The 576,716-nt window shown below is 37.6% G+C and overlaps 1 protein-coding gene, 1 non-coding gene and 2 pseudogenes across 5 annotated transcripts; 3 read left to right on the top strand and 1 right to left on the bottom strand.

Moving 5' to 3' along the window:
* The first annotated feature begins 165,262 nt into the window (after nt 1–165,262).
* SLC7A11 (solute carrier family 7 member 11) lies at nt 165,263–413,264 on the top strand. Of its 3 annotated transcripts, none has more exons than XM_043902431.1 (12): nt 165,263–165,702; nt 169,292–169,418; nt 174,328–174,443; nt 185,158–185,283; nt 189,745–189,844; nt 196,860–196,904; nt 228,261–228,384; nt 230,303–230,406; nt 231,151–231,247; nt 232,973–233,122; nt 234,588–234,765; nt 412,899–413,264. In XM_043902431.1, exons 1-12 carry the CDS (start codon nt 165,426–165,428, stop codon nt 412,997–412,999), a joined length of 1,545 nt encoding a protein of 514 aa, XP_043758366.1. In that variant the 5' UTR covers nt 165,263–165,425; the 3' UTR covers nt 413,000–413,264. The 3 variants fall into 3 exon arrangements, with proteins under 3 accessions (XP_043758366.1, XP_043758369.1, XP_043758367.1); XM_043902434.1 differs by lacking the exon at nt 412,899–413,264 and adding an exon at nt 294,432–294,666; XM_043902432.1 differs by lacking the exon at nt 412,899–413,264 and adding an exon at nt 246,467–254,373.
* On the bottom strand, nt 214,890–216,363 carry LOC122694125 (annotated as a pseudogene). Its single transcript, XR_006341121.1, has one exon. The product of XR_006341121.1 is annotated as a nucleosome assembly protein 1-like 1 (transcript).
* A 122,374-nt stretch (nt 413,265–535,638) lies between the features above and the next one.
* On the top strand, nt 535,639–535,770 carry LOC122695952 (annotated as a pseudogene).
* Nucleotides 535,771–561,256: 25,486 nt separating this feature from the next.
* Nucleotides 561,257–561,328, top strand: TRNAC-ACA. Its single transcript has one exon. It is a non-coding gene; the product is annotated as a tRNA-Cys (tRNA).
* The last annotated feature ends 15,388 nt before the right edge of the window (nt 561,329–576,716 follow it).

The following is a 576,716-nucleotide window of genomic DNA, read 5'->3' as shown; positions in this document are numbered from 1 at the left end:
TTGTAGTGAGTATTGTTAGGTTGTTGAGTGCATCGTAAAAGAATCTTGGAGTTGGTGAAATAATTTTTACCCCATACACACTCTTAAGGGTAGGACAGGACTCAATGGGGTCCTTTCTCTCTCAGAAAATGCTTGTCTTCGCCTGTGTGGCTGCTGGTTCATATGCTATTTCTCTCACTAGGAATTAGGAAAAAGCCAATAAGCGTCTCACTTTTCTTGCCTTATTCATTTTTTTAAAATCAAGTACTTTCTCAAGTTTTATTAGAGAACATCACAACTTCTGTAATAAGGTAGCTTGACTTCGGTGTTTTTTCTTTTACATTCCTGTATGTGTGCATTAATCTCAATGTTTAATTTTTAAAGCTTTAAAATTGTTTATAGGTGCTTTTGCCCTTCCTGTATTTGGTGACATGGCCCCCACTGATACCATGGCAGGCTCTGTACTGATCATGATATTAAGATGAAAATTTCATATGATCAGTTGGAAGGAAAATACAAGCAATTGTCAAATTTCTAAGATTTCATGCTCAAGTTGTTTTTTTTTCCCCTCCTTTTTTTTATCTTGGACTCAAATGATCTTCCTTATATAATTAGTAAATGATTTGGACCTAAGTATATTGCTGGTACTCAAAGAACAAGCAGTCTACTCAGGAATGACTTAATTTTTTCAAAGATTACATTTAGGGGAAAGAATTGTAAAAGAATATAGATTTTTGATGTGACAAATGTTACAGATATATTTAAATTCCTTAATATTTTTTTCTCTGCAAAAATATGATTATATTTCAGATCCTTAGCTACTATTTACATCTGGCTAGAGTGTGGTTGCCTCTGGGGTCCCAGTGGGGTGAAAAGATGAAGTGGCCCAGGGCAGGAGTTTCGTGCATTACATTATCACCTGTCACTATGTCTTACATTCTTTGTAAGAACAAGATAGCCTGCCCCACTCAGGTCAAGAACTTGACCACCAGCCAGATGCCCAACAGCTTGTTTGACCTCATTAAAATTGAACGATCATGTTAATGTTTGGGGCTGAGGCCAAACCTCTTAGAGCTGTTTAAAATTTCTGAGGATATTACCATAGGATTTGGTTTCTGATCTTTTCTTAGTATTTTCTAGCGGATCAGTCTGACTGGAAATAGACTGAGGGAATTAGATGTGGAAATTGGAATGAAAAAACAAAACATGTGCTACAAGAAAATACAGCCAACACATGGCCATTTAGATCACTTTTTTTTTCCCTCTCTAAAAACAATCTGTGATATAAAAGCCTAGAAAATAATATACCTTAGAATTATAGCTAAGTGGGAACTTGTGACCTCTAAAAGTAAAATGGCATTTGCTGGCCAGAGAGGCAAATAATTATAGTTGTTTTTATTGTCAGGAAGTAATTTCTGTCTGATAACTCTGCTAACTCAGTGGCGACCTCTGCTCCCATGCCTGTCCTGTGCTGTGCTTAGTCACTGAGTTGTGTCTGACTCTTTGTGACCCCATGGACTGTGACCCGCCAGGCTCCTCTGTCCATGGGATTCTCTAGGCAAGAACACGAGTGGGTAGCCATGCCCTCCTCCAGAGGATCTTCCTAGCCCAGGGTTTGAACCCAGGTCTCCAGCACTGAAGGCAGATTCTTTACCATCTGAGCCACCATGGAAGCCCATCCTGCAGAAGGTCAAAAAAGTAAACGTAGATCACCTAGGAAAGGTGGCATGAGATAACAATACAATTTCTAGCAGCTTCTTGTCAAGGTCACATGGAATTAGCAACTGATCAGGTTTTCTGAAGTTGGCAGATTTTTTTGAATATATATCCAACCTATATCTATGAAGGATAAAGTTTTTACTTCTCATTTAATTATTTCCTGCCAGAGGACATGCTTCCACCATTGCTTGGGGTCTGTTGAACTTCCCTGCTCAGTGGTCCTGTCACCCTGGAACAAATGCCTCCACTAATTGGTGTTCTGCCCTGTAGTCCTCATGCTGGCTTCAGCATGAAGCCAGTCTCTCTCAAAGAATGAGCTGAGTGTGATTGAAAGCCCTGTGATGCTCTGGAGCACAGATGTGCAGGGCCTGGATGTGTTCGTTCAGTCAGTATGGATGTTTTTCAAACACAAATAATATAGTTGATCAAATTTGATTGTTATTTTTAAATTTCATAGAAATGATATATATGGCACTTGTGCTCTTGCAGATAGACACTTATTAGTCATCAATGACTCTGGGACTAATCCTTCATTCTTAAGACTATTATCCACCGTGAAGGTAGTCAGAAGGAAAGAAGACTAAGGCTGAATCCCCACTGCTGGCTGACGTCTTATGCTTACAGTCAGGCCCTTGTGGCACCACCTTGGTCACTTCATTTCATATTTGTGCTTCAGTCTCCTGGTCTGTAAAATTGTGATTTGGAACTAGAAGTTGACTAATACTCTTCTTATATTGGGTCACTTCATTTCATATTTGTACTTTGGTCTCCTGGTCTATAAAATTGTGTTTTGGGACTAGAAGTTGACTAATACTCTTCTTATCTTTAAAGTGTATGAGTATATGACATGACTGGGCCAAAGGATGGGAGTAAAGATTAATGAAATAAGTAGTAAGCTGTGCTGTGTTGATTCATGGGGATTTTATAATTATGCAGTTGCATTTTTCAAATCATACTCTTTAAAAAATTTTTTTTGGAAATATAGTTGATTTATACAATGTTATGTTTCAGGTGTACGGCAAAGTATTTCAGTTATTCTTTTTTAGCTTCTATTTCATTAAAGGTTATTACAAGTTACTGACTATAGTGTGGGCGGTTTTCCCATGACCTTAACAAAATCATAACATTTTACATTTGAACAATAACATCTAATCTTGTTCTGGGTATATTACAGTTTCTCAAGCACCTTTATGTACATGCTATGACTTGAACTTCACAGCCACCTAGTATAGCGAGTGACTAGAGCAATTATTGTCCAGAGCCTCAGAAATGTCATGCTGGAGAGGTCACTGAGGTTAGTGGTTGAACTGGCATGAACCCATTTCTTTTGTCACTGGTATAATAGCTGTTTCACTCTACCTCTGAACTTTATTTATTGCTAATAATTCTACTAATAATTTTTCAGACTTAAAGAAAAATATGATTACCATTTGTTTTTAGCTTCCTGAAACCGGTTTTTGGTTGGTATTTCAATGTATTTGACCTCTGTTCCAGTCACATTTCAAAAATCAAATTGTAGAATTGTTGTGAAAGTTGTTTTATATTTTACTTTATTTTCAAAGCTTGTGCAAAAATTGTTAAATTCTTGGAGGTAGAGGTGAAAGGAATCTTACAGGTCTATCTTTGCAAGCCACCTTAATACTCTTATTTACAAAGCAGAAATAGTCACAAATGTAGAAAACAAACATATGATAACCAAGGGGAACAAGGGTATGATAAATGAGAGAGTGGGATTGACATATATAAAATATATGTATATAAAATACATAACTGTATATAAGAACCTAATAAGAACCTATTGTATACTACAGTATAGCACAGGGAACTCTACTTAGTACTCTAATGACCTATATGGGAAAATAATCCCGTAATAATAATAAAAAAAAGAATGGATATATGTATAACTGATTAACTTTGCTATACAGCAGAAACTAATGCAACATTGTAAATCAATTATACTCCAATAAAAATTAACTTAAAAATGGATAGATATGTGACTGGTGGAGAGAGGGACTTGACTTTTAATTGCCTGGTAAGACCTAACTGGCTCCTTAAATTTAGGGGGGAATTGTCCCCATTAGATATAACTACAGGAAAGTACTTTGAGATTTGCATTCCAGATTCTGGAGGGATGCACATGTTTTTGTTTTGTTCTTAAATTTATATAGAACATGTAACCAAACATTTGACAGCCTTGAAAATCTTGTTTGCAGTGTGACTTCTATTCCTAGGCAGCAAGGGTTCATGATTCATTGAGAAATCTACATCCTGCATTGTGCCAATTGTGTACTTTCTCAGGAATTTATCTTGGGAGCTGTGATGAGAAATCACAACTGAGATTCAAAACACTAATTTCAAATTCAAAGAACAACTATTTCCAAGCTATCTTGAGGGATATTTGACTTTCTAACATTTTAAAGGAAGCTAAAATCTCTAAGCAAGAAGCAAGCACTTATATAAATTTTATCGGGTTCATGAAAAATTATGTAATTTTTGATTTCTTGAAACTCTGGGATAGACACTTTTTCTAGGTTTACATTCATTTTATTAACATGACTACTGTTTCAATAAATGAACACCTTGATACATAATATTTTCTGTTTTCAACTCATCCCTAAAAGACATCCTTAGGGATCTCTGGTTGAGTGGAATTAACCTAAAAATAACATTCTTCACATCGACTCATTCTCTTGATCATTGTTGTTGTTGTTCAGTTGCTCTGTCATGTCCGACTCTTTGTGATCCCATGGACTGCAGCACACCAGGCTTCCCTGTCCTTCACCATCTCCCAGAGCTTGCTCAAACTCATGTCTCTTGATTGAGTTGCCCTTTATTGGTTTGGCAGAGTCATCTTTATCTTGGGATACTGGGAAAAGACTTTTGTTCTTGGTTTGAAAATCTCACTGATTTGTAGAACAAACCTTCGGCCTGATCTTTTTTCTTTTGTCAGTTACATAAGTCATGCTGTGTGAAGTAACATCTTGTCACTCATTGTCCTAAAGCAAGAGTAGGTGAGAAACCACCTACTGTTGAATATGAAACCAGTGCCAAAAGGCAACCGCTCCTTGCTGTTCGGCTGTGCCCTGAGTGATCAAACAAGCCTGAGAGCAAACAGGAACTGCAGTAGCAGGAATCAAAGGGCCCTGCTAGCCTAGCAGAGTAGCAGGGAGTGAGGGAGAGATTTTCCTAAAGTGAGGTGACTCCATGCAAATAAAGGCACCCTCTCTTTGTTTGTGTTCAGGACATTTAAGCACCATTTTACAGGAGAAAACTTCACACTGATGCAGTTTTTATTCAATGGATAGAGAAACAACAGAGGAGCACTGTTAGGAAGATGTTTCCTGCTTGACGTTTGTGTTTATATACTTAGGTTTATACTTACATTCTTAGTTTGTTTTAAAATATCTTAAACATTTTTTTTCAAAGTAAAAGCTTTATTGAGATATAATTGACATAGAACATCATATTAGTTTTAGGTGTACAATATAAAGATTTGATATATGCGTGTGTTGAGAAGTGATCAGCAAAATATGTTTAATTAACGTTCATCACCTCACATAGTAACATTATTTCCTCACAATGGGAACTTTTATGATCTATTCTCTTAGCAGTTTGCAAATATAAAATACAGTACAGTTAGCTGTAGTCACAATGCTATATATTACATTCCCAGAACTTATTTATCTTGTAATTGGTAGTTTGTATCTTTTGACTACCTTTATCCATTTCCCACCATCAACCTCAACCCCTGGCAACCACGTCTGTTCTTTTTGTGTGAGTTCAGTTTTCGTTCAATTCCACATGTAAATGAGATCATACTGTATTACATAGGACTGTCTTTCCTTGTCTGACTTGTTTAACTTAACATAATGCCCTCAAGGTCCATTCATATTGCCTCGAATGACAAGATTTTGTTCTTTTTTATGGCTGAATCAGTGGACACTTGTTTCCATATCTTGAAAGTGGTAGTTACTCAGTCGTGTCTGACTGTTTGTGATCCCAAGGACTATAGCCCACCAGGCTCCTCTGTCCATGGAATTCTCCAGGCAAGAATACTGGAGTGGTTATCCATTTCCTTCTCCAGGGGATCTTCCCTTCCTGGAAGGGGATCTTCCAGGGATTGAACCTGGGTCTTCTGCATTTCAGGTGGATTCTTTACTGTCTGAGCCACTGCTACCATAAAATAATGCTGCAAGGAACATGGGGATGCAAGTAGCTCTTTGAAATTGTGGTTTCACTTCCTGCGAATATATCTTAAAGGTGGGATTGCTGGATCATGTATTAGTTTCATTTTTAAGTTTTTGAGGAACCTATACTGTTTTACATAGTGGCTGTGCCAATTTACATTCCCACCAACAATGCACTAGGGTATTCTTTTCTTCACACCCTTGCTGCCAACACTTGTCTCTTGTCATTTTGATGACAGCCATTCTAAAAGGCATGAGGCAATCTCATTGTGGTTTTGATTTGCAGATTATCTTTTATAGATAGAACAAGGCAGAGTATTTTCAAGTACTCATTTTAATGATGGAGTTAATCAGAAACAACTGTTTCAAAATCATTTAATTCCTTCAGATAATTGTTTCTGCTGGTCAGATGGAAATCTTGATTTTGCAGGATATTAAGAGAGATGTCTTGGCATAATTGATCTTCCACAAGTAATTTAATGACTAATAACTAAAAAATGACTACATAAATTCTTGTGAATGATCATTTTTTACATGTAGAATACAATTCTGTAACTCTATCCTGGTTCCAAACATTCAGAGTAACACTATAGTTTAGAATATATACAGATAAATAGGCTGAAGGGATAGTCTATTGCTTCTAGTGAATAGTGTTCCTATTATTTCCATCATTTAGACATTTACCCTGCCTCCTGACTTCTGGTTAATTGTGTATTCCCCACAGATTGACAATACCACCAACACTTAAGTCACAGGTATGAAAATACTGAAACCAATTAGATTTGATGTTAGAATGGTTTGATGATATTGGGGACAGGGTAGGCACTAAGGCACTAAAACATAGAGAACTCCTCGCTTCTTATTTTCAGCTCTTTGCTCCCCAGCAAGTCTCATCCTCAGCTGCATCTGTTAACATACACTTTGCTTCTGCCATCACAAGTTACTTGGGGTTTCAGGCCATGATCTCTCATGTCTGTGCATCAGACAATGTTAGGGAGGAATGTTTCTTTCCCACTCCTGGTATACTAATATCTATGAATGTGGAGGAAGAACCACTAGAGTAACATTTCTGACCTCTCCCCATGCCCTCATACACTTCGCACTCCTGAGAAGGTAAAGGGTGACTGATATCCCCAGAGGGTTTGGAAGGAGAAGCTGAGCTTGGTAGGCCAGCCCCTCCTCTCTCCTTTTCTTTGGAAGTTGGCTTGTTCTCCATGTTTCATGGTCCCACACTGCTGGTGGCTGGAGAAGTGAGTCTGGCCAACTGACCAGCAGTGTCCACTTACCCACAGATGCACCCACAGTGCATCCTCCACTCTAGCTTTCTTTGGTAATATAGATTTTCTTCTCGGCTCCCATCTACTGTCTTCTTTGAATTATTTTTCAACTGATTCTTTTTTTAATTAATTTTTTAAGTAAAGGATAATTGCTTTACAGAATTTTGTTGTTTTCTGTCAAACCTCAACATGAATCAGCCATAAGGTATACATGTATCACCTCCCTTTTGAACCTGCTGTTGATACAGAGCCCCTGTTTGAGTTTCCTGAGCCATACAGCAAATTCCCGTTGGCTATCTATTTTACATATGGGAATGTAAGTTTCCATGTTACTCTTTCCATTCGTCTCACCCTCTCCTCCCCTCTCTCCATGTCCATAAGTCTATTCTGTCTGTTTTCTCCACCACTGCCCTGTAAATATATTCTTCAGCACCATTTTTCTAGATTCTGTATATATGCGTTAGAAGACAATATTTATTTCTCTTTCTGATTTACTTCACTGTGTATAATAGATTCTACATTTATCCACCTGATTAGAACTGACTCAGATGTGTTCCTTTTTATGGCTGAGTAATATTCCATTCTGTATATGTACCACCCCTTCTTTATCCATTCATCTGTCGATGGACTTCTAGGTTTCTTCCATGTTCTAGCTCTTGTAAATAGTGGTGCAATGAACAATGGGATACACATGTCTTTTTCAATTTTGGTTTCCTCAGGGTATATGCCTAGGTGTTGGATTGCTGGGTCATATGGTAGTTTTATTCCTAGTTTTTAAAGGAATCTCCATACCATCTTCCATAATGGTTGTATCATTTATAGTCCCACCAATAGTGCAAGAGTGTTCCCTTTTCTCCACACCCTGTCCAGCATTTATTGCTTGTAGACTTTTTGGTGATGGCCATTCTGACTGGTGTGAGGTGATGTCTCATTGCAGTTTTGATTTGCATTTCTCTAATAATGAGAGATGTTGATCATCTTTTCATGTGTTTGTTAGCCATCTGTATGTCTTTGGAGAAATGTCTGTTTAGGTCTTTTTCCTAGTTTTTGATTGGGTTATTTGTTTTTCTGGCATTGAGTTGTATGAGCTGCTTGTATATTTTGGAAATTAATCCTTTGTCAGTTGTTTCATTTGCTATCATTTTCCCCCATTCTGAGGGTTGTCTTTTCACCTTATAGTTTCCTTTGCTGTGCAAAAGCTTTCAAGTTTAATCAGGTCCTACTTGTTTACATTTGTTTTCATTTCCATTACTCTAGGAAGTGGGTCATAGAGGATCTTGCTTTGATTTATGTCATCGAGTGTTCTGCCAATGTTTTCCTCTAAGACTTTTATAGTTTCTGGTCTTACATTCAGGTCTTTAATCTGTGTTGAGTTTATCTTTGTGTATGGTGTTAGGAAGTGTTCTAATCTCATTCTTTTACATGTAGCTGTCCAGTTTTCCCAGCACCATTTATTGAAAAGGCCATCTTTTCCCCATTGTATATTCTTTAATACATTTTTTTTTCTATTGAAGTATAGTTGATTTACAATGTTGTGTTATTTTCAGGTGTATAGCACAGTGATTCAATTTTTTATATCCATTCTTTTTCAATATAGGTTATTATAGAATACTGACTAGCGTTCCTTGTGCTAAACAGTAGGTCCTTGTTGGTTATCTATTTATATTATAGTAGTTTGCATATGTGAATCCATGTTTTGGGTTAAGGGGTCCTGTTTTCTGGGACCATATGAACTATAAAACATGTATTGTCTCCTTTTCCTGCTATGTTCTTTCCCTTCTATTTATCTTCATAAAACTCAACTCAAGGATTACCCGCTCTTGGCTGCCCTCCTTCTTGTTCTGTGCATCTGTGGAATAATCACATGTATACTTCTCTGTCACTTATTTCCTTGTCTATTTTCCCCACCAGACTGGAACTCCTTGAGGGCAGAACTGGTTTATTGTTTTCCTAGTTCCCATCAGAGAAATTGATGCATAGTAACTACTCAATAAAGGTACACAGAATAAAGTGAATGAGTTATGAAAGGATCAAGGCAATTTTAATCCACCAACTGAATTATGGGAGTTAAATCCTATGGTCATAAAAAAAATGTATGAACACATCTTCTTCAGAAACTATTTTCCATTTTGGTTACCCCCCACCACTTCATATGAGTCATAATTATAAAGATACACCTCCAGAAGTTTTGTCCTAAAAATTATTCAACCTCCGACTGCAAATACCCTAGCACTGTTTCAGTACCACCATTGGTGCTTCCTTCCTAATGTAATTGTTTTGGCTGGCATATCCAGTAAAAGTAAAGATACATGTAGATACTGGTATCCACTTCCACTGGGACTGGGAGTGTGAGGCCAAGCAGAGGAACACTAGGGTGAAGAGCAGAAAATCTGGTGTATAGTTTATGGGCATGCCTGGAAATTGGTCCTGAGGCTTCTATAATAAAGTGGTTCATTTGAAATTAATGATTTTGAGGTGATGGGCAGAGTAGCAGCCAGTGATTGACTCAGAGCAGACTTCATTCCTGCTTCCTATGGACACAGGTACTTTCTGTTTATCATTTGCTTTAGTCCCACCTTGCAGGTGATTGACAGGGCTTCCTGGGTGACTCTTAAAGAATCCACCTGCTAATGCAGACGAGGTGGGTTCGATCCCTGGGTCAGGAAGGTCCCCTGGAGAAGGAAATGGCAACTCACTCCAGTATTCTTGCCTGAAAAATTCCATGGACAGAGGAGCCTGGAAGGCTACAGTCCATAGAGTCACAAAGAGTCAGACACAACTGAGCACAGATGCACACGTGTGGTTGACATCCTCTTACTGTCTGGTTTTGTGTCTTTTCATGCATTCCTGCTCTCTCCTCTGCATGGTTATAAGTCCCTCTGGAGCAGGGTGACGACAGTGATACACCCCTTTGTAACTTTATAAGTCTATTAACAGAGAGCCTTGCACATAGTGGATGCTCACAGAGAGTTTGGTGATTAATCTTTTCTAACACTGACAGCAAAAGTGACTTTCAACGTGTGAAAAATGAAATTAGCTGCAAATCCCTCTGTTGAATCTCTGAAAAGGCAATGGGAATCACTGAGAATTTGATTCTCTCATTTGTGGCCCTTTTAATTTCCCCTTTATGTCTAAACAGGAGTGATTTTTTTTTCTGCTGGTTTATTTAAGTCAAAGGTTACTGCTTCTAAAGGCAAAAGAATGAAAAATCCTGCAATGTTTTGGGGGCTCTTGTTTCAATATCAGTAAATAATGTGTCACTGCTGAGTTCTGGGAGAAAATAAATGCTTCAGCTTCAAAAATTGTCTGTTAAACAGAGAGACAGGTGTGTCATGTTTACAAGGGATGTGACATTATAAACTCAGCTGAAACAACCCATCCAGATGTGCAGTGATCTGTAGCTATGAACTCAGAGAACCCTGTCACAGGTTTTATGGGTAATTTTTGTTTGTGAGTGTTTAGACACCTTCTCTGCCAACTGGAATGAAGCCAGTATCAGTAACAACACACAGATGAAAAACCATGATCTAATCAACTCCCATCAAACCAGTCAGTGGTAAAACAGTGCTTCCCAGAAACACTTATTACAGATAACATTTTGGTTGTTAAATTTATGAAGTGTAAAGTTATATAACTTCTTTCTTGAAAAAGTCAAGACTGCATTTTCATACACACATCCACCCACAGTTCGGCAATGGAAGCACTAATAAGATCAGTGACAAAAATAAATTACATAAATTGTATTTAGCAATTTTTCAACATTCACTGAGGAAGTCCACGCAGGGGACATGGCCTTGCCAATTATGAAAAACACTATCCTGAATAATTAGCAGGGTGTGTTGACAAAAATGTCAGTGTGAGTGGAGGTGGTGTGGTTTATCTACTGGCGTATGAGATATAACTTTTTGAACCCACAGTTTTGCTAATTTCACATGTTCTCATTTTGCAGCCTTACTATAAATTCTTGATGCAAATTTGGCAAAGGTAATACTTATTTTAGAAGAAGCTCCCTCTGTTCTGTATCATCAGACAAATGTTTCTGCACTGGTTATTTAAGTGGTGGAGAAACTACTCTCTTTCCTCTGTGGTCCAGATATTAGGTGTCCCTTCAACAATAAGGGAATGCCCACACTAACTTGAATTTTCTATGTAAGGAGCCTTGGGTCCACACAGATCAGGATACAATTGAGCTTCCTAGATCCTTTCTGTTGTCACCTTCCCTTGATTCAAGGTTCAAGGTGTAGGCACACTCCTCTTACATACACCTGACCTTACATGGTGAGTGTTTTGATCATTAGCTGCTTCACTAACTTGGAACTACTTAGACTGCTTTGGATACATACCTAGTAGAAACTATGAAGAGGAAGTGTGGTAGGATGTTGAATACTCCTTCAGAGCCCTTTTCTTTTTGTTTCAATATGTTAACTTTTAACTTATGACTTAATAAGTTTCTGAAGCAAAAGGATACACAACATTAATGACTCTGTCAACCATTCTTCTGAAAATACTCTTTCAAGAGTCACAGGCTACCATCTAACACAAATCCAAAGACACTTCCTCAGTGCGAAGACTCCTTTTATTTTTCAGAAGCTTTTTGGTCCTGCTGGTTGGCTTATTCTGGCTTCTCATGCCTCTCTTGAGCATCTCTGTTGTTTTTCTCTCTCCTCTACTCGTTTCTCTTCTTTTCTTTATTTCTTTAAATGTGGGAGTCTCCCAAGTTGTATCCTTATTCTTTTCTTTCCATGAATTCACTTGGTGATCTCATTCTTCCTCATGGTTCCAATTATGGTTTATATGCACATATCTTTCAAATATGTATCCTCCCTCCCAAGTTACTAGGGCATACTCCCATGGTCCATATGGTTTTCATATGTTTTATAATTCACTCCACATGTGAAAAACACTAAGCATCTTTACCTACTAATTGTCTTCTCAGTCTCTTTTCCCCCATCCTTGTTAATTGCAGCTTCATTATCATAGTTACATATGATCTAAGGGCTCAACTTTGTCTTGACTCTTCCCATACCCCAACATCTAATTCTTTCATTTCCTTCTCTTTGACATGTCATATATCTCTTTTCTCTCATTGCCAATTCAGTTCATGTTTTGATGATCTTTTCTCAGAAAGTTAACGCAACCTTTTAACAGGCATCAGATCCTCTTTTTGGACCTTAGTTCATCTTACAAAATGAGTTAGGTGTGTTTTGTAAAAATTTAAGTGTATTTTCTATAACTTTACTATTCTAAAAGTCATCTCTTTCACTCAGTAAATATTTTTTGAGTTTGTACTATATGTTTTGGACTCATAAATCCTGAAGTAAAAGTGTGAGACATGTTTCTCATCCTTAAAAAGATTCCTAAATAAGTCACCAATAATTATAATCTAGTGACTTGTATAGACATATTTTATTATCTCTGTATTTGTTGTTGTTTAGTCCATGTCATGTCCAACTCTTTTGTGACCCATTGGACTGTAGCCTGCCAGGCTGCTCTGTCCATAGGATTTCCCAGGCAAGAATACTGGAGTGGGTTGCCATTTCCTTCTCCAGGGGTCTTCCTGATCCAGGGATCAAGCTTGCATCTGCTGCATTGAAAGGTGGATTCTTTACCACTGAGCCACTAGGGAAGCCCATCTCTAGATTAGCTACTTAGAATTTCTTTCCTCTTTTCTCTTTCTATACAATTCCTTGCCCTCTTCAAAACCCAGGTAAAATAGCCTCTCCATCGTCTTCTCACTTAATCACGTTTCCTTCATTTGAAGTTTCATGTAATTTATTCTGAGTCATTTATTTGGAAATTTATCATCTGGTGTCTCTTCATCTCTTCTATTGCTAATTTTAACTATAATTTAATGTTTAATATTTTATCTTACATTCTCGTTTTAGGTTGTCCATGTTCTGAGATTAATAATAGAGTGTTAAACTTGATAGCTCCCCAGGCCCTTACAGTATATTGATATTAGGCATTCAGATGCAAGCATAACAAATGATAAATGCTATTAAGTACATTTTACTGGTCAAATAAATTAATACCTTTTTCCTACCCATACTTAAATCTGACACTGACATTAAATAGTTTGCAGTGTTTTTATACAATCACATTTTTACACAATCAAATTTATTTCTTATATAGGTGTTCTCAACCTTCTAGTCCATTCAAAGCTTGTCCTTGTGATTTCTAAATCTCATCTGCTTTTAACAGTTTCTGTGAGAATTGTTGTTAGAAATGAAATCCAATGTAGTCTCCAGAGAGGTGGAAGATGCCCTTGAAAACAGTTTCACCACAATACATTTCTAACTCAGGAGATTTTTTTTTTTGTCAGTTTGGTCTCAAGGCAAAACTTGAGTGTTAATGTAATGAAATAAAATATAATTTAGGTGAGGCAGGAGTTACAAATTCCATAAGATAATATTCTATACTTAAAAATGAACTCATTCAAGATTTTATTATTATCAAGTGGTTTAAAAACTTGAAATTGCATTGTTGATTATAATTTTCTCTGTAACAAACTACCACAAATGTAGTGGTAGAATAAAAAGAATACAAAAGAATACACACTTATGTGTTGTTAAAGTTCTGTAGGTCAAAAGGCTGTCATGAATCTCACTTGGCTAAAGTCAAGGCATCTTAGGGTTGGGTTCCTTCCTGTAGGCATGAGAGGAGAATCCATTTTCTTGCCTTTTCCAGCTTCTGGAGACCACTAGCATTCTTGGCTCCTTCCGCCACCTTCAAAGGCAGAAATGGCAGGGGACTGAGCTTTCATACTGCAATCCCTCTGATTCTCTCTCCCAAACTCACATTTCCCTTTGACTACAGCCAAGAAAGATCCTTTAACTACACATGTGATTAGATTGAATCAACTTGAATAACCCAGAATAATTTCCCCATCTCAAGGTTTTTAACTTAAATCTCATCTCTGATGTCTCTTTTCCCATGTAAAGTAGCATATTCACAGGGTCTACAGATGAGGGATGGACATTTTTTGGGTGGCCATTATTTTGCCTTCTATGGATAATTTTATGCATCTCTAAAATTAAGTATTTTCAGTGGAATACATTTCAATATTATTAATAACTTCCAAATTCCCTTTAGTCATAAAATCTTAGAATGAGAAGAGTCCATAGAGGGTCATCTGTGGCAGCCAGCATCCCAAATGGCCCTCAGTGGGTCACTCCTCATGATATTCATGCTTTTGCATTGTCCCCTCCTATGTTGAATCAGGGTAGACTTTGTAACCAACAGAATAGGAAGTGAGGGTATGTGGCTTCTGAGACAAGGTCATAGAGAAAGCATTATGGCTTCTGCCCTGGTCTCATATCCTGGGGAAACTGGACATCATATCAGGAGGACCTTCGAGTAGGCTTATAAGGGGGTCTGGTAAGGAGAAACTGGGGCTTCCTGCCAAGAGCAGTACCACTGCCAGGCACGTGGGTGAGCTACATGGGGAGGGCATGTACCAGTCCAAGCCAAGCCTTCAGATGATCCACCCTGCAACTGGATGGGACCAACTTTCCAAGGTAGACCATGCCCCATGTCCATGCTGCAGGCCCAAGGAGTGGCAGCTGCTTTGTGGGGTGTAGATAGATCTCCAGGCCCCTCACATGGTAAGTCAGAGCTGAAGCTGGAAAGAGAAGGAGGGTTACTTGTAGGCTGGAGACTGCCTCTTCTGGAGCCTCAATGTTTAGGTACAAAACTCTATGTCTGCATGTTCTAAATTAGAACTAAGCCTGCCCAGTCATTGTGTGTGTGTATGTGTGAAAGTCGCTCAGTCACGTCTGACTCTTTGCAACCCCATGGACTGTAGCCTGCCAGGTTCCTTTGTCCATGGAATTCTCCATGGAGTGGGTTTGCCATTCCCTTCTCCAGTGGATATTCCCGACCCAGGGATTGAACCTGTGTCTCCTGCATTGCAGGTGGATTCTTTACTATCTGAGCCACCAGGGAAGCCTAGTAATAAATAGGGAATGTATTTTATTTAATAGGTTTTTAGGTGGATTTATAACTTTTAAGTGTTTAGAAACATGGTTATTCGGGCCTCCACTTGTAGTCTTGTGCCTGCCTTGCAGTTGTTACTGGTGGATCTGGTGGAGAGTGTGTTGGTTTATAAGCATGCACACATTTGCTGAAGTTCACAGTAAGGAAAGGAGTGTTTGGGGAGTGGTGATGTAAGACAAATGAATTATGCAGCATTGCTGCTTATTCTGGATCTTTAGTTCTTTGTGGTTCCTAGGCACATGAGATTAATCTTGGACATTCCATCTGGGAAGCACTGATTAGAAGGAAATGAAAATATTTTCTGCCTTCTACATAGCACATTCATTTATAGTTAAATTTCTGGGTTGGAATTCTCTGTTTGGCTGGATTCTGAGGAGCCTAATCTTTACAAATTTCCGTTCTTCTGTCTTCTTTGTCTCTAGTTCCCTTAGTCCAGTGTTTATAGAACTTGGTCCTAGGACCAGCAGCACTTTGAAACCTGTTGGAAAACAAAATCTGAGTATTTTTCCCACCTCACTCCTAAGACCCACTGCATCAGAAACTCTGGTGGGCAGGAGCGGCAGTCTGTTTAACAAACCCTCTCGGTGGTTCTGAAGAAGCTACAGTGAATGTTTGCAGCCCACTGCCTTAGCCTATGTCCACTTTTGGATGGAGTTATCAGAGACAAAAACTGTACAGGTAAAGGGGTGTTTTAGTCCACCATATTGGATCAATAGACACCCAACAACACTATTGAGAAAAAGTGTGCTTTTCTAACTGAAACAAAGAGTACTTTTACTTTAAGTTCTCTCTAGAAGAAATGAGTGAGCAAGCTAAATCTCCTCTGCTTGGTGCCTTTTGATAATGCTTGGTTGCTTCTGAATTCCCTTATTCTTATATTTAGCAGTAGCTTCAAGTTGTTGTTTTTGATATTGTTTTTGATTCCAGGCCCAAAGCCCCTGAGAGATGCTTCATCGGGGATTGAAACACTGTAAAGTAGAATCAATAAATTAGGTTAAAACTGAACTTCAGAGTTGGAGGGTTGAAGAGAATATGCAACTATTTCTCCACATGCAATTTAACTTCCAGAAGGAAAAACAAAATTGTTGCTAGTTTTTTCTTTCTTTTTTTTTTTTACAGTTTGATTAAATTCTCTGATCACAATAACAATGCAGAACCACTCTATTCACTGTGAGTTGAATACTAATAAAAAGGATTTTTGATTGTGAGCATGCTCAGTTGCTAAGTAGTGTCTGACTCTGCGACCCCATGACTGTAGATTGCCAGGCTCCCCTGGCCATGGGATTCTACAGGCAAGAATACTGGAGTGGCTTGCCATTTCTTTCTCCAGGGGATCTTTCCAATACAGAGATTGAACCCGCGTCTTCTGTGTCTCCCGCTGCAGACAGATTCTTTACCACTGAACCACCTGGGAAGCTGCATTTTTATCTAGTGGCAGGAAAAGAAGATGAAAAATCATTTCTAGTCATTTCTTAACTTACACTAGGATTAATATTTATTTAATCATTGATTTTATGTGAGCTTTATAAATATTCCCAGTCTTTACCTTATATTTAAGACGGGAGAAGATTGATAGCTATTTGACTTATAGAATCTTTCAATGATGAGTAGCTAGCTAAGTGTGTAAATGATTTCATAACTATTTTCTTATTTCTTATGAATTTTGAAATAGGATCTAGCAATCATAAGATACTGTATTTATTCTCAGTTCTATGTTGAAAGCTAGAAAGTCTAGGATTTCCTGTACTAGAATAGAATAAACACATTTTCCTGTTGAAATTTTACCTCAAGCCCTGACATTACTCATCCCCTCCCCTTTGACGCAATATATTGATTTACTACAACTCCTAATTTTCTCTTACTTCAGATATAAAAGATAACCTTTCTGATTCTGGGAAAATCTTGTTCTTAATTCACCTTTCCAAATTGATGCCACCACTTATTTTTAATATGAGTGCGATCCTGTGTTCACCCCCCTCTCCCTTTCCTCCTTCCAAGGGGGATTGAATACTCGAGAGCTTCAGGATCAAAGCTCATGTGCTGTGGGACACCTCTTACAACGTGGTTGTTGTCATTTTCCTGGCTTTATTCATCCACTTTTCTATATGAACGTTTTGACCAGTAACATTGCTTATTCACATGGTGCCAGTGAATATGTTAAATAAAACTGGTGCTGATCTGCTGTAACCTATTAAATCTGCTTGTGGGAATTGCTAGCCTCTGAAATCACCTCACTGTTAACCATTAGCAACTTTTTTTCCTAAAGACTAACATGTTCATTAAGTATTTGTGGCTTCCTTATTAACTTGTTATTCATAATTATTCTTACTCATTTCTTGGTACTGTATTTTGTTCTTACAAAGGTACTATAAGCTCTTCAAGATCAAGCTTTGTTTCATTTGCGTTTATATTGGCACCTGATAGTTTACTATTCTTAATGGAAATTAAATAAATTATTTAAAAATGGCAGCTCACTTGAGTAATGTCAGTTTGATTGTGTACCAGTGGTACAAGACATACAGAGTTAATACATTAAAAATAAGTTCTTTCACAGTATCCCTTCTACTTCCATATTTATGTCTTAATATGTGGACTTTGACTTTTGTCATTTTATATGGAGGACTTCTGTGATGTGTAGTGAAATTCTTTTTTTTTTTTTTGTAGTGAAATTCTTAAGTGCCAACTTTTGTATTAAAAATACAGTTTTACTGTGAGTTCACTCAGAAGAAGGAGATAGCAAGCAAATGGCTCTTGCATGTTTCAAGGAGAAGAAAAATCTGGAGGTTGAGAAAAAATCTGAGGAAGGATAGTGTGACAGTCAAGCAGAATGATTCTATCAAAAATTTGGCATCAAGTATTTCTCAGTTTTATACTTACAAAATCACATTCAAGATTCAATCTTTATTTACTACAATGCCTTTATGCACATTTGAATATTGAGATGCTGCTCCGCAAAATGTAACATTTGTAATTAAAGAACAGGAAACGATGATTTCTATATCTTCCAAATCTGCTGGGATCAAATATGAGCCCATGACTTGATTTTAGCTATTTTGAGAGCATTAAGTTTATCAGTGAATATTTTACACTATTATATGCCTTCACTGTGCTGAGCTCTTTAAGAAATGATTATCAAAAGGGAAGATGAATAAATATAGCTTCATTAGATGGAATCACAGGTTTTAGACTTGCACTTATTCAAAATCCATGTAAATCTGAGCATGACCAGTGTTAAAACCTGATCAATAAAAATTGACAACATTCTACTGCCCATAATAACACTGGTACTGAAAGAGCCATATATTTTCAATACAAATGTTTCTCAAACATGCTAGAAATATTTATTATTTGCTTACCCTGTGCAAAGTATCTTTCTGGGAGCTATGGTTACAAGCATGAATTAAAAAATTAATTCTCTGCCCCAAAGTAGCTGCTGATAGTCTAGTAGAAAACAAACCTATGGATAAATAAATAGGAACTCATTTATGCTTTTTCTACACTGAGAGTCTGATATTACATAAACAACAGTCACTGGGGCAAGATTAGCTAAGTTTTCAAATTCTAAATGCTTTCTTGAATGTGAAATTTAATTAATGTGTCAAGAACAATGGTAATTGAAGCTGGTAAGATGAAGACGTGTTGGTCACACATTGAGATACAGGTTTCATGAACTTGATCATGTTAGATACAAAATAATTAGCTAACCTACACTGAGAAGGTCAGATATTTTGTAATGTCTCATAAGTGCAGAGGATATACCTATAATTATAAAATAATGCTGTGATTTTGTACCTACAAGGTTAATTTTATATTATGAAAATAAATTGAGGCCTTGTACATCTCAATCTTTCATGATTTAATGTGCAGTCAGTGAATCACATTAGCTTGATCTTCAGCTAATCCTCAGGAGACACTGAAGAGGAATGTTGGATGTATTTTGATGTGCTATCTAGACCACCAAAGGTATGTATGGGCCATGCATGAGTTATAAAAGCACGATGAAAGTTCTGTAATTTGTATATCACAACATGTTTTGTGAAACTCCAGGCACCTACAGGTAATTTATCCTCACCTATCCTTCTGGGATATGATGGTGGTATGTAGTTTTATTGCATTTTACAGGTGGGATAAATAACTAGCCCCAGGTTGGTTGCAGAGTAGGGAATAAAACAGAGCTCTTTTTATTTCTTATCCTGTAATTTAGCAATGCTGCCTCTTTCCCTAAAGAAGCCATTATATTCTCTCTTACAAGAGTCTGAAGTTATTTCTTGTTTTGTCATCTTGTCTTCTCAGATTTGAGACTGGGGCACTTCTTCCAGGGGCTTCCCAGATGGTACTAGTGGTAAAGAATCCACCTGCCAATGCAGGAGACACACAAGACGCAGGTTCGACCCCTGGATGGGGAAGATCCCCTGGAGGAAGAAATGACAACCCACTCCAGTATTCTTGCCTGGAAAATTCCACAGACAGAGGAGTCTGGTGGGCTGCAGTTCATGGGGTTGCAAAGAGCTGGACATGACTGAGCATGCCTGTTCTGGGTCATATAACGTCGGTCACACAGTAGGTACTTAGAATATTGCACATTTATTTTTAAGATTCTAATATTTTTATTTTATAAGAGTAGCTCACAGTGAATGTAAAGATTACGAGTGCTGAATCACAAGAGTCATGAGCCTTCTCTAGCTGCTGGCACATTGAATACTGACTTTTGCCTCGATCGGCCTATGCCTTTCTAACACATTTTCCCTCTTGGAACAACGGAGCTGCAAGTTTTTTGACTTTTACAAATGAGAGGTGCTGTAGAATAAGCAAAAATTGGTTTCAACTCCTCTGAGAAACTTATTATGTAAATATACATTATTATGATCATAAATAATAATAATTTATTTTCTGAGGCATGATGCCAGAGCAAAAGTCATTTGGGTAGGCAAACATTTGTTAGCTGTATGGAGGTTTCATCAAATTCAGTCTCCATTCAGAGATAATAGATATTTAAATGGATTTTTCTTTTTCATGAGTGCACCTCAAGGTTTAGAAGCAAACACATTGTTAAAAATATCAGACAATAATAACAATAATTTTTCTAAAATCTTTATGGCCTGACAAATTTGTAGCATGAATACAAGTAGAAAATCACAAACCTTTGGGAAATTGAATTTGATTCACTTAAATTTATTCTTTCATTTAAGATAGAATCCCAAGCACAAATTCTTCCGACTTGCTGGTCTTGCGTTTTCAATAGACATAAGATATTTTAGTTTTGAATGTAGTTTTTATAATCGTTACTTGCAGGAAAAGAAAGTTGCCTGTCCTTTTATTGTAAGAAAGAATTATTAAAATTCAGGCATAAGACTGACATAGGAATCAGTAATTCTCATAATTGGAAGATATTCATGATGCCTATTAGTCTATGATGATAAAAAGTTTATAAGTATGTCAATGAGCTATATCTAAGGAGACTAGGAAGGGGATGATTAATATTGAAAAGCTGGAATTAAAGGGGGATGCAGTGACTGTCATATACTTGAAAAATTATTACATGGAATAGGCCATAGTCTTGTCCAGTTTTGTTCCAGAAGGTAGAAATGGAAATTTTGAGTTCAGGTTGCAGGAAAGTAAATTTTAATTCAATATAAGGAAGGGGTTCCTAGTAATATCTCTAAACACAAAATATTTGTACCTCTGTTAGGAGAATTACAGGAAAGATTCCTGAGAGCTGCTGGGAATTTGAACCCCATCATCCTTAAGGATCTCTCAACTCTAAAGTTTTGGCAGTTCTATTTGAGTTTCTGTCCTTTACTGCAAAGTCCTATATACCAGACTTGAGTAGTTCCCAAATTATGTCTTCCTCCATTTTTCCAAGTTTATTGAATAAAACTACATTTCTTCCCATCTCTAAGTATCAAAATGTTCAAGTCACTTTTCTCTTTCATATTTATCTCCCCTAAAATCTCTCACAGCTCATCAATCACTAGATCCTACAGATCCATATTTATCAGTGTCATTCTGTGTCATTAGGTTATTTATTCTAATCTCCATAAACTAATCAAGGCCTTCATTATTGTCGACCTGTATTGCCACAACAATCTCTTAACAAGTATCCCTAATATTTGCATATTCATTCCTTAATCTGTAATTTTCTTGTAGCACCACTTTTATCATGTCACTCTAATTAAGAATACAGTATTTCCTTTGCCCTTTTAAGGTTGAGATTTTCTCATCCCAGTATTTAAAATGTCTTAACATGTCCCCACCTTATCAATATTTCCTCTTACTGCTTTCAACATCTATCAACTTCTTCTTGTCAAATGTTCTCAACCCAATACAGCAAATGAGCTATAGATAAAATCCCATATTTTTCATATGTTCTTCTAAGAACATTTCTTAGACTCAACTTACTCCAAAATGACCTTTCTTTTACTTTGAAATTTATTTAAAGCTTACTATTTGATCTATATAAAAAGACTCTCCATTTTTGAAAACAGTTGTCTGTTACTTGTGTTTAAATGTCTATGTAAACATTGCAAATATAACCTAGCTAACTAGTTTTAAAGTGCTGACTCTATAGTTCATTTTATAATTTTCCAAGTGTCTGTGAACATTTACTGAATACACATTAAATTCTTATCAAAAGAGGAAATCAAGATTTAATAGTTGCATTACTGAACTGAGTTTGGGTCCACTCTCCCAATGAAAGATTCAGCAAAGCCAATCTACTGATACCAAGTCATGGTGAAGAAAAGTATATTTGCAAGGCATCAAGCAAGAAAACCAGGCAGTTAATGCTAAAAGGACTAGAACTTGTTCCCATGGATTTTATGGAAGGGTTTTAAAAAGCAACATTAGGGTTGCATGTTCAACTTGTGGATATTCTTCTCTTCAGTTCATGGGGAGGTAACAGGTTGATATTTTAGAAATCTTAATTCTCAATCTTCTGGTTCCAACCAGTCTGAGATTTTTGTGTTTATGGGCAGCAGTTCTGTCTGGTGGGATCCTGGCATCTGTAAAACAACTCAAGGATGTATGTCGAGTTGTTATCTAGATCTCTTGAAGAACTAGGGGTCTTGTGACTTTCTTTTATAGCTCAACTACTGTTGAAGCTATCGCTGCTTTTTGTTAAGCCACTTTCCTTTGTTTCTGCATTCCCTCACTTCTGTAATTAGTAACTGCTGGAGTCTGCTCTTAGGAACTCAGGAAAGGCCTATAGGGCTGAAGCTTTTGTTTTTTTCCTACAAACAAGAAATGGGGGAAATGAAGGGGTCTGTTGCTGGAAAGACCCTACAGAGTTCTGCTTGGTTCCAGTGAATGTTAAATGGAGAAAAGGACCAATGTGGCTTCCCTGGGAAGACCATCTAAGAGATCTATGTGTAGATGTGCTTATACCGATGCTCTTAACGGTGGAAGCAATCGCAAATGACAGTAGTGTTAGCTTACTGATTTCAACAGTGTCTTTTCTCGTGGTCCATTTTGATGAGCAGTGGGTTATGGGTTATCAGCCCCCAAAATATCACCATACATAATTCTCATTTTGTGGTGAGAGCTTTAGGCTTCATTACATCTGAATACCGGGGAGCACATCATCTTGACTTTGATTTTTACAATATAGTTCAAGATGAACAGAGATTTTAGTGAATCAGATTCATATCATCAGTTCATTTATTAGAAGCTGTAATGACAACCATAAACTTGTCACTCCAGGTGGCACTAATGAACTCCTTTTGTGAGCTTGCTCAGCAGTGAGAATGGTATTCAAATTAGAATAGATTCCAGTTCTTTATTTCTAGCAGTACAAGGACTACATTTGTAGGTAGAAGATCTTGTCCTTGTCAGTGATTGACATGTCCTTGAAGACAAAAATGTCATTCCCCTAAAGTTCCCAGAATTTTTAGTTTCAGTTTCATTCTTACCTCAAGCCTAATTTTCTAGAGATAAATAGGATATTCTATGCATGTTCTTTCTTCTAAAGTATATGTGTGTGTCCTTGAAGATAGTAAAATAGTTCAGTGGTTTTTGTTGCCTAAAAATATCAATTGAAAAGTAGACCAATCACAAGACTTAGTAGCTGTATAGAAAAATACTGTATGTTGGTCTTTAATAAATGGCAAGAGGATCCATGTGTTGGTGGGGAATACAGGATTCTAAAGAAATTCTTTTGAATGGAAAGGCCAAGCAAGTTTGATACAAGTCCTTCAAACTCTTTTAGGCTTCAGAAAGGGGGGATATAGACATTTAATTATACCTTGTATTAAAATTAGAATTCATCATGCTGTTTTGCTTTGTTTTCTTAAGCTATGAATTCACTTTCCTGCCCACTAATACTTCCCACCCTCTGTTGCACAGGAGGGCAACAGTGATGGATGGAGTTATAGCCTTCATCTTGGTATCTCTCTGAGAACAAAAAAGATTATTTGGCCTTTCTCATTCTACCTCCAAATCATATCACTGAGAATGTATGGCAGTTGGCACAGAGGAAAGAGTAAAACCCAAAGGGACCAGAATGATGACTTGGAGTGGGCTCAGGGGTGTGCTCCTCAGAGTTTGACCTTGCACTACAAATTTGACCACCTTGGATTCAGTTCATGGAACAAACTAGAAACAATAAAATACAACCCCCACCTACCCTCAATAAGCTGCCAACAATCTTCCCTCCAGTTCACTCAAGGCAGCTACCAAGATTTGCTTTGCTACACCTTATGAGCTTGGTAGAATGATTAAATCCTTTAATTCCTTTTTCTGCTGGATATTTAAATTCATAGCCTGGGCACGAATGTTTCCTCTCAGCTCACTGCCAGTCTGCTCGGGATTCAAGATCAGAATAGTAATTTGAGGATTATGAGAATGAGGCTGGTCAGTGTTATTTTTCAGATGCTTCTGGGATTTCTTTCAAATCTTATTTGGTTTTTCTCAGACAGGGAAAAGGAAAGGGGTGAGATATCCTGCTATCTGGGTGAAACAAACAAACAAAAAATCAAGAAGAATGAAAAAAATACATGTAGTTGTAGTCCATTCTTTCACTGCTACTATTGTTTGCCCTTTCAAAGAAAGGTTGTGTAAATCAAGTTTCTTTTTACCCATAAGATTATGATGGGTTGCCACATGCTGCGCATCATGCTTCATCATGATAAAGAAATGGGTAGCTTCAAATGAAAGCATTTGATGATTTATCAGGCCTTTGGCAGTCGATCAACCCCATTGTGAAAGGACGGCAATATCCTTGCTTTGCTGAGGCTGTTTAAAGAATGTGAAATGTGGATCATGGCACTAAAGTTGTTGAAGGTAAATCAGATTTGATTTCCCCTCCGAGAGCACAAAATGAACCTTGTCGTTATCAGGAAGAGAAATGAAATCTTTAAATATTTCTCAGTGTTTTGTCATCTCTGCCTGTCGAAGTGATTTAACATAAATTTCCCCAAAGTAGGAAGTGCAGGTATTATTTCATTTCATTTCAAAAGATAAACTTCATAGTTTTTCCCTATAAATTACTTGAAAAGCCCCCAATTTGCAGTTGTGGAGGTAGCTTAAGATCAATGGCATTTTAAAATAAAATATTATTAGTCAAAAATGTGTTTCATGTTTTGTCTCCTCCAATAGCCTACAGTCCCTGAATATAATGATATCTTAGCATTTATGGGAAAATATCAGAAGGGCCGAGAGAAGTTGCTTATAAATGATTTCAGTTAACTGTGTTGCCAAAACAGTTTATTGAACTTTTGACTGCATTTTTCTTACATGACCCATGGTTACCTGTTTTCATGTTTTCAACTATACTTGCTTTCTATCTTTTCTCCCATTCTACTTAGCTAATGATAAGACTTTGAAGACATTTGCAGAATATCTATTACCCCCAAGACTTGAAATGCCATGTTAAGGGAAAAAAATACCTCCTTTTAAAAATTAATATATATGTATATGAATAATGCATGCTTACTCTTGAAAAAATAAAGATATCAACAACAACAAAAATTCTGTGACCCAGAGACAGCCACTGTTAACATTCTTGTGTGCCCCTGAGCACTTCATTCATATTTTTAATTTAACATTCAATTATTCATTCTCAATGTCACAGTATTGAAGAATGAAGCCTTGCAAATTTCTGTTCTTTGGTCTCAGGGTTCAAAATTGAATATTCAAATGCATTTATTTGCAAGCTCTCTTCAGTATTTTATGGCAGAAGAGATGTCCATTTTTCTTCCACTTCCACTAAAAAAATGAATAAGAAGGATAAACTGCAAAGTATAGCATAAAGTAGTTTGGTTATTTCTGAAGAAAAATTTCTTGAAATTTTACCTAGTTCCTGGAACAAAGGTCTTACTGATCTTGAATTCTGGTCATCGCTTGCACCAGAATGCCAGGCAACAATGATTCTGTTTGCTGACTGGCTAAATGACTTGACTTGACAAGCAGCAAAAGGTTCTTCCCAAATCCCTACTTAGTATAAATTTCTCACTGGATTCCAACCCAAGACAATGTTGTAGATAAAGAATCAAAGAACTGTAAGTAAGAGAATAGTAAATTCTGAGAAAAGGTAAAATGAATGCTTTGTTTCTGACCTATGTTACTCTAACTTCATTCTGCTTGGATAGAAGCAGGTGTTGGAATCCCTAAAGAAAGTTTCTGAGTTCAGGTTACTGAGATATTCCAGAGTGTCACACATGTTATCATTTTCACCATCATCATCATCTAGTAAACTAGGTACCAACATGTTACAGGCTTAGTAACAGAGTTTGGTTGATACTTAGTAAGCATTGACTATGGGGCAGGCATTGTGCTACTTAATAGAATTCAGCAGTGAATCCACAGACAAAAATCCCAGCCTTCTTGGAACTTATATTTTAGGTTCTAGTGGGGAAGAAAGACAATAAACAAGATGAATAAATTTATGATAGTGGATGTTACAAGGTGATATTATGGTGAAAAATAAAGAAGGAAAGGAGATAGTGTTATGCTACAAGGTTTGATTGGATTCAAACCTAGGAGTTATGTTTTCAAACCTGTGCTACTTTGATTACAGTGAGATACCAAGAAAAAGAGATTATTGCCTGATGAAATTTCTTGCTATATATTCATGAGAAAGGATATTTCCTGTGGTTCATTAATTATTCTCCAAGTAGGCAGTAAAGACTGGACAATCATAATGGAGAGAAAAAAACTTGGAGTGTCATTGCAGCTAAGAAATTTAAAGTGGTTTAATTTTCAAGCAAGTAAAAGCACTGTTATTTGGCCCCTATTGAAAGGCAGGAGCTGGAGTCAGTTGGTATTGGATTCTTGTTTACTTCTAGAACTGTGTCAACAAGCCTGTGGAGTACTCAAAACATTCCCAAACCAGCAGATGTTTTAGATGTATTTGTTTTGTCAAAATGTCAACATGTGTTATTTTTCATCCTGTGAATGCACATCCCCACCTTCTGCACTCTGCCCTAGATTTCCCCCCATCTCTGTCCTTCCCTTCTAATTTAGCCAAGCTCAGATGACATTTCCTTCTATAGAATGTGATTAATGTTGATTGCATTTAACACTTAAAGGATAACAGTGAAATCATTTAATTCTTTATCTCTAAAAGTTGATACAATTTTAAGAAAAAAGCATAATAAAATATTAGAATGAAAAAGGGATATTATTATAATATTAATCAGAATCAGAAGATGAACCTCTTTGAAGTAATTTGTCTCTAAGTGGTTCAGTCAAGAGTTCAACCAGAGAAGCAGAATGTAGGATGGTTGGATGGTCGAGTGGGTGGATGGATAGATGGATAGATGGATGGTTAGATAGATATGGGAGGGAGGCAGAGAGAGAGAGAGAGCCAGAGATGTTTATTACAAGAAATTGCCTCATATGATTGCAGGGGCTGGCTAAACAAGCCTAAAATTTGTCAAGCAGGTAATCAGGAAGAGAGATCATGTGCAAGCTTGAACATTCAGACAAGGGTGGCAGTTGTCCACAGACAGAATTTTCTTTCTTTTGGTGAAACTTCATTCCTGCTTTTAAATTATTCCAACTAGTTCAGTCAAGCCCATCCAGACTATCCAGGACAATCTACCTTAAAAGTCATGCGATTAGGCGCTTAATGTACATCTGTAAGGTTTCTTAACAGACACCTAAAATGGTGATGATTGGATACCTGGGGACATGGTGGGGGGGAAAAAGCAGGCAATTTGTTTTCTATAATTTTGTAAATTTGTTTTCTGGGGATTTTTGTTGGGATATGTTTAGCAAACTCCTGAAATCTTTTAAAACATTTAACTTTAGAAAGAAAAACAAAAACTTGCTTCAGTGTGAAAAGTATGCTTTTGTCTTTCCAGCTGTCTATATGTGTCAAGACCAGAAAAAAATTTATTTTCAAATGTGATGATAAGTCAGTACAGTGTCTCTATTTGATAGATTTAGAACACCAGTGTCTTTGAACTCATTTCATATCAAAACAAAGCAAAAACAAAAGTGATTATCTGTTAGTTGTGTGCAGTGTTTCTTACCCACTGAACAAATGATGTATTCCTACCCTCTCCCTTGAGCTTATCTATTTTGGGGCATTGAGTAGGTGGGGGGTACATGGACATTGTCTGCAGACCCAGGGGTGAATCAGAGTCAGTGAAAATCAGTCACAGAGCTCCTTTCAGTCCAGGGCTGGCTGTATGACCCGTTTTTGGCCAAGAGGACATAAGGTGGAAATCTAATAAACTGAAATATAAAATAAATATGTGTGAGTCCATACTGACATAAATAAATGAATGATTAAGTAGTTGAGAAGAATAGACAAATTTCTCCTACAGAAGAATTCCAAAACATTTATGCAGCTGCTCTACCTTTAAGGAAGTGGAGTGTAGCTCCCTCTCCTCAAGTATGGACTGTGCAACATGCCTTCCTTCCAAAGAGTAGAGTGTAGAAAGTGGGGGTGCTGGGGAGGGTGGAGAATAATTTTTCAGGGAAAAGCAGGTACAAGTTTTGCTGCTATAACAAGTTACTACAAACTTAGTGGTGTAAAACAATAAAACACAATTATTTTACAGTATGAGGTTTAACACTAGGCTAAAATTAAGATGCAATCAGGCACGGGAGTAGGGCTGCATTCCTCTCTGGAGGTTCTAGAGGAGAATCTGCTTCCTTGGTTTTTTTGGCTTCCAGAGGCTGCCCATCTTCTTAGCTCATGACCCCCTTCCTCTGTCTTCAAAGCCAGCAACAACCTGTCTGGTTCTCCTCACATCACATCATCATGAGTTGCTTCCTTCATTGCATTCATTTCTCTGACTCTCTCTTCTGCCTTTTGATTATAGTGGGCCCAGCCAGGTAATGCAGTAACCTCCCTATCTGAAGGTTAGTTCTGGTTAGAGAACTGATTTCCATCTGGCAATCTTAATTCTCCTTTGTTATGCAACCTAAGATAATCACAGTCTCCAGGGTTTAGGACAGAGGCACATCTGGTAGTAAGTATTCTGTTTACCACATCTGATAAACATGACCTCTCCAGGTGACTTAGGATCCCTCAGCAGTGACAGGGGTTCCCTGGTGGCTCAGTAAATGTGGCTCACCTTTACTCAGATTCAGGTAAAGAATCTGCCTGCAATGCTGGAGACCTGGGTTTGATCCCTGAGTTGCAAAGATCCCCTGGAGGAGGGTAGCCTCCAGTATTCTTGCCTGGAGAATTCCTGTGGACAGAGGAGCCTGGCGGGCTACAGTCCATGGGGTTGCAGAGTCGGACACGACTGAGCACCTAAGCACAGCACAGAAGTGACAAGTCAGGTTGATAGCATACATGCACTTTGATAGCGGAGGGTGTTACTTTACCAGAGTGATCTCCTTCCCCGCAACACCCACACCACAGTCTGATCATGAAAAAAACACTGGACATATCCCTGTTGAGGGACATTCTATAAAATACCTGAATGCTTTTCTTCAGAATTATCAGAGGCCATTGGTAGGTGTGTAGACGGCCTGTGGAAACAGATTGTCCCCTAAAACCTCCAGAAAGAAAGAAACTCTCTGGACCACCTGATTTTAGGCCACTGAGGCCTGAATTGGATGTATCACCTACAGAACTGGAAGATTATCAGCTTATATTGTTTTAAGTGACTACATTTGTGTAATATTTTATTGAAGCAGTAGAAAACTGATAGAGTCATTTAAAATAAGTCTGATAAGTGTAATACGGTGTCTTGAATGGATCTAGGAACAGAAAAAAGGACATTAAGTAAAACAAGGGAAACTGAATACAATATTGTACTTTAATAATGTATTAATGTTCGTTCAATAATTGTGACAAAGGTACCATATTGTGACGTATTATTAATGTTAGTAATAAGAAGAATGGTATTGGGTACATGGGAAATCTAATGCCTTTGAATTTTTTCTGTAAATCTAAAGCTATTCTAAAATAAAATGTTTAATTAACAGAAAATAGGAAGTAAATGTCAGTATTGTACGGTGCCTCCGGTGCTTATAGGTTGAAACCTCCAAATGGATTCTCTAAATAACTGCTTATTACTTACTTTGTGTAGGAGTACTGTGCAGGATATAGGAATGAACCTGTAAGAAACCTGTTCTCCAGGAATTCAGGTTTTACCTGAGAAGACATGTTTATGAGTTTCTATAATCCCGGGGAAAAGCAGTAAGTGCGTACAAGCCACAGGGCTAAAGTCCAAAGGATGTTTGGATAAGAAAAAATTAACTTCCATTGAGGGATACGAAGTCACAAAGAACCTAGTGAAGGAGATCGTCTTTGCATTCTTTCTTGAAGAGTAACCAGGGTTTGTGTATACACACTTGAAGAAGAAGGAGAGGGCTAAAAAGCCAAAAATAATAGAACAAAGGTGTAGAAAAAGAGGGTGTTGGCAGGAAGTATGTAGAATGTGTCTCAGGGACTGGAATTATGTCTATCTTGTCCATCACTGTATCCTCGTTGCTTCCAACAAAATATGCAAAAATGGCTGCACAAACAATCTCTAGAGTAAGTGTGAGAAAAATAGTTGGGGACTAAGTTGTGGAGAATCCTCATGCCAGATTAGTAAGTTTAGCCACTTACAGTTTTTGAGAAGAATATAATTTGAGTTGTACTGTAGAAAGGTTAATTTGGCAAAAGAGAAGCAGCAATTTAGATTGGAAAAAATGCAGATTAGATAGAAAATGAGAGGAGGTAAAATATTAAACTTGTACAGGAAAGAAATTACAATAATACTAATCTTATTGATTTGCTAATACAATCACTAGTCTGTATTAAAAATTAATTTGCTTTTTATTTATATTGAGTTAATTCATATTTTAAAAAGTCAGAGATTTGTAATGAAAAATAACCAACTCTTGCTCAAGTCAAACCACCCTAGGTCTCTGTCTCAGCATGATAGCTTCCAACTTTTTCATCTGTTTGTTCTAATAGCTATGTTCTCATTTCTAAATTAAAATGCATTTGTCTGGTTCTTGATTTTAAATTTTAGATAGTATCTTTCTTAGATCGACCTATAGTTCCCTACATTCACTCCTAATTCCTTTCCCTCATTCTTCTCATGAACATATATATTAACCACATATTGAATTACTTTTTGGTAATACATTGATCATATCAAATTGATATTTGATGCTTTCACTTTATTATATATAAATATTGTGCATGGCAAAGCCATGTGAACTATTACAATTAGTGTTTCCTTTCCTATATTTCTTTTTGCTTTTATTGAAGATAATAATTGCTCTGGCTTTTGTTTCATAGTTGTCTGTAGTTCTTTCAACATGTGCAAGAGCACCAGGAAATTTAATAACTTTCTAATCAAAAGAATCTTTTATGATTCAACATAAAAGTGATACCACGTAGTATTTGTCTTCCTGTGTCTGGCTTATTTTACTTAGCTTAATGACCTCCAGGTTCATCCATGTTTTTGCAGTGGTGGGATTTCCTTCTTTAAGACTGAAAAATACTCCTGTGTGTGGGTGTTATCACAATTTTTTTGATCCAGTTATCTAATCAAAGGATACTTAGGTTATTTCCATACCTTGGATATTGTGATTAATCCTGCAATGACCACAGGAATACAGATATATCCTCAAGGTAGTGATTTTATTTCCTTTGGATATATACGCAGAAGTGGAGTTGCTGGGTCATGTAGTAGTTCTGTTTTAAATTTCTTGAGGGAACTCCATACTATTTCCCACAGTGGCTGCATCAATTTATGTTCCCACCTACAGCATGCAAGTGTTCTTTTTCTTCTCACCCACACCAACACTTGCTATCTCTTGTCTTTTTGATAATGGACATTAGAAAAGTGTGAGGTGATGTCTTATTGTTTGATTTTCAACTCCCTGATGATTAGTGATACTAAGCATTTTTTCATGTATGATTGGCTATATTTATGCCTTCTTTAAAAATATATCTATTCAGGTCATTTGTGCATTGTTAAAATCAAGTTATTTTATGGATGATTGTTGGGTATATGTCTGAAAGAAATAAAATTAGTTCAAATTTTCAGAAAAAAGCCTCTATAGTTTTCTTACAGCCACTTTTAACCCATTTTGGGTTCATTTTTGTGAGTGGTGAAAGATGGGGGCCAGTTTCATTCTTATACATGTGAATATTCTATTTTTCCAAAACCAATTATTGAAGAGACTATCCCCATTGAGTATTCTTGGCTTCCTTGTCAAATATTAGTTGATAATGTATGTTTGGGTTCATTTCTGGGCTCTCAGTTCTGTTTCATTGATCTGTGTGTCTGTTTTTATGCCATTACCATACTGCTTTGATAACTATAGTTACATAATACGGTTTTAAATCAGGAAGTATGATGCCTCCTTGACTATTCACAGTCTTTTGGGGTTCCATGTGAAATTTAATATTGTTTTTTCTATATCTGGGAATACTCCATTGGAATTTTGACAGGATTTGCATTGAACATGTAGATGGCTTTGGGTAGAATGGACATTTTAACAATATTAATTTTCCTAACCCATGAATATCAGATACCTTTCCATCTTTGTAGCTTCTTCAATTTCTTTCATCAATGTCATTATTTATAGTATACAGATCTTTTAGCTCCTTTGCTAAATTTATTCCTCAGTATTATTATTTTGATGCTATTATCAATGGAATTTTAAAACAATTTCTTTTCCAGACAATTAGTTGTTAATGTAAAGCGATGCAACTGATTTCTGTATGTTTTTGTATCTTGGAACTTCACTGAATTTGTTCATTAGTTCTAACAGTTTTTTGTGTAATCTTTAGTTTTCTATGTATAAGATGGTATCTTCAGTCATAGATGATTTTACTTCTCTTCAGATATGGATGACTTTTGTTACTTCTTGCCTAATGGTTCTGGCTAAGACTTTTAATACCACGTTGAAGGAGTGGTGAGAGTGGGGCCCTGTTTGTCTTATTCCTGATCTTAGTGGGAAATCTTTCAACCTGCCACCATTGAGTACAATTAATGTGAGTTTGTCATATATGTACTTATTACGTTGAGACACATTCATCCATTCCTAGTTTGCTGATAGTTATCATAAAGGATGTTGAATTTTGGGAAATGCTTTTTGTACTTCTGTTGATATTATCTTATTTTTGTCCTTTGTTTAGTTAAAGCATTGTATCACTTTGATTTGTGGATACTGACCCATTCTTACATCTCAGAACTAAATCCCACTTGATCATGGTGTGTAATCCTTTTAGTGTACTGTTGAATTCAGTTTGCTAGTATGTTGACTGTTGATGAGGATTTTTGCATCTATGTTCATCAAGGATGCTAACCTGCAATTGTCTTTTTTTTTTTTTTTTATTAGTTGAAGGTTAATTACTTCACAACATTTCAGTGGGTTTTGTCATACATTGACATGAATCAGCCATGGAGTTACATGTATTCTCCATCCCGATCCCCCCTCCCACCTCCCTCTCCACCCGATTCCTCTGGGTCTTCCCAGTGCACCAGGCCCGAGCACTTGTCTCATGCATCCCACCTGGGCTGGTGATCTGTTTCACTATAGATAATATACATGCTGCTCTCTCAAAACATCCCACCCTCACCTTCTCCCACAGAGTTCAAAAGTCTGTTCTGTACTTCTGTGTCTCTTTTTCTGTTTTGCATATAGGGTTATCATTACCATCTTTCTAAATTCCATATATATGTGTTAGTATGCTATAATGTTCTTTATCTTTCTGGCTTACTTCACTCTGTATAATGGGCTCCAGTTTTATCCATCTCATTAGAACTGATTCAAATGAATTCTTTTTAACAGCTGAGTAATATTCCATGGTGTATATGTACCACAGCTTCCTTATCCATTCGTCTGTTGATGGGCATCTAGGTTGCTTCCATGCCCTGGCAATTATAAACAGTGCTGCGATGAACATTGGGGTGCACGTGTCTCTTTCAGATCTGGTTTCCTCAGTGTGTATGCCCAGAAGTGGGGTTGCTGGGTCAAATGGCAGTTCTATTTCCAGTTTTTTAAGAAATCTCCACACTGTTCTCCATAGTGGCTGTACTAGTTTGCATTCCCACCAACAGTGGAAGAGGGTTCCCTTTTCTCCACACCCTCTCCAGCATTTATTGCTTGTAGACTTTTGGATAGCAGCCATCCTGACTGGCGTGTAATGGTACCTCATTGTGGTTTTGATTTGCATTTCTCTGATAATGAGTGATGTTGAGCATCTTTTCATGTGTTTGTTAGCCATCTGTATGTCTTCTCTGGAGAAATGTCTGTTTAGTTCTTTGGCCCATTTTTAGATTGGGTCATTTATTTTTCTGGAATTGAGCTTCAGGAGTTGCTTGTATATTTTTGAGATTAATCCTTTGTCTGTTGCTTCATTTGCTATTATTTTCTCCCAATCTGAGGGCTGTCTTTTCACCTTGCTTATAGTTTCCTTTGTTGTGCAAAAGCTTTTAAGTTTCATTAGGTCCCATTTGTTTATTTTTGCTTTTATTTCCAATATTCTGGGAGGTGGGTCATAGAGGATCTTGCTGTGATTTATGTCGGAGAGTGTTTTGCCTATGTTCTCCTCTAGGAGTTTTATACTTTCTGGTCTTACATTTAGATCTTTAATCCATTTTGAGTTTATTTTTGTGTATGGTGTTAGAAAGTGTTCTAGTTTCATTCTTTTACAAGTGGTTAACCAGTTTTCCCAGCACCACTTGTTAAAGAGGTTGTCTTTTTTCCATTGTATATCCTTGCCTCCTTCGTCGAAGATAAGGTGTCCATAGGTTCGTGGATTTATCTCTGGGCTTTCTATTCTGTTCCATTGATCTATATTTCTGTCTTTGTGCCAGTACCATACTGTCTTGATGACTGTGGCTTTGTAGTAGAGTCTGAAGTCAGACAGGTTGATTCCTCCATTTCCATTCTTCTTTCTCAAGATTACTTTGGCTATTCGAGGTTTTTTGTATTTCTAACCTGCAATTTTCTTGTAACAATCTTTATCTGGTTTTGTTATCAGGTTATGCTGGCCTTAAAACATGAGTTTAGCAGTATTACCTTCTTTTTATTATTTTTGGAAGGGTTTAAGATAAGTTGTTAATTCTTCTTTATATTAATATATTTAGTAGAATTAATTGTGAAGGCATCTGATCCTGGATTTCTGTCTGTTGAGAGATTTTGATTAGTGATTCAGTCTTTTTGCTAATAATTGGTTTGTTCAGATTTCTTATGTCTTCATGATTCAGTCTTGGTAGATTGTATGTTTTTAGGAATTTACTGATTTCTTCTAGGCTATCTGATTTTTTACTGTTCATACTAGTTTCTTATTTTTCTTAGTATTTGTGTTATTATTTTTAATGTCTCTTCTTTCATTTTTGATTTTATTGTTTACAGTCACTCTAGTAACTTCTAACTTCACTGTGATTTTTTTTTCTCCAAACCACTATTGAGTTTCCCCTTTTATCTCTTCTAGTACCCCTGGCTTGTACCTAACACAGCCAGAACCCTGGAAGTAAGCACTATGGTTCAGAGAAAGTTCCAGGAAAAGTCTGGTTTGGGGGGCCGAAAAGGAAACAAAATTCTCAGAAAGTGTGAGAAGCCCCACCCATTACTTCTCTTACTTTTCTCCTTCTGTGTCATTTCATAAGCAATTCCACCCGAATTTTTAAAAAAGATTTCAGAAAATAATAATGAGTAATCTATATATTACTTAGTGGGACCTAAGACAGGTTTCTTAAACATACTGAATTTTCTGCAATGGAACATGAATTTGAAGATGGGTAAATAAGGACTATTATTAATTTAATGTGTTTTAAGTCATTTTGATAGGAAATTAGTTCAGATAATGTCAAGGTTTGCTGCCAAGTGGGAGGGAAAAAAAAAAACTTGAGTTTTCAGAAATGTTGGATTTAAGAATTACAGACAAGGTATTATTGAATCTTCACCTGTCACTTGACCTTTGAGGGTAACTAATGCCTCCAGTTCCTTAGCTTTTCTGGAATTTCTATGCATGAATTCATATGTGACTTACTGACTTCTGTCTTTATGAACTTAGTGTTGTCTTTTTTTTTTTTTTTTTATTAGTTGGAGGCTAATTACTTCACAACATTTCAGTGGGTTTTGTCATACATTGATATGAATCAGCCATAGAGTTACATGTATTCTCTGCTAAGTCTGTCGGCACTTGTTCACCTGCTTTCCATCTTCCAAAATTTGGTTAATATAGCTCTTCAGCTCTTTATCTTCTTCCATAATCTTTCACCTTGTGTGTGTTTACCTATTCTATTTCTTAACTGGATTCTTAGTGGACTTTCAAGAATGAATGGAGATCATTGGAAGTATCCAATCTGTCATGTTTAACCAGAGTCCATATGTCAAGGTTAACCAGGACCCAGAGATAGAAAAAAATGGTTTACTAATGATAGAATTCTGCAGTTCTGTAATGACATTTCAATGAAGAGGAGTGAGTTGCTAGGCAATTGGTAAAAGGCAATAATTTCTTATGTTTTTATCATCTGAAGCCTCAAAGATCGAACTTCTATTTTAGGGGCGTCAACAGGCTCATTAGCTCTCCCTGGCTGTAGTGGGCTAAATGGTAACCTGCCTCTCTCCTCCCCCCACCCTGCTGCCCCGCAAACATATGTCTACAACTGAGCCTTCAGAGCCCATGAATATACATTAAAAGGCACAAGATGAGATTAAGTTAAGAATTTTGAGAGGAGGCTTTATTCAGAATTATCTGGATAGGCTCTAAATAAGGAGTTTTGAAGTTAGACCCACACAGAGAAGGTGATGTGAAGAGGGAAGAGAGAGGGAGGAGGCCACAGACCAATGGATGTTGACAGCTACCAGAAGCTGGAAGATGCCAGAAATGGATGTTCTCCTAGAGCAGGGGTCCCCAACTTCCAGGATCTAATGCCTGATGATCTGAGTGGAGCTGATATAATAACAATGTAAATAACATGCACAGTAAATGTGCTAGAGTCATCCTGAAACCATCCCCTACCCCAGTCCGTGGAAAAAATTGTCTTCTATGAAATTGGTTCCTGGGGCTCAAAGATTGGGGACTGCTGTCCTAGAGCCTACAGAAGGAGTGAAGCCCTGCCCATACCTTGATTTTGGACTTCTGGCTCTAGAATCATGAGAAAATGCATTTCTGTTATTTCAAGCCACCGATTTGTGATGATTTGTTACGGCTGTCCTGGGAAACTAGTGCGTGGGCAGTACAGTATTGTATTTTCTTCCCCTGAGTGAGAGCAAGTTCTCTTTATATGAAACAAACATGTATGGGAATTACCCTATTTATAATTTTAGACAAGTTGATTCTCTTCTGTGGGCCACAGTTTTAAAACCTAAAAGTTAGGGATGGTGGTCAGTGATATGAAATGCCTCAAAATCTAAAATATTCTCGGTTTTGTATGGAAACTCTACTTTGTTCTGTGTTGACCTAAATGGGAATGAAGTCCAAAAAAGAGGATATATATATATATACACACACACACACACACATATATACATACATACACACACACAACTGATTCATTTTGCTATACAGCAGAAACTTAACATTGTAATGCAAACAGACTCCAATAAAAACATTCTTGGTTTGTTCAAATCCTAATATGGCAGTGAGAAAACTGACATATTTGCATCATCCATGTAATGAATATGTAAATAAATCCCAAGTGAAACTAATTCCATTACTGTACCCTTGGGATGCATTTAAAAAACAAGCATTTTGAAATAGCTATTTAGATGTGATTGTGTATGAAAGCAATAGTATATTTTGTATGGACATCTTGCTTGATTTGAGGGCTTCCCAGGTGGCACTAGTAGTTAAAGAACCTGCCTGCCAATGCAGGAGGCACAATAGACATGGGTTCAATCCCTGGGTTGGGAAGATCCCCTGGAGTAGGAATGGCACCCACTCCAGTATTCCTGCCTGGAAAATTCTAAAGGCAGAGGAGCTGGTGGGCTACAGTCAATGGAGCTGCATAGTCAGACACAACTGAGCACAGCCTGAGTTAAACTTTTAATGTAAAATTTGATCATAGGCTAGTGTACTTTAGAAGGCATTTATATTAATCTTACAAAGACATGATATGAAATCAAATTAATAGTGGCTTTTTAATCCCCATTTTAGTTGTCTAGATTGCTCTCTATCTTCTCTATAAGGCTTTTCTTAATTTAAAATTGAATGAATGGCTGATTCAATCACGTACATTTTTAAATGTTCATGAAAAACACATTTAACTTTATTACCAAGTTTAGAGACCTTTCTCCTTCTTGCATATAATCTATAACCACAACAGCCTTGGGTCTTATTTCCTTTCATGCTCTTAGGGCCTTTGTTTTTTTCTCTTAAAAACTATTTTAAACTGTACTTCCTCATTTCCCAACAGACTGCAGAAACTGGACAGTATTTTTTTCTGTTTTTCTCCTCACAAAATGTGTAAATTCCAGTTTAGATATTGTAATTAATGCTTATTAAGCACTTATGATGTGCTTCCAAGTTCATACACTCTTACAAGTTATCACTTTTATTAATTATTGTGAGTGAGGTAGGTACATTATTATCACTTCCACTTTATAGGTGGGAAAATTGAGGCACATAGAGGTTAAATAACTCACATAGTCATAAAATCCTAGAAAAGATCTAGGGTTTTAAGCCTGGCAGTATAGCTCCAAAGCCATGCTCTGAACCACTAACCCACAGTGTCTTTCACTGTTTGAAGGGCTATCTCAACATAATGGATATTGACCTGATGTGTTCCTGTAATTCACCATTAAGACCTGAAAGGCTCTTCCGGGCTCCACTGTATAAAAGGCTTCTTGGAAATTTTCTCTGGTCATTTAGTGACCATACTTTTTATATATGTGTGTTAAAAGACTGTAGTAATCCCATATGCACTTTTTAGTTTTCCAACATCATGGAAATCTGGAAACAAATGAAGCACCTAACTGATCCAGATTCTCTAATTAGTAAGTTCAGGGATAAGAATAACTGTATTCTATTCTGCCTGACCACACATCCTTTACTTGGGCTGTGATGTGCTTCATTGCCCTGGGCATCTTACCTGAACACTTCATGCAGGTTCAGATGAAAAAGTCTGGAATTAACAGATACACACTGCTTTATATAAAACATATAAATAACAAGGACCTAGTATATAGCTCAGGGAACTATTTTCAGTATTTTGTCATACCTTATAATGGAAAAGAATCTGAAAAAGAATGTATATACATATACATGGCTTCTCTTATGGCTCAGGGGGTAAAGAATCCACCTGCAGTGGCTCGGGGGGTAAACAATTCACTTGCAATGCAGGAGACACAGGAGATGCAGGTTCGATCCCTAGGTCAGAAAGATCCCCTGGAAGAGTGCATGGCAACCCACTCCAATATTCTTGCCTGGAAGATCCCATGGACAGAAGAGCCTGTTGAGCTAGAGTCCAAAGGGTAGCAAAGAATCAGACATGACTGAGCGACAAAGCACACACACAGACACAAATATATTCAGATACACACACACACACACATATATGCTTTAATGTACACCTGAAACACAACATTGCAAGTCAACTATATTCAACAAAAAAAATTCTAAAAAATAGTTACTTTTTTCATCTTTCCAAATTACACCTTGACTGAGGGTATATGAGGTGCCATCTCCACTGCAGAGAGGAGCTGCCCTGAGTGTGACATCTGGCGGGGAGGGGGTGGTGAGGGGAAGATTTTCAGAGCCTGACTGACAGGGAGCAGCCCTGTAGCCAGTCACCCCTAAAGAAAAGCACATTTTCTCCTAATGCCGTAAGTGTTCTGCTAATGGGGATTTTCAAGCTCTGGATGATGATGGTTTCACTCCAGGCTATAGTGCTGTGGCAGTCTGTTGCCTGAGTGAAGCTGGGAGCATAGTGATCCCTCTTCTGTTCACTGACCTCCTCCCCCGTGCTTGGTCAGTGATGCAGAGCTAGATAGGACCAGACTAGATGTAAATCGCAAGCTACTCTGGGTTCCAAGAGAGAGAAACTGGGCAAAGGATGGATAATTCACAAGGAAAAACTTGCAAAATCTGGCATCTTCAGGAGACTTCTCTGGTCTGAAAGAAGTGGGCAGGGTAATCAAGAAGAGCATGCACTGAAAATCATATATCTGAATCTTTTCCACGTTTGCTCTGTTTCTGGATAGGCCAGCAGAAATAAAGAGGTGAAGACAGGGCACAATTGTAACTATGCAGGCCATACTAAGTGCGTGTAGTTTCCCCATGTTGATCAGAAATTCATTTTGATGAAATTAATGAATTTCTACAGTAAACTATCTCAGGCTAATGAGGATTTTCATGTTCTTAAATGTATCTAAAATCCTAACATGTGACTCTCCTTGTGTTTCAATTCAGTCGTTCAGTCATTTCTGACTCTTTGCGACCCCATGGACTGCAGCATGCCAGGCTTCCCTGCCCATCACCATCTTTTTTTGGTGTTAGTTCTAGAAGGTCTTGTAGGTCATCATAGAACTGTTCAAATTCAGCTTCTTCTGTGTCAGTGGTTGGGGCATAGACTTGGATTACTGTGATACTGAATGGCTTTCCTTGGAAATGAACAGAGATCATTCTGTCACTTTTGTGATTGCACCCAAGTACTGCATTTTGGACTCTTTTGTTGACTGTGAAGGCTACTCCATTTCTTCTAAAGAATTCTTGCCCACAGTAGTAGATAAAATGGTCATCTGAATTAAATTCACCTATTCTGGTCCGTTTTAGTTCACTGATTCCTAAAATGTCAATATTCACTCTTGTCATCTCTTGTTTTACCATTTCTAATTTACCTTGATTCATGGACCTATACCATTCTAGATTCCTATGCAATATTCTTTACAGCATCGACCTTTATTTTCACCACCAGCCACATCCACAACTGGGTGTTTTCACTTTGGCTCTTTCTCTTCATTCTTTCTGGAGTTATTTCTCCACTCTTCTCCAGTAGAATATTGGGCACCTACTGACCTGGGGAGTCAGCTTTCAGTGTCCTATCTTTTTGCTTTTTCATGCTGTTCATGGTGTTCTCAAGGCGAGAATATTGAAACAGCTTGCATTCCCTTCTCCAGTGGACCGCATTTTGTCAGAACTCTCCACCATGACCCATCTATCTTGGGTGGCCCTACATGGCATAGCTGATAGTTTCATTGAGTTAGACAAGGCTGGAATCCATGGAATCCATGGAATCAGTTTAGTTAGTTTTCTGTGATTGTAGTTTTCATTCTGTCTGCCCTCTGATGTAGAAGGATAAGAGGCTTGTAGAAGCTCCCTGATGGGAGGGACTAGCTGGGGCGGAATTTGGGTCTTGTTCTGATGGGCAGGGTAATGATCAGTTTAGTTCAGTCACTCAGTGTGTCTGATTCTTTGCAACGCCATGGACTGCAGCACACCAGGCATCCCTGTCCATCACCAACTCCCGGAGCTTACTCAAACTCATGTCCATTGAGTTGGTGATGCCATCCAACCATCTCATCTCTGTTGTCCCCTTCTCCTCCCACCTTCAATCTTTCCCAGCATCAGGGTCTTTTCAAATAAGTCAGTTCTTTACATCAGGTGGCCAAAGTATTAGAGCTTCAGCATCAGTCCTTCCAATGAATATTCAGAACTGATTTCCTTTGGGATGAACTGGTTGGATCTCCTTGCAGTCCAAGGGCCTCTCAAGAGTCTTCTCCAACACCACAGTTCAAAAGCATCAATTCTTCAGCACTCAGCATTCCTTATAGTCCAACTCTAATATCCATACATGACTACTGGGAAAACCATAGCTTTGACTCGATGGATCTTTGCTGGCAAAGTAATGTCTCTGTTTTTAATAAGCTGTCTAGATTGGTCATAACTTTTCTTCCAAGGCAAGCATCTTTTAATTTCATGACTGCAGTCATCATCTGCTGTGATTTTGGAGTCCCCAAAAATAAAGTCGGTCACTGTTTCTACTGTTTCCCCATCTATTTGCCATGAAATGATGGGGCCAGATGCCATGATCTTAGTTTTCTGAGTGTTGAGTTTTAAGCCAGCATTTTCACTCTCCTCTTTCACTTTCATCAAGAGGGTCTTTAGTTCTTCTTCACTTTCTGCCATAAGGGTGAGAGGGACTACTCAGTTAATCTTTAATCCAATTTTCTGTTGATGGGTGGGGCTGTGTTTCTTCCCTGTTGACCTGAGGCCAACCTGTGGTAGGGGTAATGGTGGTAACGGTGACCTCCTTCAAAAGGAGGTCCTGTCAACTAGCAGAACTCAGGCAGCTCCCAGGACTGTTGCATTCAGAGCCCCTGTCCATGCGTCTGGCCACTGCTGACTCGTGCCTCCGCAGGATACATTCAAACACTCAAAGGCAGGTCTGGCTCAGTCTCTGTGGGGTCTCTAGGTCCTGGTGCACATAAAGTTTTGTTTGAGCCCTCCAAGCATCTCTGGCAGGTATAGGGTTGGATTCTAAACGTGATTTTGCCCCCCTTGCTGTCTTGTTGGGGGCTTCTCCTTTGTCCTTGGACACGGGGTATCTTTTTTTGGTGGGATCCACCATTCTCTTGTCCATGGTTGGTCAGCAGTGAGTTGCAATTTTGGAGCTCTCACAAGAAGATGAGTGTACATCCTTCTACTAGGCTATCTTCACTTTGTTGTTGTTGTTATTGTTTAGTTGCTCAGTTGTGTCTGACTCTTTTGCATGCCCATAGGCTGTAGCCAGCCAGGCTCCTCTGTTTATGGGATTTTATGGGTAAGAATACTGGAGTGTGTTGCCATTTCTCCCTCTAGGGGCTCTTCCTGACCAGGGATTGAACCCATGTCTCCTGCATTGCTCCTTGTGTTCACTCACATCTATTTAATAAGTAAATTGAAGGGTACAAAGGAACCAAGATATGGTATAATTGATCTTGTTTTATTGTGTATGATATTAAATATTTCATTATTCAAAGTTTCTTGGAACTAGAAAATGGCCATAATGAGGATAATATAGACAACACACAAGGTACATTTGGAAAAAACTCAAGCTAATAAATACTTCTCTACTAAATATACCAGGTTGTGTACATACACAAATGAATATATTCCTCTCACAGAGTTCACCATCTAGCAAAGAAGTTCATGGGTGGGTTTTATATGGACTGATTGTAACATTTATAACAGTGTTGTTATTAAAAACACTTATGCTTTATGGAAATTTAGGGGTGTTGTACAATAATAAGGAGTCAAATTAAAATTTATTGGTGTTGTTTCGTTGCTAAGTCATGTCCAACTCTTAAGGAGACAGAAGGGAACAGAGTGGCATCATTTCCCTGTGGCATTTGCCATCTTGGTGACTCTTGCGTTGGCTGACATGGGTGGTTGAGGTTGAATTGTCAGCCCTCCTTCTCTCAATTATGTGAGGCCCTTCCAAGCTGTGTTCTTAAAGAGTCTGCCCTTCTGGGTAGTGACCTTGCAAGAGGGCTTTGTGAGGAGTTGTACTTCCTGCTAATGTTCAAGGTCTATTTATAGAGAACAGAGAGTCCTTGCCATTCCATGTCCTACAGACGACATGTTCTTTTCAATGGCTAACAACAAGCTGGAAGCTCCTTAGTAGTCTCTGGTGATCCTGTGACATTCCCTTTAGCTAGTTTCTCTCAGGGTAGAGAGGGAGCTGGGTCGTATCTCCTGTCTGAAGTTCTGCTAAGGTTAGGTCAACGGTGAACCTAAGTGTGGGCCACAACCACTACTGCAGCTCTCTTTTCATTAAGGCAAGATCCAGAAATTAGACTCTCTCGATGATTCTTGGTGGAAAGACAATTCACCCAAGAAAATCCAGTGACAAACCAACTAATCTCAAGTTAATGAAGTGGAAAAGGGGCTACAAAGCTTCTAGGGAGCATAGACTATGAAAGGATCTAAGTACTTAGCAATACAACAGAGTCTCTCTGGGTGATTGGAACAGTCATGCAAACGTAGGCAGAAAAGGTCATGAGGTAACTTTGGTTTCAGAATTTGGGAGGGGCAGATAACATGAACAGGAAGTTGACCTATTTCAGGATATTTACTCATTGTAAAGCATACATTTGAATGAACACTCCCACCCTGGATTCACTGTGTATATGAGTTCAGATGAATTTGCTTATGGTTTCTAAAAGTTGGTTAAAGATCACATCGTCAAGTAGAAGTGAAATTGTACATGCGGAATCCTTTAAGGCCTGCTTCTATCATAGCGTGAGCATTTGTGAGCTCCTTTAATGTGGCAGAAATACAGTTATAATCCAGAACTCTACACTTTCATTCTCAAAGAAATAGAAAAATAAATAAAAAATCCTGAGCTCTGCTAGTTGAAAATCACTTGTACAGTTCCACGCATCATAGCTTCTTCAATTACACAGCTGTGGCAGATTACACCTTAGTTCTCCAGAGATGCTCAAATATAGGTTTTGCTATACAAACAGACATGCCACAGAGACTGCAATTACCCTGCATTTTGAGATTTATGGCATATGGCTCAAATTTAAGAAAGACAACAAACAATTTTTGAGTGTTTAAAATATTTGTTATTTGGCATGCAATTTATAACCACAGTACCTCAACCTTAATCAAATTATAGCTTCCAGTATTATCTTCATAGATATCTTCATATCTTTTGTGTCTCCGTAGCTTAAGGGCTTAGATGAGGGTGCAAAATTCTGGAATGCTGTAGTAGAATATCTCTAGCTTGCTTTGTGCCTGGAGTCAAGTTTCAATTTCTGTTACCTATATAATTCATGTATTTCTTCTTGACCCACTTTGCATTTTTATCCTTTTAGGTGGTAGTGTAATAACTAAGGGTAACCCAGAGGCCAGATTCTTTGCTCCTTTGCCTGTCTGGCTGGCTGGCACTTTGTGGAAAAGAATACTCTCATCACTCCTTGTCCAACAAAGAAGGTGATATAGTCTTTGTCTTTGAGAGCCCCACTGCTCTTTTCTGTTAGCCGCTAGGAACATCTGGAAGTGGCACAGTGAATATGATGGATGGTTCCAGGTGGGACTTGTCTTCCAGGGAGTGATTCACCATATAAACCTCATGTTAGACCATTTCTGACCTTAGAATCAAAATTGGCTTTGCTTTATCTTTATTTGGAAACATATATTGGACTTTTCAAAATGTATGTAATATTCTCTTTGCCCCAAAGACAGTGTTGACAGTCTTACCTCCTCCCCCTCTCCTCCTCCCTTGTTTGAAAATTATGTGAAAAATGTAGTGGCTTCACATTCAAATTTAAGTCTTCTAACCAAAATCATTCACATCTGTATTTCCTGAATGTTAGGCCAAGCTAGACCTGAGAGATATTATCCTCATCATTTCAAGTTCTGAACATTATATATAGATTATAGAAAAAGTCATAAGGGCAAATAGTGTTCATCCATCATTATCACATATATTTCACAGTGTTTTCTATTGCATGGAATTAAATTTAGGGTTATGTACTTACTATAAATAAGGAAAGGATAAGAGCTAACATTTACACGGCATTTCCCAAACATTAATTAATTCAATAGCAAAATAAATATTATACCTTGTGACAGAAAGCTGCCTAAGTTTTATGACTAAATTATTTATTACTTGAGAAATGTTTTGGTCAAACGGTGATTAGATAAGCAGGGTTAAAAAAAATACTGCTTTACAAAGTGTTCTTTTTTCTTTTATGTTTGTACTGAGATAATTCAATGGGCCCAACAGTTAACAGGAAATACACCCTGTAGTTTAATTTAGTATAGAGGTATTCACACAGTTGTAGGCACATAGTAACCAGCTCATACATTTCAAAGAGTCAAGAAAAGTTTAAAGCATTACTTAGAGGTAAACAAATTTGGAACACAGATTTCTTATTGCTGCTGTAACAAATTGCTAGAGGCTTAAAACAAGAGAAATTTATCATTTTCCAGTTCTGGAGGTCAGAAGGTGGAAATGGGTCTCACCGGGGTAAAATCCAGGTATCAGCAATACTGTACTTTTTTCTGAAAGTTTTAGATAAGTGCCTTTTTCAGCTTCTAAGGCTGTAGGTATTTCTTGTGTCCTGGCCCCTGGTTTAACAGCAAAGACCGTTGAGTCTTTCTCACATGTTATCAGTCAAAATTGCTTCTTCTGCCTCTCTCATCTACATTTAAGGTTCTTTGTGATTACATTGGACTCACCTGGGTTATTCAGGATACTCTTCCATTTTAAAATCAGCTGCTTAGCAACCTAATTCCAATGTAGTCATAATTCTTCTTTCCCATGTAAACTAAAATGTTCCAAGATTCGAAAATAGACATCTGTGTGTGGTGTGGGGTTGGGGATTTGGGTGGGGGTGGCTTTACTGTGCCTACCCCAGCAAAATGATGTGATATAGTCATGTGATATAGCAAAACTCTGCCACCCAGGACTGGGTCTAACTTAACAATCCTTATCCAAGTCACAGCTTATGTTTTGGGGTCTCTACTATAATATAGTTGCAGACAGGTGGTTCAGTGGTAAAGAATCTGCCTGCCAATGCAGGAGACACAGCTTCATTCCCTGGACTGGGAAGATCTCCTGGAGAAGGAAATGGTGACCCACTCCAGTATTCTTGCCTGAGAAATCCCACGGACAGAGGAGCATCGTGGGCTACAGTCCATGGGGTTGCAAAAAGTTGGATACTACTTAGTGATTGAGCATAGACACCCAAGTCAGAACCCTGAACATCATCGTTAAAAATTCTTTTTCCTGCTCCTTATATCCAGTTTTGTCACTGAGATCTGCTAATCTTGCCTCTTAATTATCTTCTGATTTTTTTTCCCCTTTGCTGCATCCCTTATCTTACCTTAGCTCAGATTCCCATTATCTTTCACCTGAATATTTGCGTTTAGCTCCTAGCAAGTGTTTATATTTAAAGTTTCTAGAGTTAGTCTATTTCTATTTCCCATTCAAGCATCAGGATGGACTTTCTAAAACAGGAACATGTTAATGTCATTCTCCTTTACAATGGTTATTGCCTTTTATAGCAATGATTCATATCTGAATTGGGAGAATCAGAACCTTAGTTTTAAAATTAAAAAAAATTTATTTTTTAAATGTAAAGTGTAGTTGATTTACAGTGTTGTATTTCAGGTGTACAACAAGTGATTCAGTTATATATGGGATATATATGTATATATATGGTATTAAATATAGTTCCCCATGCTCTACAGTAAGTCCTTATAACATCTATTTTATATATAGCAGTGTGTATCTGTTAATCCCAAACACTTAATTTATGCTCCCCCTTTTCTTTTTGATAACCGTGTTTGTTTTCTGTATCTGTGAGTCTATTTCTTTTTTTAAATAAGCTCATTTGTATCTTTTTTTAGATCCTACATATGTGATATCATGTAATATTTGTCTTTCTCTCACTTCACTTAGTATGATAATCTCTAGGTTCATCCATGTTGCTGCAAATGCATTATTTTATTCTTTTTTATGGCCAAGTAATATTCCATGTGTGTGTGTACACCACATCTTCTTTATCCGTTTGTCTGCCCATGGACATTTAGGTTGCTTCCATGTCTTGGCTATTTTAAGTTGTACTGCTATGAACCCAGGGGTTGCATGTATCTTTCTGAATGAGTTTTTATCACACAAAGATAACCTTTCAAAAAGGCATATTGAATTATCTAAATCTCCACTCACCTGCCCCAGGATTTTAAGATGCTTAAGGGATCATGTCCTCTCCCTCTCACCGAACAGCCATTTGAAAACCTTTGTGTTTGTATCTGGTATACTAAATTAGCACAGCTATGGGATGCAGAGTAATTATTTTGTTCTCAATAGTCTCTTAAACCTTTTCTCTATGGGGCTAGATTTTTCCTTTGCTCAAGATGGAAACTCCATTACCTAATTAATCTTAGGAAGTACAAAATCATAGGGTCATCAAATATAACTGGAGAGAATAACTCAAAACAAAAACCCATGTGTGATCCTCAAAAGCCTCTTGCTCTCACAACCTTTATAAAATGTGCCATCAAGAGATGTCAGTTTTGCATTTTAGACATTTCTTGAATTTTAGTTCTACATTACAGACAAAGCTTCAACTCCATTCAGGTTAGAGCTTTTTAGCTAAGACCAATTGTAGAAAGCTTATAGCTGGGGAAGAGTATGTGTCAGTTTGTTCTTTTTGCACTAGTTCTCCTCCCATCAACTTAGGAACTGTGATTCCTAATCCTCTTGACTACCATAGAGGAACAGGTATGTGGGCTGGAAGTCTTACTTGACTTGGTACATATAAAACCTGATCTCAGACTCTTAGGACCTGACTGAAATTAAAAGGTTCTCTTTCTTGGTCATAAAGCTGTGAGTCTTCTGGGAGCTCTCAAGACTGAAGAGCTCTCACTTGCATTCCCCGTGATGTACATGATACACTCTGACTTCAGAGATGCTATCGTGTTGTATGTTACACTGTGGCCCCACATCTACTGATGGAAAAGACTCCAGCATCCTTTGTGTCAACCTAGCATGGGAATGCAGGCCACTGAAACCTGCTGTCTTTCATTCCCTCCTCCTCCTCCTGGAAGAGCTTTCCAACCCCACTCTGCTTTTTGAAATTTTCAGGTGGGAGTCAGACTCCAAACCACTGCTTCCCCCCAACATCATGGTCCCCTGTCTTGAAGCTCTTCATCAGGATTGAGTGAGCGGTGGATGAGGCCTTTCTCCATAGCAAACCAGTCCACTAATTCTTCTTTCTGGAGTATAATTAACATATAACATGCTTAATTTGAGGTGTGCAATGCAGTAATTTTATATATGTATATATTGCAAATGCTTACCACGATAGTTAACACATCCATCACCTCATATGAGTTGCAATTTAAAAATACTAGTCTCTTAGCATCTTTTGAATATGTGACATAGTATTGTTAACTGTAGTCATCATGTTGTACATGAAATCCTCAGAACCTATTCTTTTTATAAATTATAACTTACAGCTTATACCCATTGATCACCTTCATCCATTTTTCTCACTCCCCACTTCCTGCCCTTGGCAACCACCGATCTGACCTTTGTTCCTGTGCATTTGATTTTTTAAGATCCCACATGTAAGTGAGATTATATAGTATTTGTCTTTCCCTGACTTCTTCAACTTAGACTAATGCCTTCATAGTTCCTCCTTGCTGTCACAAATGGTAGGACTTTCTTCTTTTTTATAGTTGAAACAGCTTTCTCTCTTGGGCCTTCTTTTTGGTATGTAGACCCAAACTCTAGCCTGGGGCTTTCAGTATGGAGGGGTTCGTTAAGTTCACTCTGTGGGCTTGTCATTCTGTGACTCTACATGAATCACATGTGTAATTATTCATGATCACATGAATTTTGTGATTCTATATGAATCAGAGTCTTTAATTCTGTTGTTTCAAGAGGAAAAATGCTGTTGGGAGTTTAGCATGAATACCAAAACTTTGTTCTGAAATTCATGTTTTACTGCCTTCTTTTTCTGTATCTGATAACCACCAAACAGCACTATAATAAGTGTCTTCTTTTCATATTTTAGCAGTGTAAGAATGTATGGACTGGGTGAGATGTGTGTTTGTATATTTAGAGGTAAATGTATGTGTCTTTATTTATGTCATAGAGCACATATAACTTTCTGTATTAGCTAACACACACATACAGACACACAAAAGCTTACAGTCTGCATACTCAAACTCATGTAAAGAAGGAAGGATAACTGCTATGCACCTAAGTTTATTGTTTCATTCTATCCCCATGGGAAATTTATGAGGTTGGTAGTAAAATCCTAATTTTCCAGATTCAGGGTCACCATAAAAAAGGCTGGCTGCTGTTAAAACAATTCTCTGTGAATTTACCCTAGTCAAGGCTAATTCTCACCCACAAATACTCATGTAGAGTTTCCTAGTTGGGTAGCTTTGTTCCAAGAGGCTACTGGGGTATTAGAGTCCTTCGGTTGTGCAACTTCATCATATCTTGAGACTTTCATTTCCAGCTGCACAGACTCAGGAAAGCGGGTTCAAAAAATTACCTGGAATAGTTTAGGAGCCTGGTCTTACGTCACTTCTTCCCATGTTGCATTGTGTGCTGTCAATCACGTGGCCAGCTAACCGTGAGGGATGCTGGGAAGCTGAGGTGCTCGCTGATAGGATGAGGCTCCTGGCCCTTCACACAGCAGGAAGTACAACGCTGAGACTCCAAAGCTTAGCTTTGAAAATATATTTGGCAGGATTGCTTTGCAATCCTACAAGTGCTTTAGGACAATATTAGAATATTTCTAAGCCTTTTCGCAGAATTTTTGGTTTATAAATGTATATGTTTTAAGATCTTTCATAATTTTTCTGGTGGCTCAGATGGTAAAGAATCTGCCTGCAATGCGGGAGACCCAGATTCAATCCCTAGGTTGGAAGATCCCCTGGAGAAAGGAATGACAACCCACTCCAGTATTCTTGCCTGGAAAATTCCGTGGACAGAGGAGCCTAGAGCGTTACAGTCCATGGGGTCACAAAGAGTCGGATGTGACTGAGAAACTAACACATATAATTTTTCTAGGGTAATTATAATCAAGAAATGTGACCTTGACTGACACAAAATGTTTAAGAGGCCCCGTCTTTAAAAACAACAACAACAAAAACCTTTTAGGTCAATCACTAATTATGCTTTAAATCAAATACATATTAAGTGATGAAGAGAAATAAATACAAAAATGTATTTATTTGTGCTCAAATTAATGTTTATATCATCATGAGATTTCTTGGTAAGCAGTTCAGGCAAGCTGTATCCACAAAGCTTCTTATTTGTTAATCTAATATAGGTAGACCTCTCCAAACTGTGTGCTCTAAATATTACCTTTATTTTCCTATGACTACTGTATACTTTTAATTACTGTAATTATTTTAATTATTGTTAGCAGTAATTTAGAGAGACCTACTGTATGTCACATAACCAGTAACTTACAAAATGCAAAGATTTAGAGCAAGTAAAGTAATCATATCTGTCTCCCTAGGTGATTGTGGCCTAGATGAAGTTATGGAGTTTTAATCTTGGTCTGATTGTTTTGCTGTGTGATCTGGGCAACTTACTCTAACTCGTGCATTGGACTGCAGTCCACCAGGTTCTTCTGTCCATGGAATTCTCCAGACAAAATTAGTGAAGTGGGTAGCCATTCTCTTCTCCTGAGGATCTTCCCAACCCAGGGATTGAACCTGGGTCTCCCACATTGCAGGCAGATTCTTTACCATCTGAGCCACCAGGGAAGCCCTATTCCAGCTCTGCAGGCCTCAATTTCTTCATCTGCAAGGGGGATACAAATATATTCCTGCATTTTCTGGAGAGGTTTATATGAGGTAATACATTTAAAGAAGTTAGTATAGTAACTGACAAATTGTTCCTCCAAGTATGAACTATAATGTTAATAAAATCAATCATCATGGACATTACTACTATTATTCTAGTTTCAATTATTTTCCTTTGTAAAATGGAGATAATGCTTTCAGTGCACTAAGAAATAAATGAGCTATATATAAAATATCTCATATGCAATAGGAAATCAATTGAGATTATTTATTTATCCTTTTCTAGACACAACAGAACCTAAATTTATCTCTCCAATAGCTGGATCTCTGTCACTGTTCTGGGTAAGTCCTTTAGACTCCATGAGAGTCCTTTAATTCTGAATTTTAAAGAATGTTTCTATAAATTTGCAATGCTGAATGGGAGATGCTTGGTATTCAATACTTTTTGGCCCAGAGTTTTCCACAATCGCATTATTGAATTGGTGATACCAGTTAGAAACTATACCAATTGTGAACAGTATGAAATGTCCAGTTGGCAGTATTATTTCTCTGTGTTTACAGGGAATTAGATTTGTCTGACTCTAAAGCCCATGCCTTTTCTATATAACATTCTGGAAATCATTATACTTCCTATTCTTCATTGTGTGTATATAGGACATCTATTTTCTGTTATGGGAGCCATGTATCCAAAAGCTACTGATATGTTGCCATTTCTGGATGTTTTTTTGTGTTGCGTTCAGATTCAGCATTTACCACATGCTGCCCTCGATAGTGTTCATTGCCATTCCCCTGAGCTGTAATGAACAAGTGCTCAATGGTTTAGCAACGACATTAGACACCCAAGTCAGGAGGCTGGCTGTCAACCATAGCAGGTCACAGTACCGCAGGCATTGACATTCTTACTTCACCTCTGAGTCCTCACACTGAGTATTTTTAACAGATGATTTGAAATAATGGCTAGGGAAAAAATATCTTCAGATCTTCTGAATGCAAATTTACTTAACATCATAGTAAAATATATCATTTTTGCTTCTAGAATACAAATCATTTTTCCCTTCAGAAGCTGTGGCATTCTCTACTGAACTGGAGGTTTGGCAGTACTAGATTAAATGGAAATCCTCAGTTGAGCTGAAGAAGGAAGTGGATCTGAGTAAATTTAGCCGCATCTCTGCTTTAGTCTTAGAGTGGAGTGGGCTCTTGAAAGCAATTCCTGCTGCCTTGACAATTTCCCTTTCTCTTTTGGATTATGAAAATAGCTCCTACAGTAGAGTTGTTATTCTTCTTATTCTGTATTGCAGTCTTTCTCCCCATCCGTGTTTCTTTCTTAATTAGGATTATCTGCCATTTTTCACTACTAAAAGTGAGGTGAAAGCCTTGATTCTCCAGGCTTCTAAGCAGCAACATGATCAGTAAGACCAGCTTCTGGCAGGAAAATGAAATTATTTTTAATGTTAAACAAAGAAACTGCAGGATTTCACCTGTAGCCCAAGTCTGACTGGAAAATGATAAAAGAGGAAGTCAGGGTATAACTCTCTGATTAGATGAATTGCCTTTAGACATGGCTTTTAAAAAATAATCCCAAACCAAAAGCCACACAGCTGTAAGCCCAAGATGTAGTTTAAAAAGAAAAAAAAAAAAAGAGCCACTTATAGGACCTGAAGATTAGCAGAGCCTCAGTAGCGACCTAGGCAGGGGAAGGCACAGCAGGGCAGTTGTGTTTTCCTGTGGATGGATCTGAACCATGGGGTGAATGCATTTTGAGGAAACACATCCTTTTTTTGGCATCACTTTTGCTTAAGGAGGGCTTCCCTGGTGGCCCAGTGGGTAAAGCGTCTGCCTGCTATGTGGGAGACCCTGGTTTGATCTCTGAGTCGGGAAGTTCCCCTACAGAAGGGATAGGCTACCCACTCCAGTACTCTTGCCTGGAAAAATTCCACGGATGGAGGAGCCTGGCAAGCTACAGTCCAGGAGATTGCGAAGAGTCACACATGACTGAGCAACTTCACTTCACTTGTTTAAGGAAGAAAACTTCCCAGAGCACTCCAAACATTTCAGGAAATTCGAATGTGCTAAATCAAACTTGCTAATTTGTTGGGCAAGGTGTCTGACCCCTTCATGTATTTTTGTACTTACTGAGATGTATTTAGTGTGAGTGAAATGTTCTCAGAAGTATCTGGAGGGAGGGGGAAGCTGACCCAGCAAAACAGGGGTTGAGGGGAGAGGGTGGCTGGGAGAGACTGAAGGAATGGGGGCAATCTAGGGAAGATCGCCTCGTGATTCATTTCTCTTAGGTGAGGCTGATACTTGCTCTCTTTAAATTGCTATAGTGCAGGAATCAGTATGGCTGTGCCCTTGCAAAATGAATGGAGACCCACAGTCCTATTAATCTTCAAAAGGCTTTCATTTTCTCAACATAAAAAGCAGCCTTGCTGGGCCCAAATTATGGTCTTCTAACCATGTTAAGACCTAAGCTTTCCCAGTCAAAGTGGTATTTAAGGAATGTAGATGAAAGTTCTTGCTATGTGTTTTTGTGTGTGTTCATACCTATTTGCACATTGCAAAACATCAATTCAAAGCAATTGGGCAGAATATCTATCTATGCAGGTAGCCCTTATGAGCATAGTTTTGCTCCCCTCAAAGGAATTCCCTTCTCTGGTTCACCAGTATACCTTGGGAGAGATGATTTTGACTCATTTCTTTACCTTTGGTTCTTCCTTTTGCAACTTAGTTCTAAAGTACTACAACAACACTGTTGATTAAACATACACTCGCACACATACACACATGTCAGTGGGGGAGTCTTCCGGTAATTTGGACATGTCGTGCACTTCTGTGGAAGTTGCCAGGTGATAATCCAGCAGGAAAGCTTTAGAACATGTAAACTGTCAGAGAAGCCACAGGGTAATCATTAACCTCAGGTGAGCCGGTCTTGCCCCTTACACCCCCGGCAGGCAGTGTGACAGAGCAGGTGGTATGAGGCAGTTACCACCATGCAGAAAGTAGGGAGCATGTCTTAAAAGAAACTGTGGTCTGTAATTATCTGGGGCTGTCACTTGCTGAACACCTTCCCTAATGATCCCTGATGCGTGTCTTAATGCCTTACTTAGGCAGAAGGTCGTCTCCTTTAAAACCACTGCAGGCATCATAACTGGCTGCCAGCTTCCTGTTGCATCACTCCTGGAATATGCTAGTTCTCTCTATTTAGGGTTAACTGTTAAAGATGTACTTAAACTGTTGAAATAGTCTGCATTGATGAGTCTCAGCATTACTTTTAAGACGATGATATTTAGGAAAGGGAAATGATGAGTATTAGATCTTTGAGAGGAATTCTGAGTTCCTGAGAAAAGTGCCCTATAAATTCATGGTATAATTATCTGGATCATGTTGTCATTCTTTTCATCTAAACAAGTTTGTAGATGCATGGTTGGAAATAAAACACACCCTGTGGAATGTAATCCCCAGGGCCATGAGAAATGTGGGTCCTGGAAAGGAAACATGTCTCATTGGCAAAGACTTTGGGATGTGGGGACTGATGACCTTTCAAGGCCCAGGGCTCAGGACAGCAGTGGCACCATCTTTTTCACTTTCCACAACTGAGAGCCTGCTTTGTCACGTATTCATGTCATCTGATTGAATTTTCTGCTGTGACTACCAGGAATTTATCAATAAGCTTTAGTTGACAGGAAAGAGAAGCAACTCAGGAAGAAAATGTGCATTCTTTCATTCAGCTGTCATATCAAAACATAGGGATTCTCCTTTGCTAGAATATCTGGACGAACCTCTAGGGAAGAGGGAGGGCAAACCACAGGAACAAGTTCTGGTAATCAAAGGTGGGAGTTACATTGTATTTGCAGGAAGGCAGAACGTGTCATAAGGAAGTTTTGTTGGTTCAGCACCTCCCGGATGTGTTCACATGTGCAAAATGCACAGCAGGTGCTAAGGTAAAGAGGATTTACTCTGCATATAAAGGAGAGAAGAATTGGAAGTTTCTGAGGGAAATCTGGGAGAGAGGAGAAAGAGTGCAGAGTCTGATACTGCAGGGGGGAAGGAAGAGGTCAAAAGAAGAAGAAAAAGATCTTCCGTGGAGGTTTAGCTGAAGAGGATAGCAGAGGCAAAACAATCTGAGGAGTTTCAAGTTGTTTGTTATGGAGTATGAAGTGTCAACCTTTTCACCCACCTTACTTATGAAAATATTAGATCTGCATTGCTCATATATTTGTGTGTGTGTGTGTGTATCTGAATTCCTTAAGACCACTTAGAGAAGTAGTGAATCCCACATGCAGGCTTTCTCAGAAACAGCAAAAAAAAAAAAAAAAAAAGTGTGTGTGTTGATGAACTCCAGAGTAAGAGGATTAGAAAAAAGCTACCCTAGAGTTTAAATATTTCTTTCAGTTACTGAACAAAAATTAAACCAAAACAACTTTGTAAGAGGCAAGGAGGACCCTAACTGTGCCAGAGAGTATCTGACCTAGGCACTAAAATACCAAGGTGCAATTAAAATGAAGGAACCTGAAGGAAAGGAAGAACAAAGTTATGTTAATTGTTATTATCGTAATTATTAGTAATTATTTTTAAATAGAGTGGTGTTGACTGTCTCCACATAACTATTTCTATGTTGTTACTGTTTTATTTTTAAACTTCTTTTGATTATCTGAATCCCCAGTGTATCTGAACCCAGAGCTCTCCTTTTATCCCTCTAGGGATCTTATGTTAAAGTTGAAATAACAAGCTTGGTTCTATCAAGACATGCCAATTCAAACAAAATGAGAAGAGATCAAATAAGTGATAGCCAAGTAGGATATGTGGACATGTTTATTGAGTTGCATCATATTCTAGTTTTCTGTTGAAGTTCTTTCCTCTGTTTGTCCTTGAGAACTAGGGAAACATCTCTACACATCCTCTACAGAAGCAATGGTCTTAAGACCATTAAGTCTTTAAGTGCTAAAAAGTACCTTTGAGATGATTGACTTCCCAATCTGAGCTTCAAACTTTCCTATGCTCTGACTGTCTCAAACCGAAATCTAGCCTTTGAACTCCTTTGGTATTCACAAGGGTGACAATTACATTTTCTGTAAGGTTCTAATTATCAAAAAAAATTATGTAAGCAACAGGATATTCAGTGGTCTTTTCTCCAAAGGCCCAAATTGGAGAACGTACTAAGTCACTTCAGTCATGTCTGACTCTTTGTGACCCTATGGACTTGTAGTCCACCAGGATCCTCTGTCCATAGTGTTCTCCAGGTAAGAATACTGGAGTGGGTTGCCATGCCCTCCTCCAGGGAATCTTCCTGACCCAGGGCTTGAACATGCATCTCTATGTCTCCTGCATCAGCAGGCAGGTTCTTTACCACCAGCGCCACCTGGGAAGTCCAATGAATGATTTAGAAAACATTCTAAATGAAGGAGTTAGACCTGTAGAGTCTAGCAAAGGAGCTAGATCCTAACCTGTGTCTGCTTGTAATGGACTGTTATACGCACCTACAGGCCTATATGAAAGAAGGAGTTTGAAAAGGCTTTAGGGAAGATATTTCTTTGGCAATGTCTTCTATGTGTTGCTGGAATGGGGCAAGAAGAATTAAGTATTTTCCTCCTCACTCTAAGTGAGAAGGCTTTAGGGGAGGGATCAGGTTTCAACGAGCAAAGAGGGTTCCCTAGTTGATGTGTGTTGGTCAAGCTCTTGATGTTTAAAGACATGTTACTCAAGTCGTTTTTAACCAGTCTTGTTACTGAACCTGGTTTACCTCTTCCCGTAATACCAATCTCCTGACACTGGGTTGTGGTGAAGGAAAGTGCAGTGTTTACTGCAGGGCACCAAGCAAGGAGTCCTGGACCACTGGTGCTTGAAAGGCCTGAACTCCCCAGTTGACTTGAGCAAAGCATTTTTAAAGGCAAGGTGAAGGAGGGGTGTCCCAGGGTATGTGATCAGTCTCATGCACAACTCTGATTGGTTGATAGTGACGTAACAGCGTGGTGTCACAGAGATTAACATTACCAATCCTCAGGCTCCAGTAGGTCTCCTGGTCATCAAGTAGTTAAGTTTTTCCATCCATGGGGATTTTAGTATCTGTAAATCAATTCAGGAAGTGTGCATCAGGTACTGCTATCTGTTTATTTCTGTGACTGCCATATGGATAATGTACTGTGTCAATTGTTACCTGTTCTCCTTGCCCAACTGCTTCATTTGCCACTACATGTTCACATCCTTTCAGTCATTAATTCTTGAGCCAGGCTTTTGTGACTCAAGGGAGGCCTGAGCAACTGCAGCTTTTCTACAAACAGGAGGCAGGCAGAGGATGTGAAGGGGAGGGAATCTGTCCCGAGAAGGTCCCATGGGGCCCTGCTAGATTTCAGTCTAACAATGAGAGGCTGTGACTGGACCCGCCCCTTCCTGGTGGCAGATGGAAGTGAATCTTTGGGAATGAGCTATATTTGCTCCAACTCTGTCCGCACCAACATGTAGACTTGAAGGGAACTGACTTAGGTCAGTTTGAAAGGTATCCTACTCACAAGGACTGACTAAAGGGGCAAGAAGACGTCAGCAGAGATGACCACCAGAGGTCCAGATTAGTCTTGAACTGCCAGTTGGAGAAACAGCCTTGTTCAGGGTGAGTGAACTGCAGATGAGGATCCTCAGTGGAAGAGCTACAAGGAGTCTGCATAAACACTGATAAGACAGTCGATCACAGTAACTCCACCAGCCTCACACAGCTTTGTTCACTCTCTGTATCTGATCCTGGAGCCATCAAATGAATGAAGAGAAGAGGAGGAACTGGGAAGAGAGAGGTGGTCAGTCATTCATGCATTTCTGATTTCCAGCCCAGATACGGGGAAGGGAGGGAAGAGAGTGTTTCCAAGAGGATAAGGTTCAGAATTTTTACATTATTGGATGAGGCTTTTAAAATTATTGAGATGAGACTGTTCTTATGACTAGATGGGGCTAAGAGGCTGGCCCTAGATGCCATTAGTGCTGGGGAGAGAGGGATCCCCTGAGCATGTTCGAATGGGCAGAGGGACTGTTTTCTTCTTCCCTCCTTTTCACCCTTCCTTCCTTCCCTTCCTGCTTTCTTTCTATTTGCATCCTACAGAGTCCACCTGATTCAATAAATCAGTTATAACTAGACTGATAGTTATCTGATTTCCTTTCACTTCCCAAAACCTTGATTTTATTATTGTCTCTGAAGCTAGACACAAAAGTATATTCATTTGTCATATTAAATACCTTCAAGAGTTTGAAAAATAGAATTTATAGGCCCCCTGAAATCCTTTATACTCAAGGTCCAAAATCCCCTAATACTCCAGCCATTTTCTGTACAATGTTCACATCCTCTGCCATCTTCCTCCCAGCTTATTCTAGGTTTGCATCATTGGTATTTTTCTATACCAGTGCCTAAATGCTAGTGGTTTTCACTTGTTTTACACTGACCATATGTATGATATTGGGGAAGTCCCCAAACATTCCAGTATATACTTTCCCTTAACTATAAAGTGAGGAACTGGATAGAACTGAATTCTCAGACATTTATCGTGTCAATACTAAATAAGGTATTATTCTGGCCCGAAAGAAGTTCACGGGTCAGAGAGAAATAGGTAAATATTCAACTAATACTGGGATAGAATAGATTGGGATAATATAAAAGGATGTTATCATCATGAAAATATATATTGGCCCTCAAAAAATATGTTGAATAAAATGAGATCTGAGGAGAGATTCATGTTTATTCCAGTTCTGCAACTCATTGATTTTTGTACTGGTCCCAGTTTTTAAAGAGTTTCTTCCCTTTGTATTTAGAAATATTATTCCTAAGGTATAAGTTATTAGACATATAATGCCTTCTTGTAAATGAATTTAGGCCAATTTCACATCTTGACCATCATATTAGTGCTAGAGAACTGGAGTATGAAAGGCATTTTGCTGGCAGAGGAGGGCAGGCAAGAAGAGGGAGAAAATGATGCTTCAGTTTAGTTTCTCGGTCGTGTCCAACTCTCTGCAACCCCATGGAATGCAGCACGCTAGGCGTCCCTGTACATCACCAACTCTGGAGTTTACTCAAACTCATGTCCATTGAGTTGGTGATGCAATCCAACCATCTCATCCTCTGTCATCCCCTTCTCCTCCCACCTTCAATCTCCCCAGCATCAGGGTCTTTTCTAGCGTGTCTGTTCTTTACATCAGGTGGCCAAAGTATTGGAGTTTCAGCTTCAACATCAGTCCTTCCAATGAATATTCAGAACTGATTTCCTTTAGGATAGATTGGTTGGATCTCCTTGCAGTCCAAGGGACTCTCAAGAGTCTTCTCCAATACCACAGTTCAAAAGCATCAATTCTTCAACGCTCAGCTTTCTTTATAGTCCAACTTTCACACCCATACATGACTATTGGAAGAACCATAGCTTTGACTAGACAGACCTTTGTTGGCAAAGTAATGTGTCTGCTTTTTAATATGATGTCTAGGCTGGTCATACCTTTTCTTCCAAGGAGTAAGCGTCTTTTAATTTCATGGTGGCAGTCACCATCTGCAGTGATTTTGGAGTCCCCCAAAATAAAGTCTGACATTGTTTCCACTGTTTGCCCATCTGTTTGCCATGAAGTGATGGGGCCAGATGCCATGATCTTAGTTTTCTGAATGTTGAGCTTTAAGCCTACTTTTTCACTGTCCTCTTTCACTTTCATCAAGGAACTCTTTAGTTCTTCTTCCCTTTCTGCCGTAAGAGTGGTGTCATCTGCATATCTGAGGTTATTGATATTTCTCCTGGCAATCTTGATTCCAGCTTGTGCTTCATCCAGCCCAGCATTTCTCGTGATGCACTCTACATATAAGTTAAATAAGCAGGGTGACAACATACAGCCTTGACGTACTCCTTTTCCTATTTGGAACCAGTCTGTTGTTCCATGTCCAGTTCTAACTGTTTCTTGCTGACCTGAATATAGGTTTCTCAAGAGGCAGGTCGGGTGGTCTGGTATTCCCATCTCTTTCAGAATTTTCCACAGTTTATTGTGATCCACACAGTCAAAGGCTTTGGCATAGTCAATAAAGCAGAAGATGTTTTTCTGACACTCTCTTGCTTTTTTGATAATCCAACGGATGTTGGCAATTTGATTTCTGGTTCTTCTGCCTTTTCTAAAACCAGCTTGAACATCTGGAAGTTCACGGTTCACGTTTTGTTGAAGCCTGGCTTGGAGAATTTTGAGCATTCTTTACTAGCGTGTGAGATGAGTGCTATTGTGTGGAATGTAACAGAAAGGAGTGAAAAACTATTGTTTCAACCGCCCACATTTTCTAAGGTTCTCCCTTGAGTTCCACATAAATGAACCCCAACTTGCTTGGAGTATTTGTTGCTCAAACATAGCATGTGTTTTCAATGTTTATTCAAAAGTTTGGATAATGAGCTGGAGCTGAGATCAGTTTGATGACTTTCATTCATAAAATGGGAACTAAACAGATCTGTTGGAATCATTCTATGGGAGAATGGAGGGTCTCAAAGAGCTAGAGGTTGGAGTGGTGAAATAAAGAAGTGAGAGAATGTCATAGCTGGGTTTTCCTAAGAAGATTTTGTAATTCTAACCACTTACATGTCACTGATGCTGGCCTGACTTACAAAAAGTACTATACAGAGAATAGTGTAATTTGATATAATTGAATAAAGCATATATTAGGGAAGCAGTTTAAATTAATTGTGTGTAAATGCAGGCAGTCAGAGGAGGGAGAGGTGTTACTATACATGATTAAAATTGTTATAGCACAAAGCAGCTTTTTTGACACAATGATGTAGTTTGGACATACATAATTAGATTAAAAGCTCAAATGGATGTATCAATATATATTGGTAGAAAAAAAAAAGATACTGTTTGATGAAACTTAGAAAAGAAGAATTAACTATCATAATCCTCTCCCAAGTAGAATTCATATAGCTCTTGGTACTTAGTAAGTAAAATTGTGATCAATGGGGCCATGAGCTATGCAATGGGTGGCCATGCATATTATAAGTATGTGATCATGTACATTCCATCATTCAAGAATGATTATAAATGCAGTCATATAATGTTATATTTTATATGTGCAGCTAATCCTTTTCTCACAATAGATTCTACAAAAGTTAGCTTCTTCATGACTCATGTGAAGTAAAACCACTTTTTACTCTACCTTTTATCCCTTTAAATGTATTCAATAACTCTTAAAACAACTACTCAGTTTCTTGATTATTCCCATCTTTTAAGTTTCTTCTTTCACTTTTGCTTTTTCATGTTTATTTTCAGCCATTTTAATTCTCATCTGAATTTCACCTACAAGCCAATTAGGTGAAAGATGCCAAAGTACCAATTTTATTACTTATTTAACAAAAATATTTTGGAGGGATGTCTTTTTTGGGTACAGCTAATTTCAGTCTTATCCAAGATTGATTTTAGTTATTGTGCTTTTGGATTTATTACCTATGGATACACAAAAACCCTGATGCTGGGAAAGGTTGAAGGCAAAAGGAGAAGAGAGCAGCAGAGTGTGAGATGTTTAGATAGCATCACTGACTCAGTGGACACAAATTTGAACAAACTTCAGGAGACAGTGTGACAACCGTCTCCAGTGTTCTTGCCTGGAGAATCCCAGGGACAGCAGAGCCTGGTGGGCTGCCATCTATGGGGTCGCACAGAGTCGGACACGACTAAAGCGACTTAGCAGCAGCAGCAGCAGGAGATAGTGAAGGACGGGGAAGCCTAGTGTGCTGTAGTCCATGGGATCACAAAGAGGCAGATAGGACTTAGTGACTGAACAACAACAGTACCACGCACCTTTTTAATAAAGATCATCTAGCTTCACCCATTAAGGAGGCAATAAGAAGGCAAAAACTTTTATTTTGGAAGAGGTAAGATTTTATTTAAACCTTTGAGAATGAAATTTCTGATGACATATGTGCATGTGCTTGGTATGCATCTGCTTTAACAGAAATATTGTTAAACTACTCCCATAATTGTATATGTAAATATTGAGCTATTTTGGCTTCAGCTTTGACTGAGGTCATAATACAATGATTGCTACCTCTTCCCATGGTCCATGCTGAACCATCTATGTGGGAATTTAAAGGAAGTGGATGTTGGATGGGAAGGGGGTGTTTGACTCTCACCTCAGTGCAATAACAGGAGCTCTAAAGAAGTCGTTCAGAGAGCTTAAGGGACACTGAGGTTGGTGCTTGTCTCATGTCTGAGAAATCTGCAAGGTGAACATCAACTTGAAGATCTAGAGGCACTAGGGCTCAGGGCTACCATTGGAATGGTTAGTATGTGTTGTGGGTTGAATTTCTTCCCTTTTAAAAACTTTGTTGAAGTTCCAACCCCCAGTACCTATAAGTGTAACCTAATTTGGAAATAAGGTCTTGGTAGATGTATTCAAGTTGAGATGAGGCAATACTGAATTATGGTGGGCCCTAATTCAGTAAGACTAGTGTCCTTTTAAGAGGAGGAGAGACAGAGACACACAGGAAGATAGTGTCCATGTGATGACAGAGGCAGAGATTGGAGTGATGTATCTATATAAGCCAAGGAATGCCAAGGATTACTGGCAAATACTAGAAGGTGCAAGAGGCCAGTAGTGATTTTCCCCTACAGGTTTCTGAGTGAGCACCGCCCTGCCAACACCTTCTTTTGGACTTCTAGTCTCCAGAATTGGGAGACAATATATTTCTGATTTTAATATCCCTAGTTTGTGGTACTTTGTTACACAGTCCTAGAAAATAAAGTGAAAGTCTCTCCCTTGAGTCCAATTCTTTGCGACCCCATGGATTATGCAGTCCATGGAATTCTCCAGGCCAGAATACTGGAGTGGATAGCCTTTCTCTTCTCCAGGGAATCTTCCCAACCCAGGGATTGAACCCAGGCCTCCCACACTGCAGGCAGATTCTTTACCAGCTGAGGCACCAGAGAAGCCTGGTGAAATAAATATAGCATGTAATTGCATTCTTAATGATAACAAAGTTTAGGCAGTTTCCCAGGGACAGATTGTGAGCCCTCAGGAGAGAAGAGGTGGTAGAGGGTCATTTTAGATCTTGTTCAAGAGGACTCCTTGAAGAAGCAAAGATTACTCAGCTGAAAGATATTGGTGGTATACAACCAGATACCCAGCGGCTTAGAAAAGAATTATAAACAATTACGCAAGGAGTACCTGCATTGAGAACTGTTAGTAAAAGCTTTCCTGTGATGAGGGTCTCCCAAGAACCCATGAGTGCTCCCATAAGGGAAAGGGTCGGCTTTAAAAGGCAATACAGAGATACTGGTACCCATTATATAGCAAGTCTCTTGTCCTTTTTCCTATTTTACCTCCTGTTTAGATCCTAGAGAGATGACACATTCATAGCAGCAAGCGGAGGGAATAGGTTTTGAAGCACAAAGGAAAAAAAGAAAAGGAGACATTCATTCTACCATCCTCCACTGTAGGTGGTCAATATAAATCAGGGAAGACGCTTTAGCACTAAATTTAATACAGAGTTGGTAGTACACTGAGTAGAACACAGTCATTAAGGTCCCAGAACAGCTTGAGAGGCTGAAGAAGAATTTTTAATTATGAGCTTTATCAGAAAAATCATGGGACTTTCCCAAGATTCTAGTGTAAACCAGAAGTATGTGTGGGGGGTGCTGGAGGTCGAAATAATCACCTTTGAATGGATATCTACAGGCAGACAAGAAAAGAATACAATGTTTTCTATTCCACCCTGTGAGTCTTACTGACTCAAGGTGTTAGAAACTTTAAACCCTTTGTAGGAAAAACTTTTTATTTCAGACATATTATTTTATTTTATTCTCACAAGAGGCCTCCAATAAAAAAGAAGCAGATATTAGTGTTAAGAACTGAGAGAAATGAATAGTGTCCATATTCCAGTGATAGTTATTATAGTTTTCTTTCTCCATTAGTATAATAAGCAGAAGAATTTTTTTTAAAAGTCATATTTTTTAAATTCAGAAATTCAAACAATCACATTTGACCCAGAAAAGGAAAATAACACTCTAGAAGATCTACCATGTCATTAAACTTGAAGCATTTTTACTCTCTGCTTGAAGGTCCTCTTTGACCACTTTTGAAGTTTGGAGCTACATGTTTCTGTTTGTTAATTTTCAGTATCCTCTTGAGTAAATTGTCTACAAACTATCACAGCTTTAGTGAATTCAGCCAGTGTTTTTTACATCATATTTTTCTCAGTTTCTTTAACATTCAGTAAATTGCACATAGTAAATATTTGATGTACAATTTGATGTCTTGAGACATGTGTTCACTTTTGAAAACATCACCACAATAAAAGTAACCTATCTATCATTTTCCAAAATTTCCTAATTCCCCTTGTTATCTTTCCCTACCATTCTTCTTTGTGGGAAGATTTTTATTTCGAGTTTGATTTCTTTAGCATATATGGGACTATTCAGGCAATTTTTAAATTAAGTTGACAATTTCTGTCTTTCTAGGAATTTGTCCATTTTATCTAACTTAAAAGACTAATTTGACTCCTAAGGGCACCATAACATTGTAGTTGACTGTAGAGATACAGTGTATAACAGAAAAGCTCAAGCTGACATACACAAAATTTCAATTCTAGTTTTGTTGCTGCTGTGAGATATTAGTGAATGACTGAAGTTATTTAGATGGGGAAACAGTGGAAGCAGTGTTAGACTTTATTTTTTTGGGCTCCAAAATCACTGCAGATGGTGATTGCAGCCATGAAATTAAAAGATGCTTACTCCTTGGAAGGAAAGTTATGACCAACCTAGATAGCATATTAAAAAGCAGAGACATTACTTTGCCAACAAAGGTCTATCTAGTCAAGGCTATGGTTTTTCCAGTGGTCATGTATGGATGTGAGAGTTGGACTGTGAAGAAAGCTGAGCACCAAGGAATTGATGCTTTTGAACTGTGGTGTTGGAGAAGACTCTTGGGAGTCCCTTGGCCTGCAAGGAGATCCAACCAGTCCATCCTAGGGGAGATCAATCCTGGGTGTTCGTTGGAAGGACTGATGCTGAAGCTGAAACTCCAATACTTTGGCTACCTGATGCGAAGAGTTGACTCATTGGAAAAGACCCTGATGCTGGGAGGGATTGGGGGCAGGAGGAGAAGGGGACGACAGAGGATGAGATGGCTGAATGGCATCACCGACTCAATGGACATGAGTTTGAGTAAACTCCGGGAGTTGGTGATGGACAGGGAGGCCTGGTGTGCTGTGATTCATGGGGTCGCAAAGAGTTGGACACGACTGAGTGACTGAACTGAACTGAAGTTATTTAAGTATCATTCATAAAAATAATATCTTGGATTGGGAATAGATTTCTGGACAGCATTTACAGAGATTCTGATTAATAAATTTGAGGTGGGATTCTGAAATCTCTATAAAGCTCCATATAGGTAATAGTGAGGCAAAACTAGTTCTGGGAACCACTAAACTAGATGATTTCTTAAATTACTTCACTTTAAGGTTATTTATATTGAACTTTAATAATGATAATAATAGCCACCATTCATTGGACACTAAACATTCATTATGTTAGAAACATTACATACATATCCTCTATTCAAGCAGTCTTTCATGGTGGATCTCATTACTTAATTTTCTAAAAGTTGACATTTCTTTCTTTGAAAAGGCCAGGGATCATAAAGACAGAAATATAGATCAATGGAACAGAATAGAAAGCCCAGAGAAAAATCCACGAACCTATGGACACCTTATCTTTGACGAAGGAGGCAAGGATATACAATGGAAAAAAGACAACCTCTTTAACAAGTGGTGCTGGGAAAACTGGTCAACCACTTGTAAAAGAATGAAACTAGAACACTTTCTAACACCATACACAAAAATAAACTCAAAATGGATTAAAGATCTAAATGTAAGACCAGAAACTATAAGACTCCTAGAGGAGAACATAGGCAAAACACTCTCCGACATAAATCATAGCAGGATCCTCTGTGACCCACCTCCCAGAATATTGGAAATAAAAGCAAAAATAAACAAATGGGACCTAATGAAACTTAAAAGCTTTTGCACAACAAAGGAAACTATAAGCAAGGTGAAAAGACAGCCCTCAGATTGGGAGAAAATAATTGCAAATGAAGCAACAGACAAAGGATTGATCTCAAAAATATACAAGCAACTCCTGCAGCTCAATTCCAGAAAAATAAATGACCCAATCAAAAAATGGGCCAAAGAACTAAACAGACATTTCTCCAAAGAAGACATACAGATGGCTGACAAGCACATGAAAAGATGCTCAACATCACTCATTGTCAGAGAAATGCAAATCCAAACCACAATGAGGTACCATTACACGCCAGTCAGGATGGCTGCTATCCAAAAGTCTACAAGCAAGAAATGCTGGAGAGGGTGTGGAGAAAAGGGAACCCTCTTCCACTGTTGGTGGGAATGCAAACTAGTACAGCCACTATGGAGAACAGTGTGGAGATTTCTTAAAAAACTGGAAATAGAACTGCCATATGACCCAGCAATCCCACTTCTGGGCATACACACTGAGGAAACCAGATCTGAAAGAGACACGTGCACCCCAATGTTCATCGCAGCACTGTTTATAATAGCCAGGACATGGAAGCAACCTAGATGCCCATCCACAGATGAATGGATAAGGAAGCTGTGGTACATATACACCATGGAATATTACTCAGCCATTAAAAAGAATACATTTGAGTCAGTTCTAATGAGATGGATGAAACTGGAGCCGACTATACAGAGTGAAGTAAGCCAGAAAGATAAAGAACATTACAGCATACTGACACATATATATGGAATTTAGAAAGATGGTAATGATAACCCTATATGCAAAACAGAAAAAGAGACACAGAAGTACAGAACAGGCTTTTAGACTCTGTGGGAGAAGGCAAGACTGGGATGTTTTGAGAGAACAGCATCAAAAGATGTATGTTATCTATGGTGAAACAGATCACCAGCCCAGGTGGGATGCATGAGACAAGTGCTCAGGCCTGGTGCACTGGGAAGACCCAGAGGGATCGGGTAGAGAGGGAGGTGGGAGGGGGAATCGGGATGGGGAACACATGTAACTCCATGGCTGATTCATGTCAATGTATGACAAAACCCACTACAATATTGTAAAGTAATTAGCCTCCAACTAATAAAAATAAATGAAAAAAAAAGAAAATAACAAAAAACAAACAAAACAAAACAAAAAAATAATAAAAGATAATTTGGAGGGAAAAAAAAAAAAAAGAGGCCAGTGATGTACCCAAGACCACATGTGGAGTCTACCTAGAAATTGGTAAACTAAGATTTTATTTGTGATCTGGCATCAAAGCTGTGCTTTTTCTATTTCATCATGGTACTTACAAAAAGACTATATCCTTAAATGTTTTAATATCATTGGTCGATGGTGTGTTGAAGATAAAAGATTATTTCTAAAGAAAGGATTGTACATACTTTTTAAAAGAAAAGCATGAACAGAAATGGTCGATAGATAAGTAATTGTAAGAAACTAGTATTTTAGTGATTAGTTATTTATACTAGGCTAAGAGCTGTATTCCATGGTGTACACCCCATGCTGCAGTCCATGGGGTCACAAAGAGTCGGATGTGACTGAGCGACCGAACGATAACAACAAATTATTTCAGTAATTTTACATATTCTAGGGCTCCTTAGTAAAAAAAGTTTCCCGTTGTTTAGTGATGTTATAAAGTGAGTACATGTATTTACTTGTGTCCTTCACTGTGTTACTGAGTCTGAGCTCGTGCTGCTCATTGTACAGTAGGCCAATAAATTGAGGGACAAGGTGTTGGGGCAAGAAATAACCACTTCATTTGGAAACCCAGAAGACCAAAAAGATGGTGGACTAATGTCCTCCCAAACCGTCTTACCCAAGGTAGAAATCAGGCTCCTATTACACTGAAAGGGGAGGGAGTCTGGCTGATTGCTGGAGACTCCTTGGTGCTGCGCCAGACCTCGGAAGGGACATGGTGATTTTTTGTTCTTGCAGCTGTACATGTAGTTCTGATCATGACGTTCCAGTAAACCTACACAAAACAAATGCTATTTCCTGTTCTGCAAAATTCTTTTATCTTTGTTTGAATGAAAAGAGTTATTGGTTTGAAGGTTAAGCCTGGGAGGCAGAACTTTGAGAAAGGATCATTATGTGTACTTGAGGCTATCGGCAACATTCTTTGAGGTGCAGAGCCAGCATTGCCAACTGCAGGCAACAGAACACAATGGTTACAGCTGAAGGAATAGATCCAGTGAGAAGTCAAGTTTGTTCTCCTCTATTACGGCAATACCTTAAAAAACATGATACCTCATGTCCTTAAGGTGACTTATATGCTCTAGGACAGTAGGTGCCCAATATGCTACTGGAGATCAGTGGAGAAATAACTCCACAAGGAATGAAGAGATGGAGCCAAAGCAAAAACAATACCCAGTTGTGGATGTGACTGGTGATAGAAGCAAGGTCCGATGCAATATTGCAGAGGAACCAGGAATGTTAGTTCCATGAATCAAAGCAAATTGGAAGTGGTCAAACAGGAAATGACAAGAGTGAATGTTGACATTTTAGGAATCAGTGAACTAAAATGGCTTGGAATGGGTGAATTTAACTCAGATGACTATTATATCTACTACTGTAAGCAAGAATCCCTTAGAAGAAATGGAGTAGCCATCATAGTCAACAAGAGAGTCCAAAATACAGTACTTGGATGCAATCTCAAAAACAGGAGAGTGATCTCTGTTTGTTTCCAAGGCAAACCATTCAATATCATGATAATCCAAGTCTATGCCCCAACCAGTAATGCTGAAGAAGCTGAAGTTAAATGGTCCTATGAAGACCTACAAGACCTTTTAGAACTAACACCTAAAAAAGATGTCCTTTTCATTATAGTTGACTGGAATGCAAAAGTAGGAAGTCAAGAAACACCTGGAGTAATAGACAAATTTGGCCATGGAGTACAGAATGAAGCAGGGCAAAGGCTAATAGAGTTTTGCCAAGAGAACGCACTGGTCATAGAAAACACCTTCTTCCAACAACACAAGAGAAGACTCTGCACATGGACATCACCAGATGGTCAACACCAAAATCAGATTGATTATATTCTTGGTAGCCAAAGATGGAGAAGCTCTATACAGTCAGCAAAAACAAGACTGGGAGCTGACTGTGACTCAGATCATGAACTCCTTATTGCCAAATACAGACTTAAATTGAAGAAAGTAGGGAAAACAACTAGACCATTCAGGTATGACCTAAATCAAATCCCTAACGATTATACAGTGGAAGTGAAATATTGATTTAAGGGACTAGATCTGATAGAGTGCCTGATGAATTATTGATGGAGGTTCATTACACTGTACAGGAGACAGGGATCAAGACCATCCCTAGGAAAAAGAAATGCAAAAAAGTGACATGGCTGTTTGAGGAGGTCTTACAAATAGCTGTGAAAAGAAGAGAAGACAAAAGCAAAGGAGAAAAGGAAAGATATACTCATTTGAATGCAGAGTCCCAAAGTAGCAAGGAGAGATAAGAAAGCCTTCCTCAGTGATCAATGCAAAGAAACAGAGGAAAACAACAGAATGGGAAAGACTAGAGATATCTTCAAGAAAATTGGAGATACCAAGGGAACATTTCATGTAAAGATGGGCACAATAAAGGACAGAAATGGTATGGACCTAACAGAAGCAGAAGATATTAAGAAGAGGTGGCAAGAATACACAGAAGAACTATACAAAAAAGATCTTCACGACCCAGATAATCATGATGGTGTGATCACTCACCTAGAACCAGACATCCTGGAATGTGAAGTCAAGTGGGCCTTAGGAAGCATCACGATGAACAAAGCTAGCGGAGGTGATGGAATTCCAGTTGAGCTATTTCAAATTCTGAAAGATGATGCTGTGAAAGTGCTGCACTCAATATGCCAGCAAATTTGGAAAACTCAGCAGTGGCCACAGGACTGGAAAAGGTCAGTTTTCATTCCAATCCCAAAGAAAGGCAATGCCAAATAATGCTCAAACTACCGCACAATTGTACTCATCTCACGCACTTGTAAAATAATGCTCAAAATTCTCCAAGCCAAGCTTCAACACTACATGAACTGTGAACTTCCAGATGGTCAAGCTGCTTTTAGAAAAGGCAGAAACCAGAGATCAAATTGCCAACATCCACTGGATCATCAAAAAAGCAAAAGAGTTCTAGAAAAACATCTATTTCTGCTTTATTGACTATGCTAAAGCCTTGACTGTGTGGATCACAATAAACTGTGGAAAATTCTGAAAGAGATGAGAATACCAGATCACCTGACCTGCCTCTTGAGAAATCTGTATGCAGGTCAGGGAGCAACAGTTAGAACTGGACATGAAACAACAGATTGGTTCCAAATTGGAAAAGGAGCACTTTGGTCAAGGCTGTATATTGTCACCCTGCTTATTTAACTTATATGCAGAGTACATCATGAGAAACGCTGGGCTGGATGAAGCACAAGCTGGAATCAAGATTGCCAGGAGAAATATCAATAACCTCAGAAATGCAGATGACACCATCCTTATGGCAGAAAGTGAAGAAGAACTAAAAAGCCTCTTTATGAAAGTGAAAGAGCAGAGTGAAAAAGTTGGCTTAAAACTCAGCATTCAGAAAACTGAGATCATGGCATCTGATCCCATCACTTCATGACAAATAGATGGGGAAGCAATGGAAACATTGACAGGCTTTATTTTTGGGGGCTCCAAAATCACTGCAGATGGTGAGTGCAGCCATGAAATTAAAAGATGCTTACTCCTTGGAAGGAAGGTTATGAGCAACCTAGACAGCATATTAAAAAGCAGACACATTACTTTGTCAACAAAGGTCCATCTAGTCAAGGTCATGGTTTTTCCAGTGGTCATGTATGGATGTGAGAGTTGGACTATAAAGAAAGCTGAGTGCCAAAGAATTGATGCTTTTGAACTGTGGTGTTGGAGAAAACTCTTGAGAGTCCCTTGGACTGCAAGAAGATCCAACCAGTCCATCCTAAAGGAGATCAGTCCTGGGTGTTCATTGGAAGGACTGATGTTGAAGCTGAAACTCCAATACTTTGGCCACCTCATGCTAAGAGTTGACTCATTGGAAAAGACCCTGATGCTGGGAAGGATTGAAGGAGGGAGGAGAAGGGGATGACAGAGGATGAGATGGTTGGATGGCATCATGGACTCAATGACATGAGTTTGAGTAAACTCCAGGAGTTGGTGATGGACAGGGAGGCCTCTCGTGCTGCAGTCCATGGGCTTGCAAAGGATTGGACTTGACTGAGTGACCTGATACTGATATGCACTTGACTATTTTCATATCTCTTCCCTTCAAGCCTCTCCACTTATCATCCCTTTAGTTTTCTACTAGTTTCTTTTATTTTTTTAATTGTTTCTTTATCTTCTTATTTTTTTTTCCCTTTTCTAAATTCAAGGAAATGTTTATAAGAGGTCACTTCTAGCTGCTTTTTTTTTTTTTACATTTTAAAATACTTGATAGTGTTATTTCCCATGGGAAATGGGTACAGATGTTGATATCATCCAGATTTGGAGACAGTGAATGAGGATTTTATGGATCAGACCTAAAAAAACAGGCTTTAACCATGTGATTCAGATCTGTGTTCCAGAGATTCTGTCAAGATTCTAAGGCAGAATAAAATTAACAAAAAATGAAAAATAAGCTTTTTTACTCTGTCAAATTAAGAAAAAATTTTGTAATCCCTCAGGTAACATGCTTTGAGTATTTTGGGGGGAATGCTTTGGATTGAGGTCATTGATTTAAATTCTATCCATTTCCTGGCTCTCCCACCCAGTTGCCTTTGTCTCCCCTTTCCCTCTTTTTAATTGGAACTTTTCTCAAACTTGAGTTGATCTGAATGGAGTTACAAAGTGAAATTAACCAATTCCCTTGAAAGAAGTAGGGGTTGCAATACTTTAGAAAGCTTGTTAATTTCACTTTTTTCTGTCTGCCTCCCAGCTCTGCTCCCAGGCCTCACTGAGAGCCCTGGAGAAGGGAAATTAACAAGCCCCCTGAAGCTGAACCACTTCAGCCTTTCAAGGGAATTGGTTAATTTCACTTTGCTGCTCCATTTGGAGCAGCTGGGGGTACTGGTCTTGAGGGAAATAATAGGATCTAGTGCTTGAAATCCCTTTACATTTTTAAAATAAAATTCTACTAAGTTTGCTTGTCAAACTCGAAAATGGTGTTCACCATGTGTCTGCATTTATACACTGGCACATTCTGTGTTTTCCTTCAGTTTTTCATTTCTTAAGCCAGTTTGAGACAATCTTCAAAAAAGTTTTTGATTCTGAATACTTTACAAATAGATCCTTTACTCAATGTCCAATAATCACATTTATCAGTAAGGAACAAATAGTTAAAGTATCTTTCCTAGCATGATTCTGAGTACCCAGGCTTTACCCAGAGGGCCTCATAGGAAGGAATAGGATGGCCCCTGGAAGCTCTTAAAATCCTCATTCTTGAATTCTTTTACCACTTGTGTAATATTAGCAAACTTTTAAATTCACAACCCACTATTTTCTGAGGTTAATAAATTCATTGAACATCAACAGTTTTAAAATACACTCTTGGGGCATCCCAGGTTAACCTCTTTATATTCTGAATACTAACCATTTAAAATTCTTCTCTGTTTTTCTCAAAAATGTTTTTATGATGGAGATTCATCTTGTGCCTGGTGATTACTAAGTTTTCCAATTGTGGAGAAGTTGCATAAAAATCTACTCAGAGTTCTCAGATGAATTGTTTTTTGTCTTTCTGTGTATGACCCTTCAGTTATTTCCAGAAAAATGAGAACAAACTTGAGATGAGCTTGCAAAAGTTAACATTCAAAAATATCACAGTGTTTAAAGTAACTCTCATATTACCCATAGGCATTCCTGACAATCAGAGGTAGATGCTTATTTTCAAAATTAATTTACATACATTTCTGTGGATCATCATTTGCTATTGAGTGCTACTGTGTTGTGAATATATTCAAAAGGAATAAAAATATTCCTTTTGAAAATCATAGAAAACTCTGGTTTTTGACATCAGAGCTTCTGACAAGTAAATCTGTTCTCATTATCTCAACATCTATCTCAGCTTGTAAAAAATCTTGCAGGTTTATGATGCATCATGGTATCCTTCACTACTTCCTCTAGTTCTTCAACGTAAAGCTGCCACTTATTCTGAAACACACTTGATAAGATTGTCTTATAGACCCAGTGCACTTGAACTGAACACTATTACAGACACTAATGTCCTTTTGCTGCAGCTCTTCTCTACCTGGGCTAGAGTATTATGCTTGAGAGTTAGAAGAATGAGCTACAGATGTACTCTGCACCAAATTACCTTTCTCTCCTAAAGGGTTATAGACTTAAATATTAAAAATTCACTCTAATGTGAATGAAGGAAAAGTGCTGTTTTTGCACTTTCTCAAATGAGGCCATAGTCTTCCACCATCTACTATACTATCCTTACTAAGCGGGCGATAAGAATAATAATAAACCATGGTTCATTTTAGATGTTAGCCCACATCCAAATACCTGAATGACCTTCTCTCAAAGCTGTTTTAAATAAATGGTGTATAAAATACACACCGAGAGAGTCATAAACGGCTAAGGTGATATTTGAAGCCTTGTGGGAGGTACTCATTTCAAAAATTCTATGCTCTGTCACCTCTAATGATCTCGGGCTCTTTATTTAGCTGAGAGTTGGCTTTTTAATGAATAAATGCCCTAACTAGTATGGTCATATATTTTGGAGGGGGGGATAGGAAAGAAACTTAGGTAAGAAGAATGTGTAAGAGAAGTAAAGTAATCCCTGGGAGATGGAGGGCATCCTCGTCCCTGTCAGAGTGATGATATATTTAATGGATTGGGGGTGCTTGTAGTGACTGCCAGTTCATGAATGAAGCCTGACATTTTGTGCCCCATAACTTTGAAGAGGCATCTTAGTATTTGCTTGACTATAACTCTGAGCACATAGACCAGCCCATAATCAGTGTGTGTATACATACTTTCCTGTCAGTTCTAGGAGTCTGGAGGTTCCTTGAGATTAGAAAACAATGCTGGGCCCATTACAGGTATTCCAGGAAGTGTAACACTGTGTGGCTCCTAGACTTTTAGGACTATCTTGAATTCCTTGGTCTGGAAGAAGGGGAAATAACCTATAAATAGTTCATTGGGTTTCCAATGGTTATCTTCGGCCAGGAATTGCTCCCATGGAGTAAGTCTTGGTGGAGTTTAGAACACCTTTGTGTTACCAGTATTGACCCACAACCTTAGAATCTGCAGGATGATCCTGGGATCTTGTTATGAGTTTAATATAAACAGTTCAGCAGAATCATGATCATCTAAGACAGGAAATAAGAGGGACCTCAATTATCATTCTCTCTGACTCAGTTGGCTTGGGTCATGGAGTGAAGGATATTGTGACTCCTGAACAACTCTATTCATATGGAAGCATTTCTTCCTTGCACTTGAAGCAAATTTTGGAAACTAGGGGCTACAGCTTATGTTAGCAACTTTAAGCACACTTGAAAAATTATATTTGATATATCTTGGGGCCTTGAAGGTAGCCACATACCATTTTAAAGCACATTATGCCAAATGATATGACTCTAATTATACCTGGAGGAATTAGTGGCTTTTTATCATCAGAGACATTTGCCTTTATACTATCTGGGGATGCCAGACTAATCATGAAGCACAAATGGCATGTTATAATTGCTTTAATAAAGTTCCATTTGACTTATTTGTCACCTCAGCACAGAGCAGACCTGCATGCATATTTTTAGCATAATCTATTAAACTTGTTTCCAGCATCTTTCAGCACTCTTCTTTTTAAAAGTCTGAATAATGTTTTTATTTACTTCAGAAGACAGGAAGTTAGAAAAGATAGCTTCTGGGAAATTCTTTCCATGTATAGGACTCCAGATCCAAATGGTACTTGCCAAGCTAATGTTACACATCCATTTCAGAATCCTGCTATTTTGTTGATTTATAGGAAGAAATGAGTAGATAGCAAATGGTTCAACCATGCACTTTATTTTCCACACTGATTCATGTTTGTAGACTGTATTGTCAGGAAGATGAAATCAGGGATCTGACAAAATATTGTTCAGAGAATCTTTAATTCACAAGTGACGAGAAGGGAAGAGTTAAAGGAGTTTTTTGTATGCTGAATAGTGCTTTTCACTGAACAGCTCTACATTGTCTGGGAGCAACAGCCCTTGAATATTAAAACAGAATCATTTTGTCTTTTCCTGTTGCCATGGAAGATGAGACGGTGAATTTGGAAAAGCAGACAGGAAAAGCCAGGAAGAAATTAGATAGATTGCATATTTATAGGCAGTTTGCCCAGTGGTATTCTTTCTTGCCCAAACTGAGTGTGTGTGTGTATAGGAGAGGAGCAGGCCAAGCAAGCATTCCTTGTAGTGTTTTGAAGACAGATTAGAGCTCTCCTTATTGTCCATGAGACAGTGTAGGCTGGGGAGCCATGGTGGCGTGGGACTAGTAGGTTCAGTTCGGTTTAGTCAGCCCCTCATTCATGGCCGATTCTTTGCAACCCCACGGACTTCAGCACAACAGACCCTCCTGTCCATCAGCAATTCCCGGAGTTTACTCAAACTCATTTCCATTGAGTCAGTGATGCCATCCAGCTATCTCATCCTTTGCCATCCCCTTCTCCTCCTGCCATCAATCTTTCCCAGCATCAGAGTCTTTTCCAGGTGGCCATAACTATTCGAGTCATCAGGTGGCCAAAGTATTCGAGTTTCAACTTCAGCATCAGTCCTTCCAATGAACACCCAGGACTGGTCTCCTTTAGGATGGACTGGTTGGATCTTCTTGCAGTCCAAGGGACTCTCAGGAGTCTTCTCCAACACTACAGTTCAAAAGCATCAATTCTTTGACACTCAGCTTTCTTTATAGTCCAACTCTCACATCCATACATGACTACTGGAAAAACCATATCTTTGACTAGACAGACATTTGTTGGCAAAGTAATGTGTCTGCTTTTTAATATGCTGTCTTAGTTGGTCATAACTTTTCTTCCAAGGAGCAAGCTTCTTTTAATTTCATGGCTGCAGTCACCATCTGCAGTGATTTTGGAGCCCAAAAATATAAAGTATGCCACTGTTTCCATTGCTTCCTCATCTATTTGCCATGAATTAATGGGACTGGGAAAGACTAGAGATCTCTTCAAGAAAATGAGACAGGCTCCTCTGTCCATTGGATTCTCCAGGCAAGAATACTGGATTGGGTTGTCATGCCCTCCTCCAAGTGATCTTCCAGACCCAGGAGTCAAAACTGCGTCTCTTACATCTCCTGCTTTGGCAGATAGGTCCTTACCACTAGCACCACCTGAGAAAACCATGTTTACCCTTAATAAAATATAAGTTCAAGATCTCCGTGCTTTACAAAATTAATAGTTTATTTCTCACTCTGCCCACTGTAAAAAATTAATAAACACAAAGCTCAGTTTAATAGAGTTGGGAGCCCAGAAAGGGGATGTCTCGTGCCCTGAGTTGATAGCAGAGTCCAACAGGAAGAAAGACTCCTCTTCTTTCCTGGCAAGGGCTGAATCAATGAAAATCCATGAACTTTTTGTTTACTACAGCCCTACCAACTTCCTTTTCCCCTCTATAAAAGAATTCTCCTTTCCTTTCTGTGGGGGAATATGCATGTGGCTTGCCACAGTTGCACACCCCAAATTTCAGTCCTCTGCTGATCTCAATAAACTTATCTTTGCTAGAGAAATATTTGTTTCTGGTCTATTTATCTATTTGTTTCTGCTCAAGACTATGTAGGTTCCAGAAGAGTTGTGACTCTCTATCACAGAGCTTCTTCATTTGTGGCTTCAGACTAATAAAGAAAAGGCCTTAGTCTTGTGGTGGGGGAAACAGCAGTGATGGAGCCATGCAATGGCACTTGCAGCATCTGCCCAGGTTTTGTCCCTGTTACTTTTACTTACATTGCATTGGCCATAGTAAATTATTGTGTTGGCCAGAAGTTTCTTCAGGTTTTATATACCACCTTACAGAAAACCCAAATGAACTTTTTGGCTAACCACATACATGGTCAAGTGAAATGTAAATGAGGTGGCAGTGAAGTATGTCTTTCCCGAAGAGAAGCACTGCAAGTCACATGGCAAAAGATAGACATGTTAGGAAGAGGAATGAAAGTGAATCATTGAGATGGATAGTGCCATTTTCAACACTCCAGTCAGTCATGAAGGTTTTTGGAAGTAATATGAAATACTTAAGAGGCCATTGGTCTTTCCTCGTAGGACTGGAAGTAGATAGATAGCAGTTATTCCCAAACTTTAGAGTTCATAAGAATCACCTGAATAACTTGTTAAAAATGCAGTGTCTCAATTCCCACTTCCACCCTGTATCCACTCTTACTTTTAACATGGTGGGCTTGCAGTGGGGCCAGGAGTCTGCGTTTCAGAAACACATTGGTGATGTGACACCCACCCAGGTGACCTCTGCCTCTTTGTCTTCAGCCATGTGTTTATTTTAAATTGTGTAGCTGTGAGGTAAGAAAAAAGGTATCAAAGAGTTTTGATACCAAAACTCTGATATCAAAGAAGGTATCAAAGGTAGCAAAGAGTTTCTATAAATTCCCAGTCCTCAGTTTTCAATATTTTCACAGAGATACATGACTTGCCTTGATCCCAAGCATTCCCACATACTTTTTCTTTTCTAGAATCTTCTTTTTCCCTCTTTGTCACTTGTGAACTCCTACTAACCCTATAGATCTAAGCTTAGAAATATTTCTATCGCCAAGCCCTTCTTGACCATCAAAATTGCAGTTAGGTGCTCCTCCCATCTACCCCCATGATAATTTATGCTTCACCTGTTGTAGCACTAATACATCAGAAATGGAATGTCTTCCTAGATACTTTTAGCACGAGATGAAAACTCTCTGAAGATGGGCATTTTGTTGTTGTTATTTTTGCGTCTTTAGAGCCTAGCACAGAGTGGCATATAAAAGGGTACCAAGGTGTATTTTGGTGAATTATGAATCAATAAATGAATGGGTAATATAGTCTGTATATATCCTTGCATGAGAATGAGGTTAACTTGAACTTATCTAATAAATTCACAATGAACTTGAATTGGAGGCACACATTCAGTTCCTAGGAGCTGCTACATCAGTAGAATATTCAGTACTGCTTTTTGTGATAAAATTTGGCATTGGAGATTACATTAAAATTGATGTTAGTGTTTGTACAGATATTTTTCAACATTAATCAAACACATGACGGAAAATATTGCTACAAGTTAAGAAATTAAGTAGTTGAGGAGTGATAATACAATCAAAACAAGTAATAGAAACCTTAGTATGTGTTCAGGGGGGAATAATATGTATTCAAATAAACATAAATATAAGTTGAATCTACTTTCAACTTATCATCTACCTTCTAGAACCATAAATGGTAATAATTTATTAGTGACCTAAAAAATCCTCAATCCAACCTCCAAAGAGCATAAGAATTCCTATAATAATATCTATGTAAAGCAGTCCTTTAGCCACAATTTTCATTCCTCATAACTATTTCAACACCTTACAGTCATTAGGAAATTCCAGTTAGTAATAATAATGACATAATAGCTATCTTACCTGAGGTTCTAATCTGTGCTGAGCACTGTACTGAATGTTAAATATACATCCTCTAAATTATCTTTCAAAGAAACTATAGGAAGTAGGTATTAGTTATTATCTTCATTTTACTAAATAGTAATAGCATGCATACAATAGCCAGGGCAGAGAGAAATTAAAACAGAAGTCCAATGTCAATAGCTAGCAATTACATTCTTTACATTCTTCTCTCAGTGACTGCAAGATACAAAGCATTTCTTATAGGAGATTATGCAGCCTCTCAAAGAATGTATATCCTTATATTTAGTTGTAATCTTTTATCTCCCTAAATTCATAGATTCATTTCAGTTTTTATTCTTTCAGAGTATCCCAGAAAAAAAAAATCATCCCTCTGTTCAGCCCAGTTATTTAGAAATTTGAAATACTTATCATATACCTTCTAATACATTTCTTACTAAACATAAAGATTCATTATAGGTTAAGTTGTGTCCTTCCCAAATTCATGTGTTGGATTCCTAACCCTAGTACCTCCCCAAATTCATGTGCTGAATTCCTAATCCTGTACCTTTTTTGATGATGGGGTATTTACAGGAATAATCAAGTTAAAGTAAGGTCATTAGTGTGGACCCCAATCAAATATAACTGATGTCCTTATGAAAAGGGGAATTTGGACATAGGAATGTGCATAGAGAGACGATGATGTGAAAATACAGGAAGAAGAGAGACATGGAACAGATCTTTTTCTCAGTCTACAGAAGGAACCAGCTCTGCCAGCCCCTTGATTTCAGATATCCAGCTTCCAGAGCTATGAGAATATCCTCAGTTTGTGATACACATTTTGTTATGGCAGCCTTCCCAGACTAATACAGCATCCATGAATTCTTCGATTATCTTTTATATCACTACTATCCTGTGGCCTTTGACCACAGTCATTCTGGTATATCAATGTCCTTCTTGGAATTTGATGCCAAGACTAAACACTTTATTTTAAATATGGTCTGACGAGTGAACAGAAGAGAGTGGAAACATGAGCAATGTGTTTCCCTTTTTTTGTAGTTACTGTTCCTCTATTAACACAAACTAAGTTGCATTGAGTTTTGTGGGGTTTTTTTTGAGTTTTTAAAACATTTATTTTAATTGGAGGATAATTGCTTTACAATGTTGTGTTGGTTTCTGCAATACATCGACATGAATCAGCCATAGGTGCACATATGTCCCCTCCCTCTAGAACCTCCCTCCCACCTTTCACCCCATCCCACTCCTCTAGGTTGTCATAGAGTTTTAAGAGCTCAAACTGTTGGCTCACAGCGAGCTTCTGCTTTTTAGATTCACAAATGATGCTTTGAAACCATGTGGAAGGGAATTTTTCTCCATGAAGTCAGCCACTAATTCATCATAAGAAACAAAGTTTGAGGGGGAAAAAAATCCTACTTTCCTCCTCTGTTCTGTTTGATGCAGAAATGAAAGTATGTCTTTTGTAATGTATCTTGTTTCAGACCACTAGATTAGGGATAATCTAAATAACCATGTGCTTGGAAATAACAAATACAAAACTTTTCAGAAAAAAAGGAAGAAATTTGTGGAAAAGAGTGATTGGTAAGCAGAAGCATCTTCCACAACTGTTACAGGATTCTTTCAATAAGCATTTTAAAGGAGCATTTCTCATTAAATATGTATTCAACAATATCAGAGTGGAAGTTGACTAGGTGTTCTTAAGTATTATCTTTCCAAGCAAATGATTACTGTTGAGCAGATATGTATAAATCATGATGTTGACCCTCTCTTTGTAAATAATGTACCTTGGGTTGTTTTCATAAGAGTAGTAATATATTTTTCCTCTAATCTGTCCACATTATTTGTACACTCACAATTATATATGTTATACAAATATATACATAAACATGTGTGTGTACATAATAACACAGAAATAGGACCATATTTTCAGGAACAATTTTTTCCCTCTTGCAAAACGAGATAACTTACATGAGTATCAAGAATATGACTGAATTAATACCACAATCTAAATAAAATAACTGATCAAATTTCAGTTACATTCTACATAGAAACATCTATGGAATACAGGCTTTATTTTTACAAACATATCCAAATATCAAGGACATAGAGTATGAGCATATTTTATACAAATTTGGGATAGTGTGATATAGCATGTTAATAAAGTCTCACAAATATGTACTAATGCAAATCTAAGCTTTTCCCCCCCAAATTTTCCAGAATTGCATTATTTGCAAGCCAGTGTTGGAAAACACATTTGAACGAATTGAATAAACTGAGTTGATGTTGTCACAAGTAATGTCACCTTATCCCTGGCACAGACCCCTGCCATCCCTGTTGGTCTCCTGCGATCCACACTGTTGGTGATAAGTCAGTGCTTTTGTACTTCCTTAAGTGAATTGGGGGACTTTTCTGGTGTTGTTTTAACATTCCCTGTGACACTTTAAGAACTCTTTTGCATCTTATAACAATGTTATACAAGTTTTTACTAAGGAGTAAAGCTTATGCTAACATTGAAAAACCCTGCTGAATATCAATAATGCAATAATGGAAAGGAAATTAGATGTCATATAAGGTGTACAGAGGGATCTGGCTGTGGCACTAGTGCTAAGGAACCCGCCTGACAATGCAGGAGATGTAAGGGATGTGGGTTTGATCCCTGGGTCAGGAAGATCCCCTGGAGGAGGGCATAGCAACCCACTCCAGTATTCTTGCCTGGAGACTCCCATGGACAGAGGAGCCTGGCACATGACCATGGGGTTACAGAGTTGGACATGACTGAAGCAGCTTAGAACAGCACAAAGTGTACAGAAGTTCATGGCAGATAGCCTTCTCAAATGGCCTCCAGTGGTCCCCAACTCCTGGTGTTCGTATCCTTGGGTAATCTCTTCCCACTGAATGTGGGCTTGGACCTAGCAGCTCACTTATAATTAATAGAATATGGCAAAAGAGACATCACTTCTGAAATTAAGTTACAGAAGACTGACTTCCTCCCTGCTGTCTCGCTCTCACCTCCTCTCTCTCCCCCCCAACTCTTTTTCTTACTTAAACCTGTTTTGGTGATGCAAGCTGCCATGTTAGGAGCTTCCATACATGGACGACCGTAAGCTAAGGAATGGAGAGCAGCCTGTGGCCAACAGCGAGTGAGGAACTGAGGCCCCCAGTCCAACAGCCTGTGCAGAACCAGCTTCTGCTGACAACCATGTTCTAAGTGAGTGTAGAAGCAGGTACTTCTTCATTTGAGCCTTGAGATGATTGGAGCTCCTCTTCCTTCACATATTGATTGCATCTTGATGGCCAAAGGCCCTGAGTCTGAGAACCCTACTGAGCCATGCTCATGTTCCTAACAAACAGGAACTGTGAGATAATAAATATTTTGTTTTAAGCCACAGGTTTGGGGGTAATTGGTTATGCAGCAATAAATCACTAATTCAAAGGATAAATTGCCACCATGTTTTGCTCTGTTCTTATTGTGGGAAAGCAAACTCTTATTGTAGGGAAAAAAAAAAACCTGAATCAGCCATCTCTTGCCCCTTCAGCAGAAATAGTTCTGGGTAACTTAAGTTGAAAATGTTTCTATATCTGTAGGAATGCAGTGCTTCGTTCTGCCCATCCTTAAGATCAGAAGTCTCAGATGTTTAATTCATATGCTAGCCTTCTGAGGTCAGGATTATTATCCCTATTTAGAAGATCTAGAAATCCAGGGAAGAAGGTTGAGTCATTTATCCCAGGTCACAGGAGGGATCAGTGTCTGAGCTAGGATTACAGTTCAGAAAGCCTCAAGAATCCAAGACCTATGCTCAGACTGCACTTATTTCAAGTTGCGTTGGCCTACTTAATAAGTCCTCCCTCCCTCATCCTGCCCCAGCACCCTCTGTTGAGTTATTTTAGTTCTGTCAGCAAATGGGAAAGATGTCTACAGTCTAGAAAATACACCAGATATTGGCTGGTTGCAGTTGGGCTCCAATATAGCTTAACTGGCAGTTTCTTTTAAGAAACTGGCTTTCATAGAGGGAAATTTCAGAAGTTTTTTTTTTCCATGTAGAGATATGAAAACGACTTAGGTGACCTTCATTAGTCTTCATCTTGTGCATCAGAACTCTAATGATTTAGTGGGAAACAGGAGCAAAGGAAGTTGCATAATAATGGAAAATAACACCAATAGGATTTTGCATAGCTTTAGGAATATATGCTGATATCTGGCTTTCTATTTAAAATTCTTCCCAACAAGGGCCTCTTTATTCACCATCTACATTTATTTTGATTCCCAGGGTTGTTTGAGGCATAATTTAGAGAGAGAGGAAAAGGTGTGCTGTGTGTGTGTGTGTATGCACACATGTTTGGTGTTATTGTTAATATTATTAAAAGTAATGAAGTTCCTAGGCATGTGTGAAAGTGAAAGTGAAATTCTGGGGGGGGGGGGGAAAAAGAAAGTGAAATTCTGAGAAGTATTTTTAGAGTACTAGACTTACAGGCAGAGTATCTGGGCTTGCCTTTGCATTTTTGCCAGCTCTGTGGGCTTGAGAAAATCAGTTATACTCTCTGAAGGTAAAAGGACAAACCAAACTGTTCTTTTCTGGTGCAGAGCTCAGAGTGATGGGAAAGATGGATAGATGCATTACTAGCTATGGGACAGTGTAATTCATGCTATATGAGAGTTATGAATGAAGTGTTCAGGGAGCCAGGAGGGAGGGACATTTGAACCCAGTCTTGATATTCACTGCATACAGTACAGCAAGTATTTTAATTAGAAAGCCATGGCTTGTGTGAGAAAGGATAGGTCCTGGATGACCAGACCATTTGAGTGACCAGATATCCTGAAGTAATTTACAGGAGATAAAAAGGAGAGTGAGGAAGAGGACAAGTCTGAGCCAGGATACAAGTCTAGACTATCATGTGAGAAGAAACAGCTGCTCATGAATTCCACCATGTATTCATTCATTCAGGTTTGTAATTCAGGCACCATGATGGATATTTAGCAGAGACACAGAAGTGAAGACTGAATGCCCGCTTAGAGGGGACCGTCAGTATGGCCGGCAGAGTGGTTTGAAGATAAGCAAGGAAACAGGCAATTACAGAGCAGTAGCGAGGACCAGGAAAGGTGAAGGCAGGGGGGCACAGAGGCAGAGAAACAAGAAGAGGGGTGCCTCAAAAGTATAGAGTCAAGAAACGAGAGCCCTTCTCTAGGTTGTTCTCGGAGCTTTGTGGTGATCTTACTTTTCCATCTCATCTCAGCGTTGTGGAAAACGTAAGATACCATAGGCCTGTGATACATGGCAGGGGTGCCAGTAAAGAGGGATCAAATACAAAAATAGGCAGCAGCTCTTACTGTAAGTTATAGAGAGACACCTCAGAATTCAGACCGCATGATGCTGTGCCCAGAACCTTTCATTGCTTAGCATCAGGAAAATTGAACATTTATTTTTTAAATTAAGGAAATGGCAACCCACTCCAGTATTCTTGCCGAGAGAATTCCATGAACAGAGGAGCCTGGCAGGCCACAGTCCATGGGGTTGCAAAGAGTCAGATACCACTTAATGACTAATACTTAAACTTCATGATGTTTGCCTGTTTCAGTCGCTTTATGGGTCACAAAATAATTCATTATTCTCATCAAATTAATTGTAAACTTAGAAACTAAGAGATAAGTTGAGGAAGGGGCTTGGGAGAGTTGATATTGAAAGGAAGAAGAGATGATAGGAAAGAGAATGCTGGCATTCAGGCAGGCAGACATATGTTTATTATAATGAGCCATATATACATGACTCACTGTTAAAAAAATTAAAGTACTCAAGCCTTTGAGTCTATTTTATATAGTCAATTATGATACCTGCAGTTATTTTCAATATTTATTCTTCTTAATATTATCTTCTGTTCTTCAAAATTCCTTATCTCCTCTATATGACTTTTTAAAATAACTTTATACTTTTCCCACTTCAGAGTTACAATTTCTTTGAAGAAAGCATATATTATTTATGGAGCAAAAACAATTACAATGGTGAGAAGCTCATAAATCTATAAATCTCTGATATTGATAGAAAGAGTGCATTGTTTTAACCAATAGAATAATTAGAAGAGGCACTTTTTTTATCATCAGGTCTTAATTTAAAAAATGAAAGTTCAGTTGTCTGGATTAAGTAACTGACAATTTCTTAAATGTATGTGTATTTATCATTCAAATTCCTTATTAAAATCTTAAAATATTTGAGTTATATTTTTCTTCAAATGATGATAAAAGTGTAAATCAATCCCACTAAAGTCCATATCCACTAACATTTGCACACTCTATTTATCATACTATTTTTACATATTCACTTTATACATGAATATTAAATATCTTTGACTAATGTACTCCTTTTAGAGACCTCTCTGAGAAAACAAAGAAGCAAAACTTTATTACCTCAATTTTAACAATTTTTAGGACATTTGGAGACTTACACCTTTCTCTGTAAACATACTGTTAATTTAATAAGAAAAATATATTCAGTATAATAATTTACAGATTTATAACATGGAAGAAATTGTAACTTTTTAAAAAAACAATGTTACTGTCAGTGATTTGATAGAGAGCTACTTCTCTAGACAAGACTTTCATAGCTCATAAGGACAAACACATGGAGCGCATATAAGGAGCAAAAAGGAAAGGATACAGTAATTAATGGTGACTGCCTTATCATAATATAATTAAGTTTATTTAAATATTATGACAGTAATGAGGAAAAATCCATTATTTGATTCTTTGATTTTAGAAAGAGAAACTGTGGCCAAATACTAGAAAAAAAATTGAAATGAGAAGTTTAAAAAAAACTTTAAAATTTTCAGGAACTGGAAGTTTCTTAAAAGCACCATATTGGAAAGCCGAGAGAAATGTCTTGCACATATTAAGTAGTCTGAGCTATAATAAAATCCCTGTGTGGATAAGTTGTAAAGTAAAAAGCAATCACTCTTTGGAGGGAAAAAATGTATACGAAGGATCAGCTAACTAAGGATAGAAGAGACCACAAAATTGATACAGAGCATATCAATCAGAAACCAGAGCAATCCACATTTCTTTAGATTTCATGTGCCTGTTTTTGTGGAGGATACAAAGACAATAGAAGACATACCCCTGAGCTAAGGGAGTTTATTATCTACTTGGGGAAGTAAGATGTACATTGGAAACACTGAAGAATAGTGTGAGTAACAGGGGTTTACCAACTTAACAGCATTATTTAAGTGACATCTGCTAAAGGAAAGATGGCTACCCACCTGGGCACTGGGGGAACATCCTGGAAGAGGCAGTTTACAGGTCAGATTTAATGAGGTGTAACATTTAGATTAATCAAGAGGAGAGGAAAACATTTGCATGTCACGGTTCAGAAAATAAATTAAGAGGAGATAAAGAACTTCTAACAAAATAGTTAAAGATGAAAACATGTCAAAACACAACATTGCACAGAAAATCAGCGAATCATTTGCCATTTACCCAGAAGTCAGTCAATTAGCATGTATTGAGTATAATCTGTGTCCAGCTCACTGCTAGCTACAGGGAAGAAATGTAGTCACTGCTAGCAACTTTTACATTCAGATGGCTCCGTTTCTTGCATCAGTGATGAGAGTGACATGTGAAAATGTGTGTACCACCTTACGATGTCAGAGAAACTTGTATTGCATGTGTTGTATGTGAATTTGTGAGGCACAACTCTACTTTCACTTAGGAAAGGGGAAAAGGAACAAAATAAAGGCCAGTGGCTTCAGGAAGGAGATACAATGACCTGAGCTTTGAAAGAGTGGCTAGAATTTAAATAGGCTAGAGTTCAAATAGGCACCACTGCAAAGCAGGAAGGGCATTTCCTGAAATTGGGTGAATGTGTTCGTTTGCAGCTGTTCTTCTGAGAGATTATCTATCTAGGGGATCTAAATTTAATTCTCTTTGAATAGTTGTCTTTGACAGGTTTATACCAAGTTCATATTTCCTATGGTATGTTTGTTTCTCTTTCATTTTTCCTCTGATCATTGGAGGTTATGTTAACTGCCTGTGTGAACTTTGCAGCAAGAGGATTTCTAAAATGCAAGTCTTCCTTGTATTGTTCTAATCAGAGAGAAATCACTGACTATAATAAGCATTGAGTCCTTTTCCTAGTGTTTAAGTATTTACACTTGTTTAATATACAGTATTTATTTTTGTTATTGTTACAATTCTCTTACAAGTGTGTTTTCAGTAAAATTTGACTGTAAGATGTAAACAATATGAACAGAATCTGAAGAGTATTTTGAACAGATGAACAGAATCTGAGATCCGTGCACACATTTATTCAGTTTCAAAGGCATAGAATACCTACTGTGTTCCCAGCACTCTAGAAGCTGCCCTGTGGAAAAACCTGAGATTGGAGTAACTGAAACCATGGATGCTACAGGGGTTGGTTTCATGATCATTATGACACCCACATTCCATTTAAAAACAAAGCAAAACAAAACTCAGATCCTGGTAAGTGTTTTTGGTCTCCTAGCAGAAGAGAGTGAGGAAAAAAAAAAAAAAGAAACACATTATATTTGATATTCTATAACATATCCAGAGACCCTCTGCTTTCATTCCAACTTAACTGGAATATCATGATGAGGGTTAGACTTGCTGTGCTGGTTAAAAAGTATGGAAAGAAGTTGTAACCCTTCCCTCCAACATCTGGGTATTGCTCAGTGGCTGGTGCAGTGGAGATGGGTTGGTAAAATGGCTGGCTTTCTGAGTGATAGCAGAAGCTTATTTCTCTCCTTTTGTCACAGACTCAGTTGGCCAGCAGTGCTGGTAATGACTGGATTCACATCTTAATCAGTGACTTGGAAAGTGTGATTATTCTTTGTTTTCTTAACTTTGGACACATTTAAAATTTTGGAGCATTGATAAAGTTAGATAAATAGCTTTAACTTTAGACATGGTCACTTACAAAGCATCAAGAATACCTTCATATTCTATTTATAGATACATTTAGGGCCCAGAATTGGAAAATAACAGGCTTAGGAGTTGGAAAGACGAAAAGTTTCTGCATTCTTAATCTATTACTAAAGCCTTGGGTCTCTAAGTTGGCCTCTCTTAACCTGAAATTTCTGGCCTAGTAATTGGGGTTAACAAGCCTGATCTCATAGACTTGTTTAGAGAATTCCGTGAAATAACCGGTGGGATAATCCATCTCCCATGATGATTGCTCTGTAATTATTAGTTCCCTTCCCTTACTCAACAAAGTATAGATCATCAAAAATTGGAATTAGCAGAAACTAGAGGTTACAGCCAACAAATTCTAGCCTAAGAATCCCAGATAATAAGAATGGCATATGAAAGATGCTATATTTAACTACTTTTCCCACTCATTTTTATTAATCACACACTTCTACCAAAACCTTTTGATATTTCAATGAAAGGTGAAAAATTGTAATTAGATGGGAGGAGTTGTACGTTTAGAACTAAGCAAGAGGAAAGCTTGTAAGAGCACAGATGGATGAATGCTAAGAATCCTGTTTGCTAAGTGATTCGCTATGTGAGCTTTGGGGAAATGGCTCTTCTATAATTTTCAGTAGTTTGTGATTTCCCCTTCAAAGCAGGATCTTCAAGGGGAACAGGATATAACCTCTGTCTAATTCCACTCAGTATTTCATTTCTCTTTTGTTTGCAAGGTATTAATTATTAAATGTGGCTCATATTGATAATTATACTGCATCTTATTTATTAATGACTCACTATTAAGCTTAAACTTAATATCTCCAGAGGTCCTCAGGTCTCTATTTTTGCTCTTTTTCACTTTCCAGGACTGAATGCTGAGAAGGTTTCCAATTTGGGGGCTTAAGGTAGATGGATCTTGATGGGATAATTACCCACGACATAGTTCATTACCACGAATGGAGTCATCCATGCAGCCAAAGACAGAAAAGTGGGTCTACAGAATAGTGAACGAATAGGCAATAAATTATTACACAAGGGAGGGCAATCATACATGCGAGCAGTAAGTGACCAGAGCACAACAGAAAGGCATACACTTTTTATGTTGCCTGAAGTATGCATCTTTTCTTTTGCTTCTTTTTCAGAAGAAATATTTCATTTTAAAGTGCAAAATGTTTTTTCATTTTTTCTTTGAGGGATGTAGACATGATAAGAGATGCAGAATGATGAAGACAAAAATCAGCTTGTGAAAATGCTTCCTCTGGCCATCATTTTTTTGTTTGGGCTTCTCTTATGTTGAAAATTACACCTTATTCCTTACATTCACAATATCAGTGACATGGATTGTAAATTTACACTATGAGAGGAAGAAAATTCACTGACTTGTCCCACATGGTAAAAAGTATATGCTAACTTGCAAACGTTCTTAATGTGGATTTTAGAGAGAGGTTTAATTAGCAGCAACAAAACCAGTGAACCTCACGTCTCCAATTCCCATATGGTGCCTGTGGGACCCACAGAGTCACTGAGTCATGGTCTCTCTCAGTCAGGAATCTCTCCCTCAGAACACTCAGACTGACATTCCACTGAGCAGACAAGCTTTATTCTCCCCGGACTCCCCAAGGTCTCTCTAGCAATTGTTTTCCTGTGGTTTACTGCTCCCAGAGCGCCCCTGTTTTGTAGTCTACTTCCAACACCTCCAAAGTAACCCGTTCTTGATTTTTATCCTAAGTAACAGATATTCTTAATGAGCCCTTTCTCATGCATGGGAAGGAAATTTCCCTGTTGCGCCAGTGCTCAACTGAGATTTCAAGGCTTTTATCCATCCCTGAAATTAGAAAAACTGAAATTTTTCATCCAGGTAATTATACTTTCCAACCTCTCTGTTTGGCCAATGGAGTCATCCCCACTCAACCAAAGTAACCACTGTCTTTGGTGGTTCCAGTGTGAATATCTTGGACTCCATTTTACATCATTTTTGGTGTGTGTGTGTGTGTGTGTGTGTGTGTGTGTGTAGGGGGTGGTTTGGAAAATATGTCTGGGAATGGGAGTAAATTTTTTTTTTTTTTTGGCATTTTCATCTAAGGGGTTAAATGTGTTAAATATATATTTAAAACTTTTTGGTTTTAGAATGTTTTTAGATTTACAGAAAAGTCACAAAGATAGTACAGAGAATTCTTGTCTGTTTCCATCTCAGTTCCTCTATTAACATTTTACATCATTGGAAAAGTACCTGATGCTGGGAGAGATTTGAAGGCAAGAGGAGAAAGGGGCGACAGAGGATGAGATGGTTGGATGGCATCACTGACTCAATGGACATGAGTTTGAGCAAACTTCTGGAGACAGTGAAAGACAGGGAAGCTTGGCATGCTGCAGTTCATGGGGTCTCAAACAATTGGACGTGACTTTGTGACTGAACAACAATGACAACGATGCTTCCCAGGTGGTGCTAGTGGTAAAGAATCCGCCTGCCAGTGCAGGAGATGCAAGAGACATGCGTTCAATCCCTGGGTCGGAAAGATCTCCTGAAGGAGGAAATGGCAAACCATTTTCATTTCCTGGAGGAGGAAATGGCAACCCACTCCAGTATCCTCGCCTGAAAAATTCGATGGACAGAGGAGCCAGGCAGGCTACAGTCCATAGGGTTGCAAAGAGTCGGAAATGACTGAGCATGCGCCCAAATGATGCATTTGTCACAATGAAAGGGCCAGTGTTAGTATATTATTATCAACTTAACTCCACACTTTATTTGAATTCCACTAATTTTTTTCCCCCTCAGGTCCTTTTTTTGTTTTTGGATGCACATTACATTTAGTTGCCATGCCCATTAATTTTCTGTGTAACAGTTTCTCTGACTTTTCTTGTTTTTGGGAACCTAAGCAGTTTTGAGGATGACTCGTCAGGTATTTTGTACACTGTCCTTCAGTTTGGATTTATCTGACATTCTCCTCATGCTTAGACTCGGGTTATCTGTTTCTGGAGGAAGAACATAGAGGTGAAGTACAATTCCCGTCACATCATGTCAAGTACACAGGCTATCAATGTGACTGATGATGTTATCCTTGATCACCTGCGGAAGAAATGTGGCCAGGTTTCTCCCCTGTACAGTTCTTTCTTCTCTCTCCCTTTTCTGCACTCTATTCTCTGGGAGGAAGTCAGTAAGTGTGTAAGTATAGCCCACACTCAAGAGTAGGAGGGGCTTTAACTCCATATCCTTGAAAGGAGAGTATCTACATACATTATTCTGAATTCTTCTGTGAGGAGACTTGTCACTTCTTCCCTCGTTTATTTATTTGTTCAGTCATTTATTTTATCACTATCTGTTTTATTCACTACTAAGAACCTAAGCAGTGTCTGTGTATAGAGATCACTCAGTTAATACACCTTAAATGAATTAATGTAATCACAGGGTCAGGAAGAACCCAAATGTTCTCTGATCACTTTGACATAAATTTGTGCAAAAATCTTAGTACCTCTTCTTTTAGTCCATGAAAATGGGAAAGAAAAACCTTCCTGTAGGATTGTTGTAGGATATTGGTAATATAAGCACAATTCCTGAAACATGGAAAGTACGCTGGTAATAGGGGTTATTCTTCCCTTCTAGAGATGTATTATTCACTTCAGACATTAAGTCTATGAGAATGAAATTATCAGCCATCACTGTGGGCTGCATATATATGTATAATATAATTCAGATAATATTTCTTTTAAGTAACTTGGAATCAAACTATAGGTTGATGTTCAATTTATACTTGTAAATTAATTATACTTTAATGGAAACAAAAATTCAATATTAATTAAGATTCAGTTCATATTCTGATTTAATTTCTCCACCTCTAGAATTTTGGCTCATAAAGCTCTTTGTTCTCTTATATTTTGCATGCTAGACTATAAAATCGTACATATAAGTAGCTTTATTTTGATGATGTATAAAATACTTTTGTGTCATAGAATAATACAAAGATTCAGTAAAATGATTCTGCAGAAATAGTATTCAAAGGCAACAATGATTTATGTTGAAGGGCAGTAATTCTAGTTGTGGTTTTGCAATAAATTAATGTTGAAGCTGTCAGAGAACATGGGTTTCTTCTGACCTTGTGGCTATTTTCATTTATTTCAGATTTATTAATTAAACTATCACAACATGTGGACATTGCTTTGGGGACTCAGGAATAAAATAGATAATGATTCTGCTCTCATGACCATAGACAACAATGATTTTAAAAGTGTATGTATTCTGTATTAGGTGATACTAAGTGCTTTGAAGAAAGACTGAGGGAGATTAGAAGTTCAGGAAGGAGGGAGGGAGTGTAATTTGTTCTTTCATTTGGAAGGACACAGGCAAAAGCCTGAAGAAGTGAGGGAGTGAGTCATCCTGATATCAGGGAGAACATTTCACATGGAGAAAATAGCACATGCAAAGGCCCTGAGGTGGGAACATAATGTAAGTATTTTAGGAACTCCAAGGGGACTAGTATTCATTAGAGCAGATTTTGGATATATGTATTTAGTATTCATGACCAAACTAAAATGGCGTTAAATATAAAAACTCACCCACATTTATTTTACTCTTTAACCTCTATTTATTTCTGTAAACACAGCATTTTTCTTAACAAAATGTGCAGTAGAATAGTTGTGCTCCAATGTGCTGGTGTTCTCATTGTTTTTTCTTAGAAAAGAGATTTTGTTTAAAATTGCTACTGAGATTTGATTCAAAATTCTTAAGCTTCATAAAAGCTTTATATGGACTTTTTCTTTCCATAGAACATGTAGCAAATATACATTCTATTTACGTTATAATGCTCCACAATAGCCGCCTTCTCCCAATATGGTGAGTCTTGCTATAAACAGATTCACTGAGACTTGGTCACTTTTTAATATGAAAAGCAATTATATGAATACTGTTATGCTCCCAAGAAATATATTCTTCAGTATTTATTATAATATTCAAGAGAGATTGTGATATTGATGACCCATTTAGTCCCATAGTTGGACCAAATTTCATGCTCTAAAATGTCTTGGTTTAAAACTTTTTTAAAAAAATTTTTCTCAAAATATTCGCATATGAAATTTTCATATATAACAATTTAAGGTGAAATCAGAGATTTTATCCTGAATCCCCAGTACAGGGTTCACAGAGTCTTGTGTTTTCATTGGAGCAGACAGTCAGATTTCAAGTGAAGGATTATTGTTTGGTGCTTTGTAATATCTTCAGGGAGACACATTTAGTTGGGTTATGCCTGCTAAGAGCACTACTATCTTCCCTATAGATTTCAGACAGCAAAAGGGGTGTCATCTTTGTGGAATGATAATCACTGTATTTGGATTGAAGAGCATGGCCTATGTTGGGGAGGGTGTGTGTGTGTGTGTGTAATTTAGTTTTTATTTAGCTTCTGTTTGGCTTAAGTTGAGAAGACTTCATGTATCTTTGGAAATATTGATATTTGAAAATGACATTTGGTCATTTGGCCAAGTTGGAACTAGGGCAACTTTTTTTTGATCTAAAATATTGCTTTTAAAGATAAATTATATCTCATCATAGAGTTTTGTGTGTTTTCCAGATAATTTCTAAAAATAGAAACATAAAAAGTGAATGCATCTTGAAAAAGAAGCAGTTGTCTCAAAGCAAATGTTTTTCAATAAAAAGATATTTTTTAACTCTTCCTAAAATGCAAGTGTCCAACTCTTTGCGACCCCATGAACTATAGATTCCATGGAATTCTCCAGGCCAGAATACTGGAGAGGGTAGCCTTTCCCTTCTCCAGGGGATCTTCCCAACCCAGGGATCAAACCCAGGTCTCCCACATTGCAGGCAGATTCTTTACCAGCTGATCCACAAGGGAAGCCCTCTAAAATGCAAGCATTCTACTATAACATGCTTTTGCATGCGCTGTGCAGGTAAATTGCTTCTCTGGGGGAAAAGAAGGCCCAGATTTGTAGCATTTGCTGACTTCCCTATTGAAGATACTTCTACTATGGCTAGTTTTAAGCTGCTTATAATTTAACAACTGGCTCACCAAATTCTTGAAAATTCAGCAATCAACTTTAGGGAGTACTTAAGAGTAGGTTTCATCATACTTACAAAAATACTTGTTCTCTTTCTTTAGAAAAATGTGAATGTGAGACCTACCTTGGTTAACTTTAAAACTGTTTGAATTTTCTTCTTTCAGTTTATTTTTTATTACTTGTCAGGTCTTAGTTTCTGTTAATCTAACAGGGACAGGGCAGTACCTTTCTGACTGTGTGGAAACAGAATGAAGTACTGAAACAGCTATGACCTTTGGGTGGTCCAATAACTTGTTAAATTAAATGCACCTGGTCTAAATGCACAATTGATATCATCCAGTTCTCATGACTTCAAGGAATTTCCTCTTTAGGCTAGACTCATAGCATCAGCATAGCACAATTTCATTTACACAGAAAAAAAAATCACTAACTAAATTTGGGAATTGAATGAAGTATTTTCTCATTTTTAATATGCTATTAGTTGTAAAATATACCCTTGACTTATTATGAGTTCTCATGGAAAATAAACTACATGAAATATATTCATTGGTTGAATCCCCTTTCAGAAAGCTGTGTGTGTATGTTTGAAAATTGAGTCTACATTTTGGAAACATGATGATAATGTTATATAAATAATATGAAAGCTTTAGTATGGTGTGAGCACACCTATTTCAGGATTGTGCTTATTCAATTGGAGGAAGCAGACTTTTTTTTTCTCCTTCAGAAGTTTCAAATCATTGAAACTCTTATGTCACAACATTTGTGGGTATTGTGTAGACTCCAAACTTTTCTACTATTTTCTATCAGAAAATGAGCTTTGCAACAATTTTTTTCTTAGTTTTCTTTAAAAATGTCTAGTACCTTCTCCGTTTAAGTTGCTAAACAAAACTGATGCCCCAGCTTAGAATCTCTTGAGCAGATGATGAGTAAATATATGGAAGCCACCTTTATTATATCACCATCTGAAACAGAACCACATAATTATATGCCAGAAATGTATATTATTACATTTAAGGTAAAACAACAAATGAAGAACTTATATTGGGAAATATAGATTTCCCTTTCTTTTTCTAATTTGATTTTTGTGTGACATGTTTTGAATTGCAAGATTCCTTGCTGTCTTTATCTTTTCTCTTTCTGTTTCTCAAGTAATTAATCAATTGATCTATTATAGTATGTAAGGTGAATACAAGAAAACAATTACAAATTGATAGTCTGAATCATGAAAACAAAATTTTCTCTATGTGTTGCTATTACTATTAATATCTTGTCCACTTTTTGACATAATAAAAATGTTATGTATTTTTCCTGGTTCTTTTTTTTGCTACCGATGTTTTTCTTAATCAAGAGCCTTACATTAGCCGTTCCCGAAGTTTTCTGCTTATTAGGCAGAATGTTGAGTGGATTAGGTTTATATAATACTGCATGGTGAGGATTCATTTAAAGCAAAACAGGGTGAAAATTAGATTAAAATATCTTTATTGAACAATTTTGAATTTCTGAAGGTAAGAGTCAAATATTACATGGTTAATACATCATTAATTCAGTAAGCATGCAAGACTAGGATTAAAAAAGACCAATAGGAGTAGAAACTTTCCTCTAGGATTTCAGTGTGTTGTAGGAAATGTAAGTACAGATTTCAAAGGTCTACTCAGGCCAAAAATATCAGAATGTCCAGATGTTGAACCTGAACATATGTTTTCAATATTGTACAGTCATGTTTAGAAATCTTAGTAATCTTAGAAATTACCAGGTCCATGCTAGGACTGCCTACCACATAACAGGTGAATAAATCAAGAGACAAGTTGTTGGGGCAAGGAATAGCAGCTTTATTTGGAAAGCCAACAGACTGAGAAGATAGCGGCTTAGTGTCCCAGAGAACTATCTTACCCAAGTTAGAATTTGGGCTGCTTCTATTCTGAAAAGTGAGGTTATGTGGTTGATTGGTGAAAACTTCTTGATACCAGAATCAGTCCTTCGTTTTTGCAGCTGTCCATGGTCATGGTAAACCTCCAAAAAGACAGATGTTGTTCTGTGTTGTGGAACTTTCTTATCTCTATATGAATGGGAAAGTGTTATACCTTTAAAGTCCAGAGCCTTGAGAATGGGCTATCCTGTATATTTCAGGCTGTAGGCAACATTCTTCTACCAAAGTGCAGGGCCAACATGACTAAGTACGAGCAACGGAGCACAAGAGTTAGCACTGAAGGAATACATTCAATATAGAATCAGGTTTGTTCTTCTCTGTGACAAAATTAATGTTAGGGGTTTCTATTTTCACTTTATTCAAAAGCAAGTATATTCTCTTCTTTAATTTTGTTTTCTCCCAGCTTGACATTTTGTGACAGAAAACGTTCTTTCCATTTTTCAAATTCACTCATAGCTATTCTGAACATCTACTCCCTGACCTACTTCCCACCCTGCCTCACTCTTAATGGTAGAGAAACTGTTTTCAGTTGCAGAAACTCAACTAGAAAAATGTAATTTATTTAGCCCCCAGCCAATTCTGTATTGTTTCTTACGTTGAGACTAAAATCATCATCTTTATGCAGTCTTCCTGCTACTTCTAAAATCCACTCCCTCTTTAATTTAATGAGCCCCTATTCTATTACACACTAACTTGGTACTGGAGAAATATAAATACAACATGTGCTTGAACTCCACTGGGGAAGGTCAATGTGATTTAAATAAGCATAACGTAAGGCAAAAATCAGGTTTATAATAATATGCTGAAAGTTTCCAAGCCCCCAAGGCTTCTTGGGACCTTTTTCTTTTATGTCCAAATAAAACACTCAAGACCCCATACCACACATTGTGAGAAGTTCAGTGTCATTTTCTAGGGTTTCTGAGAATTCCTGTCTGCCAGCATTTATACTCTTCCAGCGTATGCCTGCCTGCAGCTGCAACCCTAGACTCTACCCTGCATCATTTCTCATCATCCCCTGCCTGTTTCTTTCTGGCTCTTGGGGCTTTACCCCTAGTTTGGACATTTCTCCTTCATTTCTGAAGAGAATCATTAGCCAAAAAGTCTGTTGTGTTGTGAAATTGAGAAATCTAGAAATGTTACTGAATCCAGACCCCCTTTGCTTGCCATAGAGAGGAGGTGTTGAGGCAAGCGATATGACTTTATTCAGAAAGCCAGCTGATGGAGAAGATGGCAGACTAATCTCTCCAAATAATCATCCCATCAAAGTCTGGGTGCCAGATTCTTTCATAGACTAGAGATAGGGAGAGGTGAGAAAATATTATTAAGTGAAAAGGCCATTAATCTTGCAAATATCACCTAGAATGGCAAGCCTGGAGAGGGGATGTGTTAATTTCTTCCTTCCTGTAGCCATGCTATAGTCCTGAACAAAGACACTTTGGTTTGATATTCAATCAGAGGGGCAGGGTTCCCTTAGGCAGGCCATTATGTATAAACAGTATTCTTTAGTGAACAGAAGCAACTGGAAAGCAAAGGTTAAAGTAAGAGATACATCCAATTTGGAGTCAGTTCTTTTCTGTAGCAGAAACAATGGAAACTCCTTATAGTTCAGAATAGGAAACCAATTAAATTTGAATATTAGATGTTATTCTGAAATTTTTTACTTGGGTCAGATATTCTTCGTGTATGTAAATCACTCATTCATGTATTTCTTTGGTCCCAGACTTCCCAAATATTGCTGGGGTTCACCCTCACTCTTCCACCTAAAACCCATCTTCCATCTCTATTTCCAAAATGTTAGAGGAAAGTTTTCAAGTTATCCAGGAGGAATCAAAAGTTGATGGTTAAAAAAAAGAAAACAGGATGGAAGATGGCAGAGGAGTAGGTGGACGTGGAGTACATCTTTTTCCACAGAGGCATCAGGAATACATCTTCAGATGTTCAGACACAGAAGTACTTGCAAAACACCAGCTGGGAGCAGACAGGAGTGCCTGACCACTGGAAAAGAATACATAGAACCATGCAAAACTTGGTAGGATGAAGGAAGGAACTAGGTAGGAACTAGGGGAAGAAACAGCAGTGTTAGTAGGACTGGACCTGCCCTTGGTGGGTGGGGGAACTGAAGCAGGGGTCTGATCCCCACATCGGGGCAATTGTCTGGGTTAGGGGAGAAACATTTGAGGCTGAGGATGAAGCAGCTGATCTGTGGCAGCCTAAATGGAATGAGAAGGAGACAGTCCTTGCCACAGTCATATGTATCCAGACAGGGATGCAGGTCCCCTGGAAGGCACAGTGGCTGAGGGCTGAAGTGTAGGGATTGTGGAGCAATCCCAGGGCGAGGGCTGCTGTTGACTGTGGAGAGACTGACTGAGGGGAGGAGAGGGAGGAGGAAAGCCAGGCAGCCATGGAAGCAAGGGGATACTGCTGAGTTACGCATAGGGGGTGGAGCCATCACCATAGTCTGTCTCTCCTCCCCACACCAACATTGGCAGCTGAACAATGCAAAGACCCGCCCATCAAATACCTGATGAGTAGAACCACAGTGTAGGACCCCACCCAGGGTGCCCCTTTAAGTGCCTGACATGCCAGTCTACAGAGTAGGACCCCAACCATGGGGGCCTGTCTATGTGCCTGACTCACCAAAAAACAGAGGTGGACTCCAGGCAAGGGAGTCCTCTAAGCGCCTGAATGGGCAGAGCTATGGAGAAAGACTAGCCAAAGAGGCCTTCTTTGCTAGCTACCAGAGGCTTGAAAAAAGACTCTGATAGGGCCATAACTCCTGCAGCTGAGGCAGTCTGTGTCCCTGAACACTTGGCGCCATCAAGGTCCCTGCGACCCAAGCAGCTGTGCCACATTCACACTCAACCCTCACTGGGGCAGAGCTGCCGTAGGAAAAAGAAAGTCCTGTGTCTATGCATGTGGGGTCATTTAGGTCATGTCCAACTCTGCAACCCCATGGACTGGGGCCTGCCAGGCTTCTCTGTTAGTGGGGTTCTCCAGGCAAGACTACTGGAGTGTACTCGGCAATACCGGTTGCCGTACCCTTCTAGAATACTATATTTCCTGCTGCACTAGGTGCCAACTCTCCTGAGAACCTGGTGCTGCCAGAACCCCTGAGACCCAAGCAGCTGCACCAGCTCCACAGCTGGTCCTCACTGGGGCAAACCCAAGTCCTCCAGGGCAGCCTCAGGAGCAAACCCCAGTGTACGATCCACATGCAGAGGTGGAAATAAAACCACAATTGAAACTCAGGGCAGTGTGGCTAAGGAAGAAGACCCAAAACCTTCCCACCAGCTGTACAAGCTGCAGATTAAATCCACACAATCAACTAGGCAGACTCTGTGTCTATGGAATATATAAAAAGACATTGCGAGCTCCCGTAAAAGAAAAGGCACTAGTTCTGATAGCTGTGGACATCGATGGCAAGAACACACAGGTGTTAAGAGCAGATTAGAGTCTGAGTTGCCCCCACAGCACGTCCAGAGACCAGTGCAGTGTTGGGGGCTATCTTAGGGAGGCGAGGTGGACTGAGACTCCCAGCAGGGGAAAGGACACTGACAGCAGAGACTCAAGAAATAAAAATTTTTATTCTTATATTTTGACTTGTTCTGTAGTTTGTTTTGGATTTTTTTTTCTTTTTTCTCCCTTTGACCCCCCTTCTGTTGTAGTTGTTGATTTTATTAGCACTATGAAATCTAATTAAGCTTTTGAGTTTTTTTTCAATCACAGTTTTTATTGCTGTTATAAACCCCTCCCTGTACCTTGGCCTTTTGCGCTTCTATGGAGTTTTCCTTTTTCTTCTTCTTCTTTTCTCTTTTTTAAATTTTTAAATATTTTAAACCTATTATTATTTTTCTACATTTATTCCTTTGCTTGCTTTTCTGACTGTTCTTTCCCCCTTGCATTTAATCTTTAATATATCTAAATCATCTTTATCTACATCTATTTAAATTGCATTTCTATTCTTTCTTTCTTTTTCTCACCATATTTTTTAGTTTTGTCTTCATTGCTTTATTCCCCAGTTGGCACCTTGCTTTAGTTTTCCAATTTGTGCTTTAGTTAGTTTTGTTCTTAAGTGGTAGCTATCTTCATATCAGACAAAGCAAAGCTTAAAATAAAGAATATTACAAGAGATAAAGAAGGACACTACATAATGATCAAGGGATCAATCCAAGAGTAAGACATAACAATTGTAAGTATCTATGCACCCAATGTAGGAGCTCCTCAATCCATAAAGTAAACAGTAACAGACATAACAGGAAAAATTGACAGTAACACAATAATAATAGGAGACTTTAATACCTGATTACACCAATGGACAAATCATCCAAACGGAAAATTAATAATGAAGCACAAGTCTTAAATGATACATTAGATGATGTGTATCTCATTGATATATTCAGGATATTTCATTCAAATGCTGAATAATGCAGCCACTATGGAGAACAGTGTGGAGATTCCTTAAAAAACTGGAAATAGAACTGCCATATGACCCAGCAATACCACTTCTGGGCATACACACTGAGGAAACCAGATCTGAAAGAGACACATGCACCCCAATGTTCATCGCAGCACTGTTTATAATAGCCAGGACATGGAAGCAACCTAGATGCCCATCCACAGATGAATGGATAAGGAAGCTGTGGTACATATACACTACGGAATACTACTCAGTCATGAAAAAGAATTCATTTGAATCAGTTCTAATGAGATGGATGAAACTGGAGCCCATTATACAGAGTGAAGTAAGCCAGAAAGATAAAGACCAATACAGTATACTAACACACATATATGGAATTTAGAAAGATGGTAACGATAACCCTATATGCAAAACAGAGAAAGAGACACAGATGTACAGAACAGACTTTTAGACTCTGTGGGAGAAGGCGAGGGTGGGATGTTCAGAGAGAACAGCATTGAAACAAATATACTATCAAGGGTGAAACAGATCTCCAGCCAGGTTGGATGCATGAGACAAGTGCTCAGGGCTGGTGCACTGGGAAGACCCAGAGGGATGGGATGGAGAGGGAGGAGGGAGGGGGGATCGGGATGGGGAACACATGTAAATCCATGGCTGATTCATGTCAATGTGTGGCAAAAACCACTACAGTGTTGTGAAGTAATTAGCCTCCAACTAATAAAAATAAATGAAAAAAAAACTGTGATAAAAAATCTCCCCAAAAACAAAAGCCCAGGACCAGATGGCTTCACAGGTGAATTCTATCAAACATTTAGGGACGAGCTAATGCCTATCCTTCTAAAAATCTTTCAAAAAATTGCAGAGGAAGAAACACTTCCAAACTCATACTATGAGGCCACCAACACCCTGATACCAAAATCAGACAAAGGCGACAACAAAAAAAGAAAGCTCTGGGCCAGTATCACTGATGAACATAGATGCAAAAATCCTCAACAAAATTCTGGGCAACAGAATTCAACAACATGTTAAAAAGATCATACACCATGATCAAGTTGGATTTATTCCAGGGATGCAAGGATTCTTCAATATATTCAAATCAATCAGTGAGATACACCATATTAACAAATTGACAGATCAAAGCCATATGATAATCTTAGTAGATGAAGAAAAAGCTTTTGACAAAATTCAGCACCCATTTATGATTAAAACTCTTCAAAAAATGGGCATAGAAGGAACCTACCTCAACATAGTAAAGGCAATATATGATAAGCCCACAGCAAACATTATTCTCAATAGTGAAAAACTGCAAGCATTTCCCCTAATATCAAGAACAAGACTAGGGTGTCCACTCTCACCACTATTATTCAGCATAGTTTTGAATGTCCCAGCCACAGCAATTGGAGAAGAAAAAGAAATGAATCCAGATTGGAAAAGAAGAAGTAAAGTTTTCATTGATTGCAGATGACATGACGCTACACAGAAAACCCTAAGATACTATCAGAAAATTACTAGAGCTAATAAGTGAATTTTAAAAAGTCACAGGATACAAAATCAATACACAGAAATCACTTGCATTCCTATATACTGACAATGAAAAATCAGAGAAATTAAGGAATCAATCTCATTCACCATTGCAACAAAAGGAATAAAATACCTAGGATAAACCTACTTAAGGAGACAAAAGAACTGTATACAGAAAATTATAAGACACTGATGAAAGAAATCAAATATGACAAACAGATGGAGAGACATTCCTTGTTCCTGGGTAGGAAGAATCAATATTGTGAAAATGACTATACTTCCAAATGCAATCTACAGATTCAGTGTGATCCCTATCAAATCACCAATAGCATTTTTCACAGAACTAGAACAAAAAATTACACTATTCATATGGAAACACAAAAGACCCCAAATAGCCAAAGTAGTCTTGAGAAAGAAGAATGGAGCTGGAGGAATCAACCTTCCTGTCTTCAGATTATACTACAAAGCTACAGTCATCAAGACAGTATGGTACAGGCACGAAAACAGAAATATAGACCAATGGAACAAGATAGCCCAGTGCACCTATGGTTACCTTTTATTTGACAAAGGAGGCAAGAATATATAAGTGGTGCTGGAAAATTGGACAGCTACATGTAAAAAAATGAAATTAGAACACTTCCTAACACCATACACAAAGATAAATTCAACATGGATTAAAGACCTAAATGTAAGACCAGAAACTATAAAACTGTTAGAGGAAAACAGGCAGAACACTCGACATAAATCAAAACAAGATCCTCTATGCCCCACCTCCTAGAGTAATGGAAATAAAAATAAAAGTAAACAAGTCAGACCTGGTTAAACTTAAAAGCTTTTGCACAACAAAGGAAACTATAAGCAAGGTGAAAAGACAATCCAAAGAATGGAAGAAAATAGTAGCAAATGAAACAAGTAACAAAAGATTAATTTCCAAAACATACAAGCAGCTCATACAACTCAATACCAGAGAAACAAACAACCCAATCAAAAAGTGGGAGAAATACATAAACAGACATTTCTCCAAAGAAGACATATAGATGGCTAACAAACACATGAAAAGACCCTCAATATCATTCACTCATTATTAGAGAAATGCAAATCAAAACTACAATGAGATATTACCTCACACCGGTCACAATGGCCATCTTCAAAAAGTTTACAAACAATAAATGCTGGAGAGGGTGTGGAGAAAAGGGAACCCTCTTGCACTGTTGGTGGGAATGTAAATTGATACAGCCACTATGGAAGATGTTATGGAGATTCCTTAAAAAATTAGCAATAAAAGCACCATATGACCCAGCAATCCCACTCCTAGGCATATTCCCTGAGATAACCAAAACTGAAAAAGACACATGTATCCCATTGTTCATTGCAGCACTATTTACAACAGCTAGAACATGGAGGCTAACTAGATGTCCATTGACAGATGAATGGATAAAGAAGTGGTGGTACCTATACACAATGGGACCTTACTCAGCCATAAAAAGGAACACATTTTAGTCAGTTCTAATGAGGTGGATGAACCTGGAGTCTATTATATAGAGTGAAGTAAGTCAGAAAGAGAAAGATAAATGTCATATACTAGTGCATATATACAGAATCTAGAAAGATGGCACTGAAGAATTTATTTGCAGGGCAGCAATGGAGAAACAGACATAGAGAACAGACTTATGGACAGATGGAGAGGGGAGGAGAGGGTGAGATGTATGAAGAGTGACATGGAAACTTATATTACCATGTGTAAACTAGATAGCCAGTGGGAATTTGCTGTGTGGCTCAGGAAATTCAAACAGGGCCTCTGTATCAACCTAGAGGAGTGGGATGGGGAGGGAGATGGGAGGGAGGTTCAAAAGGGAGGGGATATATGTATACCTATGGCTGATTCATGTTGAGGTTTGATAGAAAACAACAAAATTCTGTAAAGCAATTATCCTGCAACTAAAAAAAATAAAAGAAGTTGATGGTATTTAGTTATGTGGAATAAACTTGCTCAATTTCATTTCACCTCTTTCCTCCACACCGTCCTAAGAGCCAGGCTGGGTACAACCAATGGGCCCAGGAAAATGTTTTACCAACCAACAAATCTTCCTTCAACATCAATTGTACAGTAGAAATGTTTCTTTCTTTGTCCATTCTATTATAGAAATTTAGTTGGTTGTCTGTATCTGTGGGTTCCACATCCACAGAGGTGGCTTAGTGTATAAACTTAATTCCATAGGAATATGTAGCTTTTAGAATGAGACCTAAAACACAGAAGAGAAAATGAGAGCAAAGTGAACTTTTTGAGGTCAGATATGATGTTTTTTTGCTGTATTCCTAAATGCTAACATGACTGTTAGCATCCAATTGTCATTCATTGCATGCTTGTAGAATGACTAGATAAGTGAACAATTAAAAATGTGTCTGGCTATTCCAATCATTAAATATGAATGCCAAATCATTTTTGAAGTCTAGGAGACATGGAACACCTGTGTGGGCTGAGAAAGACTACATGGTGGGGTGTGGTCATCTACTTAAGCAGGCAATTAATTTTTCAACATAATTAGTTATTTAATTGACCATTCATGTAATGTTAATGCATTTGAATTGCTAATTAATTTCCATTTTATTTAAAACATTTTATATCTATACTCCCCATTCTAATTTAACAGTTAAGTGGCCTTGGTTTTGAAATGCAATTACCATAAGCACACATATGTACATACACTCAAAGTACTAGGGAAGTAAAGTCAGTTGCATTGCCTTTCTAGAAGACATTTTAAAAATTAGATTGGACCTCATTTCACAGAATATTGTTAAAAATCACATGTTCTTAAAATTTTTAACCTTTTCTAGATCAAAGATTGCCAATTTTTTTCAGTAAAGAGCCAGATAGTAATTATTTTCAGTGTCTATAGTCTATAGTGTCTCTGTCCCAACAACTTTATAAGTAAATTAAGCCACAATGCTATCTTCCACTAAATCTGTACTAAACAAAAATAGGAAATGGGATGAATTTACCCTGTGGGTCATATTAATGGGCAACCCCAACTCTCGACTTCTTTGTGTGATGAGCTCATCTGTTGCCAAATCATATATGCCCTTACTTTTAATTTTGTCTTCCTTTATAGATGAGTTCTTTTATTCTCTGCTGTCTTTAAATATATATGGTCTTTTGATCTTAAAGTTCTTTTGGTTTAAAAAAATGATATTTTAACTAAAATAACTCCTTTCAAATCTGCAGACTTCCTCTTCTTCCATTATTTGTTATTACCTAACAATGTCAGGTATTAATTGCCTAGAACCTTCTGAAAGTTAGCAGCCCTGGTTTTATAAACTTCTTGTACCTAGTGTGATACAAATTCCCTTAGTTCTTTTTAAAGTGTATGTTTAAACTAAAATTTTAAAGTTAAGTTGTAACATACACACAGAAATATGCACAAATAAGTGTACTGCTTGAAGAGTTTTTACAGAAATATTTTTGTTTCTAAATCTCCTTTACCTAAGTACTTTAGAAACAGTGATAATTATTAGGAGCACAGACTTGGGAGTCAGAATTCTGGGTTCAAAACCCAGATCTACCAGTTACTAAGCCAGTGACCTTGGGCAAATTATTTAATCTCTCTGTGACTTGGTTTTCTCACCTGTAATACAGAAATGGCATTGCTACCTGTTTCATAGGTTATATTCCCCCCAGCTTTTCTGAGATTTAACTGACATAGAACATTATGCAAGTTTAAGGTGTATAATGTGTCGATATGATACACACAGATGTTGCCAAATGGTTGCCAGAGTAGCATTAGTTAACATATCTATCACCTCACATAATTACAATTTCTTTTTTGTGGTGAGAACATGGAAGATTCTTAACAGCTTTCAAATGTACAATACAGTACTGTTAACTATCATCACCCTGCTGTGTATTAGATCCCCAGTATTTATTTATCCTGTAACTGGAAGTTTGTAAACTTTAACCAGTATCTCCCCATTTCCCCCAACCCCAGGACCTGGTAACTCTCATTCTATTCTTTCTTTCCAGGGGATTGACTTCTTTAGAGTCCACATGTACATGAGATCACATAGTATTTGTCTTTCTCTGCCTGGCTTATGTCACCCAGCATAATACCCTCTGGGTTCATCCCTGTTGTTGCAAGTGAGAGAATCTCCTTTGTCATGGTTGAATATTATTACCTATCTGTGCGCACACATAGGTAATATATGTGTGTATATATGTACATATACATATATATGTATATATACACACATACATATGTACTATGTATTCTTTATTCATTCTTCCATAGTTGAATACTTAGGTAGTTTCCATATCTTGGCTAGTGTGAACGATGCTATAGTGAACATTTGTTGTTCAGTCACTAAGTCATCTCTGACTCTTTGCAACCCCATGAACTACATCATGCCAGGCTTCCCTGTTTTTCACTACTTCCCAGAGTTTGCTCAGACTCATGTCCACTGAGTTGGTGATGCCATCCAACCATCTCATCCTCTGTTGCTCCCTTCTCCTCCTACCCTCAATCTTTCCCAGCATCAGGGTCTTTTCCAGTGTTCAGCTCTTCAAATCAGGTGGCCAATGTATTGGAGCTTCAGCTTCAGCATCAGTCCTTCCAATGAACACCCAGGAATGATCTCCTTTAGGATGGACTGGTTGGATCTCCTTGCAGTCCAAGGGACTCTCACGAGTCTTCTCTAGTACCACAATTTGAAAGCACCAATTCTCTGGCACTCAGCCTTCTTTATGGTCCAACTCACAGCTGTACATCACTACTGGAAAAACCATAGCTTTTACGGTACAGACCTTTGTCAGCAAAGTGATGTTTCTGTATTTTAAGACACTGTCTAGATTTGTCATTTGCAGTGAACATAGGAGTGCAAATATCTCTTTGAGATCCTGATTTCATTTCCCTAGGATATATACCCAGAAGTGAGATTGCTGGGTCATATATTAGTTCTGTTTTTAACTTTTTGAGGAAACTATATACTACTTTTCATAATGACTGTACCATTTTATGAAGCTTGCTTTTTCTCTGTATTCTCACAAACATTTTTTATCTCTTGGTCTTTTTGGTGATAGCCTTTCTAACAGGAGTGAGTTAGTAGCTCATTGTGGTTTTGATTTGCATTTTCCTGATGATTAGTAAAATTGAATATTTTTTCATGTACCTGTTAGCCATTTCTATGTCTTCTTTGGAAAAAATGGTCATTCAGTACTTATGCCCATTTTTAAATCAGATTGTTTGGCTTTTTACTATCGAGTTGCATGAATTTCTTTTAAATTTTGGATATTAACCCCTTATCTGATATATGACTTGCAAATATTTTTTACCATTTTGTAGAAATGGCAACAATTTTGCCATTTCATTTTGTTTATTTTTTGCTATGCAGAAGTAGAATTTTTTTTTTGGTTTGATAAAGTCCCATATACTCACTTTTTCCTTTGTTGCTTATGATGTTGACTCATGTTCCTTCTATATCCCAATTTGTTGAGTGTTTTTATCATGAAATGATGTTGTATTTTGCCTAAAGGTTTTTCTGAATCTACTGAGATATATTTTTTGTTCTATTTATGTAGTGCATTACATTTATTGATTCACCTGTTTTGAACTACCCCAGCGTCTCAGGGATAAATTCCACTTGATCATGGTGTATAATCCTTTTTATGTGCCATATAACTGAGTTTATTAATGTTCATTCAGAGATTTTACATCTACATTTATTAAGAGTATTGACATAGCTTTCCTTTCTTGTAACACCCTTATCTGACTTAGGTTAGGGTAATGCTGGCCTTGTGAAATGAATTTGGAAATGTTGACTCCTTTTTAACTTTTTGGAATAGCTTAAGAAGAATTGGTTCTGATGTTTCCACTGTTAGGAAAATTTTAATTGCTGCTTCACTCTCCCTACTCGTCACTGGTCTGTTTGCATTGTCTGTTCCTTTGATTCAGTCTTGGTTGGTTCTATATTCTAGGAATTTATTCATTTCTTCTAAATTATCCAAGTTGTTGAAATATAATTATTGACAATGGTTTCTTAAAATCCTTTGTTTTTCTGTGCTAGTATTTTAATGTCTCCTCATTCATTTCTGATTCTATGTATTTGGATTTTTCTCTTTTTTCCTTTGTTAGTCTAGCCAAAAGTTTGTAAACTTATCATTTCAAAACATATTGCTTTGTTTCATTGATCTTTTCCATTATCTTTCTGGTCTATTTCATTTATTTCTGCTCTGATCTTTGTTATTTCCTTCCTTCTACTAACTTTGGTCTTGGTTTGTTTTTCTAATTCCTTGTAACCTTAGGCTGTATGTCTTAGATCTTTCTTTCTTCTTAAATATAGGCATATATACACTATAAACTTCCCTCTCAGAAGTGTTTTTTCTATATCCCATAGATTTTGGTATGCTTTGTTTCTATTTTTATTTGTTTCAAGATATTTTTAATTTCTCTCTTGGCCCATTGGTGTTCAAGAATGTGTTGCTTAATTTACACATATCTTGAACTTTCAGCTTTCCCTTCAGTTACTGATTTTTAGTTTCAAATCACTGTGATTAGAAAAGATATTTGATTCAGTTTTAATCTTATATTTGCTAAGTCTTGTTTTGTGAATTATTATATAATCTGCTCTAGAGATTTTCTTTGTGTACTTCAGAAAAATGTGTATTCAGCAGCTGTTGGATGGAATGTTTTATTTAGATTCATTTGGTCTAAAGTGTATTTCAATTTTAATATTTATTGACTGTCTGAATGACTTTTGCTTATTGACTATGGGGTACCAAAATCCCCTACTATTATTTTATTTTGTGTATTTATCATTTCAGATCTGTTAGCATTTAGATACTTCAATATTGGTTGCATAGATATTTATGATCATTATATCCTCTTGCTGAATTGACCCCTTTATAATTATATGCTGACCTTTTGTCTGTTTTTATGGTGTTTGTCTTAAAGTCTATTTTGTCTCAGAATAATTACTGCACTCTCCTTTGGTTTCTATTTAGATGAAATATATTTTTCCATCCCTTCCCATAGATCCTATGTATGTCCTAAAGTTGAAGTGATTCTCTTGTAGATAGCATGTACTTGAGTCTTGTTTATTTCTCCATCCAGCCACTTTACAACTTTTGATTGAAGGATTTAATCAGTTTACAGTTAGAGTGATTAATGATAGGTCAGAACTTACTAATACCATTTTATTAATTGCTTCGTCAGTTCCCTTCTTTTCTTCTTCTCTTACTGCCTTCCTTTTGATGATTTTCCGTAATGTTATGATTTCAATTCCTTTCCTTTATCTTTTGTGAATCTCCAGTAGGTTTTTGCCTTGTGGTTACCATCAGGTTCACATAAAACATCTTGTAGACATAACAGTCTACTTTGTGGTAATATCAACTTAATTTTGATCAATTGTACAAAATCTATCATTTTACTCCATTCCTTTGTTTATGGCTTTTTGTTGAGTTGTCACTCTGGCTTAAATTTTTTCTTTTATTAATTTTTTGGTTTATAATTGCTATATAATATTTTCTATGTTTTTGATTCTCAATTTGCCTCTTTTTATTTATGCTGAGTATTCATTGACAAACTATTGTAGCTATAGTTACTGTTTGTCCTTTTATACTACAGTTAAGTGGTTAACACATTGCCATCTTGCAGTATTAAAGTATTCTGAATTTGATTGTATACTTACCATAAAGTTATATATAATAATTTTAAACATATATACTTATTGAAGTATAATTGATTTACAATGTTAGTTTCAGGTGTATGACAGAGTGATTTATATATATTTTAGATTATTTTTCATTATGTTATTGCAAAATACTGCATATAATCCCCTGTGCTATTAAATAGATCCTTTTTGATTATCTATTCAATATATAGTAGTGTGTATAAACTCAAACTTCTAATTTAATATATATTTTAATACATAATATGTCTGTCTATTTTCCCAGGATAAAATTGTTCATACTAAGCTACAGATTGGGTAAGGAAAGGTAGACTTTCTATTGGGCAGCAGCTGCACAGCTGAAAATTGGAGTTCTGTTAATAAAAAGGAGAGAATGAATTTTGAGTCTCTGCCGCAGGCCTTATTTACCTGCTCTTTATTTTGAATATGACAGTGGTAACTAGTGTTAAGGTGTTGGTACTGTAGAAATAAGACTACTTTTTAAAGGTTCGGTTTAGTTCAACAAATGTTTACTGAGCACCATAAGGTCTTGGGGATATGAAAAAGGTATTGTTCCACCTAATGGCTGGAAGTGAAGTGGAAGACTAAATAAATATGTAGTTTTAGGATGATGTGGTAAACACAATAACAGAGATATAAATGGATCTATATACCTGCTTATTCATGGATTTATTTACATGAAACAATTTTACAGTGATGTTCGTTTAACTTTTTGTTATTCTTTTGCAAGTTGCCCTCTTTCAAAAGGATAAAACTACCTGTAAAGCTTTTTAAAGTATGCAGACATGTATAGATCATTTATTATAATATTTCTTTTGACATTTCAACATTTATTATGGAAGTTATTGCTTTTCTTACACTTATAAAAATGTCTTTTCAGATCTCTCTTGGCAAATCTCAGAATAATTCATGTTTTAGATTATCAACAGTTATTTACAGTTTCAATTGTAAATAATTAGGTTTCATGTTCCTAAGTTTATTAAACAATGAAATGACTCCTCAGTTTTAGCATTCACACTTTATAAGAAGAAGATAATTTTACACATTTGCTTTATGTTTGGCATGCTGATGTTTTCTTATTAAAATCACTAAATTCTTTCGGCTACTTATGATTATACGTACTTCAAGTCTCATTAAAATATGGTTTAAGGTCATATCTTTAAGGTCCATTACAAAGATTTTTGTAGAATTGTGGATCCATGCCAAGCAAGCAATCAAGATTTGCTCACTCAGCTTAATCAGATAATTTCCAAACCAGAATGAATATTGTGGCTAGAAAGTTCCTTCTGCATATCTTAATGCATAGGAAAAATTAATGATTCTGAAAAAATGTAGATATTCACATATAGTTTTCAGTACTGATACATTCTATCTGACCATTTGGGAATCAAGAAAATGGAAAATAGAGGAAGAATTGTGTAAGCATCATCACAAAGTTCTCTTTCTGAAGTAAGGTATATTAAACTTCTTTCTTTTTCTTTCATCATGGGAGTCCCAAATTATAGAAACTATGAAAAGGACAGAAAATGAAAACAGTCTCTAGTCGTACAAATTGTTTCATATTTAAAATATAAATCTTAAAATGTAATTCTTAATTTAAGAGTCATGTTAAAATAAGAAATTTTGTTTTATAATTAATATTTTCTCTATAATAAATGCATTATAATATTACTTTTGCTTTATTGTTAAGCTTCTAAATAAGGTATATCAAGCATATAGAAAGTAAACAAAAATGCATAGGAATTATTACAAAGTGATTATGCCTGGATAAAGCACCAAGGTCAAGAAATAGAACAGTGTCAGTACTCAGAAGCCTCTCTGGTGATCCTTTAATCAGTATTCCCTTCTTTAGTCCAAAAGGAACCAAACTACTCTTCTAACTTCTGACATTATATAAATTTTGTCTGTTTTTGAACTTTATATTACATATATAGATCATAAGTATGCACTCTTGTGTCTGGCTTCCTTGTCTCAATTCTATGTGCATAAAATTAATCCAACCTGTTTTGGTGCAACTGAAACTCATTCACTTTCATTTCTTTATAGTATCTCAATGTATGATTGTAACATTTGAAGACTGTAGGGTATGGAACTGGAAATATATGACTGTAACAGTTATCAGTTATTATCACTTCAAATATTCTTTTTGTCCCCTTACTTCTGTCCTCTCCAATCAACCCATTTCACATTTTACCATATCCCTTATATCTTCTATGCTCTCTTCTGTATATTACATTTGTCTTCCCATGCTTTATGTTGCTTACTTTCTTTTTTGCTTTTCTTCTTTGCTAATTCTTTATTCAGTTGTGTCTAATTTTTTGTTAAATCTATCCACTGACTTTTACATTTTGTTCACTGTAAACTTTGGTTAGTCTTTCTAAAGGTGTCTAGTTTTCTGCCAAAATTCTCATTTGTATATTTTAGTTTCTTGACTTGCTTCTAGATATGCACTATGGTTACTTGAGTCATGTCCAACTCTATACAACCCTGTGGATGCTGGCCCACCCGCACAACCCCATGGACTGTAGCTCACCAGGCTCCTCTGTCTATGGGATTCTCCAGGCAAGAATACTGGAGTGGGTTGCTATGCCTTACCCAGGGATTGAACTCACGTCTCTTATGTCTCCTGTGTTGGCATGTGGGTACTTTACCACTAGCATCACCAGAGAAGCCCTTCTTGAACTTAAGCAGCATGTTTATTTTAAAGTTTCTTGCTTATCTGGATCTCTGAAGGTCTGTTTCTACTGTTTATTGTTTAACTTGTTTTGATCAAATTAACCCTTTTCTTCCTGTGCTTATTTATTTGTGATTAAGTGTTGGATATTAGTGTGAAAATTTGTAGAAATAATTTGAGGCTTAAGATACAAGTATCTTTATTTGTCTTGGTTTCTCTCAGATGGATAAGAATTATTTCTCTCCAGGACTATTTTACCGCATTTATTGACTATGTCCTTTAAAGATAAGCTCCGGTCCCTATGAAAGCTGATGTATTTCTTATTTGCTGTAATTACTGAGTTGTACCTTTTAGATTTCCAATCTAAAGAATAAGAGATTTACCAGGACCTGAGATGCTGAAACTTTCCCCCTTTGCCTCACAAGGATAACAAAAGCTCTGCTCAGGTTCCAGGTCTGATGGGTGCTAATTCAGAAATCAGGGGATTTTCCTGGAAGAAAAGAGGATCTAAATGCCACATTCACTTGTCACATCCTGCTCAACTGAATAGAATACAACGGTGTAATGATGACTAATGATTTTTCAGAATGGTGCTAATTCCAAATCGCTCATATAATGGTGTTCAGAATTATAAATTACTTTCTTAGCCACTGTAGCTTTCATTCTCTCCCCATCTCCAGATATTGGCTTTGAAATTCATGACTGCTTAGTTAAGATAGTTGAGAGAGTAAAAAAAAAAAAAAAATTAATGTTTACCCTAAACTTTCTATTTGTTTTTAGCAGAAGAGTTGGTCTGAATTACCTGATCTACTTTTACTAAAATTAGTAACATATAAGCAGAATATATAAACACATTTTTGTAACAATAGTGTCTTTAAATAAAGTAGAATCCCTTTATTATAAACTTAGCTAACCTAAAGAAGTTTTAACTTCAATAAAAGTGCTCTAATAGATTAATATTACAAGCTATTAAGTTAAGCATTGACCATATTTTTACAATGAATAACATTCTTTCTCCTATCTGTATGTTTACAAAATACACTGTAGCATAATGATGAAGAGTATAGACTCTAGCTCCATATTTTCTGGATTTAAATCCCATGTTTGCAATTTAGTAGTTTTGTGATTTAAGCATATAATTTAACCTATTTAGAACTCACTTTTTTCACCTGTAGAATGAGGATAACAAATGGCCTTACTTCAAGGTGTTATGAGGAATAAATTAAGTAATTCATTCAGAGCACTTAAAATGGTTCCTGCTCCATAGTACACACAAAGTATTGGGTATTATCATTTTGTCAATTAAGTGATAATTTTTTAATCTGTGGGCTTCCCTTGTGGCTTGGCTGGTAAATAATCCATCTACAATGTAAGAGACCAGTTTCGATCCCTGGATTGGGAAGATCCCCTGGAGATTTATAATCCATTGTTTTCTTATTGATTCCTTTGTATAATTATTTTGCATTAAGGAACAAATAGTGGTTATCAAATAGAGAAAAACTGGTCATGCTGGTAATTTTCAATTGAATGGGATAGAATGGTGTCATTGTTTTTGAAATTATGGTATTTTTCTGTCTTTCATGATGCCACTCAGATTTTTGAATAACTTTCTTTGCCACTTGATTTACTCAGAGGATGGAATGGTCAGGTAGTATCACCAACTCAATGGGCATAAATTTGAGCAAACTCTGGGAGACAGTAGAGGATAGACAAGCCCAGCATGCTACAGTCCATGAGGTTACAAAGAGTCAGACATGACTTAATGACTAACCAACAACAACAAGTTGGCAACTGGTGGTTTCTATAAGACCATGTGGCAGAATTACTGTGATGATTCTGAGAAATTTCCCATCAATTTGCTTGTAATGAGGGTCTTCTGTAAGATTTATCTTTTACACTGATTTTGGATTTTCATGAAAAAAATCATTTTAGTTATTATTGCCTTCATATGACCATAAAGGGGGAACTAGATTGAGGAAGATTCAGATAATACAAAGTATGATAAAATTTTACTCTAAACTAAAATCTTTTTCATATATCAAGTTGAAGATGGGTTTATCCCTGCCTGCTAATTTACCTGTCTCCCAAACTAGTAATCTATCTCTACATTTCTTCATTTGATTACAGGCAAACACATGGATGCATTTATCTATTTGTGTGATTGTTTCTTTTTTTCAGGGACAACATTTCATATTAATAATAATAGAATGTTCTTAATATTCTAGGGAGCAATTTAGCCAATGACACCTCTATTGCATCAACAAATGTCAACTCTCAAATATATCTCAATAATCAAATAAAAATCTATTCTTTAAATTGACATTGTACAAAAGCATGCAATTTTAGAAATTCCTCAGGAATTTTAAAGCAGAACTGTTGTGTTTTGAAACTAGTTTTCAGTAAAATATAATGTTAGAGAATTTAATATTATACTTAAAGCAAGCCAGTTTCAGGATACTTTCAATACTGAATAAATAAATTGGAAACTAGAAGGATCACTGCAGTATGCTTAGTCAATACTTTACTTGCAATAAAAAATTTTAATGGTACTACAGAAGTATAAAATGACAAATTTGAATATATTAAAATTAAAATTTTCTACATAGCAAAGCATACTTATAAAACATCAAAATATAAAAAATCCTTTCTGAGAAAATATTTGCAACACATATGGTAGAATAAATGTGTGTGTGTGTGTGTGCCCAGCTGCCCAGTCATGTCTGACTCTTTGACCCTATGGACTGTAGCCCACTAGGCTCAATTGTTCATGGAATTTTCCAGGCAGGTAAACTGGAGTGGCTAACCATAGGTTACTCCAAGGGATCTTCCCAACCCAGGGAGTGAACTCATGTCTGTTGCATCTCCTGCATTGGCAGGCAGACTCTTTACCTCTAGTGCCACCTGGGAAGCAGAAAGTATAAGTATCCTAAACATAAAATGCTCTTGCCTAATTAAGAAGGAGATGAAAGGTAAAACTACTTGATGCAAAAACTAAACAAAAGACCAAAGTAAGTCATCCATGGAAACAGAAAGGCAAATAGAATATAAATATTTGAAAGTATGCTTAATCTGAGATAAATTAAAATAAAAGATCAGTTAATAGTCCATTTTCACCAATAAGATTATTGAAAATTGAAAGATAGAAACATCACTTATTTAGAGAAAAGGAAACTGGATATTTTCATTCATTGCTCTGGTGAGTTACATTCCACAACTTTTGGGACGTAATCTGATAACATCTGCTAACATTAAGAGTGTTGATTTCATTTAACATAGCAGTACAGTTTGGGGTATCTGTCTTAAGGATATAAACCATTAATATAAGGATACAGATAAAACAATGTGTGAATCAGCACTGTGTTCTGTGGAAACAATTGAAAACATTAATGGAAAAATCTTGAAGAAATGATTGTGTATTTGCCATCTAAACTATGAAATATTATGCAGTCACAGACAATACTGACATCCATGAAATATCAAAGAGGAAAATAAATGTGAGAAAACACAAGTTGATTAAGAAAAGGCCAGGCTTTTATAAAAACAACACATTCTAATACTTAGAAATACATTTTTGTTATTTTGCATTAGTGTAGAGAAAAATTAGGAAAAATATTTGTTAAACTTTTAATATTGGTATCTTAACTGACCAAGTGATAGGAGAAGACAAGATTTGTCATTTTTTTCTTTACCATATTTATCTTACTCTGTGTGTTAACATAAACACCTGTTGATTTTGTAGTTTCAAGGTAAATTCTAATAAGGCATACCAATAATAAATGCAATGTATGTGAAGACAAAAATTCCCAAGTAAAGACTTTGTAATATGTAATGACAAATATGTAGTTTTTTCTTATAAGAGTAACACTATTCAAATTGTGAGCCATACTTGTTTGTTAATAATGACCAACATTATTATATAATATAAATATGAATCAAACTATTTTTCTAAAAAGTAAGCAGTTACATTTGTACCATGTGTCTGAAAGAACTATTATTGTATTTCTGGTTTTTGAGAGTTTGCAAATATGTCAAATAATTTGATCCTTTTCCTTAAAGTCTTGAATAAAAGCATCATTTTATTAATGTTCCCATGAATATTTATTAGAATCTCCTCAGATCACTTCATCTGATTTATTTGTACATTCCCTACTTTTATTGTACCACTATTTTTATGTTAAAAAATAAAAACCAGTCACTTAACATGATTGTAAATTCTTTGAGAACAGCTGGGCAGAGAAAGCTCAGTAAATACTAAGTGATTGATTTGAGTACTTAAGAAACTAAAATGGTACAGATTAATTTTTAAATTTATAATAGTGCAGAAGTTTAAAAGAAGTAGTTGTTCTGAAGAATAGAGAATGTGGCTGGTGTAAAATAACATTAAACAAGTTGTATATTCTGTGCATAAATACTGCTTTCATGCTCTTTTAGAAGCTAAATTTAGTGAATTTCTTTTGGAAAGTGTGGCATGATGTTGTTGATAAGTTAATTTCCAAATTCAGTTTTTTTCTTAAATCCACTAATTTAATATTGTTCACAAACCTGGGTCATTTGATATGTATTCCTTTGTCATGAATATTAGTTTTCTGTGACTGCAATAACAAATTACCATACCTGGTAGCTTAAAACAATACAAATTTATCAACTTTCAGTCAAATTGTTTGGACTTCTGGAGGTCAGAAGTCCAAAATGAGTCTCGCTGTGCTAAAATCAAGATGAGGGCAGGGCTGCATTCTCTCTGAAGGTTCTAGGGGGACATGTTTTCTTGCCTTTTCCAACTTGCCCACATTGCTTGACTCTAGCCCCCATCTGTCTTCAAAGCTTGCAATGGCCATTCAAGTCTTTCTCACACTGTATAATTCTGACACCGAATATTCTGCCCCCTTTTTCATTTTTAAGGACCCTTGTGATTAAATGGGCCAATGTAGATATTCCAGGATAATATGCTTGTTTAAAGGTCAGCTATTAACACCTTAATTCCATCTGTACAGTAAACTCCTCTTTGCAGTGTAAACTAACATTCATAGGCTCTGAAGATTAGGACACAGCCATTTCTTGGGGGGGGGGGGGGGCTCATATTCTGCCTAAAACATCATTTTATTTGCAAAAGGAACTACAGATTGTAGTGGATTAGGAAATTCAGAGAGGTGATAAATGTTTTACTAGGATCACATTCTCTAAATCAGCAGTTTGTATATATTTTTAATATTTTGCCCTCAAGGGAGAAAAATAACTTTCTTATTGTGGAACAAAAAGCAACTGAAATACAAGAGCTGATTATTTAAAAGATATTAAATCTACTTTGAGATATAAGATTTTTAAATGTGCTTGGAAATTTTGACATCTCCAAATTTTCACAATCCCAAACTCTAAAATTAATATTAGTAATAATTCCTCAATTGCTGCCCCTTTTTAAACAATTTTAGTATAAAAATACACCTTTTACTATTTATACTAAAAAGAAGTAGAGGCTTGTCCTTGAAATAAAAGGGTCATTCAAATGAGTATTTACTTTTTCTGCATTACATTTGGCTGGCAAAGAACTTATAGACCTTTGTTTCTGAGTTCAGAGTCTTATCTTCTCTACTAACTGGTTGTCCTGCAGGAAGTTCTCTGGGCCAGCTATAGCTTGGTTCCTCTAGCAACATCACAAGTGTGAGTTAGAAGTCAATACCTCTGCAAGTTACTGTGTAGTAACTGTTAGGCACCACCTCCCCCACCAGAGTTCTCTCTTGTTAGAAATTAATAGATGAAAGCTTCCATTCCATTCTCTTAATTCATGAATGGAAAGGCTGTTCTTGGAAACCACTTACTTTCTTGAGAGAATTTAAAGTTTTGTTTATAGTAAACTTGGGGGTAAAAGGATAAACGTGGGGGAACATACACTAAATTAGCAGTCAAACCACTTGCTTTATTTTTGTTTCACTTTTTTAGTCTGCAAAATAGAAAGATTGATGACTTGCACTTCAACTTATCATCTAGTTTCAAATTTTTATGATTTAAAGGCCTATTTTCTTGACATAATTCTACTTAATCTCAAGAAATTGACACTTATGGTCATAGGTATCTTAATAGTCCTCACTATTGACTATATGACACTTGTAGGCTCAGTCATTTCAGTCATGTCTGACTCTTTGCAACGTTATGGACTGTTGCCCACCAGGCTCCCCTGTCCATGGGATTCTCAAGAATATTCTCCAGTCAAAAATACTGGAGTGGGTTGCCATTTCCTCCTCCAGGCAATCTTTGCTACCCAGAGATCAAACCTGCGTTTCCTGCATTGCAGGCAGATTCTTTACCACTGAGACACCAGGGAAGCCCATGTGACACTTACTAATTGCCAGCTGGAATGATGACCATCTCCTTAAAAACCAGTCATCAAGGAGATTTTCTTTGCCAGTAAAGAAAATCTTGAGCACACAGTCAGTGACCCCTGTTTTGAGTGATGGTCTTCCTGTAGTTTCATGCAAAGAAATAAGGGAAGTTTTCTTTGCACTGATGCAGACTCTGGGGTGGGAAATTCCTGCCTTGTCAACTTTCTTGAAACAAGAGGTTTCCCATGAAACCCGTTATCTACTTCCCACATTTATGTTGTCTGTCCCAAGACTTTAAATTCTTTTCTATCTGTAGATTCTAGGGATTCCTTTTATTTTTCTTTCATGTGTAAAAACAGCCACTACTTATTTTGAACCAGGAGCATCCTTTCTTCACAGATCTGACTGATCGGTGGAGCACAAACATCCTTCAGAGTAATCACACATTTATTCATTTATTTCTTCAATGCCTCCCTAACCCCTTTGTGCCATTAGCTCTCTCACGGTGCTTCAGCCAAATTGATTTCTACTTAGTACCTCACACATGCAAAGCTGTTTTCACCTTGAAGTTTTACCCTGTATTGTAAGGCTGACTCCTCACCGTGAATGCTGCTACCTTAGAAAGGGATTCTCCAACAGTTTTATGCAGGTTAATTTATCTCTATCCCTGCAAGGTAGGCCTTCTATATTACTTTTCACCTTTGAGAAGTATTCCATTAGTTCATGAGAAGATCTACCACACTGGCATCTAATACTTGAACACTCACTCAAGGAAACAGGGTTAGTCTGTCTGATTTCCCAAGTCTCAGTCCTTTAAAGCTATCACTGAACAAGGAGTTATCTGTTCCATTTAAAGCCCTGCCCAGGATCCTCATGACTGTAAACAGTTTCTCATCTTTTCCTCTTTCTGTCTTCACTGACTTTGACCTCCCTCTCCTCCTTTTCCCAAATTAACTTCATAAGCTTTGAGAGAACACTGGACATGCATCTCAATAATCTATTTTAGCTAGGTCTCTGAAGACTCTTCCCCCAGGACAGGTCCAGAATTCCTTGTATTTTTGTGCTTTCCTGATTTACATAAAAGGTCAAAGAGCACAATCATTTTTTTATTCTATTAAATGAGCCTCCTTCTCTGATCTAATGCCCAAGTACTTTAGGGAGGGATGTCAGGTTGTAAGATGTGGGCCATTCTTAAACAACATATTTTTTTTTCTTTCTTTAAGAAGAGGTTCAGTATAAAATAAAAACTAAATTTAAATTTGTTTTAAAACATAAAAAGGATTCAGTCTTTTGAAAAAAAAAAAAAACCCAGGGTACCTGAGGTGGTGTTTAAGTGTCACTTTCTAGATGTGCCTTTTTTGTGAGAGGTCTCTGGAGGCTGCAGAGGACTCAGCAAGCTTTATTAAGGCTGCACTTACACTCTTCCACTTGAACCTCTAGCCAAGCACTTTGTGTCTGCAAAGGGCTTTACAGAAGAAGCTGGAAAGTCCTCATTTTCATTCCCATCTCAGTTTTCTGGTATTTCCCGTCTCCACTGATCTCTGAGAATCCTCATCAAAATTCTTCCATCTGTCCTTGAAGACATCAAGACCATTATTCTGAAAACTCATTGAGTCTATTTCTAAGAATGATAGTTACCTGTGTATAGACAGATATGCTCCACGATAGAATTAATGACAATCCAGGACTGTAGCTTCCCACATAGCTCAGTGGTAAAGAATCTGCCTGACAATGCAGCAAACACAAGAGACATGAGTTCGATCGTTGGGTTGGGAAGATCCCTGAAGTAGAAAACGGCAACCTACTCCAGTATTCTTGTCTGGAGAATTCCATGGACAGAAGCCTGGCAGGTTACAGTCCATGGGGTCTCAAGAGTTGGATATGACTGAGCACACACACACACACACGCACATACAGGATTGTATCTGACATTTTATCAAGTTCTGAGCATTTAATTGTCTTATAGAACAAACCTGAAATTGGTGGGGCACAAACACATGAACTTGTTTGACTTTTTTCTCCCTGTTACCATGGAGGCTCAGACAGTAAAGAATCTGCTGTAATGCAGGAGACCTGGGTTCGATCCCTGGGTTGGGAAGATCCCCTGGAGAAGGAAATGGCAACCCACTCCAGTGCTTTTGCCTAGAGAATTCCATGTACAGAGGAGGCTGGTGGACTGCAGTCCATGGGGTTGCAAAGAGTTGGGCATGACTGAGTGGCTAGAACTTTCCCGTTCCTTCATCATGGAAAAAGTCTAGTCTTATCTAGAACAATTTAGAATTCAATCTCATTTCTGATCTAAAACCCTCTCTTTTCTTCCTGACTAATCAGCCCTAAACTGTATTTGTGGGTCAGATGGGGATAGCTCTAATCTTGAGACATTGTCTCTTTTCTCTTACATTAGGTTGTCAGATTTAGAAAACAAACAAACAAACAAACAAAAAATAACAACTACAACAATAAAAAGCAAAGCAAGATTCCAAGTTAAATTCGTATTTTAGATGAACTATTTATCTAGACAGCATATTAAAAAGCAGAGATATTACTTTTCCAACAAATGTCCGTCTAGTCAAGGCTATGGTTTTTCCAGTAGTCATGTATGGATGTGAGAGTTGGACTATAAAGAAAGTTGAGCACTGAAGAATTGCTGCTTTTGAACTGTGGTGTATTGCAAAGAGATCCAACCAGTCTATCCTAAAGGAGATCAGTCCTGAGTGTTTATTGGAAGGACTGATGTTGAAGCTGAAACTTCAGTACTCTGGCCACTGATGTGAAGAACTGACTTACTGGAAAAGACCCTGATTCTGGGAAAGATTGAAGGCGGGAGACAAAGGGGATGACAGAGGATGAGGTGGTTGAATGGCATCACAGATTCAATGGACATGAGTTTGAGTAAACTCTGGGAGTTGGTGATGGACAGGGAGGCCTGGCATGCTGCATTCCATGGGGTTGCAAAGAGTCGGACACAACTGAGTGACTGAACTGAACTGATTTTATTATAAATATGTTCCAAATATTCCATGGCATATACTTACACTGATGTTTTTTGTTGCTGCTATTGATTGGAATTTCAAATTTAACTGCGCATCCTATATTTTATCTGGTAACCCTGCTTTAACAGCCTTTGGGTCCTCCAGGGCATTGTAGCTTGGAAAACGGGGAAGGAAAGAGAAAAATGTCTTGTGTAACTGAGCACAGGATACTAAGTTGTTCCCTCTTGATTGATTCTCTGAGTTTTGCTTTGCTGCCTTGAGTGGCAGGAGCTCAGATGGGGGCCATCTCATGGGGCACATGCTTACTCAGGAGGCTCTGCAGGTGATCGCCTCCTGCTCAGTTCCCTGACCTATGAGATTGTGTTCCTGTTTGACCTCTTCTGAGTCTCCTCAGCTCCTGTCTCTGGCACGAAACCCCACAGCAAAGAGGGAAGGTCAGCAGGTTCTCTGCATAAGCGGAAGTCCAAAGTTATTTAAGAGACTGGTTCCCCTTTTGGTTGACATCTAATTTCTTTGAGTGGTTTTCTTGAAACCCCCGTCACATAGTGTGTGTAGATATGTTTCCTTTGAATGAAAATAAGAAATAGATAGCACATTCCAAATGGGTCAAAATAAGGAGTGTTTAAAAAAAATTTAAGGGACAAAGAGACTATTTACTTCCTAGTTAAGGCTGACTGATATTCCAGTGTATGTATACTATATTTATTTTGTCTATCCATTTGTCTATGGATGGACATGCATTACTACTCTATTTTAGCTTTGTGAACAGTGCTAAACATGTGAACATGAGTATACAAAATATCTCTTTGAGACCCTGTTTTCAATTCTTCTGCATACCTATTTAGAAGTAGAACTAGTAGAGTATATGGTAATTGTATTTTTGTTTTTTTAAGAATTACCATACTTCTCTGTTGACTCAGACGGTAGAGAATCTGCTTGTAATGAACGAGACTCAGGTTCAATCACTAGTTCGGGAAGACCACTTGGAGAGGGGAATGACTACCCACTCCAGTATTCTTGCCCGGAGAATTCCATGGACAGAGGAGCCTAGCAGGCTGCAGTCCCTAGGGTCATAAAGAGTCTGACATGACTGAGCAACTAACACTTTCTCTTCTCGTACTCTTTATTCACGGTGGCTGCACCATTTCATATTCCTACCAATAGGGCACTAGAGTTTGAATTTCTCCACCGCTTCATCTGTATTGTTATTTTGTGTTTATTTTTAATCCTAGTGGGTTATGATGTGATATCTCATTGTGGTTTTGATTTGCATTTTGTTAATGATAAGTGATGTTGAACATATTCTCATGGGCCTGTTGGCCATTTGTATATTTTCTTTGTAGAAATGTCTATTCAAGCCTTTTGGCATTAAAAAATCAGATTGTGTTTCTGTTGGTGAGTTTTACTAGTTCTCCATATACTATGGATATTAACCCTTAATCAGATGCATAATTTATAAATATTTTCTCCCATTCTGTGGGTTGTCTTCTAAAGGCAGAAAGTGAATTAGTGTTTGCCAGGGACTGGGAGGAGGGAAGAATGGGACTTACTGTTTAATGGGTACAGAGTTTTAATTTTACAGGATGAATTCTGGGAATGGACAGTGGTGATGGTTGTACAACAGTATATATATATACTTAATACCACTGAACTGTACACTTAGAAGTGGTGAACATAGTCAGTGTTGAACATTTCACCACAAAAATTGGGGGGGGGGGGGGAAACTCACCTGGGAAAGCCTATGGATGAGAAAGTAAAAATCTAACTTGTGATAAAGTAAAACAGTAAAATTTGTTCATTAAAAAAGGGACTCTTTTAAAAGGTGTAGGAAGGATATAGGAATCTCATAAAGAAGAATTCAGTACCCGTGGACTCTTGCAGCCAATACCCTAAGACTGAAATACCAGGGAGAAAGAAGGTGATTACCAGACCTAGAGATAGTTTTTGTGGAGAAGTCACCCAAGAGGCATTGTGTTCTTCACCCGATAGGTACAGCCAGCTCTTGGTAACAGTTCTCCTTTCTCTCTACCATATCACACCAGTTCTCCCCAAGAGTGGCACCCAAGGACAGCCAGAGACATGAGAACCCACTGATGCTGCCCAGAGAGGCTGCCTCTCAGAGTAGGGCATGCAGAGAAGGCTTGTAAGGTGGGCCTGCCATAACATTCTCTCCCTAGACTAATGACTCTTGATTCTGATGCATTCTCTTTGAATGTGGTGGTCTGCTTTTATGGAAGGCTGTAGTAGGGTGTGTGATGTTTGGACAGCAGCCGTAACACTTAGTAGATTCTGTGGAGATATGTCAGTTGGCCATCTCTAGAGTGCATGTGATATTTAACACCAATAATCCTCAGCTTTGGGATTATATAGCGATCTCAAACCACTGGCAGAGCCTGTTTAGCATCCTGATTCAGATACAAATGAGGGACAATTATTAATGCACCACATAGGAGAAGGCATAGATTTCATTGAGCCTTTAGCTTATATAATTTTGTAGAAACTCTTTGAGGAAAGGATGCAACAGTATGAGTCCAGGGCTTCCCGGGTGGTTCAGACAGTAAAGAATCTGCCTGCAATGTGGGAGACCTGGGTTCAATCCCTGAGTTAGGAAGATCCCTTAGAGAAGAGAATGGCTCCCCACTCAAATATTCTCACCTGAAGAATTCCATGAACAGAGGAGCCTGGCGGGTTACAGTCCATAGGGTCACAAAAGTCGAATGTGACCGAGTGACTAAGCACACACAGTATGAATACAAATTTAGTTATGAAAGAAGCTATTGATACAGAAATGGGAAATCACAACACATTTTAAAATGTTGACTAATGTTGAAAACACCAAAAAAAAAAAATCCCCACACCACTGAAATACTTTCTTCTTCCATATTTTGGCGGAATATTCTCTGAATACCTTTACACATAAGAAGGATTTTTTATAATATTTTCTGTAAAGTATAGGGAGATCATTTCATCCTTTCTCTGGGATATCCAATTAAAATTTGTTTTTATTGATGTTTTCACCACTTACTATTGATTCCATCATGTCGATTTTGGGGACTGTGATATTTAAGAAAATTGCTACAGTGTATTTATAATTGTGTATATTTATTTATGAAGTGTATTTTTGATAGCCAATCCTTTTGACTTGATGTCAATGTCAATCACATTCTCTGCTTACACTTTTAACTTCTGTAATGATTGGAACACTTTCCCACAGCCTAACTTCTGACTCTGTACATGTCATATCTCACTTCCCTCCCCACACGCTCTGTTTCCAGGTGCTATGGGATTTTCTCCCACTGAGAGCTGATCTCTGGATCTGCCTGTTTGCATTATGTAATTGAATGTATTGATGTGGTTACCTGTTCCTGGAAGCCTCATCCAGCTGGCAGTAACATAACCACACACATACGTGACTGAGAATCATAGGAATATAGCTCATTAAACAATATGGGGCTTCCCTGGTGGTTTAGATGGTAAAAAATCTGCCTGCAATGCAGGAAACCCATGATTGATCCTTGGGTCAGAAAGATCCCCTGGAGAAGGGAATGGCTACCCACTCAAGTAGTCTTGCCTGGGACATTCCATGGACAGAGAGCCTAGTGGGCTACAGTCCATGGGGTCACAAAGAGTCGGAAACACCTGAGCGACTAACACTAACTAACTAAACTCAATATAGACGTATCATTGACTCAACTTCTGCTTTACTGGATCCCAAACATGCCTGCAACCATTCCAACTGGAGCAGAGGTTGGGATGGAGTTGGTAGTCTTTAGTTGGTTGTGCAACAGAAAACACTGTATTTGCTAAATTTACAAAACTTCATGACCATTTGAAGACTTCCTTAAACTCTCAAGCACATTGATATTCATTAAAACTTAAACTTCATTTGCTTTGTAGCAAACCCATCTTTGCCTCCTGGAACACATAAAGTGCTTCCTGTGTCATTGGCTGTGGATGGGCTCTGCTCTGATGGTCAGGTCCTCCTATTAAATCCAGCATCCTACACCATCTCCTTCAGCCTTTGTAAAATATGCCCTCTGAGGGTATGAGCATCTGTGAATATGGGTCCTTTTGGTTGCCCTCTCTCAGTCCCAAGAAGCTTTAGTAGATACTTAGACAAAGTTGTCAATTTCATTTTTTTTCTCCAGGAGAAATTTCAGCTTTCAGGCCAACCAACAGGTACAATTTGATAGTTGGGGTTACATTATACCTATAAATTACAAATTTTGATCTCTGCTTTCTGTTGGCTGCGAAACCCAGAAACATGGTTAACTCTGAGAAACCACAAAATTTTTAGGACCAGGATACCTGGGACAGTCTCTTTGCTCACTTGATAAGACATCAGTAATACCCTTAGAATAATACTAATCAATATTATTTATATACTAAAAATCTTTATATTCATTTTGCTTTTAGTCATCCACATGAAGAATTAAATCTTTAAATCACTTCTGCTCTATTGACAGTTTATTTTCAAGGTACTTAAAAGAACTGATAATGCTTGTGGTTTTAAATATGGTTAGCATCTGAGGAATCTCAGGTTAGAATTCTTTTTTCTTCTCTCTGCCACGTTATGGGTGGAATGCCAAAGTCGAAAAGTCATCTTGCCAAGTCTGGGAATAAAATATTCCTCATCACATTGAATTCTGCTGCGCCTGTTTTGCATTTTTGTTACTGAATGCAAGTTCATGTGCCTGATACACAGTGAGGCCAAACAAACCAAAATATGTGGAACCGAGAAAGGTTTATTGCAGGGTCATGCAAGGAGATGAGGGAACAGGTCATGCCTCCCAAATCCCAGACTTCCCAAAAAGTTTCAGCAAAGCACTTTTAAAGGCAAGGTGAGGGAGGGGGCGTGGTTATCTGTTGCAAACTTTTTGGTGTCAGAATCCAGTTGCTCTTAAAGTTGTCCACCTATGGCAGGTCACAATGTTCCTACAAACCTCCAACTAAACAAATGTTATTCTCTGTTTTGCAACTTTTTATCTCTGTATGAATGGGCGCTTGAAGGTCAGAGCCTTGAGAATAGGCTGTCCTGTATATTTTAGGCTATAGACAACATTCTTTTGCAAAAGGTGCACAGCCAGCATGACTAAGCACAGGCAACAGAGCACAAAGTTTAAATCAGAAGTAATAAATCTAACAGAAGTCAGATTTGTTCTTCCCTATTACACTCTTGAATTTGTAACTAAAATAGCAATCATGTATTCGTGTCTATGGAAATATAGATGTTTGTGACACATATAATTATGTACATAGTTTCATTTTTTAAGCATTTTAACAAAAACAGTATCTATTATGTTCCTACCCACAGTGAATAGTCTTCCCCTACAACTGAACATACCAATGTTCAGGTATTTAAGAAGGGACCAAAGTTAGATAACAAATACTTCAATTAGGATTTAGGAAACTGATGCATGGAAAATGAAACCTTTATGACTTCCCTATCAGGTTGAGCTCAGTTTCTTTCTTTTGTTGTCATAGAAAAGAACAAAAGATGCTGCTGGTTGAAAGCAGAGAGAGCAATTTGCACAGCAAATGCTCAGGGTGTATAATAATAACTAATTAACCTAGACTATAGGGTTGTGGCAACCCACTAAGGTGAAGTACATGAAAACATTTTGGAAAATGTAAAATGCTGTAGCCAAGCATAATTATGTTTATGTTTTACAGTTATATTTCTTTTAAAATATAAATATTACCCAATAATCTGTACATAATAGGAATTTTTATTTTAAAAATTCACAAAGCCTTAGGTAGTTTTTGAAAATTCTGTTAGAACCTTTCTGGTTTTAAATGTTCCCATTAAATTGAATCTAGTTTTTTAAAATAGTTTACTTTGTAGCAATGCAGATTTTAGCAAATAGTATTCTTAGAGACAGTTCTTATTGGGAGAAGATCATGTTGACTCTTTGTGACCCTATGGACTGTAGCCCACCAGGCTCCTCTGTCCATGGGATTGCCCAGGCAAGAATACTGGAGTGGGCTGTGATTTCCTCCTCCAGGGGATCTTCCCAACCCAGGATCACACCCACATTTGCATCTCCTGCATTAAAGGAGAATTCTTTACCACTGAGCCACGAGGGAAGCCTATAACCCTGGGTAGCCTTGAGTAAATCCAGTGGAATGTGACACAGGATGAAGATTTACTTCAACACAGCATTAGTTTATGTTTTACCTTTCTTCTCCTTAGTCTTACCTGCCTGTCTGTTACATCAACAATGAGATTTTCCCATAAACTTCTATTAAAACCTTTTTCCCATTCAGTTGAGAAAATGATTACAGATATACTTCCTAACTCCATTTGCTCCCAGACATTACTTTGATGTTCTGAAAGGATTCCACAGAATTACTATCAGAGAAAAGAAAAACATCACTTCTGATTACTGTGAATGCTTGTCTGTGCTTCGCAAGTCTGCAAGTTGTCAAACTTTGTGTTTAGTTTACAGATTTTGAATAAAAAAATTAAATTACACACTATGTATTAATGTTTGATTGTGTGACTTACAGTTAATATACATTCAAGTGTGGGTGGATATGTACATAAGCAATAAATACCCACTTGCATATTTTTAATTGTTACACCATAAAAGGTTGCACTTTTGTCTTACTGTTTTATGACATTATATCCCAGTAGTAACACTAAGATGTAGTCTATAAACAAAGGACTTATTAGATTATCTGAATTGTGAAAAAAATAACATTTTGCTTAAAAGAGCTGCGGTCTAACACCTGTAAATACTTTTTAAACCATAAAAAAAAGCATAAAGTTACTCTGAAAACTGAAGATCAAGGGTACATCTCAAACTATAAAACAGACCTAACATCTGAATTTTCATTCTAGCAAGACACAGCCTGTATTTCAGTTTATGTTTCTTCTAATTGATTTAGCAGGCCTGACGCTGAACGGCTCGTAATACCACCAGTTCGATGAAGTGTGGCCCATCCGGAGGTAACCATAAAAAACCTGCACTGAATCCTAAGTCTAAGGCTTTAAAGTTGGACAATAATATTCACAAATATATTCAAAAGTAAAGTTTCCAGTTGCTATGCACTTTTGAGTTTTACTTTGTTGAGAAGAATGTTCTCTGGAACAAACAGCAATATTAGGGACAGAATTGAAGGAACATTCATAATAGGAAATATTGAATTATTATGGTGCAGAAATAATTTTGCATTTCATTAATTAATCCAAAGTTCCTTTATTTGAGAATGGAGAGATGAGTTAGATAATTGTGTTGCTTCTTCCTAGCCCTGACAGTCTTGGTAAACAATAAAGATCAATACCTTAAAGAGAAAAACAGTAGGGCCAAATGGAGGTTTTCTTTTGATCCTCCATAACTTGGATCTTTTTTTCTGGCTTTCTCTTTCAAATCATGTTATTTTTTTTTTCCAATATAAGTATCCTAAAAAGGAATCATCAATCTTACATCAAGCAAAAACTTAGTGATGAGATAACCAGAACAAATCCAGAAAGATAGCTGATGTGTTTATAGTGATACCATCCTTGTTCATTTTACTTTGAAAATGGAGTTATTTGTGTGTTGCTAGCAAATTCCTTAGCAAAACAACCTCTGAATCTGTTTTAAAGTGATTTAGAAGGGGAGAGCAAAAAATAATTTGATTTCCACTCTCCCTGATATGTTCCCTTTCATTACAAAAACCCACTTGAAAAAAAAAATGTGATTCAAATCTCTTGTTTCTGACAACTACTGCAGAGGGAGGTACCATGACTGCATCCTTACGCAGCCATCAGACATCATAACGCAGGGGCATATAGCTGAATAAATCTCTAGTATTATCCAGAATGAATTTGTATCCCCCCTCCCAGTATCCTGGTCTTCAGCATTGATTGTGCCTCCTGTCTGAATATATTTTCTAAAGCCATTGATAAGCAAAGTTGTTGTGGGCAGAGATCATTCTAAAGAAACATAAAAACTTCATAAAAACTACACCAATATCCGTGCTTGGGAAATGGGTGTGATTTACAGTGGTACATTTGTGTTTACTTTCTGATGTGTTTTCTGGTTCACCCAGCATTTCTAACTTGAGAGTGAAAAATAGAAGCCCACAGGCGAAGGGGAGAGAGAGAATTTGGCAGGAAAATTTGCATCCCAACAATAAAATGAAACACTCTGCCCCTCTGAAATATATTTAATTTTTGTAATAACTTTAAAGAATTTCTTTTTAAAAAGCACCCAATTGAAAAGTTATGTGCAACATTTGTATATTATCAATGTTCTCCCTAAAGCTTTCTTCATATAGGTATTATTTTTTCTATAAAGATCGATGAAATATTTATTATAGGGACATTCTAAGTAGGGTAAATTACAAAACTGCTTAAAGTAGCATAGAACATGATTTAATTTTATCAGAATGTGGTGTGATAGCATGAAATTTCAATTATTAAGTAGGAACACCATAGATATTAAATATACAATATGATGACTAAATTAAATCATTCTTATGAATTAATATGTTATCAATTTTTTGAAAATTATATGGCACATTGAGAGATTTTTTTTGATGGAATTTATAAACAAGTCAGAATTGTGTTAATCTATCCATTTTGTACATGAAAAAAATTGAGATGGAGACAAGGCAAATCATTTGCCTGGTGTCCCGTTAGTATTCTGTGTAGAATGGACTACAAGGGCTATTACTGATCTGTCACACTTACCCTGCAGTATAGGGATCCTTCTAGGAAGCAGGACCATCATAGAATGTGTATCAAGTGTGAATTTAGTATCAGGAAAATCTTATATAACTTCATGTTGAAAATTTGTATAATATTTCATAGTCACTCTGATATAATATAAGTAAAATTTCTTATGATTATAATAAAGATTTTGATTCATGGCACAGTATTTTCTAAATACCAAGGTGATTTATTATTTGGGCATTGTGTAGTCCTTGTGCAATTGTACACTCTACTTCACTCATTAGATAAAGCAGACAATTTGTTAATGGATGGAGGTTGTGATTTTGCTTTTGTATTTTGTATTTCAGACCTGTTAAATGGAGGGGAAAGAAGCAGACTAAATCTTGGAACTGTGCTTCGCAATTGTACAGTATTTGGTATAGTTAGGAATTTGAATATTGTTAACTGATATTTTAAAACTAATTTTGATGAGTATTGCTTTTTGGAGCAAGTTAGCCAAAGATGCAGCTTCTTGACCCAGGCTTCCTAAGAAACTTACAATTTTAATAAATTGGATTTTTGTAGAAAACAACCCAGACTTCTGACAAAGTTGCTACTTCCTAAGAATCCAACAGCAAGAATGACAGATATGTTTCTAAGCATACCCTTCAATGTAAAGAAAAAATGAAGAATATTGAGAGGTCAGGGATTATGAGGTGGGTTAGAGATTGAAAAGAGATGGAGTAAACCCTAGAATGCTTCGGAAAATAGAGACCTTGAAGCAAACAATTAGACATAAGATGCAATATGCTTTCCTGGAAGTAAGAAATTGCCTATTTAGGGCCTCAAAATTCACTCTGAAGCAAGAGAGCATACTGTCAGAGAGGGCATGAAATAGAGGTTAGTGAGAAATGAGCTCAAGGGAAGTAAAATTGTATGGTAAGAGAATCTGTCTCCTTTCTCCTACACGTGATTTCAAATTTCATGTATTAATAGTTCATACTGAACACAGAATTGTGGACAAGAGCATGGATTCTAATTTAAGGGTTATCTCTAATTGTAAAATGTAGAAAATAATTTTACTTACCAAATGATTAGCATTATTGGAATTCTTATTATAAACTAGGAACACTTTGCATATGTGAACTTATTAGACCTCAAGATAACCCCTTGAGGTAAGTTCTCATGCTCTTGTTATAAAGATTAAAAGGAGAAATAAATGCCCAGCACATCAATGAATGTAGCAAACTCTCCAAAAAGCTAGCAACTAGGATCGTCTTAATGAGATGGTCTTTAAATTAAATGAGTTTAAGTTTATTTTTTTGTTGAAGTAAAGTTGACTTACAATGTTGTTTTAATTTCTGCTCTACAACAAAGTGATTCAGTTATGTGTAAAAATAGTGCATGTGTGTGTGATCAGTCATGTGAGACTCTTTTACAGCCCCATTGACTGTAGCCCACCAGGCTCCCCTGTCCATGGGATTTTCCAGGCAAGAATACTGGAGTGGGTTGCCGTTTTCTTCCCCAGGGGATCTTTCCATCCCAGGGATCAAACCCATGTCTCTTGCACTGGCAGGCTAATTCTTTACTACTGTGACACCTGGGAAGCCCAATTATATAAATATACATTTTAAAAAATATTTTTTCCATTATGGTTTATCACAGGATATTGAATATAGTTTTCTGTACTGTATAGTAGGACAATGTTGTTTATCCATTCTGTATAAAATAGTTTGCATCTGGTAACCCAAACGCCTACTTCATCACTCCCCTGTCCTTTCTCCCCTTTGGCAATTGTGTCTCTGTTCCGTATGTCTGTGAATCTTCTTCTGTTTCTTAGAAAAGTTCATGTGTGTCATATTTTAGATTCCGCATACAAGTGATATGGTATTTGTCTTTCTCTTTCTGACTTACTTCACTTAATATGATAATCTCTAGAGCCACCAAAACTGCAGATGGTGTTATTTTGTTCTTTTTTGTGGCCGAGTAGTATTCTATTGCATATATGTGCTACATCTTCTTTAGTCATTTATCTGTCAATGGATGTTTAGGTTGTTTGCATGTCTTGGCTATTGTGAATATTGCTGCTATGAAAACTGGGGTGCATGTGTCTTTTTGAGTTACAGTTTTTTCCAGATGCATGCCCAGGAGTAGGATTATTGGATCATACGGCAAGTCTCTTTTTTAGTTTTCTGAGGAACCCCCCATACTGTTTTCTCTACTGGCTACACCAATGTACATTCCCACTAACAATTTAGGATGGTTCCCTTTTCTCCACACCCTCTCCAAGCATTTGTTATTTGTAAACTTCTAAAGGATGGCCGTTCTGACTGGTGTGAGGTGGTACCTAATTGTAGTTTTAATTTGCATTCTTCTAATATATTTGACTGTGTGGATCACAATAAACTGTGGAAAATTCTGAAAGAGATGGGAATACCAGACCACCTGACCTGCCTCTTGAGAAACCTGTATGCAGGTCAGGAAGCAACAGTTAGAACTGGACGTGGAACAACAGACTAGTACCAAATAGGAAAAGGAGTACGTCAAGGCTGTATGTTGTCACCCTGCTTATTTAACTTATATGCAGAGTACATCATGAGAAATGGTGGGCTGGAAGAAGCACAAGCTGGAATCAAGATTGCCGGGAGAAATATCAATAACCTCAGATATACAGATGACACCACCCTTATGGCAGAAAGTGAAGAACTAAGGAGCCTCTTGATGAAAGTGAAAGAGGAGAGTGAAAAAGTTGGCTTAAAGCTAAACATTCCAGAAAACTAAGATCATGGCATCTGGTCCCATCACTTCATGGGAAATAGATGGGGAGACAGTGGAAACAGTGTCAGACTTTATTTTTTGGGCTCCAAAATCACTGCATATGGTGATTGCAGCCATGAAATTAAAAGACGCTTACTCCTTGGAAAGAAAGTTATGACCAACCTAGATAGCATATTAAAAAGCAGAGACATTACTTTGCCAACAAAGGTCCGTCTGGTCAAGGCTATGATTTTTCCAGTGGTCACATATGGATGTGAGAGTTGGACTGTGAAGAAAGCTGAGCACTGAAAAATTGATGCTTTTGAACTGTGGTGTTGGAGAAGACTCTTGAGAGTCCGTTGGACTGCAAGGAGATCCAACCAGTCCATCCTAAAGGAGATCAGTCCTGGGTGTTCATTGTAAGGACTGATGCTGAAGCTGAAACTCCAACACTTTGGCGACCTGATGTGAAGAGCTGACTCATTGGAAAAGACCCTGATGCTTGGAGGGACTGGGGGCAGGGGGAGAAGGGGACGACAGAGGATGAGATGGCTGGATGGCATCACCGACTCGATGGGCATGAGTTTGAGTGAACTCCGGGAGTTGGTGATGGACAGGGAGGCCTGGCGTGCTGCAGTTCATGGGGTTGCAAAGAGTCAGACATGACTGAGCAACTGAACTGGACAATTAGCAGTGTTGAGCATCTTTTCATGTGCCTATTGGTCATCCGTATGTTTTCTTTGAAGAAGTGTTTATTTAGGTCTTCTGCCCATTTTTCCACTTGGTTGTTTGGTTTTTTTGTTGTTGAGCTCTTTGTATGTTTTGGAAATTAAGCCCTTGTGAGTCATATCATTCGCAGATATTTTCTGCCACACCATGGTTGTCTTTTTGTTTATGGTTTCCTTTGCTTGTGCAAGAGCTTGTAAGTTTGATTAGGTCCTCTTTGTTTCTTTTTGCTTTTATTTATGTCAGAGAATGTTTGCCTATGAAAGTGAGTGTACGATTACTGAATATCTAGTTAAAGTCATTGTTGGTAGTGACATGACCAACGTCAAGAGAGTAGATGAACAGTTATACCTGAAATTATTCATGAATCCAAGACTCATCATAGTAACTGAAGATCAGAACAAATCATCCTGTCTATGTTATGTGCTTCACATTTGTAGTTCAACTATTTTTATTTATTCCTTGTCTTTTGGAAGGTGCCTATTTTTATTGCTCAAAGAATGCCTTGAAAATGGGTTTATAATGAATACATTTTTTGTTTGTGTCTGCCTGATTCTGCTCAAAATATAAAAAAATATATTGTGTAGGTGTAGTAAAATTTCTGATTGTAGTTGAATATGGTTGAGTCTTTAAGAATTTTCACCCCTTGTCCACAGTAATTTTGAATGTCTTTTCTCACTATGCCAAGAGCTACCAAAGTTTTTTGTCTTTTACAACAGAGCTTTGCAGCAATAGTTGGCACCAAGGTTCTCCAGCATGTTGGAACAAGCACTTTTTCTAAGGGTCCGGAAATGAATGATTTTAGCTAAAACCAAAGCTTACTTTCACATCTCCCTGATCTGGGACACAGAGAATGAGAGTTAAATAAGATTGGGATACTGATTCACTGTAACAAATATAAATTGGTGCCTATATACATAGCAAATGAATAAAAGAACAAAAAGTCAATGCCTTTTGAATATGCACCCTAGAAATAAAATTGTCTTTCATAGTAGATTTTGTGGCTTTTGAATAAAGTATAATTATGACCTTAAAACATTTCCTAATTTTCAAATAGTGTATTTGTATATTGCAATTTAGGTCTTCCCCAATTGCTTAGCAGGTAGAGAATCTGTTTGCAATGCAGTAGACACAGGAGACTCAGATTGAATCCCTGGGTCAGGAAGATCCCCTGGAGAAGGAAATGGCACCTACTCTAATATTCTTGCCTGAAAAAAATCCCATGGATAGAGGAGCCTGGCAATCTACAGCTCAATGGATCACAAAGAGTCAGATACTACTGAGAGAGTAAGCATACACACACATGTACACATTGCAATTTAGTTAGTTAAAACAGTTATTAGCCAACAAGTGCAGCATGAAATACATGATAAAGTGATTTGCCAGTTAGATGCATGATTACTTTATTAAGAAAACTATAATTGGACAAACATTTGGGATATATTTTAGATATAACTTTTTAAAATAAGAGAATGACACAAATCTCCAGCTACAAAATATCCTCGGAGATTGTTGGAAGTAATTTATGCAAGCATGTCAGCTCAAAATGATAGTATTTTTTTGTTGAGCTTTGATACTTTTCAGAAAGCCAAGAGAGAAGGAGGTGGGAATAGATTTTGAAAAATATTTGTGTTGCTAAAATAATGGTCTCAATAAAATGCAGAAATAAAATATAGGCTGTGCTCCAATAAACTGGTAATCTCCTTGGCAGGGCTCCGAGTAATCCTTTTTTCAGATTGAGCATTTTTTTCTTTACGAAGATGCAGTATGCACATTGATTTGTCAGGAAAATAAGCCCCTCTAGAATCCATTGACAACAATTCAACTCTAACTCTGTGAGCATTATATGCTATCTGATATTACTCACACAGAAGAATTTTTTACACTTGTGGGATGTTTTCTCCATCTTTATTTTAATTTCTTTCTTAGTACAGAGAATCTGCCTTGACTCCAGTGGTTTTTTTTCCCCTTCTTTTGTTTTTAGTTTTGTCTGCATTCTTTTGAAAGTGGCTTGCTTCCAGTGGCTTGCTCTATTCCTTAGTCAATGTTATAAATGAGTGTCTTCTTGGATCCAAGTTATATCTTAAATAGATATCCTGATTATTCTTATGCCATCCCTTTATCAGCAGAAGTGATGACTGCCTTCCACTGTGGTACAGAGGATGTTTTACTAAAAAGCTATATTTGGAGTTTCGAGTATTATAAGAAAAACATAAAAAGAAAGCATTTATCTTTATGGGAAATTGCATGGAGTAGAAATACTTGCACATGCACTTCAAATACTAATTTATCTCTAAGGATACAAGAAAAGAATGTGGTAGACTTAAAGACACTTTGAAAATGATATCAGACCTTCCACAGTTGAAGAGTCAATATAGCAAAGTGCCAAGAACATAGACTTTGGAAAAAGATGCCTCTACATTGAAATAACTCCTCATGGGACTTACTAACCTTGTGTTAGGTTTCTTAAGCTCTCTGAGATTCTGTTCCCTCATCTGTAAAATAAGGATTGTATTATATACCCCACAGAGTTATTGTAAGCATTAAGTGGGATAATATGTGATTAGAAGGGTAAAGCATTAGTAGCAGTAGATGGCTGTTACAAGGGAGAGAAACATTTCATTGAATTATAATAGGAAGTTTTGGGCTTTTCCCATTATAGAAGATATTTCAGTCTTGTTTGGTTTTCTCTGTGAGAATTCAGAATTAAACTATATGTTGCTGCTGCTGCTAAGTCGCTTCAGTCATGTCTGACTCTGTGAGACCCCATAGATGGCAGTCCCCCAGGTTCCTCCATCCCTGGGATTCTCCAGACAAGAATACTGGAGTGGGTTGCCATTTCCTTCTCCAAACTGTATGTTAGGTACACATAAAAATTTTTGTAAGGGAAACCCCATAAACTCTTTCTGACAGTGGAGAATAATAGGGAGGAACATGCTGTTCTGATGATGTTAGAAGTTCGCAACGCAAATAGGGCCCTGGTCTGGCACTTCCTTATTAGAAAAAAAAAAAATGGTTGAGGCATCAATTTAAATAATAGCACCCAAATATCTTATATCTCTGTAGCATTATTCTAGGTAAAGGGAATGGAACAATGAACAAATGAGACAAAATTTCCTGATGTCTTAGAGTTTATATGTGGGTGGGAAAGACAAGCAAAAGGTAAGATAAATAGGTAATTTATGACATATAACAGAAAGGGAGTAAGTGCTTTGGAGAAAAATCAGGCGGAAAATGATTGGGAGCGCTGTGTGGGATTAAGAGCTAGTTCATCCAGGGTGGTCAGGAATGGCCTCCCTGCTCAAGACTGCAAAGAAGGAGGGAGCTGGTAGATTCCTGGGGCTCAAGTCTTCCAGGCAGTGGAGAGAGCAAGGGTAAATGCCCTGAGACAGGAAGGAACTAGCATTCCCCAGGACTGGCAGGAAAGTCATACAGGAAAGGGCTGAAGGGAGGAGAGGTGAATGCTGTCAGAGAGAAGGATGTAAGGAACTTCCAGGCCCTTCTGCTTTTACAAAGCCCCAGTTAAAAACCAGGGGAGCAACCAAAGGGGACTCAAGGCTTTAGAACAGCAATCACTCTGGGTTTTGCTTTCTCGGTGATCTGTGAGATAGGGAGCATGATTTATTTAAAATCTTAAAATGTGAAATGAATAAGCAAACAAGAGGCATAGTATGTGTTTACTGAAAGCTTTACTCAATGGCTAAACCCTGTATAGATCTAACATTGCACAATATGGAGAAGGGAATGGCAACCCACTCCAATATTCTTACTTGGAAAATTCCATAAGTAGAGGAGCCTGGTGGGCTCCATGGGGTTGCAAAGAGTCAGACATGATTAGCACTTTCACTTTCAATCTCATCTAATCCTTACAACTAATCTAAGAGGTAGTATATACATTGCTTATTCTCATTTTATAGAGAGGAAAATGAGTTTCAGCAACTTGTCTAAGATCATAAGGCCAGTGAGTCACATTAAGATGATCTGATTCCACATTCCAGAGTCTAAATTCTAATAGTCTTCCTTAGCAATCTTTGGGGAGATATTATTTAGCCTATCACTGAAAGCAAGCGAAGACTAGCCTTTCTTATGAAATGCAAAATAATCTTACCAAGTCTTACTATCAAAATAGTCTTACTAAGACATTAGATGAGATTTAAACTGTTTATATCTGTGTATGTGTTTAAAACTTTTTCTTTAAATTCTTATTTTGCTATAAAGCCTTATTATTAGTTTTTAATAAAATACACTGCCTTTTGTATTAACGACCATGAGAGGATGAAAATACCTTCATATTTCCACCTAATATACTTTGTAACAGGTTTGAAGCTCAGGAAACAGTTTTTTGTATCAATATCAACATTATTTCAGTTCACATGTTAATGCTCAACGGTGTCAGGCTGTTTAAAAAATTGATTCATGAATGTGTGCTCTTTACATCTTGATTCATTCCATGAGACCACCTTTACCCTGATACCCAAACCAGACAAAGATACTGCAGAAAAATAAAATTACAGGCAAATATCACTGATGAACACAGAAAAAAAAAATCTTCAACAATATACTAGCAGATCAAATCCACAATACATTAAAAGAATCATACACTATGATCAAGTGGGATTTATCCCAGGAATGCAAGGATTTTTCAGTATCTTCAAGTCAATCAGTGATATAATGCATTAACAAATTGAAGAATAAAAACCACATGATCATCTCAATAAATGCATAAAAAGCTTTTGATAAAATTCAACATCCATTTACGATAAAAACTCTCCAAGAAGTGGGCAGAGAGGGAACCTACCTCAACATAATCAAGGCCACATATGACAAACCCATAGCTAATGTCATGCTTAATAGTGAAAAGTTGATGTACAGTATTGTATAGTATATTCTGATGTACACTTTGGCCTCCTAATTACGTCTTTCTAAGGAAATAACAGAGTATGAAATAGATTCAAGTGAATGGATATTTACCTTCAATCTAAATCTTCTTTTTTTATCTTTGAAATGACTTCTGTTCTGGTCCCAGTGACATAGTTAACACCCAAAGTTTTCCTGAGCCTGAGGAAATTTTTTAGAGTTCTAGTAGAAATGTGAACATAAGTGAAGATGGTTCTTCTTTTGCATTTCATAGGAAACGCTAGTCTTAGCTTGCTTCCAGTGATAGGCTGAATAATACCCCCCCCCCAAAGATTACACATATCCTAATCTCTGAAACTTCTGATTATGCCATTTTATTATATTGCAAAACAAAAACTTGAAGATGTGTTTAAGGATCTTAAAGTGGGAAGATTATACTGGATTATCTAGGTGAGCCCAGTGTAATCACAAGGGTTCTTCTGCAAGAGGCAGGAGCTCAGAGGGAAGGGGAGGAGAAAGGAATTTGGAGTGAGGAGAAGCCAGTGGTCAAGGAAGCTTGTGTGTGTGCTCAGTCCTGTCTGACTCTTTGTGACCCCGTGGGCTGTAGCCCTCCAGCCCCCTCTGTCCATGGGATTTTCCAGGCAAGAATACTGGAGTGGTTTGCTATTCCTCCTCCAGGGTATCTTCCAGATCCAGGGATTGAACCTGCATCTCCTTCTTTGGCAGGTGGGTTCTTTACCACTGAGCCATTTGGGAAGTCAGGGAGTGTCAAAAAGCTGAATAAGGCAGGGAAATGGATTGTCCCATAGAGCCTCCTGGAGGAACCAGCCCTTGCTGACATCTTGACTTTAGCCCGGTAAGACTGATCTCTAGAAGTACAAGATAATAAATTTATCTTGCTTTGAGCCACTAAGTCTGTGGTAATTTACTTCAGCAAGAATAGGAAACTAACGTGCTTCCTATTTCCCTTAGCCTCAGATTTTTGCCCCAGTGTCATGTTACAGGTTGAGTGTCTCCTTAGTGCAGGCTTCATCCTGGAAAGTAGCTTCATCTTGGATAGTTTCAGGAGCCTGGTAGGTCCAAATCCTCCAGCATAGCCACACCACGCCTTTCTGTGGTCCCTTTGTGCTCACCTATGAACGGGAGAAGCAGATCCATCTGAAGTTTTGAGGCTGTGTAGAACCAGCCCTATGCGGCTTTTCAGTGAGGACCTCTTGGCAACATTTGGCTTCTCCAGCCACCAGGGCCCTCAGAAGTCCCCTCTGCCTTTCCACATTTTCCTTAACAGTTGCAGACACTCTGGCTCTTCCTGCTTTTGATGGATTGTAGCCACTGACTCCTATCTGGGGATTGGTAATGAGACTCTCACTTAATTGTGTTGTAGATGTTATTTGTGGGTTTCAGGTCTTTGCTGCTTATATGGGGGATACAGAGAGATCCCAAAATAAGCTTTCAGAGTCTTATCTTCCCAGAATTTTTTAAATGTTATTTGTGCATGTGTGATCAGTCGCTTGGTCGAGTCTGACTCTTTTGTGACCCCATGGCAGACTGTAGCCCACCATGCTCCTCTGTCCATGGGATTTTCCAGGCAAGAATACTGGAGTGGGTTGCCATTTCCTACTTCAAATATCATTTGTAAATATGCACAATTTGGGGAATGGAGCTTTTGCTTCTTTGCCTTTGTTTTCTTAAATAGATTATGGAGGAAACTCCAAAAAGAAAAAATACATTATTCAGGGATTTTAAATCAAAAATTTTAGTTGACACCTGCTAAATAAACCAAGGGCCCAGTATAAATTTATACTTATTGTTTTCCTGTTGATCTTGGGTGACCTTGGCCTGCAGTAGCTTGAAACAGGATTTCAGTTCCCACCCAGAGACTAAAATCAGGCCTTAGCAGTGAGAGTGCTGAATCCTAACCAGACCACCAGGAACCAGTGGTCAGTGACAAGGCCCTGGCCCATCAGCTGTGTAGAAATGGATATCTATGTAGAGATTCAAAGTAGTCAAACAAGTAAAGAATTTATTTGGAGTAAAAAAAGAGTACCTGTGTCTAGACACAATGGTTGGACTCAGACAGTTGCACTCTTAGGATAGCTTGAATCACTTTTATGAGGCACTTATAGTGATTTTCCTTTGGCCAGTCACTTTTGTTTGTTTATTTGCTTGGTTCTGAGTTTGTATTTGGTATATCTCAGGGTCCTCCTCTATGTGCACATGTATCTCTTAGCCAAGATGGATTCTAGTGAAGAAGCAGCTCTGAGTAGTTGATATCACTTACTATGAGGTGACACCAATTGAGGCAGTCTGAGCACAGGTTGGAAGAAAATTTCCAGACACAGAGCATTTCAGAAGGAAGTGAGTTCATTAAGGACAAAGAGCAGAGATAATGTGGGTACCGCGAACATAGGGGGCCACTTCTGCATAGACCAGGGAGAGTTGACAGTTTTTGTGGGTTAGTAGCCAATTTTTACAACCTGAAGATGAAGACAATTCCTGCTGGAAGGTTGGTATTAGGTGATTGGTTAGCTCTGGTGGTAAAAAATCCACCTGCAACTCGGGAGACCTGGGTTCAATCCCTGGGTTGGGAAGATCCCCTGGAGAAGGGAAAGGCTACCTACTCCAGTACTCTGGCCTGGAGAATTCCCTGGACTGTATAGTCCATGGTGTTGCAAAGAATCAGATACGACTGAGCAAATTTCACTTTAGGGCACTAGTGAGTGGCTACTGGAGTGGGCATCTTTGCCTAACTGGGAGTCAGGAAGCCTGTTAGCGATGATGTAGCATGGGGGGTGGGGTGCTTTTGCCAATGGTTACAAAGAGGCTCAGTCAGCTTCAAAGATGACTTTGGTTTTGGGCTCTGCTTCTGTGGCCTTGGTACAAGGCCTCACAGTTGTGGCCTTGGGGCAGAACTCAACACCACCACATCCCTTTTTGATCTCCAAGGAGCCTTTCTGCTCATGTGTTGCCAGGAGGGTCTCTTTGACTTTAGAATGAGAAATATGTGGTCTTTTATCTGCACAGGGCTCAGCTCCTCTTTGACTTCTGCTGTTTTGGAGTATCTGTCCACAGGGGACAAACTCTGGCTGCTTAGCCCTGGACCCATCTGTCTCCTGCCTCCCTATGACTTCCCTTCTTTGAAAGGAAGCCAAAGGCATTTTATGTCATCTGTTAGGCACCGCGCTGAGTATTTTGTGTTCATTAGGTCACATGTTTCTCACAGCCTTATGAGGATATGTTAGCTGAATGTGACAGATAAAGACTCAGGCTGTGTGTATTCAGTTTGCTGGTGGTGGTGGGTGGGGATTTTTACAGAACTCTGGCTCCTGAGAGGGATGGAAGGTCAAGGGCTCATGCAGAGATGCATTCAGGGTAGTAGGGGTCTACTTACAGTGAAGACAACATATGGAGAGACTGAGGCAAAAAGTTATTCACATGAGCTGGGCTTGCATGTTGTGGAGATGAAACAGACTGGGCATACAGGTGACCAAGAGCGATCTCCTTCTTGACTGTGGGGGAAATGGTGACAAGACTTTCTCATCCTAACTCCTAGTGAGTGAGGCTGAACTTCACTGTGTCTGTGCTGTGCTTGGTCACTTCAGTCGTGTCTGACTCTTTGTGACCCCGTGGACTGTAGCCCGCCAGCCTCCTCTGTCCATGGGATTCTCCAGACAAGAATACTGGTATGGGTTGCCATGCCCTCCTCCAGGGGATTTTTCCCAACCCAGGGATCTAACCAACCCATGTCTCTGTATGGGTCACTTTAGTGAAAGGTGGATTTAGTTGAAGGATTACAGTAGATCAAAAACACAACAAAACATGTTCAGCTGAAAGGAGGAAAAAGGATGATTCAAGGATGACAGCAATAAATTTAACGTGATTTACCATTTTCCTTAAGTGTGCCACCAGAAATGTTCTCCTTGGAAGACTTTCCATGTCATACATTGCCCAACCTTCGTCTTTTAAAACAGCAAAAATATTTTGATTCTGTCAAACCTATAAAAATGGTTGACTTCAATTTCTTCCTCTCATATTTAAAATGTGTCAGAGAAACATGAGTTATTATAATTGGATGCTTTCCTCATATGGCATTCTCAATTAAAATGACCATAAAACACCCAGCCATAAACATATTTTTTAAAAAGTGACTTCCTTTCTTATTTCTCTCCTCTCTCCATCCACCTCTCCCTCCTTTCTTTCTTTCTCCTTTCTTTCCTTTTCTTAATATGCAAACCAGTTTTGACTCAGTTTGCTAGAAATGATACATGGCACTAGTAGGTAGAGTTTGAACCTTACTTCACTGGCATATTAAATATACAAACTTCAGTGCTATAATTGGTAGAATTTCCTACTATTCTCATTAAGAAGTCGAAACCGTAAAAACGTTGGTCAAATACTAGTTATGACAAATGCACTGAATTTTGCAGTTGGCTATTTAACTGAAATGGATGCATTCTGACTTGATGTTCATGGAAGGAAAAGACTTCTTTGCCAATTTAAAAACTCACTTCCAACTTAGAGCTTTGCAAATTTAAGTTATTGTCAATCATGCTGTATTCGGGTCTGTAATCCCCAAGCACAGCATAACCACCTGCATTACTTCAAAATTTTCAACACACTCTCTCTGCATCAGCTTCATCTATCATCCTCCCCCTACCTTTTCAGCTTTCTTCTGAACACCTGTCAAGTCTTAATATTTTTTGCTTTGCTTTGTGTTAAAAGTGTTTGTTCCAGATTCATTGACACTTTTCCAGGATGTGATGTATGTTTTTGGTTAGCTGTATCCTGGCTTTCCTCTTTGGTTCTTTCACAAGTGTGGTGTTTGATCATCACAGGCTTGGATGGGACAGATTGCTATGCTGCAGTTGCTCATTAACTTGGCAGATTGATCAGCTCAGAGTTTCAAGGGAAAGCAGAACAAATGGACCACCTTTCTGTGTGTTGTGTGGTTGTCATTTCTTTTTCAATCAACACCTCCCCCCCACCGCCCGCCCCACCCCCCCACACACAGAGGCTTGCACAACCTATATGGTTTTAATGTAGTAGGGAGAACAAATCTGAGACCACATTGAATCTGTTTCTTTTACATGAACCTTTGTGTTCTATTGCTTCTGCTATAAGTTAATCACTAAAAGGATGTTGCCGATAGTTTAAAGTATACATATTAGCCCGTCTCTGGGAACTGTGCCTCCCATGCCTGAGTGTTAAGCTAAAACACCTTTTATTTCGTTCAGGATGCATCCTGACCTGACCCACCTGTGAATGGCTTCAGGAAAGAATAAATTACCTTATTCCCTCTGGTGTCTGGCTGGAAACAGGAAATAGTCACAACAATTTAGCACCTTTTTACTTTACCTCTCACCTCCTCATCTTTGTTCTGGAACAGAAATCCAACACCCAGAACAGCACCCAAATCCAGGCAAGATGGTTCTTTGGGATACTGGTCCACCATCTCCGCAGTCTGCTGACTTTCCAAATAAATTCGCTATTTCTTGCCCCAACAGTTCGTCTCTTGATTAATTGGCCTATCTTGTGTGAGCAGCGCGAGCTTGAAGTCAGTGACAATCACTGTGTCGTGTTTCTGAGGTTTCTCTTACTACCTGACTGCTCACCATAGTCTAAATTCTTTGTTTCTCCTCACAGTGTGTTATGCCACATATTAGACTATTTCTTCCTATTTTAGAGACTGTTGGATACATAGACACACACACACACACACACACACACACACACACACACACACCAGGTGAATAAAACTTGTATTTGTTGGAGAGAATTCCCTTATAATTGCTTCAATGCAGTGCTGCTTCTATAAGGCACTAGACAGAATTTGTAAAGATACTTGCTACAGCATATTTTACCTTTCAGTATTATTCCTTTGAGATTGATTTGTTCTGCTTGCTTTTGCTTTATCTTGCATATTTATTCACAATTGCATTTTCAAAATAATAGTGAGGAAGAAAAAGAACCTGTTCATTTAAAAACTAGGAAAGAATTCCTCTTTAGTGAAGCAAATGAATTCTCAAGACCAAGGCTGTGATGGCCTTTTGGTTTGTGGAATGATGTCTCTGGGTGTTATGTATAGACTGGACTGGGAGTGAGGCAAAGGCAAACCAGTTGCTATGGCTTGAGTTTCCCTGCACTGTGCTTAGTCGCTCAGTCGTGTCCGACTCTTCGCGACCCCATGGGCTGTAGCCCACCAGGCCCCTTTGTCCATGGGAATTTCCAGGCAAGAGTACTGGAATGGGTTGCCATGCCCTCTTCCAGGGGATCTTCCCAACCCAGGGATTGAACCCAGGTCTCCCACATTGCAGGTGGATTCTTTACCAACTGCACTACCAGGGAAGCTCTAGGCAGTCTGAGAATGAGAGAGAAGATGAAAGTAGGTAAGGGGTAACTAGCAACTTTCTAACAGTTGGCGTTCTCTCTGGAAGGAAGATTATCAGGCAAAAGTCTTCAGATCAGGAAGGTGACCTCAATACCATGCAGCACTGTTTCCAGGGACTTATTATTGCATTACCCTGGAGAAGGCAATAGCAACCCACTCCAGTGTTCTTGCCTGGAGAATCCCATGGATGGAGGAGCCTGGCAGATTACAGTCATGGGGTCACAAGAGTCAGACATAACTGAGCAACTAAACCACCACCCCCACTAGTGCATTAACAGTGTCATCTGCGTGTAGGAAGGAACTCTGAGCATATTTATCCCATGGTGTAAGTTATGCAATTTGTGCATTTATGTGTATTGATGGCCAAAGGAGATAAAAAGGAACACAAAGAGAAAAATGAAAGGGAGAAAGGAAAAAAGGCATGGCAGAATTCTCCAATGTTTTCAAAATTGATCATGAACTTTCTGTTGGATGCTCTTCTCTCCTCCTCCTTTCATTCTTCTCTCCACTTTTTTTCTTTCTGCCCTTTTTTCCTCTTCTTTTATTCTTCCTTCCTGCCTGCCTTTTTGCTCTCATTTTTTCCTCTGCAATGAAAGAGAATGGATTGCGAAGTAGGAGTGAGGGAAGAATTTTGGGAAAAGGTAGCTTTCAGTCAGTAATTCCTGCATTCTCGTTGGTTTTGCTTATTTGATTCAAGGAAGAAACTGCTCATGTGTGCTCATGAGAGTCTTTGCATATTCAATGAGATAAAGGATATTTGCCTAACTATGGAGATGGAGGCCAAGTATGAGTTTATTATCAAGGGCAGGTCACGACATGGGACAGAAAGAGGTAAGCAGTAGGAAAAGGCTGAGTGAGGTCCGTGGAGTATAGCATCGGTTTTCAGAGAAGAGCAGTATTGGACAACTGGGACAGAATAAGGAGGGGTGGTTGGCAGAAATCAAGGATGTTCAGACCATTTCCCTGTCACTTAGACTCCCGAATCCTTTCTTACCAATTATTCTAATTAAACTAAACTTATTAGCTGCTTCTGCCCTACTAAACTATAAACTTCATGAAGACAGGGATGGCAAACTGCTTATTCAGTGCCAGGTATCAGTATATAACACGCATTATTATTATCACTATTATTATTTTTTTTAGCATACTAAATATGCTCACTTTGTGTAATGCCAGGCACATGATTAAATATTCATTGGATGTTTGCTGAAGGAAGGAGTCAATTGACAGATGCACACGGGAAAAGCATAGGTTGAGGAGGTCAATGAATTGGGTTGGTTCTTCCAAAGGGCATGTTTTCACCTAAGAGCTTTGTATGATAGGTTATATGACTTTATATATCATTTATATGCTTTTGCAGGAAGTTCAAGTGGAAAGAGAATTTGCTTACAAAACTAATTCAAATACTTACTAAGCAAATTTTAAAATAATCTAATTTCAGTGAAATAATTTTACTAGTTTTTGATTTTATAATTTATTTATAGTACTTTGTGACACCTGCTAAAGTGAGTTAGACATTTTATAGAAATTGTTTTGGTGAATTTTGGCCCTGAATTTCACAGGGAAATTTTCATATAACTCATGACTGAATTCACTAGGTTTGAATTCACAGTTTATTACTTGTTTTGTTTAACAGATAAAAGTGTCAATAAAATGTCTAGTCAAAGCTATGGTTTTTCCAGTAGTCATGTATGGATGTGAGAGTTGGACTATAAAGAAAGCTGAGCACCGAAGAATTGATACTTTTGAACTGTGGTGTTGGAGAAGACTCTTGAGAGTCCCTGAACTGCAAGGAAATCCAACCAGTCCATCCTAAAGGAGATCATTCCTGGGTGTTCATTGGAAGGATTGATGCTGAAGCTGAAACTCCAATACTTTGGCCACCTGATGTGAAGAACTGACTCATCAGAAAAGACCCTGATGCTGGGAAAAATTGAGGGCAGGAGGAGAAGGGAACAACAGAGGATGAGATGATTGGATGGCATCACCAACTCTATGGACATGAGTTTGAGTAAGGTCCAGGAGTTGGTGATGGACAGGGAAGCCTGGCGTGCTGCAGCCCATGAGGTCACAAAGAGTCAGACACAACTGAGCAACTGAACTGAGAGAAAAAGATTTCACGGTCCCTTCCATACAGCAATGCTTTAATTTGTAACTACTATTTGGAAAATTTCTTTAATAAGTTTATTCCTGAAATGAAGTACAGGGCCTCTAACAAATGAATCTACTGAACACTGACATAAATCATATGGTTGTTATGCTGTCAGTAGTGGTAAAGGGTGTGTCCTTTTCAGGGATTATAAGATTTCCTGCTTCTTACAAGAACAAAGAGTGGAAATCCAAGTTGAGACTTGACTATACCTGTATTGTGGTGACTCAATGTCATGATTGAAATCAAAGAATGTGATTCATTTATAACTTGAGTTTCTGAAAAGGAAATATCATAAGAATCATGATATTTAAATTGCACATATTTATACCTATATTTGTACTTACCATTTATATTCTTTGTTGCCTCTGAATACTTTCTCTGGAGTTCACAGATTTTCCAAAAAAAAAAAAAACAGTGCAGAAAGCTGAAGATCTTAATTACTCTAGGTGTTTTGATATTGCTCATTTATGAATGATTTTAGTTTGTTTAGGTTTAATATAACCTCAACCATCTGTTACAAAAGAGTGCTTTCAGACTTTCCCAGATGACTGATAAAAAATGTATGTTAATAGGAGGCTAAGTACTCTTCCCCAGATCTCTTTTGAGTCACAATTTAGACTTATTGAGTAAAATAATTACAAGCAAGACGAGACACATCCTACCATACCAAAGATTCCAGTGATTCCCTTACTGGTGTGTGTTGTGAATTCTTCCCAGAGGTGATGGTGCTTACTGGGATTTTACATGAACTTTGAAATGTCAGATTTTGGTCTGACATTTTAAAATAACCAATCTGTTATTTTTCTGGAGCTCACATTTTGTTTTATTTGAAAGAAATGAAACATTAACAATCCCAGCAAAGCTTCTTTCCTGTAACTCTTCCCCTCTTTTTTCTCTTCAAAAGTAACCACTCTTCTGGAGTTGGTTAAATCCCTATGTGTTTTTTGTTCTTTCACTACATATAGAATGGATTCATAAATGCTATGTGGAATTGTATTGTGTACTTTTAAGCTTTAAATAAATGGAATCATACTGTGTGTATCCTGCTGCAACTTGCCTTTTTTCAGTTCATCTTATGTTTTTAAGATGTTAATACATGCAAATTTGGTTCATTCATTTTACCAAGTGTATCACATTTTATAGGAAATACACAGTTTATCTACTCCTCCATGACAAATGGTTAAGAGCTTCCAGGTTTTTGCCATTATAAACATGTTGCAATGTGAGATCCTGAGCTTGTCTCCTTTGAGCACGTCAATGGGAATTTCCTTAAGATAGATTTCTGGAAGTGAAATTCATAACTCATAAGGCAAGTGCCACTTTACCTTCTCTAGATATTTCTAAATTGCTCTCTAAAATTGTTGCATGAATTTACACTCTCAGATCAATATTTTGATTTTTCCCCATATCCTCACCAAATGTTGGTGCTATCCATCTTAATATTTGTCAAGCTGAGAGGGGTGAAATGTTAATTTTTCTTTCATTTCCTGTTGTAAAACAGCTGGTTAAGATTTGTTACCAGGAGACTAGAAGGTACAATTACTACTTTTATTTCCTTTAGGATAGCAAGTGTTACATTCATTATATTCCTAGGTCCAAGATGCAAAGCCATTACTAGTCCATGCATAGCCATATTTTTATTTACCTGTCTCTTTGTTTATAAATAATGTCATGAACACATATGAACTCTCATATAGATCCCATAACCCTGAATTTTAAAATGTTTATCATTTCCTTGCTACTTAGGAATTGTGTGTGTGTTTGCTTTTGCTTGCTTTTAAACTTCATGAAGAGTATCCTATTGAATGGCTTTAGGACTTTATTTTAGTTCACATTATCCCAGATTCAGCCATGTTGTTCCATGAAGTTTATAGTTTCTTAATTTTCACACTCCATTGTGTGGATAAAACATAATAATTCTGCAGTAGAAGGGAATTTGGGTTGTTTGTAATTTTTTGCTTTCTGGTTGTTCTTATGGATGTGTAAATCTTTCTCTTAGTTAAATTGCTATGAGTAGAATTGGTGGGTTTTAGGGTAAGCAATTTCCAACTGTACTACTTTTTAGCAGTTTTGGTACGATTCATCTGTGAAACCATCTGTGTTACTATTAACATTCTACAACTCTTCAATTTCTTTAGTAGTTATATTGCAATTCAGGTGTTCTGTGTCTTCACAGATTAGCTATGTTAGCTTAACCATGGAGGATTCAAGTCAATGTATGGCAAAAGCAATACAATATTGTCAAGTAAAATAAAAAAAAATAAAATAAAAAAATTTTTTTCCATTTCATCTATGTTTTCAATTAAATTTTAATAAAGTTGCTGATGATATTTGCTTACTATCTTTTTAAATTTCAATTGCATCGTTAGGATTATGTTTCCTTTATCATTCATAAAATTATGTGTGCATTCTGCATCTCTTTCATCCATCTGTATTACCAGAGGATTGCTTTTATTTGTCATCTTTCAAATATCCAACTTAGAGTTTACTGACCTCTTTATTCATCTTCTTCTTTTATTTCATTTTAAAAATTATTTTCTGTTTTTAACTTTCTTTGGGCTTATTGTTTGTTTCTAATTTCTTATTGGGGACATTTACTCTTTTGTTTTTATTCATTCTTCTCTTCTAAAGTGAGTAGTTAAGGCTATACATTCCTCTCTTAGAAAGGCCTTAAACTATTCTTCACAAATTTAGATACATAATGTTTTTATTTTTATTCATCTGCAAGAATTTTTAAATTTCTTACCATTTATTTTTTGATCAAAGTTTCTTTTTAATGTGTATATTCATTTTCTTGTTTTCAACTTTTAACTTAATTGTGTTATGGTCATAAAACATAATGTGTATACATTTTCTCAGAAAAGGTGTGAGATTTGTAGTATGGTTTTAGTGTATGTCAACCGTGGTAACTGTTCCATGTGTATTTGAGAAGAGTGTGTTTTTTCTTTTAATTCTGTCTTGGATGAGACTATGTTGACCCCAGGGAGGCTTATGAGGCTGGATAAGATGTCTAGGAGTAAGACATACAGGAAGTTGTCAAATAGTGAGTTGTATACTCCTTAAATGGTTGAGTTAAACCTGGCCCTGGGGAGGGGTCCAGGCACTTCCTCAGATTAGTTTACATACAGAATTTCCCCAGGATTATTACATCAGGCCAGATCTGGAGAGTAGTTGTCATGCTAACAGAAAGTCAGGGGGAGCTCACTCATCTCATTCATATGTCATGGTCGATAGCTGATGAATGGTCCATAGATGGTGAAGTCCCATCACTTCATGGCAAATGGGTGGGGAAACAGTGGAAACAATGACACATTTTATTTTCTTGGGCTCCAAAAATCACTGCAGATGGTGACTGCAGCCATGAAAATAAAAGACTCTTGCTCCTTGGAAGAAAAGCTATGACAAACCTAGACAGCTTATTAAAAAGCAGAGACATCACTTTGCCAACAAAGTTCCATCTAGTCAAAACTATGTTTTTCTCAGTAGTTATGTATAGATGGGAGAGTTGGACCATAAAGAAAGCTGAGCACTGAATAACTGATGCTTTTGAACTGTGGTGGTGGAGAAGACTCTTGAGATTCCCTTGGACCACAAGGTTATCAAACCTGCTCATCTTAAAGGAAATCAGTCCTGAATATTTATTGGAAGGACTGATGCTGAAGATGAAGCTCCAAAACTTTGGTCACCTGATGTGAAGAATGTACTCATTGGAAAAGACCCTGATGCTGGGAAAGATTGAAGGCAGGAGGAAAGGGGGATGATAGAGGATGAGATGGTTGGATGGCATCACTGGCTCGATGGACATAAGTTTGAGCAAGCTCTGGGAGTTGGTGATGGACTGGGAAGCCTGGCATGCTGCAGTCCATGTGGTCACAAAGAGTCGGACACGACTGAGCGACTGAACTGAACTGATAGCTGGTGAACCTGAACCTCTGTCTATGCCGCAGAATGTAGTTAAGAACTCTGAGGTATAGACTTCAGTGCCCTTGCTGCCTTCTCTGTGCTTTTGGTACATAAACCTCATTTGATTTTCCAAAGTGGTGCTGGCCTCCAGTAACACTTATTACTACCACTTTTCAATAAAGTGGTTGTGTACCTAGTGAGGTACACATTCTTGTTTTCTCCCAGTTGGGTTTTCTTATCTGAAATAGTTTGATTAAGTCCTTTCTGTCTTGAATTTTTTACCTTTTCTCATAGATTTGCAAATACATATTCTAAATTTTGTGTTTCTCTTATTGAAATAATAAATATTATTTTTCAGATAAGGCCTATCTCTATGCTTATGGTGACTTTTAGTGTTTAGAAATGTGTCAACTTAATGTGATAAATTTATAAATACTTAAATTTTTTGGTATTTTTATAATTCTACATATGTTATTGAGGGAATACTTCATGCCAGGTACTAGGTCTTGGGAAATATTCTATTTCTATCTCACCAGTGATGAAAAATAAATTGTTATGATGAAAAATAAAACAGGGTAATTACTTTATATTACTGAGATAGCATGATGATCACTATGAATTGCTATTTAATAAATATGTAAGTGTAACACATTGAGAATATAATTAAAGATTTGGAGTTTTTTCTCTTTTATCATTTTGGATGACAGTTTGCTTAAGATGTGAATTATGTGTTCTTTGATTATTTATGGATCTTTCCTACATAAATCCCTGTATGCTTTTTGTGCATTTGCTATGCATGATTTTTAAACTGCTGATTAATTGCTATTGAAGAATTCAAAATTTCTGTTTACCCTTGAATCATTGTGGTAATATATATATATTTTAAAAGATGGCTCATTTAATATAATTTTTGAAATAAATTGTCTTGAATTTGTACTACTTTGGCATAGTTCTAAACCTGTATTTTGTTGGTACATATGAGCCCTATTTTTCTTTTACAAGGATTAACATCTACCAAGTCTTTTTGCTTTGATCCATCTTGCCAAAAGTATGCTTAACTTGATAGCTTTTCATAGAAACATATGTTGCTTTTGTTGTTTCTTATTTTATTTATTTCTGTTTTTATTATTACCTAATTACCCTCTTTTTTCTACGTTGTTTTAGAACTTTCTCCATTGTTCTTTTATAATTTTTGTTGTAGTTATTAAAATATTAATTCACAGTAGTATCAAATAGCACTAAACAATGTAGATAGTGAAAATTTCCCTTCTATTCTGACCCCATCTGCTCAATTACCTTGCAGAGATTTTATGCAGTGAGATTTATACCCATAATTATTGTTCTTCATATATTTCATATTATATTCCATATATATCACATCATATATATTATATTTTATAAATTTAAATTAGCATATACATAAAGTTTTTTAAAGAGCATGTTTGGATATTATTAAATCATTTCAATTTTGAATGGGCATTGATGTTTTGAAACTTTTATAACTACAGACTATGATATGATGTTAATATTTTACTGACTTAATTTATCTGTCTTTATACATATTTTGGTGAACAATTTGGAAATTTGCATATATCATGACATATATATTTCATACCTGTAGCTGAAGAATATTTTTCTATGCATCACAATTTTTTAATTAGGCTTAAGGAAATTCACAAAAGTTTCCTATATCATCCAAAACACCACTTGTATTTAAATATCCCTAGATTTCCCAAATAAATCTTTTATATTCTTTTTTTTAAAATCTGCATTCCAGTTAAGTTTTATAAACTACATTATGTCTCTTTAGTTTCTTCTAACATAGAGTGGGCTTTCCAGGTGACACTAGTGGTAAAGAACCTGCCTGCAGTTGTAAGAAAAATAAAAAATGCAGGTTCGATCCTTGGCTCAAGCAGATCCCCTGGAGGAGTACATGGCAACCCACTCCAGTATTCTTGCCTGGAGAATCCCATGGACAGAGGAGCCTGGTGGGCTACAGTCTCATACTGTTGCCAAGAGTCAGACATGACTAGCACGCATGCACTGCCATATAGTAATATACCCGCTACTCACTTGTTTTATTACATTGAGTTTTTGAAAATTTAATTGATAAATAGACTTTCTTCTATTGTGGATTTTTCTGATTGTTTCTTTATCACTCAGTTCAGTTCAGTCACTCACTCGTGTCCGACTCTTTGTGACCCTATTGACTGCAGCGAGCCAGGCTTCCCTGTCCATCACCAACTCCCAGAGCTTGCTCAAACTCATGTCCATAGAGTCAGTGATGCCATCCAACCATCTCATCCTCTATCATCCCCTTTTCCTCCTGCCTTCAATCTTTCCCAGCATCAGGGTCTTTTCCAATGAGTCTGTTCTTCACATCAGGTGCCTAAAGTATTGGAGCTTCACCTTCAGTCCTTCCAATGAATATTCAGGACTGATTTCCTTTAGGATGGACTGGTTGGATCTCCTTGCAGTCCAGGGGACTCTCAAGAGTCTACTTCAACACCACAGTTCAAAAGCATCAATTCTTCAGCACTAAGCTTTCTTTATAGCCCAACTCTTACATCCATACATGACTACTGGAAAAACCATAGCTTTGACTAGATGAACTTTTGTCAGCAAAGTAATGTCTCTGCTTTTTAATTTGCAGTCTAGGTTTATCATAGCTTTCCTTCCAAGGAGCAAGCATCTTTTAGTTTCATGGTTATAGTCACCATCTTCTGTGATTTTGGAGCCCAAAAATAAAATCTGTCATTGTTTCCATTATTTCCCCATCTATTTGCCATGAAGTGATGGGACCAGATGCCATGATATTTGCTTTCTGAATGTTGAGTTTTAAGACAGCTTTTTCACTCTCCTCTTTCACTTTCACCAAGAGGCTCTTTAGTTCTTCGCTTTCTGCCATGAGGGTCGTGTCATCTGCATATCTGATGTTATTGGTATTTCTCCCTGCAATCTTGTTGCTTTATCTAGGCTGGCATTTTGCATGAAGTACTCTGCATATAAGTTCAATAAGCATATACTCTGCATATAAGTTCAATAAGCAAGGTGACAATATACAGCATTGACATACTCCTTTCCAAATTTGGAACCAGTCTGTTGTTCCATGTCTAGTTCTAACTGTTGCTTCTTGACCTGCATACAGATTTCTTAGGAGGCAGGTAAGGTGGTTTGCTATTCCCATCACTTTAAGAATTTTATACAGTTTATTGTGATCCACACAGTCAAAGGCTGTAGCATGGTCAATGAAGCAGAAGTAGATATTTTTCTGGAATTATCTTGCTTTTTCGGTGATCCAGCGGTTGTTGGTAATTTGATCTATGGTTCCTCTGCATTTTCTAAATTCATCTAGAACATCTGGAAGTTCTTGGTTCACGTACTGTTGAAGCCTAGCTTGGAGAATTTTGAGCATTACTTTGCTAGCGTGTGAGATGAGTGCAATTGTGCGGTATCTTGAACATTCTTTGCCATTGTCTTTCTTTGGGATTGGAATGAAAACTGACCTTTTCTGCAAGATTTTACACAAATGATATTGAATTTTATCAATTGTTTACATCAATTGTCTTTATTGATGATATTTACTTTGATTACTTAACTAAGGTGGTAACAGTCAAATCTCTGGAGAGAGAACTCAAGATTATGTGAATATTTTCTTTTGTGACACATTTTTATCCAGTGATTTTGATACTCAGTATTAATCCTTGTCTGAATCAATTATTGCATTGAATTGCAAGAATATTGATTTTCTAATTCTTTCTCACCCTTTACATATATTAGCAATGAGTCTTTAGAAAACTTTTCTTATTTTCTCCTTTTCCTCTCTCTCACTCTCTTTCCTAAGTAAACTGTATTTACCATTACAAAAGTATGTTATAATCTACTGTATTCATTATCTTTTCTGATGCTCAGATTATCCCAAATTTGGACAATAGGAGCTGCTTCAGAAAGAGTCTCTTTTGACCAGTTCTGTCATTTTTGAACACATCCTTGATTTATGGAATTGCGTTTCTTTCAATATGAGTAAGGTTGATTATTCATTTATATGAATGCCATTGGTATTTCCTTTTCTATGAAGGGTTTCATATATTTTGCTCATTTTCTGTTGGATTGTCTTTTTTCTAATTTACTTGTATAAAACTATTTTAAAAGGCTAGATCTTTGACTGTGATATTAAAATATCATTCCTATTTTACTTTTTTCTTTTGATTTTTTCTGAATTGCTGCATGGATTTTAAATTTTATATCCTCTTAATATTATCATTTTTATGACTTCTGGAGCTTGTATCAGTTCTATAAACCTTCTTCATTCTTCGATTCTGAAGAATTCGGCCATGTTTTATTATAGGACTTTTAGGATTTTATTTTTCCATGTATACCTTTGACCTGCTAGAGTTTTGTTTCTCTGGTGTTGAGAACTGATCCAACCTTGATTTTCTAAATGATTATCCAGCTTTGTCCAGTCAGTATTGAATAGTCCGTATTTTCCTCTGTAGTTTGAGATAATACTTTTCTCATAAAGTTCTGAATGTATTTGGGTCAATACTAGGCTTTGTCTTTTCTTCTATTACTCAATTTTTAATATACCGATGCCACACATTTTAACTAATGAATAGCTGTAGTATATTTTGATTACCTAGTGTTCCCTTAATGCTCTTATTTTTCATAATTAAGAAACAATGTTCTTCTGTAAGTGCAGAATCAGTTTTCTAGTTAAAACAAAATTAACTCTTAGCATTTTCTTCTAGATCATGTCCTATGTATCAGCTAAGAAATTGACAGCTGTATGATATTAGTCTTCCTACCCACGAATATGATGTACTCTTCTATTTGGTGAAACTGATTGTTTGAAAAATAGAAGTTTACAAATCTCTTACTAAGTTCACTGATTTTAAATTTATCATTGTTATTATAAATGACATAACTGGTTTCATTGTTTCATTTAACTTTTTGCCTATGTAAATATTTATAATCTATAAATATATTTTTAATATCTATTTGTTTTTATTAATTGTCTTATAAATTCTTTGATCCTTGTAGGAATTTTTGTTATTATTGCTGAATGTTTTGTTTTTTCCAGGTAATTTATCATAAAATGGAATTTTTGTTCTCTCTTTTTTATTTTAAATATTTATTTTTCTTGTCTAAATGCTGTGATAGTACCTCATAGATAATATTAAATAATGGTAAAATAATTTTTTTTTTTTACTTACTCTTGACATTGAGGAATGCTTCTCATGTTCTCAAATACCAAAGAGCTTGCACAGGGCAGTGCATTCCTTTCCAATGGCAGGTTTGTTTACCCCCCCTCCCCCATTTTACCTTAGGCAAGAGTCTTAGTAATTGCCATATAAAAGCCTGACATGGGCTATGAATCTCTAACTGCCATTAGTGATGGGGTCCTTACTGCCATGTGACAGATGAGTGAGTAAACCACACTAGCACTTTTAGAATTTCCATTCTGGACTACTTTCAATGTTTCAGTCATCTTAGTTCAGATACTATAGAAAAAGATTGTGAGATGAAGCATCATATGTAAGCGATTGATAAAGAAATATTTTCATGAAAACTAGTAAAGGAATACAGAAGACAGAACAAGGAGGAGAAATAAGACAGCGAATATGCAACTTTTGTTAGACAACTTTTCAGTTTGATTCTTCAGGAAGAACTCTTGAGGATAAATTATACCTTAGAAAATTTCTCAACTCAAGGCAAGGATTTTGGACTTTCATATAATCACATCAGTGGGTCATTGACTGATATCTCTTAAAGGATGTAAACTTCGAGGTACTTTCCACTCTATGAACCTGGGAAATGACTCCATTAGTCCACGGCAGTCCTCTGAGGACAGTCACAGCTATGCCTTTATAAAGCAGAATAACAAGTCAGGAAATGGGTACACAGAAACAAAAATAGTGATATAAGGAAATTTGATAGAATATCAGTAATTGCCTACAATTGATAAAACTTTTTTTTATTGATTCAACAAATATTAACAGTGTTGATATTGCCAAGGACAATTGTGTATGAAATTTTCCTTGTAATTCGATCATAATTGCTTCACTTATTTTGTCTCTATATTTTAGGTACATAAATGTCTTAATTTTCACAATGACTTCATCCATAATAATTCTTTATCTTAAAGTTATTTTGTTTTAATGTCATATGCTCTTTGTAAATAGAACCTAACTGTATCTTCATTTTTTAGAATTCAACCTAAATCATTGTGTTTTAACATATGCTTTTCATCCTTTTAAATTTATTGATATTACTCATATGTTTTGACATATTTTTATAATCTAATTTTGTTCATTTTGTTTAGCTTGCCCATACTTTACCCTTTTACCCCTTCTTTCCTAATTATAGTTTGGGATAATTGAGGTTTTGTTCTTTTCTTTTTCCTTTCTTTTGATTTGGGAGTCATGGATCACTTCTTTTTTTTCTTTTTATCCTTCCCTCATTTGTTCCTTCTTTCCTTCCCTTTTTATAATTACTTTTAAATAATTCACATGAATACATGACTATGTAATCTAAATTGATTAATCTATCTACCTTCCTAATACTCAAATAAAAAGGTATTAGAAATTTTGATCACTTCCTATTTTTATGCTATTTTATCTGAATTTAGCTATTGTTCAGTCGCTCAGTTGTGTCTAACTATTTGCAACCCTATAGGCTGCAGCATGCCAGGCTTCCCTGTCCTTCATCGTCTCCCAGAGCTTGTTCAAACTCATGTCCATTGAATCGATGATTTTATTTTATTTTTTGTTTTATTTTAATAAAAAATAAGAGAGTTTGAAAATTCAAGTTATTCTACAAAGCTTTTAACAGGAACAGATGTCCATGATTTTTAATATCCCTTTTCATTCTTCCCCTACCCTTTTTCTTGCTCCCCAAACACAACATGTTTCCCAGAGCCTGATTTTCTCCTATTCTTTGTGTCTATATATCTAAATAACATGCATATCCTGTCATAATACATTTATTTTTGTTTTTATTATAATTATAAAATATAAAATTTTATATTTATACATAAATGATATAGATTATTTATATAACATATCATACATTATAAATTTATATATTATATAAATAAATACAAAATATAAAATATTATTTATATTTATGATACATTTATTATTGCTTTGTATGTTATATATCAACTTTTTGCTATGAAAGGTAATGATGTGACTTTTTGGCTAGTCCTTTCTTCTCTCAATCCACTCCTTTTTCTTTCCCTATAGAGCTATAGAATACTATTGTTTATCTTTCAGGGAGTTAATAATTGTCAAATATATATCCAATACTTACTAGTCTATAATACATTATAGGGTAGGCATTCAAGATACAGAAATAAAAATTCAGTCCAAGATGAGGGAGCTCATGATCTAACGAGGTACAGAGAAAATGAATAAACCTAACTGAAATAAAATGATAATTTGTGATAAAAGTTTGCACGGGAGCTGAGAATGAGACCTGTAAATATTAAGGGAATAGAATTCAGGCAGAGGGAACAGCATCTGCAAATGTCCTAAGTCTGAAGCATATCTATGTTATAGGACTAGCAAACTAGGAATGTGCAGGAAGAGTTATTGGTAAGAGAAAATCAAAGAAGAAATGGATTAGCAGTTCCCTTAGGCCAGGGTCGTCAAACTTTCTGTAAAGAGTCAGATGGTAAACATTTTCCGCTTTGTGAGTTTTTCAGTTTCTGTTGCAGTTATTCACCTCTGCTGTGATACTGTCCAAGCAGCTAAATACAATATACAAATAGGTGGGCATGCCAGTGCTTCAATAAAACATTATTTACAGAATCATCTGTCATAGTTAGCTCAGTGACTTTGCATTACTTTATCCTATTTGCAGTCAAAGTACTACTAGACCAAGGGTTGGTAAACTGCACAAAAGCAAAGAATAATTTTTACTTTTTTAAAGTGTTGGAAAACACAAATGCATACACACATGAATACTGGACGAAGACTATGTGTGACCTTAAAGCCTAAATATTTAGTATCCAGCTTTTTACAGACGTTTGCCGATTACTACACTAGACTCACAAAAATGAGTTGGATAGTTATTCTTTTTTTCATTCTCTTGAATAACTTACTTAATTTATAAATAAGTTATACAATAAATAAGAACTAAAAAAGCTTCTTTAGTTCATAAAAATTTGGTATGCCTCCTCTGTAAATCAGAGATTCCTGTGATTCTAGGCTCAGTGATAAAGAATCCACCTGCCAATGCAGGAGGCACAGTTTCAATCCCTGGATCTGGAAGATTCCCTAGAGGAAGAAATGGCAACCCACTCCAGTATTCTTGCCTGGAGAATCCCATGGACAGAGGAGTCTGGTGGGCTGCAGTCCATGGGGTTGCAAAGAGTCTGAAATGACTGAGGGAATAAACATGCACGCATGTCTGTAAAGCAAATGAAGCCTAGTTTTTTGTTTTGGTTTTTTTTTTTTGCATTAAGGATATCCTTGATTATCACCTTAAATGGTTATTCAATTTTTCTATTTGCTTAACTTTTCTCTGTCTACTGCCATTTCAGTATCTACCTGTTTTCCAAAAAGATGTCCATTTACCGTAGGTTTTTATATTACTGGCACATAGTTGTTTTCATTATATTTCTTTGTTACTTAAAAACTTTCTCCATCTTGCTAAGATATTTTCTCTTTTTTTACTTCACATTTAATTAATTTCCTTAGTTTTTGTTCAATTTGTCAAACTTTTATATATTAATCTTGGCAAAAATTACAGTTTGCCATTAGCAATGTTTTCTATTGTGCTTTTATTCTTACTTTTCTTACTCCTGAATTTTTTAGTTATCCCAAATTTGGGATTAAACATTTAGCTACTTTCCTCTAAAATTTCCTTATTTTCTTATTAATGTGATTTATAGCTTTCAGTTTTTCCTTTAAGTAACTTTTCACTGAGTCTCACAAATTTGAACATATACTTTTTATTATTATACAATTGTAGTTATTTTCTGAATATTTTTTCTCACATTCATTCTTTAACCTAAAACAAGTTGATAGCATGATTTTTAATTTACAGACATGCACGATTTATTATCTTGCATTTTATAATTTTTACTGATTTCTAATTTCATTGTATAATGGTAAGAGTGTGTAGTTTGGGTGTAATTTTTTGAAACTTTATTGGGGTTTCAGTTGTGTCTTAGACATGGCATTTGGATAATGCTTTCTATATGCTCTAAAATAATCTGTTTTTTGTTTATTTGGTGAATAGGAAGTTCTCTATAGAATGACCATCTTAAATTTGTTAATCATAATCTTCAGATTTTCTGTGGTGTTGCTTATTTGTCTGCTTGATCTATCAATTTTTGAGAGAATGCCATGAATATTCAACTAAAATACTGTTTTTTAAAAATTGAATTTTAAAATGCATGCAGAAAAATATAAAATTATAAGTATATAACCCAGTTAAAACACATAGGTATTTACCAGGTTGTTAAATTGCACACAGGATCCTAGAACTGCCTCTGTGCCCCCTTCCCCCAATCACTTAAATCCACTTATTCCCCAAAGATAGCTATCAGAGTTTTCACACAATAGAAGTTACTTGTTTTTAAATTTTATGTAAATTAAATCATACAGTATGTATTTTTCCACCTGTCTTCTAACACTATGTAATAGCTATCAATATTGCTGTACATAGCTTTATTGTCCATTCTTTTTTGTTATCTTGTAATATTTCACAGAACAAATACAGTGATGCATCTGTCCATTCTACTGTTTATGTATACATGCATTATTTTCAGTACTGGCTATTGTAAGTAAAGCTACTATGAATATTCTCATCCATGTATTTCGGTACCTGAATGTCCTGCATTGTTATTGGACAGGCAAATTCATAAGAGTGGGATTTATTGGTCGAAAGGAATCTATATGTTTAACTTTAGTAGATACTATCAAAGAACTTTAAATCCCATTTGGGAATACCAGACCACCTGACCCGCCTCTTGAGAAACCTGTATGCAGGTCAGGAAGCAACACTTAGAACTGGACATGGAACAACAGACTGGTTCCAAATAGGAAAAGGAGTACGTCAAGGCTGTATATTATCACCCTGTTTATTTAACTTATATGCAGAGTACATCATGAGAAATGCTGGGCTGGAGGAAGCACAGCTGGAATCAAGATTGCCGAGAGAAATATCAATAACCTCGGATATGCAGATGACACCACCCTTATGGCAGAAAGTGAAGAGGAACTGAAAAGCCTCTTGATGAAAGTGAAAGAGGAGAGTGAAAAAGTTGGCTTAAAGCTCAACATTCAGAAAACTAAGATCATGACATCTGGTCCCATCACCTCATGGGAAATAGATGGGGAGACAGTGGAAACAGTGTCAGACTTTATTTCGGGGGGCTCCAAAATCACTGCAGATGGTGACTGCAGCCATGAAATTAAGACGCTTACTCCTTGGAAGGAAAGTTATGACCAACCTAGACAGCATATTAAAAAGCAGAGACACTACTTTGCCAACAAAGGTCCATCTAGTCAAGGCTATGGTTTTTCCAGTGGTCATGTATGGATGTGAGAGTTGGACTGTGAAGAAAGCTGAGTGCTGAAAAATTGATGCTTTTGAACTATGGTGTTGGTGAAGACTCTTGAGAGTCCGTTGGACTGCAAGGAGATCCAACCAGTCCATCCTAAAGGAGATCAGTCCTGGGTGTTCATTGGAAGCACTGATGCTGAAGCTGAAACTCCAGTACTTTGGCCACCTCATTAAAAGAGTTGACTCATTAGAAAAGACCCTACTGCTGGGAGGGATTGGGGGCAGGAGGAGAAGGGGACAATGGAGGATGAGATGGTTGGATGGCATCACTGACTCCATGGCCATGAGTTTGAGTAAACTCCGGGAGTTGGTGATGGACAGGGAGGCCTGGCGTGCTGAGGTTCATAGAAGCGCAAAGAGTTGGACACGACTGAGCAACTGAACTGAACTGAACTGAACTTACATAATTAAAGGAAGATCTTCTGGATCCACAGCCAATCTGGGTTACTTAGAAGTAAAAGAGGGCTTGATGATTTTGGGACTTTCTAAGTATCCCTCTTCTCTGCTTATTTTCTTATTCTCTTATTTCATGAGGGTTTTCTCAACATGGCAGGGAACAGGGCCACCAGTTGTTCTGGGGTCATATCTTTACAACTTTCAACAGATGAGAAAAAATAAACCTAATCTTTTTAGAAATATCCTAGCTCAGGCCACATTCCTCCTATACCCTGCAGCTGGGGAGATGATTATTTTTGGCCAGGTCATTCAATATATGCCCATATTAATAATCATGGGACAGAAGTTATCACCAGAAAAGGGAAGCTACAATGACATATTATGTCTATTTTTAAATATTATTTTTATCCCTATTTTACGGAGGGTAAAATAGGATCTAAGATAAAATAGATTGTCAATAGCTAGATTCTTTTTTAAAAAAGCAATTAAAAATTTTGCATGAACAGCATTCATGGAAATGAAAATGAAGGAGAAGAAGCCAAATGACAAGGATTCAGTCACTCTAACACCCTGACAAGTCAAACTGAATTTTACCTTCTAGTTCTTGTCACTATGCAGACATAATTTTAAAGTTTTAATTACTGTGTCAAAAAATGTTCTGTTTTCATTTAATAGCTTTTTATTCCACATAATCTTTGCAAACTTCAATGATCTGTATTATAATTCATAGTTCATGTAACTTCTAGTAATTGGATATTTAGTTTGTTTTAAAAATATTTGTGATTGTAAACAATGCTGCAATAAACATCACTGGGACTATAGGTTGTCTTTTGTATCATTTTCTTGGGAGGGAGTCAGGGAGCATAAATACTTTTATGACTCTACCAAGCAGTTTGAAGATGGAAAAATTCCTTTAAATTATTGTAAAAGTGTTTGAGGTTTCTGTAGATTCATTTCTTTTCTGTCCCATAATACCTAATTCTGTGCATTTATCTATTTGGATCTTTTTTTTAAAACTTTTTACTTTGTACTAGGATATAGCCAACTAACAATGTGCAATAGTTTCATGCAAACAGTGAAGGAACTCAGCCACACATATACATGTATCCATTCTCCCCCAAACTCCCCTCACATCCATCTGTCACATGACATTGAACAGAGTTTCCTGTGCTATACAGTAGGGCCTTGTTGGTTATCTATTTTAAATATAGCAGTGTGTACATGTCCATCCCAAACTCCCTAACTATCCCTTCCTGATCCTTCCCTTCTGGCAACCATAAATTCATTCTCTGTGTGTCTCTTTCTGATTTGTAAGTAAGTTCATTTGTATCATTTATTTTTAGCTTCCACACATAAGAGATGCCATACTATATTTCTCCTTCTCTGTCTGACGGACTTCATTCAGTTTGACACTCTCTAGGTTCATCCATGTTGTAGCAATGCAGTATTTCATGCTTTTTGATGGCTGAGTAATATTCCATTGTGTGTATGTATATATATATATACACATATATTGTGTATATGTAATATTCCATTGTGTGAGTATATATATATATATATATGTATATATATATATACACACACACCATATCTTCTTTATCCATTCCTCTGTCGATGGACATTTAGGTTGCTTCCATGTCTTGGCTATTATAACACTGCTGTGGTGGCTATTCTTTGTGCACTAAATTAATATTTGTAAATAACACTAGAATAGTCTCCCAGTGCTTAAAATAAGGCCTAAAGCAGGGGAGACTATAAATGCATTTGCTTAGAACTAGTTTTTATGGCACACACATATTTAAAGACCATAAAATTTTTTAATTTGTAAGTTTACGACTATTGATTTCTAAGGTAACCCTGAAAACACCTCAACATTTTCTCTGTAAACTACATTTTCTGCAGATTTCTGTGTGATTGGATGAGGTATACTGGTGTCTTTGGTAACTATTTGCAGCTTTGCAGAGTTTTGGAATGTGACTCTATTTATATGATAGTCCAGTCCTTTTGGCCATTAGTCTAACTTCAACAACTTTTCTGCAACAACTTTTTTCCCCCTCATTTCGAGGGGAGTGTTATTTATTCTTAAGAGAATATTTTTCCTCCTTTAGACTTTATCTAATTTCTGTCTGAGTGCAGCTTACTGTCAATTTAATAGCTCAGTCATTTATCACAAAATTTAAAATTAAACTGTGGCTGTATGTTAGTTAGAGATGGGAAACTGTTCCCTGATATTCTAACATTCTACTTTTAATTTATATTTCTTCAGAGCTAACCTGTTTCCCCTTTTTGGAAAACAAAGGCCTCTCCTCTCTTCATTATGTACATGAATCAGGAGAATTGTGTGATTGAAGAACATGTAGGAAGAGGAAGAGAAATAGAGGAAGAATTTTCCTTTAGCTTCTTTTTTTTCCCTTTTATTTCTTTTTTTGGCATTTCAACAAGGTTGAATGAGGAAAACTAACCATTTTTACTTTTTGAAAAACATGCAGCTGGGAAAAAGTATTTATTTTGGCTTGGTAAAAACACTAACTTGGTATACTCAAAGCAAATTATTTGGGTTTAGGTAAATTATACAAAAGGGAAATGATGTAGCTTCAGTTACTTGCATTGATGTGGTATAATTTGCTCAGGTGCCAACGTAACAGAAAATGGTCTGATCTCCACTTTTAAGTGGCTGCTTCTTTGTTGTGTCATCCTGGCTTGCCTCCTCATCCCCATTGCCACCTCTCACACACATGTTTGCTGTCTGTTGTTTTTGCTCAGAAACATATTTAATAGTGTTTGTAAATGTAGATTCAGAGTAATAATAACTAATTCTTCTCACTAAAATACACAACTATCCTATGACCACAGTCAAAAGTGATAGCTGAGATTTCTTTTGGTATTTGTTTTATGAACACTTGATTAAGAAAGTTAATAGGGTTTGAACATATTTGCCTTTTGTACTATTTCAAACTAATTTTAGCTTATATTTCTAATACATTTAAAATTTATAGTTATAATGTAACAATAGTCTGTACACTTTAGACAAAACTCCTACATAATGTGAATACTTTCTCAATTTTATTGTGTATCTGTTTTCAAGCTTTTGTTATATGCATGTTTTTATATCATTGTAAATGTTGGTTAATTTTGAAATTAGATATTTTGGTAATTTGTTGGAATAACATGCAAATGAAGGGTATATCTTTTATGAATACTTAGTTTAGGAGGTCACCTAGCACTAATAAGAATCAAAAAATGACTATTTTCTGGAGTCACTAATTTTTGAAGTAGTCATACTCAGGTGGCAATTTTAAGTACTGGTGTATATTGGTAGTAAGAAGTAGTTTTTAATGTTAAGTAAAGCTCACAGTTGTTTTGTGCTTGACAGCAGCTATACAGAATCCTTCTAGCTCTGTAAATATTAGATTTGACTGTGTTGCTAGGAAACCCAAAATAAAAAGAAATTTAAGTAAGCAGGAAGCATTATGAAAACTAAATTTTGTTTTTATAAACAGTGCAGCTTTGGGTTATGCTCTGTGATTAAAAGGTTGGTGTAAACTATTTCAGATGTACATTAAAGAAAAAAGAAACTTCTTACAACATAGTGATCGTTTCCTGTTTCATTTTTAATTTTCTTCTCGTGTAAAGAGCTTTCACTAGGAGTTGCTTGAAATCTCTGGGAAGGTCTGTTCTGAATTTACTACTTCTGGATTGGTTAAAATCCCTTTTAAGTGTGTGCTTTTGTTCTTTGAAAGCTTTGGTCAGTTGAGCAACTTGCTTCTTGTGTTAAAAAAAAAAAAAAAAAAAAGAGCTGAGTAATGCTGGAGCTTTCTCATGTGGCTGATGCAAACCTGGAGAATTTGCATCATCATTTAGCTGGAGTAAGTTGGTGTGACAGGCGGGCGCTTAAATACCAGCCCACGGGGAAGCTGATCTGGTCTGTAGTGATAGGGCGGCCGCAGCTGCCGCAGCAGCCGAGGTAGTCGGGGAGGTGGGCGAACCAGAACACCATGAACCAACACACAGGTGTTTCTGAGGCGTAATTAGATCGCGGAAGGTGAAATACACCTTAGCTCTTTTACCTGGGAGCACAATATCACTGAGAAACGAATCTGAAAGCAAAGAGGAAGAGATCAGATCGGTCAGTCACCCCAAGAGACACCACAGTTGAAAGTTTGGAATTTAAAAAAAAAATTTTTTTTTTCCCATTTCCTTTTTCCCCCCTGCGGGTCACTACCATGGTCAGAAAGCCTGTGGTGTCCACCATCTCCAGTGGGGCTTACCTGCAGGGCAGTGCTAATGGGAGGCTGCCTGCCCTGGGCGGCAAGGAGCCGCCTGGGCAGGAGAAAGTTGTGCTGAAGAAGAAAATCACCCTGTTGAGAGGAATCTCCATCATCATTGGCACCATCATCGGAGCAGGAATCTTCATCTCTCCGAAGGGCGTGCTCCAGAACACAGGCAGCGTGGGCTTGTCCCTGGTGGTCTGGACGGTCTGTGGGGTCCTGTCCCTGTTCGGTGAGTGTTGCTGCTTCTCTGGGGGTGTGTCTGTGGGGCTGAGCGCTGTGCTGTCTGGGAAAGCAGAGGGAGATTTCAAAGGAGTGAATGAATGGCAAAGGCTACCCCAGATTTTCTGATTTTAGGGGAGGTATGCGAACTAGCTAAGCACACTGTCCACTGTTGGCAGAATGCTGAGTTCCCTGAAATTGCATCCTATAGTCTATGCTCTCTTTTCCTGACCAAGGCACTCTGCTTTCTGACTTTTCCCTTTGGCATTGAATGTTGATGCTAACTTTGATGACCCACTAAAATACAGGTGAACTTTCTGTACCCGGCACTTGCGCCCAGTGAAGGTATGTTTGGGGTGTCTTGGCAGCTGGCAAGCTGAATGAAACACCTGTGAAGTGACACCCGGTGTGGCCTATTTAGACACAGAGCTGAGTGCTCAGCAGAAGGTTTACTGACTTTTTATTGGCAAAACAAATGGAGGGCAGTCTTTTCCCTTTTAATTTTTTTAACTTCATGTGCTTGTCAGTTCCTAGTCTTCTTTCAAAAGTCCTTGAATGTGGATCGAAGTGTGATGGCACATAATTCAGCTCCTTTTGTAACTGGGATTATTGCAAGGGTGTGAGCATATTTCACATTTTTTTATACTTTTCATCTCTCCCCAGTCCCCATAAATTTTTGCAATATAAATTGTAAAATTGGAGTTGGGTATTAGTTTGCTATGTTCGCCCAGGTCTGTTTTTTACTTTACCGTTCACTTGGTCTTCAGAGACACAGGTCATTGGGCTACCTGTCTTCAGAGTTAGTCTCATCAGAACTGGTAGAACTGGTAGAAGAAATGTGATTATTAACTTTTCTTCAAAACTGAGATCTCTTTTATTGATGTGATGATTAATAATAAAGAAGTAATAAATGTCCCCCCATGAGGTGGGCATATGACTGGAATGCTTCTTGGGTTAGCTGTCAAGGTGTTAAAAACTGGTGAATGGTCAAGAAAATTAAACTGTATTTATACTATGGGGAAAATGTCTGAGATATATTTGCTCTTCTCTGGCAAATAGTGCTTTTTTATTCCAAAAGATACTGCTCTTTAAAGGTATTAACACTGTCCTAACTCTCTAGGACCAAGTACTAACTCTTGGCCCTACATGGACCAACCTGTTTATTCTTAAGGTCTTGGCAATGTTTTCATGCATTGGTTTGAGCATTTATCTAGAAAACTCAGATTTTCATGATTAGGAAGAAAGTATTTTAAACAAAACTTGTTGAAATAAAAACTTCGTATAGAAATATCAACAGAGGAATTATATTTAGATGTTTACAAAGGGTTTATGGTATTCATATGGTGTGGCATACACATTTATAGACAAAGAGAAACCTAATTATTGATCTTCTTAAATGATTTTGTGTATCCTCAGCCTTTAATCTTCTCCAACACTTGGTATATTCAGAATAAATCATTGTCTAATAGGAGAAACCATAACCAATTTCCTGGATTTTGTATACTGTGTGCATGCACCTCCCACTATATGATTCCCCTTTTGTACACTATAAAAGGCTATCAAGATATGATAAAATGGGTGGCTCTGAGCATTAACCAGTTAAAGTGATGTTGACTTGTACTACGAAAATATGCTTCTGCATGAGTGTGTCATCTCAAGCAGTTAAAAATAAGCTAATGGGACTAGCTAAGTTTACACTTAGCTAGTAAGTATTCTTTGGTATACTTTGATTACTGGTATTTGATTGGTATACTTTGATTATTAATCACAGGGAATATGCTCCTATACTAATCTATTTATCGATGTTTGCATTACATTGGTCACTTGAGCTACTAGGAACTTTTGACAGGAGTACCTTCTTAACAGGAAGCAAAGCAAAATATTAGGACAAAAATTCTTTGTCTTAAAACTCTGGAACTAAGAGTATAGAATGTGTATGTTGTGTTTACAATTTTGTTTAAAGGCAGGTTTAATACATTGGTTCTTACATCCTATTTTGAACTGTTTTCATCTGACTAATATGGTTATAGAGCTTGAGACCTTTAAGTGAAAATTTCACTTCCCCAGAACTCAATTTAAACCTGGGGCAACCATTCCTGGAGTTTAAGCAAAGAATACACAGGTCTAGGTATTGACTCTCTGGAGATAAATCCTGAGGTTCTTAAGACACTTTCCAATAACATTTAATATTGGATGATTTTTTGTACAGCCTACCAACATGGCAACTGATTTCCAATAGAGAATGAACTGCAACTAGTTATGGTTAGTTTTATATGGACAAACTGTATCAGTGATTCCCAACTATCCATCTGTAGACTAAGTTACTTTAGAATTAGCTGTGCTAATTTTAAAATAATAGATTTTCTCTGATGCCTCTGTTGTAGAGTCTGGCCTCTCTTGATCAGAGAGTAGATCTGGGGTATGGCCTTAGTGCTTGTATTTTTATTTTAATTAAAAAATTGTTCCCTGGTGACTGTATACAGTGCTAGTTTTGGAAATAGGATAAGCAACACTAAGATTTTGCTGAATATCCAAATTACATTTATGTTGGACAGTTCTACCTGAAGGTCTACTGATTAGTAGTGATTTCTCACGCTTTTAGTCTCCAGGGGAGCTCAGGCAGAAATTATATCTTACATTTGAGTACTTAGCAGTATGGGTAGAACTTTTCACATAATGTCAAGATATACTTTTCATTAAATACAAAATGAGTTGCGCACAGTAGTAGGTAAAGCTGTATTTCATGAGGTGCTTTCTGTGTGTCAGGCCCGTTACTGTCCTTGGCATTCATTTTCATATTTATACACATAGTCCCCTTATGAGGTGAGAATTAAAATCTTTATTCCTCACAGGATGAAACTAAGGTTTGGGGAGATTACATAATCTGCTCAAGTGTTTGTGAATTTTATTGCTAAATGTTAAAAATTGGTTTATAATTAATTTTATCTCCATGTTCATAAATGTGTCATAGCATCTCTTTTTCAAAACTTTTATTTGTCACCCAGGAATGATACTCTGAAATACATCTATAAGAAACTTTCCTATTAATAGAATATCTGAGCCAAATTAATTTTGTTGATAAACAAAACATATCCTATAAATCAGATGAAGCCTTCCAAAACCTTGAGTCCATCCTTTTCAGGAGAAGAGAGGAATTTTATTTATTTTGATGTGTCACAAAAACATCATTTATTAAAAGAATGCTCAGTATAATAAGGTCAATTTTATATAATTCTTTGTCTTGATGTGAAATTATGTTCTTCAAAAATGGATTAGTATTATTGGCATCTATCTTCTTTCTCTTGTTCTCAGGTTTGAGATTCAAAATTCTTAATAGTATTATATTGTTTTAGAAGTTTGTCTTTAACATTTCAAGTAAAATTGCCTTGAACAGAATGAATGAGAGTTCAAGCTTGACGAAGTTACAAGGGGAATTTGGAGGTCCTTAGGAATTTGCTGAGTATTGTTTATTTGGAAAAAGGTGTCATTCAGACCAGAGGATGTAATATCATCTCATGAAACATTGCTGTGTCCATTCTACTGCTGGATGACTTGGTCATATTTTAACTTTGTGCCTTTTTATCATAATTATTTCACAGGAGCCTTGTCCTACGCTGAACTGGGAACTAGTATAAAGAAATCTGGTGGTCATTACACATATATTCTAGAAGTCTTTGGCCCATTACCAGCTTTTGTGCGAGTCTGGGTAGAACTGCTCATTATACGGTAAGAGCCTAGATAGAAAAAAATAAAGGAAAAATAAACCTATTCATTATCCCTTTTTTGAATCGCTATGATTATTTTTAAATAATTAGAAATATGCATGACTATGTGGTAAATATGTCTCCTTCAGGACATAAGATCTGGGATGAAATACCTTTCCCAATTAATGTTTTTAATGCCATTTTGCCACTGGCAGTAGTTTTCTAACCATGCCAAACTTTCAAAGCATCTGCTTGTTGTTAATATTCAACTATTCTGTATGTCATCTTCAGGAAAGATGCTGACCTGAAAAGAATATGAATTTTCAAAATCTACCATGATAAATCAGACCTTTGTTTTGATTATAAATTGTAATTAGACAAAATTAAATGTTCTTCTAGGAACTGGAGTTTTCCTTCTTGTAGATTGCACCATCAAGCCATCTTAAGTTTACTCAGTTTTCGTGACTAGGAAACTTCTGTTCCTAGCAACTTAGTATGTCATCAAGTTTTATATTCTACCAAAAAAAAAAAAAAAACCCAAAACAAACAAACACACACTTGTCATGAATGACTCATATCCTCACATTAAACAAATCAGTGAACTACAGTTGCAAAAAAGCTTTTTTGATTATATTGTTTTAAGAATACATTCCTTTTCCTGATTGCCTTGGTTTAAAATCAAACCAAATAACGCTAAGTCACTCTGAATAGCAAATTTCCTCCAATTTTGTGGGAAACTTATGATGTCACATGAGAACTTCAGATTATCCTTAAGGCAAACTACTTCCATGAAATGTGACTAGCACATTCTTACCGCAGAATTTAACAGAAATAATTAAAGAAACTTGTTCTTAGTGTAAACTTATCAGACTTACACAGCTGAAAGCTCCTGTGAGCTCTTATCCTATCATTTAGAGCTAAGTGGTAAATGCAGAGCTAATAAGTATTGACTTAACACTAATCTTGATTTTTATAGTCCTAAGAGTCTCTTTTGTAGTAAAGAGCTTAGAATAGTATTTACATCTTAGTAAAGTCTGTTCTCATTTTAAGCAATTTTGCATTACTTAAAACTTGTTATTATGAAATAATGATAAAGAAGTATTTTGTTCCTTTTCTAAACTCTGGAATTTGCCTGGGAGGTGCCTTCTACTCTTTTCTGATAATATGAAGATTACTCTTCAAAGGTCAACTTAAGTTCTATCTTTTCCACAGTTAATTTCCTGTTCACCCTAGTTTATAGTATTTCTTTCCTCTCTTAATTCTTCTGGAAATCTCTGCTTCTCATTTGACATTGAACATGTTGGCTTATATTCTTACTGAATATTTTAGGAATCTGTGCTCTGTTTCGCTGTTAAAATTGCAAGCATTTCAAGCATATAAAACTAGGTCTCTCACTTTTTGTCACTCTTATACTACTTATTGTCATATATTAAATGCACTGATTGTCATATATTAGATTCTTTTTGAATAGCAGTTGAAAAATTAAGTAATCATTCAATCTTTCAGTAAGTTATATTGGATTGGCCAAAATATTCATTCAGGTTTTTCCATTAAGATGGCATGGAAAATCCCTAACGGATTTTTTTGGCCAACCCTAATAGTTTGAGTAAAATATGCTCGGTATTCAAATAAGTGCAATACTTATTTAGAGTGGTGGTCTGTCAGAATAGTGGACTTTGGGGCCTGATGCAGCTGAGCTTGGGTCCCTCTCCAGCCATGTACTGGCTAATTGTGTTGGCTGGTTAGCCATACTTTGGTTACTTGCTCAGCATTATGATGGACTTGATCATTCCATTTGCAGTAGTAGCACCAACACAGTGCTCATTCATTCATCTATTCATTCCTCAAATTATCCTACTGAATGGTATATGGCAAGATCTAAGGTGAAGTGAGCCTCAGTTCTTATTCTCAAGTAGCTTATAATCATATTACCTTAGAGAGCTACTTCACAGGGAGTGTGTTTATGGAAGCAATTACCTAAATATATTCTAGAAGCTTTTGTAATGGATTCATATATTTCTTTGTAATAATGGACTCACATTACTCAGTTGGGCTCTCAGAATAATGAATGACTTGAGGGGTGACAAAATATCTGAGTAGTTAAACATTCCTCTTCCATTGAAAGTAACCATGGTACCTAAATATTAAAATTGTACTTCAGATTAAGTCACTTTTGTCAGAAATAATCTGTAACAAATCTTAAAAAGAAATCATACATCAGGGGTCATTTGAATTCATACATTCACCATGTATTCATTAGTTTTCTGTTGTATGACAGACACTTTACTATACACTGAGGATGAAATAGTGATTGATATGGACACAGTCAAACTCATGAAGCTCACGGTCAAGTGAGGGAAACAGTTATCAATCAAGACATCATGTAAGAGAATAAAAAGTTACTACTTTTTAAGGAGAAAGGAGAGCTATGAAGTTCCATAAGAGAGTATACTCTGAGAGATCTAATGCAATCAAAGAACTGAAAAAGGTTCCTTGGGAAAAAGATTGAACTAAGACCTGAGGTATAAGAAACTGTCAGGGAGTTTCAGGGGCTCACTAAAATGACATGATCAGATTTTAATTTATACATCAGAAATTTATAAATGATGGAGAATAAGAAAAAGTATCTTGTTGTGGTCAGGAGGAGATTGTCTCGGAAAAGAAAAAAAAATCAAGAAATCTCACTACTGTGCATCTACACTGAGGAAATCATAATTGAAAAAGACACAGGCACTGCAGTATTTATCGCAGCACTGTTTACAATAGCCAGGATAAGGAAGGAACCTAGATGTCCGCTGACAGATGAATGGATAAAGAAGATGTGGTACACATATACAATGGAATGTTGCTCAGTTATGAAACAGAACATATATGAGTCAGTTCTAATGAGGTGGATAAACCTAGAGCCTGTTATACATAGTGAAGTCAGAAAGAGAAAAACAAATATCGTATATTAACACATATGTATGGAATCTAGGAAGATGGTACTGATAAACCTATTTGCAGGGTAGCAGTGGAGACGCAGACCTAAAGAACAGGCTTGTGGACATGGCGGGAGTGGGGAGGAGAGAGAGGGGTGATTTGAGAGAGTAGCCTTGAAACATATACATTACCATAGATAAAATAGAGAGCCAGTGGGAATTTGCTATATGATGCAAGGAGGTCAAATCCCAACCTAGGGGAGTTGGGATTGGGTGGGAGCTGGGAGGGAGGTTCAAGAAGGGGACATATGTATGCCTATTGATGCATGGCAGAAACCAACACAATATTGTAAAGCAGTTATCCTCCAATTAAAAATAAATAAATCTATCCTGGTTTCTAATACCAGCAGGTCAGGGTTGGAATACATAATGGTGGTTGGTTTCCTGACAATCTATGGGTTGGACCTGGAGGTTGAGTAACCATGAGATGGAAGATAAACTGAAATGGAAGACTTGGCATGGGAAATTAGATAATTCCATTGACTTGCCTGTGTATCTAACAAACATGCATTCATATGTAGTATATTTAAACTGGAAAGGCCTGTGTCATTCTCTAACAGAAAATTGAAAAACTAAATTAGAATCATTTGCTACCTGTTTTATTATATATCTGAAACTTATTTCATTTTCTTATCTCATTCATGTTTTCTCTATTTATAAAATTACAAGGCTAATTTTATTTTTCAACACATACTTTTCACCTAAATGTTTCTATGGAATTAAGAATAATCACTTGGCTTTTCAAGGTTTTTCTGTATGGAAAAATCTAGACTAATACAATGTCAAGCATGTAAGCATATATTTGCAATGAACACTTATTAATACTAACTTTTTTAAGTTGAGTTTTGTGTTCCTTTTCTGAACCCATTAGACTATGCTGTTAACTCATTCCTACTCTGCTGGAGTTTAATTGTTGATTTACTGAGAAAGACTATTTCTTGTGTGGCCCAGACCTACTGGATCTCAAGTAATAAACTAGATTTTTAAGAAAAAGTCAAATATGGGAGGGAAGAGGAAAGCTGACAGCACCCAGACTTGTTCACAAGCAGATGTGAGGTTTAAAAATTAGCTACCAAAGTTGCAGACAATATTTCATTTGGAATATCTGTGACGACCTAATCAAATATAGGCTAAAAACTCAACATTCAGAAAACTAAGATCATGACATCCAGTCCCATCACTTCATGGCAAATAGATGGGGAAACAATGGAAACAATGAGAGACTTTATTTTTGGAGGCTCCAAAATCACTGCAGATGGTGACTGCAGCCATGAAATTGCTCCTTAGAAGAAAAGCTATGACAAACCTAGACAGCATATTAAAAAGCAGAGACATTACTTTGCTGACAAAGGTCTGTCTAGTCAAAGCTATGGTTTTTCCAGTGGTCATGTATAGATGTGAGTTGGACTATAAAGAAAGATGAGTGCCAAAGAATTTATGCTTTTGAACTGTGGTGTTGGAGAACTTTTGAGAGTCCCTTGGATTGCAAAGAGATGCAACCAGTCCATCCTAAAGGAAACCAGTCCTGAATATTCATTGGAAGGACTGATGCTGAAGCTGAAACTCTAATACTTTGGCCACCTGATGCAAAGAACCAACTCATTAGAAAAGACCCTGATGCAGGGAAAGATTGAAAGAGGGAGGAAAAGGGGATGACAGAGGATGAACTGGTTGGATGGCATCACTGACGCGATGGACATGAGTTTGAGTAGGGTCCAGGAATTGGTGATGGACAGGGAAGCCTGGCGTGCTGCACTCCGCAGGGTCACAAAAAGTCAGACACGACTGAGTGACTGAACTAAACTGAATCAAATATCAAGTTCTGAAAAGCATATACTTCCCTATTTAATATGTTCCATATGCTGAGTAACTGCACCTCAAGGTAGAAAAAGTTAGTGAAAGTGCAATTTTTTTTTTCCTGTGGTTAACCTAAATATGCATTTCTTCTAGCCCTGCAGCCACTGCTGTGATATCTCTGGCATTTGGACGCTATATTCTGGAACCATTTTTTATTCACTGTGAAATTCCTGAACTTGCAATCAAGCTCGTTACAGCTGTGGGCATAAGTGAGTATCATAGGTATAAATATGAAAAAACAGTCCCTACAAAAGTGATTGGAGACAACATTTCTTGAGACTTTTTGCATGGTGGTAGTACTCCTCACATGGTGTTCTTGCTTACAACTGCTCACCAGATTTGTTTTGGAAAACAAAGGAAAAAAAAAAAAAGGTTTGGAGTGATGCCTGCTATGACATTATAAGCCTATTTTGTATTGGATCAATAGATATGATGGCTAATCTTTTAAAACAGGCAAACAAAACACTTTGTTAGTAAAATAGTAACTTGATTGTGCATAAAAAGAGATTCTACAAGTGAAAACCCAATTTTTAAATGGGTGTTCTGAATTATAAAATATCCTTCCTTAGCAATAACATGTAGAAGTATAAGGCACTTACCCTCATGGAATGGTGTCTGTGTGTTGGGTGTGTATATTGTGTTCATGAATTTTCTAGTACCAGCTGCCACTCTGTGTTTGGATTTTAGCTGTCCATTGATGGTCACTAGACTCTTCTTCCAATGTTTGATTATTAGTAGCATTTCTCAAGTAGGGGTTTTCTTTATCATTTGCAAATTAGGAAGTTGCTCATTTTCATCGCTGGGCACAGATATTAGAACTTTTTTTTAAAAAAGGAAGTAAAAAAAGAGGAACATGCACCACATGACGTAAGTGATGTGAGGCTCAGTATGACTCTAACTTCCTATTGTAAGAGACAGGTGAACATTTCACAGTAGAGAGGTGAGTGATTAGTAGGAAAGAGTCAGGAATTACACATAAAATATCTCTAGTACTGGGTCCATATTTCTGGACTTAAACAGGTTCATCCTGGATTCCCCCCTTAATTCATGAAATGTAATCATTGTTATGTGGAATATTTGAAGGAAAACCGAGAAAAATACTTGAATGAGATATTTCTAAAGTTCTGGAGAGGTAATGGTGTTCTCGATTGATCCTACCCTTTATGCACACTACAGCTGTGAGACTTGGGGTCAAGTCACAGCTGCTTTCTGCACCTCAGTGTTCTTATTTATAAATCATGTCCAGTCTCATAAGATGTCTTTTGAGGATTAAATGATATTAAAAGAGACAGTGCATATAAAGTGTTTTGAGTAATGCTAGAAAAGTTTTAAGAGTGAAATTACAAATGGTAGCTTTTTATACTCTCGTGGGAACACATCAAGTTCCATAAGACCAGAGCTTTAACTAACTGCTGTGTTTCCAGCCCTTCACATAGCCCCTAGTATGTTGTTTGTGCTTAACAAATATTTGTTCATGACTGATTTTAATGAGAAGAGATGTAAGCATTCTTCTCTAGTAGAGAAGCTAATGGAATGCCCATGTGTTAAACTTAGAGGATTACACATCTTCACGTTTCTCAAGCAGCAGGAAATGGAGGTAAATGAAATAGATTTTGCTCAGATCTAACACCATGAAGTTTTGATTTTTTGAACCATTTTAGCATTGTGGTTATAGCTCAGGCTCTGGAGGCAAATAACTTAATTGAAACTAATTGAAATTTAGTGTCAGGGTTTTCAGTTATGTGATTTCGGGATAAATATTAAATCTCATTAAACATCAGTTTTATTTATTGGTAAAATACCTGTGAGATGATAATTTATCTTGAATGGGTCTGGAAGGATGAAGTTAGATTTTTAAGACTGTAGCAGAGTGCCTTGCCCATAGAAAGTTCTTGATAAATCTAGTGTTCCACGTAGGGACTGGATCAGTAGCCACTGTTGTACTCATTTTATTCTTGTCTCTCAACTGACCGAGGCAGAATCATATCATAATTATTATATTTGAAAAGAGAAACACAGGGGTAGCATTTTGAGAGCTCTGTAATTTGCCATCAGAGGTTACTGATTAAAAGCTGTAACAGCAAACTTTCATTATATATTATGTAAACATTTACAAATCGACAGCTTGGATTGAGAAGGACTTGTAAAGGACTTGCAATGAATTAGATAATGACAACATATTACCATTTTGGTAAATCTAGATAGGTCTTTTATTTGTCCCAATTCTGTTAAACATTTTAAAGGGAAAAACTGTATTTTAGAGGAGTAAATGGAAACTGTTCAAATCAAAAATTTAAAGCAGTTATAGGTAAGAATGATTAAATATGTTGCATTTTACAAAAGCTGTAGTAGAGTTTGGTGATGGTGTAACTAACAAAGGGCCTGAGTAAATCTGGGATGAACTTAGTCATGTTCTTCCATTTTTACTATTAGTTATAACATTAATTTACAGATTTTGATGCAAGCTTGAGTTTTTGAGGAAATTTGTTCCTAGGATCAGCAGCACTGAAAGATGAAATACATAGTCTTGCAACTCCGTGGCAGGTGATATAAATCAACGGCCTAATTGGAAAAGTCAAACTGTCTCTGAGAACTTAGCTTTAAAGCAACAGCAGGTGGAGATGGAGATAGAAAAGGAGAGATTTACCTGGGGGCAAATCTCACATTCTGTAGGGTTCAAAGCCAGGAGAGAGGTGATTTTCTGCCTGCTGGGGGTGAAAGGCTAGTGAGATGTAGAAAACAGAGCTTAATTGCATGAATTCCTTCCCTGTGTTCTCCTACAGGGGATGGAAGCAATTTGTGGTAGTTTGAATTCTCTAGTTCAAGTGTAGAAGAAGAACAAACCTGAAGGATATTGTTATGGTCAAATCATAGAAGAAAAGGAATTTCAGGGTTTTTGAAATGTTAACCCATCACTTGAGAAGTGAGAGTGGGGTGGGAATGTGACATTCCTACATACTAATTACCCCTCTGGGGCTTCCCTCGTGGCTCAGATGGTAAAGCGTCTGTCTGCCTGCAATGCAGGAGACCAGGGTTCAATCCCTGGGTTGGGAAGACCCCTTGGAGAAGGAGATGGCAACCCATTCCAGTACTCTTGCCTGGAAAATCCCATGAACGAAGGAGACTGGTAGGGTTTACTCCTCTCCTCTTTTGAAAGTATTCAACTTCATTTCTCTCAAATTAATAAAAGTGAAAAGTTTTGGAGTACTTCCCTGGTGGTCCAGTGGTTAAGACTTCTGCCTTCCAATGCAGAGCATGCAGGTTCGATCCTTTGCATGGTACTAGATCCCACATGCCTAGCAGCCAAAAAACTGAAACATGAAACAGAAGCAATATCCTAACAAATTCAGTAAAGAATTAAAAAATGGTCCACATTAAAAAAAAATCTTTAAAGAGAAAAGGGTTTTGCTTACTCCAAGTCTTGTCCATTCTGGCAAGCATGTCAGGCACATGGAAGTTGAGTAGGGAAATTTTATATATTCACATTTGTCTTCTCTCCTCCAGCCCATTGTCTTTAGGTAAAGGGATATTGCTCCCTTTACTTTCTGTGGAACTTCATGAATTTCACTTTCCTCGAATCTTCAATAAACACTGAAGTATGTTCAAGAGTTAAAATGACATTTCATTTTTGGTTCTGGTCTCCTGAAACCAGACCCTGTTTAAGTATACACTTGAGTGGCAGAATATTCTAATAAAAGTACCTTATGTCAGATGTGGGCGCTTATCTCAGACACATCCTTAACAAACTCTCTGAGTCTCAGTTTTCTTATTAGTTTAATTTACCTAGGTGAATAAAGAGCCTTAGCTTCTTCCCACAACCTGTGGGAATAATGGGAGAAAGCAAACAAAATAACACTTGTGATTATTATGTGAGAAAAAGAGATAGCCATTTCTATAAATGCACTAGTGTATTTTCTCAAACTGTACTCTACTAGCATCATTAAATTACATGAAAGAAAGTCTAGGCTGAGGGCTGTGCTAGTTTTTCAAATATTGCACATAAAGTGGCTCTATTTAAACCTGAAATTGGACTATCTTTACTCCTCTTCTACCATAACTAAATACCATGACAACCAATTCTTAGGTAGAGATATGTAGTATTGAAATATACAAGGACTTCAAAACAACAACCATACCCTTCAGACGGATGAGAAACAAAATGTGGAATCAAAGTGTCTTGAAATCCCAGCCAAGATAAACATGACCCCTAGCAGAGAAGAAGAGCATCAGATGTTTGAGAGAACTAGTGAAATCATATGTGTCTTTTGACCTTCTTCCTCACTGTTACCTGTGAACTACTGGTAAAATTGTGGACTCTGGAGTCAGCTTACTTGGCTTCAATCTTATCTTCACCTTTACCTTTGTGAACATGGACAAGTTAAGTAATATCCAGGTTCTCAGCTGTTCATCTGAAAAATAATGCTGACGATGAACCAAGTCATAGAGATATGAGGATTAAATAATATTATCCATGTAAGGTCTTTGCTCAAAGTGTATCATATAATAGTGTACATTTGTTTAACGCTTATCATTTTTATTCCCAATAGTGAGATCCTAGATATAGCCTTTCTCCTTCATAAAGGTGATTATTGCTACATAGCTTCTCTGAAATGAATCCGTCCAGGAAACAAATGCTAGCAGAAAAATGGAGGCAACCCCAGCAGCTGCTACAAAGAACAGTGGAACAATTCACTACAGCTCACCATGATGCATCCGTACAGTGTCCATATATTTTACCAGCTTAGCACAAAGCAGCCAGAAGCCAGGGAGAACCTGAACCTGGGGGAAAAAAAAAAACAACAATATATCCAGACTCAGTAACCTCATTCTGCAAAACAAAAGACAAACTTGAAATACTGAAGTACAGAAAGAAATGCTTACTAGTCCTTAAATCATGGTATCAGTTTTTAACACTCCCCTAAACATCCTCTTCAAATGCAGCTCCCTTCCCTATATATTTCTGGTTGCCAGAGTTTATACCTATAACTTTCATTGCTGCATTTCAGTTCTTAGGAACCAACCAGCACCATTAATAAGTAAATAAAAGATATATGTCTCTCTATTTTCATTTTGGTAACATTTAAGGTCAGCAAAAATAATAATAATAATAAGCTCAAATTAAAGGTAATTTTTAATGCATGAAATTAGCAATTATTATTCAAAGGAAGTAAAGTTAGGATGAGAGCTTGCTCCGATTTCTTTAATGATTACAGTGTAAGTAGCTTGTGTATAAAAACCTGAGTAGACACTATCTGTTTCAGAAACTCTGAAAGCTCTTAGCATTTAGTGAATCCCAAATCCCTTTTCAATATTGTTGGATAAGCAACATACGTGGACCTAAACTTCTCTGTAAAGACGCATGATGAAACAGCAGTTCTCACCACTTGAGGACCTCCACAGTGCCTCTGTACTGGCTGCCTCATTGCTTGTTAAGCTGTATCCCTTCAGGGTCATAGAGGTACATCTCAGCTGGAATTTGGCATATGGAGTAATGAGGGCAATGTCTGGATGCTCAGATAAAGCAGGGTTTTGAGAAACCTTTTGAGAGAAATCAGACTTAACCAGAATTTTGATTTCAGCTGCCTGAGAGGAAAGCAAGGTGAGATTATCAATTCATAATATTTGTTTGATTTTTGTCTTCCATTTTGCTAAGAAAACTTTACAAAATATAAAATTCCCAGCACTCATTTTTGTTTTCTATTTCAATCGGCATTGAATTCTAACACTCTTTATGAAAGGAACAAACCTTCTTTCCTCTTCCGAAATACATAGAGGTTCTAATATGAGAATGCCTCTCTTTTCCCTCCCCCTCCCCCCTCCTTCTTTTCCTTCCTCCCTCCCTCCCTCCCTCTATTCCTTTTTCTCTTCTTTCTTCCTCCTCTTTTCCCTTCCTCTCTTTACAATAGCTCTTTTCTACTGTGGAGTACTCTCAGAAATGGTGTTTGGGTTTTTAGGAGCTCTGCTTAAAAGAAAACAGTGCTCTTTTGTATTGCTGGGAACATGAGTCCAATTATTTTCAGACCAATGCTGAATCTCCTTAACTAAAAAAACAATCCCTTTCATATGATGATTCATTTATCACAGAGTCATTTGCATAGAAAAAGGACAAGAATCACTGGATGACAACGATGAGTGCAGAGTTGCATTAAATTATTTTCAGTATATAAGTGCTTTTTACAGGGGTGAGAAAAATCATTTTACTTCTTATCTTTCTGCTGATAAAATAATGCACTTGGAAAATGGGGAAGGAAATAGCCACCCAAGTCCAAGAAACCCAGAGAGTCCCAAACAGGATAAACCCAAGGTGAAACACCCCAAGACACATATTAGTCAAATTAACAAAGATCAAACACAAAGAACAAATATTAAAAGCAGCAAGGAAGAAACAACAAATAACACACAAAGGGATTCCCGTAAGGATAACAGCTGATCTATCAATAGAAACCCTCCAGGCCAGAAGGGAATGGCAGGACATACTTAAAGTAATGAAAGAGAATAACCTACAACCTAGATTACTGTACCCAGCAAGGATCTCATTCAGATATGAAGGAGAATTCAAAAGCTTTACAGACAAGCAAAAGCTAAGAGAATTCAGCACCACCAAACCAGCTCTTCAACAAATGCTAAAGGATCTTCTCTAGACAGGAAATGCAGAAAGGTTGTATAAACGTGAACCCAAAACAACAAAGTAAATGGCAACGGGACCACACCTATCAATAATTACCTTAAATGTAAATGGGTTGAATGCCCCAACCAAAAGACAAAGATTGGCTGAATGGATACAAAAACAAGACCCCTATATATGCTGTCTACAAGAGACCCACCTCAAAACAAGAGACACATACAGACTAAAAGTGAAGGGCTGGAAAAAAATATTTCACGCAAACAGAGACCAAAAGAAAGCAGGAGTCGCAATACTCATATCAGATAAAATAGACTTTCAAGTAAAGGATGTGAAAAGAGACAAAGAAGGACACTATATAATGTTCAAAGGATCAATCCAAGAAGAAGATATAACAATTATAAATACATATGCACCCAACATAGGAACACCACAATATGTAAGGCAAACGCTAACGAGTATGAAAGAGGAAATTAATAGTAACACAATAATAGTGGGAGACTTTAATACCCCACTCACAACTATGGATAGATCAACTAAACAGAAAATTAACAAGGAAACACAAACCTTAAATAACACAATGGACCAGCTAGACCTAATTGATATCTATGGGACATTTCACCCCAAAACAATCAACTTCACCTTTTTCTCAAGTACACACGGAATCTTCTCCAGAATAGATCACATCCTGGGCCATAAATCTGGTCTTGGAAAATTCAAAAAAATTGAAATCATTCCAGTCATCTTTTCTGACCACAGTGCAGTAAGATTAGATCTCAATTACAGGAAAAAAATTGTTAAAAATTCAAACATATGGAGGCTAAATAACACACTTCTGAATAACCAACAAATCATAGAAGAAATCAAAAAAGAAATCAAAATATGCATAGAAATGAATGAAAATGAAAACACAACAACCCAAAACCTATGGGACACTGTAAAAGCAGTGCTAAGGGGAAGGTTCATAGCATCACAGGCTTACATAAAGAAACAAGAAAAAAGCCAAATAAATAACCTAACTCTACACCTAAAGCAATTAGAGAAGGAAGAAATGAAGAACCCCAGAGTTAGCAGAAGGAAAGAAATCTTAAAAATCAGGGCAGAAATAAATGCAAAGGAAACTAAAGAGACCATAGCAAAAATCAACAAAGCTAAAAGCTGGTTTTTTGAAAAAATAAACAAAAATTGACAAACCATTAGCAAGACTCATTAAGAAACAAAGAGAGAAGAACCAAACTAACAGAATTAGAAATGAAAATGGAGAGATCACAACAGACAACACTGAAATACAAAGGATCATAAGAGACTACTACCAGCAGCTCTATGCCAATAAAATGGACAACTTGGATGAAATGGACAAATTCTTAGAAAAGTTTAACTTTCCAAAACTGAACCAGGAAGAAATAGAAGATCTTAACAGACCCATCACAAGCAAGGAAATCAAAACTGTAATCAGAAATCTTCCAGCAAACAAAAGCCCAGGACCAGATGGCTTCACAGCTGAATTCTACCAAAAATTTAGAGAAGAGCTAACACCTATCTTACTCAAACTCTTCCAGAAAATTGCAGATGAAGGTAAGCTTCCAAACTCATTCTATGAGGCCACCATCACCCTAATTCCAAAACCAGACAAAGATGCCACAAAAAAAGAAAACTACAGGCCAATATCACTGATGAACCTAGATGCAAAAATCCTTAACAAAATTCTAGCAAACAGAATCCAACACATATTAAAAAAATCATACACCATGACCAAGTGGGCTTTATCCCAGGAATGCAAGGATTCTTTAATATCCACAAATCAATCAATGTAATACACCACATTAACAAATTGAAAGATAAAAACCATATGATTATCTCAATAGATGCAGAGAAAGCCTTTGACAAAATTCAACACTCATTTATGATTAAAACTCTCCAGAAAGCAGGAATAGAAGGAACATACCTCAACGTAATAAAAGCTATATATGACAAACCCACAGCAAGCATCACCCTCAATGGTGAAAAATTGAAAGCATTTCCCCTGAAATCAGGAACAAGACAAGGGTGCCCACTCTCACCACTACTATTCAACATAGTGTTGGAAGTTTTGGCCACAGCAATCAGAGCAGAAAAAGAAGTAAAAGGAATCCACACTTGATAATATACATGTTTCAATGCTATTCTCTCAGATCATCCCACCCTCGCCTTCTCCTACAGAGTCTAAAAGTCTGTTCTGTACATCTGTGTCTCTTTTTCTGTTTTGCATATAGGGTTATCATTACCATCTTTCTAAATTCCATATATATGTGTTAGTATACTGTATTGGTCTTTATCTTTCTGGCTTACTTCACTCTGTATAATGGGCTCCAGTTTCATCCATCTCATTAGAACTGACTCAAATGTATTCTTTTTAATGGCTGAGTAATATTCCATTGTGTATGTGTACCATAGCTTTCTTATCCATCCATCTGCTGATGGGCATCTATGTTGCTTCCATGCCCTGGCAATTATAAACAGTGCTGCGATGAACATTGGGGTGCATGTGTCTCTTTCAGATCTGGTTTCCTCGATGTGTATGCCCAGGAGTGGGATTGCTGGGTCATATGGCAGTTCTATTTCCAGTTTTTTAAGGAATCTCCACACTATTTTCCATGGTGGCTGTACTAGTTTGCATTCCCACCAACAGTGTAAGAGGGTTCCCTTTTCTCCACACCCTCTCCAGCATTTCTTGCTTATAGACTTTTGGATAGCAGCCATCCTGACTGGCGTGTAATGGTACCTCATTGTGGTTTTGATTTGCATTTCTCTGATGATGAGTGATGTTGAGCATCTTTTCATGTGTTTGTTAGCCATCTGTATGTCTTCTGTGGAGAAATGTCTGTTTAGTTCTTTGGCCCATTGCACCAATTCTTAAATTCTGAAATGAGCTAATGATTGTATCAGGCAATTGGAACTATGAAGATCACTCATTAGTGTACATATGGAAAGCTTCCTACTGCAACCTGAATTGTAAGAATTGTGTTTTTTTTAATCCCCCAAGAAGTATTTTCATTCATTTTTGTTGTTTGCTTAGGGAGAATACACCTTTTAAAAATAAAGTTTGTAGCTAATAATGACAAATGTCAGGTATGAAGTAACTTATTTGTTGGGAGTGGGGAGGAGAGGGTGAGTAATACCAAGTGTGAGGTTTTAGAAAGAGTATAAAGTGAAATCTGCTGTCTAGAATAACTGAGTCATTCTAGTATAGTATAGGAGGCAGGGCCTGAAAGTACCACCATTTATTTCATGCCTTTTTGGCTGAAGGTATTATATGTTTTTTTTAAAAAACTGAGGATCCAGCTCATTCATTTATTCAACAAAACTGTGTTAATGATCTTCCTGGGCCATGGATGGAGCTGGATACTAGCAAGACAGATGAATGATGCTTGTTCTGTTCTCAAGATTCTCATGGTCCACAGTGCAGGGTGAGTGGCTAGTTGAATACTGCTGAAGACATTGTAGACAGCATCACCAAGAAGAAATTCTGCTGGCTTCAGACCCCGTGTGCATCCTACTCTGGAAACACTTTTGGATTTATCATTCAAAACATTTTTTCAAGTTCCAAAACATATCTTGGAAACCTGTACATTCAGGGTAGGTTGAAAGTCACTCCTTACTATGCTGATTGGAAAGTGGAGAGAAAATACAAAAAGCTCTGGCTAAGGCTAATTCTGAAAGTAGAATAAAGTCCCAGTCCACTTTTCCACACATTGTCCCTTCTTGAATGTGATCCCAAGTCTGTCCCTTCTTGAATGTGATCCCAAGTTGGCAGGTGACTATGCATGAGGACATTGAGGGGAGAAAAGAGCTGTCTGCTGTGTCAGGCTAGAGTCACATTCAACAATCTGCATGTGGTGACCTCAGGATTTGCTTAGAAGATATTTTTATATGATTGTTAGGGCACCGCAATCCTTGTTCACTCTTATTGACATATAGAAGGAATCAAACCAAGGTCTCCTGCATTGCAGGCGGATTCTTTACCAACTGAGCTATCAGGGAAGCCCATACAAAGAACAAGAGATAACTTTTACTGTCTGCAGATTTTATCCAGTTTCTCAAACTTCAGTGTGCATAAAAATCACCTAGAGATCTGGTTGAAATGCATATTTGTAGTCCTTAGGTCTGGGGTGGCATCGGAGATCGTGCATTTCTAAAATGCTTCAGGTAATGAATGGCAATACTGCTGGTTCATGGTTGGCACTTTGAGTAGCCAGGACCCAAGACATCACATATACCAGTGAGGATTCACCTTTTTTGTAACTTCATCTGTTTGTTTGCAGCTGTGGTGATGGTCCTAAATAGCATGAGTGTCAGCTGGAGCGCCCGGATCCAGATTTTCCTAACCTTTTGCAAGCTCACAGCAATTCTGATAATTATAGTCCCTGGAGTGATGCAGCTAATTAAAGGTATGGACTGAAAAGTAAATGCTTTTTAAAATACGTATCTGCTTTTGGTCCCTTCTAACACTGACTTTCGCTTGTACTAGCAGAATCCCTTAGTTAGTCTCTCTGCTCATGGAACTTAGACTCTATACTGTCATCTAATTGATTTGAAAGGCTGCAACATTGCAGGGTGAGTTGGTATTTACAGCTGATTGGCAACAAGAGGATTAAGACTGGGCCAAGCAGCAAAATAAGGCATCCGTGAATTTTCTCTTGGTCTAAACTGTTGGAGAAGGAAATGGCAACCCACTCAAGTGTTCTTGCCTGGAGAATTCCAGGGACGGTGGAGCCTGGTGGGCTGCCATCTATGGGGTCGCACAGAGTCGGACATGACTGAAGCAACTTAGCAGCAGCAGCCGCAAACTGTTTGTAGTGAAAACACAAAGTGGGAAAAAAAAATAATCTGTTTTAGCTACAGATAAATATGTCTTCTTATTTTTACTTTAAAGTAGTTCAAACATATATTAAGGATTAGAGAAAGAAAAAGATATCTGGAAAATAATGAAAAATGATAAAATATTGTTTTACTTTTTGGTAATTACTCCTTTTACCTTGAGAATGGAATTTTGATAGAAGGAGAGTCAGCTATGGAAATAGCATTCATTAAAAAAACAAATGCTATCTGATAATAAAAATAGTTGTAAAAATGTATTTTATTGTTACATTATTTTAATGTAAAATCTGCAGTTCTGTAGAAATGTAACACCGTTTTCTGGGAGTATTTGCCTTTCTAGAGTTGAGATGGTTGAGAGTGATGTCACTTAGAGTTTCAATTGTTCTAGAAGAAGGCACAGGCAATTGCTTGGATTCAGGGGAAATTACTGGGTGAGATGGAGGCCTAGTGAGTTATTTAACTAACAATGGGCACAGTAGTAGGAAATAAGTAAGGAAGTAAGAAGAAATGATAAAGGAGTGATGTGTAACTTTGGCATGTAAAGTATTTCATATTTACATTGATGTTGTCTGTTCCAAGAAAAGGAGTTTATAGAGAAATTTAATGAAGTTGCAAGAGAAGGATTACTCAAGGCAAAAGGAAATACCAAAATTAAGCAAAAAATCATTGCTGATGGTAGAGGCATTAAACAATAACAAAGGTGGAAAAATTTGTCACTCTGTATCTGGGGAAAGGGAACTACTGCTGTCTGTTTAATAAAACCTAGTGGGACATCTTGGAACTCTCCCCGCTAAATGTTTGCATCAAATTCAGCAACCTCAGCCAACTCAAAATAAACACGATGAAGATCTTTAATACTATAGCTTACACTGAAGGGAAAACAGGAACTCACTCTTCTAATTCATGTCAGTCTCCACAGAGCTGGCCTTCTCATACTTTATCTGATCCATTAAAAATATATGGAAAGTAATTTATTTTGTTACTGCTTTCCTTTTCTGGGCTAACTCTTTATATTTCTATAAGGAATTTCTTACATTTTTGGAAAGTTCAGAAACTCTGAGTCATTTAGATTCCAAAAAAAAAAAAAAAAATGGCATACAGTCCTTTAAAATGAAGATTATTTTTTTTCTTTTCTCTCTTTGATGTAAGACTGTAGTCAGTTTTTACCACTTAATTATATATGTTTGTGAGGTGAGGTGAGGTGTAGTTGCCCAAATGTTACTGTATTGCAAATTCCTTGAGAGCAGAAGTCATGACATATCTTTTAGCTTTAGCTTTTTTTTTTTTTTTGGACACTTACAATAAAATGATCCTTTAGTATTTATGGTATTGTTGCTGACTTAATCTTGGGTCTGCTTGCCCAAGGACCAGCAATGCCAATCTACTGACACCAGATTGTGGTGAAGGAAAGCATAGTGCTTATTGCAGGGAGTCAAGCAAGGAGAATGGGCAGCTCATGCTCAAAAAATCTGAACTCTCTGGTAACTTTTAGGAAAGGCTTTTTAAAGAGAGTGTGAGGGAGAAGGTCACAGGGCACCTGATAAGCTCCTGCACAATACTCTGATAGGTTGATGATAAAGGTGAGGTCACAGAGGTCAACATTATCAATCCTTAGGTTCCAGCCAATGTGGGGGCTCTGTGATTGTGGTCATCTTTCAATTAGCTTCTTCCTCCCCATACTAAAGCCTCCCAGGCTTTAGTATCTGGGAAACCACTCAAGGATAGGACTCAGGATGTTATCTGTAGCCCTAAGGAACAACCAGTGGTCGTGGTTTGGTCGCTAAGTCGTGTCTGACTCTTGCGACCCCACGGACTGTAGCCTGCTAGGCTCCTCTGTCTGAGGGATTCTCCAGGCAAGAATACTGGAGTGGGTTGCCATTTCCTTCTCCAGGGGATCTTACTGACCCAGGGATCAAAGCCGGGTCTCCTGCATTGCCGGCAGATTCTTTACCAACTGAGCTATGAGGGAAGCCCAAGAAATAATTAAGGAAACTTAATTTTGCTTTATAGCTAAACTATTACTCTTTTATCTTTCTTGACTGCTTTCCTTTGTTTCTGCATTTTCTCACTTCTCTGATTAAAATCATTCTTTGGAACTCAGGGAAGCCTACGGGGCTAAAACTTTTCTACAAACAAGCGGCAGGGGACGTGGCAGTGATCTGTCCCCAGTTTCATTATCAGTGCTTAATGTGACCAGGTTTCCTTATATATCTCACTTAACAGAGAAATGACCTGGGAATTTTACCACATTTAAATAAGTTAAATATTTTGGAGAGTATTCTTAGCAGGTATATTTACTCTGTTACTAGAAAACAGTGATATTTCTTTGTTTCTAACTTATCACGTATTTTTCACATTAATACAAAACTTCCAAGAGGAGAAAAATTTTACTTACCCAGATTGTACATTTATTCTGATCTAATGAGATTCAGAAAATAATTGTATGTTCTATATTCTCTTATGAGGATTTGTTAAAGTTTCCTTTGAATCTAATAACTTTCATCTTCTTGAGATCTCTGTTATGCAGCCAAATACGTCTGAAATTTGGAAACAGCTCTCTTTTGTAATACTTTGTACTCAGGATTCAATCTTTACAAAGTTTGGTATCTTTTATTGATTATTCAGTATTGCACTTTTAGCAATATTGTCCCATAAGGCCTAGGAGACCACAGATCATGATAAAGCAATATATAGCAGATGTTTTTAATCTGGGTTCCAAGATTTCTGTTTTTCTTCTATGAGGACACACAGATGTTTTAGTAAAACAGATATTTCTAAATTGACAGTGTCATTTTAAAAAATGATATATATTTAGGAATTGGATGTTTTGAGAGAAAGCCATTTAGTGGATAACACAATATTCTCCATGTTTGGCCTCAAAACTCACATTCTGTATTGATATATACGTTGTTGTCTGGAAACTGCAAACAGAAACTGAAATTTAAGTGTGGAGAGAGTTTTATGTACACCTCCCTTTTATTTATGTGATGGCCAATTTTGAAACAGTCATATTTCCCATTTAGATAATCTCATTTGCTAGTTTCTTTGGGAAACAGAAACTCATTATGCTTTACTTTGAATATTGACTGACTAAATCTGAATTTCTATTTTTTAATTATCCAAAAGATATAGAAGAAAAGTCCCCTCACAAAGAGGAGAAAACTATGATGCATAAAAGCACTCAGTCTACATGTTGATGCAACAATGTGTTTAAACCTATTTAAAGTTCAATATAGATTCTTTTCCATGCTTCTAGAAGGAAGCAGTGCCATTCTCTAGGTAAGGGTCCACAGACCTTCTCTGTAAATGGGCAGATAGTAAATGTTTTCAACCTTGTGTGCCATGTGATCTCTGTGACAATTATCAGCCCTATTGTTGGAGAGTAAAATTAGCCATAGACTGATGGTATCTAGGTAAATAAGTAAGCCCAACTGTGCTCCAATAAGTTTTTCTTTGTAAAACAAGCTTGGAAGTGCCAAGCAGATTTGTTTCACAGCATTTTGCAACCCCTGTTGGTATCTAATGAACTATAGGAAGAAAGCAAAAAAAAGCAAGTTAAATGATGTGAGAAGGTGGTTCTGGGGTTTCATGCCACCTCTTCATTGAAGATAGACCCTTGAATAATTCTTCCCAAGCACTGTATTATCATCACTGTTGAGAATTATATCACACTCCTAAAAACTATAATTTACAGATGATCCTTTAGTCTTCTTTCATGGTGAAACTCTGTTAAGAGTAGAGGCATGCTAAAGCAAGGGATTGTTTTTGAAATGTTTTCCTCTTTGCCATGATTTTATTAAAATAAATGTGAAGTAGTGTTAGTGGCAATCAGCATATGTTTGGGATTCCTTCTCGATAATGGATACAGCATTAATAGATAAAGTTGGAAATGAGCAGAGAGTAAGAAATCTAGACCTGAAACTGTATAGTTCATCCCCAAGCCCCCTTCTCCTCCTTTTCATGTTTATGGTTAAAGAATGAATAATAACCAGCTCTTTGAAAAGTCCTTAATCTTTTTATTCATATTTCAGGGCAAACACAGTATTTTAAAGATGCCTTTTCAGGAAGAGATGCAAGTATTATGGGATTGCCACTGGCTTTTTATTATGGAATGTATGCGTATGCTGGCTGGTAAGTTTATATCACTATCAACTGGTGATTTGGATGGTTCATTAATTCCTTCAAGTACTTCAAGTGCCAAGCGAGGTGCTAGGTAATTGTGAACAGCCATAATTCAACATGATATGCTGTACTTGAAGAGAGGAAGGTAATGTGGCTCCCTTCACCAGTCCAGTCACTGTGTATACAGCTTAACACAAACATCATTGAGGTTTCCAGTCAAGACAGGTACTAGATTTAACCTGATAATGTAAATTTAACATGATAATGTAAAAAATAAACAAATGCTGGGTCTTGAGAACCAATACAAATCATTTATAAGTATGGATCAGTAAGGGCATAATAGTGCCAAAAGCCATTAAAGAATAGTGCTTTGTCGAAAAGCCTTCCAAGTTAAAGCTCCAAGGTCTACACAAAGAGTGATTAGTTGATTTTTTTTTTCCACCTTTCTATAAGAAAGAGAGAGTTCAGATATAGAAATAAGTGACATGTTCCCAGGAGGTAAAATGGTACTCTAAAGGCAATAAATGGGACAGCGAAATCAGATGTACTAGATAATCTGCTACATTTTAAAGGACTTTATAAATTCCTTAAAATTTCCTCAACATTTGAAAACAAAAAATGCAGAAAAGATGAATAAAACCTCAGTGCCACAAGTACATTTCTGTGGATCCATGTCAAAATGTGATGACATTCTGGTTGAAGCACTAAAGTTTTGTATTTATGTCTTGTTTTGTTTAGGAACTTGAATAACAATAACCATGGTTATGAGTGGGAATTTTTTCTAATTAAATTTTATTGATGTAGTAAGATTCAGTTGAGGTGATTATTGCAAGAAATGCCACTAGAAATGCCATTATTTAAACATCAAAATGATTGTAGTAAAATTAAATTTCAGTTTTGAAGTAGTTAGTCGCAATATTTCTTTTTAAAAAATTATATATGGAGCTAATTGTACAGTTGCAGTGAGGATGTTCTATGAGCCTAAAAAAGCAACAAACTACACTAGCTTAAAATTATGTAAATGCATCTCAAATACAAACACAATTTCTTTTTGTTTCTTTAGTTTTACGGTCTTACTCTCTAATTAATGCATGGAATATAAAAATGTATTTTTCAATAAATGAAATTTTTATCCTATTAATATCACTGAATTATGGAAATTCATAGCACTACAGGAGGGTTAGGAGAGTAGAGGAACTAAAAATTTTAGCATGGCCTCTGAAGCATAATGTTTGAAGTTCTTAGAAAATTGTAGCTCTGAAGAGTCTAGCATAAAATATTTGTGTACTTTTGAAATATTTTGATAGCCATTGTGTATGTGCGTTAGTCTTAGTATTTTTGAAGGCTTTTTATTTTTGTCCAAAGCACAACGTGGTGCTGAGCAAGAAAAAAAAATTTAAAAAGGAGTTGTGCTCCCAGGGTTAGCAGTGGAATCATCTATTCTATGGCTATTCAGCCTGATCAGAGCTCCAATGCCCTGGGGCAGCAGCCAAGCCCTGGGAGGGTCACCAGGAGGGGCCAGAGCAAGATGGGGAGGTGACAAAAGCTTTCAGTTAGAGCCAAGTGTTGGGGGCTTGGTAGTATTCAGGCAGGATTGTGGGATGTGGAGATCCTCATGAGGGAGTTTTGATTAATTCTATTGAATGAAGTTTCTTTTGCCTGTGAGTGCCATGCATCTGTTCCCACGGAATCTTAAAATATTATTCTACCCAACTCACTCCCCTATTACAAGGGCTGAATACTCAAGTCACCTGCTTTATGGAGAGCAAATCTTCTCCACTTCTGTAAGCTTTTGAGGGCTACTAGCTTTCTCCAAGTATAAAGAGTCTTTTCATTTTGAATTATCTTATTATCTTAATCTTTAGTTTTGTTGATGCTAAACCCAAAATGTTACTCTTGTTAGAAAGATTTTTAAAAGACAATTTTGGTGATATAAACAAGAGTCCAGAGAACTTAAAAATGAGGTGGAAGATAGGAAGCTTTTATGGGACAAAGAGTAAGGAACAAAGAAGAGAAAAAAGGAAAATGAATGTAAAACAAAGAAGTAAGTATAGAATCCAGGGTTGACTTGGAGATTAGTGGCTCCATCTTAGACACAGAAATTTATTTCAACACCCTGTTTACAGGGCAAATGGGGTTTACATGTCCCTTGTTTATGTTGTACTTTTCCTCATAGAATCCTTATGTCCATGTCCTGTTTTAAAGAACAGGAAACTTGGTTTTCTTATATTCTAGAGAGTTCAGTCATAAGACATTAAGGTCTGGATTTTAAATGAATGTTATTTGATACAAGTGATTTATGTATGGGGCAGATAAGTACCTGTATGTCTCCAATAACTGTTCAGCTACCTGAATGCTGCTTTGCAGGTAGGTAGAAATAACCTGCTTGTTAACATGTGGCCATCCGTTTTAGAAAAAGGGAGCTGTGTTTAGAAGAAATAGTCTGCTGGTTTGGAATTCCAGAGGAAAAAGTTAATATCTGGATATAAATGGAACAAGATGGAAACTAAAAGAGTGCCCAAAGCAGGGGTTATGTAGTCATTTTGCAAATATGACCCCGCCTCTCTGACCTTTCTTTGTCTTTCATGATGGAATTAAAAGACTGTGTTGTGGAATTATAAGTGGGGCACCGTAAATGAGCTTCCACTCCCTGTGCTCCTGCCCTGACAATGTTTGATGCAAAAATGAAAGTGTAGGGGGCACTGCAAATAAGGAGACAGAAGCAGTCGTTGTCGTCAGAACTTAACCACCCACAGTGTTAAGTAAAAGCAGCAAGACCCTTGTTGCCAGGGAAGCCTTGTTAGGTTAGCAACTCACCACCTACCCATTGAATAGGAAAAAGACAAGGCCAGACCTTGGATGTGAATAGAGCAGGCTGTTGGTTTATGAGGAGTGCTGGACCTTTTTAGAATGATGAAAACTCCTTCACAGAAACACGATTGGGGGAAAGAAATCATTAACCCAGCCAGGTCATAGAGTTGGGTCAAAAGAACTTTAATATTATTGCCAACGTCTGCATTCAGAGAAATATGTCAGTCTCCCTGTGGCCTAGGGGAACTCAACCAATTTCAGCCCCATATCCTGATCCAAGCTAAATATTACTTGGTGGGATTTTTTATTTTTTTTGAACCATGAGATAGGAAATAGTTTTTCATTGTGTCTTTTTTGTTTCTTTTAAATCATATCCTCAATGGATTTAGTCTTCTAAAGCATCTGCTGGGATTATTTTGTAGCATTGTGTCAAATCTAATCTAAAGAATAAACTTCTTTTTAAAATAATTCATAGTTGGGTATTGGAATGCATTGCCAGCTTTACAATGCCTTGTATACGCAATCATGGAAAAGCTGGAATGATAGATCTTGTGAACATTCTCTAGAGAACTTGAGTAGATGTATAGAGAACGCTCTGGATGCATGATTGGAGACTAGGGGAGCATAAAGATGTATTTCCCACAGGAGGTGAATGTTTGGACCAAAATAAGAAGCCTTCTCCTTCCCACCCTGCTACCATGTCCCAAGTCCTTTCCTTTTCTCTATGGAAAATATTTGAAATTGGGTTCTTTTTTCATAAATATTTCCTTTCTTTCCTTAGCATTGTTGGAAAAAGACCGGTTTCTAAAACAACTGTTTAGAAGGAACTGGCTATTTCTGAAATGAGAAGCCTGGAAATATTTCTAAGTGTGTGTGTGGTTTTTGTGTGAGTTTTTTTTTTTTTTTTTCCCCTTGTTTTTTTGTTTTGTTCATTTTCTTCATGTACTTCCCATTGCCTTGGGCTTATAACAAATGCATCAAATCCCTCAGAGTGCATATTCCAGATATAAGTATTGATTGTTGCTTGCCTTCCTGGTATAACTACAACCTCTAGTTTGAGAAAATTACTTTCTAGTCATTAAAAAATATCCTTGGCTGCTAACCTTTTAGATCACCTTTGCTGCTACTGTTCTCTCAGATATTCAAATGTTCCTGCTTCGCACATAGTCCTTAAAATATCAGGCACCTTAATTTTATTAAAAGATAAACTGAGTCATATTAAAATTTTTACGAGTTTGAGAAAAAGTCGATATGAATTGACAGCATCCTATCTAGCAGGTAGAAAGGAACTCCAGGGAGCTGTACAAAAGAGAAAGCTTTTTATAGGCTGAAAGAGTGGGAACAAAGAAGTTATACTAAGCTAAAAAACAGGTTGGTTATTACGGAGTTATTTTCATTTAGGGGATAAGAAGAGGCTACCAGGTAGAATACTTAAATAGTGCAATTCCTAACTGAGTGGTTTTGGATTCCATTTCTGGGAGATCTGAAACTTTAACTGAATTATGTTTTGGTTTGGTGACACGAGGCTTAAGTATAAATGACTCCGTTTTGGGCCTGTTGTCTTGGTTTTTTACAACTATGAGCATCAATTGCCTGCTTGTGAATAAAGATGGAGTAAGACAGGTTTTCTCATCTTTGTTTTAAGTTATGAGATACTTTAAGTATGTAAAAGGCTGATGGACTAATATTCTAGTCACTTGGTTTTAGATTGTATACAGAATTTGTCCCTATTGCCCCATGCTTCTGTGGATCTATGTAATGGCTATTTTATCTTCTAAGGAATAGTAAGAACACAGAAGAGTACAGTGAAAATATAACATTTTACTTTGTGGACATTTTCTAAGTCTCTGCAGTGAAGAAATGAAAATGTCTTTGTCCTTATATGTCTAGCTCTGTTCATTATGATCCTTTGTTTTCCCATTTTCACGATTTGGTTATCATGTGTGCATATCTGAAGAGTCTGCTGCATCTTGGAACCTTGAAAGAGAACTTTAAGGGCTTTAAAGGGTCTCCAGCAGTCCTTTTAGACTGGAAAAAGAAGTCAAGGATGCAAGGCAGCCAACATTCCTGGGTGGGCTAAGGAGAGTAATAAAGTGAAGGAAAGGAATCTGGATTTTTCTTTCAGCCGTAAGTTTAGGGTAATATTTGCAACCCTATGGGACTAGAAAGTGAAATATCATGTGTCTAGAATGCTTCTTGTCATGAAAGAGATGACAAAAGTGTTCAGGTCTTGGGGGAAATATTCAAAATGTTCTGTTCTTTAGTATCAGCTTATAGTGTATTGACTAACAATGGACCTAAAATTAGCTGCCTCAATATACAAAAAAAAAAAAAAGGCAACTTCATAGTTACTATCATGCAGAAGGCATATTTACCTCATGTTGTTCTTGTAACTACAAGACTTGAGATTATTTGGATGGGATGCATATTGGAAAACTGAATTCAAAGGAAGAAGTGCAGATTGAGAATTTAGTATCTTTTATCCCATTTTTTATTTCCTGTTTGCCTCAGTGTTCATATCTAGTAAGTCAGTTCCCTAAAACTGAGAAATGTTATTATTGTACTTCTATTTTCCTAGAGTTTTTATTGACCCGTCACCCCTGCTGAAATCTAGATTCCCGGAAGCCAGAGGCCATCTTGCCTTACACTGTATTCTCACTCTCTGGGCACCCTTTGTACTGCAGATTACTAAGCCGCAGCTCATGTCCCTGTGCATAGAGGACTTTACCACACCCGCATGTGTATGTGCTATACGGAGCAGGCGGCGGCACCCACTCCAGTGCTCTTGCCTGGAGAATCCCATGGAGGGAGGAGCCTGGTGGGCTGCGGTCCATGGGGTCACTAAGAGGCGGACACAACTGAACGACTTCACTTTCACTTTCATGCATTGGAGAAGGAAATGGCAACCCACTTCAATGTTCTTGGCTGGAGACTCCCAGGGACGGGGGAGCCTGGTGGGCTGCTGTCTGTGGGGTCACACAGAGTCGGACACGACTGAAGCGACTTAGCAGCAGCAGCCACCTGGAGTGTCCTTATGCCATTTCACCAGGGCTAATGGTTAAGAATTTTTGAGGCCTCAACTAGGGTGATGCCTCCTCTCAAAAACTTTCTATGACCTGCCAGTCTGGTTTTGACCTCACCCTTGGCTCTTGGTAACCTGGACATGCTCTAGCATTGCCTCCTGTGTTGTTATATCCACAATGGACCATTCTATGAACAATGAGCTCCTTAAGGAAAGGGATTATAGATTTCCTACTTTTATTTCCCCGGTGACTAACACATAATAATCTCATATATTGCTGGAATGCAATTAGGAATCCAAAAATGGTTAAAAAAAAAAAAATTAATAATAAACATGTATCTACCCTATGATCCAGTGATCATATTCTGAGTATATGCCCAAAAGAAATGACTGCATGGTTCCCAAAAGGACATGCACCAGCATATTTATGGTATCCTTATGCGTAATAGCTATAAATTGGAAATAATTCAAATACCCATCAGTGGTAGGCTGTATGGTGTTACGTTCATACAATGAAAAACAGCAATAAATAAAGAATGATGAAATACTGCTAAATACAATAACATGGATGACAGCCAACAGATATAAAGTCCAGCAAAAAAAACAGACACAAAGGAATAAATATTGTGTAATAGTTATACAAGCAGATATTATTAGTCTATTGTAATGAGATGAGCAAAACTAATTTACAGTGATAGAAATCAGAATAGTGGTTGCCTTTATAGGAGGGTGAAAGAGATGACTGCAGAGGGCCTTGAGGGAACCTTCTAGGGTGCTAGAAATGTTTTATGTTTTGATCTTTGTTTTGGTTGTGTAGGTGTATAAATAAATAAAAATTTATCATTGTATGTTGAGATTTGTTTGCTGTTTTTACATTATACATATTTACACATTTACTCTTTACATACTGTTTACATGTTTATACATTAAGATTTGTTCACTATTTACTAATCAGTTTGCTGTTCATGTTATACCTCCATAAAAAATTAAGAAATAGAAAAGAACTCCATAAATGCTGTTTAATAGAAAAATAAAATGCGGGAGCTTTTAGTGTTGGAGAATTTCATCTTAGGTTATTTGTTTATAAAGTTTTTATAATTCTGAGTTTGATTATAAATATTTAAAATGTGAAACTTTGGATAGTGATCATAAAGTTTATTAAAGGTTTGTAATTTATGTATGTCTTTTTAGGTTTTATCTCAACTTTGTTACTGAAGAAGTAGAAAATCCTGAAAAGTAAGTATTTATATTTACTGTGAAATATTTATAAGGAATAAAATGTAAGGTTAAAAAGTAGACCTAAGAAGGAATTCAGTGGGGGCTAATTAGCTTTCTCATCTTCATCATCAGTGTCTTGGGCAGTAAAATGTACTTGATTTTATCATAAGTTAGATGTAAGTAACTTTATTATGTATTCTACATCCAATATTAAATTGTTTGATCACCTGAAAGCATAAAAGAATAGATTTATATTTTAGCTAATTCATTTCTTAAAAATATACATGCAACTTAAAATGGACTCTTGACTGCTCACAAATGTTCCATAATTTGTGAACTCCAAAACTTGAGTATTTCTAATATTCATGTGAATTTTTTTCATAACTATCCAATTAAAGAGAATGATGTAATTAATGAACAAGTAGTTATGAAAGCCTGTAAATAGCTGTAGAATATCATAGGCACTCGTAACTTTGAGGAACTGGATACGTGCTCTTACTTTTTGTTGTTGATAAAAATCATCCTTTTATAATTAGGTGGCATGATGGTTTATATATGTTCCAAAATGAATTATTTTTAATCTAGAACTTTGAAAAATGGATTTTTATGATTTGTATAGAAAATGGACTTTATACAGGAAAATCACATAATCTATGGTCAGAAAGTCAAAAGAAGGACAATATGAATAGTACAATGTAAGATAAGGACAGAATTTTGGAGCTATTTAACTCATCTGACTTATTAAATATCTACCATTTTCCAGCTATTGTGCATCATCTTACGTGATGAATAAGACTTCCATTCAAGATTTTATTGTCTAGGCATTGAGTCAAATATGTAATCAAATAGCTGTAGCATGGTGTGATTGGTCCCACAGTAGATTATTTCCCCAGTCTGACAGAGGTGAAAGGAGGAAATATTTATCTAGAGAGATGTTGCTTGTACAGAGACTCAAATGATGAGTAGGTGATCCTTGTTGTTGTTTAGTTGTTAAGTTGTGTCCAATTCCTTTGTGACCCCATGGACTGTAGCCCGCCAGGCTCCTTTGTTCATGGAATTTTCCAGGCAAAAATACTGGAGTGGGTTGCCATTTCCTTCTCCAGGGCATCTTCCAGACCTGGGGACTGAACTCATGTTTCCTGCATTGGCAGGCATATTCTTTACCACTGAGCCACCAGAGAAGCCCCTGGTGTTCCTTAGGTAATAAAGGAGAGAGAGAAAGGAAGAGAAAGGGAGAGGAAGGGACAGACTTTGAAGACAGGGAAACAAGTACAAAGGTGAGTCAGTATGAAGTAACCTGGACTTCAGAGAAACATGCCTAAAGGGTTGACAATTCAAATGAAGGTAGACTAAAGTTCTGGAGGCAAGTATATTGGAAGCTGATTAAATCTGGCCAAGTACCAGAGTTGTCAAAATTTTGGACACATAAACCAGAGTGTGTGCATGCTAAGTTGGTTTAGTCATGTCTGACTCTGCAACCCTATGGACTGTACCTGCCAGGCTCCTCTGTCCCTGGGCTTCTCCGGGCAAGAATACTGGAGTGGGTTGCCATGCCCTTCTCCAGGGGATCTTCCCGACCCAGCAATTGAGGTTAAAACGGTATTTCATACTATCGGATGTAACCTTTATACAAATTACTTTACGCAAATTTAAACATGTGAAAGATTCTTTTATTGAGAAACATAAGTTTGTAGCAATCTTTTTACCTTTATAACTAGAACTGTGGTAGAGAACATACGTTTACCAGAAACTAGTTCTTTCTAGCATTACTCTGAAATGATAAACTACATTTGGACTCTACATCTATTGATTACAGAGATAAATAGGTTGCTCTGTTGTTGTTTTTTAAATAATTAGTGTGTAAGTGGCAATGTGGAGAAAAGACTTCTCTTACTAGATTTCATGTAAAGTATTTATTGAATTTGCTTTGTGTTAAAGAGATAGCTATGGTTTATGGCTGTCTCTTTTAAGTCTAAAAACATTTTAAGAGACCTATTGTTAAAATCCATTGTCAGAGATAATTTCTTACAAAAACAAGGGCAAACTGTAGGTTTGGATGTGAACCCATAATATTACATTTATGACATGGTACCTCAGTGGCATGGAGATAATTCATATTCTTTTTTTCATGTTATTTAATACTTTAAGCATAGGTTTTGTTTTCAGTGTATAAAACAAAAAACTATTGTGCATTTTAAGCATATTTAAGACTATTTTTGCCATTATTAGCTTGATCTGAATTTCTGATGTATTCTGTCAGAGAGACATGCCAGTCAAGGATTCTGTTTCTCTCCTTTTCTTTTTCTTAAAGAGCCTTAGTTTCACACATAGATAATGTCCACCATCAATATATATACAAATACTAAAGAACTTTGATGTATTGGTTCAGTGATTTTTTTGTCATCATCATTGTTGTTGCAAAGAGATTTCCTCATCTCAAAAAGTAACCATAATAATGACACGTGCCTTATTGGATTGTAGTAATGAGTTGATTTGTATAAAGTATGTAGCTTAGTGACTTATTTTTAATCTCTACACAATTGGTGGTTGCTAATAGTTTTACGTTCTTACTTTTGAAACAAGGTAAAATGTTACTCCCATAAGAATGTTTTTTAGTTTTCAATATCCTAAGCAATTCTTTTTCTCTGGTGTTTTTGAAAGAAATACAAAAAAATTATTTCATACCATATTGAAACTTGTTGTATAAGACTAAGGTTGTTATCACTGGTTACATTGGATGAAATATTGTCTTTTATTGCAAATCATGATTCTGCAAATTTCATTAACTCTTCCTAGAATATTTTTAATTTAAAATTATATTTTAAGATATTAAACTAAGGAACTTTTCAGGAGAGAGTACAGATCCTTAGATTTTTAGCTTAAGATGATGAGTGACTGCCAAGACTTCAGCTGAAGAAAGAAACTTCTGATTTCTTTCTATTCTTTTATGTTAGGTACTCAGATATTCCAGTTTTGCATGGAGGATTCTTTATAAAACTCAGACAACACAGTTCTTTTCTCAGAATCAGAATATGAGAAGTCTGTAGAATTCCCTTAATAAAAAATACTATGGAAAGTATTAATTTGCAATATTTATTTATCAACCAATATTCAATGTATTAATTTTAAAAATAATATTCCTCTGAAATGTTGACAGTTAGTCCAAGTCTTTTAAAACTAAGTCTTATTTTTTTTAAAAAAACAGACTGCTTTGGGAAATATTGATGGTTGAATATAGAGAACAGATGGTAAAATTATGCGGACCTTGTCCAGCTGTGTAATTTGTATTATTTTGTAGGGAGACACAGCTCCCAAATACCTTTAGCTACAAGGGAGAATAATTATTATTCCATCTCCTTTGTGACGTGCCAAGATAAATATGCCTCCCAATCAGTCATGGCTGTGTGTGTCCAGGTGTGCTGTAATGGGCAGCATTCTGGCAGCTGGTGAAATGAATCATCCGCTGGAGATACAATACTTTTCACTGTCCTCTTCCACCTAGGCAATATAATTCCCCTAAAATTGTGACCTGATAGAAAAAGAGATCATTAATTTAGATAAGTGAAAATAGTGATGTGATTTAAAATATATAGAATGTAGAATAAGGTTTCATGATCGCAATTAGTTACCCTTTACATAGAATTTAATTTCAGTGGAAATCTTTCAAATTAACTAACATTGCTCTATGGAATAATTTCTGAACTGCTATTATGACTATGACTTATAGAACAGTTCCTTAATGTAGCAAATGAGAGATAAACTGGGAAATTAATGGAATCTTAATAATGGAATCCAAATAGCTCATGACTTCTTTCTTAAATCTCATCTATTCTTTAAAGCTTATAAAGCCCTAAAATTTGGGGCAAAATTCCTGTTATATGATTATATTTTAGTGTTTAAAAAATGTTCCCATGGTGTTTCTTATAATTTATGTTATGTTCTTCTCTAAAAGTGGCTTTGGATCTATGGGAGGAGTTATCATTTAGGAGTTATTAAATATTTTTATGTGAAAACACAGTGATTATCATTAAAATTATGTAATATAAAATTATTTCATTTAATAATTATTTATAGCATGGTAACTGGTTCCACAAACAATAAATATTAGAGTAAGAATCATATTTTGAGGAGCACAAATGTGCAAAGTTTGGACCATGAAGGTGATATATAGTCCTAAGGAATATCTGAATTTTAAAATGATATTTTCCCCCCAAATGAAGTGTGCAGGAGTAATAATTGCTAATGTGTATAGTTGTTCTTAGAATTCAAAATGTTTTTATTGAAAATATAATGAGTTTTTGCTTCGTGACATTACTTTTCTGGCAACTGTGCAATCTATCATTGTTCAAAAAGTTACATGGTGCGAAGAACATATCATTGAGATGTATAATGTTTGTAATCCTGCTTTCAGATGGATAAATCATGTCTTGTGTTGATGAAAGCCAAGAAATGGATTGCTTTAGTTTGACCTTGGGGGTCTGAGATTAGTCAGTCTGTCTATTAGACTTGTTCCAGTGCTCTTCTCACTTCATTTATTCCTTCTGTTCTGAAGAGTTGCAAATAGTGGACTTGAAGGAAGTCAGTAAGCCTTGATATCATCTGTCATTATTGAAGAGCAGGCTGTCAACATGCTCTGATTAATCAGCTTTAATAGAAGGTTTAAATAATCAGAGTGTCACGTTTAATTAATACTTTGCCTGCCTTCAATTTGTATTAATTGATGCCTGAAAGTCGTCACACCTTATACCAATGATAATTTAGAAGAGGAGAAATTTTGTTTGGGAAAAATGCCCAAAGACCTTTAAGGTCCTGGGATCGATCAGAGTGGTTCATAAATGGTCCATAACCATGTTATTTACATTCAGTTCAAATGATGCAGTCTTAAATTCTTAGTATGTATGTTTTTATCCTTGTTGATTTGTAGTAAGCCAGAGTAAAGGCATTTGTTAATAATGTTTTATGATTTTATACACCTATTGCTTATAGGACATATGAAACTGTTAATATGATTAAAATCATAGAAAAACAAAGCAATTTAAAAATTGTCCAAACATGCTGAAGCAAAATTGCATGACAAGACATTAAAAGTTGACTTGAAATCTTTTATCTTGCATTTTGGCATTTAAAGGATGTAATTTTCTATGAAAGACAAGTCTTAAATGCTTTCTAGATTTCTAATGTAATAGTTGCTAGAAAATATCATATAATGTATATATGTACAGATTATAGTAAAATTGTTTTGTGATCTTTTTAACATAAAAAGTAATGTTATTTTCATTCTTAGAGTATTCCCAAGGTGTCTTTTATAAATACTCAAATGTTATATGCTTTTAAGGTATATAAACTAATTTTCACAGAAAATTACCTCACTGTAGGTAAATGTATCTAGAAAAATATGGATTATTAAGCAGAATTAATTTGTAAAAGTTTTTGCCACATGAGCTTCTTAGACATGATGTCTCCTAATGAAGCTAATTTGTAAAACTGAATTTATACCCAAGTTTACAAAGATTTCTTTGGCAAAATGAGGCATCTCTTTATTAATGGCAATAAGGCATTGCTAGGATTATTTTAATATGTGACAGTGTTTCTCTTCAGTTGTTGAAATAATTGAAACCTAAATTGAAATTATTCTACTTTACGTATTTCTTTTGGAAATATATATAAAAATTTGGCAGATGTATTTTTAACTATTTTCAGAGTAGGAGGATAATTATGCTGGTTGAGCCACTGAGGCAAACAAAAGATCAGGATTTGTACAAATGACACAGGGAAGAGATGATTATTCTGTGTTCAGAGAACAAGGTCACCAAGGTACTCTTCCTTGCCTTTGTGCTGTCTAAAAATTTCTCTCTAATGGAACGTGAGGCTCATATACCCTGCAATCACAATTTTTGCATTTCTCAGCTTCACATATGCATAAAAAATACATTTGGCTCAAACCCAGTTTGTTCATGTAAGGCTAAAGTGTCAAATAAGTGTTGCAGAAATTACAGGATTATGTTATAATATTTTATCAAGCAGTAATCAAAGAAGACAGGTATTAATCCTTCGTGTGCATTGTGGAAGACATTTAGAATTTTTACTTTTTAATTTTTAGGATTCTAACCCTATTATGAGGCAAAAATCTGAAGGTGAATGCTTTTGACTGTTTTATGTCCTTTCATTTTAGTTGTCTCTAAATTTGAATTTTAACTTTTTTAAAGTTTATATTTTGAGTCTAAATTCATAAACTCATGTTTTAGGAACAATAGTGGTGGTTCTACCCCATGTTTCTGTTCCCATTAATTATATATAAAACAAGAGACCACAAGTGGTATGATGAATAGAAGAATTTCAGAACTAGAGGGGGACTTTGCATGCTGTCTAATCTAACGCTATGAATCTCCTCCATATCTTTAAACAGGTATAATTCATATAAGAAACATTGGGAAACTTACTGTAGCCTTTTTGAACTGGGCTACCAATATTTTTTACTTGCATGTGTTGTTTATCAACATGCTAATTTCTATAAGCATTTCAAACTTTGATAAATTGTTGACTGGCTGGCATAAATAGGGTGGGTCAAATGTCTTAACTTTATTAGGTATAACAAGAATGTCCTTTGGGGGCTTCCCTGGTGGCTCAAGACAGTGAGGAATTTACCAGCAATGCAGGGAGACCCAGGTTTGATCCCTGGATCAGAAATGCCACCTTGAGTAGGAAATGACAACCCACTCCAGTATTCTTGCCTGAAGAATTCTATGGACGGAGGAGCCTGGTGGGCACCTGTCCATGGGGTCACAGAGTTGGACATGACAGAGTCAGTAACACTTTCAAATGTCGTTTAATTCCTCAAACACTAGATGTTGCAGAGTTAGAATCCTCTTATCTGAAAGGAAATACCTTCTAAAATTAGAAGTAATGTTGGTCATTAGATTGTCTCCTGCTTTTGAGTTTAACATTGTAGGAGCTCCCTTCATCAATATTCCACTTTATGCAAATAAATTACCTTTCTGTATGCCTGGATCTGAAAATCAATGATTGTACTCAAAAGATGGATCATAACTAAATTTTACATTCTCGATTATACTAGGTAAAAACTTCTTAGAACACTAATATCTAATTCTTGAACTGCTGCTTGGTATTCATTCATTCATTAAACAGTGTTTAAGGTTCTCACAAAAATAGATGGATATCCCATATTGCTCCTTATGGGAAGAAACAAGATGTATCTAGTCCACTAGCTGTGTGCTTGCCATGCCCTGAAATAATTTTGACAATTTTGTTCTAGTCATATTCAAACATTGACTCAGCTTGTCGGTCTACTCAGGAAAATGAGCAACTTTTGAATTTGTATAGGTGTAAGCTAAAATTGTATTCCAATAATGTGAGCATCTAAGATGAACCCAGTAAAGTTGAGACTTTCCAGTTAAGCAATATTTACTTCACTTTTATGAACTATAAAAATATTTACTTACGGAATCTTTGAAAATAGCATTTGCTCAGGGAATCAAAATTCTAATGCTGTCTCTACTTAATGAGATGTTTCACCTTGGGCAGACCTCTAAATTGCTTCTGAATCTTTATTTACCCCCCTTTAAATAGAGGGTATTAATCCCTATATTGCGGTTCCCATGGGGCTGTAAGGATAAAATATGTGAAAATCAAAAATGTTAAAGAGCCTGACAAGTAATATACAAACACCATCTGCAACTCAAACCTATGTTCTTCAAAGATTAGAATATTTCATAATCTTTGGAAAAAATTAGCGGATTAGCATAATTGTTTTATGAACAAAGGTGCCTTTTCAACACACATGACCTATTAATCAGCTTGAAAAGTTGTTCTGCACCATCAGCAAAGTGCCCAATTATTAGTAGTTAAAGGGTTCAGAAGATGATGAGAACTGCTTTTTATTTAATAGTTTCTAACCTCCCTCAGGTGGTAATAAGCTCATGCATCTTAATCAGAATGCATTTCTTGGCAGGTTTTTTTTTTTTTTTTCCATCTGAACCAAATATTTGCATACCCACACCCATACTGTCCTCATCATGCCATTGGCCAGTGGTGCTGCTATAATGGATGGACTATTTGTATTTCCAGTGCAGTCACCTATTTTTAGGTTCCCTCTCTTCCCAGGAAACTCCTTTATGAAATCTGACAAACAGGTTCTTGATCTGAGTGGCTGGTATCATGTACTTAAATTTTTATTTCCAGAAAGGAAACTATGGAATTGACACAAAATAGAACACAAGTGCTACTTTAGCCCTGAAAGGTGGTGTGTGTGTGTGTGTGTGTGTGTGTGTGTGTGTGAATGTTCACCTAACTTAAAAATGGATTATTAAAAATATGATACTTGTTATCTAAGTAATTGATGGGTTACTTCAGAGTAACACTTCACTATTTTTAACAATATAATGTGTCTTATTTCCATTCTTCAATTGAAAAAGCACATAGAAGTGAATTAACTTCTCATGGCCATGTAATTAGTACATGAGAAGACTAGGATTATAATCCATGTTTAATATAATAATGGACTGTTTCTCTGGCTGCAGAGCTTTTCTTTTCTTTTCTTTTTTTAAATTCAAATATAGTTGATTTACAATGTTGTGTTAGGTTCTGGTATACAGCAAATGTGATTCAGTTATATAAGTATACATATATATATATAATTCTTTTTAATATTCTTTTCATTATGGTTTATTACAGAAAATTGTATATAGTTCCCTTTGCTATACAGTAGAACCTTGTTGTTTATCCATTCTGTATATAATAGTTTGCATCTACTAGTTCCAAACTCTCAATTCACCCGTCTCCTCCACCTTCCCCCTTGACAAGCACATGTCTTTTCTTATGTCTGTGAGTCTCTTTCATAGGTAGATTCATTTGTGTCATATTTTAGATTCCATATATAAGCGATATCATGGTATCTTTCTCTTTCTGTCTTACTTTGCTTGGTATTATAATCTCTAGGTCCATCTGTCAGAGTTCTTCTCAAATACCAGCTATTCTCCTTGGAGGCAAAACAGATGTGACCCATGGGTGTGCAAGGTGATGGTGTAATGCCTAAGGATATAACTTGGCTCTGAAAGAGGAAGTTTGGAGAAGGGCAGAACCTAGAAGGCTAGAATAGAGAAGTGAAGGCATCTCTGATAGGGAACGGGCATGCACAAAACCATGGAGCTGTTTGGTGGTTTTAGGGAATATTGTGTGGACTCCTTTAGCTAAAGCAAAGGATTGTGAAGGTGAATAAGAAGACACAGTGATAGTTAAGATATGGGTGCTGGCGTGAGGTGAGCTTTATCCTCCATTACAAAAATTTAGGACCTGATCTAGAAGCCCTATGGGATGGGGTGGATGGGGGATATGTTGAATATTTTTGGTGTACATGAGGCAGTGTTTGGGGAGGATGACCCTGACGGCATGTTCAGTGGGTTTTCTTTTTGTGACATGTATACAATTTAAAGTGAATTACAGTCGAAGGAGTCACATTTCATTCTTCTTTTATGATTTTTTTAATCAGAGTACAATTTACAACATTGGAGCTTTAAATGTTGTTTAGTTTGTGCTGTATATTGAAGTGAATCAGCTATATGTATCTGAGAAAAGGTAGTCGTGTCCTGGACTTGAACCATTGCTAGAGTCAGACAAGGTGGAAAAGAAAGTGGCAGAAAATTCTATCAAATAGCACCTTAATCTCTTCACTGCCCAAGCCTAAAGATATGGACTAAACAACCTACTTAGAGATAAAGAGTGAGTCAGCATAGTCTACATATAACTCTCCTAAAAAATATAGAATTGTCTTTTTTTAATGGAAAAAAAAATACCAGTAAAAGACCATACCAATAAAAGAGCAAGTGAGGCTAAATTAAATGAGAAGAGGGTTCATTTTAGAATAAAATTTCTGTTGTTATGTGTTGAAACAGATAATTTGGTTAGGCATTAGAATTATCAAAATCAAGCTAAACGGGTTATCATTTAGCCACAATGATTTAGATATTCAGGTTGAAAAAAATCAGAGAAACCAATGCCTAAACTTGCTTCCAGTTCTATAATATAAAGGTTCTCATTTTAGATTAGTGAATATATAGGAACCAATGTGGGGAAGTATATACTGCATCATAGGTCTATATTATTGGGGAGGGTGTCACATACTAGCAAGATAGATGAAATCCAGAAATCCTTAGTTAGATTTTTAAGGTCAAATAGAAATCACAATATTGTAATCATTCTTTAATTAAAAAAATAGTTAAAAAAAAAAGAAATCCTATATCAGAGTTTGGAAGTATTTAAATAAGATGTGTTTAAAAATCTGGCATTCAAACATTTGGATTCTAGGGGAAAGGGGTGTAAGGAGGCAAGGAAAATAGCAGGGGCAGTACAGAACAAGAGCTGGGCTGGGAGGCAGTTAGCACTGCCAGGCATAGTGAGATTCACACTGGGGTAGAAAAAGCTCTGAACTTGAAGTAAGTGATGAGGAGTCTGGTTCTGGAGATACTTAATTTTGTGTCTGTAGCTACATCCTTTATCTTCTCTGAGCCTTTGATTTTTCAGCTGCAAAAAAAGAAGGGTAGAATAGCAAATTTTGAATTTTCTGTCAACTCCAGTATGTTCTGTGATTCTTATAGATGACGTGCAAGTACCTAGTTTAACAAATAGAAGGTATTTGGGGAGCATGGTCAAGGGATGAAATTTATGAGACCTCTCTGAGGAAGAAAAAGTGTCAAGGATACGGACAGAGAACAGGATTCTGTGACCAGTTTCTAGATCACATAATGATTGGTAGATTAGACAGGACTAAAGTTTTTGAGTTACTTTAGAAGATGGTAAGAAGTTTGGATGGACATGTGGGGGTAATAAAGCCAGATTGGCATCCACCCTCATCCCAGTGTGAGAATTTATCAGACCTGAAGATCTAGGGTGAGATACAAGCTCTGAAAACTGACTCATTGGGACCACCTTAACCACAGGATCTTATGTTATATGGAGTGTGCCAGGAGGAATATAGATTTTAATACACTTGTTAGGATGATCAGTATCTGTGATGATGAACCCTGGATCTGTTTACTAATTTTATCACATATATGATAGCTCTATTATCTTAAGTGTTAGACATTTATGATAATTAGGTTAGAATTATTGATTTATTTAGGATTTTATGCTTCCTACCTAAGGAATGAGAGTTTTTTTGTAATGACTTTCAAAAATGTATTTTCATTCTTCTATTCATCTGTTCAGTGGGTATTCTTATACTTATCTTGCAAAGTTTTGATGACAATCAGAAATAATATACCGATGTGTCTGACATTATTTTGCTCATAGTAGACGCTTATTTAATGATAGGCCAGTTACTTTTATTGTAGTCATCAAACATCATGTCATCAGCTCTTTTGTAATCCAGTAAGGGTTATCAGATCAGGATTTTTAAACTTGGGCAAAGTGTTTCTTTTCTTCTGCACTGCTTAATTGTTGGGTTTGCAATCCATTATGACAAGGTAAAAGACATCCTGTTTGAAGTGCTTTGCCATGGGAAGCAGAAATTATCTCAGTCTCAGAGTTAGGCTTTTCTGATCTCTGACATTGGAAGCTATTTTTCAAAGACCTGAAGTATTTCATTGGTTTTCTAAGGAGACTAGCTCATAGCTTTTAAACATCAGATGATTCTCCCAACTATTTACTATTGTACCATGTTCTCATACCCCACCTTTAGGTATTCTTTCTTCCTCTCTTAAACTTACAAACATGTGACAGATAGAAGTATCAAAAGCTTAACAATAATCATTGCTGATTCAAATTTGTTGAGAATGCAGTGATGAAATACAAAGGCCACTATTTTATATGGTGTGCTGTGCTTAATTGCTCAGCTGTGTCCAACTCTTTGCAACACTCTGGATTGTAGCCCCCAGGATCCTCTGTCCATGGGATTCCGAGGCAAGAGTACTGGAGTGGGTTGCCATTCCCTTTTCCAGGACATCTTCCCAACCCAGGAATTAAACCTAGGTCTCCTGCATTGCAGGTGGATTCTTTACCATCAGAGTCACCATATACTTTTTATGGTAAGATATACTATATTATATGGAAGATAATTTATGAAATTAAGTCTATGGCATAGCACTCAAATATTTTATAATATGTGAAAAAGTAAAGCTTATAATATACTCATGCACCATAAAATGAGAAAGAGACTAACAATTATAATGCATGATTTTTATAAACTGAGTTGTTTCCAGAACCTGGTAGTTTGCCTATCACACTGAGCTTTTTATAAGCATCTGCTGTCCCATTCATCTAAAGCATGTCTCCTTTTGGCCTTTCATGATGTCATTTTTTCTTCCTTTCCAGTATTGTACAGTCAAAGTCATTCATTCAACGATAGATCGCAAAGCATGTAGTAATATCTCTAAAGGGCTAAATTGTTTCAATTTTCATGTTACCTCTGTATAAAAATAGTTCTCTACCCATTTACCTTCTTCCATTCACACATTGGTATTGTTGTGGCCCAGTTTATTAGACTAACTCACTGTCACAATTAACAACACAATGAACTTGACCTTCCTAAAGGAGTCCTGGGTACCAGTCCTGGGTATTCATTGGTAGGACTAATGTTGAAGCTGAAACTCCAATACTTTGGCCACCTGATGCGAAGAGCTGACTTATTTGGAAAGACTGATGCTGGGTAAGATTGAGGGCAGGAGGAGAAGGGGACGACAGAGGATGAGATGGTTGGATGGCATCACCGACTCAATGGACATGGCTTTGAGTAAACTCCAGGAGTTGGTGATGGACAGGGAGGCCTGGCGTGCTGTGGTTCATGGGGTCGCAAAGAGTTGGACTTAACTGAGCAACTGGATTGAACTGAACTTGACCTTGAAAAAATAAACCACAAAGGCCTGGGGTGTTAAAACTGGAAGGAAAGTAGCCATTAAATTTTCCAACCCTTTCCTTGTAAAGATAAAACAGTTGAAGTCAGTTGTTGGATTGGTAGATTAATTTGCTTGTGTTTAGGAGTTTCAGTCCTGATCCCTTTCCAGTCCTCTTTCTAAACACTTAATGATGTTTGAACACAAATCTAAGAGAGATGGATAGGGCAAGATTGTAACCTTGAAATTGTTAACAGTTGAGGGGAGAATATAATCATTAGGAGTCCCCTGTATGTCATTTGAAAAGAGAACAAAACTGCTTTTCAAAAATATTAACATTTACCTACATTCGACTTTCTGAAGCTGTTATTCACACACGTAATGAAAGAAGTCCCAGGCTTCTTGAATTAAGTATTCTCTTCCAGGTCGTTTATTGAAGGTCTTTTAGTTACAAAATCAAAACAGAAGCTTGATGATTAGGAAATATTAAAATATTAGGCCATTATAAGGAAATGGTTGGGTTTTTTAAAACTTTTCTCTAATCTTTAGAGATTGACTAGTTCTTAAAAGAGTTCTGAAGTCTCTCTGAGGGGCAATATTTAATTTCCCCGCATTGATATTGTCAAACAGTCAAAATCTCACTTCCTTTATTCTGGCCTGAGGCAGGCAAAAGAGAAATTGATATAGAAGACATGATTAATTTTTTTTTCTTCTTTGAGCGAGAAAATGACAAAAGAAATGAATGAGATAGATAGCAAGAGGAGGTCATGATTCTAAAAGACTGTTTTCTAGCTGCTCGGGGTCTGATAGAAGAAAGGTTAAATGTGTTTTAAATGTATGTATTTAGCAACTGATCCTTATAATGCCGTGTACTCTTGCCAGGGAGAGGGGATCCAGTGGCAAAGATGGGGGGCAGAATGGAGCTGCAAATTAAACTCAGTGATGTCTCTGTCTGGGCCATGAGACTGTCTTTCTGCCAAGCCACAACCTGAACTCTGAACTGCGGCAAGGGAGAGAGCTTCCGCTTAAACATGTAGGTGCTTCCAGATTGTCAGATTTATGATGCAAGTCTGTGACTAAGCAGCGTGGCAGTTTCCTGTTCTCTAAAAGATAGTGCTAATTCAGTTCCTACTGTGGTTATTTCTTTTTTTCAATTAATTTTTATTGGAGCATAGTTGCTATTTCTACAGCAACTCCTCCCAGAAGTCCCCCACCTCTCAGTCTGGCCTCTCCAACTCCACGTGGCTAGTCCAGGGGCACCCAGGAACTCAAGATACCCTGTATCTCGTTCTCATAATTCTCCTAACACACCTCGTTTATTCCATCTTTAACTAGCTAGGACACAAATTTCCATGTGTAGTTGTGGTCAAATGATTTAGTCAAGGGATAGACAGAAAATTTCTTTTTATGTCTTCTGTACCCTGCCAGGAAATGTCAAAGTAAAACTTTATGATTTTCATAGTATTTTCAGTAACAGTCTATAGTTTCTCCCTTTTTATCTTAATAATAGACGATCATTTTAAACTATCAAAAATATGTAGAAGAAAATTAAAGTCAGATATCATCTCATGATTAGATCAAATGTAAGTACTCATTGAGAGTTTGTTTTTTTTTTCCCCACTTGTGTGTGTATTTGTGCCATGCATGTATTGTAGAGATAAGTATACAGAGGCATTTTGCTTCATAACCTTGGCATTTTAGTATATATTTACTTGTCTGCTTATATATTGGCAGTTTTTCCTGTGTCATTCATTGCTGTATCCGCAGCAGTTTGAAGGCACTGTGAAGTCTTCTCTGCCATCTAGATTTGCTGTTTGTCAAGCTTAACGCTTACTCTTTCTTTCATCTGGATCTATCTCACTTTTAAAATTTCATGTCATTTCATTATTTTCCTAGATCTTTCCTAATACCATTTTTAATGGTGGTGTAATATTTTACTGGGTAGGTGCATCAGTATGTACTCACTTTTCTGTTAGACATTGAAAATGTTCCCAGTTTTTCTTAGTCTAATAATGTTGTTTTTATGCATTTAATATATAAATCTTTGTACATAGTCAATGATTTTCTTAGGAAGATTGATAAAAGAGAATTACTGTGTCAAAGGCAATGAAATTTTAAAAGGCCTCTTTTTGCATTACCAAGTTGTTTCCCAAAAATGGGTACATATATAAATTTTCTCTCCCAATAATGACATATAAAAACACTTAATCAGCATTCTATCATTATTTACAAAAAATCTTTGTTAAATGAAAAGCAAAAATTAAACCTCCCTGTTTTAAGTTCCAATTTCACACAAGAGGCTTAATACTTCTTTCTTGTCAGGTAGCTGTGCGGATGCCACGTGGGGGCATGAATAGTCATGATTCAACAGAATTCTTTGTATATCATGGGCACTGATTCTTTATATCCTGTTCTTTTTTTTTAAACATTTCATGAATTTTTCATATAAATAATTTTTTCTTTATGATTCAACTTATAGAACTTTGAATTTAAATATACTAACTAATAAGTAAAATGTTTAAATATCTATTGAATTTAAATGTGGGGCTTCCCAGGTGGCACTAGTGGTAAAGAACCTGCCTGCCAACGCAGGAGACACAGGAGATGCTGGCTGGATCCCTGGGTCAGGAAGATCCCCTGGAGGAGGAAATGGCAACCCACTCCAGTATTCTTGCCTGGAGAATCCCATGGACAGAGGAGCCTGGTGGGTTACAGTCCATGGGGTCGCAAAGAATTGGACATGATTGAAGTGACTTAACAGCAGCAGCACATTTAAATGTAACCATTTAAAATTTTTTTCTGTATATTGCTTTTATATCATAACTGTTTCTATATCCTAGATCATTTAAATGTCACTCATGTTTTGTTTGTTTTTCCCTGATTTTTTTCTATTGAACATTTGTCTTATCTGGAATGGATTTCTTTGAATGTGATCCATCCAAAGTATCCATCTATCCTTGATTTCCCCCCAATATTCCAATATCCCATCATTTCTTGAACAGTCATATTACCTTTAACTTATGATATTTACTTAGCTTATAACATTTACTACAGTTATCTTATTATATATTAAGCTTCTATGTCATGTACTAGGTTTTATTTCAAGGTAATCTATTCTGTTTCACTTATCTCCTCTGTTGATATATCAACCCATTAATATACAATTTTTATTATTAAAAGTTTTAATGCTTTTTTAATTGAGAGGAAAAGGAGGCCTTAATTGAGAGAAAAAATATTCTTTTTCTCTAAATAAATCAACATGAGTATAACATATTTGTATAAAGACAGTTTGTACTCTTAGCTTTCCATGCATAGGAAGAGAATCCATGCAGTACTTTGAAATTTAAAACTCATGGTTTTTCAAGTTATTTTGGTAATATTATCTCATAATATAACTTGCACTATATAAAGATATATTCTGCATTTACGCATAGAGAAGGAAATGGCAACCCACTCCAGTATTCTTGCCTGTAACATCCCATGGAGAGAGGAGCCTGGTGGCTGACAGTCCATAGGGTTGCAAAGAGTTGAACCCAGCTGAGTGACTAAGCATGCACACATTGCATATATGACTAAATTCTTTATAGTCTAGAAATTTCTTTTGCTGTGTCCTGTGGTTAATTGTTGGCTTATTCTTTTTCTTCTATTAGATTTTTTAAATGCTGACTAATTATAACAACCTACAAGTTATCATCCAATAATATTAGTCTTAATCTTTAGCCTTTCTTAACACCTGATCTCTACTGATAAAGCACCTTTTGTAATGATTGTCTCTGTTCCAGAATATTTTTAAGCAAAATGCCAAATGCCAGAATATCAATGGACATTTCAGTGGAAACATGCAAAAATTGTTTCTTTATGATGCTTGTAGTTGTTGAATCAACCGTGTAGGGATTAAACATGAAAGAATGTAATTATTATGTATGTATCCAACTAGTTCAGTTTATGCTCCTGAGAAATAATCTTTTGCTACACACAGTATAAACATGGCAGTATACACAATTCCGAAGCAACATATATTAGAAATAATAAGTTTTTCCCTTGAAATTTTTCTTATTATTGAACCAAACATCTGTGGAAAATACTTGAATCATGTTTTTAATGCATCTCTTAGACACTTGCTACTTTTCTCACAAAATGAGAATGCAGTATTGAATTGTGTCATTTCTAGCATTTATTTTCTCGTGGTGGTTCCAACTCATTTGGTACAGTTCCAAATGGATGCATAGAAATCAAATCAAGACACAATCGTGTTGCTCTGTCAGTCCAATAGTCAATCAGGAAGCTCAGTGCTTTGACCAGGAATGAGTCAGCTGCTATCATATATTTAGAAGTGAGCCTTCCTTGTGCCTTTTCCCTCCCTCAGTGACATCTTTTCAGCCTATGGTCCCTTTCCATCGGCTGCTGCCTCTAGATTGCGAGGCCTGATCCCTTCCACGGTTTGGACACCGTGTTTGTTTGCACTGCTATTTCCCTGCCGATGGTTGCCAGTGCCATGCTGTGTTCGTGTTTTATGGGGAGACATTCATGTGTGGCTGCTGTGTTTGATATTAAATCTGAGATGAACTTCAGGAACCTCCTGCTTTTTATTAAAAATGATTTTGGCTAGGGGCTGTGTTATCCTGTTCATAAATCAGGTGTTCGCAGAGATTTAATAATTTAGAATTCACATGAGGTTTGGGTGGAATAAACATTCCTTTTTTTCGTTAAAGCTGCCTCTTAACATTTTTTTTTCCTTTTTCCTCTTCGTTGCTTCCATTTATTTATTTTTTTAAAGTCTTCTTTTGGGAGGTTAGTACAGATTTATCTCATAGCTGTGAAAATAATATAAAAGGAAGAATCAAAACGACGGCTTAGTTTGCTTGAAGTAATTTAAATTTGCTAAGTTTTTTGAGTCTTTCCATCACTATTATAAACACACTTCTAAGTGTTTTAATCCCATTATACATCCGAAGTATTTATCTTCTCTTCTTGTTTTAATGAACTATTTCTTTTAGAATATATCCAAAAATAAAAGGTTGATGAAAAGCAAATAAATAAATGAGAGGCCAAATAGTCCAGGAACTCTTTCCATATGTGATTACAAAGTTCATAAAAAGCAGAACTATTCTTGAGAGTGACAGAGTCCTGACAACTCCTCATGAAAATATTTGCACTAGAGTTTTTTTTTTTTTTAATTATATGACATTTTTATTTTAGGCTGCAAAAACAAAAATGAGCAAACAAACAAACAACAAAAAACTTGAAATAGGCTTGTCAAATGATGTAAATTCATCCTTTCCAGGAAAGCAGAAGGTAGATCAGTGCAGGTTATCCTCAAGGCCACATACATCCTGCTTCACTGCTGCTTGCACTCTGCTGGGTTTTGATCCTTCTTTGGGTCATAGTCTGGATCATTTTCTTCATCTCCTTCTTCTTCCCCTTCCTCATCCGCTTCTTCACCTTCTTCATCATAATCATCGTCATCATCTTCAATAGCTTCTCCAGTGAAGTATAACACTGATCTTGGGATTATACGCTCACGTAAAAAGTGACCAATTTCAAAGTCTGCAGCGAGGATAGCTTCGGAATCATCATCCAGATCTCCACTCTCAGGAACTTCAGGAGGGGCAAAAAAATTGAAGAAAGAGTCATTAGAGACTGTCTTGGTCACAGTGCGAACTGTCCCACGTCCCTTGTGTTTCTGCTTCTTAATCGTTTTCAAAGTGACATTCTTCCCTTTTTTCCAATCTATCTGGCACCCTGTACAACCCGTAATTTCTGGTCCATCAAAAGAAAAGGGATCAGAATCATCTGGTTCTGACCTCATCCTATATGTCTTTGTCAACACTTCATTTGTGAAATATTCATTGGGTTCAAAGTGAAATTCTAAGACAAAACTCATAGGTTGACCAGCATCTGAGAACTTCACTTTAATATCTTTCAAGTGCTTCAGAATAGGTTCATCATGTTCCTGAACCATATCACTGAGCAAGTCAACATTCTTAAAAACAGTCAACCAAAACTCAGGAATTCCCTTGGGGGATCTTCTTTTTCTTCATCCTTTTTCTCATCTTCAGTCTTGGCCTTTTCTTTTAGCTCCTCGGAAATTTCATCTTCCTCATCTGGTTTCCATTCACATTCTTCTTCTGTAGGTTCATAAATGGCATTAATGATCTCAAATCGCTTATCAAACAGAGGCTGATAAAGAACAGCATACTTTCTTTCAAGATCATGAACTTCCTCATAGAATTTGGCTTCTATCTGTGCACATTTAACTTGAAGGTTTGTAAGAGCATTCATTCGTCTTTTAACTACCCTAGGCAAGCTTTCAATGTATCCTGTTGGTGTTTCTACCAGACCATCAAGTCTTTCTTGAAGGGCTGCAAGAATCTGAGGATTTTGCATCATCTGAACAGTCAGCTGACGCGCTTTGATTTTTGTTTCTTCACCAGTCTCTTCTTCTTCTACTTCTTCAACATCATCCAAATCTTGATCAAGTTCAGACTGTTCTTTGTTGTCGATGTCTGCCATGTTGTACAAATGCCAAATATTGGTGGCGAGCGCGGGGAGCCGGGCGGCCCGAGCTGCGCAGGCGGTGACTCAGGGCGGCGGCGGGAGGAGCAGGAGGCGGCGCCGCGAGCAGATGGCGCTAAAAAAAAAACTGCACTAGAGTTTTAGAGCAAATACTTGAGGACACTTTATGTGGTCAGTTGAATGTCCTTGATTTCTCTGTAGAATTTGGTAAGTGTGAATATACAAGGATATTTGCAAAGACTGTTGGAGTTAAAAATGTTATGTTTTGTTTTCCTCACATTGAAAATAGTAGGGAATGAGGAGTACAGAGGTTGTGGGGCATACTCTGAAATGGAGAGGAGACTTCTCTAAGGGGAGATTTTGATCTGAGCCTGACTGACTGAGGCATCATGTGAAGAATGGGAGGTGGGGAGCTCCATGTCTTATCCTGTTCAAATTTTGGATTCCATGAGAGAGTGATTTTTTTTATTGTAGTTTATATCTTTATCACTTTACTTATAACAATGTCTAGCATAAATATTTGACAAACAGTGGTGAAAGGAATCAACTTTTTTATAAACAACTCTGATAGATCAAATGACAATATCCTCAATAATGTTATTACAAATGTCCTAAAATTCATATAATTTTTAAAAATATATTTGCAATAACATTTTGATGAAAGCTAAAGGCATAAAATATAAATGTCTTTGATGATATGGTCCATTTAATGTGGCATCCAGAGGTCTGACCTGATTTATAAAAACTGTCTTAGAATTTGGAGAAGGGACAGACCACTTAGCCTTTAAATGCTCTTCTGTAATGGTCAGCGAGGCTGATACAATGTAGGTAGTTGTAATGTGCTGGTATTCCTGATTGAGGATAGAATCATAATCTCAAGACCCAGAAGAAGTGTTTGAAAGTCAGTATCCTATTTTTTTCTTTAAATGACAGAGCAAGGCAAAAGCAGGCATTTCCTTAGGATGCTCTGATACATGAGCAAGGGCTCAGCTGAGTTTTCAAAGGATTCCGTTGAACAGTCTTTACAAATCAGCTTTGTTTGCTAAAGTGATCAAATGATGATCTTCCAAGTGAAATGGACACTGCCTTTCATTAATTCAGCACCCTCTTTAAGGAGGAAGTTTAAGCCTGGAGAAGTCCAGTGATCTTCTAGTTCCCTGTGAATGCCTGGAACATGACTTGAACCAGCCTTCACATTGGAGCCTAGAGAATTTTTCATAATTCTATGAAATCAAGTTAAAACAAACATCAAAGGCAAAACTTCAGAGAAAAGGTTTTGCATAAAGAAAGCTTACACTTGCGATGGTATATGTACATTTTTTTCTTTTCTTGGTTATAGGAATTTGAGGATGGGTCAAAGGGAGACTATGTAAAAGAAGGGAAATTACAGGGTGGGTGAATGAGGGAACCACTTCTCTTTCTGAAGCAGGTGGGCCCTCAACCATTGCATGTTGTGTTGGACTTTATCCCTAAGGAGAGAGCTTGCCTGTGAATCCTTGCAATCTAAGAAAAGGCATTAGCAAATACAAGATAAAGCACAAAAGCTTATTTTTCAAAAGGTTTGACTTTTGAGCTGAAAGATAAAAGACGACGATATCCATTTCTGCTGGGAATACAAATCTTGGTAAACGAACAGCCCAAGGAGAGCAGAGAGGAGCTTGCAGGAAGTTCTGCCATTCTGGGGGCCTTTGTGACCTTTGCAGGGAGCTGTCAACTTTTCCACACAGGAGTCTTCATCATCACTTTCTTGATAATGACATACTATCTCTCTTAACTGGCAAGGTGCTTAACCTATCAGCTCTTTTTCTTTTCATCTTCACCTTTCTCTGTGGCTCCATTAAGCCACTGTGTCATGTTCTCTGGGGCCTGGCCTTGTAAATGTACCATTTTGATTAAAGTCAAGGCATAACTATTAGCTCCCCTATCAACTCTATACCTTTCCTGCTAAGAATTTTTCCCTTAATTACCTATACATAGGATTGTGGCAGTGAAAAATTATTTTAACTTTTAGGATCAAATATATCCATATATGCAATCATTCATAGGTACGCAATTTATGAAACCAATACATGTACCTTTAATAGGAAGCCAGTATTGAGTCCAAAAATTATCTAAAGACATGACTTGACTTGTAGCATCTGGAGGAATGTTTTAAAACTACTCAAAAGCACTGGGTCACTTCAGTTGTGTATCAATACATAAAACAAGTAAAAGAGGACTGATCTGGTTGAAGTGAGTGATTATAGGTTCACCTACTTACCTATTAGTTAGTGTATCCATCCATGTATGTGTGCTAAGTTGCTTTAGTAGTGCCCGACACTATGAGGGGAGAAGGCAATGGCACCCCACTCCAGTACTCTCGCCTAGAAAATCTCGTGGACGGAGGAGCCTGGTAGGCTACAGTCCATGGTGTCTTAAAGAGTCAGACATGACTGAGTGACTTCACTTTCACTTTTCACTTTCATGCCTTGGAGAAGGAAATGGCAACCCACTCCAGTATTCTTGCCTGAAGAATCCCAGGGACAGAGGGGCCTGGGGGGCTGCTCTCTATGGGGTCACACAGAGTCGGACATGACTGAAGCGACTTGGCAGCAGCAGCAGCAGCAGACACTTTGAGATTCTGTGCACTGTAGACCGTCAGGCTCCTCTGTTCATGGGATTCTCCAGGCAAGAATACTGGATGGGTTGCGGTGCCCTCCTCCAAGGGATCTTCCCAACTGTGGGGTCAAACCTGCATTTCTTAAGTCTCTTGCACCATTAGCCGAATTCTTTACCACTAGCGCCACCTGGAAGCCCAGTCCTACCAGTGACTGCCTTCTATTCTGATTCCCAGAGCACCCAACTGGAAAGCCAGTTATCAAAGTAAAATGATTGCAAATAATTAGACTTGTCATTGTTGGTCACAAATGTTGAAGGCAGTTTTTGGTGGTAGAAGCAGTAGTTCATTTGTCGTGGTTCAATGTCTCCATGTTTATCTGTTCCATTTCTTATCATGCAGCTGATCAGAAATGTGACTGGATTTGATTTATGAGTTTATAGTAGGAGAAGTGTTATCAGTTCCTTCTGATACTCATGTTACTGGCCTGAGGGAATTTTGACTCTTAATTCCCACTTACTATGCCAAAGTGGGTGTATTTATTTTACATCACCTTGTTCTTAGTGTAAGAGTATATTTATTAAACTTTGCATTATCTTATTATGTGTCCTTGGTCAAAAAAAGGCAATTATACTTTGATCTTTGTTGGATTGGTAGCAATTTTCAGAAGTGCAGGAGATATTATATTTCAAAAGAATGAACAAAGGGGTCTATGTTTGCTCTGTTTCTGGGCAGTTGGAATAATAATAGAATTTTCACTATTCTAACATATTCAAATGTTTTAATTTATTCTCGTCATGTGGGACATTATTTTAAAGACTTTATGTCATATACTAGTCTCTTACGGAGAAGGCAATGGCACCCCACTGCAGTACTCCTGCCTGGAAAATCCCACGGAGGAGCTTGGTGGGCTGCAGTCCATGGGGTCACTACGAGTCGGACATGACTGAGCGACTTCACTTTCACTATTCACTTTCTTGTATTGGAGGAGGCAATGGCACCCCACTCCAGGATTCTTGCCTGGAGAACCCCAGGGATGGGGGAGCCTGGTGGGCTGCCGTCTATGGGGTCGCACAGAGTCGGACACGACTGAAGCGACTTAGCAGCAGCAACAGCAGTCTCTTACAAGATAAAAAATATAAGGTAAAAATTAATGAGGACCCATTTTGTCTCATATAAATTAATTCACTGAGATCTAAAAGTCTGAAAGATTAAAAGTCTTGATAAAATGAAATCCTTCATTCTCTTGTTAGGGTAATGCTAGCTGCTTTCACAAATGAGCCACAGATTTTCAGTCGCTTTAAACAATCGAAAGTTTAATTTATAAATCATGTAACAGTCCACTGTTGGTGTCCCTGGCTGAGGGTGGATTTTATTCCAGGTATTGATTCTGTGGCCCAGATTCCTTCTTCCACATTGTGGTTTTGCCTCTGTATAGATCCTCTGCAACTAGGGAAGTAGGGGTGGGGTGCGGGGATAGACAAGGCAACCTACTTCTTAACCCCCTTGACCTGCAATTGCCACATCAGTCGACACGGATGAATGAGCCACACTCCCACCTAGATACTGGAGAGTCCAGGAAATGTCTATCTAGGTAGCTGCTTCTCAGGAATAACTGATACTTTGGAAAGAAGAACACAGAATTGTGATGAGTAGTTCATTTTCTCAGCCATATGTATCTGAGGCCTTCCCTGATAGCTCAGTTGGTAAAGAATCTGCCTGCATTGCAGGAGATCCCAGTTTGATTTGCTGGGTTGGGAAGATCCACTGGAGAGGTGATAGGCTACACACTTCAGTATTCTTGGGTTTCCCTTGTTGCTCAGCTGATAAAGAATCTGCCTGCAATGCAGGAGAGCTGGGTTTGATCCCTGGGTTGGGAAGATCCCTTGGAGAAGGGAAAAGTTACCCACTCCAGTATTCTGGCCTGGAGTCAGACATGACTGAGCAACTCTCACTTTCACTTTATGCATCTGAATCTCAGGAACTTGGTTGTTTTGAAAAAAATGGTTTGCATCACCTTAGAGTACTTTACACAAAATCCCAAGGAAAATATAATATTTTAAAAAGGATACTGTAAAAACAGTATAACAAAAATAAGAATTGAACATTAGTGTGAAATGTAATTTATTGTTATTAAAATATTTTGTCTTCTGATTTATTTACTTGCTAACATTTTATCAAAAACCAATTTTGTTTCTATTTTTGTGCACTCAAACTTGCCTAGTAATATCTTTACATTCATCCATGATAAATATGGATAACTGTAATACATCTGGAAGACACACTCTAAATCTTGAGAAAATGAGAAAAAATGAGATGCAGACAATGCAAATTTTTTGTTCATATGAAATTCAAGCAAATGAAAATTTACTCTCAAGCTATTTACATTTTGCTGAATAATTTTATTTAGGCATGAATTTATTCTAATAGTGGGATAAAAAATCAAGTGTTGTTAGGGCTGAAAATGCTTATACTAATGCTTCTGATTGCTTATTACCCTATGTTTCTGAATTATAGGTTTCCATTTTAGTTCATTTTTCTGAGTGGTTTTGCTGCACTTTTCTCTCATTTCATGTATCTGTGTACATTTTTCCTTGAGCCTCCTTCAGCCTGCAGTCTTTTAATCTGTTTCTGTTCATTTCTTACGTCTCCCTACAGGTTTCTCTGTCTTCTTTTTGTTTATGGAATTCTTCATCTGTGGACAATGGAAAATGGTGAGATTTAGATTAGACATCAGTGGTATTGCAATTTACAACGTCTCAGTGAAGATACCCATAACTTTGCCAGAGTGCAGTAAGAAGCAGAGGGCAGGCGTTTAATGCTTGAAGTCAGTGGGATCACTGTGTATCTTTATGTGACAATCTGCTTGTCACATTACTTGTGTTCAGCCTTGGCCCAGAAATTGTCATTAAGTTAGAATGTGAACCGTGGACCTCTAAGAATGTTTATAAATGGGTTTATTGAATGTTTTCTTCCTCTTGCTACATTTTCTCCTTTCAGTGACAACCCTCACCTTCTTCCCAGCTACTTGCTGTGCCTGCTCAAGTGCAGTTCTCTTGTAGTGTTATTAACAGTCCAGTTCCCACTCCTGGTGTATAACTAGAGAGATATGATAGCACTAAATGACAATGAGACAAAGTCACTGAAAACATGTAAAGCAATTCATCAGGTTCCAGACATCTGTAATCTAACTGTTTCAAGTCTGGAAAACAATCCCAGAACTCTTCTTTGTAATACAGTCCCTGCTGGAAACATCAGAAATCACATAGCCAGATATTACATTTCCATTCTAGAGGGCATCTCTGGAGAGTTTGAGATGAGCAAGAATCAGGGAAATTATGTGAAAATGTAAGAAAGAAGAATCACATGAATGAGAAATATAGATTTCCTTTGATATGTACTATTATTTATCTTTTGGTTTATAACATATTTGGGGTGAGATAAAATTAACAGCAGAGGTAATAAAAATACACTGAATAATTCTTCAAAATTAAATTGGTGGATCAAAAAGGGAGTAGTAAGACATGCTTGAGTCACTTCTGGGTCAGATCTAGAGAAAGACTCTCAAGGTCTCCTCAGGATCCTTCTAAAGAAAATGGGAAATATGTATGATTCTAAAATAAGTTCTCAGAAGCAAAAAAATATTTATAATATTAAACATTTTGTGTTGACATCAGTCATGGCTTTTTTTCACTTATATAGAAACAGTTTACTAAAAATTTTTAAATTCTGTGAAAAATCCTATTTTCCTTTTTATTTGTATCTCATATTATGAAGTTTGCTGTTTTCATGCCCTTCTTTTTTTATTTTTATTTTTTAAATTTTTAGTTGGAGGATAATTGTTTTACAATGCTATGTTGGTATCTGCTATACAACAACGTGAATCAGCTCTAAGTATGCATATGTCCCTTCCCTCTTGAGTTTCCCTTCCACCCCCCAACCCCATCCCACCCTCTAGGTTGTTATGGAGCATCAACCCCAGATTGAGCTCCCTGTGTTATGTAGCAACACTTAGCTTCCCACTAAGTGGAAAGTACTTAGCTGCTCAGTCCTGTCCAACTCTTTGTAACCCCATGGACGGTAGCCAGGCTCCTCTGTCCATGGGATTTTCCAGACATGAATACTGAAGTGGGTTGCCATTCCCTTCTCCAGAGGATCTTCTCCTCCCAGGGATCAAATCTGTGAATCCTGCGTTGCCTGCATTGCAGACTGATTCTTTACCCACCAAGCCATCGGGGAAGCCCCAACTTCCCACTAGTTATCTATTTTGCTTATGCTAATGTTCTTGCCCTTCTTAATTTCTCTTTTGTCCCCTCCCTGATTCCTCCTGAATGCCAAATACTTGCATTAAAATATTAATGATTTTTAAATTAAAAAAATGTGAAGAATCAAGTACTTCTCATAGAAGATTCCAGTATACACGAGAGTAGGTTTTAGCAGAACTGTCATCATGCCCAATTTCATGGCTCAAAGACAATTTTAGATGCCCAGGACCGATGAGTTTTGTGATCCCCAGTGGGTATATCCACAGATGAATGTATGAAGCTTGCTTTCATTTACATAAATCTCAGAAGATTTTATGACAGTTATAAAACAGCTTTAGAAATATCCAGAAATTCAAGTGATAACAGAATTACTCAGATGGTCTGAATATCAGAAATCTTTGTGACCTTCAGGTTCCTCAACTCTGAAGAATCAAGCTAGATTTGTTAATTCTGTTTTCAGGGCAGGAGTCTTTTTAGCCAATATGAAGCTAGAAACAATGATCATTTTTGATGCTGAATCATATAGATGCAAAGTGTATTAAAAATGCATCCCATGCTGCATCATTTGTGATGATTAAGATGCATAGTAAAATATACTTGGCTTAAAATGTGTCACATGGTAACATCAGAAGATATCAGCCTTCTGATCTTTGTGATATAAATAGAGTATATGTTTGTTAGCATGTGAGGATCCTAGGAACTTTGTACCTAGAGTTCAGGTAGGCACAAGCAGACATGTTATCCTGGATGAGATAAATTCCATGAATGTGGAACTTAGCATTGGAAGATCTAGGTTCAAGATCCAGCTCTCATGCTTACTACTTTTGTGACCTTGGCCTGTTGAGTCGTGTAACCTCTCTGAGCCGTGTTTGAAAATACTGGTATTGCCTCCTATTTCAGTGAGTTTTGGATTTTGTTATTTGTTCATGTTCTATTTTATTTCACAAAGGATATGAAATGCCATGTGTGTATTTGGAGATAAAATGTATTTGCCAGCACTTTGTAGATTGTACAAATATAATCTACCTGCCATTCCTATTGGGATTATTTAAATTTCTGAGGAAATCTATCTCTAGAATGAGAGTGCTTCTAAGCAGATGTTCCAGAGACCTCCATTTAATAATTTCTGATAAAATAAACATTCATCCATGTGTTACATAGACTGGTTACAGATGCCAATTTAAAATAAGCCTACAACAAAAGACCAACCAAGACCTTTTAATTGGAGACTATTTTCAATTAATAAAAATATCAGATTCTCACTTAATTCTTCCCATTAATACATAATTGAAAAGACTATATCCATCTATCTGTCTATCTGTGTATAGTTTGTCGTTATTTAGTTTCTAAGTCTTGTCTAACTCTGCAACCCCATGGACTGTAGCCCACCCGGCTCCTAGTCCATAGGAATCTCCAGGCAAGAATACTGGAGTGGGTTGCTATATCCTCCTCAGGGGATCTTCCTGATCCAGAGATCAAACCCCTGTCTCCTGCATTGGCAGGCAGATTCTTTACCACTGCCATACCTGGGAAGCCAGGTATATAGATAGATAGATATGACAAAAAGGCTCTTAAGGATTAAGTCTCTTTTCCCAATAATATCTTGCTAATAATTAGTATCTTGCTAATCATTAAAAAAATGCACAAACATTTGAAAGAGTAGAAGTCATAGGTGCAAATCATTTTTATTCAGCTTAAAAACAATGCTTTTGTTGCATTTACAATTGGTGCATACCTCACAGTAACACAGGGGCTTTGAAATATCAGTGGCCTACCAGTTCCCTTGATTCCTTTTATTATCGTATGCCATTTGCCTTAATCTTGGGTACTAACTGTGCTTATCTGCCCTCTGCATCTAAAGCCTCCCGAAAGATTGCTTCTGCATGGCCTAAGAGCTTTTATCAGCTCACCCAGTGGCTGCTTGAAATCCAGGAGCTACGCACATGGTGCCAAGCCCTTCTGAACAAATGAACTGTTTTCCTCAGTAAATGATCGCTGTTTATGCCAAGGCAGCCACAACCTCCTCTCCTTCCCTTTGTGAAAGTGAAATGGAACCTTAAGGACAGAAGCTAGTGGCTATCTGGCCTCATCCTCTCCAATTCCCATGGCTTAATGTTACCTCAAGAGGAATTACGGGGCTTATTGTGAATTGCTGCAAACTTAGACCCTTTTCCTCTTTTATCCTATAGTTTAAACTCCTTTGATTTTTTTCCCCTCTGGTATCTATATAGTGTATTTGGCTGATAGTAAAACTGTTAATAATCTATTTCAAATTATCTGATATGTATGCTTACTTCTCCTCCTTTTCTGTAAGAGTTGTCTAGGAAAGTTTATTCAGTGAGCTTTTGTTGTTTTTAAATTAAGAAGGAACCAGTATTTCCTAAATATTGAGACTTTTGAAAACATTTACTTGACGTTATAGTTCACATAAGACAGAAAACTGAAGTATAGCTCTTAAGAACTATAATGTTTAATAATTTATGAGAATCCTGGAATAAGTCTTTTCCCTTCCTTCATACTACATGAAACTGCATTTTCAGTGAATACATGAAGAATACAGCCATGATAAGAGCTTTCCAATGAACATTATACATATTCAATAGTTACGATTTCTCTGAAAATTGAGTTTGAAGACCCACATACATAAGAGAGAATATTCTTTAGTGGTTTTAAGTGCTTTGACTTCAAGGTAAGCTAGATCTGTGGCTGAATTCTGGGGTTTCACTTATCAGCTGTGTATCCTGAACAGTTCTTTAAACTAAGACTTCATTTACTCATATATAAAATGGTGATGATGCTCCTAAATCACAGAATTTTCCAAGGATAAAATGAGACAAATATGTGAAGTAGGGGGTACATAGCAGAGTTGCTGCTGTTGTTTTTGTTATTGGCAAGTTGAGGGAGGAAAAAAAGAAAGAGAAACTAACCTGGAAACTTCAATCATTTTTAAGGCCCCTTCTGCTGTAGTCAGTTTAGAAATCCCCCTCAGAAAGACCGTAATCTCCGGGCAGGAAACAGGGAGGGTGCCTCGGAGGCTAGGTTCTCTGCTGGGAGAGCCCGCGTCACATTTCAGACTCACTTCTCTCTGCTCTGTGGCAGCATCATGTGATTGACAGTACTAGCTGTCCTGGACAGGTTAGGTGACTTCACTGCTCTGAACAATAAGTCACTTCACTTTTTATTAGCAGAGCCTTCGCATTTCTTAATCCTCTTGCGAGGAATCTCTAGAGAGTCTCTCCCTCTCTGCTTCCCTCCTCCACAGAAAGAACTCAGAACCCCATTTGGGATGTTATAGAAGCTTAGGTATTCAAATTTAAAGGAATACAGTGAGTGGTTGAAAAGCTGCCTATTCACCTTCGTGCTCAGCTTCTTCTGCCTTTGCATTGATCTGCCACCTCTCTTTCGAAGAAACAGGCATCCTTGTGTGCTAAGTCGCTTCAGTTGTGTCCCACTCGTGGCGACCCCACAGACTGTAGCCCGCCAGGCTCCTCTTACATGGGATTCTCCAGGCAAGATTACTGGAGTGGGTTGCCATGCCCTCCTCCAGGGGATCTTCCCCACCCTGGGATCAAACCCATATCTCTTTTATCTCCTGTTGGAAGGCAGGTTCTTTACCACTAGTGCCAGGAGGGAAGCACCCAAAGAAACAGGATTTGTCTTTAACTTGCCCTATGCCATTTACCCCTCTGTTTTGTATTGGCCCAGTGAGTTCCTTTGGTTACACTTAGCATTTATCAATCACAATGAGCAATGAGTGTTATGGTGTGAACTGCAAATTCCATAGGACCCTCTTCACCCTGGGGAAGGGGAACATCTGCTCCTTTCCTATTAGGATGCCAGGATTTTAGAGGTCAGTGTGTTTCCCCATCAAGGCTTAAGGCTTTGGGGATCAGTGGAAGTGTCAGGCTCCAAGCACCATAATGAATGACAGTTGCTGACTGGCTGGGTTTGCTTGTTCTCAACAGGGGATAGAGAATTCAGCGTAATGAGCTGGGACTTCGTGTGCTCAACACACCCAGCTTGGGGAGTGAGGCAGGCTGTGCCTTTTTTTCATCCTGTTTTCAGAACTGTATTTTCATCTTGGAAGAAATTATATGGTGGTCTTCATTAGTGGCATCCAGCAGGGTTAAGGCTCCATGAGGGCTGATAAATTCTATGGCTAAAAAACCCCATCAGCCTTTGTGCAGGGAGCTGAAGGTTTAAGTTGCTTGAACCGGAAAGAGTCTGAAGAGGTGATTATGTTAAGCAAGTAATGTGTATCGGTAACATGGAATCAAATTATTAGGGTCAGTAACTTCGTGGCTTTCCAAGTGCATTAAATGAAGACATAGCATTGCATTTGTGCCGGATACTTCATGATGCTGCATCGTGTCAGTGCTGTCTGGTCATATGTACTTCACAGCATGTCACCTCTAATTTCATGGGATTATCTGTGCTATGGCTTTAATAGATACTCATGATCTTGAGCTTCCTTTGAACTCACAGCAGGGCAGTGCAAAGCCATTATTGGAAGCACTTTTAGGCTTTTTGTGTTATGTACAAAATTATTATTGCCATCATTTAGGAGGTAGATATATCCTGTTCCTGTGCTTCCAATACTGTACACTTATTTGATGGCAAGGAGAATTACTGAAGGGGAAAACACTGAATGCAAAAGATCTTTTTGGAAACTAGTTTTAGAAAGGTTGTCAAGCCAAGTGAATTAGTATTTGAAAGGCATTTGAAAGGCCATTGGATCTCAAAGTGTGGTACCCTGGCCAGCAGCATCAGAATCACCCAGGATGGTGTTACAAATGCAAATCCTCCTGAATCAGAAATTCTTGTGGTGGGCTCAGCAATCTGTGTTTCAACAAACCTTCCAGGTGATGCATGCTCAAGTGTGCGAAACACTGCTCTAAGATTTGTGGAGTAAAAGAATGGGACAGACCCATATGTTCTGGGCAGAGCAGTAGATAAGACAAATGTAGTATCTCCCCTCGTGGACCTTATTAAATTACAAAGTTTCACCCAGATGAAATGTTTATACATACCCAACAGAGCCTGTAGTTATCCATACCATTTTAGTTTTTGCTTTGAATGAGCCTGTTATTTTCTTTGGTCTCAGAGAAATGACTAACAAAAGATGACTAATAAGCAATTCCTTTGTGCATTTCAGAACCATCCCCCTTGCAATATGTATATCCATGGCCATTGTCACTGTTGGCTATGTGCTAACAAACGTGGCCTACTTCACAACCATTAGTGCCGAGGAACTGATGCTCTCAAATGCAGTGGCCGTGGTAAGTCTAAGTTGGGTTAATGCCAGTTTGAATTTAGGCTAATGAATTGATGCAGTTTTATAAGAGTTCACTCCAGTGGAAAGTGTTTTGGTAATTTAGTAATTTTTTTGAACTGAATGATAATGTTTTAAAAATTTAGGACATACCTTAGCATATTCCATTTAACTAAGCTACAGCTATAGCTACATCTGTAGCCACTGATACAACTACAATCCTATATGATTTCTGTATTATTAATTTCATGTAAAATATGTCCACATATACCAGCCTGAAAACACGTTTCCACACATACACGTTGAATAGAAGGCATTATTCTTCCAATGTGTCTTTAAGGACAGGTGGGCAGTTACTGAGTTTAAATGAATTCGTTTTGGGGATATGCAAATTGCAATGTATTCTGTACTCTTTCCTGTTTAGACACTTTTCAAATGCTAACTTAAAATCTTTTTCCCAAAGTATCACTTTAGAATTTCCAAGTAGACCATATGCATTTGTTTTTTTGTCTCTAGTATATATATCCTTTTGAATACTAGCTCCTAGGATATTATTAATTTGGGGAAATAGAGTTATTCAAAGTTAAACAGATGTCATTTTTATTGTACTTCTCAGAATATCACAGGAGCTAATGTGTATTTTAACTCTCTAAGATGTGGATACTTATAATTTCACAGCATTTTCCAAAATTTATTTGACTTCAAGACCATCTTTTGCTTCCAGAGGTCATGTTATGGGACTGCTCTTCTGTGACACAGACTTTTTGGTATAAAAACTTAGCTAGTAAGAGAGCGCTCATTCATGACCTTGTAACAATGAAGGGTGGGGAAAAAAGAACTTTCCACCACTAGATGTCAGTTCCTTTTAAAATAGTCACTATTACCTCATAATAATCATCCACGGGGAACATCCACAGGGAACAAATTATCCCATTTCATGTGAACCTATGTACGAGTTCACTGTATTAAAGAAGACTTTGCCCACTGCTGTAACTTCTACTAGACAACCAAATGCACAGGGCTTCCTGATGTCAGGTCGTCATCTCATCTTACTAGACAAAGGGCAGCACTTAGTCTCTGAGCGTAATGTGGTACATTAATTACATAGCGCCAGCTGCTCAAGGACAAGTAAAGAATCCCACATCTTTTTTTTTTTTTGAAAAATATATCCTTCATGAAAATGTGCAGTCTTGCACGTGCCATAGAATAAAAGGAAATGTCATAAACTTGGTTTCTCTTTTATATTTTCTGTGACTTGATGTCCTCAGACTTGTATTGGTATTCTAACCTTTTAATAAGAAACTACAGAAGGAACTGGCAGATACCTGAGAGGGTGGGATTGACTTGAGAAACAGAGATGCAGCTGATGTGATTTTTCTGGGGCAAAAGATTTTCAGAACTGTTCTTATCCATGATACACATATTAAGTCATCATTTATTTTTCATCACACTTCTAAGTCATAAAACTAGGATTTGGTATATGAAATAAGTATCTGCAACACTTCTCAGTCTACCTTTGTACTTCACTATAAACATGTGGCTTTCCAGACTAAAGAGAAGGAATCATACAGAAGGATTTCTGTCTCCAAAAGGAGAAATTCTGAACTGAGATTTTTTTTTTACTTACCAGAGTCAGAGACAATAGATATCACAGTTGATAGATTTGATAAATGGATCACTGCTTTTTGAAGGTAGAGGAAAGGTGCTTGTTTAGACGGTTGTCCATAGTTTCATAGCAAGCAAGGCTACCTGCCTTTGATTATTATTCTAAGAGGTTAGTCTGACCCTAACCCAGAAGAAGGATTGTAAAACACACACGTATCACCAAGTGAACAGAGAGTCATGGAGCGAGTTTGGCCTAAACTGTTTCATTTTATTCTACTTTCTGGCAAAGCATTAATTTGCTCCCTTCTGCCTTTCATTAGACCTTTTCTGAGCGGCTCCTGGGAAATTTCTCATTAGCGGTTCCGATCTTTGTTGCCCTATCCTGCTTTGGCTCCATGAATGGCGGTGTGTTTGCTGTCTCCAGGTGAGTGAGTTCAAGCATTTCTAGAAAGGCATTTCTGTTTTTGAGATGGGATGTGATAAGGAGAAGTTTAAGAAGAAAAGAAATCGTGCCTCCAAACCTGTTGTTTTTAAAGGGACACGCGAGATTGAAATCTCCCTCAGCTCCTCCTGCTCTGACCATTAGAGGGTGCTGCTTGTCTGCTCATAGCCTACTCTGAAGCCAGGCATCGAGGGTTTTTTTTTTTTTTTTTTAATGTATGTCTATAACAACAGCATTTTATTTCTGGTAATAAAATCTTTGGTTTCTCTAAAGAAAAGGTGTCAAGAAAAAAAGTAAAGTAATAGACACAAGAAATCATCATCCCACCATCTGCATCCCTCTTGTTTTGTTTTATCTAGAAACCCCTTTTGATTTTATGTGATGAAAACCCAGTCAGATAAATATGAATGTTTGGTGTGTGTGTGTGTGTGTTGTGCTGGATTGACAGCACACAGGTAATAATAGGAGTCTAGAACTAAATTCCCCACCAGCTATGTATATGGGGGCAGAGCTGTACTGAGTCAGATATTGTTATTGCTTCTCCTCAAGGAATCATATTTTGGCAGATATTTATAAAATTCAAAATTTAATTTCTCATAACATACTCTACTTTAAAAAGCAAAACCTATGTAATCACCATTTGGTGCAAAGATGGTGCAAGTTTTCTCTTAGCTTTCTGGATTTTCCCCCTTGGAAATGATCAATTATGCATTTTTCTCCCATCAGGTTATTCTATGTTGCATCCCGGGAGGGTCACCTTCCAGAAATCCTCTCTATGATTCACATCCGGAAGCACACTCCTCTGCCAGCTGTCATTGTTTTGGTAATGCATATTAACATGTGTATCTAGATATAGCCTCAAAGGACAGGTTAGTAAGGAGGATTTCTTTCTGTTATCATTCATCTCTAAATTGGCTCTCTTTGTATCATGGTGGAATTAGACAGGCAGGATGTTTTCCATTGCTTCTCTTTATCCAGTATGCTGTGCTATGTTTAGTTGCTCAGTTGTGTCCAATTCTTTGCAACCCCATGGACTGTAGCCCTCCAGGCTCCTCTGTTCATGGGGATTCTCCAGGCAAGAATACAGGAGTGGGTTCCATGCCCTTCTCCAGGGGGTCTTCCCAACCCAGGGATTGAACCCAGATCTCCCACATTGTAGGCAGATTCTTTACCATCTGAGCCATCAGGGAAGCCCAAGAACAGTGCAGTGGGCAGCCTATCCCTTCTCCAGGGGATTTTCCCAACCCAGGAATGGAACTGGGGTCTCCTGCATTGCAGGCAGCTTCTTTATCAGTTCTGATGCATATTTGGTGCTTTGGAGCAATAACCAAATCACTTCTCTTTCACCTTTGTAAAAATTTGTGAAATGGAAGGGAAATGATTACCTGGGCTTTTGTCAATGACTTAGAGCCTTCTCAGAAAATGCTATAGAGTAAAAAGTCCCAATTCTACTTATTGAAAGTGGAGCTAAAAGCTATAGTCCCCAAATATCCAGATGTCTCATCAGAGGCCCCATATGATGAGATGCATACACATTTATAGAAAAAGTCAATGAAATCCCAGACACTGCAGTGATTCTGTGCTTAAAAGTGAGACTTTTGAGGGCAGCCTAAAGGGAAAAAATAAAAGCACCACAATTTAAACTTGAACTGTAGGATTCTTTAGGCAGAGGAAAGTATTTGCAAAATGTGGGATACAGAAGACTGTAAGATGTTCAAGTCCTCAAATCCTCATCGGCATTGTTATATTCCTTTTTATTTACTATTTTGTAACAATTTTCTCCCATGGAATCATGCATTGAAACATCTTTCTTTTTTCCCATGAATTTCATTTGTTTCAACATGTCTCCTTGAAATTTCTTTGTCAAGTATGTTTACTCTCTGTGTGGCATCTGGAAGTTTATGTCACTTTGGGAACAGAATGTATTTATTCGGTGAAGAGGGTTTTTTTCCCTTTAAGCTTCCGCTATCAGTCCTGCCGTCCTTGGTATGTGCAGCTGGAGAGACTTGCTATGCTGATCTCTGCGCTTCATTCTTTTCCGTGGTCTTGAGGGTCACACCTGGCAGGCACATGGGGAAAGAAAGTGTGGGGGGAAGAAAGGTCATGTTTTGCATTCAGGAGACCACACAGTCACCTAGAAGTTCCTGTGTGTGCATAGCCAGGAGCTCACCAGACACCATTCACAGAGTTTTCTGTAAATTTTTGTATTGGATGCACTTTTAATTTTTATTGTTAGTTATTAACCATCTCTGCCCTCTGGATCTTTAAATTTTGAGTTATTGAGTGTCCTGTGTTTTACTTTTGGAAAACACATTCTCTTAATGAAAAACAACAAAAAATAACACATCCATGTATGTGTGTACGAAGGAGTAAAGAGTAAGATATAGCTAGGAGGGTAGTTGAGTATAGATTTTAATCATGATGCTAGTTTATCAGTAAAAATAGTCATTTGGAAAATACAATAATATTGTGTAGTGATGTTATTGCTTGTTATCATGTTTGTTCCCTTTTAACTCACTGAGTGTGATTTTTCTCTTCCTTCCCCCAGCACCCTTTGACAATGATAATGCTCTTCTCTGGAGACCTCTACAGTCTTCTGAATTTCCTCAGTTTTGCCAGGTGGCTTTTTATTGGGCTGGCAGTTGCTGGACTGATTTATCTTCGATACAAACGCCCAGATATGCATCGTCCTTTCAAGGTAACCGCAGCAATCTTCATGGGTTTACATAAATCTTCCTCCTAATATCTGGCCCTCTCTGTCATAACTTGATGATGAGGAGCTTGGGCAGAGGGCAGAATGCTCTAAAATAAAACGTTTAACTCTTGCAGGTGATGCCTTCATATGGGATTTATTTTCATTTGGAAAAATCGTTGATTAGCTTGTTTGCAATGTACTGAGCTTTGTATGCCACACTTTTGAAAAGGGGTGTTAATATTTAAATGGTCGTTATGTTGATTTTTCATTAATGTGCCTAATGATGTGATACATTCAAAGTAAAGACTACTCTTTTATGGTGAATAGTTGTGGACAATCATGCTGAGAAAGAGTGAGGCAGATACATATGAAATCATCACTAATTAAAACTCTAAAAAGGAATTATTGTTATTTAATAACTAAATTCTGTCTGACTCCTTGTGACCCCATGGACTGTAGCCTGCCAGGCTCCTCTGCCCATGGGATTTTCCAGGCAAGAATACTGGAGTGGGATGCCATTTCCTTCTCCAGAGGATCTTCCAAATCAGGGGTCAAAACTGCTTCTCTTGCATCTCCTGCATTGGCAGGCCGATTATGTACCACTAGCACTACTAGGGAAGCCTCTGAAAAGGATGCTGCTTTTCAAAAAAGGCATTTTGAGTATTCTTGAATGTTATGACTTGTTACATTGCCCCTTTTCCACATGATGCACTCCAGAAGTAATAGAGATGTAAAATACATAAGAAAGTGAAGATGTATGAATTCACCACTTAATAGAATGTCCATTTACCATAATGAAGCATTTCCTTTTGAGAAGGCTGACGAATATGCTTCTCATCTCCTTCAGCCTTGAATGTTCATGGATTGATTTGAACTCACTATATATTTGCTTTTAAGAAATAACACAGATAATGTTGTCCGTCATGTTGTCAGAATTTGTTTCTAATTATATTCATTACCTAATGCTGGCGACATCTTTATTAGTGGTTGAATAGGAGTTGGCCTATTTTATCCCTGTCAGTTCGTATTGTGAATCTCCAACAGAAAATCAATATGCACTGAAAGGCTTTAACATGTAACAAGCAGCCTGTGCTCTTGGCTCTACATTAAAGTGGATTCTAATCATAATTATCAAAGAAGCAATCTTTTACAATCAGAAACATAAATCATAATGGTACTTAACTTGTAAAAGAATTCAAACAGAACATCTCTAATGAAACACACTTATTTATCCTTAGATTCTGTTCTACCCAAAGATTTATCTTTAATTTAAAGGAGTGTTTTTAAATCAGTATCTGCTCTGTGCCCTCGTCAAGAGATTTTCATAGAAAGGTAAGTAGGATGGTGCCCGTCACCTGGTTGCATGATCAAAGCGTGTCACCTGATCACGTGACTGACGCGCTCGACGTGAATCTGCCTTCTGTCTCTTGAGCCGCGTTTGCAGTGGTTTTCTTGTTTGTTGTTCCAGGTGCCGCTGTTCATCCCAGCTTTGTTTTCCTTCACGTGTCTCTTCATGGTCGCCCTTTCCCTTTATTCAGACCCATATAGCACAGGGGTTGGCTTCATCATCACTCTGACTGGGGTTCCTGCCTACTATCTCTTTATTATATGGGACAAGAAACCCAACTGGTTCAGAAGAATGTCAGGTAAGACTTTTAAGCAGCTTTAGGACCTTTGAGAGACTGGGTTGTAGAAAGCCCATCTCTGTGTACATATATAATACGCACCTCAAAGTTTGAAAATGCAACTTGGGAAACTGCTAGTTTGACTATATTACTGCATTCTAATGAGAACTTGAAGAAGAAAAGGCAGGAAGGATATTTAGGGTAAAGTCACTGAATCCTTTGAGGGTATTTAGTTTGATTTTCTGTAATCACTTCTTAGGAGAACCAATTTTTGTATAGAATTTTTATCAGCAGTACTATAAACAACCTAATTGTTCTACTGAATCCCTCACTTACCTAATTGTTTCTATCCTGGGCTGAATGCAGTTTATTGATTCTGTATGATAACACACTACTTAATGAGTGGTGTGAGATTTGGTGGGGGGTCAGGTAGAGTCTGAAAAGGTCTCAAGTATCATGATTTATTTTATTTTAACACTGCCCAACTGGTGAATCATGGAGAATCATAAGAACAGCAAGAATGATCAAGAAAAGAGCAGTTGACAATTATTGAGTGATTTCTATGTGTTAACATATATATATATGTATATTATATATATATAAAACCGTATTTAATCCTTATATCAACTTTCTGAGCTAGAAAAAGGTTGTACTTATTTTATAGATTTTGGGTTATGGTATGGAAGAATCCATGTAACTTGTTCCAAGTCATGAAGATATTTAGTAGAAGACCTAGAATTCCAACTTGGGCAGATTTGTACCTTACAAAAGTCATCCTGATGAGAGGGACAGTGAGGATAGAATAGAGAGCATGAGGTTGAAGACATTCTCAAGAGTAGAGATTAGTGGTTATCACAGTAATCCTGAAAGAACCGAGAAAAGTCTGAATACAGATGACATTGGCAGGGTCCAAAGGAAATGAAAGATATTAAAGATGAAAAGTCAACAGAGCTTGGGGACCAGGTGTGTTGCAGGAGGAGAAAATACAGTAAATCAGTAGATAGGAAGAGTACTTAGGAGCAGCCTCTGCCAAAAGCCATCAAAAGCCTAACCCTCTGTCCGAGGCTGGGAGATTCTCTCTCACATCATCATCTCTTTCATTCCTCCACAAGATCCATGTGTGAATTTGTTGATTTCTATACCCAAATGGGACAACCAGAATGCAGGAAGATGTAGCATTTTTTAACAAATTTATTTCTTTTTAACTGAAGGATAACTGCTTTACAATATTGTATTGCTTTCTGCCATACACCAGTAGGAATCAGTCATGTTGTACATTAGGGACACACATGTCCTCTTCTTCTTGAACCTCCTTTCCACCTCCCATCTCTTCCCACCCCTCTAGGTTGTTACAGAGTCCTAGTCTGAGTTCTCTGAATCACACGGCCAATTCTTTCTGGCCATCTATTTTACATATGATAGTGTATATGTTTCCATGTTATTAAGCTGGGATTTGAACCCATAGCCGCTGGACTTCAAATTCTTGCTCTTTTTTATACTGAGAGCCTGGGGGAAGAGAGAAAGAAGTAAAAAAATATATCCAGAGGAGCAAATGTGTTCTTGCTGGTGAGTTTAGAAATCCTCTTTTGTTCTCATTCATTTTAATTTACTTACTTTACCGTCATTAATTTTTTAAAGCCTAGTGAAAAGTTCAGGGAGAGTTCTGGTAAAATTATTAATAAATAATGTCAGTGTTACTAAATATAAAAAAAACAAACAACAACTTTGTGTACATTTTACATCTCTACTGTGCTGCGCAAGCTCATTTAGAAGCTAGTCCTTTAACATAGACTTCAGCTACTACCTTTTATTAGCTTGTTATTTGATATCTTTAGACCTTATACTACTATTTATACCTGTATTTTGTTTCCTAGCTAGCAACACTCTTCCCCAAAAAAGTGTTACTATAAAAGTTAGGTTCTTCAAGGCTAACACGGGAACACTGATTGCCTAGCAGTGTATTTAATCCTTGTTTCTTGTCAGATCACACTAGTTTTCTGTAGAATAGCTTTAGTAAAGTTTTCTCTGCTGTAGGCAGTAAATATAGAGCTTTTTCTGAAGAAAAAAAAAAATCCAAGTCTTGTTGCACAATATTTACCATTAGGATTGCTCTTTATTAATTTTCAGAGTAGATGGATATTCACCACTGGGAGGTCTTTGTCCATTTCAGAATAACTAGCTAAAGACAATTAAAATCCCTGAGCACCTGGAAAACCTTGAGAATTTTAGGAAGAGCAGGTTGCCTTAGAGTTGAACAATGAGAGAGATTACCATGAGAGGAGTTCCTTTTACTTGCCCTATTGAGTAGACATTTTGTCCCTCCTGTTTGTAGCTAGCCAAGGCTAACAAAGCTTTCCTTCTGCTAACATGTGCGTATTTTCTTTCATTTCTTTGCTGGTGCATATTAACTACTGATTTTCCTGCTTGCTCCTTCTTTGATGTTTTTCCGTGCTCATGTAATTTAGACATTTTCTGTTATTTTTCTGTCTCGAATATCTCCAAGGACTCTAAATGTAGTGTTAGCCATTTGTGAAAGTAGCAGCAAGTAGTAGTCCCACAATGGTTATTTGGTTCTCAACAACGCCATTGAGTCTTACCAGGGAGCGTGGCAAATCTGCCTCTAAACTGCGATCATTGCAACCCTTTATCTTTATAGCTGCCTTGAAAGTGAGTCTGCAAAAAGCAACAGTCCTCTGTAATTTTGTTTGATTTTCCTCTTAGGCAGCATTCTTGTAGTAAAATAAAGAAAGTTCATAATATTTATTGTGGCTGTAGCAAGTATTTTCCTAGACTTTGGCCAAAACAAAACACACACACACAGACAACACTGAACCACTGTCTCATCTCCTCTCCCAACTGGTGTGTTTGGGGCGGGAGAAACTCAGTGTGAACTCAGAGGCCAAAGAGTGTCTGCTAGGTGGCCTGTGTGCAGATTTAACATCAGATTGTTCTGTTGGGGAACATTCTTTAGCCTTGATACCATCACTTATTTTCACCCAAATATACATGAACAGATTAGCCCTGTGAAATGATAGTTTATCAAAACACATCTTACGGAGGGTGCTTCCATAAAAAAAAAAAAAAGAGGTCGCTGGAACAGCATTCAGAAAACAGGGAGATAGACTGCTGAGCTCAGATTGCCGGGGAACTTCAGAACTGGAGGAGCCGTTTCAGAGATTTGATGAATTTCTGTGGCCACAGGGTGCCAGTATTGAACCGCGTTTCCTTTGACAGCGTTCCTGGGATGAGAAGAAAAAAACGTGCTCTTAAGGGAACAGTCGGATGTGCAGAGAGCTTTTTTCCGCCATCTGTAACGGAGTGTTTAATTCTTCTGGATCTTTATTTATTTATTCATAGAGGCACGAGCTTCTCACCCAAGGAAAAGGGAGCAGATACCCCACCGATGTAGTGAAATTCATGGCGCTAGCTAGAGCCGGCAAACCCCAGCCAGGCTTCCCCACAGCCCTTTTACTTGGCTGCCTCTCTTTATAGTCAAACCTCATCCCAGCTGAGAGTGAATGGGATGGCTGGAAGCTGATCCTTCTGGCTCCGGGCATGATGTGGAGGACAGCTGTATTTAAAAAGAATCTTGAGTTATAGACAGTCACTACAGCAGAGTGACTGCAGTCATTGTGGTGGACAGTGATTTTGCAAAATCAGAGTCCTAAGAGCATAGTCTGCATACTGTGTGTCGTGATCAGTTTGTTTATGGTATTTCACTGAAAGCTGCCACATGCATTTGACAGATGCCTCATGAACCCTGCAGTGCAAGCTTTTCAATGAGTTTAAGCTTGTCTACATTTCTTAGGAGGTGAAACCATCTTCACTGTAAGGGTAAAATGAAGCCAGGCCTGTGAAAGGGTTTTGAAGGCTTCTCAAAAAAAACATAAATACTGTTATTCTTATTAAGATTTCTGGGAATGCTTGGTTTTGTGCCAGTACTTCAATAGGCTTATTCACATTTGGCTGTAGCTCCCATGCTTGTACCAGGCATGGTTGGGTAAATCAGATTTGCAGGGTCAGAAGCTGTTTCATCTGATTTCAAAAACAATTACTGAACATGAACGGCAAAGCTAAAAATCCTACAATTGCTGTTTGGTCTTATATAACTAAAAATATCAAATGCAGACTCAGTGGCTCAACTTTATTTAAAGAAATATTGTGGGACTGATTTATCCCAAAAGCCAAAGACCTTATATGGGTAGGGATGCAGTTGGAGGCCACAGGCCTGCAGCTTTCCAGGACAATCAGGAAGCTTCCTTGGAGGCTTGGTTGGGTCTGCAGAGCTCCACTGTCTGGCCTCATGGCTGTGGATGACCTGGATAAAATTGGTAGGACTCCAGCAGCTACTCAGAGCCCAAATCAGTCACTCTCCTCAAACCTCCATTATGATGAAGATTATTCAAATCTCAAGGGCTTTCCCAGTGGTTCAGTGCAATGCAGGAGATACAAGAGACCCAGTTCTATCCCTGGAATGGGAAGATCCCCTGGAGTCGGAAATGGCAACACACTCCAGTATTCTTGCCTGGAAAACCCCATGGACAAAGGAACCTCGTGGGCTACAGTCCATAGGGTTGCAAAGAGTCAGACATAGCTAAAGGGACTTAGCACACTTGCATGTCCCACCTTCCCAAGATCCACCACAGAGAGTGTAGGAAAGTGACAGCAGGGACTGTCAACAGAACTGATTGAACAGGGAGGCAAAGAAAGAACTGTGTGTAGAACCAGACGAAGGATTCTTCCGCCTCAATGTGCTACTGAATAGAGGATCCAAATTGAGTTTTTGGGAAGGAGAGTGTCACAGGAGAGAAGCAACAGGGCCTCTTAAGTTGTTCTCCCTGTGTTTGGAACCCAGGCAGCATTGTGACAAGACTTGGTAAAATGTCTAAGAAAGCCAAGGGCTAAGGGTTCCAGAATACAGAGGTACACTTTTGGAAAAGGCTTTTGTTTTGGGCATGGAGGAGCAGATGCTGCAGAAAAAAAGATAGTTGTTAAAAAAAAAATAAAAAACCTCATTAGACAAATTCATGTGTAGTCACACAACACACACACATGCACACGCACACAGGAATGGCAGTTGTTGTGGAGACTAGTTCAGGTAGGTACCGCAGGACTTCTCCAGAGAGGAAGGACTCCCGAGCATGCCAACATAACCCCACTGCTTTGCATTTTGCCATGAAACTCTTGTTATTTCAAACCATCTGTTAGTCCCGGTTTCCTCTCTGCCTATAAAAGCACATCTCCCTTACTATTATTGATTGATATTTACTTTTCTGCGTTCTGTTTTTTCTAGGATAATTGTATCATTTCCTTTTTCTGTAAATGTGAACTTTAATTGCTCTTGAGTGCTCCCCTGTGCTCCACATACATCTCAATGTCCAAAGTGGGCTGTGATAAAATAGAATTCATTCGGGAAGCATGTACATAAGAGCTTACCATTTACCAGGATGGTGCCAGCCCCTTTGTAATGAATGTATATTATAAATATTAGTGTGCTGAGGAAAACAACTTTGGGGAACATCATTATAAAGTAAAGGATGAAAAACATACTGGTTTTAGTGGCATTAAATATTGCCTGTAAGAGACTGTTGCAGGTGACAAGTCATAAAAGAGGAGAAAGATGACCGGTCTGGATGAGAGATGATGTGGGTCTGAAACCATCAAGACACTAGGACCCAGGGGCTTTAGAATTAGTAATAGTTTGAAGAGGGTCTTTGGGGACTGATTTCAGTGATGAGAAGTGGACAAGAACTAATATGTCAAGAAAGTAGAGTCACAGAGTTCTAAGATAAAGTGACCTTAGAAATCACCCAGCCCCATGGTGCCTACCTTTTAGTGTCTTAGAATCATAGGCTTCTGGGCCCCACCTTCAGTTTCTGATTCAGTAGGTCTAGGATGGGATTTGAAAAGTTGCATTTCTAATATGTCAGGTGATTCTAATGTTGCTTGTCTGGGGATTAAACTTGGAGAATCACTGATCTTGTCCAAGTCCCTCATACTTCTTTATTTATTAGTTAACTTTTTCATTAAGATATGATTGACCCATAACATTGTTAAGTTTAAGATATAAGACTTGTTGACTTGATATATTTATATATTGCAATATATACAGTGGTAGCATTAGCTAGCACCTTTATCAAGCTAAACATTTTTATCTGTTGTTGTTGAGAGCAGTAAGATTTGGTCTCTTAGCAACTTTTATATCACAGTATTGTTGACTATAATCTTTAGAATTTATTTATTTACTAGTTGTACATTTGTACCCTTAAATGACATCTCTTTAATTTTCCCACCCCGCAGCCCCTGGTAACCACTGTCTGTTTTCACAAGTTTAGTTTTTTTAGATTCCATATATAAGTGATGTGATATACAGTATTTGTCTTTGTCTGACTTATGTCACTTAGCATATGCCTTTCAGATCCCCATGTTGTTGCCAATGGCAGAATTTCCTTCTTTCTCATGGCCGAATAATATTCCAGATGTGATGTGTATACCACATCTTCTCTATCCACTCATCTGTTGATAGCCACTTAAGTTGTTTCCTTATCTTGGCTGCTATGAATATTGCTGCAGTGAATATAGATGTGAAGACTGCCTTTTGAGATACTAATTTCAGTTCCTTTGAGTACATACCCAAGGGTGGAATTGCCAGATCATATACTGTAGTTCAATTTTTAATATTTTTTAGGAACCACTATTCTGTTTTCCACATTGGTTTACATCCCTTTACATTTCCACATTGATTTAGATTCCTATAAACAGTGTATAAAGCTTTCTTTTCCTCCATGTCCTCATCATTTATTATCTCTTGTCTTTTTGGTAAAAAACCTTTCTCGTGCTAAGGTGAAGCTGTTCTCTTATGTGGTTCTGAGTTTCATTTCCGTGATGATTACTGCTGTTGAATACCTTTGCATACACCCCTTGGGCATTTGTATACCTTCTTTGGAAAAATATCTATTCAGGTCCTTTTCCAATTTTTAAATTGGATTATTTTCCTCTTTGCTATTGAGTTGTGAGTCCTTTTTTATTTTGGAGAGTACTCACTTATCAGGTGTTATAGTTTGCAAATATTTTCTCCCATTCTGTAGATTTTTTTTTTCAATTTATTGATCATCACCTTTACTGTGCAAAAACTCTTTAGTTTAATGCAATCACATTTATTTATTTAGGTTTTTGTTGCCTGTGTTTCTGGTAACTTATCCAAGAAATCATTGCCTAGACCAATATCAAGGATCTTTTCCTCTATGTTTTCTTCTAGGAGTTTTATGTTTTCAGATCTTAGGTTTAAATCTTGGATCTATTTTAAGTTAATCTTTATGAGTAGTAGTAGGTATAAGTTAAGTTTCATATTACTTATTCATTTATTTTTTTGGTGTGTATATATAGTTTTCCCAATACATTTATTGAAGAAACTGTCCATTCTCTATGGTGTGTTCTTGGCATTCTTGTCAAAAATTAGTTGGCTGTATACATGGGAATATATGTATGGACTCTTCATTCTGTTCCACTGATCTGTAGGCCTGTTTTTATGACAACACCATACTCTTTTGATTGCTCTGTTTATAATATAGCTTGATATATAATCAAGTATTAAAATGCCTCCAGCTCTGTCCTTATCTTTTAGGATTACTTTGTGGTTCTAAGCAAATTTTAGGATTTTTTTTTTTTTCTATTTCTGTGAAAAATATCAGTGGAATTGTGATTGGGATTGCATTGAATCTTTAGATCACTTTGGGTTATGTGGACATTTTCCCAATATGACTTCTTTAAACCTAGAAACACGGGATATCTTTCCACTGGTTTGTCTTCTTCGATTTCTTCCATTAGTCTTGTAGTTTTTAGTGTACAGATCTTTCACCTCCTTGGTTTTATCTACTCCTAGGTGTTTTAATTTTTGATACTCTAGTCAGCAAGATTGTTTTCTAATTTCTCTTTCAGATAATTCATTGTTAATATAAAAATGCAACTGATTTCTGTGTGTCAGTATTATATCCAGCAATTTTACTGCAATTCATTTATTAGTTCCAACAGCTTTTTACTGATCTTTGGGGTTTCCTATATATAAGATCACGTTGTCTGTGAACAGAGATTATTTTACTTCTTTGTTTTTGACATGGACACCTTTTATTTCTTTTTTTGCCTAATTGCTCTAACTAGAACTTTCATTACTATATTGAATGCATCCTTGCATTCAGAGATAAATCCCCCTTGATCTTGGTGAATGATCCATTTAATGTGTTGTTGAATTTGGATTGCTAATATTTTGTTGAGAAGTTTCACATCTGTACTCACCAGAAATATTTGTCTGAAATGTTCTTTTCTTCAGTGTCTTTGTCTGTACTTAGTTTCAGGGTAATTGTGCTCAGTCACTCAGTTGTGTCTGTCTCTTTGCAATCCTTTGGACTGTAGCTCTCCAGGCTCCTCTGTACATGGAATTCCTCAGGAAGAATGCTGGAATGAGCTGCCGTTTTCTCCTCCAAGGGACCTTCCCGACCCAGGGTTCAAACCTGCATCTCTCACATTGCAGACAGACTCTTTACCAGTGAGCCATCAGGGAAGCCCATCGTGGCAATGCTGACTTCATAAAATGAGTGTGGAGGTGTTCCCTCTTCTTCATACTTTCATATATTTTCATGTTATTGATTTGTGTATTTTTGTTTCAGCTTAAAGAACTCCTTTTAGGATTTCTTATAGGGCATGTCTGATGGCTACAAATAACCTCAGCTTTCCTTGGTCTGGGAAAGCCTTTATCTCTCCTTCATTTCTACATGATAGCTTTTCTGGGTAAAGTATTCTTGGTGGTAGTATTTTTTTTTTTTTTTCCTGAGCATTTTAGATATATAATCCCATTCTCTCCTGGGATCCCAATCCCAATCTCTGTAAGATTTCTGCTGATAAATTTGCTGATAGTCATATCAAGATCCCTTCATATGTGATGATCTTTCTTGTCTTGCTGCTTTCCAGATTTTCTTTGTGTCCTTGATTTTTGAGAGCTTCACTACAATGCATCCAGTAAGGATCTCTTTGGGTTGAATCTGTTTGGGAATCTTTGAACTTCTCATACCAATATGGCCATATCTCTCCCCAGATTTGAATGTTTCCCTCATTATATTTTTAAATAAATTTTATGCATCTTTCTCCTCCTCTTCGTCTGGGATTCCCAAAATATGGATATTCTTTCTTTAGATCATGTTCCACAGTTCATATAGACTTGCTTCTTTTTTATTTTAATTTCTTTATTCTCCTCTGACTGGATAATACCAAGAGATCTGTCTTGATGCCCACAGATTCTTCTGAGCCTGCATATTGAAGCTGTCACATTTTTCATTTCATGTATTTTATTCTCCAGAATTTCTTGATTTTTAAATGATTTCTGTTTGTTGAATTCCTCATTCTCTTCATGTACTATTCCTGAGTTCATTGACTTGTCTGTGTTCTCTCATATATCACTCGGCTTCTCTCAAATCATTATTTTCAGTTTGGTCACAGACCTCCATTTACTTGGGGTCAGTTGCTGGAGTAGTATTGCATTATTTTGGTGGTGTCATATTTCCTTCATATTTTTGATGGGTTTGTGCTGGTGTTTGTGCCTTTGAGGCGAAGTCACCTCTTCTGGCCTTTTCAGACTGGCTTCAGTAGGGAGAGCCTTTCACCCGGAGGCAGCGATGAGAGGACTTGCTGGGTGAGATGCAGGGTCTTTGGTTCCTGAGGAGGCACAGTGATTCAGACTCCATGCTACTCCACTGGCTGACCTTGGCCAGAACAGGGGGATCTTTGATGCCTAAGGCTACAGAGGACAGGCGGCAGATGGGGCTGTTAGTACCTTCAGAGCCTGAGGTTGCTCTCTGCCTGGGGAGCGGTCTAGTTGAGGAGACCCCTCTTGGAGCCTGGTCTGATGTGCGGACACTCAGGCTGTACTGGAACTGGGGTCGTAGGACCAGGCGCACATGGCACTACGACAGTGCCAGGCCCTGGAGCACAGGCCCAGCTGCTGCGGGCAGGGCACAGGCGTCTAGGGTGGCGACACGTGCACCTAGCCTATGGAACTGGTACTTGGGTTTCACGGGCTCTCTGCTGTGACTTGTGATGAGGGGAGGAAATATGGCGGTGGCAAGGGCCCTGGGATGACAGGGTGCACTGGTGGCTTGGGCGTGGAAGGCAGAATGCAGTAGTGGTACAGCCTTGGAATGGTAGGCTAAAGCCTCAATCTGCCCCCACCCCTTCCCACCATGCGGAACACTCACAGCAGAGCAGTAGCACAACCCCAGGAGTTGTTTCTTAGAGCTGTGTGTTGAGACTCCAGGGAGCCAGTTCCCTGGAGTAGCAAGGGGGCACAGGGCAGGGGTAGCAAGGCCCTGGCAGGGGTAGCAAGGCCCTGGCAGTGACGGTTCCGAGCCTCAGCCTGGGATGGGCGGTTCAGGGCAGGGGTAGCCTGGTCCCACTCTTGATGGGTCAGAGCTCTGACCTGAAACCTGATGGGTAGCCCCCCTGGCAGTGATGGTTCAAGAGCCTCAATCTGGGATAGGGGTGAAGCTCAGGATACAGGCAGCCTAGTCCCAGCAATGATGGATCTGAGCCTTAACCCCACTACCTGCCAAGGCAGGACACAGGCCAGGAAGGTTGCCTTGGTAATGGTGGAGCAAGGCCTGGGACTGGGGTGGGCAAAGAAGAGTGGCGGCTCTGGTCTCATAGCAGGAAGTGTGCTGTGGTACCAATCTGAGAGTGGGGCACAGCAACAGCTGGGACCCTCGAGGGCAGGTCTCACCTCGGCAACAGCTCCAGCCTCTGGGAGTAGATCCAGAGCCCAGAGCCTTGATTCTACAGATTGCTCCCTCAGCTAGGGTCAGCATCGCTGAAGACTGAGAGACCCGTGTACCAAAAGCAGCTAACACCCATGATGGTGAGGCTTGCTGTGATCCTTCTGCTCTCCTCCTCATGTGGTGACCTTCCTCTGAAAGGATTCCTTCCGGTGCCCAGCAGTTCCCTCCAGGGAGGTGGGATAATGGCGGCAAAATGCTTCCTTTACTTTCCCATGTGGCCATCCTTGATTTTTGAGCTCGCCATGTTTTTTTGCTACTGCTTCTGTATTGTCTAGAGCTTTGCCTGAGCTGTTTTCTTCCATTTGTAGCTGTTTATTGTTCTTGGTTTTCTTTTTTTGTTTGCTTGGTTTAAGGGGAGAAGATAAGCATCCCTGCCTTCTGTCTTGCTGATGTCATTCCCAGGTCCCTCATTCTATTAATGAAGCAAATGAGGCCCTACCTAGGAGATAATATGTTTTGCTCAATAATATACTACAAGTTGAGACTGGAAATTATATTCTGATTCTTCTGATTTTGCTGCAGAATTGGATGTACTCTCATAGGTGCAAAAACAACAAGCCACTTTTAGACTCAAGATGAAGTGTAGTTTTGAACATCTATTTATACCTTGGTCCTATTGTCTCAAAAGATGTTTAGCCTTCTGGTTCATGAATAAAAGTCTTTATCTGAACACAAAATATTAATATACTCTTGCTGAGAAGCCATCATAGGAAGTTACAGAGGTGACAAGTAAATTAATTGAGCATGATAGGATTTTAACAAAATAAATATTTCTTGAAAGTGCTCTATGAAATAGGTGGTTGTGGGTTTTCAATATTCAACCCCAAATAACTTGCATTTTGTTGTTTTTATGCATTGTGATATCTGTGCATTTTAAATTTCTCTTCTTTATTTCTTTGTAGACTTTATAACCAGAACATTACAAATAATACTGGAAGTTGTGCCAGAAGAAGATTGTCATAAATTATGAATTAATGCATTTGAAATCTTGGCGTTCAATCCTTGGCTTTGTTTCTGCCCAAAGGCTGAAACAAAAAAAAATGGGTCTTCACTCCATTTTATGAAAATCCAGAGGATTGCAACTTTGGGGATCGACTAAAGGAATCGGTTATTTCTATTTAATTTTCCAGTGTTTTCAAAGTGGTTACTAAGAAATTTAGTTATTACTCCATGTAGTTCTAGAAAGCTGATAGGCAGATATACCATAAGTTCATATGATCATTGAGTTCCCCATACCTACCTGTTGAGGTTAGGGAAAAAGACTATAGAATGTACAATTACTATAGTCATCTTTGTCTGTAAGATATCTTATGGCTAAGAACCTTCAAATTGAAGACTGAGATGTTTTCTGCATATAGGGGTTTTGTAAAAACAATTTTTATGTACTGTAGATGACTGTACTGTGAAAATTGTTTTCTACTCTTTTGGGTAAAGAAAAGTGTGTATCATCGTTATGGACAGTGGAAAGAAATTTATTTTACATAGGCATAGCATTGCTTCCCATAGATACCAACTTAGATATCATTCATGTTTTAAAGGATTATATCCAGAGCATTTTGAACAAGAACAGAGTGGGTATGCCTAATTTTAATGAATCCATTAAAGAAGAGCTTCTAGGGGTTATTGTTTAGGAGGCAAATACAGGAATAATGTTTAAGCAAAAAAATATCCTTGAGAATATCATGTTAGGATTTTTTTATTCATTCGTTATCAGGAAGCTCCATGGATACATGCCATTTTGTTTTCATGGTAGCCTAATTAGCCAATTAGCCAATTGATCAGGAGAAGATGTAGCACCTTTCTTAGAGTAAAGCAATAGTTAGTTTGGTATTAAATTCTCTTAAGCACAGTTATATGTTTCACTAATAATTTACTGTTTGATAAATGTGTCTAAATATGTGCCTTTTAAATCTTCAAATTAACAATATCAACAGAAGACAGAAATCACCAAGAGAGAAAATGTCCAAAATATATTGCCTAGATCTATGGTTCTATATATATTGTTAGTGATTCTGAATAATATTTTAATTTCAAAGCTGTTTTTACATGGTGATGAATTTTGACAGTTTGTACCTTTTCTCTTTGGGCAAAACTGCCCAGATCAATTAGGAAAAGACATATGCAGGAGGCTCGGGTTCAGTCCCTGGGTTGGGAAGATCTGAAGAAGGAAACAGAAACCCACTCCAGTAGTCTTGCCTGGGAAATCCCACAGAGGAGCCTGGCAGGCTACAGTCCAAGGGGTCTCAAAGGATTGGACGTGACAGCATGCACGCATGCTAAGGAAGAAACGTCACTGCTAAATAAGATTTACAATTGATGTTTCTAAAAAAATTTTCCATTTCTGTATTTAGGATTGGTCAGTAATCTCAGTAATCTCTTCACCTTAATAATCATTCAACTTGTGAAAGAGATGACTAATAACAAATTCATGGAAAGAAACTGCATGCAGTGTATATATTCAGACAGGTATTGTTATGCTAGGTTTAGAAAACATTGTGGAATTTTCAAATAAGAATACTATAATGAAATTTCTTAACTCTTACTTAAGTCTTGGATTGAATAGTCACGGCCAGAATATTTTTCATTCTTTAACTTTTGTCCATTTGAAAAAAAGAATTTTTGGAAAAATTATACTGATTAAAATTAGTAACAGATATCGAGTTCATAGGCAGTTGATAATAATTTGAAACAATTACAATTCATTAACTTTCAGTTCATCAATTTCAATTACAAAATTTAATTAATTAAATTTCAATTTAATGTATATCTGAGATTGAAATTTTTTTTGCCCAAACCTGGTGTTTGGGTCTTTAGATGAATTTATAAAAATTCCTTCCTTTTCTCTTACCATGGGTTCTTAAAATTGGATATGAAATTTATACTTCTTATATCCATTTTTCTACATCTCTTCCCACTGAATATTTGCTAAAAGTAAAAATTTCTTGTATACTATTTTTTATAGTCTAGGCCCATATAATCTAAACCAGCAAACTCTTCTGGAATTTTTCTTTTCCCTAATGGGAAAAAAGTAATGGTGAAGCATCATGGAGAAGTTTGTATACTTGATTATTCCTGAGGTTACTGTACTTATATCAACAGTGACAGATAGGTCTCCTCATTTTATTTTTTCTTTAGTTTTGGTTCTAGTTTCTCTTTAAAAGGACTTCCCTGGTGGCTCAGATGGTAAAGCATCTGCCTACAATGTGGGAGACCCACTTTCGATCCCTGGGTTGGGAAGATCCTCTGGAGAAGGAAATGACAACCCACTCCAGTACTCTTGCCTGGAAAATCCCATGGATGGAGGAGCCTCGTAGGCTACCGTCCATGGTGTCGCAAAGAGTTGGACACAACTGAGCGACTTCACTTTCTCTTTTTAATATATCATTGTACAAATTGACTAGATTGCACATTATTTTCATCATTTTAAAAATGATTTTATCATTGTTGAATTTCTAATTGCAATGCCATTTTAATCAGATGGAAAGTCAGTTAGCAATTTTTTTAAAGTGATGATTAATTTGTATTTCTACTTATTCTTAAGATACATCATGACAAGACACAGGCCTTCTGTAATCATTCATTTAATATTCACATTTATTTGAAATGGTTTTATGTCAAGCAGATTCTAGTTTGAAAACTCTCCTACACACTTTTTTGTATATGTGTATTTTTATACTAAATATTTTTTTCTCATATCTTTAGGAAAACTTTTTCTCATATATATTTTTTATATATCGAACTTTTGTATGTGATATATTTGTACCAATGTACATTTTCAAATGTTTAGATACATTTTATCAGTTTATTATAACCCAAAAAGTGTAAGTAGACAATATAGTTTACAACAACTAATATAACATTTTCAAATGTTCTGCTTTTTTGGTACATAGATTCTCAAGTGTTTAATTATGAATTAAATAGATTTAGTAATGACTTTCAAGGCTCAAGCAGTCTGATAGATGAAATGGAATGACACTCCTCACACAATTATGAATATTTCAGTAAAAATTTTTGACCCCCTTTAAAAAATATTGGATTATTTTTCTGAGAATTTTTTCTTCTGTGTAATGAAGAAAACTGACCATTATGATTGGTGTCTTGGTCAGCTAGAAGTAAACTCCCTTCTTGTCTTTCATTAGGAGATTAAAGAGTTGTCTTAGAAAAGATGGCCAAACATAAACATTAGATGTGTGTATATACACATTTGCATACATACTTGTATCTATCCCGCTTGTGAGGTGCAAAATTAGGGCAGAGTATTAGCTTACATTAGCAGTTCATGGTGGTTTCTCTAACACTAAGATAATATATGTTGAAGCAAGTTTCTAGATTGTTTTGTGTGTCTGGTACAATTGTTTCCCCACTGCTATTTGATACATCAACATGGTTAACATGAGTATAATTACATAACTCAATAGAATTCTAAGTTGAACTGAATCAGTCTTCAGGAAACTCAGTATCTCTAGTATTTGAGATGTATGTAATGCCAACTTAGAAAGGGCATACCTTTGACCTGTAGCTGATTTCTTACAGTCAAGGAATGGGTTATGAAGAGATAGAAACTGATAGAGGGTAGGAGGAAATGAAAGGTAGTGTGTGATTGGAGGTAGCAATATTCTGGTCTAACATTATGCAATATAGTCAGAGAAATTTGTAAAAATTAACTGCTGTACGCAGATATCCCAAAAGCTAATGAAATGTAAGGTTCAGTGCCTGTCACTTAGACGTGCCTTTGTTCGGGTCCTGTACCCCATTTTGCATGAGGAGTTTTGTGTTACTTTTCTTGAAGAAGATTGGCAAAATTATATATATACTTCTGGCCTTACAAAATCTGCATCTGTCCCTGTGAGAACAAACGAAGGACTCTCATTACTTTTTCTACTAGAAATCTCATTTGTTGGATATATTTTTAAGGAATATAGTTGTGAGTTAATTTAATTATCTCTCTGTAACTATAGAGTGGCTTTCTCCTAATATGTATTATATGTAATATACAAGGAGAGAGTTGCACTTTTGACATATTTTATGTGTCAGTTCTGAATGATAGGAAAACAATGAATGAGATTTTAATTGTAGCTCTTTTTCTTAGTTTGGAAAGAAATATGGAGATATTTGAGGTTTGAATGCAGATGAGTCAAGGAATTTTATTTTAGTTAGACCCTGCTTCATTTCACCCTGTGTGATATGCTGTGTGTTGGTATTGATCGTGTCTACAGAGCTACATTTCCTGACTTTCCTAACCATTCAAAGTCAGGAACCAAAGCATGTCATTGTGTAACTGAAGAGACGCTCATGGCGGATGTAAGTTAGTGTAGATAATGAGTCATTTTGACAGCTTCTGCTTACATTATTTATATATAGGTAAAAGAAGTATTAGGGCTTCCCTGGTAGCTCAGTGATAAAGAATCTATCTGTGATGCAGGAGATGTGGGTTTGATCCCTGGGTCAGGAAAATCCCCTGGAGGAGGGCCTGGCAACCCACTCCAGTATTCTTGCTGGGAAAATCCCATGGACAGAGTTTATTACCTATAAATGTATTTTAGGTTAATTTTCTGATAAACTTTTTAATTTATCTCGATATATATAATACCTAAAAATGTAACATCTAGGTATTATTAGTACTGTACTTAAGAAGATATTTTAATAGTCAATTTTGGGAGATAATCCTTTCTTCTTTTTGTTGCATTTATAAATTAGTTGGCATCTAAAAATAAATGCTTGGTCTATTTTTAGATCTGATACAAATTCACAAAGGTGTTCATCATGGTCTTGCCGAAAGTTCATCAGTTTTCCATATGTTGTGAGATATTGTCATCTCATCAGGATAAGTGATATTTTTGAACCATTTCTCTGTTCCTTTTAGTTAATCAGTGATTCTCTTTATTTTTCATTTTTTTGACAAGTTATTTTCAAAATAAGAGTGAGCCTTAATTTAATTTTACACAATTACTTGATATTCTTAGCATGAAATTACCACTTCAGTTAGCTGTGGGTACTTAGGAGGCCCTGCCACCTTCTCTTTGTTACCAATGGCTTTAAAATATCGGTGGAGGATGGTTATGGTCTCCAAATAGTTATCTGTTACCTGTGTGTGTTTTGGCTACTTGGACCAAGGGTACATTTATAGTATCAATAACTGCCTTAACAGTTTTATAGATAACAATCTCTCAAGAAAGAGAAACTGTGGAACATTAGATATCTGGGAGCCATACAGATGGATGCACTGGTTTGAAAGTGAGCATACGTTTTTCCCTCAACAGATACACTACTGATTTTATTTTTTAAAGTATGACTTTCAAGTGAATTAATTTTTTGGTTAGAAGATTTGCTTCCTGAGTCCTTGTTACCTCTTGTTGCAGCCTCTAAAGGGCATGTTGAAAGCTAAAGAGAGAGAAAAAAAAGACCAATGCACAGTTATCTCATTTGCAGTAGCGACTGTATTTGAGTTGTGCAACAGGGTATTTTGCACAGTATCTTGTGGGAAAACAATCTAGGCCTTTGGATGTTACAGCTGTGTAGCTGGCTGGGTTTGAGAGGCCTGACTTAAATGAGGATTGTGAAGTTAGACTCAGCTTATTTCTACTGATTAGCATTCCTCTGTGCATACTTGGAAATACATTCACAGTGCACTAGAAGGCGATGCAGTTTGGTTCCCTGGTTGGAGTTTGAACTGTCTTATTTTAAAGGATTTCTGAATTATTTTTTCCTTACATTTCTCCTTCATTCCAAATCTTAACTCACTGACTAATGGACTATAAAGTAAAAATACTTTGGAAGAGTAAAACACAGATTGTTTCAAATGAATGTATGCTTATAATAGAACAGAAATTATCTACATTAAACTACTGTGCATGTCAATTACTTCAAACACTACCACATAGCACTTTTAAATTACTCTGGAAGCAAAAAAGAAATATATATATATGTGTGTGTGTATATATATATATATAACGTATATATATATATATATATATATATATATATAAAACAACATATACAGTTTTCACACAAACCACAAGAACCATTCAAAGATTTTAAGTGGTCTAGAATTATTTATTTTCTTTTTTTTAAAAGTCTGGGATTATTTTGATCCTCTTTTTGGAGAAATTTTTTGTCTGATGGTTTACCCTTGTGAATGTTATTACTACTGTTAGAAATCTAGAACTAAACTATTGATGCTTCTATCTTGAAAACAGGGTTCATCTTTTGCCAATATCCATGTTCTAAGAATGGCATATCACTCGACTCTTGCTTATTGTGAACACAGGCATTTGCCCCCAATTTTTTATCTTTTTGTATATGGATTATAGCACTATAGTCATGAATTTTCAGTGGTACCTCTCAGTATTTGGGGAATGTTGCAAACATAAGCATTGGATGTGTTAAAAAAACAAAACAAAACAAAACAACAAAACATCGCTTATTACCATGTAATGCAGTGTCTTCTCTTAGGGTAGACAAACGTGTAGAATTGTTTCACTGATGCTACATGTTGATTATCTGCAGTTTTATAGTAAGTACAAGTCACAAAAAGGAAAAACAAAGGACTTCTTGTACTGGATGCTTTGAGAACTTAATTTTTCCTAGTTTGCTATCAGAGTTTTGATGCTGGGTTTGTTGTGCTTGGTTTTTAGATTTCATAGGGTATATTAGATGGTAGCAATGCACTGGTAGAGATGGTTTTTACTTATTGACTCTGAATTCATTTCACTTTGAATCTTTCATGTTGTCTTCTGTATGTATAACTGTATCGACCCTATAAAAAATGGGTTTAGTGAGTTTTGTGTTCAGATTTAACCTGGTAACAATAATTTGTTTTTCAACTATCAAGGGACAGAAAATATCCATGTGTATTGGTATGTTTATTAACATATTATTAGGTACTATATGTGAATGTATTTAAATGCCTTTCATAATCTCTGGCAAGAATCTGTAATTTGCACCAAGGGAATCAATTTAGCCCAGTGGGAAAATAGTTCGGTTACCCTGGAGGGCTGTGTCGGCAGCTGTCTCTTTGATCTGTGCTTAGATTGTAATGAATAGACCAGGCAGCCAACCTTGTCCATTAACTTGGGTCTGGAATGCATTCCCCATGACCTTGGACTGTTTCTCTGATTGGAAGAGGGAGGGAGGCGGGTTTGGCCTGATGCTCTCAAGTAGAGGAACAAGAAGTCCAGCGGAGGGAGAAAGCCTCACCGTTCAAAACGCTCTTCATCTGTGGCAGTGATTGTGATTGTGAGCCTTGGCAAATGGGATTATGTGTATTTCATACAAATTTTACACAATATCCATTGATAAATTCTTAAGGAGCAAAATTCCTTTTCTGCATCTGTATTCCAAGATAATAGAAGTACTAAGATATTTATGAAAATACAAAAGACTCAAAGGGACTTTCCTTTGTGGATTGTGCAGTGTTTCTTAGGATTCTCTGGCACTGATACCTATACCAGCATGTGATATGTGAAATAAAATGGATTTTTCTCCAGCTTAATGATTGCCCTCTGGGGAGAGTTCTGGTACAGCAATCACACTACCAGATGGTGTTTATGGGCTATTTGTGTAAGTGGTAAGATACTATGAAATAAGTGTGCTTTCCTCTGGTGGAAACTCTTGATGCATGTGTTTTCTTGTGGAATAAATTTTGGTGCAATATGATGTCACTCAGTGTTGCATTGCATTTATTTCAGTTGTATTTATGTACCTGTATACCTGTCATGGTTCTGGTTCAAACTTTGTATACCTATTTTTGTACATATTTTTAGTATAAAATACTTTAAATGGAAATTAAATAAACATTTGATAGTTTACCTAATAAAATTTATGCTGTGTTTTTATTTAGCATACATTTTTTTTAGTGTACATTCCATTAAATTGAAGATTTTGGTTTTAATGATTGGATTTATCACTAATTATATAAATTCATTGGAGTGTCTCACTTCAAAACAATTTCCTATACTAAACCCTGAAAGTGTTGGTGAATTCAGCAAACACTGTAGACACTCTTCCTCATTGCCTACATTTGTCCGTCCTCTGCCCTGAAATATCTAGCAGCTTCTCTTCCATTTTTGCCTGTCCTGGTTCGGTCTTCTTATTTCTTGCATCTTAACAAAAGTCGTATATCCCGTCTATCTCTAATTCAGCCTCACATGTTTTCCCAGGATGTTCTTTCTAAAACACAGCAATGGTAAAAATCCTCGATAGTTTCACATTTATTAATTTTTTTCCCCCTGGGTGGGTAAAACCCATACTTCTGTATACCATACACAGTACTTTCCATAATTTGCCACATTTCTTTCTCCAGCTACAAATGGCCACCTCCATATTCTCTGCCACAATATTAAATGCCTTTTTAGTAGTCTAACAAAGAAAAAGATGCCATTATTCCATCTGACATAGTTGAAACAGTGTAGGGATTCTACAGATACCTACAGGAATTATATTATCCTCCCCCATTGATGTCTTCTATGCCCAACATAGCATACTTCTAGCCAACATTCAAGTTTGAGTTCAAAAATCACTAATTCCAGAAACTTTTTCCAAGTTGGGTTAGGATCTGACTGCTGACCATGTTCATCTTCTGCAGCACACTTCTTTAGTGGAACTCATAGTGCAGCTTTGAAATTGATTTTGCCTAATTCCTTTCTCTGCCTGCATTTGCAACATCTAGTTATCTTTTACTCAACTGAAGTATAATAGGTGCTCAATGTTTTATTTGATTTTTATTTACTTTTATGTCTGTGCTGGGTCTTCATTGCTGTGTGCAGGCTTTCTCTAGTTGTGGCAAAGGGGGCTACCCTCTAGTTGCAGTGAGGGGGGATACTGGTAGTTGCAGTGTGCAGGCTACTCACTGCAGTGGCTTCTCTTTGCTGTAGCACGTGGGCTCTGGGGCTTGCAGGCTTCAGTAGTTGTGCCTCACGGGTTCCAGGGCATGGACTCAGTACTTGTGATGCACTGGCCTAGTTGCTTCTTGGCACGTGCAGTCTTCCTGTGCCAGGGATCGAACCCATGTCCCCTGTATTGGCAGGCGCTTTCTTTACCACTGGACCACCAGGGAAGTCTTCAGTGTTTTAGATTCATAAATTCAATAAATGAACAGTATTGGTTATTCATTAGGTTTCTTGGTAAGTTTTTTTTTTTTTTTTGGAAGCAGTTTGTATTACCTTTAAGCAGTCTCTTCAATTCTGTGGAATTCCGTGAAATGTCTTACCTTCAGAATGTAAGAAAAGTGGAGCATTTCAGTCTTTCTTTTCTCCTCTTCTTTCTTTCTACCCCCTTCTGCATCGCTAGTTCACGCTGGTAAGTGGGCCTTAAATAGACAAAATGGCAAATGACCTACTATGAACTCATCCCATGAAAAGATATTTGGGTTCCTATAGTCTTGATAAGGTATCTTTTTCATAAAAGTATCATGAAAACAAATAACAGTCTGAAATAGCAGAAGAAAATCTGTATCTTTGATGATTCAGCTTCTCTTTGAAGTAGACACAGGAGATTAAGTAGCACTTTTTCCTAATGATATATTTTGGGTGAACAATAAGAAAGGAAACTACTAATAACTTTTGCACCTGTTAAATTTAAACACTTCAAGAGAAATACAAACCATGTGATATGTATTTATACTTATTTTATATACTTATCTTAAAGTTAATGAATATGAATAGAAATGTATTTATTGAAAATGTGTTAAAAATTAGATAATACATAATTAGGCTTTTAAACCTCCTGGTTTAGGTTCACAATGACTTTGCAGCTGAACTACATCTAATAATATTCTACTGTGAATTTTAGGCAGATTCTAATTCATACAAATTTGAGATGATGTATATGACCAACCTAGACAGCATATTAAAAAGCAGAGACATTACTTTGTCAACAAATGTCTGTCTAGTCAAGGCTACGGTTTTTCCAGTGGTCATGTATGCATGTGAGAGTTGGACTATAAAGAAAGCTGAGTGCCAAAGAATTGATGCTTTTGAACTGTGGCGTTGGAGAAGACTCTTGAGAGTCCCTTGGACTGCAAGGAGATCCAACCAGTCCATCCTAAAGGAGATCAGTCCTGGGTATTCATTGGAAGGACTGATGTTGAAGCTGAAACTCCAATACTTTGGCCACCTGATGCGAAGAGCTGACTCATTTGAAAATACCCTGATGCTGGGAGGGACTGGGGGCAGGAAGAGAAGGGGACGACAGAGGATGAGATGGCTGGATGGCATCACCGACTCAATGGCCATGGGTTTGGGTGAACTCCGGGAGTTTGTGACGGACAGGGAGGCCTGGCATGCTGTGGTTCATGGGGTCGCAAAGAGTCAGACACGACTGAGCGAGTGAGCTGAACTGAACTGATCCTGGGATGGGTAGGCAGGTCCTAGATAACTGTACTGTTGATTTTGCCTCCACATGCCCTAAGAATTACATTTTCAGACTTTGTAGAAATCTGACTTTGAAGGTTGGGTCCTCATAGCCACTATATTGTTTTTATAGTCTTAAGTTTAAGAACACCTGGTCACCAGCAGACATTAACTAAAAACTATGATCTTACAATGTTTGATGTTTGAAGGAATTTAGAAATAAAAATATAATTAGGATTCAATACCTTTTAAATTTTTAGCTTTGAAGATTTATTAATCTCTTAAAGACATGAAAGAGAATTTCAAGGGTGTTAATTCAGGTTAAATTACTATAAAAATTGAAATACCCTCTAGCTGTAATAAAGTAAATTGCTAAGTATAAATGAGTATAACCCTAAGAAACGTATGAGCAAGCCAATTATTTTCCTCTCATTCCAATTTTTGTTAAAAATAAGAGACTAATCTTACTTTTCTCATAGTAATTAACATTGTAAATATACAATATGTCATTACTATCATTATGTACTCCATTTCCTAAAATCTCAATACACCATAAAAGTTTTTTTAATGTTCTGGATTCTATCTTAAACTTATGTTTATTTCTCAGTCCTGCATTGTCATTTTCCTTTCAAATTTGTTACTCAAGGCATTAAAATCAAAGTTTAATTATTCATTTACTGATTCGACAAAAATTCAACAAGCACCTACACCATGCCATGCAGTATAATGATGCTAGAGATACAGTGCTTAAGAGTTAGTATTGTCTATGATTCAAAAAGCTGAGGACATAGATATTTTCCCCTTGATCACTCACATGTCTTGTTAAGAATTAGGGTAAATCTCAAATGCTAGAATGCAGTATACTCCAATATGGTCTGGTCTAGGAGGTTGAGGAAGGCTTTCCTAATGATATGATATGAATTGATATTGAAGGATGGGTGCTCATTAACAAGGTAAAGTGGAAGTGGGATGAGGAGGGTTATAGGCAAAGTAGACTGTGTGATAAAGGCCCTGAGCCAAAAACAAGCAACATTTGTTAAAGGAAATAGATGCAAGATCAGTGTTCCTAGAGCACAACACAAATTCATAATGTACTTTGGAAGAAGAGTAGTTGCAGAGGACTTATTAGGCAATGTTCAAAATTGTGGTCTTTACGCAGTATGATGGAGATGGTAGAGACAAATGAAATTTACATGTGACGTGAACATTGAACCTTATCAAAATTTCCAATTTTACTGTTTTGCAAAACTTCTAAATATAATTATTTCAGTAGTAAAAGAGTTGTTTTTTACCACTTTCTTATTATTCTTATATTTTACCTAATTAGTTCACACTGCCAGAAGTATTTGTAAAGTACAATAGGCTCAACATATAATATCGAAAGAGAAAGTAACTACAGGAATGTGTAATCAACAAATGAGGTAAATTTCTTTTCCCAGGAATTTTATTGTTGGCTCTCCTTAGCATGTTTCCCCCTCTCTCTTCCAAGTCAGATCACATCTGATCTACAATGTTGAACCTCATTAACTATCATCTCTAGGAAGATTGTAATATTTTTTGAGAGATAGTCTCTCTGGTACTATGAATTTACATCTCTTCTTAACTTCTAAATTTATTTTTTGTCCAAATGAAAACATTAAACAAAAGTCTACCTTGAATGACCTACTATAACAGAATCATTGTCTCACAGGTAAAAGTTCATTCATTTGACTCTAATGGGTTAATATGAGAAATGTCAGTATGATAAATATTTGAAATTTTTCTGGTTCTGGAGAAATATGGAGGAGAATGTTTAGTAGTTTTTTTTTCCACTCTTCATAATATACAATTGATGAAAAGTGACTCTTCCAACAAGAGAACAAGAATTTTATTTAAGCAATTGGGAAATAAAGTGACAAAAAGTATTTGAGATTACTTAAAGAACAGATCCATGGAAAATATGGAGTTCTCTGGTACTGTTTTTTCCCCCAGCTTTGTTGAGATACAAGTGACAAATATTGTGTAAGTTTAGTACAATGTGATGATTTGCTACATATTATGAAATTAGTACAATGTGATGAGTTGCTACATATTATGAAATGGTTACCACATTAAGGTTAGTTAACACATCCTTCACCTCAAACAGCAACCGCTTTTTTCTGTGATAACAACATTTGGGATCTATTTTCTTAGCAAATTTCAAGTGTACAGTACAGTATTCTTAACTACAGTCACTATGTTGTATATTACATGTGCAGAATGTATTCATTTTATAACAGAAAATGTGTAGCTTTTGGCCATCTCCCCATTACCACCACCCTTCAGTCCTTGGTAGACATCAACCTGCTTTCTATGAATTTGACTTTTTAAATTCTACATATTAGTGAGATCAGAAAGTATTTGTCTAAGAGTTTTTGGTGGAGTATTTGAGTTTACTAAATATATAATCATGTCATCGACAAACAAAAGCAATTTTACTTCTTCCTTTCTGATTTGGACTCCTTTTATTTCTCTTTCTTGCCTGATTGCTCTGGCTAGGACTTTTAGTACTATGTTGAATGGGAGTGGTGAGAGTAGGCACTCTTTTTCCTTATTTTAGAGCAAAAGTGTTCAACCTTTCATCATTAAATATGATGTTAGCTATTTGGCTTGCCATGCATGTGTATGTTGAGGTATATTCCTTCTATACCCAATCTATTGAGAGTTTTTATCATTAAACAGTATTCTGTTTTGTCAAATGCCTTTTCCTCATCTATTGAGAAAATCATATGATTTTAATCTTTCCTTCTATTAATGTGATGAATCCTATTTATTGATTTGCATATATTATACCATCTTTATAATCCTTGAAATAAATCCCACTTGGTCATTGTGTACAGTCCTTTTAATGCTGAATTTCATTTGCTAGTATTCACAATAATCGAATGTGTGTTCCTCAGGCTGTGCCCCCCAAGCTGGATGGTGCCCCTGGTAGGACCCTGTGTTCAATCCTGGCTGCAGTCTGTAATCACGCAGTCTGCTGGCTGCAATCCACTCTTAGTCTAGGTCTCTGGCTGGGATCCCTGGCGGAGCAGGGCCTCCAGCTGTACCCTGCAGTTGGGTGGTGCTGGGGTCTGTGATCTGCAAGGGCGGCTGTCCAAGTTCCCTGGGCACGTGGAGCCTAGAAGAGGAAGATGGCTGTGTTCAGCCTTTAGCTGGCAGTGTGGGCTCAACATGGGAATGCCTAGGGTCATGCTTTGGGCTCCCAGGCCATGCCATGGGACTGGAAGTTATGTTCTGTGGTTGGGTGGGGCAGCCAGCTTGGCTCTCTGCCTCATCTGGGTTCCAGGGTGAGCATCACAGCTGCTCAAGGTCTCTGGCTGGGCTTGCTGGTCAGGCAGGGCTGGAGGCTATGTCTAGCAGCTGAGTGGAGCCACAGACTTGCTTCACTGTCTAGACATGGGTACAGAATGGGCTCTGCCACTGGGACAGCCTACTGGCTGTTTCAGTCTGTTTGGACTGAAACACAGCAAAACTTCCTACTAAGCTCTCTGGCCAGACAGGGCCACCGACTTGGGTCTACAGATGGACAGAGCCGCTGGCTGGAATCTAAGATCAAGCGTCACTACCAGCAGAAAGTTGTCTGTCAAGATCTATAAGCTCCTCCACCCACTTCTAGCTGTTCCCCAGGTAAATCCCATGAGGAAATACCTTAGAGGATTTCCTGGGAAGCTCTCTGCATGCTGGAGAAGCTGGGTATCTGCCTTGGGCCCTCCTTTTTGCCCTGGAGAAATTATAGGCCAAGGCTGTGAGGAAGGGGACCTCCTGGGTGTGGCAGCATGCTGGCCTGGGGCAGGGGAGATATGGCCAAAAGGAAACAAGTGTCCTTACCCTTTTAATGTGCTTTTCCTTGACTTCTGTGGTCCAGGTGTGTGCTTCAGCTTCATCCCCACGTTCTGGGACCTTCACAAAGGCATCTTATCTGTGTGCAGTGATAGTCACTCTTTCTATGAGGGGAACTGAAGTCAGGAACCATCCATTTTTCCATTTTGCTCAGATGCAGTTTTTCCATACCCAAGTCTCCCTAACCTGAAGTCCCATTACCAGATGTTTCTCTGTATTTATAGTGATATATTGATTTCCTTAAAAGAATAATTTGATATCATCCAGGTGTGGCTAATGATAAGAAAAGGTTAATGTGGAAAGTCTATGATTATTAGTAAAGTGCTTTCTCAAATCACAGCTTTCAGATTCTAGTGAGAGAATATTGAATCAAAGGACTGAAAGGGCAGAAGAAATTGAACAATGGTTCAATTTCGTAATAGATGTTATTTATCATTTTTATTAAACTTTGTATTAGCCATGTGCTTTGCGTTGACTAGGATACTCCTCAACACTTTCTATGAATAAGACAGATGACAAGTCTTACTTCCATTTTTGGATTAAGAAAATGAGTCCAAAATAGCTAAAATGCTTGCCTCGAGCAACAGAGAAAGTCAAAAAGATCAGAGTAGAAATTCTGATTACTACTTAAATCACTCTTAAGTTCCTAAATGTTGGATCAAATCATCTCTTAGGTTGAAAACAATTACTTTCTACTTTCTTATATTTATAAGTCAATCAGCCATTAAATATTTATTTCATATCTACTCTATGATTTACAATGAACTTTATGGTATGGGAAGTGTATCATGATTCTTCAGCTGAATCTCACACAAATTCAGCTTGGATAAAGAAGAATCTGTAATAAACCACAGGGACACATAATTGAATACATTATGGGATTAACTGAAAAATGTGTGTTGGACTTTGCATTAGTCCTTAAACATTTGAAGGAGATTGTTTGTAGAGTAGATGTTGACTTGAAAGATGTGTGTATGTGGTTTACAATTTGATGAAAAGCATATATTAAAAGGATACTCTGCCTTTGGTTCATAGAGGAGTTAAGTCCAAGTAGAATTGAGGATGGTAAATACAGAGAAGTTGACTGTATCCTGGTCACTTATGGCAGCACCTTTAGATCAGGAAAATGTGTGTGATCTGAGGATGGAAGCCACTGAAGGCATTTCTGAAGGGAATCATATGGTCAAAGTAGCAACTGGGCAAAGTTGTCAGCTCTGCTAGAGTTTGTGAAGACAAATCTGGGTTCAGCAAAATCTAGCTGAAGAGTTTTTGCAATAAACAGGCATGAAGAAGTCTAGATTGGGATTGGAGATAAAAGGGCAGATGAATAAGAAATTTAGCAAAAAAGTGAAATCTTTTTGCCTGACTTACTTTGGAGGATTCAGAGGAGCAGGGGTCATAGGTGACTCCATGGTGTCAAGCCTGTGCTGTGCTGTCCTGTCCAGCTCTTTGCCACCCATTGGATTGTAGCCCACCAGGCTCCTATGTCCATGGAATTTTTCAGGCAAAAGTACTGGAGTGGTTGCCAGTTCCTTCTCCAGGGGATCTCCCCGACCCAGGGATTGAACTTGGGTCTCCTGTGTCTCCTGCATTCCAGGCAGATACTTTATCTGCTGAGTCATCAGGGAAGTCCAACCTGAATGAGCTAAATTAACAAATAAGGGAGCACGTGACTGAACAGATATGTTTGATGGCAAACTTCTGATTTCCTTTTTTGAGCTGATTGGAGATTAGAGCACATTTTCATTTGTGAAGTGCTAAATTTGAGGTAGTGATAATTCCATCTGGACGCATCCGCTGATCAACAGATTATAAGTCAAGAACTCAGGTGAGAGGAGAGGATTTAGATACACATTGTTAATATTCTCGGGAAGGCTTATACATAACACCTCTCTTCCCTCTTTGAATTATAAATCAGTTAAGCTGTAAGTGGAAATTTTAAAGCAGATAGAATAAAAGATCACCTTTATTGTTGATGCAGCTAATATAGAAGAATACGATTCATAGCTAAGGGCAAGTGGGCTTTCTACCATTGAACTCTGGAGTTAGAAAGATTTCCTCACTCCCTTGCAGGCAGTCTTGTACCATTTCACACCTCTTGCTTTGGGTCTCTGACCCTGGAAAACTTAAGACATGAAACAGCACAGCAGAATTAATGCCCCCTGAGGCCAGGATGGCTCCCAAGAAAAAAAGACGTATAGTCAGCTTCTTTTTTTTTTTCCTTCCAAACTCACCAGTAAGATTAGGGCACTACTTTTCTAGAATGAAGCTAAGAGTGTCTCCCTGAAATGGTGGTTTCTACATGGGAGTAAGTATCAGTTATGGGAAAGAACCACTTCTTTTTCTCACCCCAATACTTTAGATGTGCTCTGTATAGAAATGGACATTCATGGGTTCAGAAAACATGTATTTTGTATTTATAATCTGACAATCATGGTACCTGGAAGATATTAATTGCCCAACAAATAGTTTTTGATTAAATGGGTAAATAAAATTGGCAGTTGAAGATGATGGATTTCCATTGCAGAAATCCCAACTTGATGGATTTCCATTGCAGAAATCCAACTTGGCGGATTTCCATTGTAGAGAGTGTAAAAAGAGAAGAGTGTAGCCCCATGGAATGAACTTGCCTGAGATGGGTAGGAAATGGAGCAAGGCAAGGGAATTAAATGGGAAAAGGATAGAGGGGCCCTAGTAAGACTGTGGATCTGAGATGGCTGTCTATTTTGCATGACGACAAGATGTGTTATATAGTTTCAGAATACTTCCATTTATGTCATTCTCTATTTTTTCCATATTTTGATCAAGTTGACAGCTATTCTAGCCTTTGTGGTTTCAGGAATGTGATTAAAGAAAAGATGTCCAACAGTGATTAATGTTTCATCTTCTGATCCATCAAAAACACAATTTTCAGCCTTAATGGGCATTTTTCAGCCTTAATGGACGTGTTTCAGCCTCAATCAGGTTGTTGTGACTATTACTTAGAGTTTATTAGATTCAGGTAACAGAAACCAGTTCAAGTAATGAAGCAAAAGTGGGAATGGGATGTATGGTTATAGCTATACCTTGAAGAACCATTTGTCAGGAATGTGGTCTGGCCTCAGAGAGGCCCCAAGCCTGGAACAGAGAGCTACAGGAAGCTGGGAAACGTTCTCTCCATTTCTTATCTCCATCTCTGTGTGACTGTATTCTACTTCTATTTTTCCCTGTACTGTCCTTCTGTATCCAGTGCCTGAGTTTACACACATCTTCCAGTCAAGAGAAAAACTCAGATGAACTCTCAGATCTTTTAGTCAGGTAATAAATTTTAACCCCAAACAGAATCCAGTTATGGTTTTCAGGTTCCTGTACAACTGAATGGGTACATATTTTAGAGGAGGAAGAATTCTCAGAGGCTGCACTCACTATAAAATGTTTCCTCTATATCACACACATACCACACATACACAGACACATTCATGTAAAACACGAATAAATCCAGAAGTTAGAAAGACTAAGAAGAGTGAGATGCAGCCAGCAAGATAAAAATAGCTAATGCATAACAAATGCATATTACCTGCCTTTAGCACTATTTAAGCACTATACACTAACTTATTTATCCTCACGACAACATTTGGAGGTCCTCACTCTTAGGAAAAAAGGAGGCAAGCTAGAATCAAGTCCAAAGCATCCAAAATCACACAGTAAGTGTCTGGAACATTTCAGATGTCTTTAAATAAAAACATTTAAAAATTATTCATATTCTCCAGCCACCAAATGTTTTATTTTTAGTCTGTTCATAATTATTGAATTTGCTTACTGGGAAAAAGTGCAGGAAACCTCCATTGGTAAAAGGACTGATAGTGGGAAGGATTGATGATAGTACTACTGGTTCTTTGCGATACTTATGGTCACAGGGTGTGCTGATACTCACCAGGAGAATACATTATCCAGCTGTGGGAAGATGTTAAGAGTGGAAGTGTAATTTGCCAGGTTCTCTTACCACCGGAAAATCCTGCAAATAGTAAAACAATTCAACTCAAATTATAGACCTGATTTCCACAATCCTACCCTGAGCCTATAGCTAGTAAAAATGATTCTACTTCTAATTAACAGTTCCATGTTCCTTTTAGTTTCTTGGTTTCAGAAATTTTTTTAGTAGGGGTGAAGTGGGGGTGAGCAGTGGATAGGACGACAGGGAGATTTGGATGAACTGCAAATTTTAATTGGAAATTTTTAACACTTCCTCAGAAATTGTTTATATCAAACACATAAGACATGAAGCTATAGAATGTTTGAAAATAGTAATTATATTTCTACAATTAATTACATGTAAATTATATGTTGATGTATAAAATTGTATATACATATGTGTGTATTTAATACCAATAAACAAATATTATTTTGAACTTCCATGTACCACCCACAGAAATTTAGTTTCTGTTGGAATTCAGTGAAAACCACCTAAAGGTCAAGGAATCAGTATCTTGGAGATGATAATGATAATATAGTAAAATTAGAAATTAAAAAGAAAAGTATAGCTTTAAAAAGTCTATAAATCTGTACTCTTCGGTAAAAAAATTTCTAGAATGCTTAGAACTACGTGATAATGAAGAGCACAGACAAGCCAGCAATTTTCCGTGACAGTTAAAGCATTTAGGAGGGAAATTTGGAAGGCAAGGAGCATGGAGATGCAGATGAAGGGGGAAAATAACAATAATAACAACAGCATAACAGCAACAAAACCAGGAGAGGTATTGCACATGTTGATCAAGATGATGGGTCATGAACTGAGAAACTGCTTAATAGTATTTTTTTTTAAAGGTAATAGTTTTGAAAAAATTAACTGCAGTAATGCAATAAGAATGTGTTCCATTCAAATCAGTTTTTAGAATGATTGTTGTTGCTGTTTAGTCCATAAATTGTGTCCAGTTCTTTGAGATCCCAAGGACTGCAGCCCCTCAAGCTCCTCTGTCCATGGGATTTCCGAGGCAAGAATACTGGAATGGGTTGCCATTTCCTCGTCCAGTGGTAGAGAGTTGTTTTAGGAAATTCAATTGATACTGAGGATCTGTGATAGAAATGTTTGTACCAATGAAATATCAATGCATGTTATAAATTACCACCAATTTTTTTTAGTTATTTATGCATCTGTCATCCATAAAAGACAAAGTAAAACATAAAGAAGAATAAAGATGGTTAGTTTGCCATAATAGCAAGAGAAGTCCATTTCATTTGTGGATTACTGAAATCTTCTGCTTCATTATCCAGGGAATTCAATCCTGTTTTCTAGGTTTCAGAGAAAAATGAAGCATAGAACAAACTTTCTCACTTCTCAGCTTGCCTGGTCAAATTTTTGACCCAATCATCTGAAGTTTCCAGGTAGTATAATTTTCAAATACTAATATCGCATGAATCATAAGATAGTCTCCACAATTTAACTCCATACTAAATGAAGCAACAAAAAGAAGCCTTGAGCCGGGCTTATTAGCCTTTCAGCTATATAATAAGATAAATATGGTAAAGGGAGATCATTCCAGAGACTTTCATTTGAGTTCCAATATGAATATGAATTTTAAATTACTTTTTATCTTATAAAATCTTTTTCCTTCATTGAGCAAATATGAGTTTTATCTGCATCATACCAACGCAAAGGTAATTCGTACTCTTAAACTAGAAACTTACCATTGCAACCCTGGGTTGTTTTATACACCATTTCCTATCTTAGATGGATTTTCCAGGTTATAAATAACAGAATGAGTTGTGGTGTTTTATAACATGCATTAAAATTTCTCTCACTGGTGACATATGTTTCTATCACAGTTTCTCAATATTCCAATTTGCTGTTAAATTATTTCCATCCCTTTGTTAGAAACTAGTCTTTGTATAGATGTACAATATTGTGTAGTTTAATGGAATAATTTAATTTATTCAACATATAAAAGCAACTACTGTGTGCCGTAGTTGACTGTTGTGTACTGTTTTTCTCAAGTAATTAACAGTGAAAAAGAGACCCATAAACAAATTTAAGACAGTGTTATAAAGGCTGGATAGAGGCATGCATGGGGGCTTATGGGAGTCTTTAAGAGTAAAACCAAATCCCACCTAAAGAGAATAGAGATGAGATCCTGGAGGGGTGATGAATAAACCTGGCATTAAAGGTTAACCAGGCAAAGAGGGAATGGGAGGGTTGAGATTGTGGAAAGCAGTCTAGCTGGTGGGTGCAATGTGTGTAATGCCATAGAGGAAGAAACTGTACAGAGTGCACGGGGTGATAGACTCCAAGCTTGTGTTCCTCACCACAGGACAGGCCAGTAAATCAAAAGACAAACTGTTGGGGAAAGGAATAGCGACTTTATCTGGAAAGCAGACAGACCAGGAAGGTGGCAGGTTAGTGTTCCAAAGAATCATCTTTACCTAAGTTAGAATTCAGGCTTATTTTATACAAAAAGGGGAGGGAGTGTGGCTGGTTGTTGCAAACTCCTTATTTTGGGAACCCTTTTTTCTTGCAGCTGTCCACACGGGTCAGGTCAAGGGGTTTCTATGTTATTCTCTGTCTGCAACTTTTTATCTCTATACCAGTGGAAAAGTGTTATACCTTTAAAGATCAGAGCCTTGAGAATGGGGCCATTCTGTACATTTCAGGCTTTAGGTAACATTCCTTTACAAAAGGAGCTGGCCCAGCATGACTCAGCACAGGCAACAGAAGGCAAGGGTTAGAGTTAGGAATAAGGAAGAGATCCAATATGGAATCAAGTTTGTTCTTCTCTACTACAGGACCTCAAGTGGTGTTTGTGGGAGGTATAGAAGCGTAAAGCTGGAGAAGTAAGCAAAGGTCGTATGGGATGACATACAACATTGGTGAACAATCTTTATATGATTCCTTGGGGGAAGTTTCACAAAACCCCATAGTGGGTAGAGACTAGATTCTAGCATGTAAGAAGAATCACAATAAATCGGTCCTGACAGTTTATTTTACAAGACATGTCAAGAACTAAACCAGAACTGTGGACATTGAGACTGAGATAAAGGGATGTATTGATTTCCTATTGCTGTAATAAAGTAGTGCTAAGAAATTACTACATAGTTAAATGGGGGCTTCCCAGGTGGCGTTAGTGGTAAAGAACCCACCCACCAATGCAGGGGACATAAGAGATGCAAGTTCAATCCCTGGGTCAGGAAGATCTGCTGGAGGAGGGCATGGCAACCCACTCCAGTATTCTTGCCTGGAGAATCCCATGGACAGGGGACCCTGGTGAGCTACAGTCCACAGGGTCACAAAGAGTCAGATGTGACTGAAGCAACTTAGCACCCATGCACATATTTAAATGGCTTAAAACAATACAAATGTATTACCTTACTCCTTCGGAGGTCAGAAGTCTGAAATAGGTCTTATGTGGCTAAAATCAAGGTATCAGCAAAACTGTGTTCCTTCTGGTTGCTTTAGGGGGGAATCTGCTTCTTTGCCTTTTCCAGATTTCCTGCATTCCTTGGTTCATTTTCTCTCCCGTTGTGTCCCTCTGACTTCTGTTTTTGTCATCACATCTCTGACTGTGACCCTCCTGTCTCCCTCTTATAATGACTCACATTGGGATTGACTCACACAGATAATACTATCTTATATTATTATCCTCATCTCACAAATCCTTACCTGAATCCCCTTTCCAAAGTTCCTTTTACCATGTATGAATAGGTATGAGGGATAAAGATGGAAACATTTTTTGTTGGATCATTATTCTGTCTACCACAAGGGACAAGTTGAAAAAATATTTAGGAGGACTTAGTAATTTATGTGGGGAAGGCAATGGCACCCCACTTCAGTACTCTTGCCTGGAGAATCCCATGGACGGAGGAGCCTGGTTGGCTGCAGTCCATGGGGTCGCGAAGAGTCGGACATGACTGAGCGACTTCACTTTCACTTTTCACTTTCATGCATTGGAGAAGGAAATGGCACCCCACTCCAGTGTTCTTGCCTGGAGAATCCCAGGGATGGGGTCGCACAGAATCGGACATGACTGAAGAGACTTAGCAGTAGCAGTAATTTATGAAGATGGTGTGGAATAAGTGAAAGAGAAAGTAAAACACTCCTGGCTGTTTAACTTAGCCGACTTTAAGAGGTGCCACCAACTGGGATGGCATATACTGGAGGAAGAATTGTTCAGGTTATGCGAATTGTCATTCATATGTGCAGTGCAGAGCAGGTAGAGGTGGAGGTACCTGTGGAACTTCAAGCCAATAGGAGCTATCTAGTTATCTAGCAGGCATGTTGCTATCGGAACCTGAAACCTGGATGAAAATTGTGTTGGAAGTCTAGATTTGGATGTTTTCAGCCTTTAGACAGCAGGGTGGAGGCCATGTTGGACGAAAACACATCGTAAGAAATTGAGGGTGGGAAGAACAACAGGAAGCTGACTTTAGGGATGTTTGGAAGAGAAGCTCTCAACTCTGACTGAAAAGGTTTTGTTAGAAAATTGCTGAAGAGAATGTCTCAGGAGCCAGGGCAACAGAGAAATGGTTTTTACACTGTACTCCTCAAAGTCCCACTAGGGGTTACCCTATTTCACAATAGCAAAGAGGAGTGAATAAGTGGGACCCCACACCTGTCACCAAAATAAAAATGACTGTGCTTTTATTTGAGTCATAGGTTCACATTTTTCCCATAGGGTTTTATTTAAATGAGGGTGTTTGTTATAAAATTGTATTAAAATACGAAAGTCTCCGGAGTAGAGAATTTGGGGTAGAGTGAATGCTGAATACCACATAGTTGTTTGGCTAGAGCATAGGGTGAATGCAGCCAAAATGATGCAGCTGCAATTGCTTTTGTCAATCTGTGTAATTAACGATTCGTGTTGTTAGTTCCCTATAGTCTCATAGCGTCTTATGCAAAGCTTGATTGTGGCTCTTTTCATATTCCATTTTCATTTTTGTTTTACTTCTCTGTATCCTCCTCTAGATTATGAACACACTTCAAAATCTCCCCAGTGGCTTTCATCTTTGTATTTCAAGAATAAAAAGATGAAGAAAAAAAGCATTCCCTAGACTTTATCCTGGGGAGAAATTTTGCCTGTCTTCAGGTAAAGAGACAGACCTCAAAAGCATGCTTAAACAAAATACCATGCCTGCTAAACTGCTTTGTGGGAGAAAGATTGTTTTGTTCCTGAGGAGAGAGGAGAGGAAAAGGAAGAATGAACAAAGAATAAAAAGAAAAAGGAAGCAAGCAAAGAGAATGCAGGAGATCTTAAGATACAATTCTGGCCCATAAATTGTCAATAACATTTCTATACTTGTAAATCCTTTCCTTTAAATCAATAACTAATAAAGGTTATGAATTTTGGGCTGAGCTGGTATAGAGCAAAACAGAGATAGTGTGTGTAGAGGAAGTATTTGGCAGAAGTGCCATGGAAATGTAATATCTTGGAATTTGTAGAGATCAAAAAGAGGCTTTGAACTTTAACCAAAAAAAAAAGTATATTTGAATTAGGATATTTTAGACCAGGGGTGCCCAATAGAAATATAATGTGAATTGCAAAAGACAAGCCCACATAGGTAATTTAAAATGTTCCTATAGTCACATTAAAAAAAATAAAAATAAACAGTGGAATTTGTTTTAATAATTTATTTAACAAAATATATCCACAATATTTTCACTTAAACATGTAATTAATGTAAAAGTATTAATGAAATATGTCACATTCCTTTTTAAAATGCTAATTCTTTAAAAACTGGTGTGCATTTTGTTCTCACAGTACATTTCAATTTGAACTAGTCACATTCAAGGACTCAACATGTGACTACTGGCTTCTATATTAGACATTAAAACTCTAGATTTCCATACTATAGGTAACCTGCAGCTGATAGTAAGAGTTCATTTTCAGTGCCCCCCTAATATTTTTGGACTTGAACCAAATATAGAGCTACATCTTTGATGATGCTAAACCAGTAATACATTCTCACCATAGCTGCCTAACTGTTGGATGCACATTAAGTTAAGATTCAGCAGAGCATCAGTGAACACAGCTTCTTGAGCAGGAAGCGAATGTGTAAGCATCAGGTCTTCGATCCATTCTCTTCCTTTACTTGGAAAATGCCTCCAAGAAAGAACAAAGGTGACCCAGCAGTCTTCTTATAAACATCCTAATTACAGAACTGCTGGGAAATGCACTAATGGTATTTAGTATTTCGAGAGTCTTCTATCTATGAAATGCTGTGAGCAGATGCACCTGGTCTGTCCATGATTGCTTATGGGAGTCTGTGAATTTGGGGGAATGAGATCTGTGGATGTGTGGGCATCACCTTTCAGGAAATGTTATGGTATTTGGTATAAAATGAAGTTATTTCACAATTAAAATAGATCCCTTCTGTGTAGGTAGTATAGGGACACATATTATTAGTGATCTCATGTTAATCAGGGCTGGAAGCTATTCTGATGTGGCAAGAAAACACCAGGAAAGCTATAGGAGGGCTTCTAGACCTCTTTGTTTTGCTTGTTTCATACACTGACTTAAAACTCAAAAGACTCAGATGGTAAAATGTCTGCCTTCAATGCTGGAGACTGGCTTCAGTCCCTAGGTTGGGAAAATCCCCTGGAGAAGGAAACAGCAGCCCACTCCAGTATTCTTGCCCAGAGAATTCCATGGACAGAGGAGGCTGGCAGGGTCACAGAGAGTCAGACAGGATTGAGTGATTAACATTTTCACTTTCAAAGTTTGAAACTCTGATTCAGGTGAGTCTAATTCATCAAATCAGTCCTTGGTCTCCCCCCCCCCCCCCCATTAAGAGATTAAAATGTTTAATGTGAATAAAATGAGGTCTATAAAGACACACTTACTGACTTGGTTGCTAATACAACCCTGATTATTAAGCAAGTACTTGAATGCTTGGCAGAAGTTACTTGCTCTAGAGTGCTGCTGTTCCATATAGTAGCCTCTAGTCACATGTGGTTATTTAAACATTAGTTAATGAAAATTAAATAAAACTTCAGGTCCTTACTTGTCCTAGCTACACTTAAGATGTTCAGTAGTCACATATGGATATTCTACGGACAAGATGAATATTGAACATTTCCTTCATTGAAATGAGTTATATTCAACAACCTTGCTCTTTAAATTAGAGATTTTACTGGAACATACAACTTAACAGACTCTCTAGAGAGAGGCTTGTGTTTGACTTAGAACATTTCAATAAAATAAGACAGAAATATCAGGCATGCATCTGGGGAAAGAATTTGCTTAGGTCTTTTATTTATTTTTTGCTGCAAAAAGCTTTATTGTTTCCATTTGGTCCAAGGTTTGGGAGAGAATTTCAGGGTGGTTAAAAATCCAACTAGTGATTGCAGAGAGGGCCTTCAGATAAAAGCCCTGACACCAAAAGGGCCCCGCCAAAGGCTGGTGGGCTTCGGAAGCTGCTAGTCCTTCTTACAGGTGAGAGTTTCCACGAGATCCTCGCCCAGCCCAGCCTGAGAACCAGCCAGCCTGCAGAGATTGGTTAGCTGGTCGCCATCTTCTTGGTAAGTTTCACCTGCTCCTCTAGGGCGTGGCTCTCCCGGCAGTCACAGAGGTAGGGGTCTGCAAGGGCAGAACCTGGGACGTGCGATCACAAGGGTGTTTCAGGTTGTTCTCTGAGCACGGGACTTCCACGGTGTGCTGGGTTTCACCCCACTCATCTTGAGAAGGCTTCAGCAAAATCTGGAAGGGGAGGGAGCAGCTACAGCGCTGATTTGCACTTGAAGAGAGACGTGACTCCCTCTTGCTGCTCCTCCGCCGTTTTGTGGGGGAAAAAAACAGTGGCCCAAGCCCTCCGGAGCCACGTTGTGGAGGTCGAAAAAGAAGCTCAGAGAAAGGTAAGTGTAGGAGGCCCGCACAAGCGCGTTGACCAGGCTGACGACAGCCTCCGCCTCATTGGAATAAGTCTGAGGAATCCAAGAGCTCATGGTTGATAGGTAATAAGGAATTTTAAGCTCAAAAAAAAAAAAAAAAAAAAAAGAAAGAAATTGGTTGGTCGAGGTGGCGGAGAACAGCTGAGCAGCTGGTTCCAAAGGTTCCAACTGGAGAAAAGGTTGGAGGGTGGTCAGAGAATGAAACAAGGGGTGTCCCTGGATCTGTTCTGTCCAAACACTGTTGAAGCAAGATCTGCCTGAACGCCGAGCACACTGCCCTTTAGGTCTTGAGAGATGGAGGAGAGTGGAGGAAGAGAAGAGAGTTTTAGTGGAGAGACACAGGGAACTTAAGAGCTGGGAGAAGGCTGTACATTCTGCCATGTTAATTTCATACGCGCGAGTACAACATTTTTTAAATTATTTATTTGGCTGGTCTTAGTTGTGGTTTGAGGGATCTTTATTTGTGGCATGCAAACTCTTAGCTGCTGCACTTGGGATCCCCTGACCAGAGGTTGAACCCAGGCCCCCTGGATTGGAAATGTGGCGACTCAGACCCAGGCCCACTAGGGAAGCCCCAGGAGTACATTGTTTAACAGCTTCATTAAACTTGAGAAATAGCCAGGTGTGCATGTGTGGGAATGCCTGCTCAGTTGCTTCCGTCGTGTCTGCCTCTTTGCGACCCCTTGGACTGTCTACCACACCAGGCTCATTTGTCTATGGGATTTTTCAGGCAGTAGTGCTGGAGAGGGTTGCTGTTTACTCCTCCAGAGGGTCTTCCCAACCCAGGGGTCGAACTTGTGTCTCCTGTGGCTACTGCATTGGCAGGCGGATTCTTTACCACTGAGCCACCACTGCGTGTGTGTACCTTCCGTTAGAAGTCCTAAGTTTCACAAATGGATGGGTGTGCAAGCAGATGACTTCAAGATAAAATAGGGCTCTGGAAACATCAGTTGTGAGAAAGGCTTGACTTTCCCAATATTTTATTTATTTAATTTTATTTTAATTTTAATTGGAGGCTAATTACTTTACAATATGGTGGTGGTTTTGCCATACATTCACATAAATCAGCCATGGGTGTTTAAAATTCACAATTCAGGTCATATATCTAGGTTTCAAAGAAAGATGGGGAAGGTACACTTAATATTTTGATTATATTAGTATTGACCTGATATCTGACGTTAAATACCTTCTCAATAAAATGGTTGAATGAATGCATTAATATCCAGAACTAACTGACTTTCTTGAAGCAAAGTTTGTTTCTAGACAATTTTAAGTATTTGGAAAGTCAATACAGTATAATCTTTGACTTGCTTTTTTTGAAAAGGAATTTCTTTGGAGTATAGTTTGTTACAATGGCATGTTAGTTTCTACTGTACAACAAAGTCAGTCAGCTATACATGTACATATATCCTCTCTTTTTTGAATTTCCTTCCTGCTTAGGTTACCACAAAGCATAGAGCAGAGTTCCCTGTGTTATATAGTAGGTTTTCATTAGTTATCTATTTTATACACAGTATCAATAGTTTATATGTGTCAATCCCAGTCTCTCAATTTATCCCCAGTCCTCCACCCCCCCTTTTCCCGCTTGGTGTCCATAGGATTGTTCTTTACGTCTGTGACTTGCTTTGATTTTATAGGGATGATGTAAATTTGGATCAGTGGCAGTTCAGATAGACACTCTTAGAGGCTAAAAGTAGACTGACTTGTACTGGAGACCTATTAGCTTTTGAAAGTCTGTAGTGTTTCTTCATGTAGATTTACTGCTGCACTCAAAACTCTGAAGCAATTTAGTGTATACTAATCTGCAGCACATCTCTGGTGGTGGTGTTGGTCGCTCAGTCATGTCCTACTCTTTACAATCCTATGGGCTGTAACCCGCCAGGCTCTTCTGTCCATGGGATTCTCCAGGCAAGAACACTGGAGTGGTTTGCTATTTTCTTCTCCAGGGGATCTTCCCAACTCAGGGATTGAACCTGGGTGTCCTGCATTGCAGGCAGATACTTCATCATCTGAGCCACCAGAGAAGCCTGTCTCTACTACAGTAAAAGTCTTGTAAATTTAAAAGGATATTGCAGACACCATCAATTTGAAAAAATGCAAAAAGCAGATGATATGAAGATATTAACCATTTTGGCTCATTTAATAAACACAATGCTACAAGTGCATCTCAGCTTTGATCCCAGGAAACCAGTCATGGGATCTGATTCTAGTGCCAAAATTGCCCTGCCTGAAAACTGGTTTAGATTCAGCATTGCTGAGCTGTGTAAAAGAGACTTCATTAAGTTGGCTTTCATTCTATTTATGCCTTTGTCATTTCTTTCACTGTTTAAGTGAAAATAATACATAAGAAATCATTGCTGACAGGCCTAGAATTTGCACTCAATTATTTATTGTGATACTCCTCTCTCCTCCCACCATTATACTCTAACAAGTCAAGTATCAGTTAAAGGAATTTTTAAGACCCTGTAATTCACAGCATGGTAACTGTTTTGACTATATTTAATGACCAGCACTTACTCCAAATGAGTTAAAGCATATTATTGTGTAAGCATTTATTTTCTCTACTTTACTGCCTTAGTAAAACATTTTGCTATTTTTCCACTGCTTTTCTGTCCTCTTGTAAGTTTAAATCACAGGACATAACTATTAATAGCTAATGAATAGGATTAGATACTGTACCAACCAGGTTTATAAGTGTAGGAAATTACCACCAATCTGACAAATGGATAATTGTGTATATACACATTAGACACCAGCTCTCACATTTTCCCACATGTCCATAATTATTTGAGAATTTTGCCCTTCAACTCAGCCCCTCAACCTAGATTTCCCCCTTCTTAGAGAATGGTATCACCTTGTTGCTCAAGTCAGAATTTTGGCTATCATTCTCAACTATCACCCTACTGTATCTTATCAATACATTACATTTGGTGAATTTAGAATCTAATTGTATAGCATACATGATAGTTTGAGTGACGCTTAGTTCTTTTCCTTCTCTCCCTTCTGGGTTATTTAAATTGTCTGCATGAATGTTTATCATCTATGGATGATTAGTTGTAAAGACTTTAGTTTTTCTTTCATTCACATACTTATCTGTTTCACATTTGAATCAGCCATGAACTTGATTTTGTAACATCTTACCGCGTTTAATAGCTTTTAATTATTGAATAAGAACCGAAACAGAAATTTGGATATATTAAAGTATTGGCTTTTGCTATTTTTCTTAAAGTGTCTTCTAAGGAACTTTAATGAGAACCTGACCATCTATATGAAAAGTAGAATATAATAAAATTGGAATTAGCCTTACTACAAGTAAATATAAAAGTTTATGCTGTTACATCACCCTTACATAAACCATTGTTAAGAAAACATCCCACCATCCTGTTAGTTATCTCCATAAGAGTCAGAGAAAAGCATGTTCATAGCACTATTCGGTTAATTGGCTAGTTATAATGACTGTATGTATTAGCTCTGTGTAATTTACTGGAATAAGTATCAAGGGAAATTAAGAGAAAATAATAAACAAAATGTACATATAAGGAGCTATAATCTAATATAAGAGACAGTACAAAAAAGATTTTAAATAAGTAAAATTCATAGTCAACTAAGGTTATAAAATTGCATATTCAAAACTTGAGTATCAAGATAATGACGTTTTTATAGTATTGAAATGGCATATAATAGATAATGTCAGTGGTGCAATAAGTAAATAAGTGAGATAGATAAGCATTAAAAATGTTGCTTTCCCCAAATGTTCAAAACATGAAAAGTGTTCAGGGTATTATATTGGGTAAAATCAACATATGACTCAAAATCAAATACATAGTGAAAAAAATTGAGTCTATGCAGCTTCCAGAAATTTCCCTTTCGCTCTTATATTAAAAAACAAATCTCTTTCGCAGTTCAGTTCTCACAGCTGTGTTTGCTGTACTCCTCCTTGTTGGTGTCATCTGTTATATGTCTCATCTCAGATGAAATTACGTCTCTCATCTCTGAGGTGAAATCTTTGGTACTTGGCGTATATCCATCAGAATAGGTTATTATGCATAAAACAACACATAAATCCTATTAACTTATAACTGGCATGTTTATTTTTCTCATGCTAGATCCTGCACTGGTTAGTTCTCTGTTCCTTTTATTTCCCTTAGAACTTAGGGTGATGGAACCATAGCTATCTGGAATGAGTAAAGAGGCATGGCAAAACACATAGGCTCTGAAACCTCTGCATCTCATTAACTCACAGCACTTGCCGCACATTTGTTTGGCCAGAGGAAGTTCAGGTTCAGCAGAGGGGGGACGTGGAAGCATCCCCCCAAGAGGGGCACTGAAAGAAGGGAAGGAGTAACGTTGGATCTCACAGCAAGTGCCCCTCAGCTGTCATCCCCTCCACTGTCTCACACTAAATAACTTGCCACTTTGTTCTGGTGGTGGTGAAGTCACTGAGGCATGTCCAGCACTTTTGCTATTCCATGGACTGTAGCCCAGCCAGGCTTCTCTGTCCCTAGAATTCTCCAGGTAAGAATACTGGAGTGGGTTGCCTTTCCCTTCTCCAGGGGATATTCCCAACCCAGGGATCGAACCCGCCTCTCCTGCATTGGCAGATGAATTCTTTACCGATGAGCCACATGGGAAGTCCACTATTTCATGTTAATTAATTGCCGCTGCTCCCTGTTAATTACCCATACTCATGTCTTATTTTGTATTATGGTTTTGGACTCTCAAAGGAGTTCAAATATTATTTCCTCATACAACATTCTGACTCCTTATTCAAGAAGAGGTAGGAATATTCTGCTCAGTGGGCCTTTAGGAGTGGATTTGCTCAAAGTCAGAGACATTATCTTCCAGGTGAAAATGGATAGGGGCTTTCTGTGTGCTGAGATGGAGTGGGCTGGCAATGTCAGTAGCCTGGAGCATTCTTTTTCTCATAGTTGTTAGACCATGTATATTTACTCTCCCTTTTGAATTATTTTTGCTATAATCAGGTAAGATGAGTGAGTGGAATGGGGATGGAACTAGTTAGCTTTTAGTAAAAAATGAGGTAACTATTCTCTGTGAATATCCTAAACATTTTTCTTTCTGCTTCTTTCTGTAATGGTGGCCTTTCCTTCCATTGAACATTTGAAACATGTGACCACTGTTAGGGATTTGGTATCGAAACAGAAAGAAATTTCCAGTTCAGCACTTTAGCTCCAGAACTTTTCAGCTTAAGCCCAGAGTAGTTTCTCTCTAAAATTTAGTGATTTTCCTCTGATCTGTGGTATTAATTGAGTTTTTGTATCTTTAATTTTTTCTTAGTTTTCTATATTTTCCAAACATTTATTTTACAATAAGCACATTATTGCTTTTACATTTAGGAAAAAAATGCAATAAACTTATTTTCCAAAACAATTTAATTAAAGAGTATACAGGAGACAGGGATCAAGACCATCCCAAAGGAAAAAAAAATGCAAAAAAGCAAAATGGCTGTCTGAGGAGGCCTTACAAATAGCTGTGAAAAGAACAGAAGCTAAAGGCAAAGGAGAAACGGAAAGATATACCCATTTGAATGCAGCGTTACAAAGAATAGCAAGGAGAGATAAGAAAGCCTTCCTCAGTGATCAGTGCAAAGAAATAGAGGAAAACAACAGAATGGGAAAGATTAGAGATCTCTTCAAGAAAATTAGAGATACCAAGGGACATTTCAGGCAAAGACGGGTTCGATAAAGGACAGAAATGGTATGGACCTAACAGAAGCAGAAGATATTAAGAAGAGGTGGCAAGAATACACAGAAGAACTATACAAAAAGATCTTCACGACCCAGATAATCACAATGGTGTGATCACTCACCTAGAGCCGGACATCCTAGAGTGCAAAATCAAGTGGGCCTTAGGAAGCATCACTACGAACAAAGCTAGTGGAGGTGATAGAATTCCATTTGAGCTATTTCAAATACTAAAAGATGATGCTGTGAAAGTGCTACACTCAATATGCCAGCAAATTTGGAAAACTCAGCAGTGGCCACGGGACTGGAAAACATCCATTTTCACTCCAATCCCAAAGAAAGGCAACGTCAAAGAATGCTCAAACTACTACATAATTGCACTCATCTCACATGCTAGCAAAGTAATGCTCAAAATTCTCCAAGCCAGGCTTCAGCAATATGTGAACCATGAACTTCCAGATGTTCAAGCTGGATTTAGAAAACACAGAGGAACCAGAGATCAAATTGTCGTCATCCACTGGATCATCGAAAAACCAAGAGAGTTCCAGAAAAACATCTGCTTTATTGACTACGCCAAAGCCTTTGACTGTGTGGATCACAAGAAACTGTGGAAAATTCTGAAGGAGATGGGAATACCAGACCACCTGACCTGCCTCTTGAGAAATCTGTATGCAGGTCAGGAAGAAAAAGTTATTGCTGGACATGGAACAGACTGGTTCCAAGTAGGAAAAGGAGTACGTTAAGGCTGTATATTGTCACCCTGCTTATTTAACTTATATGCAGAGTACATCATGAGAAACACTGGGCTTGATGAAGCACAAGCTGGAATAAAGATTGCTGGGACAAATATCAATAACCTCAAATATGCACATGACACCACCCTTATGGCAGAAAGTGAAAAAGAACTAAAGACCCTCTTGATGAAAGTGAGAGGAGAGTGAAAAAGTTGGCTTAAAGCTCAACATTCAGAAAACGAAGATCATGGCATCCAGTCCTATCACTTCATGGCAAAAAGATGGGGAAACAGTGGAAACAATGGCAGACTTTCTTTCTTTCTTTCGGCTCCAAAATCACTACAGATGGTGACTGCAGCCGTGAAATTAAAAGATGCTTACTCCTTGGAAGAAAATTTATGACCAACCTAGATAGCATATTAAAAAGCAGAGACATTACTTTGCCAACAAAGGCCATCTAGTCAAGGCTATGGTTTTTCCAGTAGTCATGTATGGATGTGAGAGTTGGATGATAAAATAAGCTGAGCACTGAAGAATTGATGCTTTTGAACTGTGGTGTTGGAGAAGACTCTTGAGAGTCCCTTGGACTGCAAGGAGATCCAACCAGTCTATCCTAAAGGAAATCAGTTCTGAATATTCATTGGAAGGCCTGATGTTAAAGCTGAAACTCCAATTCTTTGGTCACCTGATGTGAAGAACTGACTCATTTGAAAAGACCCTGATGCTGGGAAAGATTGAAGGTGGGAGAAGGGGATGACAGAGGTTGAGGTGGTTGGATGGCATCACTGGCTCAATGGATATGAGTTTGAGTAAGCTCCAGGAGTTGGTGATGGACAGGGAGGCCTGGCATGCCACAGTCCATGGGGTCACAAAGAGTCGGACACTACTAAGCAACTGAACTAAACTAGGTGGCACAGTAGTAAAAAATCTGCCCGCCCATGCAGGAGATTCAGGTTCAATCCCTGGATCCAGAAGATCCCTGGGAATAAGAAATGACAACCTACTCCAGTGTTCTTGCCTGGAGAATCCCATGGACAGAGGAGCTTGATGGGCATAGTCCGAGTGGTCTCAAAGAGTTGGACAGAACTCAACTATTAAGCACATGTGTGTGTGCGTGCACACACACAAACACACACACAGGAGAGACTGCAGGGATGTGAGTGGTAATTGCATGTCACTTAATAATATTTATAATATCTTGTTCATTTTTTATATTAATTACATTTCCCAATGCTAAAAAAATGTGTGTGACCCTTATGGTATTATACTTTTAGAAACACATATCCAAATCTACTTTAGACAAATCAGCATTTGTGTGTTTGTGTGGGTGTGTGTGCATGCGCACAAGCCTTTGGGCAAATATGAACAGAGAAGGCATCCCATGGTTGGGGAAAAAGACACTGCAGAAATTTCTAGGGCTTTAGACCCATGTGCTAAGTTGCTTCAGTTTTCTCCGACTCTTTACGACCCTATGGACTGTAGCCCGCCAGGCTCCTCTGTCCATGGGGATTCTCCAGGCAAGAATACTGGAGTGGGTTTCCATGCTCTTCTCCAGGGGATCTTCCCATATTCCATATATCAGCTCAGTTGCTCAGTTGTGTCCAACTCTTTGTGACCCCATGGACTGCTGTCTGCAACACTTCCTTGTCCATCCCCAACGCCCAGAGCTGGCTCAAACTCATGTGTATTGAGTAGGTGATGCCATCCACCATCTCATCTTCTGTTGTCCCTTCTCCTCCCGCCTTCAGTCTTTCCTGGCAGCAGGGTCTTTTGCAGTGTGTCAGGTGTTTGCATCAGGTGCCAAAGGATTGGAACTTCAGCATCAGTCGTTCCAATGAATATTCAGGACTGATTTCCTTTAGGATCAACTGGTATAATCTCCTTGCTATCCAAGGGACTCTCAAGAGTCTTCTCCAACACCACAGTTGACAAGCATCAATTCTTCCACGCTCAGCTTTCTTTATGGTCCACCCCTCACATCCATACATGACTACTGGAAATTCCTTAGCTTTGACTATAAGGACCTTTGTCCGTGCAATAATATCTCTGCTTTTTAATATGCTATCTAGGTTGGTCATAGCTTTTCTTCCAAGGGGCAAGTGTCTTTTAATTTCATGGCTGCAGTCACCGTCTAGTGATTTTGGAGCCCCCAAAAATAAAGCCTGTCACTGTTTCCATTGTTTCCCCATCTATTTGCCATGAAGTGATGGGACTGGTTGCCATGAGCTTAGTTTTTTTGAATGTTGAGTTTTAAGTCAGCTTTTTCACTGTCCTCTTTCATTTTCATCAAGAGGTTCTTTAGTTCCCCTTTGCTTTCTGCCATAAGGATGGTGTCATCTCTGTATCTGAGGTTATTGATATTTCTCCGGCAATCTTGATTCCAGCTTGTGCTTCTTCCAGCCCAGTGTTTCTCATGATGTACTCTGCATATAAGTTAAATAAGCAGGGTGACAATATACAGCCTTGATGTACTCCTTTTCCTATTTGGAACCAGTCTGTTGGTCCATGTCCAGTTCTAACTGTTGCTTCCTGACCAGCATACAGGTTTCTCAAGAGGCAGGTCAGGTGGTCTGGTATTCCCATCTCCTTCAGAATTTTCCACAGTTTCTTGTGATCCACACAGTCAAAGGCTTTGGCATAGTCAATAAAGCAGAAATAGATGTTTTTCTGGAACTCTATTGCTTTTTCAATGATCCAGCAGATGATGACAATTTGATCTCTGGTTCCTCTGCCTTTTCTTACTGAAGCACAAATATGTTTCAGTTCAGTTCAGTTACTCAGTTGTGTCCAATTCTTTGTGACCCCGTGGACTGCAGCACACCTTAAATGTTTGCAAATATAGTTAAGAATTTATAATTCAGAGCACACCCACCAGTAGGCAAAAGTGAGTTGTAAGAACAGGATACAAAGTCTTACATGAATGTTTGAACATTTTCTTAGGTATAGAGAGAGATGTTTTCTTCTTTCGGATCTATTTAACTAATATGAGATGGAGGAAGAAAAGTTCTGGAAAAGTTATATCCACATGCATTCACTAGCAAAGTGTCCAATAAAATCTCCAAGTATCTGAACATTTCATAGCAGTTCTCTTTGTTTTCGCTGAAGAGCAGCAAAACTTGCTGGGAGCAGTCTGAACCAACATTTGACACCATTGCAGAAGCCAGTCCCTGCAGGTAGACATGAAGAGATGGATTTTAGGATGGATAAATCTGATATTTCAAATGGATTAGAGGGTGATTAGGGTTTTTTAAAGTGATAGAGTCTTTGGCCTTTATTCTTAACTATATTAAGTCTTTACCACAACCACCTAGAATATAGATCATCAAATTTTCATGAATACATTTTATGAATAATATTAATAAATTCTAGCATGTAACAGATCTAAGAAACATATCTGATTATCATAGTAATAGTCACAAATAGACAAAGCTAGCACTTCAAATGTACAATCCTTTGTCATACTGACAGCTTTACTAACTATTGTTTGCACTGTTTTACAAACAGCTTGTAGGAATGTTATGGTTTATTGGAGCAATACATTTGTATCATAATGGCTTTTCTGGCTGTTACAGAATTCTCCTTTGAGAACACATCAGAAGATATTTCTGAGTTTAAAAATCCAGGTCAAATTATGAAAATTAAAACAATCCTAAACCTCAAACCTGATCATGTAAAAAGTGAGTAAAGTTCAGTGTAAGAGAGAAAGTTAAGGCAATCTCCAATAGTTTAAAAGAAAAAAAAAGATTTTTGAATAAAAAGAGAATTCTTTAGCACTTTAATCCATTATTAAAGGTGACCATTCATCCTTAGTAATAAGATCAATTTGTGCTGAAAATTTAGTTTTATATGTGTGAATTGGAAGTGATCTTATTAGTGTTCTACTACATCAAGTTTGATAAAATCCCCAATCCATTTCAGTTAAGTTTCTATTGATCCACTTAAGAGATCAATTTGGACTTGTTCGATTCTTTTGTCAAGGGATTTCATCTGGCTTGAGTTTAGCTTTATGAAATAAACATGATTTAGAAATGTAAGATGGAATAAAAAAGAGTCCAGATAAGTGTTGACAATTATTTGAACTCAAGTTTTTGCATTTGAGCATTTGATAGGGCATTGCCAATTAGAAATGGACTAGAAAAACAATAGGACCAGAAGACAGTGCCTTTCAAAGTAGTGAAGGTCATACGTTCCTTCGCTTGGACTAGTGATTATGTTTCTGTGTCATTGAACAACTTGAAATCTATTTGTCAATAAAATAGTTTTGCTTTTATTCTTTAGTATATTTTACATCTGATACTGACTTTCATTAAATACTCCCTTCATATCAGCTTTTCATTTTCCTATTTTCTGCAGTTCACCCTAGTTTTTATTAGGAGACAAAAAATAGATTTTAAAATGTGTGAACGTCTTGGGGACAATGACATGAGTTCCACCTGGTAACCAGTTTCCAGTCTCTTTCTTACTTTCAGGAACAGTTTTAGATGATGCTAAAAAAGAGAACTGCCCCGAAACATTTCTCTTTCATACTAATTCTCTTCTTATACCCACAGAATAGGCAGGGAACTTTTTTTAGCAAGAAGCAGTCCTTAAGACCTCGTGTTCCATGTGGTGAAGAACAGGTGTATAACACAGGGATCCCAGCCTGGTGCTCTGAGACGACCTGGAGGGGAGAAATGGTGGGAGAGTCTCTCTCTCTCTATATATATATATACACACACACACATATATAACATGTATGTTTTATACATATAGTTAGGACTGATTCATATTGATTTATGGCAGATACCACCACAATATTGTGAACTAGTTATTCTCCAATTAAAAAAATAGGTGTATAATATGCAGTGGTTTTGCACGTATCACATTGTCAGGGAAGTTCATTGTCCTTTCCCTTGGGGTTTCTTGAGGGCAAAGAGATTTGAAGGTAGAGACTCAACATACGCAAACAAGTCAGAGACTTGACTGGTGGTCAGCGTGGTATGTGACGCCATTGTACTCATCAGCTTTCAGTTAGGAGAACAGAGCCACTCTAAGTTCCATGGGAATAAAATATTTATTAGACTTTGTGGAAAAAATTAGACTATAGACAAATGTGGGGCCTTGCTGAGGAAGTGATGTTCTGGAAGGGTGGGTGATGTTGGAGATTAGAGAAACAGTTACTAAAACTCACAAAGAGCCAGTGCAGGCAGACAAATTGAATCTCATGGGAAATCCAAGAACCTAAGCTCTCTAGGTAGTCAAAATGGGATCAGATGTGCACACACATGCTCTCCCACAATAGTAACAGCATAAAAATGAGGAAGAAAAATGAGGAAGAAAGACAAGGCCCTGGGAAAGAAATCGAATAAGATGTCCCCTTCATCACATTTTTATTTTAGTTTTTGTTGTTAAATAATTATTAAAATTTAGAGACCTCCATTATGGTTGTTTCTCACATTTGTTGGCTTTCTAGATGAAAGGCAACAAGCTACTTAAAAAGTTTCACCCTGACATACATAGAAAATTTGGTAATTCAACTTGTTTCATTTTGTAGATGAGCACGCTGAGACCTCAAAAATGAAAGAAATTCATTTAAAATGACACAGTCAGTCAAGATAGAGTTCTGTCAGCCAACTGCTACCTCAGTGCTCTTTCTGTTTTACATGACTCCTCCTTGAAGAGACATTTTGAGTTAAACTGTGGTCAAGTCTCACTCTTTAAAACTACAATAATATCACTTCTAATTCACACAAACAGAACTAAATTTTTAGCCCAGATTGATCTGATTATTATGGATGATCCTGTAACTGGCCTTACCGACATTTCCTTTGGCAAATCCATCTTTCAAGGCTTACTTCCAAGAGTCAGGGTGGTCTCTTGCTTCTGTGGAGGTCATGTTGAAAGAAGTGGGTGACAAATTATAACTTACTGTATTCTTACAACATAAGAATATTCATCTTTAACCAGTTTCATCCAGCAAGTCTGAGAACCTAGTCTATGCCATATCCTGCATTAGGCAATAAGAAGATGTGCAGAAAGGATCAGAGACGACCCTTCTGCTTTAGGTTATCCTACTGATCCATTCTGTTTTCTTGGGTGTCTCTTAGAGCTACCTTTACATCAGCTTTTTAAGGGTTGAAAATGCCTGCTAAATTGGATAGCTTATTCATTCATCTCAAATTTATTCCAGTAGGCAGAAAAAAATAAAGGATATGAAAAGGGGTTAAATTAAGTATTTTTGTCAAAGATACAAAAATATAGGAAAACATCTTACATTAATTGTAAACTATGTGTTTGGCATAAGAAAGCTACATCCTTGAAAATGGGAACTCATTATGAACCAAAACTTACCCTAAAATTTTACAATTAAGAGTAAACTTTCAGTACAAATTCAGGATTCCTAGACTCTGTACCATTTAATACTGTTTTATTTTCTGTTTTCATGACATCTAAGATGACTTGAGCCAATTACAACCAAATTTAGTTGTGCTTGTTGGTTTTTCACAATTGTTCTGTTTCTGTTGTATAAAATTTGCTGATGCCATTGATTCATTAATCATGGCAACTCTTGGGAGCTTAATCAATCTTCAAAACAATTTAATGTTTGTGCAGTTTATAGTTAATGCTGCAATAGATATTTTTCTTTTCGTGCATTTAAAAATCACAGAGAAATTACCTTTCTTTCTCCTTCAGGGTGATGGGCAGTTTCTTCTCTGACTTTCTGGAAGTGGTTGGTAGGAGTGAACTTTTGTCAGCCTTTCAGTAAACAACTGAAGATGGGATCTGCTTTTCAAGAGAATAGTGGCCATTCTGCCATCCTATTTCTTATTGCCAAGAGGTTGAGAGCAAAAGTATATGTGGACAAGTGAGAATATTACTAAGGGAGAGGTAGAGGTGTCAGTACCTACGAGTTATTGGAGAACTAATGGGCAGAAAGGGAAGGGTGGTGAATGTGAGCTGAACACGCGGGAGCGTTTCTGCTCTGGATTGTGGTGTGTGCGCTCTGTCTGATTTCTTCTGCTTCCAGTTGCTGAAAGCCCTGTGAGACCTGGTGTATTTCTGTCTGTTCTGCAGCTGAACGTCTACTCCATGTGCTTTCTTACTGGCTGTGAGAACTAAGTTAGTCCCCTTTGTTGCAGCTGAATGGAGGGTTTGTACAAGCACAGGGATGCAACTTGAATCCAGGCCTGAAGCGGGCGCCAAGGGTTTGATTGCTTTATATCACATGAAAGCTCAGAGAGACGAGGTGGGAGAGCCCTCCAGTGGCTGCGTCCCCACTCTTGCCCCTGTGACAGTGTTTCCTGCACAGGCGGAAGTGGGGATTAGTTACTTTTTGCTTCATTTCATTTTTCTTCTCATTGGTTTCAAGAGATCTCCTATCTGTTTAGTTTCTTCATAGATTTTTTTTGATATTCATTTTAACCATACTTCGCAGGGGAGAAGGGAAACCAATTTTGATTTGCTCCCGGTTTGATTCCTCTGCCCTTCTGAAAACTCCGTTACAGTTGAATTTAGAGAGCTTACAAATGGTCAAGGAAAGGTCTAAAGATGATACGATTATAGGGAAATAGAGACCTATGAGAAAATTTGTTTACAGAAATTGAGTCATTTTTCATAAAGAAATGAAAGAGGAGCAGGGATGATGAACATGTGGTAGCAGAGAGTCCAGGCAACCAGCTAATGATACATAAATAGAAACAGGAAGTAGCTAAAAGTGCACGGGGTAGAAACACAAAGCCCCAGTTGTATTATTATCCCCCCAGTTAGTGAGAAATTGGAAGTGACTCCCTGGTTCTCGTATGTTGAAATAATACTATATTTCTCAATCAGAGTTTTATAATGCTTTGTTTATCATAGTCTTTGTTTCTTCTGCTAGAATACCCTTCAATATCTTATCTCCTGAGATGCTTTCATCTCTTCATAACCTGCCCCTAGTCATTATAGTAGTTTTTATTCAGATGTATTACTTCCATGGTGACTTCACAAGGACCCCGAGCTCTGTGAAAACAGGAATTATTTAAAAAATATATTTTTGTAATTGAAAGTCTCTCTAACAGTGCTTCAGGTATAATTAGTGCTCAATGAGTATTTTTTAAAATATCCTCTGAAAGAAGTTGCTGATCAGTTTGGTTTGAAGCAAAGACTAGCAGAAACGCTTAATGCAGAGATCTTTCTGGAGCATTAGGAAATGGACATGCTAGTTGGCCACATGCCTGTGCCAACCTTGAGTCTTTTCCCAGCCTTTTGCCTTTTTCCACCATTTTCTCAGCTCCTTTCAACAGTTCTAACCAGCTAGAGACTGAAGCAGGAAATGGCAACCCACTCCAGTATTCTTGCCAGGAGAATCCCAAGGACAGAGGAGCTTGGAGGGCTACAGTCCATGGGGTTGCAAAGAGTCAGACACGCCTGAGTGACTGAGCGCAGCATAAAGACAATATTAATAGTTAGCGATCAAAATAAACTCAAACCAAAGTTTTAAAACCCCAAATAATAGAGAAGAAAATGAGGACACAGAAGTGGTCCATTCACCCACATGATTCACTGACTTTTCAATAGAATCTAGGGCACCATATGGATGTGCTGAATGGACCAATTCTCTGGACAAGAAAACCAAAGCAGCCACTCTTTGTGAATCTATGGGAACAAAATATTACCAAGAATATGTTCACTGTTGGAAACTGGCCCACAGGGCCAAGAAGAGTCCATTTTCTCAGTATTCAGTTATTTTTATGACCAGCTATGATTATTTCCCATAAATAGAAATCATCAATATGAATATTCAGAATGAATTCTTATCCTAGGTACATGGAGTATGTTCTTACCTTCAGCAAAAAGTGAACCAGAAACAAAATGCTGACCCCCTTAAAGTTTGTTTTTAACACTTGCAGTGTCTCTTTTTCTCTAATTCCCATGTACTGCTTTCACTTTTTGCTTTTTGAGAGCTTGGCTGCCATGTTGAATACAGCACTCTTTCTGCATAAACAAGTTCAATTCTTAAATCCTATTGCACAAAGGAATGCTTTGTTCCTTTTTAAAGGATTTTGGGAAAATATAATAGAAATCAGGGCTTCAAGGAATGCATAAAGAGAGAAACAATATTGCATTGTAATAAGGAACCTATTCAGTAGGACTGAAATCTGAGTTGGTAGGTGACCACCTCCTCTATGTGGATAGGCGAGTCGTGGCGTTCAGCAACAGAGGAGAGCAAGCAAGATTTTGACATATTTGTTCAAGTGTAATAGTTTATTCATTTTCCTGAATAATTGGTTTCTTAAAGAAGCTTTTATTCTGAGTCTTATTGTATCCTGACCACATGAAGGGATATGAGTCCTTTAGTAAATAAATAGGCTCTGTATGTTCTAAATGAGTAGAATATTGACCTCGACTCTTCCCAGCAGTGTAGTAGAGCAGGATGGTGGAGATGACTTATGAGGCAAGTCTACCACATTAATTCAAGTGACAAACTCTTCCCTTCACAAAGAGCTTCCACATTCTCTGCCCACACAGCAAGTGTCTTCTTTTGAGTCACCAATAATACAACATTTGCTCACTTCCACACATTTAAATAACCAGTTCATAAAAAGCCTTTTAATCTGAGACATTTTTAAAATGACTGTTTTTGTGAAATTTTGCATTTTGCATTGGCCTTTTAATGACTCTTTTTACTCAAAACATTAATTTTTGAAACATTTTAATTGGAAATGAAAGTATACAAATGAAAGCAAAATATGTATGACATGGCATTACTAAAGATAGGCAATTTTGGAAATAACTTCTGACAAAATTTCATGACACTTGCAGTGATTTTGCTGTTAATAAGCTTCAAATTCTAAGTTTTCATCTTATTTTAGTGAGAGAACTACATATTTTAAAGGTGTGTTTGTGAATAGTGTGAAAGTCGCTCTTTGCGAGCCCATGAATTATACAGTCCATGGAATTCTCCAGGCCAGAATACTGGAGTGGGTAGTCTTTTCCTTCTCCAGGGATCTTCCCAACCCAGGGAGCAAACCCAGGTCTCCCTCATTGCAGGCAGATTCTTTACCAGCTGAGCCACAAGGGAAGCCCAAGAATACTGGAGTGTGTAGCCTGTCCCTTCTCCAGGGGATCTTACCAGCCCAGAAATCGAACCATGGTCTCCTGCATTGCAGGCAGATTCTTTACCAACTGAGCTATCAGGGATGCCCATTTTAAGGTATGTACGGTCTTTCAAATGATGAATAGCCAATAGTATATCATATTTATAGTTTGTTTATTTGATGCATGGCTGTAGCCTTGGAAAGCAAGGTTCTTAATGAATATTACCACTCTGCATTTCTTATAACTTTATAGCTCTGTGAGTATTGCAAGGAATTTTGAAAGCCAAGATTTCTCACCTTTGTACTTTATGATAGAATTGTAAAAGTGAGGTCGCCAGGTAGAAGTTTTATTTACCTTACCCTTAGAGGGGAAAAAATAGATAAAAATGAATAAATGGCTTATATCAACATTAGGAGCAAATTAGGAAATCAATAGATTTTTCCTGTACCTTCCAACTAGTTTTAAAATCATTCTACTTTTAAGAAAATATACCTGAAGCTGGTAATTTCTTTTTATTTAATAGGATTATACACCTGTGTAATATATTTGACTTCAGGATATCTCAGTCTCAAGAAAAGTAGATTAATTTTATGTATTTATTACTTATACCCTTCATTTTTAAAATAAAAAGTATTTAAAAGGACTTATACCATTTTTTTTAGGTAAAAAAATAGGAAAATAGGGAAATCAGTAGGAAAAGTAAAGTAAATCTGGGGATAATGTTTAAACATAGATTATATTCCATAATGTCCAATAGGCTTTGCTATAGCTTGGCTGAAAATTTGACCTCAATCTTTCTAACAGCTGACACAAACAACATTCATGTATTTTATTCCCAGTAACAGTGTAAGATTTTTCCTATGGATCCTACCATTGGTTTATATGAAATATGTACATCAAGCATCTATTTCCAAAATGACGTATTTATCAAAAAGATAATACAGTGAGAGAGAATTGTTAAATAAGAAAGCAAACTAAATTTTAGTCACAACATAACCTAAATTAGTCTTGGTCTCAGAATTTTAGGTGGGATGAAATGGCTTCCTGGCTGTGCCCAGAAAAACTGAAGAGAATATTAAAATGGACATTTCTATATTTTTGCAGTGATATTTATTAAACATTCTTCATATACCTTGAGAATATAGTGAATAATTTTTCTCTGATATATGAGCAAATTGACTGATAGGCCCATGATAAATATTCAATATAAGCTGAACATATCTAGTTATCTCTGTAAAACATATCATGGGAATGCCAGTGATGGTGGCCGACTGGGAGAACACCTAGAGACATATTTGGACCTTTTACCCTCTTCCTTGTTCCATAGATCATGCAAATATTTCTTCCCTACCTAGATGTTAGTTAAAGTAATGTTAACAGTATTTATTGAGCAACAGTTATGCACCAGGGTTTGTAGTTGCTACAGTTGATATTGGGCTTCCCGGGTGGTGTTAGTGGTAAAGAACCGACCTGCCAGTGCAGGAGACACAAGATGCAGATTGGATCCCTGGGTTGGGAAGATCAGCTGGAATAGGAAATGGCACTCCACTCCAGTATTCTTGCCTGGAAAATGCCGTGGGCAGAGGAGCTAGGTGGGCTACAGTCCATGGGGCCCCAAAGAGTCGGACATGACTGAGAGACTGCACACACACAGAGTTGATATTAAGAAGAAATCCATAATTTCACAGTATATATAATATAGTAAAGGGCCAAATAAACTGAAGACTGTAATATACAATCTACCTAAGAAAGGCCATGAAGAAGTACCAACCATGTCTGATGAAGTGAAAAAGAGGGACGGTGGCCCCTCTTGAAGGGATAGGTACAGGTTTTTTGGAAAATATGGTATTTGAGATGGGTTTTGATGAATGGGTATGATTGGGACGAGTGGAGAAGACATTCCTTGCAGAGAGAATGCCATGAGTAGAAGCCCTGAGGTGGCACTTAGTTCCACTCACATCCTTCATATTCTGTCCCCAACCGCCCAGAGATGCAGCAATTATAGGGAGTCATTAGATCTCTCATTTCTGCAGCTTTTGACTGCATCTCAACCCCTCCACTTTTAAATATTTCCTGTCTCCTATCTCTCTCATCCTGGTTTCATCACCGAAGCCTTATTTCTGCAGCACTCATTTAAACTGACAACTTGTTTGGTCTGCATGACTTTCCTCCATAGCAACTCTGAGGGATGATCTGGCTCAGATGATTTTCTTAGTTGCATGCCAGCTACCCATAGATAAGATTACAAGGAATACTTCTTCTTCCTAGGCCCTTCCCTCCCTTCCCTCTGAATTGGGCATCTAACGTACCCTACACTAGACTCCAGGGCCCCGATTCTCTGCTTATTTGGGGGGCAGGATCAGATCAGGAGAAAATGCTAATGTCACAGGAACTGCAAGTAATCTGGTTTACTAGGAATAGGAGATGCACTCACGTGATTGGTAGAGCAGAGTGGGGAGAGACAGATAATCTAGGCTTATATGGTGGGAGTCTCTGACATGCTGAGAACATTTGATTTGATTTGATAAGAAAAGGGAATTCAGTGGAGATATGGAGCAGGTTTTCAGTTTGCATTTGTTTCTTTCTGGTGTGTGTGTGTGTGTGTGTGTGTGTGTGTGTGTGTGTGTGTGTGTGTGTGTGTGTGTGTGTGTGTGTGTGTGTGTGTCTGTGTGTGTGTCTGTGTGTGTGTCTGTGTGTGTGTCTGTGTGTGTGTCTGTGTGTGTGTGTGTCTGTGTGTGTGTGTGTGTGTGTGTGATACCTTCTCATAGGAAAAGGGATGGCATCTATTAGATTCTCTCTATGGTGTCATTCACAACTGTGTGCACCCAAGAAAGGCTTCGTAGAGATGAGGGTGGTGATGGAATTTGGAAAAGTTTGTCAGACCATAATGCTTTTCAGAATATCATCTTCATAAAAGGATCAAGCATCCTTGAGAAGAAACTGTATTGCTTAGAAAAGAGTAAGTGGACCATGCCAGTAAAAATGGAAATATGTATTTAGCCTGTAGAAGTCTTTAGTTTTAACTGGCAGAGACTGGATGGAAAGTGAAACAAATCTCAGTTTCATGCTCTGCTGACAGCAGAGATGTGGTTCACTTAGCTTCTAGCCGAGTGTTTAAGTGATATTGAAACACTTCCAGTTTACAGTACATTTGGCAGCTCTCTGTTGAATAATCTTTTTTATGTGTATTCTGTTTGGAAGTGAATGTATACCAGTTATTTTAAGTAGTATTTTTTAATCTGTTGCTGTGTTAATTATAGCAAAGACAGCAGCAACACAGTCATGGACTGATGTGAATGTTTTATTCAATGAACCAAAGAAATATCCACCAGGGCTGTATAGAAATTGCAGTGGACTGAAAATAATCAAATATGAATGGGTTTAGGTAGCCAATGGCACTGACAGCTTATGAAGCTGAACGCTAGATTTTTTTTTTTCTCCTGCTGCAGTTTGTGTGAGAGTCACTGAAGAAAGAACCCCTTGGTGTGATTATGTTTTCTTGTGGAATGTAACTAATTTCACAGTGGAATAATTTTGACAAGAGTTCTTAGTTCCCTTCCATATGTTTTATTTCATTTTCTAGAAAAGGGGTCCTTGCCCTGGCACATTTGAATGCTGTTGAGCACCATAGGAAAGCTGTTTATTTTGGTGCAATTATCAGTGGCAAAAAGAGAGAAAAAAAAGATAAAAACAAAAGGGGAAGGTGAGTCTGGGTGAATTGCTCTTGAACAGTTGCATGCTAGCACAGAGGCCTCGAATCTGAACAAAGCAATGGGACATCACGGCTCCTCATTAAAGTCTGAAACAAAGAGGAAATTACAGGTGAACGTGTGTGGGATTCCACACCTTCCACCCCCTGCTGAACAACTGGACATTAACCTTTGTTCTCATTGCGCTTTCTTTCAACACAGTGTTACTGTGTTTCATTCAATCTCAGAAACACTTGAGAAGCAATAGAATGGGAATAAGTGGCTGATCCTAGAAAGTTAAAGTTTCTTTTCTTTCTATAAAAATATACCATAAAATTTGTATTTAGGATATGCAAGGAGGGAAATAAGGAACAGAGGTAGTACTAATTGATGTTGGATTCTTTGAAGGGCAAGTCTCTTATTTCCTTGAATTTTTCTATTTATTGACTTCAAGGCTATCATTTCTAAATAGATTTCTGGGACAAGGAATCTTGGCACAAAATCTTCAATGTGTTCCAAGAGGCTTTACTCTGGCACATTACCCAGTAGAAATATGTGGAAATGATATAAACAAATAATTCATTAAAAAGATGATATGCTTAACTCTTAAAACTATGAAATGGTACTCAATCTTAATCATAAAAGAAGACATACAAATTAGTATTGCACTGAAATAACATCTCTTACCTATTAAGATTGACTAAGATACCTAAGTTTGTTAATACTGTGTTACCAAGAAGGGGGGGCAGGTAAGCACTTCACATATTGCTTGAGAATGTATGCATTCCTACAACACAAATATTCAGGACCATTGAAAATGTTTATCAAAATTTCACACTCTTTTACAGAAGAATTCCAGTTTATTCTGTAGATATAATAGTATGTATGTATAAAAGTATGTTGTTAGACTATTAATTGTTTCATTGCTTAAAATAGCAAGTTAGAAATGCCTTCAATTTCCATCAATAAGAGAGAAGTAAAATATACTATTTATAGCTCTGCAGTAAAATACTATCCCTGGAGAAGGAAATGGCAACCCACTCCAGTATTCTTGCCTAGAAAATCCTGTGGACAGAGGAGCCTGTCCATGGGGCTTGCAAAGAGTCCATGGGGTTGCAAAGAGTCAGACACGACTTAGTGACTAAGCAATAAAATAGTCCACATAAACAGAATATGAGAGAATGATGCCATATTCTATGTGTTAGTAGGAAAATACCCTCTCCCCAAAACACCCCATTAAGTGGGGAAAAAAAAACAACAACATGCAAAACATACTGTGTTGTATGCCACCACTTGTGTAAAACCAGACAAAAATTATACTTGTCTTTGCTTATTTATATATCTGTGGAAACAGAAAAAAATCATCCAATGGGAAAAAATGGATGACAGAAACAGTGGTATAAAGGAGACTCGTCGCTGTTGTTCAGTTGCTGAGTCGTGTCTGACTCTCTGCGACCCTGTGAACTGCAGCACATCCGGCTTCCCTGTCCTTCACCATCTCCCTGGACAGTATGAAGAGGCAAAGGAGGCTTCGGTGCATGCCTGTTTATGTTTTTGGCTCTTGAACCCTGTGAATGCATTATCTGTTTGAAAAACTAAAAGTTTTTTTTTTTTTTTTTAAAGAGGCGAGAACAAGTCATTCCAGCCTGGATGGTCAGAAAAGACTTTAGAAAGGAAGTGGTGTTTCAGGTGAATCTTGGAAGATAAGAAGTTTAAGCAGAGAGAAAGCAAGAAAAGAACATCATGAGCAAATGCTCAGAAGTAGGAAAATCTGTGGAGGGTCAGCAAAGCCATACAATGGCACTGAGAAGGAAGCTTCAAAGAGCCAAGAAGAGAGCAGTGATATATAAAACAAAGGAAATGGAAGGTTCAGGAAGGAGGGCTTGGATATTAGCATCAGGAGCCACAGAGAGGTCACTGGGGCTGCTGCCCCCTGCAGTTTGTCTGTGGTTGATTCCACTTTCAGCCTGACTTTTAGTTGCTGGATTCTGTGGTGAAGGGTGTTGGCTTTCTTTCTAGTTTCATGAACCAGTCATCTGCAGATTGTTTTCTATAAATGCATCTCTTTGTTAGAGATCTGTGTAATAAAAAAGTAACAGGAGGCATGACAGACGACTTCAAGAGTTGTAAAATCTATTTTCTGAGAGAAATTGCACATGCTGAGCAACTGGTGGAGATTACAAAGCAGTCTGATTTTTCTCAGCACTCAGTTTATTAATATACTTCATAGTACTTGTTGATTGGTCATTAAATGAAGTGACATGTGTATTATCATAGTGTGCAGTATATTTAATGGGTAGTGATGAAGATGATGGCATAATCATGACGACAGTGATAAGGATAATCTTGAATGGGAAGTTTCCCCCTAGTTTTGGCTTTTCTCTCTGACACCAGTTTCTCCCTGTGTTTCCTTTTGGTTTTGGGTAAGTGATGTGGCAGTAATAAAATTGCCTGGGGTCCCTAAAGGGCTTCATGGATTTATGCTGGAAAAAAGGAGTAGGACATATCAGCATAATAATTACCCAGGACTGGGTGATGCAGACAGAAGGAAAAAGAGCATGAACAAAACTGTTGTCTCCTGAAAGGGACTGATGTGTTCTAGTGTCAGGAGTGGGAAGAGTTGCTGCGTCAGTGACCTGGTCATTACCTTGGTGGGTGACATTGGCCTGATCTTTTCACCTCTCTCAACCTCAGTTTTTAAAATTGAAGTATAGTTGATTTACAATGTTGTGCAGCTTTCTGGTGTACAGAAAGTGATTCAGTTATACACATACACACACATGTATATATAGGTATATGTGTATATATTTTCATATTCTTTTCCCTTATGGGCCATTACAAAGTATTGAGTATAGTTCCTTGTGCTATACAATAGGTCTTTGTTGGTTATGTATTTTATATATGAAAGTGAATGTTGCTCAGTCATGTCCAACCCTTTGCAACCCTGTGGACTGCAGCCCACCAGGCTCCTCTGTCCTTGGAATTCTTCAGGCAAGAATACTGGGGTGGGTTGCCATCCCCTTCTCCAGTGGATCTTCCCAACCCTGGGATCGAACTGGGATCTCCTTCATTGCAGGCCGATTCTTTACAGCTGAGCTACCAATATACTTGTATAATTTATTCCTTTGTAAAATGAAAGTGGATAAGATCTATGGTTTTTAGTTTTTCCCTTAACAGTACCATTTTATTTTCCCAAGAGAAACTGCTGTAAAGACCAGTGATGAAAGCAGGCAGGGGAATCACGCTTCTCTCACCTTTGAGTAGCCTTTGAATGAAGCATTGTAATCCATTTGTAAAGGATGGAATCAAATCATCTTCTGGTGCCTTCAAGGTCTAGTTTTTAAATTATCCGTTACTTTAATATTCTAAGAGTACTAAAAATATGAATAGCATCAGTTCAGTTCAGTTCAGGAGCTCAGTTGTGTCCAACTCTTTGTGACCCCATGAATCACAGCATGCCAGGCCTCCCTGTCCATCACCAACTCCCGGGGTTTACTCAAACTCATGCCCATCGAGTCGGTGATGCCATCCAGCCATCTCATCCTCTGTTGTCCCCTTCCCTTCCTGCCCCCAATCCCTCCCAGCATCAGGGTCTTTTCCAATGAGTCAACTCTTCTCATGAGGTGGCCAAAGTACTGGAGTTTCAGCTTCAGCATCTATCCTTCCAATGAACACCCAGGACTGATCTCCTTTAGGATAGACTGGTTGGATCTCCTTGCAGTCCAGGGGACTCTCAAGAGTCTTCTCCAACACCACAGTTCAAAAGCATCAATTTTTCGGCGCTCAGCTTTCTTCACTGTCCAACTGTCACATCCATACATGACCACTGGAAAAACCGTAGCCTTGACCAGACGGAGCTTTGTTGGCAAAGTAATGTCTCTGCTTTTTAATATGCTGTCTAGGTTGGTCATAACTTTCCTTCCAAGGAGTAAGTGTCTTTTAATTTCATGGCTGCAGTCACCATCTGCAGTGATTTTGGAGCCTCAAAAAAATAAAGTCTGACACTGTTTCCACTGTCTCCCCATCTATTTCCCATGAATAGCATAAAATGGGGTAATTCTAAGACCCCATTTTAAACATTCTGAATGTTTACCTTCATCTTAGTACTTTTGCAATTTTTCATTGTAATAAAGCCATTTACCTGAATGTCCTGATGGTTTAGGACATTCTAGTGAACTTACTGAGATATCTATCTACCAATGTGAGAATCTTGTAACTAAAAGGTGTGTGTGTGCACCCATGTACACACGCTTAGTTGCTCAGTCGCTCAGTCATGTCTGACCCTTTGTGACGCCATGGGCTGTAGCCCACCATGCTTCTCTGTCCATGGAACTCTCCAGGCAAGAATACTGGAGTGTGTAGCCATTACTTTCTCCAACTAAAAGGTATATGGGCTGAAATTATGTATTATATAGATTCCAAAGGCAAAGATAATTTTTAGTGATTTAAAACAGTATCACCTTTATATCAAATTGTATTTATTGGAATTATATCTTTCTCCTATATTATTCTCATATATCTATAGGATGATCAATTATTTTAGAACAGAGGAGTAATGTATCAGAAGTTAATTTTCCTTATAGTGTCACTAGCTCTTAATCCCCAGTTGATAATGGTACATGCACATTGAAAGATCATGAAATCCAAAGTTTAGTGTTGTCATAATTTGACCTAAACTTTTAGGCAATACTTGATGAATTCCAAGTTAATTTATTGTAGAGAAATGTACCACTCAAACAGTTAATGGATCCCTATTTCTAAACCTTATATGGTATTTAATTCAAAGTTGGTAAGCCAGCTTCTCGCTTACTAGAAAGATAGGTTGATGTCACCTAACTGGAATCAATCCATAGTCTTAGGACGTTTGCCAGAATGGATTATTTAAGAGAAGAACTCATGGTGCTCAGTGCCCAGTTTATTCAGTGAAATTGACTGAAAAGGATTAATTGCTGGGGGCTGAGGCTTGTGGTGGCTTTCTGAGGGATATACATATACATATCAGCAGCACGTTTTATCTTGGGCTGGGGAGTCAAGGAAGTGCCCTGTGTGTGTGTGTGCTTAGGACAGACTCCTGTTGCTAAAATATTGTCATGTTGCATAGTCCTTGTTGTTCTTAGTAAATATTGTGCATTATTGGCATGTGATCCAGAAAACAGGCTGGATAAGAAGGAAGGGAAAGGAAGAATGATATTAATAGCCTCCACAGGGGATTTATTTAAAGCCTGCCATCTTGTCAACATTGTTTCAATATGACAGCTGAGGCTTTAGCCAAGGATTGAACATCTGACCCCATTTGGCTCCTCACTTGAAGCTGTGTCTTAGTCTAAATGGAAGGGCTGACTCTCTGAGAAGCCATAGCTTGAATCTGAGTTTGGTTCATCACCAAGTTCATGATGATTATCTGAAACTTGTTTGAACCTCAGGGGAGAATAAAATTGAACTGAAAGTCTCACCAGAGTGGATTTTGCCAGTGATTTTTTTGGCTTTCAACTTTTCTTAGAAATGACATGAAAGCAGCTGCTGTTTTCTGGCCATTTGAGACTGGGTGGTGGATTCCAAATACATCATATGCCACACTGGTGTTAATCCATCAGGGAAAGAAATTTATTTAATTGTTGTTGAAATGATAAATAGGACATGGAATTAAGTCTCAGGTTTAAACATGGTTTTAAATTGTGTTACTCTAGCTGACAGATATTGTCGTTTACAACAGTTTATTTCAGCCTCAAGAGACTGAGAGTTTTCCTACTAAAAATTTCAACAACTAGGATTAGTCAGAACTCTCAGAGATAGTAAGAATGCAAACTGGAGTTAGACCTCGATTTAAATTTTGGCTTTACTAACTTCTTAGGGATGAAACCAAAAGCATGTTATTAGCCTCTCTGAACTCCTACCTACTCTTCTTTGAAACAGTGCTGGCAGTGCCTTCTCTGCAGGTGAAACATAGTGTCCAGATCATAGTAAGTTCTCTGGAAATATTAACTACTTTTATGCTAGCAGAGCACACAGTAGACACGTAATCTGTGCAATTAACCTACAAACATTTTTAGTCACATTTCCCACCATCCCTTTGAAAGCAAGGTGTTTTATTGAAAACAATAATGAAGGCGATGCGGTGATGACTTTGGGGGGATTATTATACTGTATATTGCCATTATCCATTATATAAACATTATAAATATTTGTAAGACAGGAATTATGTCCTTTTATTTCACTACATATTATTGGCATTTGCTTGTTTTGTTTATTTTCCTTTAAAAAACCCGCCATGCTTCTGTACTCCAACAGCCAATATTTCAACAGTTTTTAAGGAGCAACAATTCTATTCAGAATGATAAGAAATGAGAGGTTTTGTTTCGATTGGAGATTATAATTTAAGGAGTTTTGCTCCTAAAATGCTTGCCTTCCTAAGTGGAGGGACATGATCATTCTTTAAATTGTAAACAACAATGTCAGGAGTGAGTGATCGTCCTTAGCTGGCTGCAGAATTTGCACTAATATTGAGCTGGTATAAAGTGGCAATCGAGGACCAAAATATTTTAACTGGTTTGTGACATCTCACCTGCACTGTGTAGGCAACTTTTCTTCCTACATGTTTGTCTGGTGATACAGAGTACCTGATGTAACCAAATCAATGGTGAAATCAGAGCGGATTAGTGTTTTGGTTCATGACCATTCACATGGTCTGTTTAGCACATGATGATGCCAAAATTTACGCCTATGAATCTGTATTGAAATTAATAGTTCTCAGTACAAGTTTAAAATTTCTAAAAGCTCTTCAGTTTAATCGTATGGCTCTGTCAATGACATGAGGAGGCAGCAAATATTCTAAGTAAATAACATTATTTTGCTATTTTGGGGGGAGGCCACGGAATTTGAGCTGTTACATAGAATGTGCAAGGCTTCCCTGGTGGCTCAGTGGTAAAGAACTCACAAGCAATGCAGGAGATATGAGACTGGAGTTTGGTCTCTGGGTCAGGAAGATCCCCTGGAGGAGGAAATGGTGACCCACTCCAGTATTCCTGCCTGGGAAATCCTGTGGACAGAGAAGCCTAGTGGGTCACCGTCTGTGGGATCACAAGAGTCAGACATGACTGAGTGACTAAAGAACAAAGAACATGGGATATGCAAAGCTATAGTGCCTGATTTCTTGCATAGCTGGTACAAAATTAATTCCAAGACTGACATTTTCAAAATAGAACAAAGTTATCATTGAAATAATAGCTTCTCGTGGAGGTTACTTTGAGTAAAAACACTCATTTGAATGATAGGTAGTTTTAACACTTAAATAATGCTGTCTCCTTGTAGTCGCGTATCATGCTGTTTTGTTTAAGAACAGTCTCTTTCCTGAATACTAGCCCTGTGCTGCCCATTTTCCCTGTGTTCTCTAAGCAACTGAAAATTTCAAAATAATAATTTAAAATTTTTAAGTTCTGTACCAAAAGAAAACCACCTGTTACTAGTAGCCAGTGACTTATGTTGTCCTAGTCACCCTTAAACACCAGTCAGCTTTCATTGAAAAAGAACACAATGGATGCCTTTACTGTTTCTAGTCCTCAACCAATAGGCGCTTAATTTCTTTCAAAGAAAAAAACGAGCATTTTCCCCCCAATATTAAGTAGTTGAGTCTGTAAGTAATCAAAGCAGCCAGTTCAGGAACAAAAGACAGTTGCTTATGATCCAGTCCATTTACTAATTGCAGAGACTTATTTTCTAAACTGTATCAGAGGGAATAATATTAGAGCTGATCATCATGAGTAGGTCTATAATAAGGATGGTGCTACAGTATTTCACACATGTGTTTGTAAAACTCAAAATAAGGCTGATATCTTTCCAGTTCTATGTATGTTGCCGTAGATTCAACTCCAGTCTCTCATATTACATTTTCTTTTTTAAAATTGTGTGTTCTTCATAATTATGAAAATCAGAGTTACCGTTTCTTGCTGAAATTTTTCACATGGTAGGCTGTCCTCTGGGTTCAGTGCATGCTCTTCCCTTAAAAAAAAAAAATCATAGAATACTTGAATCTATTCATTCCTCTAACCTCTGTGAATGTTTCTATCTCCCTGATGTTTCGAGAAGTATAAACTTACCAGAGAGGTTTGTCAAATGTGTAGTCATTCCAGTGGCTCCTGGATTATCTAAATTTCCCCCTAAAGAGATAACTAGATTCAATAGGAAAATCATTTCATTGCTCTTAACCATCACACAAAGGCCAGTGATGTTCCTGCTCTTTTTAACAGAACAATTACCTTGCTGTTAACTATTTCTTTTAATCCCATCATGAGATGTTTAAAAAATAATTGTTCTACTTGGTCTTTTTGTAACTGTGTTTTCTGATCACTTCTTCATCAGTGCTATTTTCTTTTTAACTGGAATGAGGTTGATTTACAGTGTTGTATTGCTTTCTATTGTACAACAAAGTGAATCAGTTGGGTGTGTGTGTTTATATATGTTTATGTATGTGTGTGTGTTTTTTTCCTCTATGACTTATTACAGGATTTTTTGTTTTTATTTATTTTTATTGTAACACAGATGATTTACAATGTTGTTAGTTTTAGGTAAACAGCGAAGTGAATCAGTTATATGTATATCCACTCTGTTTTTGTTTTTGTTATTCCATGTAGGGTAATAAGGAATATTGAATAGATTTTGTGCTGTACAGAAGGTTCTTATTATCTATTTTATATTACAGGATAGTGAATATAGTTTCCTGTGCTATATAGTTGGACCTTTTTTTATCTGTTTTATGCAGAATAGTTTGTATCTGCTACCAGTGCTGTTTTGAATACTGCTTCAATCAACTAAGAATGGCAGGGTACTTGGAAAGTTAGAAAACAATGGAGGTAACAGATTTAATGATAAAAATAAAACACAGTGGACATTTTATTCTTTCTGGCCTTTATTCATGTATGTGGTCCCATCCCAAAGGGGCTTTATTTTCTTTCTCAGTAAATGATAGAGTTGACAGAGAATGCTGTAATTCGGAGTCCGCTAAAGTTAATCTTAATAATTTAATCAGTTCTGTTTTCAGCAGTAGGTTTTGGGTTTCAAATCTCTGCCGAGCTTTTAAGCTTACTCTCATGGTTCCTTGAGCACACACCACACAGATCTTGTCCTCTATGAGCTACTATGAACTAAATTGAAATGGTCACAGAGAGTGAAAAACCCCTGGCCTGCATTTTTGTAATGTTGTTTCTCCTAAATGCATCCTGTTAATGGTAGGGAGTGCTTCAGACCTCTTTTTCATTCTTCATGTTCCAGTAATTCTTTCTTCCATTTTTCTATTATTAACATGTGCTGAGGAGTAGTGCTTTCAGGTGGTATACTGTATTATTCTATTTAACCGGCAGCCTTGGTGTTCCTGTCTCCCTTGATCCTCCCTCCTTGCAGGAGTTCTATTTCTCATCTGATCTCACACGAGGATGAAGAGATGGTTGCCTCCCTGGGCTTTTCAGAGTCTTTTAATGACTCTTACGTTGTTCAAAGACTTCTCTCTCCAACCTGGAGTCTTTAGAAATCATGATTTCTTTTTTTTTTTCTTTTTTGGGTTTTGAGCTAATAGGCGTTGCTTGGAAAGTTACATTTCCTAGTCTAAAACTGGAAAAGTGACAAGCCTCATATCAGCTTTATAGTCACTATTTCTTAGAAGATGGATCATCATAGAACATGGGACAATATTTAGTTTAGAAAGAAAACCTAAACAAATTTTGTCCCAGATATTAAGCCAAATAAATAAAGGAAGCATGACAAGTTGAGGTGAAAGAGTGTTTTCCAGTTTAGAAAAAGTGATTCATAATCTAGGTCTGTGGAAATCTCTTTTAACGTAGTGCAGAGGCCAGAAAATATACATTCATTTCTCTACCACAGGAATGCTATATGATTGGAAAGGCAGAGTAATTTGGGGGAGAAATAAATCACTTTAGTTATATTTGTGCTTTGTTCTCATGAACCATTTCCCTTTGCCACCAAAGGGCTACTTACTAACCTAGTCTCTGAAATTTTGAGGTGCCCTAGAACCCTGTTTTCTGTAAACAACTATAATACTCTCTGGTATACTGTGCCTGAAATGAAATTTCAACAACTGAACATCCAATCTTAAGATCTTGGGAGGGGATGATAATAAACAGCATTGATGATTGTTTGATTTCCTGCAGCTATTTTCACATAAGGTAGCGCTCAACACTCAGCTCCATGAGGTGCGTTTAACTGAGCTCCACTTGTAATCAATGCAGGCCCTTAATTTATTGAAACTAATTCTGAAATCATGGTACCATACATACTGTCTACTATAGAAATAATTGATAAACATTAATTGCAGGAAAGAGAGGAGCCATTTGCTTCAAAGAGCCCATCAGCAAGCTGTCCTTCCTGTTTTATCAGTAAGCAATGCTGAGAGCAAATAACAGATGGAACTGTCCCTCGGTGGCAGCGCAGAGCACTCGTGAAATATAGCACAATCTTCCTCCAGTGTGTTATGTTTTTAACAGTGGAAGATCAGAAGCAGGCAAGGTGTGGGCTAGGATGAATGACTGCCTCTGATGAAACATCCTTTTCTTCTAGGAAGATTCCTGTAGCAGATTGGGCTTTGGCAGTCCATCTCTGTGGCTTGATAGGGTGTCATTGCAGAATGCATCTGGAAGATTCTGTGGAACAGGGACAAACCTCAGAAGACCAAGGTGAATCTAAGGTCTGATCTGTGCTCTCGTGTGCTCTCAATGGGTGGTTAAATTCTAGTTCCTTTAAGTAGCCATCAAAGAACCGCAAAACCAAAGAGAAAGCTGCCCCAGACACTGAAATTTGGTGCTTACTTGCCATCTGTCACAATCATTTCATCCTCTGCAATATTTTATTTCTACTTAACATGACTACAGGAAGGTATTTGTGTCTTTTATGTGTGTGGGTGTGCGGCTAACATCCTCTCCTGCGTCTGTTGTTTGTATAATCGTGCTGAAGGCTGTTACCATGGCTGGGGAAGCTGGATTTAGTGTATACATTTTTTTCCCTAATGGAAAATTCTGTCAGCCCAACTTCAGTGACTGTTTGGTAACAGCTTTGTAGTCAGTCAGACAGGAAGTGGGCCTCAATTCCATGAGCAGGTAATTTATTCAAGCCTAGTTTATGATTCCTTTTCATAGTAGCTTTTCTAAATGGTTTCCAGTGACCCCCCTGCCCACTTCTAATGCTGCCTCATCCCTTCAGCCCTGATCACTGCTCATACCTCCTATTTAAGTAAACAGATCAGGTCTCACTGAGAGAACTCATTTAGTAAGCAACTGCAACTTGCTCCTCTGACTCACAATGTCCCTGAATTTATTTTTTCATGTCCCCCAGTTTTAGTGAGAGAATTATCCTCATCCTTTAGGATGTTAATCCAAACACATGTGTTATTAATTTTGCCAATTTTACTCATTCTTATTCCCTTAAATACTAAAATGTTCAGCCTTTTCCTCTTAAAGGCATCCCTTGGATTGACTTGCATTTAGCTCTTATAAAGGAAAAGAAAACATTTCTTCCAAAACTACATTGCCTGTCAAGCTACTGTCGCTTTTATTCTTGCAGAGGTTCTTGAAAGATTAGCCTCAGCTTCTGTCATCTTTCCTCTTCATTTACTTTGCTCTATATTGTAATCTCATTTTCTGCTCTCCGTTCTTTGAAACTATTCTATAAAAGTGCACAATTTCTATGTACTGAATACAGTTGTCATGGTTTTGGACCATTCAGCATCTGAGCACTCTTTCTCTCAGGGGTGAATTCTTGAATTTCCACATTTTGGTAAAAGGCAGGGTTCATGTTTAAGGTTGAAGAGATACAGCTAGAGACAGGCATGCAGTCTTGGTTTGGCAGTTGGATGGTTCTGCCTGGGGATGGAGGAGAAATTATAAACAGAGGCGGCAGCAGCAGCCACAGAGCCTGGAGCAGAGGTGATGGTGCTGGCCATCAAATCTGTTCTATCCCAAACTCGGCATTTTCTCTGCGGTGTTTTCTGGTTGACTCATCTCTTTTGGGTCCTTTCTACTTTCTGAGCCTGGTTTTTCAAGTTTCACACCATTCTTTGAGCTAATTAATATCTTTTCTGTAGATGTCTTCTGTTCCTTCATTGAAGCATATTTGGTTTATGTCCCTTTGACTTAAAAGACCTCACTGATAACAAATAATGGTACTTGGGAATGGGTTTAATGGAATGGAGCCTTTGGGGGAGTGGAGTGTAGAGTGAGGGTGTGGGGCTTATTAGCAAATGGTGCCTGAAACTGATGAATCCCATTTGTCTTCGGAGACAAGGACCCTGGCAGCTCGTCACATGCAGTGGTGAAGAGCTAATTGAACACAGCCTTTGTCCTCTGGAATGAAAGACTCCCTTGGAATGAAATGTCTGTTCAAGGAAAGGCTTTAGGGAAACCATATTGCCGCTGTCACTAACCAGCTAAAATAAAAGATTATAGGGATACCAGGAATGTTTTGAGAACACTGACTAGCTGGAAAAGGTAAATGATAAATTTCTCCCCTTAAATTCTTGATTGTGGCAAAGGCTGGATCTCAGGAATTCTAACAATGCTCAAAGAGTCTCTCCATTCTCTCAGCTTCTTTCAACTTCCATGCACTTGAAAATGAAACTCGGGTTTGATATGGTTGCTGAATCATAATACCAATTAACTTAATATCCTGCTGGTCTTTTTATATGGAAGTGAAAGCACCGGTCAGAATTAGACCATGTTGTCTGATTCTAAAGACTCACAATGCCATGAACCCCTAGCCTTTTCCCTGTGCTTCAGTGGTCTCTTGGGGCTGGCTCTTTGTGGCTGGTGGTGATGGTGGTTTAGATGCTCAGTCGTTTCTGGCTCTTGTAACCCCACAGACTGTAGCCCGTCAGGCTCCTCTGTCCATGGGATTATGTGGGACAGTTGCATTTACTTTTTCCCAGCTCTGTTCTCTGTGGCCTCGTGGACAACTTGATGCCAACTGTGGTGCTACAGTTTTGGAGTCCCTCTCCCCCTTTTGCTGGAGTTGGTTGTTCATTTACCAGTACATGACTGTTCTTGGGATTTCAGAAGTACTTCTGCCTTGTTAGGGCCGTCTCTTCTTGCTTGGAGACTGTATTGGTTTTTCTCTGGGGCTGACTTTGCAGGGGAGTTCCAACTTACAGACCTCCTGTTATCCCCAAATTTCCAATCAACATGTCCCAGGGGAGTTGATTGCATTGTAAAACCTGACTGAAGAAGTTTTATCCTTTTATGTTTTTTTGACAAAGTTTTTGACCAAACTTGGGGCTACATGTGAGAAAAACGGTAACTAATATGAGTGATTAACGTTGAACAGGTAAAGCATAGTTTTTCAAAGAAATGATTGTGTCAGTCTGTGCTGGCAGGCATGTGTTTGATCTTTGGAGCATTTGCTGGACTATAATCTGGATTCAGGGGAGGGCTAGGTTGGTGAAGCTGAGATTCTGGAAATCCCTTAAATAACACAGAGAAGGTTGGCAAGTGACTTTGGGGTAAAGTAATCATATACAAATTACATTCACTCTAATTTGTCCCCCAAGAGGCTCTGAAAAAGGTCTTAAGAAATGTGTTGGTGAGGGGAGTGACACCAGTTTTGAAAAGAGTTTGTGCTGTGGCTCTTTCTAGGCAGAGGATGCTGGTGACTGATGCTTCAGTTGAAATTGTTTCCTTGATAGAGATGAGGAGGAGACTCTTGTAGGGCATCCGAGGTCATGTGACAGCATTCAAAGGTGAAATTGTTTTGGCTTACTATAATGGGCAGCGGGGCAAGCTCATCGGTCAGAATATTGTGAACTACAGGAATCTTTGGTCATGGTTGGTGGATCATTGGGTCCCTGGATTGAAATAGGAGATGGTACCTTAGTCCTTCTTGACTTGCATTATGGAAAACATTCTACAACTGGGAAGTACAGGTCTGACATGGACTATCATTACAGGGAGTTTCCCATTTTCACCCAATTCTTAGATTTGTCCCCATAATCATAATTCCTTGATGATAGACTGCAATACTATCACTCCTAGCCTTTCTTGCCTTCACCAAAGGGTCTGTGGCTATTTCCTATAGAGCTCTTAATTTGGTTACCTATTCTTTGTCATGGATTTATTCAGAATGGCTGGGAGGTGCTGTCATTTTGGAAAATGAATTCCAAAGAACTATGGCTCTTTTATACCAGTGATCTAGCAAACATTAAGAATAGCAGTGTTACATTGTGAGGGTAATGTGCTTTCAGGGGTCAGCGTTCACATAAACATTTTCAGGTACCAAATATTATTGTTTCGACTTTGTGACAAAAATAGACTGCTTGCATTTCAGGTCATGCTGATACAAACACTTCCTAGAATCTGGCTACACAGACATTTCATGCTAGGTATTATCTACATGTGAATAGAATAGAAAGGAGCTGCAAATTCCATACAGTAAACATCTATATCCTAAGCATGCCCTGGGAAAGGGAAAAAAATGGCTTTGGGATATTGTTAAACCCTGATGCTGAGTTACCCAATTCCTGGAGACTGAGAAAACTGTTGTGATCTACTGATCAGAACAGCAAATTGTACTCCAGATTATGAATTGAGTTTTGATTGGCGCGTGACTCTAGGTGGTCTAGTCTTCTGGTTATTTTTCTGACTACCTGACTGGAATAGGTCTCTTAAGCAACTGGCGGGAACCCCCGCTGGGTCCCTGTGCCATATTTAGGGCTATTACAATTGGAAATGCCACTCTTCTGGAGTTGCTCCTAGCTACCAGAGAACTAAAGTCCAAAGTGATATTGCATCCAGAGTTGAATCATGAAAATGAAACATCATTATGAAAGATGGAGAGTTGATGATTCTTTACATGTCTCTTTTTAGGCCTGTCTAGAAGATGTACAGGCTTAGAAGACATGGAGATACATTGAGGGATTATAAATTATACCCAATTGTCCATTGAACACACATTTATTTAGTACCAACCAGGACTCATGCTCTGTGCTAGATGTCAGGGGTACATTGATGAGCAAATCCTGACGAGTCTTTCTTTTGTGGCACGGATATTTTGGTGCTCAAGATAACTGAGCATTGCTCATTATAATTGAGCAATTATTGCTCAAGATAATTCTAAGTGCTTGTGTTACAGGGGAGCCCTTTGTGTGTATGTGTGTTCAGAGGGACTTTGGAGGAGGGAGCAGGAAAGGTAAGGAAGTCCTTCTTTAGTAAGTTACACTTAGATGTCCTCGGGAGCAGAGGTAGGTGGTGTTAATAGCTTTGCAAAATCGGGGCAGGGGGAGCTAACACCACAGACAGCAGGAGAGAAGTGTGTGCTTGGGGAACTGAATGAAGGGCAGTGTGGCTAGAGTGATGAGTGTGTAGGGCAAAGTGCCAAGAGAGGAGGCTGCAGTGTAGACAGGGGACGAAACTTGCCGGATTTGCTCTTACCCGACTATCCATGAAGTCAAGTGCATGGTTATTAGTAGACACAATGTCATGATCAGATATTTAAAAGACTTCATTGACTGCCGTAGGGGTCTGAACAGAGAGTGGTAGGATATCACTGAACTGTTGCAGCAATCCCAGTGAGCGTCTGTGGTATCGACGTAGAAATCAAGTGGTGAATTTGTGAGATATTCTAGGAAGTGCTATTAATAGGATTGGTGATGGGCTGTTGATGATGGATTGAATATTGGGCACCCAGCAGTAGGAAACATAAAACAATACTTTCATATTTCTAGCTGGTATAGCAGAAAATATTTCTCTATCTCTGTATATCTGTGCATGCTCAGTCGCTTCAGTCATGTCCAGCTCTTTGCGACCCAGTGGATTGTAGCTTCCCAGGCTTCCCTTTCCATGGAATTTTCCAGGCTAGAATTCTGGAGTGGGTTGCCATGCCCTCCTCCACCAGGGGATCTTCCCGATCCAGAGATTGAACCCGAGTCTCCTGCGTCTCCTGCATTGCAGGTGGATTCTTTACCACTGAGCCACCAGGGAAGCCTGTATCTATCTATCTGTCTAATCTGAGCTGACTGGAGTGGGTCTCATTTTGGGCTCATTTGTTTCACTATAATCTGGACGCACTGGAAAATATGTCTATCCATACATCACTGAAGGATAATAAAATGGGGGCAGTGATAGGTTCATTCTTGGACCTGTAGCGATTGAGGGGTGTGACGGATTTATGTAAAGATGTTGAGTGAAAAATTAGTCACAAGGTTGAAGGAGAACAGGTTTGGTGTTGAAGTAAATCATAAATATGGGGGTCACTGGTCCGTAGATGGGGAGTGAGGCCAGAGATGTGGAGAAATGCAGCGTAGTAAGAGAAAAGCCTGACAATGTGCCCTGAAGGACTTCAGCAGATAAGGTGCTGGTCCCCCCGGGATGTGGTGAGTACAGTACAATGCACCTAGCCATGATTCATTAAAGGTTTATGGGCTTAAGAAATAAAACTGATGGAAAAGGAGAGTACCTAAGGAGGCCCTGTCATTTCTGCAAGCTTACTCTAAAATAGTAAAAATAATGGTAAAGTTTCACTCAGATCCTCTGGTTCTAATAATGTCGGTGACTAAGTATTTGATCTATTGATTCAAATAAAGTATAAAGCATTTCTCATTTATCTAGTGACTTTCTGATACTCCAGTTTACTCTTATCCCCATATCTTGCGTGTCTTTTACAGTCCTTAGAAACCTCTGCTTTATATTTTAACTGCTGATCTAGGAAATTTCCCAAGCTTGGGAAATCTGGCAGAGAAAACCCTTGTTTTTTTACCTTTCTGTTCACAATGCTGGGGGTGTGCCTCCTAGATAGTATATGGTCTGTCTCTTCTAACCCTTAATGTTTTTTCTTTAGAATGTGTTTCAATCCTGATGTAAGAAATATATACATTTTATATTTGCAAATCGGCAACAATTTAAATGCAAACCTCCCTTTTTATTATTCCGCTTAAAAGTAAGCATCGGGTTCCATACATTAAGAAGCTAATGGTGTTCTTCGTGTATTTCAGATGGTCCCATTTTTCTTTCCTGACTAGAAAAATGCATTTCCAAAACTTGACCACTGGGGGGAAGCATAGTGCAAAGTTAGCCTTTAGTTTATCCTTCATGTACCAGGTAGTGGAGACTCGGTAAAACCTCCTGGTCAAAGAGTGTTGTGCCTTTAATGTAAGCACAGCTTTTGTCTGTCTGTCCATCTGTCTGTCAGTCTGTTTTTTCTTTGTCAAATTCTTTCCTTTTCCTCTTTCTCCAGGGTTCTTGGTGAGTTAAAACTCTTATTTTGAAACTTCCAGAAGCTTAATTAATAAACATGAAAACTGAGTGGAAGCTGGCACAATGCCCTTTTCTGGCTCAACCACATGGGCTTGCTAGGGTAATTGTAGTTATTTACATTTGGCATCCAACTGACACCAGAAGCAACATTGCCTCTTTTTTTTCCCCTATGAGTACTGAAGCTATTAAATTAAACAGGTTAATGTGGCTACAGCATTTCGCCCCCTACTATCCCCACAGCTATAGTAAATCTGCCACCTGTTTATTTCCATAAAAATTCAATTACAGCACCACCAGTTCTTCTTCTTATGCAAGCAATTAACTTCAGGCAGTTTCAGGCCCCAGAGAAAGGCCAGGCTGGCCAACTCCTTTTTTTCCCTCTTTGCTGCCTTTAGCCGACAGTGGTTTCTTTTGCTAAGTGACTATGCACCTCCACACCAGTGAAAAATGAAAGGATAGGCTAGACTGCTGTGCACTGTCATGCCCGTGAAAAAGCAGAAACTGAAAAATCACAAACAAACCTTCTGCCTCCCCCTGTCCAAGCAGTGGGGGAGCCTTAGAGGCCAGAGAAGTGAACAGCAAGCCCACAGCCAGGGTCACAGAGATGCTCCAGCGTGGCTGAAAAACACACCAAAATGAAGAAGGAATTGCTTTAAAAATTGTTGGTTTTCTTTTTCTTCATCTTTGTAAAAAATGTGGCTGGGTAGAGAAAGGTTGGTAAAATGCCATAGTGTCCTGGTTAAAGCAAAACATGATTATGAAGCGAGAAAACCGTATCCGTCTATGTTCCCCAACAATGGTGACAGAATCAAAGGCTTCTAAAGCAGCTGCGTTGCTTTTCCCCCTTAAGAGGAATGGATCCTTAATACCACCTGGAAGATACTGACTTTTACCTTTTTTAATGCTTAGTTCTTTTTATCATATGTTTTTCTCTTTTCTCAATAGTTTACCCTATTAAAAATTAAAATTCTGAATCTTACATGGAATGATTTCCAAGTGGTTTACTAATTACTAGACAGCAGGTGAGTTACTTGCTTCCCATGAATCCCTTTAAAACATCGACACTGCCTTTGTTTGAATAAATACTATTTACAGTAAATGTGTAAACACCGTCTTAAGAGTGAATGAGGCTGAAAAGTTCATAAATTATATCATGCCTAGGTTTCAGGATAAAACAGATGCTTCTCCTTAAGTGAGTTCATACAACTACTACTGAAGTGCAGTTGTTAATAAATTCAGAGAATGATAGAGCATTAGAAAAGAAATAGATAGGGTGTAAGTGGATGATAGAACCCAAGGTGGCTCTGAGCTCCTACCTAGGGCAGGTGGCTGAGGTCGGGGAGAGGGGGAGAGGGGGTATCAGATGACTCCTTCTGCCTGTCAGTTGGTCCCTGAGCAATAATTACTCAGGTATGTTGCTGGACTGGCATAGATGTCACATGTTAGCCCTTTCTAATATGCTCCCAGAGGATAAAGTGAGTGTGTAAATATCTCTGTCCTTCCTCCTACATCTTGAAGGTGCCCTGTGTCAGCCAGCATTAGTACGCTGCTGGGGTAGAAGGATGTAATAAAGTGGGCTTTGAAGGCAGCATGTCACAGGAAAAAGATACAGCCTAATTAAATTTAATCTTCTTTTAAATGGTTACTCAAAGGGGAGACTCTATTAGAAGTTCAAAAAGGCATATATAAGTTCTCCCCAGGCAAGTCCAGGCTTCCTTGGTGACTGAGTGGTAAAGAATCTGCCTGCAGTGAAGGAGACTCAGGTTCAGTCCCTGGGTCAGGAAGATCCCCTGGGCAGGAAAGGGCAACCCTCTCCAGTGTTCTTGCCTGAAAAGGTGAAAGTCGCTCAGTTGTGTCCGACTCTTTGCGACCCCATGGACTATCCAATCCTTGGAATTCTCCAAGCCTAGGCCAGAATTCTTGGCTAGGAGCAATTAAACAACAGCAGGCAAATGCACACAGGTGGAAGAGTGCAGATTTTAGAGCCTACGTTATATCTTGATTGGGATGGCGGGACTTTAATGAGGAAAGACCAGTATTCTGTGGTCCTGAGAGCACATCCTCTGCTATCAAATGGGTTCAACTTCATGGTCTTGAAAACTGTACTTTTCCTGTCTTCAAATGTTCTCATGAGTCCTTCTCTCTTCAGTTCAAAGGAGAAATTAAAAGGGATTCTAAGTGTTTATTCTTTATCCTAGATGTTGGGCAGATGCCTAATTTCCACTGCTTCCTTACCTCCTGAAGAGTTTCAGGCTTTTTGCTTCTGCCAAAATGGAGCAAACATACAGCTTGGTACTTTGAAGTCTGAGTTAAAGCAAAACTAAATGGACCATGTTTATCTGATCAATTAAGGCATTGCCTACATCCTTAAAACTGATGTTTCTCATTTAGGCGGCATTCTATACAATCCTCAGGAAATTAACAACAGAGATTGAGTTTGGGGAATGGGGGTCATTATACAAAGAAATGCAGGAAGTGTGTGGGAGAATTTGACTCCACTCCAACATAAGCTTCATAAACTGACTGGGCTAGTATAAACTAAAGAATGTCTTTGTAGAAGTGGGCCTGTAGAAAAATATTAATGGCAGTTCCCAAAATAGAATTTTGATTTAAAACTCCCATTATGTAAAGTGATCTACTAGATTTAAGAGTCTTCAGCATGATGGATGTTTAGAATGACGAAAACCTCATCTTTTTCTCAGAGATTTAGCATGTGTTCAGTTCAGTTTAACCACAGTTCAACAGGGCATGCTCTAGAAACAGCACAATGTTAAACAGAGTACTGGGTTTAGAAAAATAAGAAGAGCATAAATTAAAAGTCACAAACTTCCCAGGTAGCTGAGATGGTAAAGAATGTGGCTGCCAATGCAGGAGACCCGGGTTGGATCTGTGGATTGGGGAGATTCCCTAGAGAAGGGAATGGCTACCCACTCCAGTGTTCTTGCCTGGAGAATTCCATGGACAGAGGAGCCTGGTGGGTTACAGTCCATGGGGTTGTAAAGAGGTGGACATGACTAAGCGACTTACGCTTTGACTTCACTTTCTCTAGACGTTGACAGTTTTTCCCTTTTGAAAGCCAAACTGATCACCACCAATTAATTAGAATGATACAAAGTGGTGGGGAATTGAACCCGCAGGCTGCCCCTCATCAACATCCTGTCCCATTCTTCTCAGAAACAGTTTGAAGTAGTACTTATTGGGCTTCCTTTCCAGCTGTCACAGGACCTAGACACGTGACCTATTCCAGATAGACAGTTCTCTATCTCATCAGAAACCCACGTAGATTCCTTAAATCCTTGGTTTGAGTGAGCTCCATCTTTCCAGTTGGTGCCAACAGATGTATGTGTTTTTCCATGTTTGGCAGATTCTATGAAGATTGCCTTCCAAATTCCAAGGTTTGTTTCCAGAACTGTGGCTTGGCAGGAAAACTAACACATAATCTTCAGGTATAGGTTTTTTGAGGTTTTCTGTCGGATATTAATACTATAGGTTTAAAGGCAACCTGCAGTTTTATAAAATGACTTCCTCAGGTGCCATGTTTTAAGCCCTTATACTTGCCAGCTATAAAGGGGGAATTGGTAATGGGGAGGCAAAGATAAAGCTATTAAACTCTTTGACCCATATGTGCTATATGTGCTCAGTCATGTCTGACTTTGTGAACCCATGGACTGTAGCCCGCCAGGCTCCTCTGTTCATAGGGATTCTCCAGGCAAGAATACTGGAGTAGGTTGCTGTGTCTGCCTCCAGGGGATCTTCCCAACCCAGGGATGGAACCTAGGTCTGCCGCATTGCAGGTAGATTCTTTACCGTCTGAGCCACCAGGGAAGCTCCTTTGACCCATATTCCCCCCTAAAAATTGCCTTCTACCTGCCAGGTTTACTTTTCCATATGATTTATCTTGTGCATCTGACACTCCCACCAAAGCAGAAGATGCCTGTTCAGATTTTTAATTAAATTGTAATAACTCTTTGACTTGACTATATACTATATATAATATACATTATTATATGTTATGGTTTTATATTACATTCTGTGTGTGTACTCAGTCGTGTTCAGCTCTTTGTGACCCCATGGACTATAGCCCACCAGGCTCCTCTGTCCATGGGATTTTCCAAGCAGGATTACTGGAGTGGGTTGCCATTTCCTTTTCCAGGGGATCTTCCTGACCCAGGGATTGAAACCATGTTTCTTGTGTCTCCTGCATTTCCAGGCAGATTCTTTATATCTGGGCCACCTGGGAAGCCCTTATATTACATTATATGTTAATATATACCAGAGATGATAATTTGTGAAGACTTTGGTTTAGTTCAGTCACTCAGTTGTGTCTGACTCTTTTTGACCCCATGGACTGCAATATGCCAGGCTTCCCTGTCCATCACCAACTCCCGGAGTTTACTTAAACCCATGTCCATTGAATCGGTGATGCTATCCAACCATATCATCCTCTGTCATCCCCTTCTCCCCCCACCTTCAATCTTTCCCAGCACCAGGGTCTTTTCCAATGAGTCATTTCTTTGCATCAGGTGGCCAAAGTATTGGAGCTTCAGCATCAGTCCTTCCAAAGGACTGATTTCCTTTAGGATTGGCTGGTTTGATCTCCTTGAAGTTCAAGGGACTCGTCTCCAACACCACAGTTCAAAAGCATCTTCTTCGGCACACAGCTTTCTTTATAGTCCAACTCTCACATTCATACGTGACTTCTGGAAAAACCATAACTTTGACTAGATGGACCTTTATAGGCAAAGTAATGTCTCTGCTTTTTAATATGCTGTCTAGGTTGGTCATAGCTTTTCCAAGACTTTTGTAGGCACCTGCAGAAAATCTGCTCTAGGGAAAACTTTTAAGTTTTTCTAGGGAAAACTTTTAAGTTTTTCTAGGGAAAACTTTTAAGATGGTACATTTCTTGACAAAGAGCTGAGTCATTTTAATGGAAAAGTTATTTCTCATTGTATTATATTTACATATAAAATTTTATTTCACTAAATGAAATAAATGGAAAAGTTTAGTCAAGTGTAGAAAGCAAAGTCAAGTCAAAGTGTAGAAAGTAAACTCAAAGTTTAAGTTTCTTAGTCGTGTCCAACTCTCTGCGACCCCATGGACTGTAGCCCACTAGGCTAGCTCACTTTGTGAGCTTCCTCTGACCAATGTCAAATCTGAGGATCTTTAATCATGCTGTCACATGAAGAGCAAGGAACTTATTTGGATATTATCCCTCCTGTCACTCTCTGGAGAATTTATGACAGGAACATAATACATGACTGCATGATACATAACACGTGACTCTTCTTTAATCAGAACTGGACTCTGTGGAAGGGAACCGTTTGCAGGTTATCACTGAAGAGCTCAGTATGAACCCTTGTTCAGTATTGCTTATAGTGCCTTAAGCCAGAACCACTGGGAGAATTAGGTCAGTACAAATGCTTTAGAGACTAATAAAATCACGGTTTGGAGTTGCCTGACTTCATCTCATGTTAAATGATAATTTAAGGCTTATTGAACTTCTGAGTTCAATTTCTGTGTATTTTTGAGAAGACACTGACAAACATCCTCCTATATGTAAAGTTGGTGTAACTGGCTCCACTTTCCAAATTTCTTCTTTCTGTTGTTTGTTTTGGTATCTGTCAACCTTGAAGCAAGTTCAGTGCTATCTTGTGTTTCCAACTACTACTGTCCTTTTCCCTCTTACTCTGTAAGTCATTACTGGAAGGTATATATATTATGAAAATTAAAGACATCATGCAACTTTCAAATTTCATTCCAAAAAATCATGCTTAGACATCTCTTCCCAAATACTCGCCTCTCTCTCACAAAACATTCCTCATCCTTTTTTGAAGGCAGTTTATGTGTAAGAAGAGTTGCACAGTAAAAAAAATGAACTTTATTTTTTTCAAGTGCAAGTAAATTTCGTTGATCGTATTATGACAATGTATTGTTTTATTTGGCTTGAATGGACAATACTATCAGAAACAATGCCTTACAATGAATCAACCTGGCATTAACATCACTCTATTTCATAACATTCACTAAAATAAGTCATTTCATTTGGTTACTTTTAGACACATTGTGTAAATAATCCTAGCAGATGCCCCAGTAAGTTTATTCAAACAAAGTTTTATATAATTTCATTAATGAGAATTTTCTATTGGTTATTTTAAGCAACTGTTAAAATTTTTTTGAAAACTTTACAAGTGAAACCATTTAGGTTAAATCTTCTTAAACCATCTGTGATAAAGAACTATTTTGTTGTTGTAGTTCTTATTGTATATTTAATTTTCATGCAGTCACATTCTAATATGTTTGTAGAATGCACTGATTGTGTGCTTGGGTGGCATGCCAATATCAAATTATTATATGGCTCTTAGTGTTCATGACTAATTTCTGAATTCATATCACTGTGGGCTGGTAGAAATTTCCAGACCACCATCTGTCCCTGGGGCACATTTGAATGGCACTGATGGAGGCTCTTACCTGTGGTGTAGAACTTTTGGGGGTTTGATCAACAGGTTGTTATTTTACTATAGCAAATTGTAATATATATTCAGAAAAGATTCATTTCCCCTAAAGGGAAACTTTTAGTCCTGCTTTCTAAAAGTAAGATATTCATCTATGGAGGATGACATTATGGATTTGTAAATCATTGTCAACACTGCCCTTCACTAGTCTGTGGTTTTTTATACCACAGAACATGGTGCTTATAACCCAGTGCTTTGCAGAGAATATAACCTTGAAATCCAACTCCTCTTAAAACTCTGTATGGAAGAAATTATTACATCCTCTAGATATCCTTCAGATATTCCAGGTTGCAGTTGAAGATATATCTGCTTATTTGTTTTTAGCTTGAATTGAGCCAAAGCAGTGAATATCTTGAGGTTGTGAATCACAGTGCCTTGACTTCTGGTGGAATCATTGAACTGCAAGAATTATAAATCATGCTGTTGGCTTTTCTTGAGAGATGATATTAAAAATTACTAAACTCAAATATTACATTCTCTTCAGGAATTTGGGGGAACATTTTCTGTTTAGTATTTGATATTAGAAAAGTTGGACTTCCCAAGTGTCACTAGTGGCAAAGAATCCGCCTGCCAGTGTAGAAGAACTAAGAGAGCTGGGTTCAATCCCTGGATCGGGAAGGTTCTGTGGAGGAGGAAATGGCACCCCACTCCAGAATTCTTGCCTGAAGAATCCCATGGACAGAGGAGCCTGGTAGGCTACTGTCCATGTGGTCACAAAGAATCAGACATGCCTGAGTGTCTGCCCACACATTAGAAAATTCATGTTGGTAATCAAGTTTATTTCATGTTTGTAGAGAAGTCCCTCTTTGCAAGGTACTTTTTTTTTTTTTTCAAGGCCCAATGTACCTCACCTGAAAACGAGAGTGAATTGTTAATCTAGTACAGGCTCAGATGTTACTAGAGAAAGTAAGTTCAAGTTCATATAAGTGCCTCTTGTATGCTGGGCCTGATATTGTGCTCAGTTGTGTCTCCCTATTTGTGACCCCATGGACTGTAACCCACCAGACTACTCTGTCCGTGGAATTGTCCAGGCAAGAATACCGGAGTGGGTTGTTTTCTTCTTCCAAGGGATCTTTATGACCAAGGGATCGTGTCTTCTGTGTCTCCTGCATTGGCAGGCGGATTCTTTACCACTGAGTTACTTGGGAAGCCTTGGTGTGGTATTAAGTTGGAGCATCCCAGCTGGTGCTAGTGGTATAGAGTCCTCCTGCCAGTGCAGGAGACACAAGAGATGCTGGGTCGGGAAGATCCCTTGGAGAAGGAAATGGCAACCCACTCCAGTATTCTTGCCTGGAAAATTACATTGTCAGAGGAGCCTGATGGGCTATATACAGTCTGTGGGGTTGCAAAGGATCGGGCTTGATTGAGCCCACACACACAATTCAATGATGAATAAACCAGAATTTTCTTGCTGTTGTTGTTTTGTTTTGCTCTCAAAGAGTAAAGAGTTAGTGGGGAGACAGCCATATAGTCAACAATCAAACCCATAAATGGAAACACATGACAGTGATGAATACTCTAAAAGAAAGGTATATTGTTAAATGTGATTTTAATTGTTGTATTATTCTGTCAAAAGAGATGTATGTTCCTCTCCTCTGTGCCTTGTTCTGTGCTACTAGCTAATGATAGTAGTTTTTTTTTTTTTTTTTATAGTGTGGTTCTATTTATATAAAAAAGGAAAAGAGAAAAAAGCAACTGTGAAGCAAAATTATAAATTTACACACACACATAGATGGATAGAGACAGCACCAGATACCTCTGGTAGGGGAATTAAAGTCACTGGGGAGGGATGGCTGTTTTTTTTTTTAAAAGAATGTATTTGTGTAATACTTATATAAAATCAGTTTTAAAGAATTATGCATGTCCTATTATATTCTAACCCTGTGCTGTACATGGTATATATCCCTTACTAACCCACACAACTCTGAGATTAGAAGTATTCATTCATTCATTCAGCAAACCTTTACAGAGTACCTCCTGCACGGCAAGCCCTGGGGGCAGAGGTGCCCAGAGGGCCTGTGCTGAACAAGCTCGGGTTGGGCAGAAGCAGAAAACAAACTGGTGAGTGGGGTTCCATGAAGATGAGACGCACACAGGACAGCAGAGTACAGCCAAAGCCTACAAACAGCGCAGGGACCTAAGCTTGAGGGGCGGGAATGGTGGCAGGGGAGGTGGGCGGGGATGGGGTGGTTAAGTGATGCTGAAGGTCCCGGGTCCAGTGAGTAGACAAGTTGGCACCGGGACTCACTTCCAGGAAGGCGAAGGCTGTGTTGCCTCCCTTTTCCAGCGTGCCAGCCACTCGTCCCGCTTGCGCTTGCTGATGTAGTAGGGGTCCCCCGCCTGGAAGGTGAGCCGCGGCATGGGCCGCTGGCGGAGGCTGGACTCCCAGCCCAGGCCACCCCGCAGCCGGCCCCGGGAGCCCTCCATTTTCATGGATTCGATGTTGGTCTCCTTCTGTTCTTTGCTACCAGAGCTGAGATCCAATTTCAGGGCTCCTGACTCCCAAAGCCGGCTATTTCCTTTTTACATCGCACCGCCCTGAGGCTCCCCTCTTCCTCCTTCCCCAGCCCCCATGCTCCCCGAAACAGAACTACTTTTCCTCATGCGGTTTCCAACTGGCTTCTTTCTAGTAGTTTGTTTTAATACATAGGCATGCAGTTCATCTCTTTGATATTAACATTCCATGTTATGTCATGAGGGTCTGAGAAGAGAGACAGTGCTTCTGCAGGGAGACAGTTGATGCACTAATGAATTATACAGACTTGGCTAATGTGTGTGATTTTTCGCCTTGCATGGCTGTGATGTTGCTCAAGCGAGTAGTCGTGGGGTTGATGGTGGAGAGGTTCGGTGGTTACTTCAAAGAGAATAGTGGTGCCAAGCTTTGTGATCCCCTCTTTGAGGGTCAGGGCCAGCACTCTTAATAGACCAAGACTACAGAGCCATCTCCTAGAGCTTAGAGGTCCATATGGACATGGAAAAGCTCTGGCTAGAGTCAGGAAAGATACATCACAAAATAAGTTTGTCTTCAACTGTAACTGCAGACCACAAGGTTGTTTTTGTTGTTCAGCCCCTCAGTCATGTCTGACTCTCTGCAACCCCATGGACAGCAACACGCCGGGCTTTCCTGTCCTTCACTATCTTCCCAGAGTTTGCTCAAACTCATGTCCATTGAATCGATGATGCCATCTAGCCGTCTCATTCCTCTGTCGCTCCCTTCTTCTCCTGCCCTCAGTCTTTCTCAGCATCAGAGTCTTTTCTAATGAGTCAGGTCTTCGCATCAGGTGGCCAAAGTACTGGAGCTTCTGCTTCGGCATCAGTCCTTCCAATGAATATTCAGGGTTGATTTCCTTTAGGATTGATTGGTTTGATCTCCTTGCTGTCGAAGGGACTCTTGGGAGTCTTCTCGAGCACCACAGTTCAAAAGCATCAGTTTTTTGGTGCTTAACCTTCTTTATGATCCAGCTCTCACATGTGTACATGACCACTGGAAAAACCATAGCTTTGACTAGATGGACTTTTGTCGACCTCAAGGGGGGCCAGGATAAATGCTGACAGATTTCTTTTGTGGGAAGATGTTGAGTTATGGATTATTATTTCTGAACCTTGGTAGGCAGCATCAGACTCATTGCTGATGAATCTGCTTATCTTCATCTTACTGAGAATCTTGTTAGCTTTTTGCATTTAACCTGTTTTTTGACCCTGGCCAGGGGAATGGTGAAGTCAGGTCATGCTAGAAGCAGTGCTATCAAAGATGGGAAGAAAATTTTATGCTGATACTCAAGTGGTCAAGGTTATTCAGTATCTGGGAATTAAGTGCTGAAGAACGGAAAGATGAGGGCAGAGCATCTGACCGAGACAGTTGCAACTCTCGGCCTCTAATATCTCGTGTTTTGGAAACATCAAGGGTAACAGCATAAAGACAATCTGGGGCTTCCTCAAGGTTTATAGAAAAGCAACAAGCAGCACCACTATCTGCTAATGAGAATTAAGAATCATAGCTTTAAAGAAACTTTAATCCTTTTCTTGTTAAAATTAAAATATATGTTATAACAGTTGATGAAAAAGTTTTTGAGGGAATGAAAGTGGGCTAGTAAATAATCTCCACTGACTCCAAATTTGTTAAAGTATTGCCCAAGAAGCACAAAGGCCTTATTCAGTTTGCATCCTTGGGGATTCAGCAATTTATCGTTGTGGATTTGCCTTCTTCTATCTTTTACCAAGAAGAGTAGAAACTCTCCTTTCACATTCAGCTATTAACTACAAAGGTTCTATTGCTTTCCCTTAAAATGTAACCTTTTGAACTGCAAGCCATGGTTGTAAGCAAGGCTTATAAAACATATATGTGAGGAAATTGTATTTATTCACTTACCTTTATAGGCTATATTTGTCATTGGTAATTGAATATTCTCACTAACCTTGTGATAATTAACCCACAGGCTATGACCTCATGGCCTTGCTTTACTTAATCTACTAATATAAAAATGGTGTAAAATTTCTTATCAGTCAGAGGATACCTTGGACCTTGGGCATGTTTTTCTTTTCTCCTTCTGATCCTATAGGAGAGTAGGCAGAGACTGAGACTCCCAAAATAGCCACTCCTATTTTTTCCTTAGCAACAAAATTCCAAGTTTATTTAATGTATCAATGAGCCTAGCTGTCTAGGAACCATTTGTGTTTTCTAAATATCATTAACAAGTAGGGACTATTATTTGCCTCTTGACCTATCAAAGACTTGCATGCTTTCGTTAAACTTTGGAAATATTTAAAGCGTTACAGTCATTTCAAGGGATGATAATATATTTTTCAAGCCCCACAATGCCTGATATAAGTTTTTGATTTGTCCTGGCTTCTGAATGAAATCTATGGATCTGAACTAAGCCACAAAAGAAAATTGTGAAATAAAGCATATTGGACTTTACTGTTTTACTACTTTAATTTACCAAGGAGATACAGCTTTTATTTGGCACTTTAATGTCTGTATGGTAAAAGGGAATAGTGGATTCCATTATTTAAATGGAAAACGGTAATACAGAACAGTGTTCATTATGTTCAAATTTGGGAAAATGTGCCATTCTTACATTTGGAATATGATGGCCATTTGGGTGCCTGAATATCTGTTATTTTGGCCTGTTGGTTATCTGTCCCCCTCCTTTGCAAATAAAGCACTCCTATTTTGTTTTATTGAGCCATCCTTCTCCAGTTCTCAGGCCAAGGGTTTGGGAGTGTTTGATTTTCTCTCTGTGGGGCTGGGGAAAGTCTAAGTCCTGGCCAATCTGAGTCACAGGGTTTTTGTTTCAGGGATAGGCATGTGACAATGAGCCTTCAGATCAGCTGTCTTTCAGGATGAATAGGTGGAAGGCTGTACACACCGAGACAATATTGGTTCTCTGTTCAGTAGTGTGGAAGGAGCCTGCCTGGGAATTAAGCCCATACAAAGGTTAGCAGGACTGAAAGATGGAGGTCAGCCAGATCTGACGTCATACAGCACGTGTCTGAAGCGGCGCCACATCTTGATTTTTCAGTTATGTGAAACAATAAATTCCTTTCCTTGCTTCAGCTTCATTTGGGGGTGGTGTTCTGTTCCTCATAACAGAAAGAACCAACATGTGGTGCTCACTGTCTGACTCTTTCTTGTGAACCACATTGGACTGCGGAGCTGGGAACAGTTTGTGATGAGAAGCGAATTGCGAGAGAATTTAATCTAGTAGTAAATGTGTTCCAGAGTTAATGTTTGGTAGTTGTTCTGACCTACTTAGTAATTCCCCACTCTGCTAGGCTTTGGAAGCTGCAGAAAGAGCTCTTCTCTTGAAAGAGACACCATTTCCCTGGTTGAAACTTGGCTTTATTTTTAGGTATAGGTTAAAAGTGAATAAAAATGAGAGGGTGTGAGAGAGACTCTGGCATGCTGGACTCTTTTCGGGCCACACACGTGTTCACTAATTTTCAGCCCCTCCAAGGGAGGAGAAGGCATTAGTGTGATTATCGGTGGGCAGACTGGTAGCTAGACCACACTATTGTGTGGATGGCGTGACCAAGCCCGGAAACCCTGCATGTGTCTGGGCGCAGTCTGGTGTCTCTTCTGTTCCTGGTCTCGGGCACCTGTGGGTCTGTTGGAGTGAAGGCTCTTCCTGGTCATGGTAATGTCTTCTGCTGTTTGTCCCTCTTTGTCCTTCTCCTTCTCGTCCTTTCTCAGTCACGCACAGGTGTACTGTTCTTAAGACTCTAGATTCACAGACTAGATGGTTCTGCTTGGAGCACTGAGACCATGTACCCTAACTCGGAATTTACCATAGTTCTGAAATTTAAGCTTGCACAACTTTGAATGCACAACTTTCATTTGCATTGTGTTGTTATTTATGCGAATGAGAAACAGTATATATAAACAGTAAGGTAAATAATAAATATATTTTCTTTCTGTATCATCTGTCAGGAAGCTCAAAGCCATATGTGTGTCTTAACTTGTGTGTATGTGAGGAACCCTTCGGCTTTCTTAATCTGTATTTGTAAGGCTGCACGCAGGTGTCACTGGGCTGCATTCTTATCTGGAAGCTTGACTGGGGGAATCCATAGCCATGGTCATCCAAGTTGTTGGAAGAATTCATTTCCATGTAGCTACATGACCAAGAGCCTGGGTATTTTGCTGCCAGCCAGCCAGAGGCTGTCCTTAACTCCTTGAGGTTGCCAGCAATTCTCTTGCATATGGTCCTCTCCATAGGTAGTTTCAAATATGACTGCTTCTTAGGAGGGCAGCAGGGCAGTTTCTCATTCCAGTCTTCTAAGATTGAATCTTATGTAACACAGTGTGATCATGGGAGTGACATCCCGTAATTTTGCTGTATACTGAAACTTACTCAAGGGATGGATATCATATTAACATTGCCATATTCAGTTGGCCAGAAGAGAGTCACAGGTTCTATCCACATTCAAAGGGAGGGGGAGGTGCAGAGTGTAACACAAAGAGGTGAAGATCATGGGGACTGTCTTGGAATTTTGCCTGCTGTTTTTCCCAAAGTGTGGTTCACTGAAGGTTACTGCCATAGGTTTTAAGTTTGTATTCATCAAGAATCTTTTCCAAGTAACAGAATGCAAGTGACAAGAGACTGATTCAAACAATCTGAAGAAAATTTTAAAACATGACATTATTTTCTTATAGAAGAGCAAATTTGAGTGTTAGGCAGACAGGGTCACGATGCAGTTAGGACCAAGGAGAACTCTGCTTCAGTAAAGCCATGGTAGAGTAAATAAAGAGCACATCAGAAACGAGAAGTTATGAGCATTGAACAGCACTCAGGGAAAGATCTGCTAAGGTAATCAGCCATAATACAGGACATGCTAGGGTTAGGGTCAAAGGAATCCACTTGAATTCTCTGTGACTGACATCATATCTGAAGACTATTCCATGTCTCATTCATGCAGGATGAGAAAGGAGGCTTATGTCCTGCCAACTGTTACATTCTTCTATACCACACAATATTGTCTCTCATACCTTTTGGCATTTGTAATTTATTGTAACTTTTTCTCCTATAGAAACCTTTGCTCATCTCATCCCTGTCTACTATGCACCTGTAAAACTCCTATTCATTTTTCCATAATTTAATTCAATAACTCTAAGAGGACCTCTCTCATCCCCTGCTAGCCATCTAGGTAGATTTGGGGGCCACACCCCTTGTGCCCCTAATTTGGGAGATCCTATTACTAAACTTAGCTGAGTCCCCATGACAAACCCCTTCTTCCTTCAGACTTTTAGACTGTCATGAACATTTAACACGGTTTTTGCCAATGTATATTGTCACCTTGCTTATTTAACTTATATGCAGAGTACATCATGTGAAATGCTGGCTGGGCTGGCTGAAGCACAAGCGGGAATCAAGAGAGAACTATTAATCGAGAGGTTAATTTAATTAATTGAGAGATTATATTAAATAATATCAAGAGAAATATCAATAACCTCAGGTATGCAGATGACACCACCCTTATGGCAGAAAGTGAAGAAGAGCTAAAGAGCCACTTGATGAAAGAGAAAGAGGAGAGTGAAAAAGTTGGCCTAAAAGTCTACATTCAGAAAACTGAGATCATGGCATCATTTCCTTCTCCAGGGGATCGTCCCAACCCAGGGATTGAACTCAGGTCTCCTGCACTATAGGCAGACGCTTTGCCATCTGAGCCACCAGGGAAGTCCCCTGGTCCCATCACTTCATAGCAAATAGATGGAGAAACAGTGGAAACAGTGTCAGACTTTATTTTTTTGGGCTCCAAAATCACTGCAGATGGTGATTGCAGCCATGAAATTAAAAGACACTTACTCCTTGGAAGGAAAGTTATGACCAACCTAGACAGCATATTAAAAAGCAGAGACATTACTTTGCTAACAAACGTTCATCTAGTCAAAGCTATGGTTTTTCCAGTGGTCATGTATGGATGTGAGAGTTGGACTATAAAGAAAGCTGAGCACCAAAGAATTGATGCTTTTGAACTGTGGTGTTGGAGAAGACTCTTGAGAGCCCCTTGGACTGCAAGGAGATTCAACCTAAATCCTAAAGGAAATCAATTCTTAATATTCATTGGAAGGACTGATGCTGATGCTGAAACTCGAATACTTTGGCCACCTGATGTGAAGAACTGACTCATTTGAAAAGACCCTGACGCTGAGAAAGATTGAAGGTGGGAGAAGAAGGGGATGACAGAGAATGAGATGGTTGGATGGCATCACCAACTCAATGGACATGAATTTGAGCAGGTTTCCAGGAGTTGGTAATGGACAGGGAAGTCTGGTGTGCTGCAGTCCATGGAGTTTCAGAGTCGGACATGACGCTGTGACTCAACTGAACTGAACTTGCCAATGAAACATAAATGACATTTTGATGTGGGGGAAGCTATTGTTTTCTTGACACAGGAGTCCTGCCTTTTCTCACCCTATCCTTCCCTGATGTTAAATAACAGAAATAATGCCTGAGGCCCCACCATCAGTCTTATGGCTATTGTAGAAATGACCCAGACTCTTAAAGATAAATGCTCTCTTGATATCTTTTAGTTGATGAGTCAGCCTAGCAACCAACTTCCTCCTACTATACTTCTCATATGTACAACAAAACAAAAACTAACCTTTAGTTGTTTAAGCCATTATACTTCATTTTTTAAACCTGCAATCTAGTAAGATCCTAAGGGTTTCCCTGGTGGCTCAGCTGGTAAAGAACCTGTCTGCCAATGCAGGATATGATCCCTGAGTCAGGAAGATCCCCAAGAGAAGGAAATGACAACTCACTCCAGGATTCTTGCCTGTAAAATTTCATGGACAGAGGAGCCTGGTGGGCTACAGTCCATGGGGTCGCAAAGAGTCAGACACAACTGAGCATGCATACACACAATAAGATCCTAAATGAAATATATTTTTCTGTGTATCTAGATGGTAGCATTGATTATAGAGCAGGCAGTTATTTATGTAATTTTCTACCTAACCTCTGGCACCATGAATGAACTCCTTCATATAATAAAGTTTTTATTATTCCTATCCTGCATCTGTATGCTTAGATGAGTACCTAGCACATAGTAAATGTTCAGCAACTACGTCTTAAATGTTTTATCTTCCAAATTTTAATAGCTTATTTGGAGAGAATATTGTTTTCCTGATAATCAATGAAAAATTTCTAGTGGTATAATTTATCTAGACTTTCAGTTATTGATTTATTTTATTCAGCATGTTATCAGTTGTTTAGAAATACAGGGAAGGTACAGGAATAAATCTATAGGGTTGCAAACTAGCTATAGCTGAACTATTGGATGATAAAAACAGTATTCAAAATGAAATAGTAAAAAGGTTGGGGAGAGTCTTTATTCTAAGTGTAGTAAAACTCAATAGGAATAAATGAACTTAGCACTTAGATACAAAAACAAAAATCAACCCTCAAACATTCAATTTTGGATTCAGAGTCAATCAAAAGCAAAAACTAACAAACCCAAACCCAACTCATTTGCAGAATACAAGACATGTCTAAGTTAACACCAGATGAGAAAGCACTGACAGAATGAAGAATATTTAACTTACAGAAGATGATTCTTGTAGATATGGAAAGGATGGGGAGAGAAAGTGTTTATATCATGTGACATATTTGAAGCATTTTCTTTTAGGAGATAAGTTAGATTTATTTGATATAGTTTCAAAGGGACTAAGAGGAAAATTTGAAACCAAGTGTGGGAGTTTCAGGTTGAGAAATTGGATCTCAGCTTGAGGAAGATGCTAGTGATACAACATTTCCTAAAGTGAACTTGCCTGGCTTGTGAGACCCAGAGCTGTGCTGACTGACCTGAATTGCCATGTAACAGTCTGTTAAGGAGAATGACAAAGTTTTCTGCTTTGGTTAGAATTTGACTAACTTGCCTGTTAACGTGCTTTCATTTAGGTTAAACCAAGTGGACAAATTCTTTTTGTTTGTTGCACACAGTAGTATTTTGGTATTTTATTTCTGAGATACAGTGACAAGTTGGTTGTAGCTAGCTGGGGTAAGGGCTTGTTAATCATATTCTTTGTTCAACTTGATTTTTAAAATAAGGGGCTTCCGTATACTACCCCTTACTTATCTCAGGACAAAAGTGTATCTGATGCTGTTTGTTGGTATCAGATGAGGGAGGTTCTATGGTTGCCTATTTCAGGCCCTATATTGGCATGACTATTTATACAAAAACACAATATTCTGGGAATGAGAATATATTCTGATGTATTGACCAGTTGGTCAAATGAATGAATAGATGAATGGATGAATTCATGCTCCAGAATAAGCCAGGGATTGACAATGCTTCCAGCTCTGCCAGATTTTTGCACCTGTTTGGGGAGAAGAGTGGTCTCCTGTGTGAAGGAGAAAGAACAGCCAGGTGATCCAAGTTGGGGAGACCCTTCTCCCTCTCAGGAATTAAAAAAAAAAACAAAACTAATATCCCACACTATGAAGATTAGTGTCCTCTGTGAAATAATCCTGTTCCCTCTGTTTACCTAATTTTGATCTCTGTATCAATAGATACTGACTCTTTCCTTGATGCAGGTTGTATTACAAATCCTCCTTAATTAATTTGGAAATAAAAAGGTCCAGGTTTGCTACTATTGCTCATATCTTGTTATAGTACTATTAAAAAGGCTAAGCTTATCAAATATATTTTAAATGTGTATATATCTCGAGGGCTTTAATTCCTTTTTCCTTTACCAGCTTATCCAAATGCCTTAAACACAGTAAGCAGTCAATAGACATCCATCATTAAATCAGTCAGCAGAGACAAGTACCTCCAAGTCACATAGAGTACCTTAGTCAACAAACTAAAGGTCCCAGCCATTATGGAGCACACAATTAAGTATTAAAATAACAGTAGGAGGAAAGAAGAGGCTTCAGCTATGGTTCAGTAGTAAAGAGTCTGTTTACCTGCCAATTCAGAGATTCTGATTCAACCCCTGGGTCAGGAAGATCCCCTGGAGGAGGGCATGGCAACCCACTCCAGTATTCTTGCCTGGAGAATTAGACAGAGGAGGCTGGTGGGCTACAGTCCATAAGGTCGCAGAGTCAGACAAGACTGAAGCGATTAAGCAGGCATGCATGCACAGAAGGAAAGAAAAACAATAAGCCAGAGTCACAGTAAATAAACAAATATATACTTTAGTAGAAAGTGTGATAGAAATAACTGGTTGAGTAGGAAAGGTAATCATGAGATGAGAAAAGAATTGAGCTGTGATTTTAAATAGGTACTAAATTAAAAACATTTTAATGGAGGTTACTATGCTTTGATCTCATACTATGTAATATTTTTAAGAGAAAAATAGTAATATGCATAAACTATTTACACATATAAAATGCATCTGAGTTTATTTTAACCTGAAATTTTATTTGTATAATATTACTTGGCAGTTCTTTTGCTTGGATGAGACTGAATTGTTGTAAACTGGGGGGGGGGGGGGGTAATGATAGAGGGCTTTGCAACCAACTGGGAAGAATATAATAAATGAAAATATACTTTAGTCAATAATATTGAGTTGGAAAAGGGTAGAAAAATCATGCCAACAGATTTTGAGGAGTTTAATAAATTGTTACTGCAAATACCATTTATGAGAAACCAATAATAACAGTGAACTAAAAAGGGTAAAACCTCAAAATGAGATTATATTTGAAAAAGATGCATAATGTATAGAATCAGAATTAAAGGTTTAGAAAATAGTAATGAGTAAATACACATAACAACTTAGAAATTACATATATTAAATGGATTTTTTCAGATTATATGTTAAAAGTAAACCATAGAAGCAGAGAGTTGCTCAGATATATCCTTGTTCATAACTAGATAAAAATGAACTTGTTATCCATTTTATTTTAGGATAACCATTAAGTTGAGAACAAGAGATAGTTAGAAAATGCAGCATGGTAGAAGGAATTATAGTGATCTTTGTCCAAAAGATATGAATTTGTCTCATCTCTGACAAGTGATCTCCCATATTTGTGGCTATATAGTTGGAATCGGAGGAGGAAATGGCAACCCACTCCAGTATTCTTGCCTAGAGAATCCCGTGGACAGAGGAGCCTGGTGGGCTGCTGTCCGTGGGGGTCGCACAGAGTCGGACACAACTGAAGCGACTTAGCATGCATGCATGCATTGGGAAAGGAAATGGCAACCCACCCATATTCTTGCCTGGAGAATCCCAGGGATGGAGGAGCCTGGTTGGCTGCCGTCTATGGGGTTGTTCAGAGTCGTACATGGCTGAAGCAACTTGGCAGCAGCAGCAGTTGAAATAGTTGGGCCAAATGCCCAGTAAAATCACTTCTAACTCTAGAATTGCAAGAGTCCAAAAATTCTTCTGGATTATTTCAATTAATAGAAATAATTACCTGGGCTTAGAGAACTGAGTTGATGGCATTTAAAATCATGTCATTTCCATCATAAACCCAAAAATAAATGTTCCTTTTAGTAGACTCCTCCTGGCAATCTGAAGCTTTTCTTTTATTTCTGATACCAATCTAGTCTGTCAGTGTATTGGAAGCAATAATTAAAGAGGATTAAATGGGCATAAAGCTATATGGTTGGTCTTGATGTAAAACATACTCGTAAAAATCTTTTTTTCTTAAAGAGGTAGCAGAGAAAATTAACTTTAGTCCACAGTGCCTTGCTTACTAGGGCTATGACAATAAATTAGTGGGATACAAAGAATGAAAATCACTTATATAAAGACTTTAAATAGTTTTGGATCATCGTTAATTATCTTACCTTCAAGACTCAAGCTCAGGAGATACCACTTTCGAGACACCAGTGTGAAGAGCTCTATGGATCAATACCCAGTGAAACAAGCAAAACTAGAACAAATTACAAAAAACAATCCAACCATGAAAGTTTCAGGGAATAGTCCTGAGGGCACACACAGAAAAGCAGGGGAGAAGGAAACATTTAGTCAGTAAAACCTAAAATTGCAGTAAGATCAGTGAGCCTCAGTCCACTTCCTCTTTCTTCTCAGTTCTAGCTCAGATAGACAGAAGTTTCACCCTAGGTAGGTGTGGCCATGGAGAGGAGGGTCTCTCTCCCCTCAATTTCCAAGCAAAGCTCACTTTATCCCATTGAGAGGGAAAGTTACCAGTATTTCTCATTTCCTCCCACTTCAAGTTGAAGAGGCTGAATTCCTGATGAGTATGGATGAGAGGTTAGGGGCTACCTTCCTCTACCCTGCTTCAATTCACAGGATGAAGACTCTACCCCATGCAGGGGAGGTTGAGACTATTGGACCAAGATTGCCCTCACTCTAGCTCCCTTTAGGCCTGAGGTTCCATGATGGTAGCGAAGCAAGCTAAGAAGACCAGAGGCTCCTGCCTTGCCCGGCACCCAGAATCGTGGTTCAGGAGTTTGTCCAGAGGGAGAGGAAGTCCACCAGAAAAGAAAATTCTTCAGCTATTCCCAAAGGAACTGATTTATTTTTTTTATTAGACGCAGAGTATGGAGAAATTCAAGACTAAAGGGCCCTGTGAAAACAATAGTTCCTCTTAATAAAAAACAACACTTTAAAACCATAGGTGACCAGCCCAGGTTGGATGCATGAGATAAGTGCTCGGGCCTGGTGCACTGGGAAGACCCAGAGGGATTGGGTAGAGGGGGAGGTGGGAGGGGGGATCGGGATGGGGAATACATGTAAATCCATGGCTGATTCATGTCAATGTATGACAAAAACCACTACAATATTGTAAACTAATTAGCTTCCAAATAATAAAAATAAATGAAAAAAAAAAAATAAAACCTTAGGTGAGCTAGTTCAACAGAGAACTAGGAAAAGAAACCTCTAAGAAGACCCCTCCTAGAATCAGAAAAGAACTCAAAGACCTGCTGCAAAAATCACCTTCATAGAAGCCCAATTTAATTGGAATAGACTGTTGACTTATTATTATTATTAGACTGTATTCTCAGTCTTGAGGACTTTGCCCCAAAAATAGAGTTGATAATTAGAAAAGAGTGGATAATTAGAAAAGCCCAGTGGATAGGGGCTAGCACCAAATGAAACAGACAGCTAACCAGAAAGAACCTGGAGAGAGACAAAAGAGAACTGTTAAAGCTATTGTTATCTCAGAGTGACCAAGCCCCATCCAAGGCTGCACCCAAGGAGGGATATAAAAGTAGAAAAAGGTTTCACTGAGTCACACCAGGTCACCAACATATAAACAAACAATAAAAATAGACTTTGGGGAGATCCAGAGTTCCTACAATATATTATTTTAAATGTCCAGTTTTCAGCAAAATTTGAGACTAACAATGAAACAGGAAAATGTGACTAACGTGAAAAAAATACAAAAAGCAGGAAACAGAAATTGCCTGTGAAAGGGATTGATGTCTTATTTAACAAAGACTTGAAAGTAGCCATTACAAATATATTTTAAAATAAAAGGAACCTATGCTTGAAGAAGTAAAGGAAGGCATGAAGACAATGTCTCATAAAATAGACAATACTATTAAAGGGATAAATATTATAAAATGTGAACTGAACAAATTCTAGAGTTGAAAAGCGTAATACATAAAATGAGAAATTTAATAGAAAAGCTGAGCAGGAGACTTATCCTAGTAGAAGAAAGAATCTTAGCTTATCATAGATTGATAGGGATGATGCATTCCAAAGAAAAGAAAAAAACAAATGAAGAAAAAGATAACATACGTGAGGTGAAATGGACACATTTCTAGAAAGACACAAGCTATCAAAATGATTCATACTGTCCAGCTTCACAGTAGTAAATACTGAATTATGAATTAGGAACTATCATTTTTTGTGGGGATATCCTATTTCTTATATTCATTATGGAATGATGGAGCTGATGTTTCCATCAAATGAAGTAAACTTAGTTCAGTTGCTCAGTCATGTCCGACTTTTTGCGACCCCATGAACCACAGCACGCCGGGCCTCCCTGTCCATCACCAACTCCCGGAGTCCACCCAAACCCATGTCCATTGAGTCGATAATGCCATCCAACCATCTCATCCTCTGTCGTCCCCTTCTCCTCCTGCCCTCAATCTTTTCCAGCATCAGGGTCTTTTCAAATGAGTCACCTCTTTGCATCAGGTGGTCAAAGTATTTACCTCCTAGTTTTTCCCCACCAATTATTTCTGTTCTCTTTGAATAAGAAGGAAAGAGAATGAATAAGAATGAAAGTCTATTAGATTTTTAAGTTAATCGTTAATTCGGAGAAGAAATTTGTAGAGAGTATTCATTATGGTACTTCTGCCCCGATATGCTCTGATATTGTTGTTCAGTTGCTCAGTCATGTCTGACTCTCTGCGAGCCCGTGCACTGCAGCACACAGTTCCATGTCCTTCACTATCTCCCGGAGTTTGCTTAAATTTGCATTCATTGAGTCAGTGATGCTATCTAACGATCTCATACTCTGCTGCCCTCTTCTTCTGTCTTTAGTCTTTCCCAGCATCAGGGTCTTTTCCAGTAAGTCAACTCTTCACATCAGGTGAAGACTCTCCTGGTGGCTCAGGTGGTAAAGCATCTGTCTACAATGCGGGAGACCTGGGTTCGATCCCTGGGTTGGGAAGGTCTCCTGGAGAAGGAAATGGCAACCCACTCCAGTATTCTTGCCTGGAAAATCCCATGGATGGAGGAGCCTGGTAGGCTACAGTCCATGGGGTCGCAAAAAGTCAGACACTGCTGAGCAACTTCACTTTCACTTCACTTTCACATCAGATGGCCAAATGATTGGAGCTTCAGCACCAGTCCTTTCAATGAATACTCAAGGTTTATTTCCTTTAGGATTGACTGGTTTGATCTCCTTGCAGTCCAGGGGACTCTCAAGAGTCTTTTCTAGCACTACACTTTGAAAGCATCAATTCTTCTGTGCTCAGCCTTCTTTATGGTCCAACTCTTCACATTTGACATGACTACTAAGAAAACCATAGCTCTGACTATACGCACTTTTGTTGGCAGAGTGGTGTCTTTGCTTTTTAGTAAACTATCTTAGGTTTGTCACAGCTTTCCTTCTAAGGAGCAAGCATCTTTTAATTTAATGGCTGCAGTCACTGATGGTAGTGATTTTGGAGCCCAAGAAAATAAAATCTGTCACTGTTTTTCATTTTTTCCCCATCTCTTTGCCATGAAGTGATGGGACTGGATGCCATGATCTTAATTTTTTGAATGTTGAATTTTTAGCTAGTTTTCCTACCCTTCTCTTTAACCCTCATCAAGAGGCTCTTTAGCTTGTCTTCATTTCCTGCCATTAGGGTGGTGACATCTGCATAGCTGAGGTTATTAATATTTCTCACATCAGTATTGATTCCAGTTACAGCCTGTGATTTACCGGTCCAGCATTTCACATGACATATTCTCCATATAAGTTAAATAAATGGTGACAATATATAGCCTTGTCATATTCCTTTCCCAGTTTGGAACCAGTCAGTTGTTCCATGTAAGGTTCTGTTACTTCTTGACCTGTGTACACGTTTCTCAGGAGACAGGTAAGGTGGTTTGGTATTCTCCTCTCTTTAAAAATTTTCTACAATTTGTTGTGATGCATACAATCAAAGGCTTTCACATAGTCAATGAAGCAGAAGTAGATGTTTTTCTGGAACTTCCTTGCTTTTTTGATGATCCAATAAATGCTGGCAATTTGATCTCTGATTCCTCTGCTGTTTCTAATCCCTGCTTGTACATCTGGAAGTTCTCAGTTCACATACTGCTGAAGCCTCGCTTGAAGGATTTTTGAGAATAACCTTACTAGTACGTGAAATGACTGCAATTCTGTAGTAGTTTGAACATTTTTTGGCATTGCCCTCTTTGGGATTGGAATGATAACTATCCTTTTCCAGTCCTGAGGCAGCTGCTGAGTTTTCCAAATTTGCTGACATATTGAGTGTAGCACTTTAACAACATCATCTTTTAGGATTTTAAATATCTAAACTGGAATTCCATCACCTCCACTAGCTTTGTTTGTAGTAATATTTCCTAAGGCTTACATGATTTCACAGTCCAGGATATCTGGCTCCAGGTGAGTGTCTACACCACTGTGGTTATCTGGGTCATTAAGACCTGTTTTGTATAGTTGTTCTGTGTATTCTTGCCACCTCTTCTTAGTCTCTTCTGCCTTTATTAGGTCTTTACCATTTTTGTCTTTATCATGACCATCCTTGCATGAAATGTTCCCTTGATCTCTCCAGTTTTTTTGAAGAAATCTCTGTCCATATGTCTTCAGGCACTCTGTCTACCAGAGCTAATCCCTTGAATCTATTTGTCATCTCCACTGTATGATAATAAGGGATTTGATTTAGGTCATACCTGAATGGCCTAGTTGTTTTCTCTACTTTCTTCAATTTGAACCTGAATTTTTCAATAATGATCTGATGATCTGACCCACAGGCAGCTTTAAGTCTTGTTTTTTTGTTTTGATGACCATATAGAAATATCCATCTTCGACTGCAAAGAATACAATCAATCTGATTTAGGTATTGACCATCTGGTGATGTCCATGTTTGAGTGATCCCTTGTGTTGTTGGAGGAGGGTATTTGCTATGACCAGTGTGTTTTCTTGACAAAATTCTATTAGCTTTGGCCCTGCTTCAGAGGTGGCAAGAATACACAGAAGAACTGTACAAAAAAGATCTTCATGACCCAGATAATCACAATGGTGTGATCACTCACCTAGAGCCAGACAGCCTGGAATGTGAAGTCAAGTGGGCCTTAGGAAGCATCACTATGAACAAAGCTAGGGGAGGTGATGGAATTCCAGTTGAGCTATTTCAAATCCTAAAAGATGATGCTGTTAACATGTTTCACTCAATATGCCAGCAAATCTGGAAAACTCAGCAGTGGCCACAGGACTGGAAAAGGTCAGTCTTCATTCCAATCCCAAAGGCAATGCCAAAGAATGCTCAAACTACTGCACAATTGCACTCATCTCACATGCTAGTAAAGTAATGCTCAAAATACTCCAAGCAAGGCTTCAAACAGTACGTGAACTCTGAAATTCCAGATGTTCAAGCTGGATTTAGAAAAGGCAGAGGAACTAGAGATCAAATTGCCAATATCTGTTGGATCATCAAAAAAACAAGAGAGTTCCAGAAAAAAAACATCTACTTCTGCTTTATTGAATATGCCAAAGCCTTTGACTGTGTGGATCACAAGAAACTGTGGAGAATTCTTCAAGAGATGGGAATACCAGACCACCTGACCTTCCTCTTGAAAAATCTGTATGCAAGTCAGGAAGCAACGGTTAGAACTGGACATGGAGCAACAGACTGGTTCCAAATCGGGAAAGGAGTACGGCAAGGCTGTATATTGTCACCCTGCTTATTTAACTTATATGCAGAGTACATCATGAGAAATACTGGGCTGGATGGAGCACAAGTTGGAATCAAGATTGATGGGAAAAATATGAATTAACATCAGATATGCAGATGATACCACTTTTAGGCAGAAAGCGAAGAACTAAAGAGCCTCTTGATGAAAGTGAAAGAGGAGAGTGAAAAAGTTGGCTTAAACCTCAATATTCAGACAACTAAGATCATGGCATCTAGTCCCATCACTTCGTGGCAAATAGATGTGGAAACAGTGACAGACTTTATTTTTGGGGGCTCCAAAATTACTGTAGATAGTGACTGCAGCCATGAAATTAAAAGATGCTTACTCCTTGGAAGAAATGTTGTGACCAACCTAGACAGCATATTGAAAAGCAGAGACATTCCTTTGCTGACAACGGTCTGTCTAATCAAAGCTATGGTTTTTCTAGTAGTCATGTATGGATGTGAGAGTTGGACTATAAAGAAAGCTGAGCGCAGAAGAATTGATGCTTTTAGTCCCTTGGACTGCAAGGAGATCCAACCAGTCCATCCTAAAGGAAATTAGTCCTGAATATTCATTGGAAGAACTGATACTGAAGCTGAAACTCCCAATACCTTGGTCACCTGATGTGAAGAACTGACTCATTTGAAAAGACCCTGATGCTGGGAAAGATTGAAGGTGGGAGGAGAAGGGGATGACAGAGGATGAGATGGTTGGATGGCATCATTGACTCAATGGACATGAGTTTGAGTGAACTCCAATAGTTGGTAATGGACAGGGAAGCCTGGCATGCTGCAGTCCATGGGATCACAAAGAGTCGGGCATGACTGTGTGACTGAACTGACTGACTGACTGCTGAGTTTTGTACTGCAAGGCCAAACTTGCCTGTTATTCCAGGTATCTCTTGACTTCCTCCTTCTGTATTCCCATCCCCTATAATGAAAAGGACATCTTTTTTGGTATTAGTTCTAGAAGATCTTGTAGACTTTTATGGAACTGGTCAACCTCAGCTTTTGTAGTATCAGTGGTTAGGGCATAAGACTTGTGATGGTGAATGGCTTGTCTTGGAAATCAACCAAGATAATCCTGCCATTTTTGAGGTTGTACCAAAGTACTGCATTTTACACTCTCTTGTTGACTGTGAGGGCTACTCCATTTCTTCTAAGGGATTCTTGCCCACGTCAGTAGATATAATGGTCCTCTGAATTAAATTCATCTATTTCCATCCATTTTAGTTAATTGCTTCCTAAGATGTCGATGTTCACTCTTGACATCTCCTGTTTGACCATGTCCAATTTACCTTGACTCATGAACCTAAAATTCCTGGTTTATTATGCAATATTGCTTTTTATGGCATCGGACCTTACTTTCATAACCAGAAACATTCCCAACTGTGCATCGTTTCTGCTTTGGCAAGCTGCTTCACGCTTTCTGGAGTTAATGAGTAATTGCCCTCCTTCGTTTGTGTCCAGAGGCATATTGGACATATTCCAACCTTGCCGGGGTGGGGGGGGTAGAGCTCGTCTTTCGGTGTCATGTCTTTTGCTTTTTTATACTGTTCATGGGGTTCTTGCCACAAGAATACCGGAGTGGTTTGAAATTCCCACTCAAGTGGACCACGTTTTGTCAGAACTGTTCACTCTGACCCATCCTTTTTGGGTGACCCTGCATAGCATGACTCATAGCTTCATTGAGTTATGTGAGCTCCTTCATCACGACAAGGCTGTGATCCACGAAGGGTGCTATGTTATTTACTCCCATTTAATATTTTCTTTTGTGTTCATTTCTTCATAGTTTATACTGTTGCAAGATATAGCTCAAATGACTTAACTGGTAAATTCTCCTAAATATTTAAGAAAAAATGTAACACTAATGTTATACACATTCTTTCAGAGAACAGAAAATATATTAGACAGTTCTTCAACATGAATTATGGAGTCAATACACCCTTTATACCAAAACTAATAACTGTTTGGGAAGAAAAATCACCAATAACCAACTATGAAGAAATCTTGAACAAAATGCCTGTAGAATCTACAACTATATAAAATACATCATGGCCAGGTTTGGTTCATTTGAGATTTATTATTTGGAAATAGATCAGTTAGCTAAGTCATACAGTCACAGAATAAAAAAAAAAATCATAAAATCTTCCTAGCAGGTGCTGAAACAAATTTGGTAAATTAGACAACTACTTATGATAAAAATAATTGGGAAACTAAAAGTAGAATAATTTTCCTTATTCTGGTTTAACGTTTCTAAAAAAAAGAAAATCTTTTGGCATGCTTCATATTACTGGGGAAATATTGAAGTCTTTAAGTCTCATATGAGGAAAGGAAAATAAGAATGCCCTCTATTACAGCTTTTATTTATTATTATGCTTGAGATACTATCCAGTGTAATAAAACAAAAGTAAGTATACAAATACTTACAAAAAGTGTTTAACATTTGAAAATATAAAAGTTCCCATTTACTCACTGATAATTTTATTATACATACAGAAATCCAAACTCAACTGCAAGTAAATTATTAGACCAAGTAAAGGAATTCAGCAAACTTGAAGGATAGGACTTTATAAATTGTATATTATATAACAACAAAGAAGTTTAAATTTTACAGAAATTACTAAAAACTAAAAATATATTTTATACTTTCAAAATGAGCAGAAGAGAAAGAACAGAAAGCAATTTAGAGAATTTTTGGAGACTGCTAAAGATTGATGTCGAGAAAAGGACACAGCCCCTTAGGAGGAGGGACAGGGTTGTTTGTACATTCTTTCTCAGCTGATCTCTGATCTCTGTGCCCTTCTCTGCATCACAGAGGACTGGATGCACAAAGATGCCTTCCCGAGACTTCTTTGCCAGCTGCTTCTACTAGACGCTAACACTGAGGCAAAGGCACTGGCAGGTGATTAGAAGTTGGAAGGAAGGAAAATAGCCAAAACCTCATAGCTTTGGTGGGGAAGAAGGAGCTTTTAGCATAGCCTTCAGTAGCAGTTGCAAAGGGTGATGGTGAGCACTTGGGTTGCTCCTCAGGCAGCAGTTTCCAGCAGCAGCACAGGTTTCGTGGGGTATAGCAAAGCAGCAGTAGCTACAGGTGCTTTACCAGCCCTGGCTAAGTGCCCTGACTCCATCTGTTCCAGTGACAGATGCAAGGAGCTTTGGGCCCCAGGATTCCCGCGTTGACAACAGGAGAACGGGCCATGGATTCCTACAAGGCAGCTTCAGCAGTGCTTCCAAACAGGAGAAGCTACAGCAGGGTTCCAGCAGCTCCGCTGGGCGGTGACTATGCTGTAGATGACACACTTCCCCTTCTGCTTGGTAGACCAGGATCACAGTGGCTTACTGCGGATACTAATCTTTGAGAAACTTTGCCTTTGCCCTTCTAAACGTTTTGTAACTTATTCTCTGTATGAAATTTCCTCCAATTGAAATACCAGTCAAAGTTTCTGTTTTCTTGACTGGACAGTGTTACTGGATTTATGATAGCAGTACAATACTGTGGCTATCAAACCCATTTTTCTTTTGTATTCCACATGTACTGACAGTTTAATTTACTATTAAGTATTTAAATTTTACATATGTAGAATAAATCCTTTCACTGATTGAGTAATAGTATGTAAATAAATAATTGCATAATAAAATATATATCAAAGAGAATAAATTAAGAAAAATAATAATTTTTTTAATTTAATACCAAAAACTACTAATGTATACTGAGTCCTTCTGGAATTTAATACATGGAGTATAAATAATAATGACTTAAATCAATATAGTAATCATATGATAAGCAAATACATCTCCTTTTCTCCTAGTTCTTTATTTGACACAGATAGAGTAGAAAATATGATTCTACCTCTAGACTAGAAGTCACTTCTAATATTGTTTATTAGAATCCAAGTTTCAGAATTTGCTCTTTTTATGGCTTATGACAGCAAATCTTTAATAAGTACTGTGTTTCCTGATTGTGTTTGAATTATGATAGAGTATTTCTCCGTTGGCTTCCTGGTGGCTCAGCTGGTAAAGAACCCACTTGCCAGTGCAGGAGACACAAGAGATGAGGGTTCGATCCCTTGGTCAGGAAGATCCCCTGGAAAAGGAAATGGCCACCTGCTCCAGTATTCTTGCCTGAAAATTTTCATGCTCTGAGGAGCCTGGAGGGCTGCAGTCCATAGGGTTGCAAGAGTCAGACATGACTGAGCACACACACACACATACATACACAAAAATTTCTCCATGGAGTTTCAAGGGTCATGATGTGATTCATTCTGAGTTGCTCACAGAGACCCGCTCTCTGTGACACCGTGGACTGCCGCATGCCAGGCTCCCGTGTTCTTCACTGTCTCCCAGAGTTTGCTCAGATTCATGTCCATTGAATCCTTATCCTCTGCTGCCCTCTTCTCCTTTTGCCTGCAGTGTTTTAAAGCATCAAAGTCCCGTCCAGTGAGTTGGCTCTTTTCATCAGGTGGCCAAAGTAATTGTATAGGAAAGGTCTTTAATCCAGGGTTTTCTGAGGATGACTAAAGATTTGTTGAGAATGAATGAAACCTCAGGAAGAATTAGATTTATAAATTTCACTGCACATTAAATTAGGTGCTGGTCAATGTGTTTGTACATTTATAGATTATGTTTTGATATGAGCTTTCATTTTCACTTCCTTGTATGTGATCCCCTATTGGGTCAATATTGATTGCTGTTAGATAGTATAACAGAGAAGGCAAGAGTGTGGACTCAGGATGCAAGCTGGTTTCATCCCTGGCTTCATCACCAACTTTGCAGTCTTGGGTACATTTTTTAATCTTCCTGGACTTCAGTAACATCATTTCTTAAATGTTATGAGTGTAAAATGGATAACACATGCAAGTACTTAGTGAGACGTCCACTATAGTCTCATATATTGCCACATTAAGATTGTTATAGCTGGAATGCAGAGGACAAAGTACTCAAGGTCAGCTCTTTGCACTTTAAAACAGGCTCTTAAAGTCCATTTCAGATAATTAAAAATAGACTTTCAATCACAAAGGACACTTGAAAACAGTTTTCTAAATTATTAAATCTTCTCTTTAAACATCAGATCAGGAACAGAAGTTTGGAAGATTGAACATGAGTTTTTAGTGCAAACTATGGAATAGGAAGAATGATTTAGGAGCAATTTCCTGCTCAACAGTTTTAGGTAGGTAAAAGTCTCTGGCTAGGGGAAAGCACTGAAGTGAGAGAGAAAAGTGAACTGAGGCTTCGGAGGGAGGTCTACTCCCATGTTGTAGGTAATTTCAGGGAGAGGGAGCATGTTCTCTGTTCCCATCTGGGCGTTAAGTCTTTATGATGCTCCCCAAATGGGATGACTGGAGGATTTTACGTGAAAGTTTTGCATATTCATGCAGAAAGAGGGCATGGATTGCATGTTCTGTTGCATCCTGAAGTACTGAAAGACCTGGTACAGAGAAAATTGTGAACTTGCTTCATGCCTGAATGGACAACATCTGATTTGTGAAGAAGATTGGCAGATGTTTGAGAGCTGGGATTGAGAAATGGAGCAAAATTGAGACCATACTAGGACCTCTGGTCATGAACAAGGATATTGTGGCTGCATCAGTTGTGGATACATGAAGAACAAAGGTGGTCATGGAAGATTAATATGGAGGGTGATATATTCCACTGGGGCCTGAGGAGTACTTTTGAAAAATATATTCCCGCTGCCCCCCTCCCCCATTGTTGTGATGACTTGTCAGCAACTGCTTGCTTTCCAAAGCCTTCCCAAGGAGGAGGAGCTCAAGAGGCAAGTGTATAAGAGGAGTGCATATCATTAACATCTCTATTAATTAAATATTTGCACCAAGAAGAGCATTTCAGTAACATGTGACTGAATTACCTGCAGAAGCCTAGATTTTATTTCTTAAAAAAACAGATTTCAGTTTATAGAGCAGTTTTAGGTTCACAGCAAAATTGAATGAAAGGTACAGTTATTTCCTGTATAACTCCTAGCCAGACACATGCATGGCTACAACAGCTATCAACAGCCGGCATCACAATGGAACATTTGTTAAATTGATAGACCTAAACTGTTACTTTATTGCCAGTGAGAGTCCACAGATTACTTTAGGGATTTTTCTGAGACTCTCTATTTGTTCTTCATATTTGAAGAATACTTTTCCAGGGTACAGATTACTGGATTGGTGGGTTTGTTTGTTTTTGTTCTTCAGGTGTAAATATAATTCTTATCCTTGTTTCTCTATCTGTAAGGTGTCTTTTTCATTATCTTTAATTTTCTGTGGTTTGAAAATGATATGCATAGATGTACATTTTGGGTGCATTTATCCAGCTTTGCATTCTCTGAGCTTTCTGGATTTGTACTTTGGTATCCGATATAAATTGGGGGGAAAATTCTCAGTCATTATTGTTTCCAATATTTCTTCCATTAATTTCTCTCTTTCTTCTCCTCCCTGTATTCCCATTGTGTGTATGTTACAACTTTGGTGGTTGGACTATGTGGATTTTATGTTCTTTTTCTCTTCATTAGTTTTCTATTTGTTTCTCAGTTTTGGGCGTTTTTATTAGGACATGCTCTACACCTAAAACTAACACAACTTTGTAAATGAACTATACTCCAGTAGTTGTTTTTTTTTTTTTAAGAAAGGGTCAAGTGCAGAAATTCTTTCCTCAGCTGTGTCCAATCTACTACTAAATCCAAAAAGGATAGTCTTCATTTCTCTTACACTGTTTTTGACCTCTAGCATTTCCTCTTCGCTTTCTCTTAGGATTTCCATCTCTCTGCTAATATTGCCCACGTGTCTCCCATGCAGTCAGCTTTATCCATTAGCACTCTTAAAATTTTAATAATCATTCTTTTAAATTCCTGGTCTGATAATTCCAGTATCCCTGCCTTATTGGCTCCTAATGCTTGCTATGTGTCTTCAGAGCATGTCTTTGCTTTGTGTAGTTTATCTTGTGAAAATTTTTTGGTAGCCAGATGTGATACGCTTGGCAAAAGGAACTACCGTGAATAGGCCGTTAGTAATGTGGGGGAAGTTGTGCGGGGAGGGGAAGCCTTCTGTGGTCCTGATGAGCTCTCAGTCTTCATGAACCTCTGCTGCTGGATTGTGAGCCTCACATGTGCTTCTTATTTATGCTCTCCATCTCCCTATCTTCAACCCCCTCAGGTGGGACAGGATGGCAAGAGTGGGCTGGAATTTTCCTTCTTCCAGGACAGTTAGACTGATAAACTCCAGTAAGTTAGGCTGTGGTTAGTAGTTTCTCCTGAGGGCAGACCTTGTTAAGAAAAACAGAATGCTTTGGTGAGTTTCAAAATGTCTTTTCCCGACTCCTACTAAAAGCGTGAGAAAATTTTTCTCAGATATTCACTGTCAGAACCCAGTAAAGCTCCAAAAGTTAAAATTCTGGTGAATGGGTACCTCTGGAGTTTTTATCTCTCAGGCTTGTCCACACTGATGAGCGATTTGGATTTGGCACTTAGAGCTCAGGTTTTATACCCTGGTGCTGGTTCCTACAGGTTCCTGCTCCTGGGCTTCTGCTCCAGGTAAGTTGTAATTTTTTTGTATTTGCCTGTCAGTGAATTTGGTAGTAGTTTGTCCTGTGACCTCACTTCACTTAGGGATCTAAGAAGAGTGGTTGATGTTCAATTTGTCCAGCTTTTCGCTTCTTGTTAGGGCAGAGTGGCAGCTTCCAAACTTCATATGTGCTGGACAGGAAACTGAAGGTCTATTTGACTCAGAAAGATCCCCTGGAAAACCCCGGCAGGCTACAGTCCATTCTGTCACAAGGAGTCGGACAGGACTTAGCGACTAAGCAACAATTACATTTTTTTAAAGGAAGCTCAGAGAACAAGTTGAATGCAGTGGGAAAAATTACAGAAAGTTATGCTTTTGTACATCTGAATCATCATACATAAGTATCAAACTTGCTATTAAGAAAAAGAGAACCACCTATATGACACACACTTGTAAACCATCCACACTCCTTTTCTAGGTGATGCTAGAAGGAGGAAAGGGCTCCTCTTCCAGGTCCTTCTTTGATGTCTGCTTTGTCTTGGTTCTGCAGCTCTTCTCACTCCCCTGACATCTTGCCCCAGTCTGTGTAGGGCTGAGATATTACTTCGTTTAAAAACCTTACTTCCTAAATTCTTAGTCATCACATTTGCACACACTTGATGTTCCCAGCCTCCATGGTGATCATATCTGTATTGTTTCTTGGTTATGCTCCCTTGTCCTTATCATTGGCGGTATGAAGATTTCCATGTGTTTCTAGGTTCTGCAGCTCTGTCTGAAGTGAACCTTCTGAATCTCTTTCCCTCCTCCATTTCTGTATTTGCCCTCTTGTACAGTTGGCGTACTGGATGATGCATCAGTGGGAGGGTAATTGTAAATCACTTTTGTCAGGATGTCTTTCATTGTGCTTAAGAGTTGAGCTGAAAGATGATTCCTCATTACAGAGTGGGGTAGTGTTTCCTATTTAAACATTAAATGCTCCCTTGCCAGCAGCAGTTAGATGTGACCCCTTAAACATTTTGCATCCAATGAATGTGTAGGCAGCAGGAGTTCTGTACATCCCCAACTACAGATCTAGCATAGAAATGATGATACTTCTCATTATGAAGATTGAGGAATGCTGTCTTGCTGTGTTCACTTTGTAAGACAAACTAAATATATTATTCCACAATAACAACAAAAAAAATCGATTACTTGTTATTGTATTGTTTTCAACAGTTTTGAGAGGATTTGAAAGATATGGACAATAAGTCACTGAAGAAATTAATTTTCCTTGTTGAGGAAAGATAATCACAAAGGAACCAAATTTAAGATTCACACACCAATTTTGATTACCTTTCTACAAGCAGTTAGAATGTTATTTTCTAAGCTTCACAGCAATTCATGGCTAGAACTGTAGGAAGTATTTAATTGAGTATTGATTTAAGGCCAAGCTGTTGTTTGGCTGAGGTGTTGCATTGTAATTAATGGACCTGAACCAGAGTTTAATTTTTCTACACTGTACCTGATTTTCAGATATTGTAATAGCGACTCTCAAGCAATCCATAGAGGGAGCTTTGGACTTTTTAAATTAACTTTTAAAAGTTTGACTGAAATTTTAACATACACAGAAGACTTTTAGCTTTTGTTAGTAACTTCAAAGCCTGCTTCCTTTTGAATACATTTACGATTAAATTCTCCCATTGACATATTGCCAATTAGTCAATAAATTCATTCATACAAATTTTAATGTTGTTATTTAGTTGCTGAGTTGTGTCTGACTCTTTTGCATTTTGCGACCCCATGGGACTCTAGCCAACCAGATTCTTCTATCCATGAGATTTCTCAGGCAAGAATACTGGAGTGGGTTACCATTTCCTTTTCCAGGGGATCTTCCTGACCCAGGGATTGAACCTGCTTCTCCTGCATTGCAGGAGGATTCTTAACCATTGAGCTACCAGGAAGAAATTTGACAAAGGGTAATATTATTTAATGGCATGATTTACTGAAGAAGACTGTGCATTATACTTCGTTAGAGTTCTGTAAATAAAGAACAAATTCTCTTGTTTGGGATGGTGCTAAATGCTTAAGTAATGCTGAATGCTTACTTGAAGGACAGAGGATGGGCAAAAATTCCTTTCAAGGGCTCATCTATAACATCTAATGATTAGTCTCTATAGAGTGGCAGAAATATATCAGTTTGTACCTTTAAAAATAGCTATCTGGCCATTTTCTGCTTTGGCACATTATTTAAATTCTAGCCTTGCTATATTTGACTACTTAAATTTTTATCACTTTAGATAAGTATTAAATGCATAACCTCCTTGGGACCTATGGGTACACAAAGATGAATCAACATAGTTGGGAGTGGCCATCTCTATGCATATTAGAGCCTATTTTGAATATAAACTTATAGAAATAACTAAACCACATGGCAATATGCCATACACGCTATAATAAGGAAAGACTTACTGGTTAAATCTGAGTAAAACAGCCATCTCATTTTCCTTGTCCTATTTCCAAGTCCTTACCTTTCTCCCCAGTCACTCTTAGAGCTGAATCCCCGTAATTTGAAGTCTCATCAGCGTCACCCAAAGTTGCCACAGAGGCTTCTGCAGTGTATGAGTTTCAGGCGCTTCAGTCTCATCTCACTATTTTAACATATGAGACGAGCTCTTTATTTCTGCTCGGGGTGGTTTGGGAGTTTGTTGTAATCCCAGCAGCAATTTCAAGTCTGGCAGCTGGGACTCCCTTTCTGAAGTGTGGAGCAGCTACTTCGTGTCAGCTCCCCAGAGAGCTCACACTTTGGGGAAAAAGCAATGAAACACTTGCAGGAAGGGTTATACCGGCTGAATTTTAAAACACTTCAATGGATTCAAGACTCCAGTACCCTTTAACGATCATGGCGCCCAGAGCATAATTGATGGAATCTCTCAGAAAGTAGGTGTTCAGGATTAAATTGAGGATTTTAGATATGCGTCACCGAGTGACCTTTAATTTACTCTGTGCCTTCAAAATTAGGTGGTGTGAAAAAAAACAAAGAAGTAGATTGTAGATTTATTTATATTTCAAATTAACCAAGTTACCTGCTGGTAAAGCAACATAAGAAATTAGCATGTTTATATCTTTACTCATTTTGGTTACTGAGCTGTAAATTTTAGGGGATGGAGCTGTGTTGAAATATGAATATACTGATGGAAAGGGTAATTAGCTCTTTGTGAATGTAGTTTTTATATAAATAAGTCTGAATGTCATTTCACATTTGCAGAATTGTCAGTTCACTTAGAGAACTGTACTTTTTCTTCTGTAAACCTGATATTTATTCCTATGCTATTTGAATTATCTGATGGAAATTCAAAACCTTTTTGAGTATATGTGTTTGTATGACTTGGTCCTCCAGCAATACTATGGAAGAAAACCGTTTTCTTAAATAATACTTATTGCCATATTAGTTCCAATAGCTATTGATCCTTCAGAGAATAGCACACTTTAAAGAAATTATAATGATTTCCTTTCAACATGTATGTACTTTCTCTATGGAAGACTTGTGCCTTTGACTATTTATGAGTTATTTTGAAGAGGCTGAGTGTAAGTCTAGTTAGTGATCCAGGAGGGGAAAATGCTGCTTATTTTTTAAATAGTAAAAATCCAGTGGAGTGGATTAAGGGAATAATTCATTACTCTGTCATGAAAGATTTAAGGAAAAAATTACCACTCTTCTACAGTATTGACTGATCTGAGCAACGTTATGGGGAATAGAGTATATAAAAGAATGAAATTCATAGAGAAATAGAATGACAAAAACTACAAGCATTGCTCTAGAACTACAGTCTTAAAAAGTATATGAATATGAAATAAAGAGATGACTTAGAAAGCAGATGTTCAACACTGTGCTCTTCTGCTGGTATAAATCATAAAAATGCTCTACAATGTAAATGTTTAGGGTGCTTTTATTGAATTACTGCAAAAATAATGTGCCATAAAAGAAAGGCATCCACAGATATGCTAATTAAAAAAGGCAATACACTGTACTATTGCACAAATCATAAAATATTCAGTTCATGTTTGTTGAGAATCCAAAGAGGTTCTGTTTTAACTTTATAGGTGCAATTTGGCTGGAAAGAGATATATGTGAAGCAGATTGTTAGATGTTCTTTTACTATTACTTGATGTTTAACAAGGTGCTCCAGGATGATGAGAGGGAAGGACAACTTGACTTCAAATACCCTTTTAAATCACTTTGAGCTTGAAGAAGGACATTGACCCCTAAAGAAGTATCTTTTCTCTGCAGATCACTGATGCATATAACGTCTGCTGGGCAGCCATTGATCAGGTGGATGTGGTTAAGTAGTTGGGATGGTTGGCTATACATTTGTTAGTATCTATTTTGTATCTACATGCTAAATGCTGAATGAAAGACTAGTGAGACCCATAATTCATTCCTTAAATGGACTTAAAGGTATCCCACCAAATTGTCATTGTTCTTTCTTTACCTAGACATGAGGGAACTTAACTATCCATGACTGGAAGATGTCCTTTCCGCTGTCACATTTGAGGGTTAATTGAAATGAGCTGACAAAAATGTACTGTATATTTTCTCATTTGCTATTTTATTTCTCCTTTTTAATGTCAGTATTTCTAGTCTTTGAACTAGGCTTATGTTATAACGTTTTTGGACCCTGAACTTTACATTTTCTAAGTAACATGCCTAAATTACTTTTCCTTCTGCAACTTTGCAGATAATAAAATTTGCTCCTTAATGTCTTTCCCTTTCATTATGATCACACAGACTCTCTCCTCAGAGTTGGTGAGAAGATACTGAAAATAGGTCAAAGCACTATGCTCAGAAGTGCTATTTTGGGAACCCCACACCCCTGTACTTGCTGGCAATGTTCTTTGTGTTCCAAGTCCTATAATTATCAGGGCAGTTTTAGCCTAGTGTTAACTTTGCAGACCAATTTCTTTAGCTCAGTTTCCTCACTATTGCATGAATTGTAATCCTAGCAAGATTACTGGGATAGGCATGAAGCTGTCTGGATAGTGCCAAAGGTTTTGCCCCACGCTCGTGCTCTGGCCTAAGGAAACTCCTCAGGGGGTTTGCTTGCAGGGGCACCTTATGTGAGAACAGAGCCTTTTATTCTCTAATTGTAAATATGCTTTTAAAAGCTCTCAAGACTGGACAAGGCTTGTTAGTTCAGTTCAGTTCAGTTGCACAGTCATGTCCAACTCTTTGTGACCCCATGAACCACAGCACACCAGGCCTCCCTGGCCATCACCAGCTACCGGAGCCTACCCAGACTCATGTCCATTGAGTCAGTGATGCCATCCAACCATCTCATCCTCTGTCATCCCCTTCTCCTCCTGCCCTCAATCTTTCCCAGGATCAGAGTCTTTTCAAATGAGTCAGCTCTTCGCATCAGGTGGCTAAAGTATTGGAGTTTCAGCTTCATGGTCAGTCCTTCCAATGAACACCCAGGACTGATCTCCTTTAAGATGGACTCCTTGGATCTCCTTGCAGTCCAAAGGATTCTCAAGAGTCTTCTCCAACACCACAGTTCAAAAGCATCAATTCTTCTACACTCAGCTTTCTTTACAGTCCAAATCTCACATCCATACGTGACCACTGGAAAAACCATAGCCTTGACTAGACGGACCTCTGTTGGCAAAGTAATGTCTCTGCTTTTTAATATGCTATCTAGGTTGGTCATCACTTTCCTTCCAAGGAGTAAGTGTCTTTTAACTTCATGGCTGCAATCACCATCTGCAGTCATTTTGGAGCCCAGAAAAATAAAATCTGCCACTGTTTCCACTGTTTCTCCATCTATTTCCCATGAGGTGATGGGACCAGATGCCATGATCTTAGTTTTCTGAATTTTGAGCTTTAAGCCAACTTTTTCACTCTCCTTTTTCACTTTCATTGAGGCTCTTTAATTCTTCACTTTCTGCCATAAGGGTGGTGTCATTTGCATACCTGAGGTTATTGATATTTCTCCCGGCAATCTTGATTTGAGCTTGTGCTTCTTCCAGCCCAGCGTTTCTCATGATGTACTCTGCATACAAGTTAAGTAAGCAGGGTGATAATATACAGCCTTGATGTACTCCTTTTCCTATTTAGAAGCAGTCTGTTGTAGATTCAGCTTATCATCTGAGAGAACCTAGTCTTAGTCTGGCTGATTAGAAATATATTTGGAGTGTATCCAGAGCATAAACATTTCTTCACTTTTCCTGTTAGGTCTTCTTACTATGTATAGAGACTGCTTTGAATCAATGCTAGAAATATCTTCTTTAGCATCCTTCCTTCTTCCTTTTTTTATGTCTCCCTTTCAGAAGTGCCAGTTTTGTCTTTCCTACTTCCTTTGTAATGAAACCAGCTCACCTCATTTTTTTGTCATTTCATTTTGTTGTCTCCCCTGGAATTGGCATCAGAAATCTCATTTTGCTCTGAACATCACATTCTTCAGAGTGGAGTGTTAATGATACTATAGTGGCTTTATAATATGTCACCCTGGCAAGGATGAACTAGTTTCCTAATTTCTTTTCCTGTATGTTTCTAGTTAGGATGAGATCGGGAGGGATTCTTGTGGGAGATTTGGAAGTGAGAATGAAGCAGCATCCCTTTTTTATCTCCTACATGCCCCTGACCTGCCCTATCATCTCATTGGTGAGGTGGTGGTGGAGCTGGCAACCTTGCACACACTGCTAGATCCAGCTTCAGCTTCTCTGGCTCCTGGGCCAAGCGTGTGCACTTAGCTCCATGAAGAAGGGCCCGTCTCTGTAGGACACCCTTATTAACAAGGCCACTCAGGCATAAGCACCTGGCAAGGGTTTCCCATTGTCTTTGTGGACTCCAGCTCATGCGTTCCAGCTTTGCTTTTTCTTTCTACCATATTGTGTCTGTCTTTCCTTCCCAACCGTTTGACCTGTGGTTTTCTAGCTCCCGAATAAAATACACAGACAACTACTTAATCAGGTCCCCAAATTCCAAAAGGCTAAATTTTTTGTAATGAATCACTCAACTTTTGTCTATATTCATATCCTTACCTATATATCTAACCTAGTGGTTTTAGTTCTTTAATAAAATCTTGACTGATACTAATATGTACCAGAAATGGTTCTAGAAGGATAGAATCTTAAGAATGAATTGGTTCTGGGTTTTCTGGGATTTGTTCTTCTATCTGATTGGCTCTGAAAGTATTAAAGACACTGTTTCCAATGGTTCAAAGGATATTGATAGCCTGTGCCATGCAGCATTAAAACACTTATATAAATTATCACCTTTAGATACTTTTAATTAAATAACTATAAAAGGTTAGGCTCCAGGTGACCAATTGTTTGCTATATAAAAGCTTTCACTAAAACTAGGGGTGTAGTGGCATTGATTGGTTGCTTATAACTGTGCTGGGAAACTTGGTGAAAATGTTTGACAAGCACAAGACTTTAAATTCCCAAAGTCTGCATAAAGGACCCCAAACTTCTTTGATTTCCCTTAAAGAAATACTTATGTCCTCCAGTTACAGTGCTGAGATTGCTGGAAATCAAACCTAAAATCTGATCTTAAGAGTGACTAAATTACAAGGCAAATGATTTCCCAAACTCCTAGGCTCTCTTTTATTAAAGTTGAGGCAATGATTGAGAAGGAATGGGATTGTGAAAACTGGCTTAGGGATATAGGGGTAGATACTAATGATGCTAGGATCTAGAACCTCTAAATTTTGGCAAACCTTTGTGGCAAGTTGAAGCATCTGTGTCTGAAGAACCTATAAAGGTTTTCCCTGAGTTGGGTGACTTGTACGACACTGGGGATCCTGCTTGGGACATAACTCCACAACCTCTTCTGGCTATTAGATCTATTATTAGACCCAAATCTCAACAAGACCCAAATGGGTATGATAAAAGTGTGACCTGTAAGTGGTATAATATATACTAAAATAATTGTAGGATTTTTCTAGTTTATAGTGCTGAACCTGAGGAACCTGAGGAATATGTGTGAAAAAGGAACTTTAGAGTATATGATCAAGGTAGAAGGAATATAGAATTGGAACAGGATGAATTTACAGATATAATTTTAGTAAGCAAAAATCTCAAATCAATGTTTTAGCTTGAGGAACTGAGAATTGCTCTCTTTGGTTGGTTGGTTGACCAAAATGTGTACTCAAAGGTAGCCTACACTTAACACTGAAATGCTAGAATCACCCAGTGTATTTCAGAGAAGGGTATCTAAAGGCTTAGGAAGATTGAAAAGGAGGAATGAACTTACCATGTAAGACCCCGTCACCACTCTGGGAGGGACTCTGGTTATCACTGTGATTATCACCATGTCACTGTTGTTCGCTCAGAGTAGGAGCTTACAGAGGCTAGGTGATCAATGGATTTTGGCTTAGGTCTTTATACAGTGTGTTCTATAGGTCCCCAATCTTATTCTGTGGTTATTTATCCAGTACTGAAATGTGTAATTGGAGTAGACATACTCAGAGGCTGGTTCCCTCATCTGGCTTTCCCTTCCACATGGCTTTGATAAATATATTTTTAAAGTTCTGCAATGGTTCTTTTCTGTAGGCCAGAAATTACAATGGGAACAGTGGCCATCAAACTGGAATCCTGAAGCATAATGAGAATGGCAGAATTCCATGAATGCAGAGGACAAGTGGAAGCGCTTCTTATCAAAGACTTCCTGAAAGAAATACTTTCAGCAAGTGCTTTTTATAGTAGGCAGCAGAGCCAAAAGTGAAAGTGTTAGTCGCCCAGTTGTGTCTGACTCTTTGCGACCTCATGGACTATAGCCTGCCTGGCTCCTCTGTCCTTGGGATTTTCTAGGCAAGAATACTGGATTGGGTAGCCATTCCATTCTGCAATGGATCTCCTGACTCATGGATCAAACCCGGGTCTCCTGCACTGCAGGCAGATTCTTTAGCATCTGAGCCATCAGGGAAGCTCAAGCAGAGCCAAAGCCACAATCAAAAAAGTATGACTCAAAGAGATTGTTGGCATTGACTGACTGATTGATCACGGTGTTCCCTAAAACTAAAATAGTCAATTCTTGTTATGTGCAGATTTTGTATTTGCACAGTTGCCTACTTGCTAAAATATTTTTGTCACCTCAGAGGCAGTATTTTTGCAGCCATTCATGACATATGTGTTCACAGAGAATGCTCACACTCCAGCTGGAGTGAAGAAGGGAACTGTCTGTCATCTTTATTGGTATGAGTTATGCTCTTGGCCATGAGTTCAACGTTAATGAAAAAATAATATATATAAATAAGGTGTCTTTAAACAGAAACATATACAAAACATGGCTGTGTATTGAGAGACTGATGAAAATACGACCAGAGGCTTGCAGGAATCTAACTGTATTATTCCTAGGAGCAATGGTTTAGTATTTGCTAATTCAGTATGTGTGGTGTCTTTCAACACAATGAATATCAGCTAATAGATAATCAGCTAAAGTCTTACTTTAGGTGTAGTTTTTTTGCTTATGTTGATAGAGAACTTGATTCAAGAAAATAGTCGCAGTCTTTTAATCATTTCTTGAACTAGTGTACAGACCCTGAACCCTTTGAATGAAGGGGAAGTTGGATCCCCTTGAAGAAAGATCTTGCTACATTCCCCCAAATTTACAACGCCAGTCACCCTCTCAGCCTTCCTCAGTGGTACCTACAGGCATTGGCCAGGACTTTTGCACATTAAAAAAAATTTTTTTTCACTTATTACCTTGATTCTTGGTTTCACTGGGTCTTCATTGCTGTGCATGGGCTTTTTCTAGTTGTGGCGAGTGGGGACTGTTCTTCTTTGCCGTGCACTGGCTTCGCATTGCAGTGGCTTCTCTTGTTGCAGAGCACAGATTCCAGAAGCATGGGCTTTAGTAGTCGCAGTATGCAGGCCCAGCAGTTTCAGGGTGTAGCTTTAAGGTGGGCAGGCTTCACTAGTTGCAGCACGTAGCCTCAGTAGCTGTGGCTTGCAGGCTCTAAAGTACAGGCTCAGTAGTTGTGGCTTGCAGGCCTAGTTGTTGGGATGTACAGGCTCAGTTGCTCTGTGGTTTATGCAATTCTCAAGGACCAGGGATCAAACCTGTGTCTCCTACATTGGCAGGTGGACTCTTACCCACTGTGGCACCAGGAAAGTCTCTTTTGCACATTTTTGTGGATTACTGGACACTAGCTCTGAAATTATGTTAATTCCTGAAAATCCAAAATATCACACTGGTTCACTGGTCAGAGTAGGAGCTTATGGAGGTTAGGTGATCAATGGATTTTGGTTTAGGTTCTCCTACAGTGTTTCCAGTAGGTCCCCATTCCTGTTCTGTGGTTACTTATCAGGTACAGAAGTGTATAATCTGAGTAGACATACTCAAGAGACCGGTTCCCTGGTCTGTGAGGCAGTTCACTAGAACTTCCTCTATTTGCAAATATAGTGAACTGAGAAATGCCATATTCTTGAAGGGATGATAGGCATCAGTGGCACCATCAAGAACTTAGAAGTTGGAGTATTTGTGATTATCGTGCTACTTGGTAGAGAGCTACTCACCTTCACAAGGACACACACACACACACACACATACAGTATATTTTACCTGTCGGGGACAACAGCACACTTTCAGTGTCCTACTTCGGAATGTATGAACTGCTCAGCATCTATGATATAATCTATCCTACAGGGATCTTCTTCAGTGTGCTTTCATAGGACAGTATGCTCATCCATTACAGTGATTACATAGTTCTGCTTGGGCCTGTTGTGCAGGAAGTAGCAACTACTCTAAATACATTGCTAAAATACACAGATGATGGTGAGAAATAAACCACACCAAAGTTAAGTGGTCTTCCAGCTTAGAGAAGTTTCTAGGTTTCCAGCTATCCATGGAATAGGGAGGTAGCCCTTTCTTTTTCTTACTTTTTAATTAAATTAAAAAAAAAATATTTTGGCCATCCTGCATGGCTTGTGGGATCTTAGTTCCCTGATCAGGGTTTGAACCCACACCTCCTGCATTTGAAGCGTGGACAAGGTGAAGGGCAAGTTACTGCATCTGACCCATACAGCCACTAAGAAAAAGGCACAATGCCTAAGTAGGCATTTTGCATTCTGAGACTAACTTATGACTCATTGTGAGTGTTACTCTTACCTATTTATCGAGTGACCCGTACGTGGCCAGCTTTGAATGAGGCTCAGGACAAGATGAGGCTCTGTGCAAGCTGCTTTGCTATGCAGACCACGTGACCCAGCAAATCAGCCTGAAGCATCAGGGACTGAGAGATAGGCTACTTGGAGCCTTCAGCCAGCTCCCTAAACGTGGCACACACAGTACTTATTAGGATTTTGAAGCAGAGGTAGGTCATTCTTTGCAAAAAGATGACCACCTTCTTTTGAGAACAGCTTCTGGCTTGCTACTGGACCTTAGAGGAAGTGAACCCTTGACCATGGTGTGTGGATTGTTACTATGTGACCTGCGCTGTCCTTCCTGAACTAGCTGTGTTCTGACACACAGTGCCATGAAGTTGTCATGCACTTCTGCACTGCATAACTAAACAGAACCAGATCCTGAAGGCACATGGAAATTACATGAGAAAGTTGACCAGATGACTCTTACTTCCAATACATTATTTTCTCTTTCTCAGCCTGTCCCTAAGGCCACGTGGGGAGTTCTCTATAGTCAGTTGCCTAAGGGAGGAAAATGCAGGAACTACTCAAAAATGGATGGCTGCAGCACCACCACCCACTCTGGGAAGGCCTTAAAGGAGAGTAGTAAACGGAAGCCTTCCCAGTGGGCAGAACTTCAGGGTGTTTCCATAGTGGTTCAAATTAGTTTGAGAAAAAAAAAAAAGATATGGTCAGAAAGTATGGTTTTATAGCAGTTTACAGGCTGTGGCCTTTTTTTTTTTTCTTCCCTAGATAGTCAAAGGGATATAGAATATGGAGATATTTGTGTCCTATGGGAATGCTTACCAAATGGTGACCTCAAGACAGAATGCTTTCAGTAACCAGGGGATGAAGCAGTTCAGTCAGCCTCCTGGCCCATTGTCTAATGTGCTGATACACAAAGGGACCATGATGGCATGATGAAGGTTACTTTTCTTTTTCCACTCACCAGTCTGACTATAGTCACTGCTAAGTTATGTCATCAAATGAGATCAACATTGAAACCTAACATGTCACCATTCCTCAGGAGTATCAGCAAGCTACACGGTGGTAGTTTGATTGCCCAGGACTGTTTCCATAATGGAGGGGGAGTGCTTTCTTCTTACTGGGGTAGACAAATTGCTCTGTAGATACGAGTTTGTCCTTAAATGTCCTCAGTATTTCTGCCAAAACTACCCTTTACAGAATTATAAAACATTGTTCATTTCAGTTCAGTTGCTCAGTCGTGTCCAACTTTGCGACCCCATGAATCGCAGCACGCCAGGCCTCCCTGTCCATCACCAACTCCCAGAGATTACTCAAACCCATGTCCATTGAGTCAGTGATGCCATCCAGCCATCTCATCCTCTACCATCCCCTTCTCCTCCTGCCCTTAATTTTTCCCAGCATCAGGGTCTTTTCCAATGAGTCAACTCTTCCCATGAAGTGGCCAAAGTATTGGAGTTTCAGCTTCAGCATCAGTCCTTCCAGTGAACACCCAGGACTGATCTCCTTCAGGATGGACTGGTTGGATCTCCTTGCAGTCCAAGGGACTCTCAAGAGTCTTCTTTAACACCACAGTTCAAAAGCATTAATTCTTCGGCGCTCAGTTTTCTTCACAGTCCAACTCTCACATCCATACATGACCACTGGAAAAACCATAGCCTTGACTAGACAGATCTTTGTTGGCAAAGTAATGTCTCTGCTTTTTAAATGCTGTCTAGGTTGGTCATCACTTTCCTTCCAAGGAGTAAGTGTCTTTTAATTTCATGGCTGCAATCACACTGCAGTGATTTTGGAGCCCAAAAAAATAAAGTCTGACACTGTTTCCACTGTTTCCCCATCTATTTGCCGTGGAGTGATGGGACAAGAAGCCATGATCTTAGTTTTCTGAATGTTGAGCTTTAAGCCAACTTTTTCACTGTCCTCTTTCAGTTTCATCAAGAGGCTTTTTAGTTCCTCTTCACTTTCTGCCATAAGGGTGGTGTCATCTGCATATCTGAGATTATTGATATTTCTCCTGGCAATCTTGATTCCAGCTTGTGCTTCTTCCAGCCCAGCGTTTCTCATGATGTACTCTGCATATAAGTTAAATAAGCAGGGTGACAATATACAGCCTTGATGTACTCCTTTTCCTATTTGGATCCAGTCTGTTGTTCCATGTCCAGTTCTAACTGTTGCTTCCTGACCTACATATAGGTTTCTCAAGAGGCAGGTCAGGTGGTCTGGTATTCCCATCTCTTTCAGAATTTTCTACAGTTTGTTGTGATCCACACAGTCAAAGGCTTTGGCATAGTCAATCAAGCAAAAATAGATGTTTTTTGGAGCTCTCTTGCTTTTTTGATGATCCAGCGGATGTTGGCAATTTGATCTCTGGTTCCTCTGCCTTTTCCAAAACCAGCTTGAACATCTGGAAGTTCACAGTTCACATATTGCTGAAGCCTGGCTTGGAGAATTTTGAGCATTACTTTACTAGCGTGTGAGATGAGTGCAATTGTGCGGTAATTTGAGCACTCTTTGGGATTGTCTTTCTTTGGGATTGAAATGAAAACTGACCTTTTCTAGTCCTGTGGCCACTGCTGAGTTTTCCAAATTTGCTGGCATATTGAGTGCAGCACTTTCACAGCATCATCTTTCACGATTTGACATAGCTCAACTGGAATTCTATCACATCCACTAGCTTTGTTTATAGTGATGCTTTCTAAGGCCCACTTGACTTCACATTCCAGGCTGTCTGGCTCTAGGTGAGTGATCACACCATTGTGATTATCTGGGTCATGAAGATCTTTTTTGTACAGTTCTCCTGTGTATTCTTGCCACCTCTTCTTAATATCTTCTGCTTCTGTTAGGTCCATACTATTTCTGTCCTTTATCAAATCCATCTTTGCATGAAATGTCCCTTGGTATCTCTAATTTTCTTGAAGAGATCTCTAGTCTTTCCCATTCTGTTGTTTTCCTCTATTTCTTTGCACTGATCGCTGAGGAAGGCTTTCTTATCTCTCCTGGCTATTCTTTGGAACTCTGCATTCAAATAGGAATATCTTTCTTTTTCTCCTTTGCTTCTCACTTCTCTTCTTTTCACAGCTATTTGTAAAGCCTCCTGAGACAAACATTTTGCTTTTTGCATTGATTTTCCATGGGGATGGTCTTAATCCCTGTCTCCTGTACAATGTCTCGAACCTCTGTCCATAGTTCATCAGGCCCTCTGTCTATCAGATCTAATCCCTTAAATCTATTTCTCACTTCCAAAAAAGAAAAAAAAAAACAACCATTGTTACTACCTCCCATGTTTTTATTTTAATGGTAAACCAGCTGTCCTGTGGCTTAGCTTCTGATTCTGATGGAGTGATCAGCCTCCTGTTAATTGCTTACCACTTAAATTTCCATTGTTTTCACCAGGCCTGAGCACTTGTCTCATGCATCCAACCTGGGCTGGTGATCTGTTTCACCATAGATAATATACATGTTTCGATGCTGTTCTCTCGAAACATCTTCATTTTCAAAGCCCGCTTAGTCTTGCACCTTCCCATTCTTTGTCAATAAAGTCATTTCCGTTGGAAAGACCTCAGTATACTCTGTATGTCCTGCCTCGTCTCCATGCAAAACTCGAAGCCATTGTCCCAGAGCCAGGACAGTGACCCACTTTCTCTTGGTATGATCCCCTTCAGCATGGGCAGGCCTAGGCAAGGCTGATAGTTCCTGGTCTTTGTGGTTTACCTTTTCTTGCCTGAAACCTCTACCTACTGAATGAACTGAGGTGAGGATGATGGAGACCTCAGTATTATCAGCCTGCTGCCTTTGGACTAAAGCCTCGTGCCTAAAAGTGGAGACTGCTTGGAGAGCCCCGAGCCCCTTACCTGCCCTCATCTATAATTTAGCCTGTCTGACCCAGGCTGTAGAGTGGTGAGAAATACTAGTGGCTTGCCTCTCCTGGGGGAGACACGCAGCCCTGGAGCTGAGCTGTGAGGGAGTTCCATCTCCAAGGCCACACCCACCTGGAGAGCATCTTCCGTTAGCAGAGCTGTGGAGGGGAGAGGGTGAGAAAGTTATGCCTCAAGAGGCACAGACTCTTACTCTTCCTACCAAGATGTAATAGACATTCTTGAATGAAGTTTTCTTCTTTTGTATGCATCCTCAGGACAATTTTTGAGACTTTAATTTTTTTCCAATGATAGTTGCTCTGCTGGATGCCTGTCTTCAGGACACCTCAGGCCGCCTTCCTGGATGGGTGTCTCTGTTTAGCTTGCTTGTGATTGCACTCAGGGTATTATTGTCTTGTTGGGTGGAGGCATGGCTTTGCCATGATTATGGGAGTATAAGTATGGTTTACTAAGATGTACATGTATGCCATATTGAAAAGGGATTGATTGTGGTCATAGTGTATTGTCAGCTGGGCGGGGCTGAACTGCATTTCCCAGAAGTCTGTTTCTTACTTGTGTCTGGCTAGGGTGGGCCACGTGAGAGATTCTTCTGAGATATTTAGAAAGCCAGAATGTAGCTACAGCTATTTTACACACTTTTGCTTATTTGATGATTCATTTGGTTGTTGTGTGGCAACCACCAGGCCTGTGACTGTTCCACCTTTCTCTGGAGCCTTAATCAGTTTCTCTGGTTCCTCAGTCAGAGGTGAAGATTTCACATGTCCCAGCTCCTGTAGTTCGACCAATTTCAAGGCCACACGTCACCAGTTTCTGTCAGGGCTCATGGGCTCTGCTTGTGTTTATGGTTCAAGTGTATTCTTGCTTTTTCTTCCAGACTTTGAACTCCAGCATCAGACATAAAGTCAGCCCTTCCCAGAAACTAGTTAAACAGCTCCCCCAATTCCCCCAAATTCCTTTTTAAAAATCACTATTTTTATAAAAATAAAGAGATCAAAGCAAGAAGAGTAAGTAGCATTTTTAATAGTTGCAAGCACCAGTCTTTCCATTCTTAGTTTCTGTAGTTTCTGGATATATATTCACCTAATACTGGAGCATTTAAATATATAAAGCTGATAGCAACAAAGATAAAGGGGGAAACTGACAATAATGCAATAATAGTAGGGTGCTTTGGGCTTCCCCAGCGGCTCAGCGGTAAAGAGTCTCTCTGCCAGTTCAGGAGACACAGCGGACTCAGGTTTGATCCCTGGGTCAGGAAGATCCCCTGGCGGAGGGCATGGCAACCTAATCCAATCTTCTTGCCTGGGAGAATCCCATGAACAGAACCTGGTAGGCTATTGTCCATGGGGTGACAGAGAGTCAGACACTACTGAGGCAACTGATCATGCATGCAGGGTACTTTAACACACACACATACACACACACACACACACATCATTATGTATCTATTTCCTAGTGGTTCTGCTTCTTTGAAACCTAAATGATACAAACATCAGCAAATCTTTCTCTTGTTTACACTGAAGAACTTTCTAAACATGACTCCAAAGCACCACCTTGCAAAATCAATCAATAAAAACACCTGAGTGCTTTTGAGAGAGAGAAAGCATCTGGTATGGATAGAGAATAACCTCATTCTCTGTCTTATTGTAGAGGGAACATGAAGAGACTCGCCTTAGAATGTTGTAGAAACCTGATCCCTCTTGTGGGTAACACTGTCCTTCTTGCAGAAAGGATCAGGTCACTTGGTGACCGAGATGCTCTTTCACTGGGGCTCAGCCAAGCCTCTGTGTCCACTGTGTGGGGGGCTAGAGGAATGATTCAAAAGGAAAGAAAAAAAAACTCAAACATGTCATTGCACACACACTTGGATTCTTGGAAAAGGAAAGAAAAAAACTCAAATGTGTCATTGCAGACACACTTGGATTCTTGGAGACTTTTCTACAGAAAGAGTGGGAAGAGTCTTGGCTTTGCCGTTTGAGATGTTAAATTTACTTACCTGCCCTGTATCTCAGTTCCTTCGTGATTCATAAAGTTTTTGTAAGGATTGCCAAGTTGATGCTAACTATTACTATGACTTGCCTGCCTCCCTCAGCCCTTCATTTTCTCTCCATGTGGGAAATTTGGGAAAAACTGAGGAGATTCCCAGGCAGTCCTTCCCAGCTGGCTCCCTCTGGGGCTGCTCAGGTCCTGCTGTTGAGGCTGTTGGTCCTGTCAAGCACCAGTCTTTGCATTCTTGGTTTTTGTAGTTTCTAGATCTTGCTCTGGTTTGGGGGGATCTCCTGTGGTTGGCCCAGTATCCAGGCTCTTTGCTTAGAGCCGCAGTAATTTTTTCTCCAAGAGGAAATAGTCTCTCCCTACAATATAAAGTTTCTTCCTGGCCTCCTGAGGGTTTGAGACCTTTGGGATGCTTAGAATTCTGCTTTTATAGGCATATTTTGCCCTCTGCTGGCAACATTGATGATACCAGCAATAGCTGAGGGCTGAGATCTTGGCTGTGTGCCTGGTGCAGTGCAAGATTTGTACACATTACTCCATTTAACTCTCACACCAGCTCTATCAGTTGCATCTTACAGACAAGAAAACTAATGCTTGCAGGGAGTAACTTCACCATCATACAAGTGATGAGCCAGAATTAGACCCAAGCACTCCAGCTCTTGGAGAAGGAAATGGCAATGCACTCCAGTGTTCTTGCCTGGAGAATCCCAGGGATGGGGGAGGCTGCTGGTCTGCCATCTATGGGGTCGCATAGAGTCGGACACGACTGAAGTGACTTAGCAGCAGCAGCAGCAGTCCAGCTCTAGAAATTGTGCATTTCATTCTGGAAGTTTATTGAATAAATTAAATAAACTTCCAAAAGGAACTTCAGGCAGTCAGTCAGTTCAGTCACGCAGTCGTGTCTGTAGTAAACTAAAGTAATATACAGTAAATAAATAAATGTTTAAATAATAAATAAAATAATGTCTCTGCTTTTTAATATGCTGTCTAGGTTGGTCATAACTTTGAGCTCCATCAGGATTTGTATAAATCTTTCCTACTTGCTAACAATATATACTGAACTCCTATTCCATGTGGGAACTTCCAAAAAGATCTTCAGTCAGTCAGTCAGTTCAGTCTCTCAGTCATGTCCTACTCTTTGCGACCCCATGAATCACAGCATGCCAGGCCTCCCTGTCCATCACCAACTCCCAGAGATTACTCCAACCCATGTCCATCGAGTTGGTAATGCCATCCAGCCATCTCATCCTCTGTCGTCCCCTTCTCCTCCTGCCCCCAATCCCTCCCAGCATCAGGGTCTTTTCAAATGAGTCAGCTCTTCGCATCAGGTGGCCAAAGTATTGGAGCTTCAGCTTCAACATCAGTCTTTCCAATGAACACCTAGGACTGATCTCCTTTAGGATGGACTGGTTGGATCTCCTTGCAGTCCAAGGGACTCTCAAGAGTCTTCTCCAACACCATAGTTCAAAAGCATCAATTTTTTGGCACTCAGCTTTCTTTATAGTCCAACTCTCACATCCATACATGACCACTGGAAAAACCATAGCCTTGACTAGACAGACCTTTGTTGGCAAAGTAATGTCTCTGCTTTTTAATATGCTGTCTAGGTTGGTCATAACTTTCCTTCCAAGGAGTAAGTGTCATTTAATTTCATGGCTGCAGTCACCATCTGCAGTGATTTTGGAGCCCAGAAAAATAAAGTCTGACACTGCTTCTACTGTTTCCCCATCTATTTTTCATGAGGTGATGGGACCAGGTGCCATGATCTTAGTTTTCTGAATGTTGAGCTTTAATTCACATATTCACGAAAAATATCCACTTCCTAGGATTGTTGTGAAGTGTCAAGGAAATATTTTAATGTAAACAATCCAAGATAGTATCTGACATGCAGTATGTCCTAAGTAAATATTACTTTATCTTTTCCAGATCTTTCTAGTGCCTTTCTACTTCCAGCTACTTTGGGAAAATTTCCTATAGCCTTAAAGCATCTTTCTGAAGGACTAAAGATGTTTTAATCCCTTTTACCACAGAATCCTGAATTTGATGATTTGAATCCATCCTCAGTTCTAAAATCTCCATTCACCTCAATTTACCCACCCCTATTCTTATCACAATGCTTACAGGCCTTAATGCAGATTAGATGCTTGATAACTTGCCATGATATTTCAGGATTGGCAAAGATAAGATCAGTTTGCTCTTAGTTCTGAGCTTCCTTGTTCCAGATTGAGTCCTGTCAACACTAGTTCATGTTTGCAAATCTCTTTTTCAGTGCAAGTTTGTTTCTGTGCAAACAAGGTTATTCAGGATGCCTCTCCTTTGGATTAGTATGTAATGTATTTGGATTAGTCAATGGGAAATATGAATCACCATACTTGCTTTCAAGTCAGAATATGAACACACATGCTGCCCTGTCAGAATGGCTTGTAGCATGTATAGTCACTGTTTCAAGAAAGTGAAGGAGTTTGAACTTGCCTTTGTTTCCAGTGCTGACTTGCTAGGAGTGAGGGACATTTAAATGTGCTAATTAAGCCTTTGCCTTTTTAACCTTTCTGTGCAAATTAGGAGGGTTAGACCTAAGAATCTCTGTTTCATTTCTCTTGAATTCAGTGGTTTTTGTATTTCAGATTTCATACTTTAAAGTTATTGGAGAAAAACCTATACAGTCTGATGGTTGTTTGGCAGTAAGATTCAGAAATAGGCACGAGGGTTATTGTTTACATATAACTTGAAAACTGTCATTAATAACATACAAATTAGGTTTATGATACTTCTAGTAACATCTTACAAGCTTTTTATTACAACTATCATTTTCTTTAATCTTGGCTTATCAATGATTATTTACAATATAAATAATACAAAATATTATTAAATAATCATACATCTATTAAATATATGTTATATTATTTTTAGGGCGTCCCTGATAGCTCAGTTGGTAAAGAATCCACCTGCAATGCAGGAGACCTCGGTTCGATTCCTGGGTCGGGAAGATCACCTGGAGAAGGGATAGGCTACCCATTCCAGGATTATTGGGCTTCCCTTGTGGCTCAGCTGGTAAAGAATCCACCTGCAATGAAGGAGACCTGGGTTTGATCCCTGGGTTGGGAAGATCCCCTGGAGAAGGGAAAGATTACCCACTCTGGTATTCTGGCCTGGAGAATTTCATGGAAAGTGTTGGACACAACTGAACAACTTTCACTTTTCATATTACTTTTAGTAATATTAAAATATTATTAAAATAGAAATAATAAGTATTGAATATAAAATAGCTTTTATATAGCTCTTCTAAGGGAAGTATAATAGTTTTAAGATGCAATGGGAAACATAGCTGTAGATTTCACAGGTGTATTTTAAAATTGTAATATATACTATTTCTTACTACAGTGTCACTATTCTATATATAGTTATGGGTATTGCTGATTAGTTGAGTAGATTAATTATAGTAAAACTTAGCAACGTTTTTAAATTTGCCACTACTTTTGTGGAAGGATAGTTGGCCTTCTTGAGGCTAGTGATCAATGTCTTTGATCCAGATCCTCTATATATGAGAGAATATACTTCAAACAATTTAAGGATAATCCTATCAAAAGGATTAAAATATATGGCAGAGGAAATGTGATTTGTCTGGAGAGTTAAATGGCTCATGTAGTTATTACTGTGCATAAGTGTAGTGCAAGAGACTGGTTCTAGCTTCCAGCTTATCAGGATTAAGTATTACAATTCTGAAATGTGCAGATATTTTAAACCCTTGCCTGTCTGTTCTTTGGCTTGTTGACATTTTGTGTGGTAATTACATGCAGAGGAAATATGCATGGGACAGTGGTATGAAGCCCTACACCTGCTCTACCTGCTGTCTCCTTAAGCAGATTGTGTACAGTACAGTACAAAATACATTCATTTTTCAACCCCAAACAGTCATATTGGTAATATGGTATGGCTGACTAATAAGTTATTCTGAATCTCAAGCCATATAGCCAGGAAGACAAAGAAGCTCCAGAAGCAATGAGGGGAAAGAGGCCCACACTTACAAAAGCAAGATTTACAAGTCACTCTGCTTGTCTGGGGGCTTCCCAGGCACTGCTGTGGTAAAGAATCCACTAGCCCATGCAGGAGACTCACAAGATGTGTTGGTTCAATCCCCTGGGTAGGGAAGATCCCCTGAAGAAGGAAACGGCAACCCATCCCAATGTTCTTGCCTGGGAAATCCCAGGGACAGAGGAGCCTGGTGGGTCCCAAAGAGGTGGACACGACTAAGCACAAACACACACTGCTTGTCTGGATTCCAACCTCTAGTATTTGCTATTTGTGTCATTTTAAAAGTAAGTGAACTTGTGGACATGGGGAGAAGGGAGGAGAGGGTGAGACGTATGGAAAGAGTAACATGGAAAGTTACATTACCGTGTGTAAAATAGAGAGCCAATGGAAATTTGCTGGTGGCTCAGGAAACTCAGACAGGGGCTCTGTCTCAACCTAGAGGGGTGGGATGGGAGGGAGATGGGAGGGAGGTTCAAAAGGGAGGGATATGTGTATACCTATGGCTGATTCATGTTAAGGTTTGACAGAAAACAGCAAAATTCTGTAAAGTAATTATCCTTCAATTAAAAAATAATTTAAAAATAACAATAGAGGAGAAACAATAAAAATAATAAAACTCTGTTAACTCTTATCAGCTAAAAAACAAACAAATAAGTGAAGCCAAGAAATATGAATTTATGTGTCTCAGGGAAAGCTCAGTAAACTTAGCTTATGTCGGAAGGGTAGGAGCTACTAGATAAGGATTTCCACCTAGAAAATCTCACCATTTGCTACTGACTGTGAGAACATTGTACCCTTGAAAGGCCATTCATTTCCCTCCCAGGACATGGGACCTAGTGTTCTATGGCACATTTATCATGCACCAGCATGATTTATATGCCAATATATTAGAATTCCCTTGCTCCAGAGATGAAACAGCAACTGAATACAAAGTTACATATTTGCAGTAGGCGTGCAGATATGCATAAATAGTGAAAGTCTTAATACTAATTATTACAAAACTTAAATAGAGCGAGGAGCAGAAGAGAGTTTTAAAAAGAGCAAATAAAATAAAGCCTTTAATTCATACTGCTTATCTGAATTTCTTTTCCCAGCTGTAATTCTCCCTATAAATCAGTACTTTCTAATCTCGCTCCTGATGCAATGCTCAAGCTGACTGGGCTGAATAATAATTTTGTCCTGAGGTAGAGAGAATGGAGAAGGAATAAACAGACCTCCTAGATAATTGCATCAGCCTTCCCTACCATTCCAATGCCAGGCTAGCATTTCAAGTAATGTCCCTTTTGTCTCACTGAGAAAAATCATTTCACAATTTATTACACTGGATTAAAGAGTGTATACATTCTGGAGGTAGAACATGACTAAAGGGCAATCTGGCAGAAAGGATGTCAAAACAGTTGGTACATTTAAATTTTTCTGAATTCCTTAAATAAACTTTTGGGGCTGCTTTCCCAAGAGAACAATGAGATGATAAAACAAACATGAGTTACATAAGCTATAAATGATGGTATTAGTTATCTCCATATTCTAGAATTAAGATGAGAAACTGGTTCTGCAGAAAGCTCTCTTTTTTGAGATGTTTCATTACCATAAATTTCCTAATGTGTGACTTCTTTCAATATCATTAATTATCACTGAGGCTGACAGCCTGAGTTTTTGCACTAATTATTCCAATGCACAGAAAATGCTATAAAAAATGAGCCTATAGTGGGTTTTCCCCCCTTATATTACTTTTAAAAAGCACAAAATCGAAGTTTATTATCATTTTCTGTGTTCTCCATGCCTGAACTAAGAGATAGGTTTCAGTCATTCTGGCACTGATGGAATTTGATTTCTCATTTCTGTGATGATCTCTTTCTAGATAAGTAAGTCAGCTGTTCTATCCACTTATTACTCAAAAGATGGCCTCTCTGATTAAATAAGATGACAAGGGTCCTTCTCAAGATGAACTTTAAATTGTTAAAAGCAAAAGAAATAATTTTATTTATTTTTGATGGCTCACATGGAAAGCTGTATCCACTACTATACACTCCAATAAATGGAATATTTAAATATTTAAAGATTTTTAGCAGAAGCCAGTTCTATTCTTCTAACAGCACAGTCTGTTCAGTCTTTTCAACTGGAGGGATTTCATAAGATTTTGTGAAGAGGAAAAGAAATCCTGCTTAGCCTTCCAGTTGCCTGTAAAAGTCAGATTATTTATGACAGTTAATGGGCATTGTGTGCTATGCCCATTCATCGCTGTGTATCATTTTACACTTTGTTAAAACATAAATTCAAAGTAAAAAGGAAACCATGACATCTCATCATCAACAAAGTTATATTAATAACAGAAAACTTGCTTTCTAAGAACAATTCTGAAAGCATATTTTTCAAGAGTTAAAACTGGATTCTTATATAAGTTGAGTGAGCATAAGTCAAACATGTTTTTAACTCATTAATAAGGTAACCGATAGGATGATAAAACTGACTATAAATATTTCTATCTGTAGTTTTTTTAATCACTGAAATATAGGATATTGGCATACAATTTTTTAATTAAATAGAAACTCATTAATCCCCTTTAGAGATTTGTGGGTATGGCTTTTGACTACTAGAATAAATCTCTCTGAGATTCACAGAAGGCCACAAAGTTCTCGGGAGAATTTTATCAGCAGGAACATCATAAACTTGGATTGAAAGAGAGAGAGAAGTACAAAATAAAAGGAGGTCACTCCACCCTGGAGAGCAGACTGAGAAAACTAGTCAGCTGCAAACTTGTGCTAACTTTCTTTAAAAAGGAAACATTTTGATACACATTTGTTGGCCTGATGTCACTAAGTTTTGGGGTAGTTTGTTACTCAACTGTAGATAAGTAAGACACAATGAAAGGTTTGATGTTGTATTAGAAATAATGTCTTACACATAATTTAGAAATAGAGATGAGAGGTACACAGACCTCCATAACACAAAGATTAGTGTCACAAAAGAAGTTTATATGAAGTCTTATGTGAACTTGTTGAAAAAGAGTTAGCAAAGAGCATATCTGACCACAGGGACAAGAACAGGCCAAGGAGATGTTATATAAGCATTAGTAATTGAAAATACAGCAGTTGTATTTGAAACCTGACTTTGCCAATTATGAGCAGTGCATCCTAGGACTAGTCAACTTTCTTTACCGGTTTTTCTGGGTGTAAAATATGAGCATTAAACAGGATGAAGACACATGCATCTTCTTTGCCCAGGACAGTCTGACTTTATGCCATTTCCTTGGCATAGATATCAATAGTCTTCTCATTTACTCTCAATAAGTCTTTGTTTGGGTGATAAGTTACATATAAATTATTAATTATAATCATACATATGTAATTTTGAAAGTTATATTAAAAATCTCCAGAATTTACCCTTCACAACAACCATAATTAACATTTAGTGAATTTTATGCAGTTCACTCTTTGTACTTATATACAGATGCATACTGTGATATCAGGAGACCCAGGTTCAAACCCTGGGTTGGGAAGATCCCCTGGAGAAGGAAATGGCAACCCACTCCAGTATTCTTGCCTGGGAAAGCCCATGGACAGAGGAACCTGGTGGGCTACAGTCCATGGGGTCTCAAAGAGTCAGACATGACTGAGCGACTAACACTTTCACTTTTAACTGTGATACCATCTATTTATATATGTGAATGCATATGTGAATGTACACACACTGTATACCCAAAAAACATCTAAAACTGGAAGCTGTGTTTACACCACAGCTCAGAAGATCAGGGAGGGAGGGAGCTGGATATTGCAGTAGAGCTGGCATTGGATTATCCCATTTCATGCTCAAGATGGATCTCTTTCTTTCTGATGGGGTAGAATATGTGAAATTAGGAATATCACAGTAAGTTATAGCTATGGTGATGTCTCACAAGAATAAATTATATATAAAGGAAGTGAAGTCAAAACAAAGAGGTAAGCTTTATGCAGAATCAACTAGTGTTGGGGCCAATGGGAATAGGAACTGATTACCTCTGTTTTTATCAAGTATCACTTCAGTGATGAAGAAAATTTGACTTGTGAGATTCTCACAACAGCTAATGATGTAGAGACATGAGTACTTGAGTTGGGGTTTGGAAAATATACTCATGCTGTGATAACCTTATGCAAAAATAAGTTCTTAAGTTCTTAAAAATACCTTGGTTTCAAACTGATCCCTCAGCGACCAGTACTGTCTCTACCTGTCAGCAGAGAGTAGTCTGCAGAATCATTGCTACCATCACTCTGAGGTGACTCAGTAGAAATCTAAGTCTTAAGAATTAAAGAAAACATCAGCAAGAGAGTGTGATAAAATCTTTAACTGGAAAAAAAAAAGTCACTGTCTTGGGCACTTTCTCAGGACATGGATTTAACACTCTGGCAAGAACACTGGTATGGGGCAAACTTGCTGCTTTTAGAAGTCAAAAAAGAGAAAGTGACAACCCAGGCAGTTAAAGGGAAAATGCCTGCGTGGACCTGATGAGTGATACAGGAAGTAATAAAATGGCTTAGATGTGAGTGCCGACATGTATGTATGAGGTGAAGCCAGAAGACTCGCCAGATTATTTTGTGTGGAGGATCCAGAGGGCAAACCAGTCACCAGGGCCATCAGGAGCAGCAGGAGTGTCGCTGATTTCGGCAGTGGTCTCCCCTGCAGACCCAGGCTACCGCCCTCGTGATGTGCCACCCCCTCACGCATTATAGCGTCACAATCACAGCTACCAGTTCATGCTTTTAAGGCAGCGCTCACTCCCCGGAATTCTCGCAAGGCTGAGCCTTAAGCCTGAGTTGTACAAAATATTGTATTTTGTACTATTAACATGTATGTTCTCCTTGAGAAAGCAATTGGTTTTCTCATTTTGCTAATGTATTACTTGACTTCTGGAAACTATATTTTATATGAAACATCATCATAATATCCTGGGTGGTCAGGAAAGTTTAGCAGAATGAGCACAGACCTCAAATTAGAAAAAATTTTCTCCTGTTACACAATATGTAATTTTGGCTCTAAAAAGTCTCCGAATTTCAAAGTTCTTATATTTAATATAATAATAATAAAAATAATAGGCACTGACATTTATTCAGTGTATAATGTGTGCAAAGCACTATTTCAAGCACTTTGTGTGTGTGTGTTAGTTGCTCAGTCGTGGCTGACTCTTTGTGACCTCATCGACTGAAGCCCACTAGGCTACTCTGTCCTTGGAATTCTCCAGGCAAGAATACTCGAGTGTGTAGCCATTCCCTTCTCCATGGATCGAACCTGGGTCTCCTGCATTGCAGGTGGATTCTTTATCATCTGAGCCACCAGGGAAGCCCCTTAAGCACTTTGCTTGGAATTATTTGTTTAGTCCTCATAACAACCCCATGAAGACTGGATAGTTATCATTTACAGTTTATTGATGAAGAGACAGAGACAAAGTAAGATTGATAAATAGTAACAGGACCAAATTTGCAGTGGTTAGGTCATTCCAGAATGTCTGACATCAGGACCCACACTCTCAGTCATATGATAACTTGCCTTTCTAAATTTGATTCACTATTTGAAGATTGTTTATTAAGCTCTTGCTCTGTTTCAAGTCCCAAGGAAACAGAATGAAATAGAGAAAGCCTCTGCTGTCTTGTAGCTCACATTCCAGTGGAGAGATGAGAATAATGATGTGACTATTGTCAGGTTCAAATACATAATCCAGTGTGCCTGGAACATAGAGGGGATGATTTTTTTTAAGAGTTTCCTCCCTGATGATGTCAGAGAAAATAATTAATATTTGACAAAGAACTGAAAAACTGAGAATGGATGGAATCCCAGACCTTGCCATTGTGAGTTCTGGCAAAAATGCAGTTACATTCATGTTTAGTGATTAGAGGGAGGCAAACCACTGCTGCTCTGTGCATAACAACAAGCTAGTTACAGGCAAATAATCATTTATATCAAATAACTTTTCCATAGTTTGAACCCTTATCTGTCCACTCTCTGACATTATAATAGCTTTCATATTATATACTTTTTCTTAAATTTGCCTTATATGAAGGGCTTCTATAAACATTAACTGTATCATGTAAGATGTATTGATATAGGATAGAAAAATAAAATAAGTTTCTATCCTCAATTTATTTATAATCTAAAGTAAGGTAGAAGGAAAATAAACCTCTAATAGATTATTTCACTAGCAGCTTTGTAGTAATATCTATAATTTTAAGGAAAAGTTCATGGACCGGCATGGCTTTAGCAGGTTTTACTGTGTAGACTGGCTCCTGATGTTCACTGAGTTTTAATTTCTGTCATCAGAGAAAAATTTATCATGAGGGGCCTCAGAAAGAACAAAATAACCTACTGAGAAGTACAGTTTTCTCCATCTACTATTGTTTCTTTTATGAGCAACATAGAAATGACATGTTTAACCACAAGTAAAATTCATATTCAGTCAGTTCAGTTCAGTCGCTCAGTCGTGTCCGACTCTTTGCGACCCCATGAACCACAGCACCCCAGGCCTCCCTGTCCATCACCAACTCCCGGAGTCCACCCAAACCTATGTCCATCGAGTCGGTGATGCCATCCAGCCATCTCATCCTCTGTCGTCCCCTTCTCCTCCTGCCCCCAGTCCCTCCCAGCATCAGGGTCTTTTCCAATGAGTCAGCTCTTTGCATGAGGTGGCCAAAGTATTGGAGTTAAAAAAAAAGTCACTGTGCAGTGATTTTTTGACATACAGAAAAGTAAACACCAGGTAAAACAATAAGAATTAATTTTCAGGGTATATTTTTTGTTGTTGAGTCATATGTATTATTTTCTGTAGATTTACCATAAACAATTGGTGTAACTATTTATGGATTATAATTGTTACTGAGCTTGTGCTACAGGTGGAACAGACATACATTTTTAAACTTTAATAGTGGTTCACTTAGAATTCAATCAACTGCTTGTTTTAGAACCTGCTGGTTATTGAACCTATCGCTAGGCTAGCTGGTGACATCTCTCTCTGATGTGCTAGTGCAACAAATAATGTGGGCTCTTTAGCCCTTATTTGGCTCAGATATGCCCTGAAGATCTTTTTGAGGAATACAGCATGATTTTTTAAAAATTTTGTTAGGGTATAATTGATTTACAATGTTATTTTAGTTTCACGGGTACAGTAAAGTGCATCTGTTATATAAATACATTAATCCACTCTTTATATTCTTTCCCCATAGAGGACATTACAGAGTACTGAGCAGAGTGCTATCCTGTAGGTCCTTATTAGTTATCTATTTTATTTGTAGTATGTGTATATGTCAATCCCAAGCTTCCATTTTATGCTTTCCTACCCTCTTACCCCCGGTGGCCATAAATTTATTTTCTACACATGTAACTTTATTTCAGTTTTGTAGCTGTTTATTATTTTTTTATTATTTGTTTTTGTTTTCTGTGTCAGATTTACTTCATTCAGTATGAGAATCTCGGGGTCCATCCACGTTGCTGCAAATGGCGTTATTTTGTTCGTTTCACGGCTGAGTAGTATTCCATTGTATATGCGTATCACAACTTCTTTATCCATTCCTCTGTTGATGGACATTTAGATTATTTCCATGTCCTGGCTTTGTGAATAGTGCTGTAGTGAACACTAGGGCACATTTATCTTTTTGAATGATAGTTTTCTCTGGATATATGCCCAGGAGTGGGATTGTTGGATCATATGGTAACTCTATTTTCAGTTTTTTAAAGTACCTCCAAGCTGTTCTCCATAGTGGCTATATCAGTTTGCATTCCCAGCAACAGTGTAGGAGGGTTTGAAAGGGGCATGATTTTTATTGTTAGATTACTATTTAATGTTTACATTCTCCATTATAAGCATACATTAGACAACTGCTGATGTAACGATGTTGCTGGGTGACTGTATTTGGAAACAGTCGTCTGTTATTGCTGCAAAGGATAAAATTCTCAACCTATTTGTTGTGGTTGTGAAGAAAGACACGATACATCTATATAGGCTGGCAAACAGGAGGAAGGATTAAAACTATTATTTTAATTTAAAAAATTTGTGTTGGATTTACATTTTTTGTAGTTGATTTCTAATGTTTGTGAGTTTTAGGTATACAGCTAGGTGAATCAGTTATACATATATGCACTTTATTAAAGATTCTATTCCCATAGAGGCCATTACAGACTATTGATTAGGGTTCCCTGTGTTATACAGAAGGTCCTTATTAATTATCTGTTTTATATATAGTAGTATCTCTATGTCATTCTCAGTTTATCCCTCCCCCCTCCCCCCTTGAGAACTGCAAGTTTGATTTTTACAGTTATAACTCTATTCTGTTTTGTAAATAGGTGCATTTGTACCGTTCTTTAGGATTCCACATATAAGTGATATCATGATATTTCTTTCTCTGTTCTGTTCTGTAAATAGGTTCATTTGTACCCTTTTTTAGATTCCACATATAAGTGATATCATATATTTCTTTCTCTGTCTGATTTCTTTCACTTTAGTATGATAATCTCTAGGTCCAGCCATATCACTGCAAATGGCATTATTTCACTTTTTGATGAATGAGTAGTATTCCATTATATATATGTACCACATATTCTCTATACATTCCTCCATATAATTTTTATGCTGATAGAAGTATAAGCAGAATGAAGTAAATATTTACTTTTCTCCGTTCCATTCCACTTTTAAATTATAACTTAATATTTTTACTTTGTGATATATTTTTTAGTGTAACAAAAGTTGGTTAACATTGCAAATACTGAAATTGAGGTAAATTTTTTGACAATGGGGAAGTATTATTCCTATGATGACATCATTGCTTTTCTAGTAGAGAGAAACAGGAGAATAGAATTCACTAAAAGCAAAACAAACCAATAGATTCCCCCAAAACTGAAAAGAACTTTCCCCTTTTTTTGTCTCATCACTCCCACTGCATCACAATGGACGTCTCTCTCTTCCACTTCAAAGTCAGAGGAGATGAGGACCCCCAGGTTCAGATGTGTTAACTGCTCAAAGTTAGCCACATAGTTCTAGACTTCTTTTTTTTTTTTTTCTTTTTTTCTTTTTTTTTTTCTTTTTTTTTCTTTTTTTTTCTTTTTGTCAAGTGCAGTAGTGAGAAGAGTTCTAGACTTCTGATGTGTCTAGCAGTGTGTGTCCACACACCACCCCATGTCAGTGTCCTGAGAGTTAGAGGCTAATCCTTTGACAGCCACATCTGAGCATGAGGCCTCAAGTATTAATAGGAAATATCTGTGGGAGATCATGAGCTGGCCCCCACTGAGTGCTTTTTTTTTTTTTCAGAAAAACAGAGAACTCTTTCCAGGAAGCAAATATCTGAAATGCAGTGAATTAAATCTTCATTGACTTCTCATAATCCTCACTTCTCTCCAGAATATCTAGCTGAAGAAATTTAATGTTCTCCCAGGATTCAGTGAAACTCTACCCAATCAGTCATACATATCAAGTGCGTTTGGACAGACTGATGCTTGATACCAGCTGTTCATATGATGGAAACTTCGAGGCTCCTTAAGGGTTGCTCTAGACAGGCAATACTAAGTATTTCATTCTGAATGTTATTTTTCGGCACATTTGGAGATAGGAGGAAGAAAAATGGATAAGATTCTTCCCTAACGGCAATTATCATTCAGCTACAATACCACTCTGTAGTAGCTTCATTTGTCCTATCGAGCTTTCTCTTCCAAGATGATTTATACTGATAAAATTTCTAACTAAAACCTTGTTTGGAAACTACTGAATTTATTTGAAAGAGTGCATAGGGCAAAATACAAGCCTGTCTCTCAGTTCATATTTGTCTAATCAAGGGAGAGAGATAACTATAACTTGTTTATTGGCAGAATATATTACAAACTATTAAGAAGAGGAGCTTACTTATTTTAACTCAGGGCACTTCCAAGAAAGAGAAAGGAAAGGTCATTATGTGGCCTGATGGAAAAGTTGGCTTACTTTTCCTTTTCCTGTGTTTATAGTTTTGATAGGATAAAGCTTTAAATCAAAAGATTGATTTTCTTTTCTGGCTGTCGCAACAATGGAGTGAATAAAATTAACTGTGAACTAATCAATTACTCAATGATTGACTTAAGTTGACTAGAAAAGAGTTAATTTTTTTGCCATGGATATTTTGATTCCTTGATGTTTCTATTTTCAACTTATTTGAAAGTAGGAAAACAGCTTCTGAAACAGAAGATTCAAAACTAGAATTCAGTAATTTCATATGATTTTTTTTTTAAACTAACCTCCATGGCAATAAGATTAAAATTTCACACACATTGGTTTATATTTACTATAATGTTTCATTTGTTCTCTGGAGCAAGGCTCAGAAAGGAAAATAGTTGTTGCTTTAAAATATTATAATTTTGACTTGTGACATTCTTCTGAGACATTTCCATCATCTTTTTTCTTGGATATCTACAATGAAAATTAAAGTAGTTTTCTGTATTAGAAATGAAATATTTTGAAGGACAAGATATACATATTTAAGAATGCCTAGAAGTAAAATCAAGAAACCACTTTAAGAATAAATCATGATTCCAGTTTAGTAATTAATACTGAACTTTAAAATATACTCATGGTGAATAAGAATTTTCTAAAAAGATAGTTCAGCTTTATTTTATAATCAACTAATTGTTATTGTTCAGTTGCTAAGTTGTGTCTGACTCTCTGCAACCCCATGAACTGTAGCACGCCAGGCTTTCCTGTCCTTCTGGAGTCTGCTGGAGTCTGCTCAAACTCATGTATGTTAAGTTGGTGATGCCACTCAACCATCTCATCTTCTGTCACCCATTTCTCCTCCTGCCCTCAATCTTTCCGAGCATTAGCGTCTTTTCCAATGAGTCAGCTCTTCACACCTGGTGGCCAAAGTATTGGAGCTTCACCTTTAACATCAGTCCTTGCAATGAATATTCTGGGTTGATTTCCCTTTGGATTGATTGGTTTGATCTCCTTGCTTTCCACGGGACTCTCAAGGGTCTTCTCCAGCACCACAATTCAAAAGCATCAATTCTTCAGGTTCAGCCTTCTTTATGGTCCAACTCTCACATCCATACATGACTACTGGGAAAACCATAGCTTCACTACATGGACCTTTGTCAGCAAAGTGACATCTCTGCTTTTTAATATGTTGTGTAAGTTTGTCATAGCTTTTCTTCCAAGGAGCAAGTGTCTTTTAATTTCATGTCTATAGTCACCATCCGCAGTGATTTTGGAGCCCAAGAAAATAAAATCTGTACTGCTTCCACTTTTCCCCCATCTATTTGCCGTGAAGTGATAAGACCAGATGCCATGATACTCGTTTTTGAACGTTGAGTTTTAAGCCAGCTTTTTCACTCTCCTCTTTCACCCTTATCAAGAGGCTGTCTAGTTCCTCTTTGCTTTCTGTGTTAGAGTGGTATTATCTGCATGTATGAAGTTGTTGATATTTCTCCTAGCAATCTTGATTCCAGCTTGTGAGTCCTCCAGCCCAGCATTTCGCATGATGTACTCTGTATATAAGTTAAATAATCAGGGTGAAAATATACAGCCTTGATGTACTCCTTTCCTGATTTTGAACCAGTCTGTTGTTCCATTAGCTCATAGGTGACTAATTAAGTACATATTTAAATAAATATTATAATCTTAATTTAATTAATTAATTAATTACAAATAATTAAATACATTTTTCCAGTGGAAAAAACAGGTTTTAAAAATATGGTTTCATCACCTTTAGCTCTCTGAGGTAAGAGAGTTTTAGAGTTTGGATAACTCAAAAATTAGAAGAAAAAGTTATAATGGAGTTTTTGTAACATTAATAAATACAAAGGAAGATGAAGAAGAGCAGACATTTTGAGTGCTTACTTTTGAGTAAGCATTGAGTTGGATATATGACACATGATATCTCATAGTTATAAAGATAGTATTTTCCACTTTCTACTACAGGAATAATGAAACACAGAGAGTTCAGTGTCATTTATGTACAAGTGATTACACTCATTAGTCATTTTTGAGAGTGATCAGTTTGTTAGTGGTAAAACCTTCCCATTGGTCTTAACATAGCCAGAGACATCATGGCTCTCTGACCCCCTTTCACCTGTCCAAAAGTAGCCACATTTTCAGCTGTTGAACCGATGTATTTTCACAATAGACCCAGTTCTGCTGGGTCCTTTCAAAGGGTGCCTTGCTCCCGAGGAAGTTTCTGGTATCCATAAGCAAAAAAAAGAAAAAGAAAAAGAAAAAAATCTCATTAGTAAATGTCTCCTTATTAAAAAAAAAAAAAAAGTTTCCTTATAGATGGACTTGTCACCAGAACTGTTCTCATGCTTGAAATCTGGTATATGGTGTTTTGATACAGCAGTTTGGAGTTGAGAATGTGTTTTATTTGTTTGAAAAATTAACTATTGGACTTGTACCTCTTAAAAGTTGCCAAGTAACATGCGAAACCCATATTCCTGGTCCACCCCAGAATCTAACACATTCCCTGCCTAGGAGTCTTAGGGATGAAATTAGGAAAGATTTGGTAAGAATAACAATGAATATGAGGACTGAATTAAAGATTGAATATGGGTTATGTCTCTTACACATATTACTTTGTATAAAAATTTATGAGCTTACATTATGAAACTTCTCATTATTTTGAGACTCTCATCTACAAAAAGGTAAATGATGATACAGCCTAGAAGCTCACAGGAACAATGTGGAATAAACTAGTGCAGGCTCTAAAAGGATATAGCCTTTTTATTCTGTTTCAAAGTCTTATTGGACTAATTTGAATTTCTGGGAAAGTGTACAAATTAAATGATAGTAATAGTCATTTGTTCTTTCTGGTTTAAATGTGAATTCTTACAGCATTAAGTATCTTAAACAGGTTATTAATTGTAATTTAGATGTTGCTTTGTGATAGATATTTTTTCATACTAAGATATTCTCTTCTTATTAAGTTGAAAATTAACAAATTTTATTGAATATTTTCCTAAATATAAGGGGACTTGCTTAAGTTTTTGAATTGTTAATATGATATAATATTTAATAACTTTTCTAGTATTAAAGCATACTTGACTTTCCACCTCTAAATTTACTTTTCTACAAATTGATTAACATTTTTACACTAATAGTACAGGTAAAAGAAACAATCTTTTCAGTGATATTTTCTCTCTCTTTTTTAACCATTTCTTAAATTGAAGTACAGTTAATTTATAATGTGTTAGTTTTGGGTGTACAGCAAAGTGATTCAGATATACAGGGCGGTGTTGGTTTAGTTGTTAATCATGTCTGCCTCTTGCAACCCCATGGACCCTGCCAGGCTCCTCTGTATGTGCAAGGCTCCTATGTATATGTATATATACATATATGTTACACACACAGACACACATGCATATATATATACACTTTTTCCTACTCTTTTCCATTAAAGGTTTTTACAAGATATTGAATCTAGTTCCCTGTCCCTATACAGTAGGTCTTTATTGTTTACATATTTTGTACATAGTAGTGTGTATAATGTTAATCCTAAACTCCTAATTTATCTCTTCCCCCGCTTATCCCTTTGGTAGTCGAAGTTTGTTTTCTATGCCTGTGAGTCCACCTCTTATTTTGTAAATAAGTTCTTTTCTGTCATTTTTTTAGATTCCACATATAAGTGATATCATTTATATTTGTCATTTATAAATGGTGTTTGTCTTTCTGCGTCTGACTTACTTCACGTGGTATGATAAACTCTAGGTCCATCTGAGTTGCTGCAAGTGGCATTATTTTATCAATTTTATGGCTGAGTAATATTCCATTATGTGTGTGTATGTATATACATAGATATGTATATACATGTACACGCTACATATATATGTATATGTATACCACATCTTTATCCATTCATCTGTTGATGGACATTTAGGCTGCTTCCATGTCTTGGCTATTGTAAATAGTGTTGCTGTGAACACTAGGGTGCATGTATCTTTTTGAATTAGAATTTTGGTATGCTATTGGTGTGATATCTCCTTGCAGATTTGATTTGCAATTCTCTAATAGTTAGCAGTGTTGAGCATCTTTTCATGTGCCTATTGGCCATCTGTATGTCTTCTTTGGAGAAAGGATTATTTAGGTCTTCTGCTCATTTTGGGGAGGTTGTTTGTTTTTTGATATTTATAAGTTTATGAGCTATTTTTGTTTTAGAAATTAACTCCTTGTCACTAGCATCATTTGCAAATATTTTCTCCCAATCCATAGTTGTCTTTTTTTTTATGGTTTCCTTTCCTTTGCTGTGGAAAAGCTTTTAAGTTTAAATTGGCCCCATTTGTTTATTTTGTCCTTATTTCCATTACTGTAGTAGATGGATACAAAAAAATCTTGCTGCAGTTTATATCAGAAAGTGTTCTGCCTGTTTTCCAGTAAGAGTTTTGTAGTATCTGGTCTTAAATTTATGTCTTTAACCCGTTTTGAATTTACTTTTGTTTATGGTGTTAGAGAATGTTCTAATCCCATTCTTTACATGTAGCTGTCCAGTTTTCCCAGTACCATAACTGAAGAGACTGTCTTTTCTCCATCATATATTTTGCCTCCGTTGTTGCAGATTAATTGTCCATAAGTGTGTGGGTTTCATTTTTGGCCTTTTTATCCTGCCCAGTTGATCTATGTGTTTGTTTTGAGCCAGCATCATACTGTTTTAACTACTAGAGCTTTGTAGGATAATCTGAAGTCAAGGAGCATGAACCCTTCAGTTCTGTTCTTCTTTCTCAAGATTATTTTGGCTATTTGGAGTCTTTTGTGTTTCTATACAAAATTTAAAAATTTTGTTCTAGTTCTATGAAAAATGCCACTGTTAATTTGATAAAGATTTTGCTAAATCTGTAGATTGCCTTGGGTAGTATGATCATTTCTAACAGTACTGATTATTCTAATCCAAAAACACAGTTTATGTTACCATCTGTTTGTGTCATCTTCAGTTTCTTTCATCAGAGTCTTATGTTTCCTGAGTACAGATCTTCTTCCCCCCTAGGTAGGTTTATTCCTAGTGTTTTTATGTGATGTTAAATGAGATTGTTTCCTTAATTTCTCTTTCTGATATTTTGTTGTTAATGTATAGAACTGCAACAGATTTGTGTATATTCATTTTGTATCTAACACCTTTACTAACTTCATTGATTGGTAAACTCTAGTAATTTTCTGGTGGCATCCTTAGGATTTTCCATGTATAGCATCATGTCATCTGAAAACAGTGAAGGACAGTTTTACTTATGCTTTTCCATTTTGTATTCCTTTTATTTCTTTTTCTTCTCTTAATGCTGTGCTGGACTTCTGAAACAGTGTTGAATAAAAATGGTGAGAGTAGGCAGCCTTGTCATGTTCCTGATCTTAGAGAAATGCTTTCAGATTTTCAGCATTGAGTATGATGTTAGCTGTTGGTTTTTATATGTGGCCTTTATTATGCTGAGAGTGTTGTTCTTCAGTCACTAAGTCATTTCCGACTCTTTGTGACCCTGTGGATTGAAGCACTCCAGGCTTCCCTGTCCTTCACTATCTCCCAGAGTTTGCTCAAATTCATGTCCAGTGAGTCAGTGATGCCATCCAAACATCTCATCCTCTGTTGCTTCCCCCTCTCCTCCCACCCTCAATCTTTCCTGGTATCAGGGTCTTTTCCAATGAAGTATATTCTGTGCCCACTTTCTGAAGAGTATTTATCATAATGAATGTTGAATTTTATCAAAAGCTTTTTCTGTATCTATTGAGATGATTATATGGTTTTTATTCTTCAGTTTGTTAATGTAGTATATCATATTGATCTATTTGTGGATATTGAAAAATACTTGCAGCCCTGGAATAAATCCCACTTGATCATGATGTATGATTCATTCAATGCATTGTTAGAGTCATTTGGCTAGTATTTTGCTGAGGATTTTTCCATCAATGTTCATCAGTGATATCAGCCTATTATATTCTTTCTTTGTGATAGCTTTGGTTTAATATCAGGGTAATGGTGGCTTCATAGGCTGAGTTTGGAATTAATATTTTCTTAAAAGGATTATTTTGCATAATACAGTAAATTGGAAAGCTTGATGTATTTTTATTTTCAAATGCTATACATAAGGTGACAATTATTCCTTCTTTGAAAGTCTGAAAGATCTCAAAATATTTGGAGATAATTATATGATAAATGACTTTATTTCCTGTCATTGTCTGTTAAAGTTTCCACCTTCCATTCTCCCCTTCCTTCTTTTTGCTTTTCTAAAATTAAATATAGTATGCATAAAAAAACTGCCTAAACATACATAACATATACACATACACACACACACATATATATACACACACATACAGTTTATATTCCTCTCCTGTAAATGTATTAACTGGCTCAGATTCTCTAAACATCGGCACTGTAGAAACTTAGTGCCAAGTTTTTGTTGAAGCCAGCCCAACTGGGTATTGTGGAATATCCAACAGCATCAATGATCTCTATCCACTAGATGTCAGCAGAACATTCCTACCTCCTCTGTCCTCCATATACTTCTTATCCCCAGGTAACTGTGTCAAGCTCACCTGCCTCTAGATACTGCCAAGTAGACAAATGGTGAGGAGGGAAGGGGATCATCCCTGGGCGAGAATCACTATACTTCACTGACCATTATGGTAATCACTTTCTTTATTCTTTTACCATGTAACCTTGCATCCTTAAACATCATCAGGCAGTTTGGCTTGAAAAGAATTCTTTATAAAATAATTTAACCTATTAAATAGAGTCTTGATCATGTTCATGGACCCCTAAAATAGCCTTTATGGGTAAGCTGACTGTATAATTGCTAACCCATACTCATACCACAGCGGGACAGGCTTAAACATGACTGGCCCAGTGGCTTGGTCGCTAAAGAATTGCCTGCAATGCAGGAGACCCAGGTCCTCCTTCTAAGGGACATCAGAGGTGAACATTATCCTTACAGCCTCACACATTTAGGGATTCCTTTTCCAATGGATAATTAAATATAAAATGAGAACAGAATAATTAAAACAGGGTATCTCCAAGGAGAAAATAAGGTCCAACTCAAAGCATCAGGGATGAAAATTTGCGTTCAACTAATTTGGGTAATAAAAAGTTACATTCTTGACAGAGTTTTCTCTAACACTCCACATAACAACTATGTTCACATTAGCATGTATACTTACTAAAATAAATGTCTTCCAAGATTTGTACATAATTGCAAAAATAATCATTATCATCACATTTAAGTGATTTTGGGTTTGTGTGTTTTATTGTGATATAATTCATAAAAGATTCAATTCACATATATAAAACATTTTAGTATATTTTTTGGTATATTCATAGATTTGTGTGTGCACCCATCATCATTATCTAATTTTCAAATATTTTTAATGCCCTAAATACAAACCTTGTACTATTTAACAATCTCAGTTCCTTCCTCCCTCTTGTTAGGCAGTCACTAATCTACTTTCAGTGGTAGGGATTGGTATGGATTTGCCTGTTCATTTCATTATAAATGGAATCATACAATGTATGGGTTTTCTGGTAACTGAATTTTTTGACATAACATAATTGTCTCAAAGTTCATTCATACTGTGGCATATGTCATTATGCCATTCCTTTTATCATCAAATAATATCACTTTTATGTATATTTTACATTTTGTAAAATCCACTCATCAGTTGATAGGCATTTGCATTATTTCCATGTCTTGGCTATTATAAATAATGCTGCTGTGAACACTTAATGCACAAGTTTTTGAGTGGATACGTTTTCATTTCTCTTTGGTGTATACCTATGAGGGGAATGGTTGGTCACAGGGTAATTGAATGTTTTATTTTTTTAAGAACTGACAAACTGCTCTCCAGTGGGGCTGCATCCCTTTTCAATCCCACACCAATGTCTGAGGGTTACAACTTCATATCCTTGCTAACACATGCTATTGTCAGTCTTTTTTATTTTAGCCATCTTAGAGTGTACAAAGTAGTTATCTCCTGTTTCTTGCATTTCTCTTATAGCTAATGATGCTAGACATCACTCAGCATCACGTTACTTAGCCATTTGTATATCTTCTTTGAAAAAAATGTCTATTAAGATTTTTTTCCATATTTTAAAATTGGGTTGTCTTTTTATTACTACCTTATAAGAAGTTTTTCTATATGCAAAATACATGACCCAAATTTTCATGGGCTGTATGTCATATGATTCACAACTGTTTTTTTCCCTTTCTGTGGATATTGTAATAAAAAGTCTGGCTTAATTTTTGATGTTGGACTCCTGGCACTTTTAAGTTCTACCCATCTGGATTCCCCTTTGCCTCACAGCTGAGTAAGCTGATTAGAAAGTCCAGGTTCTCCATACTTTGGTACTGGAGGGGAAAGTCCCATACACAGCGACTCACAACCCAGCCTCATCCCCTTGCAACTGTAAAAATTTCAAATCAGTCTCTTATCTGGACTCTCTCAAGCCATTTTTGTACCTGCTCAGAAGTCATCTTGCTTACCCAGAAAGCCTCTTTGTATGAAAATAGGTCTTCCTGGACATCTATTCTCTTTAAGAGGAATAACCAAATAATTTTTGCTATTTCAATAGTGTTCCTTGAGGCACAAAATATTATAATTTTGAAAAAGCCCAATTTATTTACTTTTTAAAAATGTATGCTTCTGCCATCATACATGAAAAGGTTTTAGGTAACCCAAGCTCATGAAAGTTCACTCCTATCTGAGTTTTATAGTGAGAGTTTTATAGTTTTGTCTTTTAACTTTAGTGTATAAGTCATTTTGAACTAACTTTTGTATATGATATGAAGGAAGGGCACAGCTCCATTCTTTTGTATGTAGCTATCTGGTTGTCTACTATTTGTTGAAAAGACTATTCTTCCCTGATTTGAATTGACTTCCCACATTTGTTAAAAATCAGCTGATCATAAATGTAAGAGTTTATTTCTGGTCTTTCAGTTTTATCTCATTAATCTTATGCCAGCATCACATTTTCTTAATTAGTGTAGTTTTGTATTAAGTTTTAAAATTTAAAAAGTAAGTCTTCCAACTTGTCCTTTTTCATGATTACTTTGGTTATTCTAATCCCTTCCATCTCCATATGACTTTCAGAAATAACTTGTGACTTTCTGCAAAAGGAAAGCTGGAATTTTGATAGGGTTTACACTGAAGGAAAAGATTGTTGTGGAGAATATAGTCATCTTAGCAATACTAACTTTTAAATAGATAGTTTCTATTTTAAAACTATCTAAAATAACTTTAAAATAGAAGCTTCCCTATTCAATTCTTTCAACAATGTTTTACAGTTTTTGGTGTACAAGTCGTGCATATCTTATGCTAAATTTTTTTGAACTATTTTTTTCTTTTTGTTGTACAGAAAAAAAAATATTTTTCCAGTTTTATTGAAGTATACTTAGAAAGTGTTTTCTTAATTATTTTTGGATTGTTCTTTGTTATGTGTATAAATACAGCTGTTTTTGTTTACTGATATTTCATCCCACAACCTTTATTAGTTTGTTATTTTGTTTGAATAATTCTTTGGGTCATGCCTTTAGATTTTCTATACACAAGATAATATTATCTATGGATAGAGATAGTTTTACCTCTTTCTTCCAACATGGATGCCTCTTGTTTCATTTCTTTGACTAATTGTCCTCCCTAGAACCTCCAGTCAAATATAAGTGATGATACCAGATATCCTTGTATAATTCATTACTTTAGGAGAAAAGCATTTAGTCTTTTATCATTAAATATGATGTCATCTGTGGGATTTCAAAGATGTCCTTTTAGAGGTTGAGGAAATTTCCTTCCATTCTTAGTTTATTGGGTGTTTTATCATGGAGGGCTATTGCATTTTGTCAAATGCTTTTTCTGCATATTTTGAGATAATCATGCAGTTTTGCTTTTAATTCTGTCAGTATTGGTATAGTACATTGGTTAATTTTCAATTATTAAACCAGCTTTACATTCTTGGCATAAGTCCCATTTAGTCATGCTGTTTAATCACCTTTGCATGTGTTGGATTCTGTTTGCTAATATTTTTGTGAGAATTTTGCATTTATGTTCTTAAGGGATATTTCTCTCATTTTTGTGATATCACTGTCTGGTTTTGCTAACAGGGTAAAAGTGACCTTGGAAAATGAATTGGAAAGTGATTTCCCCTCTTCTATATTTTGATAGGGGCCAGGAAGGATTGTTATTAATTCTTTAAAAGATAAGTAGAATTTAAGAATGAGCAATCTGGTCCTGGGACTTTCTTTGGGGAAACTTTTTTAAAATTACTGATTCAATATATTTGCAATATATTTATTTATATATATATATTTCAATATACACCTATTCAGATTTTCAATATATATTTCAATATATATATTCAATATATATATATATTTCAATATATACCTATTCAGGTATATACCTGAATATAAAATATATATTTTATAAATATATATTTTATATATATTTATATATATATATTCAATATATATATATATATTTCAATATATACCTATTCAGATATATACCTGAATATAAAATATATTCAGGTATATATTTTACCTATATATCTTTTCAATATATATATTCAATATATATTGAATATATATAATATATATTTCTATATATATATTTCAATATACACCTATTTAGATTTTCTAGTTTCTGAAACAGTATTAGTAGTTTATATTTTTCTAGGAATCTACTTCATCTAAGTTATCTAATTTGTCTGAATGCAGTTGTTTTTAGTATTACTCTATAATTCCTTTTATATTTTTAAGATCAGTAGTAATGTTTCTCATTACTGATTTCGCTAATTTGAATCTTCTCTCTTCTTGGTCAATTTAAATTAAGTTTTGTTATTATTTTTTTAAAAAAAACTAACTTTCTATGGGGCATGCATTCTCTTTATTGCCATGCTCATATTTTTTTGATAAAAATTGAATAATTAAAATACTAACAGTGACAATCCTAGAAATCAGATATCTCATTTGTTTGTTGTTATTTTTTGGTGTTGTTGCTTTTGCAGTTTGTTTTTAGTGATTTTACAAGAAAAATTCTCCAAAACCTATATTGTTTTGTGATATGCTACCATTGAATTCTCTGTTCAGTTAGCTTAGTTGTCAACTAATAATTGAATAGAAATTTCCATAAATACACTGAAAAACTCCCTGAGAGCTCCCCTTGTCCTGTGATCAGACATACCTTCATTACTCTGGCAGATTATCATTCTACCTTAGACTACACATCTTTCTTGGGTAGGGCCTGACAGTCAGCCAGAGTGAGCGTTTAAGGCCTTCTCAAATATTTCAGTCATGTGCACGGCTCTGGACATGCAAGTGACCGTCTATATTGTCAGAAGTATTGGAGAGGTTTTCAAAGCCCCCTATGGACATCTCATTTTCTAGATTTTTCAAATACATTTTTTTCCCCCTGTTTACTCAACCTTGTTTCACTGCTTCAAGCAATTGCAGTTTTAAGTAATTGCTGTAGATTATTTTTGACAAACACCCTGGGGATAGGGTTTTTCTCTCTGAGTGAGCTGTGAGTCAGTTCAAATAAGGACAAGTTATCAAGGCAACTGCCAGACGGATCAGATAGAATGAATTCTCTGAGGTAAGTCTTTCTGGAGGGATATAAACCTGTTTTGCCTACTCATGGCTTGTAGGCTGCAGGTTATCACTACATTGGTCATGAAGCTATTGATTTGCAAAGCTACCTCAGAGCTGTGGGAGGTGACTTTTACAGTAGGAGAAGTTTATATGCTGCAGAGCTCTCTGTTCTAATATGTTCTAATGTTCTTTTTATTGAATAAATCTCAGATTGTTGCAAGCCTTTAGTTAGCTTCCGGAATTCAGAAAAAGTTGATTAAAAAAAATTTTGTCATTGTTATTGCTTTTAAGAAGCAACAGATTTTTCTGAGATTTTCACTGTCATTTTGGAAGTGCTCCCTCTCTTTTTAAAGAATTTAGGAATTTTGTGTTCTTCTAGAAGTCATACAGTTCATTAAGAATTTTCATATAACTAGGATAAAGCAAACTATTTCTCAATGTTATGTTTATCCAGTGTAACATTGTATTTTATATATTTTTTAAAATACTCATTTTTATTTATTTATTTTGCTGGCCCAGAGACTTAGTTAGAGCATGAGGATCTTTAGTTATGGCATGCTAGCTCTTGGTTGTGGCATGCATGATCTAGTTCCCTGAACAGAGATTGAATTGGGTCCCTTGAAATGTAAGCAGGGAGTCTCAACCGGAATCTTAACTGGACTTAACTGGACCATCAGGGAAGTTCTGTTTTTATATTTCCTGATTGTGCTTTTTTCCCAATGAATATCAATATTTTGATTTTTCTTTTTGATATACTCTTTCTTATAATTATTAAGTATTAATTTTAATCACCTTGCCTTTTGCTTTTAATTTACTGTTATTATTTAGTTACTCCTCTGATTAAATTAAAATGGCTATATTCATACAAGAGTACAAGAGTTGCCCCCCCAATAACTGTTCTTCTCTCCCTCAGTGATAGATCCTTGAATATTAACATGATGGCTAATGCTAGAACAAACATTTTGGTGCAACAGGCTGGAAGGATACTGACTAAGCTCAGGCTGATGTACTAATTCTGGATTTCTTATTTTCCACATTTTTTCTTTAATGGAAAAGAGAGAAAATTCCATCTTGCTTAAACTACTGTTGTTATAGAGGTTCTGTCACTTTCAGAGGAAACTAATCCTAATAGAGACAATCCCAAAGTACTGGTTTGATTACATCCTATATGTTAAATGTAGTGTTACTTCTAATACTTTCCAAGAAATCTCATTTCTATGTGATTCTATTATTTGCAGAACTATTATTCAGGAAAGTCTCATTTTATTAAAATTAAAAATTACTTTTGGTTTAGTTTTTGCAATTTATTTCTAAGTTTCTCTCTCTATCTCTCTCTCTCTCTCTCTTTTTTTTTTTTTTTGCTATATAACAAGTAAAATTCTGCTTTTTGAAGCACATTATGGACATCTTGGTAGAATACTAACAGGTCACATAAAATAAATATATCACACAGGGAGAAGATTTTACTTGTGGAATGCCCTTATAAGGAACTCTGTAGACTGCTCTCCACTGAAACAATAACTAGACAAAAATAAAAACAACTATTCATTGTCTCTGAAAGTTATCCTTAGGGCTTACAACAAATGAATATGTATGTGTGTGTGTGTGTGCACGTGTGCATGCACACACACTTAGTCATGTCCAACTCTGTGACCCTATGGACTGTAGCCTGCCAAGCTCTTCTGCCATGGGATTTCCCAGGCAAGAATATTGGAGTGGGTTTTCGTTTCCTTTTGCCAATCCCTGACAAGTAACAGATGTTGTAGTTTAGGCAGGACAGGCTGAGAACACTCTTATATTTGCTGTCAGCTCAAAGTGTGCCATGAAAACTCAGTGGTGGAAAGAATAGTCTTTCAACCCATGGTGCTGGCACAACTGGATAGTCACAGGCAAAAGACTGAGGTTGGACCGTTTTCATACCATATACAAAAATGAACTCAGATCATAGACCGAAGTATAATAGAACTATAAAGCTCAGAGGAGCACATAGGAATAAATTTGTGATTCTCAATATTAGGAGTGGTTTTTCTGATACAAAACCAAAAGCAGAAGTAACAGAATAAAATGGATAAATTATATACTTCATCAAAATTAAAAATTTTGTCCTTCAAAGGACACTATTGAGAAAGTAAAAACACAATCCATGGAGTGGGAAAAAATATGTGCAAATCATATATGTGATAAGAAACTTGTATCCAGATTATATAAAGAATTTTTCCTGTTCAATAATAAAAAATCAAATAACCCAAATAAAATCAGCAAAACATTTAATTAGATAGTTCTTTAAAGATAATATACAGATAGTCAATAAGCACATAAAAAAGATTCTCAACAAAAGATGTTCCAATGTTACTACGAAAATGCAAATCAAAACTGCAATGAGAGACTGCTTCACATATGCTTGAATCACTGAAAAAAAGGTAGTAAATGTTGGTGAGAATGTGGAAAAACTAGAAATTTTGCAATAAAAATGAAGGAAATACTGAAAATATGCTACAATTTGCATTTACCTTGAACACATGCTAAGTGAAAAGAATCAATCAAAAAATAAAGATAATGTATGATTCATTTATATTGTGCTTTGCTTAGTCACCCAGTCATTTTGGAGTCTTTGCAACTCCATGGACTGCAGCCGGCCAGGCTCCTCTGTCCATGGGGATTCACCAGGAAAGAATACTGGAGTGGGTTGCCATGCCCTCCTCCAGGGGATCTTCCCAACCCAGGAATTGGACCTTTGTCTCCCACCGACTGAGCCACCAGGGAAGCCCTCATTAAATGTTAAGAATAGGCATATATATATATATGCATATATATATATATATATATGGAAAGCATATGCATATATATATATGGAAAGCATATGCATATATATATATATGGAAAGCAGATTACCAATTACCTAGAAATAAATACACAGCTGAATCACAGTGAATATATCATCTGAAAGAACACTTAACTTTTCTGTTTAAGCTACCGGGAATATTTTGGGGATATTTATTGTTTCAGCCAAACCAAGCCTATCCTGACTAATAAATCTGATACCATTATCTGTTAAAAGATTCTACGAGAATCTCTAAAATATACTAAAATACCATTTATAGATTTCTTTATAATTTTGGAGACTGTATTTTTTAAAATTGTCCATGACTAATGTGGAAAATAGAAGATTATTATAGCAATAAAGATCCTTTCTTCCTAGAGTATAAAATAAATACTTAGTTTTCCAACATATCTTAATCGGTTGGGGGCTGGTATAACAGAATAAGATAGACTTGATGGCTTACACAGCAAACATTTATTTCTCATAGTCATGGAGGCAGAAGTTTAAAAAAACCAGTTGAGAATGTCATCATGGTTGGCTTCTTGATGAATCCCCTCTTCCTGATTTATGGATTACTTTCTTCCTCTTGTGTCCTCACATAGCAGGGATTATTATTTTGCCTACCACAAAGAGCATCCTTTAAATTTCTGTGATGATGGTTCATTTTATGTGTCACATGACTGAGGGACTAACACACTAACTACGACACGAGGAACCCAGATATTATCGGGTCAAACATCTAACTTGGTGGAACTTGATGGGATCTGCAAACTATGCCCCAGGTACTGGGCAGCTGCTAAAAATTTCTGTTTAGCTCTTTAGCTTCCAGGTACTGCTTTCTATTGGATTCTTGAGAATCTCTTTTGTGTTTACACAGATTAAGAGTCAGCTAAAGATTTGGTGGAAATTTACATGCTGATTTTAGAACTACACAATCTACAGTTAGCTCTTTTATAAGATTGCGCATTGCAATTTTCACTTCTAGAAGCACCAATATCCAACTTTTGACAGTGTATCAGCCCTGGGAGACTTTAGCTTTCTTCTCCAAGTACCATACAAACCAGGTCATGCTTTCATGGCCCTGGATATCAATCAGTATGATTTTCCTTTCTCCTATGCGCCACACCCCCCATTTCTGCTACACTTTGTTCTTTCTCCAGTAACTTTCGACAGTTGTCTTTATATTTTTCCTCTGAGGTTTTCATTGTTATTTTCTGGAATTTCAATGCTAGACAGGTTGTTATATCATTATTTAAGCAAAATTCACAGAGAAGGCAATGGCACCCCACTCCAGTGCTCTTGCCTGGAAAATCCCATGGACGGAGGACCCTGGTAGGCTGCAGTCCACGGGGTCACTAAGAGTTGGGCATGACTGAGCGGCTTCACTTTAACTTTTCATTTTTGTGCATTGGAGAAGGAAATGGCAACCCACTCCAGTGTTCTTGCCTGGAGAATCCCAGGGGCGGGGGAGCCTGGTGGATTGCTGTCTATGGGGTCACACAGAGTCAGACACAACTGAAGCGACTTAGCAGCAACAGCAGCAGAAGCAAGCAAAATTCAGTTTTTTTAAATTAAAAAATGATTATCTCATTGAACAGTTATTTTATCAAGCACACTAACATAAAACAGTGTTTTATTTATTTATTTATTTTTTTAAAACAGTGTTTTAAAGAATCAAGTCTAGTATGACACCAGAAACATAGGCAGCAAAGAAAGATAGATAAACTTATCAAAATTGAAAGTTTTGTGTATCAAAAGACATTATCAAAAGAGTGAAAAGACAGCCCACAGAATGGCAGAAAACATTTGGAAACCATGTATCTGATATGGAAATAATATCCAGAATATAGAAAGAACTCATATGACTCAGCAACAAAACAAACAACACAGTTAAAAAATGTGCAAAGGATTTAAATAGACATTTTTCTACAAAGAAAATGTACAAATGGCCAAGAGCTTGAAAAGATGCTTAACAGCAGCAATTATAATGGAAATGAAAATAAAAACCACAATGAGATATATCTTCATATTCATTAGGATAGCTATAAACAAACAAAAGATAGAAAATAAAAATGCTTACATGAATGTGGAGAAATTGGAACCTCATTCACATTTGGTAGGAATGTAAAATGATTCAAATGCTGTGAAAAAAAACTTGGCGATTTCTTAAAATTTAACCCAAGTTATCATATGAACTGGTAATATCCTAGGTATATACCCAAAAGAATTGAAAGCAGAGTCTCAAATAGATACTTGTATGCTATTGCTGTTTAGTTAATAAGTCATGTCAGACTCTTTGTGACCCCATGGACTATAGCCTGCCAGGCTCCTCTGTCCATTGGGTTTTCCAGCAAGAATGCTGGAGTGGGTTGTCATTTCCTTTTCCAGGGGATCTTTCCAACCTAGGGATCAAACGTGGGTCTCCTACTTGGGAGGTGTATTCTTTACCACTGAGCCATCTGGGAAGCCAGGTACCTGTATACCATTGTTCATAGCAGCATTATTCATGGTAGCTAAAAGGTGGAAACAGCCCAGAAGTTTATCAACAAATGAACTGATAAACAAAATGTGACATAAAGTGGAATGTTGTATATGCTAGTCACTCAGTCATGTCTGACTCTCTGCAATCCCATGGACTATAGCTTGCCAGGCTCCTCTCTCCATGAAATTCTCCAGGCAAGAATACTGGAGTGGGTTGCCATTCTCTTCTCCGGGGATCTTCCCAACCCAGGGATTGAACTCGGTCTCCCACATTGCAAGCAGATTCTTTGTCATTGTTGTTCAGTCACCAAGTCGTGTGCAACTCTTGGAGACCTCATGAACTGCAGCATGCTAGGCTTCCCTGTCCCTCACCATCTCCTGGAGTTTGTCCACATTCATGTCCCTTGCATTGGTGATGCCATCCAACCATCTCATCCTCTGTTGCCCCCTTCTCCTGTTGCTTTCAATCTTTCCCAACATCAGGGTCTTTTCCAGTGAGTCAGCTTTTCGCATTAGGTGGCCAAAGTATTGGAGCTTCAGCTTAAGCATCAATCCTTCCAATGAGTATTCAAGGTTGATTTCTTTTAGGATTGACTGGTTGGATCACTTTGCTGTCCAAGGAACTCTCAGGAGTCTTCTCTAGCACCACAATTTGAAGGCATCAATTCTTCGGCGTGCTGCCTTCCTTATGTTCCAGCTCTCACAACCATATGTGACTGCTGGAAAGAAAATAGCCTTCATTATATGAACTTTGTTGGCAAACTGATGTCTTTGCTTTATAGCATACTGTCTAGGTTATTGTCTACCATCTAATTATTTTGGCCATTTAAAAAATGATAAAATTCTGGTACACATAGATGAATCTGGAAGTCATTATAAGTGAAATTAAAAAGACTTGAAAAGACAAATATTGCATGATTCCAGTTACATGAGGTCCCTAGTATAGGCAAATTCATAGAGATAGAAAGTAAAATAGAGGTTTTAGGGGGCTACAGAGAAGGGGGTATGAGGAGTTATGACTTAATGAGTATAGAATTTCTGTTTGGGATGGTGAATAAGTTCTTGAAATTGGTAGTGGTAGTGGTTACAAAATATTATGAATGTACTTTATGAATGTAATCTCACTTAAAATGTTTAAAATGGTGAAGTTCTTACGGTGTGTATGATACCGCAATTAAAAAAAATCTATCTTTAAAATGTGAAGACTTCTTGCGAGTGAGGATATTCAATGGTAGTTGAAGAAACTGAATAGCGTTTACAACCAGAGAAGCACTGTAAAAAGCAAGCAGAAAGCCAATCCAAACCATCTTGTGAAAATAAGGAAATATTTGGTGAGATATACTTTTGAATTATGTCATGTCACATTGCTCCAAATATATTTAAGTTCTTGTAGAAATAATGTGTCTTATTCTGACCCACACATTCATATTTGCTTGACAATGTTTCAGATTCATATTTCTTTTATACATATGATTTTATTTTCTTTTTGCCCTTTCACTTAAAATTGCATCAGTAAAAGTCCCTCCACGTGGATTCACATGTTTGATAGGTTTTGTTATTGTTCAGTTGCTAAGTGGTGTCTGACTCTTTGCAACCCCATGAACTGCAACACGCCAGACTTCCCTGTCCTTCACTATCTCCCAGAGTTTGCTCAAACTCATGTCCATTTAGTCAGTGATGCCATCCATCCATCTCATTCTCTGTCACCCCCTTCTCCTGCCCTTAGTCTTTCTCAGCATGAGGATCTTTTCCAGAAAGCCAGCTCTTCCCATCAGGTGGCCATAGTATTGGAGTTTCAGCTTCAGCATCAGTTCTTCCAGTGAGTATTCAGGGTTGATTTCCTTTAGGATTGACTGGTTTGATCTTCTTGCTGTCCAGGGGACTCTTAAGAGTCTTTTCCAACACCACAATTTGAAAGCATCATTCTTTGGTGCTCAGCGTTCTTTATGTTACAGCTCTCACATCTGTGCATGATTACTGGAAAAATCATAGCTTTGGCTATATGGACCTTTGTTGGTAAACTTATGTCTTTTCTTTTTAATACACTGTATAGGCTTGTCATAGCTTTTCTCCCAAGCTATGATGATGAATTAAGCATCATTTAATTCAGTGTATGCAGTCACCATCTGCAATGATTTTGGAGCCCAAGAATATAAAATCTGTCACTGTTTCCACCTTTTCTCCATCTATTTTCCATGAAGTAATGGGACCAGATGGCAAGATCTTGGTTTTTTGAATGTTGAGTTTTAAGCCAGCTTTTTCACTCTCTTCTTTCACCCTCATCAGAAGACTCTTCAGTTCTTCATCACTTTCTGCCATTAGAGTAGTATTATCTGCATATCTGAAATTGCTGATATTTCTCCTGGAAATCTTGATACCAACTTCTGAGTCATCCAGCCTGGCATTTCTCATATAAGTACTCTGCATATAAGTTAAATAAGCAGGGTGACAGTATATAGCCTTGATGTACTCCTTTCCCAATTTTGAACCAGTCCGTTGTTTCATGTCCGCTTCTAACTATTGCTTCTTGACCTTTGTACAGGTTTCTCAGGAGGCAGACAAGGTAGTTTGGTATTCCCATCTCTTTAAGAATTTTCCACAGTTTGTTGTAATTCACACAGCCAAAGTTTTAGCATAGTCTGTGAAGCAGAAGTAGATGTTTTTCTGGTATACCCTTGCTTTTCTATGATCCAATGGATGTTGCCAATTTGATTCTGGTTCCTCTGCCTTTTCTAAATCCAGCTTGCACATCTGGAGGTTCTTGGTCCCTGTACTGTTGAAGCTTAACTTGAAGGATTTTGAGGATTACCTTGCTAGCCTGTGAAATTAGTGTGATTGTATGGTACTTTGAACATTCCGTGGCATTGTCCTATTTTGGGACTGGAATGAAAACCGTCCTTTTCTAGTCCTGTGGCCACTGCTGAGTTTTCCAAATTTGCTGATATATTAAGTGCAACACTTTAACAGCACCATCTTTTAAGATTTGAAATAGCTCAGTTGGAATTCCAACACCTCTTATAGCTTTTTTTCGTAGCAATGCTTCCTAAGACCCACTTGACTTCACACTCCAGGATGTCTGGCTGTAGGTGACTGACCACACCATTGTGGTTATCCAGGTCATTAAAATCTTTCTGACTGGTTTTACAATAGTGTTTATGTTTTTTGCAATTGTAGTTCATATAACTAGATATAAAATGTCTTTTTTGGGTAGGTTATCAATCCTATTTTTGTATTATATAAATGTTTTTTAAATATATGATTAATTGATGCTTAATGAAGACACTTTTTTTGATTGACTTTTTACCGTTAGTAACTGCTATGGGTACCCAAGTCATCCAAACTCTTTGGCTATTAATTTTCCATCATTTCTCCAACTATTAGCTCCATTTGTTTCCATCTAGTCTCTTGCAGCTGCTAGAGTATTTCTGGTTGTTATTATAAAATCTGATAGGTGTACTTAAAAGGTATTTAGTAGATTTATACTTCAGAAATAATTCAAATATTTGATAGAGTCCACAAGGGACATTGTACATATGGAAGTGCCTTCTTAGTTCTTGTCGCTATATTTTTTCCTTTAGTGTCTTTGTGTTCACCGATGTGATGGACATGAGTTTGAGTAGGCTCTGGGAGTTGGTGATGGACGGGGAAGCCTGGTGTGCTACAGTCCATGGGATCGCAAAGAGTTGGACACGACTGAGCAACTGAACTGAACTAATCTCAATTTTTATCCTTAGGGAGTCTCTTTCCATTAAGCATATCTCTCTTTTCTTCTTCATTGTCATGTAATTCCACTTTGAATTCTGTCCACAATAACTTAGTATTTCCTGACAATGAGCTTACTCTTTCGAGGAGTGTTTCTATAACCTATGCAATGTTTTTTAAAAATCCAAGACTATTATCTCATTCTTTTATTTCTCATATATTCTAGAACATTTAATTGTTGCTTTAGGTCAGAAGAATATGAAAAATAATCACTGTTGTTCAGTCACTCAGTTGTATCTGGCTCCTTACGACCCTGTGAACTGCCGCATGCCAAGCTTTCCTGTCCTTCACCATCTCCTGGAGCTGGCGCAAGCTCAAGTGCATTGGTTCTGTGATTCCATCCAACCATCTCATCATCTGTTGTCCCCTTCTCTTCCTGCCTTCTATCTTCCCTAGCATCAGGGTCTTTTCTAATGAGTCAGCTCTTTGCATCAGGTGGCCCAAATATTGGAGCTTCAGTTGGAGCATTAGTCCTTCCAGTTCAGGGTTAATTACCTTTAGGATTGATTGGTTTGATCTCCTTGTAGTCCAAGAGACTCTCAAGAGTCTTCTCCCAACACCACAGTTCAAAAGTCTCAATTCTTTGGCACTCAGCCTTCTTTATGGTCCAGCTCTCACATCCATACATGACTACTGGAAAAACCATAGCTTTGACCATATGGACCTTTATCTCTGCTTTTTAATATAATATCTAGTGATGTCTCTGCTTTTTAATACACTGTCTAGGTCTGTCATAGCTTTTCTTCCAAGGAGCAAGTGTCTTTTAATTTCATGGCTGCAGTCACCATCTGCAGTGATTTTGGAGCCCAAGAAAATAAAGTTTCTTACTGTTTCCATATTTCTCCACCTTAGGTTAGAAGAATATTAAATATGATCAATAATATTTATGATTGCCAAATTTTGCTAATGAAAATACAAGACACACTGTTAAGTTAGAGTCTGAGACTGACAACAGATACATGTTTTTAATATAAGTATATTCATTGCAATATTTGGGACATATTTATACAGAAATTTTTGGATTTTTTTCAATTTAAAATTAGCATTTAACTGGATGTCCTGTATTTTATCTGGCAATCCTACTGATAATCATACCTAAGATAAGGATAATATCAATTTCCCTCTGGGTGATAATTTTTCAGAAACTTATGATTTCTGAATTTCAAAATATTTCTCATGGCAAATAATATTCAAATTTAATACTTTGCAATGAACAACTCTATAGCAAGCTCTTAGAACATTTTAAAAGGTCAGTATTATATTGTCATTAGAACATTTCCTGAGTTTTTCAATGAGTAAGTCATAATTCTTTTAAAAATCTGCACTTGTATGTATGTGGAATTAACATGAAGAACCAAAGAAATATGAATCATAGCTATCACTAGATTTATTGAATTTCATGTAACATGTACACAAATATGTTTCCATTTTGTAAAGAATAAAGCAATTCCTGCAAACACTTTTATAGAACGACATTGTTTTAGGAAAAAAAAATTGTTTTTATCATGAAAATTAAGACCTATGTGCACATCAGCTTTGAAACAGATTTTCCCCTCCCCAAGTTTGGCTTTTTAGAGCTAAAAGTAAAGAGCTTCATAGCTCTTTCATATCATGTACTCTAAACATGTACAGCCTAAAGCACAATTTTACAGCTAAATTTTAAGCCCCTGTGAAATAGGGTTTCTAATGGAAATGCTGACAGACTTCTAGCTGCAGGGACATCGCAGGCACCATTATAATAAATGGGTCTGAGGGAGACATGATACAGGCCCCCAGGTAATTAATGGCAGGATAAAATAAAATATAGGCGCACTATCCCACTGAGAGCATGACGCAATGGAAGAAACTTGTAATAAAACACAAAGAATGTCTTCAGCAAAGAACTGTGAGCAAAGACTTGTAAAATAAATCATGAGCTGGGGCTGTAGCTATAAGCAGTCACTGCATATTCCTTTATAATTAGGATTTTTTAAGAACACACCATAAAAATCATTTTTTGGCTAAGGAAAATTACTCTGTGTAATGGATTGAGAAGTCAGTGAAATATAAACTCAACTACTCAAGCAGCTAATAATAACCAGGGCTTTCCATTTGGTAAGTCTAGCTGTAAAAAGTCCAAGATTATGGCTCCATCTTTTTAGAAGAAATGAGTGTAATATATATTCTTAAACTCTGGAGACCTAGAAGGTTCTAAGAACTTTGGGCCATAATTCTCCTTAACCTTTGAAATCTGTAGTCTTTTTTGGTTCATTGCTTTGGTTTGTTTCGTTTTAATTAGAGGATAACTGGTAACAAGTTAAGTGATTGAAATCGGCTTTAACTTCATCTCTACATAGGACTACAGCTTAGCCATTGTCGTCCAGAGAGTCAGTGTTTTTAAGTGTACACCTATTCCTTTCTAGGCTAAAACATGTTTTAGAAGATAGAACACACAGGTTTAAAACATTACCATGCAGCTGGAAGGATACATGTTGGGAGTGTGTGGTGGGGGGGTAGGACAGGAAAAAAAGAGGGGGAAGGAGTAAGGAAGGAAAGAAGAAAGGAAGGAGTTAAGAAATAATGAATCACTATGACAGATTATTGACCTAAACTTTCTAAAAGATTTCCATCAATCCTCTATCTTGTTTCCTTGCCTCAGCGTGGCAATCAATTAATCCTATATGTTAAATGAAATGACTGAGTCCTCAAAGTTTGGATGACTTGCCAAGATCTCATAGCCAAGAAACTGGAGGAGTAATGACAAGTATCAACTACTTCTTCCTGCTAAAGTTTTTCCATTTTAATATATTGCCCTTGTAATTTCAGAAAAAAGTAAAATTTTTGCCTGGGTTACAGATATTCTCAATTGATTTATAAGCATAAATTTGGGCTGAATAATTCAGATAAGCTGGCTTCTGCTAGGAATATCTACATAGATATTAAGTTATTTCCTATGCATAAAAAGCACCTTCAATACAAATAAACTACCATTATGTTCTCATCAATTACTTACTAAAGAAATTTTTTTACCTAATAGTGATTTTTATATTTCCTTTTTTTCTAGTAAAATTTGTAAAATTGCTTAAAGCCTCTTACATTTTTGAAACGGGTTATTCTGTTCTTTTTTTCCCTTTCTTATTTGACCTATGAAAGCTGTCACCTTGATAATGTTTCTGAATCAGATGCTCTGAGATGAAGAAAGAATAGCCTATGAAAAATTCATCAATTCTATATGATCATGGAAAAATTGTGAAATTTATAGTAATATACTTCATTTTTATTTGTTGATTAAGTGATATTATTTTTTATTTCTGGCTTATTAGATTTATAAATTTGGAGTTGGAATGGTGATAACTGTATTACTTTCAAATCAACTTAAGAATAAAGTGAAATATGTATTTTTAAATTCATATTTTAATGTGAATTTCAGACCTTGTAAGAATGTAAGGAAACTTCTTTAAATGAAAAATAAGTTGAATACAGGGATCTAGGGAGATGAGCGGATAAAATGAGAGAATCTATAAACTCTGGTCACCTTGTACTTCTCTTTGCTAGCTACATGAAGTGTCAGTTGCATGAGGCAAAATCTTGACCCACTCAACAGAATATTGGCTAGGAAGCGTGTAATAAGGGCCAAAGGGGTATACCCTAAGTGAATGAATGAATTTGAAGGAGGCCCACTGTACAGAGAGAAGCAGTAGGGAACCTGGCCTCTCTTTCCCAAGTGGAAAAAAATTATTTCCCATGAAATTACTTCATGGAATATTTATAAAGCAGCTTTCATGTGACTTTATAGCCCAAGCACACGTGGCCTTTGTGATCCAGAATACCTTCACTCCAGTATTTAGCTGTAAGTGATCTCTGATATGTAAAGTATTATGTGATTATAAAGTCCACTATATAGCGAATGGACTCCCTGTATCTCAGGTTTTTTAGTTTCTTCACATTAGAGTGCATTTATTAAAGTTCCCAATCAGTAAACCAAGTTCTAAGTCTCATAAGATCATCAATTAATAATTAATAATTTGGCTTCAAATTATGAAATTATACTTACTTCTGGCTTCCCTGGTAGCTCAGCTGGTAAAGAATCCACCTACAATGCAGGAGACCCCAGTTGGATTTCTGGGTCGGGAAGATCCCCTGCAGAAGGGAATAGCTATCTACTCCAGCATTCTGGTCTGGAGAATGCCATGGACTGTAAACTCTATTATGTAAAATGACTATTTGCATTATCCATGTTTAATAGTTCATGTATTAAAACTACAGATATTTTTAACTACTTTATCAATTTAAATATAACATAATTTTGCTTTTATTTTTTTTTTCATTTCTTTCAGTTTTTTTTTCCATTTATTTTTATTAGTTGGAGGCTAATTACTTCACAGTATTGTAGTGGTTTTGCCATACATTGACATGAATCAGCCATGGATTTACATGTGTTCCCCATCCCGATCCCCCCTCCTGCCTCCCTCCCCATCCCATCCCTCTGGGTCTTCCCAGTGCACCAGCCCTGAGCACTTGTCTCATGCATCCAACCTGGGCTGGTGGTCTGTTTCACCCTTGATAGTATACTTGTTTCAATGCTGTTCTCTCATAACATCCCACCCTCGCCTTCTCCCACAGAGTCCAAAAGTCTGTTCTGTACATCTGTGTCTCTTTTTCTGTTTTGCACATATGGTTAAAGTTACCATCTTTTTAAATTCCATATATATGTGTTAGTATACTGTATTGGTCTTTATCTTTCTGGCTTACTTCACTCTGTATAATGGGCTCCAGTTTCATCCATCTCATTAGAACTGATTCAAATGAATTCTTTTTGATGGCTGAGTAATATTCCATGGTGTATATGTACCACAGCTTCCTTATCCATTTGTCTGCTGATGGGCATCTAGGTTGCTTCCATGTCCTGGCTATTATAAACAGTGCTGCGATGAACATTGGGATACACGTGTCTCTTTCAATTCTGGTTTCCTTGGTGTGTATGCCCAGCAGAGGGATTGCTGGGTTCTATTATGGCAGTTCTATTTCCAGTTTTTTAAGGAATCTCCACACTGTTCTCCATAGTGGCTGCATTCCTACCAACAGTGTAAGAGGGTTCCCTTTTCTCCACACCCTCTCCAGCATTTATTGCTTGTAGACTTTTGGATAGCAGAGAAATATGATAGCTTTTGTAAAAATACTGAAAATTCATTTTTCTTTGACCATAATTAATTCAATTACCTTTACAGATTAAAGTCTTCTTTAATGTATTATATCACTTATATAATTGATCACATTTATAAAATATATTTCAAACTGTAGTCACAGATTTAATACATCTGAATCTCTCAAGATTTTGAATATCCAAAAGATGGATTTACAAATATATCAAATAAAGTCTACCAGTGTACTTAAATTAAAAAATTAATGTCTAAATTTTTAGATATAAAAATTCATATTATGTATCAATCCAAGCATGCTTTGCAAACCTAAGCATTTAAAATTAAATCCAAAGATTGATATGCTAGGTCTTCAAATACATCAGGTTCTTTTAAGCATTTCAAATATTTAAATAACAAACAGAATGATTACCATATTTAGAAAACTTATTACTAAGCTTAATACATAAATATTAATACTATTGATCTGATTTGGTTCCTTATTTTATATTTCTATACCTTACAGGTCTTACAAACTGATTTATAATACAAATAAAGAGATTGGAATTGAAATCTCATACTGGCTTAAGTTTCTTGATCTCAGATTTGATATCAAAATATATTTATAGATTTGGGTTAAGGCCCAAGATTTTGGACAGGCAAGTAAAATCTGGGATTGATTACTTGATAATTCTACCTGAGCTGCACGTTAATATGGCTGTTTTAAGGATATAGTTCTGTCTGTGTTGAACGAATCAAAGCAAAATGGAGACTTGAAAGACACTTTTCAACTTGTATTCTGTATTTTAATTTTTCAATTCAGTGCATAAAGTGTTCCCTGGGTAACCTTTAAGACTCATCCTCATTTTATTTTGGTTTTAACCTCTTTTGAATTTTTAACCTTATTTGGAAGATGAAATTCTGAACCCTGCAGTGAAACACAACTAATTTCCTTGGTCTTGGATTGCAATGAATAAAATTCATACTGCAGATCCTGGTAATAAAACTCTTTGTTGCTCAAGTAAAACATAATTGACTGCTCCATGCTTTTTATATTTAACTTTCTTATCTAATTGATTACCATTTTACATTTATTGGGCTAAATTCCTAATCTTGCATAACAAATTTCTTTCAAAACTAGTGATTTATAAACCAGTGAGTGAAAATAACCTTCTTTTTTCCATTTTCATAGTTTCGTAAGCTGAGGATTTGGGAGGGGTTTAGCTGTGGGCTATGACTGTAGTTATTTTCATACTTGACTGAGCTGAGCATCCAGCATGACTCACTCCTGTGACTGGCAGCCAATGCTGAGTGTTGGCTGAGAGTGTGGCTAGTACAGTCAACTAGAGAGCCTACACACCGTGCCTCCTTATGGTGGCTCACAGAACGGAAGCCTTAGAGTAGTTGAAATTCTCATTTGGCGGCTCAGGACTCCACTGTAAATAGCCCTATAGGTAAGCTGGAGGCTGCATTTCTTTTTTGACCTAGTCCTATGGGCTTCCGTGGTAACTCAGCAGTAAAAATCCTCCTGTAATGCAGAAGACTGGAGTTCAGTCCCTGGGTTGGAAAGAACCCCTGGGAACGAAATGGCAACCCACTCCAGGGTTCTTGCCTGGAAATCCTGTGGACAGAGGAGCCTAGCAGGCTACAGTCTATGTGGTTGCAAAAAGAGTCAGACACGACTTTGCAACTAAACAGCAACAACCTAGAAAGTATATAATTTCATTTTCTCTGTGTGCTATTGGTCAAAATCATCACAGATCCATATGGATTCAAGTGGAGCTTAGACCATCTCTAGATGAGAGAAGTATCAAAGACATTGTTGCCATTAAAAAAATTCCATACTTATTTATTTATGAAGTTGAATTCATTTACATGAGATTGATAAAAAATTATGACTATCCAATCCTATAATTATATCTTGTTACATGAGCTGTTACATTCAGGTCAAAGCTCAATAAAACTATTTTATAAGTGTGCGAATTGTTCCATTCATTAAATTATTATCCAGTTTTGTGCACCATAAATTAAATTTGTTGCACCATAAATTACTTCTAATTTAAATGATAAACTTATTTATAATGGAAGATAGAAAATTATGATTCACTCTTATAATACTTTTCCATTTAAGAACACTTTTATGACGTTATTTTAACAAAATATTTTCTTACTACTAGAAATAAGACATTCTTTAATTGATTAATAAAACCTTAAGAGCCTTTTTACACATTTTATAAGCAAGTTGTCAAAGGCACTTCTCTCATCAAGAAAGCAGAAAGATGGTCCTTGAACATAAGGTACATTGAATCATACAAGTTACAATGCAGATCAAGTGTTTGTACAACCTAAAAGGCAAGGCAGATGCTTATGAAGCATAAAACAGCAAAGACCTTTTGAATACTCGTGTTCTGACTTGTGGTGATCAGGTTATCTTAACAAGAAGAGTTTGTTCAGGAATAAGATGTTTTCCAACAGTTTCTAGCAGCTCAGGACTGGATTTTCACACCATTGCTGGGTTGCAAGGAGTCTTAGCTGGAAGTCCGTAGCACAGCTGAAATCTGTGACTAGCTGGGAATTAATACCTCTCTGTCTTTACTAACCCTAACATCTCTAATACCTCTCTGCTCATGTTAGTGTTTTGAATTACTTTCGTTCCTAAAGTACGTATGAAAAGACTTTTTATTCTGAGATAATTGAAGATTGTCTTATGCAGTAGTAAAAAGGAATGCAGAGAGTCCCCTTCACCCAATGTCCCCTCGTGGCTGTGTCTTACAGTAGCAGACACAGTATTATAAGCAGGAGGCTGACACTGACATCATCTGGCAACCCAGTTTGACATGTAGTTGTGTGTGTTTGTGTGTGTGTGTTTAATTCTATGCAAATTTATGTGTACAGTCTTATTATTTATCATCACAGTCAAGATACAAGGGAAAAAAAAGATACAGGAAAGTTTTATTACTACAAGAATCCCTGTGCTATCCTTTTATATTTACATTCTGCTTTCCCCCATTTATTTACCACTAGATTCAACAAACATAAAATTACATTTTAATAAACATAATTAATACAACTAGAACAGGATGAAAGATGTAAATTACAGAAACTGAAGAGATTTTTAATTGGAAATATTCTTGGGAATAATTAACACAGACTATTATTCCACTTGTAAATCTGTTGTTCCACATTATAGTTAAACAAAATGTATAAAGAAAATACCAATGCCTTTATTAAATGCCTATATGAATACTCTGACGGAACATTGTGTTTATAACTATGTAAAGTTTTAAGTGTGACCAAGTGTTTGCTTCTTGCTTGTTCATTTATACATTCCAGAAACCCTTTTATGTGTTGTTTTAATAGCACTCACAGCATAGAAACAGTCTCACAATGGTATGTCAATGGTAATGAAGGAAGAGGTTTTAAAGCAATTTTAGTTGTTGACCTTAAACAGACAGACTGCCAAATATTTCTTCAGCAAAGATGGGTTTATTTGGGATCAGCAAAGAATTACACTTCAGAATCTGCAACCATAGCAAGTCATCTCTAAGTCCCTACAGAGCAAGGGAAGAACTTTTTTTAAGAAGAAATGAATGTTGGGAGGGTTGTGGTAAACAAAGGACACAGGGCTGAGTCCTCGCCCAGACAGTTTTTCTTCTCCTTGTCGGGCTCTGCTGTTGTCATGGGTTATGAGAGCTCCGCCTTCTGGTCTTCCTATTCTATTTAATTGTTGCTTTTGTTCATTAATTTTTATATAGCAATCTCAGGATATTTATTGTGTTTTATCCAAAGTGAGACAAGTAATTATTTTAAAAATTCATCCTAAATTCTTGATTAATAGTAGTTTCCAACAGGATAGCTTTGAAAGCTATACTTAAATTTAAATTAGATTTAGTCAAGTAAAATGGACTTTGGGTCTATTAGTTTCATATGTGTATATCTTCTTTTCATAAAAAATAGTTATTTTATTATGTAAGTTGCTCTTGAATAACTTTCATAAACTGTAATACCATCTACTGCATGTCACTCATCTATTTCTCTGATAATTATGGGGAATATCTAATCTTCTATATATCTACCTTTTGTGTTAGTCTTTCATTCCTATCATTTAAAAATGTCTGACACATTCATTCTTTGCTAAGATATATTAAAATAAACTTTTAAAATACCCGAGACATTAGATAAATAACCCAGTGTGGTGAAACAAAGCACATCTCATACAATTTGTGCAAAACCGAAACCTGTTTTCAGTCATGCTAAAACTTTGTTCCATGATTCAAAGATTATCAACAGAGCCTTTCTCCTTAGAAATAATCACACATCAGCATGCAACAACATTTATTTATCATCAGCTTTCATATTATCATATAATAAAATGTAATAATCTTCAATTTAGTGCATTAACCTTTGTATAATTCATAATTTTTTGCTGTGTTATGAAACACACTATCTACTTTAATTGACATCAGATTTTCTCAATGGAGAAAGTAATGAGTTGAGTTGCATTCTGGTGCGCAGTCTTCCTAATCTGAGTATCTACTCATAAATATTTTCCTCTGTTGAACTAACAGAAGTGAATCCTGTCCAAAACTTAAACTTTAACAAATCACATTTATTGACACTGATGACATTTCAAAGTTAAGGTGTACACTCTTCATATCTGAATTTAGCTGGTTTATGGGTTTAAATTATGTGAGTGTGAGTATAAACCAGAACTCTTTTTAGATACCTTCTCAGCCTAATAATTACGCTTTTTAAATACTAAAGATATAACGAAATTATCACACTTGTATTCCTCAAGTTGAAGCATTTTCAGTTCAGTTCAGTCGCTCAGTCGTGTCCGACTCTTTGCGACCCCATGAATCGCAGCACGCCAGGCCTCCCTGTCCATCACCAACTCCCGGCGTTTACTCAGACTCATGCCCATTGAGTTGGTGACGCCATCCAGCCATCTCATCCTCTGTCGTCCCCTTCTCCTCCTGCCCCCAATCCCTTGAAGCATTTTAGGGGGCCAGTAGTATTAAGTTCTAAAAACACATACGTATAAATAGACTCACAGATGTAAAGAGCAAACTTGCGGTTATCAGGGGGCCTCCCAGGAAATCCTCGCGGTAAAGAACCCTCCTGCCAAAGCAGGAGACGCAGGTGATAGGTTCAGTCCCTGGGCCGGGAAGGTTCCTCGGAGGAGGGCAGGGCAACCCACTCCAGTATTATTGCCTGGAGAAGGCCATGGACAGAGGAGCCTGGCAGGCTACAGTCCATGGGGACGCAAAGAGTCAGACACGACTGAGCACAGCCCCGAAGCCACAGCAGCATGGTCACCAGGAGGGGAAGGGGTGGGGAGGGGTAAACCGGGAGATGGGGTTGACATGTGCGCACCACTATGTGTAAAATAGATAACTAATAAGGACCTACTGAATAGCACAAGGAGCTCTATCCAGAACTCCGTAGTTACCTATATGGGGAAAAAAGTGGATATATGTATATATATATATGTGTGTGTGTGTGTGTGTGTGTGTGTGTGTGTGTATATATACACATATACATATATATAATTGATTTGCTTTTCTGTACAGCAGAGACTAACACAACATATGCTATATTCCCTTGTGGCTCAGCTGGTAAAGAATCTGCCTGCAATGTTGGAGACGTGCGTTCGATCCCGGGGTTGGGAAGATCCCCTGGAGAAGGGAAAGGCTACTACCCACTTCAGTATTCTGGCCTGGAGAATTCCTTGGGCTTTATAGTCTATGGAGTAGCAAATAGTCTGACATGACTGAGCAACTTTCACTTCTTTCATAACAATTTAAATTTTTTAAATTTATAATTTTTTAAAAGAATGAACCAAAAAACATATTTTTAAACTTTCTAAGATGAACTGTCACCTTTGGTTGGATGGCATGATCAACTCAGTGGACATGAGTTTGCACAAACTCTGGGAGATGGTGAAGGACAAGTAAGCCTGGCATGCTGCTCTCCATGGGGTCACAAAGAATCAGACACAACAAGATGAACAATTTGAGGAAAATAACTTCTGTACTTTTTAATATAATGAAAGATTTACTTGAAAAATTTAACTCAGATACCAACTACCCATCAGATAGCTCTTCCTTTCATTTACAAACTGAGTAACATGTCTGGAAATGACTAGAAATATTACCCTAAAGTTTCAGTTTTTATATATCTCAACTTAGCTTTTCTTTGCTTTTTATTTTTGTCTGTCTCACCAGTGTCAATGTTCTGATTAGTTTCGGCTTGTATGAAATAAAAGTGATTCACATTTCATATGTTAAATGTGATCCTTTCATATATTGTTATTCTTCCTAGAACTGCCGCAACTTAAAAATTGCCCAGGAAAGAGAATCCCTTTTCAAGTCTGGTCATGTAAAATCAGGTTGTACATACAATAAATTCTGCTAATATCCTTGGGCAGAGTATAATGTCCCAGTTTCAGGGATTTTTTTAAAATTGAAATCATAGTGCACATTTATAGTTTTCTTTTTCTGGTTATGCAGTCTTTGAATTATTAAAGTCACACTGAATGTTTTGTGGAACTATTGTTTACATGCTTCTTCTGAGCACCACAGTTTCATCTGAACACAGATTAACAATAAAACCTACCCATAAACCATTCTTCATATGTAATTTCTGAATTTTCTTCTTCCTATGTAGCTAGAGAAATATTTCAAATTGCATTTTAAATGACATACACAGTATCCAAAGAATAATATCCTAGGATTGATGTTAAGAATTATATTACTTGCTTTGGAAAGTTCTCATACACAAGCAGTAAACTTTTTAACTGAGAAAAGTGTGATAGCTTAATGTCGTTCAAGATATACAAGAAAGTTCTAGCATCATAAATGTAAATGCCAAAATGCGTAAAATCGTACTAATTACATTTAGCATGGAAAATCACCTCATTTTACATTTTCTCAGAAGCAGGAGAAACTATATCCATATCTCTTGTATTTATTTAACTTCAAGTTCCTTACATTGCAACTGTTAACTTATTTGCCTCTTGGAATGATATATGTGTTAATTGTATGGAAAACTAGCTCTAAGGGTTTAACATAAGAATTTAAGTTCTTTCATAGTTTAAATTTATTCCTTGAACACTTCTGCTTATGCATGCAGATGGGCTAATGGTGCTGTGACTGTCATTAACCCAGAGTCACTTGCAAAATGCTATGCCAAGAGATTATTTTCTGTGATTACAGTCTTGAGCTTTCAGTTACATGGCCTATTTTTGAGCGTAATTTCATTTTTTTTTTTGTCTCTCAGCAAAACACAAAGATTTTGCTAAAATGAATTAACTCTGTGGTTGATTGCCTCCCAACTCTAGATTCTTTCAACTGCAGCCACTGTCTTTTCCAAAGCTCAGTGCATCGCTCCAGGTCGTGCCCCAGTAAGTCACTGACAGATCTTTAAATTGCTCGTTTCCATCAGTTCATGGGGTGGCACAGTCTCTGTTCGTCATCAATTCTTTTCACACAACCAACCTAGCAAGTCTGAATTCAGATGAGCAACACTTCCGTGCTGATGAACTTGCTACTTTGTAATACTTTGCTGATTGTATTTTAATCCTTTCATTTCATGGCAGGGATTCTTTTCAGATATCTAAGTGGCATTAATTAAAGCTAAAATAAAATTTTAGACATCTTAATGTTCTATATTTCACTGAAATTTGTACCTTGGCTATTTAAAGCTTAGCTTCTTCTGGAATTCTATCCCTTGCTGATTTATCTTTATAGTATCTATATCATATCTGTAGGTACAGCTGATCACTTCATCTGGAACTTTCTTGAATTCCTGTGTCTGAGTTCCATCTGAATCATTGCTGCTAGTCACCAGGTGTGAAAGCTGGGGGCCCTCTCTACTTCCTTATGTATGTTTAACTAACGATTCCCACCCTGGCACATAGTAAGTCTGCCTTTACCTCTTGTGTTCCTCACTTTATTCCTTCCTTTGCATCACTTCAGTGTTGCACTCTGTAACTGCTGAGGTCCTTATTTAATACACACGGAGGAAAAGAGAGCATTATAAAGTGGTGAGCTCAGGGAATTTGTGACAAGGGTTCATTTCCTAAGAAAACAAGCTGAGATGAAAACAGTATTTTATATATAAACACGTTGTACATGTTGAAAATTGTTTTTAAGATGGTCTTCCTTCAGATGGCTATTCCTTGTATCACTTCTGCCAATGAAGCCACGTGTAGTCTGGATGCACTTGTTAGAAATTCTGCTTTGGAGAATCTTCACAGAAAATTATGATGTTTAGATTCTTCACAGTTCCTTCTGTATCAACTTTTCTCTTCATTTCAACCTAATATTGTTTCTTGGAGTTTCATTCTAATTTCATACATGCTATATCTTTTTGCATAAGTTTTTAGAGTGACAAATACTTTCCTGAATTTTCTCTCTGGAAACAGCACTGCAATATTTTCAGAGGTGTTTACTTTTCATAAATGTTCAGGATGATTTTACAGTCCCCTTTTTTTATTGTTCATCAACCATAAGGGTTTATTTTTTCCTTCCCTCCCTCCTTCCATCTCTTCCTCTCCTCCTTCCTCCCTGCCTCCTTCCTTCCCTCACTCCCTTCTTTACTTTCTGATTATTTCGTTCTCAAGTGAAATGACCTTCCATAAGACTCAATTTTCCTTAAGAGGTAAGTGTCGGATATACTTGCCTTGGCTCCCTTTTGACTTGGTGATGGTTACAGATCCCTCCAGCCCCACAGCTAGAATTTAAGTTTGTTTGTTCATCTGTCAGTCTAGCACTCAATTTCTAGAAAAACATTCTTTTGTGAAATGTGATTTTCCCTATCACGATTGCTCAAAAAGATACTAAAGCAGGCAAACAAGCAAAAAGAAAATAAGAAAAACTTCCATTCTCCAAACTCAGTATCCTTAGGGTTAAATTCCCCTGAAAAGAATCACACTTTTTGGAACTCTCTCACCCAGGCAGTGGTGTAATACGGGGTATAGCCCTTCCACCCACCCCCTACTCACACCTGGTTTCTGCCAGGTCTGTTGATTTTAAGGCTGGTTCAGTTCAGTTCAGTCGCTCAGTCGTGTCTGATGCTTTGTGACCCCATGGGCTGCAGCACACCAGGCTTTGCTGTTCATCACCAACTCCCGAGCCTTGCTCAAACCCATGTCCATCAAGTCAGTGATGACATCCAACCATCTCATCCTCTGTCTTCCCCTTCTCCTCCCGCCTTCAGTCTTTCCAAGCATCAAGGTCTTTTCCAATAAGTCAGTTATTTGCATCAGGTGGCCAGAGTATTGGAGTTTCAGCTACAGCATCAGTCCTTCCAATGAATATTCAGGACTGATTTCCTTTAGGATTGACTGATTTGATCTCTTTACAGTCCAAGGACTCTCAAGAGTCTTCTCCAACTCCACAGTTTCAAAGCATCAATTTTTTGGTGCTCAGCTTTGTTCATAGTTCAACTCTCACATCCATACATGACTACTGGAAAAACCATAGCTTTGACTAGATGGACCTTTGTTGGCAAAGTAATATCTCTGCTTTTTAATATGCTATCTAGGTTGGTCACTGTCTCAGTTGGTAAAGAATCTGCCTGCAATGCAGGAGACCTGGGTTCAGTCCCTGGGTTGGGAAGATCCTCTGGAGAAGGGAAAGGCTACCCACTCCATTATTCTGGTCTGGAGAATTCCATGGACTGTATAGTCCATGGGGTCACAAAGAGTCAGACACGACTAAGTGACTTTCACTTCCACTTCCACTAGGTTGGTCATAACTTTTCTTCCAAGGAGCAAGCGTATTTTAATTTCATGGCTGTAGTCATCATCTGCAGTGAGTTTGGAGCCCCCCAAAATAAAGTCTCTCATTGTTTCCATATCTATTTTCCATGAAGTGATGTGACTGGATGCCATGATCTTAATTTTTGAATGTTGAGTCTTGAGCCAACTTTTTCACTCTCCTCTTTCACTTTCATCAAGAGGCTGTTTAGTTCTTCTTCACTTTCTGCCATAAGGGTGGTGTCATCTGTATATCTGAGGTTATCGATATTTCTCCCAGCAATCTTGATTTCAGCTTATGCTTCATCCAGCCCACATTTCACATGATGTACTCTGCATATAAATTAAATAAGCAGGGTGACTATATACAGCCTTGACGTACTGCTTTGCCAATTTGGAACCAGTCTGTTGTTCCATAAAAACAGACTAGCTAGCTATTTCACAATTAATGTGTTGCATTGATCAAAACATTCATTTAGATTTTTCCATAAGATGTTACAGAAAAGCCCAAAGGAACTTTTTCAGCCAACCCAGTAGAAAGCTAGAAGCAGATGGAAAAGAGCTTTCTGCTTATTTTTTTTAATGTTTTCTTATTTATTTATTCATTTATTTATTTTTCCATTTATTTTTATAGTTGGAGGCTAATTGCTCTCTGCTTAAAAACAAAACAAACTGACTTAGAAGACGGTGTCCCATTTTTTCTGAGTGGTACAAATTATAGATCTCAGGCAGAGGCAACTTGCCACATTAGGAGTCTGTATCATAGTAATATTAAATGTCTCACTTGTTTTTAGATATATCCTTAGAATTTCACTGCAGCTTTCCTTTTTAGACCTCAGTTGTGAGTGTGGAATATTCAGTTTGAGCTCTGTTCTTAATATAGTGGTATACAGACTCTCAGGATTGCAGATGATGCAGCCATATTGTTTTAAAGCTGTTGAATTGGGAATATTTCTTGCCATTAAAGTGTGTAAAAATGTGAGCTCATCTAATTTAATTTAACAGCAGTGATTCACTAGTAGAATACTATTGAAGGTAGCAATATTGAGTAACATTTCAAGAGGGTAGATAAAATCATAATGAAATATTTGGCAGTGGAATGCTTGATATTTTCATATGTGCAGAAAAAATAAGGCATTACTCAGTTCAGTCAGTCTAGCACAGAGATTAATTAAGAACTGAGGTTAAATTTGAGATCTGCAACTATATGAATTTAGTAACTGCTCTGTTTGTGACTCTGAATAAGGAAGCATAAAATTACCAGTGGAATAGAGAACATAATTTCTGACCTTAAGAAATCTGCAATTTGATGGATATTCCAACCTTTTGATGTTTTGCAGACCAAATAATTCAATATATTTTTTAAAAAGTAAAGTCATACACATAGCTGATCCTTGAAATGCTGATTTTTCAGTACAGATCACACCAGCAGTAAACAGAAAGGAGGGAAATGGCATAGTTTCCTGTGAAGGTTAAATGGTTTAAAAGAACTTAGACTTTGAAAGTGTTATTAACTGAGTGTATTTTAAGTGAATTTAATTTGTTCATAGTGGTTTGCCTTCCATTAGAGTTTATTGACTAGTTGAACTCGCATAGTTCAAGGACTCAATACTGAATAAGTAGTAGACTTATATTAATGTTTCTTGAGTGATAAGTAATTGAATAAATGTATAATGTTACTAATTTAGAATAAAGAAACAAGATTTATCTTTAAATTTTTTTCCTGTGGAAGAGATTTTCAACAAAGTTCTTTAAAACTTTGTCAAACTCCTAAGAAATGTGCAGGTGAATAAACAATTCTTATGCACTGGTTAAACAATACACAATTGATTAGTGCATTAAAAGTCATGCTTTGATTCATTATTAACTTCTTAATGTCTACTAATCTTAATTACTGTTTTCTTACTGTTTAGTGAAATCTGTCACTGGGTTGCCATGGGCCTTTGTAATGTAAATTCGTAATTTAGGAAAACTCTAGTAGCATATCTGTTTACTAGAAAACCTGGTAAAAATCTAGGAACATTATGTAAGATTCTGCTTGCTGAATTAATCCCTTTGCCCCTCCATGTCAACTCTCTATTTTTCTCTGCCCTTTTCTCTGCTCCCAGAAGGCTGAGTTGGGTGGACAACATTATTGGCTTCTAACAGAATTTGGCCCATTGAAAGCCTAAGGAGCAGACTAGAAGGAAGGGCTAGCAGGGTATGGAGACCCTTGAAAGAAGGTTATGGCTTTTCTCAAGGCAGCCCTTCCCTGTAACTATAGCATCTTCTGACCTAGCTTTGGGGACCTAGGGTTAACCCTGTGATCTGACATTCTCTCTAATAGTTTCTTCACAATATACAAGTTACACTTATTTATTAATACTCTTTGTTAAATTCTTCTGTAATGATCATAATTGGGCATTCAATCTACTTCCTATTGGGACCACACAAAAAAGAAAGTTTTCTTATTTTTGTGCTCAATACTTCAGTATCAGAACACCATGTTTATCAAAAAGACTCCAACTTGACGTGATAATGTTAAGAAACAACTTCAGGAAAAATAATAAAAATACCTTTCAGTCTTTATCTGTATCTCTACAAAGCTGTTTTTTTTTTTTTTTCCTTTTTGAAAATGATACTACAGAAAAACAGAAAAATTTCTCATTCAGTGATTTTTCCTTTCTGTTTTACAAGTTTATCAGAAAGAATGCAACAATCATGCATTATGAAGCAAAATTGTTCAGAGAAATGCTCACAGACATCTGAATTAATGAACTAAATTTGTCAATTTCAAAATGTTAAACTTCTTGAATTTTTCAAGGAAATGAAGTCTCCTGCCTAAAAATTAAAAAAAAAAATGTTCAATTGAAACACTGACAATTGGTATTATAAAACCTATTTTACCAATGCAGTGCAAGGACTTTTTATTAGTGTTGTATAAATCAAGCTGCTTCACAATATTATTATTCATCAGATTTTTACTCTGAGAATGTTATTCGTCCTTGAATTCAGACTGTATAAATCAATTTATACTCATGATCTTGAAGTAAACACAGTCCACATTAATCTTTTGGTTACTTGGTAAATTCTTAGCGCCCATGCAAGGAGCCTCTATACATCATATGCACTTGCTTATGACTATCTTAGCCTTTTTTCAAAATTGTTTCTCATGAGAAAAATCATCCATCTCTCTATCAGGATTATGAGGGTCTTTGGTTCACGGATTGTGTTTTGTACATCAGTAGGATTCTCTAAAGTACATGTTACAGTTTATGCATACACTATACATGTTTATTGTTAGTGTGCAATGATTAAAGCTGTTCCATAGCATATGTTGAACTGTCTGATTATGGAAGGCCTAGGGATATAAGAATAGTTATCTGAATCAAGGTTTAGAAACATGAAATTTTGGCTTTGGAAGAGAAGGTCTTATGCTTATCTCTACTCACTAGTCTGTTAGCAAATGTTACAATGTATACCATAGAGCCAACATTGTTTTGAGCAGAGTGAAGAATGTAAAAACGAGATATAATGCACTTATAACTTTAGTGAGCGTATATTATAAATTTTAAAATTGTAGACATCTCTAAGCATTTGACTTGCTCAAATTTAAATATTCTCTCCATTTAGGAGGAGCTTTCGTGGAGTCAGTTGTGCTGAGGCAAGGCTGCGCTGCCACCGTATTGAAGCTGAGAAAACTCTTCTCCAGGTGCTGGGAAGAGAAGACATAATTTGCTGACACTTTGAATCTTGAGGTTTTAATAGCAAATATATAGGGAGTTAAGACATTGTTTTTGGCATGGAGGTTGAGGTACTGAATCAGTAGAAGATAGCACATGTTAATCAAACTGTTTCTGGAACCAACCTGAGCTATTTTCCTGTTTCCTAGCATCCCTAGATCCTGCTTATATCCCAAGCCTGACTCTATAGGCTTCATTAATCCTATAAATCTAGACTTGGTTCAGTTGCTTACAGTCAAGAACTAGATGGATGTGTAAGATAAAAACTAAATGCCTACACAAATTTAGAAAGTTAAACATTAGCCATGGTAATATCCGTGTGTGATAGAAGATGAGTGTGGGCCTGAGTTTTCATGGAAGATCCCATGGAATAGAAGATACATATGTTGGAACTTGATGAATGAGTAGAATCTGAATAAGCAGGAAAGAAAAGAGGGGGAATTCCAGGTCCTATAATCAACACTGTAAATGCCAGTGACTCAAGGAAGAGTGGGGTTATAGAGAGACAAGGCCTATTTTTCCAGAATAAATTGTCATCATTTCTTTTGAATTTCACTATAATTTTCTTACATATTTTAATCTTGTTAATATATCTATAATCTCCAATTTTTAAAAAAATCTGGTGATGGATAATATGGCTTGCGGTTTATATATATTCACAAAACAAACATAGATATATTTTAAGTATGTGTGTGAGTGATACACACATGTTCATACATGACCACTTTCACCCTGAATCAGTAGGACCCCATATGCCATGTTCTTTCATTGAGGAATCCCCGGGTGCTGCCACGGTTCTTGCCATGTTTGTTGGCAGAGAGAGGAGGCAGGTATAGGCACATAAGAAATACTTTAAGTTGAGAGATTCCAAGTATTTCTTCCGTGCCTATGCCTGCATTGACATATATACACTACCACGTGTAAAATAGCTAGCAGGAAGCAGCTGTATTATGCAGGGAGCTCAGCTTGGTGCTCTCTGATGACCTAGAGGGGTGGAATGGGGGTGGTGGGAGGGAGGCTCCAGAGCGAGGGCATGTATGTATACACACGGCTGATTCCCATTGTTGTGCAGGAAAAACCAGTGCAACATTGTAAAACAATTACATTCCAATTAAAAAGAAAAAAAAATACTTTGAGTCAATCAACTCTTGAACTCTTGATACCTGGATAGATCAAAACTATGTTTCAGTGACTTTGGGTAATGTTTACAAAGGTTAAAGAAATGTTAAATAAAGTTTAAATTTAATTATATTAGATTGAGAACAAATGAGAAAGTTGAGGTTCAAACTGTCAATTTTATTTAAACATTTGTTTTGAATTTTTCTGCCTCTTAGTTATTTAGTTGAGTGTTCTACCTGTGTTTCTCAGTTTCAAAAAAAGGATGAAAAGGAAATGTCATGAAGCCCATTTTACTCCGTGAATAAGAGTTCATTGTTTAAACTTGGTTGAAACTGGCTAAAAATAAGCAAATGTTTGTGCTTTAAAATTCAATTAAGTTAAGCAAAATTTTATTGAATCTCTTCCAAATGTTAAGTGTCTTAGTCTGAAAAGAACAATGATAACTAGGATGAAATTCCAGACTTCAAAAGCCGTGCATCCAAGAGAAAAGAAGGACATTCTTTTGTTCCATTCTAGAGGTCAGAGTGGGCTTCATGCAGGGCTATAAATGGGAACTCACCTGCTGTGTTTCAGGTCAACACTTTTTTCCCATTAAATTGTGGAAAATCCTCAAGCAAATGCAACTCCAAGAGTGCTACGTCGAGATTATACCCCCCAGATATTAGTATTTCTCAGTTGAAAACTGGTAGGTAAATTGCTTTCTGTCAGCATTATTAGACCTATTTTATAACTGTTTTTATGATTGTTCAGGAAGGAGGAAATGAAGACTGAAATCTCGGAGCACCTTGTATCTAAAAATTCGAGCTGCCTCTAGATGCACTTTTAGTAAGTTCTTGCAAAACCACTAGGTAATAGTATCCTTAACATGTCACATTGTTTTAATGCTGGCAGCTCTTTCATGATAAATTGCTGAAAAGGAAAGTACAATAGACGAAGATTCAGAATTGCTTTTATAGTCCTGGTTCGTGCGCTTACCAGCTGTGTAATGCTTAAGGAGCACAGTAATCGCACCCAATTTTCCAATGTCATAGACATATACAATAATGAATATAAAATCTTAAGTGAACTATGAAGTGCTACAAATAGAAGCAATTACACTTTTAAGGTTTTAAGAAGTCCACTCAGTAGAAAATAGGACAGTAATTTAACGATTAGTTTCTACCCTGTGTCATCCCTGACTTTGAAGAGGTTATGATTTCTTAGGGGAGAAGCATAGGGTTATGTTTACCTTACATATACAAGGTAGTGCTGTGATCAACAATACTTGGCATAGATTTTTCACAGAAAGAAGTCATTCAACAAGGATTTGTAAAAGAGGTAATTTAGCCTTAGTCCAGTTTGCCAAATTGTATGCCCTCCCCCTGGATTATGTCAGCCTTGAGGAGGGGATTCGTTGTTCAGTCACTCAGGCACGTCTGAGTCTTTGCGACCCCATGGACTGTAGCACGCAGGGTTCCCTGTCCATCACCATCTCCCAGAGTTTGCTCAAACTCATGTCCATCGAGTCAGTGATGCCATCCAACCATCTCATCCTCTGTTGTGCCCTTCTCCTCTTGCCCTCAGTCTTTCCCAGCATCAGGGTCTTTTCTAGTGAGTCAGTTTTTAGCATCAGGTGGCCGAAGTATTGGCGCTTCAGCTTCAGCATCAGTCCTTCCAATGAATATTCAGGGTTGATTTCCTTTAGGATTTACTGGTTTGATCTCCTTGCTGTCTGAGGAGATCAAACCAGGAGGGGATACTTTATGTATCTGTACCTACTTCTGTTTTGCAGTAAGACTGTCTGATGTGTTAGGGACAACTCAAAGAACATGATTTTGAGGAAGCTCTGGGAGTTGGTGATGGATAGGGAAGCCTGGAGTGCTGCAGTCCCTGGGGTTGCAAAGAGTCGGATACGATTGAGCGACTGAACTGAAATACCTTCTATAGATTAGGAATGAAATATTCAAATTATCCATTGTTACTTATATCCATAATATATTGTCTGTTCTAGATTCTGGAGATCTCTTAACATTAGGTTTATTATTTTAGTAGAGGTAAAGAAATTGTCGTGATGATGTTTTTCTTAAGACTGATAATCATGGGAAGTCCCTGGCAGTCCAGTGGTTAGGACTCTGTGCTCTTGCTGCTGAGGGCCCCAGTTTGATCCCTGGTCAGGGAACTAAAAATCCTACAAGTCATGTAGTGCAGCAAAAAAAAAAAAAAATTGATAAACATAATGTGTCCTATCTCTCTACTTAGACAAATTTAATAAAACTGTCAAATTGTAATATGAAATTGCAAGCATTGTGGTTCACATTAAGATTATCAAAATACGGTGACAACCTATTCATCCATGATCAAAATAGTCACTACACTTAACTGTTGCTCATCTTAAAATACAACAATAGCTCCTAATTTTTGATACTGGGTATCTTGAATTATACTGAATTCTTTTCTACCTTTCAGTGTATTTTGAATAGCAGTATTTACTGCCAGAGAGCTCAATGAATATAAGACAACACTATAACGAATTAAATAGATGTTTAATAAGAACCATATAAAGTGAATATATATGTGGGTCCTATATTAAAAATATTCTGCATAAGTACTGTTACCTAAAAATCTTGAAAAATACAAGATTAATTCCTCCCCTTCTAATATACTAGCTTTAGAATTTATTTTCATTATAAACTAGTCTACTATATTATCAAAATAATACAGTATTCAGCAGAGACACAACTTTCAACATTCCATGCCTCTTCTTATACTGGTGAGAAGCTAACATTATGTAGCCACCGTCACATTCAATTTTGTGTATATTTTTACTGAAGTAATATGCTGAACTTTAAAAGAAAGATAAATATTTTAATCCACCCTGCTTTGCTTTCTCTGCTTTATTATTTCATCAAAGTCACCCTTTCACTGTGAAATCCTGATGACATATCATAATGGAAAATGCCATCAATAATAGAGTATCTGGTTTTCATTGGAAAGAATAGCAAGGTATACTAAAATTCTGAGACTGCCTTCCCATATTTGATATGATACATGTCTACTGATGGGCCTCCTTTTCTTGCTGGATAATGTTTCTCACACACATACATACATTTGAGTATAAGAACAATCACAAAAAATACATAATAGCAATTAGTTTAAATGTTTAAAAAAACAAGCCAACTAATATTTAATCTTAAACTCTAATGTTAAATTTAGGATACACCTGCATGCATGCTCAGTCATGTCTGACTCTGTGACCCCATGGACTGTAGCCAGTCAGACTCCTCTGTTCATGGGATTTCCGAGGCAAGAACACTGCAGTGGGTAGCCATTTCCTTCTCCAGGTGCACTGGGCTGCGCTAAGTTGCTTCAGTCCTGTCCGACTCTGCAACACTATGGACCATAACTTGCCAATCGCCCCTCTCCACAGCATTCTCCAGGAAAGAACACTGGAATGGGTTGTTGTGCCCTCCGCCAGGAGATTTTCTCAGCTCAAGAACTGAACCAGAGTCTTGTGTCTCCTGCGTTGGCTGGCAGATTCTTTACCACTAACACCACCTCAGAAGTCCCCCTTCTCCAGGGAATCTTCCCAACTGAAGATGGAAATAGCATCTCCAGCATTGGCCAGCAGATTCTTTACCACTAGCACCATCTGGGAAGCCCCAGGTATTAGGATAGACCTTAATATATTTGTTTCATTATTTGCATAGATTTCCAGCTTTTGTTAAAAAATTAAATATCATTTTCCTTTGCAGGAATTATAATTGAGTTCAGTTTAGTTTCTCAGTCATGTCTGACTCTTTGTGACCCCATGGACTGCAGCATGCCAGACTTCCCTGTCCATCACAAACACCCAGGACTTGCTCAAACTCATGTCCATCGAGTTGGTGATACCATACAACCATTTCATCCTCTGTCATCCCATTCTCCTCCTGCCTTCAATCTTTCCCAGCATCAGGGCCTTTTCCAATGAGTCAGTTCTTTGCACGAGGTGCAAAGTATTGGCATTTCAACTTCAGTATCAGTCCTTTCAAAGAATAGTCAGAACTGATTTCCTTTAGGATTGACTGGTATGATCTTGCTGTCAGAGAGATTCTCAGCAGTCTTGTCCAATACCACAGTTCAAAGCATCAATTCTTCAACACTCATCTTTCTTTATGGTCCAACTCTCACATCCATAGAAGACTACTGGTAAAAACATATCTTTGACTAGATGGACCTTTGTTGGTAAAGTAATGTCTCTGCTTTTTAACATGCTGTCTAGGTTTGTCATAGCTTTTCTTCCAAGGAGCAAGCGACTTTTAATTTCATGGCTTCAGTCACCATCTGCAGTGATTTTGGAACCAAAGAAAATAAAGTATGTCACTGTTTCCATTGTTTCCCATCTATTTGCCATGAAGAAATGGGACCGGATGCCATGATCTTAATTTCTTGAAGGCAGAGTTTTAAGTCAGCTTTTTCACTCTCTTCTTTCACCTTCATCAAGAGGCCCTTTAGTTCCACTTTCTGCCATAAGAGTGATATCATCTACATATCTGAAGTTATTGCTATTTCTCCATGCAATCTTGATTCTAGTGTGTGCTTCATCCAGTCTGGCATTTCACGTGATGTACTCTGCATATAAGTTAAATAAGCAAGGTGACAATATACAGCCTTGACATACACCTCTCCACAATTTGGAACCAGTCAGTTGTTCCATGTCTGGTTCTAATTGTTGCTTCTTGAAGGTAGTCTGGTATTCCTATCTCTTTCAGAATTTTCCACAGTTTGCTGTGATCCACACTGTCCAAGGCTTTACATAGTCAATGAAGCAGAAGTAGATATTTTTCTGGAATTCTCTTACTTTTTCTATGATCTGAAAAATGTTGGCAATTTGATTCCTGGTTCCTCTGCCTTTTCTAAATCCAGCTTGAACATCTGGAAGTTCTCGGTTCACGAACTATTGAAGCCTGGCTTGGAGAATTTTCACCATTACTTTGCTAGTGTGTGAGATGAGTGTAGTTGTGTGGTAGTTTGGACATTCTTTGGCATTGCCTTTCTTTGAGATTGGAATGAAAACTGACTTTTTCCAGTCCTGTGGCCACTGCTGAATTTTCCAAATTTGCTGGCATATTGAGTGCAGCACTTTCACAGCATCATCTTTTCAGTTCCGTTCAGTTGCTCAGTTGTGTCCAACTCTTCACGTCCCCATGAACTGCAGCATGCCAGGCCTCCCTGTCCATCACCAACTCCCGGAGTCTACCCAGACCCATGTCCATTGAGTCAGTGATGCCATCCAACCATCTCATCCTCTGCCATCCCCTTCTCTTCCTGCCCTCAATCTTTCCCAGCATCAGGGTCTTTTCAAATGAGTCAGCTCTTCGCATCAGGTGGCCAAAGTATTGGAGTTTCAGCTTCAACATCAGTCCTTCCAATGAACACCCAGGACTGATCTCCTTTAGGATGGACTGGTTGGATCTCCTTGCAGTCCAAGAGACTCTCAAGAGTCTTCTCCAACACCACAGTTCAAAAGCATAAATTCTTCGGCTCTCAGCTTTCTTTATAGTCCAACTCTCACATCCATACATGACCACTGGAAAAACCATAGCCTTGACTAGATGGACCTTTGTTGGCAAAGTAATGTCTCTGCTTTTTAATATGCTGTCTAGGTTGGTCATAACTTTCCTTCCAAGGAGTAAGCGTCTTTTAATCATCTTTTAGGATTTGAAATAGCTCAGCTGGAATTGTATCACCTCCTCTAGTTTTGTTCATATGGTATTTCCTAAGGCCCACTTGACTTCACACTCCAGAATGTCTGGCTTGGCGGGGCTGGTCACACCATCATGGTTATCTGGGTATTTAAGACTTCGGGAATGGTTTTGATCACTGCCTCTGTACAATTTTACAAACTCTGTCCATAGTTTTAAGGCATTCTATCTATCAGATCTAATCCCTTTAATCAATTTGTCACTTTCTCTGTATAATCATAAGGGATTTGATTTAGGTCAGACCTGAATGGTCTGGTGGTTTTCTCTACTTTCTTCAATTTAAGTTCTTCTGTGTGTTCTTGCCACTTCTTTTTAATCTCCTCTGCTTCTGTTACATCGATACAATTTCTTTTATTGTGCCCATCTTTGCATGAAATGTTTCTTTGGCATCTCTAATTTTCTTGAAGAGATCTCTAGTCTTTCCCATTCAATTGTTTTCCTCTATTTCTTTGCACTGATCACTTAGGAAAGCTTTCTTAACTCTCCTTGCTATTCTTTGGAACTCTGCATTCAGATGGATATATCTTTCCTTTTATCCTTCGCCTTTCACTTCTCTTCTCAGCTATTTGTAAGGCCTCCTCAGACAACCGTTTTGCCTTTTTGCCTTTCTTCTTCTTGGGGATGGTTTTGATCACTGCCTCCTGTACAATTTTATGAACCTCTGTCATAGTTTTCCGGGACTGTATCTATCAAGTCCAATCCCTTCAGTCTATTTGTCATGTCCGCTGTATAATCATAAGGGATTTGATTTAGGTCATACCTGAATGGTCTAGTGGTTTTCCCTACTTTTTTCAGTTTAAGTCAGAATTTTGCAGTAAGGATTTTATGATCTGAGCCACAGTCAACCCCTGGTCTTGTTTTGCTGACTATATAGAGCTTCTCCATCTTCAGCTGAAAAGAATATAATCAATCTGATTTTGGTATTGACCATCTGGTGATGTTCATGTGTAGAGTCATCTCTTATGTCTTTGGAAGATGGTGTTTGCTCTGACTAGGGCCATCTCTTGGAAAAACTCTGTTAGCATTTGCCCTGTTTCATTTTATACTCCGAGACCAAATTTGCCTGTTACTCCAGGCATCTCTTGATTTCCTCCTTTTGCATTCCAGTCCCCAATGATGAAAAGGACATCTTTATTTGGTGTTAGTTCTAGAAGGTCTTGTAGATCTTCATAGAACTGTTCAACTTCAACTTCTTCAGCATTAGTGGTTAGGGCATAGACTTCGATTACTGTGATATTGAATGGTTTGCCTTGGAAGTGAACAGAAATCATTCTATTGAAAGGTTGGTGCTGAACGATAAGACGCCGGGATTCTTGGCCTCCGGAGGAGACGAATTCAATCCGGGGCCAGAGACGAGGCTGGATCGCTCAGATCTTTTGTGTAATAAAGTTTTATTAAATTATAAAGGAGATAGAGAAAGCTTCTGACATAGGCCTCAGAAGGGGGCAGAAAGAATACCCGCCTCCTAGTCTTTAGCTGTAAGTTATATAGTCACTCACAGTCTGTTAATGAAAAGAAAGGAATGTCTTAGAATTTAGAATGGCACCAGATAATTCATCCCTGGCCATAAAACAATTGACTTGAATCTTATAGAAGGGCAGATTACCAACAAATAGTTTCGTTTACATAGATTAGGGGAACAATATCTGAGTAAGTAGGTTGGGCCATTTGTTGGAACTTACAAAGTCTGGGGTAAATTAACAATGCTTAAGACAAACATTTCCATAAGAAAAAGAAATGTATTGGTTAACTCAAGGTTTGAGAATAGTTAGCTTCAGGTGAAACCAGGTGTCATGGCAACACAGCATTTTAAGAGAAACCTCCTTTTAAATTTGTATAGAGAAGAAAAAATATATATATCGCTGGTTTGTTTCCTCCTGCCTCTTAAGAGAGATAAAAATGTCTGGCACTTGCAGCCTATTTCCTCCGTTTGGAGACCCCTGGCCTTCCTGCCTGTTACCCTCTCACTATTGTGTTTGATATTGCATCAAAGTACTGCATTTCAGACTGTTTTGTTGAATATGAGGGCCACTACATTTCTTCTAAGGAATTCTTGCCCACAGTAGTAGATATAATGGTCATCTGAATTAAATTCGCCTGTTCTGGTCCACTTTAGTGCACTGATTCCTAAAATGGTGATGTTCCCTCTTGCCATCTCCTGTTTGACCACTTCCAATTTACCTTGATTCATGGACCTAACATTCTAGGTTCCTGTGCAATATTGCATATATATATGAATTTTAGTAATACTCTGTAAAGGGGATCCAAGAAAATAATTTTTCTGATGAATTCCAGATGCTGTACTGAAGAGTTAAGATATTCTGAAGACTTGAGTTCAGATAACACACATCTACATCATATGTAATAAGACATGACTTTTCAAACCCCCCAGAATAAAGATGATATTAGAAACCTTATCTTGGACAAAATCTTTTTCTATGACGTAGTCCTTGATCTTGCCTGGGAAGAAATTAACTTTCATGATAAAAAGCTTAAACAAATATGTAATGAATTATAGTGGTAGTAAAACTTATTTTAGGAAACTACTCATCTAATTGATTCTTGGTTGACTATGAAACAGACTAAGTATCTTTAAAATTACATTCATTTCTTTTTGCATGTAGTTTAACAATGACTACTGAATAATTTTTCTGTTTTTCCTGACACCAAAAAATGAATCTTTGAATTGGTCTGTCAGTATTTTTTTCATTTGTTTTTTCATTTGCAGAGCAGCATGGCAAAATGGAGAAGCAGTTACAGAGGTTTCTCATGTTGCCCTGCCCCCAAACAAGCATAGCCTCTCTTATCATCAATAACCACCACCAGAGTGGTACATTTGGTGTGATCAGTGAAGCCATACTGACACATCATCACCGCATCATAGTTTACTTTAGATTCACTCTTGGTGTTATACAGTTGGATTTTGACAAATGTATAGCAGCATATATTCATCTTTAAGGTATAATGAAGAATATTTTCACTGTACTGAAAACTCCTGTGATCTTCCTGTTCATCCCTTGCACTACCCTCAGCCCCTGGCCAACACTGATCTTTTTACTGTCTCTATAGTTTTGCTTTTTCCAGAATGTCATGTAGTTGGAAACATATATTATGTAGCTTTCTCAAACTAACTTCTTCTATTTAGTAATATACATTAAACTTTCCTCTATATTGATGGAGGAAGTTTCATGGCTTGATAGCTCATTTCTTTTTAGCACTGAGTAATATTACATTGCTTGAATATCTGATGGATCATTTACCCATTCATATATTGTAGGACATCTTGATTGCTTCCAAGTTTTGGCAAATATGAATAAAACTACTGTAAACATCCACATACAGAGTTTGTTTTTGTTTTGGGGATCGGGGGGTTGGGGATCATAAGTTTTCTACTTCTTTGGGTAAATACTGAAGAGTGATTACTGGATCAAATGATAAGTATGATTAGTTTTGTAAGAAACTGCTGAACTGTCTTCCAAAGTAGCTGTACTATTTACATTTCCACAGTTAACTAACTGAGAGATCCTAAAGTCCACGTGCTCACCAGCATTTGATGTTAGTGTTCCAGGTTTTGGCCATTCTTATAGGTGTTTAGTGGTATCTCATAGATGTTTGGGCTTCCTTGGTGTCACAGATGGTAAAGAATCTGCCTGTAATGCAGGAGAATAGGGTTCAACCCCTGGGTTGGGAAGATTCCCTGGAGAAGAGAATGGCTACCCACTCGAGTATTATTGCCTGGAAAATCCCATGGACAGAGGAACCTGGTGGGCTACAGTCGATGGGGTCACAAAAGATTCAGACACAACTGAGCAATTAACACTTTCACTTTCTTTCATAGTTGTTTCAGTCTGCATTTCGCTAGTGGTAAAGAATCTGCCTGCCAATGCAGGAGACACAAGAGACCTGAGAAGATCCACTGGAGAAGGGAATGGCTACCAACTCCTCTATTTTCGCCTGGTAAGATCCCATGCACAGAGGAACCTGAAGGGCTACAGTCCTTGGTGCCGCAAAGAGTCAGACACGACTGAGTGACTAACACATTCCCTTTCCCTGATGACATACAATATTGAGCATCTTTTCACATGCTTACATGCCATCTGTATATTTCCTCTGGTGAGGTGTCTGTTAGGTCTTTGACTTATTTTTTATTTGGGTCGGTTGTTTTCCTATTGTTGAGTTTTAAGAGTTCTTTTAACATTATGGCTAACAGTTCTTTATGAGATATCTTTTGCAAAGATTTTTTTCCAGTCCGAGGTTTGTCTTCTCATTTCTTAAAGCGGCCTTTCACAGAGCAAAAGCTAATGCTACATTAATGCTAATGAAATCCAATTGATCAATTTGTCTTTCATGAATTGTGCCCTTTGTATTGTATCTAAAAAGTTATTGCCATGCCTAAGGTCATCTAGGTTTTCTCCTATGTTATCTTCTAGGCCTACTATAATTTTGCATTTTACATTTAGGACTATGATCCATTTTGAGTGAAGTTTTGTGAAGGGTGTTAGATCTGTGTCTAGATTTGTATTTTTGCATAGGGATATAAAGAGCCTCCTGATGAAGTGAAAGAGGAGAGTGAAAAAGCTGGCTTAAAACTCAACATTCAAAAACCAAAGATTGTGGCATCCAATTCCATCACTTCATGGAGGTGGGAAAGCAATGGAAACAGTGACAGACTTTATTTTCTTGGGCTCCAAAATCACTGCAGATGGTGAATGCCACCATGAAATTAAAAGACGCTTGCTCCTTGGAAGAAAAGCTGTGACCGACCTAGATAGCATATTGAAAAGCAGAGATACTACTTTGCCGACAAAGGTCTATATAGTCAAAGCTATGGTTTTTCCTAGTAGTCATATACAGATGTGAGTGTTGGACAATAAAAAAAGGCTGAGTGCTGAAGAATTGCTGCTTTTGAACTGTGGTGTTTGAGAAGCCTCTTGAGACTCTTGGACTGCAAGGAAATCAAACCAGTCAATCCTAAAGGAAATCAATCCTAAATATTCATTGGAAGGACTGATGCTGAAGCTGAAGCTCCAATATTTTGGTCATCTGATGCAAAAGGCTGACTCATTAGAAAAGACGCTGAGGCTGGGAAAGATTGAAAGCAGGAGGAGAAGGGGACGACAGAGGATGAGATGGTTGGATGGACTCAATGGCCGTGAGTTTGAGCAAGCTCTGGGAGTTGGTGATGGACAGGGAAGCCTTGCGTGCTGCGGTCCATGAGGTCTCAAAAAGTCGGACGTGACTGAGTGACTGAACTGAATGGAACTGATCTAGTTGTTGGGCTTCCTTGGTGGCTCAATGGTAAAGAATCTGCTGCAGTGCAGGAGACATGGGAGACATTCAATCCCTGGGTCACGAAGATCCCCTGGAGGAGGTATTGGCTACCCACTCCGGTATTCTTGCCTGGAGAAGCCCATGGACAGAGGAGCCTGGAGGGCTACAGTCAAGAGGGTTGCAAAGAGTCAGACATAACTGATGCTACTTAGCACATCTGGCTTACTTCACTTAGCATAATAATCTCTAGACTTATTCATGTTGCTGCAAAGAGCATTACTTCCTTATTTTTTATGGCTGATTAATAGCCCATTGTATGTGTGTATATGTGAGTGTATGTGTGTGTGTGTATACACACTACATCTTATTATTCCTCAGTCGATGGACATTTGCATTGTTTCTATGTCTTGGCTATTTTAAATAGTGCTTCTGTGGACATTAGGTGCATGTATCTTTTTGAATTACAGGTTTCTCTCTCTGTATGCCCAGGATTGGGTTGCTGGGTCATATGGTAGCTATGTTTTTAGTTTTATAGGAATCTTCATACTGTTCTCCATAATAGTACCAATTTACAATCCCACCAACAGTGCAGGAAAGTTCCCTTTTCTTCACACCCTCTCCAGCATTTATCATTTCTAGACGTCTTGATAAGGACCATTCTGACTGGTGTGAGTTGGTAGCTCATTGTATTTTTGATTTACTTTTCTCTAATTATTAACAATACTGAGCATCTTTCATGTGCTTCTTGGTCATCTGTATGTCTTCTTTGGTGAAGTGTCTTATTTAGATCTTCTACCCATTTTTTGATTGAACTGTTTGGTTTTTTTTTTTTTTTTGATGTTGAGCTGTATAAGTTGTTTATATATTTTGGAGATTGATCTCTTGTTGGCTGCATTGTTTGCAAATATTTTCTCCCATTCTGTAGGTTGTCTTTTTGTTTTGTTTATGGTTTCCTTTACTATCCAAAAGCTTTTAAGTTTAATTAGGTCCCATTTGTTTATTTTTGTTCTTATTTCCATTACTCTATGAGACAGATCCGAAAAGATAACATTGTCATTTATGTCAAAGAGTGTCTCGTCTATGTTTTCCTCTAGGAGTTTTGTAGTATCTGGTTTTACATTTAGGTCTTTAATCCATTTTGAGTTTATTTTTGTTCATGGTGTTGGGGAGTATTCTGATTTCATTCTTTTACATGCAGCTGTCCAGTTTTCCCAGCATTGCATACTGAAGAGACTGTCTTTTCTTCACTATATATTCGTGCCTCCTTTGTCATAGATTAATTGACCATAGGTTTGTGTGGGTTTATCTCTAAGCTTAAATACCTTTCTACATACTTAAGTAATACCAATAAATATTGGTTTTTTTTTTTTTTTTACAAATATCTGACAAAAAATAGTTTTAGGTAGATGGTTAAACTTTACAGTCCAGTTGAGTGTTTTTAAAAGGAAATAATGTAAATATGTATGTGTTTTGTAAATATTTTATGGAATAAAATAGTGCTTTTTATTGCAATTTTATATTATGTATTATAGAAATGCTACTTTAGTCAAACTTTCAATCAGAAATCTTTACCCTGAATTAAGTAAATTTAAGATGATATATTATTGTACTGTTATTAGCCAACTATTATGAAAGAAATCACAGATGGATTACATTAAAAATTGAACATCAGTTTGATCTGTTTAAGATATTTGAAATGTTTTTTTCCAATTAACTCATAAATCTTTACAAGAAATCAGTAGTTGACCTTGCTCCGTGACTTAAACCCTTATTTTAAGCCCAGAAATGGACACCTTTATTTAGCATGAGTTTGGAAATCACAGGGCATTCCAAGGCCCTTTGCTTTGGGGACCTTCAGGGCAATTACACTAGTTTGAAAAAATAATGAGCTCTCTATAAGGCTGACTACGAAAACTTATCTGTCATTCTGACATGTTAGAAGAAATCTACTGGAAATGTTGGTGGCAAGAACATGAAATGGACTTGTTGAGATAAAAGATATCCAAAAGGAGATACATTTAGAGACATCCCATTAATCACATTGACAGTGGAAAAGCCCATATAAAGAGGAAAAAAAGTACAGATGTCTTACTAAACCATGGCTCATTAGTTTTCCCTTTTCCCCCTTTCATTCTCTATATTTTCCATTAGAATGTTTCTGAATATAGTCAGTTTCATGTGAATGATTTAAAGCTTGACAGTCATATTACATAGCAGTTTGTTTTAGAAGTGTAAATATTTTTTAAAAAATTCAGTGTTACTCTTGAGATTCAAATTTTTTCTAGTCTAAGATGAAAATAGGGTATAACAATGTTCGATGAGATATCTGAATGTTTCCACACATGTGGAATTCAAAGTGTTAATGAGCCACATGCTTTGCAACCTGTCCTAACAAATGTTAGTAAAAGCGCTAACTTTAACATTTGCAGTAACTAAAGTCTAAACATGATATAATTTTTAAAAGATCGTTAAAAAACTTAAATTGTAAAAGTTTTATTTTAATGTAATATGATAAACTATATAACTATATAAGTATGTAATACAATTACATATAATAATTTAACAAGGATAACTCATGAAGTGTGAATTTTTTTTTCCCACTGGGACTTTAGATTTTGTACTTCTAGTTCTTCCCATAACTAGATAAAAAGATTGCTTTGTCTTCTTTTGTGAGTATTAAGTATAAGAAAGTTCTTTGACCACTGGCTCACAGAAAATAGATTCTATTAGGAACTTAATATGCCTGACCCAGTGCAATAGTGATACAAATTCAAATTCCATTTTGGTCTCCACTTTTTGAGCTGAAGTCAAGCTGTAGTGACACAGAGCTGGCAAGATCAGGCTTTTCTAACTCTGCTGTCAGTTCCAGTCTCTCTACTCATGTAGCCACGACTTCTCAGCCTTGAAAGAGAAGGAAAGGGTTGGCAATAATCATACCTATCTGGCACCATGCTGGTGTTACCCTTTTCTGAAGCTAGCAGACTTTCATCAGGTGCTTTCCTTTTTCTTATGAAAATGCCTGCCATCCCCAGTTTCAGTGCATTTATCAAACATAGTTTTCAACCATAGTTCACTGTTTCCCTTGGTTCTTTAGTTGTTCTTCAATGGCTGTGCATCCAGTATCAACTTCAGCTTATTTTTCCTAAGTTTTTTTTTTTTTTTTTTGCTTTTGTCTGGTTATCTATCCTGAAATATCCAGCATAATCCAACAATCCAACACCAACCTTTTTTCTAGTTAAGACCCATATTTGGTCCAAGAAAACATTAATTCTCTCTCCCAGCTAATTCTAGGAATTAGATTTTCCTAAAACTGTGGCTCATGTTCTGCTGTGGCAAAGACTCTCAGCCAGACCCTCTGTTTACATTTCTAAAGAATGAGAGAGACACTATTTTACTGATCATCTCACAAATGGAACAGGATGTTGACCAAGCTTTCTACTGAATAGCTTTGAAGCCTTTTCATTGGGCTTGTATTCAAAAGTATAGTAAACTCTGTATTCTTCTTTGGGAATGGTGACACTCAAAGCAAAATTCTTTTCAAAAATCCTCTTTGAATTTCAGCCTTACTTTCTGACAACTTTTACACCAAAAGTGTGTGGTTAACCAAGAATATACATGACTTGCAACTTTTTTGCAAGTTTTCCATCTTGGTCTCAAACACTACTCTGGAAAGAAATCTCAGTGATTTCAGCAATTTAGCTGAAACTTACACTGAGACACACCATTTTAAACTTAAAACAAAATTACTTTAAGAAGACAAAGCATGTAAATCCATGGCTGATTCATATCAATGTATGACAAAACCCACTGGAAAAAAAAAAATAAATAAAATTTAAAAAAAAAAACCTTCAAAAAAAAAAAGAAGACAAAGCAAAAATGGATGGTCCTGAAACTCATTCCTTCTAATTTCTGGTGAAAAGTGAAAGTTGCTCAGTCGGGTCTGACTCTTTGTGACCCCATGGACTGTAGCCTCCCAGGCTCCTCTGTCCATGGAATTCTCCAGACCAGAATATTGGAAGAGGTAGCTGTTCCTTTTTCCAGGGGTTCTCCCTAAACCAGGGATCGAACCCAGGTCTCCCACATTGCAAATGGATTCTTTACCATCTGAACCATCTGGTAGTTTAACAGAATTGGCCCAGTAGAAGACAGGGAATTATAAGCTATTGAGAATACTTCTCCACCAGGAGCCTTCCATTGCTATATAGACACATATAGACACATAGATGTTCCCTGCTCCTTATGCTTATAAATAATAGGACATTTCAAAGACAAGGTTTCTCTCTGTTGGAATATTTGCCAATATTGCATATAGTCTAACTCTATCTGGTCTAAGTATATCTCTCTGGAAAAATTTAAAGCCTGGAGATTATAGTGTGCTCTGCTACTTCACTAGTTATTTTTTTCTTGCAAACCCAACTTTTATATTTTTACTAGCTAGGTGGGTATATGGTTTGCAAGAGTTGGAAACAGTGACAGGACAACCATTACTCTGTCCCTGTGCATTGTGTTATTGGAAGTGGTGTTTAACTGGTTTGTCTTGGAGATGAAAAACATCCCTTCCTATAGACAGTGGCTGTAGGGAGACTGTAAAATGTGACAGAATTGCTGAAAGAGCCACTTTTCCTGCCACAGATAGGGGACTAAAGTGTTATCTTATAGCCTGGGATCAAGCTGGGTGGCTCCAGTGTTCAGATGCCTTGGAGTAAGCACAGTAACTGTGGAATACAGAAGCCCAGGAGCCTGTGGTGACTGCTCAGTTATCATAAGGACTGGAAGGGGTGGTACTCAGCTGCTATAGGCCCCAAACAAGCAAGTATTTCTAAAGAGAAGTATATATGTCACAAAAGGGAATCATGGGTAACTGGGGCTACAGTTAGCAAGTGAAAAGGAGGCTACATTTGGCAGAGTCTGGAAATTTGCATGAATAATATGTATTATGGCTGAAAAGTGGGAGATGACAGATTTGCAAAGATGATTTACCTTAGCTGTTGTTGCAGACTTTTCTCATAATATTAAAGGGACACATAAACTGAGTTGAACTGGATCTTACCAGCTCATGAAAAAAAATCCTGGAATTGTTTGTTGACTATTTCTAGGGGACAAAGACTCAGATACACCAACTGGTTGAACAAAAATCCAGACTTCATAGAATGACATTGACAAAAATAAGCTAGAACAAGTCTAATATCTAGTGTACACAATCTCAACTCCCTCGGGGAGTTGAGCTATCCAAATTCCTAAACTTACTGGATACCAGAGCTAAGGTATCTACTGTTCATTTTTGGATTTGCTTGCTATTTTTTATATCAACTTTATAAAACTTGATAATGATATCCATGTGTATGAATGTGTGTTATTGTTAATTAGATAAATTCATTTACACCCCCGTTGTTGGATTCTGTAATGAGTCACGTGTGTGTTTAAGAAAGGCTTGAGAGCCTAAAACTCGCCAGGATTGTACAAAGGAGACATTTTTCTAATGCTAAGAGATGAACAAAAATTTTGTCTTTTCATACAAGATTTAACATAGTTGGGGATGATATGCAGTGGTATCTTTCGCTTTAATATCCCTATCTCTCTGGTGAAATGACTAATGGTATGCACCACAGGGGAAGTGCTCACTACTTTCCCCCCTGTGCCTGACATCACTGCAAATTGCTGACACTGCTGGCTCTTGACATGCTGTTTTGAATATTGCCAATACATTTTTACATTTCTTTTTTTTTAAGTTGAAGTAGAGTTGATTTACAATATTAGTTTCAGGTGTACAGCATAGTGATTCTCTGTTTTTATAGATTATACTCCTTTAAAAGGTTTTAAAGATACATGGCTATAACTGTCTACATTATACAATAATATATCCTTGTTGCTTATCTGTTTTATACCTAGTGGTTTGTATCTCTTAGTCCCATATCCCTAACTTGCCTCTCTTTTCTTGCCTTTGTCCTCTGGTAACCACTACTTTATTTTCTATATCTGTGAATCTGTTTCTGGTTTTGGTATATACCCTTCTTTTATTTTTTTTTTTTAGACCATACATAATTGACACAGGATTTATTTCTCTGACTTATTTCACTTAATGTAATATTCTGTAGGTCTATCCATGTTGCTACAAGTGCCATTATTGCATTCCTTTTAATATCTGAGTAATATTCCATTATATATATATATCCTACATCTTTTAAAAAATTTGTTGAACTATATTTTATTTACAATGTTGTGTTAGTTTCCAGTGTATAGCAAAGTGAATCTGTTATACATAGACATCTATCTTCTCTAATTCAGATTCTTTTCCCATATAGGCCATGACAAAGTATTGAGGAGAGTTCCTTGCACTATCCAGCAGGTCATTATTTATTATCTGTTTTACAAATAGTAATGTGTACATGTCAATCCCAGTCTTCCAATTTATCCCTCCCCCTCACTTATCCCCTGGAAAGCATAAGTTTGTTTCTAGCATCTGTGACTCTATTTCTGTTTTATAGATAAATTCTAAACAATAAGTTCAACAAATCTACTTTTTTAAAGTAGATTCTGCATATAAGGGATAGCATATGATGTTTGTCTTTTTCTGTCTGACTTAGTTCATTCAGTGTGACAATCTCTAGGCTTATCCATGTTGCTGCAAATGGCATTATATCTTATATTTTTATGATTGAGAAATATCCCATGTCTTCTTTATCAGTTTCTCTGTTGATAGACATTTAGTTTGTTTCCATGTCCTGGCTCTTGTATATAGTGCTGCAATGAACATTGGGGGTGCATGCATCTTTTTGAGTTATGGTTTTCTTTGGATATTTGCCCAGGAGTGGGATTGCTGGATCATATGATAGCTCCATACTGTTCTTCATAGTGGTTGTACCAGTTTACATTCCCATCAATGGTGTAGAAGGGTTCCCTTTTCTCCAGAATTTATTACCTATAAAACATTTATTGTTTGCACATTTTTTGATGACGGCCATTCTGACAGGTGTGAGGTAGTAACCTCATTGTAGCTTTGATTTGACTTTCTCTAATAATTAGTGATGTTGAGCATCTTTTCATGTGCTTTTTAGCCATCTGTATGTCTTCTTTGGAGACATGTCTATTTAGATCATTTGCCAAATTTTCTGTTGGGTTTTGTTGTTGTTGTTACTGAATATTATGAGCTGTTGGTATAATTTGAAAATTAAGCCCTATTGGTCACATCATTTGAAGATAATTTCTCCCAGTTTATAGGTTGTCTTTTCATTTTGCTTAAGGTTTCTTTTGCTGTGCAAAAGCTTATAAACTGGATTAGATCTCATCCATTTATTTTTGAAAAACTATTATTTTCTCACTATGTAGAATCAACTAATTAGGAAAATTTCAGAAGGCATCTAGGAACTGCAAAAATAACCAAATATGACTTCTACAAATGAAAGACACAATAATTAAAACACGAGTAAATAAATAAATAAAATCAAGAACTAAAATTAAGCACAGTAGACACAGAAGGAGAGCTAGTAAGTTAAATGTGAAACAGATGAAAAGGAAATAGCCAAGATGTAGTATGGATGGATACATGTGTGAAAAAATACAGAAGAGAAAATATATTTCAGAAGAGATAGAATGATACAGACACAAGCAGCTTCTGAAAGGGGGATAGCCAATTGGGGCATAAGTAATATTTAAGGAAATAATGACTAAGAATTCATTAAAACATTACATATAATAGACTGTCAGATTTTTCCTGAACTGTATACTGGTGTCTGTGGGTCTGGGGGTTTACCACCAATGGAATGACATGTCTACCAGAGAAAAGAATAATGATTCCAATACATCTGAAAGAAGATCTTAAAATTTTGGGCCCCTTATTAGATATGAGAACACAATTTTGTGTTTGTTTTATATATGAAGGTAGACATATTACATTGTTGGATGAATACATGATAAATTTTCCATAGTAAATATTTCTACTGCATGATGGAGGCCAAATGCACTTAGAGTAGAATGCAGAGGATTCCCTAAGTGCCTTATCACCTTGCCATGTGTAAGGTTAACTGAACCTTATCAGAGCACTGAATACAGGCCAATATAGTCAACTTGGACTTAGATTCACCTAAGTAAAGATATCTGGCAAAAAGTCTTATTGGAAGTACTGGCTCAATACTGTAGCACATAGAAATGAGCAAAGGAAAGAGCTGTTTACTAACTGCAGAGATTAGTGCCCACGAATGAAACGGTTTCGCTGGTGGCTCAGTGGGGAAGAATCCACCTGCCAATGCAGGGGATGCAGGTTCCATCCCTAGGTTGGGAAGATACACTGCAGAAGGAAATGGCAATACTTTTGCCTGGGAAATCAAATGGACAAGAGGAGCCTGGCAGGTCTCAAAAGAGTCAGACTTGACTTTACAAATAAACAACAATAAAATTCATAGTTATTTCTTATTTGTTTAAAATTAAATAGGCATTATGATTATCAAATATGTGTTCGCTTTTCCCAATCATTCTTTAGTGGATATATTGGTAACATCTAAAAATGTCAAAGGTGACAGAATGGCGCTAACATTGGTATTGAATTTTGATGCTGAAAGCTGCATATACCATGGTTCTATGTATCATTAATATAGAATAAATTGTCTGAATGTGTGAGGAAAGAGCAAGTGTTTTTAATCATACATGGGATGATATTATGTGTGTTCAGTTCAGTCGCTCAGTCGAGTCCAACTCTTTGCGACCCCATGAATGCAGCACACCAGGCATCCCTGTCCATCACCAACTCCCGGAGTTTACTCAAAATCACGTCCATCAAGTCGGTGATGCCATCCAGCCATCTCATCCTCTGTCGCCTCCTTCTCGTCCTGCCCCCAATCCCTCCCAGCATTAGGGTCTTTTCCAATGAGTCAACTCTTCGCATGAAGTGGCCAAAGTACTGGAGTTTCAGCTTCAGCATCAGTCCTTCCAGTGAACACCCAGGACTGATCTCCTTTAGGATGGACTGGTTGGATCTCCTTGCAGTCCAAGGGACTCTCAAGAGTCTTCTCCAACACCACAGTTCAAAAGCATCAATCTTTTGGTGCTCAGCTTTCTTCACAGTCCAGCTCTCACATCGAAACATGACCACTGGAAAAACCATAGCCTGGACTAGACGGACCTTTGTTGGCAAAGTAATGTCTCTGCTTTTTAAATGCTATCTAGGTTGGTCATAACTTTCCTTCCAAGGAGTAAGCATCTTTTAATTTCATGGCTGTAATCACCATCTGCAGTGATTTTGGACCCCAAAAAATAAAGTGACACTGTTTCCACTGTCTCCCCATCTATTTCCCAAGAAGTGATGGGACCAGATGCCATGATCTTAGTTTTCTGAATGTTGAGCTTTAAGCCAACTTTTTCACTCTCCTCTTTCATTTTCATCAAGAGGCTCTTTAGTTCCTCTTCACTTTCTGCGATAAGGGTGGTGTCATCTGCATACCTGAGGTTATTGATATTTCTCCCAGCAATCTTGATTCCAGCTTGTGCTTCTTCCAGCCCAGCGTTTCTCATGATGTACTCTGCATATAAGTTAAATAGGCAGGGTGACAATATACAGCCTTGACATACTCCTTTTCCTATTTTGAACCAGTCTGTTGTTCCATGTCCAGTTCTAACTGTTGCTTCCTGACCTGCATACAGGTTTCTCAAGAGGCAGGTCAGGTGGTCTGGTATTCCCATCTCTTTCAGAATTTTCCACAGTTTATTGTGATCCACACAGTCAAAGGCTTTGGCATAGTCAATAAAGCAGAAGTAGATGTTTTTCTGGAACTCTCTTGATTTTTAGATTATCCAGCAGATGTTGGCAATTTGATCTCTGGTTCCTCTGCCTTTTCTAAAACCAGCTTGAACATCTGGAAGTTCATGGTTCACGTATTGCTGAAGCCTGGCTTGGAGAATTTAGAGCATTACTTTACTAGCATGTGAGATGAGTGCAATTGTGTGGTAGTTTGAGCATTCTTTGGGATTGGAATGAAAACTGACCTTTTCTAGTCCTGTGGCCACTGCTGAGTTTTCCAAATTTGCTGGACTATTGAGTGCAGCACTTTCACAGCATCATCTTTCACGATTTGACATAGCTCAACTGGAATTCCATCACCTCTACTAGCTTTGTTCATAGTGATGCTTTCTAAGGCCCGCTTGACTTCACATTCCAGGATGTCTGGCTCTAGGTGAGTGATCACACCATCATGACATCTGGGTCGTGAAGATCTTTTTTGTACAGTTCTTCTGTGTATTCTTGCCACCTCTGCTTAATATCTTCTGCTTCTGTTAGGTTCATACCATTTCTGTCCTTTATCGAGCCCATCTTTGCATGAAGTGTTCCCTTGGTATTTCTAATTTTCTTGAAGAGATCTCTAGTCTTTCCCATTCTGTTGTTTTCTCTATTTCTTTGCATTGATTGCTGAGGAAGGCTTTCTTATCTCTCATTGCTATTCTTTGGAACTCTGCATTCAAATGGGAATATCTTTCCTTTTCTCCTTTGCTTTTTGCTTCTCTTCTTTTCACAGCTATTTGTAAGACCTCCTCAGACAACCATTTTGCCTTTTTGCATTTCTTTTCCATGGGGATGGTCTTGATCCCTGTCTCCTGTACAGTGTCATGAACCTCCATCCATAGTTTATCAGGCACTCTGTCTATCAGATCTAGTCCCTTAAATCTATTTCTCACTTCCTCTCTGTAGTCATAAGGGATTTGATTTAGGTCATATCTGAACGGTCTAGTGGTTTTCCCTACTTTCTTCAATTTAGGTCTGAATTTGGCAATAAGGAGTTCATGATCTGAGCCACAGTCAGCTCCTGGTCTTGTTTTTGCTGATTGTATAGAGCTTCTCCATCTTTGGCTGCAAAGAATAGAATCATTCTGATTTTGGTGTTGACCATCTGGTGATGTCCATGTGTAGAGTCTTCTCTTGTGTTATATGTGTAGGTAATATTAAAAAATATTGATGATCATGGGTACTGAATGTATTATTTCTAATTCCTGGTTTCTCTTCATCTCTTTTATCTATTCAGCCATGTCAAATGAACAATAATTTGTACCATGTAATGATCCTTCCCTCTTACTCTCATTGCTGACCATAGTTGATAGAATTTGATCTAAGAAAATCAATCTATAAACTGATTAGATACATATAATTTATGTACTGATTAAATAAAAACATTTAGGAAATGTGTCTCTTCTGGCTGACTGGTAATTTGGGAAAATAAAGTTGGTCAATGGTAGAACAAGAGTCTAAATATAAACTAAAGATGGGTCTGGGGAAGCAATTATTGCCAAGCTGCTGGTCCCATGAGTTATTACTGCATATTTATTCATATCCTTAAATTTGTCTACATTAAATATTCATAATAAGGTGTGGAAAATCTAGAGGAGCTAGTCTCTATTTCTCCAGAGGAAACATCTGAAGATAGTGATGGTGCATTTATATATCCTTTCAGGATCAACATTTGCAGAATTGAATACAGACTAATAATACTGGGAATTTCTAACTGTTAATAGAGAGTGGTGAAAATGAAACTAGTTTTCCCCCACTGAGGCTGGATCCATGCATCTCTCTAAAGTTAGAATTAATTTATTACAATTTAGAACTTTGAGATGAGGATAAACTAAGAGGTAAAAAAGAGGTAAACAAAGAGGTAAAAAGCATAGCAAACCCAATCTTTCTCTCTCAAATCCAGTCAAACCCTAGCAAGGCTTTTTCTAGATTTAAATATTATTTAGGTATTCAGGAAAGTGCAAAAGAGAAAGATTTAAAAAAGAAACTGGGATGAAAAAATCAGGAAGCGTGGAGTAAAATGGAAAGAAGGTAAGAGAATAAAAGGTGGCAGGTTTTTAAAATTCTTAATTGTTTGTTGTCTTGTTTTTACTTTGAAGGAGTCAAGAACTGAAAATTGAAAGTCCCCAGCCGAGCACAGAAACCATTTTGTAGTCACATTTCTGATAAACTTAATTCCTTTCCCCATTCCCACATGCACAGGCCTGTTGTACTAAGTAGTTGCTTTAGTTGTGTCCGACTCTTTGCAACTCCATGGACTGTATAACCAGCCAGGTCCTCTGTCCGTGGGACTTTCCAGGCAAAAATACTGGAATGGGTTGTCATTTCCTTCTCCGTGGGATCTTCCTGACCCAGGGATCGAACCTGTGTCTCCTACTTCTCTTGCACTGGCAGGCGGACTCTACTACTAGCACCACCTGGGAAGCCCATAAAGCCCTGCATCAGTGTGCTGTTTGTTCTTCTTAGGTTACAAGTAACTTTATGTGAGGAGAAGGGGACGACAGAGGATGAGATGGTTGGATGGCATCACAGACTCAATGGGCATGAGTTTGAGTAAGCTCCGGGAGTTGGTGATGGACAGGGAGGCCTGGCGTGCTGCATTCCATGCGGTTGGAAAGAGTCGGACACAACTAAGCCACTGAACTGAACCGAACTGAACTTTATGTGTGTTAAGTGTATCTAATTTTAGAACTGAAAAATTTCCCAGGAAATAAAGAAACATTATGTGCTTTCTTAAGAATACTGTAACTTCTTTCTCTTTCCTCTGTCTCTCTCTTCCTTCTCCCCCCACCTCTCTCTTCCCCTACCTCTCTCCTCATCTCTGTTTCTCTTATTCTCTCTTGCAAAATCCTAGGAAAACCATGGTGCTCACCTCCCGCCACATGTAGAAATATGCTTTTCGAGTGCGTCATTTGTATCTTGTTCTTACCAAGCCCTCTGGGAATCTGATATTGTCAAGAATCTTTTTCTTAAAAACTGCTTTTCTTTTGGTTTCTGATTTAGCTCTTATTATTTCAAGTAATTCCCTGTATTCTGGAATACACATTCTATTTTTTAAGGAATTCTCAAAGTTAGAGCTTCAAACTAATTTTCCATATTTTTTCCCACAATTTTAGCATTCACTTCTATGCAAATGTTTCACAAATTCTTATTTCTATTTCAAACAAGTCAACTGTTTTTTTTTTTTTTTAATTTCTAAACACTAATGTATTTTATCTTATATAAGTCTTAGTACATGTTTGGTACTCGATGAATTAAAAAAATGTCACTCATTATGCTTTCCTGAGTTCTGAACTCATTGACAAGTAGAACAAAAGAATGGGCAGATTGAGAAGCCAAATCTAAACTTAATTAATGGAAAAGCTGTTTTGGAAATTTTTTCTTATGCCTAACCCTAATATTGAGACCCCCAAATCAGACAGATTTAGCCACCTCATCACTGACAGCTCTGGCCTAGGTCAGGGCCCTCATGGAGGGGTTCAAGCTGGATCCTCTAGAACTAGTGGGTTGGAGATGGGACAGAGCAGAATACTTTCTAGAGACCACTCATCCAAAATGAAAGAAGGTGGAAGGGGCAGGGATATTCTGGCAAGATCCTCTTTAAATGATTCCTCCATCCTTTGGGAGGAGTGAGTGAGTAGAGAGAGACAGGGAAGGCTATGCTAATGACTCCCTCCACACAGGAGGAAACTCAAGGAGGGAAAAGAATGGATATTCACACCATCGAGATACATAACTGAATTCATTGACTACCGGTTCTCCCTTTCTGCCTTTTTCTTTTATGGTCTAAGCTGTTTTGTTTTCTGCCAAAAGAAATTGCATATTTCCACTTGACATTTTTCAGAGCATTTATTTATCTTATATTTAATTCATGTTCTTCTCTTTTGGCCATCTACCATCTTCTTTTCTTTTATTTCCAATCATCAGTAATACATTCTATACTCTTAATTTGTTCCTGGGTTGTTGTTATAACCTTTCTGATTTATTTTTCTCCCTCATTACATTGGACTTCAATGTCTATTTCAGGAAAGTGAGTGCTTTTCTGTGTACCCAATTTTCACTGGGTTTAGTTCTATTTAGTTCCTCCTTCAAGCACCATATTTAGGAAGAATATTTTCTAAAGATATGGCTGTGCGATAGTTATCACAATTGCTAAGAGCATAAGCAATGGAATCCATGGAACATGAGCTAAATTTTTATGTCTGTCAGTAAATGGCAACAGCAAATTGAGTAAATTACTTTTCTCTCAGAGAATGAGAAAAAGGAATTTGAACAGATCAATAAGCAATAAAGAAGCTGAAATGGCCATTGAAGTTTTCCTTTCTCGAGTCTACAGCCCAGGGAGGTTTTACATGTGAGTTCTACCAAACCTTCAAAAAAAAGAGCTATTTTCTCTTTTATATGGGAACACATGCAAAATTTATAAGTTGATTATTGGCTAAGTGAATCTGATAATTTAAAATAATAGATTATGAAAATGTAGGTTTTATCACAAAACATAAGTTTTTCAATATCTTAAAATCAACTAATATATTTAAGATATTGACAGGCTAAATGAGAATAATCATAAATTACTTCAGTCAATGTAGAAAAAGCATTTGATAAAGTTAAATATTTTTTATTAAAAATAAAACTCTTAGCATACTAGGATAAGGAAAAAACTTCCTTAATTTAAAAAGGTTTTATAGACCAAGCCCTAATGAAATACTGTATTCATTCCCTTTAAGAAAGGGAATGTAACAAAGAACTCCATAGTCATCATTAGTACATAATACTGAAAATTCTGTCCAATTGCATGAGAAAAGAAACATAAAAGACTGGCATAAGACTTAAGGGAGGAGAAATACAACTCACTCATAGATTGTATGATCATCCACCTAGAAAAAGCAACAACAGAACAACAAACAATGAGAGCTAATTAGTAGTATCTATTAGTTCTGGAGAGAAAAACAATTTGCAAATCAATAACCACAAGAAAAAAAAATAGCTGAAATGTTCTTTATGATGACACATTACAAATAACAAGAATTTAACCTAATTAAAATTACAAATGAACTGTCTGAGGACATAGAAAGACACAGATGATCTGGCATTATGGGGAGATATTCCACGAACTTCTCTGATGAGTTAGTAGCATATTCATGCCAATTCACAGCCATTGCCAGGTTGTGCCTAGAGTTACTGGGCATTTTCCTAGATAATGGCCACATAGCCACTGCACCACAGGATGGAGCCTGTGCTGAAACACAGGCTCCAGGATTACAGGCGGGAAGAAAAGCTACTGGAGAAGAGCTATGCATTGTTGTAGGAAAAAGAATCTATGAGCTTTTCAGCTAAAGCAATGATAGAGATGACGAAGATGCTATTGTAGGCCATGATGAGAAAAACTGGATTTTCTTACATGAAATGCTTTCAGAGAGCATCTCTCCCAATGCCATAAAGTAGAATATGGAATATGTGATTAGGGATGATAACAGGGATCTGAGGGGATGGTTTGTGCCATTTCTAAAGCTGGTGGTTATGCACAGTAGTTCATTTTATTATTCTTTTAAAAAAGACATGTGACTCCTAGGCCTTGACGCCCCTGTCCCGGCCACCCCGGGCCTGCCGCCCCGCTGGGGAACCTCCCGGGGGCCCGCGCAGGATTCGGCCCAGCAGCGCTGCCGTCCCGCCCGGAGGCCCCGGGGGACCCGAAGGGGCGCGGGGAGGCCCGGGGTGCCGGGGCAGGGGGCAGGGCGCGGCCGCTGCGGGGCCCGCCGGCCCGAGGCCTAACCGGCACCCCCACCCCTCCGCCCCGCTCCACACCTACCCCGGCCCGCGCAGGCCGCGCCGCTCGCCCCGCTCCGGCCCCGGCTGGACCCCTGGCCGGCGGCCCGCCGTCGTTGCCCGTGGGCGCCCCTCAGGCCCCCGAGTCCCCAGCCCCCGCCACCCCGGCGCCGGCCCTCTCACCCTTTCATTCTCTGCCCGGGGCCTGGCGCGGGCCGGCGAATCCCCGGCCTCACAGTGAGAGGCGCTGGCAATGGACTAGGAAGCTCGGCTGCCGCTGCTACGGCTCCCCCCGGGCTCCGGCGAGAGCCTTTCCCTGTCAAGCAAGAGGGTCCACACCTGCCGTCTCCACCGGCGCCTGGGGGAGAAAGCGGGGAAGAAACTGGGGGTGCCTGAGAAACGTTTGCGTTTGCTCCAGGGGGGAAAATGTTTCTGCATCTTCTGATGGAAAGAAATCTTTACAAGACACAGGTTTTCCGAGTTGAAATGTTCAGAACTTCCAGTGTGTTGCCAAGCTATGAATTACTCTTAATATATTGCAATGGATGTCATGAATCAGCGTTTCTTCAGTAAGCAAAAGAGTACATCATGAGAAACGCTGGGCTGGATGAAGCACAAGCTGGAATCAAGATTGCCAGGAGAAATATCAATAACCTCAGATATGCAGATGATACCACCCTTAAGGCAGAAAGTGAAGAAGAACTAAAAAGCCTCTTGATGAAAGTGAAAGAAGAGAGTGAAAAAGTTGGCTTAAAACTCAACATTCAGAAAATGAAGATCATGGCATCCGGTCCCATCACTTCGTGGCAAATAGATGGGGAAACAGTGGACACAGTGAGAGACTTTATTTTCTTGGGCTCCAAAATCACTGCAGATGGTGACTGCAGCCATGAAATTAAAAGATGCTTGCTCCTTGGAAGGAAAGTTATGACCAACCTAGACAGCATATTAAAAAGCAGAGACATTACTTTGCCAACAAAGGTCCATCTAGTCAAAGCTATGGTTTTTCCAGTAGTCATATGTGGATGTGAGAGTTGGACTATAAAGAAAGCTGAGTGCCAAATAACTGATGCTTTTGAACTGTGGTGTCGGAGAAGACTCTTGAGAATCCCTTGGACTGCAAGGAGATCCAACCAGTCCATCCTAAAGGAAATGAGTCCTGAATATTCATTGGAAGGACTGATGCCGAAGCTGAGACTCCAATACTTTGGCCACCTGATGCGAAGAACTGACTCATTTGAAAAGACCTTGATGCTGGGAGAAATTGAAGGTGGGAGGAAAAGGGGACAACAGAGGATGAGATGGTTGTATGGCATCACCGACTCAATGGACATGAGTTTGAGTAAATTCTGGGAGTTGGTGATGGACAGGGGCCTGGCGTGCTGCAGTCCATGGGGTTGCAAACTCAGACACGACTGAGCGACTGAACTGAACTGAGCACCTAATATATCTTGGTAACTTCGCTGGAAAAAAAAAAAATAATAAAAAAGACATGTAAGTTACATATATTCTCTATGTACTCCATTATATATAATCTATATTATAAATATATATATAATATTCCATTTAGATAAAAAGGAAATATATATACATGTTTTCATATATAAGCAAAGAGAAATTTTAAAATGTATTTAAAATTTTATAACATTATATATTTTTGGTTAAGGGAAAAATGTTTTGGAGAAGAGAAGTAAGAGATATTTTTGACTTTCCAAACATGTAATTGTATTATATATTAAATAATAAATTAATAAAATCATTTAAAAATAAATTTCAACAAAAGACTACTGAAGGAGTATCAAATTTAGACAATGTGGAAATGAAATGTTGAAATAGCATGAAACTGTAGAAAAAACTATAAAAATAATGTCAAAATGTAAAAGGATGAAAAGTTCTAATTGTATAGGAAGATATCAATTTACTTAATCATTCCATATATTCAATCAAAATTTCTAATGGAACTCAATAAGTCTATTTTTCAAGTACAATGGAAGGGTGTAATATAGCCATATTAATTTTGTCAACCTGTTCTAGCAAGTATAAAGAGAATTTAAAGACATAATAATTAGGACAGTGTCATTGGTTTAAAGATATAGAAGGAGACTCATTGATAAAAAGAAAAGAAAACCAAGAAATAGGCCCATATAAAGAGTGGTAATAAATGACAGGGCTACCATTGCTGATCAGGATAAGAAAAAGGACAATTCAGTAAATGGTACTGGAACTACTTATATGTTATGACTACTCATATGTTATGATAAACTCATAACAAAAATCTCTTCTAAGGATTTAAAGATATAAATGTGAAAGTAAGGGTTATAAATGTTTAGGAGGACATTTAGGAAAATATCTCCATGACTTTGGAGTAGGGGGAATTTTTCTAAGAAGTTAAAAATGAAAACTTTAAATGAAAAACTAAATTTTAAAAAAATGTATGCATCAACAAATAATAATACAAGATGCAATCACAACCTTGGAGATAATTTTCACAAATGCTAATATTGAGAATTTATAATGATTTACTCTAAATCAATAAGAAAAAGGTAACTCTACAGAATAATAATCAAATATATATATGTATACACACACACACACACACACACACAGACATTTCTCAAAAGAGGAAACCTGAATTATTATAAAGAAATGAAAAATAAATGCTTTACCTCATAGGTAACCAGGTAACTACAACATGAAACCTCAACGATAATAAGACCATTACACACTCTAGAAACTAGGACACATTAAAATATTAGAAGACCAGTATTGGCAAAAATGCAGAATATTGTGAACACATTAACTTTCTTTGAAATACTGTAAATTGCTTCAACTACTTACCAGAAAGACAGAAAAACCACTTTGACAATTAGATTAAAATGCATACACACTTTTTTCTCTAGCAATTTCTCTCCTGGAAAGATTCAAATTTAGATAAATATATTCATGTACAAAAATGCTCTAACCTCATTTCTTTGTAGTTAAGAAATTTAAAAATCCTTGAAATAACATAAATTAAGAAATGCAGTGAAATTATTAGAGCTATATTTATAATATTTGTATACATATCCTTAATTTATATAAAAATGTGTATAATTCTCAGAAACAGACATCTAGTTGCTGGATGAACTCAGTGATCTGGCAAAGGGGATATGGGTGGGGTACCCAGAGCACCTATGATAGCCTTCCACTTGTAGCACTCAGATCCTCTTGCTTCTCACATTGAATCTACTGCCTTCAGACACAGCTTATTTCAATTTCTAGTTGGTCACAATTTCTAGGAAGAGTAGGGTTTTATAATCTGTCACTCCTTCGGCTAGCATTTCTGCTTACCCAGATGGCTTGCCCAGGGGGTGGCCATCTGATGGGTCATGGCTTATGAGGCTCTTACCAGGTTCTGTCTGCTATGCTTCTACAATTAAATCTGGACAACCCTAACTGATGAACCTATTTGCAGAGCAGGAATAAAGATGCAGACACAGACAACAGACTTGTGGACACAGTGGGTGAAAGGGAAGGTGGGACAAATTGAGAGAGTAACATTGAAATAATATACTACCATGTGGGAAATAAATAGCATAGGGAGCTCACCTTGGTGCTTTGTGATGACCTAGAGGGGTGAGCTCAAGAGGGAGGGAATACATAGATACTTACAGCTGATTCATGCTGTTGTACGGTAGAAACCAGCACAGCCTTGTAAAGCAATTATCCTCCAATTAAAAAAAAAAATTGGATGTACCATGCTCCAGTGAAATGGTCACATCTGAAATGGAAGTGACCATTGAGATTAATCTCAGTTAGGTTTGCCATAGTCTCCTTTCATCCACCACACATTAGCTAATTTTTCCAGGGGTCAAACTGATGACTTAAAAAGGAATAGGATGAGGACCACTACCCCTGCATCCTTGTGTCATTGGCGGTCACACTTATTTCTGCTATTCCTCACTTTTGTTGAGGTTCAGTCACTCAGTCCTGTCCAACTTTTTGCAACCCCATGGACTGCAGCATGCCAGGCTTCCCTGTCCTTCACCATCTCCCTAAGTTTGCTCAAAGTCATGTCCATTGAGTCGGTGATGCCATCCAGCCATCTTGTCCTCTGTTGTCCCCTTCTCCTGCCTTCAGTCTTTCCCAGTATCAGGGTCTTTTCTAATGAGTCAGCTCTTCGCATCAGGTGGCCAAACTATTGGAGCTTTAGCATCAGTCCTGCCAATGAATATTCAGGACTGATTTCCTTTAGAATTGACTGCTCAGCATTGACTGCCAAAGAATTGATGCTTTTGAACTACAGTGGAAAAGACTCTTGAGAGTCCCTTGGACTGCAAGGATATTAGTCAATTCCTCATTAGTTGCAATTGTTTTTGTTGTTCTTTTTAATTTACTGTCTTGGCTGGTGGGTGCTGTTTCAGGGTATAGTAGAGAGAATTTTAAGGTGGCCCCTATGGTAGACAGAATAATGAGCCCCTAAAAATGTCAGTGTCCTAACCCCCAGAACCTGTGAATATGGCAAAGGGGAATTAATGTTGCAAGTGGAATTAAGATTGCTGATTGTTACTTATAATAGGGAGATTAACATGGATAATGCAGGTGGGTCCAATGTAATCACTAAGTTCTCAGAAGGGAAAGAGGGTGGCAAAAGGCACCAGACAAGCGGCAGTGTGAGGAAGGCTGAGTTGGACACTGCTGGCTCTGAGGGACTCTAAGCCAAGAAGTTGAAAACTTCTCCTTTAGAGCTTCCCGAAGTCATGCAGTTCAGCCAACACTTTGATGTAGGCCCACTGAGATCCATTTCAGACTTGAGCCCCAGGAGATAAATTTCTATCATTTAAGCCCCTAAATTTGTTTTTGTTTGCACAGCAATAGGAAACTGATACAGCCTACATGATTTTTGTCCCAGGCATTACTTCCATGATTGGGCTACATTATATGGCAAAAGAGATTATCTTGGTGGGCCTAATCAAGTCACGTAAGCCCTTGAAAACCAGAGTGTTCTTGCCAATTTGGGGCAAAAGAAGTCAGAGAGCTTCCCGTAAATCACTCAACCCGAGGGAGGCTCTCCATTGCTGAGATAGAAGAGACACAGAGCAAGGACAAGATGGAAAACGAATTCTTCCAAAAACTGTAACAAGCACGGAAGTGGGTACTTCTCCAGGGCCTTCTGATAAGAGGCCTTGTGAGACTCTAAGCAAAGAATATAGTTGAGCCCACCTGGACCTCTGTCATACAGAATTGTTTTTTGTTTTTTTTTTTAATTCCTGTGATAATCCCTTTTAATGTAGCATGGAAAACTGAGACACAGAACTTTCACTTTGGCTCTCCAACTACAGCAGCTTTTAAGGGGTTTTACCAACTGTAAGTCTGTCCATTTCAATCATACATTCGAGAACCTGGGAAATAACTACTGGTTGAGTCTGCATGTCCAATGTACCTATGATCGTATGGACCCAAGCCTAAGCCAGGACTGCACTTTCTGCCTTGTCAGATCAGACTCTGTTCAGCCACCCTACAGAAATCTGAACATTCTTCTTCTCATTGCGTATTAACTAAGTACATGGCTCTAGGTCCCCTGGAAGAAAAGGACTGGGGAAACTGCCATAGCGTGTAATCAGCATGATGTTTCATAGTCCTTGATGGAGACTTGGTCACTCCTATAGTTAATGGACTCTGAGTTTGAGGACTGGCTCAGGTTTGAAAACTGCGGGAAGGATCATGATTTTCCATTTGTATAGCTGAGCCGGCAGCCTTTTCATCTATACTTGATTATTTTTATTGTATATGTTAAGAAATATCCTTACTGACTGCCCCTGTCACAAATTTCTAGGAAAATTATGTTTTACTATCCATGACAATAGATTCCTGCAGACTGATCTTTTTAAAATTGTGTTCTGACCTTGTTGCTTATTACAGTAATTATGTCCACTGCTGTTTGAGGATACTAGCATCTCACTGCTACTCAGGAGCCTTGTTCTTGAACGGTATCTCTTACCGTCAGTCCCACCCAGCCTGCAGAGAGCAGCCACTGGCGAGCTTCCCAACAATGCTACTGGTTCTTTGCAGTCTGCTTTTCTTACTGCCATGGTATATGGGGTGTGTTCCAGATTCTTCCAAGAAATGCAGTCCGTTACTGCTTTGTTAATATTTAAATAGTAGAGCCATTCTAGAACACCGACTGCTCTGAGTTTTTATCTCTTTTTCCAGAGTCTGAATTGACAGTCCTGGTACCTCATCTTTATTTAATTTGAGCCGTTTTGTTTTGTAACCTTCTAAAAGCCATACCCAGAAGTGTATTTGGTCCATCTCAGCCATGTTAATCTCTGTGTCATGGGAGAGTGTCCCTATACTGACAAACTCTCCCATATCTGTTTTGATATTCTACTTCTCTTGATGCTACAGCCTCAGGGTTCACTTCCAGGCATTTTCTTGTTTTCTGCTTGCACATGTTAACCAAACTCTGCAGCTCTTTGATATATAATCTCTGTCCTCTCTTAGCAGGCCTAGAACACTGCCAGTCAGATTTTGCTGGAAAAAAGACCCAAATTGTGGATTCAGGGGGCCAAGAATGGAGGTGGGAGCAGATTCTAAGGAAAATAAGCCCTTTGTCTTACAGATTATCTATGGAGCATGTGCTATATTTAGGAACTCTGCGCAGTCTTTAGGTAAAAGGCTGCTCCTATTTCAAATAAAGACATGTGGCTCCTTCTGTTATCATATAGGATTCAGGGGATTCTGGGAGTTCAGGTGGTGAAGATGATTTAATCCCAGATATGTCCATGCAAAGCCTCAAGGCTCCCACTTCTTGCCTAGCAGGGCTCTGAGTCTGTTATGAAATACTCGGCTAAGTAAAAAACGCAACCTTCTTTAAACTTCTGCCTTTCTCACAACTCAGACTTAGGCCTGATCTTCAGCTCTACCGCCCTTTAGCTACAGTTGAATTATTGGCATTTTAAATGCTTTCAAGAAGGCTCTCTGGCTCATACTTTGCTTGGAAAGTTTTTATTATGAAAGCTAAGCCCCTCTTTTTCTCTTTCCAGCATGACAGAGCACTTAGCCGTAATCACCTGACTCCACAGTACTTAGAGTTACTATTTCTCCCATTTGATCGCACCAGCTCGCGCCTCCGTTCCTGCTCCATGTTGTGTCAGCTCACCCGGTGCCGGAGAATACAGACTGTGGAGGGGGCAGCAGCGCACCTCAGGGCGGAAGTATACTAGAGGCTTTCTTCACCTACCACTAGAGGACTTCCCTGGTGGCTCAGACGGTAAAGCGTCGGTCTCCAATGCGGGAGACCTGGGTTCGATCCCTGGGTCGGGAAGATCCCCTGGAGAAGGAAATGGCAACCCACTCCAGTACTCTTGCCTAGAAAACCCCATGGAGTCCATGGGGCCGCGACTTCACTTTCTTAGTGATGGGTTCCCATTGGCGAGTCATCAAACTCGAGACTCCCATCATTAGAGTCATTAGAGTATGCTTCCTCTGACTCCTCCTCATACCAACAGCCTTGAGCTCGGTTTTCCTAGGAGCAGAGCCTGAGTTACTGTGTAAGTGAGTTACTGTGTTAAGTGAGTTACTGAGAGCACTCTCAGGTATTACGGTAATAAATCAGGATATTGCTGCTACTCAGTCGCTTCAGCCATGTCCGACTTTGCAATCCCATGGACCGCAGACTGCCAGGATCCTATGTCCATGGGATTTTCCCAGGCAAGAATGCTGGAGTGGATTGCCATGCCAGTGGGTTTTCATGCCCTGCACCAGGGGATCTTCCTGACCCAGGGATGGAACTTGTGTCTCCTGCACTGCAGGCAGATTCTTTACTGCTAAGCCACTGGGGAAGCCCCGATAAATCAGCATATGATATAGAAAAAGGTCACTTGTGTGGTTTCTGCTGGAGGCGGGGTTCAGACTCGGCCCATGGAAGATCTGGAGCATGAATTGCATCATGGAGTTGGTCCCATTTTGTGGCACCTTATGTAGGTCAGTCATTGGCTACTGGTTGCTCCCTCTTCTCTGGAGGCTTAATTTTATGGGCAAAGCAGCTCCCATTTGGCCATGGACAATTCTGAGTAGGAGGAGGGATCTGGGAGCTGTTTGCAATGAATATTCACCCCGGATGGGGATGGGCTGCACCTCCTCTGTGAATGGAATGTGGATAGGGCACCGCTAATACTTACTAGGGGCTTCTCTGGTGGATTGGTGGTAAAGAATCCACCTAAATGCAGGAAACAGGGGTTCGACCCCTGGGTAGGGAAGATCCCCTGGAGGAGGAAATGGCAACCCACTCCAGTATTCTTGCCTGGGAAATCCCGTGAACCGAGGAGCCTGGCAGTCTGCATGGGGTCATAAAGAATCAGACAGGACTGAGCACACACAGCAGTATCGGCACCTACTACAGGAAGAAAGGAGGAGGACTTCCACTGTCTTGTCTTATTGGTTGGCTTGGATTATAGGTTACCTGTTTATCAATTCTCATATTTTATGTTGCAATATGTTATGATCTTACAATATGATCTTTGATGATATGATCTTTGCTTTATTCAGATTTGAAGCAATGAGAAAGAAGGTGGATAATAAAATTTTATCCTCTCTCACTAACATATTAAATTGTATATGTTCATTTATCATGAACAATGAGCTGAACTGTGTAATTAAAACATCACTTATTCTTTCAGGCAATGTTATCAAATTGAAGACACATTTATCTTTAAAGATTCTATAAAGAGTATGAAGCATAAAAGAAAAGTTTAGCCACTAGTTTACATAACAGTGAAAGCAGACCTCTTCTTTTAAGGCTAAGAGGTAATTTTCCCCTCTTTTGTGCCTAGCCTCTGTAATAGGGCTGTCATAACGAATCCCACTGACAGGCTTCTGGGTAGGGTGTGGCTATCGCAGGATAATTGAAGGATTATCCTTCACTTATTCAAACAATAGAACTTTTATCTATCTATCTATCTATTTATTTATTTATTTATTTAGCTCTGGAGGCTAAATGTCAGAGGTTGGTTCCTTCTGATGGAGATGAGAGAAGGATCTGTTCCAGGCCTCTTTCTTGGCTTGTAGAGGGACAGTTTGGCCTTGGGTCATCCCATCATCTTGCCTTTCTTTGTGTTCGTGTCCATGTTTCTTGTACTTAAACGGAGACAAGTCATATTGGATCAGGGCCCACCATGATGACTTCATTTTAATTTCTTTAAAAATTATTGAAGTATAGTTGATTTACAATGTTGTGTTGATTTCTTCTGTACAGCACAGTGACTGTTTTACAAGTATATACATGCATCAATTCAGTCGCTCAGTTGTGTCCGACTCTTTGTGACCCCATGGACTGCAGCACGCCAGGCTTCCCTGTCCATCACCAACTCCCAGAGCTTGCTCAAAATCATGTCCATCGAGTCAGTGATGCCATCCACCATCTCATCCTCTGTCGTCCCCTTCTCCTCCTGCCTTCAATCTTTCCCGGCATCAGTGTCTTTTCTAATGAGTCAGTTCTTCACATCAGGTGGCTAAAGTATTGGAGTTTCATCTAGCATCAGTCCTTCCAATGAATAGTCAGGACTGATTTCCTTTAGGATTGACTGGTTGGATCTCCCTGCAGTCCAAGGGACTCTCAAGAGTCTTCTTCAACACCACAGTTCAAAAGCATCAATTCTTCAGCACTCAACTTTATACTCCAACTCTCACATCCATACATGACTGCTGGGAAACCATTGCTCTGATTAGATGGATCTTTGTCACCAAAGTAATGTCTCCACTTTTTAATATGCTGTCTAGATTTTTCATAGCTTTTCTTCCAAGGAACAAGCGTCTTTCAATTTCATGGCTGTGGCTCACTATTTGCAATGATTTTGGAGCCCCCCAAAATAAAGGCTCTCACTGTTTCCATTGTTTCTGCACCTGTTTGCATGAAGTGGTGGGACTGGATGCTATGATCTTAGTTTTTTGAATGTTGAGTTTTAAGCCAACTTTTTCACTCTTCTCTTTCACTTTGATCAAAAGGCTCTTTAGTTCTTTGCTTTCTGCCATAAGGGTGGTGTCATCTCTGTGTGTGTGTGTTCTTTTTATATTCTATTATGGTTTGTCACAGAATATTGAATACAGTTCACCTGTGCATACAGTGTGACCTTGTTGCTTACCCATTCTATACATATGTATAGAATAATTTGCCTCTGCTAATCCCAAGCTCCCGATCTGTCCTTCCCTACACCCACTTCCCCTTGGCAACCACAAGTCTGTTCTCTGTATCTGTGAGTTCTTCAAAGGCTTGTTTCCAAATATGGTGGCATTCTGAAGTACAGGGGTTAGAACTTCAATATATGAATTTTAGGGAGGACAAAATTTAGCTCAAAAGCCCCTACCTTAACTTACCTAAAGTTTTTCTGGTATTAAAAATCAGTGTTCTTTCAGAACATAAATGATTTTAAGGACATTTTTCATTTTGGAATGGAAAAGGATAAGAACGATTCCAATTTAGTTCTTATTTTCCCTTTTGTACTATAAAGGGAATCATCTTTGAATACTAAAATTAAATTAATATGAAAATGAATAAATGGTACAATCTTGTCTTTTCTTGACATAATTAAGTAAAAGAATAATATCAGGTACAGACTTGTGTGTCTGAAAAGCTAGTACAGGAATTATTTTTGCAGGAATTTAAGTACCAAGAACCAAACATGGTTTATCTTTATTTAAATGAAAGGTTCTAGTTAATTAGAAATTGAATGAGAAGGAAATACATTTCCTACATATTAATAAAATATTACTTAGTTCAAATTTGAATACAGTTTTCCTAAACTGCATATTTTCAATGCTTGAATTAACTGAGACCAATACTATATAAAACCTGAGGGGCTTATTCTTGAAGACAGTCCTTGGTATGACAATGACCAGAGTAATAGGTTTTGATTAATAAGAAATAGGTCTTCCAATGGACAGATTTTTATTAGCAAATAAAAACTGTGTTTTTTCAAAATATCAACTTTAATTTCTACAAATATCATTTCAAGAAAAGCTTATAATTATGTAGGAGAAGAGGAAAAACTGTTGACGAAAGAAATCAAAGTGAATTCATACACCAAGGCAGAAGAAGTAGGGACTAATGAAATGTATTTTACCCAAGGGATACGTGAAAAAAAAAACTAATGATAAGAACATTTATAGTTTACAAAGCATCATCACATATACATTTAGAGATTGTGCCTTTAACTATCATATGAAGCAGCAAATTTTTTTTTCATTTTACAAATTAGGAAATTAGAGTTTATGCTAGTTGAGATGTTTCCAAAATCCGCATGCATGTGTGCACGACTTCAGTCGTGTCTGACTCTGTGCGACCCTGTGGGCTATAGCCTGCCAGGCTCCTCTGACCAAGGGATTTTCCAGGCAAGAAAACTGGAGTAGGTTGCCTTGCCCTCCTCCAGGGGATCTTCCTGATGCAGGGATCGAACCTGAGTCTCTTTATGTCTCCTTCATTGGCAGGCTGGTTCTATACCACTGGTACCACCTGGAAACACTCCAAAATCTGTGAAGGCAAATGTATTGCTGTTATTCAGTTCCTAAGTCAGGCCCGACTCTTTGCAACCCCATGGACTGCAGCACGCTAGGTTTCCCTGTCCTTCACCATCTCCCTGAGTTTGCTCAGACTCATGTCCATTGAGTCGGTGCAACCATCTCATCCTCTGTCATCCCCTTCTCCTCCTGCCTTCAGTCTTTCCCTGCATCAGGTCTTTTCCAAAGAGTTGGGTCTTTGAATCAGGTGGCCAAGGTATTGGAGCTTCAGCTTTAACATTAGTCCTTCCAATGAATATTCAGGGTTGATTTCTGTTAGGATTAATTCATTTGATCTCCTTCCTGTCCAAGGGACTCTCAAGAGTCTTCTCCAGCACCACAGTTTGAAGCATCAGTTCTTCGGTGCTCAGCCTTCTTTATGGTCCAACACTTACATCCATGCATAACTACAGGAAAAAACCATAGCTTTGACTATACAGACCTTTGCTGGCAAAGTGATGTCTCTGCTTTTCAATATGCTTTCTAGGTTTGTCATAAGCATCTTTTAATTTCTTGACTGCAGTCACCATCTGCAGTGATTTTGGAGCCCAAGAAAATAAAGTCTGTCACTGTTTCCATTGTTTCCCCATCTATTTGCCATGAAGTGATGGGACCGGATGCCATGATCTTAGTTTTTTGAATGTTGAGTTTTAAACTAGTTTTTTCACTCTCCTCTTTCACTCTCATCAAAAGGCTCTTTAACTACCTTCTGCTAAGTAAGAAGAAATGGATTACCTAGGGATAATGAGTGTACTAGGTGATCTGCTAGTCACTGGGAATAAGGTGATGAACAAAAATATTAAAAGTCTTTAACTTTTGGAGCTTAGAGCTGATGCTAAGAGCAGACTCCCACCTTTCCTCTTCCCCAAAACTGATCAAAATAGACAGAGACCAAAAAAAAAAAAAAAACAAAGATGGGCGGAATTAAAACAATCAGCATTTAAACAGATAGGGAAACAGTGACAAACACAAATACAACATAGGAAAAAGTTTGAAAAATGTAACAAAATCATTTCTGCCTTATAAAAAATAATAAACGTGGCCAATGAAATGGGACAGCTGCAAGTTGATAGGTTCTGAGGTCACAGATGGAAGATTAACAGAAAGGCGAAATCTTCAGCGAGGGACAATGCATGCGTGCTGAGTCCCTGAGTCGTGTCTGACTCTTTGCGACTGTAGCCTGCCAGGCTCCTCTCCATCAGATTCCAGGCAAGAATATTCCAGTGGGTTGCCATTTCTTTCTCCAGGGGATCTTCCTGATCCAGGGACTGAACCCATGTCGTTTAAGTCTCCTGTATTGACATGCGGGTTCTTTACCACTAGTGCTACCTGAGAAGCCCCCAGCAAGGGAGATTTAGCACTAAAGTAGAATTTTCTGCTTGGGCAGCCAATTTACATTATTTAGGAGAATGGTCTGTATGACATCAGGATGGGGACTCTGCAAAGGACTGAGGCCAGCTAAGCCACCTTTAAGAGGAGAAATCCTTAGACATGGGTGCAGGTTATATGTCTGTTCAAATACTTTCCACACACATGTCCCGTTTTGCTTATTTAATGTTTTGTTTGGACTTTAAGTGCCCTTTTCAGCAATCCCTTGCAAAGGTACTGTGGATCTTTTTGGAAATAGGAGAAACCAATACATAGTTTAGATTTCTTTGCAGAGATTTTTTTTTTTTTGAACTATTGATATTCTATAAATAATTTAACTTTTAAAATGTTATATGTATTTTTTTAAATCTGTTGAACTGCTTCTGTAGTCATACATTCCCAGGGATAACAAATGGTTATTAGTGTTAAATATACTCCGGTTTGGGATCTGCCCTGTCAATTTCCATAGAATTTTTCAATAATTTTTTTCAATCTGGATTTTGAGAAGGTCTTCTGTTTCTAGTTGGTTGGTTCTTTCTAAAGCACAAAAATTTTCAGATAAAAAATTGTTTATATTCTGTAAGTACTCCTAGGAACTGACAAGAAAAGACCCAGGATTACTCTGACTTTATGTTGACGTCTAAGGGATGATGAACCTATTCATCTAAGCAAAGTTGAAAATTGATGTTTAATGTGTTAAAGTGCAGATCCTGGGCTTACACTCGAAGAACCTCAGACCTGAATATAAACATGGGAAAAGTGCCAAGAAAGGGTAGTGAGTCCGCCAATACTTCAATACTTATTAGAGCCAGCTGGAAATAAGAGTCATGTGGATAACAACAGCTGATGCAAATAGTGAGCTGATTCATTACCTCATTGCTTTAAACTTATCAGCAATATGAAACAATTTGTCCATAAGCAAGAATACTGGTGACCTAGATCTACAGTGTCACAGGGCTATGATAATATCTCTGAGACCCTGGGCAAGTTAATTAATCTCTGTCTCTCTGCTCTGCATCATGGGGATAAGATTATCCTCATTAAGCTATTGTGATGATTAAATGAGATGATATGTGACAGGCTTAAACACAGTACCTGGCAACTATCAGCAGTTGAAAATGATAATTTAAAATTTTAATTGCATCATTCTTTTTTTCCCATTCTTGCTGCAATTCCAGCTAGAGTTGATCCGTTTGGAGTTATTAAAAGAATTCTAGAGAGTCTTGTTAAAAGTGCAGAAATTGACTCTTACTGATAAAGCAGAATAGGCATTTATTATTATTTTTTAAATGGATGGCCTATAGAATGCTAAGGTAAATAAGTCTAAATAACCAGGCTCGAGACTCAACTTCCATGACCACTGCCCAAAGCCATGCCACAGAACTGGCTGGTGGCTAAACCGCGGCCGCCCCCACTCTCCACATGCCCCCTGCCAGGAACTCCACCTACTGCCACCTCTACCGGAATGATTTCAGAGCCAGGAATGCAATCTTGCCACAACTGCCACTCACAGGGCCAGCTGCCTCTGCCAGCACCCTTTAGCAAAGTGAGTTCTGTGTTCATTTTCCTTCTTCACGTGGCTCAGCTCTGAAGTGAGGTCTTGCATTTATGATCGCCAATCTCATTACTTGAGCCTGAGCACCAAAGAAAAGGGAATCAAGTTTTGTAGGTTATGCCCTAGACAAGCTCAAACCAGAAAAGTGGAAGTCCTCCAAAATAGCAAGGATGTTCAAAAGTTGTGATACAGCCAGAAAAACAGAAAATTGTCCACTGTAAACCACTGGAGAGGGATTATTTTTGTTTTGAGAAACTACTGTGAAAGAAAAAGCTATGTTCTTGTTCACAGGTGAAGGGTCTGCTTGATTCGTGATGCTTTGCCTCTGGTCCAGCTCAGAACATTTTTGGCTACTTGTCTAATGATGTATTATAATCTACCTCTTCTATTTGCATCATTCAGTAGCACATTTAAAACCATATGCAAAAGTAGCATGGCTGATACTGTTAACTTCTAAATTATTTGTATATATTGTGATCAATTTGGATAATACATGTTTGTATTAGGATTTCACATTTAGAGTAATGATTCCATTCAGCATTGAATGAAGGAAAATGACTTAAATATAATGGCAGGATGAGATTGCTAATAATAATGATTTGGTGTTCAAACTTCATTTGGCTCAGCATGATGTCATATCCAGGCCATGAGTACCAGATGACAAGTTCTATCACAGTAAATGCTACACAATGGAATGAGGGAACCAGAGAAACATGGTATTAACATTTCATGACCAAGGAAGATAAGAGTAGTAATAGTTAAAAATTTAATCTTTCAGTTAACATAGTTAATTTAACATAATCTAGGTTTAAAAAAAACATACATAAGGAAAGAATCTATAAAATCACTCCTGAGAGGCAATCTAAAAATAACAAGAGACTAAATATTTTACTTTTACTCCATGGAAAAAAAGAACTTGCATTTTTTTTTTTTTTCCAGATGGACCAGTTCACAGGAACTACTTTTCATTCAAGTTACTATTCAATTTTATTTCAGTTGAATTTGGTACTCCTGGGCATTTGTACCTAATGTGCATTATATGTTCATCTATTTTTAATTACGATAAGGGATAAAGTTTTTAACTGATGTTAGAGGAACTGAAGTTTATGTTTCAAATTTACAAATGCTGCAGCTCTAAGTGAACCAGATTTCAGCTTAAGCAAGAACTTTTCTCTCTCCCAGTCCAACTGTCTAAAATAGCCTATCATTAACATGAGCTGACTTATTTTTACTATGCACTTTTTGACCATCCGGTTTTATGGAGAAGAGGACTTTGACATTTTGAAAGTTGTGTCACCTGATCAAGATGACAAGAGTGTATCAAAGCAAGAATTTGAACACAATCTGAGTCTGTATTTTCCTGCTTTAAATACTAGTAAAATAATATTTACTGTAGATTTTCTATGTGCCAGACACTTTGTAATCACTGTATTTTTATCATTTAACCTTCTTAATATAGCTATGAGGTAAATATGATTATCTTCATATTACGCATGAGAAACTGAGGCACAGAGAAGCTTAAGTAACTTGCCCACGGTCATACTGCTAGTATGGGGCAGATCTAAATTCTTAATCAGCTCTCTGGCTCAGGATCCAGGCTGCTGAATATCCCTCTCCCCAGAATTTAAGTTGGCTTTCAAAAATATTTCAGTTTCTGATATGTCTAAAGTCTGAATCTAAAGCTAGAAATGTCTTTTTTAAAGTCCTAGGCATGTGATAGAGGCTGGTGTGACACTGTTAAACAAGGCAGATGGAGCCAACCTCAATGAATTGAAAAGCTCACAAGAGAGAAGCGGGAGAGACAAGAGAGGATACAAGAGAGAATGTTAATATTGGGGAAATACAAAGACCACTGGGAATACAGTCAGGTACATGATTTAATCTAACGGGTCAGAGTAAATCTCCTGACTTATGTAGTGTTTAAACTGATATGTGAATGATGGATCGGTATTATCCAGGGACTGATGGGTGAATTTCAGGCAGATATTGCAGAAATTATGAATGTATGATGATAAGAAATTATATTTCTTAGATAAATTGAAAGAAGTTTAATACCTGAAAAGGGATGGTAAGCATTACAGTATTGGAGGGTGGAAACTGTATTGGGAAGAATTCATGGAGGGGATTTAACAAATGTGGGTTTTATCCTAATGAAAATGGGAAATCATCAAGGGATTTTTAAGAGAGTAGAGAATCATCAACTTTGTGTTTTAGTTAAGATGGGCGTACAGAATCGAGGTTAGATTCTAATGGAGCAGAGAGATAAGTTGTAAAGCTCTTCCAAGTGCCCAAGCGAAAAAAGTTGGTGGTTGGAGGACAGAGCAGTAGACAGATGATGGAAATAGGCAGGAGGTAGAATTTACAGGTTGTGGCTGAGTAAATGTGAAAGATGACAGTGAAGAGATGTCCAGGGTAACACCTGGATTTCCTACCAGAGTAACTGGGATAAATGGCAGTACTGTTTAGTAAGAGAGGGAGCATGGCCACACAGCAGGTTTTGTGGGAGGATGGTGAGCTTAGTTTTAGAATGAGAACTAATGAGTGTGCTGATAAGTAATAGAGGTTGCAAACCTCAGGAGAAAAGCTAAAACTGGAAATGGACATTTTGAAGACAACAGTTATATAGTAGGAATCCATAGGGAAAACTTTCAGAGAAGTTACCCATTTCTTTTTAGAGGACTGAAAAGATGAAATGTTTTTAAAGGGTCCCCAAACCTGAAATTTTAGTTAATTAAATGCAGAATATATTTATGAAATTATAAGCGTTGCAATGACATTTTTGTAAATGATTTTTACAAAGATAGGAAAGTAAATTCTTAGAAAACTGGTGATAGTTTTGGTATTGTTGATACCTGCTGTATTTTAAATTGTCAATAATGTTTAATGTTATATAGCATAAAGGCAAGGCAGGCATTAGCATTGAGAGCTATTTAGCATTAAGAGCCAAAGACAAAAATTCTAATGAATAAAGGTGACAATTTCCTTGTACTGAGAAAGGAGTACGGTATCCTTGTGATGACTTTGCTTGCCTGCAGTAATGAGTGAATGACTTTGAATTATACAAAGGTTAATTAACTGGTCATTCTTGATGAGAATGTAATTCTGTGGCGGGTCATTTGTGAGACACAGTAAATTCATGGCAAATTCAACTTGCCACTCCTGTTTCAGGCCATCCTTTGTTTTAAACACAATTCTAAATGCACATTCCGTTAAATTTTGACTGCTGCCATATGTATGAATTAGCACAATATAAACAGCTGGATACATGTACAGATTAGATATGCTCAATCTATTCAAAGGCATGAGTGTCTGGAGAGAGAGGGTTTTGAAATGTCTCTGATGGAAAAATGGCTCTAAGGGGTTTCTGCAGGAGCAGCCAAAGCAAGACTAATGGAGTAAAAAGAAGTTTCACAAAAATTCAACCACTCAACAGATAAGAGAGAAGCCAAAACTATTTGAAAAGTCATGAATAGTTTTTGAAAAGGATAAGGAAGAATAGTAGGCTACAAATTAGAGATGACATACTCTTTGTTTCAATAGTAAATTCTGAGAATTATCTCATCCAAAGGCCCCACATGTGGCTCACAGTTATGTCCAGTGAGAATGTCGCCTCCTGGTGGCAAGGCAGGCTGAACAGCCACCTGTTGCTTTACGGATTTGTGAAGGATTCTGCTTCCAGCAAGCAATTATTTTTTGTTTAAGTCAAATAGTTCACCCTAACAAACAAGGTAAAAAATAAATCAATTATGTTTTTATAAAGTGCTACCATATGTTACGGGCTTCCCAAGTGCTTCAGACAGTAAAGAATACAGGAGACACAGGTTCAGTCTCTGGTTGGGACGATCCCCTGGAGAAGGGAGTGGCAATCCACTCCAGTATTCTTGCCTGGGAAATCCATGGACAGAGGATCCTGGAGGGCTACAATCAATGGGTTTGCAAAGAGTCAGATACAACTGAGAGAGTAAGCACACCACAAGTTATATGGCTGACTTTTATAAATATAAAGCACATGGTTTAGTCCATTTTAAACTCATGGTTCAGTGTGTAGATCCCTAATATATAATTCTGAATAATCTAAAACATATTAAGGATATTGCTGTATGTATACAATATAAAGCATTATCTTTCAGTACTTCATATACTTAGGGTTTTTAATTATTCCATTTAGTCAATTATAGTTTTCTGAAAGTATTCTAGAATTGTTGAAAATGTTAATTCAGTTTAAGGCAACAAAATGACACTTGACTGGAATCTATTATAACTGACATTGTGACTCTTTTGATTTATTTTCAGTGCTGAACACAGATATCATTTATTTTAATATTCCTTCTCTCTGGCAATGTAATAAGGGCCTAGTAAGCCAAGACTTATAAATAAAGCATGTGCTCATTTCATTAATATTTTCATGATTAGCTGTTTGGAGATTTATGGATATGTTATAAGGAATTAAGATTGAACTAGGGTATAGGTTCCCTGCAGACAGAGCCAGATGACGTGTATTTTTGTAAATATGAATAAGTTCTGTTGACTGCCCAACTTTTATTATAATTATAAGTACCCAAGTTAGTCCAAGGATAACAAAACAAAGCAAAATATGATTGATTTATTTAAGGTTATCTCATAATTGTTATGTGGTAGAGAAAAAGATTGTGTATGCTTTAAAGGTTTTGTGTGTGTGTGTGTGTGTGTGTGTGTGTGTGTTGAGTAAAATGAAAGTTAAGAAAGAGAAGAGGAGAAGAGGAAAAGAAACTCCCCCTTGGTACCTTAATGCTCCAATACCTTTTTGTAATGTCAAGTACACACAAATGCACACACACACCAAAAAGTGCATTCAGGTTTTTAACGTAACATTTTATGGAAAAACCTGAACAAACTTTTTGGTTAACCCAATGCCTTGCTATTTTCAGGACTTCACTGTTTGGTTTGGGTTTATGTTGTGCTAATCTGCTTATAACATCAGACACACTGCACTCTGTAACAGTGAATATACTACACTATGATAATTTTTGTTTCTCATTCTGATAATTAAATACATTTTTTAGTGCATGGATATGTTTTCCTCATGTTACTCAAAATTTATAAAGTTATGATTTAATAAATATCATACAAAAATAAGTATTTGACTAAGTATAGATTTGGAGTAGAAAATGGCAACCCACTCCAGTGTTTTTGCCTGGAGAATCCCAAGGACAGAGGAGCCTGGCAGGCTACAGTCCTTAGGGTCACAAAGAGTCAGGCATGACTAATCTACTGAGCATAAGTACAGATTGCAATTTACTTTACAAAGGTATTTAATATAACATGTTATAAAGACTCTGTTCCTGGATTTTGATATATTTGTGCCTCTATTCCATCTTTTACCAGATGTGCATGTTAATTTTAACCATTATCATTGGTTGCCCTGAAATCTGCTTTTCTTTTGAAATGCTTAGTTCTATAAAATGGGATAACAATTCCCAGAGATGATAATACTTCAAATATTTAATGACTAGAAAGGCATGGTCCAGTCAGAAGGAAAGGTGCTAATTAAGTCACACTAGACAAAACACTTAAATGTCAGTCCCTATAATATCCATCTTACATGAGAGGTGTGATCAATTTGAGACGTAAAATAAATAAGACAATTATATAGTGAACAAGGAAAAAATGCTTACCAGATGTTAGCCAAGTTAACAAATGTTAGCTGAGAGCTTCACCTCCTTATTTGACTGATCTCTCAACATTAGTTGAACAAACTATATAAATTAGAGGGCAAGGTATTTTACAAAGTCTAAAACAGAACCAAGGACTGATAAAATGGATGAATCATATCCAATTCTCGTTTAAACCCAACCAAAGACAAGGTGAACTTATACCAAAGAAAAAGTTTCTATGTACTGTGATGAAATTTATAATGTAGATTCTGTGATAAATGTAGGACACAGGAATCAATACATTTTCTGCTTAATTGTGACCTCTCCTTTTGCTTATTTGCAATTCCTTGATTGCTAAAATAAAACTTGATAAGTTAATATCTGTGCAGAAAGCACATCCAAATCTCCCTGAAAAATCTTAGTGAAAGACACAGTGATTAGGACTACATCCTTGGGGTTGTGTATCCTTAAACAATGGGGGTAAATTCTGAAAGCATAATAAAATAAATTGACTGAAAATGACAGTTTCTCTCAAAAGCAACTGCTTAGGATTTCTTACCATGGTATGTTCAAATGAGGCATTAATCACAAAGCAATTTGTTTAGCTTCTGAAAACGGTTAATGCACAAAATGCCATGAGAATGTCTGTTTTAAAAGTTCCATTACTGGTTATAAATATCCATCCTACCCAGCAGTTTACAGTCTTTAATAACTACTTATATTGTTAGTTTCTCAACTTGTAGAATTTCCTTCTTTTTGTAACACATTTATCATTGGTATGCATAAACTGAGAACTAAAGGGGTTTCTGTTACATTTTCCTGTTAAGTCAGCAAAAAGCTTGTAGATATCATTTTGAGCTTGGATAGTTTCGGGTTTGTTGTTATTGTTGTTAAGTATATGGCAACTCCTTGCTCTAAGAGAATGGTGTTCATAGAGAAATTTTACTTGTATGTAATAAAATCAAATTAAGTTGTGAAATACCATTTTATGTCTAGCATTATTCAAAGGAATGCTATTTTATGTGTGAATGATGAGATTTACACATGTAATGATTGAAGGCAGGAGGAGAAGGGGACGACAGAGGACGAGATGGTTGGATGGCATCACCGACTCAATGGACATGAGTTTGAGCAAGCTCTGGGAGATGATGATGGACAGGGAAGCCTGGCGTGCTGCAGTCCATGGGGTCCCAAAGAGTCAGACATGACTGGGCGACTGAACAACACATGATGAGAAACAGGCCATGGCAGAAACTGGCTGGCTGTTCATCAAATTCATTTACCTGCCTCTCGAGTTCAAAGCTAAATTCCCCTTGCAGTTAAAGGTGGCCATATTAAGGAGTTCTGTCAGTGGAATGTGGTTGGAAGTGATACTGACCATTTACTTGTACTAGCCCATCAAAGCCTTCTGTTCTCCCTCTGTGATATCTATCTCCCAGTCTTCAGTGGAGTGAGAGATTAATTTCACTTGTAAGCCACATTTTTGTAAAGCAATTGATTTTAATTTTTTGGCCATGCCACACAGCATGCGGGATATTATTTCCTTGACCAGGGATCGAACCTATGCCCCCTGCCATGGAAGTATGGAATCCTGACAACTGGATGGCTAGGGAATTCCCAGAAGCCACATTTTGAAGACGGTATGGCCACTGGCAGCCTGGATTCCTGAGTGACTTTGTAAAGCAGAATCTCCCTGTACCAAAAAAAAATACCCATTCCTATTCTTCAAGGTCATTGGGAGAAATTTACATCCCTGCTAGTATCACACAATTTTTTTTAGTCTCAACTGAAAGCAGGGCATCTTAATCAATACCTCTTCTTCTGGAAGCCCAGACTTTAATTTGTGTTTCCCCAGCAATATGAGATTGCTAGAAGCTCTCCCTAGATTTTTAGTCTTTCTGCTTCCACTCTGCTAATCTCAGCTTCTGATCCCATGAATCTAAAAATCTCAAGTGAAAATTTAGCTCAGAATATTCTCTGTCCTCCATTATTTCCTTTTTTTCCCTAGGTCTTGGCCCCACAAGTCCTGGCTACTTCTGTAACCCAAATTCCAATGATTCTTTCCCACTATTGTGAGATTCCTGAAGGCTCTGCTTAACTCTCCATTTCTTAGATGCCACTTTAATTTTGGATTCTTCTCTTAATGCATGTGGATTAAGAATAAACATTTAATACTGCAAGGAAAATAAGAAAATATCAGTTCACTTCAGTGATTTTACTTTTTCCCTGAGATTGTGGCCCCTCAAATTCTGATGCCTTGATTGCTTTGTGATGCCATAAAACTCCATGATTTTCATTGCTTGTTCTCTGCTTTGTTTTTATTTCATTTTATTCAGTGACTATGGCTGTGGTTGATATGAGGGTTGCAATGAGACCAGCTGCTTTGTATGTGTATCTAGGGGCAGAGGTCTCTTGGCTTTCTTTCAGATGTGTGTGACATTCTCTTTGTGGACTGGTGACAATCTACCTTAGTGCTGATATTATGAAGTATACTTTTACAAATTGTTTCATCTGTGGCCCTAAGGTTTATGCATCAAACTATAGGCCATTCCAGTAACCGTAAGGTTATGCCCTTCATGTACAGCTCTTTATTTTCCTCAATGTTACCTTATAGTATCCTCCTCCCAGTTTCACCATTTTTAAAAATAACAAGCAATGTATTATTTTCAGCAATGATAATCTTCAAATACAATGTACACATTTGCACTTATTCAGGATAAGAATATTGTTATACTCAGAACTCTGAACTCAAAACTTTTTTCAGTTCAGTTCAGTCACTCAGTCGTGTCCAACTCTTTGCATCCCCATGAACTGCAGCATGCCAGGCCTCCCTGTCCATCACCAACTCCCGGAGTCTACCCAGACCCATGTCCATTGATTCGGTGATGCCATCCAACCATCTCATCCTCTGTCATCCCTTTCTCCTCCCGCCTTCAATCTTTCCCAGCATCAGGGTCTTTCCAAATGAGTTAGCTCTTCGCATCAGGTGGCCAAAGTATTGGAGTTTCAGCTTCAACATCAGTCCTTCCAACGAACACCCAGGACTGATCTCCTTTAGGATGGACTGGTTGGATCTCCTTGCAGTCCAAGGGACTCTCAAGAGTCTTCTTCAACACCACAGTTCAAAAGCATCGATTCTTCGGTGCTCAGCTTTCTTTATGGTCCAACTCTCACATCCATACATGACTACTGGAAAAACCATAGCCTTGACTAGATGGACCTTTGTTGACAAAGTAATGTCTCTGCTTTTTAATATGCTATCTAGGTTGGTCATAACTTTCCTTCCAAGGAGTAAGTGTCTTTTAATTTCATGGCTGCAAAACATTCTTGGTGAGCCTTAACTCTAGGAGGTAACCTTCCCTCCATTTGAAGAAGACAATAATATTGGTTAGTCCCATAATATGACAATTATTATATGGTCTTCTATAAGGAGGAGTTGTGCTTTAAATGCACACCTTCAAGCAAGTCCTATTCTAGGTTTACTCATAAAAATATTTTCATAACTTTATTGGAAAAAGTTATGTTTATGTAAAACTATGCATGTAAACTTTTTTGGGGGCTTCCCTGTTGGCTTAGTAGTAAAGAATCTGCCTGCCAATTTAGGAGACACAGGTTCAATCCCTGATCCAGGAAGATGCCTTGGAGAAGAAAATGACAACCCACTTCAGTATTCTTGCCTAGAAAATTTCATGGACAGAGGAGTCTGGCAGGCTAGACGGACCTTTGTTGGCAAAGTAATGTCTCTGCTTTTTAATATGCTGTCTAGGTTGGTCATAACTTGCCTTCCAAGGAGTAAGCGTCTTTTAATTTCATGGCTGCAGTCACCATCTGCGGTGATTTTGGAGCCCCCAAAAATAAAAAGTCTGACACTGTTTCCACTGTCTCCCCATCTATTTCCCATGAGGTGATGGGACCAGATGCCATGATCTTAGTTTTCTGAATGTTAAGCTTTAAGCCAACTTTTTCACTCTCCTCTTTCACTTTCATCAAGAGGCTTTTTTAGTTCCTCTTCACTCTCTGCCGTAAGGGTGGTGTCATCTGCATATCTTAGGTTATTGATATTTCTCCTGGCAATATTGATTCCAGTTTGTGCTTCCTCCAGCCCAGCGTTTCTCATGATGTACTCTGCATATAAGTTAAATAAGCAGGGTGACAATATGCAGCCTTGACGTACTCCTTTTTCCTATTTGGAACCAGTCTGTTGTTCCATGTCCAGTTCTAACTGTTGCTTCCTGACCTGCATGCAGGTTTCTCAAGAGGCAGGTCAGGTGTCTGGTATTCCCATCTCTTTGACATAAATGGAATCAAGTCCCCATTTTTCTGAAAACTAGTCTTTTCATTTATCAGTCATTTTAGATATCTTTATATATGGACATAGAATTTAAAATTACTACCTAGTATTCTATAATGTTGATATATTTATTATACTTTGTGGATGTAGGTTTTTTACAACCTTTCATTATTCCATGCATTATTGTTCCTTTTCATTCCTCTCTGTATGTGTGTAAAAGTTTCACTAAGGTATATACCCAAAGTGGAATTGCTAAATTGACAGATATTAACATTTAAAAAAGGGCACTGTTTAAATGAGCATTATCATTTTACACTTTTTTCATCAGTACTTTATTAAAGTGCCTCTTTTTCCTCCTCATTGTCAATTCTGGATGTTATCTGTCTTACCAATTTTTAAAAATCTAATGGATGAAAATGTTTCTTAGTGTGTGCATTTCAATTTTCAATCCCTTAGTTACTGCTAAAGTTATGTATTGAGTCAATTTTGTATTTCTTCTGGAGTAGTCTGTTTTTACAGTGGACCTATTTTCCTATTGGCATGCATGTCATTTTAAAACAAGGTCTAAAGATACTGTTTACAAATCTTTATGTCCATTTCCTCTTAGTTTATATATATCACATGTAATTTCATCAAATGAGTACGCGAGGACTCTTTCTTGCTCCATGTCTTGTAACTCAGTGTTGGAGATGTGTTCTCGTACATCTCGATCCCCGTGGGGAGGTTGGAGTCAGCCTCAGGTTGGTGAAGGTGGGTGACCTGCACCATGCTCCCTTGGAAAGCAGGCTCTGGGTGATGGAAGGTCAGCTTGCATAGGTTGTGTGCATGTGTGCTAAGTTGCTGCAGTTGTGTCTGACTCTTTGTGACCCTATGGCGTGTAGCCCACCAGGTTCCTCTGTCCATGGGATTCTCCACGCAAGAACACTGGAGTGGGTTGCCATTATTCCTCCAGGGGATCTTCCCGACCTAGGGATTGAAGCCAGGTCTCTTATGTCTCCTGCATTGGCAGGCAGGGTTTTTTTTGTTGTTGTTGTTTTTTACCACTAGTACCACCTGGGAAGCCCTTGCATAGGTTGCTGAGATGCAAAGACTGACACACATTGGGTGTACTTTAGCAGCAAATGAGTCAGGCAACAGAAGCCTAAATCACTCACAGAAATCTATGAGCTTATGTGTGTATTTATGCTTATTTTCCAGTAGTGAAATGAAAGTATATACAATCAAATCTGAGTCATCATTTTTACCAGGATCTGAACTTAGGCTGAACTTTGTGATCTGGCCAATTAGTTTGATGCCATCTACAGTGTAGGCAGGAAGGACATCATACTTTCAATGGAGGGCAAGTAGGGAAAAAGAACAAAAATAGGCATGAAATTCAAAGATAATGGATCTCATTCTTTCCATTCACATCCATTATTGGGGGAAAGGACCTGCAGTATCTGCACTGAGCTTGAGCAGGGAGCTCTTTGTGAAGACATTTAGAGAGAGGCTCTGATGGGCAAGGCTGATGAGATGCTGCTGAGTCACTCTCCAGAGTGTCATGAATGACAGGGAAATTCTGTAAAGTGTTGTATCTTGCACCTCTCACCAAATGGAGTGTTGAAGACCTGGCATGGTATCCTTCAGCAAAGAGATCAAGCCTGGGTTGTCTCAGGTAAGGTAGTCACATGGACACATTCAGAGGCCTGGGGAGCTGAGCTGGCCTCCCTTGGAAAACCACCACATCCTCCACTGTCTGCCATCTGTCTGTGACAGGTTGGTTGTATACAAGAGTAGCTCCTAGTCACAATATGCCTTCTTCTAGGTGTACCCCTGGGTTGAGTTATCAAAGAAAATATAGGACTCCTAGTTAAATCTGAATTTCAAATAAACAATTAGTATTTTCTAGTATAAATGTGTCTCTAGTAATATATGGATATACTTATATTGAAAAAAATTGTTTATTTGAAATTTCAATTTACCTGGATATTTTAATCAGCTAAATTTGGCAACCTTATACCTAGCTTTCAATTTCATACAGTATCTTCTTTTGGCCTGCACCTTACAGCATTTAGAACCAGTGTAGAACAGAGAGTTATTTGCCAATATTATTCTGGATTCCTTAACAGAAGCCTGTGGAACTTACCAAGTTCATGTAAGCCTCTGTCTGTGTTCTCTCCCATGCGGTGGGAACCATGAGGACACACCCTTGTCAGTGAGTCCCACAGAGTAAAGGTTCGCAAACAAGTCTGGAGGAACTGTCAGTGAGGGCAGGACAGATAATCACTACTTCATAACTGAGGACTCTGAGGTAAAACACATCAAGTCACTGAAATGTAAAGCTTTGCAAACTGCAAGAGTCATGGAATGTAAAATGCAAGTATGTTTTTGCCAATTTGCAGAGTTGTCGTTCCCATGCATGATCAGCAGCAAGAGGCTGGTTGTCCACAAGGGCTGGACACCCGTGTTCACAATCAGGGGTGGAATCTCTGAAGACTATGGCAGGACTACTGCACCAAAACTGCTAGTAGCCTTATGATGTGAGAAAAACAGAGTGTGGAAATAGGTAATTCCTATTTTCTTAGAAACCCCATGAGCCAGATTTCAGATTTCCTTTTAACTGGCACATTCCTCACTCAACTCAAGCTAAGACTACAGAACTTCAAGAGTTTAGGTTTCCAGACAAAGATCCTTAGGCTGAGTTGGGGATTCTTACTCAAGTGGTTTACTGGGAAGGGAAGGGAAGCAGGGAAGGGAAAAAATGTAAGTAGAGAATGTGAGACTAGCTTTATCCTGATCCCAGAGGGAACTCTGGAGCTGAATTATAGCACAGAACTTATCCAGCTTTGAAGCTGGTGATGTGAGAAGTTGAGGATAGGGGCAACCTTTTTTTTTTTTTTTTAATGAATTAAGTTTTCAAAAGCAGTTGGTTTACTATGGCTATTAATCTTGGGTATCCCATGCCTTTTATTTATTTTTTTTTTCATTTATTTTTATTAGTTGGAGGCAGACTAATGGATAAGGAAGCTGTGGTACATATACACCATGGAATATTACTCAGCCATTAAAAAGAATTCATTTGAATCAGTTCTAATGAGATGGATGAAACTGGAGTGGCAACCTTTTTATCTCATATTAGGTGAATTGTTGAGAAGGGGTGATGAGGGTTGCTTAACATTCCAAGACCCAGGTCAATTCTTTGGCAAAAGGGACAGCTGTGAGGCGTGAGTAAACAATTGTCACAGCTGAATACGGTACATTAGCCTGGTAAAGGGGACTTAATGGGCATCAACAGCATCCATGCACCATCATTAGTTTCCGTGGTTTATGTATGCTTTTTGCTATAGGTTTTGCTGGCTCCATTTTAAACGAATTCTCATTATTTCCAATATTGGACCTAACCTATCCTTGTCTTCTGGCTGGGCTCTACCTTAATTCAGTCAGATATCTTAATTTTCCTGCCAATAACATAAGGAGATTTTTTATACATTAGTTGGATTCATGTGCCTTTGAGTAAATGGGAAATTCCATCTACCAATTACATTAGGGACCATTTCTAGACACCTATGTACATTTATAATAACTCTGCTTTCCTAATCTTTTATATTTCTTTCTTTCCCAGTATAGTTAAGATCTCCTATTACTTGTGACTTAAATCATTCTTGTACTTTTTCCCCTTATAAGAAAAGAATTATGCTTGTTAATAATTCTACTCAAAATCACTAAATGTTCAGGCTTACAAATAGATGAAGATGAATTTTTCACCATAAGAATAACAAAAATTGATAGTGTTTGTGTCCTTGTTAATATATTTAAGATATGAAGACATGGATAAATTCATAGAGCACTGCACTGGAAAAAAAAATATCCTCAAAGTGAAGGGTAAGCAGAAATATCTGAGTAAGGTTTAAGCATCTGCATAAAGAACTAGTTTTAAAGAAAAAAATAATCTCTTTCAGAAAACTGAACAAAACAATAAAATATATCTAAAACTGTATGCTAAAAAATGTATCTGTTTAATCGACCTTTTTGAAAGTGCTATAAAATAAGCAAATGAATGTCTCAAGAGATAATAGCCAGCTTGTAAGAAATATGCTTATATGTAAATACAGAAGTCAAATAATGCAGGTATCTGTTGTTGGTGCCCAAAGACATTTGGTTGATATTGTATAATATGATTAGGAACTTACCTTCTAATAATCATCACATATCAGTAAGGACAATAGAATGGTTCTAAGATACTCTTCCATGTGAACTGTTTTTGTTTTTCAAAGAGTCTATATAGACTTTCTCCTCTATGAATGGAGTAAACTCACCACTGCATTTCTGCTTATTTGGTGCATTTCTCATGGAGACTGAATGAGGAGTGCTTTTCAAATATCGTTAATTGTAGGTAGTTTCAGGACTGTGACGTGATGGTTCAGGCCTCTGTGGCAGGAAAGGGCAGGACATGCTGATATCGGCCTCAGTTGTATGACTCTACACAAGATTTCATGTATATGTAATATTTAGTTATTTGTCTGTGCCAGGTCTTATTTGCACTACGAACTTCTTAGTTGGGTCCTGTGGGATCTACCTCCCAACCAGGCCCCCTGCATTGGGAGTGCAGAGTCTTAGCCACTGGACCACCAGGGAAGTCCCACTACATAGGATTTTAACCTCAGGTGAAACTACAGATTCCAGTGGTTTGTTCATTTTCTGGTCTTTATATACATAAAACAAAGTTTGTACCTTAATGTATATACCAAAAGGGAAAAAACAAAACAAAAACAAATCTGAACCTTTAGAGCTTCAGACCATCAATCCTAGGCAGGCTAGCTCATCGAGAGGGTCAAGTAAAATTCAGACCACGTGGGGCACTGACTGGACTTTTTAGGGCGGAGTGATAAGGGCTTCTTCTAACCTGATGGTGCTTAACCTTGGCTGCATTTTGGAAGCTCCTGCTGAGCTTTTCAATGTTCTCCTTCCTGGGTGTCATCTCAAGAACTTAATTAAAATGGAGCGGGTGTGGCCTGAGATGAGGATTCTCTTGTTTAACTCCTGAGTCTGTCTAATATACAGCGGAGGATGCAAAGCAATGGGAAGGCTGGTGTGCATGTGCCAGAGATTGTCGGAGACTCAGCGTTCCAGCAGGTAGTCATGTGCTTGAGTTAATGTACCAAACAGAAGGGCAAGCTTCATTAGGCTCTGCTCTGAAGGCTGTCCTCTGAGTCTCACAGGTCGGAAGACCTTTCGGGTGGTAAGCTTGTGGCATTTGCTTATAAATGATCATAGTCCCCTCAGTTCTAAGAACGCGCTTGTACCTCTTGGTGATAAATGGATTTAAATACTGTATTTCCCCAGTTCTTAAGCTCAGTTTTATCAGAATTTCTTGTGTCACAAATAATTTTACCTGTCAGGGTAGTTAAAAAAATAATTTTTAATTAAAAATTTAAAGGTCATGCCTAAAAAAATATTTTTTCTCAAAGCTAACAGGTGTATCCTGTGATTTATATTGTTTTAAAATGATTTTCATTACTTCATACAAGCACAGCTAACATTTATTGAATGTTTACTGCACGACAGACAGGGTTCTAAGTTAAAATTATTTTACAGATGAAGAAATTGAGTCAGAGAAAGGTCGTGTTATTCCAAGGTTTTACAGAGCTAATTAGTGAAAGGGCCGTGATACCATCTGGCTTCAGTGTCTCTGCATCTATATAAGCCTGTTGTTGAAAGAAAAAGAAAAATTAGAAATTTCACCTTTAACAAAAAAGCACCGAATTGATTTCCAAGTAGTTCCACAAATTACCTTTTCCTAGCATTATGTAACAGTTCTAGTTGTTCTGCATCTTTGCCATTATTTCACCTTTTGAAATTGTAAAATCTTGTTTAGCATAATTAGCTGGTGAGTATGAAACCCGATCTCACTAGATTTTAATTTCACTTTCTTTGAAAGCTCTTTAGGTAATGCATCTTTTATATATTTATTGGTCATTTAGCTTTTCTTTTTTTCTGTTTTTATAATAGTATCTTTTCCCACTTCTCGGGGGGGATTGTCTGTCTCATATTCATTTGTAGATTTCAAAAAAGATATATATATATATATATATATGTATTTTCTACATATTTTCAGTTTTACATGATGCAAATATTTCACCAAGTTTGACTTATCTTTTATGAATATAAGTCCTAATTAATGTAGTAGAACTTGTAAACTTTTTGGTTTGTATGTTTTCATATTTATTTCATTAACGTTTTATGCAGCCCCAATATCAGATATACATTCTGCTACATTGTCTTTGGTAGCTTTATGATTTCTTATTTTTACATTGATTTTAGTCCACCTAAAATTGCTTTTTGTGTGTGGTATGATTGGGGATCCAATTTCATTTTTTAATATGGCTAATTACTTGCTCAAAAACCATTGACCATGTTTTCGTACATTTGTTCATCTTTATTGCTGGACAGTATTCTGCTGCATTACTATATTCGTAATGTAGTAAAGTAGGGTCCAACTGCTTGCTGCTCAAAAGCCAATAAAAAGGCCAGGCTGGTAGAAAGGAAAATTTGCTTTATTTTGGATGCCAGCTACAAGTAGCTTGGTTTGGTGTGAGGTGGGTGCAGGTGGGGAGGTGGGGGAAGACGAAAGGAGGGCATGGAGCAGGGAAGGCAGATGCCTGTCCAAAGACAGACTCCCTCCACTGACAGTGGGCAAGAGCTTTTATAGACGGAGGGAGGGACCTACATGCAGAAACAGCACAGTCAGCTCTGACAAATGATCCTGAAAGTGGTCATTGGTGGTCTGATCAGAGTCACTTTGATTGTTTTAAGTATAGTTAATTTTCAGGTCCAGGGCCAGACTCTTCCTAGAGGCCAGTTCTCAGAAGTGTGGCAGCTTGTGTTATGGCTGCCGTCTGCTCATCATGCAGTTAACATCTTCTGCCTGGTAAGGGTTTCAGGATTTATAAAACAGGTCACAGGATATAGCTCAGAATATTATCTATAGTCCTCGAGAATGAACTCGAGGTCCTTGACTAAACTTAATGACTAAAGTTTTATTACTTGGTCTCCTTTGACTGTTTTCCTTTGTTTCTGCATTTTTTTCACTTCTCTGGTTAAATTTATTCTTTTGATAATGTTTGGGTAAACTCTGGGAGTTGGTGATGGACAGGGAGGCCTGGCGTGCTGTGGTTCATGGGGTCGCAAAGAGTTGGACACAACTGAGCAACTGAACTGAACTGAACTGAATGTTTTTCCTGCAATGTAGGAGTCACAGAAGATGTGGGTTCAATACCTGGGTCAGGAAGATCCTTTGGAGAAGGGAATGGCAACACACTCCAGTATTCTTGCCTGGAAATCCCATGGACAGAGGAGCCTAGTGGGCTACAGTCCAGAGGGTCACGAAGAGTTAGACATAACTGAGCAACTGAGCACACAAACTTTTTCCACATAAAAAACGCAGGTAGAGAGCATGGGAGACAAGGGCCATAGGGTCTTGCTCTGTTTCAATAATACTTTATGTTCATTTTTGTGGTGTCATACTTATAATAGGTAAATCTCTTCATTGTACTCTACTTCTTCAGGAGTGTTTTTGAGATGTTCAACTGTATTTTCTCAATCCATTAGTTAGTGAATCATTTTCTAATGTTATACCAAACTTGAATTCCCAAGGTAAGTCCAACTTGCTCATGGTGTATCTTGATTTTATATATTGAAAGATTCACCTTCCTGATTATTTCCTCAAGATTTTTGTTCCTGTATTGATGAATGGAATTTACCTGTATTTTTCCATTCTCACATGTCCTTTCACCGCATATGTAAGATTATGCTGGAATTTGAAGATATTTCCTTTTTTTTTTTTTAACATTTTCTGAGTCTTGACAGATGAAATTATTTGTCTTTAGATTATTTGACAATCCTGATGTGTAATATCATTTTAGGTCTATGGGTTTTAGAGAGAGAGATACTTAGTTTTGCTGTTGTTCAGTCACTCAGTTGTGTTAGACTCTCTGCCACCTCATGGACTGCAGCACGCCAGGTTTCCCAGTCCATCACCATCTCCCAGAGCTTACTTAAACTCATGTCCATTGAGTCAGTGATGCCATCCAACCATCCCATCCTCTGTTGTCCCCTTCTCCTCCCACCTTCAATCTTTCCCAGCATCAGGGTCTTTTCCAGTGAGTTAGTTCTTCACATCAGGTTGCCAAAGTATTGGAGTTTCAGCTTCAGCATCAGTCCTTCCAGTGAACATGCAGGACTGATGTCCTTTAGGATAGACTGGTTGGATCTCCTTGCAGTCCAAGGGACTCTCAACAGTCTTCTCCAACACCACAGTTCACTTAGTTTTCGATTCAGTGTTACATGGTTGTAGTACTATTCAAGTTGTCAGTGTCTTTCTTCTTCAGCCCATTTTGATGCATCTTATCTTTCTAGAAAGCTATTCGTTTCTTAGTTTTCATATTTATGAGAATACATTTCTCTTTATCACTTTCATCAGAAGTTTTTAAATATTAGTCTTAAAAAACATTTTCCCTTTGGACTTTTACATTTCGATTGCTATTTCATGAATTTTTGTTATTATTTCTTATTTTTATATTCTCATGATATGTTTTGATCTTTTTCTTTCTTTTGATCAAAGTGGATTATAAATTCCTATTAATTGTAAATCTTTATTCATTTCTTTTCTAGGTTAACGTTTGAAATACACTTTTAACTTTATTTTTATCTCAATATATTTCATAAGCTCAATTCTATAAGTATTTCTGTATGATTTACATGTAAATCTTTTTGTTTCTTAGTATTATTTATCTTTGATTCAGGATTTATTTCGATTTGCATTCTTAAATTTTGGCTTAATGGAAAGTTCTGCTGCTGCTGCTAAGTTGCTTCAGTCATGTCCAACTCTGTGTGACCCTATGGACAGCAGCCCACAAGTCTCCTGTGTCCACAGGATTCTCTAGACAAGAATACTGGAGTGGGTTGCCATTTCCTTCTCCGGATGGGAAGTTCTACTTATCTTTAAATTGTTTTAAATTTATGGCATGGTGTTTTATGATAACAGTCATTTTTAATTTATAGGAATTTATATCAATTATCATAAATGCTTGATCTATGCTTAAAATAACTCCTGAGAAATATGTTCTTTATATGCCTATTGTATTAAGTGTATTAATTTTGTTCTTTAATTTTTCTATGTACTTTCTGACTTGGGAAGAGCAATCTATCCAAGAGAGTGTGTTAAAATTCTGTTGCTGTGATGAATCTGGGATTTTCTCTTCATAATTCTATCAGCTGGTGTTTATTTTATAAAACTTTATTATTTGGTGCATATTAGCTTAGAATTAGGCTTTTCTTACTGGAAAAAAACAAAGTATCCACATATGACTATTTTTAATATTAGTTTCTGTTTAAAGTCTAGTCAATACCAACTTTCTTTTGGATGGAGTTTTCCTGCTATAGAAAAATTTTCCTTTTTTCTTTTTTATCTTGGCAATACCATGAGTTTTTTGTATATTCTTATTTTTCATAATAATTTTACATGTGGATTCATCCTGTCATCTTCCTTTGGGCTTTAGGCAAGGTCTTCTTCTAAGTGCAGTAGTGTCCTAGTCTTTATCTCTTATTCTCCTGTCCTCAGCAGGCATTGTAAATACAAGCTTACTTATATGGTACTTATCCGGGCTACCTGAAACTGCTGGGAAGTTCAAAGAGAGCAGCAAATGTGTTGACAAGTAAAGTATTTCATCTTGCCCAAGATCTGCTTAGCAAACTCACAAGTACTTAGTAAGCCGAAAGACGCTAGTAAAAATATCAGTGTTAGACTCTATCATTGGTTCAGGATACTGAGAAACTGAGCATGTTTTTGTGTAAAGGGCATTTGAATTATAAGTTATGTATTCGTGACTTGACTAGGATCCGTATTCATGTTTAAGTTTTCTTTGTAGCTTTAGAAAGTGGAAACGTTGCTGGCCACCCTCCCGGTGCTGAGTTCTCTGCCATCCTCAGGCACGCTGCTGCTGCTTGGCCCGGTTCTGTGGCTGTTCTGCTTCACGCTGCCATGTCTGCGCTCTCCTCCTCTCTTCTGCGCCCGTAGTAACAGCTGCTGCTGTTTGCTGCCTGCTTTCCCAGATGCTTTTTATGTGTAGGATGGCAACAGGAGTAAGAAAGCTGTGGCGATTTCAGAGACTTGATGAACAGCAAAAGAAAGCTTAGACTCTTGAGTGTTCCACTAACATTCTCACCACTTTTCAGTGGCCTTTGGAGTGGTTTGTAGTTTCCCACCCTCCAGGGAATCTTACTCCATGACTTGGCCTCTTGGCATTCACTCAGTACACAACTGTTTCCAATTCTGTTGATGAGCTACAATTCTAAAACTTCACTGCAGGATAATACAAATGTTACCCTTTCTCAGTTTCTCCTTTTAAACATGATAGTGACTTTATTAAAATACACAACTAAGTATACAGATTGATACATTTTTACACATGTGCACACCTGTAATTAGACTCAGATTAAAGACAGAGAAAGATTCATTTCTCCAGAAGGCTCCTTTGTATTTCTTACCAGCCAACACCCATACCCATTCACTCTTATACCCACTCACCATCAGAGGAAACCACCATTCTGACTTTTTATTACTAATAGTTAGGTTTGCTTGGTCTTGGATTTCATAAAATGGAACATAAAGTGTTTTTTGTGAATGTGTGAAATTTCTTACCCATTTAAAATCATAGCCTTATACTTTGATGTGTGATGATGGGGAAAGGGACAATTTAAATTAAAAAAGGAAATGTAAAAAGGAAAATGCTAATTTTATTGTCAAGCAATAGTTTAAGGGCCTGCCATATAATAACTCATGGAATTCTCACAGCCTTCTGAATTGTGTGCTGTTATTACGACCAGTCAAATATTGATATAAAGAGACAATATGTCAGTTTCCCAAGATCACAGAGGTGGTAAATGGAGCAGCCAGGGTTCAGGCTTCAGAGTCTGTGCTCTTAGCAGCTATCTAGCCTTATAATAAAAACTTGGCTTGGGAACCTTTTTTGTTTTTTGTTGGACAGGCTTCAGCACATTTTTTTTTCCCTTTTACTTTTTTCTTCTTTTTGGTGAAAGGCCAGCTAGTAAATATTTTAGGCTTTGTGGACAATATGGTCTCTGTGACAGCTGTCTAAGTCTGCTGTTTGTAGGAAAGCAACTATAGAAAATATGTAAACGAATGGACATAATTGTGTTCCAATAAAACTTTATTTATGGACATTGCAAATTGAATTTTATATATTTTTCACTTTACAAAGTGTTATTCTTTTGATTCCTACCCCCCACCCCCGCCCCCAACCATTTGAAGATACAAAACCACCCTTTACTTATGGGTCATACAATAGCAGACAGCTGGCTGACTTGGCCTGCAGGCTCCGGTTGACTAACCCTTCCTGTAGCATATAGTAGTGACCGCAAGAAACCTGAAACTTGGAAGGTAAGGTTACAGACATTATGAGGATGAATTTAGAAGCAATGGATATGTTTCAACTGGGATCAATAATTGCTAAGGCACAGCAAGTCCCACACTAATAAATTATCTGTCATTGAGAAAGCCAAGAGGCACATTTGTTAAAGTAGCCTACCTATTATTATAACAAATCAACCCTAAAATCTCAGTGGCTTACAGAAGTTGATGTGAGGATGGGTGGTGGGAAAGACCGATAGACGGTTTTGCTTTTGCTTTTTCTTTCCAAACAACAGTCAGTTCCAAGAAGAGCGTTAAGATTTTGGTGTGCATTTTCTATAAACAAGGATATTTTCCCACATAATAATGACGCAATATAAAAATCAGGAAATTGACTCTGGTACACTGTTGTCATCGAATTCCCACAGCCATCCAAGTTTCCAAGTTTTGCTAATTGTCCCAATAATGCCCTCACACGTTACTTAAGTCATCGTGTTCCTTTAGTCCTTTTCAGTATGGGGCGTTTCCTCAGTCTGCCCTTGACTTTCATGACCAGGGAATCTCTGAAGATCACATGGTGATTATTTTGTAGAATAGCCTGTATTTGTGTTTGTCTAAAGTTTCCTCATGGTTAGATTCAGGTGATGCATCTTTGCCAGGGCTGCCTCAGAAGTGATTTTGTGATTTCCTTGTATTTTATTAGATGACTTGATTAGAGTTTGCCTTATTAAAGCTGATATTAACTTATATGTTTTTTCCCAGTTTCACTGAGATATTAACATATAGCCCTGTATAAGTTTAAGGTATACAGTGTAATGATTTGGTTTACATAATTTTGAAATTATTACCACAATAAGTTTAATTAACACCCATCATTACATATATGTATACATACACATATATTTAATGTATATATATATTTTTTTCTTTGTGAAAACAACTGTTAAAATTTACTCTAACTTTCAAATATACATACAGCAGTGTGAACTAGTCATCATGTTGTGCATTCCATTCCTAGTACTTATTTATTAACTGAAACTTTGTATCTTTTGAAATCTTTCTCCAACCCCCACCCCACCTCCACCCCCAGCACCCCTCACTCCTCCCTGCCCGGTTCCCTCTGTTTGTCTGGTAACCACAAATTTGATCTCTTTTTCTATGAGGTTTGGGTTTGTTTCTTCTTTTTGTTTTTTTCTGGGTTTTTTCTTTGAGATTCCATGAGATCATGCAGTATTTGTCTTTGTGTCTCTTACTTCACTTAGCTTAATGCCTTCAAAGTCCATATATATTGTTGCAAATGGCAGGATTTCCTTCTTTTTTAATGACTGAATAATACTTCTTTGTGTGTGTGTGTATACACACATACATACATATACATACACAACTTCTTTATCCATTCTGTCATTTATTGACACTTATTTTGTTAAGTCTTGTCTGTTGTGAAAAAAGTGAAAGTGATAGTCATTCAGTCGTGTCTGACTCTTTGCAACTTCGTGGACTGTAGCCCGCCAGGCTCCTCTATCCATGGAATTATCCAGACAAGAATACTGGAACAGGTTGCTATTTCTTTCCCTGGGGGATTTTCCCAACCCAGGGACTGAACCCAGGTCTCCTGCATTGGCAGCCAGTTTCTTTAACATCTGAGCCACTGGGTAAGCCTTGTCTATTGTAAATAATGCTTATATGAACATAGATATGCAGCTGTCTCTATGACATAGTGTTTTCAATTTCTTCTGATATATTCCCAGAAATGGAAATACTGGGTCAGATGGTAGTTCTAGTTTTAACTTTTTGAAGAACTTTCAAACTGTTTTCCATAGTGTCTATACCAACCTACATTTCCACCAGCAGTGCATGAAGCGTCCCTTTTCTCCACATTCTTTCCAGCATTTATTATCTCTTCCCTTTTTGATGACAACATTGGTGAAGTAGTGAGGTAATTTATTGTGGTTTTGACATGATTTCTTTTATGATTATTGATTTTGAGCACCTTTTGATATATGTGTTTGCCTTTCATATATCTTCTATGGAACATGTCTATTCAGGTCCTTTATTCATTTTTTAATCAGACTATTTGGATTTGTTGGGGAGTTTTTGCTATTGAGTTGTATAAGTTCTTTATTTTGGATATTAACTCCTGATGAGACATATGTTTTGCAGATGCTTTCTACCATTTCACAAATTGTCCTTTCATTTTGTTGATCATTTCTTTTGTTGTTCAGCTGTTTTCAGTTAGATGTAGTTAACTATTTTTGATTTTGCTTCTTGTGTTTTAGGTGTCATATCCAAAATATCGTTGACAAGATCCATGTAATGGAGCTTACCACTTGTTTTCTTATGCAAGTTCTAAGTTTTGGCCTTTGTATTTTAGTCTTTAATGTATTTTGAGTTAATTTTTGTGAGTGATGTAAAATAAGGGTCTAGTTTCATTCTTTTGCATGTGAATATCCAATTTTCTGACACCCTCTATTGAAAAGACTGTCTTTTCTCACACTTTCCTTCCTTTTTTATCTATTCTAAAATAGGTATTCTTGGCTTCCTTGTCCAATGTTAGCTGATCATATACATATGGTTTAATACCTGGGTTTTAAACTCTGTTCCACTGGTCTACATGTTTGTTTTTGTGCCAGTGCCATAATGTTTGGATTATTATACCTTTATAATGTAGCTTGAAATCATAGGTATTATGCCTCCTGCTTTGTTCTTCCTAGGATTTCTTTGACTGTTTGTGGCCTATTGTTGCTTTATATAATTTTAGGATTGTTTATTCTACTTCTGTTAAAAAAAAAAACAAAACTGCCTTTGTAATGTTGGTAGAGGAAGCTTTGTAATAGTATGGCTATTTTAACAATATTCTTTCCATTCATGAACTTGGGATACCTTCCCATCTATTTGTCTCTTTTTTATTTCATCAGTGTCTTATAGTGTAGAGATCTTTCACCTCCTTGGTTAAATTTATTCCTAATAGTTTATTTTATTATTTTTGATAGGATCATTTTCTTTGTGTCTTTTTCAGATTACTTGTTATTAGTGAAGAGATAAACTATGAATTTTTGTGTGTTAGTTTTGTATCCTGGAACGTCATTGCATTCATTCATTAGATCTAACAGTATTTAGGTGGAGGCTTTTCTTGTTATAAAATCATGTCACCTGCAAATATAGCCAATTTTATTGTTTCCTTTTCAATGCTGATGCTTTAATTATTTATTGTTGTCTGGTTGCTCAAGCTCGAACTTCTGGTACTATAATAAATAGGAGTTGTGAGAGTGGGCACACTTCAGCTTGGAGGAAAAGTTTTCCATCTTTCACTATTGAGTATGATGTAGGCTGTGGTCTTGCTATAGATATGGCCATTATTATGTTGAGGCACTTTCATTCTATCTATACCTAATTTGTTAAGAGTTCTTATCATGAACATATGATACATTTTGTCAAATGCTTTTTCTGCATGAGAGATTTATTTCATCCTATTTAATACAATATACCACATATATTTGGAGAAGGAAATGGCAACCCATTCCATTATTCTTGCCTCGAAAATTCCATGGACAGAGGAACCTGGTGGGCTACAGTCCGCAGACAGTCAGCCATGACTGAGCACAATCGGCAGCACCACATATATTGATTTGTGTATGTTGACCCATCCTTGCATCCCAGGGTTAAATCTCATTGATCATGGTGAATGATGCTCTTAATGTGCTGCTGAATTCATTTTTTTAGTTTTTATTGAGAATTTTGTATTTATATTCATTAGGGATATTGGCCTACAGTTGTTTTGTTTTTTCCTAGTGGTATCCTTTACTAGCTTTGGTCTCAGGGTAATGCAGGTTCTGTAAAGTAACTCTGAGAGTGTTCCCTCCTTTTGGACTTTTTGGGAAGACTTTAAGAAGGATTTGTATTAATTCTTTAAATGTTCAGTAAAATATGTCAGTGAAGTCACTTGGTCCTGAGTTTTTCTTTGATGGGAGATTTGTGCTTACTAATTCTATCTCCTTACTAGTATTTGATCTTTGAAATTTTCTGTTTCCTTCTTGATTCAGTTTTGGCATATTGTATGATTCTAAGACTTTTTCTATGTCTTCTAGATTTTCCAGTTTGTTGGCATGTAGTTGTTAGCAGTAGGCCCTTATGATCCTTTATGTTTCTGTGATGTCACTTACAATGTCTCTTTTTTCATTTGTAATTTCATTGATTTGGGCCCTCTAGCTCATGGTTATTCTAGCTAATTTTTTGTTGTTTTTTACAATTTTATCATTTCAAAGAACCAGCCCCAGTTTTGTTAACCTTTTGTATTGTTTTCTTGTTTGCTACTTATTTCTGCTCTAATCTTCATTTTTTTCCTTTCTTCTGCTAATGTTGGGCTCAATTCGTTCTCACTCCCCTGTAATTTCTGTTTTTATCTATTGGTTGTTCAGGAGAATGTTGTTTAATTTCCATGAATTCATGAGCCTTCCAGCATTCCTCTTATTAATTTTTAGTTTCATGCCACATGATCAGATAAGATATTGATAATGATTTCAGTCTTCCTGAATTTGCTAAGACTTATGGACTGATGCTGGGAGGGACTGGGGGCAGGAGGAGAAGGGGAGACAGAGGATGAGATGGCTGGATGGCATCACTGACTCGATGGACATGAGTTTGAGTAAACTCCGGGAGTTGGTGATGGACAGGGAGGCCTGGCGTGCTGAGATTCACGGGGTCGCAAAGACTCGGACACGACTGAGCGACTGAACTGAACTGAACTGAACTGATGGACTAACATGATCTGTCCTAGAAAACGTTCCTGGTGTGCTTGAGAAGAATGTCTTCTGCTGCTGACAGTAGTGTTCTGTATACGTCTCTCACGTTTATTTTGATCTATAGTATTGTTCAAATCTTTTGTTTCCATATTGATTTTCTGTCTGGATGATCTAGCCATAGTTGAGAGTAGGATTTAAAGTCCTTAACTATAATTGCATTACTGTTTATTTCTCCTTTTAGCTTGATTTGTTTTTGCTTTACACATTAGGTGCTCCAGTTTTGGGTACATAAATATTTACAATTGTTGTATCTTCTTGGTAGATTGACCCCTTTATCATTATAAACACCTTTTTTATTTTTACCATTTTTAGTTTAAAGTATGTTTTTGTCTGATATAAGTATAGCTACTCATTTTTAATTTCCTTATTATGATTACCATCTGTTTTCCATTCCTTCACACACTATCATCTTATTTTCACTCTATGTGTGTCTTTAAGGCTAAAGTGGGTCTCTTACAGGCAGCATATTGTTGAATCTCTTTATTTATTTATTCAGCCATTCTATTTTTTTGAATGGAGAACTACATCCATTTACATTTAAAGTAAGTATTGATTTGTAAGGACTTAACTATTGCCGTTTTGTTCTTTGCTTTCTGGCTATTTTGTAGATTCATTGTTCAAAGCTTCTTATCCTGTTTTCTTTTCTTGTGTTTTGATGTCTTTTGGTATCAACATGCTTTGCCATTAGGCTCTTTTATGTAATTACTACAGGGTTTTTCTTTGTGCTTATCATGAGATTTATATAAAACATCTTAAAATTGCAACATACTATTTTAAGCTAATAACAATTTAGTATTGATAGCATTTCTAAACATTCACCTTCCCCCTCCAGAGTTTAGGGTATTGATGTTACACTTTATATACTTTTATATTGTGCATCCAAAAATAGATTACTATAGTTATGATTATTTCTACCACATTTGTTGTTAACTTTTAAACAACTTGTAAGTAAATAATGAACCATCATTGTTATATTACAGAATCTAACTTTGACAAAAAATTTATATTACTATCTTATAATTTTGTTATTTCAATGTAATCTTTATTTTATATTGAATTATAGCTGATTTAAAATATTGTGTTAGTTTCAAGTGTAGAGCAAAGTGATGCAGCTGTATATTGGGTTGGCCAGAAATTTCATTTGGGTTTTTTTGTAACATTGTACATAAAAACCCAAATGAACTTTTGGGCCAACCCAATATATATATATATATATATATATGTGTGTGTGTGTGTGTGTGTGTGTGTGTGTGTGTGTGTATGTATATATATATAATCCATTCTTACTCAGATTCTTTTCCCATACAGGTTATTACAGAATAGTGAGTAGAGTTCCCTGTGCTATACAGTTGGACCTTGATTATCTATTTTATATATAGAGTGTGTATATATTAATCCTAAACTCCTGATTTATCCCTTCCACTAACCTTTCACCTTTGAGAACCATAAGTTTGATTACTAAGTCTGAGTCTGTTTCCATTTCATAAGTAAATTCATTTGTATTATTTTCTTAGATTCCACATATAAATGATACTATATTTGCCTTTTTCTGTCTGACTGACTTCATGTAGTATGATAATCTCTAGGTCCATTCATGTTGCTGCTAATGTCATTATTCTATTATTTTTTATGGCTGAGGAATGTTGCATTGTGTGTATACATAGCTTCTGTATCCATTCCTCTGTCGATGGACATTTAGGTTGCTCCCATGTCTGGGCTATTGCAAATAGTGTGTACACTGGGGTACATGTGTCCTTTTAATTATGGTTTTCTCTAGATATATGCCTAGGCATAATTCCTGGATCATATGGTAGTTCTATATTTAGCTTTTAAGGGAAACTCCATACTGTTCTCCATAGTGATGTATTGATTTAAATGCCCATAAATAGTGTAGGAGGGTTCACTTTTCTTTAATTTTTAAAAATATTTATTTTTTAATTGAAGGATAGTTGCTTTGCAGAATTTGTTTTCTGTCAAACCTCAACATTTGATTTACAATGTTGTGTTAGTTTTTGATTCACAGCAAAATGAATCAGTTATATATATACCCACTCTTTTTTTTAGAATATTTTCTCAGATAGGTCATTATAGAATATTAAGCAGAATTCCCTGTGCTATACATTAGGTCCTTATTAGCAATGTATATATAGTAGTGTGTATATGTCAATCCCAATCTCCTTTCCTCTCCCCCATGGTAACCATGTTTGTTTTCTGCATACATGATTCTGTTTTTGTTTTGTAAAATAAACCCATATCATTTGTATCCCTCTTTAGATTCCACATGTGATATATGATATTTGTCTTTCTCTCAATGGCTTATTTCACATAGTATGAAAATCTCTAGGTCCATTGATGATGCTGCAAAATGGCATTATTTCATTCTTCTCATGGCTGAGTAATACTCCATTGTATGTAAGCACCATATCATCAGTCCGTGGGTGTTTTGGTTGCTTCCATGTCTTCAATATTGTAAATAGTGCTGTTGTGAACACTAGGGTGCATGTATCTTGTCAAATTAGAGATTTTTTCTGGATATATGCCCAGGAGTGGGACTGCTGGATCATATGGTAGTTCTATTTTTAGTTTCTTAAGGAACATCCATACTATTTTCTATAATGCTTGTGCCCATGTATACCCTCCAACAGTATAGAAAAGTTTCCTTTTCTCCACACTGTCTCCAGCATTTTTTTTTTTGTAGGCTTTTTGATGATGACCATTCTGATTGTTGTGAGAATTGTAGTTTGATTCCCATTTCTCTGATAGTTAGTGATGTTGAGCATCTTTTCACGTGTTCTTGGCCATCTGTATGTCTTCTTTAGAGAAATATATATTTAGATATTTTGCCCATTTATTGATTGGGTTGTTTGTTTTTCTGACATAGAGCTGCTCATATACTTTGGAGATTAATCCCCTGTCTGTCGCTTCAGTTGCAAATATTCTTTCCCTTTCTGTGGGTTGTCTTTTCATTTTGTTTATGGTTTCCTTTGCTGTGTGGAAGCTTTTAATCAGGTCCCATTTGTTTATTTTTCATTAGGAGGTGGATCAAAAAAGATGTTTTTGTCATTTACATCAGAGATTGTTCTGCTTATATTTTCCTTTTAAGAGTTTTATAGTGTCCAGCCTTACATTTAGATCTTTGATCTATTTCACTTTATTTTTGCATATGGTATCCTAATTTCACTTATTTTTACATGTAGCTGTTCAGTTTTCCCAGAATTACTTATTGAAGAGACTGTCTTTTCTTCATTGTATAGTCCTTTCTCCTTTGTTGTAGATGAGTTGACCATAGGTGCATGGATTTATTTTTGGACTTTCTATCCTATTCCATTGATCTTTTCTGTTTTTGTGCTAGGACTATACTGTATTTGTAGTGTGTAGTCAAGGAGTATTATAGTATTGTGTTATGATCTAAAGTCAAGGAGTTCCCCAGCTCCATTTCATCAGTCACTTATAGTTTTCAGAGTAGAGGTTTTTTGCCTCCTACGGTAGTTTTCTTTCTAAGTATATTACTCTTATTGATGTGATGTTAAATGGGATTGTTCCCTTGATTTGTCTTTTTGATATTCATTGTTAGTGTATGGGAATGCAAGAGATTTCTGTTTATTAATTTTGTATCCTGCAACTTTAATAAATTCATTGATGAACTCTAGTAATTTTCTGGTGGCATCTTTAGGGTTTTCTATGTATAGTATCATGTCACCGGCAAACAGTGACAGTTTTACTTCCTTTCCAATTTGAATTCCTTTTATTTCTTTTTCCTCTTTGACTGCCATGGCTAGGATTTCCAGAATTACATTGAATAAAAGAGGTGACAGTGGACATCTTTGCCTTTTCCTGATCTTAGAGGAAATGCTTTCAGCTTTTCACCATTGAGAATGGCATTAGATGTGGGTTTGTCATACAAGCCCTTATTATGTTGAGGTAGGTTCCCTTTTTGACTACTTTCTAGAGAACTTTTATCATAAATGGGTGTAGAATTTTGTCAAAAGCATTTTCTGCATCTAATGAGATAATCATGTAGTTTTTTTTCTTTTTATTCTTCAGTTTGTTGATGTGGTGTATCACATTGATTGATTTGAAGAATCTTTGCATCACTGGGATAAATCCCACTGGATCATAGTGTATGTTCCTTTTAAAGTGTTGCTGGAATTGGTTTGTAAGTATTTTGTTGAGGATTTTTGCATTTATATTCATCAGTGATACTAGCCTGTAACTTTCTTTTTTTGTGTGATATCTTTGTCTAGTTTTAGTATCAGGATGATGGTGGCCTCATAGAATGAACTTAGGAGTGTTCCTTCTTCTGCCGTTTTTTTGGAATAGTGTCAGAAGGATAGGTGATAATTCTTCTGTAAATGTTTGATAATATTTGCCTGTGAAGCCCTCTGGTCCTGAACTTTTGTTTGTGTGTTTGTTCCTATTTTATATTTCTTTCTGCTTCAGTCTTAGAAGGCTGTACCTTTCTAAAATATTTATTTATTTCTTCTAGATTGTGCATTTTATTGGCATGCAGTTCCTTATAATAATCCCTGATGAGCCATTGTATTTCTGTCGTGTCCAATGCAACTTCTTTTACATTTCTAACTTTATTGATTTGAATACTCTCCCTTTTTTTCCTTTAATTGGAGGATAATTGCTTTAGAGTATTGTGTTGTTTCCTGCCATACATCAACATGAATCAGCCATAGGCATACATAAGTCTCTTCCCTCTTGAACCTTCCTCCCACTCCATCCCACCCTTCTAGGTCGTCACAGAACACCAGGTTTCAGCTCCCGGCATCATACTGCAGATTCCCACTGGCAATCTACTTTCCATGTGGTAATATGTATGTTTCAGTGCTATTCTCTCGATTTGTCCCATCCTCTCCTTCCCCGGCTGTGTCCACAGTCTGTTTTCTATGTCTCGACTGCTGCCCTGCAAATAGGTTCCTCAGTACCTTCTTTTAATATTTGATATTTGTTTTGCTCTTTCTGACTTACTTCAATCTGTATAATAGGCTCCAGGTTCATCTAGCTCATTAGGAGAGACTCAATTGTTCTTTTTTATAGCTCATATTCCATTGTATGTATGTACCACAACTTCTTTATCCATTCTTCTTCTGATGGACATCTAGGTTGCTTCCATATCCTAGCTATTATAAACATTGGGGTACATGTGTCTTTTTCAGTTATGGTTTTCTCAGGGTATATGCCCAGTAGTGGGATTTCGGAGTCATATGGTAGTTTTACTCCTAGTTTTTTAAGGATTCTCCATTCTGTTCTCCATAGTGGCTGTATCAATTTACATTCCCACCAACATTGCAAGAGGGTTTCCTTTTCTCCACACCCTCTCCAGCATTTATTGTCTGTGAATTTTTGGTGATAGCCATTCTGATTGGTGTGAGGTGATACCTCATTGTAGTTTTGATTTGCATTTCTCTATTAATTATTGTATTGAGAATCTTTTCATGTGTTTATTAGCCATCTGTATATCTTTGGAGACATGTCTGTTTAAGTTGTTTGACCACTTTGATTGGGTTGTATGTTTTTCTGGTATTCAGCTGCCTGAGCTGCTTGTATATTTTGGATATTAATCCTTTGTCAGTTGTTTCATTTGCTATTATTTTCTCCCATTCTGAGAACTGTGTTTTTACCTTGTTTATAGTTTCCTTTGCTGTGCAAAAGATTTATCCTTTTTTTCTCTTTTTTTCTCCTCTCTTTGTAAGTGTGTGGGTCTCTTTGGGTGTTCTTGGCTGTAGAGTGTTGTTTCACCATTAGTCTTGGGGTTTTGTCTTCCGTGCTATGTGTCATGTGACGTCTTGGTCTACAGTAACAGGTAAGGCCTCTCAACCTTTAATGGGTTGAGATTTGAGTCCAGAACTTGGGATCAGCAGAGAGCTCCCAAACCCATGTAACATTAATCAGTGAGAGCTCTCCCAAAGGCTTCTATCTCAGCACTAACAGTAAGCTCCACCCAAAGCCATCAAGCTCCAGCGCTGGATGCCTCATGCCAGACCTTTAGCAAAACAGGAATACAACCTGCCCATTAGCAGAAAGGCTGCCCAAAGTCATACCAAGCCCATAGACACCCCAAAATACACTACAAGACTTGGCACTCCCCTGCAGGAAGATAAGATCCAGCACTGTCCACAACACATGCATACATCCCCCAACCAAGAAACCTTCACAAAGGCACTGATCCAACACCACCCCTGGAGGGGAGACCCTGAACAATTAAAAGGAACTATCACCTTCCAGCCTTAAGAAAGGAGATGGCGAATACTGTAAATTAAGCACAATGAAAAGACAGAGAAGCATTGCAGCAGATGAAGGAGTATGGTAAAAACCTTATATTTTCCTGAGTCTGGCTAAATGTTTAGCAATGTTTATCTTCTCAAAGAACCAGGTTTTACTTTCACTGATCTTTGCTATTATTTTCTTCATCTTCATTTCATCTAGTTCTGCTTTGTTCTTCATAATTTCTTTCCTTCTATTAACTTTGGGTTTTGTTTGTTCTTTCTCTAGTTGCTTTAGGTGTCAGATTAGGTTGTTTGAGATTATTCTTGTTTACTGAGGTAACATTGTATTATTATAAATTCCCTTTTAGGTCTTGGACTGTTGTTTTTGTTGTCATTTTTCTTTAAGGATCTTTTAGAATTTCTTCAGTAATCCATTGTTTAGTGTATATGTCATTTTTTTAGGTCCCCCCCAACCCTGTAATTGATTTCTAATCCTATAGCATTGTCAGAAAAGATGCTTGATACAATTTCAGTTTTCTGAAATTTACTGAGGCGTGATTTGTGGCCCAAGATGTGGTCTATCCTTGAGAATGTTCTGGGTGTATTTGAGAAGAAAGTGTATGTGGCTGCTTTCAGTTGGAACATTCTATAAATATCAGTTAAGTCCATCTTGTCTACTGTGTCATTTAAGGCCTTCTTTCCTTATTGATTTTCTATCTGGATGATCTAGCCATTGATATAAGTGTGGTGTTAAAGAAGCCCACTATTAGGGTACTTTTACTTCCACTCAAGGAATTCCCTTTAGCGTTTCTTATATGTCAGAATTTGTGACAATGAATTACCTCAGCCTTTGTTTTCTGCAAGTGTTTAGCTGTCCTTAATTTCTGAAGGATGGCTTTGCAAGATCTAGATTTCTTGTTTGGTGATTATTTTTCTTTATTTCAACATTTTAATAAACTACTCAATTTTTTTCCTGGCCTGAAAAATTGCTGCTGAAAAATCTGCCAAATCTTACAGAGGTTCCCATTTATTTTCAATGAATCATCCATTGATTTATTCACAAATACTTATTGAATATCTGCTGAATATCTTACAGATTGCCAGGTGCTGGTGAATCAAAACAAATAAGGTTCCATTTTCTTGGAAATTTCTAGTGAGGAATATCATTACTGATAACAACCATACAAATTGGGCATAATTACAAACTAAATCATGTACTATAATTAAAAAAAAAAAGCTTCCAGAGAAGTTCCTAATTCTTAGTGATGAGCAAGAATGTAAGTGACTTACATATTTTCAATAAAATTTATACAATAGAAAGACATTTAAAAACCTTTCAATGATTTTAAAGTTTGGGCATACTCAGAGTAAAACTATGTCTAAAATTAGAATAAATGATAAAATTAGAGTCATTGAAACACCATCAAAAACAATAAAAATTGAACAGTCTGCTTTGATTTTATTTTTAAAATTTGAGATAAAAAAATAAACCAAGTCTCCAGGAAAAAAAAATTATATATCATAAAATGCATCCTTTTAAAGTACACAATGCAGATGTGGTATATTTACACAATGGAATATTACTCAGCCATATAAAGAGTGAAATAATGCCATTTGCAGCAAAATGGATAACCTTTGGATCATCATACTAAGTGAAGTAAGCCAGACAAATACCATGCTGCTTATATGTGGAATCCAGAAAAGGGACAAATGAACTTACATACAAAACAGAAATAGACTCACAGTTATAGAAAACAAACTACGGTTACCAAAAAAGAAATGGGGGTTCCGTTTTATTTAAATCTCTTTTCCTTTGCTGCTTTCAAAATTTTTTGACTTTTGACAATTTAGTTTTAATGTTATCTAGGTGTAGCCCCATTGTGGGAACTTTCGAGCATCATGGATCTGCATGTCCATTTCTCTCTCCAGGTTTGGGAAGTTGTTGGCTATTATTACCTTACATACACTATCTGTCTCTTTCTCTTTTCCTTCTGGAATTCCCATAATGTATATACATTTTTTTCTTTTGGTTGTGTCCAAGAAGTTTCATAGGCTTTCTTCATTTTTTCATTCTTTTTTTTTCTTTTGGCTCCTCCTACTGGATAATTTCATATATCCTGTGTTCCTGGTCACTGATTCTTTTGCACAGTTCAGTCTGCTCTTGAAGCTATTGCATTCTTCAATTCAATGTATTTTGTATTTGTATTGTTTTCCTAATTTCATTAAGTTGTCTGTATTTTTTGATAACTCACTAAAGTTTAAGAGGATTATTCTGAACTATTTGTCTGACACTTCATATATCTTCACTTCTTTAGGGTCAGTTATTGGAGTTTTATTAGTTTTTTGGTGGTGTCATGTTTACCTCATTTTTCATGGTCCTTGGTATCTGTCAATGTGCTATCATCTTCCAGACTTTACAATTCCCCTGTGGCAGAGATAGTAGTTTTTTTTGTTTTTTTACCAGTCAGCTCATTTTGTCTTTCTAGATGTCTCCACAGTTAAATCCCTTGGACAGGTTGGGCCTGATATCATGGACTATCTTGGGGTGAGGCAACTGTCTGAGCTCTGAGGTGATCTGGATAGGACTGCTGGCTTGCTTCCCTGTCCAAGCAAGACTGAAGTATGATTTCTGCAGTCACCTGGGTTCTCTAATGAGACTTATGTAGATAGTCAGGACTAGGTTCTATATCCTCCAGTATTCTTGCCTGGAAAATCCCATGGACTAAGGATCCTGTTAGGCTACAGTCCATGGGGTCACAAAGAGTTGAACACAACTGAGCAACTTCACTTCTTCACTTCAGTGCTATGAGTTAGTTAGCTTATCTGCCCTGGTAGGACAGCGAACTGTCCCTAGGACCTGCAAAACTTCTTGTTTTGAGGACTCAAATCAGGCAAAGCTATGCACTGAATTCTCTGACCAGAGAAACCACCAGTTTTGCTCTGCAGATGGAGAAAGCCACAGATTGTGCTGGTCTGTTCAATGTATCCTTTAAGCAGGTCTGCTTGGTGGACTAAGCAGCTTCCCACGTGCTCTGGTTAGAACATCTGGTTGGGTAGCTTGAAGCTCGATTTAGCAGTGAATATGGCTATGAATTAGTTTTCTTGCTAGGGCAGTGTGGCGGAGCTGGATCCAAATCAGGAAGGCTCTTTGTGCTCCTGACTGAACTTGACTGGCACCCCAGGTTCCCTGGCCAAATGAGGCCACTGGCTTTGCTCTGTAAATAATTAGCTCTGCTTGCTGGACTCTTCATTTGAGCATTAGTGGGCTACATGGCTTTCTAGGTGTTTTGGCTATGTTTTCTGGTCAGGTGAGGCTGGGAACTATACTCAGCAATGGAAAGGGTGCTCTCTATGAATTAGCTCCCCTGCCTGGGCAGGGACAGACTAGCTCCAGAGGCTTTTGGTTTAAGGACCTGAATCAGGCTGACCTGCACCGTGCCAAGTTCCCGAGTCAGACTGCACCACCAACTTGGCTCTTAGGATGGCAAAAGCTTCTCAGGATTACTACTTGAGCATTGCAGGTAGGAGCTTGATTTGCCAAGGTCTAAGTGTTGGTTGTTGGAAACTGTTTCCTCCTCCTCTGTCACAATTAGATTCCCAGCAGTCATGCCCTTCAGATCCCCCTATAACCCCCTTGGGAGAACAGTACCAGAGTAGGGCCTCCCCAAAAGTGGCCCACAACCCTGGGGGAGGTGGATGTTACCCTGGCTGCTCTTTCCCCTCTGGAGGAACCATAGACTCAGGGACAGCCATTCGGTGGGACACTCTGCTAGCCAGAGGAGGGGCAGTGTGGTCAGCACGCAGCTACTTCTCTTACCTCCTCATGCAGCGTGTCTTGGTCTCGGTACTGCAGGGGGTGCTTCATCCTCACTCCTGTGTACTAGGATTTTCCCATTAATGTTTTGTCTATGAAAGCTGTTAGCTGTTGTCAGCCCCACAAATGAGCAAGTCAGAGACTTCATCTTTTTGCCATGAAATAGAGAGGAATCTGATGGCAGAAAAATTAACTAGAAGAGCTCACACCGTGAGAAACTCATTTGATTGGGGGCAGGTGAAGAAAGCAGCATCATTAACATATTACAGATATGAGTTAGTGTCCTAGAGCTAACCAATGACTGTATGTAAATTTCTTTATTTGTAGGTCTGAAAACCAAGGTTTACACTATAGAAAACAGTGAGTGTTTTCCAAGTGCTCAGGCATCATTTTCAAATCCTATTTCTTATTGCTCCTTACCTTCAGCAGTTTCTAATATTTTTGGTGTCTTATATATTTATAATTAAGGGTTTCCCTGGTGGTTCAGATGGTAAAGAATCTGCCTGCAATGCAGGAGACCCGTGTTTGATCCCTGGATTGGGAAGATCCTGTGGCGAAGGGAATGGCACCCACTCCAGTATTCTTGCCTGGAAAATCCCATGGACAGAGGAGCTTGGCAGGCTACAGTCCATGGGGACACAGAGTAGGACACAACTGACAGACTAACACACATATTTATGATACTCGATAACTCAATGTTCTCATTTTGTCCAACCACATTTATATGTTAAGGTAGTCTTAACATATAAATAGATGCTCATTTTTTATATCAGAGCATTTGTGTATTTCCACAAGTTTAAATTGTACATCTGAATGAAAATAGGAAACAACTAAAAACATGTAAGATATTGTTTTATTAAGGGTGCTTCCAAAGTTATATTGCCAATAAGAGATTTTTTAAGATAGGAAGAAAATAATCAGTATCATGAGCACAGGTTTTAAAGATCTATGACTGAGGGTTTGCAATTGAAAGGCAGATGTACTCATGCAAAAGTTGAAGAAAATGATCTGGTATGCCAGGGAAGCAAAACACTATTTCAGCAATGCCAAAAAATTAGGCATTGATTAATGGAAAGAGATACTGAGGAAATATTTTTATACCTTTTGCTTCTAAAAGATACCAGAAAACCTTTCAGAAAAGAATAAAATTGACATTGTGAAAATGGTATCTAGAAGTTGTGTATTTAAACGTGCTCTCCTTTTCTTATGGAAGACTAATGCCATAGCAAATAGTTGCTCATTCATTTAATTGCATAGTAAAAGGGTGTGAATATTGCTACATCCAGAAATATTTTTTTCTTGCTTTAAACAGTTTGGAGTTCTGTTTTTAAATTGGGGGTATAGTTGCTTTACAATGTTAATTTCTGCTGTACAGTGAAGTGAATCAGCTATAGGTATACATAGACCTCTACCCTCTTGGACCACCCTCCCACTCCCCTCCATCCCATCCGTTCAGGCTAAGTCACTTCAGTCATGACTCTTTGTGATCCTATGGACTGTAGCCTGCCAGGCTCCTCTGTCCTTTGGGTTCTCCAGGCAAATATGCTGAGTGGGTTGCCATTTCCTCTGCCAGGGGATCTTCCTGACCCAGGGATCGAACCTGTGTCTCTTGCATCTCCTGCACTGATAGGCGGATTCTTGACCACAATGCCACCTGGGAAACCCCCATCCCATCCACAAAGCACTGAGCTGATCTACCTGCGCTATACAGTAGGTCCTCTCCCCACTATTTTAAACACTTTTCATAATTTAGTATTACAGCATGTATGTCACAACTGCATTTAAAACTACTCTGAAAAATTCACTGCCGTGAAAGTGACACAGACCTTTTCCCAATGGTCAGGTAATTGATGCTTTATGTGAAGTGTCAATGCAAAGCAAGAAGTTTACTTATGGTTTCATGGAAATACCAATTAAACTGTGATTTATATATACAATCAAGTGAGTCAGATTAAATTTATAAAGTGAAATTCAGAAAAGATAAGTTCAGTGGCCAAAATAAGAAAGAAAATTGTTGTTAAAGCAGTCACCTGTTTATACTATGTTTCTTCTGAAACCCAGTAAAAAAGTTACGGATAAAAGAAGGAAGGATATTGTTGGTGCACCATCTCTATATTCTCAGGGTGATGAACCATAATGGAAAATGGAATGTGAGTAGCATCCAGTTTTACAGCAAAGAATGGAACTGACTAAGCAGAAGTCAACACTAACCATCAAACAAATACCCAAGTGCCACAAGCTTCACTGAGAACTAACATCTTCTGCCTTGGTGACTGCTTGTCCTGAGGTCAGAATGCCAAAAACTGAATTCTCAGCAGTTTCTTCCTGAAGTTGTGATCCCAGATCAATATCCATCTACTCACCTTAACCATTGCTGAGCAAACAGCTGTACCACATATCAATAGAATTACCTCAGTCACAGATGAAGTGAAGGCAAAAAAAGAATATATGCACAGATACTGTAGAAAAGGTAGGAGTGATAAACTTATCAAAATTCAGATGAATAACACTACAGAAAAAGTAATTCTGCCCCAGTAACAGAAAACATTTCACACAAAATACATCTCCATATCTGCACATAAACTAAAGGAAAAAATTCTAACATATAAAGGAAATTGCAGTAGTGACTAAAAAAGAGAGGAGGCACATTAGCAGATAAGGTATAAATCAGCAAAGCATAGAAAACAGAGAAATAAAACCACTACAGAAATGAAAACTACATTTGAACCAGAAAAGACAGAATAAATACTATTGAAAACAGAGATAGGGATAAGGACAAACACAACAAGTGTGTAAAACATAGGAAAACAGGTGAGTGGATTTCTAAAAGAAGAGAATATTTTAAAAATTCAAAAGGAATGATAGATTTCCTGAAATAGAAGAATTGACTTTAGACCAAAAATGCAAAATTTGTTCCAGGAAAAGTGGATATAAAATAATGACACACATATACTGATAACATTATTGAACTTGAAGGATTAAGAAAGAAACCTATGGTATTCAGACAGAAAAGAAAAATGGTTATCGTAAAGAAGCAGCACAATATAACGGGTTCCAGGATTCTTCTCAGCAAATTTTATGTAAGCCAACAGTTGACTGTTCCTAAATGTTTTTTATAATACTCATATTTTTACTTGTTTGACATAGGAATGGAAGTTCTGGTTCAAGATGACAGTGTAGAAAGATCCTGAACTCACCTCCTTCCACACACACACTGAATCCGTGCTACAAATGGAACAACATGCTTGGAAGAACATAAAGTGAACAAAGCGCTGAGCAGCTCTTGCATATCAGGTGAGTGAGAAGGAAAATACTTTAAAGTGCCTGGGAGAGGCTGAGATGCAAACTCACCATCAGGAGAGGACCCCAAGCCCCACCTTCTCCCTGAGGAGCAAAAGGTTTGAACTTCACATTGAGCACCCCAGCTTTTAGACCTGAGAGGACATCGAAACATCTAGTTTTGAAGGTTAACAAGGATTGCATCCACAAGAGGCAGAGGGCTAGAGTGAATAGAGAAAAGTAGGGCTCTCAAACTCACTTGCTCTGAAGCCCGACATTGAGGCAGCCAACTGAAACGCTCCCAGACTTTCTGCGAAAGAGGTTATTTGCTTCTAGCATTGAAATGAGGGGCAGGCCTCTAACTCACACACATTTAAGAACCTACTGAAAACTCTCTGGGGATAAAGTCTGGCAGACATAATTTTTACAGTCTTCCTCACTCCAATCCTCCACAAAGAGCTCATAACCCTTATTGGTACCCTGATTTTTGTGGCTGTGCCCAAGGGATACTTCTATGTCACCTGGCTCTTGTGGCCACATGTTCTCAAGCCCCACAAGCCTGCAACAACTATAAAACTCCTAGAAGAAAACATAGGCATGTTGGTCATGTTGATAATTTTTTGAATGACACCAAAAGTACAAATGTGAAATGCTGGACTGGATGAAGCACAAGCTGGAATCAAAATTGCAGGGAGAAATATCAATAACCTCAGATATGCAGATGATACCACCCTTATGGCAGTAAGCGAAGAGGAACTAAAGAGCCTCTTGATGAAGGTGAAAGAGGAGAGTGAAAAAGCTGACTTAAAACTCAGCCTTCAAGAAATGAAGATCATGGATCCCATCCCTTCATGGCAAATAGGTGGGGAAACAGTGGAAACAGTGACTGACTATTTTGGGGGGCTCCAAAATCACTGCATATGATGACTGCAGCCATGAAATTAAAAGACGCTTGCTCCTTGGAAGAAAAGCTATGACCAACCTAGACAGCATATTAAAATGCAGAGACATTACTTTGCCAATAAAGGTCCATCTGGTCAAAGCTAAGGTTTTTCCAGTAGTCATGTATGGATGTGAGAGTTGGACTATAAAGAAAGCTGAGAACTGAAGAATTGATGCTTTTGAACTGTGGTCTTGGAGAAGACTCTTGAGTCTCTTGGACTGCAAGGAGATCCAACCAGTCCATCCTAAAGGAAATCAGTCCTGAATATTCATTGAAAGGACTGATGCTGAACCTGAAACTCCAATACTTTAGCCACTTGATGCGAAGAGCTGACTCATTGGGAAAGACCCTGATGCTGGGAAAGATTGAAGGCAGGAAAAGAAGGGGACGATAGAGGATGAGATGGTTGAATGGCATCACCAGCTCAATGGACATGAGTTTGAGCAAGCTCCAAGAGTTGGTGATGGACAGAGAAACCTGGTGTGCTGCAGTCCATGGGATCGCAAAGAGTCAGACACGACTGAGTGACTGAACTGAAGAATACAAATAGACAAATGAGACTACAGCAAAGGATACCATCCTGCTGAATGATGAAAAATATTTGCAAATTATATACATGCAAAACATATATAAAATTCATATAATTCAATAACATGCTTCCAAAGACATACAGCTGGCCAACAGGAAGACGAAAAGATGTTTAACATCACTAATCATCAGGGAAATAAGAATCAAGACCAAAATGAAGTAACAAGTGTTGGCAAGGATATGAGAAAAAAGGAACCCTTGTGCTTTGTGGGAATGTAAATTGGTACAGCTACTATGGAAAACTATATGAGCTTCCTCAAAAAATTAAATGTAGAACTACCATATAATTCAGCAGTTTCACCTCTGGGTGTTTATCCTAACAAAACAAATAGCAATATCAAAATATATCTATACTCCCAATTCACTAAAGTATAATTACCACAGCTAAGGCAGGGAAGCCTCCTAAGTTTCCATTGGTAGATGGATGGTTAAAGAAAGCATATAGAGATAGATATAGATACACATACACACAATGGGATATTATTCAGTCTTAAAAAAGGAGAAACTCTTGTCATAACAACATGGATGGATCCTAGGGCGTTATGCTAACTGAAATAAGTCAGAGAGAGGCAAATACCATAAGACTTATTTACATATAGAATCTAAAGAAAACCCCAGTAAACACACAACCAAACCATGCTCATAGTTGCAGAGAACAGACTGGTGCTTTCTAGCTGGGGGGTGGGTAAAGACAACCAGAAACTTCCAGTTATAAAATACGTCACAGAGCCATAATGTACAGTATGGTGACTATGGTTAACAATACTGTGTTGCATATTGGAAAGTGCTAAGAGTAAATATTTAATGTGTGCATCACAAGAAAAACTTTAAACTTCATAATATGATAAATATTAACTATACTTATTATGGTGATCATTTTGCACTGTATGTAAATATTGGTTTATTCTGTTGTATACCTGAAACTAATGTGTTATATTTCAATTATATCTCAGTTAAAAATAGTTAACAATTTTAAAAACCATGAACATAAAGTCTAAGGATTCTTGAGGCAAGAATATTGGAGTGGGTAGCCATTCCCTCTCTCCAGGGGATTTTCCTGACCCAGGAATTGAACCTGGGTCTCCCACATTGCAGCAGATTCTTTACCATCTGAGCTGCCTGGGAAGCCCAAGTGTCAATATATACATTTAACAAATAGAGACATGAATAAACTTCTCCTGATTAAGAAAAATTACTTGATATTCAGTCAACTAAAAGATAAATTAGCATACACAAATTAGGAATGATAAGCCATGATTTTAAAGATATTGGTTCTTTATATAAACGTAAAAGTCAATCTGGTACAACTTTGGGGATTCCTGATATAGAAATGACAGTGCAGTTTAAACCTTTGTATTGGGAGACTCTCTCAAAATATCCTTCCCTCCTCCTCAACATTCAGTGAGTTATAGAAGAGGCAAGAGTTCATTTATGCTGTGTACTATACTTAGCGGCTATTTAAACAAATATTTCTGTAATTCTTAAATAATAAGAAATCTCCCCTTACATTCTTTGTTCATGTGCGACATTACCTGTGAAATGGAGATTTCTTACTTTTCTTAACACAATGCCTCTATGCAATCTATTTTAACTTCAGTTACTTTAATCTACATCCGTATAGCCTAACCCTTTTTTGTGTATTATAGATTTTTTTCCAAAGAATCATTTCTTTTTCCTGCATGTCACCAATAAGTTCTTCAAAGTTCAGGAAATATATGTTAGACAGGTGCTAAACTTAATTCAGTTTAATCATATAGACAAAAAAATCTTTAGCGAATTAATTCACAATGGCTCTTTCTGTAGGTAAACCACAAGAAAGAAGAAAATAGCAGTTTTACAGCTCATTCATCCTGAAGTATTTATGGAGACTCTTAGCTATTAGTGACAATTTGATGTCTGGCAAATTATGTAATCTGTGCCTCTTTATTTGCTAAAAATTAAGTCGTGAAAATGCTATCAGTAAAATTTTTAAAAGGACATTAACTCACAGAATTATTATTATGATTAAATGATGCAGTGAGATATCCCTCAACTTAGGGACTTATCAAAGGCTCAGTAATTGTTCAGTTTTCTTCTCTTAGAGAATTGGCCCACACAATGCATTCACATAAAGCAACCCTACTCTCTACAAGGTGCAAAGCCAAGTAAACACCATAACACTCCCAAAACAAGATGTTTGCAGCCAGAAATCACTTCGGGGAATATAAAACTGTAGATCCTCTTTCCTTTCATGTCTAAGAAATGTAGCTTGGATAGGTCTACCTTCCACAGAGTGACTTTTTGCCCTTGGCTCCATCTTCCCTCTTGTCTAAATCCTACTTTCTGCCAGTTCTATTTCAGGATTGACATGATTCCAGGTACTACTGCTGCCAATTCTACAACATCTTGCCTGCTTGCCGTCACAGGATTGGAAGGACAGTTTATAAGAGACAGAAATCTTTACTGCCTGCTGTTGCAATAAGTCGGCTCCTGTGGTCACCCGGGCTTTTCACTTTCTCTGTGTTGGATCTGACTCTCCTTTTGTATTCCTCTATTTTGGATTTGGAACACAGAGCTTCTGAGATGAATACCATGAACCTTCTCTGATATTTTATTGCCCAGAGTACTTTTTCCATTATATAAATGCTCACAGCTTGTCATTTATCAAACACTGAGGAAGCAAAAATTAATTATCAATTATGACAGTAATTATTAGGGTTGTTGCTCCTCTGTGCGTGGTATTTCCCAGGCAAGAATACTGTAGTGGGTTGCCATTTCCTCTTCCAGGGATCTTCCTGATCAAACCTGCATCTCTGGCATCTCCTCCTTGGCAAGCAGATTCTTTACCACTGTTTCATCTCTGAAGCCCAATTATTAGGGATCGAAGGATAAAGATAGTTTCTTAACCTATCTTCAGACTCATCAGCTAATAAAATAATCCTCAGTAATCTTTTCTGATATCCCTGAGAGAACAGAGATCCAAGATCACAAATTCCTCATCTCTCCTAGCCCACTGCTGTACCAGATTTCTTAGCATAGGAGGTCAGGGGATGTTGTATGCAAAGAGCTTCAACAAAGTAACAATAAAAACAGCAACCAACATTCTTTAAGAGTGTAAAACAGCAGGAGAGAATTTTACATATGTTCATTCATTTCTTTGCAAAACAACCATAGAAGTATGATACCATTACTATCTGTCTTACAAAATGGAAGCACAAGGAAATTAACCCAGTCTACAAAGTTAGTAAATTACAGCTATAGTTTGAACTAATAAAATAAAAATTTGTATTCTATCTCAAGTCAAGGAAAATTTAAACATAAAACATCTTCTCAGTCCTCTGGCCTCATCTCTCCCCTCTACTGTGCATTGTGTATTTACATTCTGCATCAACCAAACCACCCCATCAGCAGAAATACCTGCTCAACTACAAAGAACATTCTCCTGGCATCAACAAGACAATTCCTTAGGAGATAATCTTCCTTCTTAATCTTGAAAGCAGCAATCTCCAACATTTTTGGCACCAGGGACCAATTTTGTGGAAGACAATATTTTTTTCCATGGACCAGGGATGGGGAGTTTGTTTCAGGATGATTGAAGAACACTTTATTTATTGTGTACTTTATTTATAATCTCATGCCATTGCTGATCTGATAGAAGGTACTGGTCAACAGCCCAGAGATTGGGGACCCCTTTTGTAAGGGACTACAATGACCCATAATCCACTATTCATTTTGTACTTGCAGATTTGGATTGTACAGATTATCTACATGATTTAATGTACAGTTGTCTGTCTCAAAACGTGTATAGCTGTGTTTTGAACTCCCACGAGTAGAACAGTTCTCAGAGCTTTTTGAGATGTTTCAGGTTATAATCCTCAACTCAGCTTGAATAATGTTTTATATTTCTTTCTTAGTCAGACTGATTTTTTTCATCAACAGAACTCAGCTCTCTAGTACTAGAAAAATCACATACACACACACACACACACACACACAATCATTAGTAATAAACACAAGTAGAGATCACTAGACTTTTGGAATACTGGAATACTATTCTACTAAATCACTGCATTGCTACACCAATATTCTGAGATTCAAGTGCTATAAATTGTAATACATCTAGTCCAACTAAATCTTTGATTTCAATGAATCTTTATATAGCATAAATATTTTCTTGACACAAATTAAAAGACCAATAGCACACAAAGACTGATAACATAGCATGCATACCCTATACACTCACTGAATTCTTTACCTAAATTTATACATTTTGTTGTCTCAATTAGATTACTCTTTTATAGCCTTTCTACTGACATTTAGACTTTTTCCAATCAAATATCAGACTTTACAAAAGAATTGAATTTCTTAAAATACTTGATGATGCTGTCAGTTTAGGTACAGTTTGTTAATCCTGTGAGTATGAATTTTGTTCTAGTAACCAGTATGACCAATGCAATGCCAAATGCTCAAACTACTGCACAATTACACTCATTTCACATGCTAGCAAAGTAATACTCTAAATTCTTCAAGCCAGGCTTCAATAGTACATGAACCGTGAACTTCCAGATGTTCAAGCTGGATTTAAAAAAGGCAGAGGAACCAGAGATCAAATTGCCAACATTCGTTGAATCATCAAAAAAGCAAGAGAGTTCCAGAAAAACATCTACTTCTGAGTTATTGACTATGCAAAGCCTTTGACTGTATGGATCACAGCAAACTGTGGAAAATTCTTTAAGAGATGGGAATACCAGACCACCTAACCTGCCTCCTGAGAAAGCTGTATGTAGGTCAGGAAGCAACAGGTAGAACTGGACATGGAACAACAGGCTGGTTCCAAATCGAGAAAGGAATAAGTCAAGGGTCTATATTGTCATGCTGCTTATTTAACTTATGCATATAAGTTAAATCATGAGAAATGTACATCATGAGAAATGCTGGACTGGTTGAAGAATAAACTGGAATCAAGGTTGCTGGGAGAAATATCAAAAACCTCAGATATGCAGATGACACCACCCTTATGGCAGAAAGCAAAGAAGAACTGAAGAGCCCCTTGATGAAAGTGAAAGAGGAGAGTGAAAAAGCTGGCTTAAAACTCAACATTCAGAAAGCTAAGATAATGGCATCTGGTCCCATCACTTCATGGCAAATAGATGGGGAAACAGTGGAAACAGTGGCTGACTTTATTTTGGGGGGCTCCAAAATCACTGCAGATGGTGACTGCAGCCATGAAATTAAAAGATACTTGCTCCTTGGAAGAAAAGTTATGACCAACCTAGACAGCATATTAAAAAGCAGAGACATTACTTTGTCAACAAAGGTCCGTCTGGTCAAAGCTATGGTTTTTCCAGTAGTCACGTATGGATGTGAGAGTTGGACTATAAGGAAAGCTGAGAACTGAAGAATTGATGCTTTTAAAGTATGTTGTTGGAGAAGACTCTTGAGTCCCTTGGACTGCAAGGAGATCCAACCAGTCCATCCTAAAGGAAATCTGTCCTGAATATTCATTGGAAGGACTGACGCTGAAACTGAAACTCCAATACTTTAGCCACCTGATGTGAAGAACTGACTCATTGGGAAAGACCCTGATGCTGGGAAAGATTGAAGGCAGGGGGAGAAGGGGCTGACAGAGGATGAGATGGTTGGATAGCATCACTGACTCAATGGACATGAGTTTGAGTAAACTCCGGGAGTTGGTGATGGACAGGGAGGCCTGGTGTGCTGCAGTCCATGGGGTCGCAAAGAGTTGACACGATTGAGTGATTGAGCATGCATACACAGGTAAAAAGATCTTACTATAATTTGTGAAGCAGATTTTTATATTTTTTATATGCTTCTATTACTAGAAACGTACATTTAAAGTGCTATAAGGGAGGGTTCCCACATACAGCCAGCAACAGCTATTGTAGCTGTTTTGAGAGCAATGTCAGCCTTTATAGGTTGCTTCTTATAGCCTTTTTCAGGGTTAATCAAAGTCATCCAAAATCCATGGCCCAACAGATTGTACATATTAGCCCTACATAAATTTGTCAATATTGTGCATTGATTTGGATCCTAGCTAAATTCAAAGTCCTGAATTCCCAAACTTTAGAAGAAACCAGAGCTATCTAAACTCCATTTTCTATAATCTCTAGAAAATGCATAGTGGTGGTTATCTTTTTTTCCCTCTGAAAGTCATTTCTTCAGTTCATTTTCCCCCCAATATTTATTAACGATCTTTCCATGAGCGGCTGATTTCGAGCAAGTTAAAAATCTTATTGGGTATAAAAAAGCTCACGTCATACATTGACATGAATCAATGTATGACAAAAACCACTACAATATTGTAAAGTAATTAGCCTCCAACTAATAAAAATAAATGGAAAAAAATAAATATTCATTCTGATTTAAAAAAAAAAAAAAGCTCACGTCCCTTGGACTTTTATCCCTATGATGTGGAAGCGTGGAACTTCAAATGTGAAAAATATCCATGGATAATTGAGAATTTACAAAGCTATGGAAAGTAAGATCCTTGAACTATAAAAAGGACCTGAGCAAGTTAAGCCTTACCATCACCTGTATGTTGACTGATGAATAACAATGAATGCTGGGGCAATCACGGCCAGATTTTAAGATGCCTATAGCAATCACTCAAAATACGTAGAAATTAAGTTATCAGATGACTCTGGTTGACACAGGTGTTTGAATTCATGTTTTAATAGTTTATCAGAATATTGGAACATCCTGGATAATTTTTTAAACACCTAAAAAAATATAGAACATACAAACAAAAGCAAGAGGGAAAATAGAAACTAAAAACTTTGATAAAAAAGTGCAGTGAAAAGGAGTCTTTAAAGGTTAGTATGCAACTGATTGCAGAAATATGCTTTGTATGTTCATACTTGCCAGAAAAGATTACATGTGAGGTTTGCTTCTTGGTCTTCAAAATTTCACAAGTGGTCTGCTTTGTAAATGTGTAATTAATTTGCAACCTATTATTTAGGCATGGAACTAGCTCCTTTCTTCTGCCTTACTCCAAAGTTGAACAGTGAGGTTGTTTAGCCCAGATGTTAGCTATCACTTGCTTATATTGGAATTATCATGCTGTATGTTGGCAGAAATATAGGTGTTTTGTAGCTTGCACTTAAATGGCTCACTTTGTAAAATAGGAAAAATGAATGACCAGCAGATGTGACATAAGCCTTAAAAAATCCTACTCAGCAGTCAACTATAGCTACAAAATTTGACAAGCTTGGGCAACACTAGGTTTTAGACACTGTGTCTATAATTTGCACATAACTTATATAGTGTTATGAGCACAACTTTAAATATCGTAGCATACTAGCATCACACCTGAACACACTAATCATTAAAATCTCAAGAAACGGAAAATGAAATTCAATGTGGGTTTTTGTTTTTACTTAGCCTTACAAGTGTATAGAATTTTTTAATCTAATAAGCCACACAAAAGTGACTTAAAAACATTGAAAAATTCACTTTTTCAGGATATATAATTATTTCTTTAATATATTTTATTTAATAAATGGCTGGTATGGCTTAATTGCCCTTTAATAAGATAATGAGCCTTTTATGAATGTCTCCTCTGTTTTGTTTCTCATAAAAAAAGTTCCTGAAGCATCTGCTGTCGACTTTATATCCAAGAGTCTGTCCTTTACGTAGAGTAATGAAGAGCCATCTGTCTCAGTCATTAGTACTGTGCTACCTAAGAATGAGACTCAAGATTTTCTTAGAGTTAGAAAATACCTATTTTACACCTACTTTTTGGAATATATGATTATCTATTCTAAATGGGAAGACATAATTTTGGAGAAAAATTATTAATTATCTTTTAGGTCTTAATATTCCCCCTGTATTTTCTCAGGATAATGGGAGAGTTACAGGAAAGATGATTTTGAGAAAGAAAACACTGTCTTTATGTAGCAAGGTAAATGAAAGCTCATACTTGTTATATTTTTAAACATTTTAAACATTATCCTACTATGGAATTTGGTAATCCCATATCAGTAAACATAAGTGTATGTTATAGAATATATTTACCTATATAGAAGTAACATGCATACAGAGGAGCTCCTATTTTGCAAAATGTATCCAATAATCTTAAAGATATTCCAAAGCAATGAATCAATTAAGAATGCACTTGGGTGGTTGAGGATGCAGGACTCAAAGATGTTGCTATATGAGAGGAAAAGAACTGGACAGGAAGACCAGTTTGGTTCACTGGAAAGTAAGGACTCAGTTAAAGAAAAGCACCGAGCTATCAAAATTAGATTTGATGGACAGACCTGAGCAATATGAATCCAGGTGCCCTATTGATATAATAAACAGAAGAGGTCATTAACATGGATACGACTCAGGACTTAATCCAGAAGATGGAGAATTACTGTGAAGTCAGTGTAGGGAAGGATGAAAACTCAGGGAAGTCATTTAGCTTGGAGATTTGCCTGTTAACAAAGGATGTCAGGGCACATGGGGGAAAGGCCCAGCCTTTTAAGGAAAGAAAGTAATGGATAAGTATTCTGACTACTATAAGATAAGCCATTCTTCTCAAATACATTTAAAATTTGATTACCCCCTCACCCTTTGAATATTTTGCAAAGTTATCTCTTATGTTTTTAACTTGATCCAAGTTTTACTATGCATTTCTATGCTTATTTATCTACTTCTGCTTCATTGACTACATGAAAACCTTTGACTGTGTGGATCACATCACTCTGTGGAAAATTCTTAAAGGACACAGGAATATCAGATTACCTCACCTGCCTCCTGAGAAACCTGTATGCAGGTCAAGAAACAACAGAACTGGACATAGAACAACAGACTGGTTCCAAATTTTGGTGGGGTGGGTGGGCGGAGATACATGAAGGGTGTATATTGTCATCCTTGTTATTTGACTGATATACAGAGTATGTCATGAGAAATGCTGGGCTGGATAAAGCTCAAGCTGGAATCAAGATTGCCAGGAGAAATATCAACAACCTCAGATAGGCAGATGACACCACCCTTATGGCAGAAAACAAAGAGGAACTAAAGAACCTCTTGATGAAGGTGAATGAGGAGAGTGGGAAAAGCAGGCTTAAAACTCACCAAAACACCAAAAAGACGGCATCTGGTCCCATCACTTTATGGCAAGTAGATGGGGAAAAAATTGGAAACGGTGACAGATTTTATTTTATTGGGTCCAAAATCACTGTGGATGGTGACTGCAGCCACGAAATTAAAAGACGCTTACTTGTTCCTTGAAAGAAAAGCTATGACAAATCTAAATAGTGTATTAAAAAGCAGAGACATCACTTTGCCAATAAAGGTCCATCTGGCCAGAGCTATGATTTTTCCAGTAGTCACGTATGGATGTGAGAGTTGGACCATAAAGAAGGCTGAGCATCAAAAAACTGATGCCTTTGAACTCTGGTGTTGGAGAAGACTCTTGAGCATCCCTTGACAGCAAGGAGATCAAACCAGTCAATCCTAAAGGAAATCAACCCTGAATATTCATTGAAGGACTGATGCTGAAGCTCCAATACTTTGGCCACCTGATGCGAAAAGTTGACTCATTGGGAAAAAACCTGGGAAAAGACACTGGGAAAGATTGAGGGCGAGAGAGGAAGGGAATGGCAGAGGATGAGATGGTTAGATAGCATTACTGACTCAGTGGACATGAGTTTGAGCAAACTCCAGGAGATAGTGAAGGACACGACTTAGCGACTGAACAGAAGTGCTTATTTATATGTGTAACCAATACCTTTTCCCTGTGTATGCTTTTAACTTGTGTGTTGATTCAGGTGTCCAGAAGATTTTAATTTTAATTATAAAGTAGTCAAGTGTATTAAATGTTTCGTTAATGGCTTATACTATCCTGATTTTTGCCAATAGGTTCCTGCCCTGCCCTTCCCTGTATTCAGAAAGATTTTCTCCTATATTTTCTACATTTTTCATATTTTGCTATAAATATCTAGGTTGAATTTTACTGCAATTATCTGTATACGTGCAAATGTGTGTACTGAAAAAAAATCTACTTTTTTAATTATTAAAAATCCATTTTCCCATCAAGTTTACTAAATGATTTAACTTTCCCCCCACAGATTTGGAAAATCATCTCTATCATAAATTAAAACTTCATTCACTATTGGGAATATTGCTGACTCCGTAATCTGTTCCACTGTGTCTTTGTTCTTGGATTGTCCTAAATCCTTAGCTTTCATCTTTATTTCCCTTCTATTTCCCATTTTAAAATGAATTCCCCTGAATTATTCTTATCTTTTAAATGACTGGATAAATGCTACTTAACTGTTGATCCAAATAGGTCCAAATAGCTTTTCTTGTACTATCTCCTGATCTTTTCTCTGGCTTAATTTCCTGTGGTTTCCTCTTTCTTAATTCACATCTGTTAAACCTCTGGCTAATTTTGGATATTCTCTAACCTTTATGGAAATTGCCTCTCAATAAAATATTTCTCATATTTATATCTTTGTTATTCCACCTTGAGAAGGTAAAATAAAAGGACAGATAAATAAATTTGCCAAGTGGAAGGAAAAGAGGGCAGAAGAGAATGAGGGCAAAAGTGATCATGTATTAGGAGTATTTTCAGCTACAAGTAATAGACTAGTAAAATAAATCTGACATAAACCATATGGTCTTCTATTATTTTCTTTAACAAAATGTTTGGAATTAAGCATCCCCAGAGCCTTTTTTTTTTTTTGAGACCCATTCAAGTTATCAAGGCCCATGTGCTACCATCTTAGCCATCCTTTTGCATTGGTAGTTTACTCCATGAGGTCAGCCATAGCTCTAAGCATACTTACTTGGGATAGTCCTAAACAGGATGCAAGGGCAGAAGGGAGGGCAGTAGAAAATACTGTCCTATAAACCAGTCAAGAAAGGGAAAAATAGCTGCTATATAGAACCCAATTATGTCTTCCCTGACACTCTGCATAATTTATTGAATAAGAAGTAGATGCACAAGTACATTACAATATGTACCAAGTAAATTTACTTAAAGGTTTTAAAGAAAGGAATGACAAATCCTGACATCACTCACTATACTGAAAAGTGGAGTACCCAGGACAAGATGGCAGAGTGAAAGGACTCTGAGCTCCCCTCCCCTCATGAGCACGCCAAAATCACAACTAACTGCTGAACTGCCACTGATAAAAGGGACTGGAATCTACCCTAAAAAGATATTCTACAACCAATGACATAAAGAAACCATGAGATGTTAGGAGGGGTACACTTGTGATCTATTTAAATCCCATACCCCCTGGGTGGGTGACCCACAAACTGGAGAATAATTGTATCATGGAAGTTCTCCAACAGGAGTGAGAGCTCTAGCCCCACACTGCTCCTCAGTGTGGGCTAGGGGGAGGAGCCCCCAGAGCATTTGGCTTTTGAATGCAAGTGGGACTTGACTGCTGGGGCTCCACAAGACGGGGGAAAGCAGAGATTCCATTCCAGGGGGCACACACAAGCTTGTGTGGGCACCAGAACTCAGGGCAAAAGCACTGACTCTATAGACACCTGGGCCAGAAGACCTACCTGTTGGTCTTAAGAAGGTCTCCTGGACAACAGGGCGTGACTGTGGCTCCCTCTGGGGACATAAAAGCTGGTGGCAGACATACGGGGAACTACATGACCTGTAGCTGGAGGTAGACCGTTTGGGTCCTTGGTGCAGAGACCTGACCCCACCCAACAGCCTATAAGTTTCAGAGCTGGGACACCTCAGGTCAAACAAACAATAGGTGGGAACCCAGCTCCACCCGTCATCAGATAGGGGGGCTAAAGATTTCCCGAGCCCACAGCTATCTCTAGACATGCCCCTTGACATGGCCTTTCCCCCCAGAGGGCCAAGACCCAGCTCCACCTACCCATGGGCAGACACCGGCCCCTCCCACCAGGAAGCCTGTACAAGCCTCTAGACAATCTGCACTCACCAGACACTGAAGGAAGGAAACTCTGATCCTGCAGCTTGCAGAACTGAGTGTCCAAACATAGATAAGAGCCTAGGCTGGGACCAGCCAATTTCTGATCCTTGGGTGACAAGAAGCGAAGGTACTGCTGGGACTCAAAGGGCATCCCCTTATAGAAGGCCACTTCTCCACCATTGAGAAATGTAACTAAGCTATTACAGTCATAAAAATACAAATAGAATTCTAAGCAAAACGAGATGGCCAAGGAATATGCTGCAGACAAAGGAACAAGATAAAACCCCAGAAGAATAACAAAGTGAAGTGGAAATGGGCAGTCTACTAAAGCAAGAGTTCAGAGTAATGATCATAAAGATGATCCAATAACTTAGGAAAAGAATAGATGCACAGATTGAGAAGTTATAAGAAATCCTTAGCAAAGAGTTGAAGAATACAATAACTGAAGTGAAAAACAAACAAACAAACAAAAACAGTAGAAGGAATCAATCAGATAAATGAGGCAGAACAAACCAGTGAGCTGGAAGACAGAGTGGTGGAAATCATTGCCATGGAAAAGAATAAAGAAAAAAGAATGAAATGAAATGAGGACAGTTTAAGAGATCTCTGGGACAATGTTGAATGCACCAACAGTCACATTATAGGGGTCCTGGAGGAGAAGAGAGAGAAAGAGGGCTTGAAAAAATATTTGAAGAGATAACAGTCAAAAATTTCCCTAAAATGGGAAAGGAAACAGTCACCCAAGACCAGGAAGCACAGAGTCACATGTAGACTTAACCCAAGGAGGGATATGCCAAGACACACAGTAATCAAATTGATAAAAATTAGAGACAAAAATATTAAAATCAACAAGGGAAAACTGCAAATAACATACAAAGGAATCCCTATAAGACTATCAACTGATTTTTCAGCAGAAACTCTACAGGCCAGAAGGGAATCACTTGATATATTTAAAATGATGAAAGGGAAAAATAGACCCAAGAATACTCAGCAAGACTCTCGTTCAGATTTGATGGAGAATTCAAAAACTTCACAGACAAGCAAAAAGAATTCAGCACCATCAAACCAGCATTACAATAAATGCCAAAGGAACTTCTTTAGGTAGAAAAGAAAAGGCCACAACTAGAAAAAAAAATTCCAAAATGGAAAAGCTCACTGGTAAAGAAAGGCAAACATACAATAAAGGGAGGAAATCATCCACTCAAAAATGTGATATGAAAACCAGCAATCAAGAGATGAATACAGTACAAATGCAGGATTTTGGAAATGCATTTGAAATGAAGAGATCGGCAACTTAATCATGTGTACATATATACTGTTATATCAAAACCTCATGATAACTGCAACCAAAAAAATTGTTATAGATAAACACCAAAAGAAGAGGAAGGAATAGAGGAGGGAAGAGAGGAGAAAAATTTTGTTATTGAGCTATATTCTTTTTTTCCCAGAGTAAAATGTCTATAGAAAATGGTTTAAAATGATTTAAAAATATCTATAAGAAAATACATTTTAAATAATACTAGGTTTCAGAAGAAAGATCCAAGAGAATTCAAAGTATTTTTTTTCCTGCAAGGAAGAGGACAGAATATGAAAAAAATAAAGAATGGAGAGTTGCTTTTATGTCAAATCAGTATGCTCCATTCTTTAATCATGTGCATACTTTATTTGATCAAAACTTAAAACTTTCATTTATTTCTCCACAAAGTCACCCACTAAGATAAAAGATAACTGTCATCATCATAGATCTATTCCTACTCTCCCATCAGTGCACACTCCGTCATGTCTGACTCTGTGACCCCATGGACTGTAGCCCGCCAGGCTCCTCTGTCCTTGGGATTCTCCAGGCAAGAATACTGGAGTGGGTTGCCATGCCCTTCTCCAGGGGATCTTCCCAACCCAGGGATTGAACCCGGGTCTCCTGCACTGCAGGAAGTTTCTTTATACCGTCTTAGCTACCCAGGAAGTTTCCCACTCTAGGTATATTAAAAAAGAAATCTATCTTAAAATTCATTCCTTCCTATTTTCGTTTCCTTGAAGCATTTAGTAGTATCTAAGAAATTGTCATATCTTCAATTACACTATGATTCAGTAGAACTCTGTATCACTTGACATTGAAGTAGACTCTATTATGTTCTCCAAACACTGATTTTGAAGCTAACTGGCAAGTCTGTGGTGAAACACTACTACCTTGATTGTTCTGTCATTTTATTTTCTGGCTCCCTAACTGTAGGTCTCTCCCTATGTACATGTGCATGCATGTGCATGCACGCACACACACGCACGCACGCACACACACACACATACTTTAAGTGATATAATTCTTTAACTCAGTAATCTTTCTAACCCTCTATAGTTTCTTCAAAGCATTTGTTGAAAATTAACTGGGTAATTGAACCTCCCTAGTAGTACTCATACATCTGTATTTAACACCATACAGACATCTTTTAATGTCCTCAACAAAGTCACAGCTGTCCACAGGTTTCATATCAGAGTGCTCCCAAAGAACTATAGTTGTCAAATAAGACATTTAGTAGGATTTTCATGGTTTCTTCAATTGGCACCAAGGACTGACTCCTGAGGACAAAGAGGATCTATGTGCTTCAGCTATAAAATGAGTCTTAAAATCTAGGATTAGACAACCTCCTAAGTCTTTATAAAGAAGCTGAACTAGTCCAACCACAGTCAAGTGCTACCATGATCACCTTGAGACTGGAACTCCTATTCTCTAGGAACGACCTTAGGGTCTTTCTCAAAAGAGGCACAGGAACCCTTCACAAAAGAGCCAGATATTAATTTACCACCTGGAGGTCATCAATGGCCAGAGAGTATTATCTAAAGACAATGACAATGAACAGAAGCATCCTTCAATGTTCAGGTGAATTGAGATAGCTGCCACTTCCGTCCTAGCCCCCTCCTATTACCAATGTAGCAGAAGAAGAGACTGCAGAGCTGGCCCAGCCACCAGGTTCTTCAGCTCTAAGGAGGCGGTGTGGGAAGAAGAGTGAAGAGCAGAGCAGGCTGGCTTTCACCAGCCTGGATGGTGCTCACCAGAGGTGGGAGAGTAGGGATGGGGAAGATGCACGGCAGTTCAAACTGATCAAATTCTTTAAAACCACAGTATCCCAGAGTATTTCATAAATAATGGACTCTACTCCAAAAAAGAACATTAGCATTTAATTATGTACTATTTAGTATTCCTTCAGACACTTAATTTAAGTTCTATGGTTTACATGGTTTCCTGGGATTGAGATGTCAAGAGCTGACTTTATCAAGAATTAAGCATATTCCTAGAATATAGTTATACCATCATAGGCAATATACTTCTCCTTAACTAGCCCTGCAGGTATTGACAGAGGAATATATATATATGTGTGTGTGTATGTATATATATAATATATATTTAGTATATATAGTAGTGGCTATGTCTGAAACTACAAAAGTTTCTTTATTCCATTACTTCTGTTGTTAAGTATTTGTTGAATACTTATGAGTCCCTGACCTCATACTAAAGTCATATTAAACTCCACTTATCATGGCATCTTGTCCCATCACTTCATGGGAAATAGATGGGGAAACAGTGGAAACAGTGGCTGACTTTATTTTTCTGGGCTCCAAAATCACTGCAGATGGTGATTGCAGCCATGAAATTAAAAGACGCTTACTCCTTGGAAGGAAAGTTATGACCAACCTAGACAGCATATTAAAAAGCAGAGACATTACTTTGCCAACAAAGGTCCGTTTAGTCGCGGCTATGGTTTTTCCATTGATCATGTATGGATGTGAGAGTTGGACTATAAAGAAAGCTGAGCACCAAAAAATTGATGCTTTTGAACTGTGGTGTTGGAGAAGACTCTTGAGAGTCCCTTGGCCTGCAAGGAGATCCAACCAGTCCATCCTAAAGGAGATCAGTCCTGGGTGTTCATTGGGAGGACTGATGCTGAAGCTCAAACTCCAATACTTTGGCCACCTCATGCGAAGAGTTGACTTGTTGGAGAAGACCCTGATGCTGGGAGGGATTGGGGGCAGGAGGAGAAGGGGACAACAGAGGATGAGATGATTGGATGGCATCACCGACTTCATGGACATGGGTTTGAGTAAACTCCGGGAGTTGGTGATGGACAGGGAGGCCTGGCGTGCTGCGATTCATGGGGTCGCAAAGAGTCAGACACAACTGAGCGACTGAACTGAACTGAACCATCTCCAAAATGAGCAGTTTGTGCTAGATCACAGAGGCACATTTTATATATAATATTTAGGATTAAGTAATTGTAGTATAAGAGTCTATCTGTTTGAAAGTCAGAAATAGTGTTAAAATATTCATTCCAGTTATATATATGGTCTTAAAGATCTAAAAACGCAAATTTTTTTTTGAAAAAAAAGATTTTGAAAAAGAATACAGCAATCCATTATTGGTTAGACATATGTGTTATGCAAAGAAGCTGTTTTTCTGCAGAACACTTCATTTCTACCAATGCTATCTTCCTAACTCAGCTCATCTGTGGAATTTTGCAGTGCCTGAATTCTTGCTTTATTTCATCAGTATTTCACAGATTCTTTGTTAAATTTAACAATATCTATGGTGTGTTTCTGAAAATAAAGCTTTACAAGATTCAAGTTTTATGGTTGCTGAGTCTTTTCATTGGGATAACTAATCAATTATTTAACTTAACAGAAGCTATGTAATGGTAAAGTTATGTTCTGTCATTTAAATTATCAAAAAAGAAAAGGAAAAATTAGAAGCTCAAAATTCAGCTAAGCTTTGGTGAGTTTCCCTTTAAAGCAGCATTTATTACTCTTATTGATAAATAATGGGCTCCACATGTAAATGCTATATAATCCATTTCCATGCCTCACTTGATTCAAGTGCTCAACTCCCTAATTAGGCATCTGTTAAACAATGAAACTTTGTTTTCCTTCACATAATATCAGTCTCTACTAATGTAGCCTGAATAACAACTTCTTTCTCAAGAGATTAATTTAATGCCTAAAGTGTCAGGAGGAAAGGTTCAGCATTTACATTATATTAATTGTTAGCATATGAATATGACATTATTATTACATAAAGCTACATATTTTAAAATACAGTAATAATGGAAACCAAAACCCAACAATTTTGAACACAGGAAATACTGCATTAGTAGCATCAATAAGATAGCATGAATCTCTATGTGGTTACGATGACTATTTTATATGCTATTATTTTAAAATAGACTTTTCTTCTTTGCTTTGTCTATAAATATGAGTATACATATAGCCAATATTTTTATCTGTATTCTAAGAAAAGGATACTTTCTTCATTATAAAATTCACAGTATTTAAAAATGTCTATGTTACTTGGTCATTAGTTTCATAAAAAGAATGTTAAGAAAAGCCACCAAATGAAAAGCGAAGTTGTGAGCCACGTGGAGCTCTCAGCTGTCAATGTGGTCGATTAGGACAACAAGTCAAACCAAAGGTAACAGACAAGCATGTTGACTCACTGTAGTAGCACTTCAAGAGGCAAAAATAGATGCCAGTTCCCCAGGGTTCCATGTCTTCACCCAGAACAGCAAGGCAAGTGTTCAGTGCCATGTGGTGCAGACAGACAGGAGGCATCATCTAACTGCCCACGACCCCCAAACAAACAGCCCTGTCTTTTTATGGACCTGAGGGGCTTAACAACGGGAGAGAGGTGATGTAAGTGTGAGCCAGTGAAGAAAGGTGTCTTAGGCAAGGTTTCCCACGATGGCAGAGACACCTACATAGTCCCTTGGGCCACTTGCCCCAGTAAAGAGGATTCTGAACAGCAGCACCTATGCCAAGAAGCAGGTATATGTCTGAACATGGTTGGACTTGAGGAACCTCTAGTCCTTCACTTGACTCTTTTTGGAAAACTCTAACATGCGGGCTACACAACAAATCTAGTGAGGAGATAGCAGCTTTCCTCATGAGGCTGGCAAAACAAAGTCCATGTGACTGCCTGTAGTCGGGCCTGAAAGGTCACTAAGGGTACTCTGGCCTGGAGTCAGACTCCTCCAACCACCGTTGTCAGATTCAACAAATACATTCCGTGCTTCTGAAGACCTGTAGCCTTCACAAAGTGCAGAGCAGAAATTGTTCTTGCCATTTTTAACTATTAAAATTAAAGTTCAATCTTCATTCAAATTTTCTACTTGTATAAGAAAAGAATGACTTACTTTATATTGTTGAGTTTGGTATAAGCATATTAAAGTGTTATATAACTATAATTTCAGTGTTCATAGAATGAACTGACCTCAGATGCTATGGCATGTGACATTTACAACGTGGATGAAATACTATCTCAGCCTCTGAATGACTGCTTTCTTGGGTTGGAATTTATCACAGCAATGGCCCAGCTCCTCTAAAATTAAAAAAAAAAAGAAAACTATTTTTTTTAAGATGCATGATTGTGAAGCAAAAAATATCAGCTACAATGATGCAGCTATATTACAGCAATAATGAGGAAAGCAGAATTACTGTTGAGCTGCAAGTCTTTGAAAGTAATAGTTAAATAGTTATTCATTACAGTGAACAGTACATGAGATGTAATAAACATGAAAATTTTACTGAAGTAATTTTCTCTTCATCATGGAAACATTTCTGACAATATTGAAAAGCAATGCAAAGGAAAAAAAAATCCTGTTTAGCTTTAAAGAATTGTTTGAAAAAGTAATGGATAGAGAAGTTCTACCAGCTGAAAATCTAAACAATTATTTACCTACAAAGAAATCCCAGCATTTAATTAAATAGGACAACAAACCAAACCAAAGGTAACATAGAAGCAAAGAGAAATGTTTGAGTTATATAGAATAGTGGGGACAAAAAAAAAAAGCAGAAAAATGAGTGTAGTTAATTTTTGGATGACGGAACCTGGGTCTCCTGCATTGCAGGGAGATTCTTTACCATCTGAGCCACCAGGGAAGCCCAAATACTGGAGTGGTTAGCCATTCCCTTCTCCATAAGGTCTGCCTGACCCAGGGATCGAACCCAGGTCTCTTGCGTTGCAGTCAGATTCTTTACTGTCTGAGCCACCAGGAAAACCCTTCACATATATGTGTATGTATATACTCCACACATATACATGAGCCCTAGTCCTTGAAAATGTATTATTTAACAATTTTTAATTGAGCAGTGTTTGCTTTTATTTTTTTAATTAGTTATAAGTCAGGGTCTCCTCTGACTTATCAAAAGATATAAATATAAAAGTACTAGCAAAACACTGAAAGTAAGTACTATAGAAACATACACGTGCAAAACATGCCATGAAAGGATATGATACACACTGTTTTATAGTTCCCTTTGTAAAACCGCATGACATGGGGTGATGATATACACCCTGTAAATTTGGTTTGTTTAATTCCCAGCTATCATTGGTTTGCCATCTGGCTTCTCACTTGACATAGACATTGACTTACAATAATCCTGATAGTTAAAGTCACTGAACTAATAGGTACATTGCAAGTAGCACAAGAATAATAAGTACAAACGACTTGGGAATTGCATAGAAATGTTTAGAACCAATCTTAGAGTAATAACATAGTTGACAGAAAACTGAGTTGCAAAAACAATGTATTTTTCCTGATTAAAACTGAAAAATCTAATTTACTACATACAAAACAATATAACCAGGATCGGAGTATCCCTGGACTGTCACAGGCTACATTTCTTTATATTTCTCTTTTCAAAGTAATTTGGTGGTGCTACATAAAATTTTCAATGTTCGTATCTTTAAGTAAATTCCTTCACACTTTATTTATGAAATCATTTTGTTACTTATGGTTGTGTGATTTCAACAAAAGTCAATATTTTAAAATTTCATTTTTTCAAATATATTTGCCTACATGATATTTTGAATTACAGCAAACAGATTCGTAAGATTGGATATGTCCTTATTCAGCAGAACTAACTACATATTGTCTTATCAAATGTAGTACAGATTCTCAAAAACAAAGACTCCAATTATAGCAAACCAAATCATATTCTTGTCTGTATTCCTGTTTCTGTTGCACTTAAACATTAACCATGTTAAAATGAAACTGACGGGGCTGTAACAATTTTTGTTGTTCTGCTAGCACATTTTTGATTTCCTAAACAGGTAAATAGCATAGTGAATTACATGGATCCTCTTAATGCCAAGTCAAAGACAATTGCTTTTCAGTACCAAATTATCTTCTATATCTGAATTGAAAACACAATATAAGCAAGCATAGCATTCTAAAAAAGATTGATAAAGCAAAATTCAATTAGTTAGATTTATCTCAGCTCCTTCTTCCTTGCGGCTAGGTCTTTGTAACTTCATAACTTGTGAAACTTAAAACTTTTACAGAGTAGTCATAATGTTACAGACTACTCCAAAATAAGAATACTGAGACAGGATCAGAATTTTTATATAAAAACTGAAACTACTTCTGGTAGTTTTATTTTACAAAATAGCTGGACTAATTTAGCTATTTCACTGAGAATATTTCATTTCATTTCTATTTCACCTAACTTATGTCCTATAAGCATAATGGAAAGCCATGTGGTGGGGTAAATAAATGCCTGCTTACAAGGGTAGAAAAATAAGATTTAATACTCAAATGATGATACTATCACATCTTCCTGTCTTTTTTATTCCTGGAGATTTCTACCTTGACCTGGAAGTGTATACAACTACAACTTGCTTTCCAACTGTGTATTCCTTCAGTATACCTCTGACCAATCTTCATACATAATCTTAACATAAAATTCCAGGCTTGAAAACCTATGTAGAGTGATTGTGACTTTGGTAATATGGTGAATTAGATAATGCGGCTTCAATCTCTGACCCCAACCTACAAAAATTAACCTTGCTACTAATGTGGGATAAAATTTAAGAGGCATTCTCACTGTAAGAAAGGGAAATCTCCAAGCAAAGAAACAAAATAGAACTCCAAGGCAGATTATAAGAAAGTGAGCTGGCAGTGGGACTGCAGAGAATGCTTGGTTACTGTTCTTGGAAACCTAAGCAAGGATTTAGTACTGAGACTCCATGTAAAGCTAAGACACTCAGAGCCTCCATTCCCGTGAAGAAGGTGCACAAAGTCTGCCTAATTACACATGGGGATGATGAGGAAGGTAGTATGTCTACTTGGGTGCTGACCTGAAACAGTGGATCTTTATCTGCTGGGCTTTTGGCTCACGTGTACTCAGTCACTTCGGTCATGCTGACTCTGTGACCCCATGAACTGTAGCCCACTAGGCTCCCCTGTCCATAGCATTCTCCCGGCAAGAATACTGGAGCAGTTTGCCATTTTCTCCTCCAAGGGATCTGCCTGATCCAGGGATCAAACCCAAGTCTCCTGCACTGAAGATAGATTCTTCACTGCTGAGCCACTGGGGAAGCCCTTTGGTTCAGCGAACAGTAACCAAATGGTTCTGGAAACTCTACAGTTAGAAACCTACACAAGGAAATAAGTGTTGACCCAGAAGATGGTGGTAGGCTTGGAGTTCTAGGTAAAAGCAAGTATAAAATCTCTTTGATCCTACAGGTTCTTTATAAATAAAAACCCAGAAGTAAAGCTCACAATCCAGCAACAACAACAACAAAAAAACACAGTCAAACAAAAATCTTTCATATAAGAGAGTTACAGCCATGCCAAGCCAGTTGAATAGAACCTCAGAAATTTAGGGAATAAAGCAAAGTGGTAGACATTATGAAGGTATGCTTCAAATTAAAAACATAATACAAAATCAAGTTATAAGAATAAAAGATTTTCATAATAGGGATATTTGAAAAGAATTAAATATAAGTTTTAGAAATTAAAAATTGTCATTTAACCATTTAACATAGTAAGCAATTGATTAGAAACAGGTGAACAGAAAATTAGTAACCTGGAAGCTAGATGATAACTAACGCTGACTGAGTGCTTACCAAACCTACAAATGCTAAAGAGGTAATTGCTAGACTATGATTTTTTGTTGTTATTTTATTACTACTTTTATTTATTTATTTTTTATATATATTTTAATTTTTTTATTTTTATTTTTTATTATTACTTTTAGAAGTACACTCATTAGTACATTCTTGCTGGCTGGAATCTGGTAGTGACAAGCAGACTGGCTCTGACCTGTGCTCTCAACCGCTCTGCTGTGCTGCCCCTGAGGAAAATGTCTGGAATTTGCCATAGAGTCATAACTAGATGGATACTATGAAAAGCATTACGAGATGTAGAGAATGAAATTTAAAAATCTAATATGTGACTCTAATCACTCTTCACTGACACTCTTGTGAGACATACACACTCCTGAATTTCTGGCTTCTTTTCTGCCTACTGCATGTCACTCCCTTATGCTGGCTCCTGCTCATGGCTCTGTCTCTGAGCTCAGCAGTGCAATCCCCAGGGCTCAGTCTGCAGACTTTTTTCTTCCCTGGATTACTCACATGATGATCTCATACAGTCATAGTTGTAAACATCTCCAGGCTGTTGATTCCCAATTTCTATCTCATGTATACATATAAAATGTACACAACTGACTGAGCAGTACCCCAAATTAATATGTCCAGAACAGATATGATTTCACATCCCCCCAGTCTAGCTCTAAAAGTGTTTCTCATCTTAGTTCTTTCCATTTCTTTAAGGCATTTCTTCTCTTTCTCCAATAATTAGGATTTCCCTGGTGGCTGTTACAGTAAAGAGTTTGCCAGGAAGGCAGGAGATGTGGTTTCTATCCCTGGGTTGGAAAGATTTCTGGAGAAAGGAACGACTACTCACTCCAATATTCTTGCCTGGAGAATTCCATGGACAGTGGAGTCTGTTGGGCTACAGTCCATGGGGTCGCAAAAGAGTCAGACACTACTGAGTAACTAACACTAACCCATCAAAACAGCCTCCTGGCCTAAGGGTTAAACACTGCTTACTACCTACACCATTAACCTACATGATTCTCCTGGATAATTGAAACAGTCTCCTAACTGATCCCCTTCAGTCTGTTCTGAAATATTGAAGCCCGTATGATCCTGTTTAAATGTCAGTCAAATGATGTTTCATGTTTGCTCAAAGTTCTCTAATGGCTTCCTAATTAACCCCGAGAAATAAAAGTGTGTAAGGTGGTAAATATCAGGCTGCCATCAACAGTGTCCACTCTTCTCCTTTTCCACTGTGCTACAGTCACACAGGTCTCCTCTAATCATCTAAGGAAGCTCCGACTTCAGCCGATCTGCACAGGTTCCCTCTCTGCATGGAACATTCTTCCCGTGGATGCCCACAGAGCATTTTGCTTTACCTCCTTTTTCATTCTGTTCACCCAACTATTACCTTTCCTCACCGCTGTAAGCAACTTATCATTTTGTCTACCTGCTTTATGTTTCATTATTTAAAAATTTTCTCCTTAGTACTCACTACTGTACATAAAGCATGTCCTTTCAATTTCTTATTTTGTCTCTGTCTTCTGGAAGGTAAACTCCATATGTCACTGTTGAGTCCCCAATACCTCAAAGAAGAAGTCCTGAAGAAGATCTTGAAGACACGACTAGGCTGCATGAGCAGGTAGCGTGCACTCCCAGTGCATATACTTACCCCTGTTTTATTGCCTGGTCTTTCTCAAACCTTATCAATGGCCTCATGGAAAGTTCCCATGACTGGGTAATGAAGAAGAAGATTATACCTGTCCTCTAGATGGTGATATGTGATATAATATCACCAAACTAAAATGGAAGTCTGTAGCATTAAAATCTGAGGAACTTATATGAAATGTTTAGTGAATTGGAATAAAAGGCTACAAGCCCCTGAAACTCTAAGCTCTTCAGGTCTATCAGATTCTTCCCTCCAATAGGCAGTCCTGACTAAAATTTGTGTGCAATTCTGGGAGCACCTAGGAAGGAATTGGGAACCTGCTTCCAATCATGTTGATTCTCTTATCATAATCCTTTGCATGGCTTCTGCTAGTTCAATAATAACAAAAACAATCTTGAACCCACCTGAAGTTCTCCTTCTCATAACCTTTGTAATCTAATTGGCCCCCACAGGCGTGGCATAGCTTGTTTTATGTGCTGTGTGTTGGAAGTATTTCAGAACTAAAATTTAGGTATTTATAAACAGAAAACCTATATTTCAAAAGTGGTATAATGGTCCAAAGTAGGTAGTTGCTAGACAAAATGGTTAAGAGAGTTTTTTCACTCCATATTTTCTAAATCTTCAAGACCTGCAGCATCTTTCACTTTAATGTTTTTTAATTGACCACAACCCCACCATGACACCTTATCCAGATTTTCCCACCCGTCTATGACTTTTCTTTTTACAACTCTTATTCCTGATATCTAACATATATAACACCAAAGAATTGATGCTTTTGAACTGTGGTGTTGGAGAAGACTCTTGAGAGTCCCTTGGACTGCAAGGAGGTCCAACCAGTCCATCCTAAAGGAGATCAGTCCTGGGTGTTCATTGGAAGGACTGATGCTGAAGCTCAAACTCCAATACTTTGGCCACCTCATGTGAAGAGCTGACTCATTGGAAAAGACCCTAATGCTGGGAAGGATTGGGGGCAGGAGGAGAAGGGGACAACTGAGGATGAGATGGCTAGATGGCATCACCGACTTGATGGACATGGGTTTGGGTAGACTCCGGGAGTTGGTGATGGACAGGGAGGCCTGGCATGCTGCAATTCACGGGGTTGCAAAGAGTCGGACATGACTGAGTGACTGAACTGAACTGAACATATATAACATATGTGACTCTTACTCCCTAATATTTAACATTTCCTCAAGTTTTCACAATTACACCCTCATGAATATATAGAAGATTCCTATTCCCCTTAATCCTAGGGATTACAAAAAAGGATGCTGTTGATCCTAATATATTAGTTCTTTGTCAAATTCTTTTTTATAAAATGAGGGACCTCTTTCTACCAGAAAGATTAACTGGTCAACAGAAAGCCAAAAGTAATTACAATTTTTGTCTTTCCTCTTTTCTTTTTCCCCTCTCTTCCAACTCTTGCCTCACAATTCTATCTTCCAATTTTTTTTAATCACAAGGAAAAGTTTCTCTCACTTTTAAAGATTTTTATAAAGTTAGCAATTAATTATATTACTTAGTTTTTTTGTATACAACATTATTTATTGCTTAAGACATTCAGAGCTTCTGATTTTTCAAAGTCTTATTTCTTCTTTTTATACTGACTGTGGAGGATTTTGACGAAATTGTTGCTCAACAGTATTAAATTTCAAGACAAGAAGCATAGACAGATCATAAAATTTTTTCAATTATCTTATTTGAATATTAAAACTTAAATAAAACCATAAGTAAAAGGCAAAATAATTTTAATTTTTAAAATATGGCAAGTTAGTTAATAAGAGTCAATCAATAATGAGAGCTGCATGTTTGACAGTTCCTTGTTGAAATATTCAAGTATTTGTGTTCCAATTGCAACTGTGGATTTTTTTTAAAAATGACATTTTTATATTTTCAAAAATGTTTGTATTAACCAGATAAATAGGTAATATTTAATTTATTAGCCATATTTCTCCAGGATTTTACTGTTTCAGGTATCCTTGCAACTCCATATATTAAACAGGACTTCACTTTTAAAGTATTTCAAACCACAGAAAGAGAGTAATCTATTATGTAAATTAATTTGATTTTCTCTTTTTTGGAAGAGCAGAATATATATCTGCAATTTAAATACTCATTCTAACTTTTTTTTAAATGTCCTAATTTTTTTTTTTAAAGCTAAATATGGAAAGGCATTGAACCTCACTTTCCAACTAGATATTTGAGATGTTTTGAAAGATAAGAATTGGTTGGTTATAAATATTCATATGGTTATACCTAGTATGCCAAAAGATAATTATGAAGAATAACTTATGATGAAAAATGGCCATTCAAATGATTTTACTGCTATTTTTAGATGACACATAAAACTCGGTTGTGCAGCTAGTTAGGTGCTCTCTCTCTGTTCCTAGTCCCTCCATTTGTAATAACTGTCTGTATTTTAATAATCAAAGTTCTGGGTTCTGGTTCAAGAGGGCAACATAGCAGAATTCTGGACTCTCCTCCTGCCATGAAGACATTAAATCTGTAAGTAAGTAACAATTTCCTCAGAAAAAACTTAGAAACTGACTGAGCAACTCCTACACATTAGGCAAAAGAAAACAAACGAAAAAATCCCACACTGGATTCCAGAAGCTGGAACACAATCTCACCATGAATTCCCCACCCCAGTGCTGAGACCCTCAATCAAGAGGGCACTCAAAGCCTGGAGGTTCTCCTTAAGGAGTAAAGGGTTTGAACCACACAGTGGGTGCTCCAAATTTTAAGACCTGCACCTAAAAGATAAGATTCCAAAACATCTAGCTTTGAAATCAATGAGACTCATGTCCATGAAAGCCACAATGCCATAGTGAAGTGAGAAATGGTTCGTAAAGGGCTCATGTACAAATTCACCCATCTCGGGGCTCAGTGCAGAGGCAGTCAATCTAGAGATGTCCAGATTAGGTGAAAGAGGTTCATTTGCTAATCCTGAAGTTTCAGTCTGAGAAGCAGGAATCTAATTTAGTGCATATCTAGGGACATGCTAACTGGCAGGCACCGTCTTTCACTCTCCCTCTGTCTCATTCCAGCCAGGGGGCACCATCTAGCCCTCCCCCTCAACAGTGGGTGCCATTTATATGCTTTACCTCTGCCTTGCTCCAGCCAGTGGATTCCACCTTCTTTTTCCTTCACTTTCCTCCCTGTGGGTGTTATCTATTCACTCTTCCTCTGCCTTGCTCCACCCAGGGCTTGCCATGTCCAGGCACCCTCTCTGCCACACTCATAGCACCATTATCTCCCAGATGGGAGCTGTTACATGTATCTGGTTCTTACATCAGGTGTGCCAGTTTTTAGGGTTGCCACTCAGAGGCCAAGGTGGCTAGTGATCCTAGGTCCCATGACAGTGGAGCAAAAACGGAGGGACAGTTCTTGGCAGACAGCCTGCCAGAGCACTGCACAGACAGCAAAGAAACATACCCTCTGTCTTCTGTGAAAGGAGTCTATTTGCTTCTGCAGGAGCATTGATATGAGGGGCAGCCTTCCAGCTTGGCACACATCTAGAGCCCTGTGGTGGTGCTCTCAGTAAAGGAGGCTGTTGGATGAAATCTCTGTACTCTGCCTCTGCCTCACTCCAGATGCTTGGTATTATCCAGAAAGAAAAGGGTATCCCTTTCTCTGACACCCCAGTTACTGTCTGTGGCTAGAGGATATCTGTATGTCACCTGGCTCTGGTGGCCAGGAGAGCTTGTGTCCTGGATTCCATGGGCTTATAATAATCAGAGAGTCAGTTCTTGACAGGCTACATTCTCTGTGACACTGTACAAACAGCAGACTGAAACACACCCAAAGTCTTTCTGTGCTTATTCTGGAGTTTTAGCCTGAGACACAGGCTTCAGGTATGATCTATGGAGCTACTATCAGTAACATAGAATAGTGGTTGTTATTTTTGCACTCTCCTTTTGCCCTGCTACAGCTCACAGGTATCTCCTGGGAAGGAACTTATATGCATATCTGGAGCCCCCACTTTCATAAGTACTACTAACCAGGCAACACTCTGAACTGCATGGCTCTGGTAGTGATACTTATACTTGCAGTCCCTTAGGTCTGCATACCTTAATAGTGGCTGCCTGGCTGCCAATCAGCCTGAATCTAGGTGCTTAATGAGATGCTCCCCTCTGGGACAATGACAAGTCTTGCACAACTTCAACTACTGGAAGTCATTAAAGATAAAATAGACTGCATTGGCTGCATTGGTAATCATCCAAGTTTGAGAGAAAAAAGTGAGGGCATGATATAACAATAAGATTCAGCTCCTACACAAAGCCACTCTTTCAAGACTGGGAGAGGCAGCTGTTTTGTCTAATGCATGAAAACCAACGTAGAAAGTCAAAAAGAAATGAATGAAACAGAGATAAGTTAATACCCCTTAAAGAGTTCAATGGAACAGTCAACAACTAACTCTAGAAAAGAACAGATGACCACAGTGAGATCATCAGCAGAGAGACAGAAAATATAAGAAAATACCTTATGGACATCACAGAACTGAAGTGAAGTCACTCAGTTGTGTCCGACTCTCTGCGACCCCATGGTCTGTAGCTTACCAGGCTCCTTCATCCATGGGATTTCCAGGCAAGAATAATGGAGTGGGTTACCATAATAAGTAAACTGAAAAACATACTCAGTTCAGCTCAGTTTAAGTTTAGTCACTCAGTCATGTCCGACTCTTTGCGACTCCATGAATCGAAGCATGCCAGGCCTCCCTGTCCATCACCAACTCCCGGAGTTTACTCAAACTCATGCCCATCGAGTCAGTGATGCCATCTAGCCATCTCATCCTCTGTTGTCCCCTTCTCCTCCTGCCCCCAACCCCTCCCAGCATCAGGGTCTTTTCCAATGAGTCAACTCTTCACGTGAGGTGGCCAAAGTACTGGAGTTTCAGCTTTAGCATCAGTCCTTCCAATGAACACCCAGGACTGATCTCCTTTAGGATGGACTGGTTGGATCTCCTTGCAGTCCAAGGGACTCTCAAGAGTCTTCTCCAACACCACAGTTCAAAAGCATCAATTTTCGGTGCTCAGTTTTCTTCACAGTCCAACTCTAACATCCATACATGAATACTGGAAAAACCATAGCCTGGACTAGACGGACCTTTGTTGGCAAAGTAATGTCTCTGATTTTTAATATGCTCTTCAGGTTGGTCATAACTTTCATTCCAATACCAAAGAAAGGCAATTCCAAAGAATGCTCAAACTACCACACAATTGCACTCATCTCACATGCTAGTGAAGGAATGCTCAAAATTCTCCAAGCCAGGGTTCAGAAATACATGAACCGTGAACTTCCAGATGTTCAAGCTGGTTTTAGAAAAGGCAGAGGAACCAGAGATCAAATTGCCAATATCCGCTGGATCATCGAAAAAGCAAGAGAGTTCCAGAAAAACATCTATTTCTGCTTTATTGACTATGCCAATGCCTTTGACTGTGTGGATCACAATAAACTGTGGAAAATTCTTCAAGAGATGGGAATACCAGACCACCTGACCTGCCTCTTGAGAAATCTGTATGCAGGTCAGGAAGCAACAGTTAGAACTGGACATGGAACAACAGACTGGTTCCAAATAGGAAAAGGAGTACGTCAAAGCTGTATATTGTCACCCTGCTTATTTAACTTATATGCAGAGTACATCATTAAAGAAATAATTTCAAGAAATAATAGCTGACAACTTCCCTAACATGGGGAGGGAAACAAACATTCAGATCTAGGAAGGACAGAGAGTTCCAAATAAAGTTAACACAAGAACCCACATGAAGACAGATTATAATTAAAATATCAAACTTATGAGGATAATTTTAAAGTAGTAAGAGAAAAAACAACTAGCTATATACAAAGGAACATCCATAAGATTATAAATTTAGTTTTCAGCAGGAATTTTGTGGGCCAGAGGCATGGCACAATATATTCTAAGTGTTGGAAGAAAAAATATTCCAACCAAGAGTACTATACCTGAGAAAGTTGTCATTCAGAATTGAAGGCAAGATAAAGACTTTTCCAGACAAGCAAAAAGTAAAGGAATTTGTCAGTACTAAACTTGCCTTACAAGAAATGTTAAAGGTGGAGGAGCCAAGATGGCGGAGGAGTAGGACGGGGAGACCACTTTCTCTCCTACAAATTCATCAAAAGAATAACCGAATGCAGAGCAAACTTCACAAAACAACTTCTGATCGCTAGCTGAGGTCATCAGGCGCCCAGAAAAGCAGACCATTGTCTTCGAAAGGAGGTAGGACAAAATATAAAAGATAAAAAGTGAGACAAAAGAGCTAAGGACGGAGACCCGTCCCGGGAAGGGAGTCTTAGGCGGCCTTGCTTGGGCTAAGGTCCGGGCCTGAGTGCCCTGAGGACAATCGGGGGGAGCTTCTGTGAGGTGCCAACTTGAACTGTGGGAGACCAAAGGAGAGAGAGAAAATTGACCGGCCGGAACACACTGCCGGCCGTTCGCAGAACAAAGGGACGGGGAAAGTCCCGAGAAGAGCTCGCAGGCTGCGGACCGGCCCAGCCCCGCCGGAGGCAGGAGGCAGGGGGGAGGGGAAGGTCGCGGCGAGACACAGGGCGCAGGCACCCGACCGGCGCGGGGCGGGGACTGGGGCTGGGGACGCGGAGGGCGGAAGGCGCGCGCACCCGCCTGGCGCCAGCGGAAACTGAGACTGGGTCCGCGGAAGGGAGTGAGTGTGCCACACCTGGGGATAGCGCGCCCACCAAGCCCCTGGCTGCCTGGACCGCTCTGACGGGGAAGGCACAGAGAGCAGGCGCAGCTTTTCCTTCCGCGCTTTTGTGTAACACCCGAGGGCTGGAACCTCGCGCAGCGCGGGGCGCGCTCCATATAGAACAGCCGGGAGCCTGAGCAGCGCAGACGGAGAAAGCAGCGTCAGCCCCTTCCGGCAGCGCCAGCCCGCCCCCGCAGGGCCAACCCCTCCCCGCAGCGTCAGCCCCGCCCCCGCAGGGCCAGCCCCTCCCCGCAGCGTCAGCCCCGCCCCGCAGCGCCAGCCCCGCCCCGCAGCGTCAGCCCCTCCCAGCAGCGCAACGGAACTAGCTACCTGAATAAGAGTCCGCCTCCGGCCGCCTGTGTCAGGGCGGAAATGAGCCTCTGAAGAGACCGGCAAACAGAAGCCAAATAAACAAAGGGAACCGCTTCAGAAGGGACTGGTGCAACAGATTAAAATCCCTGAAGAAAACACCGACTTCACCGGAAGGGCCCTGTAGATATCGAGAAGTGCAAGCTGGAACGAGGAGCTATCTGAAACTGAGCCGAACCCACACTGACCGCAACAGCTCCAGAGAAATTCCTAGACATATTTTTACTTTTTTTTTTATTTTTCTGTTTTTTCTAAGTAAGGAAAAAAAAAAAATTTTTTTTCTTTTTATATTTTTCTTTTTTATTTTTTCTCTTTTATTTTCCTTTAAAATTCCCTATTACTCCCCCATTACTCCTTAACTTTCATTTTCATAGATTTTTACGATTTTTTTAATTAGGGGAAAAAAAATTTTTTTTTTCTTTCTTTTTTTTCTTTTTCTTTTTTTTTCTTCTCCTTTTTCTTCTTTTTTTTTTTCTTTCCTTTTTCTCTTCTATTTTCTATTTTTCTTTTTCTCTTATTTCTTTTAAAGTCCTCTAGTACTCCTCTACTACTCTTCATTTTCATCTTCACTACACTATAACCTTACAAAAAAAAAAAAAAAGAGAAGCCCTATCTTAAAACCGAAGATTATTCCCTCCCAATCTTGACTCTCTGTTTTCTACCTCAGAACACCTCTATTTCCTCTTTTCCCCTTCTCTTCCCCATCCAATTCTGTGAATCCTTGTAGGTGTCTGAGATACGAGAACACTCTGGGAACAGACAGCTGCGTAGATCTGTCTCTCTCCTCTTGAGTCCCCCTTTCTCTCCTCCTACTCATCTCTATCTCCCTCCTCCCTTTTCTCCTGTTCATGTAACTCTGTGAACCTCTCTGGGTGTCCCTAACGGGGGAGAATCTTTTCGCCATTAACCTAGAAGTTTAATTATCAGAGCTGTATAGTTGGAGAAGTCCTGAGACTACAGGAAGAATAAAACTGAAATCCAGAGGCAGGAAACTTAAGCCCAAAACCTGAGAACACCAGAAAACTCCTGACTACATGGAACTTTAAGTGATAAGTGACCGTCCAAAAGCCTCCATACCTACACTGAAACCAACCACCACCCAAGAGCCAATAAGTTTTAGAGCAAGACATACCACGCAAATTCTCCAGCAACACAGGAACATAGCCCTGAATGTCAACATACAGGCTACCCAAGGTCACACCTAACACATAGACCCAACTCAAAACTCATTACTGGGCACTCCATTGCTCTCCAAAGAGAAGAAATCAAGTTCCACGCACCAGTACACTGACGCAAGCTTCCCTAACCAGGAAACCTTGACAAGCCAAACGTCCAACCCCACCCACTGGGTAAATCCTCCACAATAAAAAGGAACCACAGACCTCCAGAATACAGAAAGTCCACTCCAGACACAGCAATCTAAACAAGATGAAAAGGCAAAGAAATACCCAACAGGTAAAGGAACAAGAAAAATGCCCACCAAGTCAAACAAAAGAGGAGGAGATAGGGAATCTACCTGAAAAAGAATTTAGAATAATGATAATAAAAATGATCCAAAATCTTGAAAACAAAATGGAGTTACAGATAAATAGCTTGGAAACAAAGATTGAAAAGATACAAGAATTGTTTAATAAAGACCTAGAAGAAATAAAAAAGAGTCAATTAAAAATGAATAATGCAATGAATGAGATCAAAAACACTTTGGAGGGAACCAAGAGTAGAATAACGGAGGCAGAAGATAGGATAAGTGAGGTAGAAGATAAAATGGTGGAAATAAATGAAGCAGAGAGGAAAAAAGAAAAAAGGATCAAAAGAAATGAGGACAACCTCAGGGACCTCTGGGACAATGTGAAACGCCCCAACATTCGAATCATAGGAGTTCCAGAAGAAGAAGACAAAAAGAAAGGCCATGAGAAAATACTCGAGGAGATAATAGCTGAAAACTTCCCTAAAATGGGGAAGGAAATAGCCACCCAAGTCCAAGAAACCCAGAGAGTTCCAAACAGGATAAACCCAAGGCGAAACACCCCAAGACACATATTAATCAAACTAACAAAGATCAAACACAAAGAACAAATATTAAAAGCAGCAAGGGAAAAACAACAAATAACACACAAAGGGATTCCCATAAGGATAACAGCTGATCTATCAATAGAAACCCTCCAGGCCAGAAGGGAATGGCAGGACGTCCTGAAAGTAATGAAAGAGAATAACCTACAACCTAGATTACTGTATCCAGCAAGGATCTCATTCAGATATGAAGGAGAACTCAAAAGCTTTACAGATAAGCAAAAGCTGAGAGAATTCAGCACTACCAAACCAGCTCTTCAACAAATGCTAAAGGATCTTCTCTAGACAGGAAATGCAGAAAGGTTGTATAAACGTGAACCCAAAACAACAAAGTAAATGGCAACGGGACCACACCTATCAATAATTACCTTAAATGTAAATGGGTTGAATGCCCCAACCAAAAGACAAAGATTGGCTGAATGGATACAAAAACAAGACCCCTATATATGCTGTCTACAAGAGACCCACCTCAAAACAAGAGACACATACAGACTGAAAGTGAAGGGCTGGAAAAAAATATTTCATGCAAACGGAGACCAAAAGAAAGCAGGAGTCGCAATACTCATATCAGATAAAATAGACTTTCAAATAAAAGCTGTGAAAAGAGACAAAGAAGGACACTACATAATGATCAAAGGATCAATCCAAGAAGAAGATATAACAATTATAAATATATATGCACCCAACATAGGAGCACCGCAATATGTACGGCAAACACTAACGAGTATGAAAGAGGAAATTAATAGTAACACAATAATAGTGGGAGACTTTAATACCCCACTCACAACTATGGATAGATCAACTACACAGAAAATTAACAAGGAAACACAAACTTTAAATGACACAATGGACCAGCTAGACCTAATTGATATCTATAGGACATTTCACCCCAAAACAATCAACTTCACCTTTTTCTCAAGTGCACACGGAACCTTCTCCAGAATAGATCACATCCTGGGCCATAAATCTGGTCTTGGAAAATTCAAAAAAATTGAAATCATTCCAGTCATCTTTTCTGACCACAGTGCAGTAAGATTAGATCTCAATTACAGGAAAAAAATTGTTAAAAATTCAAACACATGGAGGCTAAATAACACACTTCTGAATAACCAACAAATCATAGAAGAAATCAAAAAAGAAATCAAAATATGTATAGAAATGAATGAAAATGAAAACACAACAACCCAAAACCTATGGGACACTGTAAAAGCAGTGCTAAGGGGAAAGTTCATAGCATTACAGGCTTACATCAAGAAACAAGAAAAAAGCCAAATAAATAACCTAACTCTACACCTAAAGCAATTAGAGAAGGAAGAAATGAAGAACCCCAGGGTTAGCAGAAGGAAAGAAATCTTAAAAATCAGGGCAGAAATAAATGCAAAAGAAACTAAAGAGACCATAGCAAAAATCAACAAAGCTAAAAGCTGGTTTTTTGAAAAAATAAACAAAATTGACAAACCATTAGCAAGACTCATTAAGAAGCAAAGAGAGAAGAACCAAATTAACAAAATTAGAAATGAAAATGGAGAGATCACAACAGACAACACTGAAATACAAAGGATCGTAAGAGACTACTACCAGCAGCTCTATGCCAATAAAATGGACAACTTGGATGAAATGGACAAATTCTTAGAAAAGTATAACTTTCCAAAACTGAACCAGGAAGAAATAGAAGATCTTAACAGACCCATCACAGGCAAGGAAATCGAAAGTGTAATCAAAAATCTTCCAGCAAACAAAAGCCCAGGACCAGATGGCTTCACAGCTGAATTCTACCAAAAATTTAGAGAAGAGCTAACACCTACCTTACTCAAACTCTTCCAGAAAATCGCAGAAGAAGGTAAACTTCCAAACTCATTCTATGAGGCCACCATCACCCTAATTCCAAAACCAGACAAAGATGCCACAAAAAAAGAAAACTACAGGCCAATATCACTGATGAACATAGATGCAAAAATCCTTAACAAAATTCTAGCAAACAGAATCCAACAACATATTAAAAAAATCATACACCACGACCAAGTGGGCTTTATCCCAGGAATGCAAGGATTCTTCAATATCCGCAAATCAATCAACGTAATACACCACATTAACAAATTGAAAGATAAAAACCATATGATTATCTCAATAGATGCAGAGAAAGCCTTTGACAAAATTCAACACTCATTTATGATTAAAACTCTCCAAAAAGCAGGAATAGAAGGAACATACCTCAACATTATAAAAGCCATATATGACAAACCCACAGCAAGCATCACCCTCAATGGTGAAAAATTGAAAGCATTCCCCCTGAAATCAGGAACAAGACAAGGGTGCCCACTGTCACCATTACTGTTCAACATAGTGTTGGAAGTTTTGGCCACAGCAATCAGAGCAGAAAAAGAAGTAAAAGGAATCCAGATAGGAAAAGAAGAAGTGAAACTCTCACTGTTTGCAGATGACATGATCCTCTACATAGAAAACCCTAAAGACTCTACCAGAAAATTACTAGAACTAATCAATGAATATAGTAAAGTTGCAGGATATAAAATTAACACACAGAAATCCCTTGCATTCCTATATACTAACAATGAAAAAACAGAAAGAGAAATTAAGGAAACAATACCATTCACCATTGCAACAAAAAGAATAAAATACTTAGGAGTATATCTACCTAAAGAAACAAAAGACCTATACATAGAAAACTATAAAACACTGATGAAAGAAATCAAAGAGGACACAAACAGATGGAGAAACATACCGTGTTCATGGATTGGAAGAATCAATATTGTCAAAATGGCTATTCTACCCAAAGCAATCTATAGATTCAATGCAATCCCTATCAAGCTACCAACGGTATTTTTCACAGAACTAGACCAAAGAATTTCACAATTTGTATGGAAATACAAAAAACCTCGAATAGCCAAAGTAATCTTGAGAAAGAAGAATGGAACTGGAGGAATCAACCTGCCTGACTTCAGACTCTACTACAAAGCCACAGTCATCAAGACAGTATGGTACTGGCACAAAGACAGAAATATAGATCAATGGAACAGAATAGAAAGCCCAGAGATAAATCCACGAACCTATGGACACCTTATCTTTGACAAAGGAGGCAAGGATATACAATGGAAAAAAGACAACCTCTTTAACAAGTGGTGCTGGGAAAACTGGTCAACCACTTGTAAAAGAATGAAACTAGAACACTTTCTAACACCATACACAAAAATAAACTCAAAATGGATTAAAGATCTAAATGTAAGACCAGAAACTATAAAACTCCTAGAGGAGAACATAGGCAAAACACTCTCTGACATAAATCACAGCAAGATCCTCTATGACCCACCTCCCAGAATATTGGAAATAAAAGCAAAACTAAACAAATGGGATCTAATGAAACTTAAAAGCTTTTGCACTACAAAGGAAACTATAAGTAAGGTGAAAAGACAGCCGTCAGATTGGGAGAAAATAATAGCAAATGAAGAAACAGACAAAGGATTAATCTCAAAAATATACAAGCAACTCCTGAAGCTCAATTCCAGAAAAATAAATGACCCAATCAAAAAATGGGCCAAAGAACTAAACAGACATTTCTCCAAAGAAGACATACAGATGGCTAACAAACACATGAAAAGGTGCTCAACATCACTCATTATTAGAGAAATGCAAATCAAAACCACAATGAGGTACCATTACACGCCAGTCAGGATGGCTGCTATCCAAAAGACTACAAGCAATAAATGCTGGAGAGGGTGTGGAGAAAAGGGAACCCTCTTACACTGTTGGTGGGAATGCAAACTAGTACAGCCACTATGGAAAACAGTGTGGAGATTCCTTAAAAAACTGGAAATAGAACTGCCATATGACCCAGCAATCCCACTTCTGGGCATACACACTGAGGAAACCAGATCTGAAAGAGACACGTGCACCCCAATGTTCATTGCAGCACTGTTTATAATAGCCAGGACATGGAAGCAACCTAGATGCCCATCAGCAGATGAATGGATAAGGAAGCTGTGGTACATATACACCATGGAATATTACTCAGCTGTCAAAAAGAATTCATTTGAATCAGTCCTAATGAGATGGATGAAACTGGAGCCCATTATACAGAGTGAAGTAAGCCAGAAAGATAAAGAACATTACAGCATACTAACACATATATATGGAATTTAGAAAGATGGTAATGATAACCCTATATGCAAAACAGAAAAAGAGACACAGAAATACAGAACAGACTTTTGAACTCTGTGGGAGAAGGTGAGGGTGGGATGTTTCAAAAGAACAGCATGTATACTATCTATGGTGAAACAGATCACCAGCCCAGGTGGGATGCATGAGACAAGTGCTCGGGCCTGGTGCACTGGGAAGACCCAGAGGAGTCGGGTGAAGAGGGAGGTGGGAGGGGGGATCGGGATGGGGAATAAGTGTAAATCTATGGCTGATTCATATCAATGTATGACAAAACCCACTGAAATGTTGTGAAGTAATTAGCCTCCAACTAATAAAAAAATTAAAAAAAAAAAAAAAAGAAATGTTAAAGGAACTTCTTTAAGTTAAAAAGAAGGCACAAGTTAGTATCAGAAAAACCTACACAAGTACGAATCTCACTGGTAAAGGTAACAGATTAGTCATGGATAAAGCTAGAATGAATGTGAAAAAGCTAAAGTAGTAAAAATAACTTACAATAATATGTTAAGGGATTATACATGACAAAATATGTAAATTGTGACATCACAAACATAAAATATAGGTGGGAGATGGAGGCTCAGAATGTGGTCAAACTTAAGGTATCAAGTTAAAATTGACTGTTACAAATACACATATTATTGGAAAGTCTCATGGTAACTATAAAGTAAAAACCTGCAGTATGTACTAACAGATAAAGAAGAGGGAATCTAAGCATACCCAAAGAGAAAGTCATCAAACCACAAAGGAAGTGAGCAAGAGAGGGAACAGAGAGGAACTAAAAAACAGCCAGAAAGCAATGAACAAAAAGGCCAAAAATACACATCTATAAATAATGACTTCTAATGTTAATGGGCTAAACTCTCCAGTCAAAATATGTAGAATGACTGATGGGCAAGAAAATTAGACCCACCTATATGCTGCCTACAAGAGACTCACTTCAGATGTAAGGGCACACACAGACTAAAAGTAGAGGGACAGAAATATATTATATGCAAATACAAACCCAAAGATAGTTGGCGTAGCTATATGATTATCAGACAAAATAGGCTTTAAGACAAAGACTCTAATAAGAGACAAAGAAAGTAATGACATAATGATAAAGGGGTCAATCCTACAAGAGGATGTAATGTTGGTAAATATTTATGCATCCAACTTAGGAGCACCTAAATATATAGAGCAAATATTGACAGATGTAGTGGCTCAAATGGTAAAGAATCTGCCTACAATGCAGGAGACCTGGATTCAATCCCTGGGTCAGGAAGATACCCTGGAGAAGGGAATGACTACCCACTCCAGTATTATTGCCTGGAGGATTCCATGGATAGAAGAGTATGGTGGGCTTACAGTCCATGGGATTGTAGAGTCAGACACAACTGAGTGACTTTCACTTTCACTTTTTCGCTCAAAGGGAGAAATACACATCAATGTAATAATAATAGGGGGCTATGCTACCTGACTTGCATCTGTGGATGGATTATCCAGATAGAGTATCAATAAGGAAACATCAGCCTTAAATGACACATTAGAACAGATGCACTTAACAGATATGTAAAAACATTCCATCTAAAAGCAATGGAAGACACATTCTTCTCAAGTGCTTATGGAAAGTCCCCCACAATATATCATATAAGGCAATAAAACAAGTCCTAACAAATTTAAGAAGATTGCAATCTTATCAAAAATCACTTAGAAAGTCTCAGAAAACTACAAAAAAATAGAAATTAATGAGGCAATATTATACTTAATACCACAGAAATACAAAGGATTGAAAAAGACTACTATGAATAATTATATACCAACAAAATGGGCAACCTAAAATAAATGGGTAAATCCCTAGAAACATAAAACCTACCAACTGAAACATGAAGAAATAAAATCTGAACAGAAAGATCACTATGCATATTAAATCAGAATCAAAAACCTTCCAATAAACAAAGTCGGGGTGAGACTGCATCACTTGTAAATTTTACCAAACATTACAATAAGATTTAATACCTGTACTTCTCAAATTCTTGCAAAAATAGAAAAGGAGGAAACCCTTCCAAACTCTTACAAGGCCAGCATTATCATAATGCCAAATCAGACAAGAATGCCAACAAGAAAAAAAAAAATTACAGGCCAGTATCCCTGATGAATGCACATGCAAGAATCCCAGACAACAATTAGTGAAGCAAATTCAATAATACATTAAAAGGATTGTTCACCATGATCAAATGGGATTCATTCCAAGAATGCAAGGGTGGTTCAACAAAGGCAAACCAATCAATGTGATACACTACATTAACAGAATGAAGGATAAAATTACACAATCATCTTAACAGATGAAGAAAAAGCACTTGACACAATTCAACACTGATTTTATGAACAAAGTTAGTATAGAGGAAATGTACCACAACAAAATATAGGCCATTAATGACAAGATTATAGTTAATATCATACCCAACAATATCATACCCAACAATAAAAAGTTAAAAGCTTTTCCTCTGAGATCAAGAGTAAGTGCCTACTCTTGCCACTTGTCTTCAACATCACACTGGAATGCCTACCTAGATAAATTAGGCAAGAAAAAGAAAAAAAGGGCATCCAAATTGGAAAGGAAGAAGCAACATAGTCTCTATCTCCTGGTGACATATTACTATATATAGCAAATACTAAAGACTCCACTAAAACTGTCAGAACTAATACACAAAGTCAGTAAGGTTGCAAGATTCATAACTACACAAAAGTGACTGCATTACTCTACACTAATAAGTTATTATCAGAATGTGAAATTAAGAAAACAATTAAAAAAAATAAGAAAACAACGCCATACTTACCTGGCAGGCTAGATACCATGGTCATGAAGGTGGTTGCCCCAGGGCAAGGCTCATCTATCGCACTCCAGATATGCTGGCCTCTGTGACTTCTCCAAATGTGGGAAACTGGACTATGGTGTTTTCCTGTGAAAGAAAAGAAAGAAAATAATCCTATTACAATTGCATCAAAAAGAATAAAATACACAGAATTAAATTAACCAAGGAAGTGAAAGATCTCTACACTGACAACTATAAGATATTGATAAAGGAAAATTGAATAATACACAAATAAATGGAAAGATATTCCAGGTTTATGGATGGGAAAAATTAATATGTTAAATTGTCCATACCACTCAAAGCAATCTACAGGTTCAATGCAATTTCTATCAAAATTCCAATGGCATTTTTCACAGAAATGGAATAAATAATCCTAAAATTTATAGGGAATCACAAGAGAGTACAAAAAAGCCAAAGCAAACCTGAGGGGGGTGGGGGAAACCAATCTGGAAGCATTACATTCCCTGATTTCAAACTACATAACAAAGTTATAATAATCAGAACAATCACATTCCCATCAAATTTTAAAATTCATTTTTATTTTTCCCCAATCTGATAAGAAAAAATTTCTCAATATATCTTAATTTGCATCTAAAAATAACTAAAAAATAAAATAGCTAGTAAAATTTAGGGGAAAAAAGTATACTACTGGCTTTAAAACAGATATATTTATATATCAACACAATGTAGTAGAGTCCAGAAGTAAATTAAGTGCCTATATATGCATGGGTTTATTACAAATTTCCTAAGTCACGTCTGACTCTTTGCAACCCCATGGACTGTAGCCCACCAGGCTCCTCTGTCCATGGAACTTTCCAGCAAGAATAGTGTAGTGTATTGCCATTTCCTTCTCTAGGACCCAAGAATACACAATGAAGAAAGGATAATCTCATCAAAAAATGGTGACAGGAAAACTGGATAGTCACATGCAAAAGAACAAATCTAGACTACTATTTTACACCATACACAACAATTAAATCTGAATGTAACACATGAAACCATAAAACACCCGTTGAAAACATGGACATTAAACCTCCTAGAGGGAATTCCCTGGTGGTCCAGTGGTCCCTGCATTCTCACTATCAAGAGTCTGGGATCCATACCTGGTCAGGGAAAATAAGATCTCATCAGCTACATGATACAGTCAAATAAGTAAACAAACAAACACAAAAGCTCCTGGACATCAGTCTTGGGGGTGATTTATAGATTTGACACCCAAAGCAAATGTAACAAAAGCAAAATAAACACAAGGAACTACATCAAGCTAAAACATTTTCACAACAAATGAAACCATCAACAAAATGAAAGGGAAAAATATTTGCAAATCATATATCTGATAAGACATCAATATCTGAAATATATAAAGAAATCATACAACTCAGCGGGGGAAAAAACAATCTAATAAGTGGGCAGAGTATTTGAATATGCATTTTTCCCAAGAAGACATAAATATTGCTAATAGGTACATGAAAAGATGCTCAACATCACTAATCATTGGTGAAATGCAAACCAGAAACACAATAAGATATTACTTCACACCCGTTTGAATAACTATTATCAAAAAGACAAGAAATAACAAGCATCAGCAAGGATGTGGAGGAAAGAAAACTCCTGTGCGCTGTTGGTGGGAATATAAATTGGTACAGCTACTATGGAAAACATTATGGAGGTTCCTCAAAAAATTCCTCCTTTGGGTATTTATTTAAAGAAAAGGAAACCACTAATGTGAAAAGATACCATTGCAGCATTATTTGCCAAAGCCAAGATATGAAAAAACCTAAAGTGTTGAAGTTCACTGATGGATGAAAAGATGAAGAAAATGCGACCATAAAAGATGGAGCCATAAAAAGAAGGAAATCTTGCCGTTTGCAACAACACAAATGGACCTTGAGGGTATTATGCTGTGAGAAACAAGTCAAAGAAAGACAAATGCTGTATGATCTCACTTATATAGTGGAATCTAAAAAACAGAATTAAAACAAAACTGAGATACAGAGGAAAGACTGGTGGTTGCTGAACTGGCAGGGGGAGGGAAGGGGGTGAGCAAGGCGGGTGAGCAGAATGGGTGAAGGGGGTCAAAAGGTACACGTTTCTTGTTATAAAATAAATACGTTATAGGGGTATAATGTATAACATGGTAACTATCATTAATAATACAGCACTATGTGTATGACAGTGGCTAAAAGTATAAATCTTAAAAGTTCTCACGACAAGAAAATTAATTTGTGACTATGTATGGTGACAGATGTAAACGAGACTTATAGTAGTGATCATTTTGCAATATATACAAATAGTCAATCATTATATTTTATACCTGAAATATAATGTTATAAGTCCATCATACCTCAAAAAAATCAATCCATTGGTAACAATCAAAATGCTACTAAGGTCTCACACCAGGGTCTCTGCATATCACCACCAAGATGTGAGTTCCACGGCTCTCCTGGGACTGTGGGACCCCAACTTCCTCTACTCTTTGCTCTTTTGATATTAAGCTTCAGAAAAGGAAACAAGTTCTTCACTGCAGCTTCACAGACTTCTGATACAGACTTTGGTTACTTGGCCTTTTTGCAAGTTTTTGAGAATTTCAGAACGTGATTATGGTTAGTAATCAAGTTGTGAAAGAAACATTAGAGCAATCCACACATTTGGTTTAAATGGTAGGTATCACATAAGATGACAAAGTGACACCAGGCAAAGTGGCACATCCAGGGTTCTGATGATAAAGAAAACTTTCCATCAATTTGGAGAGAAGACACAGATGCACAACAGTGAGCAAAACAGCATATTGTGGTTCAATCTAATGGAAGTGCATAAATTTAAGCACTACAAGTATTGTTTATTAAATTACTTCACTCTGAGTTAAGAGTAGAGATATACGTAAACACTGGAGTTGTCATCTCTTTAAGGGGAATTCAATTAAGTTCAATAAAGCAGAGGCTTAAATTTCTTTTCTATATAAAGGACCCATGGAGATAAAATAAGACATGTCTCCCATCAAGGTTTCAGTTCAGTTCAGTTCAGTCGCTCAGTAGTGTCTGACTCATTGTGACCCCATGGACTGCAGCACGCCAGGATTCCCTGTCCATCACCACCTCCCAGTGCTTGTTCAAACTCATGTCCATCAAGTCAGTGATACCATCCAGCCATCTCATCCTCTGTCATCCCCTTCTCCTCCTGCCTTCAGTCTTTCCCAATGAGTCAGCTCTTCACATCAGGTGGCCAAATTATTGGAGCTTCAGCTTCAGCATCAGTTCTTCCAATGAACATTCAGGACAGATTTCCTTTAGGATTGACTGGTTGGATCTCCATACTGTCCAAGGGACTCTCAAAAGTCTTCTCCAACACCACAGTTAAAAGCATCAATTCTTTGGCGCTCAGTGTTCTTTTTGTCCAACTCTCACATCCATACGTGGCTACTGGAAAAACCATTGCTTTGACTAGATGGACCTTTGTTGGCAAAGTAATGTCTCTGCTTTTTAATATGCTGTCTAGTTTGGTCATAGTCTTTCTTCCAAGGAGCAAGCATCTTTTAATTTCATGGCTGCAATCACCATCTGCAGTGATTTTGGAGCCCCCCAAAATAAGGTCTATCACTATTTCCCACTGTTTCCCCATCTATTTGCCAGGAAGTGATGGGACCAGATGCCATTATCTTAGTTTTCTGAATGTAGAGTTTTAAGCCAACTTTTTCACTCTCCTCTTTCACTTTCATCAAGAGGCTCTTCAGTTCTTCTTCGCTTTCTGCCATAAGGGTGGTGTCATCTGCCTATCTGAGGTTATTGATATTTCTCCTGGCAATCTTGATTCCACCTTGCACTTCATCCAGCCTGGTATTTCACATGATGTACTCTGCATATAAGTTAAATAAGCAGGCTGACAATATGCAGCCTTGATGTACTCCTTTCTCGATTTGGAACCAGTCTGTTGTTCCATGTCTATTTCTGACTGTTGCTTTTTGATCTGCATACAGATTTCTCAGGAGGGAGGTAAGGTGGTCTGGTGTTCCCATCTCTTGAAGAATTTTCCACAGTTTGTTGTGACTGATACAGTCAAAGGCTTTGGCATAGTCAATAAAGCAGAAGTAGATGCTTTTCTGGAACTCTCTTGCTTTTTCGATGATCCAGAGGATGTTGGCAATTTGATCGCTGGTCCCTCTGCCTTTTCTAAATCCAACTTAAACAACTGGAAGTTCACAGTTCACGTACTGTTGAAACCTGGCTTGGAGAATTTTGAGCATTATTTTGCCAGCAAGTGAGATGAGTGCAATTGTGTGGTAGTTTGAAATTCTTTGGCATTGCCTTTCTTTGGTATTGGAATGAAAACTGACCTTTTCCAGTCCTGTGGCCGTTGTCGAGTTTCCAAATTCACAGCATCATCTTTCAGGATTTGAAATAGCTCAACTGGAATCCATCACCTCCACTAGCCTTATTGATGAAGGTGGTTATGCAGAGAAAAATTACATGCTGTGATATGGTACATTTTTTTTCACAGTTTATGAAATTAGTAATCCAATGGCATTATCCAGGCTTATAAAAATAAGAATCACTCATTTAGTTTTCATGATATTTTCAGTTACTTTCAAAAACTAATTAACTTTTAGGAAAATTTTGTGGCAAATTATTGATAACTTCTGAGCAATGAAACATATTTTCTCTATAATGATATTCATCAAAATTACTGTCTGTTGTGAGCTGAATTGTATCCCTGCAGAAATTCATGTTGAAGCCCTAATCACCCCACCCTCATATCTTAGAATGTAATCCCATTTGTAGAAAGGGTCATGAAAAAGCTAATTAAATGAAAATAATGTCATTGGGATGGACTGAACGCACCATGACTGGTGTCCTTAAAAGAAGAGAAAGTTTGAATACAAACATGAACAGGGTGCTGACGATGTGAAGCCACAGGGAAAAGATGGCCACATACAAGCCAGCAGAGAGACCAGGAACAGTTACATCCCTCTTGGTTCTTGAAAAGAACTGACCGGCTGACACCTCAATCTTAGACGTCTAGCCTCCAGAACTATGAGAACATAAGTTTCTGTTGTTGAGGCCTCCCCAAGTCTGTGGCACTCTGTTAAGCCATTTGCAGCTCTAGCAAGGGAATACACTCTCTTTGCTTCATTCTACTGTAATCTTCATTATGAGTCTGAGGTGACAGGTTAGAGGGAGTAGGAAGCATTACGTGTTATTTCTCATTATATTCTCTCTATATAAGTTCCATCAATCATATCGGATAACAAAATACTGAGGGCCCAGGGTTTTGCATGTACCAAGTCATCTAATCCTTACATGCATAATCAGAAAAGGTAATTTCTATGATTATTCTAATCATATAGATAAGAAAACTTAGGTAGTAAGTTAAGCACCTTGCCAAAATCCCTACAGGAAGTAGGATTCAAACTCAGGGGTTACATTCTGAAGTTGTGCTCTTAACTCTTTCCCAGGAACATGCATTTTTCTAAGCATCACTTTGAGTTGTGACGAACAAGCTGTATTTGAAGTAATGCCCATATGTTAACTACTCATACAATTTCTACATGAATGGCAGGTAAAATCCAAAAAATGACTATAGAAGTATTTCCATTCTTGAAGAGATAGTCTATTTCTCCTCCTTTGAATGGACGGAATTTTGTGACTCACTCAATGAATTGTTTGTTGTCATTTAGTCATGTCTGAGTCTTTTGTGAACCCCTGGATTATAGTTCATCATTCCTCAGTCCATGGAATTCTCCAGGCAAGAATATTGGAGTGGGCTGCCTTTTCCTTCTCCAGGGGATCTTCCTGACCCAGGGATGGAACCTGTGTCTCCTGCATTGGCAGGCGGATTCTTTACTACTGAGCCACCAGGGAAGCCCTGCCCCAATAAATATTAATAGAAGGTTGTAAAAGTGATGCTGCACAAACTCCATGACCAGATCATAAGAGATTATATTGTCCTCCACCTATCTGTCTCTTGATATTCTTATCCTTGATTATAGAATTAACTATATGCATTCCTACTACGGGAGTCCAGTGGTAAATGAAAATATGGGACCCCTGTTGAAAAAAATCTAGAGAAATTTAACATAATAACAATAGAGCATTCAGCCAAAGGTGGGAAGGCCTTCCTAATAGCTACACAGGCTACATGCCTAAGAAACTGGCCCTTCTGGGAATTTAGGCACAGTTGGCTAGAGTAGAACTTTAACAAATTAACACATATATACTTATGTCTAAAAATGTTGACTTTTAATTTTAATAGTATGTGTATGGCAGAGAGGAGGTTACCATAAATACATATATACTGTATGTTTTCTCATCTACTGCTCATCCTGTTTACCTTAGGTCAAGAGTTTATACCTTAGGTCAAGAGTTTAATAATTTTCAGAATTCTGAGCACTTGCCAAAGGATTCTGACAATATATATATCCTATTTGCCAACAAACAGTAGATATTCCTTTATGATTCATAATAGTCTTTGACTTCCCTCATTTATAAAACAGGAATCAAGAATTTTCTTTATCAAATGAAGTATAGAAATCTCATTTCAAAAATCTGTTAATTATACATGAAGTAAATCAAACTCATATTTCACAAATTTATTTAAAAAGATAATGTACATTGGCTATGTGATCTTGACTTCTCCAGAAGGTGACATCTACTAGAAATCTTTTTTTATAAACTATGAATTATAAAACTGGAGGATTTATTAGGAGTGATGTCAGCCCCATGGTAGTGTAAGTCATTCGTATTTTTTTTTCTCTCCCTTTTTAAACAACTAATCAGATACTCATAACCAAACAAAAGTGCCTCTGTACTTTATGCCAAGGGACCCAGGTTTCTAGCCCACAAGAGCATCCCAAAATAACCAAACAAGAATTTGGTAAGGGCTGTGGATCCAAGGGATTCAGGGAACCTGCTCCACACTCCACTGGACTTGATTAGGAAGAAAAAAAAAAAAAAAAAAAAATTGGAGAGCGTACAACTGGGCAGATACCAACGGACGAGAAAGAATTCATAAAAAGCATAGCCTGCTAGAAGCGAGATTCCAACACTCCATTGAATCAGGATAGAGGGAAGTTTGGACATAGAAGAGAGGGGGAATCACGCCGCCCTGCTTCCACCTCAGAGCAACACTACGGGGACTAAACTTTTAGCTGTTGTAATGGTGAGCTCTCCTGCCGAGGAAGTGGGAAGCAAAAGTTGTGAGTGAGTGCTCAACCACCCCAGGGGTAGGGCTTGCATCTGGAGAAAGCTGTTCGTCTCCAACAGCTCTTGATTTTTGAGGAGGAACCTCTATGACTGGGTAGAGGGAAGGAGGAGAAAGAGAAGGAACAGATAAGAATATCAAAAGGCATTAAAGGAATACATTCCCTGCTGCTGGCTTCAGGACTTCAGCAGAAAGTCTATCCACAAACCTCTGGGAGTATCCCACTCACGGATGTCCCTTCCAGGCCTCTGGGTACCCCCAAATCCTCAAGTGCCAAACCCACATCTCCCCCCTCCCTCCCACTGCACTCTGTCGCAGGCCCCATTAGCAAACTCTTAGAGGGAGCTGGAGTAGACAAAGAGGGTAATCTGATAATAGGCCAGAGAGAAATCACAAACCTGAGCTATAGCGCCACCTTCTGGAATACAAAAGAAGAATTTCTAATAGCCAGACTTGAATTTTAAGAAGCAAAAAAAGTCATAAAACCTTAGTTACAGAGGTGAATGCTACCTACAAGAAATATATTTCAGCTCTAAAGACACATAGAGTTTCAAAGTAAAGGATGTTGTCGTTGTTGTTGTTTAGCTGCTAAGTCGTGTTTGACTCTTTTGTGACCCCATGGACTGTAGCTCACCAGGCTCCTCTGACTATGGGATGTCTCAGGCAGAATACTGGAGTGGGTTGCCATTTTCTTCTCCAGGGGATCTTCCTGACTTAGGGATTAACCCTGTGTCTCCTGCATTTTCTGCATCGGCAGGCAGATTCTTTACCCCTGAGCCATCTGGGAAGTCCAAAGTAAAGGACAGAAGAAGAAATTTCATTCAAGTAAAAACCAAAATAAAGTGTATATAGCCATTCTTATATCAGATAAAATAGACTTGAAGCTGAAAATGGTAACTAAAGACAAAGATCTTTATATAAAGAAAAAGGACTCAATACATTTAGAAGATATAAATATATACACACCCAACATGTGGGCACCTAAGTATATTAAGCAAATAGTAGCAAATCTGAAACAAGAATTAGAGAGCAATACAATAACAGTAGATTTCAATACCCTACAGCCAGTAATGGATAGATATCTGGAAAGAAAATAAAAAAGGAAATGTTGGAATTGACCTATGTTTTAGACTACAGAGACTTAACAGACATACAAATTAAAAAATAAATAAATAAAAATGGAAATACAACTTAACCAAATCTATGAGATGTTGCAAAAGCAGTTCTAAGAGGGGGTTTCATGGCAAAATATACAAACATCAAGAAACAAGAAAGATCTCAACTAAACAACCTAACTTCATACTTCAAGGAATTAAAAAAAGAACAATTTAAGCCAAAAGTTAGCAGATGGAAGGAAATAATAAAGATCAGAATGGAAATAAATGAACTACAGATGAGAAAAACAGTAAAAATGATCAATGATACAAAGAGTTGGTCTTTCAAAAAGATAAACAGCATTGAGAAAACTTTAGCTAGACTATCAAGGGAAAAAAGAACACTCAAAAACAGAAATTAAAAAGGAAAGTACAACTGATACTACAGAAAAACATAGGGTCACAGGGGACTATAGGCATACTTCACAGATATTACAGGTTCAGTTTCAGAAAATTCCAATAAAGCAAATATTACAATAAAGTGAATCACACAATTTTCTTATTTTCTAACACATGTAAAAGGTATGTTACACCATACTGTACTTTATTAAGTGGGCAACAGCATTATGTCTAAAAATGTGTATAGCTTAAATAAAAATACTTTACTGCTAAAAATACTTTATTGTTAACCCATCATTTGAACCATCAGCAAGTCTCAATCTTTTTACAATACTAACATCAAAAGATCACTGATTACAGATAGCCATAACAAATATAATGATAAAAAGTTCAAAATACTGTGAGAATTATCGAAATGTGACACAGAGACATGAAGTAAGTAAATGCTATTGCAAAAAAAAAAATGGTACTGACAGACTTGCTTGACTGAGAGTGACCACAAACATTCAATTTGTAAAAAATGTAATATCTGGACAGTGCAATAAAGCAAAGGGCAATAAAATGAGGTATGCATGTACTAGGGCTTCCCAGGTAGCGCCAGGGGTAAAGAACCTGCCTGACAATGTAGGAGATGCAAGAGAAAAGGATCTTCCTGAATCAGGAAGATCCCCTAGAGGAGGAAATGGCAAACCACTCCAGTATTCTTGCCTGAAAAATTCCATGGACAGAGAGAGGAGCCTGGCGGGCTTCAGTCCATGGGGTCGCAAAGAGTCAGACACAACTGAACGCATACCATCCATGCCTGTACTATTCACAATTGTATGCCAAAAAATTAGATAACCTAGGGAAAAAATGTTATCTATTCCTAGAAACACACAACCCACAGAACTAAATCAGGAAGATGTAGAAAATCTGAATAGACCAAATAATGAGTAAAAATATTAAACCAGTAATAAAAAAATCTGTCAAAACAGAAAAGCCCAGAGCCAGATGGCGTCACTGGTGAATTCTAGCAAACATTTAAAGAAGAATTAATGCCAGTGCTTCTCAAATGTTTCCAAAAATTGAAAAAGAGAGACTATTTCCAAACTTGTTGTACTGAATAATCCAGCATTACTCTATCAAAACCAGAGAAGAACACTAAAATCAAATAACAAGAACTATAGACCAATGTTCCTGATAAAAATAGACATAAAAATTTCAACAAAATATTAGCAAACTAAATTTGAGAATACATGAAAAGTGTTACATACTATGACCAAATGGGATTTATCCTTGGGATGAAAGTATGTTGCAACATATACAATTTGATACATAAAATACATTACATTAATAGAATAAAAGATAACAGCTACATGATCATCTCAGTAGATGCAGAAACTGTATTTAACAAAACATCTTTTCATGATAAAAATTCCTCAGCAGATAAGGTATAGAAGTGATATATCTTAACATAACAAAGGTTATATACAATAACCCACAACAGATATACTCAGTGGTGAAATATTGAAAACTTTTTCTCTAAGATCAGGAACAAGACATGGATGGCAACTCTCACCCCTGTTATTCAATATAGTACTTGAAGACCTGCTTAGAGCAATTAGGCAAGACAAAGAAATAAAATGCAACCAAACTGGAAAGGAAAAAGTAAAATTGACTTTTTTTTCTTTGCAAATGATACAATTTTGTATTCAAAAAATACCAAAGGCTCAACCAAAAATTTACTGGAATTGATTAGTGAATTCATTAAAATTGCAGAATATAAAATTAGCATAGAGAAATTAATTGTATTTCTATACACTAATAATGAAATGCTTGAAAAATTTAAAGAAAGTACCTTGTTTACAATATTATCAAGAACAGTAAAGTACTTTAACCCAGGATGTAAAAGATCTGAAAAATGAAAAATACAGGACTTTGTTGAAAGAAATCAAAGATGGCACACAGAAAAATGGAAAGACATTGTATGTCCATGGATTGAAAGAGTTCACATTACAAAATATCCATACTACCCAAAGCCAATCATAGATTCACAGAATCTTTACCAAAATCTCAGTGGCCTTCTTTACAGGGAAAAAAAAAATCCAAATTTTTTATGGGACTAGAAAAGACCCTGAATAGCCAAAACTATTCTGAGCAAGAAGAATAAAGACAGAGGCATTCTATGTCCTAATTTCAAACCATACTACAAAACTATATTAACTAAAACAGTATGGCACTGGCAAAAAACTGACACGTAAACCAATGGAATAGAATAGAATCAAGAACATCCAATGGGGAAAGAAAAGTTTCTTCCACAGATGTCACTGGGAAAATTGGGTAAAGACATGCAGAACAATGAAATTTAATTCCTTTTATCACTCACAAAATTTAACTTAAAATGGATCAAAGACTTAAACATAAGACTTGACACCATAATACTCCTAGAACATAGAAAATTATTCTACATTGATCAATGATTTTTTGTATACATCACTAAATGCATGAACAACAAATGCAAAATTCAACAAAAGGGAGTACATCAACTTAAAAGCTCTACACAGCAGAAGAAACAACAAAATGAAAAGGCAACCTATGGAATGAGGGATATTTTACAAACCATATATTGGATAAGGAGTTAATATCTAATATATATCAAGAGCTCATACAACTCAAAGGAAAAAAAAAATTAAAAGCATCCAATTTAAAAATGAGTAGAGATACTAAACACACATTTCTCCAAGGAAGACATCTAAATGCATAAGAGAAATGCAAATTAAAGCCACACTGAGATATCCCCTCACAACTGTAAGAATGGCTAGCATCAAAAAGAAATAGCAATTGTTGCAAGGATGTGGAAAAAGAGAACCCTTGAATGATGTTGATGGGAATGTAAATTGGTGCAGTCTTTATAGAAAACTATGGATATATTTAAAAAATTAATAGATCTACCATATGGTACAAGAAAGGAAACAGAAATGCAATACAGAGAAATATATGCATTCCCATTTATTGCAACATAATTCAAATTGGTGAAAATATTGAAACAACCTAAGTGACCATCAATGGATGAACAGATTAAAAAGATGTGGTATGTGTACACACACACACACACACACACACACACACAGAAACATTATTTAGCCATGATAAAGAAGGACATCCTGCCATTTGCAATGATATATATTGACCTTGAAGACATTATGCTAAGTGTCATAAGTCAGACAGAAAAAAACACTGTATGGTATCACTTGTATGTGGAATCTAAAAAGTCAAAATTGTAAAGGAGAGAGTGAAATAGTGGCTACTGGAGGTAGGAGGGTGGAGTAGAAGGAAAAGACAAATGTTGTTTAAGAGTAACTTGAAATGAGTAGTAAATGAGTCCTAGGGATCTAAATCAGTGCATGTATTATAATGTATATATGTATATAGTGATGTATTATTTATGCATATAGTGTATATGGTCATGTATCATAATCATCAAAATTGCTAAGAATAAATTTTAGATATTCTATCCACTAGAAAGAAATCATGGGTGGTGACAGAGGTGTATATATGTGTTGTAACAGAGGGTGTATATTGTCACCCTGCTTATTTAACTTATATGCAGAGTACATCATGAGAAATTCTGGATTGGATGAAGCACAAACTGAAATCAAGTTTGCCAGGAGAAATATCAATAACTTCAGATATGCAGATGACACCACCCTTATAGCAGAAAGCAAAGAAGAACTAAAAAGTCTCTTGATAAAAGTGAAAGAGGAGAGTGAAAAAGTTGGCTTAAAGCTCAACATTCAGAACACTAAGATCATGGCATCTGGTTCCATCACTTCATGGCAAATAGATGGGGAAACAGTAGAAACAGTGACAGACTTTAATTTTGGGGGCTCCAAAATCACTGCAGATGGTGAGTGCAGCCATGAAATTAAAAGATGCTTGCTCCTTGGAAGAAAAGTTATGACCAACCTAGACAGCTTATTAAAAAGCAGAGACATTACTTTGCCAACAAAGGTCCGTCTAGTCAAAGCTATGGTTTTTCCAGCAGTCACATATGGATGTGAGAGTTGGACCATAAAGAATCTGAGTGCCAAAGAATAGATGCTTTTGAACTGTGGTGTTGGAGAAAACTCTTGAGAGTCCCTTGAACAGCAAGGAGATCCAACCAGTCCATCCTAAAGGAACTCAGTCCTGAATGTTCATTGGAAGAGCTGAGACTGAAGCTGAAACTCCAATACTTTGGCCACCTGATGCAAAGAGCTGACTCATTGGGAAAGACCCTGATGCTGGGAAAGATTGAAGGCGGGAGAAGAAGGGGACAGCAGAGGATGAGATGGTTGGATGGCATCACTGACTCAATGGGCATAAGTTTGAGTAAACTTCAGGGGTTGGTGATGGACAGGGAAGCCTGGCATGCTGCAGTCCATGGGGTCGCAAAGAGTCAGACACAACTGAGCGACTGAACTAAACTGTGACAAGGTGCTAATTATTGCTACAGTGGGAATCATATTACAATATATATATGGATCAAAGTAACATGTTGGACACCTTAAATTTACACAATGTTATATGTTAAATATATTTCAATTAAAGAGTAAAGAAAAGCCATGTAATAAAGATGTTTATAAGTGCTATGTGTAAAGAGAAAGAAATGGATTTATCTTCTGAAGACCAAGATAAAATCAGAGCAAGGGAGTATTGTTCTTTAGAAGATTAATTTAAACTGCCATTTTTTGGCTCATGGAGAAAACTGGTTCACAGAAGTAGAAAACTTAAATTACTAAATATTTCAAAGATAATAGAGCAACACAATTAATCCACGGAATGCACAGTATTCCTACTAAGTTAATAAGCAAGTGTGCTTTATTAATACGGTACCAAGAGCTAAGAAAAATTTAGTACTATATCAACAACAGTTCTTTCACACAACCATTTTGATTAGCACTATTATTATCTCCATTTTAAAGAGGAATAAAATAAGGTGAAGCAAGTTTAAGTGATTTGATCACAGTGATAAAGTCAGAGCTGTAATTCATACCCAGGTAGGAAAGCTCTGTATCCCACACTCCCAACCAATATGCCACAGGTTCTCAAAGCATGTTCTGTAGCATCCCAGTGTTCGCTGAGAATTTTCAGGGGTTCTTAAGGTCAACTTATTTTCATAATAAGACGACATTGTTTGCCTTTGTTTTGCAGTACTGTCTTTGCACTGATGATGCAAAAAAAATGGGTAGAAATACTGGCATCTCAGTAGAAATCTAGACTCAGTAGGAATATAGATTTCCCTGGTGGCTTAAATGGTAAAGCATCTGCCTACAATGCTGGAGACCTGGGTTCAATCCCTGGGTTGGGATGATCTCCTGGAGAAGGAAATGGCAACCCACTCCAGTACTCTTGCCTGGCAAATCCCATGGACAGAGGAGCCTGGTAGGCTACAGTCCATGAGGTCGCAAAGAGTCGGACATGACTGAGCGACTTCACTTTTTCATTTCAGTAGAAATCAAGGCAGCAGCAGGAAAGTGTACTAGTTGTCATTAAAATAATCATCACCATGCATTTACTTTCAAGAATAAAAAAGAAAAAAGTTAGTTGACTTAAGATTTTCCTAAATAAAACAGCAAAGATTGTTTTTTAAAATCTTTGTAAGTACACATCTGTTTTATTATTAGCCTGTATGGCTTAGTAGGAAGTACACATAAAGCGTTTCTGTTAAGTATGGTATAGTATGATGGTTGTCCTAAGGAAGAGCAATAGTTTAAATTATGAACAGAAAAGGCCACTCTTTTCGTGAATTTTTTTAAACTGAATATCAAGTGTTATATAAACTAAGGTAATGTAGATTTGGGTATTTTACAGCCAGTTTTCTCAAAAAATGAATATAGTAATTGTTATTTCAGGGAAAACTACTACTGAGAGCTATTGCCAATAATAAAATTTGGGCTTGACAGCTCAAATCAGAATTTTGAAAAACTTGTATGAAACTCACAGCTTTCCAATACTTAGGGGTTTCTCTGATGAGATTAGCAGTAGTACTGATGAATGTGACTTTTTTTTTTTAATACTCTCTGGTGAAATGTTTCACCTTTTGGAAGGTCTGTATAACTCAGTAAACCAATATTTTCCAATTGATGACTGCATTTACAAAATGATTCTTGGTAATCCAGCCATTCAAAGTGTGAAATATTGAAACATCACACTGTACACCTGAAAACTAATATGTCAATTACATCTCAATGTTTTTTAATTTGAGAAAAGGGTATTAAAATATAAAGCTTTTCCTTAAAAAGAAAGTATAGAATAGATCAAGGTATTTTACTATACACAGGAGAAAAAATTCATTAATACAGTTTTAGATTTCATTTTCAAATAACTGTTAGTATAGTACTACTTGTTGAGCTTTAGTATAATATCAAACAAAATACATGATTATCTGAAAAGGCTGTTAAAATGCTTCTCCTTTCCATCTATGTATTTGTGTGAGGCCAGATTTTCTTTATGTACAACCAAAACCAAGGTATAATTGATTGAATACAGAAGCGAATATCATAACCCACCTCTCCATGAAATATTCACCCATAAACAGATTTGCAAAAATGTCACTTTTTTCACTTTTTGCTTTTAAAAAATAGCTGTTTTACATAAAGTATTACTTATGTGTTAACCATAATAGGTTAATTATTGTTACATTTAATTGAATTAATATATGTTTTAAATTTCTATTTCATTTCCTTATATGATAAATATTGATAGCTAAGATCCCACAAGCTCTGCAGTGCAGCAAAAGTAATAAATAATAAAGAAATTTTAAGTTAAAAAAAGAAAGATGATCAATATTAGCCACCAAAGAAATATAGACCAAAACCACAGGGAGATACCACATCATACTATAAGAATGATTACAGTAAAAAACACATAAGTGTTGATGATGATGTGGAGAAATTGAAACCCTTATGGTGGCGCAGGGGTAAAGAATCCACTTGCCAGTGTAAGAGACATGGATTTGATCCTTGGGTCGGGGTATCCCCTGGAGTAGGAAATGGCAACCCACTCCAGGAGTCTTGCTTGGAAAATCCATGGACAGAGGGGCCTGATGGGCTACAGTTCATGGAGTCACGAAGAGCTGGACATGCCTGAGCACACACACACATATAATGCTGGTGGAAATTTAAAATGGTGCAGCTGCTTAGCAAAATAGTCTGGCAATTCTTCCCAAAGGTTAAACAGAATTACTATGTACGTGTGTATGCTCAGTCATGTCTGACTCTTTGCAACCCCATGGACTGTAGCCTGCAGGCTCCTCTGTCCTTGGGATTCTCCTGGCAAGAATACTGGAGTGGATCTTTCCGACCCAGGGATCGAACCCACATCTCTTGCATCACCTGCACTGACCGGCAGTTTTTTACCCCTGTGCCACCTGCAAAGCCCATGGGACCCAGCAATTCCACTTCGAGGTGTATACTTGCAGAGTTGAAAACATATATCCACACAAAAACTCAGACACAGATGTTCATAGTTGCATTATTCACAACAATGGTTGAACCTTCAGAAAGCAGAAACAATCCAAATGTCTATCAACTGATGAGTGGATTAACAGATTATTAAGCAATAAAAAGAAATGAAGTTTTGACACAAACTGAAACACAGGTAAACCTTGAAAACACATTCTAAGTAAAAGAATCTAGTCATGAAAGACCACATATGATTCCATTTATACACTATATCCAGAACAGACAAATCTAGAGACAGAGAATAAATCAGTGGTTGCTAAGAACTGGGGGAGGCGGGGCATGTGTGAAAGGGAATAAGTGTTCTAAAATCGATTGTGGTAATGGATGCAAAATTGTTGTACAGTTTTGGTTGTAGCAAAAATCACTGAATTATACACTTTAAATAGGGGAAAAAACTAAAATGCTTAGCTTCATATAAAGTGAAACTGTTAGTCACCCAGTCATATCTGACTCTTTTGCAACCCATGGACTGTAACCCGCCACACTACTCTGTCCATGGAATTATCCAAGCAAGAATGCTGGAGTAGGTTGCCATTCCCTTCGCCAGGGGACCTTCCCAACCCAGGGATTGAACCCCGGTCTCCTGCAATTGCAGGCAGCTTCTTTGCTTTCTGAGCCACTAGGGAAGCCCCAAACTTCATATATAATATATGCATATGCACTTTTGATATCTGCCATAGTTGAGAACATATAACCTACAGAGGAAATCTCTTTTATCCCTAGATGGCTCTGCAATGAGAGAAGTTTTGGTCATTTCAAACCCCAAGTCAATATTCTGAAGTTCGGCAATCTAACAAAACTACACTTCCAGTCATCTAGGGTAGCACTGCATTAGTTATATGAGTTAGTACTTTATGCCAATATACTGTTAAGTATTAATTCAAACTGATATTCAGTTTAATAGCTAACATTCAGATATCAAGCCTTCTCACATCCCAACTATTTCCCAATCAAATGATTATTTTCTTCCATTCTTTTTGAACTAAATGCAAGAATTTTTATTTACTCACTTTTAAGTTCATTTTACTAGGCAGACTGTTCTATTATGTTAAGCTTCCTTTAGATTTTAATTACTTTCACTAATGACCACTTCCTTCCTGTTAATTACAAATTTTGCAAAATGTACTTAGTGTCTTTATTCATATTATTGGTTAAATTATTATGAAAAAAAAATGTCTCTCAAAACTTCTGTGTCACCCACATTTCTGTTCCTATCCACTAGGTTATATGAAAAACCTTGACAAATGCCTTGTTAATTTCACATAAGACGAAAGAAAATTATATTAGTCATAATGACATGTACTAAATGAAGCAATTAAGACTGCTGGTGATTAATGGTCTCATTTTCTAAGCACACACATTTTAAATATCGAATTCTAGAAACTTAATAACCAGGACCTATATAATAACATCTGCTAATAATTATCAGAATTTAGTTTCTTTGTCTTTTGGAAAACACAAGCTACATCCTTCCATCTTTTTCTTCTTTTTGATTCTTCCAATAGTAATGTCACCTCCTTAATCTTCCCAGGTGGCAGAGTGGTAAAGAATCCACCTGCCAATGCAGGAGACACAAGAGACATGGGCTTGATCCTTGGGTAGGGAAGATACCCTAGAGTAGGAAACGGCAACCCACTCCAGTATTCTTGCCTGAAAACTTCCATGGACACAGGAGCCTGGCGAGCTACGGTCCATATGGGGTCGCAAAGAGTCATACGCAACTGAGCATGCACCCAATAATTTCATCTGAAACTTCTCCCAGTATTCTGGTACATAATTCATCAGTTATGGATCATTTATTGTCAAATAGTGTCAAATCATTTGTTTTCAAATGATTCACAGGTCAGGTTCTTCCTATCTGGAAGACATCTGTCTTCTTCTGTAATAAACACAGAAGCCATCCTTAAACTTGAGGGACAGCCCAGCAGCAGGAAGGCATGAACTGTGCTGGAGGCCAGCTTGCCTTCAGATGCCAGTGCAGCCTCCTTTTAGCTGAAGAAACTAAAGGCACGTTTGTTAGTTTCACTGACCACGGTCTGCCATGGCCATATAATTACATAATGAAACCTATACTGCGGGGAAGGGATTCAGAACGGTGTACTCAAAGCATAGTGCATAGTACTAACAAAGTTTTCAATCAGTTTCAGCTTTGATGGTCAGTCAGTGCCCAGTTTCTAATTCTTACACTTCTCCATTCTTTGTGCTGTTCTCTTTTATTCTTTTTTGATTACATTAGTATTAACTTACCCATAGCTCAGGATATCAGAGATTTTCCAAGATTTGTTGGCTGGTTTATAAAACTTCACTAGACAATGGTTCTTATAACCACTCTTCTTTTTTTCTTCCTCAAGATATTCAGTAATTTCCATTTGTTTTTACAGTTAGTATAGTTGGATAATCTTTCATTTTAACATGAATATAGGTGAAGCAAAAACAATCATGTGTGATAATATTAATTTGAAATACAGAAAAGTTAATAGAAATGAGAACTAGATATTATATTAATGGCTTCAATTATTTCTATTCTTTTAATCTTTCACCCCTACTGATGACAGAAGCTTCCTAAAATAAAAATAAGCTAAAAGGACATATGTTCATAGGAACCAAAGGTGAAAGATATTTTTGTAGTGCTTATTGCCGGAGAAGGCAGTGGCACCCACTCCAGGACTCTTGCCTGGAAACTCCCACGGACGGAGGGGCCTGGTGGGCTGCAGTCCATGCGGTCCTGAGTCGGACATGACTGAGCGACTTCACTTTCACTTTTCACTTTCGTGCATTGGAGAAGGAAATGGCACCCCACTCCCGTGTTCTTGCCTGGAGAATCCCAGGGATGGGGGAGCCTGGTGGGCTGCCGTCTGTGGGGTCGCACAGAGTTGGACGCGAGGGATGCGACTTAGCAGCAGCAGCGCTTATTGCGTGTGTGTGCTTTAAGTTGCTTCAGTTGTATCCAACTCTTACTGACCTTACGGACTGTAGCCCGCCAGGCTCCACTGTCCATCGGATTCTCCAGGCAAGAGTACTGGAGTGGGCTGCCATTTCCTCCTCCGGGGGATCTTCCTGACCCAGGGATTGAACCCCCATCTATCATGTCTCCCGTACTGGCAGACAAGTTCTTTACCACTATTGCTACCCGGGAAGAACATAATGCTCATTATATTTGCTTTATTCTAGGGACTGGATATGTGATTTAAGTATTTACACTGATGCCTTGAGGAACATCTTTCTTACCTGTATGAGTAATGTGCTTACACAGAGTTATTCAATTCAGAACTAGGCAATTAATTCCATAAATGCCTTCATGACCCTCTACATATTTCATGAAGCTGCTGTCACTACATTTGCCTTTGTACTTTGTGTTTGGAGATTACATCATAATTATTTTATTTGTAATTTATTATTTCCATCTATTTTCCACATTTGCAATATAGAGTAATGAAAGCATAAAATAATTTGTTGTCTACACTAATAATAAAGGCAGCATCTTAACATTCTGTTCCTTTGTTTAAATAAAAGCAGCAGTGTTCCCATTTTACCAGTAATTTGGCAACTAGGGGTTAGAGCATATTCTTTTTACAAAGAGAAGACATGACATTTATGTTTTCATAGTCTATATGTTCACTACAGTAAATAAAATACATGAAGCAATAAAAAAGTGAAAATTCATTTTGACGTCTGACTTCATGTCATAATTTAGGTCTGGCTCTGAGTCTAGATTTTTCTGGTTCACTCAGCAGCAATAATAGCTTTATTCATCATAAAGCAAGTGATTGCAATAGCAGGATCACAGGAATCAGAAAGTATTGATTTTTTTTTCTTAACTTTTAATCAAAACTTCTGCAACACATAGGTGCTAGCTCAGAGCTTTTAAAGCTAAAAGCAGTAGAATGTGAACAGTTTTTCTTTCTTAAGGCTTTAACTTTATTTTTCCCACCCAGCTCCAGAGAGAAGCTACAGAGGAAGAAGGGTATGCACTCAAACCATAGCCTTTTGCAAATTGCTCAGAGAGCCTAGTTGGTAACTCAGCACCCTGCACAGCGGCTGTAACAAAACACTGCCTGCAGGCAAATGCCCATAGAAACCATTTTTTCCCTAGCTTGACTAGAAGCTTTGCTCCAGGCTAAACTTAGGGCTTTGGTAACCTTTCAAATCTGCATTCCCAACACAATTTTATTTGAATACCAAGTCACATCTTAGGTTTTCTATGTTTTAAAAAATTATCAGTAACACACTCCTGCTTCTCTGATCCACAGCCCGAATATTCCAATGATTAAAATTTTAAAAAAATATTTTGGAGTACTATACTAACAAAGTAGCACTAGACCTACAGATCTCATCAATATGAATGTCTACTTATTCCAAAATTCTCAAAAGCATGGAGAAAAACAAGTGCTATAAAGTAGTTACAGAACTGACATTTGAGACTGACTCAGAAATCAGGTGTGTGTGCTGATAATTAAAGTCTCTGTGATGAAGCCTAATGCTCTCTTGTATACTCTGCAGTAAGATAGAATCTGATATTTTAGTAAAGATGAACTAAATGATAAAATGGAAAACACAACTGTATACAAGGGAGAAAAACATGGAAAAGACACCTGGTAGTTGACTTTGGAACCCCGAAAATGCTATATTTTAATGATTTTTCATAAGTCATAGAAATCATAAATGTCTCAAAAATACCCAAGTGAAACAATGTGGCATGTGGAATGCAAGAGTAGATGGTTCCTATCAGGGTCATGAAAGTCAAGATTAAATGAGCACAGTAAACAAGAATAGGTCAACTGCATTCCTGACAGATGTTTCCTTAGGAGGTACAGTGATGCCTCCTATTAACTTGCATCACATGCTTTGTGGCATCATGAAATTTATGCAGTGTGGATGTTTTTACATATACTATTTTCAGACATCTGTGTAAGTTTCTGAAACCATTAAAAAAAAATCCTCTCAGAGAATTCATTTTTGCCTGAGGGTGTTCCTGATTATGTTGACATTTTACTGGGGTTCTCATCTTGCTTTTATTATCATCAAGTTTTATTCTTTTTTTGTGTACTTAGAAATATATAGGTTGAACTTTAAACTTTAAAATCAAAAGCAATAATGACAATATATTCATGACAGCCATGTAAATTGTGTGCTAAATACACACATATTCAGCACTATTTATCTTGCTAATGTTGACATGTTGAAATGGTACATTTATATATTTTATTAATAGTCAAAGGAAAATTAATATATGCTTATGACAAAAGGGGGTGAAAAAGAGAAACTCTTTTCTATACAAGATTCTAAAAGGCTCTTTTTGCTATGCAAACATTGTTAACATTATTTTGTGTATCTTACTATAATTTGCCAATGAATATGCACAAATACATTGATTTTTAAAACAAAAGAGACATATTATACCTACACACACTTATATACATTTATCCTCTCAAGCAATTTTCAATTTTCACTATATATTTTGGCTCATTCTACTTCATTATCTTAGTAGCAGCATACTGAATATTTAACTCAACAACTGTATTTTGATGCATTGACTGAGCCTTATATTAATAGACAGTTGATTCCTTTTTAACATTTTTTTAATACAAACTACAATGAGAATCTTTGAGTGCATTGGCACAATTGTGACACTGTAATGCACTTTAAAAGAATGTGGAAGACAAGGCATTCTGCTTTTGTGTTATGGGAAGCAGGTTACCAAGCAAGAAATGCAAGTACCAGGGACTGCCATACCCTCCTCAACTGCAGAATTGTGAGTAAATAATATAATGTGTAGTCACACAGCAATAGAAAACTGAAGGAAGCATCTTTAAATTTAAGATTGTCTGTTCATCAAAGATACTGTTAACAGGATGAAAAGGAAGTCATAGAATGGAAGATATTTACATTGCATACAGCTTAGAAAGGACTTATATTCAGACTGAGAGTCCCTGGGAGGGCAAGGACATCAAACCAGTCAAACCTAAAGGAAATCAACCCTGAATATTCATTGGAAGGACTGATGCTGAAGCTGAAGCTCCAATAGTGTGGCCACCTGATGAAAAGAGCTGATTCATTGGAAAAGACCCTGTTGCTGGGAAAGATTGAAGGCAGAAGGAGAAGGGGACGACAGAGGATGAGATGGTTGGATGGCATCACCAACTCAATGGACTTGAGTTTGAGCAAGCTCCGGGAGATAGTGAAGGACAAGGGAGGCCTGGAGTGCTGCAGTCCATGGGGTTGCAAAAAGTCGGACACGACTGAGTGACCAAACAACAATTCAGATCGTATAAAGAACTCAATAAGAGAAAATCTAAATAGCAAATGGGCAAAAGACTAGAGATACTTCACAAAAGAATATATGAATACTATAACAATAATTTTTATAAAAGGTGCTCATCATTAATAATATGAGAAATTCAAATTAAACTGCAAAGATGTATCAGAATATACCCATCAATGGCTAAAATAGAAGGTTTGCTAACACCAAATGTTAGACAATTTCTGTAGTAGGTGAAATTTTCTTTCAGTTAGTGAGTGTGTAAATAAATACAACCATATTGTTTAGTAAGATCTGCCAAATACATTTCCTATCAGCAATTCCTCTCATAGGTGGATTATCAAGAGAAATGAGTATGCATGTCCACCAAAGACAGATTAAAGAATATTCATGACAGCTTCACGTAGAATAGTAAAAAAAATAGAAGGAACTAATCATAGAACAAGTGTTATATTTGTGCAGTGAACATATACCAATGAAAAGAGTACCCTATCAGTATCACAATGGACGTGAATTTGAGCAAACTCAGAGATAGACCAGGACAGAGGAGACTAGAGTGCTATATAGTCCATGGGGTCTCAGAGTTGGACACAACTTAGCAACTGTACGACAACTATCACTATCTACAATTATGTGGATGAATATAGTTTCTCTTTTTACTTCATACTTGGCATATTTTCATCTAAATTCTAAAAATTTTACTTATAAGGGACTTTCTCAACTAAGAATCTTTTAAAAATATATTGTTTTATTACAGCACCATTATAGATTCTATTTTTAATATTTAAATGTTTGGTTCATTTGCAGTTAATGTTTGTTTCAAGGGGAATTAAAAATCAGCATTATTCCTTTCTAATGGCTAGCCATGTGTCTGGCATTTACAGAGCATCTGTATTTTATTCACTAATTGCAAATGGCAGGTCATCCTATGTTATCTTCCAATACTTGTTCATGTTTACTTCTTAATTTGTTAATTGGCACCATTAATGTCTGCCTATTTTGGGGCCAATATGAAGCTGTTTTAATTATTAAAGCTTTAAGCATCTTTCAGTTACCTAATGAGACTAGTTACCTTCTCATTTTCTCTTTAGACTATCCTGGCCTTTTCAAAAATATTTTTTGTTAAGAATTTTAACATTAGGACTGTTAAGTCCCAGAAACTATTTGATACATTCATTTCAGATTAATTCAGGGGAAAAATGACATACTTAAATGTGAAGGAGTTCTAATGAAAAACAGTGTTTATGATTCCACTTACTCAAGTCTTATTTCATGTCTTACACAAATATTTCAAGTTTTCTTTGTATATCTGCAGTTTCTAAGTACACTGTCACCATATATTATCTATCATCTTTTCTCTTCCCTCTTTCCTCCCTTCATACCTCTCTCTATATGTTGCAAATGAAATCTTTTTTCTCATTTGATTTTCTCTGTTCTTGTACACAAATTATGGACTTTATAGTAGTGTAGCTAACCACTTTAATACAGTTTCTTATAGTTTCCAACCATACTGTTTGAGCCTTCAGAATTTTGCACAAATACAGTAACACCATCTGGCAAAAATATTCTTATTTATATACTGCATGTGTAATTGGATCACCTAGTACTATCAAGAATATTCAAAATAATTTTGTTTTTGGAGTAGGTGGAATGAAGATATTAAGGTGAAATAATTCAATTTCTTACATGCTACCCAATTGTTCCTTAAAGACATCACAAACTATTTTTCCCAGATGTTTCCCTTATTTTAGGTGGAGTGTCTATAAGAGTGTTTTCATTAATTAGTGTAGAAAAGCACCTCCTTTTTTCCTTTGAATCAATAAATCTAAAAATATCCCAATACTGAAGAATCTTTACATTTTTTAAATACTTATGTATTAATATATTATTCATTTAGCATTACTGGACTTATATTCATAAGTAATATTCATTAGTAATTTTTTCAATTTATTCTTTACTGTTTTTAAGCTTTGTGATTTTCCTATCTCTAAAAATCATTTTTATAAATTTTTACTTTTCTCTATGATCTAGATGAATTTATGAATTTAGTTATTTATTGAAGTATAATTGATTTACAGTATTATATTAATTTCAAGTCTACAACATAGTGACTCAGTATTTTTACAGATTATAATTAATTAAAACTTATCAGAAAATAACGGCTACAGTCCCCTGTGCTATATAATATATCCTTATTGCTTATCTATTTTAAACATAGTAGTTTGTATCACTTAATCCCACATCCCTATTTTTCCCTTCCTCTTTTCTTTAAAGGTAATTAGAGCTGTTATTTCCTAATGAAAAAAAAAGGTACCTGTAAAATAACTGGACATAAGGTTTCTGAAGGGTACTTCTTAATTTTCTCAAGCAGTTCTTTAGAATTGTTCCTTTAGATTTCCATCCCATTTGGACAGTTTTTCTAATCCAAGTTTTTAAATTAACTGATATGGAGCTGAAACAAGTAGTCAAAAATAAGCCTTTTATATTCTATTTATATAAAATATATTTTATATTCTGTCATTCACTTTTATATGTGACTAAACTTTGATTTTTTCTGATTTGTTTTATAAATTTTTGCTAGCTTTTATTTTTTAAAATTAATTTCTTCTCCATTCCTTTGTTATGTTTTGTTGTTCTTTTAATTATTTTGTAAATTCAATGTTTCCCCTTGCTTCCAGTTTTTTCCTTTTTCTTGTAAGCTAGGTACATAATAGTACTAATTTTTCACCTGATCATTTTTACCAGATACTACAAAAGATCTGATAGTGTTATTGCCTTTATTATATGCAATTTTAGTTTTTATTTTAATAGCTAAAAGTTAAGCTTTGGTTTTAAATTTCTAGCTGGTATGTTCTTGGTCTGTGTTCAAGTTCTGTTTTGTGTTAATTTTTCAATTTCTAATGTTATTATACTTTGATCAAAAAAAGTGACTCTTTAATAATGATTTCTAAGAATCCTGGTAAAATGTATATTAAAATAAAACTATTTCTTGCATGCTTGCAAAATATATTCTATGCATTAAGTATATATAAGCACATAAACGTGTACCTATTTCTTTGTATCCTACCACAAATATATTATTTAGTTGTATATACTTAAACAGTTTTAATAAAATTATTACTGCCTAGTAGATAAACACGGGCTTCCCTGGTGGCTCAGATGGTAAAGCGTCTGCCTACAATGCAGGAGACCCGGGTTCGATCCCTGGGTCGGGAATATCCTCTGGAGAAGGAAATGGCAACCCACTCTGGTACTCTTGCCTGGGAAATCCCATGGATGGAGGAGCATGGTAGGTTACAGTCCATGAGGTCACAAAGAGTCTGACACGACTGAGCGACTTCACTTCAGTAGGTAAACAGAAGCTTCTGGTGTTTTTCTGGAGAGTTCTTACTTTATTAACATTCAGTTCAGTTCAGTTCAGTCGCTCAGTCGTGTCTGACTCTGCCACCCCATGGACTGCAGCACGTCAGGCATCCCTGTCCATCACCAACTCCTGAAGTTTACTCAAACCAATGTCCATTGAGTCGGGGATGCCATCCATCCATCTCATCCTCTGTCATCCCCTTCTCCTCCTGCCCCCAATCCCTCCCAGCATCAGGATCTTTCCCAATGAGTCAGCTCTTCACATCAGGTGGCCAAAGTATTGTAGTTTCAGCTTCAGCACCAGTCCTTCCAATGAATATTCAGGATTGATTTCCTTTAGGATGGACTGGTTGGATCTCCTTGCAGTCCAAGGGACTCTCAAGAGTCTTCTCCAACACCACAGTTCAAAAGCATCAATTCTTTGGCACTCAGCTTTCTTTATAGTCCAACTGTCACATCCATACTTGACTACTGGAAAACCATAGCCTTGACTAGATGGGCCTTTGTTGGCAAAGTAATGTCTCTGCTTTTTAATAAGCTGTCTAGGTTGGCCATAACTTTTCTCCCAAGAAGCAAGCATCTTTTAATTTCATGGCTGCAGTCACCATCTACAGTGATTTTCACTGTTTCCACTGTTTCCCATCTATTTGCCATGAAGTCATGTGACCAGATGCCATGATCTTTGTTTTCTGAATGTTGAGCTTTAAGCCAACTTTTTCACTCTCCTCTTTCACTTTCATCAAGAGGCTCCTTAGTTCTTCGCTTTCTGCCATAAGGGTGGTGTCATCTGCATATCTGAGGTTATTGATATTTCTCCCGGCAATCTTGATTCCAGCTTGTGCTTCATCCAGCCTAGCATTTCTCATGGTGTACTCTACATGTAAGTTAAATAAGCAGGGTGACAATATACAGCCTTGATGTACTCCTTTTCCTATTTTGAACCAGTCTGTTGTTCCATGTCCAGTTCTAACTGTTGCTTCCTGACCTGTATATAGATTTCTCAAGAGGCAGGTCAGGTGTCTGGTATTCCCATCTCTTGAAGAATTTTCCACAGTTTATTGTGATCCACAGTCAAAGGCTTTGGCATAGTCAATAAAGCAGAAATAGATGTTTTTCTGGGACTCTCATCCTTTTTGATGATCCAGTGGATGTTGGCAATTTGATCTCTGGTCCCTCTGCCTTTTCTAAAACCAGCTTGGACATCTGGAAGTTCACAGTTCATGTACTGTTGAAGCTTGGCTTGGAGAATTTTGAGCATTAGTTTACTAGCGTGTGAGATGACTGCAATTGTGCGGTACTTTGAGCATTCTTTGGCATTGCCTTTCTTTGGGATTGGAATGAAAACTGACCCTTTCCAGTCCTGTGGCTACTGCTGAGTTTTCCAAATTTGCTGGCATGTTGCATGCAGCACTTTCACAGCATCATCTTTTAGGATTTGAAATAGCTCAACTGGAATTCCATCACCTCCACTAGTTTTGTTCGTAGAAAATTATTAACATTAATTTTCCTTAATTAGTTAATGTATTTATTCTATCCACTATATGGGCTTCCCAGGTGGCTCTAGTGGTAAAGAACCTGCCTGCCAATGCAGGAGACCTTACAGGAGACCTGGGTTTGATCCCTGGGTCGGGAAGATCCCTTGAAGGAGGGCATGTCAATCCACTCCAGTATTCTTGCCTGGAGAATCCCATGGGCAGAAGAGCCTGGTGGGCTACAGTTCATAGGGTCGCACAGAGTTGGGCATGACTGGAGTGACAGCACACACATATCCACTACATACCTGACCTCGTTCTGTCTTCTATATGCATTAACTAAGCTAATCCTAAAAATAAATTCCTGCTGTCTTTTATAAGTGTTAACTAAGTTAATTCTACAAATAGCTTTTTGACAAAAAAAGGACCATTATCTACATTTTAGAGATGAGGAAATTGAGAATATAAGTGACTGGTTCAAGTTCACAAAGCTACCACTGATGGACCAAGGATTTGAACTCACACATACTGAACCAGAGTCCCTGTTCTAAGTTACTGAATTATTGGCACATGTAGAGTATAAAATATTTGAGTCATGCTTTCTGATATAGCTCTGAGAACACTGTAGACGTTGAGCTCTGAATGGTCTTAACTACAAGTCTGCAATGAGCTCTAATTTTTAGTCCCTTCTCCCCCTCTTTTTTTGTCCCCTTTAAAGTGACTTGATCTTTTACCTAAATTCCCTTAGAATTTTATTATTTATAACTGAAATTCTGTAACCTCATCATTATTGACCAGAAATAAGTAATTTTGGGGATGGTGGGGACTATTTAATATTTTCCTTTTTAAGAAAAAATCTTTTAAAGAAAGCTTTCTTTCTTTGATTGTATATATATATGAATTTTTTCTAGATTTATTCTACCCTCTAAAAACATTGATTTGGTAAATTCTGCTTGTTTGTTGATCATCATTATTCTCTTTACAGTCTTTTTTTTTTTTTTTTTTTCTTTACAGTCTTTGTTTCTAATTTGATTTTGTATATTTTCAAACGTTTGACCCCTTTATTGTCTAATTCTATTTGAGTTAATTGTATATTTTCTTCTTCTTGTTCATATATTTCCTGGAATCAGTTTGCTCAATTTTCGTCTCTATATGTTACTTTGTCATGGCTTTTTTGGCAATTATTTCAGAGAGGCCATATTTTTCAGTGTTCTTTGTTTCCACTGTGATTTTTAAGATTTGGTCTACTTTGTGGTATAATGCATTTGTCTTTTGTTTGTCCACCCCAGGTCATTTATTTTGGAGTTTGCTTGGAGTTGCATGTGTATACTCAGTCATCCTACTCTTTGTGACTCAAAGGACTTGTAGCCTGCCTGGCTCCTCTGTCCACGGGATTTTTCAGGCAAGGATACTGGAGTGGGTTGCCATTTCCTCCTCCTGGGATGTTCCCAACTGAGAGATCAAATCTGCATCTCTTGTGTCTCCTGCACTTGCAAGCAGATTCTTTACCATTGCACCACCTGGGAACCCCAAAGTAGTATTGTCTTTGCTTAGTCCCTTTGAGAATTCACTCATCCTTAAATGGAGACTGTTCTCCATCATCCAGGTTTTTTTAAGAAGAGATTTTGAGGGAAAGGGCCCATAAGATGTAATGGCCCAGCCTGTATATTTTTTTCCTGTCATTTCTAAAATTTTCTGTCCTTGAGGTAACATGCAACACCTTTGCTTCTCAATCTTCCCACACAGACTTATTGTATTATAACATGGCATTTTCTTCTTTTTAGCAGACAAGAGTGAAAACTGCAGAGCTTCATGTTCCCCAAAGCTGCTTTATATCCTGCTTCCTAACGGGACACTTCTTTCAAGGACTATATGTCTGGGTGGGTCCTTTCCAGCCTCTTTCCTCCAACACACTTTTGTGATAAATATGGTTTAGGGACATCTCCTTGTTTGTCTGGGCTTGCCAGGTGGCGCTAGTGGTAAATAACCTGCCTGCCAATGCAGGAGACATGAGACTAGGGTCCAGTCCCTCGGTCAGGAAGATTGCCTGGAGGAGGGCATGGCAACCCACTTCAGGATTCCTGCCTGGAGAATCCCACAGACAGAGGAGCCTGGCGGGCTACAGTCCAAAGTGTTGCAAAGAGTCGGACAGGACTCTTTCTTTATCTAAACATTGCAATTCCAATCAAGGGTACGTTGAAATGGCCTCAAAGAAAGTAACTGAATTTGTCATTCTCTGTGCTCCTCTCACTCTGATCTATATACATAGGGACAATTTCTCTCATTTCTCTTTATTGCTCAGATGATTGGTCCAATCATTTCTGCTGTCGGCAACCTTATTCCATGTTTTTATTTTTTTGTTCTGTGTGCTTTGTCTTATTTTATCAATTTTATTATTTTCTGTTTCTCATTTCTTGTCCTTGTGGGTTCAGGAAAAAGATGGGCAAAGTGACTTTGTTGTCTACAAATGGAAGCCAAAACATGCTTTTAGACCTTGATGTACTGCCTTGAAAAATAATACTCAGGACATAAAATAACTAAAATATTAAATGAACTTGATATAAAATAATGGGTGAGTACATTAACATATTTAATAATTCTGTTCTTTTCCAAAGCTTACTCCCTTATGGATCATCCATACATAACATTATTTTATATTCAATATAAAATAACACCACTATTCAAAATTCAAATTCTGTATTAAATTGTGTTCATATCAATAACCTACTAAGTATCTTAACATCTATTATGTAATTGAATATATAAGGACATGAATGATAATAAGGAAAAAACTTTAAAGTGTTCTGATTATTTTATGATATCTTTGGGGTTGCCAAGAACTAAATTATCTGTGTCTTTTCACATAGTATGCATAAAAACAAAGCATTTTCTCAAATTATGTTCTTAATTCCAAGATATTTTTTCTCATATATTTTTATTCATTGCAAGTGTATTTCCAATGGTTACTAGTGTAGGTAACTGAATAGTGACTTCAAATGTTACTTGAGTTCAGAGGGTTTAGGTGCTGTATGATGATCTGGGCCATTTGGATGAAGGGAAGACCGCTGTGTCATTAAGACATGAAAGAGTTGAGTCTAGTGATGTTTTATGCCTCTGTATTGTTTATCTATTTCTATGCACCAAAATATTTCAAAATTTAGCTATTTAAAAATAACTATTATTATCCACAGACTTGGTGGGTCTGGATCTGGTCACCTCTGAATTTGGTCTTTCTTGAGGTTTAGCTCCTAACTGGGGCTGCAGTCTCATCTGAAGGCTAGATTTGGAGAGGGATCCGAATTATAAATTCACTCATTAGGTTTTGGCAGATCTCAGTACCTTGCTCCGTGAAAGGATAATGCATCATGAAGGGATGCTTCAAGATGTGGCAGCTGGTCTTCCTGGGGTAACTGAAGTTACAGTCTTATTACCTGATCTCCGAATTGACACAGCATCACTTTTTCACTTTTACCAAATCTCTTTGTAAGAAAGGAGTTGGTAAATTCAGCCCACATGAAGTGGAGAGGTTTACACCTGGGCATGAATGTCAAGGGATGGCAATCACTGCCATCCACCTTAGATGCTGCCTATCACAGCTATTTTCTAAAAGAGTATATAGATATATAGATATAGATATATACACACTGTAATTATATATCATCTGTAAAACTCTTTCATGTGCAGTCTGTAGAAGAGGTTGTGTATCTCTGCTCCATGGGAATAAGAATGTTTATAAATATAGAATTGTTCCACTCTCTATATGGTCTCAAAAATAGCATATCTGGGGTCTGTTTCAGAAGAAACAGGAGAACACAGAAAGCTAGGTAGGTTGTAAATTGTCCTGGATTTTGAAAGAGGAATACTTGTGGGATCCCCTTTAAGTTTCTAAACATTCCATCTAATGAATCAAATCATGGAATTACTTCAATTCTTAAGCTTCATTTCTCAAATGAAGTATAAAGTACCAACAATTGACATTTGTCCTGAATAATAATAAAGAAATACCCTGGCAGAGTAGGCATCTTCTTACTCTCTTATTTATTCTCATCTGGTCTTATCTCCCTCCATCATTTCTTTAACACTGAAAAATATCTTGACCCATCAAACTTCATGTGATTTTTTCCTTCCTCCAATAATCTATAGAAGTTTGAGTACCTAATGTCATTGATTGTGTTTATATTATATTTGTTATTTATTATAATTGCTCATCTCTATATTTTGTAGTATTTATCCTAGTTTTTGTATATTATAGATGTTCAAGATATACTTAATTAATTATATTTAGGTGAATTCATAAATGAGTCCAAATATTAACACACTTGCATTAAACAAAATAAAGATTATGTGCTAGCTTACATTAGTATTTTACAAAAATGATGACTACCAAATACATAAATTTTTACTATTTTCAGTAGTTGTGATACTGTCCTCCAGATGTGGTAATTTTGCTTTGAGCATTGATATTAATTTGAAATACATTTAAACTAATTTTAACTTTATTTTTAGAGTGAAGATGATTTCCAATATGAAATGAATCCAGTGCAGTGGTATGAATAATATTTAAATTGTTTCATGTATATTTTGACATAGAAATATTTTTGTAGCTTTTGCTTAAGTGTATTTGAGATTTTAATATGAATAATAAATTCATGCACATATATATTAGAATAAACTCACAATTACTAAGCAGAACTACACATAGCAAGAGAATTTATATTATTTTTCCCCACTAAAATGCTATCTTCAAATTATGTTACTCATTTAGCTGAAGTACTGAGTCTCTTATGAAAAGGTAGTGTTAGTGTTAGTCACTCAGTCTTGTCTGACTCTTTGCAACTCCATGGACTACGTCCACCTGCCAGCCAGGTTCCTCTGTCCACAGAATTCTCCAGGCAAGAATAACAGAGTAGGTAGCCATTCCCTTCTCCAGGGGATCTTCCTGACCCAGGGATCGAACCCCAGTCTCCTGCACTGCAGGCAGATCCTTTACCGTTTGACCCACCAGAGAAGCTCTAAGCCATATTTTTTTTGATGTTTAGCATGGCACTTTTAGCTGGTTTGGAGAGATCAATTGTTTTTATGTATATGACACTGATTCAGCTTTAGAATAAAGAAGCAATTTACATTTAAGAAAAATATGGTGATTTCTTCTATTCTTTAGACATAATAAAATGTACAAGACAGGGAAAAAGCATACAGTTATCCTAACTGCATTTCTTTTTTCCTGAAATTTTTTTCATAAGCATACAAATCATTCAGAAGATTGCCTCATATCCATAAATATTGTTAAATGAGTTTTTTGATTACTTAATTTTTAAGAAGTGTTGTATTATCTTTTCATTATAGTAATTAAAATATGCAACAACAAAAAGAAACCAAAATGCAAACACTAATCCTTCAGAATTTGAAACTATATCTCTTCAGGTAAATAAATAAATAACATTCAATCTTTCCTTTTTGCTACAATGTGTGTGTGTGTGCACACATGCATACACATTGCATGGGCAGGTCTGTATATTTATATGAGAGTAAGGAAATATATTTATCAACTGAAAGTAATTTTGAAAATACTTAACAGCGATTTGAATTCTAAATAATAACATTATAGCTTATTCTATCATTGCTAGTTACTCAGTTGTGTCTGACTCTTTGTGACCCCATGAACTGTAGCCTGCCAGGTTCTTCTGTCCATGAGATTTCCTACCCAAGAATACTTGAGCAGGTAGCCATTTCCTTCTCCAAAGGATCTTCCTGACTTACAGATGAAACCTAAGTCTTGTGCATTGTAGGCAGATTTTTAACATCTGAGCCACCGTTACATTGCAAATATGGTAAAATTTCAATTAAAACTTTATCCTAAACTGTATGTTTTACTTTCCATCTTCCTTCTTCTTCTCCTCCTTCAGATACTTTGTGCATTCTTTCATACACATATTTTCCATGCAAATATGTATGTGTATATTTATATAAGTAGATAAATAATAGGTAAATTGATAAATATGTATGGAATGTTTGGCAATTTTTTCCAAAATCATACTATATTAAGCATAGTTTTCTGAATTATAAATGTATATCACCTAGTAACAGAGCTTTAAAATAAATGAAGCAAGATTGAGAGTACTTATGGGAGAAATGAACAAATTCACAATAACGGTTAGAGACCATAATATACTTCATTCAATTATGGGGAAGATATTGATATACTCAGGAGCTTGATCAAAATAATGAGTAAGGACACAGAACATCTGATTGACACCATTAACTACTTTAGTCAAATTTACATCTAAACTACACTGCATCCAGTAACTGCAGAATGCCAGAAAAAAACCCAAATATTTGGACTTCAGGTAAATTACACTTAACTGTTTCACAAGTAAAAAGAAAAAAATAATAAGGTAAGTTACAAAATATTTTGAACTAGGTGATAATTAAAAAGTCAGAATTTGAAGCACTTAAAGAGTAATATACAATTTAAAATACTTCTATTGAAAAAGAGGCATCTAAAATTGATTAGTCCTTCTCCTTAAGAAGTTAGAAAATTAACTCAAATAAGTAGAGTGATGGAAAATAAAGACAAGGTTATAAATTAATAAAATAGAAAACAGATGAATAAAGAAATCTTTAAAAAGCCCAAAGTTGTTTGTTAGAAAATATCAACCAGATTGATGGTCTCCTAGACTGAATAAGGAAAAAAGAAAGAAAGAGAACAAAATTAGTAGTGTCAAGAATGAAACAGTGGGCCCCACTAAAGATCCTACAGAGACTGAAGGTATAAGGTAATATTAGAACAACTTTACACCAATAATATTGATAACTTAAATGAAGAAGAAGATAAATTCCTGAAAGGCATAAACTACCAAAACGGACAAAAGAAGAAATAGTAAATCTTAATCCTCATATATCTATTAAGGACATTGAAATAATAATTGAAATCTACCCACAAAGAAAATTCTAATATTAAATTGTTCCATTGTATCAGTTATTTAAGAACTGAGATTAAGCCACAGTGAATATGTTCTAGAAATAGACGAGTAGAATGTACTTCCCAGCACATTTCGTTTGGTTCAGATTCCTCTGGTCACAAACCAGGCAAAGCTATCACCAAAAAAATAAACTTCATACTAATAACTTCATGAATATCAATAGTAAGTGCTTAATAAAGTATTACAAAATCAAACAATATATAAAAAGGATAGTATATTTTGACCCAGTGGAGTTTATTCCAGAAATTCAAGTTTAACATTAAAAAAAAAATCAATCTTGTATTCAGAAGATACAAATAACTCTTAAAAATCAATAATAAATAAACAAACAATCTGATTAATAAACAGGTCAAAGACTAACTGATGGCTCAAGAAAGAAGACATCCAGATACAAGCATGTGAAAAGATGCTCCACATTATATGCCATCAGGAAAAGGCAAATTAAAACATCAGTGAGATACTATTACCCTAGTGGCTCAGACAGTCAAGAATCTGCCTGCAGTGCAGGAGACCTGGGTTCAATCCCTGGGTTGGAAAGATCCCCCGGAAAAGGAAATGGCCTCCCACTACAGTATTTTTGCCTGGAAAATCCCATGAACAGAAGAGCCTGGTGCTCTCCCTATAGTCCATAAGGTTGCAGAGAGTTGGACACCACTGAGGGCTAACAGTCTCCCTTGCATTGGGGTGGCTGAAATCCAGAACACTGACAACAGTAAGGAGGACGTAGGGCAACAGGAACTCTCATATATTGCTGACAGGTATGCAAAATGTCATAATCACTTTGGAAGACAATTGAGCAATATCTTACAAACAAGTATAGTTTTACCATGTGATCCATAAATTGTAATCCCACCCAAATAAGTCAAAAATCAATGTCCTACATATAGTGGTTTATAGCAGCTTTACTCATAATATCAAACCTTAGAAGCAACCAAGTATCCAAGGTGTTCTTCAGTAGGTGAATGGATAAATGAACTGTGGCATGCTCATAGAATGGACTGTTATTAAGTGATAAAAAGAGATGAGCTTTCAAGCCATGAAAAGACATGGAGGAACCTTTAATGCATATTGCTATGTGGAAGAATACAGTCTGAAAAGGCTTCATGTTGTACGATTCCAGCTACATGGCATTCTGGAAAATCTAAATCTATGAAGACAGTAAAATGATCAGGTTTTCCATGTTTTGGGGTTGGGGGTGGAGTAGAGGCCAGATGGATGAATAGGTAAAGTTTAAGAGATTATCATTAGAAGGACTGATGCTGATGCTGAAGCTCCAATACTTTGACCACCTGATGTGAAGAGTCAACTCACTGGAAAAGACCATGATGCTGGGAAAGACGGAGGGCAGGAGAACAAGGTGGTGACAGAGGAAGAGGTGGTTGGATAGTATTACTGACTCAATGGACATGTGTTTGAGCAAATTCTGGGAGACAGTGAAGGATAAGAAACCTTAGCACATGCAGTTCATGGGGTTGCAAAGAGGCGGACACAACTTGGCAACTAAACAATAAAGAGATTAGTAAGGCAGTGAAACTATTCAATATGATGCCATAAAGGGGAACACAGGATGTTATGCATTCGGCAAAACCCATAAAACTGTACAACACAAAGAATAAGCCCTAATTTAAGCCATGGATCCATTAAGTATAACGGATCAATTTTGGATCACCACTTGTAACAAATGCAGCTAACCAGTGCAGGATGTCAATAATAGGGGAAACTGTGGGTAGCAGAAGAAGGAGCATGTACAAACTCTCTGTACTTTCTATTCACTTTTCTGTAAACTTATTACTGCTTTTAAGAAATAAGGTCTATTAATAAAAAAATTAATCAGTTTGACACTGTACCACTAAATAAAGGAGGAAGACTGTATAATTATTTCAATATATGAGGAAAAAAGCATCGGACAACATTTAACATTCTTTTAAAATAAATATGCATTTTGGCAAATTAGGAAAAGGTATTCAAAAATCCAGCAGCATTCTTTGGAATGAAAACTGACCTTTTCCAGTCCTGTGGCCACTGCTGAGTTTTCCAAATTTGCTGGCATATTGGCTTAAAGTTTAACATTCAGAAAAATAAGATCATGGCATCTGGTCCCATCACCTCGTGGGAAATAGATGGGGAGACAGTGGAAACAGTGTCAGATTTTAGGGCTCCAAAATCACTGCAGATGGTGATTGCAGCCATGAAATTAAAAGATGCTTACACCTTGGAAGGAAAGTTATGACCAACCTAGATAGCATATTAAAAAGCAGAGACATTACTTTGCCAACAAAGGTCTGTCTGGTCAAGGCTATGGTTTTTCCAGTGGTCATGTATGGATATGAGAGTTGGACTGTGAAGAAAGCTGAGTGTTGAAGAATTGATGCTTTTGAACTGTGATGTTGGAGAAGACTCTTGAGAGTCCCTTGGACTGCAAGGAGATCCAACCAGTCCATCCTAAAGGAGGTCAGTACTGGGTATTCATTGGAAGGACTGATGCTGAAGCTGAAACTCCAATACTCTGGCCACCTCATGTGAAGAGTTGACTCATTGGAAAAGACCCTGATGCTGGGAGGGATTGGGGGCAGGAGGAGGAGGGGATGACAGAGGATGAGATGGCTGGATGGCATCACTGACTCGATGGGCATGAGTTTGAGTAAACTCTGGGAGTTGGTGATGGACAGGGAGGCCTGGCGTGCTGCAATTCATGGGGTCGCAAAGAGTCGGACATGACTGAGCGACTGAACTGAACTGATTCAAAAATAGGTTTGCTTTAAAGTTGGTCTGGGGTAGTTCCACGCTTAAATCAGATATGCTTGGACATTTGGTTCTAACACTTGGCCAACATAAAGATGAATTATGCTAGTACGAAAATTCTGAAAGAGATGGGAATACCAGACCACCTGACCCACTTCTTGAGAAACCTATATGCAGGTCAAGAAGCAACAGTTAGAATTGGACATGGACCAACAGACTGGTTCCAAATAGGAAAAGGAGTATGTCAAGGCTGTATATTGTCACCCTGCTTATTTAACTTATATGCAGAGTACATCATGAGAAACACTGGGCTGGAATCCAGCACAAGCTGGAATCAAGATTGCCGGGAGAAATATCAATAACCTCAGATATGCAGATGACACTACCCTTATGGCAGAAAGTGAAGAGGAACTAAAAAGCCTCTTGATGAAACTGAAAGAGGAGAGTGAAAAGTTGGCTTAAGGCTCAACATTCAGAAAGCTAAGATCATGGCATCTGGTCCCATCCCTTCATGAGAAATAGATGGGGAGACAGTGGAAACAGTGTCAGACTTTATTTTTTGGGGCTCCAAAATCACTGCAGATGGTGATTGCAGCCATGAAATTAAAAGATGCTTACTTCTTGGAAGGAAAGTTATGACCAACCTAGACAGCATATTAAAAAGCAGAGACATTACTTTGCCAACAAAGGTCTGTCTGGTCAAGGCTATGGTTTTTCCAGTGGTCATGTATGGATGTGAGAGTTGGACTGTGAAGAAAGCTGAGTACCGAAGAATTGATGCTTTTGAACTGTGGTGCTGGAGAAGACTCTTGAGAGTCCCTTGGACTGCAAGGAGGTCCAACCAGTCCATCCTGAAGGAGATCAGTCCTGGGTGTTCATTGGAAGGACTGATGCTGAAGCTGAAACTCCAATACTTTGGCCATCTCATGCGAAGAGTTGACTCATTGAAAAGACCCTGATGCTGGGAGTGGTTGGGGGCAGGAGGAGAAGGGGACGACAGAGGATGAGATGGCTGGATGGCATCACTGACTCGATGGACGTGAGTTTGAGTAAACTCTGGGAGTTGGTGATGGACAGGGAGGCCTGGTGTGCTGTGATTCATGGGGTCACAGAGAGTCAGACACGACTGAGTGACTGAACTGGCTGACCGACTGACTGACTGAGTACTTTTAACGTCCTGTTTAAAGTTCACAGTTTTTCTGGACACAACTCTATACTCTTGTCTCCATTGTTTATCAAAAATGTATTAATTAATGGCTTACACCTTGTTTAACTGCTTATACAGCCTGGTTTTAGGTACTTTATCAGTGGAATATAGGAGACCCCTGAGTCAACCCATACTTTGACTCCCCTGAAACTAAGACTTAGGAACATAATTTGAAAATGAAGCATATTCTATGAAAAATCCTAGAGGCTGTGCTTGGAAGCTTTCTGATTTCTAAGATGATTTCTTGCACTTCCATTCTTCCTGTATCATATCCTTTATTAAAATTGTAAATGAGTTTATCCTATAAATGTTCTTTCAATTATCTGACTGTTTAATCGCTACAGTTGGCACTATAAGCAGGTTAAATATAATACACTTGACTCTATAATGCAAGTAATTGCTAAGGCCTGGTTTAGGAAAAAGAAGGATGACAAATGGCAGAATGTAGAATCTGCAAAGCCAGGATGGTTTCCTGACAACCTCTGTTTAGAGGTCCTCACTCAATTACTGTGACAACTGAAAGTGAAGAACATTTACCAGTGGGAATTGCAGGTGGTAGATCCACAACAGAGAGGAAGATAAATGGATCGTTAGAAATTTGTATGGTACTTCCTTTGCTTTTGGTTGCTTTGGAGAAAACAAAAATAACTGATAAAAATCTAAAGGCTGCCAAGGACTCCAACTTACTGCCCATGAATCTGTGTTTGGTGGACACACATGACACCAAACAGAGGTAGGCATATTTTTTAATGACGTGTGTGTTGTTTGTTGCTCAGTCATGTCCGATTCTTTGTGGCTCCATGGATTGTAGCCCAGGAGGCTCCTCTGTCCATGGAATTCTCCAACCAAGAATGCTAGAGTGGGTTGCCATTTCAAACTTCAAGGGACTTCCCAACCCAGGGATCAAACCTAGGTTTCCTGCATTGCAGGCAGATTCTTTACTGTCAGCCACCCGGGAAGCCCTAATGACCCTCATCCAATAGGAGGGTTCCCTTTTCTACACACTCTCTCCAGCATTTATTGTTTGTGTATTTTTTGATGATGGCCATTCTGACTGGTATGAGGTGATACCTCATTGTAGTTTTGATTTGCATTTTTCTAATAACTAGTGATGTTGAGCATCAGTTCACGTGCATTTTTTTTTTGAATGCGGAATACTTTTTAAAGTCTTTAGTGAGTATGTTTCAATATTGCTTCTATGGAGAATGGTATGGAGGTTCCTTACAAAACCAAAAACAGAAATACCATATGATACTGGAATTCCATTCCTGGGCCTATATCTGGGGAAAATTCTGATTCAAAAGGATACATGCACCCCAAATGCACTGCAGCACTATTTACAATAGCCTAGACACAGAAGCAACCTAAATGTCTACTGACAGGAAATGAATAAAGAATATGTGGTTTAACAATGGAATATTACTCAGCCATAAAAAAGAACAAAATAAAGCCATTTGGAACAACAGAGCTGGACCTGAAGATTGTCATACTGAGTGAAGTGAGTCAGAAAGATAAAAGCAAATATCATATGGTATTGCTTATACATAGAATCAAAAATAAAGGTTACAAATGAATTTATTTACAAGCAGAGTTGCAGATGCACCAATCATACTTATGGTTATGCAGAAAGAGGGATAAATTGGAAAACTGGGATTGACATATGCACACTACTATATATAAAACAGATAACTAACTGTGACCTACTCTATGACACTGGCAACTCACTCAATGGGAAAGGAAACTAAAAAAGATTCGACACATGTAACTAATTCACTTTCATGTACACCTGAAATTCTGTGGTGTGTGTGCTCCCTGCAAATCAACTATACCCCGATAAATTTTTTTTAAAAAAGAATAAAGTCACATAAGGCAGAGAGATGTGACAGATGTTGTAGAGTACATCCTTGCTGAGCTTCCACAGAATGGGGCTGAATAATGGGAAAATAGTTACAATTTAAGAAGAAAATAATACAAATTAAATGGATGAAATATTACTCTTGTGACAATTAAACCATGTAGAATGTTCATATAATTAAAAATGACATAAAAAAGAGATGGAGCAATTATTAAAAATTTAATGGATTACCATAAAAAATAGGTGGTATAGCTACTTCCAACCCCTAATATTGCACAAAGACCATAATGAATTTACTCAGTTTGCTATAGCCTTGATTAATTTTAGTGATAATAACACAGAGGAGGAATCCAGAGTCCCTTCCAAATGGTGCCAGTGAAATGGTCTGAATTAAAGAGATGTGATAAGTTGAGTGGCAAGATGACTGGGATCTCTTGGTACAACCCCAGTAGGGGACCAAAGTCCATCTGCCTTAATAAAATGGATAGCAAGGGTGAAGAAATTTTACCAGGATTTCTGGGCACTGGTAAACGAAGTGCTGTCATAACTAAACCCACTAAACAAAATCTAAATGTTCAATTTGACTAACAGTTTCTTTTCAATAACTACTTCAAATCTTTTTAAGAAAAGAAGAAAATGGGGTAGTAGAGACAGAACCAATGTGCAATCATGTGAGACAAATTCTAATATACATTTTGAACTTACAATGTTGTATTTACATAGGGATATTTAAATTCTGCTGCCTATAACTAGAGCCTAGAGATAAGACACTTCTACTTGATTAAACTGGAAGTACACACACACATGTGTATATATTTATATATATATATATATATATATATACTGTTGATGATGTAATGTTGATTCTCAATTGGTAGACCAAATAATAATGACCCACAAATTCTGATTAGTTACATGAAGTTCAGGGTGTAGTTGATTATTCTGGATAAGGTACACTGTTCATGTCAAATGAGAGAACCCT

The sequence above is a fragment of the Cervus elaphus genome, chromosome 5 (genome assembly GCF_910594005.1).
Source record: "Cervus elaphus chromosome 5, mCerEla1.1, whole genome shotgun sequence".
NCBI classification, from domain to species: domain Eukaryota; kingdom Metazoa; phylum Chordata; class Mammalia; order Artiodactyla; family Cervidae; genus Cervus; species Cervus elaphus.
Note: the sequence above shows the minus strand (reverse complement) of the source record. Positions and strands in the feature narration are given on the sequence as shown.

Bases quoted from the DNA above. Each gene is read 5' to 3' on its own strand.
- SLC7A11 (XM_043902431.1), top strand. From the start codon at position 165,426: ATGGTCAGAAAGCCTGTGGTGTCCACCATCTCCAGTGGGGCTTACCTG. The intron at 174,444-185,157 runs GTGAGTATCATA...GTTTGTTTGCAG, and splicing joins CGTTACAGCTGTGGGCATAA to CTGTGGTGATGGTCCTAAAT. The intron at 196,905-228,260 runs GTAAGTATTTAT...TGTGCATTTCAG, and splicing joins GAAGTAGAAAATCCTGAAAA to AACCATCCCCCTTGCAATAT.